A 429,386-nucleotide genomic window follows, 5' to 3' on the forward strand; every position below is an offset into this window, starting at 1 on the left:
AAATACGACCAATTAAATATTTAAATAGGGGTTAGCTTTATCTTTTAAAATATATCACATTTTTGTTGTTTATCGAGCTGTAATTAAACATATTTATTGCTAAACACACCCTGTTACAGTATGAGATTTGAATATTTCTAACTCAGTTATATCATTACTATTAAATTGATTTTTTTTTAATTTATGAAATAAATCTAGCCCATATATTAATTTGAACTTAGCGATCTTTCAATCCGATAACGACACAACTTCTTAAAGAAAAAAAAACATTAAAATTTAATCACAAAGAAAACTAATGGTTACACGGGTTGCAATAACGATAGCTATATGTGTTATCCTACTTTATTTGTGTTAGGTCTGAATAATTATTTTTGTGATAAAATGGCGGGGCGGGGTAATTCAGTAACTCAATAATGATTCAGACAGATATAAGTGCATCAGAATGCTTTATTTAAAAAAGGAACTAACTCATTAATGACAGGTACTGTATAGAGCTAAATATACACCTATGTATTTCATTTTAAATATAAGTATTTTACCTATAAGAAATTACATTTAATGTACGTACCCAAGTCTTCAATTCTTCTCCTAGCTTGCAGTACATGAAGAGAACAGCCAATGCTGTCATTATATTACTTGTATTTTCAAGAATATTTTCATTTGAATCAATTTTAGCCTAAAAACAACAAAACATTATTAGCATGAAGAATATGTTTGTATCCTTAGACGTTAAAAGATTTATTTGTCCACATTAGAACTGGTTTCATAGTTTTATTTTAGTTCAGTACAACCACATAATTGTAACATAAAAATTTCGAACCTTATTTTCAAGTTACATATAAAAACATTTATTTTTATGTTTATTGCAATAAAATAAATAAAATGTAATTAAAAATTTATCAGATTAAATTGTAATGTTTGAAATAGAGTAAATTAAAGCGTATAACTAATTAATACAGGCCATAAATATGTGAATCACCAAGTTGAACCAAAATAATATAGCATGTTTAAATGCGTTATTTAATAGTTTAGTTAGTAAAATATATATTTCTGATAAAAAACCTTTCGGCACAGTCTGCAGGCACAGGTAGATTTTGAACTATTACTTCTGGAAATGTTTTGGAAACTTCTATAAAATCCTGGAACATTTTGAGGACTCAATGTACATAACATTTTATATGTTCGGCAATATAAAAAAAAGATCGGTTAAACATTTTCTCATATTCTATGCAGGGAAAATATTTTTAATGTTTTCAACTTGATGCATCCAGCATTACATGTCAGAAAGAATTTATTATTATTTCTATTAGGTAGTTAAAACAATTGTTTTTTTATCACACACTATTTTTCATCCCTTGCACTAATACGTGGTCGATGTAAAAATTTTTGGTAAAAGGTTTAAGGTAATATTAAGAAGGTATTAAACAAATCCCGACAAATTTGATACTAAAAATGCGTAAATTTTTATAAATTACAACCCCTGTTTTCAAGTTAATATTGCGTTTCATCAAAATGGCTTAAGCCACAGGTTTTAATATAAAGTGTAAAAGTTTCACAATAAATTCTAATGAATTTGATAGTTTATCTATTAAAAATGATATTTGTCTTTCTACCCTTATTATAACCACCCCTTGCAGTAATGTTTTGTGATATAAAATTTAATATTGACAATAGTTTTAAAAAATATTTAAAAGTTAACTAAAGTAAATATTCATTCGATTGAGTACATGATAAAGAAATTTTATTTCTTTTCTTATTTCAACCCCAGGTTTTTTTCAAATCCTTACAATAATGTTTTTTTTATAAAAAATTGTTTCAGAAAAGGTTTTAGGAAAAATTATAAGAATTGAAAAAAAAAATCTGAACGGATTTTTTAGTGTACCTACTAAATGAGTAATTTTTTAATTCATCTCATTTTTTCAACCCCTTGCAGCAATAGTTCTTCTGATGAAATGTTGTTCCAAACCAAAACTTTGGATAAAAATTATCTGATTAACACGCAATTCGTACGAATTCGATGTTGCTCCTAAGAAGGGAACTATGATTATTTTTCTCCCTCCAACCCTTGCTTTTTCAACTCCTTGCAGTTATGGTTTGTCGTATCAAAAACTTTTTCTGACACAATATCTTGGTATTACACCTACGGGTTATAATATGTTCAAAGAGATGTGATATTTTCCATATTATTGGAGTTACAGCGATTTTTATGTTTTTGAAAATACCTTCTCCATTTCTACCAATTTGGTCGGATATTGCATACATATTAACGGACTCGACCGAAATTTTCAACGACTAAATTTTATGTGTCATTTTGGAAGTTACTTGTGAACAAATTGTGACAGTTAGGAGTGTAGAGAAAATCTATATATACATACTTTTGAGTTGACCATGGTTTTTGTGGTCTATTGACCATGAAACGAAAAACTACATAAAAAACTTCCGAAATTCACACCATGTTTAACGGCTACAATACGTAATATTTTTTCTTGTAAATGTACCTGAAAGAAGAGGCAAGGCATGCAGACGTACCGCCAGCTGGAACATGTTGAGGCAGAGCATGAAGGTGAGCAGCAGGAAGTGGAAGATCATGGGCACGCCCATCATGGCCTCGAGCTGGGCGGTGTAGCCCCGGACGGAGCAGTGCATGGCCACGCACGCGCCCAGGCGCCGCGGGGCGTCGGGGCAGCTGACCGCCGCGGCGACCAGGCGGCCCAGCAGGCGCAGCTGGTGCGCCGCGTGCTGCATCAGGGTGAGCAGCAGCATGTCGACGGTGAGGTTCACGAAGAACACCAGCACGTGCTCGGCCGCCTGGTACGCGTGCAGCGCGCCGGCGCCGGACCGCAGCAGCAACACCGCGGCGCTGGCCGCCCCGCACGCCTGGCCGAACACGAAGAAGCCGGCCGGCACCCGCCTCATCCGCCGCCTGACCTGGGCGGGCTGGCAGTCCCCCAGGTGCCTCGCGAAGCTGCGGTAGTTCCTCTCCAGCACGTCGCACAGGCCCAGGAGGCGAGGCCTGGGGGACAGACAGTCGCCACGCCAAACACATTTTGTTTTGTGATAAAAATATCTTACCGAATTTATAATATTCATCAAAAAAATTAATAAATTATATTTCGTATTGTCTACAGATGAGATTTAGTATTCTCCTAATTGGGACTTTCTGGTGCATGATTTTCTAGTAATAATAAAATTAAAAGCTTAGTCACTGGAACATCCTTAACTTTTTACTTAACTGTAACGCGGTATTTTTTTTTTGCCAAGTCACAAAAAAGTCCCTTACGGCACAGCCTACAGGCGTAGGTAGATTTCGAAGTACCTATTTATTCTGGAATTTATTATTCTAGAAACTTATACAAACTTCGGAAATATTTTAAGAACTTAATGTTGCCCACATATCCTATATGTTCGCCAATATTCAAAAAAGATGTAATTAACATTTGAAATATCCATGCAGCGAAAACATTTTTATGTTTTTAAGTTAAAGTATCCGCTTTAACGACTTTCATATTATGCCGACTAAGGTAGTTTTGCGGTTAATTTTGATATTTAAACACCATTTTTCAACCTTTGCACTAATACGAGATCGTATAAATTTTTTTGGCAAATGTTTAAGGTAGTATTAAGACGGTTATTAATAAATTACGTTGAAATGATAAAAAAAAAATATTTTTTTTTTAAATTTTAACCACTATTTTTAAGGTAAAAGTTCGTTTCAACAAATATGTTTTAGCCAATGTTTTTAGTTAAATTTTTGGCGTTTTACAATAAATTATAATGGATTTAATAGCACAACAATTAAAAAAGTAATGACAATTGGTTTTTCTATCATTGTTATTTCCAGTGATTTTAGTAATGGTTTGTGTTATCAAAAATAGTTTCAAAAATAAATTTGAGGTAAATATTATAATATTTACCAACAAGTCGAATGTATTTGATACTGTACCCACCATGTGAGTAAAGAATTTTTGAAAAATTTTTTCCCTCATTTTTTAACCCCTTGCAGCAATGGTTCGTCTAATCAAAAATTGTTTCAAACAAAAGTTTAGATAAAAATTTTAAATTTACAAAATATCCAAACGAATTCAATGTTGTGCCTAAGAAATGAGTTATTATTAATTTTTAGCCTCCAATACACTGTTTATTCTCCTCCTTGCAGTTATGGTTGGTCGTATCAAAAACTTGTTCAGCTTGGGAGTTGTAGCGATATTTCAGTTTTAGAAGAAAACCTTTCCCATTTCTATCCGTTTCACCGAATGTTATTCATTAACGTACTCGACCGAGATTTTCACTTATATATTTTATGTATTAGGTTGGAAGTGATTTGTGAAAAATTGCGACAGTAACTGTGTCCACAAATTTTTTATATATACACATACATACATACATACTTACATACATACATACATACATACATATACACACATTTTTGTATAGACAATGGTTTTGTGGACATGTAACGGGCGGCATGGGCGCCCGTGCACACGGCCTTCCCTCCCTCTCTTTCCCTCCATTTACTTTTGTTTGAAAACCCTCCCCTCCCGCTCCCCTCTTTTCGTTTCTTCGGTCGGTGGTTGACGACGCTAGCGCCACCTGGGTAGTTTTTATAAGGGCTTGTTCCCCCTTCCTCTTCCTGTTTCGACGCTGGGACTCCGACCGATCAACACTCTTTTGCTCTCGCTGATAAGGTACGGTTGATATTGACTTTGAGTGATTTCTGATGGGGCGCGGTGGCCACCTCCGTTTTTTTAACGTAAATGTTTTAAATTTTCCTTACTAGTTTTTTTTTAAAATCATTTCGGCTGCCACCTTCTAAATTCTGTTTTGAGTAATTCTTAGAGTTTTTCCTCCTTTAGTCAACCGTGACTCGCGAGATGTATTTGTGGTTCGCGCACTGCGAGACAATTTTCGTGAGGGCTCTGTAATTTACCCGCTAGGATAGGAATGTTAGTCCCAGCGTTGGCAACGAAGCTTATCACTTTTTATTCTTTGTGTAATTAATGTGCGCACGTTCTCTGTTTGTTCTTTACCACGTCTTTCCTTTTTTTTATAACTATTTAGAGTGCAAATTTATGATGTACGGCGTGTTAACCACTTTTGTATGTTTGTGCCTTGAGGATCGTTTAAGATGGATCGCGTTGTGTAATATGGGGCTTTCTGCCGCGTGTGTCCAATGAGACTGAGTGTGATTCTCAAATTTGTAACCCTAAATATTTAGTGTGAATTTCTAATCTGTATTGATAAAGGAACATATTAATTACGAGGAACAGTAACGTGTTAATAAAATAAAATAAAAATAACTTTACACATACTTGAAATCATGATGGAGTATGCTCTTATCAATAACTTGCTCTTGGAAAGCATATTAATGTGAAATTCCCATGTTTGAACATATGTAATGAACTTTGGCAGTTGTTGATCGCCCTGGATAAACTATTTAATAAATTGTTCTGGTAACAGTCGTTTTTGGAAATCCCTCGTTTACTTGTTATAGCACTGCTGTTTATCCCTTTTGTTACGGCAATCAGACTAACTATTCTGAGAGCACCCCTCCCAGAAGGGGCCTATAATATTATAGGAACACTGTTTAAAACACGCGTGGGTGCAGACCAAGTATTACGAACAAAAAACTGTATGAAAATTTTCTGAAATTAACACCAAGGTAACGGCTACAATAGGTAGTATTTATTTGAAATCTACCTAATATACAATCTTGAGCAATAATCGGTTACTATTTGGTACCATGTTGCAAGTTTAAACATTTTTATATTTATTGATGTCTATGGTCATCCATAGTTCAATTTAAAGTAAAGTTTTCCTGGGGGTCTGTTGCTCTTGCAACATAATTATGGCAGTTGCGAATTAGGTTTGAAAGCTGTGTAGACACTCATAACATAAAATTTATATTTTTCCTTATCCTTAACCTTTGCAATTCCCTGATTACCAGACTGTATGTATTTTAAGCAATGGAACTGACTGAGTCTTGGAATATTTATTGTTTAAATTTTATTCAGAATTATAACAGATGGCAATTCAAGGCATGTTACGGAAGTAAGGTAACATGTATTCTGAAAATTGCTTTCGCTTGGCCAACCTAGTAGGCAGCATGTCATTAATACAGGCAGTTTGGATCATTTTCTTGCTTCTCTTGTATGATAGACTAAACAAGTCCATTATGAATCAACTCACAATTATTTGACTTACAAATGATTCCACATCTTGTTACAAACCCTCTTTTTTCTTGTTTTGTGCTATCAGGTTACTTTTGGATAAACGGTACCCAAACTATTGATTTCATTGGACATATTGAACAAAATTGAATGTATAAATGGTACGCAAAAACATATGCAAATGAGCTTTAAGTTAATCTAAGTATGTTGTATGTATATAAGATTTAAATAAATTGTTTGTGTAGTTTTGTAGCATACCTGCTAAACTACAATTATAATGTTTTTAACTTTCGGTACGCTAAGTAGGTGCTATTGCCTATTTATCGATTTCTAAGTATTTTTGCTCTGTGTCTGATAGTTTTCGAAAGATATAGGTTAGAATTTTATGTTTATTATCCTGTTTCTGCATGGGAAATCTTCCCAAGCCCTAGAATAGGCATTTCTTCTGAAAATGACTCGCTTACTAGGATAAAAATATCCTAAGGTGTATAATTAAAACAGGATTTTGATTTGTAATAATGCTTTTTCCTGTGTGAAATTTCATAAAAATTTCCCAGTCTTAATAAAAGCAACAAATAGTCTGGCAGGTCGGACCATACAGGAAGGTATTTCAACGAAATATTTACGAAACTCAAAAACATACTGTTTTCTGTAGGTACTAGAAATATTGTGTGCTCTAAATATGTAACTTGGCTTAGTCCATGTACAAATTCCTCTGCCTTGTCCAATGAAATCAATAGAGTTTGGGTACTAGAAATATTGGCTTGCTTCGACATATTTTGGATGAAGAAAAAAAATTTCAGCATTGAGTGTGTGCTCTAAATATGTAACTTGGCTTAGCCCATGTACTAATTCCTCTGCATTGAGAGACGCAGGTACTTTCGCAGCATCCCAAAGGAGTTCCAAAGGGCGTTATGTGACTTCACAAGGATACAACATTGAAGATTTCTAAATGAGGGTCATATTGTGTGTAATAAATTGTCTTTGCAGTATAAATATAATTACTTTCAGGACAAACCCTATATATTATTCTACTACTTTGCAAGATTATGCCTCTAAGATGTGTAAAAGGGATAAGTTAGATTTAAAGAAAATGCATCATTCCAATTATACCAGATATAAAAGCGAGAAATTAATAATGAAGAAGCTTATAGAGTAAAGTTTTTATTTCAACTTTTAAGGGTGTGAAATGAGAGAGTATTTTGTTTCATCATAAGAAACGTATATATCCATAGCAAATAAAGCTGGATTAAAGAAACTGAGCATTAAAAACTCAAACTCCGAATTAAATAAGGTACTCTGAACATTTTTCGATATTTGACCCCAAAATTAGTGTAACAGGGTCACGTTGTTTTTGTAGAAATAAATCATATCTCCAAACAATAAAGATGAAGAAGAAACTGAGCAAGACTAATGAAAATTATTATGATTTAATAGCTTTTTTATTTTGAGCTTTACGTTATTTGATCACAACATGGGCGAAATTTTGGTCAATTTTTTTATATTATGAGAGTAGTATCTCTGAAGTTAATCATGCAGGATCTGCATTATGCCGTATGATTTATAAATTTCCAAAATCTATCAACTCTTCTTTACTACATGCTGAAGTTCTATTTCTTAAGGAGTGAAAAATTGTAAATTTTTTTTTAACACTAAAAAAAATAATGTCTTCTGATCAAAACAAACTTAATTTTATGTTTTGGAAATTATATGTAAACATATTAAGCTACTTTATCTTATTTAACATTATTCAAAATATTACATGATAAGTTTTAACAGCGTTACTAAAAATTAATAAAAAATGATAAAAATGATATGGAATCCACTATATTAGTATTGATAACATAAATTTAAATTCAAAATATTTGTTATTTTATAATTATAATTTGGGATTTGAAATCTGTGATATAAAATGAGTTTGGTTTTGTTTGGTTAACGTATATTGCCATGTTTACTTAGATTCGAAATTTTAAATGGAAATCCTTGTGGGAAAACTAAGAAATATATAATACATTAAATAAAAAATTTGCTATCTGTACTCTACACTTCAAGTAAAGAGGTAGTTGTATCAAATAAAAGAGGTATTTATAAAAAGGTGAAATTATTTCATTATTCTTAGCATAGTTTTAACCATTGTAAATGAAAGTGTTAGTCTAAACGATGCCATAAACCTAATTAAAATTAGATATGTGCGTGTTGAATAATAATTTTTGAATTGTCAACCTTATAAAATAAAAAGGAGGTAAGTTTGATTTCATCAAGGCAAAATATATCCTCGAACACAAGAAAAAAGAAGTTACATTTAGATTATATGTCTCGCATAATAATATGCTTAGCATAAAATTGTTAAAAATATGCATCAGCATAAAACATATATAAATACACTAGGCATGTTTTTATATTAAATATGCAAACATACGTCTAACTGTATTCACAGAGCTGAATTTTCAAGACTTCTTTTAGTTTTATCCGAGTGATCCTGATTTTTTCTGGGAAGACTTCTGTTGGTGTTCTACGAGCTATGAGATTACCTTTGTCGGCTTCATGACATATTCTTCACATGATCGCATATTAATGATAGGCTAAACACTCGCACATTTACATTTATGGTAGCAAAATTCTGCGCATAGTCGATTCCCTTAAAATATTTTTAATGCACGTAGATGACACATTCAGGCAATAATGATGTTTTAGGTCACAAAGCATAATTATATTAAAAAAATTTCACAACCGAGATCAAACCAGCATTACTGACCTAACTTAAATGAGGAGATGTTTAAGAGAGAATACATTAGTTTCTTTCACGTGTGTGGCTGGGGCAAATGGGTGGCATATAAAGGCAGAGCAACAATAACTCGACTGACTCACAAGCATTGCTGTGGACTTTGGTGTCGGGAAATAATGAAGTGGGACGAGTCCAGGTCATCAACAGAGCTTATGAACGGGAACATGATGGAGAAGTTGGCCTGGATAGTAATTCTCATTTACTACGAGAGTGACAGGCCAGGAAAGCCGACGAGTCGGAAGAGAGCGAGGCGTGGCTGCTCTTTCGCCCAGCAGTTGAAGACATCTTCGGAGCCTCTCGTTCTGCACCCGGTCGTTGTACAGCGCTACAAGGCAGACGGCGAGCGAGTGAGTGGGTGCTTACTTGTTGGACAGGAGCATGATGTTGCCGATGATGGCGTTGAGGTGCAGGACCACGCTGCAGAGCACGCTGACGGCCTCGGTCATGGAGCGCACGTCGCGGGCGAGGCGCTTGGCTGAGACGATCAGGCTGGCGGCCGACATGGCGAGCACCAGAGCCGAGAGGCCGGGCCGCGCCCTGCCGCCCGCGGAGCTCCACGCGCCCACCAGCCGCATGGGCCACAGGTTGTGGTCCAGCCACTTCTCGTGCGTGCTCACGTCCGGTGCCATCTCTGACTGATCACTCTTCAGTACTGCGGAGAGCTGTTGGTCGGTGTTGTTACATTTCAGACAGAGCCAGTCCGTCGTTAGCAGAAAATTAAAAAAAAAAAAAACTATAATATTATTATACAGAATGTAAGAAATTGAAGATAATTGCTGCAGCACTTACTATGTGTCATTAGAAAAACTTCTTATTCTCATTATGGAATTATCATTAGAAAAATATCTGCTTCTTCTCAGAGATGTCATAAAAATTATTGCTGCTGCTCCTCATGGGATTCATTAGCTAAATGAATGCTACATCTCGTGGCTTATCATTAGATAAACTACACTGCTACTCCTTATCAAGCAAGTCTCAGTATAATTATGGCTGCTGCCACAATAGGTGGAATCAGTACTTTACTCCTCTCACTGTGGTTGGTAATTTTATATCTCTCTTTGGTATTAAGATTAATTATTGATAAGGATTTTCAGTACAAGGTTTTCGATGCATGCTGGGCTATAGCATACTACTTCTGTAATAATATTTAAAGAGTTTTAGAGATATGTTAAAAATCAGCACATTATGTAACTAAATACTAATATATTTCAAAGACATGGCCTGCTTGTCTTTTTTCTTAGAATTTTAATTTAATAAATGCTATTTGCAGTATTACACAGCGGTTAAAACTACCGAAATAAAACATGAGTCATAGTACACTGTATATTGTTAAACAAGTTTTAAATCTTTTTCTAATGTATTTGTATAAAGGCCTTATATTTTGAAGTGCAACTGCAATAGATAGTATAAACTAATATTTGAACTTTACATGTACTTTTGTAAATCTAATTGTTACCGTACGCTAAAAATATATTTTTCCCGTCACAAATTTTTTTTTGCCTAGTCCCTCCTGCGCCTAGCTTTCGGATAAGGAGCCAGGAAACGACCACCATATTGTATTGTGACGTCACGGCAACCATCTTGGATGATCTTGACCTTGACCTTCAAAATTTTCCAAAACGACTAAACATTTGCCAAAATTTGCCCCAAATTTGCAAAAATCCGGCAAAATTTTCCGTTTCTTTTTAAAAAAATTCCAAAAAATCTTAACAATTTTGAATAATTAAAAATTAATCTTTTTCAGGGAAAATAATTCCCGTTTTAAGTGGACATTTCCTGTTTTAGTCCTCAAAAATGCCAATGGCTGGTCCGCAAAGAGACTTACAAGTCCGCATCTACAAGTCTCCTTAAGCCTCCTTGGTCATTACCTTTTCAATTTAGGATGGAATGACCACCATATTGAATTATGACGTAAAAACCGCCATTTGGAAAATTCGTGTTTTTATGCTAGAAAATTGGTAAGATTTTTAAAATTTATAAAAAATTTTATTAATAAAATTTTTATAAAAATTTCGCCATAATGAATTAAGACATCACCGTTGCACATATTGCCGTCACCATTGTGAATTCTAGAAACATTGCACGTTCGTTACGCCAGCCATCTTGGATGTGTATGATGTCATGAGGCCAGATCATGTACAATGCCAGGCGTATAAGCTAAGATTATACGAAACAAGATGACTTTTTTTTTTTGATAAATGGTATTTCTTTCAAATAAGTAATGACCTACTTAAAGCAGATTAGAGTCCTCGAATAGGCAACATATTATTTTTGGATCTAATATAATACAATACCAGAGACATTGATTCAATAAATTTTAGTCCTGACGATAGACTCACTTCGTATAATTAACGAAAAGGACGCAGCTATAGACGACAGAAGGATACGCCATCGTCACAGGGATACAGCGCAGGGATAGATCTCGTCACAGGGATGCGATCTAGTCACATGGATACGATGTCGCCACAGGTATATGGCACAGGGATACGATATTGTCGCAGGGATATGACACAGGTAATCAATCTCGTCGTAGGGATAAAGCACAGAGATACGATATAAAAACAGGGATACGAACTGGTTACAGGGATATTATCTCGTAACAGGGATACTATCTCGTCACAGGAATAAGTAATAAACTCAGGTATACAGGACAGGGATTCGATATCGCCACAGGAAAATTTTTGCCACAGGTATACGATCTCGTCATAGTGATACAGCACAGGGATAAGATCTCGGCACATGGATACGATCTCGTTACAGCGATACGACTGGTAGGATACGACTCGTAGGTTACTACGAGAACTCAGTCTTAGTTTTAAATCATATTATGGGAACTAAAATTAATTTTTAAATACAAATAATTGATTTAATTTTCATTTTTATACACAAACAGGTAAAATATGTCCTTACTGTATGTAGCCTGTATTTATTAGTTATTTTAGTATAGTGGCTACTTCGTTGAGGCACGAGTAGTTTCCGTCACTAAGCAAAGTAAATATAAGTCTTAACTTGTCGACTAAAATAACGGGATCTTCCCATGACGTATAAACAATTTGTTCTGCTATGGCCTTCCTCCTGGAATGCTGGTTAATAATATTTTTAAGATAACTGTCGTCCTAGTGATAATTTTTAGTACATCATTTCCATCTTTTTGGTCTCAGTGCATAATCGATGGTAGCTTAAAATTATTCAATATTTTTCTCGTTTTCTGTAAAGCTGCTGCTACCGCAACTTCTTTAGGCAAATTATGAAAAAAAAAATAATAATGACATTGTTTTTATACGTTGTGCGCGCATCATGCCACGAATAATTGGTAAGATGAGAAAAGACTACATCCAAAAAAAAAAAAAATATGTATATGTGCTTTCAAGTCATATACCTATTTTAATGAATGATTTTGCAAACTGCTCCACATAATTAAAACATTTATTTATTTTGAATATTAGTGATAACATTTTTGTATATATTTTAAGTGTATTTTCAAGTGTATTTATATAAGTGAGGTTTTATTCCCTTAAGTATTATTTATTTTTATTACAAATGATAAATTATGACATTATTATTTAAATTAAGTGTGTTTATTGATTTTCTTTTATAATTTAAATTTATCTCCACTATCTAACTAAATTTTATAATTAATTTTATACACGGTTTATATTAATATTTTAAACCGTGTATAAATTAAATTTTTAAATTTTATTAAATTTAAACTTTACCAACAGTATTTATACCATTACTCCAGTCCGTTTTATTATTTTATTTCTTTTAATTATTTGCATGCAGAATTAAAGTTAGTATTTTTTTTATTCGGAGCGTAATAGCCATAGAGAATGGAAAGGCGTACCCACAAGAAAGGACAGTGGCGTACCCACGAAGAGGAGCAGAGGTGGACTTAAGTAGCGTAGTAGTCACTCATTGACTTATCATACACAGTAAAATAGCATAAACATTCTGAATATCGATTTATTTCCATTATTAATTAAAATTTATCTCGATTATTTTACTAAATTAAATAATAAAAATTGTACACATGTTTAAATTATTATTAAATACTGAGTATTAATTAAATTTTAGGATTACTCGGTCAGAAAACTCGCCTCCCACCAAGGCGACCGGGGCTCATTTCCCGATGGGGTCAAACCCGGATTTTCGAAAGTGGGAAACGTAGCGGACGTTTCAGTGGCCTGCCCGTTTCCCCCACCATTTCATTCCATCGCTGCTCCACAACAATCTCATCTCCCCTCACGCATTCTCCAGGCTGGCCGGAGCGACAGTCCTGTTCCTCGGGTAGAGCAGCCGGCTGCTGTGAGGGTCAGCCCCGTTCCATGCATGTGGATCCTGCCTCAGGCGGGAGACTACATGTCGACTTTCATTTTCATTTCAAAATAGATCAGTGTCTTATATCAAAAATATTTATCACTTCTATTGCGCACACATAAGTACACACTCCTTTTTATTACTTCAGACAGTTAATCAATATCACTAATATAAAGCATCATCAAGAATCGTATGTATATTTGATTATTGTTTTTTATTCCTCAAGGATTATATGCTATTTATCTTCCTGTATATAAGTCTGTTTTCTTCCCTTATGTTGCTTTGTGTTTTAAATGACTTTTCCTTATGTGATTTTGTGTTTAAATGATTTATGTGATTGAATGTTTGAATAGTCTTTCTTTTTTGGTTGGTATGATCTTAATATGCAAAGAAATATGAAATATCCTATACATAGTTACGCTCATCACTGACTCACTGACTGTAACACCAAATTATGTATACCTAGGAGACAAGCGTATCGTAAAGCATAAATATTAGCCTGCGTCATAGAGACACTATGTATAAAATAGAAAATGGAAGTGTATCAATAGAGTAACATTTAAAATACCGCTACATAAGTGGAACACGCCTTGATTATTAAATTAAAGTCTTTGTATTGTTCATAATTTTTCAGTGGGCACCTTAGGAACTTCACGAAGAACAATACATGTAATAACTAAAAAGGCTTATAGGCCTATCTCAGAAAGTTTAGCTCCAAATAAAAACTGTGAAAGTTTTTCCCTTTTTGGAAATCTAAGTTTGCGTCCATAGGAATATTTTGATAATATTTTGAATTTTGTACTTATGCCTCTTCGAACATCTTTGTTTTTAGTTTTTAAATATGCTTATATCTTTGAAGTTTAAAATGTTTTTAAAAACTGTTTTTCTTACTGTCTTTTTTGTATCTAATATATGTTTGTATGCCCGAACGTTTTGTTTGGCAGATTGGCTTTTTTGTTATTACGCCTTTCGAATTTTTATATGATATTCTTTTTTTGGTCACTTATTTCTTGCTGTTAAAATTACCAGTAAATATAAAAGTGCTCTTAATATATGTTAATATAATTTTTATCAAATTATTTTTTATAATTTAATTTACATTTATCAGAAATAATTTTCATTGTACAATAGTAAAAGAAATTGAAATTTTAATAAAAATTTTGGGTATATTAAATTTAAGTGTTTCTTATAATCATCATTTTTTCAACGGGCATCTTTGGCACCTTACAATATCCCAGTTGACATAATATTCGTAACAACTCAATCTACACATTCGTGATGTTTGTCGTTCTTGTTCAAGTCCAGTCCAGACCAGCACGTCCTTGACCATAGTGAGGTTCCAATTTTGTTTTGGGATTGTCATAAACCTAACAATACCTCAATCACTATACATTTCATATTTGATTTTGAGGAGTTTCCTTGTGTATTTTTGAGGTACAAGGTCAAATTACAGTGACAATAAAATGGGACCACATTGGAGCTATATTGAATCCACCACCAAAAGAATCATTAAAATCGGTTCATAAACAAAGAAGTCATGCCCAAACATACATAGAAAAACATATATACAGACGAATTGAGAACCTTGTCCTTTTTTTTAAGTAGGTTAAAAATAATCACTTGTGTTCTCATCTGTATTTCAACAAAAAGGACTTCTGGTTTTCTTTTGTTATAATCAACTTGCATGAAGTGAGATCATATTAAAATTAATTATTCGTTAATATGGCAGTATTAAGTAATTCTGCTTACGACTGGCTATTGCACACATTCTTAGTGAGTCTATGTCAATGTCAACGGTGATGGGTAAGGGAAACGTTTTGCCGTTGCTTATCTAAGTCTAGATTCTTGACAGTAATGTCACTTTTTTGAGAGGGCAGATAAAGGCAAGTTGGAGTGTTATTGACACCTGAAGTTCTTGCAATAATGGATAAGCATTTCTTTTATGAAGATGACTTTATTATAAATCTAAGAACTACACCAAATAAATACTATAAGTTATTTAGTTATATAACTTAAATTAAAGATGTATTTTCTTGGGAAAGATATATTTATTACAATTTTTCCCTTTCTTTAAAACATATGGGGCTATTTTGTTCAGTGTTTGTGTGTCTATTTTACTCAGTAAAAATAACCGTTAATCTCTTTCATTATCATTTCGTATAGGTATAATTATAAAGGTGTGAAAAATAAAAACAGATTGTGGTCTGCTGAAAAACTAAAATTGCAACTCAGAATATTTTTGGTACAGAAATAAGTCTTAAGGGAGCAACATCATACTCTACCATTATATTTTACACTTTGAAGGATGAGTTAATGCGATAAATAAATCTGCAACATAGGTAGGGAAATTATTTACTCACATATTGTTAAAGCCCCACGTTTCACTCTTGAAGAAGATAAATAATAAAGTTTAGAAACTAACGTTTCTCAGCTGAAGAAAACCATAAGGATTATATTTGGCAAAGGCAGCAAGTTTAAATAAGAAAGTTTTCAAGATTTATAAAAAAATGTGAGCTAGTTTTTCAGTACTCACCAGTGATGTATAAACATCTAACCTCGGTAACTAGCCAAAACATTGGTTCTCATGTTGTTCATGTTGGAACTAAACTTATAATACGAAACATGAACACGAAATTTAACGTAGAATTATTTAAAACAAAGCCGCGTGTTAAATAAACCGAAAAATAAAATATTTTCTCTTCAAATACCAAAGTTTCTGGATGCGAATCACACACATACACTAGGTGCAATATAACTCCGAGCTTGAGCTACGTCACACATGAGGAGTAGGGACTGCAACATGTGTGGGGGTCGGGTGGATGAGGAGGGGGTATAAGCAGATACGGCGACCTTTCACAGCAGGTAGAGAAAAGCGAGAACATTGACCACTTACCACTGACATTCCAAGCACTACCCCAGTTCTTCAACGACACTGACTGTTCCATCCAAAGAGTCTGATGTGTAAACGTCACTGCTGTCACTGTTTGCATCACCTAACTGAACAATCACTTTATCAATTTCAATGTCAAAACGCACATCCTTATCCCAGTATTCGTTCTCGAGTGTCTTGACGTGATTGCAAATCGGTATCCAATCTTCTGGACCCATTCGGTTAAATATTTCCTCGCAAAGTTTTTTTACATTTGCCAAATTGCAAGAAACATTTCTTGAAGCGACTTCTCCTTTAACTTTAGCCCATATGCTTTCTATCGGATTCAAATCCGGTTGATATTGGGGCAGACGAAGTAATGTGTGGCCACTATTTACCAATAGTCTGTCTGCCGAGTACTGCACTTGCGAAGGTTTGTGCTTCTTTATGAGGTTATACAAGTTTGGTTTGAGCATGTCGCTAGTAAAGGAAATATTCTCCTTACTTAACCACTGCTGCATTTCCAATTTTGTCGAGCTGGAGGTAGGCGTTTTATTTATTTTTACATTGTGATAGGGAGCATTATCTATCACAACAACACTGTTTGGTGGAAGATTTTGTATTAATTGTTCGGTGAGCCATTTTTCATATTGTTTGTACAGTCGTGCGAGACACACCCGTCGCATTAGCTGTTCTCAGCTGTGCTTTCTCTAGTGAAATGGAGGGTTCCTGCAATCGCGCTTCATTTTCCATAAACTGCAGAACGTTATAGACGATTTCCCGCACCTGCGAGTGCAGTTTTTTACTCTTAACTTTTGACAACACTGGAGGCATTTTATGTATAAAGTTGTACTTTACTGAAGTACTGCACTACATATGTAACACTGGCTCTGAACAAAAGTGATACACTACATGCACACAAACCTCAGATCCAAACTGTAAACGAAAACGTTTAGTAAGTACCACGGATGTGTTAACGAACGTATTCGTTGGATTTCACCGAAGGACTAAGTTTTCACTATGTGCAGTAGCGTGTAGCCCCTGTTATCAAGTTACGCATTATCTCTCACTGCCGCGCCACGTCTGCCTTCTCCAGTGTCGGGACTCACATACACACAACGATTTTCTAACCGTCACCCAGGCTCGGAGTTATGTTGCGTCTACTGTACTTTAATGACAGTTACTGGAATTCTTTGTCTTAATCAAAAATGACGCTTTCCGCCATCAAACGCAGATAGCAGCTAGGGATTAACGAAACGGTTATTTTTCAATACCAGTTATGAAAGTTATAGTTTGGTTTGAATAACTGGTTATTAAGATGGTTAACGTTTTCAGTTATGCGTATGAGCGTTTGTGTTCAATTATTGACTAATCCAACTACAAAGAGCGACTAAAAAAAACCTTTAATCCATTAAAATTAAGGCGTAATTTTAATACTGACATTTAGTTTTCCTTTTTTACACTTTCAAAACAATAAAATATTTTGTCGTGTTTGCAACTGTAGTTAGCCTATATTTATAATTTTAACCAAGCAACTTATTTATTTACATAATTTTGGAGAAATTTCTTCTAACTGAATGAATGATAAATTTTATTTAATTTAACTCATATCCCGCTTAACTTTGGCGTGCGGATGGCATAGAATATTCACGCACACATGAAATAACCTCAAACTATTAATATTTTAAAATCAAACAATTACAAATTAATGAATAACTACCACTTCCTGATATTTTTCAAATATCTGAGATTTTGTTAAAATGTCAATTGCGAGCACAGAATGGTTAATGTCGATTTCCAGCTGGGAACTGTTTTGTTGATCGAGAGCACAGAGCTCTGGTTTAAAATGTTACTTTGAAGATTTGATACTATGTGAATAACTTAAAAACTGCTTAATTAATTGAATAACTTAAAAACTTCAATTTCTAAACTTTCTAACCGAGAACTGTGTGAAGTGAAACCACGGTATACATAGTTTAGCTTAAAAATTAATTGCTGCTGCTTGAAAATCGATACTATCAATAGCTACAACTAGTCTTTCGCTAATTAAATGTACATATAGTGGTACCTAGAGGCATCACAAGGGTTGAAGTTACAATATGTAATTTTCTTGCTAGATTGGGTGATGTGTGCTACTGCAAATTTGAGAATAAGATTCTCTTTGTTCGATAACCAGTTGTCAGAGACCCAGCAACGTAACAAAACAGTTATTGTTTTATAACCGTTGTATATAGCGGTTATCGTAAATACCGCTCATCTCTAAAATCAGCGCGAAACAACCGGAAAAATCAATACATGTTATAAAATTGACGTGACAACGTCTAATAAATCGATGAACGCCGGCTGCACGCATGAAAAAGTGTCCCGTTACACACAATATCCCGTTACGCTGTGTCCCGTTACGCTCATTGCACGTTTGCGCCGCATCTATCTCTCTTCCACTCGATTGGAACAAACATCGATTTGACTTTTTCGAGGCACTTTAAACTTGAAACACTCCCATTCGTTTCCTACTTTTCCTATCATCGCCCTATCCTTAACATAATAACACAGATTGGAAGAAGTTAAATAGCAAACATGTATAAAAGTTATATTTAAAATAATCTCTTCGTTAAAGTAATAAACATATTTGAATTAATGAGTGCAAATAAAAATAAATTTATCAATTAAATTGTAGATTTCATTCCATTTACTGTGCGCTTTTGTTTAGTGTTACTTATATCGTATTGATGTAGATTTGAGCGAGCGTTCATGAGAAGAGACGTAACTGATCTGACAACTACGCTGGCAAAGTCCTCCCTCCCATAACTGTTGTAGCGCGGAGTGAGGGGAAGCCGTTACAGAGGGCGCCACGAGCCGTTGAGCGATCTCGCCAATGCAGACAATTACGTCTAGTATTGCCACTGAGAGTTCTCCGCGGTGACTTGCCTGTTAAAACGTAGGAATCAGTTAAAAAAAATATCTAGTGAGTGTCTGACTCGTCAGTTCATCAAATTCTGACGATTTTTACTTTATAAAAAAGTAGGTTGAAAAAAACCATTTTGGTGATATTAATGGGGTGAGAAAAGTGTAAATGTGATTACAAAGCTACTTATATCTACCAGACAGACGTTCCATGTACTTTTTACCCCTTTCCTTAGCAAACAAAAACGAAAAATTCCAAGTACTTTTAAAATGAGAGTTATAGCGTAAATTCTTACAGTATCTTTTTTTACCGTTGACCAGATGGCACTGTTTAGAAAAAAATGATTATTATATCTGTCACCATGATCAAAAGTGCACATGTATTTCAATATTATGGAATTTTGAGGAAAAAAATGGATGCTTTTGATTTTTTTTAATATTTAAGGATTTTTGAATAATTTGTGGAAATATATGGTTTATGAGGTTCATAACAGCACTGGTAGGAAATAGAAAATCGTCCTTACATGTATGATGAAGAGCGACACTAAAGTACCTACTTTAAGAACCAACACCAGAAACAACGATGTGGCATTCATCTGATAAAATCAATAAGTATGGTTACCTCCACCATATTAATACAAATCCAAGATGGCTGCCTCCTGCATACGAAATTAAAATGGCAATGCCAACATGCTTAAAAGTGCATCATGCAGAAGTGGGTTGTTTGATGGCAACATAATGAAAAGTGCAACTTTCGGGAGTGGGGCGTTAGATTCCAAGATGGCTGCCCGAAATGATGTGATCCAAGATGACCACAGTAAATGAAATAATTAAAGATGGCCGCCGGAAATGACTTATTCCTGATGACAGCGCGGATCCCTTAATTTGAAACACAACCCGGTGTCCAAGGACCTACCCAACCTACCCACTGTCGAGACAACAGTTCAACACCTGTTCAGTATACATTCTAGAGTAGATCTGCGAGGAATGCCTCGCGAGCTAGTGAAGCACTAACGAATGCACGATTGAATCAAGTAATTTAGTCAAGCCATAGAAATAAGCATACCTATATAAAACATTAAGTAGTTTGTTCATAAAACTCAATATGCTTTTGTATTTTCTAAATACAGTCAAGTTTTTAGAATTTCACTGCCTATTCACATAATCGTTTTAGTACAAGATGAAAAACTGTATGTGTATTATGGGTTGTCAAGAATACATGAAAAATAGTTAAGAATAAAAATTTAAATCCCCTTTGGAAATAAAGTCAGCCATTTTCAATTGTATGTTCCGTTTGTGTTTTAGATATTTGCAACATGGTGAGTAAAAAACGCATAATTTTTTTTTGTTTTAGAGTTCTGACTTGAGTTACTACAGTCTACAGCAAGAAAAATATTTATCTACCTGTATAACACTTAGAATGACATTTTGTAAAACCTAATATGTATTGGATGAAAGAAGTGAACCTTTTCGTACACATTCATTATTTTTTAAGGAAAAATTTAACTATCTTTTGTTTCTGAAATGTTACAAAGCTATTAAAACCTTTTATGCGAGGTTTTATGTTGTAAATTCGCAAATTTATCTCACTTTTGTTTGTCGAATCGTTAAGTAACTATGCCTTCTGTAATCAAACCTATTATGGAAAAGAATGATTTAAAATGCTGTTTAATGTGACTTGATAACAAACCAATTTTAATTTCTAGATAATATAACCGATAAACTGTATTTAAATACTCTATAGCCTGTCGATCACCTTCCTGAATTCCACGTTCACTTTAAAATAATACAGAAAAGTTATTTGTTGGTTACGGATTAAACTTAACTTTAGACAAAACTGTATTTTCTTGACATTTCCAGTATAGAGAAACCAATGAAAATAGCGTGGTCTGTAATCATGTCAGAAATGTGTGGAAAAGAAAGTTTATGTATATATCCTGTCTGTAGCTTTATAAGTGTTTTCACTGCCATGTTCCGAAATAAATATTTTGCTGAGAAACAGAAAAAAACGAGACTATAAAAAAAGGCGTTCAAGCCTCTACAGTGACAGCCGTCTGGCCATGCCAAAGCGATCCAGAATCTGAAGTATTGTAACTTTGTTTATTCTATAAATTAAATATTTTCTTTTGCCATTCGGGAACTATTTGAAACTAAGTTTATAGAATTGTCGCTGTCGGGCTCACTCTCCCAAAGGAAGGGTAATTGTGCGGGAACATAGTTGGAGAGGATTGGCTTGGTTTCAGCTCTGTGGATGCACCAGAGTCGTGCAGGTGCCGAGTCGGCCAATCTTCGTGCGTTGACCGCGCGCTGAGGGTCACTGCCTTAGCGTTTCCGTTTGTTCCGCGGTGCAGTGAGTTAGAGCGCAGACACGTCACTTGGCCGGTGTCACAGTTCATGAAAGGACACGAGATGGTTGGGTAGAGAGAGCCGATGTCAGTCCAGTGTAACAGTACTGAACTGTTACTAACAGTGAGAGAATTGCGTGAAGAATCTAAGAAGTCAAGTCTGTAAGGTGCACCACGCCACGCTGTGCGGCGGGTGTTCACGGCCCTCGGGTATACTAGAGCCTGGAACAACTAGACTTACTGTACAGTGCTGAGCATGCAGAGTTACGCCAATATACTTGTCAGTGTATTAATGGAGGGAAACTATGACTAACTCCGCATAAACCTTATAAGCAGGCGACAAGTGCGAAGATCACGAACCCAGCGTCCTCATCTCTCCCCATTCTCTCCTCTTCTAATCATACCCAGCATACCTCTTCCTTCATACCCTTTCAGTCCATTTTAACAACGGTGGTGTCAGCAGCTTTCGTTACGTGACACTGAATGAACGAACATATCGGCAGTATTACAAGGGGTGTCAGAAATTTGTCTATTACATCAGTTTATTGGGATATATAATTTGAGACCTTACTAAGCATGACAAAAATTGCGATTCTAAGACGCACCTTCAATTTTTACAGCTAAATAAATTTAATAGCAGTTTCTTTAGAATACGTACGACTTAAATAACAATGTTAAAGAAAATATTTAACATAGGTCATCGTTTTCAGGGTTGCCACAAGGATCATCCCTACCCCCTCCCCCCTACTAACAACGCGCGTTGTCCTACCTCGGCGCTGTTATTTATCGCTGAGTGGCCTGGGGAATTCCGTGGGTCGCCACAGCGAATTGACGATACTTTTCTGGACTGTTCGGGCGTCGGGTCGGCGTGACTCGTCACAGCTGCGCTCGTCGGTTCTGGAAAGACTAACGCACGACTTCTTAAGCCGCGACGCCGGCCTCCACGGTAGTTCCGAGCGGATTCTAAGCGAAGGAAAGTGCGTCATCGGCAAAGAGGGAGAGAGACCCTCCTGAGAGTGGCGCGACGCGGAGTTCGACTGAATCGTGAGAGTGCGGCGACTGAGTGGTGCGAGACTGTGTGCGTGTGGACAGGCGCGAAGTAAGGGGCGAACCACTGCCGAGCCTAGCTCTAGTGAGGAGTGTGAACTGTGGAACTTGACAGACATTTAGTGACTTGACAATAAACATTTTCAAGTGCCAGTCACATGTGATCAGACATTTTAAAATAAAATTCTTTATTATTAATATAAATGTTACTAATTAATAAATCTGTAAAATAAAACTGATTGGGCTATCACTTAAAAACTCAGTTCTACCCACATTATAAATATTTACAATATTTAACTGTACACACTTAACATTTTTACAACTTCACCCAACTAAATTTTTCGTTTTTTTTTTACATTAGCATTTAACTGTCAATCTTAAATAAACAAGTTTTTATTTTTTTATATTTAATTGTTTTTGGTAGCTTAAGGGGGCTAATACCTCTCCATCTTGAAATTTCAAATATTTTGACACCGCTTGAAATAATGCTTCCGTGTTGAATTGTTTGACTTGATATGACTTGCAGTCAACACTTGTGAACTGGTGTGATTATCATAACAGCTTTAGTAGCTCGCGTGAAAAAATAAGTTATTTCCTCGCGGCGATTACATTCTAGAGCCTGTTAGTAAATATGTAGTTGCAGTAATATACAGAAGGTCTGGGAGATGTGTTTATGCCTTCTCAGGTCAAAAATTAGGATAAATGGCTGAAAATTAGAATTATAGCAAAAATTTGGAATAACCCAAGATTACGTGTCCTAATCCCTTAAAGACTAGTTAGGATGTCTACTAAAAAAGGACATTATTTATAAAATTGCAATACAAAATTTTCATGTTTTAACCTTAAGGTTGTCAGACGTATTCTAAATTCAAAATGGCGACCGGATTCAGCGGTTGCCATGGCCACTATCTAGAATTTAAGGTTTTTTTAATAATCTTGGCCATTTTTATCTTATGACAAAAATGTTAGTTTTTAAATTGTAGAAAATGAATATTTCTACGTCTTTGATTATAACAGTTTTTACTCTACGATCTACATTTTTGAATTAAGCCTGAAAAAAGTGACGTATATTTATTGCATCACCTCGTTTATTAATAACTTAAGGGCACAAACGTACATAAACAATTTAGGTCCTAGGCCTGCAGCAAAGTAAAAGCGAAGTTTGAGAATATTATTTCACGAACCATTCGACAAAATCATGTCTTTTTGAAAAAAAATTCTAAATATTTGTATTTAAAAAGGTTCTCACTTCCACACAGGAAGAGTTTCAGGTGTACGTATCACACCACCTGTAGATTTCTTTGATTGCTGAGAAGTTCTTCCTAGTAATATTTTGATATTGACTCCAACCCACGACTGGACCTTCAAAATATAGGCCAGGAAAAATAGCTTAGAAGCAAAATTGTCGAGGATTTAATTCTCTACAAAATTGTTTACGTTTGTTTCTACCCATTTGTTAACAAAAAACAAGTGACTTTACAAATATTCTTCACTTTTTTTTTGGTTTAATTCGAAAGTTTTCAATAGTTTCGTAAAAACTGTTTAGATCAAAGTTGTAAAGAAATTAATTTCCTATAAATTTATAAATTGACATTTTTAGTCAACAGTTAAAAAAAAACTCTTTCAGCACAGCCTACAGGCGTAGGTAGACTTAAAAGTACCTATAACTTCTGGAAATATTTTGGAAACTTCTATAAAATTCTGGAACATTTCAAGAACTTAATGTAGCCTATATAAAATCCTTTATATACACCAAAATTAAAAATAAATATCGATTGAAAACTTACTCATATTCTTTGCAGCGAAATTGTTTTTAATGTTATTAACTTAATGTATCCAGCATTGAATGAATTTACGAATTTCATATTATTCCTACAAAACTAGAAATCCAATTATGTTTTACTTAAAACACTATCTTTCAATGGTTTAATATTGTTACGATTTACTGCGGGTTCGTAAAGGATAGCCCAATTAAAGATATTTATCTCACACAGTGTTATTTATCGCCACTATTTACATTATTAGCTAATAATCTAAAAATGCCAATTAATTAATTGTACTTAAAAAAAATGTTGCTTCCTCCAGTCTCTCGTTTCTCACAATCCACACGCCTCGCTGGGCCGCACCTCTGGCGCAACTCTCGCCGCAGCACCCCTCGTGGTCCTCCGTCGCAGGACTCCGTCGCCGCACTCCGCCGCCGCAGTCGCACTTCCCCTTTGCCCAGGTCCCACTCGACGCCTCACTTGGAACTTCGCTCGGAACTCCGCACGCGCCCGCGACACTATCGCCCGGAACTGAACTCTTCGCCCTGGAACCTTCGTCCAGGGACTTCGCCGCTCTATCGCCCAGAAACTCCGCCGCGGGAAAACTCCCGACTTCACTGAACTGCCTGCTGAGGCCGACGTCCTCTTTTTATATATCAGCCGTCATATCTGGAACTCACGAGCGCGGCTGGGGCCAGTCCCGTCATTCTGCGCCGACACGACGGCCGAAATCTCTCGAAACACGTGTCGGCGGATGCTGTAACTCCGCAGCTGTCCGGTTTCGGATGTCAAACGGCGCCGCACGGGGAGCTGAGGGCTGGAGGGAGGAAGAAGCAGCAACCCAGGTGCGCACAGCACATCTCATGTTACGGCGGCATGTGATATCAGCCCAGTTAGCTCTGCACCTGCGCGTGACGCAAACTTGGTATAACATTCGTAACATTGCCTGTTGCAAGCTTGCTATAATGCAGGGCTGTGAAATGATAGACAACATTGTTCACTGTAATATTTACTGGGCACCATACATCTGCATACACAGTCACACACAGAGCCTACAAGCACACTGTCCCGTCGAGAGCTCTGCCGCTCCCGCTTCACCGCACCCCTCTGTCCGCTACCCTTCAAAACCGGTTTCAATCCTCCCCTGCCATGACCTTCTCCTGCCAGTACAGTCTGTCCATCACCATTATTGATACACAACATCGAACATTCTCCGCCCCCTTGAAACCATTGGTTTCAAATTTAAAATGCTAAGTACACGCACAATTTGTTGAGCACCAACTCACAAAAACTAGTCTGTAGGTAAAATCACAAGCTTCTGAAAAGGTCGCTTCAAGATGCCACTGGAAGTTTTTACATTCACCACCGTGACTACACCATCAGTTCCAGGAAATGTCTCCTGGACAACTGCTAGTCGCCATCCAAGAGGAGGCATGTTGTCTTCCTTGACAAGGACCACCATTCCAAACTGAATGTTGGCATTCTTAGACTGCCATTTACTTCTTTGTTGTAGCGAGTTCAGATAGTCTTTAGACCAATGGCCCACAACTGTTGAGATAACCTTTGAACATGTTGTCACCTGGATAGCTGCTTCATTGTCAAGTCAGACACATCAGGCTCAGGAAAGGACATGAGTGGACAACCTATTATGAAATGTCCAGGACTATGTTAACTAGGGTCATTAGGGTCGCACAACACTGTCAGTGGCCTGGAATTGAGACATGCCTCTATTTGAGCGAGTAATGTGGTCAGCTCTTCAAAGATAAGAAGGGATTTTCCTGCCACCCTTCTCAAATGATGCTTCAATGATCGCACTCCAGCCTCCCACAGCCCACCAAAATGAGGGGAACTTGGGGGAATAAAGTTCCATGTGATACCCTCTGATGATGCAAACCCACGTAGCATTTGGCTGGAATCATCATTAAAGAAAAGCTTCCGAAGTTGTTGTAGTTCCTTGTTAGCACCAACAAAGTTGGTAGCATTGTCACTATAAAGATTTAGCACCTTGCCTCGGTGAGCTATAAACTGCCGGAGTGCCGCAATAAAAGCCTCTGACGTAAGAGAACTGACCAGTTCTAAATGGATCGCTTTTGTTGCCAAGCAGACAAAAACAGCTATGTAGCACTTGACCACAGATTTGCTCCTGACACTACCAGATTTTACTGCCAAGGGTCCTGCATATAGTCAATACCAATGTTCAGAAATGCACGAGCAGGCCGAACCCTTGCTGCTGGTAATTGGCCCATTAGTTGTTGGGTAACAACTCCCTTCAGTTTTGAACATGTCACACACTTGAGGATGACAGAGCACACATTTTGACGGATTTTTTGGTATCCAGAACTCCTGGCGCAATGATGCTATCAAAAGTTGAGGCCCCGCATGTAGCAGACGTTTGTGTTCAGCTGTAATTATGAGTCTTGTAATGTGGTGTTTGGGTGGTAGGATAAGTTAGTGCTTGTTACCAAAAGGCAGCTCCGAACGATGTAAACGTCCATCCACACGTAGGCACCCCTTTGTGTCAATGAAGATATTCAAGTCCCTTAACTTACTTTTAGAGTTGACTACATTAATTTCCTTTAAGTCATTGATTTCCTTTAGAAACTCCTCATGTTGTGCAATCTTGATGCAGGTTTGCAAAGATTTTTGTAACTCTTCAGCTGTCAAGTAGCCTGTCTTTTTGTTCAATGTATGTCTTGCATTGTATGCAAATCTTTGGACATATGCAATTAATCTTTTCAGTCTAGCTAGTGAGGAAAAGTCTCTCAGAGGGTCTTGAAAACATTTCATGGTTGGTTTTGTTGCTATTGCAGAGATCACTGGCATTCGTTGTTCTGGAGTATTTTTATCTTGATCCCTCTTTAATATTTATGCTGCTTTAGGGTACTGGTGACATTCATCTGCAGCAAGCTGCTGCAGGCACCTTGTAGCCAAAAATGGCGCAGAAGCTGTGCCATAAGTTACAGTTTGAAGCTCATAGATCTTGACTGGATCATCTGGAGATTTTCTCCATAAGATCCGCTGAAGTCTGGTGTCATTAGGATGAATGTTGATCCGTCTATACATTTTTGCAATATCTGCTGTAAAGGCTATTGCATGTGTTCTGAATCTCACGATTATTGAATGCAAGTCCTGCTGTATGGTTGCACCAACTAGAAGTGTATCAGTGAGGGATACACCTGTTGTGGTTCTTGCAGATGCATCGAAAACTACTCGTGTTTTTGTTGTTGAACTTGATGCCTTTACCACTGCATGATGGGGAAGATAATATGCCATATTTTCATTTCCACTTGTATCCTTTATTTCTGACATGTGCCCTAACATCTCATACTCCTCCATAAATTTACTGTATTCAGAACGAAGTTCTGGTTGCTTGTGTAAGCGATGTTCCAATTGCTTCAACATTCTAAGTGCATGATCATGCGAGTCACCCAATTTAAGTTCATCTTGACAATGTGGTAAACTGACTGTGTACCTGCTATTGGAGTCCCTAGTGGTGTGGTTTATGAAGTGCTCCTCACACTGAATTTCTTCCTTTGAGCCTAGTGCTTGATTAACTTCTTCTATTTCCCAAAATTTTTGAAGTCTCCTGTCAAGTGTTAAGTCACATCTGGAAAGGAAAGACTTAGAATGTGAAGACGTAACTTTTGTGTTATGTGATTTAACATGTCCAGATAGTATGTAACCTAACTCTGTGTTTTGAAGTACTGGATAATAACCTGTCCTGGTTCTTTTATCCCCTTTTAACAAATGACAGAAAAGCTCAGCTCCAATCAGAAGATCAATTCTTCCTGGCTGATCAAACTTATCATCGGCTAGCACAACATCATGAGGAATGTTCCAGACTTGGGTGTCTATGGATACTGCTGGAACATTGTCAGTTATTTTTGGCAGTATTGCACAGTTGATATTTGTCCTAAATATGCTAGTGTTAGAAATCAGCTTAATGTTTACACTATGAGTTGCTTGAGCCAGGACATTTTCGATTCCTTGTATGGGCATTCTGTCGTATGACCGTCGTAGATTCAGTAACTTGGTTAATGAGTCTGTTATGAAGTTGCTTTGTGATGCTGAGTCAAGTAGGGCACGGCACAGGTGCAGCTTTCCTGAACTGTCACATACCTTAACTATGGCTGTTGACAGTAAAACATGAGTTGTACTTCTGATTTTCAAGCTACAATAACTTGCTGTTGAGCCCCTTAGGCTATTTGCACTGCCAATGCCAGATTCTTGTGTTGATGCAGTGCTGTTCCCTGGGTATTATATTTTATTGTTAAGATTCTGGCGTGTTTCTTGATTTTCTCGATGTTGCAATGTGTGGTGCCTTTTGTGCATTTTCCACAATGGCCAGACCAACATTTTGCTTCATGAAGTGATGATCTAAGACAATTGAAGCATAAGCTGTGCTGCCTTGTATATTCGTATCTCTCTTCTACACTGGCTTCTGTAAATGAACTACATTTGTAAAGTGAATGATTCTGATTACAGAATGGGCAATTATCAGTGTTAGTTGCCACAAAAATATTATTATTTCTATAAGTGCTAGCAAACTTGATCATGGCATCATTTGAAGTGACACTGGAGGCATTATTTAACCTTGCATTTTGACTTGACTGAATAAGTTCCAGTGCCTGGCATCGCTTTTCCAGAAATCCCAACAGTCTCTCAAGGGAAGGAAATTCACAAGATGCAGTTTCGTGTACCCACTCCCTTCTTGTATTGATATCTGTATGATCAAGCAATATATGTATGAGCAGGGTTTCATGAAGTGGTGTGTCAGTCTTGAGACTAGTTATAGCATTTAGATTATGCCTGACATGGTTAACGAGCTGTTGTAATTGTGGTTCTGACTCTTTGGTTACTTTTGGTGGTGTTAACAGTTCGGTTACATATTTGGCCACAATAAGCTTGGGATTGTTATAATGCTGGTTTAGTAACTGCCATGCCACTTGAAAGTTTTCATCGGAAATAGTCCAATTTTGCACCTTTTCAAGTGCTTCACCTTTCAATGAAGAAATCAAGTAGTGAAGGTTCTGTAATACTGGGAGAGATTTATTGCCAACGATAAAACCCTTGGATATGTCCCTGAATTGTACCCATGTTGCAAAATCACCAGAAAATGTAGGCAGATTGACTTCAGGGAGATGTAAATAATTTGGTTTGCCATGGCTAGATTTATCTGTTGAACTGTGTGTTATAAATGTTTCTAAGTGGGCCTTAAAATGATAAAACATTGCTTCAAATTCAGCTCTGTGTTTACTATGGTCAGTTTCTTCATCATCCAATTCCAATTTTAATTGTACATCGTCAAACTGTGACCATAAGTGGGAAGTGTCTGTAATCTACTTAGAATCTCACCAATGTTCTGAGATTCACTGTAATTGAATGCAAGGGTTTGCATACGAGTCAATGAACCCTTGTACACAGCGCGTTGTTTCTTAAGTCGTTTGCACTGATCCTCATCCATTGTTGAAAATCGAGATACAATATACAATGGATATGAGTAGAAGGATTAGTAAGGACAAGGGAGGCCTGTCATGATGTCTGACTAACCTGTCTCTGTTCAATGTAGATCCTGATGAACCACTGTAGTAGTCCAAATTAGACTTCGTCTGCTGGCTTTTGCACTCTAATGCTGGGAATACTTGTCGCGGATGAACGCTAGTTCAGATGCGCGCGTTTTTACAGCTCGTGCCTCGCCGGGAACATGCGCGGACGTGACCGACGCGAACGGGAATGATTGCGATGACGTAACACGGGAAACTTCCAAACCGCACCAAGTTTCTTACACAAACAAATTGACTGTTCGTTACATTTGTATAAATTACGCTACTGTATTGATAGTCGTGTTTTCATAGTGCGTGGAACCGGTAAACACTCACTTGTCGTACCGATCCGGCCCAGAGGACCAAAATGTTGCAAGCTTACTATAATGCAGGGCTGTGAAATGATAGACAACATTGTTCACTGTAATATTTACTGGGCACCATATTTCTGCGTGCACAGTCACACGCAGAGCCTGCAAGCACACTGTCCCGTCGAGAGCTCTGCCGCTCCCGCTTCACCGCACCCCTCTGTCCTCTACCCTTCAAAATCGGTTTCAATCCTCCCCTGCCATGACCCTCTCCTGCCAGTACAGTCTGTCCATCACCATTATTGATACACAGCATCGAACATTGCCCCCTCCTTAAACCTGTTCGTCCCGAACAGGTACGCATCCCTTCCAGCATATTCCCTCAAGCGGTCCAAATGCACCACTTTCATACGTCCCCTCTTTCCTCTCTGTATCCTGTAAACCACATCATTTAGGCGCTTTAAAACCTCATAGGGGCCTTCTCATGATGCTTGAAGTTTAGGGAACCTTCCCTTTCTTCGTTGCAGGTTATACAACCACACGAAATCACCCTTCTGGAATCCGGATGAATTGGCTTTCAGGTTATACCTAGTCTTCATTCGATTCGTCACTAATCGAAGATTCCTGCGGGCCTCCTCGTGTACAAGTGACATTCGCTCTTTAGATGTTTTACATATTCAGTAGTGCTGGTCGGCTCCTTGCACGGACGACCAAACCTGACATCACAGAACAGCCTCAACTCCTGTCCAAACACAATACTCGCAGGGGTCTGCCCAGTGGAGTCATGGATGGAAGATCTATATGCCATTAGGAACAACTGGATGTGTTGATCCCAATACTGTTGATGCTCGGCCACAACTTTGGCAAGGTGTTCCTCCAGAGTTTTGTTGAACCTCTCCACCATGCCATTGGACTGAGGATGTAGGGCTGTAGTCCTGCTTTTATTTATTCCCAGTAACTGACATACCTCCTGAAATATTGTCGACTCGAAATTGCGGCCTTGGTCTGAGTGGAGCTCCATTGGTACCCCAAATCTGCAAATGAGGTTGTTGACTATTGCATCTGCAACAGTGGAGGCTTCTTGATTAGGAAGTGCATAAGCCTCTGGCCACTTGCTGAAGTAATCCATTGCTACCAGAATATACCGGTTACCATATTTAGTCTTGGGAAAGGTCCAGCGATGTCGATGGCTATCCTCTCAAAAGGGGCCCCTACATTGTATGCCCTCATTTTCCCATGACTCCGGTGTTGTGGCCCCTTTTTAGCCGAGCATGCTTCGCATTGTCTAGACCAAGCCTCCACATCCTGGCGACACCTCAACCAATAGAAGCGTTGATAGGTCTTGGCTAGAGTTTTGTTCACCCCTAGATGACCACCAGAGGTACCATCATGAATTACCTTCAACACCTCTACCACTTTACTCTTTGGAAGGAGTAGTTGCATAGTAACTACTTTTCCATTCGGACTTTCCCATGCCCTCATTAGTAGCCCATCCACGATTCTCAAGGAATCCCACTGTGCCCAGTAAGCTTTCACTGCCCTTCGGTCACTGGAGATTTCATGCCATTTTGGACATCCAGCACCACTCTCTAACCAGCTTATGATAGGTGCCAGGACAGGATCTTGCCGCTGCTTTTGCCTTCAAGCTGGCACTATCCCATTTTTATTTCCCGTTAATTATCGTTATTCACCGAATATCTTGAATCCCCTCTTTTTTCTCTGCCCTGTTGCAATGGTTACAGTCTACCATGCAAGGCCTTCGGGAGAGGGCATCAGCATTGCTGTGAATTCGGCTTTTCCTGTGTTCTATCTGACAATCATATTGCTGTATCTGTTCAATCCACCTAGAAAGTTGTCCCTCTGGATTCTTGAACTGTAGTAGCCACTTAAGTGCGGGATTATCAGTGCGAAAAGAAATTTTATCCTATATAAATATTTGTGGAAATGTTGCAAAGACTTTACTACAGCTAAGAGTTCTCGTCTTGTGACACAATAGTTGTGTTCAGGCTTAGACAAAACTTTGCTGTAGTATGCTATTACTCGTTCATTTCCACCCTGAACCTGGGACAGGACAGCACCCAAACCAACTCTGCTTGCATCTGTGTCGAGGATATACTCTCCATGTAGATGGGGGTAGGCAAGTATGGGGCTAAAACACAGGGATTTCTTGAGGTCTTGAAATGCAGTCTCGCATGCCGAGGTCCAAATAAATTGTCTCTTGTCCTCAGTCAGATGATCCAGTGGATTTGCGATTGTCGAGAACCCGGGCACAAACCGTCTGTAGTAAGTACAAAGTCCCAGAAAACTTCTTACTTCATGCTTGTTTTTAGGTTGAGGCCACTCCATAACAGAACGGATCTTCTCAGGATCTGTTCGCACTCCATCCTGCGATACTATATGCCCAAGGAATGTTACCTCATGCTGGAACAAGAAGCACTTTTTAGGACTTAACTTAAGTTGAGTATGGCGAAGCCTGTTGAATACATCCTGGAGATTTTGCAAATGTTCCTTCACTGTATTACCTACTACAATAATGTCGTCCAGATAAACTAGGCATTTTTTACAAGTCAAGCCATGCAGGATAATCTCCATCAATCTCTCAAAAGTTGCAGGTGCATTACATAACCCGAATGGTAACACAGTGAACTGGAACAGACCACTACCTGTCGTAAAACCAGTCTTCTCCTTATCCTCTGGGTGTAGCTCCACTTGCCAGTAACCACTCTTCAGGTCCAATGTAGAGAACCATCTGGTGCCAGAGAGTGTATCAAGTGTCATCGATACGTAGGAGGGGGTAGCTCTCCTTTTTGGTGATTTCATTGAGCTTCCGGTAGTTCACACAAAACCTCAGTTGGCCATCCTTCTTCGCCACTAAAACAACTAGGGAGACCCAAGGACTTGCTGATGGTTCTATTACACCACCTTCCATCATACCCGCGATCAACTTCTCAGCCTCTTTCGGTTTTGCTAGAGGCAGCCATCGTGGTGCCTGTCGGATCGGCTCTACATCACCTGTGTTGATGGGATGATGGACCAGGCTTGTTCTCCCAAGGTCAGTATCCCCTGAGCATAATACATCCTGGTTTTTTACCAGAAAAGCTGCTACTTCTTCTATTTCCCCATTTGTCAGATTATTTTGACATCGTCTTAGTAGTTGCTCCAGATTCGGGTTTAGTGTTTGTGCATCATGTCTAACAGGTGAGGAAGACTCGCATTGGCCTACCCAAGAGACTGGTTCGCAGCTAGCTATTGGGTTACCTGGTTTAAGGACCTTTGTTCGTGAGTCGAGGTTGGCCACCCTGACTGGTACAACCTAGCCGCATCTTGCAATGCTTCGAGCGACCAGGAGTGTCTTCAATCCTAACTTTATATCTGGCTCTATCAGGTAACTCATGTTGCCCCTAGGGTCTCCTATAATACTAGCTGCTATTATCTTCTCATGATTTGCTTGAATTAAAACAGTTTTGCTATCTACCACTTGCATTATAGGAACTTCTAGTTGGTCGGGAGTAAACAAAGCCACCTCTTCATCTTTAATACGCAGTACCTCTCCTTCCATGTCAATAATGATTCTGTATCGATTCATGATGTCTACTCCTAATATTACCTCATCAGTGATATCAGCAACAAGAAAGGTCTGTAATAATGTCCAAGTTCCAATCCTTAACTCCAGATCCAACTGTCCATGCACAGGTGAGGTGTCGCCGGTTGCTGTTTTGAGTCTGTATGGAATGGGTGTTCTCTTCATTTTTTCTCTATTTACAATATCTGTGCGAATAATAAATGCCGATGCTCCTCTGTCAAAAGTAAGTAAACACTGTCTGCCATTGATCCATCCATTGAGCAACAAACTGTCATGGCCTCTACGAAATACGGATACAGGAAATACCCTAGGGGCTACCATTTACTGTAGAGCTGGCATGTGCCCCTTCATACCAGCTATTGCTTGCTTCCCTGTTGATCTTCCTGTTTTTTTCTTCCTGTTGTGTTGTCTTCATGCGTGTCGGACAGTACCACTTAATGTGTCCTAGTTCATTGCAGATGAAGCACCGCGGGCGTCTTCCTGCTCTTTTGATCTGGTTACCTGGACTATCATTCAGCAGCTTCTTCAATGCCCTTAGAATATCTATTTCGTTAGTGGTGTTTCTAGCATTTGCTGCATTGTAGGGCTCCAGTCCAGCTCTCCTTGTCCTGATGCTTGTGTTTCTTGAGGCACTGTGTGCTGCCTCGATTTCCAGGGCATGGACCAAGGCCTCGCAGCTCTTCTTGTGTCGGGCCAAATTAAGAGTTTGCTGAACCTCCGCATCTCGGAGCCGTCTATAAAAGCACTAGTGGCTAGCTGCTGGCGGAACTCTGTTGGTGCTTCTGGGTAGGCGAGGTGCACAAGTCACTCGATGTCGGCTTCGAACTCTTGGAGGGTTTCCGAAGATCTCTGTAGTGTCTTCAGGGCTGTTCTGTACATCTCGCCCATATGTCGGTCACCATACCTCAACTCAAGGGCCTCTACTAATACCCCATATTCTTTCTGGTCTGTAACTAGTATGGTCTGCAGCAGCTCTAGTGGAGATTTTCGCAGGGCCAAGACGAGTGCCGTAGCCTTTTCTTCATCGTCCCACCCATTTAATTCAGCAGCTGCCTCAAACTGTCGCCTGTAGACAGCCAATCAACATTGGCCATCAAAGGTGGGTGGCTTGAATTTTGAGTGACAGGTTTCGCCATCCACCTTCACATCTCCAGAATAACTACTTCGATTTGTAGCACGTGTAGCATCCTTGAGCATCCGACGCCATTCTTCGGTTACCACTGATATTCGCTGTTCTGTGGTGTGCTCGAGTTGGGCCAGCTGTTGTGCTACTAGTTCTTCATGTCCTGCCACATTTTTCTCCAAACACTGTACTTTGCCTTCCAACTGGTTGCTGGTTTCATCGATCTTCTTTTTCATTCCTTCTTAGTTTTTCTTTATGCCCTCTATCTCTTCCTTCATAGAATTCTTCATCTCCTCCTGGCAATTATCAATTTTATTCTTCATTTCTTCCTGGCCACTCTTAATTTCATTCTTCATTTCTTCCTGGCCACTCTTCATTTCATTCTTCATTTCTTCCTGGCTATGCTTCATCTCGTCCAGCCTATTCTCCATTTTCTCCTGATTATTCTTCATTTCCTCCCTGTTACTCTTCATTTCATTCTTCATTTCTACCTGGCCACTCTTCATTTCATTCTTCATTATATTCTTCATTTCTTCCTGGCCACTCTTCATCTCGTCCAGCCTATTTTCCATTTTCTCCTGGCCACTATTCAATTCGGCCAAGAATGCCAGGACATTCTTAAGCTCATCAGCAGCCATCTTTCTTGTCCACAAATACTACAAGCCTTACACTAATGTCTTATGACGACACTGTAATTTCTTCTAGGATCTAACCAAAACCCCTACTAAACAATAACACTGATTTCCCAACTACTACACTTAAAACTAACTACAGTTCCTGACACTTGTTGCAATCTCGAAAATGTAATTATATTTTAATTCACTAAGAACTAATCTTAAATTCTTTAAATTTGGGCTATCCCACTTCTGACACAAAATGTTAAGATTTACTGCGGGTTCGTAAAGGATAGCCCAATTAAGTTTTTTTATCACACCCAGTTTTATTTATTGCCACTATTTACATTACTAGCTAATAATATAAAAATTCAAATTAATAGATTGTACATAAAAAATGTTGCTTCCTCAGTCACTCGTTTCTCACAATCCAAACTCCTCGCTGGCCAGCACCTCTGGCGCAACTCTCGCCGCAGCATCCCTCGTGATCCTCCGTCGCACGACTCCTTCACCGCACTCCACCGCTGCCGTCGCACTTCCCCTTTGCCGAGATCTCACTAGACGCCTCGCTTGGAACTTCGCTCGGAACTCCGCACGCGCCCGCGACACTATCGCCCAGAACTGAACTCTTCGCCCTGGAACCTTCGTCCAGGGACTTCGCCGCTCTATCGCCCGGAAACTCCGCCGAGGGAAAACTCCCGACTTCACTGAACTGCCTGCTGAGGCCGACGTCCTCTTTTTATATATCAGACGTCATATCTGGAACTCACGAGCGCGACTGGGGCCAGTCGCGTCATTCTGCGCCGACACGACGGCCGAAATCTCTCGAAACACGTGTCGGCGGATGCTGTAACTCCGCAGCTGTACGGTTTCGGATGTCAAACGGCGCCGCACGAGGAGCTGAGGGCTGGAGGGAGGGGGAAGCGGCGACCCAGGTGCGCATGGCACATCTCATGTTACGGCGGCATGTGATATCAGCCCAGTTAGCTCTGCAGCTGCGCGTGATGTAACCTTGCTAACGTTCGTAACAATATAATATTGAGATGGTTATTATTAAATTCCGACGAATTTGATACTAACAAAGTTTTTTATTTTATTTCAAACCCTGTTTTTCCTGTAATAATCGTTCATCAAAAATAGTTTCAGCCAAAGGTTTTAGATAAAGTTTAGGATTTTTACAATAAATTATAATGGGATTTTATATCTATTTGAAAAGTAATTACAATTTTATTTATACCCTTGTTATTTCAACATCTTGCAGTAATGATTTGTAATATAAAAAAATAATTTAGACAAAAGTTTTTAAAATATTAAAAAAGTTAAACAAAAATTAACATTAATTTGATAGAGATCATCAATCAGAGAAGCATATTTTTCGAAACCTTTCATTTTGCAAACTGATGCTTCAGGTTCAGCAATAGGGGCGGTTTTAGCACAAGAGTTTGATGGTGCTCGCCATCCGATAGCTTTTTCATCTCGGACTCTGACCAATCAAGAGAAGGTAGCATCTATTTATGAATTGGAATGCCTCGCTGTTGTTTTTTGTATAGATAAGTTCAGGCCTTACTTAGAACATACAGAATTCCTGTTGGAAACGGATAATCAAGCTCTATCATGGCTCTTGGCGCACCCACGACAATTAGGAAAAATCGGTCGTTGGTTCATGAAAATCTCATCTCTAAAATTGAAGGTTCAGCATATAAGAGGAACACAGAATGTAATTGCTGATACACTTTTGCGTATGTTTGATTGTTCACAGCCTAGTAAGGAGGAAGCCAATTGTAATGTTTTGGTCACTGATTTCCCTTTAGCCTTCAATACTATTCAGGCTCATCAGGAGGAAGATGAGGAATTGCAGAAAATTGTCCAAAATTTAAGTTCAGGTATCCAACAAAAACCATATTTTCTGTCCAAAGGTATCTTGTTTTCCAAAACTCGAAACAACCAGAAACGTATTGTTCTTCCCAAAGTGTTAAAACCCCTGGTATTCGAATGTTTTCATTCCTCGCCTATTGGTGCTCATCTCGGTATATACAAAACTATTGAGGCTATTAAAAGGCATTTTGGAAAGGCATGTATGCTGAGGTGGCTGATAGAGTCAAACAATGCCATCTTTGTGCACATAGTAAACCTGCTCAGAATACCCATTTAGGTTTTTTGTCTTCTGAAATATCCGACAAACCTATGCAAAAATTATTTGTTGATTTCGTAGGCCCTTTTCCAAGGAGTAAAGATGGAAATAGTATCTTATTAGTTTGTGTGGATGCATTTTCCAAATTTGTTTGGTTGATTCCTTTAAGAAAAGCTGATGCACCATCCACGATTCGGGCTCTTCAATCCTACATCTTCCAAAGTTTTGGGGTTCCTTCATCAATAGTTTCGGAAAATGGATCACAATTTACTTCCAAATTATTCAAAATTATGTGCTTCAAACATGGTATACGTCATATCACGTTGTCACCATACTATCCTCCACCTTCGCATGTGGAAAGGTTCAATCGTAACCTCCGTTTGGGTTTAATTGCCTTCCATGCGAAAGATCAAGTTAGTTGGGACAAAAATATGCGTTGGCTTCAGATGGCTTTTAATTATTCACGTCATGAGTCACACAAATCTTCGCCTTTCAATTTGATCTTCACCTATGCTCCGAACGATCCCTTGTCTAATCTTTGGTCCTTGGATGACCTGTTACCTAAGGATTCTAAAAACCTTAAAGTAATTTGGGCAGCTGCCCTTAAAAACCTTAAGCACTCACATGAAAGAAGTCGTATTAAAAATGATAAGAATTGGGTTGAAAATCCTTTTCGACGAGGTGACCTCGTCTTATGCAAATCACATCCGACCAGTAAGACAGTGGATAAGAGGATGGCGAAACCGTCTTTTCGCTGGTCAGGCCCTTAATACATCCAAAGCTTTCTAACCCCAGTGACAGCTGCCCTAGCTGATCCTGACACGTGTTCTTATGTGACCAGAGCTCACATTTCACACTTAAAAAGGTATCACTCTCCACCTACAGTTTGAATTGTCCAATGTTGGGATCTGCAGGTCCTTTCGTTTGGTCTTCACTGCAGGTGTTTACTTTTGTCCGATCCTTGACTTAGTTTGATCGTGGCTTGATCACCCACTGATCCTAGTCTTGAGGATTCAAAGTTTATTTAACTTTTTTTCAGATTAAGCCTATTCTTTACACATATTACATAAAAGGTAGAGAAACAAAAAAAACATGGTAGTAATTTAAGTTTTTATAACATCTATTATTTTATATTTGTTTAGGGTATGCTTTTATGGGTATGCTCTAGTTGAGATCACATGATGTGTGGGTAATATCTGAATAATGTTGGGTATTATTAATAATTAGAAATCTTAAAATGTTGTTTTATTTTATATTTCACTATCCAAAGGCGTCTTCCTGTGTTCTTGTTTTAGTGTCGCTGTGAATCTCCGGTCTCCTGTATTTCCTTGTGGTCGTGTGCCATGTTCGGGGTCTTGTGCCTCCTTGTTTGTGCCTACTCCTTCGCTCTTGGAAGAGTTACGGTAAATCATTTGAATTCTGGTATTCTCTTCGAAAAACAAGATTCGCTCATCTTTTCGGACAATGTTTATTCCATTGTGCTTGACTTCAATTTAGTTCAACTTGAAAATGAAAGTAAACAATTGGATGTTTTCTGAACAAAGTTATTTCACTGAATAGTGGTCATCACGATGAAGAAGCTTGGAATCAGAATTTTGCGTTTGTGGTCAAACAACTACAAGAAAACTTTATTGCATACAAAACTGAGACTATGGCTTTAACTTCACTGCTGCCCCATCGCCCTAGAAGGCAAAAATGTGGTTGGTTTAATTTTGGTGGTTCTATATTGAAGACAGTTTTCGGTACCCTAGATAGTGATGATTTGACTGTCTTCGAGAAAAGACTGAAAGTGGTTAACGAGAATCAAGATGACATTTCTAACAGTATGTTACATCATATGATTGTGGTCAAGAATTTAGAAGACAGTCATAAACAACACTATTCTCATTAAAAATTTTGCGTTACATTATCTAAATAGCCATAATGATTTTTACAAAGCATTGAACAGCTCCATCCATGAAGTCTGGGGCAAAATCACATTAATAAGTTGGAGAATTGATCTAAATACCCCTTTGTTTAGGGTTAGTGAGACATTATCTAGTGGTCGGCTGGAAATTTCCGATCTTAGACAAGCTATTGAAAACAGTGTACATGGACAACTAAGTTCCACTCTTCTAACACCCACTGTGTTTATTGATCTTTTGTTTGAAATTCAACAATATATTACCCTACCCTTGCATATGTTGGCTACAATTTTGCATGATAATCTCTAAATGTTTTATGGTTTGAGTGAAGTCCAAGCCATTGTCTATAATGGTTCATTAAATGTCATTGTTAACGTGCCTCTAGCAAACAAGGATAGCAGTTTTGAGGCTTATAACATTTTCGCCTTCCCATTTTTCTCTTCAGAGTTCAAACATTATCTCTTACTCAACGTGCACGATACCTTGTTGGTTAGTCCAGACAGAAAAATCTTTGCTCCTGTGTTTTCTTCTTCTCTCTCGGGTTGTAAAAAATACTGTGTAACATTATGTTCCCCGACCTTTCCGTTTTTTGATGCTCATGTCAGTAATTGTTAGTTTAACCTTTTCCTTGGTAAACCCACTTATGAAATTTGTGATAAAAGCTTTGTTTCACTGTATCTACCTTTCCTCCAAAAAACCAATACACTCTGGTTATTCGCTAGTAATCATTCATTTGATGTTATCTTACTGTGTCGATCAACTGCAGAGTCATATCCATCTTTAACTATTTCTTTAATGGGTAGTGGATATATAAGTAATGTTTCCCATTGTGACATTGTAAGCCCATTTTTCAAAACTTTCGGGTCAGTCATTTCTACTTTACATTTCAATCTAACTTTACATTCTATTCACATCACAAAATTTAATTTTAACCTCAGCAAGCCGTCCTTTGCATCACTCCCTAACTTAACCATCAATGCTTCTCTTATTAAGGATATTAATGGTATGTTAAAGTCCCATCCTAACGGTGCTCCTTTTCATGATGTAGTTAATCTCTTTCGTCCGAAGCAACAACACGTTGAGTCCTACTCTCACTTTGCCTTGCTGCCATATCCATATCTTCCCTGGTCTTAATTTGTATCCTCATTTTGAGCATTATCCTTTTCTTGAAGTTGCGCTCCATCTCGACCCCCCCCCCCCCCCGCCTCCAAATCCTTCACCTCCTATCCCTTCCAGGACAATGTTGTTTCCCTTAGCCTCGTCTTCTAATGTGGAATAGTAACTTTAAATATATATATATCTCTATATATATATTTCTTGTGTGCGTGTGTATGTCACTGAACTCCTCCTAGACGGCTGGACCGATTTTGATGAAATTTTTTGTGTGAGTTCACGGGGATTCGAGGATGGTTTAGATTCACAATTGGATATTTTATCTCGATTCTTAGTTAAGAAAAAACTAAAAAAACACGCTTTAAAAGCAAAAAAACTAAGCATTGTTGATAATTAGCCTCCATGGCAACGGGCTTTTGCATTGTTGTTGCCTTCTGCGTAAACATGGGAAAGGTTTTTGGTAACGGCAGTGGCGTGCCCAAGAGGAGGGGTATGTATAATGAGAAGATACAAAATGTCCAGCGTAGAAATACTTACCGCCATATGTACATTTGGGCAGGACAATGTCTGTCGGGTCCGCTAAAAAGATATATAGATATATATATGTAGAAAGATATATAGAGATAGAGATATAAATAGAAAGATAGAGAGAGTTATAGAGATATACATAGAGAGATAGAGAATTAGAGAGATAAAGAGAGATGCTTAGTATACGTTTAAAAAATTGATTGAGGCATTGCAAAGCATGCCGGGCATTATCAAGTATATATATATATAGCTAAGTGTTTATGTGGGTATTGTTGTAATTTGGATGTTATTTTAGTTTTGGGACTTATTAACTGTTGTCACTCACCGGCTGTTGCCCTTTGAGGGGAGGAGTGTGTGCCATTGCACATTTTTAGTAATGCGCATGCTCACTTTATCTATTTTATAGTTATTGTTTTTATTTTATTTTGTATAGCAAACTGGGAGCCATAATTTTATTTTATTCTTGAATTTGTAAATCATTTTAGTAGTATATAATAGGGCAAGCTGGGACAGGGTCCAGGGTGAGGAGCGAGGAGACGGTCCGCCATTTTGGATTGTGACGTCACGGCGGCCATCTTGGAGGAGTATAACGGGACACAGCGTAACGGGACAAGTTTGACCTTGACCTTTGACCCTCAAAATTCGCCAAAATTGGGCAAAAATTGCCCAAAATTCGTCAAAATTTACATTTCTGTGGAAAAAAATTCCGCCAAAAAATCTCAAAAAATTCCACAATTCAAAAATTAGGATTTCGAAAATCCTCAAAAGTCATTTTGCCTTAGAAAGAACCCAAATTACTTAAAGAGGCTTAAGCATCCATGTCTACAGCCTCTGATAAGCCTCTGACGTCATCATGGAATATGTCATTTTGAATAAAGACGTCACCGTTGCAATTATCGTTATGGTCGCCATCTTTAAATTTGGACGCCATCTTGAAAATCTTTAATTATTATCCGATTTTAATGGAAAAAATTCCAAAATTCATCAAAAAATTAACTTATTAGAATTCTGATTGATTATATCGATGTACGTCCTTGGTTCGAACCCGGTGAGTGCAAAAAAAAACTAAAAATGGCGACAGGCTCCTTCCTCAATGGTGGATGCAGGCAGACTGACTCCTATCACTTTTTTTCAAAGTATATATATCGTCAACTGGTATGACATCATGTCCGCCATCTTGTCTTCATCCGCTGGAGACCACCATCTTGTTTTCGTCTGCTAGAGTGTGCCGATACCATGTAGTATAATTATCTGGTCACCATACTTGTGTCCTCAACTGTTGACATTGAACATTGACCTTGACCTTGAAATTTGACCTTGACCTTGAAATTTGACCTTGACCTTGATATTTTACCTTCACCTTTGACCTTGTCCTTGAAATTTGACCTTGACCTTGGAATTTGACCTTGACCTGGATATTTGACTTTGACCCTGAAATTTGACTTTGTCCTTGTCGACCATCATGGATTCGACATTTTATGTTCAGTACATGCTACCAGGAGCTACCACCTGCTGGAGTACGCCATCTTGTGTGTGTGTACTTGTAATATAGAGTACATTTCCATCTTGATAATTTTATTCTAACCCGCTACAGTGCAGTAATCATTTATTATAGAGGTGCCCCCAGCCATCTTGAAATACGGCCGCCATCTTGAAATCATGTAATAATGTAGCTAGAAAAGCGGGAAAAAATCCAAAATTCATTAAATAAATCACTCATTAACTTACATATTGATTCGATCGATTCCTGTCCTCGGTTCGATACCCGATCGATGCAATAATGTTTAATATTATGAAAAAAATAATAATTTCAATAAACCATGTTCAACATAAGTAAAGAGACTCTAAATCCTCTACAACCATCATACTATCAGACATCAAGACCAACATATTGGTAATTCATAATTTTAATGCTAGAAATTCGGGAAAAAATCCAAAATTCATTAAATAAATTTGTAATCCATATAATGATTGATTGGATCGACTAAGGTCCTTGGTTCGATCCCTAGCCGATACAAAACAACTTTAATTAAAAAAATACTAAAAAAGTGTTAGGTTTGAGAAAATTAAAACACCACAAGTTCTTTTTAAAAAATTTTATTACATAAACTCAATACACTACTACAAGTACAAAAAAACACTGACAAATTAGCAAAGCCTTTTGGATTCCTCGATTCAAACAGTCTTCTTATTGTACGGACTAAGCCTTTTACATGACTTTAAATGTCTATCCGATCCGGTCATCACCACAGCCACAGACGGACTGAAGTCCATATCACCAGGATCTCACTTATATAGACTCATCAGCCGGTACAACACAAGAGTCAAAACAATAACCATGTTCATTATACGCGCACTTAACTTTCTCGGAGCATTTTTTATAATGAAGATGTAAGCTATCGAGACGTGAAATTAGTTTTTTGCACTTATTGCACCGAAATTGTATTCTTTTAACATTACTAGAACAACTGCTTCTTTCATGTCTGCGAGCATTTGAGGTGATAGTAAATGATGCGTCACAGTATTTGCACTGACGCAATGTACGCTCTTCATTAGTTGAAGAATCCATTGCTGATGATGAAACTTCGGATGATGGTGGAACAGCACATATCGAAGTCTCCTCCAGTGTTGTCAGAGGCGTTGCCAACGGGATCTGCTCCAACATCGTCGGCGCTGGCGTCATGGTTCCCGTAGTCGATGGTACATCCTCCATCGAGTTCGACGTTAAAGTCGGTAAAGATGCCATCGAAGTCTCAAGAACAGGCAATTACACGACTTATGCACCAGAAGAAACAAACTAGGTGATCCGTACACCGTCGACGGCAGTAACAAACTGAGCGTCCTGCTGTCTAGGACTCGCTTATATACATGCACCGGATGGAATAATACGCTAGTCAAATCAAGAACAATTTATTATAATACTAGAGTCAAAACAACATTAAAAAAATAGAAGCACCATCAACAAAAAAAAGGCAGCACATTTGGAAGCACCGACAACGAAAAAGGCAGCACCATCATCGAAAAGGCCGTACATTTGTCATTGGCTCCAATATTCATTGGCTCCAATATTCATTGGTTCCATCAGTCTATTGATTCTATCAGTCTAGTGACTCCAACAGTCATTGACACCAACAGCCTTTTTCTTCATCAGCTCCAATGATATTTGGCTAGAATGCTACGAGTCTAAGAGACTATGAGGCTACAATTCTACGAGTGTACAAGACTCCTCCAACTACCTTCAAGTGTATAAAGCTCCAAATGCTCCAACAGCTCCAAAACGGAATGTACGCAATGTACGCGCAATACACACAGTACACACACAGGAAACGGAACGTACACACAGTACACACAGGAAACGGAACGTACACACAGTACACACAGGAAACGGAACGTACACACAGTACACACAGGAAACGGAACGTACACACAGTACACACAGGAAACGGAACGTACACACAGTACACACAGGAAACGGAACGTACACACAGTACACACAGGAAACGGAACGTACACACAGTACACACAGGAAACGGAACGTACACACAGTACACACAGGAAACGGAACGTACACACAGTACACACAGGAAACGAAACGTACACACAGTACACACAGGAAACAGAACGTACACACAGTACACACAGGAAACGGAACGTACACACAATGACTACACTTCGTTCGCGCAGTATAAGCATTTAATGAGAACGAAGCACGTTTGGACGGAAAATCTATAAAACGAAAGCTCATTTAACGAAAAGGAGGCGCATTCTCTCGTTCATTCAACTTGGTAGGATGCAATCGTCAATGATAAGTTAGGATATAATCTCTCCAACAGTCTATGAATCCAACAGTTTATATTTCCATTAGCCATCGACTCCAACAGTTATTGACTCCAACAGTCATTGGCTCCAACAGTCATTGCCTCCAACAGCTCCAAATGGCTCCAACAGCTCCAAATGGATCCAAATGCTCCAAACGACCTCCAAATGCTTGACAGCTCCAAATGGCTCCAAATGCTCCAAACGGCCTCCAAATGCTTGACAGCTCCAAATGTCTCCAGCAGCTCCAAATGTTCCAAATGGCTCCAATAGCTCCAACAGCTCCAAATGGCTCCAACAGCTCAAAATGCTCCAAACGGTCTCCAAATGGCTCCAACAGCTCCAACAGCCTCCAAATGCTTAACTCAGCTCCAAACAGCTCCAAATGTTCCAAACGGCCTTCAAATGCTTGACAGCTCCAAATGCTCCAAATGGCTCCAACAGCTCCAAAAGGCTCCAAATGCTTCAAAAGACTCCAAATGCCCCAACAGCTCCAAATGGCTCCATCAGCTCCAACAGCTCCAAAAAAAAGTCTCCAAATGCTCCAACAGCCTCCAAATGCTTAACACAGCGCCAGATGCTTCAAAAGGCTCCAATTATCGCATCTGTCTCAAGAGGCCAGTGCCTGTATCTCCGTCTCCCTCACAACGCTGCTGTAAGACGGATAGACTAATAATACGGCGCACTGGCTGCCTCGTCAGGAATTATCGGATGAATAAAATTGCGTATATTGGGGAAGAATGAATGAATTATATGGACCAGTATTACTAGGGGCAGGCACTTTTCGCGAAAAAAATCTGAACGCGTATTAGAATGCAACAAGGTACACCCGCACCAGTGGTTTCTTCCTTGTGATTGGCGGCCGTATGCGAGAGAGTTACTTGCATTATTTGACCGAGCCACTCAAGACGCGTTTGCTTACGCACCGAATTACTGTGATTGGTGCAGTAACAATCAATGGGCTTTCCCCAAATGAGCGAAAAGAAATCTAAAGGACCACTGGAGCTAATACACTCTGACTTAATGGGAAAACTGCCTATGTCCTTGGGAAAGGCTCAATATTTACTAACCTTCATAGATGACTACTCTAGGCACCTTTCTGTGAAATTCTTGGCGAAGAAGAGTGATGTGTTTGCTGCATTCAAGGAATACCAAAATGAAGTTGAACTGCAGCATGATATCCGGATAAAGGGACTTCAGACAGATGGAGGAGGAGAGTATTGCAACAAGGAATTTGAGGCGCATCTCAAAAAATGTGGGATAGTGCACAGGAAAACCGTTGCTGAGTCTCCGCAACAAAACGGTGTCGCAGAAAGAGCGAATAGAACAATTATAAATTCCCCCAGGTGTATGCTTGCAGAATCAGGCCTACCAAAGGAATTTTGGGCTGAGGCGGCAAATACTGTGGCATTACTGGATCAGTCTCACTACATCGAGCAACTGCTGCGTACTTTTCAATTGACAAATGCAAGAGGAAAAGCGTTCCCCCATAGAGATCAACCGTGATGATGGAACAGATGCTGGAAACAAAGCTTTTGACAAGCACTTATACCGCAAAGCGATTGGGAGCCTACTACATTTGTCGCAAACAACAAGACCGGACATTAGCTTTGCAGTGTGCAGGTCTAGTCAAAAATGTGAGACCCCAACCCTTCGGGACTGGCAAGATATTGTACATGTGCTCAGATACCTGAGACAAACCAAAGACTGGAGGTTGAAATTTACCAAACAAAATGGCGCTGCCATATTCTACTGTGATGCAGACCTAGCCAATGATAGGCGTGACAGAAAGTCTATAACAGGAGTTGTGGCAACCTTAGCGGGAGGTCCTGTTATCTGGGTTTCGAGAAAACAGACCTGTGTTGCTGATTCCACTGCAGTTGCGGAATATTATGCAATCTACGAAGCAACAAAGGAAGCAAGATGGTTATCACAGTTCATGTCTGAATTGGGGCAAGATGGCTCTGCGCCCAACCCTTCCGTGATCCTCTCTGACAACGAGACGGCCATAGCCATGTTTAAGACATGGGAAGTGTCTGAAAGGACGAAACATATAGATATCAAATATCATTTTGTGAGGGACATGACGGAAAAGGGGAAGATACAGGTTAAGCACATCACTGGCAGGGAGAACCCTGCTGATTTATTCACCAAGGCATTTTCTCTTTTGCTCCCACTGCTCCAACAGCATTATGTTATATGATTCCATGGATACTTTGTTACGTAGCTACAGGTCTACGAGGTTCCAATGCATCATGTTTACAAAGCTTCCAGGACAGGAGGCTACATGGCTACGAGACTACATGACTCTAACTGATTACAATAGCACCACTCAGTGGTGAGAGTTAGGTTATCTAATACAAAGCAAATTGATGTAAGTAGTTCTGACTGTCATCAACAGATGTAGCCACGTGTTGCTTGCAGGTAAATATTAATTAGTTATTTTATGTGGGATGCGGGATGCTCACTAAAGATCGCAAAAGAAGGAGGGCTTCGCTAGACACCAAGGAGAAGGAAGTTCGTCTTACATGTTAATGCTTCGCTGATGTCTCATGGCATATTATTTGACTGAGTAATGGTTGTTTATTTCTTTAATTCCACCTGGTAAAATTATTGCAAGTGTCAATTTATTAGCAGTAATTCACTAATTAAATGTAGCTCTGAATAAAATGACATGACTCATTAGGTAAATATCCTTCATGCAGAGATCGATTTCACACAAATAATCAGCAGCACTCAGAGAAAATCATTAGATGTCTAGCCAGGAATAACCAGAAGCACTTGGAGAAAACCATCAAATTATTAACAAGAATAATCAGGAGCACACGGAGAAAACGTAATGACAAGAATAATCAGGAGCACACGGAGAAAACATAATAACAAGAATAATCGGGAGCACACGGAGAAAACCACCACACATTTTCTTGATATAAAATTAGAGGGGAAAAAAATAAAAAATAAATTAATAAAAAATTTAAAATAAAAACAAAAAATACATAAGATTCTGCTAGCTTGTGAACTTCTCATTGATGAGCAAAGATAGAGTTCTAGTACAAGCCAGAATTTTATGTATTTTTTGTTTTTATTTAAAAATTTTTATTAATTTATTTTTCATTTTTTTTTCCTCTAATTTTATGATATCAAGAAAACGTGTGGTGGTTTTCTCCGTGTGCTCCCGATTATTCTTGTTATTATGTTTTCTCCGTGTGCTCCTGATTATTCTTGTCATTACGTTTTCTCCGTGTGCTCCTGATTATTCTTGTTAATAATTTGAAGGTTTTCTCCAAGTGCTTCTGGTTATTCCTGGCTAGACATCTAATGATTTTCTCTGAGTGCTGCTGATTATTTGTGTGAAATCGATCTCTGCATGAAGGATATTTACCTAATGAGTCATGTCATTTTATTCAGAGCTACATTTAATTAGTGAATTTCTGCTAATAAATTGACACTTGCAATAATTTTACCAGGTGGAATCAAAGAAATAAACAACCATTACTCAGTCAAATAATATGCCATGAGACATCAGCGAAGCATTAATATGTAAGACGAACTTCCTTCTCCTTGGTGTCTAGCGAAGCCCTCCTTCTTTTGCGATCGTTAGTGAGCATCCCGCATCCCACATAAAATAACTAATTAATATTTACCTGCAAGCAACACGTGGCTACATCTGTTGATGACAGTCAGAACTACTTACATCAATTTTCTTTGCATTAGATAACCTAACTCTCACCACTGAGTGGTGCTATTGTAATCAGTTAGAGTCATGTAGTCTCGTAGCCATGTAGCCTCGTGTCCTGAAAGCTTCGTAAACCTGATGCATTGGAACCTCGTAGACCTGTAGCTACGTAACAAAGTATCCATGGAATCATATAACATAATGCTGTTGGAGAAGTGGGAGCAAAAGAGAAAATGCCGACGAAGACAGATGCGATAATTGGAGCCTTTTGAAGCATCTGGCGCTGTGTTAAGCATTTGGAGGCTGTTGGAGCATTTGGAGCCTTTTTTTTGGAGCTGTTGGAGCTGATGGAGCCATTTGGAGCTGTTGGAGCATTTGGAGTCTTTTGAAGCATTTGGAGCCTTTTGGAGCTGTTGGAGCCATTTGGAGCATTTGGAGCTGTCAAGCATTTGAAGGCCGTTTGGAACATTTGGAGCCATTTGGAGCTGAGTTAAGCATTTGGAGGCTGTTGGAGCTGTTGGAGCCATTTGGAGCATTTGGAGCTGCTGGAGACATTTGGAGCTGTCAAGCATTTGGAGGCCGTTTGGAGCATTTGGAGCCATTTGGAGATGTGTTAAGCATTTGGAGGCTGTTGGAGCCATTTGGAGGCCGTTTGGAGCATTTGGAGCCATTTGGAGCTGTCAAGCATTTGGAGGTCGTTTGGAGCATTTGGATCCATTTGGAGCTGTTGGAGACTTTTGGAGCTGTTGGAGGCAATGACTGTTGGAGCCAATGACTGTTGGAGTCAATGACTGTTGGAGTCGATGGCTAATGGAAATATAAACTGTTGGATTCATAGACTGTTGGAGAGATTATATCCTAACTCATCATTGACGATTGCATCCTACCAAGTTGAATGAACGAGAGAATGCGCCTCCTTTTCGTTAAATGAGCTTTCGTTTAATAGAATTTCCGTCCAAACGTGCTTCGTTCTCATTAAATGCTTATACTGCGCGAACGAAGTGTAGTCATTGTGTGTACGTTCCGTTTCCTGTGTGTACTGTGTGTACGTTCTGTTTCCTGTGTGTACTGTGTGTACGTTTCGTTTCCTGTGTGTACTGTGTGTACGTTCCGTTTCCTGTGTGTACTGTGTGTACGTTCCGTTTCCTGTGTGTACTGTGTGTACGTTCCGTTTCCTGTGTGTACTGTGTGTACGTTCCGTTTCCTGTGTGTACTGTGTGTACGTTCCGTTTCCTGTGTGTACTGTGTGTACGTTCCGTTTCCTGTGTGTACTGTGTGTACGTTCCGTTTCCTGTGTGTACTGTGTGTACGTTCCGTTTCCTGTGTGTGTACTGTGTGTATTGCGCGTACATTGCGTACATTGCGTGTTGGAGCTGTTGGAGCATTTGGAGCTTTATACACTTGAAGGTAGTTGGAGGAGTCTTGTACACTCGTAGAATTGTAGCCTCATAGTCTCTTAGACTCGTAGCATTCTAGCCAAATATCATTGGAGCTGATGAAGAAAAAGGCTGTTGGTGTCAATGACTGTTGGAGTCACTAGACTGATAGAATCAATAGACTGATGGAACCAATGAATATTGGAGCCAATGAATATTGGAGCCAATGACAAATGTGCGGCCTTTTCGATGATGGTGCTGCCTTTACGTTGTCGGTGCTTCCAAATGTGCTGCCTTTTTTTTGTTGATGGTGCTTCTATTTTTTTAATGTTGTTTTGACTCTAGTATTATAATAAATTGTTCTTGATTTGACTAGCGTATTATTCCATCCGGTGCATGTATATCAACGAGTCCTAGACAGCAGGACGCTCAGTTTGTTACTGCCGTCGACGGTGTACGGATCACCTAGTTTGTTTCTTCTGGTGCATAAGTCGTGTAATTGCCTGTTCTTGAGATTTCGATGGCATCTTTACCGACTTTAACGTCGAACTCGATGGAGGATGTACCATCGACTACGGGAACCATGACGCCAGCGCCGACGATGTTGGAGCAGATCCCGTTGGCAACGCCTCTGACAACACTGGAGGAGACTTCGATATGTGCTGTTCCACCATCATCCGAAGTTTCATCATCAGCAATGGATTCTTCAACTAATGAAGAGCGTACATTGCGTCAGTGCAAATACTGTGACGCATCATTTACTATCACCTCAAATGCTCGCAGACATGAAAGAAGCAATTGTTCTAGTAATGTTAAAAGAATACAATTTCGGTGCAATAAGTGCAAAAAACTAATTTCACGTCTCGATAGCTTACATCTTCATTATAAAAAATGCTCCGAGAAAGTTAAGTGCGCGTATAATGAACATGGTTATTGTTTTGACTCTTGTGTTGTACCGGCTGATGAGTCTATATAAGTGAGATCCTGGTGATATGGACTTCAGTCCGTCTGTGGCTGTGGTGATGACCGGATCGGATAGACATTTAAAGTCATGTAAAAGGCTTAGTCCGTACAATAAGAAGACTGTTTGAATAGAGGAATCCAAAAGGCTTTGCTAATTTGTCAGTGTTTTTTTGTACTTGTAGTAGTGTATTGAATTTCTGTAATAAAATTTTTTTAAAAGAACTTGTGGTGTTTTTATTTTCTCAAACCTAACACTTTTTTAGTATTTTTTTAATTAAAGTTGTTTTGTATCGGCTAGGGATCGAACCAAGGACCTTAGTCGATCCAATCAATCATTATATGGATTACAAATTTATTTAATGAATTTTGGATTTTTTCCCGAATTTCTAGCATTAAAATTATGAATTACCAATATGTTGGTCTTGATGTCTGATAGGATGATGGTTGTAGAGGATTTAGAGTCTCTTTACGTATGTTGAACATGGTTTATTGAAATTATTATTTTTTACATAATATTAAACATTATTGCATCGATCGGGTATCGAACCGAGGACAGGAATCGATCGAATCAATATGTAAGTTAATGAGTGATTTATTTAATGAATTTTGGATTTTTTCCCGCTTTTCTAGCTACATTATTACATGATTTAAAGATGGCGGCCGTATTTCAAGATGGTGGGGGGCACCTCTATAATAAATGATTACTGCACTGTAGCGGGTTAAAATAAAATTATCCAGATGGAAATGTACTCTATAATACAAGTACACACACACAAGATGGCGTACTCCAGCAGGTGGTAGCTCCTGGTAGCATGTACTGTACATAAAATGTCGAATCCATGATGGTCGACAAGGACAAAGTCAAATTTCAGGGTCAAAGTCAAATATCCAGGTCAAGGTCAAATTCCAAGGTCAAGGTCAAATTTCAAGGACAAGGTCAAAGGTGAAGGTAAAATATCAAGGTCAAGGTCAAATTTCAAGGTCAAGGTCAATGTTCAATGTCAACAGTTGAGGACACAAGTATGGTGACCAGATAATTATACTACATGGTATCGGCACACTCTAGCAGACGAAAACAAGATGGTGGTCTCCAGCGGATGAAGACAAGATGGCGGACATGATGTCATACCAGTTGACGATATATATGCTTTGAAAAAAAGTGATAGGAGTCAGTCTGCCTGCATCCACCATTGAGGAAGGAGCCTGTCGCCATTTTTAGTTTCTTTTGCACTCACCGGGTTCGAACCAAGGACGTACATCGATATAATCAATCAGAATTCGAATAAATTAATTTTTTGATGAATTTTGGAATTTTTTCCATTAAAATCGGATAATAATTAAAGATTTTCAAGATGGCGTCCCAATTTAAAGATGGCGACCATAACGATAATTGCAACGGTGACGTCTTTATTCAAAATGACATATTCCATGATGACGTCAGAGGCTTATCAGAGGCTGTAGACATGGATGCTTAAGCCTCTTTAAGTAATTTGGGTTCTTTCTAAGGCAAAACGACTTTTGAGGATTTTCGAAATCCTAATTTTTGAATTGTTGAATTTTTTTCCACAGAAATGTAAATTTTGACGAATTTTGGGCAATTTTTGCCCAATTTTGGCGAATTTTGAGGGTCAAAGGTCAAGGTCAAACTTGTCCCGTTACGCTGTGTCCCGTTATACTCCTCCAAGATGGCCGCCATGACGTCACAATCCAAGATGGCGGACCGTCTCCTCGCTCGTCACCCTGGACCCTGTCCCAGCTTGCCCTATTATATACTACTCATTTTGTTACCAACAATTTCAGCATAATTAATATTTATAAAAGGACAAGTTTCTGTTTTAAAATTATTATATTAGTTTTACAACAAAATAATTTTACTTTTGTCCATAATGAATGTTGATTTGGGAAACCGCACTATAGTGTTACTCTATTTGTTTTACATGTGCAGTCTTTCATGTCTCAATTCTATGGTCTTCTTCAGTTGCACAAATTAATACGTCTTTCTTTTTTAAGCATGTCGGCCATGATGTAACTGTTCCTAGCTGTTTCTTAATCTGTTGACATCAATGTCTTAATTAATTCTCCGTACACCGCAAGTGTGTGTGTGCGGAAGGCGTGGGTGGCCATGGGCGCGATTACTTCGTGACACACAACTTCTTCGTCACCTGAGTCATGGTGCTCCTCAGTGCCTGATGCAGCTCGTCTAATCAGGAAAGATCTTCTTTGTTACTTTCTGCATGCAAAAGAGCAACCATGAGCCACCACATATCTAAAGAGAAAAATTTAACCTAGCATTTTCGGCATTGTTTTGGACTAATAATTAATTAATTTTTTGTTGACTCAACCTATGTAATTCTTAACATCAAAATCAATGTGTTTAACTTAAGTATCTAAAGGGGCCCCTTATCTTAACATTTACTTTTACTATCAGTATAACTGTGTACTCATCATTTGATATTAACCTTGTTATTGTTATTATTTAAAGTAAAAGAATTTAAAGAAAAGAAAATATAAGGAACAGAGAAACGATATTGTTGTATTCATTTAACTAAAACCACTGTTTGTATTAATTTTGACTAGTAAATATTTAACTATTTTAACCTGTAATATGGCCTCCCTAGTCGCCTCAAGGTTCTCATGATTTTACTACACGCCTAACAAAGCACCATTGAGCCCGTTCCCCATGCTTTCACTGTTTACCTCTGTGCCTCCTTGTTATTTGGCCAGGTTGAGGTAGAGAGGGCAGCAGATAAGTCATGATTGTTCTCGTGGTTTGGTGATGCCTGGTCTATACGCTTGACATTGAACATGAGCTGTATTAAATGTTTGATGATCATCGTCGCAAAATACTTGATGGGGGGCAATCGAATCAACAATATTTTTAACAAGTGACATTTTGATGATCTTCAGAATTTTTCCCGAGTTTATAGCTACATAAATACCAAACTTCAAGATAGTTGCTAAGACGAGCAAAAAGATGGCGGGCGCCCTGGCAATAAATTATTCCTGCACTCTAGCGGGTAAATATTAAAATCATATGGCTTCAGTGCCCCATAGGAAACGAAAAATAAAATAAAAAAAATGTTGGATCCATGATGATCCAGCAGATGAAAAAAAGAAGTTCGTCAGGACTTCATTCTGGTGGATGTAATATCTTCCTTGGCATTAGTGGTGGGAGGTTAGTCTGCTGGTGGCTTCCGAGGAGGAAGGATCCGTCTCCATTTTTTAATCAAATGACCTCGCCTGGTTCGAACCAAAGACTCTGTGACATAAGTGGTTTTAATTAAATACCTATTTAATTAATTTTATATATAATTTTTAATTTTTCCTATTTAAATCCGTAAATAATTACAGATTTTTACCACAAGTGCAAGGGTGACGTCATTATCTAAGATGGAGGAAGTTTTTATTAAAATATTAATTTTAAAAATTTTTCCAATTTTATAGCATAAAAATTATGGATTTTCAAGATGGCGGCCATAACTAAAAGTGCAACGCTAGGGAATGGGAAGTACGATTCCAAGATGGCGTTAAGTTATAGAATTAAAAATTGCTGATAAAATGGCACTTTCCAAAATGACTGAATTCAAATTGACGCATTTGAAATGGCCACCATGGTCAAGGTCAAGGTTAATGGTCAAGGTCAAGTTCATATAAGATGGCCGTAGTGACTTCAAGGCAGTCGGTCATTGACTAGCTCCAAGCTCCACATTCCAGCTCGTACTCTCCAATCCTGGTTTGTTTTACCCCTTGAGTAATGACTTGTCGTATCAAAAACGTATTCAGAAAAAAGTTGGTATTACTCCTACGAGTTATCTGTTCAAACGGATGTGATATTTTTTAGATTAAAGGAGTTACGGCGATTTTTATGTGTTTCAAAAAACCTTCCCCATTTCTACCCATTTGGTCGAATATTGCCCATTAACGAACTCAAACATGATTTTCCAGTACTAGATTTTATGTATCAGTTTGGAAATGATTTGTGAAAATTCACGGCAGTTACCTTATCCACAAAATTGGGATATATTTATATAAACGTTTTAGCTGACGATTGTTTTGGGGTCTATGTACCATGAAACAACCATGTAAAAATTTTCAGGAAGTTGCATCAGGTAACGGCTACAATAGGTAGTATTTCTTTGAAATCTTCCTAAAATCGGCGAGTTATTCAACAAAATACTTTTCTCCCTTAATTTAAAATTGGCGGCCAACCCAATGGCAGAATCCGGTCACCATTTCAAATAAAGACTAGATACCCCTGACACCTCTAAAGATAAAAAAAAATAAAGTTATTGGAAATTTTATTAACCTGAAAAGTATATCCCACTGGGCTATTTTTTGAATAGTGCTATTTTAATGTTAGAAAACGCACAAAACTTTTCATAAAGACAGAAGATACATTTTCATTTATTTCGATTACGTTCATCTTTTAATAAAATTGTTCACTAATATTACTGTTAGCAAAAAATGTCCATCCCTTTAATTCGTATATTTTTAACGACGGATAGGTAGATACGAAATTGAAATGCGTGTGCTACAATCAAAATATGCGTATATCTGGTGTAGGTATGCGTAGCCACACCATATTGAAAGAGAGGTTCCTCTTGGCATAGAACGACTGCACATCTGTTTGAATGAAAATATATTAGCGTGATTTTATCTGCTTATGTAACCGGTGTATTTGAATGAAACAAAGCTTTTGTATCTAAGAAAAAACACGTCAGCAATTAAGACCTAATATAATTTAACAAAAAAAAATTCTGATACCCCTGTAATATTTAATTATTATCACACTAGATTCTTTTATATTATCATCCTCGATACAGAATTTTGTGTACATCCAAGATCATAAATAATAACTACTTTCTATATATGTTTTTTTTTTTAATTTTTAAGTGAGACCATTTCACACCAGCTTAGCTTTTTTCAAACACAATTACCTTCCACGTTATTCCGAGGATTGAGACTTGCAATACAGCCACAAACCAGCCGTTTTTAACAAAGAATTAATATTTGTGGTGTCATTAAAATTGTCTTTGTAGTTATCTTTGAAGTTTATTTTATATAAGTGAATTTATTTTAACTGGTGTTTTAATTTAATATTAACTTTTAATTGAACGTTTTATATTTTAATGTATCTAAACATTATATGTATGTTGTAAAAAATTATCTTTTTTTTTTCCAAGATAAACTTGGACGTGCAGACTTAAATAATTAATTTTCAGATAAAGTGTGACTAATATGCTGCCATATCAATATGAAATCTATAAAGATTATTAATATTTATCATTTGTGTTGATTGGGTTTATCATAAACGAAAGGAAAAATTTCCTTTGCAGATCGTTGAATTTTTCCTTACTTGGGAAATTTTTCCTTTCTAGCAATGTAAATATACACACCTTGCGTCTTAAATGCTTCAACCCAGTTACTTGAGTGTATTTAACGGCATTAAACAAACCTTGTACTTCATTGTTATCTATCCAACTGTCTTCGAGGTGGAAGGATACATGAAATATATCATCAGTCCAATTTCGTTAGCATTAATTATTAGCCAAGCAATTATCAGAGCTCGAGAAGATACCTCGCGGCCTGCACGTCCGGCCTGACTGCATTATTAACATTTTGAATCAATAACTGAAATAAACTGCCGATGCTCGTGTAGTTCAAATCCGTCGGTTTGAATAATAATAATAGTGCTTATTAAGAGAAACCACTTGGCACACAGAAAGCATTAATTAACAAAAATGTGTTTCATTATAAACACATATCTGTGTCTGTGCTGAAGCCCAGGTTTAGAACATAGCTTAGGAGAGAGTTTATGCAATTAATGAAAAGTAAAGGGAAAACTAAGATACTTTCCAAAGGTTTTATTGGTCAAAATCCAGAATGTAGTACTGTTTTGGTATTTATATCAACACTGAAGAAAATAAGACCGATACAAACAAACAAAAAATAAAAATATCTTTTTCAATAAATATCATTACTGAAATTCATCAAGTATAGAATTCATATGGAGATATTTTAATTTAAACTTCCGTCCCCGTTGCTATTATTTTTCGTGTGATATCTTTCAATGGGCGATTTATAGGCTATTACTATCTATCTGTTAAGAAAATGTTTTAATTTGTTTTGTTTTTTAAATCTTTACAAAGAACAAATTAAGTATTTATACAAATTAAAATCGCTTGATATACAAACATTTATTTTATTAATGTAAACTAAAAGAAGTGAAAAATTACTTTTGTTGAATCACTAATTATATGGCAAACAATCAATATATCTGAAAAATCCCGTTGTCCTATACCGGAAAAACACACACAAAATACACACACATATATATATATATAATTTTTATATTTATCTATACTAATAATAATACTGTTTAAGGCAAAAAGTCTGTATAGAGGATAAAATGATAAAAAAATATATTGCAAATGGCTAATTACATTACTGAGAACTCAAATGTATATATATATATATATATATATATATATATATATATATATATATATATATATAATTTTTGTTCGTTTGTCTGTTAGCTCGAGCATCAATTTTGGGTACCAACAAGAAACATACGAAAACTTAAAACACAAATTTTTATATTTTGCGAAATTCAACACCTAAGGAGTAAAAAAGGGTAAGTATGTTTCAAAAATTAATAATTAAATATCCGAATATAATTAAGCATAATGAATGATTGCGGGTTCTAATAATGACCATTCGAAAACATTTTTTATATATTTTTTTATACTTTATGAAATTAAACCCCTAAAAGGTGAAAAAAAGGTAGCTTTGTACTCAAAATAATAATTATATCTCCAAATTTACCTAAGCTTAATGAAATATTTTGGGTACCTACACATAATAAGCATACAAAAACGTACAAAACAATTTTTATATTTTGTGAAATTCAACCCCTAAAGGGTGAAAATAGGTATGTATGTTTTAAAAATTAATAATTATATATTTGTATTTAATTAAGTGTAATGGATGATTTTGGATACCATAATGAACATACAAAATTTACAACGACAAATTTATACTTTGCGTAATTTTACCCCTAAACATTGACAAAAGGCTAAGAATGTGTTAAAGATTAATTATTATAACTCTGTGTTTAATTAAGCGTAATTAAAACGTTTGGGTACTAATAATAAACATAAAATATCTCAAAACTATTTTCTTTTGTGAAATTAAACTCCTAGGGGATGAAAAAGAAGTAAGTATGATTTTAAGATTATTATATATCACATAACTTAATTAATAAATGACTTTGGGTACAATAATAAACATACATAAACTACTAAACACAATCATTATATTTTGCGTAATTCTACCCTTAAGATGTTGAAAAGGATTAAGTAAGTTTTTCAGATTAATAATTATATTTCCAAATTTAATAAAGCAGTAAGTGATTTTGGGTACCAAATATAAACATACAACTACTTACCTCAATTTTAATATTTTGCGAAATTCTACCCATAATAAATTAAAAAAAGGTAAGTATATTGTTATTAATAATCATATCTCCGAATTAAATTATTTAGCATAGTAAAATATTTCGTCTACCAATAATAAACATACGAAAACTACCAACAACAAAGTGACCTTTTTGCGAAATTCCAGCCATAAGGTGTGAAAAAGGGGTGAATATGGTTTTGAAACTTCGAATTTAAAAAAACACAATAAAAAAATTGGGTTCTACTTTATTGGGTACTACTTTATTCAAACATAAGGTTAGTAAAAGGGGTAGGCGTGTTTTTAAAACAAAAAATGGAACGCTTAAATTTCAGTTAGAACTGTAAGTAAGATACTAAACAAATACATCATAAGTTACGTAATGCTTAATTTTTGCGTTTATAAAAATTCCTCTTTTAATGGGGTGATAAAGGGGTAAGTTTGCATATATTTAAAAAAGTTGTATCTCCGAAACTAATTTAGTTAGATATTAAGAATGAACAACAAGCACTTTAAGTTACGAATTGTGTTTTTCAGTTTTTCCGGATTTGGTCTTTAAAGGGTAGGAAAAGGGAGTTAGCTGTGTTTCATCCTAAAATTTTCATAGATCCATGCAAAATAAAGTTGGATGTGAGAAATTTAGCATAAATAACGTAAAAAAAATATTATGTAGAGTTCTTTCACCTTTTTTCTATATTCCACCCTAAAGCCAGTGAAACGGGGGCACGTTAGTTTTTATAGAAGTAAATCATATATCCAAGCATATCAAGGTGAAGGTAAAACAAACTGAGTAAGAATAAAGAAAAATTAAGATTTATTATTAGTTTTAACCTTTATAATTTTTCTACATTCGACATAAAACGGGTGAAATGTAGTTAATTTTTTTATTGAAAAAGTTGTATCCCTGAAGCTAATCAAGCTGAATGTAAGATAATGTGGTATTATTTACAGACATGCAACATCTACCAACTCTTTCTTACAACATGCTGAAGTTCTACTTTTTAAAAGGTTAAATTTTGAAATTAATATTTTAACATTAAAATTAATATATATTTATCAAATGAATCCTAATTTAAGAATAGAAAATGTTTAATTAACATACTTTAACTTACCTTATCTTATTTAAATTTTTCCGAAATATCACCCCTTGGGATGTATTAGAGGTTAATATTATTTCAGAAATAAAATAAAATGTTATGGAATCTATAAAATCATAATTGGATAAATATTTTTAACTCAATATAAATATAAGTTTATTATCATTGTTTTGGAGTTCAAATCTGCCGTTCAAAGAAAGATAATGGTTTTAGTTTGATTTTTGTTTGGTTATAGATACTGCCATATTTACTTAGTTCTTAATTTTTACATTGGCATACCTGCGGGAAAAGAAGTGAGGGTTAACAAATTTTGGGATTTTTTTAAGTAATACTAAGTAAACTGAGTCGAATAATATGTTGTATAATAAATTGGATATCTGTACTTTATTTTTCAAATAAAGATGTGATTGTATCAAATACCCTTAAAAAATGAGAGGTATTTGTAATAAAGTGAAATTATTTAATAATTCTAAGAATATCTCTAACTATAGTTAATGAAAATTTCAATGAAAAGATGTAATAAATTTTGTTAAAATAATTTAGATGCGAGTTTAAGATATTTTTTTTTTAATAGTCTACCTCATGGAATGAAAAGGAGTTAAGTGTGATTTCATCAAGGTAAAATATATCTTCGAACACTTTGAAACAAAAGATTTAAAATCAGATTGTTAATAAATACTAAAAAAATTGTGTCTTCGCATAACTACTCCAAATACATCATTCTTAAACAGTTATGTTATGAAATATACATATTTTTGCATCTGACAATTAATTTTTTTCCATTTATTCAGTAAAATTATTTGGAATTAATCACATATCTTGTTTTATTGGTAAGATTTTTAGCAATACTCAGATATTGTGCGAGTGAAGCTAGTATATAATAAAACGGGAGGTACGATGCTGAAAATATAGCTTCATTTCTATGTATATTAAAGCACTTCGTTATAATATAAAACTTCGTCCTGTCACAACAGATACCATAGTTAAACAAAAACCTTAGCTAAACAAAAATAATAATTTTAGTAATAATTTTGAAGAACATGAAGTATAGTTTTGGCTCACAATACTACGTAAAATGTGAACTTCTGCAGTTTGCACTAAGAATATCAAATTTTCACCATTCAAATATGATTTTTCGTAAACAAGAAACAAAATTTCCTATAAATAACATTAAAAAAATGATAGTAGCAAATAGTTACGAATATATTTAATTTTTTTTATTGTTAAGAGTGTAGAATCGTTACATGTGTTATGCAATGAAAACGCCTTTAATCAACATTGAGGGTCCGAAAAGATCCTTCAACACCAAAAACGTCTTCGTAGTTCTTCGGTTTGCCTGTCCGCTTCTTCTCATCCACGCCGAACTGCTCGTCTGCGATGAACCACTCTCGGTAGCTCTCCACCTTCTTCCTCCACATTTCTGGAACGAACAAAACCACAAAAATAATATTTTTAAAATGGTTGGTTAGACAAACACAACATTAATGAATAAGTTTTTTTGTTAAAGACATAAAATAAATTATTTAAATTATGTATATACTCTCAAACCATTTAATTATTCTCGTAAAATTGGTGACAAAGTTACTCAGTTTGTTAACCAATTTTAAAGACAATGAATATTTCTTAACGAATTAATTATTGAATCACTCTCTAAATACCTATTTTAAAAATTTTACGCAAAAAAATAATTATATCATGTAGACCTATTTGATTAAAAATGGTTTTATGTTTAACTATGAACACCTGTCATATACGTTTCTTGTAAAGAACGAAAAAATATATTGTATATTTGGTACGGCACAGTTTACTTCTCCTAGCCTAATATTTTAATTTGTTATCGTATATGACATTCAAAATTAAATTTAAACGGAGTGCATAGTTTTTCCTAAAAGCGTTTGTTCTAAAGTCGTTTATCCTAAAAATTAGGACAAATGCTTGTAGTAAGATTAAAACATATTATTGTCTTACACTATAAGTTTCCGCTACCCAGTGATTTTCAAGAAAGAAGTTGGTAATGAAGTCATCTTTTCTAAAATCGTTTTTCATAAAGTCGTTTGTTCTTAAGTCGCTTTATATAACTTTAAGACACACTATTTTATAAAAAAACGACGCGTACTCAAAATAGCTGGAAGGATTTTAAAAGAACTTTTCACTACAATAAGTGTTCATGTTAATATTTTAAAACACGTGTAAATTATAATGAGAGCTTCGCCTACCTGTAGTTATTTGTCGCGTTCCGTCTAAATAATAACGGAGCGTATGTGCAAGCGTAAATACCAAGTACTCCCTCACACTTTTGTAGGTACCTTGTTACTGTGACACTTAACGACGTGGAAGTAAACTTCAATATTTACAAACATTTCTTTAAAAAAATCTAAAATCTCTTTTTCTTATTCTACTTTATTGAGAATTAGTTAAGTAAATAAATTTAATAAAAAAACATTAGCTGTGAATTACATGAAAAATACAGGATTTCAAAAGACTTTTTAAGTTTTTTTTTAACTTTTGGCACATGATAACAAAAATAACACTGAAAGAAAACCTGAGACTCCGCTAGTTACAGCTTGCGAGATAAAATTAATCAAAATTATAAATAAAGGGACATTTTTATTTGGTTTTTAAAATACTGGGGTCCCTACTATTAGTACATCCATTTGGTATTGAAGAAAACTATATCTCACGAAAAATTTAACGTAACTGGTTTTGCAAATTGACAAGTAAATGTTCATAGTATTTTGGCGGGTGTATATAAATGAACATCAATCTAGTGCAAAACGAATAAAAAGGCATAGTTTAATTGATTGAAAATGACAGCTGTACGCCACGTCTCTCCTACTTCATTGGCAGAGCCCTGCAGAGTTCAGGATGGCAGGAGCTAGGGCAGAGGCGCATCGCTGCGCAGTGCGGACAGCAAGTGGTCTGATACCAAGGTCGGGTGTTCATCATATTTTTTATGTGCGTTCGTTGTGATATAAAATACTATATCATCAGCCATAAATATTTAAGTCCAACAAAGTCATTCAATTTAACTTAAATATCAAGAGGACACTCATAGTCAAACGACAACATTTTAAGATTACTAATGTATATAGGCTCGATATCATGAAATAACTAAATTGATAGCCGCTTTGATTAACGTGAAAGAAAATACCGTTAGCATGAAAGAAACGTCCTTCAAATGTACATGTGTACACATCGTACAACTAACTCACAAATCTGCGCAATTTTTATTCATCCCTTTTACACGTTCTACTGTTCTACTGTAAAATACGTACACAGATGCATGTACTTACGGCGGGGAAACGCACACCAACTCGCCTCCAGGAACAGACAGCACAGGGAATATATTAGTCTTATAGTTAATTTATGAAATGCACACGAGGAGTTGTTGGCGCACAGCTCTCGGGCAATGCAGCTTGTGCATGCGGCGAGGACTCTGACAGCTCGCTCCACTGCATGACACATGCGTGACGGGTTTCTGTTGCTAATGTTGGCGAGACTCAGCTAACTGGCTGGGTTTTCCAATATATTCCTCTTCTCTCCCCCCCCCCCCCCCCTTGCGGTAATTATGAAGCCCATCACTGAGGGGGGCCGTTTGCTCTTGCAAAAATGCTGACTGTTAAACGGGTTGGTAAACATCAAAATCCAAACTATTTTTATGGAAAACCTTTTGTCTATTTAAAGTTTTCTCCTTATTGAAATCATACATGCCAACATATTGACAGTATACAACATACAAGTATTCTCTACAGAGATGAATTGTGTAGAATAAAGCCCTCGCGCAAAACTCCTAGAATTGGGGGAGGGGGGATTAATCAGGGGCCCACCTTGCGAATCCTGTCTCTCGATATGCTTATTCTGGGCGTGTTATTACTGCCGCTGAGACTGCTGCATGCTAGGTAAAGCAGACATGGGGCGTCTTAGGCATCAAATATCCATTACGTCGGCAATAATAAAATATATGCAATAGCTAATAGATTTTTTTAATAGCAATAGTAAAATATTTATGGTGTTTAAATTTAAATTGACATTTTACTTTGCGTAAAAGCAGCACAAATCTAAGGTAATTTGGAACGCCCTTTAAGATATTTTTTTTTAGAAAAGAGGCCCGCTATTATTTTTGATTAAAGAAGTTATTATTAATTTAATCGCCTAAGCTTAAAATACTACTACGGGAATATTTGTTAAATTCCAAATATGTAGTTTCTGATAATTTGGACAAATAAAATTTCTACAATTGATTTTAAAAGTTATTCAATACCTTTATTCGAAAAGATAGGCTTTAATATTTTGTAATATAAATTCTTAATCGAGTTTCCGTAACAACTCTTTATTCAACCTTTACCTGTCATACCATCCGTGGTTCCTTTAGTTCCTCCATATTCTTCTGGCAAGACATCCCTCGGTAGCTGTTCGTATAGAGACTCCCTGTTACTTCCGTGGACGAACAACTGATGAAAAATAAAATAAAAAATAACACATTTTTATATAAAGTATCATATTATAAGCAGCATTTACAAACTTAAACACTAGACAGTATAATTTGCTGTTACTTAATAGAGGAAGCTTCATAGGGTAAGCTTAAACACTGGGCGGTATAATCTGCTGTTACTTGATACAGGAAGCTTGATAGGGTAAGCTTAAAAATGTCATAACATTAAGAAATCTTCTCAAAGTATAATGTTATCTTAAACTATCTACTTCTTTTTTCAAAACTGAACATTATAAAATAAATATAAATGTACGTGATTATTGATACCAAAGATTATTCGTTGTTCACATATATGCTTTCTAATTTTAAATGTACCTAAATGTATTAAAAATAATCAGAAATGTATTATTGATACAGTTAATTCTCTAATATAGCCTCAAATGTACTGTCAAGCATGTTAGAAAAACTGGTATTTGAACGCTTTCTCAGTTATAAATAATAAATCTCTACTGGGTAGAATGCTAAATATTAATTCTGTTATACAACACAGAATTTTTAACAGCAAGGTAAAGTTGCCACCAAGAAAATACTCTATATTTATAGTGAATTAACAATAGTGATTTTTATTAATTTTGCTGGTTGATACAATTTCAAAACACCTGCACTCCACTCGTCACCTGCATCCCGCATTTGAATTTCACGACGTGGCGATGCAATACCGCGTTCTATCAGCCAATGGAGTGTTGCATTATGCGTGCAAATTTCAAATTTGAGCATCATTGTTTTCGCCTGAAAATTTACACGGTTGTGTTTCCGGACATATGTGCCTTAACAAAAATAATTTTCTTGATATTCTTTACACGCGTTAAACAATTTTATAACATACAAAATTCAGAATAATTAATAGCTCCAAAAATGCAGACCAATATGTTATTATTTTTTAAAATATTTATCTTCTATGTGAACAGCCTGTAGATAGCACAACCTTTAAAGACGTATGAGTTGAATTCACATCAAGTAAATTGGTGCGAGGGTTGAGGGTGTGGAACTGGAGCCGATTTCTGCCAAACTGGATTGTAACGTCACGGCCGCCATCTTTATATCAAATTTACTCAAAATTACTCAAAAAGGACTCAAAATACCCAAAACTTTCTATAAGTTTTCCTATTTTGAGGAAAAATTCCCATTTTGAAAGAAAATTTTCCAATTTATTCTGAAAAATGTCGACGGCTTGAAAATTCTTTAAAGCTAGTTACCAGCTTCCCTAAGCCGCTGAGATCAGGACTTTGACCTCGGCTGCAATCATTGCATTTTTCGTAACGGCCGCCATATTAAAAGTAAATAATTTTTATGTTAGAAAATCGGGAAAAAATTTTAAATTACAAAAATCTTTATGTAATATTATTTTAACATAAAAAAATTCCGCCAATTTTAAATTAGTCCACCATATTAAGATCTCTTATTTATATCTTAATTAGTTAGAATTTTTTTTAAATTTAAAAACAAATTTAATTAATACAAATTTTATTTTAAAATGCACTTACGTAGTGGAGTTTGGAGTCCTCGGTTCAAACCCGACGAGGTCATTCGATTAAAAATGGCAACGGACACTTCCTCCACAGAAGCCACCGGCAGACTGACCTCACCACTAATGCCAAGGCAGATATTACGTCAGCCAGTATGACGTCATGGTGGCCATCATTTTTGCATTTGGTGGAGGCCGCCATCTTGGATCTGACATATTGTTTTTGTCTGCTAGTGGGCGCTACCACCGTATTAGTGTAATTTTAACCAGCTGGAGAGCTGTAACCATTTTTTACTGTGACTTCCGCCATCTTGACAATTGGCTGCCACCTTGGAAATTCGAAATTTTTAAGCTATAAATTCGGAAATAATCCCAAAAATCTTTTAAAAAATCGTTCTTTTAAATAATAATAAATTATATCACGTCAGTTTGATTCATGATGATACAAAACAATAATTTAATTAAATTACCAAACAAATTACGGGTTCGACAAATGAACCAACATCTTTACAAATAAAAATTTATTCTATAAATTCTACTCTACTACAGGAATACTTGCGAATGTAAGTAATCCAATAAATTTTTAGTTCTGCATTGATTTTAACAGGATAATTCATAGCTATAATCGGTTTACTGAAGACAGAGACCAGCCAGATCCTTTACTGACATAGTCTTCCTCTTCACGACAGAGTTTCATGATACCATGTTTAAAAGACTCTTCCGCGACGTGTGATAGGTAAAAAAAAACAGTATTGAAAGCGCGCTTATTTTCTTGATACTCAAACGGATATGGTTTGCCATATACACAATCCAGCTACAAGTAATATTTAAACCGTGAATACGTTGCTACTTCATTATTAAACTGATTAATAATATTCGGCTTGATATCGACATGAAAAGTACATATGTCTTTCGCCCCACTAAGTTTATTTAAATAAAAGTAGTTTACCAACGATCCACGAAACGCAGATTTCGACAAGTGAAATCCATTATCATTCACCTGTAAAGCACCGAGCAGAGTCTTGGGTTTAGTTTCATGTCAAGGCGTCTTCGCAATCGATAGCTTACCATCTGTTTGTGTGTTTGTACGCATACGAGTCTCCAACTGTAACCGATGGGTTCAAATGTCTGCAGGTAGTTCAACAGTAGACACATGTACTTAAACCTTTACAGTTTTTCGCGTGTCATCTAAAACTGTCAATACGTGTGAACAAAACATGACTCTTAAAGCTGCGAAACTTCATACGAAATGGATTCTTAGTACATTTACTTCTCTCATGTTTTTGTGCATTATGGGCAAATGCGAACGACATATCGCAGTAGCCGCAAGTATGTATGGTTGACGAAGACGAACCTATCAGACACAAACCATATTCTGATGTTATTGCAGTTGTACCAATTCCCGGTGTAATTCTAATGCACATAGATATAGATGTTACAGCGGAATCTTTACTTTCTGCCGTGCATCACGACATCTGCATGTCTTCAAGTACATTTGTATATAATCTTTTCTGGCAAACTGTTTATGACATTTCTCACAGCCAAACATTTTGCGAGGAGGATTCTTGGTGTATTCTCTCTTCTCGTGTTAACAAGCATTACCGTGTTTCGAGAATATCTTGTTACAGTAACGGCATCGATGTTCGTTAGTTGTTGGCGAATCACCAAACTTTAAAGTCTCCTTCGCTGGTGAAACATCACTCATTAAGGTTTCCTCTGCAGCCAGCACTGCATGCAGTGGAGTCTCTTCTGCTGGCGGAACCATACCTGTTGAAGTCTCCTCTAATGTCGTAGGTGACGTTGATACACAATCCATCGAGTTCTTCGTTGCCATCGGCGTCGCTGCCTCCAGGTTCTGCGCTGCTGGTAGTAAACTGTCCATCAAGTTCTTCGCGGTTGTAGTCGACGATGCCAACAGGATCTGCGTCCAATCGTCGTCGCTACCGTCGAGGTTCCCATTGACGATGGTACAACTTCCATCGAGTTCGACTTCAAAGTTGTCATCAAGTTATTAAAAATAGACAAATACCGGACTTATGTATCAGAATAGTCAAGCTAGGGGAGCCTCACACCATCGGAGCCAGAAACAAACTTAAAGTTCTGCCGTTTAGGATTCGCTTATAAACCTGAGACCTGTCTACAAAAAATGATAGTCAAACAAGAACCATACACTATAATAAACGAGTAAGAATATATTCAAAAAGAAAAAAAAACATTCATCGAAGAGGGAGCATATTTGATAAAAATAAAGAACAACTGGAAGCACATTAGACATAAATGAAAACTATTCGCCAAAAAGGGAAGCACGTTCGACCAAAAGGAAGCATATTTGGAAGCACATTCAACAAAAAGGAATCACATTCGGAAGCACGTTCGACAAAAAGGAAGGACATTTTGGAAGAACATTCGAAAAATAGAGAACACATCCGGCAAAAGATAAGGACACACATTACACACACTGTACACGCTGTTATGGTAGGAAATACCTACCTAACGAGAATTCCCTAAAAGGCAGGACAACAGCAATACACGGAAGTCTAAGAGGTTGTATAACTCCTAGGCCCCAGGAAACCCGGGATTCGCAGGCAGAGGCGACCCGAGGCTCACAGGCAGTGAGCGCTGATTGGATCTTGATGACGTCACTTCGGGGTTGCGCTGATTGGCACTTGATGATGTCACTCAGGGCTCACCGGGTATAAATACGGGGTTGTTAGCAAGCAGCAAGCAGAATGTGCCTGGCTACTAGCCAGAGGCTTCGGCTTACATCATTGCTCCGAAGAAGACTACAAATCATCACGCTGCCGCCATCGCCCACGACGTCCGCAACTTCGCAGCACCACGACGCTGCTGACTTAGAAAAAATCCACACCCGGGGCAGAAGGGATCGCTGCTCCGCCACGAGAGACAGTCACTCTACATCCAGAGGTCCCAACCGGACTCTGCCTGCGGCGGCCGCACCGTCACCTCCGGAGTCTATCACCTCCGTCCGAAGCCGAGGTGGGACTTAGCCGAATTCCAACAAGGCCGTAAGTGGAACATTAACTTTTTCACTCTGGATCGGGACTTAACCGCAGACGACATACCACGAAGAAACGGACTTAACCTCAGACGCCACGACAAAACAAAACTCGCCACCAATACTCGCCAGGAGCGAGTAGGAACTCGCTCGGCGAGTAATTTTGAGGAAAGCTGCTAATCAAATTTGACGTCCTCAGGGGTGGGCGTATACCCCCTGAAGGTAAATAGTGAGGGGAGCAGACTTTTATTAGGGACACTCGCTCAGCGAGTGGCGAAGGAGCGAGTCGGCGCAACGAGAGTGGAGGTCGACATCTACGTCGTCCGCATAGGGTAACGAGGATTTATAGGCATCGTTGGCGAACTTACCCGGAATTGACTTTGTACATAGAGCAGTTAACCAATAGAGACCGGACTGAGACGCCGGAAATCCGGAACTAGGAATAAAGACTACAAGTTGGCCGCACCTCAATAAAGTGTAGGCGAAAACTCCACTAGGTGTCTGATTTAAATGTTTGTTATATAAATAGAGGGCGGACCCAAACTCGCGGTGTAGGTTAATAGTGTAAGTGTAAGTCAAGTATATATTCTGAATTGTGTGTAAGATAAATTTCTTGTAATTTAACATAAAGTTATAAGTCTAATTTTGCAACATAGTTTTTGGAAGTATCAGTAAAATAATTTAAAGAATATTTTAATACAAAAGTTACATTGTTTGTTCCCATTGCTATCATTATCTCTAAACGTATCTGTCAGGGTTATTATTCGTTCTGTGTTGATACTCGTTGCATGGAATTAAAAGTGTGTAATTTGTGTTCACAGACACCGTCAGCCATTTGCTGTTAACCGACTTAAGCTATTGAAGCAAACGGCAACGTATAAATATCAAGTTTGCATGTTTCTCGTGTGTTATGTTATAACCAATAAAAGCGTCTTGTACACAAAACTGTTTGTTTTCCTCGCAAGATAAAATCCCACCCTATCTCTCTTGGCAACTCTTCTCGAGTCGCTGCAGGAGATAACAACGCAATGGACACACTGTACACACATTACATACACAGGACATGCAATTTACACATAGTACACACTGATCACGCAGTGAACATGCAACGAACACGCAATACACACTATTAAAACTCTGGACAAGCAATGGACACACATTACACACACAGAATACTCAATAAACATGCAACAAACATGCAATACACATACAGGTCACGCAATTTACACGCAACGATCACACAATACACACAAAGGACGAGTAATGATCACACAATACACACACTGAACATGCATTTGAAAGAATGGAAGCCCATTTGTACGAAAAATCAACTTGGTATGATACATTCTCGCCAAAGAAATACCATCTTATCTTAGGGATACGTTATCACCCAGGGATATGATCTCGCCAGAGGGATACGATTAGTCAATGACTACAAAAGACATTGGCTCCACAAATCTTTGACTCCAACAGTCTTTGGCTCCAAAATTTATTGGATCCAAAAGTCATTGGCTCGAAAAGTCGTTGGCTCCAAAAGTCATCGGCTCCAGCTCTCATAGGCCTAACAGCTCCAGCAACATTTACAACAAGGTGACTTGGCTACGAATCTAAAAGACTACGAGTCTATGAGGCTTCAATTAGCTATAGACTACAAGGCTACATAGAATCAAGATACGAGACGACAAAAATATATGCTTCTTGACTACAAAGCTACAAGTCTATGATACTACCAGGTTGCAAGGCAACGATGCAACAAGTTTACAAAGGCTACGAGACTTCGAAGCTACAGGACTACAATGCTACATGTCTCAAGGCTACAAGGCTCCAAGGCTCCAAGGCTCCAAGGCTCCAAGTCTATGAGTCTAAAGGAATACAAGACTACAAGACTAAGAGGATACGAGAATACGAGTCTACAAAGCTGCAACTAGCTACACTAGCTCCATTCAGCAGCGAGGGTTAATTCATCTCATGCGAAAAACTTGTTGCAAGTAGTTCCAATTCATGAATCAATTGGCACCACATGCTGTGTTGTACAGGCAGATTTTGTACATGCGGGATGCTCACTCACGATCTCGAGAGAATGAGGGCTTCGCTAGAGCTCATGGAGAAGGAAATTCGTCTCATTTGTCAATGTTTCTCAGCTGTCTCAATTCATAGTAATCGACTAAGTAAAAAATCTCTTAAAAGTATATACAGTAGAATCCCGCTAATCCGAACTAATTGGGACCGAACCCTGTTCGGATTAGGCGGAATTTTGTCATATAATGCCATATATTGTCTTTTTGAGGCGTATTTAGTGTTTGATATGTCAAATATGTATGAAAGGTCAGACGAAAAATATACCTTTATTATTTAGGGTACATATTTAGTATCATATAATATTTTTAATTACTCACATAGCCTAAACTGCAATTTCAAATATTCCGAGTTTAACAAATCCAACAGCCTACATTATGTGACAACATTAGGTCTAAATGAAGGGCGGTTCGTGAGTGTGTATTAGCGGAAAGGCAGTGACCTTCAACCAGAGTAAACAAAGCCCCCATTCTCCTTCCCGCATAGACTGACGTATTCCTCTCCTCTTCCATTCCCAACTATGATGATTCAGACAGTCAGTGCGTCACATGCTACTGCTGTGTCACCTGCTACTGCGCACTTGCCCCGTTTTGTGAGCCATTGTGAGCGGTGTGTTGTGTGGTTTTTTACATTCTGTGCTTGTGCCTGCTGTTGGTCATCATGACAAGCAAGCGTAAACATAACTCGTGTACATTAAAAGAAAAACTGGAAATGCCGAAAAGACTTGACAAAGGTGAAAGTGCCACTCTGTTATCGAAAGAATTCGGTGTCGGCAAAGCAACCATTTCCGATTGGAAAAAGAACAGAGGTAAAATTGAGCTGTTTTGTACTACCACAAGTGAAAAAATTATTGAAAAACGTAGCAAAACGACAGTGTCTTCTTAAGAAAAATTGGACGAAGCATTTTTCTTATGGTTTACCCAAGAAAGACAAAAAGGAATCCATATCACTGGCTCTCTGATTCAAGAAAAAGCACTTCAACTGAACAAGCTCATGGATGGTGACGCATCATTTATGGCTAGTTGCGGTTTCTTAGACCGATGGAAGAAACGACATGGAATCAGGCAGCTTACAATAACTAGGGAGAAACTGTCAGCGAACAACGAAGCAGCTATTGAATACCTTGAGGAGTTCAAATATATCATTTCTTCCTACTCGCCACAGCAAGTTTATAACGCGGATGAGACAGGACTTAACTTTAAAGCATTGCCTACCAAAAGTCTCGCATCACAAGAGTAACAATCTGCACCAGGGTTTAAAATGGATAAACAACGCTTTACTGTGTTAACCTGCTGTAACGCTTCTGCCACAAATAAGCTTCCGCTGATGGTTATATGAATATCGGCATAACCATGCTGTTTTAAAAATATGAACATGAACACTCTCCCTGTATTTTACAGAGACCAAAAGAAAGCTTGGATGGATCGTGTCTTGTTCCAAGACTGGTTTTAAAATCAATTTGTGCAAAATTAAAGGCTTTTAAAAAAGAAAATCGATTGCCTCCGAGTGCTTTGTTACTCATAGACAATGCCCTGTAACATCCTGAAAAAAAGCAACTTGTTTGCGGTGATATCAAAGCCATTTTTTCCCACCAAACGTCACTTCAATTTTGCAGCCAATGGACCAAGGAGTTTTGCAGGCTTTCAAACAGAATTACAGAAAAATGCTTCTTCGTAGCCTGCTTGAAGAGAATGAAGAACTGACAATCTTGCATAAACTCAAGAAAATCACCTTCAAAGATGTCATTTACTGGGTACCAAAAGCTTGCGAGAAAACACAAAAGGAATCTTTATAGAAATCATGGAATAATCTCTGGCCTGATTTAGAGTTTGTACAAACGGTCTTCCCCCGGCAAAAGAAAAGTTTAAATTCTTCAACTAGTGAAAAAAATTGTACCAGGTTGCGAAAATGCAGAAGAGTGCGTTGAAAAGTGGACGGCCATTGACGACTGTGGCCACGAGGAATACACACATGAAGATATCGTAGCAGCTGTGCAGGAAACATCAACTGATCTCGATGCAGACGACGATGAGGAGGAAGGGAACGCGCCGACTGATGTTGTTTCTCACACTGCCGCAGCCAGTGCCCTAGATCTGGCTTTGCGCTACGTCGAGCAACATGCCGATGCAACCCCAACAGATGTTATGTTTATGCGGCGTTGGCGAAACATTGCATCTTCAAGCCGATTTAGTGTATTGCGTCAAAGGAAGATTACTGACTTTACCTCTTAGATAATGGTTTGCTTTTTTTCGTTTTTTTTTTTGTGTTAATCCGGTACAGAACATAAATTTTATATAAGATATGTAAGAAAATTAAAAAGTGTTCAATACGTACGTATGTATTTAATTACTATATACGTAATTAAATAATTAAAATAATAAAAAATTGAAAAAGAAATACAAAAACAGCTTTTGCCAGCGTGTGAACTTTTCCTTTGTTGGTCAAGGATAGAGTTATAGCAAAAGCCAGAATTATTTACAAAGGTGAAGTTCGCGTGCTTACTGATGAAATACTTGAAGACATTTCGACTCCTCGCTTAGTTTGAAGACTCAGATGCGAACAAGTACACAAGGAGATGTTTCGCAACCGATTGTAATGGCATCTAGACATGACTCTAAACACATGACTGTGCTCGGTGCATTACAAGTAAATGATAACGGATTCCATTTGGCAAAATCTGCATTTCGTAAGATGTTGAAAGACTACTTTTATCTAAAAACATTTAGTGTGTCGAAAGACATTTGTACTTTTATTGACGATATTAATAAGAACATTATTAGTCAGTTTTATGAAATTTCAAGATGGTGGTTGGTATGTCATCATCGGCTTACTAGCGGCAGCTAGGAGTGGAACATAAACTTATTTTAGGACTTTCCACCATATTCATTGAAATTATTATTATTTTTTTCATATATTTAATTTTGCTTGCATCCATCAAGTATCGTGAAAAAATGGAACTGATCGAATAAATTAGTATATTTCTTGCAGTTAATTTAATGAATTTTGAAATTTTCCCCTAATTTATAGCTAAATAATTACGAATTTCCAAGATAGCATCTAAATTTCAAGAATACGCACACCACAGTAATAACAAATGATTACTGCACTATAGCAGAAAATAATTAAAATAATTTGGCGACAGCGTATGGCTACCGTGAAGGAAGGATCTGTCGTAATTTTTTTTTATTTTGCCCGCTACTGTTTCAAACCGACTACTCCATGATGTAAGTTTTTTTTGATTGAAATTATATTAAATTTTAATGTTAAATTTTTTTTAAAAAAATTTTTTGATAATAATTAAGGATTTTCAAGGTAGCGGTCGTAACAAAAATTCAAAAGGTGGTAGAATCCAAAATGGTGGCTGTAACTAAATGTGCAACCATGTAGTCACACACATCCAAGATGGTGTGCGTAACAAAACATGGAACGTTTCTAGAATCCTAGATGGCGACCATAACGAAATGTGCAACGGTTATGTCTTAATTTAAGACGGCGGAATTTTTATTTAAATTTAGTTTTTTTTATAAATTTAAAGATTTTTCCTGATTTTATAGCATCAAAATTACCGATTTTCAAGGTGGTGACCGTGATGTCATTATCCAAGATCGCGAAGTGTTTTTTTTTTTAAATTTTTATTAGTTATTTTTTTATAAATTTTAAATTTTCATTTGATTACATACTATAAATAATACGGGTTTTCAAGATGGCAGCTGTAACGATTATTGCGAAGGTTACGTCATATTAAAGATGGCAGCCTTGGCATCCTAATTATCAAGGTCATGCATGACCTCAGTGGCTTATGCGGCTTGCTTTTAGGACTATTAGGCTGCTTTTAGGAATTTTCAAGCCATTGGCATTTTTGAGGACTAAAACGGAAAGTATTTCATTAAAACGGGAATTTTTATTTTAAAGTAGAATTTTTTTTTTCAATTTTTTGTCAGAATTAGTTTCAAAAACACTGGACTTTTTTTTTTGGGTGGGGGGGGGGGGGGGTTTTGAGGATTTTCGGCATATTTTGGCAAATTTTGAAGGTCAAGTTCCAAGGTCAATGTCAAGGTCATCCAAGTTTGCCGCCATGACGTCACAATCCTAGATGGTGGTCGGCACCAAGCACCACAGCCTGCAGCCTGGCACAGGACCGGTTATTGTTCACTACTGCTTTGCTTTCAATTTTAACCTTTAGCTCTGTATATCGAATGATTCGATAGTGACATTGCTGCTCCGGTAGCGAATTCTAGAAACGTTTGAGGAACTACATGTGTTTCACGTTCAGAAATTGAGTGATTGATATTGAATACTTATACATATTATTGAAAACATTTATTTATTATGAATATTAGTGATAGAAATTGCATTTATAAATTATATGTTTTTTTTTCAATTGTATTAATATAAGTGAGGTGATGTCACTCTATGGTATGATTTAGTTTTAATTTAAATTATATTATATAAGATTTAAAAAAAATAATGAATAATGAAAACATGAAATTAGAATTAACATACAACATTTTTAATTTTTTTTTAAATTTTGATTATTTTACTAAAATAAAAAATTAATTTTATTAACATATTTATATATAGTTGAATAGTTAGTATTTATTTAATTAAGGTTTACATAAAAAGTATAACTTCTAACGCGCATACATAAGTACACACAATTTTTATTGTCTAGCATTTTAATGAGATATATATTGGTTTAAAAAAATAGGTTGTCTGTAAAGTCTATTTACGGACGATAGTTTAACGTGACAACGTCATAACAAAACATTGATGAAATGATTGATCCAGAAGAAAAGGAAATATCATTTTCGGCCTGCAACTGAGCCGTAAAAGGTTTTTGCAACCAAACCATTTAGGGATAAAAATATTATATTCTTTGAGGAAGAATTTTTTTTAAATTTTTCTATATTTTGTATGATGAAATCTAACTCTGCATACTTTTATGAATAAAATTGAATCATTTTTATTGAATTTTCACTATTTTGTATGGATACAAAGAAGGAGTGAAATGAAATATACAATTTAATTAATAAATTTACTTTTACTTGCATTCATTAATTCAAATATATTTATTACTTTTGAAGTGTTGTGCGCGCCGTTTATATATTTACAAGGACAAAAAAAAATTTCAGGCGCCGGGATTTGATCTTTCAACCTATCGGTTGATAGACAGCGTGGCTAACCGCACAGCCACGAGGCCAAATTGGAACCCAATGTTTCAGAATGATGTTATAAATTAAAAATATTCCACGCACGATATTTGTTTGAATTTCTTTAACTAGAATATTCTCTGTTGGACTCAAAATATTTACACGCTCGTGGGCTCGTAACTATAATACGGTGTGTGAATTAGTTGATCAAATAATAACTCATGACAAATAATTACCAATGTCAAACTAAAGCGTGAAAAGTATCATACCAGCAATAAATATTTAGTTACACAGCTAAAACAATACTCATACATCACTGTTTAAATATACTGATTTACACTAGTAATTAAAATAATACGTACTTGTAAGAACGCCATTTCCTTGCGAATATACTCCCGTGGCGCGGTGCACAACAATAACCTCGAACCAGTACGCCGCCACGTGCCGGCCGAGTTCTCTGTACCGTCCACAACATACCAGAGAGATGCCACGCATGCGTAAACACATCCGTAGTGGGACATCCGTAGTGGGAAATCCGTAGTGGGACAATTTTTCGTGCGTGCAGCCAGTGTTCATCGATTTATTAGACGTTGTCACGTCAAAATCCTTTTTGCTGTAACCAAATCTGAATTGCTTTTAATTGTTTAGTTTTGCACTTTAAAATGGATTAACTAACATAGTGTCCTAGGTTAATTTTAATATTTTTAAATTTTGATGTGACAACGTCTAATAAATCGATGAACGCTGGCTGCACGCACGAAAAATCTTCCCACTACGGATGTCCCACTACGGATGTGTCCTGTTTACGCATGCGTGGCATCTCTCTGGTATGTTGCGGACGGTACAGAGAACTCGGCCGGCACGTGGTGGCGTACTGCTCAGGTTTCACCCCGCCATGCTGCAGGGATAGGCGGGTCGCGCCGGTTGGATCACGCCTGCGCATGTCGCCACACACGGCTTGGGGCAGACGACAACATAGCGGGGTTCGAGGTTATTGTTGTGCACCACGCCACGGGAGTATATTCGCAAGGAAATGGCATTCTTACAAGTACGTATTATTTTAATTACTAGTGTAAACCAGTATATTTAAACAGTGTTGTATGAATATTGTTTTAGCTGTGTAACTAAATATTTATTGCTGGTATGATACTTTTCACGCTTTAGTTTGACATTGGTAATTATTTGTCATGAGTTATTATTTGTCATGAGTTATTTTTTGATCAACTAAATCACACACCGTATTATAGTTATGAGCCCACGAGCGTGTAAATATTTCGAGTCCAACAGAGAATATGCTAGTTAAAAGAAATTCAAACAAATATCGTGCGTGGAATATTATTAATTTATACCATCTGTTACAGATATTTTCAAAGTGATACCGTGGCCGTGTGGTTAGCATCGCTGACTAGGTTGTCGGATCAAATCCCGGCGGCTGAAATTTCTTTTTGTACTTAAAAAATAAATACGGCGCGCACGACACTTCAAAAGTAATAAACATATTTGAATTAATGAATGCAAATAAAAGTACATTTAATAATTATATTGTATATTTCATTTCACTCCTTCTTTGTATCTATACAAAATAGTGATAATTCAATAAAAATGATTCATATTTATTCATAAAAGTATGCAGAGGTAGATTTCATCATACAAAAGATAGAAAAATTTTCAAAAAATTTCTTCCTCAAAGAATATAATATTTTTAATGCATAAATGGTTTGGTTGCAAAAACCTATTACGGCTCAGTCTCAGGCCGAATATGATATTTCCTTTTCTTCTGGATCAATCATTTCATCAATGTTTTGTTATGACGTTGTCACGTTAAACTATCGTCCGTAAACCGGCTTTACAGACAACCAATTTTTTGTGAAAAGTTTGTGATAATCCGAGCCGGGTTTTCAGCTCGTGTGACTCACCCGCGAGTCAGAGAGAACCTGCACTTACCGTTATTATAAACATTCTAGTGTTTAAGTTAGTCAAAGACCTCATCCATAAAATTTTTGATCAAAATCCATTAAGTAAATATTGATTGATTCCAGAACAAAAAGACAAAAAAACAAACAAAAGGAAACAAACAAAAAATGTAACAGTTATTTTTTTTTTCGTTTTGAATGAATGGCTTTTGGCAAGTTCTAATATTTTTTTCATAATTTTATCCAATTTACAGACTTTGTAATAATAATGGTTTTATTATTAGTGTAGCAGTTTAATGTGATATTTTATAGCCTTAAACCAATAAGCAAATGATCAAACCGACCTTAAAAAACCAAATGAAAAACGAAAATAGCTGTAGTTTAGTTCACAGAAATGATAAAATTACAGCAATATGAAGGTGACTAATATATATAGGTACAACATTTGTTCGTTGTTGCGTAACTTTATGTTTAGTTACTTCCAGCTAGCTCGGTGGTGACATAGATACTACCACACTCACATTGTAGAAGTTTTGGGGTTTTTTCCTAGTCAACTGCAGTGAGATTGCTTTATTTAAGTTGTTCTTTACATTTCTATCCTAAGGATGTTTAAAACCTTTTATTTTTATTTTAGTGGCGCAGGCCTGCATTTCTTTGAAAGAACTTAAAACTTAATGGCTATAATATTATTATTCTTTTTACTGAGTAAAAAATATTATGATATTTATTATTTGAAATATTTACAAATAGTTTAAAAACATATATTTTAAAGTTTTTATACGTACTTACTCTTTTTCGTAGCTTATCTTTCATGAAGGTCTTAAAGAGGTTAAAAACCACTTCAAACTGAGGAGGAGTGTTGAAGAAGTTCATTCCTTTAAGCCTGATCGGGTAACCATCCTAAAAAAAAAATCCGATGAGTTTTAAAAATATTCCAGAGTATTTGACTTAAATAAAGCATAAAATTAATTATATTTGGCTACTTATATATTTTTTAAGGTTTGAAGCCAAACATAAAAAAATAATTTAGTAGTATGTAAATGACGGACCTGGCGCAGGCTTTCGCAGGAGGAGCCAGAGAAGCCGACCACCATATTGGATTGTGACGTCACGGCGGTCATCTTGGATGACCGTGACCTTGACCTTTGATTTTGACCTTGAAATTTGACCCTCTAAAATTGCCAAAAGTTGTCAAAATTGGGCAAATTTGCCCAAAATTCCTCAAAATTCGCCAAAATTTTCATTTTAGTGGAAAAAAATTCCGCCAAAAAATCTCAAAAAATTATACAATTCAAAAATTAGGATTTCGAAAATCCTTAAAAGTCATTTTGCATTACAAAGAAGCCAAATTCCTAAAAGCGGCTTAAAAGTCCTAAGAGCTAGCCGCTTAAACCACCGAGTACATGACCTTGAAAATTAGGATGCCATAGCAGCCATCTTGGATTATGACGTCACCATTACAAGTATCGTTACGGCCGCCATTATTAAAATCTTTATTTATTATATGATTTTAATGAAAAAAATTAAAAATTTATAAAAATTCCAATTAATAAAATTTTAATAAAAAATATTTAAAAAAAAAAAAACAAAGTTTTACTGCACGGAGCTCGGAGTCCTCGGTTCGAAACTTGTGAGGGCAAAAAAAAAATGGTGACCGATCCTTCCCTCACAGTGGACGCTGGCAGACTGGCGCCCACCACTTTGTTAATAGCATTTATATCGTCAGATAACATGATGTCATGTCCGCCATCTTGTCTTCGTTGCTGGAAGCCAACATCATTGTATAGTCGGCTAGAGTACGCTGACGCCATGTTAGTTTAGTTCTTACCCGCTAGAGTGCAGTAATAATTTATTTTTACTGTGACACCCGCCATCTTGTCATTTCGACGTCATCTTTAAAATCCATAATTATAATGCTAGAGAAAAATTCCAAAATTCATTAAAAAAATTTATTTATTAAAAACCGATTGATTAGTTCGATTCCTGTCCTTGGTTGGAAACCGCTAAGAGAAAATTGACATCAGATCCTTACTCCACAGAAGCCACCTACAGACTGATGTACCACCACCCATACCAAGATATATTCTGGCTTGGACTAGAACTCTATCTTTGCTCAACAATGGGAAGTTCACAAGCTAGCAGAATCTTTTGTATGTTTTGTAATTTGTGTTTAATTTTTTCAATTTGTTTTGTAATTTATCAAAGAAAATGTGTGGTGGTTTTCTCCGTGTGCTTACTATTATCCATGTCAATATTATGATGGTTTTTTCCGTGTGCTCCTGGTTATTCTTGTCAATATTTTAATGTTTTTTTCCGTGTGCTTGCGATCATTCCTGTGGTTTCTCCAAGTGCTTCTGGTTATTTCTGAAAAACCGATCTCTCCATGATGGATTTTTACTCTTAATGAGACATGTCATTTTATTCAAGGTTACATTTAATTAGTAAAGTTCTGCTACTAAATCACAACTTGCAATTTTTTTATCAGGTGGAATTAAAAAAAAAATCATTATTCAGTCAAATAATAATAAGCCCTGAGAAATCTGAGAAACATTAACTGTAAGAACAAACTTCCTTCTCCTTGGAGTCTAGCGAAGCCATCCTTCTTTTGCGATCGTCAGTGAGCATCCCGCATCCCGCATAAAATAAATAAATATTATTTACCTGCAAGCAACACGTGGCGTCATCTGTTGATGAAAAGCAGAACTACTTACAACCAGTACTTTTGCATGAGATAACTTAACTCTCGCTGACGAAATATTTAAAAAATTATATTTAAGTAATGGTTTTAATTCAAAACTCTTAGTTTGCATCTGCCATTAGTCGCAGAAGCTAACATGTACCCTGGTTCGTTGCCTGTAGCTATATCAAACCAACATCACTGTAGATACTGCAGCAAGTGTTTAACTTGAGAAAGAATGCTAAACGACATGTGAGAAGCGAGTATAGTTTGTGTCCTTGTCATAAACCATTTATTTGCAGTCAGTGTCATAAATCCTTTGGTAGAAGATATTACTTGGATAGACATTGCAATAACTGTACAACTAAGATGAATACAGATAACGAAGACTGTGCTCAAACATCGTGGAAGAGGAACGAAGGCAGAATATTAGACGACAATAATGATTATGAAGATTGTAAAAAAGCTAATGCTAAAAATACTGATATAGATAAAGACAATAATTTAAAATTAAAAACAAACGAAGAAAGTAGCAACCAGTAGTATAGGAAAGTATTTCCGGGCGCATGGCGCTGGCGCGTGGTGTGTGGCCGGTGTCCGCCATATTGGATTGTGACGTCACGACGGCCATCTTGGATGGATGTGACCTTGACCTTTGACCTTGACCTTGAATTTTATCCTCAAAAATCGTCAAAATCCTCCAAAATTGGGCAAAATTTGCCCAAAATTCCTCAAAAATCGCCAAAATTTCCATTTCTGTGGAAAAAAGTTCCGCCAAAAATTCGCAAAAAATTCCTCAATTCGAAAATCAGGATTTCGAAAATCCTCAAAAGTCGTTTTGCCCTAGAAAGAACCCTAATTCCTAAAACTGGCTAAAAACTCCTAAGAGATAGCCGCTTAAAAGCCATTTCTAGGAATAAGGATACCATGACCGCCATCTTGGATTATGTCGTCACCGATGCATTTTTCGTTACGGCCGCCATCTTTAACTTTTTTATTTATTATCCGATTTTAATAAAATATTTTTTAAAAATTATAAAAAAAATTAAATAATAAAATTTTAATAAAACATTTATAAAAAACAAACATTAACGACACGGAGTTCGGAGTCCTCGGTTCGAACCCGGTGAGGACAAAAAAAAATTAAAAATGGCGACAGGCTCCTTCCTTAATGGCGGCTGCAGGCAGACTGACTCCCACCACTTTTCTTAAAGCATATATATCGTCACCTAGTATGACGTCATGTCCGCCATCTTGTCTTCGATGCTGGAAGCCATCATCATCATTGTATCGTCGACGAGAGTGCGCTGACACCATGTTAGTTTAGTTCGTATCAGCTAGAGTGCAGTAATCATTTATTATTACTGTGACACCCGCCATCTTGAAATATGGCCGCCATCTTGAAAATCCGTAATTATTTAGCTAGAAATTCGGGAAAAATTCCAAAATTCATTAAATAAATCACTCATTAACTTACATATTGATTCGATCCGCTCCAGTCCTTGGTTCGATCCCTGAATGATGCAAAACATTTAATTTTATATAAAAAATAATAATTTCAATAAACCATGTTCAAAATTCTTAAAGAGACTTTAAATCCTCTACTACCATCATCCTATCAGACACCAAGACCACCATATTGGAAATTCGTAATTGTAATGCTAGAGATTCGGGAAAAAGTTCAAAATTCATTAAATAAATTTGTAATCTATATACTGATTGATTAGATCGACTAAGGTCCTTGGTTCGATCCCTGGCCGATACAAAACAACTTTAATTTTAAAAAAGTACCAGAAAAGTGTAAGGTTCGAGAAATAAAACACCTCAAAGTCTATTACAAACATAATATTTATTACACAATTTCTATCCTACTACAGAATCACTTGCGAAAGCCAACAACAATCTTATAAACATTTAGCCCTGCATAGACGTGCAACGACTACTTCTTAGCTCCAAATGGCTCCCAAAGCTCCAACAGCCTCCAAATGCTTGACAGCTCCAAATGCTTAACACAGCTCCAAATGGCTCCAAATGCTCCAAACGGCTCCAAATGCTCCAAATGTCTCCAGCAGCTCCAAATGCTTGACAGCTCCAAATGCTTCAAAAGGCTCCAAATGCTCCAACAGCTCCAAAAAAAGGCTCCAAATGCTCCAATAGCCTCCAAACGCTTAACACAGCTCCAAATGGCTCCAAATGCTCCAAACGGCCTCCAAATGCGTGACAGCCTCCAAATGCTTAACACAGCTCTAAATGGCTCCAAATGCTCCAAACGGTCTCCAAATGCTTGACAGCTCCAAATGCTTAACGGAGCTCCAAATGGCTCCAAATGCTTGACAGCTCCAAATGCATAACACAGCTCCAAATGGCTCTAAATGCTCCAAACGGCCTCCAAATGCTTGACAGCTCCAAATGTCTCCAGCAGCTCCAAATGCTCCAACAGCTCCAAAAAAAAGGCTCCAAAAGCTCCAACAGCCTCCAAATGCTTAACACAGTTCCAAATGGCTCCAAATGCTCCAAACGGCCTCCAAATGCTTGACAGCTCCAAATGTTTCCAGCAGCTCCAAATGCTCCAAATGCTTGACAGCTCCAAATGCTTCAAAAGGCTCCAAATGCTCCAAATGCTCCAAACGGCCTCCAAATGGCTCCAACAGCTCCAACAGCCTCCAAATGCTTGACAGCTCCAAATGTTTCCAGCAGCTCCAAATGCTCCAAATGGCTCCAACAGCCTCCAAATGCTTAACACAGCTCTAAATGGCTCCAACAGCTCCAAAAGACTCCAAATGCTTCAAAAGGCTCCAATTGCTCCAAGAGCTCCATCTTCAATTGGTTCCAACTGATTCCTATTACTTTTATCGAACTTGGCATGATTACTAACATGTCTTTATCAGTATACACTTTGACTGGCAGTGGTAACGTTTTTTTACACCTTTAAGTTATAAGTTTTATTTAGAAATCAGATTTCGATAAATGATAGCTTCCATCTGGAAAGAAAATATATTAATTTATCTTCAAGTTTATACACATACATTTAATTTAATCCATTATTGTATGTAGCCAGCTTCCCTCAGTTCTTTGAGTATGAAGGATATTTCTTTAATGTTCGAATAGTTTCCTGCACAAAGCGATCCATGTAGTAGTCGTAGCCTGTTAACCAATATGTTAGGATCTTCCCATGAGGTATAATCAAACTCTTCTGCTGCCTTCATCATCCTTGCATGTTTATAATAAATATTATCTCTGGTGTTTATCGTTTTAACACCAACCACAAGGTCACTTTCGTCATCTTGCCAGTGATTATCACAAGCTTGATCAGGATAATTTATTTTATTACGCCGTTTCCATCGTTTTGGTCTCAAACCACCATCACAGTCTTCGCTCTTGCATGCTTTTGGTGCTTCAGTACAGTACTCAATCATGTCAGCCTCAGATGTGTCACCACAATCTTCAATCATGCCAGCTTCTGATGTGTCACCACAGTCTTCAATCATGTCAGCACCACAAACTTGATCAGGATAATTTATTTTATTACGTCGTTTCCATCGTTTTGGTCTCAGACTGCCATCACAGTCTTCGATCTTGCCTGCTTTAGGTGTTTCAGTACAGTACTCAATCATGTCAGCCTCAGATGTGTCACCACAATCTTCAATCATGCCAGCCTCAGATGATTCATCAAAGTCTTCGACCTTGTAAGCTTCAGGTGGTTCTCCATCTTTCACATTTTCATGGAGACGACTAGATATTGGAGTAAATATATTTTCATTTCTAATGTGGTTACAACTTCCTTCGTTTGTTTTAAATTTTAAATTATTATCTTGATCTAGATCAGTAATTTTAGCATTAGCTTTTTCGCCTTCGTTCCTCTTCCGCGATGTTGTAGCCCAGTCTTCGTTATCTTTATTCATCTTAATTGTACAGGTCTTGTAATGTCTATCCAAGTAATATCTTCTACCAAAGGATTTCTGACACTGACTGCAATGAAATGGTTTTTGACAAGGACCCAAATTACACTCGCTTCTCTCATGTAGTTTAGCATTCTTTCTCAAGGTAAACACCTTGCTACAGTATCTACAGTGATGACGTTTTGATACAGCAACAAATCCCGTTTCAGGATTCATATTAGTTATTGAGACTAATGCCAGATGCAAACTAAGAGTTTTAAATTAGATATATTACTTAAATAGAATTTTTTAATTATTTCATCAGCGAGAATTAATTTATCTCATTCAAAGGTACTTGTTGCAAGTAGTTCTGCTTTTCAACAACAGATGTCGCCACATGTTACTTGCAGGTAAATAATATTTAGTTATTTTATGCGGGATGCGGGATGCTCACTAACGATCGCAAAAGAAGGATGGCTTCGCTAGACTCCAAGGAGAAGGAAGTTCGTCCATCCTGTTAGTGCTTCTTAGATTTCTCAGAGATTATTTGACTGAGTAATGATATATTTTTTTTTTAATTTCCACCTGATAAAAATATTACAAGTGCTGATTTATTGGCAGAATTTCAATAATTAAATGTGACCTTGAATAAAAAATGACATGACTCATTAAGTAAAAAAAATTCTTCATGCAGAGATCAATTCCTCATCAGTAACCAGAAGCACTCGGAGAAAACCATCAGATGTCTAGTCAGGAATAATCAGAAGCACCCAGAGAAAACCATCAAAATATTGTCAAGAATAATCAGGAGCACACGGAGAAATCCACCATAATATTGACAAGAATAATCAGGAGCACACGGAGAAAACCACCGCAAGTTTTCTTTGATATCATAAAATTTCAGGAAAAAAATAATACTAAAAATAAAAATAAATTAATAAAAAATTAAAAAAAAAAAAAAATACATAAAATTCTGGCTTGTACTAGAACTCTATCTTTGTTCAACAATGAGAAGTTCACAAGCTAGCAGAATTTTATGTATTTTTTTTTTTTTAATTTTTTATTAATTTATTTTTATTTTTAGTATTATTTTTTTCCTGAAATTTTATGATATCAAAGAAAACTTGCGGTGGTTTTCTCCGTGTGCTCCTGATTATTCTTGACAATATTATGGTGGATTTCTCCGTGTGCTCCTGATTATTCTTGACAATATTTTGATGGTTTTCTCTGGGTGCTTCTGATTATTCCTGACTAGACATCTGATGGTTTTCTCCGAGTGCTTCTGGTTACTGATGAGGAATTGATCTCTGCATGAAGAATTTTTTTTACTTAATGAGTCATGTCATTTTTTATTCAAGGTCACATTTAATTATTGAAATTCTGCCAATAAATCAGCACTTGTAATATTTTTATCAGGTGGAAATTTAAAAAAAAATATATCATTACTCAGTCAAATAATCTCTAAGAAATCTAAGAAGCACTAACAGGATGGACGAACTTCCTTCTCCTTGGAGTCTAGCGAAGCCATCCTTCTTTTGCGATCGTTAGTGAGCATCCGGCATCCCGCATAAAATCACTAAATATTATTTACCTGCAAGTAACATGTGGCGACATCTGTTGTTGAAAAGCAGAACTACTTGCAACAAGTACCTTTGAATGAGATAAATTAATTCTCGCTGATGAAATAATTAAAAAATTCTATTTAAGTAATATATCTAATTTAAAACTCTTAGTTTGCATCTGGCATTAGTCTCAATAACTAATATGAATCCTGAAACGGGATTTGTTGCTGTATCAAAACGTCATCACTGTAGATACTGTAGCAAGGTGTTTACCTTGAGAAAGAATGCTAAACGACATGAGAGAAGCGAGTGTAATTTGGGTCCTTGTCAAAAACCATTTCATTGCAGTCAGTGTCAGAAATCCTTTGGTAGAAGATATTACTTGGATAGACATTACAAGACCTGTACAATTAAGATGAATAAAGATAACGAAGACTGGGCTACAACATCGCGGAAGAGGAACGAAGGCGAAAAAGCTAATGCTAAAATTACTGATCTAGATCAAGATAATAATTTAAAATTTAAAACAAACGAAGGAAGTTGTAACCACATTAGAAATGAAAATATATTTACTCCAATATCTAGTCGTCTCCATGAAAATGTGAAAGATGGAGAACCACCTGAAGCTTACAAGGTCGAAGACTTTGATGAATCATCTGAGGCTGGCATGATTGAAGATTGTGGTGACACATCTGAGGCTGACATGATTGAGTACTGTACTGAAACACCTAAAGCAGGCAAGATCGAAGACTGTGATGGCAGTCTGAGACCAAAACGATGGAAACGACGTAATAAAATAAATTATCCTGATCAAGTTTGTGGTGCTGACATGATTGAAGACTGTGGTGACACATCAGAAGCTGGCATATTGAAGATTGTGGTGACACATCTGAGGCTGACATGATTGAGTACTGTACTGAAGCACCAAAAGCATGCAAGAGCGAAGACTGTGATGGTGGTTTGAGACCAAAACGATGGAAACGGCGTAATAAAATAAATTATCCTGATCAAGCTTGTGATAATCACTGGCAAGATGACGAAAGTGACCTTGTGGTTGGTGTTAAAACGATAAACACCAGAGATAATATTTATTATAAACATGCAAGGATGATGAAGGCAGCAGAAGAGTTTGATTATACCTCATGGGAAGATCCTAACATATTGGTTAACAGGCTACGACTACTACATGGATCGCTTTGTGCAGGAAACTATTCGAACATTAAAGAAATATCCTTCATACTCAAAGAACTGAGGGAAGCTGGCTACATACAATAATGGATTAAATTAAATGTATGTGTATAAACTTGAAGATAAATTAATATATTTTCTTTCCAGATGGAAGCTATCATTTATCGAAATCTGATTTCTAAATAAAACTTATAACTTAAAGGTGTAAAAAAACGTTACCACTGCCAGTCAAAATGTATACTGATAAAGACATGTTAGTAATCATGCCAAGTTCGATAAAAGTAATAGGAATCAGTTGGAACCAATTGAAGATGGAGCTCTTGGAGCAATTGGAGCCTTTTGAAGCATTTGGAGTCTTTTGGAGCTGTTGGAGCCATTTAGAGCTGTGTTAAGCATTTGGAGGCTGTTGGAGCCATTTGGAGCATTTGGAGCTGCTGGAAACATTTGGAGCTGTCAAGCATTTGGAGGCTGTTGGAGCTGTTGGAGCCATTTGGAGGCCGTTTGGAGCATTTGGAGCATTTGGAGCCTTTTGAAGCATTTGGAGCTGTCAAGCATTTGGAGCATTTGGAGCTGCTGGAAACATTTGGAGCTGTCAAGCATTTGGAGGCCGTTTGGAGCATTTGGAGCCATTTGGAACTGTGTTAAGCATTTGGAGGCTGTTGGAGCTTTTGGAGCCTTTTTTTTTGGAGCTGTTGGAGCATTTGGAGCTGCTGGAGACATTTGGAGCTGTCAAGCATTTGGAGGCCGTTTGGAGCATTTGGAGCCATTTGGAGCTGTGTTATGCATTTGGAGCTGTCAAGCATTTGGAGCCATTTGGAGCTCCGTTAAGCATTTGGAGGCTGTTGGAGCATTTGGAGCCTTTTTTTGGAGCTGTTGGAGCATTTGGAGCTGCTGGAGACATTTGGAGCTGTCAAGCATTTGGAGACCGTTTGGAGCATTTGGAGCCATTTAGAGCTGTGTTAAGCATTTGGAGGCTGTCAAGCATTTGGAGGCCGTTTGGAGCATTTGGAGCCATTTGGAGCTGTGTTAAGCGTTTGGAGGCTATTGGAGCATTTGGAGCCTTTTTTTGGAGCTGTTGGAGCATTTGGAGCCTTTTGAAGCATTTGGAGCTGTCAAGCATTTGGAGCTGCTGGAGACATTTGGAGCATTTGGAGCCGTTTGGAGCATTTGGAGCCATTTGGAGCTGTGTTAAGCATTTGGAGCTGTCAAGCATTTGGAGGCTGTTGGAGCTTTGGGAGCCATTTGGAGCTAAGAAGTAGTCGTTGCACGTCTATGCAGGGCTAAATGTTTATAAGATTGTTGTTGGCTTTCGCAAGAGATTCTGTAGTAGGATAGAAATTGTGTAATAAATATTATGTTTGTAATAGACTTTGAGGTGTTTTATTTCTCGAACCTTACACTTTTCTGGTACTTTTTTAAAATTAAAGTTGTTTTGTATCGGCCAGGGATCGAACCAAGGACCTTAGTCGATCTAATCAATCAGTATATAGATTACAAATTTATTTAATGAATTTTGAACTTTTTCCCGAATCTCTAGCATTACAATTACGAATTTCCAATATGGTGGTCTTGGTGTCTGATAGGATGATGGTAGTAGAGGATTTAAAGTCTCTTTAAGAATTTTGAACATGGTTTATTGAAATTATTATTTTTTATATAAAATTAAATGTTTTGCATCATTCAGGGATCGAACCAAGGACTGGAGCGGATCGAATCAATATGTAAGTTAATGAGTGATTTATTTAATGAATTTTGGAATTTTTCCCGAATTTCTAGCTAAATAATTACGGATTTTCAAGATGGCGGCCATATTTCAAGATGGCGGGTGTCACAGTAATAATAAATGATTACTGCACTCTAGCTGATACGAACTAAACTAACATGGTGTCAGCGCACTCTCGTCGACGATACAATGATGATGATGGCTTCCAGCATCGAAGACAAGATGGCGGACATGACGTCATACTAGGTGACGATATATATGCTTTAAGAAAAGTGGTGGGAGTCAGTCTGCCTGCAGCCGCCATTAAGGAAGGAGCCTGTCGCCATTTTTAATTTTTTTTTGTCCTCACCGGGTTCGAACCGAGGACTCCGAACTCCGTGTCGTTAATGTTTGTTTTTTATAAATGTTTTATTAAAATTTTATTATTTAATTTTTTTTATAATTTTTAAAAAATATTTTATTAAAATCGGATAATAAATAAAAAAGTTAAAGATGGCGGCCGTAACGAAAAATGCATCGGTGACGACATAATCCAAGATGGCGGTCATGGTATCCTTATTCCTAGAAATGGCTTTTAAGCGGCTATCTCTTAGGAGTTTTTAGCCAGTTTTAGGAATTAGGGTTCTTTCTAGGGCAAAACGACTTTTGAGGATTTTCGAAATCCTGATTTTCGAATTGAGGAATTTTTTGCGAATTTTTGGCGGAACTTTTTTCCACAGAAATGGAAATTTTGGCGATTTTTGAGGAATTTTGGGCAAATTTTGCCCAATTTTGGAGGATTTTGACGATTTTTGAGGATAAAATTCAAGGTCAAGGTCAAAGGTCAAGGTCACATCCATCCAAGATGGCCGTCGTGACGTCACAATCCAATATGGCGGACACCGGCCACACACCACGCGCCAGCGCCATGCGCCCGGAAATACTTTCCTATACTACTGCAACCTCATTGGAAATGAAAAGATATTTACATCAATATCTAGTCGACACCATAAAAATGTGAAAGATGGAGAACCACCTGAAGCTAACAAGACTGAAGACTGTGATGAAACATCTGAAGCTGACACGATTGAAGATTGTGGTGACACATCTGAGGCTGACATGATCGATGACTGTGCTGACACATCTAAGGCTGACATGATTGAGTACTGTGCTGAAGCACCTTAAGCGGTCAAGATCGAAGACTGTGATGGCGGCCTGAGACCAAAACGATGGAAACGTGGTAATAAAATAAATTATCCTGATCAAACTTGTAATGCTGATATGAATCAGTACTGTGCTGAAGCACCTAAATCATGCAAGAGCAAAGACTATGATGGTGGCTTGAGACCAAAACGATGGAAACGACGTAATAAAATGAAGTATTCTGATCAAGCTTGTGATGCTGACATGATTGAGTACTGTGCTGAAGCACCTAAAACAGTAAAGAGCGAAGACAGTGATGGTGGCTTGAGATCAAAACGATGGAAACGACGTAACTAAATAAATTATCCTAATCAAGATTGTAATAATCACTGGCTCGGTGACGAAAGTGACCTTGTAGTTGGTGTTGAAACAGAAGACACCAGGGATAATAATATTTATTATAAACATACAAGGAAGATGAACGTAACAGAAGAGATTGATTGTACCTCATGGGAAGATCCTAACATATTGGTTGACAGGCTAAGACTTCTACATGGTTCGCTTTGTGCAGGAAACTATTCGATCATCAAAGAAATATCCTTCATACTTAAAGAACTGAGGGAAGCTGGCTACATAAAATAATGGTTTCAATTGAATGCATGTTTATAAACTTGAAGAAAAATTAATATATTTTTCAAAATGGATATTATCATTTCTCGAAAGCTCATTTCTAAATAAAACTTATCACTTAAAGGTGTAAAAAAGTCACCACTGACATCCGAAATGTATACTAATAAAGTCATGCATGTAAACATGTCAAGTTCGATAAAAAAAATTAATTGAAATCAGTTGGAGCATTTGGTGCATTTGGAGCTGTTGGTGCATTTGGAGCTGTTGGAGCATTTGTAGCATTTGGAGCTGTTGGAGCATTTGTAGCATTTGGAGCTGTTGGAGCTGTAGGAGCATTTGACATTTGGAGCTGTTGGAGCATTTGGAGCCTTTGGTGCATTTTGAGTTGTTGGAGCATTTGGAGCATTTGAAGCTGTTGGAGCATTTGGAGCATTTGGAGCTGTTGGAGCATTTGGAGCTGTTGGAGCATTTAGAGCTGTTAGAGCATTTAGAGCTGTTGGAGCATTTGGAGCTGTTAGATCATTTGGAGCAGTTGGAGCTGTTGGAGCTAAGAAGTAGTCGTTGCACGTCTATGCAGGGCTAAATGTTTATAAGATTGCTGGCATTCGTTAGTGATCCTGTAGTAGGATAGAAATTATGTAAAAAATATTATGTTTGTAAAAGAACTTGTGGTGATTTATTTCTCGAACCTTACACTTTTCTAGTATTAAATTAAATTTCTTTTAGCTTCGTCCAGGATCGTGTCCAGTGGCGTAGCCAGGATTTGTGTATGGGGGGTGTTAAGAAGCATGGCCTCACCCCCCCCCCCCCCCGTATTAAAGCGGGGGGTCCGGGGGTCCTCCCCCGGGAAAATTTGGAATTTAAGGTGTAAAATAGTGCTATTTTAGCAGTTTTCGGTACTTAAATTTAAATATTGTAACGGTAAATTTGTTTTTATTAATTTAATATGAAATTTGTTTGAGTGATGAATAAGAAATTAATTAAAGATTTGGTGCTAAGGGGGGGGTTTGAACCCCTAAAACCCCCCCCTGGCTACGCCCCTGATCGTGTCAAGGACCTTAGTAGACATAATTAATAAGTATATTGTTTGCAAATTTATTTAATGAATTTTGAACTTTTTCCTGAATTTATAGGTTAATTATTACGAATTTTCTTAGATGTTGGTCTTGATGGATTATAGGATCATGGTAGTAGAGGGTTTAAAGTCTCTTTAAGAATTTTGAACATGGTGTATTGAAATCAATATTTTTTACATAAAATTAAATGTTATTACATCGATCGAGTATCGAACCAAGGACAGGAGCGGATCGAATCAATCTGTAGAATGATTACCAATTTTTTTGGTGAATTTTGGAATTTTTCCCGAATTTATAGCTAAATAATTACACAATTCCAAGATGGCAGCCAAATGAAAAGATGGCGGGTGTCACAGCAATAATAATAAATCATTACTGCACTCTAGCAGGTAAGAATTAAACTAACATGGTGTCAGCGCACTCTCGCACTTGATAACAAGATGGTGGCAATGACCACTAGCAGGCGGTAGCTCCTGGTAGCATGTACTGAACATAAAATATCGGATCCATGATGGTCGACAAGGTCAAAGTCAAAGATCAAGATCAAGGTCCAATTTCAAGGTCAAGGTCAAATTTCAAGGTCAAGGTCAAAGTTCAAGTTCAAGGTCAAATTTCAAGGTCAAGGTCAAAGTTCAAGGTTAAAGTTCAAGGTCAAGATAAAGTTCAAGTTTAAGGACAAATTTCAAGGTCAAAGTCAAAGTTCAATGCCAACAATTGAGGACAAAGGTATGGTGACCAGAAAATTATACTAACATGGTAGCAGCACAATCTAGCAGGAGAAAACAAGATGGTGGTCTCCAGCGGATGAAGACAAGATGGCGGACATGTCGTCATACCAGCTGATGGTATATACCTGTATACCTTGGTATTGGTGGCGGTAGATCAGTCTGTAGGTGGCTTCTGTGGAGGAAGGATCTGTTGTTTTTTTTTGCTCTTAGCGGTTTCGAACCAAGGACAGGAATCGAACTAATCAATCGGTTTTCTAATAAGTTAATTTTTTTGATGAATTTTGGAATTTTTCTCGTATCTCTAACATTATAATAATGGATTTTCAAGATGGCGTCGAAATGACAAGATGGTGGGTGTCACAGTAATAATAAATTATTACTGCATTCTAGTGGGTAAGAATTAAACTAACATGGCGTCAGCGCACTCTAGCCGACGATACAATGATGATGGCTTCCAGCAACGAAGACAATATGGCGGACATGACATCATGTTACCTGACGATATCTATGCTATTAACAAAGTGGTGGGGGCCAGTCTGCCAGCGTCCACTGTGAGGGAAGGATTGGTCGCCATTTTTTTTGCCCTCACAAGTTTCGAACCGAGGACTCCGAGCTCCGTGCCGTAAAAGTTTGTTTTTTAATATTTTTTATTAAAATTTTATTATTGGATTGTTTTATAAATTGTAAATTTTTTTCATTAAAATCATATAATAAATAAAGATTTTAATGATGGTGGCCGTATCGATACTTGTAACGGTGACGTCATAATACAAGATGGCTGCTATGGCATCCTAATTTTCAAGGTCATGACCTCGGTGGCTTAATGCGGCTAGCTCTTAGGACTTTTAAGCCGCTTTTAGGAATTTGGGTTTTTTGTAAGGCAAAATGACTTTTGAGGATTTTCTAAATCCTAATTTTTTGAATTATATAATTTTTTGAGATTTTTTGGCGGAATTTTTTCCACAAAAATTAAAATTTTGGCGAATTTTGAGGAACTCTGGGCAAATATTGCCCAATTTTGCCAATTTTTGGCAATTTTAGAGGGTCAAATTTCAAGGTCAAAATCAAAGGTCAAGGTCACGGTAATCCAAGGTGACCGCCGTGACGTCACAATCCAATAGGGTGGTCGGCTCCTCTGGATCCTCCTGCGAAAGCCTGCGCCAGGTCTGTCCTTTACATACTACTTATTTTACATATCAAGATACATTAATATTCATTACTGAAATATGATTAATAATTACCATGTTGAAAAAACTTTAATCATCAATAAAAACATATCTTTCACGCTTTATATAAAGTTGATTACATAACGATTTGATGTAAATTTTTTATAAAATAACATATCCAAATAATTGTGCTTAGATAATTAACTTATATTGAATAATTGTTAATAACTAATTTGATTACATTCATCAGCGGATGAGTTCTCTATAAAATAATACATATTTATCCTTATATAATCTATGCTTACCAATGCTGAAAACAGAAGATAAAAAATTTATAAAATGAAGGTGCGACAGCAATATTTGAGGGAAAAGACAATATCAGTCTTTTTTCCCAGTGTTTGTAGTGATGTTGACCTGCAGGTTGTGTCGCTTTCATAAATGTAATAAATAATTTAACGTTTTTTTGTATAATACATCAGCTTAAAAAGTTTATTATTTTTATTTTAACTCTTAGCACGAAGAAATATTAGCGTCTACAAAAAGTTACGATAGTCGTTGATAAAAGAAAGTACACAGAAAAAAGGTACTAAATTTCTTACTCCAATGATAAACATTGAAGGAAAACACAATGAGTATGTTTTATTTCGATGTATAACAAAAATTTAAGCCATTTAATATATATATAATATACTAGCTGCAGTACCCGGCGTTGCCCGGGCTGAACACAGGGTGGAGGGGACCTTTATCGATATCAGATGTAGTTAGTAATTGTCTTCTTAATTTTAATGGCAAGTGTGCAAAATAATTTATATCACTTTCAGATCCCAACAGATGTTGTTGTTCTGCCAGTTTATAGTTATTTACCTGTGTGTATATATATATATATATATATATATAAATTGGTGGTCTGTATGTAATCTAGACTATATAAAGCACTATAGAAAAAAGCTGAAAAATGAGAGATTAATAATATTGAAAAGATTCCATTATCTAGCTAATGCTCAGCATGCATTGCAATGCCTCATTCAGTTTTATTTTGTAATATGTTTGAAGTATTTACACCTATACAAATCATCTATCCATCTCTCTAAATATATATTTATCTTTATTTACATCTATATACATCTATGTATCTCTCTATCTCTATTTATGACTTTATATTTACGAATATACCTCCCACTATCTCTATCTCTTTCATATATAAATCTCTATATAGCTCTATACATCTATATATTTCTGTATCTAACCCATTTTAATTCTCTTTACCTCGCTCTATCTCAACTTATCTCTCTGTCTCTCTCTTTATCTCACTCTCTATATATATATCACTCTATCTCTGTCTCTCTTTTATATTTTAATAAATTGTATCATGCGTGCGCACCTATAAAACAAAAACAGACGAAGTGCCGCTATATGAAATGAAATAAACACATTTTTTGAAACGATTCGTGCTCCAACTATTGCAAAATAGTTATACCGTCTCAGAAACCTTCACGGGCATGCGCATAAAAACACCAAAATTTAATAGCAATCGGAGGAATGGTATAGGAACGCATTCGGCACAAACAAACAAAAATTAAAGACATGACAAAAGCATCAAACAATGGTGCGTTTAAAATTCAAGGCAACTTTATCTATTGACGAAGTTAAGAACAAAACTGTTATTAGCGCCTTTATTTTGCCAGCCGCTGCGAGCTCCACTAAGCGGGTTGGTCTCACAAAGGAGAAAAATATGTATTTGCCAGACCTTACTATGTGTATGACACTCACTCACTGTTTGTATGTCTATGACCTATGATTTTTTCTGTTATAAAATGATACTATCACTTTTTCACTGCCTTAGGGATGTAATTTCATATTAATATGTGATCTATGTGTTAATCCAGGTTATGAGCTCGATGTAGGCCAAATTTCACCCAGATCCGTTCAGCCGTTCTGGCGTGATTGAGTAACAAACATCCATCCATCCATCCGTCCATCCATCCATCCAAACTTTCACATTTATAATATTAGTGGTATTATACTTTAAAAATGCAATACTTGCCTATTTAGATACTTGCCTAACCTTGGGCCTATATTACTTTAAGTACAATGCGTTTTTAACAAATCGCTAGTGCGTTGAAAATTCTCAAAACCCGTCAATGACATCTGCCCTCAAGCGTCTGGGGTCGCGCACTCAGCGATGAGGGACTTCTTCCCCCACCTCACCCGCCGTGCGTCGGAAACACCCCCCCCCCCCCCCCCCCCTCTTAGAACGCCCGCCACCACCGGCGGCGCCGTACCGCTGGATCGCACCGTAGTATCGCGCACTCGGTTTGTCATCGTCGTAACTGTTAAAATATTTATCCAAAGGATGTAGCGTGAAACACATATTTTTTTCTACTTTAAATACCAGAAGCGATAAAAGTATCTATTTTCATTTAGGAATCAATTTATTACTACCAAATGTGCATTTGAAATAAATTATCAATTTTTATTGTAGTTATGGTTCAGTATTTTGGATTTAATGGCTTACACATTTTGGCTATAATAGCTTACACATAAGATATAGATATATACTGTGGCGGGCTTTTTTGTAGGAATATTTAAGATAAACATTTCCATCATACATTACATATGTGTAACTCTAGCGGTTTTGCCAGCGCACGCCAGAATAGCTCGCAGATGGTAGATTTTTTCCTACTTGACACTTATCGTCATATTTTGGACAGTTCACACAATATCTTTATAAATTTTAGCCTGTGTTATTCTGATGTATAAGTTATATTATTGTAAAGTTTCATTAAAATACATTCAGTAGTTTTTACGTGAAAGAGTAACAAACATCCGTCCATCCATACTTACAAACTTTCGCGTTTATAATATTAGTAGGATTTATATTAACAGGTGGTTTAAATTGTTGGTACAGAGTGTACACCCGTTACCACTCTCAGGGTTGTAAACTATCATGCCCCACGTTACAGAGTCAATATTTCTGTAATCTATCTTTACATGCTATCGTGGCCCCGCGTTCGTGCACCACTGTATCTCTGTAAATCTGCTTTTACATAAAATAAAAATAATATAATAATAAACACAATTAAGAATGTAATTTAATTGGGCACCTTGTATGTATTATGGTTAACATAACCTAGTGATTATTAATGAAAAGACAAAATGGTTTTTAGTCATAACAATAAAAACTATATTTATTTTATAATGAATAATTGACAAGTGTAACATACATGACCTCAGTAACAGCTTTCTCGAAAAGAGCAAAACAAACAAATTATTTCAAACCTAGGTTCTGTTACGGTGGGCACATGTACACTAAAGTTCATCAATTTTCGAAAGTGAATTTAATTATGTTTATTATTTGCCTCCAGCTAGTCAGGCACGAAACCCTTACTCCTAGACTGTGTGTGACAGTTCGTTGATACAGACGTTTAAATCCAATAAATTTATTGAAGACACGTTAATCTCTAATTAAGTGAGAGACTTTAAGAATGTTCGCTGGGACGTAATTACTGACGTACGGCGTTAACGTCACTATATTTTAATGAAGCCGACCATACTTGAATCCTGGTATAAGGCATAAAGTTTCTAAATCTTATATTTCACGGTAAAGTTGTTCCCGTGCGCTGCATTCATTTACCGACGTACGGCGTAATTAATTCTTGCGTTTAGCTACATCGTCGTAGCTACACTCGACGCTGATCTGCTGAAATAGCAGAATTACACACGGGAATTAACGCAGAATTACTCCATCTTCCCGGCGTCAGATTACTCTCTTTTTCATATATTTAAATTTTGCATTGTCGGCACTCGCCAAACAATCCAAGCGCCTTTTTCCCAATCGGCCAATAAGAATGTTACTGTTTCGAAAACAACGGAGCGTTGTTTATTTGATGCGTCGTCATGGCAACGTCCGAGGCCGCTGGCGCGCGTGACCACGCCAAACAAAACACTGCCGAAAGTCCGGCAAACGAAACAAAACACGTGAACATCATAACAGTTGCAGTGAACCTGTAAATACCGTAGTATTACAGGGTTGTTTAGTTCAAAGTAAATAGTGACGTTTTTGCAGAAATTAAGTTTTCCTTGCTTATTGTAATCCGAGTTTCCTTTAGTTGGCCAAGGAAAACAAGAAACACGAAAAACATGTTAGTTCATGGAGGACTATGGTTGTGTATACCCAAGCCTTCACAAGCCAGATATGAGCAGTGAATTGACCGACTTTTGTCAGACAAAACTGCGAGTAAGTAGACGAGTCTCCAGTATATGACAATACTGTGAGTAGACTTCGCCTCGTCCGATAGGTCGACCACGAGATCTGCGTTTGACGGCCCCGGCCAACACAGCATGTTAGTGTCGGGGTGCTTCTATGACTCGCTCAGCGACCACTACCTGATCACCAGAGAGAGGTATGAGCCACGCTGCTCGATGGTTCTGCTGCTGGCAATGCGGCTGAACCGTCAGCACAGTGTCTTCCAGTCAACTGTCGAGTTTAAACTGTTACTCGCCCTCAACAACGGCGGTGCCTACAATGACCTCCACTACCTGAAGCAACCACAAGGAGTTCCAGTCAGGACGTGCCGTGGTAGCCATCGCGAGCTCGCTACTCGCTGATGCGAGTTGCCATGGAGCAGCTTCCTGGTACAGCCCTACTCGCTCAGCGAGCCAGCCGGTTCCCAGCCACGGAGCTGCAACTCCACCACCGGCTGGTTAAAGGGCGGCCGGGGAATAATTGAGACGTATACGGAAATTGCATATGCCCGATGAGATGTACGAAGTAAGTCTTTTTCATTGAGGATTTTTTTGTCCCGCCCATTGGGAGGGAAATATCTTAGTAATCACTACAAAGTATAAAACAAAGTCGCTTCCCGCTGTCTGTCTGTCCCTGTGTATGCTTAGATCTTTAAATCTACCCAACGGATTTTAATATGGTTTTTTATAGATAGAATAATTAAAGAGAAAGTCTTATATGTATAATACATGCATAAATTAGTAGAGAAACAATGATAATTTTAGAGGTTTCTAATGTGATGTCGTAAATAAACACATTTGTTTGCGCTTACATTGCAAACGCTGGCTGAACCCTACGAGATAGATCAAAATAATGTACTACAGTATTGTACACCTTAAAAAGGTCTACAAAAAGGTCCGCGATAGTATATGTCTATCACTTAGGGATAACTTACAATAACCATTTTTTATCCTTTACTTTTTACGAGAAATAATGGCTTATTTACGAAGCTATTTTAAACAATACATCATTAATCATTATCCAGTTAAGTAGCTTAAATACATTGTGCATATAATATATATCAATATGGCGTTTTACAGCATGTAATTTAAATGAATATTTTCGAAGATATTACAGATTTAAAATGCAGGGACACAGCGGTTGCGGCAGTACCGGCCGGGCGGCTGGTATATAAAGACAATCTGTAGTATATTTAATATCAGGATTGCACCCGTGCAAAGCCGGAGCGGGTCGCATGTAAACTTATAAATTAAACCTGAATGAAGTTTCAAGTCAAGAATAATTTAAATATTAGAGGCTATGCAGTTTATTGAGGCCAATATTTCTAAAGTACACTTAACTGCTACCTACTTTATTGGCTTGTTCGGCGACGAGCGACCTGATGAAGTTGTGTGTACTCTCAATACAGAAATCATATTATTATTGAACAACAGGGCGCGCGCCTTCCTTCCCTTCTTGCCACCCACGGTTTGGTGAATATGTAAATTGTTAATGGGATTAATACAAAGCCATTTTCGTAAGAAAAAACTATAACTAAATTAATCTGATTCGAATAAAAAATCATATTAATTTCGAAAATTTTAAATCGATAACTCTCACCAATGACATGTTGCTTAAACTAACATGTATAAAAAATTCTTAACATTAATTTTTTGTTTACCACTTTGTTTCGCTTATTATCATAATATTTCACACTTTAAATCCTGAAACGCTTTTACAAACCGTCATTTATCAAGCAAAACATTTACAATTACGTCAATTACCAAATTCGATTTGTCTCATTTAAATATCTAAATCTTCTAGCAATGTCACCTCAGTTTATTTAAATCTTCTGACCTTCTCTTCGAATGAAAAGAATGCAAGATGGTGTTTATAAAAGTGTAATTATGAAGTACGGATTCTCTGAAAGGGTTTTACTGTTAGGTGAGTGTTCGCGTGAAATCGTCAGTTTTGTAAACTGTGCCAATGCAAGACTAAGCCGTGTGTCGGAAGCGCATCATTTAAAGTACGATCAAATTCACAGGAAACCAACCGAGACATATTGTCATAAATATATATTCACAACACACACAGTAAAATTAACTGAGCACTGTGTCAGTCCATACAACAACAAAATAACTGAACGAGAAATAATCAAAGAAGCAAAAAAAATCACAGGGCACAATGTTACGGCTACATGCCCTAGCAGACACGCAGTCACCCAGATCACTTGTCACACAATACACAGACAAATATTTTATAAAAGCAACACAACACCCGTCTTCACTCATACAGAACATCGGTAAACACATCACCAGACAACACCCACACAAACTCATAACTGATTTCCACCCTGGCAGGCCACCCTAACTCGGCAGAAAAACAGTTCCATAATGGACACCAACCATAGTGCCACCCTAGTGTATATTGATTAATGTCCACCACAGTGCAATCAGTTTAAATAGAGAAGAAACAACAAACTGTAATGTGTAACATGCATTAGGGTAACTCTGTAAATAATGTTTCGTATGTTCAGTTGTGCAGGAACCAAAAAACGCCTCTAAGGGACATAACAGCCAAATGGCTCACATAAACAAAACAAAAGGTTATTGAAATTTTTCTTTTCTTTTAACTATGTTTCATTTAATGTTAAAAGAAAAATGAATGTATATTATATGTAAAATGTGGCAAAAAAGCACTGAGTCCTTGACTGTCTCTGTAATCAAGAAAAAAACTTGTAAATTGTATACACATGTCAATAAAAGTCTATTGAACTGAATTGAATTGAGATCAGATATTTATCACAATTACGCAATATAACAGAGAGAACACATAATAACTATGCAATCAAATATTGTAGGTCGATTTTAACATATATTTATAATTGCCGTATTGATTTCAAACTTTGCAAGTACAAATACAATAATTTCATGACTTTTACCCGAAGGACGAAATTTTTTTTTTTTTTTTTTTGGGGGGGGGGGGGGTTGGGCATAGGAGCAAATAACCAATTCTTTCTTGGAAATGCAATAACCGTTTTTTTTTTTGTATATCCATGAATCCAGGGCATGGTGGTAAATTTAATTTGCCCGAAGTCGACTGCCCCATCAAAGGAGTCAGGGGGGGAAAGATTTTTTGTCAAAAAAACAAAATTTCGAAATTTCAAAAACAATTGTATTTGGAGTGTTTTAGAGCTGTTCGGGGTCCTCCATCCCCCCTCCTTAGAGGGGTGGTCAATTGCCCCCGATTTTTTAAAAGTCGTAAAAATTGAAGTAATTACGTATATTTTGACGTGTTTCCGGGGCCTTCGGGCACCATTGGACCTCCTTGGGAGGGGGGGGGGGGGGAGGTCATTTTCCAACGAAATTTTGGAGACTTTGAAAATTGATTTTGTAGGGCTTAAATGAAATTTATAAAAAAAATTAATATATCCTAAAAAGTAAAAATAAAATTAAAGAAACTAAATTGTTGTATAAAATAAAAATAAAAATATATTTTTTTTTAATTTCACGTCATTTGTCTAACAGCGACAGAATTAGAAATATGTATACATAACTTAAAATAAGAATCAAGTAATAAAAAAAACATTGATTTTAATAGAAAAAAGCGTGGGGGGGCTTGATATCAGTTGTCTTCAATTTTCCACCACTTATTTCTATTCGTTAGGAGAGGTTCACTAAGAAAACGAAAGAAGAGACCACCCCACGATTTTTTTTTAAATTAATGATTTTTATTTCTTAATTTTTATTTTAAGCTTATGTATTAAATAATCTCGTTATACGGAGTTGTAGTTAGTTATTTTACTGTTAAAAAAATTACTTAAATATTTAAAAAAATCGTTTTGCTTTTTAGTTTGTAAAACAATAGAGGCGTGTTTTTTTTAGTTTTCAAAATATAATTTTATTAACTTTCATAAAACCCAGCCATATTGTATCTTCACGAGGAAAGTGGTGTAAGTATTACACAATAGTGGCTGCCTATAATATAAATGGTATAAAAATTATTTAAAAAAACTATTGACATACACAATTGCTGTTTTAAACCGAATATAATGGAAAAAACTTGAGGTAATTTTATGAGATCACCATTATAAACCAGCAGAGACGTTTTACAAAGAAATTATTTTACTTTATTTTTCCCCGTAGCAAGAATCATTAGAAATAATGGAAAACTTAAATTCATAGAATAAAACAAGTTCAGGATTTTTTTAATTACCTGAAAGACAGTAGACATTTTCTTAACCATTGCGGGTGTCATTAAGGTCATGTGGCCCAATGTGACGTTGCTGAGATCAAGCAGTGTAACCATTCCTTTTATTGAGAGATAGTCGTCTTCCAGCAGAAGTATTTCCATCATCATGTACGTGAGTTTGTTTACTCGATGCATTATATCCAACGTGGGCTGATATTTCCCAGGCCGCATCAGAATGATTCTTCTGCCGTGGACGTCCAGGTACGGCAGTGGGAAACAAACGCTGCAATATCAGGCATTATTAGTAACACAATACTCATTGAATGCAGCCGTGAACTTTAAGTGGAATTAATAAACGCTATACACTATTAATCTCAATTAACGGCTATGGAAAAATTTATTTAAAGATAATCTTAAAATACTTCGTCCATTAGTATTTTGGACTTAAAATATTGCTGCAGGCAGTTAGAAAATTATAGTAATTTTAAAATAGATATCATAAACTGTAGATAGATAGCTTCTCCTTTTAAGCAGCCGAAAGTATGCTGTAGTCATTGCAGTAGCTTATGTTACTTAATTGCAGTGCAAATGGTATTAATGCATTATCAGCCTCGAGATATTCTGCACTTTAATCGCAACTGCTGCAAAAACAAGTTAGCATTGGCTCGCGGAGGAAAATTAAAAAGAAACATTATATGTGAAGTTCCTCTTAAATTCTGTGTATCAAATTCATAAGTAATACTTGCGGTTAAAAGTAAAAGTCAATTTTCAAAAGGCATATAAAAAATTTAAGATGATATTTCTGTGCTTAATATAAGGCATATTATAATGCAGCATGTCTACCAGGAAGTGAATACCATTCAAGTGCAGTGAATGGATGGGGATGTATACTGTTTAAAGTAGTATATTATAGTATGTCCTGCGCTTGAAGTCCTTGTGTTTAGCTGAAGCTGATGTCCGCCATCTTGGATTGTTATATCATGAACGTCATCTTGGTTGACCTCCATCTTTTGACCCTGATCTTCAAAATGTATCAAAAATTGGCCTACATTGGCTAAAACTGGCTCAAAATTTACTATAATATGCCAAAATTCGTGAAAATTACTCAAAATGTCCGATTTTTGGAAAACATTTCCACAAAAATTTAAAACAAGATCGAAAGTATAAAAATTTCCATGTTAGATGAAAAAGTTCCCTCGGAAACATTTCCCATTTTATTTCTACAAAAAAAATGCACGAAATATCCTAAAAGTGGCTTCAGTTTCCTAAATTGAAGCCTTAAGCCACTGAGGTGACCTTGACCACGGCCGCCATTTTGAAATTATTTTCATAGCCACCATATTGAAAACCCTTAATTATTATCCCAAAAATATGGGAAGAATAAAAAAATTAAAAAAAACTATAATTACAATTAAAAAAGGCACTTATATCATGGAGTCCTCAGTTCGAACCTGATGAGGGAAAATTTGAAATGACGATGGATCCTTCCTCCACAGGGGCTACTAGCAGGATTACCACCTCCCACTACTAATGCCAAGGCAGATATTACGCCAGATGATATGATGTCATGGTGACCATATTGGATGGGATATTTACTTTTTATCTGCTAGTCATCACTGCCATATATTTTTATTTTGACCAGCTAGAGGGCAGTATTATTTATTTTGACACCGTCGTGGCATCTGCCATTTTGTCGGACATATTTTCCGCCACCTTGAAAATCTGTATTCGGGAAAATTCGGGAAAATATTAAAAATCATTCAAATTTAACGTATTAATGCTGATTGATTCGATCGATTCCTGTCCTTGGTTCGTAGCTTGGTCAATTCAAAAAATTTAATTTATATGTAAAAATACATAATTTAAATCACTTCAATTTAATTTTTAACATTAAAATTGCAAGGTTCAAGAAATAAAACAACACATTTTTTTACAAATATGTTCTTCACCTTTACCAGAGCCCTCCCTCGACTTACCTTCAAAACCTCCACCAACAATTTCTTCCCCCGATTCATTTTAATACAACTATGACAGGTTTCTCTCTCCATCATTTCACCCCCTCCCCTCCTACTTCCCGTAGCGTTGCATTTTTTGTATACTTTATCCAGGGACGTAACTAGAAAGGGGCATACGGGGCTTGTGCCCTGGACGCCACCTCTTGGGGGGGGGGGAGCGCTAAACTGGCAGAGTAATTATTACTATAGATATTTACTTGAATATCTTAGTGCTAGAACACAAAAAAAATGTTGAAGGGCAGAACAACTGAATTATTTGTTTTGAAAGATACATACATATATATCGTCAAATATTTAAAAACTTTTTATTTTTCGCGTACTATCTAACTTGCGATGTATTAAAAATTAAATGACTGCTAATAAATCAATTTATTTGCCAACTAAGTTGAGTCATAAATATTTGGCACACTGTAGTGGAATTAAAATGTGGTAGCGATATGAGGTATAGTAATGTAAATTTTCTTTTTTTTTTGTTTGAAATATAAAATGGAGGCGCCAACATGATTTTTTGCCCCGGGTTGAAATTAGCCCAGTTACGTCCCTGACTTTATTTAGTTTTCAAATGCGGTCTTCGTCAAATAGTAAGCATTCTGGCCTCTCAAAATCAACACCATTAACTCTGATCATGAATCGAATTCTACCCACTGCTCTCAGAAATGTTATAATGATATTAAAATGTAACATGCAGTTACTTTGGCATTACTAGTAGCGAACTTCTGAAAAATTATTGACATCACCCAAGCTAGTGTACAATATACACATTAGCGACACCTACCTGAAAACTTCTGAACTGTCTGTGACACTATTCAAGATGGTGGAGACACCAAGTAGTAGAAATCGAGCCTATGATGGGAAGGATGGGTATAGTTAGGGGGTGGTAGAGGGGGGAGATGGATATAGGACAGAGGATGATAAAAATATGGTGATTAAAGAGGTGATAGGAGAAAGGGTGGTGTCATTGGGTGAGCATTATTTGAGAGGGAGGAAAGGACTGAGTCATTGGTCGAAGTATGGAGTCATTGGTCGTGAGAGAGGACAAAACTAGAAAAAGAGTAAATTTTGGGGAGGGGAGAAGGGTAAACATCCTGTGTTTAGCCTTGGAGTGGTGGGCGAGGCAGAAGAGGAAATAGGAAAAAAGGAGGAGTAATTACAGGACAGGGTTGGGGAAGGGTCATAATTACCATTTCCTTTGTGTTCCAGAACTCCCTTGCTTCTCTTTTTCATGTTCATGTATATTAGTTGTCTATCGTTTGTGGGAGGTAAATATACATCCCATTCGGTGGATTCTCGTGTATTTACTGTCACCTCAGAATTTCTTGACAGCTAGTCCCCTAGATTATTAATTTTGCCGATTTGGATAGAGGGCCATGCTCTACAGTGAATTCGAAGGCCAGTATTTACATTGTTTAGTGTGTCAGCTTTTATCGGTGGCCTAACGCTCTTGCCAACTACTTTATGCACGGGCTGGTGGTGCATACTATAAGCCACTGTTGCTCAATATGTGGTCGATACCGCCTTAAGGTCCACAACACCCTTAGACACTCTCGCTTGTCCATACTATGTCTCTGCTCAAAGTCTCCTAATTTCACGCTTGCATACTCTTTGATCCTGGGCTCGCATCCAACACTGATTTACAAAAAAGCTGGTGCTGATTCTCTCCGTACTCTCATCGGTATGAACAATTCTTTGTTTGGTTCGTGTCTGGCCGGCAAATGACCTTGTTAGAAGTGGCTCTTCAAATTGCAAATGTTATCGTGCGAAATATGAAGGTCTGGGCTCGCAAGGACCCAACAAATCCATTTATGCTCTCTAAAAATGTGAGAATTTTGACCGTATAGCAATCCCCCACCCTCTGATAAAACATGCCAAGACATATTTCAAAGATGTTTCTTTTTTATGAAAAATAGTTTACATAGATGCTTATTAATTGTAATTGTTTGTTGTTTAGGTGGCGCTGCAAATTGAAATATCTACAAAGAAGTACTCGCACATGCGCTTATCTAAAACTGTTTGACCTACTCTTTCGTTGTGACGAACTACAACTTACAGTTGATACTATTAAAATTAATAACTGTAACATTATTTTATGGAAATACTGTACATTACTATTTTATGTGCTTCAGTTGATTCAAAGTAAGAATTTTAATAGTGTTGAAAGTAATGTCTTTTCATTTGCGAATTGGATTTGAAAATGTAAAATTAACACATATTCTGCAATTTGAATATTGCAATGCGTTGCCTCATACTATAAGGCGAGAGATTATTTCCCCATACGGATTCAACAAAGTGCTCTATATTTCAATTAGCATTTTGCTTCGTTGTTTTCTGTAGATATATATTTTCAGTTTTACATTTAATAAATACAATTTTATAAATAAAATTAAGCTAGCGATCATTTCGTACTTCGTAGAACGCCAGATTATGCTGCATGAGGTTGTGGGTTAAAATTCCGACCGGATCTAGTTGTTTTGTGGTCATAGGTGTAAGTTAATTGGTATGTCGTTCTCACAAGCAATGCAGCTTATAAACCCAAGTAACTTGAAATTCTACTGAAGATTGATTTTAAGTTCTGTTCAAATAATGTGACTATAAATGTTAGTATATATCGCGGGAATTCATTTTATTGCTTCTTAGGTTGTAACATACAGTTTAAAAATTTTAATTTATTATTTCTTTATTGGCTGTGAAAAATGTGTGATGTTATTTTTATATATGAATGGACACAAAATAATTCTGGAACTTTTACAATGATGGGTGTAGAATTATATGGGGAAATTAGGTTGAAGTATTTTAACTAAAAGTTAAAAAAATAAACAAAATTTATTTAGGAAACCTTTGTATTGAATCTGGTGACTACAACTTTTGCTGAGGCATGTCAACAAAATTTTCTAGCAGGTGGGTGTTGGATTCCACATACATGTGTCTCTCTCCCCTTTCTTTCAGTTTTTTACATACGTCATGTTCCTGAACATGTAATCCCCACTTTTCTAACAATCTTAGCTACTCACTCATGCTTACGGTAGGTGGATATGATTAGTCTGCAACCATTTAATCTTTGCCAAAAGTATCAAATTGTCCAATCCAGTCAAAAAAGTGGCATGATACTACAATGTTTTAACACGTGTTGACAAAAATGGTATTAATCATTTACCACAATATGTAATTGTAGCTGTTACTTTGACTACGATTTTGCTTCGAACTTGGTAAGTTGTACATACTGATCATCTCGAAACTATTTTTATTGCTGAGAGTTGCAAACAAGCATTTGTCAAACGTATTTTTTATAGCTTTTGAGCATTAAATATAAATTAGTAAATTTTTCAATTAATTTTTGCATTCTGTCATTGCGTTAGCAAAATTATTAATTATAAAAATGAGACTGTATTTAGAAGTAAAAGAAATATAGCTTCGTATTCCTGCTGTGAATACATTCTTAAAGTCAAGCCATACTACCAATTACGTTTTTTTAAAAATTATCCAAAAAATCCAACATTTTAATTTTAACCACGTAATAAATTCTGTTTTGAAATGTAACATATATTAAACAGACTCTTTTCTCAAACATAACATTAAGAAGCCTCTCATATGAAGGCAGTTGGTATAAGGTTTTATAAAATACAAAAAGGTTTTTCCTTACTATATTATTATTAGCAGTATTTATTGACAAGTACACTGAAATATACTTTATTTTGAGTTAAGAAACAGCACCATTTCTATTTAAAAATTTAGGGACACTTAATATTTCAAACAAGCAGTATTGCGATATCGTGGCATACAGCAGTAATAGCGATTGTGTTCAAAGATTTTTTAAATGTGAACAGTTTTAGCTGAACAAGATACTACCAAAGCTGACGCGATTCTACTTAAAATTAATTATGTCTGAAATTTCATCCTCGTGATAATGAAATGTAGGAACTCAAAATATAATTAAGAAGCACAAGATAAAATTAATGGCAAGTAAAACAACATTAATGAACAAATAGTTTAAAAAACCTAAAAAAAAGCCTTCATCGTAAAATGAACTGAAAATTAAAAAAATAAATTAAAAGATTTAGTTTTTGTTCAACAGCCAAATAATGGACCACGACACTTTATAACTAAAAAAGTGGGGTACTTGATATCATTGGTCTTAAATTTTCTATCAGTTATAATAATATTAATTTGAAATAGATTTTCTATCGCTAGTTTAAGATATAGACCTAGTCATTACGAAAATGAATATACTAACTTAAGAACAATAATGAACTTAAATTTAGTAATGGGGTGCTATAGGGGCGCAAATCTGTAGGAATCGAAAATGGGGCCCGCGGATATTTACAGGAGAAAAGGGGAGGGGAGAGTTGGCACGGAAATTTTGCACGTGGGGTTAAACGAAACGTCATATTTGGATTCGGTGCCCGTATGCTGTACATTGCCCAAATTTTGGCCTTCATGCGTGCAATAAGAAGAAAACTTTAAAGTATACAGAAAGTTTTCCATAAGACCTAGTTATGAAATCAAACACGTTTCATAGTCACGCTTTTGCAAGTGCAGGCAGGCTCCCCTTAGTGAGGGGCTTATTAATTTCAAGGGTGCCCGTACCCCTTGCCCCTCCCGGGATCTACGCCCAGTGGGTGCTTCATATCATTTATCTTCAATTTTCTATCACTAATTTTAGTATATAGGCATTACGAAAATGAAAGACGAGAGCACCCCACGTTTATAGTTATATAGAGTTGTGGTGCATTATTTGGCTCTTGGACAACAATCTTAGATTTAAATTTATTTATTCAATTTTTATTTTATTCAACGACAAAAACCGGTCTTTTAGTTTTGTAAACTATAGATTTATTTATTTTTTAGTCTCAAAATAAAATAAAAATACTAAATATTAATGATTAAAGTATTGACTTATTACAAGGAACATAAAATTGGTCATAAATCTTCCTGTAATATAGTCATATCTGCTAATGTGTCAACATTACATGGAACTTTTCTTGTTATCTTAGAGCAATCAAATTATTATACTTGGAGACCATCTGGTCTTGAACTGTCACTTTTATGGTAAATTAAAATTATATTTAATTAATTAAATTATTTTTCATCCGTCAAGGATCGAATCGAGGACAGGTGATTTATGATTTTTTTAAAATTTATATTTCAAATGTTACGAATTTCCATGATGGCGGTCAATATGTCGGCATTGGCTTGCTGGAGACTGGTAAACTAGGAATTTAAGTAATTTTTAGGATTTCTCACCAGATATTTAATACGTTTTTGTTTAAAATTACCTTTTTTATGTAACTTCCAGGGATAAAACCAAGGACAGGAATCTATAGAATATATAATTATTTTTATAAGCGATTTTTTAATAAATATTTGAGTTTTCCTCTAATATTTAGCTAAATATTTACAAATTTCCAAGATAGAGGTCAAGACGGCCGACAAGATGGCGGGCATCATTACAATAAATTATTCCTGCACACTAACAGGTAAAAATAAAACTAATATGGAGACAGTGCACTCTAGCAGACGAAAACAATATGTCGGATCCAAGATAGCGGCCTCCAGCAGACGAAAACAAAATGGCTGATGTGACGTCATTCTGGCTGGCGATATATGTATCTCGATATTAGTGGTGGGAGGTCAGTTTGCCGATGGCTTCCATGTAAATAGGTTCCGTCGCCATTTTTTCCCCTCACTGGGTTCGACCAAAAGACTCAATGGCATAGGTAGGTGTTTGAATTTAAAAAATTTTTAAATAGTGTTTTTATTAATTTAGAATTTTTCCCGATTTTTTGAATGGAAATTACGAAATTTGAAGATGGCGAACGGTTTAACAAAATGGCGCAATTTCTTTATATTAAAATTGTTATCATTTTCCCCCTTTTTTATAGCATAATAATTATGGATTTTCAAGATGGCAGACCATTTTCAAAATGACTGAGGTTTTTAAAACAAAGTATTAATTACATTTTTATTAATTTAAAATTTTTTCCCATTTTAATAATAATTACGGATAATCAAGATGGCGAGAGTTACGAAATTTGGAACATTTTTGTAATCCAAAATGGCGGCCATGACATACTAATTGTCAAGGTTATGACCTAAGTGGCTTAGGGTGGCTTGCTTTTAGTAGTCTTAAACCGCCTTTAGGAATTTTAGGTTTTTTTTATGCCAAATCTTTTGAGGTTTTTATAATTCCCAATTTTTTATTTTTTTCCACATATTTTTCTTTAAAAATGAGGATTTTTTTTAATATTTTTGGCTGAAATTTTTCCCTAAAAATGGAAATTTCGGCGCCTTTTTTGGCAAATTTTGACATTTTTGCAAATTCTAGCATTTTTGGGCAAATTTTTGTCAATATTAGGGCCATGGTGACGTCACAATCCAAGATGGCGGACCCCAATTCCAGCTCCTCGCACTCGAACAGTAAGGCCTCTGTCAGACGAGCCACCCAGTCGACAACAATATTTGAACGGACCTGCCAGACGGGGTCGTACCGCCTATCGAGTGGCTCGCGACTGTCGACCATCCGCTACCCGGACGCCACCTGTAAGTGGCGGCGACCCAGTCAGTGCAGCCTGTCACACGACACCACTGAGGAGCGACCACTTCACTATGGACCTCGACGTACATTTGTACAGTTTCATAGCTGTTTGTTAATAGTATGTCAGGCAATATAATTTGTATTAAGATTACGTGAGTAATGCTGTACTGTTTCAAATTTATGTATATTAATGTTTCAGGTACATAAAGTAATTTCATTGATTACATTTTACATTTTACATTTACATTTAAAAATGTATATAGATTCAAATATTAAATTACTATTTCAGCTTTAAATTGCAAATTCTGTTGGAATATAAATATTAATCCCAATTTTCGTTTATGTTACAAATTTTACAGAGGAACTTTTGTGCTTATTTGTGACTGTCACAAGAACTTCAACTAGCCAGCCACTCGGGTCGCACGGCGAGTGGCGAGAATGTGGGTGGCGCCACCCAGGTCGCTCGTCTGACAGAGGCCTAACCGGAATTACTTATATCTTTATCTATCCCTGTATCTCATTCTCTATACCTCACTATATCACCCTCTATCTTTTTGTCTCTCGCTATCTCACTCTATCTCTCTATTTTTATCTCTCTATCACGCTCTGCCTTTTATATTTAATTCATTTCAACTCTTTCATGCGTGAACGCTAAAAAACGAAAACACACAAACTACCGCTAACCTTTTTTGAAAGGACTCGCTCACCATGTTTTGTTTATATCACATATGAACTGAAATGTCGCTGTTTGTTTCAGATTCTATACAATTCTGTAATGTGTGTGCTCTAATACATCGAAAACGCACGAACTGCTGATAAATTATATTTAATACACAATATTTTAGAACGTTAAGCGCGTCACCTACTGTAAACCGTTGTACTAATTTAGAACCTTCGCGGGCTTGCGCATTAAAACCCACCAAAGTTTTATCGCAATCGGATGAATGGTACAGGTACGCATACGGGACAAACAGACAAACAAACATTAATTTTTATAGGTATAGATTAGCCTTTATACAGCTACGATTTGGTTTGCTATCCAATAGCTTAAAAGTTGGCATCAACTTCAAAACAGACACCCACTCCATAGACTAATACCTCCATGAATACATCTAGCGTACCACCATAATTATTCGAACTTCGAACCATGCGAAGAGCAACTGTCATAAGATATTAGTAGTATATTAATGTACGAGACAGCGACGTTGCCACATGCTAGGAACAAAGAGTAGAAACAAAGATGTTGGAACAGAGCAGATAAAACAGGATGGCGACGTCCAGCAAACGAAGACAAGATGGCATGAAGTTCTACAATTCAAGATGGTGGCCGTGACATCACAATCCAATATGGCAACCATGGTCAAGGTAATCCAATATGGTGGGTGGTATCAAAGTTATTGAAGATGGCGATCGGGACCAAGGTCGAAGGTCTAGGTTATCCAATATGGCTGCCGTGACTTGTCAATCCAAGATGCCGGACACTCAACTCCAGCTCCAGACCTCGACTACTGGCTACGGAGACCCATTTATATACTACTAGTTTTATATGGCTGAAGTTACTAAAGTAATTTTATGTTATGTGTGTTCTTTCGATCATTCTTTCGCTTCTCCATTGCGGAAGATTCTTTGTTTAATTTTATAAGTGGTTGCCATATTTATTTTTCTCACAATTCGTAGAAAAACAAAGAGTTCATTAAAAACCCTTTAAAGACGTTACTTACCCAAGGTTAAAAATTTCCTGAAGCTCTGGAGACAATGGATCTCTGTTCTTAAACATTTCAGGTAGCGCTGTTCTAAGTGAGTAATATGAATCAATTTTTTCTTTAGTGCTCTCAAGACTGTACTTGCAGGATCTTAGGAATGCCAATATCCACTGATCGTCTGAAAATAAAAGCATAATAGTCATGTTTAAAATAAAACAAAATCATTTTCATAAAATTTGTAATACATATTACGCTTCATCACTTGTTTTAAAGGCTAAAAGGCGAAACGTTTTGTGTTAAAAGTCAAACACCGAGAAATGTGAAACATAGTACCAGGTCCTTTGCTAATTTTACTCGAGTTCACGATTAGCTTAAAAACTAATCTCTTATATTGTTTTATACCTCTTGAATATAAAACCAAAGTTTTGAACGCTATATTCCAGGTGGGTTCATAAATGTCTAAACACAAGAGTCAAAAGTGGCGGAAGTAGCCGTAAGTCAGTTATTATTCTCAGGGTACTCCTGTTTTCCGTACCATTACAATTCGTCGCTATTACATTTCCCTCTTTCAGCCGTCATTTTTATCTAAAGAACTCGACGTTGAGTATGTACATTTTGAAGTGAAACTTCTTTGGGCACAATGGGAGTAAAATTTCAAGGCTGAATTTGAATACAACGTTTTAGTGAAACATTGTTGTGAATCGTTTCTGACGCTAAAATAACGGTGAATAAGTTGCGGACTGTGCAAGCTCCACATGGCGGCGTGCGACTCCGGGTGAACCCCGCTGTGCGGGTCGCGGCGGTAGGGGCTCGCTTGAGCTTGCCGCCACCCGACTGGGCACGAGGTTTGAGGTTATTGTGCACCGCGCCGCTGGCCATCTTCGCAAGAAAACTGTGTTCTTTTAAGTATATTTTTAAAAATTACTTGTGTAAATCGGTGTTGTTGAACAGTGTTATAAGAATATTTTTTTTTAGCTGTGTAACTACATGTATTTATACTAGTATAATAATTTTAACGCTTTAGTTTGACAGGGTAATTCTTTGTCATGTATTATTTGATTAACTTAATCACATACCGTATTATAATTATGAGCCCATTAATGTGTGTAAATATGTCGAGTCCAACTAACAACTAGTTAAAAAAAAAAATTCAAACCAATCCCGTGCGTAGAATATTAATTGTTTTTATTTTCACTTTGTGCAATATGGTTATAATTTAAATAATTACTATGAGGAAGGTACGTGCCGTTTAGTTTTCGCGTTACGGAGCGGCGGACATGTTTTCTTTGTTCATTCATCAATGCCTATTAATACATTGCAGAATGTCTATGTAGGCTATTGACAAAGTCTGTTGCACTACAACTCAATGATAAGGCTATATTTGCAGAACAACAATACAGTCTAGAAAAATGCTCGATCACATCTAATCTATACATAATATGAAATTAAATTAAAAACTAATTTATTATAATCAATCCTAACTTTGATAATTACAAAAAAAATCTTTATGGTTTGAGTATTTAAACAGTGAGTAATATTTTTTTTTAGTTAATCAGTGTTAATTGATGAATAATTATTGATATCCTGACCTGTTATTTTGAAGTGAGTAATAATTTTGCTAACTTATGTTTATTTATTTCTATTTGAAACAAATTTTCAGTAATTAAAATAATATTAGAATCCTTATTACTTGAAAAATAAATGAAAGCCAAATTCCCGCGCTGTGTTATCTTGTTATGGAATTATATAAATGGTTTTACTGAGTAATACTAAGTAATATTATAAATGTAGTTCAGAATAAAAGTTGTCTTATTTGTGTTACTTTTTAAAATGTGTATAAATTGTAGTTAGATTTGCTTTCGTGCTATATTTGGGTTCCTAAAAATTATAAACATTTTATGGTGTGATTACTTCAATAGTGAACAGTATTTTTTATTGTAAGTTAATCAATGCTTGACAATAATTATTGATATCATTATCTGTTATATTGAATTAAGGAATAATTTTACTTCATGTTTATTAGTAATTTTTCTTCTTTCTCCTCTCTCTCTCTCTCTCTCTCTCTCTCTCTCTCTGTGCCGCTTTACCCCTTACGATATACTTACGAGTCGAGTTTTCAGTTGCCAAATAATTCACCACATGTACTGAGTTACGCACGATCTTTGTTTTTTTTTATTATGTACCCATACATTGTCTTTTAATCAATAATATATATAAATTAGGTAAACAATACCTTACGCAATAATGTGAGATAATCTTAAAATGTAATGTTTTCAGTAAGTTTTTTCGTACTAAAAAGAGTGATAAGAGATACCTAAATAAACATAACACTTGTAATCGGTGTTCGTGCAGACGGTACAAGGTTAAATCTGGTCAAAAATTTCTTATGGGTATCTACTCATTCAGATAAACTTTAAATTATAGCTTCAAAACTGAAAAAAATATAATAAAAATACCTTTTTTAATTAATTAAATGCATGAGGAAATTAATTTAAAATATCTTTATTTGCAGTATAAAAACCAGTTTCCAGGAAAATAGTTTTTTTTTTTTTTCATAAATTATGAATGGATTCTATTGAAACCTAAAAATTGAAATTTACTACTCCCTAGAAAGCTTACTGTGATTTCTTGCGTTGTCTTCATCGTGTCGGATTTTGTGATATATATATATATATATATTTTTTTTTTCCTTTTCCGTTTGTTAATGCAGTTTCCGCTAAGTTGTTTGGGCTCAAGGTGGCTATGATCGTTTAAGTACATATAACCCTCCTTTTATTAAGTATTATGTATATCAATGTATATTGTGAATACTCTCCTACAACCACGTGATTGCAGTCGTTATATTAACTTTTGATAAGCTTTGCCGTTTGTAGGCCTACTAAATTATTTTACCGTGGTTCAACGTAATAACTATATAATTGAATCAGTTCATTTTCTTTAAATCAATAATGCATTTTTTATTTTGAAATTTACTATTTTCTTAGTTTCTCAAGAAGGCCAACAGAGAGTCTCATTTATATTAAGATTAAACTTAAAAATTTATTTTTCAAGAAATTAAATATTTATTCACGTATTAAAAGACTCACAGAATTTTGTTTTATAATAAAATTATGTCGTAAAGTTAATGTTTGCGTTAAAAATGGTATTTTGAGTATAACTTGCGGCTTTAAGGCTAATGAAAATTTGTAAAGAACTTTCTGATCGGTCGGAGGTATAGCTGCTAATGGAAGAAATTACTGACATCTGTCAGGAACGAGTCAGTCGAGAACTTTCAAGCTAAGCAGTCTGTGATGTTTTATCGTCGTAATCAAATTTCATTTCTGACGAATAATTGAAAAAATAAGTCAATGCCAGCTTCAGAAGACTATTGGTAAATAAGCATAAGGCTAGTATTATGTTTATTTATTAAAATATTTTGATTATCTACAAATATTTAAGGCCGTCTTTAAAAATATTTATTAATTCTATACGAACTATGTGATCAGTTACAGCGACAGATAGTATAAAATAGCCGATCCGATGCAGGTCTACAGTCTGTGGTGCTGTGGTGCTGTGGTGTTGTGGTGCTGGTCCACCATCTTTGATTCTGATGTCACGGTAGCCTTCATTAATTACCTTGATCATAACCTTGACCTTGACCTCAACCACCATCTTAGTTGATTTTGACTCAGGACACCATCTTGAATTCCTCCATATTTTTTTTCTAGAGCTTAAAGTCATGTTGAATTCCTCCATTTTTTCCTTGAAATTTCCACCATTTTTATTCCGCCAACTTGGATATGACATGCAGCCACCATATTGAAGTTCCATTATTATTTTTAAAAAATTATTAAAAAACCTTGTAAAAATCATAAAATTGCCTATTTTTTATTGATTTATATACCCTAAGCAATACAGAGTAAAATAATTTTACTAATTAAAAATATACTATGAGACATATAAAGTAATAAAAATATACTTACAAATTATATTTATTAGATATTTATAATTCTACTCTGATACAAGTAAATTACCAGCAAGTTATTCAATTCTTAAGCATTTCTCGGATTCCACATTTGCTACCCACGATTAAAGCGCAATGGAAAGCGCCAGCATTTAATACAGGATAGTCCATTTCGTCGTTTGAGAATCTTCTCCTTCAAAAACGTGTCGGGATAAATCGCAGGCTGAATCTCTTTGGCATAGAAGTCGCTGCGAATGTGTGGTCCAAATCTTCAAGGTAGTAGTTCATTGGCTCTGATTCACTAATGTGAGTAAACGGAATGTTCGGTGCTCAGATTCACCATGAAAAATAATTCGAAGACAACTTTCGGCTTGGATCTCAGTACAATGTGGCCAAGGTTAGCTTTACGATTTCGTGGATCTTTCTTCTTTGTGTATGAAAACATGGTCCGAAGAAGGCGATTATCCTTCATGCCTTTTTGGGATTCATTTTCGTGGTAAAATTCACCGCGCAATTGTTATCACTTACAAGTTTCAGCAATACATCAAAACACTTGTAAGTTCTGTAAGTCGATGACGATCGACTAGTTCGTTTGAGTCGTCCCAATACACATTGTCAAAGATTAGACCATTTTTTAGGGTTTCTAAACATTCGCCTTGTAACGCAAGTTTACTGAATATTTTCGATATTTGTCCTTTTATTTATTGAAAAACATCCTACATTCAGGATCGTTATTGCGGAAATGTGCATGAGTACTCTATAGCAGTTTTTGTAATCTTGCAAATTTAAGTGAGCATACCCTGCGAAATATAAATTCGTACAGACCTGGAGTCTTGTGGGTTTTGTCATCCTCTACGCATATTGTATTTCCTTGTGAAAAGTGTATTTATGAGCACCGAGGAAACATTAATAGATCTCTGTACACTCCATTGGTTGTGTCATTATTCCGAGTCAGGAAGATCTCAGGTATTGCCGAACGCATGCATTTACTTTGCATACACGTTTCTGTAATGTTTTGTTGTGCTTAAACTCAGTACTCATAAATTTCTCTTTCTTTTCGAGCTGGATCATATTTCCTCTTTTTTTCAGTTGGTATCTCGTCATCAAATTCTGTCATAGTGATAATGGATGGTCCCTCTTTATTTTTTTTTTCAAGATGACAAGGAAATTTTTTTTAATATCTCTTCATTTTACTTTTCACACGACAGTCCGTCTCTTCTAGCTAGCAAATATTTTTCACGGGCAGAACGTATTGTTGTAAAAGTCACTGGCGAATTCTGACATTGTACTATTTTAAATAGGTAGTATAAGCTGATCTTAAACTTTTTATTTGTTTGCAGTAACTTTATCTATTTATTTAGAATTTGAATCAATCACATACATTCTATTATTAGCAAGATATTTTTCCGTTGCCAAGTGAAATAGTATGCATTCAGGCTATATTGAAAAGTCATAGAATTATCATGTGTTTGTGCATTTGATAATTCGATTATAAAAACCGAGAATCGGAGGCCTCCAGGCACTTATCGATGGTAACCAGGTACTTATGGAATTCTTTTTTCACAATTTTAAATTTTTGACCGAGTAATGAATTTCTGTGTGCGAGTCTTGAGACCAGTTTGCAGTTCGTTATCATAACAGGGAGCGTGACTGGTACATCCATATTATAAAATTATATTACTTATGTTTGATGATAAATTAATAAAAATCTTGTCGTTACTTTCCTTGTAAAGAGGCCGGACGATAATTATCAAGAATTATTCCTCGTGCAGTGAATTGTAATACAGGTACACGTTCTCGAACCAAAGACCAATTGGTTCCTCCAGCAAATCTAGTAGAACGAATGTTATTCAGCAGTTGTATGGCACTGTGATGATGCATCGTATTGTAGAGGGCAACAAAGAACCGTGTCGCGATAGGCACTCACTGGCTTCATCAACCTGAGTAATAGGCACGGGAAAAACTTTCCTGCTTGACGAATCACATGATACTGGCGATCTTCAATAAAACCAAACACATTAATACTTGTAGCTCAGTTGTGTATAATATGTCTATGAGGTAAGAAAGGAACACATTTTGTTACCTAAATGACTCGTGAACTCGCTAATAAATACTCTACCTTTGAAGCTACACACTGCTGGCTACAGAATTTTCAATCCAGGAACAAATCGAGCGAAATGTTTAGATCGTAGTGACTTGGGCATTATTTCTCTTCCTAAAGCATGCAAGTGGCATGAAATTAATTTCCTCTGCAAACACTTGAAATCTAGGAACAAATCTGATGAGATACTGGTGCAGGAAGCTGAATATATAAGCGGCTCACCAGTTGCAGGATTAGGAGAATAAATTGGGCCCTGGGGGATACAAAGGTGACGAAGGCCAAGTCTATAGTCGGGACCCGCAAGACCAAGGCTTACTCTCGCTCACGCAAGACTGGTGCAGGTGTACGAAAGACAAAAAAAAAAGCACAAACTCTTAATAAGATAATGATGTGGATTATTTCTTTGCTTTTACTGACATTAGGTGTCACTGTAATGACCCAAACGAACTTGTCGATAGACCGAGACTGTTTCTGGCTCCAATAAGTGTAGGAAACTATTCTTCACACACCAATGATATAGTGTTCAATCTCGAAGAACTGAGAAAAGCATGCTACATGAGTCAAACCAGAATTGCATTTGAACTTAATGCTTCTTTAAGATGAAAATACCTACGATGCAAAGTTTAAGTGCACCAACTTGGTGATTCATTCCATACTGACTGCATATGCTTTGTCATTATTAAATATTGAATAGTGTCTGATTCCAAAATTCTCTATTAAGCTCTAAACGTGGCATTGTACAATTATTTTCCATGATCTTTTTGCAGGTGTGATGGTACATGTACAATGCGCAAAATTTCTACCATGGCCCTGGTTACATCAGTCGCCTTCAAGAAGAGGATAAGAAAGAATGGTTTAAACTTCATGAACACCTAAAGTATGTAAAGTTCTAACAGGAGAATAGCCAAAGCCAAAGAAGTTAGAATAATACATTTTCTGACAGTTTAACCAAATACTGTTGAAGCACTAAAACTCCAGCAATTTCTACTATAATATCCTACTAATATTATAAACGCGAAAGTTTGTAAGTATGGATGGATGGATGTTTGTTACTCTTTCACGTAAAAACTACGTAATGGATTTGAATGAAATTTGGCCTACAGCTTGCTTATAACCTGGATTAACATATAGACCCAATATAAATATTAAATTCCACCCCTAAGGGAGTGAAAAAGTGATAATTTCATTTTACAACAGAAAAAATCATAGGTCATAGACATACAAATAGTGAGTGAATGTCATTTCTCTATATCTGACACACGATCATACACATAGTTAAGGTCTGGCAAATTAATATTTTTCTCCTTGGTGAGACGAGTCCGCTTAGTGGAGCTCGCAGCGGCTAGCAAAATAAAGGCGCTAATAATAGTTTTGTTCTTAACTTCGTCAAAAGATAGAGTTGCCTTGAATTTTAAACGCACCATCGTTTGATGCGTTTGTCATGTCTTTAATTTTCGTTTGTTTGTGCCGTATGCGTTCCTATACCATTCATCCGATTGCGATGAAATTTTGTTGATTTCTTATGCGCATGCCCATGAAGGTTACTGAGATGGTATAACTATCTTTCAATAGTTGGAGCACGAATCGTGTCAAAAAAATGTGTTTATTTCATTATATATAACGGCACTTCGTCTGTTTTTGTTGTATAAGTGCGCACGCATGACACAATTTATTTAGACATAAAAGAGAGACGCAGATAGAGTGATACATATATAGAGTGAGATAGAGACGGAGAGATAAGTTGAGATAGAGCGAGGTATAGAAAATGAAATGGGTTAGATAAAGAGATATACCTATAGATGTATAGAGCTATATAGAGACATACATAGAAGATATAGAGATAGTGGGAAGTATATATGTAGAAATAAAAAAGATAAATAGAGATAGAGAGATACATAGATCTATATAGATGTAGATAGAGATAAATATATATAGAGAGATGGATAGATGATTTTTATATGTGGAACTACAAACATTATACAAAAAAAAACTGAATGAGACATTGCAAAGCAGGCCGAGCATTGGCTAGATAATGGAATCTTTTCAATATTAGTAATCTGTTATTTTTCAGCTTTTTTCTATATTGCTTTATAAAGTCTAAATTATATACAGACCAGGTAAATAACTATAAACTGGCAGAACAACGTTTGCCGGGATCTGAAAGTGATATAAATTAATTTTCACACTTGACATTCAAATTAAGAAGACAATTACTAACTACACCTTGTGTTTAGCCCAGGCAACGCCGGGTATTGCAGCTAGTAATATTATAAATGTGAAAGTGTGTTTGCATGTTTGTCCTTCTTTCACGCAGAAACGGAGCAATGGTACGAAGGTTATTTTTTTTGCATAGATAGTTATGTGCTGGAGAGTAACATAGACTACATAATATTATGAAATTCAATCCCTAAGGAAGTGAAAAATGGGTGTATTCAGTTTTATAATAGCAAATCATAGTAGGTAGGTAATAGACACACAAACAGTGAGTCTGTGTGATTTATCTATGTCTACCACTCGGGAATATAGTGTGATCAGTAGATGGCTTTGTCTTGAAATTGTAACGTCTTGTGCGTCCATCATGTTTTGTGTAGGGGTTATCTGCCTTCCCACACAATGAAGCTGAAGATTAGCGTCCCGATTTTGCTGATGGGTAGCCTTGATGCACCGCGATTATGTAATCAGTGGGACTTTAAAACCAAAATTTCTCGTTTTTCAAGATTTTAACCTACAGAATTGAAACTCGGTAGTGATATTCCTTATATTATGATGTGTTTAGCCCAGGCCACGCCGGGTACTTAAGCTAGTTTATTATAAAATTATATCGTATGGACAATAAGCAACGACAATTAAGTTTTCTTATCAATTAATAATTTTTCCTGTGTGCAGTTTTAGATTTAAAGCGATTAAATTTCTCTCGAATTGGTTAGTTTTGAAATAAATAAGTAAATTTGTATGGTTTAATTTGATTTATTTATGATATAGGCCTATTCTTATATAACCGAAAATAAGTTATCATAACAGCATTTATAGAAAAAATAAGAATTTTCTAATTAGTTGGAGTTAAAAATTCTGCTTAGTTACATCATTATAAATTTTTTTAATTTTTTTTTGTTAATTAAAAACATTTTAGTCACTTTGGGGAATTTAAAATTCTACTTAATAAAACTGTACCACTGACAGACAGATAACGCTATCTTAAACCAGTGGGTTTAGAAACAATACATTTTGCACAAGAGTTCCTCATACAACTTAGATGAGCACCGAGAAAGGATTTTTCATATTCATTCCAATAAGGGATTAAATAGGGAATGAAAGTTCTTTATTTATAAAGTTACTAGCTGACCCGGCAGACTTCGTACTGACTAATTAAATTGCAATAAAGTCCTGTCAAAATGATTTGTAATGTGACATTTTTTGGTTCCTACATATTTTATAGTCGGGGCAAAAAATTCTCCTGAACAGAACCGTCACCCTGGTGATAGGGTGTTGTGAATAAGAAATATAATTAAATAAAACATATAAATAAAAAGATAAATAAAAAAAGTAATCTCTTTATTGTTAATCATGTGAAACATAATAATTTTTATTTTCATTGTAGTGCATGATTAGATCGATAATTAGCTTGGTTTGTAGCATTTCGGGTTCTTCTACCTAAATTGATTCGTCTAATAGGAGGCATATCTATATTATAGATTATTTTGTCACATGCAATAATTAACGATCATAGGTAAATAAACACTGCACAAAACACTATATAGGTAAGAATTTGTTTCGTGTATCAGTTGACAAAAGCAAACTCTTTAGGGTAGGTAACCTAAAATCCAAGAAAAAAAAACACTGACATTGACAGTTTGTTGTTGTTTCAACTTTTTTTTAATTTGATATGAATTGGAGTCAAATCCTTGAAGCCGTATTTAAAATAGGGAAATGAAATAATAAAAACTTAAACTTATAAAATACTTTTGGTAACGCTGGTTTTGTTTGACTGATGTAATGACTTGAAAACTGATGCATTTTAAAGTAAAACAAATGAAATAATATCGCGAAGCCGACCAAATTGAACTATTCGATTTCGGTTTCTTTTTTGTTTATCTGTGCTCCAACGCACACTGTTTTGATAGATATGATTGAACTTAGTACAGAGGTAATAAAGTGCAAATTGACTCTTTGACGTTAGGAACATACCTACATTGTTTAAACAACGAGTGCTCGTTTTAGTTAGAAAACGTTTGTATGGGAAAAAGTAAAGGGCTGGTTTTAGGGTTTTTCCGGCAATTATTCGAATTTTTCTCGCCGTAAAAACCATCTTTGAACTTCAACGAACATTTAAAAAAAAATTGGCCAAATTGGTCCAGGCGTTGTTGAGTTTGCGCTTACCAACACATTTTGCGATTCATTTTTATATTATAGATAGAAGCAGATTTTCAGTGTTGTATTGTGACAGTTTTATTTTTGTATTCACTGTTGTTTGATGTGACGGTATGGGTCCTAAGAGTGATGTATGGGGGCACTTCACAAAACTTACTAAAACAGATGCGAAGTGTAGCGTTTGTAAAAAATTTGTAAAAACTTCTGGTAATGAATACAATTTAAAATCTTATATGAAACTTCATACCCTGAAAGATGAATTAGGAGATGGACCTACTTGCTCTTACCAGCAAAATTAAATAGAATCTAAGAATTTTCCAATGATTATAGTTCATTATTCTCTATTCTACGAATTTTTCGCTAAACATCCTCATAAATGTGTATAAAATAACAATACATGAAAATTTCTTTTAAAAAAAAGATTTGGAGAGAAAAAATAATGTAGAAAGTATAATTTAATGATAATGAATAAAATTTAGATTAATTTACTTTTACTGTAAATAGCTAAAATTGTATTATGTGATTCCTTCTGTCAAAGAACTCAATACAACATATACTTAAATATTAAATAATGATTTTAGAACAAGTAAAGCACAGATACAAGTTTGTCTAGTATAACAGACCGATATATCGAAAATATCGATTATATCAATGTTTTCAAGACGATATTTTATCGGTATCGATAAAATTCAAGCGATATATCAAAAACTCGATATATCGATATGTGAAAAATTTTTGCCACCCCTATCCATAAATATAATATACACACACTGTAACAAATGGTAAACTTAAATTAAACATTCACTTATTGGAATCTACCTTCATAATCCCTGTCGAATGATCAATCATGTAATGGTAACTACCTTCATAAAGCCTACCGAATGTAATGGTTGACTTATTTCCTAGATTGGGGTCATCCACAGGGGATCCCACACTAAAAATGCAGTTTAAATACCATTTTTTACCAATACCAGAATGTTACAATCATTGCTATATAAATATAAGCTTTTAATACAATTCCCCCATACAATAATTCATTATATTATAAGAGGGACACACTACAAAAAAAGGCCATCATCTGTCACCCAGCAACCAGCAATAAATTTCATTATTAAATAATTCAGTTTACGTAGCACTGTCAAGCATTTAACACCGTACATCAACTATATAATATATACTTACTGTAACAAATGGCAATAATGATTGGTGCTTTCTAGGTTTGGTTGTGGTACCAATTGTCGCCTAGACCACAAGGTTTGCGTAGAGAAGCCTGTGGGACACTGCTTTCTTTGGAGAGGCGGCCATGTTGGTATCAAAATTGTTTCTCTGCTTTGAATGTCAGCCGAGGCCATAATTGTGGACATGACAATATGTTAAACGACTTAGGACTCAGTAATTTATATTATTTAAATTCTAAGTAAAGTGCATCATCATATGTTTGTGTTTGTCTATTTAAAATTGTAGGGCTTTGCCCGGGCTGAACACCGGGTGATATATTGTCCGCGAGTTACAGCAAAATGGATAGCGATATCTCCAGTGTGGTGGACATTAAGAAATGACACATAATTACTGTTTGTGTATCTGTGACCTATGGTTTTATGTTTACCCATGGCGATCGGTTGAAAGGTTTAGAAGTTGATGCGCTACAGCGCCATCTAGCGGCGAGTTACAAAAAAATTGTTAGCATAAAAACCTTCTCCATGATAAAAACACTTCGATGTGCCAACTTTCATGGCGATCGGTCAAACGGTGTAAGAGTTTATCGACGACATACATGCCAACATCCAATTTATATATATTCTTATATTTCGAAATTTTGGGGCTTTCACTTTTGCGGAAAGTGGATGTTCAGGACCTCGAATGGTTTGGAACACTCCATCTCGAAAGAATAGATATTTGAAATTCCTGAAACTGTCGAAATTTTGGGGCTTTGTTCCCAGAGGGGGGCGGGGGGTTCGAGGACCCTGAATGGCTCGAAAACACTTAAAATCGAAAGAGATAGATTTTTCAAATTTTTTAAACTTTCGAAATTTTGGGGCTTTAACCACCTGGGGGGGGGGGGGGGGTGGGGTTGACGTTGAGGACCCCGAATGGCTCGGAAACACTCCAAATCGAAAGAGATATAAAGGAATATAAGAATGTAGGCATTTACTGTACTCCTATCTACCATAATAACAATATTGACAAATAGAAAGCTTATTACCTACCTATTAATAATTATCTAAATAAATTAATAAATAACTCTATGTTTAAGAATTTACGTACATACATAATATTACACTTCAAACTATACACACCAAAAAAAAAACTAAGGGTGTTTGTGAAACTATATTTATTTGTCATAATGTTTAAAACGTTTGTAGTATTTCTTTATATGTAAAACTGTGGTGGCAATATTCCGCTTATCCAAAGGAGTATAGAAATTAATAGAGACATCACTCCCTGTACACACCACAAATCTTTGAATTAAGTATAAAAAAAACATAGTCCAAAATGAAACAAAGGATTTTTGTGAAACTATTTTTTATTTGTCATAATGTTTAAAACATTTGTAGGATTTGTTTATATGTAAAACTGTGGTGGCAATATTCTGCTTATCCAAAGGAGTATAGAAATTAATAGAGATATCACTACCTGTATACACCACAAATCTTTGAATTAAGTAAAACAAATAGTCCAAAATGAAAAAAAAGTATAAATAACAACTTATTTTACAAAAAAATTTATACAACTTGAATGAAAAAATGTTAACATCCGCCTGAAATTTAATAGAAGTAGGTAGATAAGAATATATATATATAAGAAATTAAATGAAACTAAAACATACATAAATAAAATTATCTCACACTCAACCAAACATAATGTTTAATGTGAAATAAAGGAAGATGGCAATTACACGTAACTATTCTAATTAATAAAAAAAATCAACTTTCCTGAAATAGTTAAATTCAAATTTTTCAACAATATATTACATAATTGATAAATATTTCTGGTCTTCGGTCTCAGCAGCCCTAAGACTCTTGACGCTCAGCAGATAAATTATAAACACTTAACCAAACTCCTTGCAAATAAGTATGTAATGTAAAAAAAAATAACAATATTGACAAATAGAAAATATTAGTAGGCCCTACCTACCTATAAATAAATTTCAAAGAAATTTATAAGTTTAAGAATTTATGTACCTACATAATATTAAACTTGAAACTATCCACACAATAAAAACCTAAGAATGTTAGTGAAACTAATTTTTTTTATTTGTCATAATACCTAAAATACGTATGTTTCCAAAATGAAACAAAGTATAAATAATGACCAATTTGACAAAAAAAATTGTACAACTCGAATGACATTGAAAACATACACGTGAAATTTAAAAGAATTATGAGTGCCCTAGGTAGGGAGGAAAAATATATATATAAGAAATTAAATAAAAATAATGGGTGCGTGTACTTAGGTACGCGCATGTGAAGTTATACTTCTTTGGCATCATAAAAAAATAGTTTTTAATTGCATGCAAAAATATTGCGTGGAGTCCCTTCGCGTGGAAAAAGTGAAACTTCGTAATGTGGAAATGAAAATAGGAAGGGGTAGAAATTGATTTTTAGTGAAATCATATTGTATCAAATCAAACTAAAAAAATAAAGGAAATAAATTTGTAACGATTCATAGATTGATATTCAGAGAGAGAGAGAGACCTATTGAATGTCTATAAAACTAACTTTTTTATGAGAGCAGATTTTCATGAAATATATCATGAAATCATTAAACGATAAAACCTGTTTATTTTACTAAGCGGACGGGTTCGCCCCAAGGAGAAAATAACGCGGCGAGACCTCGTGGACATAGAGAAATGACACACTCACTATTTATGTGTCTATGAAACATGATTTTTTTCTGCAATTTAAATTGTAATACACAAAAACGGTATTGAAAATTGAAACAAATATGGCGACACTTCAAACTGTCAAGAGCTTTTTTTTCTTACTCTCTACTTAGTTCCTTACAATAGCAAAACGTAACGTAATGGGTTGAAAGCTATTGCTCGGCAGACATAGAGGAATGACACTAACAGTTTGTATATCTATGACACACATTACATTTTTTAGTTTTTCTTAACTCAGAATCAAGATAAAATATCTAATTGTGAATCTAAACCATCCTTGAATCCCCGTGAACTCACACAAAAAATTTCATCAAAATCGGTCCAGCCGTCTAGGAGGAGTTCAGTGACATACACACGCACACAAGAAATATATATATAAAGATAAATATGTAAATTTGTGTTTAGGCTTTTGTTTATGAATGAAAGTCAGTTGTATAATTTTTGTTTTGTAAATTCATCCTGTATGGGGGGTAAAATAAAGGACGAAAATTCTAATGGGAATACCATTTATTTTTTAAGTTAAAAACGTTGCATTTGTTTCGTAAGCTTCTGAAGAACTATAATATGTTTTTAATGATTTAAGGGTTGAGTTATCAAAAGTGAAATTTCACGGATCAACATGAAAATAAATGTACGAAGCACACATAGAAACTGACGTGAATGAAATATATTCAGAGGTAAATATGTTCAAACACAATTATGCAATAAAGTATTAAAGTAATAACAAAAGCAAAATATTATTTTGCTCAAATAATTCAAACTTTTCTTTTTTTATAAAATGAGGTTAGATACTTTAGAAGAAACTATGCTTTTAATTTTAGGAAATTCACAATTCATTATTTTGCTTCTAATTTATAAAAAAATATTTGTGTGCTTATCAATGTTAGGTTTAGGTATTCCTCAGTTATACCGGTTTGAAACTCGGCAGACCAGCAGTTTTATAATAATAAATTAATTTTAATTATATATACAAGATTTTAGAAAAATATTTGATATTTTCTCATAAATAATTTGTATGAAAAGTTTTATAGTGGATTTTGTAAAATTTAATAGGGTTGTTTTATGTAGCCTAAGTTTTCAGGTTAAGACATTTGTTTTGGTTTAGCATTTGTTCTCCTTACTCTCAAACCGTGGAGGAAACATTGGAATGCCTAGATAGTAAACACTAGAAACTTTTCGCCCAAGAGAAGCCTGATTGGCTAAGGCAAAATTATGCATGGAATGTTACAAATTTTCTAGCTGATAGAGATGTCACCCCCTGTAATTAATTTTATTTATTACATTTACATTATTTCTGTTTTTTCTGTGTACTGATAGTGGAATGTGCTTGCTGACGAAGAAACAGATTTTGAAGTTAATAAACATTAAATGTTCACTATGTTTAATCATTACTGATGACAGTAAATTAATTAAAAATAAGGCACTATACGAATATTTTTCTAAAAAAAATACAAAATTTAAGAAATAAAGTAAACCTAACATGACAGAACATTACTTTGATGATTAAAATTACTTATGGAAAACATGCCAGCCTTTACTTGTGTTTTAAGTAAGTAGTTTTATGTTATTTCATAGTGATGATTCCAACCATAATTATTTTATCTTATTTGAAAACAATTACTAATATAAATTTAAATATTAGTGGGTATCTTAGCTGTATTCTGCAGCTCGCCAGCTACAGGGCAAAGAACTGCGCAGGACGCGAATTATTTCGAGTTGACTCTATTCTGGACTGCATGAAGTCCCAGTTAGTCACCTTTTAATGCGAAACAACACGTAATAAAACACTGTGCTGTGCTTTTCCCCACACAGCTACTTTCTAATATTATTATGCTAGATAGGTTTGATTGTTGGTTACCATTACTTTCTGCCGATATTGATATATATATATATATATATATATATATATATATATATAATTTGTAATAGTGTTTAAGGGTAGGTCAAACAACACAGATATTATTCAGGTTCTGGTAATTATGTGTAATATTTAATTACATGTGTGGCAATTTATTACATCGGCGCCTATTGCTGCACAAGGACCTAACCCACTTAACACAAATGAGAATTAAACACAACACAAAACATAGGTTAATATGACAGGTTCATTCATATCTCGGTAAATTGGTAAGGAAAATTAACATACGTTGAAACTTTATTAATTGCAAAAATTTTAAATAAAATTTATTATCAACAAATTACTGAACTGGGTTGTGGAATGACTATCATGTTCGTTAATCATCTGGATATTTACGTCGCACACATGATTACGATACAACAGTTCATTTAGGTCCATTCAAAAATACGTAATAATATGTTGCACTTTTGCGTGATCAACGAGTTAGCAATCCACAAAATCAAGTATTTAAATAACAATTTCAGTTCGTTGTAGAGTTCGTGTCCCTAGGCTTTAGCTCAGTTTTACGATCGGTAGAACACAAAACTATCTCTCTCGTTTCACCTCTGGGTTAAAATTGATAAATTAGATAGTTTACAATTACAATAATCTTTACTGTTTTTGGTTATTTAAAGTCTTTTAAAATGTTGATAATATAATTTAAACTCAATGTTCTTTCAATTAGTACGTCGCTATAACAACTTTAGTATGGCGCTGTTTCACATGGTATGGAGGGTTTTTACTTACATAAACTAATCACTCCTGGGTACATATTCGTCAGAAAATGCCCTAACAAACTAGTAAACATTTAACAACACGACGAAAAAAACTCATCCTTTGTTGCGGATGGTCTGAAATAGCTAATATCTTTTTTTCTTTTGAATTTTTGACAGGCTCCGCGCCCTTGCATCTCACTGGGACGCCATCTCTTACATAACTCTTTCTCAAATAGAAACGTTCCAGACGCCTTCTACTTGAAACATGGCCTCTGATTGGCCGGGGCGGAATGCTGTTAACGAAATTTACAAAATCACATCTTGTAAACAAAAGGTATTAACAAAGTTGCAAACACAAAACTGAATTAAATTTAAAAACAGAATTTCCAACAATGCCACATCCTTCGTATATGACACGTATAATAACACAGTTTATACGTTTTGTTCAATTGGTCCTTAGAGGTGTATATCTAATTGCCGGTCCATATATGTCTTCCCCACTACATAGAGCATATCTCTCATAGATATACCTAATTAATAGGAATATATATTTAATAACTTTTGCGGGCGAACAATATACAAATTAAATAATAAAATTTCATAATAATAATAACAGTCAATATAATAAGTTTTTATAAATAATAGTATCATTAAAATAAGTCATAACTTTCTGTGCATTCTGAAAATAGTAACAGCACAGAATTGCCGCCCTTGTCAATCATATTGAACTGCAATCGTTGACCTGTTCAAAACAGTACAATGTGATTGGCAGTTTACCGTCTCTCTCGCACTATGTACAACGAATAGCCTTGTCGCCTAGCGGCGCGCGCACCCCACATAAAAAAAAACTTGGAGCGACCGAGTTTCTTCTTCTTCTCCTTTTTTTATTTATTTATTTTTCTATCGTCCTTTCGACCGTTACACCAGACAATTCGCGCAATTTTAATCACTTTGCATCGGGTCGTCGCCGCTAGCAGACCTGCGCTGGAATGGTCCACGGGTTTTCCCGCGCAAAATCTTCTCTGCTGGACCTGCTACAGCTCTCCGACGGCGTCTACTCCCTTGAGCCGTTCCTGTTGAGAGGGACGTGGGAGGACATACTTACCGTAAGTAGCAGTCTCATATGGCTGTAGCGGGTGTATGTACATGTGAGTCAACAATGTGACGTTCTCCAGGACACGTCACGGCAGTGGATCAACGTCCACCCGCGGTGCAAACGTAATCCACGGTGGCGGCTGAGGAGGCATCGGGACAGCGCCCGACCTCAAAGCGGCCAACACCAACACCTGCTCCACACCTCACGTCGGCGGGATTGGCGTGTGGCGGCTCGCAGTACCGGACACCACGGCTCCTGGCTCCGCGGCGAACTGCGGCTGCAGCTGCCGCCCTACCCCACGAACACGTGAGAGGCGGCGTCGGGACGTCTGCGGTGCTGCTCGTGTCGGCGGAACCGCCACTTCTCACAAGGACGCACTCGTCGGGTCCCATCACTGATAGGTACACAGCCGTTGCGAACCGTATTGTGTACATTTTAACTAACACGTGTCCCGGTCATTAAACAGTCTTAAAACTCTTCACTCATGTGTGAATCGTGCACTTGTAACGCACGAATGTCGGCAGGCTAAGACATCTTCTGTGCTTAATGTAGCCTATCCACAAGCCAGTTCAGTATAAACTAACTCTATTAAAACAAATAGTAACTAATGGGATCAAATAACATCAGATATTAAATAATAAGTATAGTAACTTAGGCTAACCATTCAATAACTTTCAAAGTGAAATTGTTACATCTTAACAATAGGTATTATTAGCTAGATAACATTCAAGCATAACTTTAACTAAACTGATTTTCGTGTTAATGAAAGGGTTTGTTTACATCATTGTTAGGCATCCTTATGCCTTCAGGTTGTACCTGTTTTATTCTATGTACAATTTCATTATGCATCTCGTGCATTTCCATAAGAATCATTTCACAATCTTTCATAACTTCATAATATCAACAATTGATAAAATTAATAATTCTCACTAACATCTCATATCATATACATAACATCATATTTACAATATCACTTCAAGGAACATTTCATATATTTCATAATTAAAAGCATTTGTTTATGTTAGCAAACAAATCAACAATAGTTTTGATTTCGTTTAAGTACACGCATCATGTGTAACTTGTGCTTGGAAAGGGAACGCACAGTGTTTCCTTCTCTTTTATCTCTCTTTTATCGCAGCTTATCGCTCGGCGAAGGCGGCCTTTCTTTTTCTTTCTTTTATTTTACTCGAGTGTCTGATGAACTTTTATTTCTACCATTTCTCGCAAGGTAGTATTTTTTTTTTCTGTAATCAGCTGGGTTCTCATATAACGCAAACAGCTGTTTGGAAAGCGTATAGCAGTCTCCCTCTCATCTCAACCATTAGTTTCGTTTTCAGGCATCCGATGCGGGCTTCGCAGGACCCTGAGGGCTCTTTCACACGGAGAGCCGTGCGGCTCGCACTCGCGAGCGGGAGCTTTTTCCGCTCCTACCTTCCACTCTTTCACACGGAGAGCCTTTTTGGCTAGGGCGCTAGCCATTGCGTAGTCGCAAGTAAGCATTGGAATGGATCGTACAAGTGCCGTGGCCATGTATCTTCTTTACCGTAGGCGACGTCTTCGACGACAAAAACGCCGATGTACCAAAACGTATTGGGTACATCCTATTATTCAAAGGCGCGATGAAACAGGTGTTTTTGCCACGCTTTATCAAGAACTTCGACGAGATGGCAACAAGTTTTACAACTACTTTCGAATGTCATTGGCCTCATTTGATGAGCTCCTTGGGAAGATCAAGAATAGTATCCAGCTCGAAAATTCTAACATAAGGAACTGCATTCAGCCTGAACTGAGGCTGGCTGCAACATTAAGGTAAGTAAATCGCACTGTCTAAACAGAAAATTTATGTAAACCATGGACACCAACTCCTACACAAACTAAAATTCAATTTAATTGAACTAAAAAATCTTGAGAGAGAATAATTATAATAAACTCATATGTTCTTTAATTTGCAGCATTCTTTATTGCGAATAAATTTAGCAATATATATATTAAGCTTAAATAATGCACACTGAAACCTCAAAGTTTGTATATAAGTAATACAAAAGTTATTTCTAAAAATAATAATTAAAAAATAGAAAAATTTAAGGTATTGAAAAAAGAATATAGACAATGAAAGAATAATTAGGTAGGCAAACACATACTAATTGAAACAAGACAATTGCACTATCGTCCCATATCCTGTGGAAATGGAGTCTGTGTTGGAGACGTGGTTGTGGTATTGCTTGGGCTGGGAGAGGGCACACATGAGGTGGGCATTATATGCGAGTAGTTGTAGCAACTATGATTGGATTGCTGAGGAGTGCTTGGTTGTCCCCATGCAAAAGGCTGATTTGTCTGGTTTGTATCGATAACAAATGTAACAGCGGAGTGAGGTGGATTATTCCTTGCAGATTTTATTTTCTGAATCAAATTCAGTGCACCAGCTTGGAATTCGAGTACCTCATCATCAGTGAAGGTTTCCAGTGTTGGCACTAGTCCTTGCATGAAACAAATGTGTCTGTTTGGGGTTTCGAGTAAATGCAGCATTTTCTGCTCAAATTCGTCAGGGTGGCTTCTGGGTGTTTCTTTTCGTCCCTTCTTGTTTGTTGAAAGAACCTCCCTTTGTTGGGTACGGCTTTCCGGATTCGAGGGTACCGCACCTACGGTAAACTGTTGTTGATCCTCAGCTTCACCTTCTACACTTCCGAGGCAACTTCCTGGGTCACTGTTGTCACTGGCAAGAGAATCTTCAGTCACCCTCCGTTCAAAAACTTTCCTTAAGAAATCCATTTGGTCGTGGTAAACATACTTCTTGATTTTTTAAGCGGGGGCTCCTGATTTCCTCGCATTTTTTGCTCTGTCGAGTGCTTTTCTGTATCCATCTCTGATAGTTTTCCATTTAGTCGTTAAGTCCTTTTCTCCAACAAAAAAGAAATGATTCGTGTGACAACATAGTGAATTACCACTAGTATTTTCACAATTTTGTTGTTTATTTTCATGTTAACTTGTTTTAGTTTATTATATTTACAGAATGAAATAATAAAAATGATGTCAAACAACTAACTCGATAGTAACTGCAATTGATAAATAGGGAATTCGTATTTTGCATAACCGTATGGCCAATTTTCGTCCTTATTGTGTTAATAGGCTATAGTTTTTTTTACCAATCAACTGATAAATGATCTTGCACTATTACTATCTTTTCAGGCATGGGCGCAAATATGTAGGATTTCCAGGGGGGGCCCGTGAATTCTGTGGTTTAAGAATTTTGCGCTAGAGGTCAACCGAAACAAGTCTTCTCTGGATGATAAGCTCGTATGTTATACACTTTATTTTTACGTAAGTGATATTAACAATAAAGCAGAGCAACATATGTTTTAGTAATTATTAATTAATGACTATAAGAAATGATCTCTCAAACATGTTTGTATAATTTGCTAACCTAAATACATAAAATATCCATGAAAAAATCTATTAAAATAATATACGTGAATATAACGCTGTCCGTCTGCCACCAGGCTGTATCTCATGAACCGTGATAGTTAGACACAAATACTAAAAACATAGTAAAATAAATATTTAAGGAGGCTTCCATGCAACCAACGTGATTTTTTTGTTCGTTTTTGCTTGATATTGAAAACGGCAACAGTTAGACGCTTGAAATATTCACAGAATATTTAGTTATATATTCACTATAAAATAAATGATTAAATTAAAATAAAACAAATTTTTAAGGGGGCTTCCATACAACAAACGTGAAAACAGAATAAAATTTCACAAATGATGTATTTCTGTTGCCGCTATAACAAGAAATTCTAAAACAGAATAAAATAAATATTTAAGAGACATGATTTTTTTTGCCGTTTTTATAGATAATGGTACGGAACCCTTCGTGCGCGAGTTCGACTCGCACTTTGTCAGGGTTTTTTATGCCACATCACATAATTACTGCGATTCAAATGCTGTTCGTGAAATTCTTTGTTCACAGTTTTTGATGCGCCCTAAAAACCCAAAGCTCCAAAGCTAATAAACGTATCAACATCAAATGAACGATCGAATCATATTAAAACCCTTAAAGACTCTTTTATTTAGTAAAGGCATCAACCAGGTAAAAAAGAAAAAAAAACTTAATGACACAAATGAAAAATCTCGTAGATAGAACTATGAAATTTATCCTACAGCTAATTGAACCACATACATTTCTCGGCTTATTTTTAGTATAATTAGTATTTTGGCAGTGAATATTATTTAGTTAAAATATACCGCTTGATTAGTTATTAAAGAGACGCGTTTGCTTCCTTATTAACTTAAATACGAATGTGTAACGTTTAAATACTTCTTTCTCAATCTTACTTTTGTTTACTCGTGCAGTGTTGCAGTTATCAAATAACAAATGTTATAAAGTGATTATCGGCCATGAATTGTGAAAATTATCGTTTGATAATAAAAGGGGAGTGATTTTAAATTCCATATTGACGAGGAAAAAAACTATTCCCTGTATATTCAGATGTAACGTACAGAGCAGCTAGCCTTACAGAATGGAGATGAGCTAAAAAAAATTCCAGTCATGGTATATAAGTTTCAGTTCATAAATAAACTAAATTCTGCTATAATTACTGTTAAAGTATTAAGTTGTTTATTTACTGAAAAAAAAACATTACATAATCACTTAAATAAAATATATTACCTAAATAATAGTCACTACTTATAAAACAATCAAGCTTACCAGGTGAGAATCAGATTCTGTTTTCCGTTTCTTCCGCGTCACGAAATTATCCATGTTGATGTTTGCCAAGAAAGCAGAAGACTGGCGCACACGAGAGCAAAACCAATTTAAAAACAGACTACCTGAAACCTATAATACTGTCGTTTCAGAGGACAAGGTAGTGTGGGTATCAATGGGGAGGAAATGCTAACGGAACCCTACCCTAGCTTCGTCCTTTGGAATGAACGGTTTCTAGGAATTAAGGGTTTCAAAGTTCTCACTGGAAAACTCCATACCATGGCTTTCGCAGAAGGGGTAGGGGAAAATAACTACGGAACTCAAAGGTAGGAATATAAAGCATGTCAAAGTGTCTGTCGTCGTTGTAAATAATAATCTGATATATATATGCTGTGTACACCATTAACTTTAAAATCACGAAGTGGGCCCCCCCAAGGAGGGGCCCATTAATTCCAGGGGGACCCGGGCACACCTGGCCCCCCCGGGATCTACGCCCATGTTTTCAGGTACCTTGCAAGTGGTTGCACATTCACCGAGCTACATTACATGTTCAGAATCGGAATATCAACTGCATCCATGATTGTGAGAAGCGTTTGCGAAGCCATTTGGTCAACAATGAAAGCGGAAGTGCTCCCAGTCCCGACAAAAGAACAGCGGGAAAGCATTGCAGCAGGTTTTGAAAAAAAAGCTAACTTCCCACATTGCCTTGGTGCTGTTGATGGGAAACATATACGTTTGGTATGCCCTTTCAAAAGTGGATCCATGTACTACAATTACAAGGAATATTTTTCTGTGGTTCTCATGGCCATAGTGGATTCTGAGTACCGCTTTGTGTACGTGGATATTGGCAGCTACGGAAAGGATTGCGACTCTTCGGTTTTTCAACGTTCGAGACTTTGGAGTTCAATCGAAAATGGAACTCTTGAACTTCCGACCGATAAATGTCTTCCTGGTGCAATGGAACTTCAACTACCTCATGTTTTCATCGCTGATGAAGCTTTCGGGTTGCACAGAAACTTGTTGAGACCCTTTGGAGGACGACATCTTTCAGTTGAAAAGAGAGTATTCAACTACCGTTTAAGTAGGGCAAGACGTTTTGCAGAATGCGGATTTGGAATTTTATCAAACAAATGGCGAATCCTTCATCGGGCAATCAATGTGCAGCCAGATTTCGCTGTAGACATTGTTAAATGTTGTATTGTACTCCATAATTTCGTTCGTGACAGAGATGGTTTTGCATTCGAAGACACTATGACAATTACAGGACTGGAGGATGTACAACAGCAACAAGGAGTGCGAGGAACTTTGTCCGCCAACAATGTCAGAAATGCGTTCTGCAATTATTTCATGTCACCTGTTGGTGCGGTACCATGGCAGATGAATGTAATTTAATTATGTAATGCAACAATGTCAAACATGTCTTCTGTAATTGTTTTAAGTTACTTGTTGTTGCTGTAACATTGCATATTAATTTAACACTGTAATGCAACAATGTCAGAAATAATTTCTGTGGTACTTTGCAGCGCCGCGTTTTTATTATTTTTTTATTTTATTTGTAGGTAGGCCTACCTGCCCAGTAACAAGATATGTAAAATGAACAGAAACAAACAGTTCATTAAATAAAAAGAAACACAAAAATTGATGTAGCTTCATATTTGAGTACTTATTTTACTTGGCTGGTGCACTGCCGTGCATTCAGACTCAAAATTATTTTATAAATATGTGTATACTAAAATATACGTATATACATAAATACGTAAATACAATTTCAATTAATATGTGTTTTACTTTCACCTTACCGTATTTCTTTTTCTCAGGCCCGGACAATGTTTCAAATTCACCGTTGATTTCTTCACACACTTCCCTCCAATTTCTAGCCACTTCATTCCGGTCCTTGTATAACTCGGTACTTTTGTCCCAAAGGGTGGGCCGGATACGCACTGAATTAATTAAGAACTCGACATCAACATCCATCTTGAAAGCGAGAGACTGAGGAGCGAGAGCTATTGTCGCCCTTCGTGTGAATGCCCCCACTCCTCCCTTTGCATTTCGAGGATGAAGCGCGACCCCCGGCCACAGCGCACGGCTCGCGATGCGCGAATCCGGCTCGAGATGCACGAGCCTTGCCGGCCCTCGCTCGCGCGCCCTGAAGGCCCGCAGTCCCCGTGTGAAAGCTCCAGTTGCACTCTCTGCATTTCAGTCTCGCGCGCCTCGCTCCCGCTCGCGAGTGCGAGCCGCACGGCTCTCCGTGTGAAAGAGGCCTGACTGTATACTCATATCATTCAGAAATTTCTCTGATAGGAATTGTTTCTTGTTAAAATAACTTGAGATTCATGATCTCGATGCAAAGGATAGTTCTATCCTGACAAAGCCAAGTGAAACAAAAAAAAAGTGCTTTCATGATAGCTTGCAAATTTTTTTTCTTTTTTTTTTTTTCTGGCTGACTCAATTTTGCAGTAACTTAGTACTTGTTTATAATACAGCCTGCTGACATTTACTGCAACAGTGTACTAAGTCCGCGACATAGTTGTTAGACATTGAGTTTTTCAGGTCTTCGTTTGACATCATATTCGCCTACTCAACGATTACAAACATAAACAAACAAAATCTCAAGTGCCACGTTGAATGAAATTAAAGTCTTTTGTATAGTTTTTTTTTCACAATAAATAACACAGTCGTTCGTATATATCTCGTTATTATTTAATAAATATCATTATTTAAAATAACCAAGTGAAATTAATTTAAAGAAATAGCTTCCTAATACTGAGTGGATTTGTATGCGAAAGGAATGCATACTTTTCTACTCTGCATTCAGGGCAGAATGCAACCCTATGAGATCGTTTGCAAAGACCTACTTCAATCATAGAATTCGTGTAAAACAAAAGTATTACATTTGCAAAAAAAAAAAGAATTTTTTTTTTATCTTCTTCTGCAGCAGGGTTTAATAAAAAAAAAAATCTCGGCGATTGTTCGTAACTTCAGTGATGTGTTGTGCTTCGGAAAAATTGGAGTAACCACATCAGTAATTCAAGGTAACTTTATTATTATTATTATTATGCTAGTAGTTGCAAAGTGTTCATGTGCTTCTTAGATGCTTTGTAGAACAGTGCTCACCCATGTTTACACAGCTAGGCCATACTTCTCTCACACAAGTTAGTCGACAACACACAAGCTAGACATTTCTTTTTGCTAGTTAGTATGATAGTACTTACAGATAGGCGCATCTCATTACATGGATTCAGGTATTACTGTTAGTGAACTTATACTCACACGAAGAATAATGCAAACCAACTGACAAACAATATTATACACATAATACACTATTAAATTCGAAGATTCATTAAATCTGTGTTGGTGGCATTTCACTTCACCTCACTACAGGCAATAATAAGCGGGAATTGCACTTCCGCATCGACGCGACGATAATGTACCAAGCGGGTATCACACTTCCGCTACACATTAGGTACCTGTCAGTGGTTGCAATACGCCTCACATGGCGTATCAAATTACACAGTAACCATTTAATACCTTTCACATTCATACTGGTCAGGTCCTGGCTCTGACCTAGACATTCCGATTGCGCTCAGCTGTTATAGTACCTATACTCGTACTATACAGGTGTTTCACTAGCTTGTGTCGAACTTGTTCACTGGGACACAGGTTTCTTGTAGGCTCTCAACTGCGAAATATTATACCGGCCTACTGGTCGGCCTGTAGATGGGTCTTCCAGAGCATAACAATTCTCTTGAACTATGTCAGTTATGACATATGGTCCGTCGAAAAGCAGAAATAATTTCCTGGTGACATTCTCCCATGCCTTGCTGACAGGAGATGTCTTCTTGAGCACAAGGTCGCCGATATTAAATTTAGACAATTTGGATGCTGGTTTCCTTCTTCTTCGTACATCAGCTTCTGCTGTGAGCTTCATTCTTACGAATGCTTCCACTTCTTCTCCTGTGGGTAGTCTTGTCCTTTCGGGCTCCTTGTCACAGTGGGGTATAAATTCAGGGTTGATCGCCGCCGATCTATCCAGGCTCAAAACTTCGCTAGGGGTTATTCCGATTGAGCTATGCACAGTATGATTAATAATGCACTCTACATAAAGCAATTTATCTCGCCATGACTGTTGCGAGTGGTGACACAATGTTCGTAGCAATCCGCCTATAGACTTCATGAGTCTTTCCACCGGATTACTCTGTGGATGTCTCACGCTTATAGTAGTCGGTGTTATACCTAGTTTTCGTACACCTTTCTGCCACAGGTCGCTAGTGAACTGCGTACCTCGGTCAGACAACACAACTTTTGGCGTACCGATTTCGTCCACAAATGATTTCAATTTATTTAACACTGCTTTTGCAGTTGGGTTGACAATAGCATACAATTTGGAAAATTTATTAAATACATCCTGCATTACAAATACATGTCTGACTCCTCCCTTCGATTGTGGTAAGGGTCCAAACAAGTCGACCGACACTAATTCCAGTGGTGTTGTCGGCAGGATAGGCTGTAGCACACCATGCAGGTGCTCTCCTGGCGGCTTCACCTTTTGACACAGATCGCAACCACTTGTGACCTTGATTACACATCTGGACATTTTAGGCCAGTACAACTGCCTCTTTAGTGCTTCTGTCACCTTCTTGCTTCCCACATGTCCGAGCGCTGTGTGGGTCTCCCAGGTGATTTGTTGTCGCAGATCAGCTGGTATCACTGGTTTCCAGTGATCTTCATACAATCCTGTTTTCCCAGGCTTGGCGAACAGGGTGTTGTCGTTGCACAAACAGTAGTGTTGATGTATCCTGTGGTCATCTGGCTGCTTCTTGAGCTGGTCAGTGATCTTCTTGCAGTATTCGTCTGCCTTCTGTTTTTCATTCAGATTGCTCAAAATTTCTCTTAGCTTGGTGCCAGGTTGGAAAATCTTAGCAGATGCAGGAGCAATTACAAATTCCTTCGGATGAACTGAAGTTGAAGTTGCATTCTCCTGTAGCTCATGGATTCGACTGAGGTAGTCTGCTGCTGTATTATTCGATCCTTTGATGTGCTGTATCCTGATGTCATACTCTTGTAGTAAGAGAAACCATCTGGTTAACCGGCTGCCAAATAACTTTCCGGCCTTTAAGCAAGTTAATGCTTGGTGGTCAGTGAGTAACACAATAGTTTCTCCCAGTAGCAAATCTCTATATTTTTGCAGGGCCCACACTATTGCAAGAGCTTCTCGCTCTGTCACAGTATAGTTCCTTTCAGCTTGGTTTAGCGTACGACTAGCCAGGGCCACAGTCTTCTCCACTCCTCCATCTTCCTGGGCTAGCTTGCATCCCAAAGCGGTGTCTGATGCATCTGTGTACATGAGGAATTCCTTTCCTTGCGTGGGATGATAGACAACATGTTCAGTTAGGAACAGGTTCTTCAAATTGGTGAAAGCTTGTTCATGTTCTGCGCTCCAAATCCATACTTGACCTTTCTTAAGTAAGGTAAACAAAGGAACTGCACACTGGGCTACTCTATTCGAATAATTTCTGTAGAATCCAATGATACCAAGGAAAGCTCTCAGCTGTTTTACATTCCTGGGAGTTGGAAAATCTTGAATACATTGTAATTTTTCTGGTGATGTCTTTATGCCTTCTGGTGTAAGTATGTGGCCTAGGAAAGGCAGTTCCTCCCTGCAGAATACTGATTTTCGGATTTTTACTGTCATGCCTGCCTCATGCAGTTTTTGTAGCACTGTGGCAACATGTTGGATGTGTTCTTCGAAGCTAGATGATGTGACTAGGATGTCGTCAACATAGGCCCTAGCGAATCCTTGGCATTCGGGTCCCAATGTTGCATCTAGGCATCTTGTAAAATCTGCCACTGCATTGCACAGTCCGAACGGCATGACTGTGAAAACGTACTGTTGGTTTCGAAATAGGAATGAGGTGTATTGGCAGGAATTTGGTTCCAGTGGTATTTGCCAATACCCGGACGACAGGTCCATCGTAGTGAGGTATCTCACCCCTTGGTACAGCCTTAAAATCTCAGATGTTTGCACCGGGCTCTCTCTGTCCTTCACAGTTATTTTGTTTAGTTCTCTGGCATCCAGACATAGTCTAACGGTGCCATCACGCTTGCCTACACATACAATCGGGTTGGCGTAGGGACTCGCTTCCCTCCTCACTACCTTCCAGTTGATCATCAGTTGCAGGTAGGCTGTTGCTTCTTGTACGTACTTCACTGGGATGGGGTAGGATTTTCGACGATATGGCGCATCTTCATCCACTCGAATTCTGGCTTGGTAAAACTTGTTACGACCTGGCTTGTCAGTGAACACCTGTTGAAAACTCTTCAATACTTGGAACAGCTGTTGCAGCTGGTTGGGTGTCACACTTGCTGCACCTTGCAGTGACTGTCGAATGTCCTCCAATGAGGCTTGTAGCTGCTCGCTGGTCTGATTGCTGTAGATTCTCATGTGCATGGGTTCATCACATAGAATTCCCACAAAATTGATCCTTACGTGCCATTTGCTGTTAAGGGATGTAGGTTTGTCACTATCACTTGAGTGAATGACACATAACTTAAAGTCAATCACAACACCAAATTGAGATAGGAAATCGGTTCCTATTATAAGGGGTTTTGCTAGGCCTCTTACTACTAAGGCAAACATCTCCTTAGGTTGGCCTAGGCCTCTTACTGATATCAACACCTGCCTGTTGACAACAGGGCTTGCTCTGTATGTCACCCCAATAATTTTCAGTGCTGGCACTGGCAGCTTGGGTAAGTTCACTCCTTGCTGCTCGAGGTACTTTACCAAATCTTCACTGATGCAAGTGACCTCAGCGCCACTATCTATCAAGGCAGTTACTTCATGGTCACAAATCTTTAGTGTCACTTGGGGACAAATGGCGTACACTTGAGGTATGGATTCTTCCTCATTTTCATGATACAAAAATTCTCTCTCGCTATCTCTTAACATTACTGTGCATAGAAACTTGTAGTAGCTGACACAACTGTACACTGGAGTTGTGTTATCCACCCCTGAGTCTGGATAGGGGTTTTCCGTTCGGGGCGATCGCACGGAAACCCTTTCTAGTTTAACGTGCCCGTGTTGGCACGTCCCCCTGGAGCTGGTGATCTGGCTCCTTCTTGACGATTCCACTGTCGGTTCCCTGCTGCTTCAGACACAGCAGCTTTGAATTCTGCTGCCACCTGATTTGCTGGTCCCTGGTTGTAGTACGTCGTCTGCTGAGATGTAGACGGTGCAGCAAATGGTGGTGGGAATGTTGTCATCTGTGTGTTCCGGTTGTACGAGAGGTGGCTGTTCTGGGCATGGCCGCCACTTGTCTCGTGAGTCCTGGGGGCATAGTGGTATGGCGGGCGGTAATCCTCAGGTTTGCCGTTGTAGCAGGGCTCGTCGGTATGGCGGTACTTCTTGCAGTACTCCAGCTCGTCTTCTGACGATGCTCTCCGGCGGCGGTCTGCTGACTCCCTGGGTGGCCGTGACTCTGGCGAGAATGATCTTCGCTTGTTGTCTCGGTAGTCCCCCTGCCTCCGGCGGTGGTTTGCTTCGTCATCGCTGTGGTAATTCCTGGAGTTGGACCACCACGTCTTCCTCTTGTGATAGGGGGTCTTTCTGTAGCCTGTCTGGTATTGATTGTTCCGACTAGGTCCTCCTCCTCTTGGCTGCCAGTTCATCGTGTTCACCGCTGCCTGTCTGAGCTCCTTGGGTTTTCCCTCGCGATTCTGCCAGTAGTTGTGGACGGGCTGTTGTCGGTGGGGCTGTGGAACCCTCTCACTCTCCTCTTTGGTATTGGGTGCTCGGTCCATTTTCTCAAGTTTATCATAATTGAGAAGGCGCTCGCGGAACTCTGTCACATCACGGTATGGCAGGCCTGATAACTGCTTCTGATACTTGAGTGGGAGCTGCGTGAGGATGGCCGCGATGAATTCATCATCCGTCATGGGCTGATCCAAGTAGCGTGTCTTCTCAAACATTGCTGATAGATGCGCTTCCAAGGACGCACACTTCCTTGGGTCATACTTCTCCGTGTGAAGCTGTGCACGGAGGTGACTCTGTATTCGGATGTTCCAATACTGGTAGTGGAACAGGGACTGGAACTGGGCGTAACTATGCGTTGATGCACTCAGCATCTCCCACCAGTAAAATGCCGGTCCTTTCAGGGCGCTGTTGAGACACTTCAGTATCTCTGTATCTCTCAAATGAAAGGTTGAGGTGTACTCCTCAAATCTTTTCAGAAAACGGATGGGGTTCTCTGTAGCTCTGCCAGCAAACGTGGGCATAGCTTCTGCCCAATGCTTTGCTGGATGGTGCATGAGCGTGGCCGTGTCAATGTTGGATGGGCTCAATATAGGGGTTTCTCTGGGCAGATCCATTTGAACGGTAGGATGATTGTGGATGGGTAGCCGTGGAATTGTGTACATCTCACTGGGGTACGGTTGCCTGTCTACTGGGGCAGTCGGTACAGTTGACACAGGGGCTGTGTGTGACGGTACATGAGCTTGGCGGTCAGCTGACTCACTCCTGGGACTGGGGTGTACACTAAGGTGCTCGATTCTATCTCGTAGTGTGGCAGTAGCCACCTCCATGTCCTCCAGTCTATGTTCGAGATGCTGGAGTTGTCCTCGCACCTCCTCCCTAGCGCTAGCTTGTCCCTGGTGTTCATTTGAGATCATGTTTCGTATGGATGTTACATGAGTCTCCAGACTGTCCACACGACTACTGTTTTGTGATACCTGCTCAGATATCTGCTGGACCTGTTCGTGTTGCTGGGCCAGCCTAACCTCAATGCTGTGTTCCAGGCTCTTTAATCCTGAGTTGGTCTGATCCCTCAGCGCTCCCAACTCAGCCGTAAGCCGCCCCATTTGAGTATTGTTCTGTTCTAATTTCGCATTTAGGGATGCATTATGCTGCTCCATTTGAGTATTATTCTGCCGTAATAACTGCATGAGTGCTTCCAGTGTCACAGGTGATGTAGCAGTATTATCTGGCAATGGTGTGATGTTAGGGACAGTGGCCTCCCTTTCCTCCTGTTCCCCTGTTGCTGGTGACATGAGCCGCCCTAACCTCTCAGTCACGGTGGTAGAGTGATCACTAGGTCCCTCCACACAAGTGTTCCCTGGTGAACCCCCTGCTGATGATGTCGCCGTGTCACTTCCTGAATTCCCTGTGTTATCGCAGTCTTCACACATACTGTCACGCCTACTCCTGAGCGAGTATGTGGGGTGGTTGTGTGCCATGTTATTATAATGGATTAGATACACTATGCAGGATCAAATAACAACTTGAAATAAGGTGTGACAACTCAGTGTCAACACACTCGGGCCCCACGTTGGGCGCCACTATCTCTGTGCTGTGCTTTTCCCCACTCAGCTACTTTCTAATATTATTATGCTAGATAGGTTTGATTGTTGGTTACCATTACTTTCTGCCGATATTAATATCTATATATATATATAATTTGTAATAGTGTATAAGGGTAGGTCAAACAACACAGATATTATTCAGGTTCTGGTAATTATGTGTAATATTTAATTACATGTGTGGCAATTTATTACATCGGCGCCTATTGCTGCACAAGGGCCTAACCCACTTAACACAAATGAGAATTAGACACAACACAAAACATAGGTTAATATGACAGGTTCATTCATATCTCGGTAAATTGGTAAGGAAAATTAACATACGTTGAAACTTTATTAATTGCAAAAATTTTAAATAAAATTTATTATCAACAAATTACTGAACTGGGTTGTGGAATGACTATCATGTTCGTTAATCATCTGGATATTTACGTCGCACACATGATTACGATACAACAGTTCATTTAGGTCCATTCAAAAATACGTAATATTATGTTGCACTTTTGCGTGATCAACGAGTTAGCAATCCACAAAATCAAGTATTTAAATAACAATTTCAGTTCGTTGTAGAGTTCGTGTCCCTAGGCTTTAGCTCAGTTTTACGATCGGTAGAACACAAAACTATCTATCTCGTTTCACCTCTGGGTTAAAATTGATAAATTAGATAGTTTACAATTACAATAATCTTTACTGTTTTTGGTTATTTAAAGTCTTTTAAAATGTTGATAATATAATTTAAACTCAATGTTCTTTCAATTAGTACGTCGCTATAACAACTTTAGTATGGCGCTGTTTCACATGGTATGGAGGGTTTTTACTTACATAAACTAATCACTCCTGGGTACATATTCGTCAGAATATGCCCTAACAAACTAGTAAACATTTAACAACACGACGAAAAAAACTCATCCTTTGTTGCGGATGGTCTGAAATAGCTAATATCTTTTTTTCTTTTGAATTTTTGACAGGCTCCGCGCCCTTGCATCTCACTGGGACGCCATCTCTTACATAACTCTTTCTCAAATAGAAACGTTCCAGACGCCTTCTACTTGAAACATTACCTCTGATTGGCCGGGGCGGAATGCTGTTAACGAAATTTACAAAATCACAACTTGTAAACAAAAGGTATTAACAAAGTTGCAAACACAAAACTGAATTAAATTTAAAAACAGAATTTCCAACAATGCCACATCCTTCGTATATGACACATATAATAACACAGTTTATACGTTTTGTTCAATTGGTCCTTAGAGGGGTATATCTAATTGCCGGTCCATATATGTCTTCCCCACTACATAGAGCATATCTCTCATAGATATACCTAATTAATAGGAATATATATTTAATAACTTTTGCGGGCGAACAATATAAAAATTAAATAATAAAATTTCATAATAATAATAACAGTCAATATAATAAGTTTTTATAAATAATAGTATCATTAAAATAAGTCATAACTTTCTGTGCATTCTGAAAATAGTAACAGCACAACACATGGTCCAAAAAGTAAAAATTAAAATTGATCAAATATTTTGAAATGGAAGCACCTATAAGTTGTTTAAGCTGTGGAAAAGATAAAGTTTGGATCAGCAACAACACAAGAAATTATATCTTATATAGCGAGAAAATTTCACTGAGAACTGAATTATGTTTGGTTTTGCATCTATTTATCAATTTTGAGGAGGAAATTTTCAGCCAGAGCATGCATCGACAATCCTAATTTATGAAAAAAAAAAACAAGTTATAACCAGTTCTAAATTATAGAAATAACATCACTACACTAGATATTGGTGAATGCATAAATAAGGATTATTGGGAAACTATACCATAATAATGCAACTGCATTTCACACTCAAAATTTCGTAACTTGTCTTGCAGAAGTTTTACTGTTGATGGTTATAAATGGCGGCAGGGAACCAAGCCTGCTCCGTGAAGCCGGGTAGGGGGAGAAGACGTCCCAGAGGCGGCCGAGAGAGGGTGGTATGTGGGACTGGAAGTTGAGGAGGGGGAGGGGCTGTGGCCAGTGCCACTGATATCGCAAATTAAACAACTGATTAGGTTAATTTTTAAGTTAAGTTTTATAATAATTCGTTTTATGAATTTCCCACGATTTAATTCAATGGTATTATGGTTCTTAGAGACTATCAGCTTGGCAACATGATCGCCGTACCTACTAACGAGAACATTCTATAGACTCGGAGAATTTAATGTATATTTTTTTAATTGTACCAGATTTAATTATTGTTTTATATTCAATTTCTCATGCGCAGCATATATATATATATACATAATTGGACATGCCTAAAGAAGTGTGAGCAAGTGAAAGACTGGAACTATTTTCGCTGGCACGCGACAGCGGCGCGCTGCAGTGACTGAGCCGCTGACAGGTGGAAAGAAGTCACACTTGGCTCGGGCGGTTGTGAAGCCAGAGCTCGCGCAGAAAACGTCATGAAAAATATTAATGGCATGGCGTGTATACGTCCGGGTGTGTTGTACGTTTAACCGGGTGTTTACCGTAAGGACGGTGCTTATTGAAAAGTGTCGCCGCGAAACTTTTAAAGACGTCATTTATATTTCTGCAAAATGCACCGAGCGGTAATTGCAAGTGGTGTGAAAATTTTCACTGAAATTGTCAGCGGGTTGCAATTCATAAATTGTAGCACCAAGTTCTCGTTGCACAGCAAGCGACGTGTTTCTGCGGCTATGAGGAACGTCTGTGTAGCAGCCAAGCCACTGGGTGCTTGGAACCTGCAGTAGTAAAATTGCATGTTGCAATTTTATGCTCTCACGCATCACCGGCGCGCCGGCCAGCGATTTGCCATGTAAGTAACCAGCTTGTAGAACTTTAGTGACTGTGATTTAAATAAATAATATTACGTGGTGCACATTATTTAACGATGACCGGTCCGTCAGTACCTTAAGAAACGTGAAGTCCGCGCCGCAAACTTTCGTGGAACAAATTATTGGACTTTTTTTGCAAGTTACAATTTTTTAAAGTTGCGTTAAAATTTTTTTTTGTGTGTAGGCTGCCCCAACGAGGCTGACTTTAACTTGTAACTTTTAAAAGTAATAGTAGGAAAAATAAGTCATATATAACTATTGTAAAAACATATTTTAAAAATATAAAATTTATAAATTTATTTGAATATGTATTTAAATAATAAGAAAAATCTGGCCAGATTATTTTTTTTAATGTAAAACAGGCTTTAATTTGTTATATTTTTAAAGTAATTTGAAATGTTGTACTTATTAATGTATGCAAGTTGAGAACTTTAATACTCATGTTCGGTGGTATTTTTTGTGTGTGCCGAAGCTAACAAAACGTAAAAGCACCATTAAATTATACTTTTTATTTGTGTTATTTTAGCTATTATTAATGCTAGGTCCTTCTTAAATTTTCTGCTGCTGTTGTTTAAGGTTAACGATCTTAAAACATGGTAAGCAGTCCAAGTATTTTCGGAGTTGAGTTGAAAATATATATATATTTTTTTAATGTATATATTTTACAATGTTTGAGCCTCCGCGGATAAATAAGACTGTTCCTGGTAAGAGGTGACGACTGCACTGTCTGTTGTCTAACTAGGGGACAGAGTCAGGACATCCCTACTAGTGGTGCGATACCAAAAGCCCTAAGGTTGAGACGAATTTTGCCAGATGAATAGGTATCAAGATAGGGTATGCTGCGTGAAAGTGGAGGGGAAACATACCGCTCTCGTGACGAGAAAAAGGTTCATAGGTCAGGAAGTGAAAATATTCCCGAGTAGATGGTACCAGTACTGCCATGGCAGTACCTCATGTATCTCAATGATATATCGTTTGAACACCAGCGGGTACCTAAGAGGGCTACATACTGAAAGTTGCACGCTACAGCAAGACCACCGAATAGATGTGCATGGTATGGCAATGGTAATGTGCACCTGTCATGTAAACCATAGGATGATAGCAATGAGGTATCTCAATCGCAGGTGCCTGCTTACGGCATGTGGGACAGTGAATGTGGGGTGGTACCTGTGCGAGCGGCGAGGTGCGGCTGCTTCGAGAGCCACTGCTTGATGTGAGCGATGCTGTCGTCGCGTCTGTCCTTGTCTTCGTGCAGTTCCTCAGCAGCTGCCACTGCCAGGTCACCCGGCAACTCTCGGACCGCCATCCTGGACACTGCGACCAACCATGCCCGGACTTATCTGACACGCCATGTATTGTATTCAATTTTGTTACATTACTGGGTTTTAAGGGTTATTCCTGCAGATTTATCACAGGTGCTCTCTTGCGTTTGTTGTTTAGTCGCAAGTCATGTCACTAGAAACATACCAGGTGATATTTACAAACTATAAGATGTCACAAATGTGACCGTAGTTGGGAACACTTGAGTGACTTATGGCTGTTATTAGATTAATGTCAGTATATATTTTGCTACATAATAAAATGTTTAAAAAATTTGTTACTAATTAAGGATACGCCTCAAATAATAGCAGGTAAAAGATAATGAAATAATCCAATTCATTACTGTGAAAAGTAAAATATTGAATTTTGCTACAAGTGTAATAGCTGCATCTAGATAGTTGAATCCAAGACAGTAAAACTTATAGTGAAAAGAAAATATTTCTTTTGGGACAGGATTCAGTTAAGAAGCCGAGAGCCACCTGCCAAATTTGATTCCTTCATCTTGTATTTCACCATAAAATATTCTGAAATCTTGGATAACCTTAACTTTGACACCAACCAACATCTTAGATGACCTCCATCATCACGGGCATTTGCGAAAGGGAGGGCGGGTTTTGAGATATATCCCCTTACCCAGGAAACCTAAAAAAAAAAATCAATTAAAATTCATTATTCCCACCAACAAAAAAATATATAAACAGTGGGCGAAGTGGTTCAATATACCCCCCCCCCCCCAACCCACCGAAATGAAATTCTGCATGTGCCCTTGTCCATCATAGCATTACTCGACATCTTGTTTGCATCTTTTGCTGGCAACCATCTTGGTATTTTCTGACTTTTTCTTAATCTTAAAACTTTTGTCTTCAAATTTGCTTTTCTCTTGGATTCCTGGGATGAACTTCGTACAGGTATTGATTGCCACCTTTGATTCAATTGTTATATACCTGGTGCCACTTTTGTCGCTTGCTGTTGGTTGCCATGTTGTATGAGATCATGGCAGCCATAGTAGTTCTGACAATTACAGTTTGGCAGCAGCAGTAATTAAGTGCCGTTGTTTAAATCTATACTAATATTATAAAGCTGAAGAGTTTGTTTGTTTGTTTGTTTGAACGCGCTAATCTCAGGAAACACTGGTCCGATTTGAAAAATTCTTTCAGTGTTGGATAGTACATTTATCAAGGAAGGCTATAGGCTATATTATGTTATAAATAACATTAGGGATCCTTACTAAAAGTCCAATTTAGAATCAAATGCGTTGGAGGGGGTTAGATACAACATGCAGTACACGTACGAAGTGTGTGTTGACAATGCCGCAGGCGCTATAAGTTTGTTTTCTATTTTCTATTAACATTGTTGCCACGCACTAGATGCCTTGTTATCATTCTTAATTTTCCCATACAAGTAAAAAACACCCGTGTGATATTAACAACGAAGCAATCAGTACCCTCATAAGAGTTCAATTAGTATTTAAATACTTTTTATCACTTTAAATCGCAAACCTAAACTATTGTTTTTTTCCTCTCTCTGTGTTTAATTTATTTTTATTGCCCTTTTTTTCAAGTATATATATTTTACAGACTTGAAACTTCACAGTAATGTTCCTTATGTTACGCATGATGACATTTTCCGAAAATTAGATCCCATGGGTGGTTAAAACCAGGCAACAGTGGGTACTTTGTCTGCATGAGAACAGGATTTTGCATTGTTAATGCCTTCTGCGTCTCCATGGCAACGGGCATCGCGCGGCAGTGGCGTACCCACAAGGAGGGCTTGTATAATGAGCGGCGCAAGAGTGATCTGCATGTAGACTGCCGTAGCGAAGTACGGGTACATCAGTTGTACGTTGCGTGCACGAGTCGGGAAACCATCGGTGCTATTCATTTTCTCTCCGGTACATTATACAGCATTGTAATAAATTTTCACTGAATTTTTTTTATTTACCATTACTGTAAATGGGAGATATGACTTAATTTTTTTCCCATTAGTATAGCCGTGCGAATCCGGGTCGGGCAGCTAGTACCTTTATAAAATTCTGAGTGTGCGGTTTGGGACGAAAACCATGATGCTCGTTTAAAAATTAAAAATAAAGTTTGCTAGCCATTCAGCCAGCTATACTGTTGAGAAGTAAAGATTTAATAAGCTTTCATTTACTGGGAGCCCCAATAAGATACATTTTATAAAGGGTTTTCTTCTGTTATTAGTGCTTCAGCCACATAACATTTAATTTTAATGTAATCTGCCAGAGTTTTAGTATTATTCACATTTTTTAATTCAATTGTCACTGACATGGTGCGCAACTCTTGTATGCAACTATCAAGTATTCAAATTAAATTTCAAAATAAGCTGGCAGATAACAGTTAACCTAATAGCTCGCTACCATGTGACCTGATATCAACTGCTTTAATTTAAAATTTTGTTACAAGTGAGCACTAAAGGAGCCATATTGAATTTACAAGTTGCTATTAGGATCGCTGTTGTAACCTGAACTGTCCTACTTATTGTGATACAGTCGCACACATAGTGCATAGTGTGTGTTCTTATTTATGTTTGAGATTATATGTTTTTTGATATACCAAGGGAAATAAAATATTAACTATGTGTTTGTCAAATACAAGTATTTTTTTATTATTATCAGTTTCTATCTCCATTGTCATTATATTTCATAACTTCTAGATGTATATTTAATTATTTTCACGACCTCATACAAATGTACATTTATTTATTCCAAGTAAGACAATTATACATCTTTAGAATTACATAATTATTTCTGCATTTTTAAAGACTAAATTGGAATGATTCGTGTAGGTCCCTCAATCTTCCCGCTTACATTACTAGCATATTATTATCAATTATGAATTTGGGTACCAAACATAGGTTGAGGCAGGGGCGTAGCCAGGGGGGGGTTTAGGGGTTCAACCCCCCCCCCCCCCTTAGCATCAAATCTTTAATTAATTTCTTATTCATCACTCAAACAAATTTCATATTATAATTAATAAAATTTTTACCATTATAATATTTAAATTTAAGTACTGAAAACTGCTAAAATATCACTATTTTACACCTTAAAATCCAAATTTTCCCGGGGGAGGACCCCCGGACCCTCCACTTTAATACGGGGGGGGGGGGGGAGGGGGCATGCTTCTTAACACCCCCCATACGTAAATTCTGGCTACGCCACTGGGTTGAGGTATCATCGTTTAGAGCTAAAAAGAACAATTCTTAATTATGTTAGAAGACCATGCATGCAGTTTATACCCGATATTAAACTAACCATATGAACAGTAAAAATCAACTAAAATAAATAGATTTTTAAAATTAACTGTCGGTTTGCCTAATAAGGCACGTTACTGGTAGTTTCCTTTGAGATGTTTATCAGATACTCTGTTTAGTACACGATTTCAAGTCAACTAGTTATGGTACGGATTTTTTAACAAAGCTTTTTTTAAATTTATTATTTAATACACATAGGCTTGTCTTCATTTTCTTTCTATTTTGCAGAGATCTAACGTTATTTAATATTTACATACCTATCCATCTCTACACTACACTTTTGTCATAAACAAATATATGTTTATATTTGGAATATTTGATTTTGATTAAAGTATCATATCTATTGAAATGAACTGATAAGTTCAATTAAAGTTTGAGGATTTATTTTTTGCATTATTTTGCAAATGACATTTTATTCATTAATGGCGAACATATTAAACGCACGGAATACTTTTTGAATGTTTCTGATAAATTGATCATTGCACATTATTGTGATTGTACGGATTTATTAGATGATTACACCCATTTTCGGTACAATTGAGTAATATTATGTATTGTACCTACCTTTAACCCGAAGGATAGTTTTCTTTTAAGAGAGCAACCTAAGCCAGTACGTCAATTACGATTAAAAAATTTAAGTTTTCCTTAGTGAAGCCAGTTATTTTGATTAGCCTTATGTCAAATAAAGAAGTAAACACTTGCTTGACAATTAGTGATAGTGCAAGAACATTTCAGAACCCGTTTTTTTATTATATCAAGTAATTATTTAATTTGTATAATAAATGCAGTGTTTAATTTATATACAGAGACCATCATAAGATTATAAAACATAATTCTGTAAATCATAATGTACACGAATGTATTCGCTACATACGGGATGAAAACTGTCAGTCTGAAAATACCATGAGCAATAATGATACATGAAGCTCGGTTGATTTATGTATTATAGTATTGTATATAAAATGTTATGTGTTTTTTGTGTGCATATAATGTCATGTTATGCTAACATGTAAAGTACTCGTACGCTTATGCATGTAAATGTATTATTGACGAGACAAAGTGTAATAAATCGATGAACGTCGGCTGCACGCACGAAAAAGTGTCCCACTACGGATGTCCCACTACGGATGTCTCCTGTTTGCTCACTGTACGCATGCGTGGCATCTCTCTTCATGCTCATTGTACGCATGCGTGGCATCTCTCTTCCACTCGATTGGAACGATCATCGATTTGACTTTTCAATCATATTTTCGTCGTTTGAATTATTAATATTATGTAATTTAACGATCGTCCACCGATTTTCAGCACAATCGGTACGGTTATTTAAAAGTAATGTTGAATATTCAAATACGTTTTGAACCAACAATGGTGTTTTACAGTTACACATAATAATTAAAATTACAACCGGGATCTTTTGCACAATGTTTTAAAAAATATTGTAACCCATTATAAATAAGTTTGGTGTATTTGAGATGCGTATTTGTTATAAAATCGAGTTATAAAAACGAAATAATATTATTCCCCTACCGTGAACAAAATTTTTATAAAAGTATACGTATATAACATCTGAAACATATAATTATAAATCTTGGCCTTGTGGGTCAGCGGTCAGTGGCGCTTTCTTTCAATCGTAAGGTTGTCGGTTCGAATCCCGGCAGGTGGTGAAAAATTTTTTGTACTTGTAAAAATAAATACGGCGCATGTAACATTTCAAAAGTAATAAATAGATTTCAATAATGAATGCAAATAAAAGTAAATTTATTAATTAAATTGTACATTTCATTTCACTCCTTTGTATCCATACAAAATAGTGATAATTCAATAGAAATGATTCAATTTTATTCATTAAAGTATGCAGAGGTAGATTTTATCATACAAAAGATATAAAAATTAAAAAAAAATTCTTCCTCAAAGAATATAATATTTTTAATGTTTAAATGGTTTGGTTGTAAAAACCTATCACGGCTCAGTCTCAGGCCGAATATATTTCCTTTTCTTCTGGATCAATCATTTCATCAATGTTTTGTTATGACTTTGTCACGTTAAACTATCGTCCGTAAACCGACTTTACAGACAACCAATTTTTTTATATTATTAGTTTTAGAGTTAATCATATTGCAGCTATGCATATGTATAATCAATATATGTAAGAGATATGGTATGTGTTTAGGTCATTGGTACTTTAGAGATTTGAATTATATGATATTATGCAATGTCACATAGACTTTGAAAGACTTTAAATATAAAAAAAACATTATTATAATTGTGAATTGATAGAATATTATCATTGTTATGTAATAATTCATTTTAATGTGTCATGATAATTATTACATAATTAGATAGTAATAAACGTTTGGAGCGGCTCTGTAAAAATTCGAACCGTTTACAAGTTCTATTACTGTTATTTAAATTATCAATTGCAAGCTGTGCAAGAAACCAGCATACTAAATGCAACCATTAGAAAAGCCAGTTCCATTTATCCTTGTTATCTACTGATATAAAGTAATTTCAGGACCTTCAATTATTTATTCTTCGGAGTATATATTTAGTTTCATACCAGTATCATACTAGGCATACATAATTTTAATTTAATTTCTCTATTCAGTAGTGTCGCTAGCTGAGCACCTTTTCTCTAAGCACACAGCTCGTGGGGTTGCTACAACAACCAAACAGAGAAGGCTTCGATTTAGAACATAAAAGAGAGTTGAACTGACGCTATTGCAAAAGGAAGACGTATCCGTGTTTGGTTGACTACCAAATCCTTGGTGCCCATGCTGTAGACATGAAGATTCGCGTCACCCGCGATATTTAGTGAGAATGTCATCTATACTTAATCTGAGATAGAAATTTTGACTATTCCTTCGTCAGAATGTGCCGCTTACTAGTTATTTTTGTGAAACTACATATACGTTTAATTTATGACGGCTTAGTAATGTTCTAGTAATGTGATACCACATTCGTGTTTTGAAATTTTTATTGGGTTTTAGCATTGTTTGGGGTTTCTACCTACTCTAGTGGTCTGTGCGCCCCAAAACCTATCTTAGTTGGCTCGTAGCCACACCAGGCTTCAGCCCACTTCATTTCCTATCACACGCGTGGTCAGCCTTCCCTTCAGCTAGCCCACGCACGCTATAGTCTGCTGCGCACGGCCGTAGGCCCTGGTAGCACGGCCGTATTGTCAACAGTGCACCACGTCTTTCACACGTAGCACGCTCGGGTTCCTCTCCCGTGTGCGCACGGCGTAGCACTGATGGTTACGTTGGGAGATGACACGGCAGCCTCGCTCACACGCCGGGTAGCATTCCTAACTAACCCCCCTCCCCCATACGCAATTAACAAGTACTCGGCAGCGCCGCAGGACAGCCCACTCGTCGCCCTCCGCGAACTACTTCTTACTGTGCCGTTTTAATGTTGGTGGCACTTGCTCAACTTATTTATTTATAATTTTTTTTCTTTTTTTTGGGCGAACTGGTTTCCACATGTTTTCAGTGTTTTAAATTGTTATTTGTTAATGGTAATATGTTATATAAAGATTTAAAGGTTAATTTTGAATGAAGTTGTAATAATTTTAATTATGTGTAATTTAAATGTTTGAACATCAAGTTTTTTTTTATTGTGTCAATGTAATTTTTTTTAAATCTATTATGAATAATATGTTTACAATTTTATTATAATGGTAAATATGTGAAGGTATATTTAAGACTTTATAAGTCAATCTTTTGTAATAGAATTAATGCTCCATTAATAATCGATATGTTTTAAAAAAAAAGTACTCTCTACGAGTGCCATGTTCAATGTCCTTCTTCGTCTTGCACTTACTGACCACAAACGGTCTTTTCCAGCACTTTGACGCCATGATGTAGTAACTCAAAAATTCGTTCTTGTGTGATTTAAAGTTTTCAAGATGCATTAAGCATCTACAACCGCACTAAGTGGTAAGTTTTGTTGTCTTATTTCTCAAGAACGTAGGGAAATGTTTGTAACACCGGGCGTGTTAATATTCTTTGTTATTTTTATGTTAATTAGCGGTTCCACGATACCGGCCATGCGGTACACTTGAACCAACTTGTGCTGTGGTGTTGGGGGCCTGTCCCCGGCAGCCCGGAAGCAAAATGATGTGACCGCACCTAATTCAGGAAAGCCGACGACTATTTCATTATTTTTGGCATGAACTACTAACCTTTTTTAATCAACTCTACATAATGTGAAAATTTCGTGGACTTAACCTCATCGGACTTCTCGTCAAACTTTGTCTTCTCTTCTATCTTAAAGAATTTTTTTTGAACCAATGTAACGTCTTATTTAAAATATGTAATTTACAAGCAACGAAACAATGTAACATGGACTAAAGATATTTTGATAAAGAAAAAATTTTGTTTTGTAAGGAATTCATCATGTAATTATTAATTTGTTTTAATAGTAAAAAAAAAAAAATTTTATTCCTTTTTTGTAAGGGGCCCCAAATCAGATAAAACTTAAACATAGTAAAATCAGTATCATGTAAGAAATAATTTAAAATACTAGTGATATTAATAATATGGTCAGGGTGTTGAGATTTAAAAAATAATTTACATAAAAAAATAAATTATTTATCTGAAATTGTCCTTTTTTATTTAATCATTGAATAATACTCTTATAGTTTATTGTGAGTGTGCATGACCAGTCAGCCCTGTTGATACTCTAACTAACCCCTCCGCACATCAAAACACTTCATGAGCCTTGGTCCACGAGCTTTCAGCATCCGCCTGCCTCTGTACATAACCTCAAAAATTTATGAATGGAGGTAAGGTGTGGTGCAGTAATGGTAGCAGAGCCTGTGGTTCTGAAGTTGTTTTGATGTGCATTTGTGCATGTGTAGATTTTGTCTTGCATGTGCCCCTACCTCAACAGCGGTGCTATTCTGGAGGTGACAACAATTTCGGGTTAATTTGTTTTATTTTGTTGTTTGTTTATATTTTGTATTTTTTTAATCATGCCTTCGACGGTAGTACCAGAATTCCTTTTAAAGGATGAGTTGACATTTGAGTGTCAGTTGCGTGGTGTTCAGCACCAAGAAACCACAGCAGCTGTTTTGCGTAAGAAACTTCGCACAGCAATCAATAATGATGTACCTATTGTTCAAGACAATTTAAAGAGTATTGACCCCAATCATGAATTCAATGTGTGCTCGAGTAAAATTCTAGTTTTACAGGAGATAGTCACTAATTTGACTGATGATGAAAACTTTGCCCTTACCTTGCCCAGAGTCAGAAATCGTTTAGCTCATTTGCACAGACGCATTCAATTACTTTTAGAGGTTCATGCCTCTGTATTGTCTGAGGTCCAAGTTGCCTCCTTACAAAATGTTATAATTGAGGTTAAGAGACTGTTAGATATTGTAAACAAGTCTGAAACAGAATTTTCACTCTTGCGAGATCTTACCCCTTCAGCCACTATGGCACAAGTTTGTGACCAATTTGCGGGTTTAGCATTGCCCACTCCCAGTAATGAAAACCTTCCTTACAAACCCATCCCAGGGCCTTCCATGTTGAATGTGGATCCTGTTCCAAGTACCACTAATCAAGTTGTGGATTTCACGAACCTAACCAACACAACATCATTACCACCCACGAGCTCTAATTCTCGTGTAGTATTTTGTACAGCCCCTGAAACGTCACAGCCGGTAACGACACCAAGTAGCTTTTCTCTTCCTAATGTTTTTGGCAAGATTACTCACCCTCTTGAAAATATGTTGAAGGAACTACCAGTCACAGACGGTCTTAATATCCCACCCCTGTTAAATTTTCTAAAGAACCTTGTCAGGTTGCGACAGAGTCATTGTGTGCACGAAACACAACTTTTGGAGGTAATTTACCCTTTTACATTGGGTCCCTTGGCCGAACGAACTCGAGCGGCTATTTCTCAAAATCTTTCGTTTGATAGTTATCATGATGACATTCTTACATTCTTCATTCCATCACGATTGCTCACACAACTTCAACAAACACATTTCAGTCGTCTACAGAAGCCTGGTGAAACCCTTTCTGTTTATGTTAATGATGTTAAGGAAGCCGCGGCTATTTTTCGTCTTAAAGTCACTGAACAAGAAATAGTAAACAATATCCTTGATGGAATTTCCCCTGAAGAAAGATCACGTTTAGTTTTTTTGAATAAGCCATGTTCTTTCGCTGAAATTGACAGGATGTGTATTCACTCACAGAACATAAGATTTGCTGACAGAAACAGAGATATGCAATCTCCTCATTTTTCAGGTTACAAACCAGCTAGACATTTCACTAATACCTGCAACACCACACAAGCTAACCGATACTACCCTAACAGTAATGTGAATTCACATAACAGAGCTCAGTGGCCAGCAAACTCAAGAGGTTCATCTCAGAACTTGTTTTGCACAAATTGTAAAAGAAATAATCATGTTGTTAGTAATTGTAGATTTTTGCAACAAAAAAACGCCTGGAGCAGGGATTCAAGGTGAACGGTTCCCCCTGCAAATTTGGCCAGCCCAAAAATTCCCAATATAATGCTCACATTTTTCAGCAGATGAAAGTAGCACGTTATTTTCAAAAGTATTTTGGTATACCGATAAAAAGGAGAAAAGTTCCAGATCAGGTTAATCATTCTAGTTCACCTAATTTAGTAGGATCCAATGTTGTTCCAGTTCCTCGTGTCAGTGTTTCTTTTGGTACGTTTGTAGAACAAGCTCTTGTGGATTCAGGTTCCACACGGTCTATTATCTCTTATCAATTGTTGAATAAACTGAAAGAAACTAATCTTGTTAAATCTATTGATAATGGTCAATTTAAGTGTTACACTGCATCTAATGAAATTTTGCCTATCGTTTGTTGTGCTGTCATAAAGTTGAAAATAGCACATTTCACATGGATGTTCCCTTGTTTAGTTTCAAAAAATGTTGGTTTGGACTTCATCCTCGGCGCTGACTTCATGACAAAATCCGGTCTTATTCTTGATATGCAGGAGAAACATATTTTCTTTAAATTTCAACCTAACCTCAAAGTTCCTTTTGTAGGTGCATCCCAGTTGGATAATAGCCTTGCTGAAATTAGTGTTAAACAAAGTTCTGATGAAAATCCTGAGTCTTTGAGTCATCTAACTGAGCATCAACGTAATGCAATCAAAAATTTGTGTGAAAAATTTCCTAAAGTTCTCACTTCTGATTTAGGACTTACAAATCTTCTCGAGTATGAAATTAAACTCCATGACAATGGATACGTTAAAAGTCATCCTTATCGTTTAGCACCACCTCAGATGAATCTTCTACGAAAAGAGGTACAACAATTGTTAGATAAAGGAGTAATTGAACAATCTACATCTCAGTATGCAAGTCCTGCATTTTTAGTACCAAAACCCAATGGTAAACAACGCATGGTAGTTGATTTCCGCCGTGTGAATCAAAAAATCGAAATTGAATCAGTTCCATTACCAGATTTACATTCAGCCTTTCACTGGTTTTCCAAGGCCAAATTCTTCACTACTATAGACTTAAATTCAGCTTATCACCAAATACCTCTAAAACATGAATCTAAACCTATTACAAGTTTCTGTGTACCATGGAACCTATATCAGTTCACTCGTGTGCCCTTTGGTCTTGCAACAGGCGCACAAGTTCTCACCCGTTTACTCGACCAAATTTTTCATGATGTTAAATTCAAGTTCGTATATAATTATCTAGACGATCTCGTCATCTACTCTGAAAATTTTGATGACCATCTCCAACACATAAAGGAAGTTCTGTCTCGACTTGCAAAAGCAGGTCTTACTGTTAATCCACAGAAAGTTAAGTTTGCAGTACAAGAAATCTCATTTTTAGGACATAAAATTACTTCACGTGGAATATCCATTGATCCTGAACGAACAAAAGCTATTAGAGAGTTTCCTCCTCCACGAGATGTAAAAGGTGTTGCACGATTTATTGGTATGATACAATTTTTTGGCAAATTCATTCCTAACCTAGCGGAAAAGGCAATTCCACTTAATAAGCTACGTAAGAAAAACACAAAGTTTGAATGGGGTGATGACCAACAAAAGGCTTTTGAATCATTAAAACAAGACATAATAAGTCCACCAGTTCTTCGTATGGCGGATTTTTCTAAAACTTTCATTTTGCAAACAGATGCCTCTGGTTCAGCAATAGGAGCCATTTTGGCCCAGGAATTTGACGGTGTTAGACAACCCATTGCGTTCGCATCTAGAACTCTCACTCAGCAAGAACAGAAATCATCAATTTATGAATTAGAATGTTTGGCAGTAGTTTTCGGTATTGACAAGTTTAGGCCCTATCTAGCCCATACAGCACACAATGTTTCAGTAACATGTCTGTGATATTGCAGTAACATTACTATGTTTCGAATAGATTACATTTCATCTGTCATGTTTCTGGAATATTTCATAAACATTTCATTGGACACATAGTACTCATGTCTATAAATGAAGTTTCAGATACATTTCAGCAAGATTCGTTTGGCAATATTACATTGTGGTTGATTCTGAAATGTATCTGAGACATTATATTGAAACTTCCCATCATGCTTGTTGGCACTGAAGTTTAGAAATCTTTGTCTTTGTGTATTATTTCTTGTTTTGGCGCAGTATTTTGGTACTTGGATTTTTATATGTGGTGAATAAATTGTAAGTTTCAACATTATTTATTTCATGTTAGTTTACTTTTTTTTTTGTTTTTACTTTCGCACTTAAGCAAGTACCGGTATAGAAACATTCTTTTATGCGTCTTCGAAATGTGTAAAGCTGTAGGTTAAGGAATGTCTTTTTTTGTCGGTATGCTTAACATTCCCGTGCCATATTTATATGTGCGCTGTTTTCAGTCTGATTTTTTAATTTATGTGATGCATTAACAGGATATTCGCAATTTAATAAAATTGCGAAAGCATCTAATGAGTTTTCTACTTACTGTAGCTATATATGGTCGTTGACTGTAGAACACGAATGCTAATGTATGGGTTATTTATTATCTTTAGTTAAAAATCACACAAATATAGGCTTATAGGTTCCTAAATATTTTGGTTTTAATAGCATTTGATTAAACCAATTTATTTCGGGCTTTTATAATATACTTAAGTAAATATATTTCATAACCTATAATATGTAGTTAAGGGTAATTAATGTTTATTTACTGTGCACAACACATAAATTAATTATGTTGTGTTTATTTTAATATAAATATTGAAGTGTTTTATTTGAAATAATTTACAATTCTACTGGTTAAGTAATAACTTTTATTATGTTACGTTCTGCACTCTGTAGTACTTACATCGTATGTTGTAGGCCTACGTATTACTATTAACGGAAATTTAATAAAGCCTGCTATTATATCTGGCTTGTCATAAATGTAATTTATTGTAAGTGAATGCACTAGGCCTACACATATAATTAGACAGCGGTTTCATTAATTGCCATTTCGCTTAACAAAGTTATTTCTGCAATCTGGCCTTCCAAGTCTTCGAGTTGTGTTGTACTAAGCATAAGCATCATTGGTTTTTCTATTTAAATTAGTTTTTCTTATGCTAAATTATTATGGTAGTAACCAAGTATGTTTGATTTGGAGAGTTTGACAAAACCTAATTCCATCCATTATATGACAATAAAGGAAACACATTAAATGATGATTTATTAGATAAATAAACATTAAATGTGCACTACAAAGGATAATATTGAGAATCTGCTCAAAAAATTACTAGAAATTTTAGAGTATTATTGCACAAAAACATGGGCTGAATTGTAATGATGTAACATCACAGGCACTGTTCACACAGACACTTATTAGGAAATCATTAGGATTTAAATTTAAGTTTTCTTTTAAAACTTTGCTTGAAATGTGTTATTATACAATGTCATGGGCCTCTTTGCATTAACCAGACACCATTAAATTGATTGTTAGGAATGTAAATAGCATGTTAAGAAATTCCCAGTGAAGAAGTATTCCTGCTTAATAAGTTTGAAAAAAAAATGCATAGGTTGCAATACCAATTTGTCCATTTTAAGATGCTTTTAGTTTTGAAATTTATCATTGGCATCAGAAACTTTTTTTTTCTGTTTGCATGGTAATTTAAAAATAAATAATGTAACAACTTAGTGTCTACATGTTTAAAAATCTCACATACATGTCATAATTGACCTGAAACAAGTTAAAAATAATTGTTTTTTCTTCTTTTTTTTCCAGCAAAAATCTCCAAGAACATCTGCATAGAGAGTCAGTTAAAAGTTTCATGTATTGTATGTATGTGTGTGTGTGTGTGTGTATATATATATAGTTTTTTTTATTAAAGTCTACTTCTCAGACTATGTTGTTATTTGTTATTGAAAATACCCCTTTGCATCTTTGCCTCTATTGTTAAGTATTCAAATGGAAAGAACCTGGTTTGACCTGGTGTGGCTTTCTGATTATGGTTATACATGGTTCTTAACTTACTTCAGGTGCATTCTTGGCTGGTTTCATAACATAGATCATAGAAGTTACAATCCAAAACCCTATTGTCTGTTTGAATAAGTTTCTCTATCTCTAATTACTTAATTGTTGACGAGTTAGGCCAAACTAGCTACCTTCTATTTTGTACAAAGTATAACTCGCCATTCATATTATTTTAAAATTTTGTACTGCATATTACAAAATTATTTATATTATTTGTTTACAATAAATTTGTGATCTCATTTGAATATAGTTTGTGTGGAAGTACTGTTGTGTTAATATTATTTTGTGTATTTACTTTGAAAATTTGGATTTTAGAGACCCTATATACTATTGCCATATTGTATTTGTTGTTTTATCCTTAGGCTATTTAGTCAATTTGGTAGTATTAAAATACAAATATAAAACCTAGCTTAATCCACGAACTTTAGGTAGATTAACATGCTATCTATAGAAAAAATTAAGGAAACCAGATTTTTTATGGACTGCCACTATTGTATCTTCAGCAAGTCACTGGCCACTCAATGTTAGGGAAGCTGGATCAATTTGAGCTCTTGTCTGATACAATAAGTCTTTCAATAAGGGAAAGTGACATTACAATGTTAAAGAGTATTTCTCATTGCACATTTGTTTCATTCCCATTTATATTCCACTACTACACCACCATCTCACTTCATTTAGGCTGGTCAGGCAAGTTTTTTGTTTAGTGAGGACAGCCGATTCTAGTCCATTCTCATTTATGTTGAGCTTGTGTGAAATGGAAAACAATATGTCGATTATAAAGCTATATGATGAAATTGTATTAAGACTGCATTGTTTCATATTTAGACCCTCTGTAAATTAGTATATGTGTGTTTAAGAAGAAAAAGACATTAATTATAACATAAAATTGTTACATGTCTTTTGAGGGTTTTCAAGCGCACATTTTTTCTTGCAAATGTCCAAAAAACAAGCACCAGCCATATATACTTACTATAGCATTAAATAAGGAGAAAAGTACATCACAATACGAGCACAGGTCAAGTCTCATGGCTGTTCATTATGTTAATACCGGTTTCCTGTGCAACATACAAGTAGGAATTTTCTATTATAATATGTTAGTGTATTGTATATAGGTATATTATTTTTTTATTTCTATAACATTTGTTTGAGGTTGAATGCGATTTTTTTTCTTGTGTGTATCAAGTATTTTAAGTTAATGTAATACCACATGATTATCTAGACCACTGATACCGTACACAATAACAGTGTCGTGATTTTTGAGAATGTCAACATCTGGAATGCAATAGAAAACCATACCCAAATTCTCAAGACATTGTTCAAATACAGATAAAGACATCGATGGACAAGTGCTCATTTATGATACTCAAAAACAAACTTGAAGTGGCCATAACACATTGGGTTGTGAAAATTATATTTTAAAATGCTCAGTAATCATGTCTCCTATGCAAGTGGGGTTTGGTTGTTATGGATTAAGTAAATATTAGCATACTTTCTGTGCTGAGCATAAGGAGATCACATCCAGATAGCTTGGGGAGCCTCAATTTAATTTATTCATTACAAGATGACATTGTCATTGTATTTAATAATGGAACCTTTGTGCATTAGCTTGTCCCTTTTTCCCCATGTACTGATGTAGATGCATGCCTGCCTGCCACTATATCACATTCAAATTCCCCATTAAAATAAAATGCAATGGACAGGAACCATGGACACCAATGCTGGGCTACCTATTACATTCATGTAAGTTTCATTCACTTTGCAAGCATACTGAAGACTTATTTAAATTTTACTTTTATAACCATAATTTGTTTTTAGAATAATAATATAGTTTGTAAAATTAATGTTAGGCAAGTCTGGTACACTGACCTGGGAAAACATCTGATGTCTTTATTAATTAAATTATTTCCTTAACTTGGCGGTTCATAATATATATATATATATATATATATATATATATATATATAAATTAAGCTCAGTAGGGTGGAGAATATGGTTTCATTAATTTACCTGAATTGTTGGATTTTGTCGGCAGGCCTTTTTAATCTTACATTAGAAATTATAAGTAAATTTTTAATTATTGTACAAGCCAAATTATTAAGTAATATAATCAATTATCATTACATTAAAAACGACAAAAATTTACATTCTATGCCCTACTAGAGCACATCTTTAAAATAATTTCAAACAAAATAATATTACAATATCTATTTTTTTATATAATCAAAAAATGACACATTACTATGGACAAGCAAAACTTGACGAAAACAAGAAGATACGAACAAGATCATATCAATCCACCGATTAACACTTTCTAAGGGTGTGGTCAAGGGGCATTATGCAAAAAGTGATCAAGAGGAAGTGTACGAGGTAAATGCTGTGATGAATTGGAACACAGTCACTGCACTTCACTGCAACTAGCTGACCAATGCAGCTGTAACATTATGGTATCTGTTAAAGTGCAATACTCTTTTAAATTATAAATATACCCTCAGTCATCCTAATTTCCAGAGGTATTTTGGGTCACATGATACATTTTATATGTATTTCATAACATTTATGGAAATATTTCGGTTAAATGTTTCAGAAATATTGATGGGACATTAGTGGAAACATTTCAGAAACATTACCATTTGATGTTGCAGGGAGGTTTCATTGAAACATTTCAGAAACATTACCATTTGATGTTGCAGGGAGGTTTCATTGAAATATTTCACAGGGCGGACATTTCGACGTTTCTGAAATATATCCGAGATGTTTCAGGTAGGTTGCGAAATGTTTCAAACATGTTACAATGTTTCAAAAGTTATATTTCTGAAACATATCTGTAACATTTTGTGCTGTATGGGAGAACATGCTGAATTTCTTTTAGAAACGGACAATCAGGCATTATCATGGCTTCTTGCACATCCCCGCCAGTTAGGCAAAATTGGTCGTTGGGTAATGAGGATTTCTTCACTAAAATTTAAAGTTCAACATATCCGAGGATCTCAAAATGTTGTTGCAGATGCTCTTTCACGTATGTTTGATAAGACACAACATAATCCCTCATTGGAGGAAAACAAATGTAAAGTTCTTCTAACAGATTTTCCTTTAACATTCAAAAACATTCAATTGCATCAAGAAGAGGATCAAGAATTACGGAAGATTGTTCAAAATTTAAAATCTGGAATACCCCAAAAATCTTATTTTTTATCTAATGGTGTCTTATATTCTAGAATTCGAAATCATCAGAAACGTATTGTGTTACCTCAAGTCTTGAAACCTGTTGTTTTCCAGTATTTTCATTCATCACCCATTGGTGCACATTTGGGTACCTATAAAACAATTGAGGCTATCAGAAGAAAATTTGTTTGGAAAGGCATGTATGGTGAAATTGCAGAGAGAGTTAAGCAGTGCCAACTTTGTGCCCTTAGTAAGCCAGCTCAAAATACACATTTAGGTTTGTTGTCTTCAGAAGTTTCAGATAAACCAATGCAGAAATTATTCATTGATTTTGTGGGACCATTACCAAGAAGTAGAAAAGGAAATAATATGTTGCTAGTTTGTGTAGATGCATTTTCAAAATTTGTTTGGTTGATCTCGTTAAAGAAAGCTGATGCACCCTCAACAATACAAGCTGTTCAAACCAATATCTTTCAAAATTTTGGTATACCTGTTTCAATTGTTTCAGACAACGGATCTCAATTCACTTCTAAAGCATTTAAGAATATGTGTTTCACCCATGGTATACGTCACATTTGTCTGTCTCCGTACTATCCGCCACCTTCGCATGCGGAAAGGTTTAATCGAAACCTCCGATCTGCGTTAATCGCTTTTCATGCCGAAGATCAGAATAGTTGGGACAAACATTTAGTTTGGCTTCAGATGGCTTTTAATTACTCACGACATGAATCACATAAGTCTACACCATATAATTTGATGTTCACTTTCACTCCCAATAACCCATTAGCAAATCTTTGGTCTTTAAATGAATTGTTACCAGATGACCCAAAAAACATAAAGGAAGTTTGGGCAGCCGCCCTTAGAAATCTCAAGCGCTCTCATGAGAGATATAGAGTCAAATATAACAGGAACAGAATCGATAATCCTTTTCGACGAGGTGATCTCGTCTTGTGCAGAGCACACCCAATCAGTAAAAAAGTAGATAAAAGAATGGCAAAGTTATCGTTTCGCTGGTCAGGTCCTTACCAGATACAGCGTTTTCTAACCCCAGTTACGGCAAGTTTGTGCGATCCAGACACTGGATCCTATGTTACCAGAGCCCACATTTCTCATTTAAAGAAATATCATTCATCGTCTTCAGTAAGTTAGGGGAAATTGCACCCCAGTTTTGTTTGGGCCTTTGGCTCAGTCGATCGTGGCCTGATCACCCACCGATCCTAGTCTTTGAGTCCCAAGAAACTTTTTTTTTAATAAATCAATATAGGCCTAGATCAATATATCTATATCTATATATCTATATATACATAATATACATAACTACACAAGAAAATGAATAAAGAAAAGTAAAAGTAATGTAATAACAAGTATGTGCACATAAAATATAAAAATATAAAAAACCATGGTACCTAGTTTTAAGTTGTCGCGACAAGGGTTAATTGTTTGTATGTTAGTTTTGGGAAGTAAGTTTGGTTGTAGGGTTTTCCTAGTTTGAAGTGTTATGTTCAAGTATTCATTTGTTTATAGGTTTCTATTTTGAATCATTGGTAGAGGAGGATGTTAGAATTTTTTGTCCTAATGCAATGCTATCCGCACTTGTTCTTTATGTTTTATGTTTTAGTGCAGCGGTCCGCTCTCTTGGTCCACTCCGTTGATTGATGTCTGTGCGCCATGTTTGGACCACTTGGTATTCTTCTCTGTGTCTTCACCTTAACTTCAGCTAACATTACGGTAACAACAACTCATACTGGTGTTCTCTTTGAAAAAGAAGATGATCTTCTATTTTCAGACAATTTTTATTCTATTGTATTGAATTTCAATTTGCTTCAGTTGGAACATGCAAACAAGGACTTAGAATCAGATTTAAATAAGGTAATTCAGGTCAACAATGTCATTCTCAGTGAAAATAACTCTTGGAATCAAAACTTCGCCTTCGTCATTTATCAACTCAAGGAAAGTTTTGTAGCCTACAGATCAGAAACAATTATTCATTCATTCGTCGTCTTATTCGTCTTCGTATTCGTCTTCTTCGTCTTTGTCGTCGGGTTTAATTCCCACTTTAGCTTCGAGTTTGGTTTCTCGGAGGTATGTGGTCATCGTACGCTCGCCTAAGTAGTGTCAAGGTGGAAACAGTATCAACTGGATAAATCTCTGACTGTTGTTCCAGCGCTGTTTCTTGACACCAGGCAGGAAATTCGATTCTGTAGTTCTTCAAAAAATTCCTAGGAACTAAAGGAGTACTTTTACTCGTACTTTTCGCAAAACAAAATCAAGGTCTACTACAATATATGAACTGCACCAAAACATTTTTCCTGGTCTTCTAGCATCCAGTTCAAAATCTTGGCAAAAAAAAAAAAAATTCAAATTTACACACACAATTTGCAAGGTCTGCCATAATCTGGTTGACAAAAACATATTCGTGGTTATTCGTTTCTACCACTAACTCCGTCTTTACCACTTGTTCGCCGTACGTTGTGACATTGTTTGTCCTTTCCTTAAAACCTTTGGTTCAGTCAGTTCCTCTATCACTTTTAATATGTCTCTACCCATTGTACATGTACCTAAATTTAATGTCAATTTAAGTCAGCTGACATTTTCCAAGTTACCAAATGTATCCTTCAATTCTTCAATTGTGGAAGATATTAACAAACTTTTGATTTCTCAGCCTAGTGGTGCTACATTCCACGACATTGTTAAGCTTTTACGTCCTCACCAGTATGTTGAAACTAATTCTAATTTTAATGTCATTGCTTTAATTTTGTCAGTCTTCGTTTTCCTTTGCATTTTTATCCTATGTATTACTCTATGGTTCAAGTTTAGGTCCATCTCGACCACCCCTTCTAATCCCTCACCTCCTATCCCTTCGGGAACCATCTTAATACCCGTAGCTTCATCCTCCAATGTGGAGTAGTTTGTAATTTTTTTTATTATGATATGTATGTAATGGGTTTTTTTTGTGGTCAAGGATTTAGTTTTAATTTTTGTGGGATATATGGTGTAGTTTGTTGTTGTCTCCCGGTAGCGTCTGCTTTGAGGGGGGGAGTGTGTGCCGTTTTAATGTTGGTGGCACTTGCTCAACTTATTTATTTATAATTTTTTTTCTTTTTTTTGGGCGAACTGGTTTCCACACGTTTTCAGTGTTTTAAATTGGTATTTGTTAATGGTAATATGTTATTTAAAGATTTAAAGGTTAATTTTGAATGAAGTTGTAATAATTTTAATTATGTGTAATTTAAATGTTTGAACATCAAGTTTTTTTTTATTGTGTCAATGTAATTTTTTTTAAATCTATTATGAATAATATGTTTACAATTTTATTATTATGGTAAATATGTGAAGGTATATTTAAGACTTTATAAGTCAATCTTTTGTAATAGAATTAATGCTCCATTAATAATCGATATGTTTTAAAAAAAAAAGTACTCTCTACGAGTGCCATGTTCAATGTCCTTCTTCGTCTTGCACTTACTGACCACAAACGGTCTTTTCCAGCACTTTGACGCCATGATGTAGTAACTCAAAAATTCGTTCTTGTGTGATTTAAAGTTTTCAAGATGCATTAAGCATCTACAACCGCACTAAGTGGTAAGTTTTGTTGTCTTATTTCTCAAGAACGTAGGGAAATGTTTGTAACACCGGGCGTGTTAATATTCTTTGTTATTTTTATGTTAATTAGCGGTTCCACGATACCGGCCATGCGGTACACTTGAACCAACTTGTGCTGTGGTGTTGGGGGCCTGTCCCCGGCAGCCCGGAAGCAAAATGATGTGACCGCACCTAATTCAGGAAAGCCGACGACTATTTCATTATTTTTGGCATGAACTACTAACCTTTTTTAATCAACTCTACATAATGTGAAAATTTCGTGGACTTAACCTCATCGGACTTCTCGTCAAACTTTGTCTTCTCTTCTATCTTAAAGAATTTTTTTCGAACCAATGTAACGTCTTATTTAAAATATGTAATTTACAAGCAACGAAACAATGTAACATGGACTAAAGATATTTTGATAAACAAAAAATTTTGTTTTGTAAGGAATTCATCATGTAATTATTAATTTGTTTTAATAGTAAAAAAAAAAAAAATTTTATTCCTTTTTTGTAAGGGGCCCCAAATCAGATAAAACTTAAACATAGTAAAATCAGTATCATGTAGGAAATAATTTAAAATACTAGTGATATTAATAATATGGTCAGGGTGTTGAGATTTAAAAAATAATTTACTTAAAAAAAATAAATTATTTATCTGAAATTGTCCTTTTTTATTTAATCATTGAATAATACTCTTATAGTTTATTGTGAGTGTGCATGACCAGTCAGCCCTGTTGATACTCTAACTAACCCCTCCGCACATCAAATCACTTCATGAGCCTTGGTCCACGAGCTTTCAGCATCCGCCTGCCTCTGTAAATAACCTCAAAAATTTATGAATGGAGGTAAGGTGTGGTGCATTACGAACTCTGGCTTCACCTCCCTCCTAGACCTTATACCACTAGAATGTACGAACCACCCTCTAGTACTACTTTCGACTTCTATCGAAAACATACAATTAAGCTCCCTAGAACCTTGGCTCTCGACGATACGTCGTGGTGCGAGAAATATACAGACTATCTTAGTGTCTAGACGCGAGCTCCTTGTTTCCGTACGGCACTTTTTTTGGTCAAAGTTTTAAGTGCTACATTTTCACCAGCATGTAGTCGCTTACGTTTGGGAGAGTTTTCCAAAGATTTTCTCCACTTTATGCAGTATTTGCTGTGATCTTTCGCCTCTTTCTTTTTCGTCTCGAGTGTGTGCCACGCAACTGGATTATGACTGCCCCAGGGTTCCAGCTACTTCTAGGATGTCCTAAGAACATTGTTTGTACCCACATAATTGGTAAGTGGAACATAATGTTTCCTATGCCACCACCCCCTTTTCCTTGTTTGAAGTAACGACCTTGCTTCACTTTTGTATCGAGCATTTTGATGTATATTACACTGCATTATTTTGTGCAGTGGGTCCCAGTTTCCCCATGGTTCTACGCTATCTCCGGCCTATTTGCTTCCGATGATTAACTGCGCATCGTCGGTGCAGAGGGCATGTCTCCGTCACACTGTTTCCAGAGCATCTACCCAGTTACTGCTTGAGTCACGCATCTAACTTACTTAAATAATATTAACTGCACTGAAAAATTATGATCTGATATCTCTTTCAAAGTCGACCATATAATCCCTAATTTCTTACAATAAACAAATGATTTACAAGGTATATTGTCGCGGTTCGAAATTTTGCAGGGTTGTTGAAATCAAATTTAGGGACTTTACTGACGGGACTCTGGGCTGGCTGCTCTGTTCACTCGTCAGCGCAAGTGGCGTGACCATGTAATTGGGGCACGGGGCCGGCGCGGCGCGCTGCGGGCTTGCAGAATTTCGTTTGTTTGTTTGGCCGCGCGCTGGCGCAGCCACGGGCCGCAGTTACTGGGGCGCGCTGTCGTAACAAGCCGCGCGGTGTGGCCTGCACATCGGGGTAGAGGGGGGTAGTCTTCCCAGATGTTCTAGTTAGTTGTTTAGTAAATTTGACTTCAATAACGAGCTTTTGTTATGGTAGGCGCGGCAGGGCGCGCGAATTTAAGCGCAAGTGATTGGTGACTCGGGGCTCACTCAGGCGGAGGCTATGCGTCTCACCTGTGGCCACGAGTTGTTAGGTCGAAAAGTAGTTTGAGTTAAGCTCGGCATGTAATCGTTTCAGGCTCACTCAGGCGGAGGCTATGCTTCTCACCTGTGGCCACGAGTTGTTAGTTCGTTCGTGATGTAGGAATTCAGGCTCATTCGGGCGGAAGCTATGGCCGACGCCAGAGGCCACGAGTCGTTTAATTCGTAATGTAGTTTAAGTTAGGTCATAATGTAGTCTTCTTCAAGCTTTCGGGCGGAGGCAATGGCCCTCGTCACTAGTCGTTTAGTTATAATTTTTAAAATGTAATGTTCGTTCGGATTTTAAGGGCAGGAGAGGCCCCTACGTTAGTGTTAAGTAATCGATCAAGAAAGGCTTTTCGGAAAATGTGAGTATGGACTTATCTTTGTTTTAATTTTAGGTATTAATTATGATTTGAGGTATTAGGAAGGACTAGGGAAGTGTTTAGTGAAGTTCTCTCTCTCTCTTTTGTAAAGATCGTTCAGCCATAAGGAAGTAATGAAGGAATTATTGTTTTCAATTGTAATCCCGCTATTTAAATGTTCTTTAAAAATGATGTTGATTATTTGACTTAAAGAATAAAATCAATTTTAATTTAGTATTATGTTATTTTGCAAAATCTCCTTAGTTCAGCTCTCACCAGACATCCTGTACGGGATGACGAACCTATGATCCTAGGTACAGTAAAGTATTTTATGAAGTTAAGACTAGTTGATGCCAAGCGAGTTGTTTCTATGTAAAGAGCTACGGTTCTCTCCCCCCTCTGAAAGTGAGACGTGACAGAAATGGTGGTGGCACCGGCTAGGTGCCACGTGACAGAAATGGTGGAGGCGCCGGGTAGGTTCTATTTCTGGAGAGAGAGGGAGATTTTTTATGTTTATTATTAAGTTAGTTTCAGCTTCTGATAGCAGGTTATTAAGAGTTTACTTGAGGAGAGGATTACGGAATTTAATCTAAGTGGAGGAAGTCTTTGAGATTTTTTTTTTGACGTAACAGATGTTTATTTGAGTATACTTGTAAGGATAAAGTTTATAGTGATAAGTTGTTTTAAGTCGTTGAGTTTATCAGGGATTTTTACGTGAGGAGAATACGTTATAATTTAAATGCTTATTAGAGATAATGCAAGTGGTTTAATTTAATTGAAGTTAATTTTAAGATGGTAGGTTAAGAGAATTATAATTTAAAATAAAGTTTTTTTTTTTCGTTATTAGGAATTATTTTCAAGAGAAGTTTGTTTAGTTGTCGTGCGCGTAGGAGACGAGACGTACGAAATAAATCAGTCGAGGGAAGGATAAACGTTAGAAAGGAATTAAAGAGAAAACGAGAGTTTATGTAAAAGAGAGTTATAGAATTTATAGTGATGTTTTGTTTTAATTAGAAAAATGTTGAGAGTTGTTTCAGAACACGTCAGTGGACGTGGCAGAGTGAACATGTGACGGGGAGGTGCTGAGACCTAGCGGAGAACGGAGGAACCGCAAGCGATGGTTGGCGAACCTGGCGGAATGCGGTGACGTCACGGGCTCGTACGGAGACGTGGACGGATGTGACCTTGTTTTGATCAGCTGTACGGTAACTTAGCGATAAGAAAATAGACTATTATTTAATCACTTTAAATTTAAGTGTGTTTTAGGAGAAGAGGAACTTTCACTATGTAAGTAATTTATTTTAAGAAGTGTATGATGTATAGGCTAGAAGTGTTTCGTTGTAAGTTGTTTATGTTTTTGTTGGTTAAATTTTTTGGGATTTGTAAACAGTTAGTAAGGAGGTACACTATAAAAAGGGATAAGCATTGAGAAAAGTGGGAAGGATAGTTTTTGTGTGTAGAGGGAATTTACTCCAAGGGAACAGAGAGACAAAATTAATTTTCATTAGGGCGAGGGACCCTAATGTGAGGTGTTGTGTCCCTGGGAAGTAGGGATTGTAGAGCAGACCCATAGAAGATGGGCTGGCTACGTGAATTAAGGGTTAGGAGAATCCTGAGAGTTGTGAGTAGTTTGGGGCAGGAGTTCCCCATGATAGTACCGAAGTGGCTATCCTGTATGGGATAGGGTACCATTTCAATGAAGTTTGTTGGTGGGGTTAGAATCCCTTGTTGTGTAGTGGGCCTATAGCAGATAGGCACTACAGTGAAATTTTTGGTTATTTTGTGAGGTAAATTCTCTGGAGGTAAAATGTCCCTGGGTTAAGTTAGAGAATGTGTTAAAAGTTAGGAACAAGGGAAATGAGAAACATTGATGAAGAGAGTTAGTGTACTTGCCTAAGTTTGAAATTGAATTTTAAATTAATTTATGAGAAAGTTTTTTTCTGTCAAATAATAATGGAAGATAGCTAACTGAATTAATTTTTTTGAGTAAGGTGTTTTAAGTAATGAAATAGGTGAAGTAAGTTTGAATAATTGGGGAGGAGTTTCTTTAAGAGTTTAGATAATTGTTTTTGAATTTATTGAGATATTCAGCCAGTGGAGTTTGAGTGTGAGAGATACAGTGAGATTTTAAGGAAATCGGTTGTTTATTAATTAGGACGAATGAGATTTTATGATTTAGAGTCAGTAAGCATAGTTAAATTTACGACATGATATTTGTTGACAGTTTACAGTTATTAAGGGGAAAACAGAGTAATCTAGTTATTTTTATTTTAATGGTTTGAAGATAAGATTATGAATTTTTTTTGGAAGTTTCTTTGGCATGTTTGAATAAGTTTTATTTGGATTTTAAGCAATTACAGAGAAAATTTAATTGATTTACATTAGTTTGGAATTTTGGAGGTTTAGTGTTCGATTAGCCCTAACTTGATGGTCGGATCCCAAAAGAATGCCGTAAAACCGATAGCCATTTGAGAGGAATGCGGTAGGCGCTTGTGTAGAGAGGGGTTGTGGGAAAATTCCTTGGGACTGATGGCAGATCAGGGGCCCTAAATAGTGTGTGATGCTGTAAAACCAGTGCAGGGAAAGCCTGGTATGCTTAAATTTTTGGGCACAGGTTATGTAAACCTGGGGTTCCATGGGATTTAGTCATGTTAGCTGCTGTGGGACATTAAGATTTCCAGGCTCCATAGTAAATTCAATGTTAAATTTTTGTTTTCTTAAAATAATAAATTTGTTTTTAATTTTTTTTGAGATATTTGATTTGAAACAGTGAAGACAGACCCCGAGGAATTAGAGTTGTCATGATGAGGAAAAAAGGTTACAGGCACCACAGAGGTTATTTGTATTGCATAATTTAAATATAAGGAAACTTGAGAATTTGAAATTTTGTTGTTGGGTTGGACACCCATAAGAAGAGTATAGGCAGAATTTTTATTGTTATGAGATGTCTAATTTAATTGAAAAGAAGAAAGTTTAAAGATTCAAGGTAACATTATTATTGTAATAATTGAAAGAGATTAAGAGGTAGAGAGAAATAGGCAGTTTTTGTTTGTAAGTACTAAAGTTTACATATAGAAATTTAGTAACTAAGAATGAATAATAAGTTAAGTCTAGTGTAAAAGTTTTTTTTAAGTTTGTTAAGTTAAGAGTCATAAGTAAATTTTTTTTGAGAGAGAATGTCTTTGATAGGAAGTATTAGAAACTTAAATGGGAATTTTAGGGTAACATAAATAATGTAGGTAATGAATAATAAATAGATGGTAGGTCTTAAGTTAGGATTAACATTTGAAGCAGAATGTAATTGAGAAGAAGGAAAATAAGTAGGCCTAAATAGAAAAAAAAAGAAGAGTATTTTATGGTAAAGAAATTTTTTAAAATAATAAACAATGAATAATAATGTTGTTTCAGGGTAATGTGTACTAATAATACAATTTTTTTTAGGACCAAAGAACATGAATTATGTAATTTAAATTAACATGTATTTGAAACTGTTACAGATACCATAAGATGAGCTGAGCAGCAATACAGTATACAAGATTGCAAGAGTTCGAGAGACAAGATGCAAGATTTCAGAAACAAGAACCAAGACTGAAGATTCAAGAGAAGAGAAAGCTGGCAGCCATGGACTTACAAGTGGAGATTAATAAGGTCATGTAAAGTTTTATTTTTTTTTATGGAAGACAGTAACTGGAGTTTTTTTGTTATAAACATTATTTACAGAACTTTTTAAGTTATAGTAATGTAATGGAACTAGTGAGTTGTGGTAGCTGTCAAAAAGAACTAATACCTTAAGTTTAATTTTTAAAGTTAATTTTCTTTATTTACAGAGGGATTAGTAGTTTTTTTAAACCTTATTTAGGTTGGAATTTAAATACCATAGCTTATTATAAATGTGTACGAACAGTTCAAGTTCACAGTACTGATAGGTAGGTCAGATGATCTTATTGATTTTGATGATTTGTTTTTGAGTTGATTTTTAAGTGTTGTGGATTAGACAATGGAATAGTTCTGAAAACTTAAATTATTTCAAACTAAGAAATAGTAAATTTAATTTTAACTTAACTACACCAAAATTTAAATTTTTTTTTAATTAGTAATGTTTGAAAATTTTATACTCTACAAGAAAGGTTATAAACAAACTGATCGGATGGAATAAGGATGCAGTAAATCACAATTTCATTTAGAATTATTGATTAGCTTTTGAGGTTATGAAGTAAAAGTAATTATAATTTAAAAGTTTGAATAAAAAAAAATGGTTTTTTTAATTTGATTGAAATAGAAAGTTTAAAAGTTAATTAGTCATGATCTAGGTGGGTGATGGGGTGGGAATTGGCCACTCTTTTTCCCTATAACCTCCCTAACATGGCCTTCTATTACATCTAACAGAAAAAAAAAGAAGAAAAAGAAGACTTATTATTAGTTAGAATGTTTTTTCATGAAGATACCTGATGAACTTTTTTTTATTGTTGGGAAGAATAGTAGCAAGATTAATCAGATGTTTTACTCAGAAGAAGAAGAAGAAGAAGATAAAGCAGTTTTATGACTCGACAAGCCAGAGATTGGTGTTTCCCCTCTGCGCTTCTATTGACTACGTTGTTTACTCTCATGGGATAGCTGGTTCGGCACCATGGAGAGAGATTGCTGGGCATTGTGGTTGCCCCCAGAAGAAAAGAAGAGTAGAAGAGGTTATGGGTGCGTCATGTGAAGTGACCTTCAACCCAGTTACTTCGTGGGGACTATTTGCTGTATAGAGAAGATCAAGACTCAAGAGTTAGGGAAAATCATTGGAGGTCATGTTTCCCTTCCTTAAGTTTTTCCTATCAAATTATTTGCCTGATTAGATTATGCTAAGGGTGGGATACTTTATGTTAGCAGTTGAATTAATTAATTTTATTTTTCTTGTGTGTTTGCATCCTTGCCCATCGATTGCAGTTTAGTAGTTAGTTTTGTATTTGTCAGGCGTGATGGTAAGGCCTGTTGATGATGTTTCGGAATTGTAATCTGTTCGTGATGAGGATGGCACAACTCCGAAGCAGATGTGGGGAGAAGATGTGAGCTGCCCTGGAAGCCAGTCCAGTAGCTGTTGGAGTTTATTGGTGTTTGCTGATGGCCAGCCCAGGGAGCTACTCTTCTCGACAACACTGACTTCGAGGAGTTGCACCAACCTTCACGAGATAAGAGTTTAATTAATTTGAAACACTGATAATTTTGTAAGGACACTTAATTTTTTTTGAAGAGCGAGAGAAGTATGGTAATAAAGGGAAACTGAAAAAAAAAAATAATAATAATTATCAAGAATTTGCACATTGTTTAACGAATACTGAGAAACTAAGAACAGTAATTTAATTTGTAAAGAGAGCTTCACTAACAGAACAATTTTTTTTTAGAATTGAGAACTCGAGCCTCTGAAGGTCCCTGTGAAAACAAACCAGATAAAAGTTTTACATTTTTATTTTTATGAATCCATGATGTCTTAAATAAATCTTGTGCAGAATCTAGATGTATGTTCAGACAGTAAGAAACTAAGAAAATTATTGTTTTTGTGAAATAAGGAATTTATAGTTATGGTTTGATGGAGAAATACAATTTGTAATTTTGAGGTAGCTCGATGGGGCTCGAGCTCTGTGAGGGGAGGGTTATGTCGCGGTTCGAAATTGTGCAGGGTTGTTGAAATCAAATTTAGGGACTTTACTGACGGGACTCTGGGCTGGCTGCTCTGTTCACTCGTCAGCGCAAGTGGCGTGACCATGTAATTGGGGCACGGGGCCGGCGCGGCGCGCTGCGGGCTTGCAGAATTTTGTTTGTTTGTTTGGCCGCGCGCTGGCGCAGCCACGGGCCGCAGTTACTGGGGCGCGCTGTCGTAACAAGCCGCGCGGTGTGGCCTGCACATCGGGGTAGAGGGGGGTAGTCTTCCCAGATGTTCTAGTTAGTTTTTTAGTAAATTTGACTTCAATAACGAGCTTTTGTTATGGTAGGCGCGGCAGGGCGCGCGAATTTAAGCGCAAGTGATTGGTGACTCGGGGCTCACTCAGGCGGAGGCTATGCGTCTCACCTGTGGCCACGAGTTGTTAGGTCGAAAAGTAGTTTGAGTTAAGCTCGGCATGTAATCGTTTCAGGCTCACTCAGGCGGAGGCTATGCTTCTCACCTGTGGCCACGAGTTGTTAGTTCGTTCGTGATGTAGGAATTCAGGCTCATTCGGGCGGAAGCTATGGCCGACGCCAGAGGCCACGAGTCGTTTAATTCGTAATGTAGTTTAAGTTAGGTCATAATGTAGTCATCTTCAAGCTTTCGGGCGGAGGCAATGGCCCTCGTCACAAGTCGTTTAGTTATAATTTTTAAAATGTAATGTTCGTTCGGATTTTAAGGGCAGGAGAGGCCCCTACGTTAGTGTTAAGTAATCGATCAAGAAAGGCTTTTCGGAAAATGTGAGTATGGACTTATCTTTGTTTTAATTTTAGGTATTAATTATGATTTGAGGTATTAGGAAGGACTAGGGAAGTGTTTAGTGAAGTTCTCTCTCTCTCTCTTGTAAAGATCGTTCAGCCATAAGGAAGTAATGAAGGAATTATTGTTTTCAATTGTAATCCCGCTATTTAAATGTTCTTTAAAAATGATGTTGATTATTTGACTTAAAGAATAAAATCAATTTTAATTTAGTATTATGTTATTTTGCAAAATCTCCTTAGTTCAGCTCTCACCAGACATCCTGTACGGGATGACGAACCTATGATCCTAGGTACAGTAAAGTATTTTATGAAGTTAAGACTAGTTGATGCCAAGCGAGTTGTTTCTATGTAAAGAGCTACGATTCTCTCCCCCCTCTGAAAGTGAGACGTGACAGAAATGGTGGTGGCACCGGCTAGGTGCCACGTGACAATATATTTAATGTTTCACTACATTTGTGGATAATGTTGTCTCATTTATGTTTTCCGATACATATATAAGCAGAAAAAAGTAAAGAGGAGTTTCTATGTGGAAGAATAGTAAAGTATAGTTCATAAAATTTAAGGTCGATTTTGTTTTAATTTTTCTAGCTTTTATTTATGGTGTTTATAAAGACTCCGATGCAATTAACTAATTTCCATTTGTAACTGGTCCCTAAACCTCCGGCTTAGATCGCAGCACGCATCCAAGATACTATTAAACCATTATCAATAACAAAGGGATGTTACAAGTATAAAGGTCGTACAACGCCGAAGTACTTACTACTGCATCGGTCGCTATAATACCAATAGTGCTTCGAGATCGACAACGACGTCTATCCTGAAATTTGATGTCTCATCCTTGGTAGATGGTTTACGTTTGTAAACATTTCAGGACCTTATGGATCGCTGATCCATGCACCTCGGTCCAGCATCTACTACCGTAGTTGCAGTGCTTCCTTACAGTTACCTTGGTCGTTCCTGTGTCTACAAAGTCTACAACCTGGGGCGTCGCAACCGGGGACGGGGGGGGGGGGGACACGCCCCCCCCCCCAATAATAAAAGTCTTCAATTTCGTCCCCTCCAATCATATATTTAGTTTCGTAGTTATATTAAAAATGTGATTTCTGTGATATAACCCCTATGTTGCGCACAATGCATTTAGTCCAATCGTGGTAATGTGAGCACTTTTTAATTCGATCTTCGTGTAAAATCAAAATCAGGTCCGATACCGAGGAGAGATACTATAATAATAGTGAATATAATCACTTTATTACATATGTTTGTGTACATGTGCGAAATATTCTTAATACTGCTGAGGCATTTAAGTGTAACATTCAGGTTTCTCCTGATGTTTAAATTAATGATTTTTTGTGGATATAGCACCAGCAGATAATGTTAACTGTGTTTTTACAAATTTGTTCTCTGAAAAAAATATTTAGGAAAGAAAAATGCCTAAAACCATCTTTTTGCACCTTCAAACATTTTTTTTTTTTCAGGGGATGGATATTCCTCATTAACTAAATCAATTGAAGTCCCCCCCAAAAAAATATATTCTTGCGACACCCATGTCTACAAAGATCATCTTGAAGTCCAGAGTTAAGGGAAGAATGTTCCTACCAACACACCTGAGCTAGTGCCGGTATATTTCGTGTGCCAAATATAAATACTGACACATATTTACATAGCTGTTGTAACGCATATGATAACTGGCAAAATTGAGTCTCATATTGGTTGCATTTCTGATAGATTTAAAGTTAAAGTTAAAAATAATAAGTCACTTTGCACAGATAGTCGTAAATATAATTTAGTATTTCAGTATTCACGATATATCTTATATGTAATTCGAGGGTACATGTTTGCATGTTACTACTATTGAACGTGAATACAGATGTTGAATTTTGAACTCTGCTAATATTGATTTATTTGTTAATATTAAAATAAATATTGAAAAGACAAACAGATTGTCATTTTTAGGACCAATATTTCTTATGTGCGTTAACTATGTTATGCTCAAAAACACATTACAGTTTACACATATAAGTATTTTGAGATCAACTTTCACAGGTAATTATGGCACAATAATTATTTTAATATTTTACATGTCTGAATGTTCTTTATCATACCCAGTGACGTGTTAGCTGGTTTAACGTGCAATTATTGCCATTTATTGCTTGTATGTGTATGAAAACCATAATCAGAATTTATAAGTTGTAAATTCAAAACAAACTTCTAAAGATATACTATTAATATAAAGGATTTAGAGATATATTTCAGGTTGTTCTACCACTATAGAAGGATTTGCATAATGTGTTAATAAAGATAAACCTATGTACGAATTTTTGTTGACTCTAGAATCACCCTACTCGAATGTTTTTTTGAAGCGAATGTAAGTTATTATATATTATATATTAACTGTACATTTAAATTATATAGATTGAATACCAAGTATTATCGTCTATGAAGATGTTTATTACGGGTCATAAATAAAAAACACTGATTCAGTGATCCTCCTAAATTGTCAATTTTGAGTATTATCAGGTATTTTCCATCATGAATAGTAACTTTATTTCGATAAGGGTGAGAGATGGAGCTCTTGAAATTGTTTCATTAGATGCTTAATGCCAAAAATATTATTCAATGACACTATCAACATTACTTTTGATGAACCACATATGCACATATGAACCACATATACTATATAATACAAATAAGGACATGATTTCTTTGTGCGCTACATATACAGTACATATTAATTCATTTAAATACGTATTTATTGATTTTTATACAGAGTTATAGAATTGTAGCAACAAAAATTACAAAAGTTAAGTTTTTCTGAAAAATCTAGGAATTTACACAAAAAGGTTAAAATACCTCAAGCGTTTGATATGTTAAAGATAGGATAGTAGAAAGATATATTCTTTAAGGAAATTTTATGCTCTACAACTTATTTTTAATGACTTATTCGTACGACGAACAACAGGAAAGTTAGGTAGTCAAATAAATCAAAAATGTAAGGCTATATATATATATATATATATATATATATATATATATATATATATATATATTTCAAAATTAGTGACTTTCGAGAGCAGATATTTCATAAAATATGTGAGATAGCGATAAAGTGAATAAAAAAAATGTTGTGGAACATTTTTGTCTGCTCTATTTAGGTATAGAATGGTCATTTCGCTAGGATGCATAGTTTTCGATTAAAAATTTTAAAAATCTAAAAAAAGGGACCTTTTACTTGCCCTTCTGCCCCCCCCCCCCCCCCACCCCTTTCCCTTCCCCTTCCCAGGGTTCACCCCAAGTCCAAACAATGTCCCAAAATCAAAAATTGTGTTTCTTCAAATTCCTTCTAAAACTTTTTTTTTGACTAATGTTGACATTCCCAGGAAAATAAATAGAAAAAATTAAAATTTATATTAAAAATTTATTTCTACCTTATATTGTGTGAGGTGGTTTGGCCCTGTAAATATAGCAATATAAATAATTAATATATATTTTATTCTGTAGCCTTAATACATAATTATGGATAGTAAGGAGTTTTAAAAAAAATGGGTGTTTTCCATTATATAAGCATGAAAATATATATATTTTTACATTTTAGATATGTTTGATTAAAATATTAATTCCTTACGATCTAAAAGCATTTATTATGGTGGCACTTTAATTTTGCAGTATTTACAGCATGGTACTACCATTTTTCCAACTGTGCATTACATAAAAGTTCTATGTCATGTGCAGTATGGTACATACAAGTCCTATTAATATGTAGAAAGGTACATAAGTTCATCACAAGTCACAGAACAGCATCAACACAGTAAAATTGGTGGTGCGAGAGTGTTATGCCTATAGACTTCTACAGCGAAGCACGAGTAGGTATATCATCTAGTTTGAGATACTTATGAAAGGCTAGAAGTTGTCAAATAGTTTTACTATAATTACTTAAATATTACAAAGTACACAGAAAGGTTTTTCTTTAATATTTAATGTTTTGATATGTCCATAGGTGTTTATTATGATCAGAACAAGATTTTAAAATATATTTCTTTTTGAGACTAGGGGGAAAGGAGAGCTATTTTTAAAATATTTATGTTCTATCATTCCTTAACATTTAGGGTAAAGTACCTTTTATTCGTTAGTCATATGATTTGCTAAGTACTACTGTTTGTTTTAAGTAAATAATTTTTTCTGCATTATTATATTTTAAAATGACAATTTTGCTAAAAATATACATAAACTTGTATTAAATAAATTATTAAAACGATATAAGAAATTTGTTTATTACTTTAAAATAATGTGCTTATCATGATACACATATAAAGAATCATTATATTATTAGCAATTTATTCTTATAAAAGAGCTAAAATTAGATGACGTTCAATTAAAATTGAGTATATTTAACCAAATTAAAAAAAATATTTTTAAGACTATAAAAATTTATTCTGCACAGGTTACGGGGATAATTTCTCTAGGCTTACGTTATGGTGAAAGTATTATATAATAGCTACGTACGTATCTAAGAGGTCTGTTAATTTTTTTTTTTTTTTCAGAGATTGCGTTTTCATACTTGACTATGTTAAAAGTATCAGGAAATATTTCGATTATTTTATTTATTACCTAGCTGTATTTAAATGTATATATTTTTGTTAGTACTTTATATCTTCATTGTGATAAACAAACTAAAATATAACGTAATACATGACTAGTGTACGAAAAATGTTGTAACTAAATTGGCATTTTCTTCCTAAGAAGGTATAAATTGCAGTTTGTTATAGAGGTTTTATTCCATATGAGCTTTAATATATAATTACATAATTTCACACTTCTCTAAATGGAAACGTAAAAATTAAAATAGTATGGTCATTGGTTAATTTCATAATATTTTTAATATATTTCTAGCAAAAAGATTAATTTTTCTTGTGTACAAGTCACTGTTAATGTTGTTTTTACCACGAAAAGTTCCACGAGTGCCGTGTAAAAGAATGTACTGAGGTCAATCAATCGCGAATAGACTTACAGAAAGAAATGTGATAGTAAATGTATTTTTTCCCTTCGAAGAATTGCCTAAAACGTTACTGCATAAAATACAATTTTCTTGTTGAAGAAAAAAATGTATTTAACAATAATTTAATAGCTGAATTTTTTTTAATACTCAACAACAACTACAACAACAACAACAACAACAATAAATGCTTTAGCCTGTAGCTAGGTCAGCCGAATCTTAAAATAATAATATAAGAAATTCTTATGACTAAATAGTTTACGATAGCTGTATTGAAAAATAAGTGTTTTCTTACATTATTCGTAGACAAATTTTATACATTTTCACCCTTCTTAGATAAGTACAAATTTCAACGCAAAATCCTATACTTAAAAGATTGCATGTAAAATCAGTTTTCTTTATGAAAAAATTCTTCATTCGAGTGTTTTAATTTCTGCTGAATGAATGATGAATATATTTGTACATATAAGATACTTTTTTCAACTTTTTGTCCAAGTTGGTTTTTACTACCGTTGTTTTGCTAACCGGTACGATTAAAATATTATGTGAATAGGAAGTGATAAAAAATTATTTGCAACTACAAGCAGTTCACTGGCAGTTTCTTTACACCCATTGCACGACGTAAGTCTGAAGTCATGTGCATTAGTTTTTTTTATTAAACTTTTATATAACCTACAAACTATCTAGTTAATTGAGCAAAAAAAAAAGAAATTACATATTGAAGTTTATACAATTAAAATACATGAATGTTGTTTAGCTAATGTTGATATACCATGATTGCATGAACAACATATAGAAAATCACACTCAGTAAAACAAACAAAAATAGTATAAATGTGTGAAATTTATAATATTATATAATATTCAAGTAATATCATGAAGTCAAAAATAAAATATAAATAATAGTGCAAACTTGTATTTATCTGCCTCGCTTCCTTGGTTTATACCACGTTTACTGGAGAAATCATTAAAAATCATTACTCAAAACTCATAAACTTAAATATGTAATATGCCATATATTATAGGACTGACTACAAACAAAACCTTCTTATAACTTTACAAAATATAAAAATACTCTATTGGTTCTTCAATTAGTAATTGTAACTACGAGTTTTATTATACAACACATTGTTACCAGTATTTAGTGTTTCATTTAAACAAACCTCTTACCGATTACAGTAAGTAGTTGCAAACAATTTGTAACAGGAATGCCATAGAGATCCTAAGCGTTAAAGCATGAAAATTGTTTATACAATAGTTTGTTTATTCTTTCAATTTATATTTTATAATTATTTCCTGTAAATTCTTACATAGTGAGCAATTTTGTAATAAATCCATGGTGTTTTGTAAACTGTACTCACCTAGCTTTCTCTGCGGCCAGAACCTTTGTAAATGTGTGGACACTTGAGAGAGTAGCCTATCAGTGGCTCTTGGCAGATAAGATAACTGCTAGTTTATCTCTAAGTTATAATAAAGTTTTGACACACAAGTTCACATCATGCAGGTTATATAATCGGCTATAACAAGTGTAAACTTAAGGTGAAATTTAAAGTTGAACGAAGAACATTTTTTTAAAATTTTAATTTCGTTGATTTCTTAAGTAAATTACCTTAATCGAGTAATAGCCTACACGTCTGCAGAAAGTTAAGTTTTGCCAATAATCCCTTATAACCGTGCAACTGAATCTACAATTCTTTATAGAACGGGATATATTTCTTAAATGCAGTTTCAGTTATAGCAACTACATATTTACAAACAATTTAAAGAATAAACGTTTTAGTTTTCTGAATGTCAAATTTCTTAAGTGTGATCCATACAATGAACAATGCATTTAATACGTTTTATCTAAGCAAAAAGAATGGTATGTATTAGAAAAGTTTTGAAATGTTTTTGTAAATTGTGCCAATTTAAAAATTGTGCATTGGCTCAAAATTAATTTCCAAATACTTGACATCGTATTTAATAATTTTTTCCTGATTTTACATAGTAAATATTTAAATATTTCATTATATGACATAAAAAAATCGTGTCATTTATTTTTTCTTTTAAATTAATAACATTTAAAAACCTTCATGAATGAGTAATTAGTTCATAGTTTTAACCAGGGCGGAATTATATTTAAAAAAATTAATTTTGCTTGATATTATATGGTGAATATTTTTATTAACAACACAAAAGTGAAAGCTTTTTATTCAGTAATTAAAATTTATATTTATCTAAAACACAAAAATAACACAATAATAGACATTACAAATAAAAGATAATTGTATCGTTTTAAAATATTTTTTATGAGCAGAGGTTGAAATATATTACTCAAAAAATAAAGGGTTTATGATTTAAACCTTACACAGTGGTCAAAAATGTATTATGCCAAATCTTTTTATTTTAAAATTAATATTATTTATATATTAACTATTTTAATTTTTTATAAAAATAACTTTTTGCGTTTATTAATTACTTAAATTTTCTTAGTAAATATATTTATATATATTGAATACTTTATCTCCTAAAATAAACATAACTGCGAAAGAATTTTTCAGTTTCGTCAGTTGGAAAAGTTATAAATATTTATTACATAACGAGCACGTTTTTTCATTCTTTATTATATGATATCAAACACTTTTGAAACGGCTTTGCGTGGATTTGATAAAAAAAACTTTAAAAAAGGATTAAATAACATTATGAATAATTTACGATAACTCCATACTTTAAAAAGACTTTTAATAATAATTATGGTTTATAATGGTAAATAAAATAGTTCAAGTGTTTATGGAAGAACAAGTTAAAAATTTTTCTACAATATTCAAATCATTAATTTATTATTTTATATAGAATATAAATTATATCAATTCCATCTTAGTTTATAAGAAAAATTAGAAACAAAACTTTAGTTATAAAATACTATAATTTATGCCACACACAATACATTATTGTTTTAAAACCCCTATGACAAGCACAATAAAAAGCTTCCTCTAGGCTCTGCTAGTAGTATGTAAATGAGGGTCCTACGCCTGGGTTCTGAGGGTGGTGCTTGGTGCTGGTCCGCAATCTTGGATTGTGACGTCACGGCGGCAATCTTGAATCACCTTCACCTTCACCTTCACTCCGGCGGCCATTTTGGATCCGCCATTTTGGATCCGTCATTTTGTTTTTCACCATTTTGAATTATGATGCACAGTTGCAATTTCCGTTACGGCCGCTATCTTGGAAATCCGTAATTTTTATGTTAGATAATCGGGAAAATATTTAAAATTCATAAAAAGATTTAATTTATGTTTCGCTACAACAGCGATGCACTGATGTTCGTAAGAATATGCCAGGAATTGGTACAACTGCCGCAACGTCAGTATCTTGTTCGGGTCTGAAAGGCTCGTCTTCATCCCCGCGGTATCCTTGCAGCTACTGTGATTTGTAATTCACATTTTCCCATGATGCACGAAGACATGAGCGGAGAAAATGTGTAAAGAATCCTACTCATACGAAGTTTCGCTGCAATGAGTGCCATGTTTGGTTCACACGTATTAAGAGTTTCCGACATCATGCGAAAAAATGTAAAGGTGAAGTCCGTATGCCTACTGTTGAACTACCAGCTGACCTTTTGACTCCTCGGTTTAGGTTGGAGACTCGTGAGCGTACAAGCACAAAAACAGATGTAGAGCAATTGATTTCAATGATGCCTGGACTTGAAACTAAGCCCAAGACTGTACTGGGTGCATTACAGGTGAATGAAAATGGGTTCTACTTGGCACAGTCTGCATTTCGTGGAACACTGAAAGACTACTATTTATCTAAATACGTTTAGTGAGTCGAAAGACATTTGTATTTTTCTTGATGATATCAGGCAGAACATTGTCAATCAGCTTACTAATGACGTAACAAAAAACGTTCCTTTGAAATATAACTTGTGGTTAGACTGTGTATATGGTAAGCCGTATCAGTTCGAGAACAAAGTGAAGAAGTGTGCTTTCAAGACAACGGCTGCTGTAATTTACAGTTCTGACGATGTGAAGCAGTCCGTTAAACACTGTGTCACGAATCTCTGTCAAGAAGAGGATCGTAAAGGATCTTGCTGGTTTCTGTATAGTATAAACCGATTGGAGCTAAGAATTAGTAATTTGACGCCGATGCAGAACTAAATGATTATTAGATTGTTAACTTTCACAGGTGTATCTCTTGTAGAGTAAAAATTATGTAATAAATTTATGTTTATAAAAGAGCTTGCGGTGTTTTATTTTGAACCTGTCAATTTTTTATTTAATTTTTTTATCAAGTATCGGAACAAGTATCGATTCAATCAGTAAATTGATGAATGACATTTCGATGGTTTTTGGAATTTGTCCCGAATTCCTAGGTCAATAAATACAGATTTCCAAGATGGCCGACATAACGACTTACTGATGGTTGGTAGACTAGGAGCCCATGCTGCTTTTTAAAATTATGAGTATAAATAATTGAAAATATTATTTTTTAGATAAAAATATTATTTGCATCACCCCAGGATCAAACGAAGGACAGGAACTGATCTAATCAATCAGTAGACTATATTAATTGCAGATTTTTTTAATGAATTTTGGAATTTTTTCATGAATTTCTAGGTCAATAATTACACATTTCCTAGATGGAGCCTAAATTCCAAGAAGTCGGGCGCCTCAGTAATTATAAATTATTACTTAAATCTAACAGGTAAAAATTAAACTAACATGATGGTAGCGCACTAGCACACGCAAACAAGATGGCGGTCTCCAGCAGACGAAAACAAGATAGCGGACATGGTGTCATACTAGCTGGTGATATTTATACCTTGGCATTAGTGGTGGAATGTCAGTTGGTCAGTAGCTTCTGTGGAGGAAGGATCTACCGTAATTTTTTATTTTTATCTACACCAGGTTCAAACCAAGGACGTAAGTGCGTGTTTTAATTAATATTTAATTTAATTTTGATAAATTAAATTTTTTATAAATTTTAAATTTTTTTGCATTAAAATCGGATAGTAAATAAAGATTTTCAAGATTTTGGAGCATAACAGAAAATACAACAATCTAGAATACTAGATGGTGTCCGTAACGAAAAGTGCAACAATTATGTCATACATGTCCAAGATGGCAAACATAACGAAATGTGCAACATTTCTAGAATCCAAGATTGCGACCATAACGAAACATGAAACTGTGTTTTAAAACTATGTTTTATTAAATTTTGATTATTTTTTTTTTTAGAAATCTAGAAAATTTTTATTCAAATTGGGTAAAAAATAAAGATTTTGAAGATGGCAGAGCGTAACGAAAAATGAATGAGCCCCTGCAGAAAGTGCCTCAGTCATGAAATCATCGAAAATGTGTTAACTTCATATTCATGATTTCATAGATAGTTAACATATTTTTACAATAAAAGGGGCTCAGTCAAGTGACTAGAAAGCAGAAAAACCGATTACCGTATTACATATTTCCATGCAGAAAGGTCCTCAGTCAATGACTGAAGACCTTTTTGCAGGGAAGTGTCATTTATATTAAAGAAAGTTGGCACAACTTACTGATGTGCGCCAAATTAACAGCTGATAGTTAAGTGAGGTTATGTTTGCCAGTAGGCTGCAGACCTGTATATTATTTAGTTTGTTACAATTGCATTGGTAGAGTCGATTTTCTTAGTATGGAAATGGAAGAAAGCCCTTTGATGGGAAAAAAAGGAAGAGTAATCCTTCTTCATGGGCTAGAAATATAACTAAGTTGGCAAAAGTTAAGGGCAGAGAATACACAGATTACAAAGGGAAACTTGTGCCAGCCAAAAAAACAGTAACACCTTGCAGGTAAATATTGCTTATTACAAATTAAAATAGATACGTAATGTCTTAATATCTTATTGTGTAGCTGAGTATCATATTGTTCAATTTAGTGTTCATAACCAAAATGTTGTGAATTATTTTTTCTAGGTGTAAGAGGAAGGACTGTTTTAAGGCAATCAGTGAAGAGGACCAGCACGAAATTCTAACCCGATATCATGATATGTCAACAAAATATGAGCAGGACATATTTATTCAATCGCTGATAGACTTTCATGATATCAAGCAACGCCATCCTCGTAAAGAAGATTCATGAAGAAATGTAAAATAATTTAAGTAACACACAATTGTTGGTGAAGAAAAGATTGAGATATTCTTCAAGCATTTCTATCTTTACATTCTATAACAATGAAGCGTGTAAAACGAATCAGGAGCCTAAGTATACTGGGGAAGAGTCCCAAAGATATGCGAGGGAAGAATTCCAGTGTAAATTGTATTCCATCACATACGAGGGTGCTTATTAAAGAACACATTGAAAGTTTTCCTGTGAAGGAAAGTCATTACTCTGAGAGGGAAAGAAAATATTTAGATGCCAGGCTCAACTTGACCATAATGTATAAGTTATTCAAGGAAAAGAATCCCAAAACTAAAGTAAGCTATCAGTTCAATGCAAAATTCTTCAAAGATAATTTCTGTTTATCGTTTGGACGCCCTCAAGTTGATTGTTGCTGTGAATGTGAGCAATTAAAGTTGAAATTACGAAGTCCTCATCTCAATGATGCTGCTAAAAGGTGTGCAGCGGCTGAACTTTTGGTTCACAACAGGCGATCCAAGAAATTTTATAACCAAATGAAAGCAGATGCCGAATCGTCAAACCAGCCTTATGTAGGCTACTAGTATTATGTTTTGACTACATGCAAAACATTCAGTTGCCACAGGTTCCTGTTCAGGAAACATTCTATCTGCGCCAATTAACTGTAAATGTATTTGGCATACATGATATAACAAACAACACTGCCAAAATATATATCTACCATGAAGGTATCGCAAAGAAGGGACCAAACGATGTTTGTTATTTTTTATATGACTACTTGAAGGATGTCTCACCAGAGATTACTGAGATACATTTGTACTCAGACAACTGCAGTGGACAAAATAAGAACCATTCTTTATCCAGACTACTTTTGTCAATGACTGACAATCGGCAGTTCAGCAAAATCGAATACTTCTTCCCTGTAAGATGCCATTCCTTCTTGCCATGTGACAGAGATTACAATATTATAAAGAGATACATCAAACGCCATGATAGAATTTTCAGTGTGCATGAACTCACAACGTTAATAGTATTATCCAGCAATACACGCAAAATTCTTTTCAAAGAAATTACTTCTGCTGACATTCTAGATTTAAATAACTGGTGGCAGCTGTACTATAAGAAGAACTGTATCTCAGAAGAAACGTCCTGCAAAAGTGTGCCACGAGACCAAAAAATCCACTTTGGTATTAGCAACATGATGCATTTGTCCTACAACATTGAGTTAAGAGGTACCATTTAGGCAAGAGAGTTTATAAATGGATTAGTGAGCCATACATTCTGTCTTGCACAACCTGGGAAACCAATACCAACCATTCCTACAAAACTAGCTTACCTATCAGGAATGGTTCCTCTGAAAAAGGAAAAAATCAATGATTTACATAAACTTTTACGATTTGTACCTGACGAACATAAAGAATTCTACAACAGCATCGTTCGGTGGCCTACTGCTACTGAATCAAAAGATATGGATTAGTGAGACAGAAAGCAGTATACGAGGAAATGTGTATGTATTACAAAAGGAAGTTTTCACATTTTTATTGACACTTATGTATTTTTGGATAATAGGTATACTGTGTGTTGTGCATTTATTAGTAAATAATATTCACTTTTCATAATTATTTCTATTAATATTAAAGAATTTCAAGTTATTTGATGATCAGAAATGTCCTATCATGCAGAAGGGGCCTCAGTCAAGACATTTTGAAAAATCATACAAGTCAAAGTAATATCATTGAGATTATTTAATGTATGCTGAAGCACACACATTTATTTATTTATTTTATAGGATTATTTCCACATTTTAATGATTAATAGTTTCATTGCAAATCAGTTTTTTTTTAGTTATCTGAAAACTATGTCTGATTGACTAAGGCCCTTTCTGCAGGGACCGATTCAAATGCAATAATCTAGCATCCAAGATGGTGTCCGTAACTTAAAGTGCAACAATTATGTAATACATGTCCAAGATGGCAAATGTAACGAAATGTGCAACATTTCTAGAATCCTTGATGGCGACAATAATGAAACATGCAAGGGTGTTTTTAAATAATATTTTATTAAATTTTGATTAGTTTTTTTAATTTTAGAATTTTTTTATTAAAATTGGATAATAAATAAAGATTTTCAAAATGGCGAACATGATGTCATACTAGCTGAAGATATATATATATATATATATATATATATATATATCTGCTGGTGGCTTCAATGGAGGAAGATCCTGTCGCCATCTTTTTTTTTACCTTTCCGGGTTCCAACTGAGGAATCTGAGCTCCATGGTGTAAGTGTACTTTTTTCATAAAATATTGTAACCAATCCCCGGACCACCCGGATTGATTACATTAGCTGGGCGAACAAATAACACGTGACCAGAGCAAAATACTAGCGAAGGCTAGTTTAGCATACAGTACTCTGTTTGTTTTGAAGAATTTAAGGTAATCTTTTTATGAAATGAAAGATTAAAAACGTGACATATATATGTAACTTTAATCATGTATTTTTTTTTTTTGACATATATAAATATTATTTTTACAATTCTCTAAAAAAAAAAAAGGTAACATAAGCAATGATTTACAAATTATCTTATCACTTAGTTCTTTACATTTATATCATCTTACACGCTTATAGTGACCACATCTATTAAGTTTTTTAGAGATATAGTCTTAGGTACATGAAGAATAGTTATGACGATATTTTTTTTGAACAACAAACGTAACAATGAATCGTCTTACTTGAATTGTTTCGCCTTTAGGTGCATATCCAAAATTAATGGACGTCTTATTAACTCGACCAAAAACTTCATTACAACACAGGATAAGAAAACTATGTTACGTATCCACCCTTACGTAATCTCAGGTACATTAGTATTATCAACCCTAGGACGTGTATAGCAGAACCCCATAAAACACCTCTCAAAAGAATATACGTTAAACCTTGCGATATAAATGTTATAATAGCAACATTTAAATACGTAAATTTTACTCCAACTGAGTGTACGCATACACCATTACATCATTACTAAGGATTCTATCTATCATTAACCATCAATATCTAACATCGAACGTAGGCACACAATGACGGATGAAACGGACCCGATTAAGTGAATTAGAAACAACACTAAGTCAGTGTAAAGCGACTGAAAACGCATCTAAACAAATGAAGGGAAGACCTACAACCACCCACGGCCTGATAGAAAGTTCAAACGCCGACAATCCCGCAACACGCAGTCAGAGGCGGAGCTCACGCCACTGCCTGAGTGCATCAGAGTAAGCAAGCTTCACACCGAAGAATAATTCATAACTGGGACCCATATTAATCATGTGCGGTTTCCACGAGCAAACAGACGACCTAGATATACCTAGCTAAATGATCCCAAAGAGCGTGCCTACGCAGATGGACAGCCTTACTCCTAGTGAGCGAGGACTGCGAGGAAGACCGGTCGGGCGGCCCTATTTATACCCCACTAAATCTATGCCACAAGAGGCGCTACTGTCGACCTAAAAAAAGGGGAAGGGAGGAGGAATGGTGGAGGGGGCACTGGTAGGTGAGGAAAGGCTGCCCATTGGAGTGGGGGAAGTGGGACGGAGGGGAGTGATGTGCTGGGTTCGAGTCCGGTGTTGGCTACAATATTTTTTATTAATTTTTATAAAAATTTATTTATTAAATTTGTTTCAATAAATTTGTTATGCATTAAAAACGTTTCCTGATTTTATAACATAAAAATTATAGATTTTCAAGATTGTGGCCGGAACAGGAATTGCAATGGCGACATCATAATTCAAAATGGCGGGAAACCAAATGACGGATCCAAAATGGTGGATCCAAGATGGCGAATCCAAAATGGCCTTTGTGGTCAAGGTCAATGTGAAAGGTCAAGGTCGTTCAAAATGGCCGCCATGACATCTCAATCCAATATAGCAGACCAACACCAAGCACCACCCCCAGAACCTAGGCGCAGGACCGTCATTTACATACTATTTCCGCTTAAGGCTTTCAACAAAACTCCTACCCGAGCCTCCATACTAGCAGGTATAGAATTTTCTGTGTATTAAAAAATGCTGCGTGTAGTATATAATAGTTCCTCCCTCACAAGGCTGCAGGCTGTGGTGCCGGTGCCGGGCTTCCAGTTGTGGAGCCGGTGGAACGGGTCAATGACCGAAGGCTCTGCTGTCATGACGACCATCTTGGATCCACCATTTTGTTTTCTAGAACCATCTGCTATGTTTATTTCTAGAACTTACCGCCATCGAACAGCCCACTTCCTAATGTTGAAATTTCCTTACACCTGCCATCTTGAAAATCTATAATTTTTAGGCTAGAAAATCGGAAAAAGAATCAAAATACTCCTCCATATTGGATTATGACATCAAGGTCACCATCTTGACAACTCGTAATTATTATCAGATTATAATGGGAAAAAAATTAAATTAAAAAACTCATTAAAATATTATTTAAAACACACACTTGCGTCCTCGGTTCTAACCCGCTGAAAGTAAAAATAAAAATGACGGCAGATCCATCCTCCACAGAAGTCGCCTGCAGACTGACCTCCTACCACTAATGCCAATGTATATATTGACAGCTAGTATGACTTCTTAACCGCTATCTTGTTTTCTGACCACTGGAGGCCCCATCTTGTTTTTGTCTGATACAGTGAAATACAACCATGTTGGTTTAATTTTTGTCCACTAGACCTAGGACTTTGACCTTGACTGTTGGCATTGACCTTTGACTTTGACCTTTGTCCTTGAAATTGACCTGACTTTGGACGTTTACCTTTACATTGACATTTGACCTTGGACTGTTACCTTGGCATTGTCATTTTATCTTCACCTATGACCTTGACCTTTGACCTTGACCTTGACCTTGACCCTGGTGACCATCTCTGAACCACCATCTTCTTTTAGTACTCGCTACCAGGAGCGAAAAAGAAACAAAAAAAAACATATTTGGAAGCACAACAAAAAATAAGCACATCTCGACGCACAATAAAAAAAAACAATTAGAAACACATTCGACAAAGGAAGCATATCTGAAGGCACATTAAAAAATGAATACAATTTGAAAGAACAATCACAAAAGAAACCTTATATGGAAGCAAATTAAAATATAGGAAGTACATTAATGGAAAATAAAAATAAAGAGAAGCAAATTTAGAAGCACATTCAACAGAGAAATAACATTTGGAAGCACATTCGTCAAAGGAAGCAACTCCACAAAAAGGAAATGTTTTTTACGAGAACTCAGTCTTAACTATAAATCATATTTCGAGAAATACAAAAATTATATTTGAAATCCAAAATATAAATTATTTCCTAATTTTATACAAATGCAGGTTAAATAAGTCATTATTGTATGTAGCCAGCTTCCCTCAGTTCTTTGAGTATGAAGGTTATTTCGTTAATGTGCGAGTAGTTTCTTCCACTAATCAGTGTCAGTAGCAGTCTTAGACAATCGACCACTATGATAGGAACTTCCGATAAAGTGTAATCAATCTATTCTGCTACCATTATCTTCCTGAAATATTTATTTATAATACTAGCTGCAGTACCCGGCTTTGCCCGGGCTGAACACCGGGTGATATATTGTCCGCGAGTTACAGCAAAATGGATAGCGATATGTCCAATGTGGTGGACATTAAGAAATGACACATAATTACTGTTTGTGTATCTGTGACCTACGGTTTTCTGTTTACCCATGGCGATCGGTTAAAAAGTTTAGAAGTTGATGCGCTACAGCGCCATCTAGCGGCGCGTTACAAAAAAAATGGTTAGTATAAAAACCTTCTCCATAATAAAAACACTTCGATGTGCCAACTTTCATGGAGATCGGTCAAACGGTGTAAGAGTTTATCGATGTCATACATGCCAACATCCAATTATATATATTCTTATATTACAAAATTTTGAGGCTTTCACTTTTGCGGAAAGTGGATGTTCAGGACCTCGAATGGTTTGGAACACTCCATCTCGAAAGTATAGATATTTTAAATTCCTGAAATTGTCGAAATTTTGGGGCTTTGTTGGGTTCGAGGACCCTGAATGGCTCGAAAACACTTAAAATCGAAAGAGATAGGTTTTTAAAATTTTTTAAACTTTCGAAATTTTGGGGCTTTAACCACCTGGGGGGGGGGGTGATGTTGAGGACCCCGAATGGCTCGGAAACACTCCAAATCGAAAGATATATAAAGGAATATGAGAATGTAGGCATTTACTGTACTCCTATCTACCATAATAACAATATTGACAAATAGAAAGCTTATTACCTACCTATAAATAATTATCTAAATAAATTAATAAATAACTGCATGTTTAAGAATTTACGTAGCTACATACATAATATTAAACTTCAAACTATACACACCAAAAAAAAAACTAAGGATGTTTGTGAAACTATTTTTTATTTGTAATAATGTTTAAAACATTTGTAGGATTTGTTTGTATGTAAAACTGTGGTGGCAATATTCCGCTTATCCAAAGGAGTATATAAATTAATAGTGATATCACTCCCTGTACACACCACAAATCTTTGAATTAAGTAAAAAAAAAAGTCCAAAATGAAACAAAAAGTATAAATAACAACTAATTTGACAAAAAAAATTATACAACTGGAATGACAATGTTAACATCCGCCTGAAATTTAATAGAAGTAGGTAGGTAAAAAAATATATATAAGAAATTAAATGAAATTAAAACACACATAAATAAAATTATCACACACTCAACCAAACATAATGTTTAATATGAAATAAAGGAAGGTGGCAGTTACACGTAACTATTCTAATTAATAAAAACAATTAACTTCCCTGAAATAGTAAAATTAAATTTTTTTAACAATATATTACATAATTGATAAATTTCTGGTCTTCGGTCTCAGCAGCCCTAAGACTCTTGACGCTCAGCAGATAAATTATAAACACTAAACCAAACTACTTGCAAATAAGTAGGTACTGTAAAAAAAATAACAATATTGACAAATAGAATGAATAAATTTCGAAGAAATTTATAAGTTTAAGAATTTATTACCTACTTGAAACTATCCACACAATAAAAACCTAAGAATGTTAGTGAAACTAATTTTTTTTATTTGTCATAATACCTAAAATACGTATGTTTCCAAAATGAAACAAAGTATAAATAATGACCAATTTTACAAAAATAAAAATTGTACAACTTGAATGACATTGAAAACATACACGTGAAATTTAAAAGAATTATGAGTGCCCTAGGTAGGGAGAAAAAATATATATAGAAGAAATTAAATAAAATAAATGGGTGCGTGTACTTAGGTACGCGCATGAGAAGTTATACTTCTTTGGCATCATTAAAAAATAGTTTTTAATTGCATGCAAAAATATTGCGTGGAGTCCCTCCGCGTGGAAGAAGTGAAACTTCGTAATGTGAAAATGAAAATAGGAATGGGTAGAAATTGATTTTTAGTGAAATAATATTGTATCAAATCAAACTAAAAAAATAAAGGAAATAAATTTGTAACGATTAATAGATTGATCTTCAGAGAGAGCGAGACACCTATTGAATGTCTATAAAACTAACTTTTTTATGAGAGCAGATTTTCATGAAATAAATCATGAAATCATTCATCGATAAAAGCTGTTTATTTAACTAAGCGGACGGGTTCGCCCCAAGGAGAAAATTGACGCGGCGAGACCTCGGGTACATAGAGAAATGACACACACTCACTATTTATGTGTCTATGAAACATTATTTTTTTCTGCAATTTAAATTGTAATATACAAAAACGGTATTGAATATTGAAACAAATATGGCGACACTACAAACTGTCAAGATCTTTATTTTTTTCTTACTCTCTACTTAGTTCCTTACAATAGCAAAACGTAACGTAATGGCTTGAAAGCTATTGCTCGGCAGACATAGAGGAATGACACTAACAGTTTGTATATCTATGACACACATTACATAAAATTAAGATATTTTTTTTTAACCCGTTTAAAATTTATTGTTTTAGACAAAAGATAGCCTATGTCCATCCCCAGGATATAATCTATCTCCTTGCCAAATTTCATTACGATCCGTTCAGCCGTTCAGTCGGGAAAAGGTAACAAACAGACAGACAGACAGACAGACAGACAGAGTTACTTTCGCATTTATAATATTAGTAAGGATTTTAAGATCTCTGAAGCCTACTGTTTTATCGTCAGCCCCAAAGTTAGTGTCACTGTCATCATAACTATAAGTATCATCATCGACAACAAACACTTTCTCATCTCCACCTGGATTACTGTAAGATTTTGAATCTTTCACGTCGAAGCTTTTTTCATCGTCTTCAAGTTTCCTTTCTAAGTGACCATTATTTCTCCGAAGTACGGAGTATCTAGTTGAATAATGGTTAAATGTATTCTCAATTTGCACGGTGATGATTCTTCCAGTGTATTCTGTCTTCCTTAATCTTTCAGCATCCTTAATATCAAGTTCCTTTTAGAATTCAGGAGATCTATGAACAATACGTTCAAGACAAGTAAGATTATTTACGTCATGCAGCACCCTATTCTTAAGAATAGTAGCTTCATCGTGTCATTAGCTTTTCAGTGAACAAGGTTTTACATGTTCTGCTATGTCTTTTCAAGCTCTTCCTTCGCTTAAACGACTTGTTACACCGAACACAATTATTCATTTTGCATAGGGTTTTTTAACACACTCATTCTTTTCGTATTGTAGGACAATCTTTCTGAAGGTAATCTACTTGCTGCAGTATCTACAGCGGTGTCCTTTCGATAAATATACAGGCATATAACTGGAACCCATATTAGCATCTGTTACTAACAGCAACAGCATACTGAAAGTTTTAAATTTGAATCATTACTCAAATATAATTTTTAATATTTCGTCAGCAAGTGTTAATTAATCACATACAAGAAACCTGTTGCAAGTAATTCCTATTCTTGACAGCAGAAGTCACCACGTGATGTGTTGAGGAAAATATTATTTATTTTTTATGTGGGATGCAGGATCCCACTCAATATCGCAAGAGATGGAGGACTTTGCTAAACCAAAATGGGAAGGTAAATTGTCTTGTATGATAATTTTTCTGATCTGTTTTAAGGCATATTATTCAGCTCAGTAAATAAACATTTTTTTTTAAAATTCCATCTAAATAAAATATAGTAAGTGCTGTTTTGGTATACACAAATTCACTAACCAAACGAAACTCTGAATAAAATTGCTCGTCTTATTACATAAAAACTATATACAGGAATTATTTTCTCAGGAATAACCAGAACTTTGGGAGGATATAAGCAGAATCTCGGTAGGATTAACAAAGAGCACACGGATAAAACCAAAAAATAATGACCTGAATAATCAGGAGCACTCTGAGAAAATGAACAAAATAATGAAAGGAATAACCAGGAATACTCGGAGAAAACGAACAAAATATTGACGGAGATTAATAGGAGTACACGGAGAAAACCAACCTACGTTTTGATAAATCAAGAACACTTAATCACAAAAACTTATATTTACAAAAAAATTACAAACATATCTGACTTGTGGTAGAACATTATGCTTACTGAACAAAGGAAAATTTTAAATGCTAACAAAGCTAATTTTGTAGTATTTTTATTCTTTATTTTTTTAATTAAAACAAAGATAATTTTTTTTTGTGATTACTGAACTTTATTTAGGAAAACGTGAGTTAGTTTACTTCGTTTGCTGCTAATCATTCCTGCCACTATTTTGATGTTTTTCTCCAAATGTTCCTGAATATTCATGACAATAATTTGTTGGTTTTCTTTAAGTGCTCCTGATTATTCCTAATAATATTTTGTTGGTTTCTCAAAGTTCATCTGCCAATTCATGGCGACGCTTCTGTTGGCTTTCTTCATTAGCTTCTCGTTATTCCTGGCGAGAATTCTACTGATGTACCTACTCCGAGTGCTTCTGGTAATTTCTGAGTAATCAATCTCTCCATGAATTTTTTTTCTTTATTAGAAATTCATTTTTATTCAGAGTTACATTTAGTTAGTGAATTTCTGTTACTAACACAGCACTTACAATAATTTTATCAGACGAAATTAAAAAAAAAAAAACATAGAAATGGTTACTCAGTCTAATATTATGCCTTAAGAAAGCTGAGAAGCACTATCATGAATGACGAACTTCCTTCTCCTTGGTGTCTAGCGAAGCCATCCTTCTCTTGCGATCGTTAGTGAGCATCCCGCATCCCGCATAAAATAAATAAATATTTGTACCTCAACACAACACGACACGACATCTGTAGGCAAGAATCGGTACTACTTGCAGCAAGTTCTATTGCATGATATAAACTAACTCTCGCCGCTGTACGGAGCCAAAGACAGTTAAGAGCCATGTAGTCTCGTAGTCTTGCAGCCTCGTAGACTTGTAGCTATATAGTCTCGTATCCTCGTAGACTTGTAGTCCTGTAGTCTCGTATCTTCGTAGCCTCCTAGTCTTGTAGCCAAATAGCAGCTAGGACTAACACTATTTGGAGACAATACTTTTGACGACATTGGCTGTTGGAGCCAGATGACTGTTGGAGCCATAGACCGTTGGAGCCATAGACCGTTGAACCAATGAGCATTGGAGTCAAAACACTGTTGGAGCCAATGTACGTTGGAGCCAAAGTCTGTTGGAGCTCAAGTCTGTTGAGGCCAACAATGTTGAATTTTCGCCCAAATGTGCGTCCTTTTTGTTAAAGTGCTTCCTTTTTTTGCTTCCAAATGTGCTTCCTTTTTTAAAGTGCTTCCTTTTTTAAAGTATTTCCTTTTCGTTGATTTTTCTTCCAAATGTGCTTCCTTTTTATTGTGCTTCCTTTTTTATGATTGTTCTTACAATTAAGCTTCCTTTTCGTTGATTATGCTTCCTTTTTTGCTTCCAAATATGCTTCCAATTGTGCTTCCTTTTTGTTGATTGTGCTTCCAATTCTGCTTCCTTTTTTGCTTTCTTTTCGTTAATTGTGCTTCCGTTTCATTGATTGTGCTTCAAATTGTGCTTCCTTTTATTGTGCTTCCTTTTCGTTGATCTTTCTTCCAAATGTGCTTCCTTTTCGTTGGTTGTGCTTCCTTTTTTATAAATGTGATTTCTTATTAGAAACTGCTTCCTTTTTGTCGATGGTTGGGCATAGATAAGTCTGTACTCAAGACATGATTGGCCTCATGGTTTGGAGACGACTGGTATATTGGCGTGACATTGAACATGACCGGTTTAAAATGATGTTCGCATTTCGGTGAATGAAACACCTTGGTTCGGAGACGCTTGGAAATTGCGTATTATTATTTGTACATGGACTGTTTGAAATGTCCATCGAGTATCGATGAAAAATATATTTTGGCTACGGAATGGATGTGTTTGACCAACTACTGAATGCGCCTGGCTACCAACTAGATATGACTGGCCACCTAATGGTCGTACGTACCTAAACGCTGAGTAGACATTCCTGGCTTGCGACTGGGTGCGTATTGACACCTAATGGAGTGTCTGACCACCAAATACATACCTGGCCACCAATTGGACGAACCTTGTTGCTGACTGGACATGCCTAGCTGAAAACTGGGCATGTCGGCCAGGAATTGAATTAACCTGGACTCCGATTACGTGTCTGGCTACTGAAAGAAAGGCTTAGCTACCAAATGGATATATCTTGTCGCCTACTGGGTGTGCTTTTCTGCTACTAAGTATAGCCTACATGCCTGGCCACAGACTAGAGGTGTCTAGCCAACAACTACTGACTGTGCCTGGCCGCCGAATGGATGTGCCCGATCACTAACTGATCGTGTTAGACTGACTTTAATCTGGAAGTCCCTAACCACCAACTGGACGTGTCTGGCCAACAACCTGAATATGGTTGTACACTAAATATATGCCTGGCCTCAGAATATACATGCATGACCACCGACTGGACGTGCCTTGTCCCCTACTGGACGTGCCTGAACGTCAGATACGTGCCTGGCCACGGACTGAATGTGCCTTGATGCTACCTGGGCATGCCTAGCTGATAAATGTACATGTCGGCAACAAACTGAATGCACCTGGACGTCGATTACGTGCCTGGCTACTGAATAGAAAGGCTTAAATAGCAACTGGCTACGTCTTGTCACCTACTGGAGATGTTTTTTCTGATCACTTAAAATACATACCTGGCCACCGACTCGATGTGCCTGGCCGCCTATTACTTGCTGGCTACTGAATAGACATGCCGGGTTAATCAACTTTTATGTATAATTTTTATGTATCACTGACTCGACAACACATGTCAAGGCATGCAAAGGACTCGTTTCGCCTTTTAAGAAGACTGTAGTATTGTACTGAATGCTAGTAATATACTTGTTTGTATTTGTAGGATTTATGTAATAAAAATTATTTTGTAAAAGAACTTGCGATGTTTTATTTCTCGAACCTGCAACCTTTATGATAAAATTAATAAAATTACTATACTTTTAATTGAACTTATATTTTTTCATTGACCAAGGCTCGGGCCAAAGACAGGCATCTATAGCGCGAATCATTATAGTAATAATTTAATTTTTTGATGATTTTTGGAATTTTTCCCGAACATCTAGCTACATAATTACACATTTACAAAATGGCAAACATAAAGACTTACTAAAGGCTGGTTTATGAGGAACTTAGGTTACTTTAGGATTTTGAACATGCTTTATTAAATAAGTATTTTTTACATAAAATAAAAATATTTGAATGAGTCAAGGATTGAACCAAGAACAGGAACTAATCGAATCAATCAATATATAAATTGCTAATTTGTTTAATGAATTTTGGAACTTTCCCGAATTTCTAGATAAATAATTACGAATTTCCAAGACAGCATCAAAATTTAAAGATGGCGATCCCACAATAAAAATAAATTATTACTACACTCAAGCGGAAAAAAATTAAACTAATATGATGGTACTGCACTCTAGCAGATGGCATGTGTACTACATGACACTAGCGCTCCTTGTTTCAATTACTGAAAACAAGATGGCGATAGCACTCTCTAACAAAGACCATGTGTGTTAACTAGGGCTCCTGAAACCAGTACTGAATTCAAGATTGTGTATCCAAGATGGTCACCATGGTGAAGATCAAAGGTCATATTTGAAGGTCAAGGTCAAAGTCAAAGGTAAGGTCAAGGTCAAAGTTCAAGCGTCAGGTCGATGTTTAAGGTCAATGTCAAGTGTTTAAGGTCACGGTCGAAGTTCAAGTTCAAAGTTCAAGGTCAAGGTCAAGATCAAAGTTCAAGGTTAAGGTCAATATTTTAGATCAAGGTTAAGGACAATATTTAAGATCAAGGTCAAAGTTATAGGTCAAGATCAAAGTTCAATGTCAAGGTCAAAGTTCAATGTCAAGTTCAAAGTTCAAGGTCAATGTTGAAGGTAAAAAATAAAGTCAAAGTTCAAGGTCAAAGTCAGAGGTCAAGGTCAAGGTCTTAGTTCAAGGCAAAGGTCAAGGTCTAAGTTCAAGGTAATGGTCATGGTCATAATTCAAGGTCAAGGTCAAAGTTAAGGTCAAGGCCAAAGTTCTATGTCAAGGTCAAAGTGTAATGTGCTTCCATAATTTATTATTATTATTATTACTACGCGCGTCGGGAAATGAACAGTGTACTCGGGTGTAACAAGCTGTCAGGTTAGCTTGCACAACACGGTACCTACAATGAACGTGACGTCAGCCGGCAGGACTGACCTTGGCGCGCAGCGCCTTTAACTAGGGGTGTGGGGGGGAGGGAGTATCTTGTCCAGCGGACACGTCTCTGTTGATAAGCCACGCGCGCGGGCTGAGTTGCGTGGGCGGGCAGCCAGCTGCCTCTCGGCTCGCGCTCAGATGTAAACACAGAGACCAAAGTGCAGCAAAACTTATGATAATTTTAAAATTCAATGGTCAATTCAGCTACTAAGTGTATCAGCAGACAGTTCACAAATTACTTACTACAAAAAGATTCTAAGTGACAAAAAAATATTTAAAAAAAAAAAATTTTATTTAATTTTTTTTTTAAATTTTAATTTTAGGTATGACCTTTCAACTTAGGTATGCCTATAGACGTAACCATGCTCTGCTACCATTTTGTAATACCCCAAGTGTCTTAAAGAATAATTAAATAATAAGGTAAAAAGATTTGGAAACTTTGATAACTGAGGCCCTCAATATCTTATATATAAAATTCTCGTGTCACAGTTTTCGTTGCCATACTCCTCCGAAACGGCTTGACCGATTTTGATGAAATTTTTTGTGCTTATCCGGTATCTATGAGAATCGGCCAACATCTATTTTTCATCCCCCTAAATGTTAGGGGTAGTCCAACCCTAAATTTTTTTTTTTATTTCCAGTTTTTGGTAGGAAATCACCATGGCAACAGCTGTTGCTTTGTTGATGCTTCATTCGTCTCTATGGCAACGGCTATTTCATTGTTAGTGCAGTCCTCATCACCGTTGAAATTTTGCAAGTGGTAGTGGGAGGGGGAGGTGTGGTGGTAGTGGGAGAGGGAGGTGTGGTGGTAGTGGGGGGTGGAGGGGGAGGTGTGGTGGTAGTGGGAAGGGGAGGTGTGGCAGGAGTGAGAGGGGGAGGTGTTGTGGGAATTGGGGGGTGGAGGGGGAGGTGTGGTGGTAGTGGGAAGGGGAGGTGTGGCGGGAGTGGGAGGGGGAGGTGTGGCGGTAGTGGGCAGGGGTAGGGGGAGGGTGGGAGAGGGACCGCCGGCGCCGAGCAGATTTTTTCGCGAAATATGCCTGCCCCTAATGTTCCTTATGTTACGCAGTATGACATTTTCCGAAAATTAGATCCCATGGGAGGTTAAAACCAGGCAACAGTGGGTACTTTATCCGTATGAGAACAGGATTTGGCATTGTTCATGCCTTCTGCATCTCCATGGCAACGGGCATCGCGTGGCAGTGGCGTACCCACAAGGAGGGGCATGTATAATGAGCGGCGCAAGAGTGATCTGCCTGTAGACTGCCGTAGCGAAGTACGGGTACATCAGTTGTACGTTGCGTGCACGAGTCGGGAAACCATCGGTGCTATTCATTTTCTCTCCGGTACATTATACAGTATTGTAATAAATTTTCACTGAATTTTTTTTTATTTACCATTACTATAAATGGGAGATGTGGCTTAATTTTTTTCCATTAGTATTTATAGCCGTGCGAAGCCGGGTCGGGCAGCTAATATAACTATAAAAGTCAACAACAGAGGCGACACTAGGAGCAAACAAAGAAAATTTAGAGACTCCCTACGAATACTTGGGAGTAAAAGGATCGTTATTATATATTAAATAAATAAAAACAACTGTTACGTCTATAGACTTAATTATTTTATTAATCATTGTTCATTCTTTTTTTTATAGATTGACTTTTCCTTAGTTACATCTTTTTTTATTGATAAGTGATCTTATTTAAATTCCTCACCATTACACTTATTATATTATATTTTTTGAACTTATTGACTATCGGGCCGGCCCTGAATGTTTAACAAAAATAACAATACTTAAAAACATGAATGAAATCGACATTGGTAACGTTAAAGGTTGTACATATAGTCCTTGCAAAACCATAATATAAATTTCTTCTCCTCGACTTGCTTTTACTGTCCGCTGTCTTAACTGGGTTACACTGTTTTTTTTTTGAGTTCGTGAATAGAATAATAGAATTATGCGGGTATCACCCGGGGCTGTAGGTAGACGGTGATCGAGGTAGTAGGTCTAAAGATGGTGGATTCTGCTCAGGAACCGACTCCAGTGGGTCCTGGCAGAGGATTTTGGCTGCCCCAAACTTGGAACCCTGTCTGAAACAGAGGTCCAAATTCCAAAGAATTAGATCTGTTTCCAGACAGTATACTTAAATGGCGCAAAAGGCCAATAGAAGGAAAATTAAAGGGGGGGATGACGTCAAGACTTACCAAAACAGGGTGTTGGTCCTGGCGCTCAGGAGAGGGCGTCTCGTCTCCGCAAACTCGAACCACGATTCGCGGTAGCCACGGAAGTCATCATGATTAATTAGAAAATAATTTATATAAAAATAATAAGTTTCTCTACTTTCAACTAAACTACTGACTGGTTAATAATTTTAGCTAGGGACTCCATCCCTCTAGTCTGAGAAGACTACCTACATAATATACGATGTCGATGATTCGCCGAAGATCGCAGATACAAACGGTACCAGTCAGTCAGGAGGCACACACCGAAGTAATTTCAGAGCGGGATATCACCAGAATATCATAAGCGCGGGATCTCTAGAGAATGGGAGGGGGGGTAGGCTCTGAACCGAAAATTACCGAGCCCACCCGAAGGTGTCCGGCATAAAAAAAAATTAGATCTTACTGGAGTGACTGCGCGACTGAGGCGCTATCTTTTGGTGGCGAGAAGAAGTACTAATAAATCGACTAGTGACCGACGAGAGTGTCAAGCTAGGGGGTAATGGAGTAACCAGCGGTGCCACCTAGCGGCCTGAGACATAATGAGGGGAAAGGTTGTCGTTACCTCCACGCGAGCGCGGTAGTGTCGGCGCTGCCGACGCCCACAAGTGGCATTAATTACCACAGCCGTCGCTAGATGTCGTTAAAGGCCAGAATCGTAACTGCGGCTGTCAAGCCTGAGATGGCCTTGACTCCGGTTAACGTCCCCGTGCGGTCGTCGCTCCTAGCCTCACTTCTGAGAAGAAAGGGTGGGTGAGCAGGAGGGGGATGGCTTCAAAAAACGCATGGTCTGTGGGATGCAAGGTCCACGGGATCCTCCTGTCGTGTCTTGCTGCTAGTGTACCTTATACCGATTCGTGACAGAGTTAGCAGGGTTCAGCACTGCTTCACAAGCTGCTCTAGGCAAAAGGTGGTCACGCGAAGAAATAAAGTTACCGGCCCTCGACGTGCCTGGAGGCGGGAGAAATATTAGCCAGAATGCTAGCCTAGCATGAGGGTGGGAAAGAAAATCAGCTCGCCTCTGAGAACAGAGGCTGAGGGCCTGGCCGTAAATAAAATAAGATGAGAGAAAAAAAATATTTCCAAAATATTTAAGATTACAAAATTTTTAATAAAACGTGCCTAAATCCCTAATACACGGCACAGTAACGTCAATGACAAGATAAAGGTCAAAGGTCATGGTCAAAGTTCTAGTTCAATATCTAAGTCTTAGTTCAAGAACAACATTAAAGGTCTTGTGAACGATAAACTAAAATGATGGTAGTGCACTCTAGCAGACGAAAACAAGATGGTGGCCTCCATAGGATAAAACAAGATGGCGGATGTCACAACATAGTAGCTGTCGATAAATATCTTGGAATTAGTGGTGGCAGGTCAGTCTGCCGGTGGCTTCCGTGGAGGAAGAATTAGTAATTTTTTTATTTTTTGCCCTCACCGGGTTCAAACCAAAGACATAAGTCCGTTTTTTGAATAATATTTTATTAATATTTGATCAAATATATTTTTTTATAAATTTTAAATTTTTTCCCTTTAAAATCGAAATATAATTACCGATTTCAAGATGGCAACCGTTACAAAATAGGCAACGGTGTTTTAATATGTTATTTTATTAAATGTTGATTAATTATTTTTTATAAATTTTAGAATTATTTTTATTAAAATGGGATAATAATTACAGATTTTCAAGATGTCGGATATGACATCATACTAGCCGGTGATATATATACCTAGGCATAAGTGGTGGGAGGTGAGTCTGCCGGTGGCTTCATGTGGAGGAAGGATCGGTCGACATTTTTTATTTTTGCATTGACTGGGTTCGAACCAAGGATATTAGTGCGTTCTATATTTAAATTTTATAAAATTTTTCTGCAAACATGTTTTATTGAATTTTATTACTTTTTATATTTTGAATTTTTTCCAAATTTCTAACATAAAAATTTCAGATTTTCAAGATAGCGGCCGTAACGTAAATTGCAACGGTGATGATATAATTTAAAATGGCAAGAATTTAGAGAAACCAAATGTCGGATGCAAAATGACGGATCCAAAATGGCTGATCCAAAATGGCCGTCGGGTCAAGGTCAAAGGTCAATGTCATCCAAGATGGCCGCCATGACGTCAGAGAGGTCGGTGAGCTCTACCTCCACACCCGGAACCCAGGCGCCGGACATATATTAATTTATACACTACTAAATAACATGCATGGAAGATGGCAGCAGAAGAGATTAATTACTCATCACAGGAAGATCCTAACATATTGGTTGGCACGTTAAAACTTCTACCTGCTTCGCTTTGTGCAGGAAAATATTCGCACATTAAAGAGCTAATACTCAAAGAACTGAGGGACGCTGGCTGCAGGGGCGCAACAACTAAATTTCCAAAGGGGGGACAATACACCTTTTTATAAAGAATCATCGATCCCCCCTATTGAAGCGGGGGGTCCGGGAAAATTTGTATTTCAAGGTGAAAAATGGTGCTATTTAAGCAGTTTTATTATCTAAAAATTGATTACACAGCACTTTCTTTGCCCCCGTTTGCCACCACTTCAAGGTTTCAGGGGGGGGGGGGGGGGCAAAATACCCTTTGCTCCCCCTGTTGTTGCGCCCCTGGCTGGCTGCATACTAAAATGACTTGTTTTACCTGCATTTGTATAAATAAAAATAATAAATTATATTGAAGTTTTTAAAAGTGATTGTTAGAGCCACGGAATTTTCGCGCATTCATTTAGTCGCAAGCTAGAATGCAAAACTCCACACTCTCGCACTGTGTTCATGATTGGCACGCAGTTATCTGGACACGGCCCTCTACGACCGTGAGCCAACGATGTCCAGCTAGGAGAGAAGTAAGCGAATCAGGTAGTGCCAAATAACAAGGAAAACAATGTTCTCGCTAAGAAATCAACCAATGGGAAAGTAAACATGGGTCGAGCACACCTATTACTTTGAATTCTATCCTGAGGCCAGAGGAATCCGCGAAATTCCCGGGACTCTAGTGATTGTTGTTATTTCACGAATAATGAATTTTAGGCCTGAGTACACGCTACTGCATGTTCAATGCCTGCATTACATGCCTATTTCACATATTGTGTGTGTACTGTGTGTACTGTGTGCACTGTGTGCACTGTGTGTTGTTCATTCTGTGTCTACTGTGTGTACTGTGTGTTCATTTCGTGTGTACTGTGTGTAATGTGTGTTCATTCCGTTTCCTGTGTGTACTGTGAGTTCATTCTATGTCTACTGTGTGTACCGTTTGTTCATTCTTTTTCCTGTGTGTGTACTGTATGTTCATTGCGTGTCATGTGTGTGTACTCTGTGTTCAATCCGTGTCATGTTTGTGTACTGTGTGTTCATTCCATTTCATGTGTGTACTGTGTGTTCATTCCGTTTACTGTGTACACTGTGTGTACTGTGCGTTCATTCCGTTTACTGTGCGTACCGTTTGTACTTTGTGTACAGTCTGTTCGTTGTTTCCTGTGTGTACTGTGTGTTCATTCCGTGTCCTGTTTGTGTACTTTGTATACATTCCTTTTCGTGTGTGTACTGTGTGTTCATTCCATGTCCTGTGTGTGTATGGTGTGTACTATATTTTTAGTGTATACTTTTCAGTAGATATATATAGTTCATCCTGGGGCAGGGGAGGAGGGAGGGCGAATTCGGGGATTATGTCACTTCCTTCGACCATGCACACACGAAAAAGTGTCACGTTACGTTCATCAGCCATGTACGCACGAAAAAATGTCCCGTTACAGTAGTAGGATATAGCCGTTTCTAGGACAGGCGCAGGATCCAGGATCCGGCAGGAATCTTGGATGACGTCATCGGCGACCATCTTGGACTCAAAAATTCCCTAAAATTCCTTAAAAATGACTCAAAATGACTCAAAAATTCCCGTTTTAAGAAAAAAAAATCCCGTTTTCGAGGGAAAAATTCCCGTTTCGAGGAAAAATTTCCCGTTTTATTCCTTAAAAATACCAGCAGCTAGAAATGTCCATATGTAGGCTTAAGCATCCATGTCTACAGCCTCAGATAAGCCTCTGACGTCATCATGGATGATGACCTCACTGTTGCAATTTCCGCTACGGTCGCCATCTTTAAATTTATTATCCGATTTTAATAAAAAAATTTAAAATTCAATTAATAAAATTTTAATAAAAAATATTTAAAAAAACATACATTTACGACACGGAGCTCGGAGTCCTCGTTCGAACCCGGTGATGGCCAAAAAAAAAATTGGCGACCGATCCTTCCTCCACGGAAGTCACCTACAGACTAACCTACCACCACCAATAACAAGGTCAACTAGTATGATGTCATGTCCGCCATCTTGTCTTCGTCTGCTGGAAGCCATCATCTTGTTATCGTCTGCTAGAGTGCGCTGACGCCATGTTAGATGAATTCTCACCCGCTAGAGTGCAGTAATCATTTATTATTGATGTGTCACCCGCCATCTTGTCATTTGGCCGCCATCTTGGAATTGTGTAATTATTTAGCTAGAAATTCGGGAAAAATTCCAAAATTCATTAAATAAACCACTCATCAATTTACATATTGATTCGGTCAGTTGCTGTCCCTGGTTCGATACTTGATCGATTCAATATAGTTTAATTTTATGTAAAAAAATAATAATTTCAATAAACCATGTTCAACATTCTTAAAGAGACTTTAAATCCTATAAACCATCATGTCCGCCGTCTTGGAAATTCGTAATTATTTAGCTATAACTCGTGAAAAAGTTCAAAATTAAGTAAATAAAATACAATCAATATACTGATTAATTAGATCGACTAAGGTCCTTGGTACGATTTAGGATGATGCAAAAAAAATATTAAATATAACCACAATTCAACCTAATAGTGGCAGGTTCGAGGAATTAAACACCGCAAGTTCTTTTACAAACATAATATTTATTACATAATTTCTATTCTACTACAGCATCGATCACTTACGAAAGCTAGCAAATTTATAATCAATCATTTAGTTCCGCATCGGTGTGAAATGACTAATTCTCAGCTCCAATCGGTTTATACTAGATAGAGTCCAACCAGAAACTTTACAGACATAGTCCTCCTCTTCTTGACAGAGTTTCTGGATACCGTTTTTAACAGTTTGCTTCACATCGTCAGAATTGTAAATTACTGCAGCCGATGTCTTGAATGCACACTTCCTCACTTCGTCTTCGAATGGATACGGCTTTCCATATATACAGTCCAACCACAAGTTATATTTTGATGGACCGTTTGTTGCTACATCATCAGTAAGCTGATTGATTATGTCCTCTCTGATATCATCAAGAAAAGTACAAATGTCCTTCAACTCACCGAACGTATTTAGATAATAGTAGTCTTTCAACGTTTGACGAAATGCAGACTGCGCCAAGTAGAACCCATTATCATTCACTTGTAATGCACCGAGCACAGTATTAGGTTTATTTTCATGTCCACACGTTATAGCAATCGGTTGCTGCACATTGGTTTTCTTGCTTGTACGCTTACGAGTCTCCAATCTAAAGCGAGGAGTCGAAATTTCTACAGGTAGTTCTTCAGTAGACACACGGACTTTACCGTTGCATTTTTTCACATACCGTCGCAAACTATCAATACGTGTAAACCATTCATGACACTCATCACAGCGGAACTTTATGCGAGATGGATTCTTCTTGCATTTACTCCTCTCATGTATTCGTGCTACATGAGAAAAAGTGAACGACATATCACAGTAGCTGCAAGGATACCTTGCTGATGAAGACAAGCCTTTCAGACCCGATCCAGATACTGACGTTGCCGCAGTTGCGCCATCTCCAGGCATACTCTTATGAACATCAATGCATCGTTGTTGAATAGAAACCTTTACTTTCTGCCGAACAGCAGGACCTTTGCATGTCTTCATGTGCGTTTTCATATTATCTTTTCTGGCAAACTGCTTATGGCATTTCTCACAAACAATCATTTTACGATAAAGGTTCTTGACACATTCTCTCTTTTCGTGTCGTCGAGCATTGCTGTTGTTTGTGAAAATCTTGTCACAGTAACAACACCGATGTCCGTTAGTTGTTGAATCACCAGCCATTGAAGTCTCCATCGAGGCTGAAACGAAGTTCGTCGTGTTTTCCTGTGAAGCCAGCACCACCGGCATTAAATTCTCTTCTACTGGTGGTACCACGACTGTTGAAGTCTCCTCCAGTGTTGTCAGAGGCGTTGCCGTCGGGATCTGCTCCAACATCGTCGGCGCTGACGTTAGAGTTCCTATAGACGATGGTACATCCTCCATCAAGTTCGACGTTAAAGTCGGTAAAGATGCCATCGAGTTCACAAGAACAGGTAATTACGCGACTTATGCACCAGAAGAAACAAACTAGGTGATCCTTACACCGATAACGTCAGTAACAAACTGAGCATCCTGCTGTCTAGGACTCGCTTATATACATGCACAGGATGGAATAATACGCTAGTCAAATCAAGAACCATCAACAAAAATACTCGAGTCAAAACTACTTTAAAAATAGAAGCCCACTCAACGAAAAAGGCAGCACATTTGGAAGCAAATTCGACATATGAAATGGACACGCAATGCACGCACCTGCAGATTTATTCACAAAGTTAATATTTAAATTTCATTCAAGCGAAATAGCAAGCCAATGTCACATCATCATATTAACATCCTATTGGTCATACTATCCTCAAAATTTCACAGTATTATAAATCACACCAGTTTTAGACGGACTTATGGTTTCTTACACACAACAAATCATTAATTTTTCTTTAATAAATTCATATTTTAAAATGCAAAATATACATGGTAAACGAAGAACCAGGTACGTAAATATTTTATATACTTTATGCACACTGTAGACGCCAAGATCTTGAAAGTACATATGTAAGAAAGATATTTAATAAAACTCATATTAAATTGTATATTTATTCCCATTAATACACATCAGATAAAAAAAAGTAGGTTATTATATAAACCTCGCATTTCTTAGTTCATGTTTCTTTGAGCATGTTTCTTTCAGCATTTCGCGAACCAAGTAGAAGTTTTAACCTATTCTTCAATCATTTGGATTGTCTCTCGATGAACAATTGGTCTCATGTGCTACGGCTTCCATCTTCTTTACATATTTGTTATTATTAGTCTTAAAATCCACGCATCCGTGTCACTATCACAGACGCAAAGTTATCATCATCATCATCATCATCGTAGCTGTCATCAATATTATCATGAGCTGCATCAATATCACTCATTTTATGATGTCGTTTCCGCATTTCAGTTGTCAGAGATTTACCACAATCTATGATCTTGTGAGCTTCACATTATTCTCTATTGTTTTGTAGACATGGTTAGTTACATTCTCGTTTTCTTTAAAAGCCTGTGTGTCCAGTTTTATTATTTAATCCTTCATCCCATCATCCCAAACACAATTAAATCATCGTAGTATACAGAAAAAAAAATCAACAAAGTTCCTTTCATTTAATCTTAGGAACCACATCATCCTTTCCACCTATAGTATAGTTTCTTGAGCCCAAGAGTCTTTCAATATATACCATGCAGTGTTCTTCAAGAGATGTGGTATACTTCTAGTTCTACATACAAATCCATCCTATCATTGATTTGTTGACACATTAGAAAAAAACCTTAAAGTTAATTTTTACGTGTTTTATTAAATTATCACTTCGGCTAAAAATAATTACCACACATAGTGTGTTATAACATTTCCTTCTTCATCTGTAATGCTAAGTTCCTTGATAATAAATCCATACTGACTAGAGAAGCCTTGGAGGTTTACACATTTCGTCATGGTGGTCGAGACGAGACTAAGCCGGTAATGTACTGTCAGGTCTTAGATAATAGACGACACAATCTACCTTTTTGCAGGATGTCTCGATTATGTCCGGAGCCTCCTCGTCACAATCACTGGTCCAGTGATGACCGAAGTTGCAGACCTCTAGTTGGAAGTAACCATCCTCGGTGACGTAGTGCACACGGCGGAATCCGGGTGTTACTTCCGCGTACTTTGCAGACGGATCGAACGGCATTTGCTTGAATTTGTAGCAGCAGCACTATACCCACACGACTATGTGTTGACTGCTGTGTCTAGGGTGTTGACCTCAATTTATTCCGCTAGGACCACCCTCCAGTCCAGTCACATGTACCGTTGCTTCCGTTGTTGTCCCCCGCCTTGCTGGCGGCCTCCAACATTCCAACACGGTGATCAACCATCCAAGCCCTAAGCATGCTAGCATTGTGTCTTGAGATCGGACCTGGACATCCAAGTTACATAGAGTACAATATACTCTGAAATACATAATAAAGAGAAAATTGATATAAATAACATTATACTTTGCTTAATAGTTCCAGAAGTAATGAACGCACTGCTTGACCAGTGACCGGTGTAACTAAATATTAAATATATTTAATATTTTATTTTCCATTACCTTTCGTGGAATTTATTAATCATTCACTCTACGAAAAACAACTCAAGACAATAAACCTGGCCAACGAATTAAATACAGTACCGCTATGCCTTACATGAAAGTATAATTATTCGATAATCTGAATAACCTATAAATCGTTCATGTACAAAGCCACACATACAGGACAATTGTCTATGGACCATGAGACCGAGTCATGACAATATCAGACGTATAGGCATGAAATTTCAGAACCGCAGGACCTTCTTCGTCTTTAGATAATTACAGTAATTTAGACCATCATGAAATTTTAATACATACTAAAGGACCAAGCGACCTTGAAAAATATTTTAGTAACACCAAGAGGTTTTGAACTAGTAAATATTCAGTCACTACATATTTTACTTCGCGCAATCAACAAAAAGGAAGCACCATCAACGAAAAGGCAGCACATTTGTAAACACCATCAACAAAAAGGAAGCACATTTTGGAAGCACCATCAACGTAAAGGCAGCACATTTTGGAAGCACAATCAATAAAGAGAGCAGATTTGGAAGCACCATCAATAAAAAGGAAGCACTTTTGGAAACACCATCCACAAAAAGGAAGCACATTTTGGAAGCACCATCAACATAAAGGCAGCACATTTTGGAAGCACAATCAATAAAGGCAACACATTTGGAAGCACCATCAACAAAAAGGAAGCACATTTTGGAAGCACCATCAAAAAAGCAGCACATTTTGGAAGCACAATCAAAAAAGGCAGCACATTTTGGAAGCACAATCATAAAAGGCAGCACATTTGGGAGCACCATCAACAAAAGAAGGAAGCACATTTTGGAAGCACCATCAAAAAGGCAGCACATTTTGGAAGCACAATCAAAAAAGACAGCACATTTGGAAGCACCATCAACAAAAGAAGGAAGCACATTTTGGAAGCACCATCAAAAAGGCAGCACATTTTGGAAGCACAATCAAAAAAAAGGCAGCACATTTTGGAAGCACCATCAAAAGGCAGCACATTTGGTAACACAAGTTACGAGAACTAAGTCTTAGTTAGAAATCAGAATGCAAGAAATAAAAACATTAAATTTATACTTTTAATATTTAATTTATTTCTTAAGATTATACAAATAGAAGTAAAATAAGCCATTATTGTATGTAGCCAGCTTTCCTCAGTTCTTCGAGTATGAAGGATATTTCTTTTATGCACGAATAGTTTCCTGCACAAAGCGAGCCATGTAGAAGTCTTAGCCGGTCAACCAATAAGTTTGGATCTTTCCACGATGTGTAATCAATCTCTTCTACCACCATCTCACTTGCTTGTTTATTATAAATACTTTTAATATCACAATCGTCCCCGTGATCATAATAAGCGTTATCAGATTTATTTATTATAACACGGCGTTTCCATCGTTTCGGTCTCAGGACATGGTTACATTCTTCGATCTTGTCAGCTTTAGGTGCTTCATCACAGTCTATGCTTTTGTCAACAGCCTCAGAGTCACTGTTACAATCACTGTAGAGGACATCCTCTTCACCCAGATTACCATATGAATTCGATATCGATGATGTCGAAGTGCCATTATCGTCTTCATGCTTCCTTTTTAGGAGTCCATCATTTTTACAAAGTAAGAAAGATCTACTTGAATTCGGCTGGAATGTATTCTCACTTTTCACGTTAAGGATTCTTCCATTGTCTTCATTCTTCCATAAATCATCATCATCCTTCAATTTAAGTTCTTCGTCGAGATCGGAAGAGCCACGAACATAATCTCTCTCAAGACAAGGAAAATTATTGTCGTAATGCAGATCACTATTCCTTAGTCTAGTAGATCCATCGTTGTACTCTGGCTTGTACGCAGGCTCAACGTTACAAGTTCTGTCATGTCTTTTTAAGCTCTCTCTCCGCGTAAACGACTTGTTACATCGAACGCAACTTATCATATTGCGTAGTGGATTTTTAACACAGTCATTCTTCTGGTGTTGTCTTCCATTCTTTCTCAAGATAAATTCTTTGCTGCAAAACTTACACCTGTGTCCTTTCGATACAGCGACAGACACCGAATCAGGATTCATATTAGTTACTGTGACTAATGTTAGATACAAACAGACAGTTTTCCAATTGGAACCATTATTTAAATATATATTTTTTAAAAATATTTCTTAAGCGAGAGTTAAGTTATCTCATGCAAAGGTACTTGTTGTAAGTAGTTCTGCTTTTCAACAACAGATGACACCACGTATTGCTTGCAGGTAAATAATATTTCTTTCTTTCATGCGGGATGCAGGATTCTCACTAACGATCGCAAATGAGGGATGGCATTGCTAGACTCCAAGGAGAAGGTAGTTTGTTCTTCCAGTTAGTGTTTTTTAGATTTCTCAGGGTATATATTATTATTTGACTGAATAATGATTTTTTTTTAAATTCCACCTAATAAAAATAAAAAAGAATCACTCAGAGAAAACCATCAAGGATGATGTCGTTTATAAACATCATAAATTACCAATTTTTTTTTTAAAAAGTCCAAATTTAATCCTGCTTAAGCAACATGAGAGTTCTAGCACAAGCCCGCTTGTGAACTCTTTGCTTAAGCAACATGAGAGTTCTAGCACAAGCGGGCTTGTGAACTCTTTTGCTTAAGCAGGATTAAATTTGGACTTTTTAAAAAAAAATTGGTAATTTATGATGTTTATAAACAACATCATCCCTGATGGTTTTCTCTGAGTGCTTCTATTTTATTTTTATTAGGTGGAATTTAAAAAAAATCATTATTCAGTCAAATAATAATATATACCCTGAGAAATCTAAAAAACACTAACTGGAAGAACAAACTACCTTCTCCTTGGAGTCTAGCAATGCCATCCCTCTATTGCGATCGTTAGTGAGAATCCTGCATCCCGCATGAAAGAAAGAAATATTATTTACCTGCAAGCAATACGTGGTGTCATCTGTTGTTGAAAAGCAGAACTACTTACAACAAGTACCTTTGCATGAGATAACTTAACTCTCGCTTAAGAAATATTTTAAAAAAATATATATTTAAATAATGGTTCCAATTGGAAAACTGTCTGTTTGTATCTAACATTAGTCACAGTAACTAATATGAATCCTGATTCGGTGTCTGTCGCTGTATCGAAAGGACACAGGTGTAAGTTTTGCAGCAAAGAATTTATCTTGAGAAAGAATGGAAGACAACACCAGAAGAATGACTGTGTTAAAAATCCACTACGCAATATGATAAGTTGCGTTCGATGTAACAAGTCGTTTACGCGGAGAGAGAGCTTAAAAAGACATGACAGAACTTGTAACGTTGAGCCTGCGTACAAGCCAGAGTACAACGATGGATCTACTAGACTAAGGAATAGTGATCTGCATTACGACAATAATTTTCCTTGTCTTGAGAGAGATTATGTTCGTGGCTCTTCCGATCTCGACGAAGAACTTAAATTGAAGGATGATGATGATTTATGAAAGAATGAAGACAATGGAAGAATCCTTAACGTGAAAAGTGAGAATACATTCCAGCCGAATTCAAGTAGATCTTTCTTACTTTGTAAAAATGATGGACTCCTAAAAAGGAAGCATGAAGACGATAATGGCACTTCGACATCATCGATATCGAATTCATATGGTAATCTGGGTGAAGAGGATGTCCTCTACAGTGATTGTAACAGTGACTCTGAGGCTGTTGACAAAAGCATAGACTGTGATGAAGCACCTAAAGCTGACAAGATCGAAGAATGTAACCGTGTCCTGAGACCGAAACGATGGAAACGCCGTGTTATAATAAATAAATCTGATAACGCTTATTATGATCACTGGGACGATTGTGATATTAAAAGTATTTATAATAAACAAGCAAGTGAGATGGTGGTAGAAGAGATTGATTACACATCGTGGAAAGATCCAAACTTATTGGTTGACCGGCTAAGACTTCTACATGGCTCGCTTTGTGCAGGAAACTATTCGTGCATAAAAGAAATATCCTTCATACTCGAAGAACTGAGGAAAGCTGGCTACATACAATAATGGCTTATTTTACTTCTATTTGTATAATCTTAAGAAATAAATTAAATATTAAAAGTAAAAATTTAATGTTTTTATTTCTTGCATTCTGATTTCTAAGACTTAGTTCTCGTAACTTGTGTTACCAAATGTGCTGCCTTTTGATGGTGCTTCCAAAATGTGCTTCCTTTTTGTTGATGGTGTTTACAAATGTGCTGCCTTTTCGTTGATGGTGCTTCCTTTTTGTTGATTGCGCGTAGTAAAATATGTAGTGACTGAATATTTACTAGTTCAAAACCTCTTGGTGTTACTAAAATATTTTTCAAGGTCGCTTGGTCCTTTAGTATGTATTAAAATTTCATGATGGTCTAAATAACTGTAATTATCTAAAGACGAAGAAGGTCCTGCGGTTCTGAAATTTCATGCCTATACGTCTGATATTGTCATGACTCGGTCTCATGGTCCATAGACAATTGTCCTGTATGTGTGGCTTTTTACATGAACGATTTATAGGTTATTCAGATTATCGAATAATTATACTTTCATGTAAGGCATAGCGGTACTGTATTTAATTCGTTGGCCAGGTTTATTGTCTTGAGTTGTTTTTCGTAGAGTGAATGATTAATAAATTCCACGAAAGGTAATGGAAAATAAAATATTGAATATATTTAATATTTAGTTACACCGGTCACTGGTCAAGCAGTGCGTTCATTACTTCTGGAACTATTAAGCAAAGTATAATGTTATTTATATCAATTTTCTCTTTATTATGTATTTCAGAGTATATTGTACTCTATGTAACTTGGATGTCCAGGTCCGATCTCAAGACACAATGCTAGCATGCTTAGGGCTTGGATGGTTGATCACCGTGTTGGAATGTTGGAGGTCGCCAGCAAGGCGGGGGACTACAACGGAAGCAACGGTACATGTGACTGGACTGGAGGGTGGTCCTAGCGGAATAAATTGAGGTCAACACCCTAGACACAGCAGTCAACACATAGTCGTGTGGGTATAGTGCTGCTGCTACAAATTCAAGCAAATGCCGTTCGATCCGTCTGCAAAGTACGCGGAAGTAACACCCGGATTCCGCCGTGTGCACTACGTCACCGAGGATGGTTACTTCCAACTAGAGGTCTGCAACTTCGGTCATCACTGGACCAGTGATTGTGACGAGGAGGCTCCGGACATAATCAAGACATCCTGCAAAAAGGTAGATTGTGTCGTCTATTATCTAATACCTGACAGTACATTACCGGCTTAGTCTCGTCTCGACCACCATGACGAAATGTGTAAACCTCCAAGGCTTCTCTAGTCAGTATGGATTTATTATCAAGGAACTTAGCATTGCAGATGAAGAAGGAAATGTAATAACACACTATGTGTGGTAATTATTTTTAGCCGAAGTGATAATTTAATAAAACACGTAAAAATTAACTTTAAGGTTTTTTTCTAATGTGTCAACAAATCAATGATAGGATGGATTTGTATGTAGAACTAGAAGTATACCACATCTCTTGAAGAACACTGCATGGTATATATTGAAAGACTCTTGGGCTCAAGAAACTATACTATAGGTGGAAAGGGTGATGTGGTTCCTAAGATTAAATGAAAGGAACTTTGTTGATTTTTTTTTCTGTATACTACGATGATTTAATTGTGTTTGGGATGATGGGATGAAGGATTAAAAAATAAAACTGGACACACAGGCTTTTAAAGAAAACGAGAATGTAACTAACCCTGTCTACAAAACAATAGAGAATAATGTGAAGCTCACAAGATCATAGATTGTGGTAAATCTCTGACAACTGAAATGCGGAAACGACATCATAAAATGAGTGATATTGATGCAGCTCATGATAATATTGATGACAGCTACGATGATGATGATGATGATAACTTTGCGTCTGTGATAGTGACACGGATGCGTGGATTTTAAGACTAATAATAACAAATATGTAAAGAAGATGAAAGCCGTAGCACATGAGACCAATTGTTCATCGAGAGACAATCCAAATGATTGAAGAATAGGTTAAAACTTCTACTTGGTTCGCGAAATGCTGAAAATTTATACGTCCTCAAAGAAACATGAACTAAGAAATGCGAGGTTTATATAATAAAACCTACTTTTTTTTATCTGATGTGTATTAATGGGAATAAATATACAATTTAATATGAGTTTTATTAAATATCTTTCTTACATATGTACTTTCAAGATCTTGGCGTCTACAGTGTGCATAAAGTATATAAAATATTTACGTACCTGGTTCTTCGTTTACCATGTATATTTTGCATTTTAAAATATGAATTTATTAAAGAAAAATTAATGATTTGTTGTGTGTTAGAAACCATAAGTCCATCTATAACTGGTGTGATTTATAATACTGTGAAATTTTGAGGATAGTATGACCAATAGGATGTTAATATGATGATGTGACATTGGCTTGCTATTTCGCTTGAATGAAATTTAAATGTTAACTTTGTGATGAAATCTGCAGGTGCGTGCATTGCGTGTCCATTTCATATGTCGAATTTGCTTCCAAATGTGCTGCCTTTTTCGTTGAGTGGGCTTCTATTTTTAAAGTAGTTTTGACTCGAGTATTTTTGTTGATGGTTCTTGATTTGACTAGCGTATTATTCCATCCTGTGCATGTATATAAGCGAGTCCTAGACAGCAGGATGCTCAGTTTGTTACTGACGTTATCGGTGTAAGGATCACCTAGTTTGTTTCTTCTGGTGCATAAGTCGCGTAATTACCTGTTCTTGTGAACTCGATGGCATCTTTACCGACTTTCACGTCGAACTTGATGGAGGATGTACCATCGTCTATAGGAACTCTAACGTCAGCGCCGACGATGTTGGAGCAGATCCCGACGGCAACGCCTCTGACAACACTGGAGGGTACTTCAACAGTCGTGGTATCACCAGCAGAAGAGAATTTAATGCCGGTGGTGCTGGCTTCACAGGAAAACACGACGAACTTCGTTTCAGCCTCGATGGAGACTTCAATGGCTGGTGATTAAACAACTAACGGACATCGGTGTTGTTACTGTGACAAGATTTTCACAAACAACAGCAATGCTCGACGACACGAAAAGAGAGAATGTGTCAAGAACCTTTATCGTAAAATGATTGTTTGTGAGAAATGCCATAAGCAGTTTGCCAGAAAAGATAATATGAAAACGCACATGAAGACATGCAAAGGTCCTGATGTTCGGCAGAAAGTAAAGGTTTCTATTCAACAACGATGCATTGATGTTCATAAGAGTATGCCTGGAGATGGCGCAACTGCGGCAACGTCAGTATCTGGATCGGGTCTGAAAGGCTTGTCTTCATCAGCAAGGTATCCTTGCAGCTACTGTGATATGTCGTTCACTTTTTCTCATGTAGCACGAATACATGAGAGGAGTAAATGCAAGAAGAATCCATCTCGCATAAAGTTCCGCTGTGATGAGTGTCATGAATGGTTTACACGTATTGATAGTTTGCGACGGTATGTGAAAAAATGCAACGGTAAAGTCCGTGTGTCTACTGAAGAACTACCTGTAGAAATTTCGACTCCTCGCTTTAGATTGGAGACTCGTAAGCGTACAAGCAAGAAAACCAATGTGCAGCAACCGATTGCTATAACGTGTGGACATGAAAATAAACCTAATACTGTGCTCGGTGCATTACAAGTGAATGATAATGGGTTCTACTTGGCGCAGTCTGCATTTCGTCAAACGTTGAAAGACTACTATTATCTAAATACGTTCGGTGAGTTGAAGGACATTTGTACTTTTCTTGATGATATCAGAGAGGACATAATCAATCAGCTTACTGATGATGTAGCAACAAACGGTCCATCAAAATATAACTTGTGGTTGGACTGTATATATGGAAAGCCGTATCCATTCGAAGACGAAGTGAGGAAGTGTGCATTCAAGACATCGGCTGCAGTAATTTACAATTCTGACGATGTGAAGCAAACTGTTAAAAACGGTATCCAGAAACTCTGTCAAGAAGAGGAGGACTATGTCTGTAAAGTTTCTGGTTGGACTCTATCTAGTATAAACCGATTGGAGCTGAGAATTAGTCATTTCACACCGATGCGGAACTAAATGATTGATTATAAATTTGCTAGCTTTCGTAAGTGATCGATGCTGTAGTAGAATAGAAATTATGTAATAAATATTATGTTTGTAAAAGAACTTGCGGTGTTTAATTCCTCGAACCTGCCACTATTAGGTTGAATTGTTGTTATATTTAATATTTTTTTTTGCATCATCCTAAATCGTACCAAGGACCTTAGTCGATCTAATTAATCAGTATATTGATTGTATTTTATTTACTTAATTTTGAACTTTTTCACGAGTTATAGCTAAATAATTACGAATTTCCAAGACGGCAGACATGATGGTTTATAGGATTTAAAGTCTCTTTAAGAATGTTGAACATGGTTTATTGAAATTATTATTTTTTTTATAAAATTAAACTATATTGAATCGATCAAGTATCGAACCAGGGACAGCAACTGACCGAATCAATATGTAAATTGATGAGTGGTTTATTTAATGAATTTTGGAATTTTTCCCGAATTTCTAGCTAAATAATTACACAATTCCAAGATGGCGGCCAAATGACAAGATGGCGGGTGACACATCAATAATAAATGATTACTGCACTCTAGCGGGTGAGAATTCATCTAACATGGCGTCAGCGCACTCTAGCAGACGATAACAAGATGATGGCTTTCAGCAGACGAAGACAAGATGGCGGACATGACATCATACTAGTTGACCTTGTTATTGATGGTGGTAGGTTAGTCTGTAGGTGACTTCCGTGGAGGAAGGATCGGTCGCCAATTTTTTTTTTTGGCCCTCACCGGGTTCGAACCGAGGACTCCGAGCTCCGTGTCGTAAATGTATGTTTTTTTATATTTTTTTTATTAAAATCGGATAATAAATTTAAAGATGGCGACCGTAGCGGAAATTGCAACGGTGACGTCATCATCCATGATGACGTCAGAGGCTTATCTGAGGCTGTAGACATGGATGCTTAAGCCTACATATGGACATTTCTAGCTGCTGGTATTTTTAAGGAATAAAACGGGAAATTTTTCCTCGAAACGGGAATTTTTCCCTCGAAAACGGGATTTTTTTTTCTTAAAACGGGAATTTTTGAGTTTTTGAGTCATTTTTAAGGAATTGTAGGGAATTTTTGAGTCCAAGATGGTCGCCGATGACGTCATCCAAGATTCCCGCCGGATCCTGGATCCTGCACCTGTCCCAGAAACGGCTATATCCTACTACTGTCACGGGACATTTTTTCGTGCGTACATGGCTGATGAACGTAACGTGACACTTTTTCGTGTGTGCATGGTCGAAGGAAGTGACATAATCCCCGAAATCGCCCTCCCTCCTCCCCTGCCCCAGGATGAACTATATATATATCTACTCTTTTCTTTTGTTGAGTATGTGTTGTTTCGTTAAATGCGCGTAGTCAAATCTGTAGTAGCTCTGTAGTAGCTATGAATATTTACTAGTCCTAAACCTCTTTGTCTTGATAAAACATTTTTAAAGGATTATTGGTCCTCTTGTTAGCCTATAAATATGATCCGTTGATCTAAATGCTTGTAATTGAATTTATCGATACTTAGGTCTGACAGTGAGAGAGCTTGTCTTTACTGGCTGAAATGTTATATTAGCTTTTGACGATGGTCATGAGGATCGGAAATGTTTGTTCTATACGACTGACACTGTTCATGTCCTGGTCTTGCAGTCCGAAGACAATTGGCCTATACGTATAGCTCTTTACATGAAATGGTCCGAATGTATTCTAAGTATCGAAAAATTATACTTCCATGTTAGGCATTGCGACATGTATTTAATTTGTTGGTCAGGTATTTTGTCTTATGATGATTTTCGTAGAGTGACTGATTAATAAACTCCAAAAAAGATAATGGGAACAATATAAAATTCAATTTAAGCTTTAGTTATCCTTATCACTGGCCGAGAATCAAACCAAGGACGGGAATCCATCACGCAAATAATTATATAAATAATTGAATTTTATGATGAAATTGGGAATTTTTCCCGAATTTCTAGGTCAATAAATACAAATTTCTAAAATGGCGGCCTTATCGGCTTATGGGAGGCTGGTAGTAGAGGATTTTAAGTGGCTTTTAAGATTTTGAACATGATTTATTAATTAATTTTTTTTTACAAAAAATAATATATATTTTCATCAGTCAAGGATCGAAGTACGGATAGGAACCATCAGTAGAGTGATTTTTTTCGATTAATGTTTTTAATTTTTCTTTATTTTCTATTTAATTAATTACTGATTTTCAAGATGGTGGACATATAGGCTTACTGAAGACTGGTAAATCAGGAACTTAAGCCACTTTTTGGATTATGATCATGATTGATTGATATTGTTATTTTTTGATAAATTTAAATTTTTTGCATGATGTAACCAAGGACAGAAATCAATCTAATCCATTAGTAAATTAACGAATGATTTTTTTATTTTCCCTAATTTCTAGGTTAATAATTACGAATTTCCAATACAGCATTCAAATTTCAAGATAGCGGGTGCCACAGTAAAAATAAATAATAACTGCACTATAGTGGGTAAAAAATTAAACTAATATGATGGTAATTCACTCTAGCAGATGGCATGTGTGCTCCATTACATTAGCGCTCCTTGTATCGATTACTGAAAACAAGATGGCGACAGCACTCTCCGGCAGACACAATGTGTGTTAACTAGCGCTTCTGGTAATAAGTACTGAAAACAAGCTGGCGGTTATGTTTCGAACAGATGATGCTATTATTCCTTCAAATTAAAAAAAATTATAATTCCGAATATGTATATTTTTATACACCTTATCTGATTCTAAGTCTAGTAAATGTCTCGATGGCCATGCGGTTAAAGGCATATGTTTTCCAACCTGAGCTGCGATGGTTCGATTCACAGTGGTTCCAATGTATTTTGTAATAAAAAAAGTAAATTTTATATGGTGATAAGGACCATAATAGCTCTTGTAGGTAATTGAACATCAACCTTATGTGATGAGACAGTGCGATGCTGGCGCTCTCTAGGAGTAAACAGCAGAAACATTGGTGTCGGATTCCAAGATGGCCGGGGCTCCATCTGATCAAAAAACCAAGATGGTAGACATATCGTCATCCAAGATGGCGGCCTCCAGAAAACTAAAACAAAATGACGGACTTTTTGTCAGTATCGAAAAAAAACTCTGAAATCAAATCCAAGATGGCGGACTTGTTATTAGAATCCAAAATGGCGGCCGAAACGAAAATTGCAATGGTGATTCATGATTCAAAATGGCGGAAAGTTCTAGAAAACTGAAGCGCCCGCCGCGCTTCTGTGACGTCATCTCCGTGCCGCAGCCTTCCTTTCCTTCTCCCCTCCTAACCCCTCTCCGCCTCAAGGTGCCAATTTCCCCTTCCCTTTCTTTCCCCCTAGCCTCTCCTCAATTGTAGCGACTGCAACGCCATCTAGCGAATAGTATAAATGAGCGCGTATAACTTTTTATTTTTTTTCGTGGGTCTCTCTTGGTGGAAGCAGGTCGTCTCTGGCCCGGTCGAGGGGCAGCTCGTCTAGGTAAAATTCTTCAGGAGACGGAGTTAGTGTGTGCACACGATGGCCGTGCGAGTAACGTAACTATTAAATATGCTTGCCAGCCTTGATTTTCATGTAGCCATCCCTTTTGACTTTGACCTTCACTTAATTTATTTTTCTTTGTACTGGAAGCATTTGCTTACTCCCTCCTGCATGTGGTTTTGATTTTAGTTGCTGCGCGACTTGCATTGTCGGCAGTGGACTCTTAACTTATTTCAACGGCATCCAGACCACGCTTTGATTGCTTTTGGTTTAGAAGTAAGCACGTTAAGTGCCCGATGCCGCCCTGGTATTTGTTTTTTCATAAGAGCTTTCAGCTCCGTATGACGTAATTTTACGCATCGTTTTGCCTCGATTTTGCCCTCTTTCTTTTCCTCCCAGCTGTACCCCCGACCGGAGCCATTTGGTTAAGGCATACCCCCCGTGATCTAGCATATTTTGTTTGAGCACTTCTCTGTATTACGCTTACCTAGCCTTGGCAGTGAATGTCATCATGACGAGACCCACTGAAAATTGTAGCTGTAACAAACCATGTAACCGATCCCTCGCTTCTCTCTTGGGCTTGCATTTCTGTCCGCGGGACTACGCTCTCTATGAGTAATAGATATTTAATATGTTTTTTTCGAGGAGTGCACAATTAACGTTATATTAGGTGTTGGTTTATTTTGTAGTACATAATTCCTTGCCCCTACACGTGTTTGGACCGCTCGTATAGTCTGTATGTATATTGAGTCAGTTCCTAAAGTTGTTAACAGCAACGTACGTCTTGTGAATCACGTGTGTAATGACATAATGTTCACTATGATTTTGGTCTTCGCTCGCCTCCGGGCCGTAACGTAATGCGTACGCACGTATACTTGAATATTGGTTTCTCTCCTCTCTTATAGTGTGTGGTAACTGAGTCATAATTTCGCATAGAAAATGAGAAAATGTCTATCCCCATTGTCAGAGGCGACTGTTTTATACTGCATGATCCAGGGCATGCCTAGGAAATTCAACTTGTAACGGAGAGAGAGAAAGAATATTAACTTGTTGCTTATTGCTTGTTGTTTCGTACGACTGTAAGAGATACGCAGTAGTAGTTTGTTTGTTAAATCAGAGTACCTTGGGCACAAGGTTCACCCTAGTTTTTTCCATAAGTAAGGACTCAGTAAAGACATAAGGAGTGAAAATCATTGTGAAGGGAATAAACTTCATTAAATGTATGCTAATTTGTATTTGCTACGCACATGCCTCTAGCTGGCATCGAATCCGTTGACAGTGTATGTATATGTGTTAAGTTTGCGAAATTATAACGTTGTTAAGTGCGACTCATGTTCTTTATTTGTATTTATGATTTATCACTTTCTGCTTAACTGTCTTTTCTAGCAAAGACCCCACACACGATTTTCTTGTGCCCCCATACACTTCGCTTGCATGAGTAGGATATTCAGTAGGAGTGTTTGGTGGCGCATGGATGCACCCTGGTGGTATGCTTAACTGGATACCCCCACGCTGCAAAACTGCGCTACTCTGCTGTTTAGGCAGATTATAGTGATAAATCCGTTTGTATTGTTTGTTTCGGTGCACCATGGCCGTCTCCGTGAGCTGGGTTTACCAGTTGCACAAGACCGATTTGGCGCTGCATCTCGAGGAAAATGGTCTGCCCTTGGCGGACACCGATACCGTCGCCGAGATGAGGGCGCGTTTGGTTGACTACCTGCGTAAATCCGCAGGAGCCGCATCTGAAGTCACGACCAGGCAGCCCCCAGCTGATGTGAGTCCTTCCTCGTCCTCATTTAACGTAAAACTTTTTTTTGCCGCCCTTAAAACCATCCCGTTCCTGGGTGGAAGTGATCCCAGGCAGATCTTAGATTTTGTGATTAAGGCTGAGAGCCTGCATAAATTAAATTTAGTTCCACTTGAGGCTTTTCTGAAAGCACTCTTAAGTAAAGTTACGGACATCCATGTACCTCTGTTAAATGAGGCCATTGCTCAGGGTACGAGCTTTGATAAGTTTAAAAAATCACTGGTATGTTCAGTGTGTCCGCCTAGGGTTCTAGATGCCTGTAAGAGGGAGCTAGTGTGGCGCTTCCAAAACCCAGATGAAACCATTATGGAATATGTCACGTCGGTTACCGCGTACGCGGGAGCCTTAGAGCTGGGTACCCCGGAAGAGGAGTTTGTCCAACTTATTTTGGGTAATTTGGCCCCCGTGGTGTGGCAGAACTGCTCGATGCTCGCTCCTCCCACCTCGCTCGCAAGCCTACGGACTTGGGCGGGCGAAGTGGAAAGTCGCCTTGTTTCTCTTGCTAAGTATCAAGCTGAGTTCCCGGCAAAGCGCCCCAGCTCGGTGAAAAATGACTCTCGTTTTGACGGACGTATTTTTACGTCGCAGTCCGCCCCCCCCCCGTTCTCACTCCCCGTAGCCCGAAACTCCGTGACGTGGCAGACACCTCCACGCCTCGTGTGTTTGACAGCCTGCCTCGCGGCGAGCGTTCTGCCCATTTCACGCCTGGGCCCGAGGCGCGGGCCGCAGCTCGCGCGGCCATGAGTTTACCGCCTGAGGTAACCGCGCCCGTGGGCTCGCGGTCCGCAACCTTGACCCAGTCACGGCAGCTAGTGACCTTGGACACCCGCCGCGGAGCCGGCAGGTGTGCCAATTGTAGCGCCTTTGGACACGTCACGTATGAGTGTACTGTTCCGCGGGTGGAAATAAATCAACGTAGATGTTTTCGGTGTAAGGCAGTGGGACATTATAGGAGCGACTGCACGGGAACTGAGAGACAGCCTCGTGCGGAAAACTAATCTGGACGGGACGGAAAAGAGGTCGTATCCGTCGGCTACTCAAAAAATCCTCTGAACCCACTCATTTACATTTCCTCCCAATTAAAATTCAGAAACATTTATTTCCAGCCTTAGTCGATACCGGTGCTACCCGGTCTGTTATTAGTGAAAAATGTTTCATCACATTAGTGCAGTTGTACCCTCAACTTTCACAACGAGTTGTATCGGATGATTCCGTAAGGAATATCGTTGTCGCTAACGGGCAAGGCATACGCACATGTAAATCTATTATAATTCATTTTAAAATCCATGGATTTTCCTGGAGTTGGCCGTTTGTCGTTGTCCCCGGGATTTTGCCGAATCTAATCCTTGGCTTAGATTTTTTGGGCAAATCACGCTGTCGACTCAGTCCCGCCAACCATGAATTGCAATTTGATTTCGCTCCTGCTGTAAAAATTCGTTTGCGTCATGAGGTCCGCGAACCCATAGTTATGAGTTGCAATGATTCCGATAACGCGATGCGCGATCAAGCCATCGCCGCTCTCGTGCGGGAGTTTCCTGACGTGATAACACGTAAGATCGGCAGATGTGACATCTTGCCTTTTCGTTTTCATGTTACCGACGAAGTGCCCGTTTTTGCCAAATATTTGAAGGTTTCTCCCCCTAAGCTGCAGGCCATGCGCGCCATTATCGACAGATTACTCGCTGCCGGCGTCGTTACCCCTTCGACATCCGAGTTTTGCACCCCTACTTTTTTGGTTGCTAAGAAGGGGGGCTCTGAGTGGCGCCTTGTGCATAACTTTAAACCTCTCAACAAGAAGGTAATTCATCCAGTTTGGCCAATACCGACGGTAGAGAGCGCCTTACAACACTTGGGTAAAGCAAAAATATTTTCCATCATCGACCTCAACGACAGTTACCATCAATGCTTGCTTGATCCCGCCTGTAGAAAATACACTGCCTTTTCAACCCCTTTTGGCCACTACGAATTCAACAGAATTCCGATGGGTGTAAGTTTCGGGAGCGAAGCCATGAGCCGTGTTCTGGACCATGTGCTAAGCGACCTTAAATACAAATTTGTTTTTAACTATATCGACGACATAATTGTATATAGTAATTCACTTTCAGAACATCTTGATCACCTTAAGCAAGTCTTGGCACGTCTGAGAAACGCGCATCTTACTGTTAATCCACATAAAATTTCCTTGGCACAAGACTCAGTAAAATTTTTAGGCTATGTAATTTCAGAAGGGAAACTTCACATGGATCCGGATAAGGTCGCCCCCGTGGCTACTTTTCCGCGTCCAAAGACTTTGAAGGGAATTCAAAAATTTCTCGGCATGCTGGGGTATTATGCGCGTTTTATCCCAGATTTTGCCACGATTTGCGCGCCGTTGAATCGGTTGCGAAAGAAAAACGCTGCTTTTATTTGGGGTGAGGAACAGGAAACGGCCTTTCAATCTCTAAGAAAATGTTTGTGTTCCGCCCCCGTGTTAATTCTCCCCGACTTCAATAAACGTTTTGCCCTGCAGGTTGATGCTTCCTCAGTAGCCCTTGGAGCCGTCCTCGGACACATGGAGAACGGAAAATTGAGACCAATTGCTTTCGCAAGTCGAACCCTCTCAGAGTCAGAGCGCCGCTTGGGCACCTATGAGAAGGAGGCCCTTGCGTGCCTTTTCGGACTCGAAAAATTCGAGTGTTACTTGGATTGTAGAGAGTTCGACCTGTATACAGACAACCAGGCCTTAAGTTGGCTGTGCAATCATCCCTCGCAGCTCGGGAAGCTTGGGCGTTGGATACTGCGGTTGTCAAAATTCCGATTTGTAATCCATCACCTAAGAGGTGCGGAGAACGTTGTGGCCGACAGTTTATCTAGAATGTTCAACCCGGATGATTTTGAAATTGATAACCCTTCCCCCCCGGATGCGGTTGAGTTTATTTCGGTGTGCAAAATCTTCCCCGAATCCTTCATAAACCTGAAAGCCTGCCAGCAGGATGATCCTGCATGTATTCGAATCCGGAACGATTTGCAATGTGGAATGGCCTTACCCTTTGCCGAGAAGGATGGGTTGTTAGTGTATGCTGGCCCGTCAGGACGAGCTCAGAAAGTTGTCGTCCCTGAAAAACTTAAGGGTATGATTATCACATATTTCCATGCCTCACTTGTGGGTGGGCACATGGGAATAGATAAAACATACCGTAAAATTGCCCAACATTTTTTCTGGCCAGAAATGCGTCAAGACGTGCGCGATTTTGTACGCGCCTGTATTGACTGTCAGCTATCAAAGCCCCCACACAATGCTAAAGTAGGGCTTTACTGTGCCGACGCTCCCGTCGCCCCTTGGCAGGTTCTGCATATTGATATTTTCGGACCGCTGACGCGATCAAAAAAGGGCAACGTATGCTTATTAGTAATTCTAGATATTTTTACTAAATTTGTTGTTTTAACCCCCCTTAAAAACATGAAGGCGTCGTCCATAGTAAAAGTTCTTAAGGAACAGGTGTTTAAAATCTTAGGCCCGCCGTGTATTGTAGTATCAGACAACGCTAAATACTTTCAGTCGAACTTATACAAAAATTTCTTGTTTGAATTTTCTGTAAAGCCGGTGTACAGTTCACCGTATTTTCCACAGGGAAATATGAGTGAGAGAACCAACAAGGTTCTCAAGGGAATTTTCACTTCGTTCTACCGCGCCGACCAGACTCTCTGGGACGCCGATCTTGAACTTTTAAATATTGGTTTGAACGCAGCTCATCACAGTTCTACAGGGCATCCCCCCTCCGTGCCTTTCCTGGGGAGGGAACTTACCTTACCCTTGCTCAACCAGTGGGGGTTGCCACCTGTCGACTCTAGTTTGTCAAGTGTAGAGTTAGATCGTGTCTTGGAAGACGTTACTAAGAATTTAGCTAAGGCTAGGGAAAACGTGGCACGAAATTATGATGCAAAAAGGGCAGCCCATTCATTCGCTGTTGGCGACGTTGTGCTCTGCCGCTCTTACGTTTTGCCCTCATTAGCGGCTAGCCTAAACGTCAAACTTTTGCCGCCCTATGACGGGCCGTTTTTGATTACTAAGTTTTTAGCAGCTAACACTGTTCAGTTACAGCTAATGAGCAATAAACGTAAGTGGCGTAAGGCACACGTAACACAGCTAAAGCGTTTCATTCAGTGATTTAATGCAACGTTTTGGCAGCTAGTGGAAGCCTTAAGATACTTAAGTTTTTTTTTTTTTTTTTTTTGGTGTGTGTATTACTACTTTAGGTATGTTTTCTAATTAGATTGTAGAATTGTTAGTAACAGAATATAGTGTTCAGTCGCAGTTCAGTTGATGATTACAGTTTCCTTCAAGCGCGCGCGCCTCCTTTCTACCCCTCCCTTGGGCTGTGCGCGGACAACTCTACGAGAAGCCTGCTACGTCTCTGCTTTGCCGCTGCCCCTCCGCCCCCTACGCCGCCAGCCCTTGACTGCTGCGGGGTGAGGAGACTGTTGGACGGCGTGGAGATCTGGTGACAGACTCTCCGCTGTTCGGACGCCACCGCCGCCGCGGTTCAGCTCTAGAGGTATTCTCGGCCCGCCAGAAGACGTCGGCGGGAAGGATGCTGCAGAGTTCCGATGTCCGCCACTTAGCGCTGAGTGGCTGAGACGAGGAAAAGCGCCGAGCGCTGCCTGACCCCCTTGCAACCTTGTACCGCCAGAATAGGTCACCTGATACGGCGCTTATCGTTTCTCTCTTTCACTTCAGAAAAAATGGAGGGGGACCTGTCAGCGACACGTCGGACGCGAGTCGCCTGTATTCTACTTGTGCAGCACCAAGGAGATCGCGGTCCCCTGTTGGAGCTGCCACCCGTCGCACCGCTGAAACGAACACGTTGCTTCCCCCCTCCAGCGGCACGATCCGGCTAGTTTCAAGTCATTTCTACATCGTCTGAATCAAGGCGTTCGCAAGATACAAGAAGTTGTCTCATGTCACAAACACTGAACTTCAACACGACTTTAAGCTCGGGCTCACAGGGCAGAAGACTTCGTAAGGGGTGGGGGTTGAAGCGCCCGCCGCGCTTCTGTGACGTCATCTCCGTGCCGCAGCCTTCCTTTCCTTCTCCCCTCCTAACCCCTCTCCGCCTCAAGGTGCCAATTTCCCCTTCCCTTTCTTTCCCCCTAGCCTCTCCTCAATTGTAGCGACTGCAACGCCATCTAGCGAATAGTATAAATGAGCGCGTATAACTTTTTATTTTTTTTCGTGGGTCTCTCTTGGTGGAAGCAGGTCGTCTCTGGCCCGGTCGAGGGGCAGCTCGTCTAGGTAAAATTCTTCAGGAGACGGAGTTAGTGTGTGCACACGATGGCCGTGCGAGTAACGTAACTATTAAATATGCTTGCCAGCCTTGATTTTCATGTAGCCATCCCTTTTGACTTTGACCTTCACTTAATTTATTTTTCTTTGTACTGGAAGCATTTGCTTACTCCCTCCTGCATGTGGTTTTGATTTTAGTTGCTGCGCGACTTGCATTGTCGGCAGTGGACTCTTAACTTATTTCAACGGCATCCAGACCACGCTTTGATTGCTTTTGGTTTAGAAGTAAGCACGTTAAGTGCCCGATGCCGCCCTGGTATTTGTTTTTTCATAAGAGCTTTCAGCTCCGTATGACGTAATTTTACGCATCGTTTTGCCTCGATTTTGCCCTCTTTCTTTTCCTCCCAGCTGTACCCCCGACCGGAGCCATTTGGTTAAGGCATACCCCCCGTGATCTAGCATATTTTGTTTGAGCACTTCTCTGTATTACGCTTACCTAGCCTTGGCAGTGAATGTCATCATGACGAGACCCACTGAAAATTGTAGCTGTAACAAACCATGTAACCGATCCCTCGCTTCTCTCTTGGGCTTGCATTTCTGTCCGCGGGACTACGCTCTCTATGAGTAATAGATATTTAATATGTTTTTTTCGAGGAGTGCACAATTAACGTTATATTAGGTGTTGGTTTATTTTGTAGTACATAATTCCTTGCCCCTACACGTGTTTGGACCGCTCGTATAGTCTGTATGTATATTGAGTCAGTTCCTAAAGTTGTTAACAGCAACGTACGTCTTGTGAATCACGTGTGTAATGACATAATGTTCACTATGATTTTGGTCTTCGCTCGCCTCCGGGCCGTAACGTAATGCGTACGCACGTATACTTGAATATTGGTTTCTCTCCTCTCTTATAGTGTGTGGTAACTGAGTCATAATTTCGCATAGAAAATGAGAAAATGTCTATCCCCATTGTCAGAGGCGACTGTTTTATACTGCATGATCCAGGGCATGCCTAGGAAATTCAACTTGTAACGGAGAGAGAGAAAGAATATTAACTTGTTGCTTATTGCTTGTTGTTTCGTACGACTGTAAGAGATACGCAGTAGTAGTTTGTTTGTTAAATCAGAGTACCTTGGGCACAAGGTTCACCCTAGTTTTTTCCATAAGTAAGGACTCAGTAAAGACATAAGGAGTGAAAATCATTGTGAAGGGAATAAACTTCATTAAATGTATGCTAATTTGTATTTGCTACGCACATGCCTCTAGCTGGCATCGAATCCGTTGACAGTGTATGTATATGTGTTAAGTTTGCGAAATTATAACGTTGTTAAGTGCGACTCATGTTCTTTATTTGTATTTATGATTTATCACTTTCTGCTTAACTGTCTTTTCTAGCAAAGACCCCACACACGATTTTCTTGTGCCCCCATACACTTCGCTTGCATGAGTAGGATATTCAGTAGGAGTGTTTGGTGGCGCATGGATGCACCCTGGTGGTATGCTTAACTGGATACCCCCACGCTGCAAAACAAAATAGCGGAATTCAAAATGGCAGAAAGTTCGAGAAAACAAAATGGTGGATTCAATATTGTGGATCCAAAATGGTCGCTGGGGTCACAGTCAAAGGTCAAGTACAAGGTCATGCATGATGGCCGCCGTGAAATCACAATCCAAGATGACGGTCGGCACATCACCACCACAGCGTGAAGCCAGGTGCCGGAGCCCCCTTTTTACACTACTTCCATTGTGTGTCAAGTGTGTGTACTGTGTCCAATGTTTTTCCTGTGTGTACTTTGTGTCCAGTGTGTGTCCTGTGTGTGCATTGCGCGTCCTGTGTGTAATTGTGTGTACACTTAAAATACTGTGTGTGTAATTGTGTGTGCATTGCGTGGACTCCGGCACCACGGTTCCGGCTCCGCACCACGAACCCGGGGCCAGAACATACATTTGTACACTTCGTATGTCATTACAACGTTTTTAATGTTTTGGTCTCAGGGCTTCATCATAGTCTTCGATCTTGCCTGCTTTAGGTGCTTCAGCACAGTCTTCGTTCGCGTCACCAGCTTCAGAGTCACTGTCGCCATAACCATAGAAGTTAGCGTGTTCATCTGAATTACTGTACAAAATCTAAATCGTTGTCGTAGAAGCTTCTTAATGGAATAAAATCTTTTTTTTAAGTGTACATCATTATTCCAAAGTATGAAGGATCTACATGATATGGGCTTGAATGTGTTTTCACTTTTCACGCTGATGATACTTAAATCAGTTTCAGTCTTCCTTAAACCGTCAGCATCTTTCAATTTAATTTATTTTTTGCGATCGGGAGGGTTTTGAACTTCACTCTGAAGTCAAGGAAAATTATTTACATCAAGCTACTCTTCTTTAGTGTAGTGTCCATATCGATGTCATCTATCCCGTAAGTGGGTTGGCTTTACATGTTCCGCCGTTTATTTTTAAGCTGTCAATTCGTGTAAACAACATGCTACGCTGATTAGAGCTTAACATTTTGCTTAGTGGGTTTTTAACCCAATCATTCTTCTCAGGTCAAAATGCTTTCTGCAGTGTCTACAGTGGCGTCCTTTATATTCAGCTGCAGATTAATAATCAGGAGCCAAGTTAGGTTCTGTGACTAATGATACATGCAAATTGAAATTTTTATTTAGAAACAGCAACTTAAATACAAAATTTTAATCCATCCGCGAGTATTTATTTTCAATTTTGTATGACTCGTGGCCAAATAGTTCAGCTTAAAAACAACAGATGTCACCATATGTTGCATGGAGGCAATTTTTTTTTCATGTGGGATGTGGGATGCTCACTAACGATCGCAAAAGAAGGAAGTCTTCGCTAGACAACAAGGAAAAGGAAATAATTCTTCTTGCATGATTGCGATTCTCAGCTGTCACAAGGCATGTTATTTAACTGAGTAATGGATGTTTCTTGTTTGAATTACACCTAATAAAAATTTTTTTTGTGCTGATTAGTAAACCTTAATTCACTAATTAGATATAACTCTGAATAAAATTGCATGTCTCATTAGGTACAAATATTTTTGCGCAGAGATCGATTTCTCAGAAATAACCAGAAGTACTCGGAGAACATCAGCGGAAGTCTCGACAGGAATAATGAGCACATAAAGTATACCATTACAATATTGGCAGGAATAATCAGTATCACATGGAGAAAACCTACGCACGTTTTCCCTAATATCAGAAAATCACACCAAAAATATATATAAATTAAAATAAAACATAAACATAATATAAATAATAAAATATAAAAAATAAAAACAAAAAAATAATTTAAAAAATTTAAAAAAAAAAAAAAAAACATTTGGCTTCTACTAGAACTCTATCCTTGCTAAGCAGAGGAGTATGTCACAAGCTGACAGAAGCTGTTTTTGTAATTTTTCATTCGTTTTTTTTTAATTTTTTTATATTTTCTTATTTATTGGATTTAATTAGAATACATACTATATTTGACTGGATTATTTGTGACATAATTAGTAACGTACCAAAAAAATGTCGTGGATCAAAATGTACAGATATTGGTTCATTAATTCATAAAACAGAATCTAAGATAGTCTTCGGTTAATGTGTTAGTTTGCAAGAATTTCCTTGTGGAAATGTGTGTTGTTTAGAGTTGAGAGGATGAGTCGAGGCGATGACTCGCCAGAGCGTAACGAACACTACAACGCTCACAATCGGCTCGCTCGATGATGGATATGGGAAGATTCTCTGGATTGGGGTGTTCGATGGCGGAAAGGTGGAGGGGTAATGTAGAGCGCCTCAATCCTCACTCTCTGGCAGACGTTTGAGAAAAACCTTGCAGTGATGCAATTTTCGTTATGCTTAAACCGACAAAAGTTATATATTTAAAAAGTCAATAAAATTCATTTATAAGTATAAAAGTTTATATAAAATTTAACAATAGGATTATTTTTAGTGTATTTAAGCTGTCTTAAACCTATAAATTCATTGTTAGACTCCATGGGGAATAATTAATAAATCATTTATTGCAATTAATTATTACATGTGTTTTAAATATTTGTTTACCCTACAATATTTCCTACCCTTCTTTCTGTGAGATTATACTTATAATACGCGCTTGTGCCCATGTTATTTTTGTTGCAACTCTTTTTTTTTAATGTCTAGCCTGATTACTGGAACACGCCATAAATAATACAATTCCATTTTTTTTTAGTGTTTATCAAATGATTCTGATGAAAAGGTTCCGAGATATAGGCGCCGCGCCGGGAGGACAAATCTGATTATATATTATATGTAGAGTGGAAATGATAATAGAGCTAAGTGCCAAAAAGTTGTTTTAAAGATATTTAATAAAAACTGTCCCTACATCCCATTTATGTTTTAATTCATTTCAAAAATAGTATAGCATATCTTAGTCCACAATTGTTATACTGAACAAGTTAACAACGAATTGGTATTGCATAATTTAGAGAAATACACCTACAAATTATGTTAAATTGGAAAAGAGCTAAGTACCACAACAAGGGCTCTGCAAATGGTGCTATGTGCCACAAAGTTGTCTGTAAAAATAATGACCGAAATTAGACTAATAGTTAACAGATTATTGTTTCGAAATATATATTTTTATTTATAATAGAATACCCTGCCCATACATAAACACGATAATGAGCACATAAAATACTTACAAACACTAATTTTAAAAAAAACACATGTTTAAATATTGGCAAAGAGCTAAGTGCCACAACACTTTTCCTACCAAAGGTGTTATGTACATAAGCTAAATGAGCTAAGTTCCACAGTAATGTTTCTTTATTGTTGACAGCAGAGTACACTATGAATAAAGACATATACATTATCACAAATAAATTCAAGTAAAAGGATTTATGTTCGTAGATTGTAGATTGTAGTACTGTGCAAAAAATAAACCATTTGAATGTAACATCTCAGAGGTGGCAAAACTCTTATTATAGATTGTGTTATACACCAACATGTTTACTGGAGTGAAACCCTGGTTGTAAATCACACTGTAAATGTTTATGAACAAACACTGCGATAAAAGTCTTTGTTTTCTTCATCGACATAGTCAATCATAGTCAGCAAGTCCCGTTTTTTTAGCTTCAGGCAGTGGCACACTCGCTGGTAAGCTGGTGAATTCGGTGGATACAATGTCTGCAACTGAAACACCTCTGTTTACAACGCGGCAGGTTTCCCACCCTTCGATGTCACCAAAGTTTGTTTTGTACTTTACAATTGCAGGATTGTCTTTTGTTACACGTAGCCAAGCCGCCTTAGATATCTTTAGTTGCGAAGTGTTTATGCATTTCTTAGCAGCTTCGTTTAAATCAAGAAACTTTCCCTCCATATTCAGCACACGAAATGGTCTGGATGGTCTTGCTGTCCGTATAACATTTACAACATCCTTCACGGTCTGTGCCTTCGAACACTTCCACCGTTTTTCTATAAGTGCAAAATCCCTGTCTGAAGCAGAAAAACTGTGCCCCACCATAAGAAACTTGTGATTTATACAGTCAAAATGTCCTGCAGCAACCAGAAAAATATACAGAAACAGTAGCATTCGGTTTTTAATTTGACCGCAGCAATTGTCACTCCAAACACATATAACTATTTTTTGGTACATTTGAAGAGCTCAGGGTCATTTATAGTACGCAAGAGACAAGACGCCATCTGATTCCCTCCCCGCGATGATTGGCCTTCATGCCATACACACATTATCCCATCTGAGGTATCAGCTATATGTATGCCAAAGTTATAACAACCTAACTGACGCGAATAGTACATGTTAGAGTGGGTTAGCTTAGGAATTTGAAAAACTTTTTGTAAGTCCATTGAGAGTGTACATGTTTCGCTACCAGGTAATGTGCTGCTGATGAAGTCATTATTCATAGTCATGAAAGCCTTTTCACTCTTACGATGATGTAATTCCAGTTGTGTTTTCGCTGTCACCGCATCAGCTTTGTCTTTGACTTTCATTATCGCATTCAGCTTATCACACGTTTTACAAGTATCTACACGAGGTTGCCTAAAACATACACTCAGTAAGTCTTTTAAGAAAACCTTACGATAAAATTTATAGGTCACATGACTGTCAGGATGTTGTATTTTAAATGAAGTGAACAATCTGTTTATATTCAAATCGCCACTTATGTACTCCTTGTCAGACTTTTTTCTGTTGTAATGACTTTGTTCTCTGGGTATACGATTAATGTGTTCTCTAACCATAACCCTATCTTGAAAGGTGAATTTACAGGTTCTTGAGCCACCACGTTTGTCTTTGTAAACAGAAACGCCTTCCTTTTTCTTTCTTACTAATGTCGCAATCTTTTGTGACGAAACACCAAAAATTTTCATAAAGTTGCTTTAACACACTCTACCATGGCTTCCTTTTCCATCAGGAATAGTGAAACTCACTATTGTTTGTCTTCGACTCTCACATGCATAGTTGTACTTACCATGCCGGCGTCTTTGTACTGGCAGTATATCTATTAATCCCATTAAGTAGTTGCCTTGTTCGTTCATGTTTAATGCATGGTAGCCTTCAAACAACCTGGTTTTCATATCCACCAGTTGTTTGCATTCATAACGGCATTTACACATCACCTGAAAATTAAAGCAATAGTATAAGCTTCGATATTATTCACATAATATAACCTGCAAGAAAAAAAAACATTTTTGCTTTAGCTGTGACATCACCAATATAAAACTGAATAATGTTAAGTAATACTCTTGTTAGTGCCATGTGCAAGAGGGGTTAACTCCCCCCCTTTTTACAAGCTTTTATTTAGCTTCACCTGTCCCGTTGTCTGTAATCAAATCTTGCAAGTTAAATTTGATCCACTTCCCGGTTTCTGATTGAGTTGAAATTTTGCATACATATGTAAATCGAGTGACAATGCAATATTATGATGATATATAAAGCATAAGACTTTAAGCTTATATTTTTTAACATAGCACCCATATTGTAAAGTTGTTTTGTATATCTTCATAAAAACACACAAACAGTACACAATAGTAATACAAGATGCCACAAACATTGTACGAAAATAGTGCTTAGAACATTACTTACAACATTGCCAGGTGGACTCTTTGCTGGTATTTCCTTCTTATTTTTTGTAACGTAAGACATTCCACGTATACGTGCAGCATGTTGCTTTGCTTTCCACGCCCCTGGTTCTTGTTCTACTGCAGCAAACACATTAACATTTACATTGTTTTCTTCTTCCGCCTCCATTTTAACATACACATCAACAAACTCTCACTGCACAAATGGCTGCATCAATTGTGTAATGGTACAAAAAGGCACTTAGCACATTTAGCTGTACCACTGGGCTTGACATACCACCCATGCCATCTATGGCTGTCAACTGCAACTACTAGGAGTATGAGAGGCACTTAGTTCATTTAGCTGGGCACTGGCCTTGCCAGTTAGTTTACATAGCCATGAAAGAACAACTTTTTCAGTTTTGGGCACTTAGCTCTATTAGCATTTCCACTCTACATTTATTGTTAGCAACTGCAGTTGACGTAATAGTGTGCTGAAACATGACTGTCATACGCACAGAAAGTGTTTTCTTTTATTTAAATAACATTTTTTTAATTATTATTATTATTATTATTTATTGACATTTTATGTTTTTGTTCTGTGTTCACGTCTTTGGACGTATCTGCAACTACCATTCTCTATGGTGTAATATAAGTGACGCCGAAGCTCAATTGACAAGACCCCTCTAGGGAACATTGGACCTAAAACGGCAAATTGAACTTTTTATTTAATAATTACATAAGAGAATTTCCATTGTTGTAAAATTCTATTTTAAATTTGAGGAATTGTGATGTATTAATTTGTTTTGTTAATTGTCTGTGAGTGATTTTGAACGTGTAATTAAGTCAACAATCTTAGTGATTTAGCCAATCAGCGACGTTGTTACTTAAGATAAGCGTCACTACAGAATTAACAGTTAGTTTAAAAAGAGTCTGAAATTAACGGCGATGATGGCTGCATAGGCCGGGTTGAAATTCCCTTAAAAACTAATGAAGATGAATAGCTGGATAGGTCATCCGACGATCAGGATGTTTTGAAACGTCGTTTACATCTTAAGTATATGTTATTTAACTAGGGCACGTCATAAATGACGTGTACTGAGGTGTGTTTTACCGTGAGTAACCAGCGACTCATGATGCCATGCTAATTTGAATGTTCACTACATACATACATCGTGATTTTTGCCGACGGACTTTCAAATATTACGTTTCATTGTTGAGCTATTATAAAATCATATGGAGATAAACATTTTTTATTAAAACAATCACGCATCCTGTTTTACATACTTGACTTTTGTTCGATCACCCAGAGGTGAACTGAGACAGATGTCTCGAGATGCTCTACCGCAAATATTCAATGAGTTTCAGCCGCGGAAAATAAAGAAAAACTAATTTTAAATACGAAAATTTTAAATAAATATTATTTTCTCGCGTAAATAATTTATTATAAATCGAGATTTGCAACAAACATTTTTTTATTTTGGACCATATGAACTTTTGTTTCATGTTACCATGTGTGCAACCTAACTCCTGTAATTTTATCAAATATAAAACGACATACCACTGGATTGACTAGAGACAAAACATACTTTTATTTGATTAAAGAATATTTGTATTAATCGTATGTTTTTATGTTGTTATTTTGCAGTGCATGTGTATGTGTCCTTCATAATTCTAATGGATTTGTTGTTTATTCCCATGTCTTGCGAAGTTGTTTTATAGTGAGAGAATATTCAATATTTCCCTTGTGTGTAATACTACATGATCTCTAAACTATTAAGTAATTTACGTAGTGCATAAGGGTGGCGCCCATATTTGAATTTTTTTAAAATTATTTAAAGAATATATTTATTTTTCCAGAGCCATAACCATCCATAGATAATTATTTATTATTTAAATTTCAACATCTAAATGACAAGTATATATTGTTGTTACTTAACAATACTACCCGCTATCTGTGTATGTAGCATAGCCGCAGTAGTACCACTACAGAAAAGTGGTTCCACTACGTGTGGCCAATCACATCATAGAAGAGTGGAGCCCAACACACACTGATTCTGTCACCTATCATAGTACAGAAGAGTGGCAACCCAACTAGTGGGGCCAGATTTGTTTATATCAAGGCTAATAGGTTTGTTTACATACAAACAAGTATTTCATTGAACTGTCAAGTAAGCAGGGTATTTGTTGTGATTGTAAATTTTAATTTGTTGGAGGTCAAACACAATGGCTCAGCAAACATATAATTTAAGGAGTAGGGCCAATAGCATATGTGAAGAGTGTCCTAAGAATCACAGTTCTGACAGCGACACATCATCGGCCATGGAGGAATGTAGTTCGCCAGAGACAAGAATAACGGATGCACACACACATTCACACACGCAGCATAGTGAGAGGTTAGGGCGGCCAGTGTCACCTCTTCCCACAGGAAGTATAACACTAGAACAGGACAAAACAACTACTACACCAGGCATGTCCACATCAAGCCCTGACATGACACAGATGCTACAGCAGGTACTACAACAGCTCGCCAAACAGGCAGAACACACAGAGCAGTCTGAAAACAGGATTATGTCTCGACTAGCCAATCAGTCCGAACACACAGAGCAGTCTGAAAACAGGATTATGTCTCAACTAGCAATACACACCAAGCAGGCAGAGCAGATGGAGACAAAATTAGACCTCACTTGTTCCAGTGTACAGAGTCTAGAACATAGTATAGAGGAGAAGTTAGTGCAGCAACAGAGGGAAATTAACCAGGTCGTGGAGAAGGTGACTCAGACAGTTGAACGGGTAGGTGAGTTGGAAACACAACTACTAGCCATCCGTGAAAATGTGACCCTAGAACAACATGGTCTGAGGGAATTTTGCCAGCGCAGTCAAGTCAGTATGAGGGACGAGCTGCATGGACAGACTCGACGACTCGAGGTCAGGTTGGAGGACATAGAGGTGGCGACCTCTAGCCTACGAGATTGTTTACAGAATCTGACTGTAAGTCAGAGCCCTACACCTGACGCAACTGGTAGGACACAGCGAGAAGCAACTGAAGTACCTCCTACTAGTACATGTAGACCACTGGACACCACACCTGGGTGCAGTTACAGCACATACCCTACAGAATCACTACCCAGGCAGACTGTAGAGACTAGGGCAGCAGCTGGACCTAGGGCAACTACCACATCAACAGAGCGCCATCTGGACCCGGTAGCTCTGATGCACCATCCAGCAAAGCTGTGGGCAGAGGCCATGCCTACTTTCGCAGGCAGGGCAAATGAGAGTCCTATGAGATTCATCAGAAAATTCGAGGAATATGTGACTATGTTTAACCTCACCGATGGAGAGGTTTTGAAATGTTTGAACAACGCATTGAAAGGTCAGGCATTCTATTGGTGGGAGCTGACCAGCACCAATACACACAGTTTCACTCAATTTAAGGAGCTGTTCAGACTGCAATTCTGGAACATCAGGATCCAGAGTAATCTGAGGGCACAACTCCACACAGAGAAATACGACCCAAGGAAGGGCACATCTCTGGAGGCACATTTGTCTAACATGTATGACAAGACAAGGTATTTGGATCTCCCCATGACTGATGAGGAGTTTGTGGCTGCCATGTTGACACAGCTGCCACTGAAATACCAGAAGCAGTTGTCTGGCCTACACTATCGTGATGTCACTGAGTTTCGTGACCGACTGCTAAACTACGATAAGCTCGAGAAACTGGATAGAGTAGCACCCAGGACAGAGGAGGCAGACCGAGCACCACCTCACCAGAAGCAGCACCAGGTCAACCCTTACTGGCAAGGACGTGAGGGTAAGCAGAAACCAGAGCGTCAGGCCGCAGTGAACTACATAAGTTGGCAAGCAAGGGGGGAAGCACCTCGTGGTAACGGTGGGCCCTACCACAACAGATACAAAGGGGCACACTACAACAGGAAGCGTACCTGGTGGCCCAGCAACAAGGGATACCACAGTGGTGAAGAGGGGGCAGAACGAGCCAGGAAGAGTGCCCGTTATGAAGAGAGAAGGCGGTCCTACTCGCCGGACCAACGGCCACCCAGGGAGTCCCACAAATACGGTCGTCGTGCCTCATCCGATGACGAGAGAGAATATCACTACAACCAACACCGTAGGATGAAGGAGAGACAGTACCACGACCAGCGTGAAGATTCCCGCCTGCCATACTACCGAAGCCCCAAGACGACAGACAGCGGTGGAGGCAAGCCCCACTACAGCCACCCGTCTGAGCAACCGGCGTCGCCCAACAGGACGTTTCGCCAGAGCCAACAACTTGAAGTGACTAATCAGCATGGAGCACGTCCACGCTATCTGCTGGAAAACCCTGTTGCAGCAGAGTTTAAGTCCGCAGTACAGGAAGCAGCTGGTACCAGTACATGGTACAATAATAACAGAAATTTGCCAGACTCGCAGGATGCGCGAGTATCAGCAGGCACATTGTATTAATTGGATAGGTCTGAGGCGATCAACCCTATCTACCTGCCCCGACTGAGTCAAGAGCAAGAGGAGGAAGTATTACCCACTGGTGAAGAGGTGGAGCAATTCATAAGAAAGAAGCTTACAGCAGAAGCTGCAGTCCGCAAGAGAAGGCACCCCGCATTTAAATTAGCAACCTTCAAAATTGGTGACCTAGTGCTCAAGAAAACTAATCCAGTGAGCAGAGCTTGGGAAAATGTAACTAAGAAATTGTTTTTATTATTTGATGGTCCATATGTTATTACTGGATCCACTCATGAGAATTCCTACGCTTTAGCCGAGCCATCAACAGGCCAGTCAATAGGCCGTTTCAACATTGCACAGCTGAGGGAATATAAGAACCCTAACACTACAAAGTAAATGTTGGTCGATGCACTAATTAATGTTTACCTCATTGTCATGTGAGCGAGTAAGCTGGAGTAACAGCTGAGAGCAGTCTGTATGTGATGGCTAGCACAAGAGCCATGTAATCCCCGTGTTTATGATGTGTTATGTTGTTATGTATATGGTACGCCAGGAGAGGCGTAATATAGCCGTTGAGTATACCCTTGCGTAAGAGCGGAAGTGTAATTCCCGCCAGTGTCCTGTGACGAGGTGAAGTGACATGCCACCCGCACTGGGATATTGAGTAGCCAGTGAAGCTATTATGGGTATAAATTATTTGAGTATTTTACGGCTAATGTATTCTTCGATTTGGGTACTGACCCACTAACACTAACACATATTGGGAAGCACTAGACTCGCCCTATTTACTGTGAAGAGCTATGTAATTATCTAGCAAGTAGACATGAGTGTAATTGTGCTCGACAAAATACATGTGAGATGTTATTTCACCTAGCTGTGTACACATGTGTAAACACTGGCATGCAAAGTAGTTCTACAAGCACAAAACACTTTGCAACTACAAGCAAAATTATTCTAGGTTACCTTGTTATAGGTTATTCCAGTTTATATTTCGTTGCACTGTAACACTTTTCTTGCAGAGATCACCACAATTTAAGATGAAAATAGCTATATTATTTTTGGTTTGATATGAGAATACTAATGAAATTGGAATTAGTATTTTTTTTGTTCTGATGTTTTAGGTTGGTATCACTTGAGGATACTGATTAGAAAATTATGCATCCATTTCGCATACAAAACCAATCTGTTAGTAGTGTTGAATTAATTTAGGTTTTTTTTTCCTATATTTGTTATTAAAAGAAAGGGGTATGCTGATCTGCTATGAAATGATAACAAGAAAATTTGCAGAAAACATCTATATGAAGTTTTATTGTGAAAAGGACCCTATACAGAAAATTTATAAATTTTTATCATATGAATCACTCGATTTTTCGAAGTTTGTTTATGTATTTTAGTTTCTTTGAAAAAAAAAAATCTTGATATAGGCTGACCTGAAAAACACTGTGTAGAATCCTATGTCGCGAGATAACACGCTCTTGCAGTGAGTGTCCACAAGCCTCAAGATAAATCAACTTCAAGATAAACATTCCTCCAAGCAAAAATCGGAAATTCAAGAAAATATAAATTATTTTCAAAAGATAAATTCAGCTCTGAGAAAAGAGAAAATGAAAAATGTACTACTCAACAGGAGCTGTTGCAAGCTATCCTGAAGAACACATGTTTTGTTTACAATTGATAATATAGCAAGTTGCTATCTACACTGAGGCTAGGAGCCTCAGATACATTACAATGCTCAATTCCTGTAAAAAAAAAATAATTGTGAAAATTGAACGTGAGTTTCCGACCCAGCGAAGCCCGCTGCGGGTCGATAAAACACCGTGAAAATGAAAATGAAATGAAAGAGCACTGAACAGCTGATCTGCTCCGATAGTCGCCAGACTGCAATTGGAAACCACCAGTCAGATAAAAAATGTTCAAGTTACTCACTCGCCGAGACGACTGTTATAAGATAAGAAAAGAAAAAAAAAGAAAATACAAGAGAATTCGTCTGTTCCTGTAAGAAAAGGAGGCGAATGAACATTAAGCAAGAAAAAGAACATATGGTGTGATTTCTTTCACACAGCCTTGTTACCTAGCTAAAAATTACTTTGTTTAGCTAAAAACAAATTTTGTTTAAAGAATTTAAAAAACTCTTTTAAAATGTTATTAAAATCAGGCTATTATAATAACAGCCTATAACACTGTATATAAATGTAATGTAAATGTTATGTTATGATATTGTGAATTGTAATTTTTTTTTATGAATTGTTAATGAAATGTAGATGTAAGATATACATGAAGTTGATATGTGTAATGATATTGTGAAACATACAGGCAGCACTAGGCTTAGGCTGCATGTAAATGAACATTGTGAAAATCATATTTTTACAATATGAGAAATGTATTAATTTTTCTAGTTAATTAATGCAAAGTTATGGTAACTTGAATTTAAAACTTTCAAGAGATATGTTATTCATGGTTAATGAGCTTATTGTTAATTAAGCTAATATATTATTTCTGTTATTAGATTACGAATAGAGCTATCTAAATGATTTTATTTATTATTATTACCTTTAAGCGTTAATATTTTGAATATCTTTATTAATCCAGTGGTATGATAGCAGCAAGATAAGAAGTTGATAGGCCTGCAGACACTCGTGCTTGCAAGTGCACGATCACACATGTTATAATTGATAAACTTTGATTTACGAATGAGAGGTTTAAGTTAAGTGAGTGCAGTGATTACACTCAACAATAGGAGCAAACAGAGACGCGAATTCCTTCGGAAGTGTACCTAACAATGACGTGTGCTGCAAACGATGTGCTGGCGCCGCGGTGTTCCGCCGCGTCACGCACTGGACCAGGAACAGGGCGGCAGGTGTCTCGCCGAGACGCTACCCCAGCAGGAGCAGGTGGCGGTGACCCCGCCTGCTGTTCCGTCGCCGCCGCGCGCCTGTGACGTCAGCCGACATCTCGCGCTGATTTGGTCGGCAGGGCTGTCCAAGAGCAGCTGAATCACCACCCGGTGATGTATGGTCCCAGGTTCGCCTTCCACAGGATGCTGCCAGCACCACGGATGGAGGCCGATCCACTGCTACAGTGATGACCTGGATAAAGTCCCATTGTTATGCCACATGTACATTTTTCTTACACATTTCCCTTGTGATTGCGACGAATACTTACTGTAAGTATTTTCCTCCGAGTGCCACTGCAACCCAACTTAGTTCCAGGACTGATGATGCTGAGAACTTCAACAAGATTGCAAGTTTTCACGCGAAAATACACCGAATACCAGCGCAGGTCTGAACTCTGTGACGGAGTGCCGCGTACTGAGGTGCTAGTCCACGAATCAGGAGAGGGGTGCGGGACAGGTGTCCTTTCTCGCGCCAAAGTTTTTTTATTCCCCTCTTTCTTTCGTCGTTTTGTGGTGTCACGCGAGTCGTTGCTTGGCAACTAACTTTTTTATTTAACTCGAGCAGCGAGTTTTCAACTGAAAAGCACACCGTGTCTTGTTTAAAAATTTGAAAACTGCAACACACTATGCTTATCAAGGGCGGCAATTCTGTGCTGAAACATGACTGTCATACGCACAGAAAGTGTTTTCTTTTATTTAAATAACATTTTTTAATTATTATTATTATTATTTATTGATATTTTATGTTTTTGTTCTGTGTTCACGTCTTTGGACGTATCTGCAACTACCATTCTCTATGGTGTAATATAAGTGACGCCGAAGCTCAATTGACAAGACCCCTCTAGGGAACATTGGACCTAAAACGGCAAATTGAACTTTTTATTTAATAATTACAAAAGAGAATTTCCATTGTTGTAAAATTCTATTTTAAATTTGAGGAATTGTGATGTATTAATTTGTTTTGTTAATTGTCTGTGAGTGATTTTGAACGTGTAATTAAGTCAACAATCTTAGTGATTTAGCCAATCAGCGACGTTGTTACTTAAGATAAGCGTCACTACAGAATTAACAGTTAGTTTAAAAAGAGTCTGAAATTAACGGCGATGATGGCTGCATAGGCCGGGTTGAAATTCCCTTAAAAACTAATGAAGATGAATAGCTGGATAGGTCATCCGACGATCAGGATGTTTTGAAACGTCGTTTACATCTTAAGTATATGTTATTTAACTAGGGCACGTCATAAATGACGTGTACTGAGGTGTGTTTTACCGTGAGTAACCAGCGACTCATGATGCCATGCTAATTTGAATGTTCACTACATACATACATCGTAATTTTTGCCGACGGACTTTCAAATATTACGTTTCATTGTTGAGCTATTATAAAATCATATGGAGATAAACATTTTTTATTAAAACAATCACGCATCCTGTTTTACATACTTGACTTTTGTTCGATCACCCAGAGGTGAACTGAGACAGATGTCTCGAGATGCTCTACCGCAAATATTCAATGAGTTTTAGCCGCGGAAAATAAAGAAAAACTAATTTTAAATACGAACATTTTAAATAAATATTATTTTCTCGCGTAAATAATTTATTATAAATCGAGATTTGCAACAAACATTTTTTTATTTTGGACCATATGAACTTTTGTTTCATGTTACCATGTGTGCAACCTAACTCCTGTAATTTTATCAAATATAAAACGACATACCACTGGATTGACTAGAGACAAAACATACTTTTATTTGATTAAAGAATATTTGTATTAATCGTATGTTTTTATGTTGTTATTTTGCAGTGCATGTGTATGTGTCCTTCATAATTCTAATGGATTTGTTGTTTATTCCCATGTCTTGCGAAGTTGTTTTATAGTGAGAGAATATTCAATATTTCCCTTGTGTGTAATACTACATGATCTCTAAACTATTAAGTAATTTACGTAGTGCATAAGGGTGGCGCCCATATTTGAATTTTTTTAAAATTATTTAAAGAATATATTTATTTTTCCAGAGCCATAACCATCCATAGATAATTATTTATTATTTAAATTTCAACATCTAAATGACAAGTATATATTGTTGTTACTTAACAATACTACCCGCTATCTGTGTATGTAGCATAGCAGCAGTAGTACCACTACAGAAAAGTGGTTCCACTACGTGTGGCCAATCACATCACAGAAGAGTGGAGCCCAACACACACTGATTCTGTCACCTATCATAGTACAGAAGAGTGGCAACCCAACTAGTGGGGCCAGATTTGTTTATATCAAGGCTAATAGGTTTGTTTACATACAAACAAGTATTTCATTGAACTGTCAAGTAAGCAGGGTATTTGTTGTGATTGTAAATTTTAATTTGTTGGAGGTCAAACACAATGGCTCAGCAAACATATAATTTAAGGAGTAGGGCCAATAGCATATGTGAAGAGTGTCCTAAGAATCACAGTTCTGACAGCGACACATCATCGGCCATGGAGGAATGTAGTTCGCCAGAGACAAGAATAACGGATGCACACACACATTCACACACGCAGCATAGTGAGAGGTTAGGGCGGCCAGTGTCACCTCTTCCCACAGGAAGTATAACACTAGAACAGGACAAAACAACTACTACACCAGGCATGTCCACATCAAGCCCTGACATGACACAGATGCTACAGCAGGTACTACAACAGCTCGCCAAACAGGCAGAACACACAGAGCAGTCTGAAAACAGGATTATGTCTCGACTAGCCAATCAGTCCGAACACACAGAGCAGTCTGAAAACAGGATTATGTCTCAACTAGCAATACACACCAAACAGGCAGAGCAGATGGAGACAAAATTAGACCTCACTTGTTCCAGTGTACAGAGTCTAGAACATAGTATAGAGGAGAAGTTAGTGCAGCAACAGAGGGAAATTAACCAGGTCGTGGAGAAGGTGACTCAGACAGTTGAACGGGTAGGTGAGTTGGAAACACAACTACTAGCCATCCGTGAAAATGTGACCCTAGAACAACATGGTCTGAGGGAATTTTGCCAGCGCAGTCAAGTCAGTATGAGGGACGAGCTGCATGGACAGACTCGACGACTCGAGGTCAGGTTGGAGGACATAGAGGTGGCGACCTCTAGCCTACGAGATTGTTTACAGAATCTGACTGTAAGTCAGAGCCCTACACCTGACGCAACTGGTAGGACACAGCGAGAAGCAACTGAAGTACCTCCTACTAGTACATGTAGACCACTGGACACCACACCTGGGTGCAGTTACAGCACATACCCTACAGAATCACTACCCAGGCAGACTGTAGAGACTAGGGCAGCAGCTGGACCTAGGGCAACTACCACATCAACAGAGCGCCATCTGGACCCGGTAGCTCTGATGCACCATCCAGCAAAGCTGTGGGCAGAGGCCATGCCTACTTTCGCAGGCAGGGCAAATGAGAGTCCTATGAGATTCATCAGAAAATTCGAGGAATATGTGACTATGTTTAACCTCACCGATGGAGAGGTTTTGAAATGTTTGAACAACGCATTGAAAGGTCAGGCATTCTATTGGTGGGAGCTGACCAGCACCAATACACACAGTTTCACTCAATTTAAGGAGCTGTTCAGACTGCAATTCTGGAACATCAGGATCCAGAGTAATCTGAGGGCACAACTCCACACAGAGAAATACGACCCAAGGAAGGGCACATCTCTGGAGGCACATTTGTCTAACATGTATGACAAGACAAGGTATTTGGATCTCCCCATGACTGATGAGGAGTTTGTGGCTGCCATGTTGACACAGCTGCCACTGAAATACCAGAAGCAGTTGTCTGGCCTACACTATCGTGATGTCACTGAGTTTCGTGACCGACTGCTAAACTACGATAAGCTCGAGAAACTGGATAGAGTAGCACCCAGGACAGAAGAGGCAGACCGAGCACCACCTCACCAGAAGCAGCACCAGGTCAACCCTTACTGGCAAGGACGTGAGGGTAAGCAGAAACCAGAGCGTCAGGCCGCAGTGAACTACATAAGTTGGCAAGCAAGGGGGGAAGCACCTCGTGGTAACGGTGGGCCCTACCACAACAGATACAAAGGGGCACACTACAACAGGAAGCGTACCTGGTGGCCCAGCAACAAGGGATACCACAGTGGTGAAGAGGGGGCAGAACGAGCCAGGAAGAGTGCCCGTTATGAAGAGAAAAGGCGGTCCTACTCGCAGGACCAACGGCCACCAAGGGAGTCCCACAAATACGGTCGTCGTGCCTCATCCGATGACGAGAGAGAATATCACTACAACCAACACCGTAGGATGAAGGAGAGACAGTACCACGACCAGCGTGAAGATTCCCGCCTGCCATACTACCGAAGCCCCAAGACGACAGACAGCGGTGGAGGCAAGCCCCACTACAGCCACCCGTCTGAGCAACCGGCGTCGCCCAACAGGACGTTTCGCCAGAGCCAACAACTTGAAGTGACTAATCAGCATGGAGCACGTCCACGCTATCTGCTGGAAAACCCTGTTGCAGCAGAGTTTAAGTCCGCAGTACAGGAAGCAGCTGGTACCAGTACATGGTACAATAATAACAGAAATTTGCCAGACTCGCAGGATGCGCGAGTATCAGCAGGCACATTGTATTAATTGGATAGGTCTGAGGCGATCAACCCTATCTACCTGCCCCGACTGAGTCAAGAGCAAGAGGAGGAAGTATTACCCACTGGTGAAGAGGTGGAGCAATTCATAAGAAAGAAGCTTACAGCAGAAGCTGCAGTCCGCAAGAGAAGGCACCCCGCATCTAAATTAGCAACTTTCAAAATTGGTGACCTAGTGCTCAAGAAAACTAATCCAGTGAGCAGAGCTTGGGAAAATGTAACTAAGAAATTGTTTTTATTATTTGATGGTCCATATGTTATTACTGGATCCACTCATGAGAATTGCTACGCTTTAGCCGAGCCATCAACAGGCCAGTCAATAGGCCGTTTCAACATTGCACAGCTGAGGGAATATAAGAACCCTAACACTACAAAGTAAATGTTGGTCGATGCACTAATTAATGTTTACCTCATTGTCATGTGAGCGAGTAAGCTGGAGTAACAGCTGAGAGGAGTCTGTATGTGATGGCTAGCACAAGAGCCATGTAATCCCCGTGTTTATGATGTGTTATGTTGTTATGTATATGGTACGCCAGGAGAGGCGTAATATAGCCGTTGAGTATACCCTTGCGTAAGAGCGGAAGTGTAATTCCCGCCAGTGTCCTGTGACGAGGTGAAGTGACATGCCACCCGCACTGGGATTTTGAGTAGCCAGTGAAGCTATTATGGGTATAAATTATTTGAGTATTTTACGGCTAATGTATTCTTCGATTTGGGTACTGACCCACTAACACTAACACATATTGGGAAGCACTAGACTCGCCCTATTTACTGTGAAGAGCTATGTAATTATCTAGCAAGTAGACATGAGTGTAATTGTGCTCGACAAAATACATGTGAGATGTTATTTCACCTAGCTGTGTACACATGTGTAAACACTGGCATGCAAAGTAGTTCTACAAGCACAAAACACTTTGCAACTACAAGCAAAATTATTCTAGGTTACCTTGTTATAGGTTATTCCAGTTGATATTTCGTTGCACTGTAACACTTTTCTTGCAGAGATCACCACAATTTAAGATGAAAATAGCTATATTATTTTTGGTTTGATATGAGAATACTAATGAAATTGGAATTAGTATTTTTTTTGTTCTGATGTTTTAGGTTGGTATCACTTGAGGATACTGATTAGAAAATTATGCATCCATTTCGCATACAAAACCAATCTGTTAGTAGTGTTGAATTAATTTAGGTTTTTTTTTCTTATATTTGTTATTAAAAGAAAGGGGTATGCTGATCTGCTATAAAATGATAACAAGAAAATTTGCAGAAAACATCTATATGAAGTTTTATTGTGAAAAGGACCCTATACAGAAAATTTATAAATTTTCATCATATGAATCACTCGATTTTTCGAAGTTTGTTTATGTATTTTAGTTTCTTTGAAAAAAAAAATCTTGATATAGGCTGACCTGAAAAACACTGTGTAGAATCCTATGTCGCGAGATAACACGCTCTTGCAGTGAGTGTCCACAAGCCTCAAGATAAATCAACTTCAAGATAAACATTCCTCCAAGCAAAAATCGGAAATTCAAGAAAATATAAATTATTTTCAAAAGATAAATTCAGCTCTGAGAAAAGAGAAAATGAAAAATGTACTACTCAACAGGAGCTGTTGCAAGCTATCCTGAAGAACACATGTTTTGTTTACAATTGATAATATAGCAAGTTGCTATCTACACTGAGGCTAGGAGCCTCAGATACATTACAATGCTCAATTCCTGTAAAAAAAAAATAATTGTGAAAATTGAACGTGAGTTTCCGACCCAGCGAAGCCCGCTGCGGGTCAATAAAACACCGTGAAAATGAAAATGAAATGAAAGAGCACTGAACAGCTGATCTGCTCCGATAGTCGCCAGACTGCAATTGGAAACCACCAGTCAGATAAAAAATGTTCAAGTTACTCACTCGCCGAGACGACTGTTATAAGATAAGAAAAGAAAAAAAAAGAAAATACAAGAGAATTCGTCTGTTCCTGTAAGAAAAGGAGGCGAATGAACATTAAGCAAGAAAAAGAACATATGGTGTGATTTCTTTCACACAGCCTTGTTACCTAGCTAAAAATTACTTTGTTTAGCTAAAAACAAATTTTGTTTAAAGAATTTAAAAAACTCTTTTAAAATGTTATTAAAATCAGGCTATTATAATAACAGCCTATAACACTGTATATAAATGTAATGTAAATGTTATGTTATGATATTGTGAATTGTAATTTTTTTTTATGAATTGTTAATGAAATGTAGATGTAAGATATACATGAAGTTGATATGTGTAATGATATTGTGAAACATACAGGCAGCACTAGGCTTAGGCTGCATGTAAATGAACATTGTGAAAATCATATTTTTACAATATGAGAAATGTATTAATTTTTCTAGTTAATTAATGCAAAGTTATGGTAACTTGAATTTAAAACTTTCAAGAGATATGTTATTCATGGTTAATGAGCTTATTGTTAATTAAGCTAATATATTATTTCTGTTATTAGATTACGAATAGAGCTATCTAAATGATTTTATTTATTATTATTACCTTTAAGCGTTAATATTTTGAATATCTTTATTAATCCAGTGGTATGATAGCAGCAAGATAAGAAGTTGATAGGCCTGCAGACACTCGTGCTTGCAAGTGCACGATCACACATGTTATAATTGATAAACTTTGATTTACGAATGAGAGGTTTAAGTTAAGTGAGTGCAGTGATTACACTCAACAATAGGAGCAAACAGAGACGCGAATTCCTTCGGAAGTGTACCTAACAATGACGTGTGCTGCAAACGATGTGCTGGCGCCGCGGTGTTCCGCCGCGTCACGCACTGGACCAGGAACAGGGCGGCAGGTGTCTCGCCGAGACGCTACCCCAGCAGGAGCAGGTGGCGGTGACCCCGCCTGCTGTTCCGTCGCCGCCGCGCGCCTGTGACGTCAGCCGACATCTCGCGCTGATTTGGTCGGCAGGGCTGTCCAAGAGCAGCTGAATCACCACCCGGTGATGTATGGTCCCAGGTTCGCCTTCCACAGGATGCTGCCAGCACCAAGGATGGAGGCCGATCCACTGCTACAGTGATGACCTGGATAAAGTCCCATTGTTATGCCACATGTACATTTTTCTTACACATTTCCCTTGTGATTGCGACGAATACTTACTGTAAGTATTATCCTCCGAGTGCCACTGCAACCCAACTTAGTTCCAGGACTGATGATGCTGAGAACTTCAACAAGATTGCAAGTTTTCACGCGAAAATACACCGAATACCAGCGCAGGTCTGAACTCTGTGACGGAGTGCCGCGTACTGAGGTGCTAGTCCACGAATCAGGAGAGGGGTGCGGGACAGGTGTCCTTTCTCGCGCCAAAGTTTTTTTATTCCCCTCTTTCTTTCGTCGTTTTGTGGTGTCGCGCGCGTCGTTGCTTGGCAACTAACTTTTTTATTTAACTCGAGCAGCGAGTTTTCAACTGAAAAGCACACCGTGTCTTGTTTAAAAATTTGAAAACTGCAACACACTATGCTTATCAAGGGCGGCAATTCTGTGCTGAAACATGACTGTCATACGCACAGAAAGTGTTTTCTTTTATTTAAATAACATTTTTTAATTATTATTATTATTATTTATTGACATTTTATGTTTTTGTTCTGTGTTCACGTCTTTGGACGTATCTGCAACTACCATTCTCTATGGTGTAATATAAGTGACGCCGAAGCTCAATTGACAAGACCCCTCTAGGGAACATTGGACCTAAAACGGCAAATTGAACTTTTTATTTAATAATTACATAAGAGAATTTCCATTGTTGTAAAATTCTATTTTAAATTTGAGGATTTGTGATGTATTAATTTGTTTTGTTAATTGTCTGTGAGTGATTTTGAACGTGTAATTAAGTCAACAATCTTAGTGATTTAGCCAATCAGCGACGTTGTTACTTAAGATAAGCGTCACTACAGAATTAACAGTTAGTTTAAAAAGAGTCTGAAATTAACGGCGATGATGGCTGCATAGGCCGGGTTGAAATTCCCTTAAAAACTAATGAAGATGAATAGCTGGATAGGTCATCCGACGATCAGGATGTTTTGAAACGTCGTTTACATCTTAAGTATATGTTATTTAACTAGGGCACGTCATAAATGACGTGTACTGAGGTGTGTTTTACCGTGAGTAACCAGCGACTCATGATGCCATGCTAATTTGAATGTTCACTACATACATACATCGTGATTTTTGCCGACGGACTTTCAAATATTACGTTTCATTGTTGAGCTATTATAAAATCATATGGAGATAAACATTTTTTATTAAAACAATCACGCATCCTGTTTTACATACTTGACTTTTGTTCGATCACCCAGAGGTGAACTGAGACAGATGTCTCGAGATGCTCTACCGCAAATATTCAATGAGTTTCAGCCGCGGAAAATAAAGAAAAACTAATTTTAAATACGAACATTTTAAATAAATATTATTTTCTCGCGTAAATAATTTATTATAAATCGAGATTTGCAACAAACATTTTTTTATTTTGGACCATATGAACTTTTGTTTCATGTTACCATGTGTGCAACCTAACTCCTGTAATTTTATCAAATATAAAACGACATACCACTGGATTGATTAGAGACAAAACATACTTTTATTTGATTAAAGAATATTTATATTAATCGTATGTTTTTATGTTGTTATTTTGCAGTGCATGTGTATGTGTCCTTCATAATTCTAATGGATTTGTTGTTTATTCCCATGTCTTGCGAAGTTGTTTTATAGTGAGTGAATATTCAATATTTCCCTTGTGTGTAATACTACATGATCTCTAAACTATTAAGTAATTTACGTAGTGCATAAGGGTGGCGCCCATATTTGAATTTTTTTAAAATTAATTAAAGAATATATTTATTTTTCCAGAGCCATAACCATCCATAGATAATTATTTATTATTTAAATTTCAACATCTAAATGACAAGTATATATTGTTGTTACTTAACAATACTACCCGCTATCTGTGTATGTAGCATAGCAGCAGTAGTACCACTACAGTAAAGTGGTTCCACTACGTGTGGCCAATCACATCACAGAAGAGTGGAGCCCAACACACACTGATTCTGTCACCTATCATAGTACAATAGTTACAAATGGTCACAACGTTGACCTCAAAAAGAGTCTAAATCTTATGTCTGTGATATGTTGAGACATAATATTAAACAAAGTATAAACTACTTGCAAGCTGTAGGTTATTCCTGTATTTAAAATACAAGATGACAGGGTATAGCCATTGAATATAAATAAGTATAAGTATTGTTTATATTCAATGGTATAGTTTCACTTAAGAAAAGAAGAATACCTGATGACAGTCATAACAGACAAAGTAGTTTAAAAGTTTCACACCTTCCCACAGATTAACTTTCTCTATGTTTACTTATTCTATGATACCAGTTATAATCGTATTATTATACATATAAGTATGAAGTATATTTTTACTAGGCAAATTGATTGAAAACAAATCTGAGAGAAAACTAGTTAATTGAAATGTCACTTACAAGACCAACTGCTCTAATGGTAAGACATTCATATATTTAATCTATTAATTTTATTAAAGACATCAAGACCCTCTCTGTTAAATATATAGCTATCTACAGTTGCATGTAAAGTGGCTGCTATGTAATCAACTCTCAATTCTAGACTGAAATATTTTAGCTTTTTCAAGCTTTAAAATTACTGATGTTGGTTTTATACCCTGACTGGTATAAAATTTTTCTCGTGCAAATAATTCAATTTAAACTATAGAAGAGTTGATATCAGAAATTATATAAAACCAACAAATTTACATTTTAGAAGTTTAATAAACATTAATTAATGTTAGTTATTTTCCAGGATATGCATCTGAAAAAAGAATAAAAATATTAAATTGCCTTTCTTTAAGTTCCTGTATTTTGATTATTATGTTAAATGGCATTGCGATATTTCAATTTGTTGACTATAAGTATGCCATTTGGATGCTTCATTAGTTTAGGAAAGCTAAAGTAAAAATGCCATAACATCTAGAAAACGAGATGTTACATTAGTTGCACTAATTATTATTCAAAATGCAATAAAATGTTTTTTTTATAAATGTAGCTTACCTAAATCAACTGAACAAATGCGTATCAAGGTCAAAACCAATGCCAGAGGGGGAAGGGGTCTATTTTTGTGAATTTGACCTCTTTCATGAGGCAGGAGGGTCCCTGGTGCCATACAATAACCTACAATAAAATAGGATTAAATTTTCCAACTACAGCTCCTTGATCCTTCTTTATTATACTTCAGAAGGGGGCAGCGGGTCTTCGCCTGTTTCGCCCTTGCAACTGGTTCACTAAATGAAGTCTAACCTTCGCCGCATTATATTTCCACGACTGAACAGAACCGCTCGTTCGTGCAACTTCGGTAGCACATGAAGTTTTGTTTATAAACTACGAGTCAAAATATATTTAAAATGTGTTATTGTTTTCATACTAAGTATAAGAATAACTACATGATTTCATAAGCGTTTATGGATGATTTTTCGATTTTATATATAAGTTTCCGAGGTTAAATGTTTACACGTTCCGCTGATTTTTGCGAAATAATTTTTTTTTAATCAGGTCAACTACATTAATAAAATTTTCTAGTAGGTACATAATAACATTATTTAACTTTAAACTAGCCTTTAAAACTGTAAACTACTGGAAAAATGGCAATTACGGTTTGTACAAAATGGTAAACAGAAAGCCACAATAAACAAATGAAATTTTTATTTTTTTATAATTTTTTTGGATGCACCTCTCCCCCATGTGCTTCTGCACAATATAAAAAAAGAGAACCTTTTAGGAATTTTTACAGAAATTTTAGTTACTAAATTATTAATTTGCTAGGCATAACACATTGAATGGTAATTTTCTAACTTGTGTCCATATTGATGGTACCTACAAGAGAATTAAATGGCACGTGTTCTAAAATTAATGTATCAGGTTTCGTAAAATTGAAGGACAATTGTTGAAAACCAAATCATTCAAGATTTCACTAGTATTATGACGTTATTGACAGAATACAAATACTTCACATGTAAAAATTTTAATATGAGAACATGCGATTGAACTGTGTTTGTATTCCATTTCATGTTTTACTAGAAAAATTTAGCTACCAATAAAAACAATACATTGTCTTGTTGAAACATATTGAATTCAACTTGATTACACAGCAAGGATTTCCGGTCTTCAGGAAAAATAATCTGAATTTGCGCGATCGTGGATTATTTGGCCGTGCATATTATTTAGTTGTGGTTAGGCTTCCTTTCAGCAAAACGGGCGAAAATAAACTCAGAAACATACATTAAAAAAATCAAACAATTACCAATTCTTGAGAATATAAAAATTATTTAATAATTCACCTTTGCTACGACTTAATACTGGAAACAGGACTATCCACATTTCAACAACATATAGCCAGACAATAGATGACATCTAAATGTAGCCGATGTTTGTTACCCAACAGAATTACATAATATTTACAATAATAAACTACCTTCTACAAGAATTTAACTTAAGAATATCATATTTCAATTATCGTATTTTCACTGAATTTACCTATGACACAAAACTTCCATGATATAAAACTTATGATAAAATGAACGATTAAAAACTACATATTTACAACTTTCCTAATATTACTGTATTTCACACAAAAAGTTTAACTGCTTGCAGCACAGAAAGTACAGCATAATTATTTAGCTTATTATTTAATACGGTGAAATTTATATGCTTTCATAAACATGCCACTGAAAAATATTTCTGCCTCAGGTTGTCACGGCCCTGATTTCCACCACTGAAATCAAGGCTGACAAACCTCCCACACACCCGTTGCTGAGAGAGGTCAAATTCTACACTTTCATAAAATGCGAGAATCACTAAAATTGCCAAAAATTCCCGCTCATAAATCCCCTCCTTCAACTGCGAGTGTAGGTATTCAAAGTAACTATCATAAAAATATTGAATGAAATACTAAATATTAACAAAAATATATATTACTAAACATACGAACTAGAGCAAGGCCGGGACACGTGCAGGTGCAGAGCTGGCTTGCGACTGCCGCAACATGATATGCGCCGCGCGCGCCTGGAAGATAACAAGGATTGTCGCTTTCCCCCCTCCTTCCAGCCACTCCCCGCGCGGCGCCCTGCCTTCGACACATAACTGACACCGGACAGCTGTGGAGTTACGCGAGCCGCCGACACGTGTTTCGAGAGATTTCTACCATCGTGTCTGCGCGGATGACGCGACTGGCCCCGGCCGCGCTCGTGAGTTCTGGAATTGCGGCTGATATATAAAACGAGGACGGCGGCCTCGAGAGGGTCAGTCAGTTCGAAGTGTTCAGTCGGGAGTTCTCCCGCGGCGGAGTTTCCGGGGCGATAGAGTGGCGAAGTCCTTGGACGAAGGTTCCAGGGCGAAGAGTTCAGTTCCGGGTTATAGTGTCGCGGGTACGGCGGAGTCCCGAGCGAAGTTGCGAGCGAGGCGTCGGCGTCGGCGGCGGCGGAGTGCGGTGACGGAATCCCGCGGCGGAGACCCACGAGGGGTGCTGTGGCGAGAGTTGCGCCAGAGGTGCGGCCCAGTGAGGTGTGCGGAACGAGTGACTGGGGAATAGACATTTCTTTAAGCGTAATTAATTATTTGCCATTTTAGAAGATTATTTGTAAGTGACATAAGTAGTGGCAATAAATAAAACTGTGTAGTGTAATAAAATCTTTAATTGGGCTATCTTTTACGAACCCACTGTAAATCGTAACAATATATATTAGTAAAATGAATAAGGAATATAACGGCCAAAATGTTAACAGCGACTGGTAATAAGGCAATGGAATAATAAAATTATTTCTTTTCCGTTTATACAGATTATAAAATAATTTAAAATTAAAAAAAAAAAAATATTGTACCTTTTTTCAGATGAGCTCCTCTTCTTGATAGCTAACTTAAAAGTTGATCCTAGGGACATAAAATGTACTAAAGCAATGGTCGACGTAATTATCAAATGTTCATGACATAATATGTAATTGTGATAGTCCAAAGTTCTGTTGAAAACATTGTTCCAAATTAGAAGGCTTCTTTGCAAATCCATTAAAAAAATAAATACAATGGGCATATTTAAATTGTAGAAGTACATTATGAAAACACTAACAGCAAAGGCAGCAGCAGTCTCAGACGATCCACCAATATGTTAGGATCTCCCATGTCTTTTATCAATCTCTTCTGATGCTGTCATCTTCCTTGGTGTTTATTTTTCATGGCGAGATTCAATGCTTCATTTCGGGGACAACCAGCTTTACCCCCAGCGCGCGGTTTCAAAAAATAAACATAGCAATCATGATGATAGCTAGCCTCAGCAACTACTAAATCATGTTCAAACGCTATGCGAGCGGTAATAGTAATTGAATTATCATCAGAACGAGACTGGGCTATTTTCAGAACAGATTCTTTGAATGAAAGTGTAGTAACCTTACAAATTTTACGCCAAAATTTCTGAGCTCGTTTCTTTTCATATTCTTCATTTGCTTCATCGCCGCAAAAGAAGCAATGATTTTTAATACATAAATCTGATTCACTTACGTGTGCTCTGGTACTAGGAGGACTTATTTTCGATGTACTGGCTTGATACTCTTCATGTTGCCTTTTCACTGCAGCAATAGTGCTTCTTCGAGTGTAGTTTTTCCGACATTGCACATGTACTGCCACTGATTTTTGACTTTTGGCTTTTTAGGTAGTCTGTGAATTCATCACCTCTTTCAGCACTTGCGTCAATCAATGTTTTCATGCCACGATCAACAATAACAATTTCACTGAAGGCAAAGGATCTTTACAAATGAAGCAAAGTCCCGACATTTTCTAAAATCTGAATACAGCACAAACTTTAAAAAATAGTATAAGCAATAACCACGTGTTTTCACTACGAGTGAACATTAAATACTAACGGTATTTCGTTAGGCCCTTCGAATAGAGAGCAGGTAGACGAGTATACTCGAGTAGACAATTGAACAGCAGACAGATTTTGCTCAAGGCCACGTGGTCACATCAAATAACGGACGGATTCTTTTCAACTCAAATTCTCAGAATAACTCATTATAAATGTATTAGTCACGCAAACTTAAAATTTTACTTATATGACGCGTCCATTAATGTTCAGAGACAGCGTAGTCATGCATATTATGGAGAATACAGCTCCAGCTAACTTTCAAATTGCTTTTTCTCAGAAATGGTAAATCTAAGAGAAAAATGTATAAAGGTATTTTTAGTAGATAATTACCTTATCTACAATTTTTGTCTGAACTATTTCTATCGTAAAACTAACCGTTTGGACAAAATATTCAAAAAACCCATTTTTGCGACCTTTGACCTTGAATAAAATTTTTTGCACACACGGGATAAATGGGGACTTTTCAGGATTTCATTAGAGTGGTATCCCTTACGTGCCTGTAAATTTTCAGCTTCTTGTGATTTAATGCAAGGTCAATACTTATTTTGACCGCAAGTCGCCTCCCTGCTCCTTTACGTCACACTCCAGAGGGGTCACAGTCCATACAGTTCACTATTACAATTAATTACGAACAACCAGCGTACTTCTCAGTTAGCCATATTTAATTTTAGCTCAGCTTTCTTATTTGTATATACACATTTTTATAAATACTAATAATATAAAATACAAAATAATAAACACAATATCAACATACAAACATTCTCACACACTCTTATTATACTGTTACGACTGGCTTCGTAAAGGATAGCGCAATTAAAGATTTTACTACCACACAGTTTTATTTATGGCTATTATTTACTTCATTAACAAATAATCTAAAAATTCCAAATAATCATTTGCACTTAAAAATGTTGCTTCCCCAGTCACTCGTTTTTACACACCGCACACCTCGCTGGGCCGCACCTCTGGCGCAACTCTCGCCGCAGCACCCCTCGTGGACCTCCGTCGCAGGACTCCGTCGCCGCACTCCGCCACCGCCGTCGCACCTCCCTTCACCGAGGACCCACTTGACGCCTCGCTCGGAAATTCGCTCGGAACTCCGCCGCGCCCGCGACAATATCGCCCGGAACTGAACTCTCCGCCCTGGAACCTTCGTCCAGGGACTTCGCCGCTCTATAACCCAGAAACTCCACCGCGGGAAAACTTCCGACTCCACTGAACTGACTCCCTGCCCTGGAACCTTCGTCCAAGGACTTCGCCGCTCTGCCGCACCCGCGGCACTATCGCCCCGGAAGCTCCACCGCGGGAACACTCCCAGCTTCCAGCTGAACTCCCCAATAGGCCGACGTCCTCGGCTTATATATCACAGGCGACACTTCTAGAATTCACGAGCGCGGCTTGGGCCAGTCGCGTCATTCCACGCCGACCCGATGCGAGAAATCTCTAGACACACGTCGGCAGCTGCCAGTTGGCTCGCGGAACTACCCAGCTGTCAGGTGTCAAGTGTCAGGTTATCGGCGCCGCACGAGGAGTGCCGGAAAGGAGGGGGGGGGGGGAAGCGGTGACCATTGTAATCTACAGACGTGCGCGGCACGTCTCAGGTTACGGCGGCCACGTGATGTCAGCCAGCTTGCACCTGCGCGCCGCAGCTCTGCTTACGTTCGTAACAATACCGATTACTTTACTGGACTCCTTGCAATTTGTAACCTGGATCCAAAAAAATTTCAATTACCAATTACAACTCTTCTCTATTGCTGGTCGACCAAATGTATAGAACGAACATAACGTTAGTTGCAGTGGTTTTTAAACCTGTTGCTTCCATTTCATTCACACAACGTAAAGTATACTTAGCCATCTCACTCGACCTCTCCGTAGAAGATTTATTTTTAAGTTTTTCAAACACAGTTTTTGGGTGAAAGTTCTCAACTTTTATTACCAAATATTTTTACTAAATGTTATGTAGGTGTTTTATACACACACACACACACATATATATATATATATATATATATATATATATATATATATATATATATATATCTTTGTAAGAAATAAAATGTTTTCAAAAGGTTACATTATTTTTCATTAGTTTTCCTTGTAAGGATTTTTATTGGTTGAGAGCAAGATTTTAAGTTGATTTTTCATCATGACAATTTTTCTTTTGCAACAGTATTGATTGTTTCTAACTGTCCTTTTTACAGAGCGGCATTCCTGGCAGGCTGACAATGCGTAATCGAACGACAACTGGGGTAAGTACGAAGTTTATGCTAAACCATTTACTGGAAGTAAATTATATTGGATGTTCGAACCATTTACTGGAAGTAAATTATATTGGATGTTCGAACCATTTACTGGAAGTAAATTGTATTGGATGTTCGGTATTCTCACTAAAACACAGAGAAATTTCATACATTTTAAATGAGTATTTAGACGAACCAGTAAATAAGAAATAATACAATTATTTCAACAAAATAGATTTCCTTAATTTTGTTTTAAAGCTAGTTAAACGGCTTGTCGAACAAAATTCTCTGTATTTCTTTAAGGTTTAATAAAGCCAATTTTTAATATTTTTACTGAGTTTTTAACTTTGCACCCTTACTGTCACGTACAATGGAAAATTTTAACTAACCTACAAATATAGAGCTCTAAATTGGAAGATGTTTTTATATTTCTTTTTAAATATAGTTTTACTTTGCAAAATCTAAGTCAAATTTTCTGTCACGTTTCAGTCATGTTTTATTACTTGCATTTATTTTTAGGACCTAAACGATTGGCGACATTTAAACAATCTTGAAATGAAAATGGCACGAAAAAAGCGCACGTAGTATGCCGAATAACACAGAATACCTACAAAATAACTTTGATAAATGGCTGCATTTTCAATATTTTTCTTATTATATATTTTTTGTTTTATTTCAAAACCATCAAAAACCATTGGAATTAATTTCCTAAATTCTTATTCAATTATTTTCTTTTGTACTTAAACTTCGGTACAGTGTTATACGTACAAGCAATTAAAAACTTGGCAAACTGATAACTGAATTTAAAAATAATAAATGTAACGATAATAGAACCAACTGCAGAATAAATAAAAACAGTCTGAATGTCATGAATGACACATATACTACACTTTTAAACGATTGCTGCGTAAAATTCTAAATGAAATTTTATTCGCAGGTTACATAGCTCAATAACAATGTTACGGATGGCTTCAGTAATATTTTGAAACATCAAAACAGTAAAAAAATTAAGTATTATTGTTGTTCCTCACCGCACGGTAAACTGGTTAAAACTTACTCGTGGAGTTTAGGGAATAAATAACAAAGTAATATTACCGTAGAACTATTTGATAATGGTGCTACGAAACCATAAATGTGGAATAAATTTTCATAAAAATTTAAAATAATCTGTAGGTAGAAAGGGATAATGATAATTAAAAAAATCATTAAACTGGAATACATTCTTTCCTTTAAGCATGTTTATTTTACTTTAAGCATATGGACTCACGTACAGTTATCCAAAACTTACCTAATTCACATGATTATATTTTATGTTTTAATGAAATTAGCTGTATGTTCTTAGAAATATTTCAATACTCCGTGCGTTTAACGATATGTTTTAATTTATTAACTTGAATTAAAAAATAATATAAATTAATTTAAAATAAGGCAATTCTTAACAAATAAATAATGAAATAAAGGATCATTCAAAATGTATGCCAACACAAACATAAAATGTTTTAAAACTACAAAGGAAATATTAAAATTCATTTAGGGTACGTGTCAGTAGTTATAACAAATACTTTTGGTTCCCTCTTTGGTTATGTAACAAATAATTAAGTATGATTGTTAAAAATATCCAAAAGCCAATGTTTTCTAAAACGTTAAGTTGCCAACTGTCAAGCAAAATATACACCTTTACTTTTTTTTAAAGAATTTTCGATGTGTAACATCTTAGGCCCGTTCCACAATGACACGGAAACGGAGACGGAACACGGAAATGAAGACGGATTTCACGGAACAGAGCTTCTACAATAGCACGCAAACGGAGACGGACCCGTACGGACCTGCTAAGCAGTGCTGAAGTCTTCCGTTTACGTTACTCCGTTAGACCAATAGGAGCAAGTTATTTATTCACTGCAGTTGTCAAGCTACAGTTGCGCGTTCATGTTAATTAAGATATTAGTTTTGACTAATGTTGGTTTCCGTATTTCTCGACTACTTTTTTTTATGCGTGAACAACAAAACAAGATTTGTTATGAAATTAGAATTGTGCACGTGGGTTTCATCATGACGAATTTTGATGAACTTTTAATTTTCATGGTTAAAGATATACCTGCAATATATGACAAGACGGAGAAGGGCTACTTTACCACCGCCACAACGCAAAAAAAAAAATCGTCTTACTACATTACCAAGTTAACAACCATACATTTCGATTTAACAGGTAGTTCACTTGATACTCGTAGTTTTCAGTTACGTCACGCTCGCTCTTTCTTATTGGCCAAGATATCTTACGGATCCGTGTATTGTAGAACGAGACAAATACGGACGGAACGGAACAATACTCCGTTATCGTCTCCGTTTCCGTCTGTTCCGTTTCCGTGTCATTGTGGAACAGGCCTTAGCTTTGTCATACAGCATTTGGTATGAATAATTTCGTGAATAAAACTGGTCTCATGGAATGCAAATGTGTAATCACTGTGCTGCCATGTGTGGCGGATAGCGAGAACCAAACTTCGCAGAGCCAAAAGAAAATAGTATTAACTGTTTAATGATTTTTACAAGATGGGCAGTATTTTGATAAAATAATTCTTGAAAATCAGGTCCAAATCTTTGTATGTAGCATTTTTTAATGTCTTTTCCACTTATATCAGAGAAGACGTTTCATTATATGGTTTAAAATTTTGGTCTGCATATGAAATGATGCTATAGTCAATGTAGCTGCTAAGGAAACAAATTCTACTCACATGTGAGGAATCTTCGTGTGTGATTAGCGTCAATAAATGTCGTTGGAATCACAATTTGCGTATATTTATCACATTCGGCAATATTTTTAAGTATTCTACGTTAAATTTCGTACTAAAGTTTCGTATTATGTTTATTTGCAACATTAAAGCGTGAATTTTCTCGCTACCGTGGTTGATTTTACACATCTCTGGTGAGTACTGAAATGCACGCTCTCATTTTTTTTTTAATTATAAAAAAACTTTTTTTACAATTATCTTTATTAAAACATTTTAAAATGTTATTTAATAAGAAAATACTAAATAACATTTTAATGACCGCGTTTAAAAAAGAAACATATGAAATTTATTTATATAAAAACTAGATTAATTATTCAGTGAAATATGAGAGACCACTGTCAAAAATAAAATATTGGTGGTCTGTAAAGTCAGTTTACGGACGATTGTTTAACGTGACAACGTCGTAACAAAACAATGATGAAATGATTGATCCAGAAGAAAAGGAAATATCATATTCGGCCTGAGACTGAGCCGTAATAGGTTTTTGCAACCAAACCATTTAGGCATTAAAAATGTTATATTCTTTGAGCAAGAAAATTTTTTTGTAATTTTTCTATCTTTTCTATGATAAAATCTACCTCTGCATACTTTTATGAATAAATTGAATCTATTTTATTTTATTATCACTATTTTGTATGGATACAAAGAAGGAGTGAAATGATATGTACTATTTAATTAATAAATTTACTTTTATTTGCATTCATTAATTCATATATATTTATTACTTATGAAATGTTGCGTGCGCCGTATTTATTTTTACAAGTAAAAAAAAATTCGCAGCTGCTGAGATTCGAACCGATAACCTTCGGATTGATTGATTAAAAAAGGCTTTTTATTTTACAGTTTGCACTTTACATGGTTTTTACATTTTGTTTTCTTGGCACCCCAGCACGCAGTGCTCTTTTACCAGTTTATTACATGGTTATTTACACATTGTTAGGTTTAATTTACAAAAAGGTATACGTTATTGGAAGTCATCCATGCTAACCAAACGGCCACGAGACCATATTGAGATTAAGTGTTTCAGATGGTATAAATTAATAATATTCCACGCACGATATTTGTTTGAATTTCTTTTAACTAGCATATTATCTAATGGACTCGAAATATTTACACGCTCGTGGGCTCATAGCTATAATACGGTGTGTGATTTAGTTGATCAAATAATAACTCATGACAAATAATTACCAAAATCAAACTAAAGTGTGAAAAGTATCATACCAGCAATAAATATTTAGTTACACAGCTAAAACAATCCTCATACAACACTGTTTAAATATACTGATTCACACTAGTAATTAAAATAATACGTACTTGTAGGAACGCCATTTCCTTGCGAATATACTCCCGTGGCGCGGTGCACAACAATAACCTCGAACCAGTACGCCGCCACGTGCCGGCCGAGTTCTCTGTACCGTCCGCAACATACCAGAGAGATGCCACGCATGCGTAAACTCTCGGGGCGTGCGCATCTCTCTCGCGGGCTGTTGGCTGGGAGTTCCCTGCGCCCTATTGGGTAACCGAAGGCTGGCAGTGCGTGTGGGATTTGTGTGCGTACTGGGGGCGGCCTAGCAGCGCCAACTGCTACCGACCGCGTCCCGCGGGTGGCGGATACGGGAGCCCAGCTCGAGAGTTGCAATCTCGCTGGGGTGGCTGTGAATAACCAATAGCAGTCCGCGGACCAATGGCCGGCCTGTGGAGTCGTTATCACGGCTGTCGGGGAGAAAGGTAGCCTGAATTTAGCTCGGCGCGTGGCAGAAAGCAGCTTCGTCGGCGAAGGCACCGCAGGGGAGCTCGATGTGCCCTGGATGCGAAGTGTAGACGAACTGCGGGCTGGAACTTGCGGAGCTGTGGACTGCCGCGCGCGCAACGGAACTGAACAGCATCGGAATTCTGAAGGAAGAGATGGCGGCGCCTTCAAGTTGGGGCCCTGTTGGAGCCAGTGGTAGCCTGGGCGGCGCGACCTTCAACCGACCCGGGAATTTGGGGGGCAAGAGGGTCCGACTCGCAAGATACTTCATTCGCCTGAACGACGTACCCCCACCCTGGCTTGAAAGGTCGTTGGCTGTTGACTGGAAGAAGGAAGATGAAGATGGCGCAATGTCAGGCTGCCTTTCGCTCCGAGAGCCAGCAGTTCGAGCCGGTTTACTGGCTCGTCTGCCCACTTCTGTTTTAACTGTGGCTGCCTGGGCAGCTGTGGCTGGGCTGACGAGTGAAGTCGCCCGCCCCTGGGGGTGCTTGCGCCCCTGGTTAATAATAACCCAGGAGTTCCCAACCTTTAAATACGGGCCGCAAGGCCCAAGCACCCAACTCCAGCAGTAGGAGTAACGAAGGAGTACTGGATCAATGTAAACACAGAAATGTAAACACAGCGCCAGTACCCCTATGGGCGCCGCCAACTTGTTTCATGGGCGCCGCCATCTTGTCATGTGGGGACCGCCATTGTTGTTGACAGTGGTTACCAGGGCGCGCCGGTAGGCCGCCATCGTAGTTCAGCCTTTAGTTACCGGAGCGCGCCACCATCGCTCCGAAGGCGGGAATTGTATACAAAAAAAACTGGGCGGTAGGTGGATTCGATCCCGGGAACGCACCAACGTCGTGGTCACGAGGCGTGCGCCTTTACCACTTTTTTTTTTTTTTTTTTTTTAAGTTTATTAGTTTATTGTGATATCATGTGCATGTACATAACATTACAGCTCACATCAGATTAAAGTCAGCACAAATGGGTTACACGATACTGATACCTCGCCCCTGCGGATTAACACAGTCCCACACCATCTGTACAAATTTCAAAACATGAAAAGGTAATGTCCAAACCTCCTTCTTAACGTATTGTTTTTTACCATAGACCATCTGTCACGTCGTAGCTGGGATATGAAGTCCCGCAAGAAGTATGGCACTTGAGTTTTGAGCACAAAAGCTATCAAATTCGCCATCAGCCACACAGCCGCCCGCCTCTTCACGGTAGGGAAGGCCGTGATGTCGAGGTAGCACATGCGGTCCGCGCACACGTCCCGTGGAGGTAGGCAGAGCAGTCTGGAGAGTTTGGTTTTACACCACTCCCACAAGGGGCGCGAGAATGAGCAAGCACATATGCGATGGAGGGCGGTGTCACGGTAGCCACAGAGTTCGCAGTGGTCATCCTGGGATAACGCAATGCGTTTCTTGCGATAAAGGGTGGGTGTCAGGTCGTTGACAAATGTGAAAGCTTCGGCACAGAGATGAGTAGGTAATTCAGGATCAGAAACGTTTTTCCATATGTTCAGCCAACACAAAGAAAGGATCTTATTCTGAATATTCGGCACAGAGGGTGTTGCTCGTCGCTGGAAACCATACAGTTGTCGTGTGGAGACATGCGTACCTTCGGGAAGTTCGGAAATCGTCGTGCGAAGGTGATCGGCGGCGGACTTGTAGTGTCGGGGTAGGCGCTCCCTGGCGCCCCATGCGGCTGTGTACAAAGCCGAGGAGCGACCACCCTGTAAGACACGTTGTATGACGCATTTCTGGAACAAGGCTCGTGCTTTGTGCTCATGCTCAATGAGTCCGAGACCACCTTTACTGACAGGCATCGTCAGCTGATCGCGGCTGACCTTGAAGAGGAATCCTTTCCAGATAAACCATCCAATGTATTGCCTGATTTGAGCTGCAATCGCAGCTGGCATGGGGAACACCTGTGCCATGTACCAGAGTTGTGAAAGGGAGTACATGTTAACGATATATACACGTTGGATGATGTTGAGGTTTCTAAGGTGTGACTCAAGCAGGCTACCACGAACTTTCCGCACCACTCCGTCCCAGTTCTCTTGAATGGTATGACCGATGTCACCCGTGAAAAGTATTCCAAGTGTCCTGATCGCATCCGTAGACACGAATGAATGCTGTGGCACAATCACATCTGGCGCTGCTTTCAGATTCAACACTTTGGTTTTCGCGAAGTTGCATTTTGCATGCGTTGCCTTGTGGAAGGCCTCAAGAATAGCATGAGCGGCCGCGAGTTCATGGTCACTACGCACAATGACCGTAACATCATCTGCATACCCAATGCACGTTAAAGGATTCCCTTGAATACTCAGTCCTGAGAGAGTAGAGTTAAATTTCCTTATAAGGGGCTCAATATAAAGGACGAAAAGTACCATCGAGAGCGGGCACCCTTGTCGGACAGAGGAGCGAATCGGAAACTTGTCACCAAAACAACCATTGATGGACATCTTCGAGGTTAGGTTCTCTAGGAACGTGCGTAGGACAGCTCGAACTGTCGGAGGGAAGCAAAGGTGCTCGAGCACCCTGTCAAGGAAGCTCCATTGCACCCGGTCAAAGGCCTTCTCAAGATCAATGTTCAGGAGGGCGACAGCGCCCGGCGTTGTGCGCGCCAGGAGCTGCACATCGCGGAGCGCAGAAGTGCCATGTGTGATGGACGTCCCCTGCACAATACAATGTTGGTCCGGCCCGATGACATCAGACAGCGCTGATTTAATACGATTGGCATACACCCGTGCGATGATTTTGTAGTCAGCACACAGAAGCGTGATAGGCCTATAGTGGGCTACTTCACGTGGCTGTGGTACCTTGGGTATGAGCACAATGATTCCCTCTGTTTGCGTGCTGCACAGACGCCCTCGTCGAATGACCGTGCGCGCCATTTCGCAAAATTCCTCTCGAATCGTTGGCCAATAGTGCTGGTAGAATTCGTAGGGGATACCGTCCACACCAGGGGATTTGGTTTTTGGGGCCCTCCGAACGATGTGTGTGATCTCTTCGTCAGTTGGGTCGGCCTCCAGATGGTGCTGTGCTATGTCGTCAAGGCTGCTGTCATACACATCGAGGAATGACGTCCCTTCATCATAGTCAATGTCGTGGTCCGCATAGAGTTCCTTGTAACTACTTGTAAATGCTGCGAGGATGGTTGTGGAATCCCTTACGACCGTGCCATTCGCGTCCACAACCGAGCTGATATGCCTTCGTGTACGCCTCTTCCGATCTCGCATGAGGGAGTGAATTCTAAGCCTTTCTTGCTGTAGCGCACTCTTGGTGTTATTGAATACAATGCGACTTTCCATGTTCGCTCGGTGTATGGCGATGATCCGTTCCTTAAGGCGACGGGCTTGACCCCTCGGATTGGTAACTGCGGTTGGATGCGTACTTAATTCCCGTAGGGCCCTCTCGTGCAAATAGAGAAGGGAGTCCTGCTCCCGTCTACAACGCCCGCCATGGTGCTTAAATAATTTGGCCAGACCTGGTTTGACGCAGCCATCCCACCAATCCGCTGTGTCCGCGTACCTCTGTTTACATCGCAACCAATGAGACCAGCGCCGATGAAAATCATTGTCCACTTCAGTTTGACCCAACAAGCGTGTTTGTAGTCTCCAGTAGTTACGCCCAGGTGTGGGTGAAACCTCCGGAGCAGCCACAGTACAAACGACCATGTAATGATCTGTGACAGCCACTGGCACCACATCATATGATCGCGCGTTGTGTCGATGCGTGCGGGACATATAAAACCTGTCTAGGCGCGAACTAGATGAATAGGCATGAAAGGTGTAATGTGGTGTGGGTACTTGAAGAATGTCGACCATGTCCTCCACATCAATGGCAGTAACGAGCTCATGCAGTGCCGTGTTAATGGGGTAGTGTCCACCAACGTGATCACTGGGTGTAATTATACAATTGAAATCTCCACCTAGAATAAGACCCGTGCCATCATTCCTTATAAATGGAAGGATTTCCTGGCGAAAAAATTCCTGGCGTTCTGTTCGACGCTGAGAGCCAGAGGGGGCATAGACATTCACACATTGTCCGATAATGCTCCTGCCAGTAGCGCTGGAGGGATTGAGCGCTATGAGTGTGCCAGAGATTATTCTCCCAGATGCGTGCGCTCTGATGTGCGTGAGTTCAAGATGGTTCTTTGTGACAACAATGGTTCCTCTCCCTTGAGGGCCGATGTTGGGGTACACATTACATTGGTCAAAATATGGTAGCCGCTCTAGCGCACACTCTTGTAAAAATAGTACGTCGATAGCGTGCGCACGTACAATGCTGTGTAAAGCATGAAATTTGAAAGGAGCTTCAATTGCACGAATGTTGACAGTGGCAATTGTTAAAACTCTAGTCATCCGCTACGTCTTTGCTACTAGCTACGTCATTCCCTCCCCCACTCTGTACCGTTATGCTGATCGCGCCCCCCTTGATTTGCTCGATCGCATGCTGGGCAATGCGGAGTGAATATTCACGTTGTGAACGCGGGCTGTCCGGTAGGGCGGTGTCGCGACTTGGACTGCGACTCGCATGACGGGCCTTTTTGTCCTTGCGCCCGCTCGGGGGCCGTTCACGCCCACCGGACTTTTTGCCTGAGCGGGGGTTGGTGGAGTGCGCCTCCTGTGAGCATTCGGACATTCCGTCATCCTCCATGTCAATGGGCGTATCGAGTCGTATATCCGGGGCGGGCATGTCCTGTTGAGTCGGAGCAAGAGGTGATGCGGTAATGGTGGACAGCAGAGTTTTGAGTGGGACCGCCTCATAAGGCCTCTCCTCCCTGTCTTCTGACGTCAGAGTTTGTGCCGGCGGATGTAAGCTCGCCCCAGAGGTGGTGGGCCAGTCCCGCACTTCGTGCGGTTCTGTCGAGCGACTGCTCTGCGCGCCACTCTGCAGTGTCTGCGCCCACGTGCGCGGCGCGCCCGACCGCTCGCGCGGAAGAGTGGGGCAGGCCGCGCGGTGGTGTCCCGCCTGCGAGCAGTGACTGCAGGTCTGGAGTTGTCCGTCATACACTACGAAACCGTGATGCCCATCGACTACCAGCTGTGAGGGAATATTTTGATTGAGTTCCATTTTCACTATTCGTACCCCTGTCTTGGCTTTGAACTTGCGATACACCCCCCACATTTCGTCCACGCACGTGTGTATCTTTCCGTACGGAGTGAGCGAGTAAACAATCCGTTCATTTGGTACTTCCACGGGAATGTTTACGACCCGGACGGTTTTCAGGTTGTCTAGCGCCAGTTCTATGTCTACTTGTAGTGACTCACCGCTCGCTGCGTGTATCTGAGACGTTCCGCCGGTCTCTCGGATGATCCTCTCGCAGTGTAGTAATGATGTCAACTTCACAAAGACGCACCGTTGGCGTCCGTCGACCTGTACAGCAATCACTTCGTCATCCTGCAGCCCAAGGGTCTCGTCGAGCCATCGGAGTAAGTCCAACGCGAGCGGTTTGGTTTGACACTTCACGCGAAGGGTATTCACTCGTGGGGTCGGTTGGCAAGTCGCCATGATGGTCCTGCGAAAGTCAGTAAGAAGCCTTTAGAATACGTAACGTGTAAGCCGCACGACACTTAACTCGCTCTTGCACTAAACCAGGAGAGTAACAGCGCACGAGACACGTCGCGTCGCACACGTCCGCGCACCACGCGAGCACGGGGCGGACTACCACTAGACCACGGGACCATATGAAGTATGGGGAATTAAATAACGAACATATGCCTTAAAGAAGCTATGCTTAAAAGAAGCTATGTCTTTAAGCACCCGCCATGTCTTAAAAAAATATATGCTTAAAGACCCCACCATACTAGCTATGCCTATAGACCCCACCACTCCACAATCGCCGCCATGTCTAAATTTCAAAAAATAAATATGTATATAAACCCACACCCACCCCCACCCCCAAGTATGTCTAAAAGAAACCCCCGCCATACCAGCTATGCCTAAACCGCTATGCTTAAAATACCTGCCATATTGTATGCTTAAACTGCCATGTTTAAATGTCAAAAGCCCCGCCACTCCACAACCGCCGCCATGTTGTATGCTTAAAACAATTGACGCCATGATGTATGCTTAAAGCAAACCCCCCACCATTATGCTTAACCGCCATGTCTTAAAAAATATGTCTATAAACCCCCACCACTCCACAACCGTCATATCTAAATACGCTTAACCCGCCATGTTGTATTCGAAAATAAACGTCTACAACCCCCCACTCCGAGTATGCTTAATCGCCATATCTAAATTTCGAAAAGAAATAAAATACCGATATATTAAAATTAAAAAAAATACAGTCATACTAGCTATGCCTAAACAGTTAACTTTCGAAAATAACCCGCCATGTTTCAGTATGCTTAAAAGCCCCACCCGCCATATTAGCTATGACTAAAACAAACATAACCTCAAAATCCCGCGCAGAGAGAGCGAGATGTTGCCTGCTGGAGCGTCACTCGTAAACTGCGCAATTATAACCCCACACATCATAATATAAGCATAATAATGTCTTTAAAAACAACACTGTGTGTGTGTGCAACACGCCAAGTAATAAGCATAGTTACTACTACTTTACGTCGAGTAAAATAAATAATAAAAATAAGCATAGTTAAAAGTTCTAATAATATTAAGAATATTTAAATGTAATAAAATTATTACAAACACTTTGTAGTAATTGGCTCTCGGCCAATGTGTTAAGCATTAAAAACGTCGTGCTGGAAGCGTGCGCTGGCGACCAGGAATGTGTTTACCTGCTGGGTGATAGTGAAAGTGTTTTCCACAGAGGAGCAAGGTCAGACCATCGCTGCGTACAGGAAAGGAGCAAGCACAAGGAATATACAGAGGTGGAAAAAGAAATAATGTAGACAACACACGGGTAAAAAAGAATGCTGGTTTTATTTTACTTTATGTATAAAACATGTGTGGCGGACAACTCCAACCCAGAAGGCCCCGCCAACTCTTCAACTCCCTCGGCGCGCGGTCGAGCCATCGCTGCGGCCTTCCCTCCCGCGGTGGCTGTGAACCTCCCTCCTCCATAAAGAACAGCTCAGCTAGATCTCCCGGTATAAGGGCTGACATATCAGCACAAGTTGTTACAGCCATCTCGTGTTGGGGAGATCTGCAGAACAATACATACGCAGTAGCCACAGCATACCCCAAGTGTGTAAAACATTTACATTAACATTTCTTTTTTAAATATATTAGTCGTGTAAAAGAGAGTACGTCAAGATATGTAAATAGAAAATACGTTAACATTTATTATTGAAAATAAATTAGTTGTGTAAAAGAAATTACGTTAAGACTTGTAAATAGAAAACACGTTAAAGACATTCTACTTAAAAAAATACGTTAACATTTGTATAAATCATCTGTGTAAAAGAAATTACGTTAAGATATTTTAAAGAGAAAATAAAACCAAAGAGATTACGGTATGACTTGTAAAAAAAAATTAGCCTTTGTAAAAGAGGAAAATTAAATTACATGTTTAGAATAAACTACGTTAAGACTTGTAAAGAAAAAAATTATATTACATTAGCTTTTATAAAAAATAATTACATAAATTATATTAACATTTCTTTTTGCTAAATAAATTACTTGTGTAAAAGAGATTACGTTAAGACCATTCTAGCTTTAAATCAAAATAAAGTATGTGTGTATAAATTACGTTAAAGACATTCTAACTTTAAAATTAAATTATATAAACAGATAAAAAATTACGTTAAGTCCATTCTAGCATTAAAAAAACACGTCAACAATTACGTTAACATTTATTTTTGTACTGTGACATACCAATAGGTTATTCCCCACGTGCAATGGTGGGAGGATCGGAGCGCTAGGCCACCCCATCACTCGGGACGACAGCATAGCTGAACGTAACACTAGGAAAGGGCTAATCATGGTCCGGGGAAAGGCGTAGGTCCTTATGTCCCCAAGGTAGAGTGCTGACACCGTCTTCAGAAAGCCAACGCTTATCATCCCCTGAAGACAATGCTACCTTGGTCACACGCTCCGTAAACACAGTGTGGCCTCGCGATCGGAAATGGTTTTCGGTCGCGAGAACCCGTGAATTTTGAAGCAAGCATTCCAGGTATTGAGGAAACAGGAGTGAACGCAGTGCGCTGGCCTTGATTCCCTTCGCCTTACGCGTAGAAGAACCGACCTCCATCTTAAACGCGTAAAGCTTCGGGCGAAGACCAACAAACTCCGTGATGACATTGCCAGCGGCCTCATCCTTCATCACCCCCGTTACACCCTTATTAACCAAGGGGAAGCGTTGCTCATTACCTGGAGCATAATTTGAAGTATCGAAACGGGAAGCTAAATCGGGGCGAATCGAATCGTAAATGTCGTCACACACAACGTGGTAAATTAACGAATCCGTATCCGTGTACAGGAGATGCAGAGACTGTGGAGGGAATTTCTTTTGCATGTAATTATAGTGAAAATCGTAGAGGACTAATTTTGATAAATCTAAAATGGCGACACCTGTGTACAACGGTCTATCAAAGGTAATCGTCCCTTTTTGCATCTCTATGAGGACTAAACTCTCATCGATGATTCGCCGAGCCTTGAATGTCGGACGACCAATCAGCTCAGCCGCCCCATAAATGGAATCGTATCGTGAAACAATGCGTATATCCTTATGCTTTCGCGTATTTACAAACTTTTTCCGTAAACCGAGTTCGACAGTAATTTAAAAAACGATTTCTCAAAGGGGTTCGCAGCCTGGGCACGACGCTCAGCATTAAAGGCTATATAGTCCCTCATCCAGGCCGCCTGCGCAAACCGCAGCACGCGGTGAACCTGGCCGATGACCGCCCCATACTGAACGTAGTGCCGCAGTGTTTTGGCATGAAAAATATATTTAGTATGCGGCGCGAGAGTTAACAGTAATTTACTCATACGCCCGTTTGGCGGTACGCCATTCACAGGGGCCAGAGGCAGATCTGATAGGCGATCGTGACATTCATCGGGAAAGGTCAAATCTACTTCCGCGAAAAATGATGTATCACCATCGATGTCAATGGTGTTGAAATCCCAACTCGTATACTCATCCCTGGGAACCCATTGGAAATTACCCACAGGAAGCTTATCCAACATTGTGTGAGCATACAGTGCGTTAACATCGAAATAACAGATGTACGAAGACGGAAGGCTCGGGTCGTGACTGGACATGTAGACATTGTTAGCTTTCGCGTGACGTCGACTTACGTTTGTAATACCTCCACGAACGGCAGACTCTAGGAAGAGGTATATGTCCGGGTCGGTCACAAGTTCAAGACACACACCGGTTTTAATTAAAAGTGCATCCCATGCGAGCGAGGGAGCGGTAATGTAATGAGCGGGATCAAGCGAATAATGCTGTAGGCAAACGAAATGGAAAGACTCGAATATATCGGCCAGCAAACAAGTATCCACCTTAAGGTAACTAAGTGCGTACTCTTTCAAAGTGGCACAATAGAATACATCCCAAGCCCTTTGAGCGTGAGTATAGTCCAGATCACTCACGTCCGTGCAACTCATTACGTTATGGAACGCATCCTTTTGTGGTAGCGAGGCAGTCTGCAAATGCTCACTAGACTTAACAAAGTCATAGGGAAACACACCTTTACGCATAGCTAACTGAAACTGTGCATCATCTGGAAACATTGAACGGGTGAGTTTCAACTGATCCGGCGTGAGATTGCCAGCGAGAGTTTCCAGAGATGAATTTAAAAAGTTAAGTGAATCAATAAATCGAAGACGCACAGCGCGCACACCTCCTTGCGCATTATCTGAGACATGTATGTATTTAGTAATACATTTGTAACTCTCTAGAGTTACGCCTAATACTTTGACCTCGCCGGGATTCTCCACAACAAAGGAGCCGTCCGGCTGTGCAATCCGCCGCGAAACTAAATGCTTCATTAAAAAGTGGGCATCATAATTTTGCAAATTATGGAATACCGCGACAAGCTGTTTTTTTTTGCATCCTGAAAGCCAGGTTGCATTTCGAATGGGCATAACCACGTATTTCACCAGTCAAATGGCAGTGATCAAGCACCTTCTGCCCAGCCAATACCTTCTTACAGATATGGCAATGCGTTTGACTCGCAAGCCTTGCAGAGACGGCTGGAGTCGGCGTCTTAATAGGAATGGTCTTTGAATAAATATCACATACCCACTTTGTCATTGAAACTAATTCGGCAACCATTTCAGCAATACAATTATCACCCTCGAATTGCACATACCTGGTCAAAGAGCTATCGTATCCACACACTAACAAAATGCTGCATGCGTATGGTACATGTTCGTTTACCCGTGCGGTATTAGATGTCTCATCACCGGGTAAACAGGTGGATATCGGCTTAAGGTATGACTCGGTGTCACAGTACGCAATAAAGCCGAGGCGATCCTGTTTTGCAATATTTGTAAACTGTAAATATTTGTTCTCCTCTGTAGGGAAACAGGAACGCACTGCTTGATGCTGGCTGCAGAGAATAGTGTGTGAAGTTAACCTGTCTTCACTTGGGAAGTATTGAAGACAGCGCTCGCAAATCCATTTCTTACCATTACCTCGGGATATTTGTGAATGCAATAATCTGGACAGACTCTTAATTGTTACAAAGTGTAGGTGCTCTGCCGCGCCACTAGAACGAATCGCTAAAATATTTACATGTCTCGCTCTTCGCTCAGAGGATACGCGAAGAGGCTGGATAGAGGATACAGATTTGCCACTAAAACATTCATCAACAATACTCCCCTTACTGTCTACGCAAGCATAAACGTTAACGGAAATATTATTGTTCCTCTCGAATGTGTTAATCTGATGGAGAGTGGATGGGAAACTCAAACCAGACGTATTGAAAGCCACAAGTGGATCCGGATACGAAATGGCTCGGCTAACATTGACTTCCGCCGGCATCACACCTGCCATAACGGCATACAGAAAGCAATGCTGCTCGGGACAAACAATATTGACACAAGCTTTCCTATTGGATAAAAACGTCGGTAATTTCGTGTGCGGCGCGCCAACGGTGAAAGCCCTATAGCTTGGAACATGTACATCCATGTTAATCAATCGCTGTAGAGCCCACCCACTGCCACGAGCAGCGAATTCGCTAACGTTCCTATTGACTTCCGGAATGAATACTGAATCATAGATTTCCCCTACCTCATCAGAGAGCATTACAGCGGCTGAGTGGGATGTAAAATGAAATGTCTCACTCTCGCCTCCCTCCACAGATTCCTTAACAAATGAAGCCGAGAGTGAAATGTAGACTTTAAAAGGGCGTACCAAGACGGAAGTTAAGGCCAGAAAGGGAACCCTACATCTCTGTAGAAACCGGTCCAAATCGGGATCAATAGACTCAACATCATTTCCGATCCGAAAGTCCACTATCCGGTTAGCAAAAGCAGAGTCCAAGATAACACTCTCCAGGGGAGGCAAGTCGCCAGCTTCACGCGGCTCCACCCCGGACGCCCGCGCGCTGTCGCGAGTGTCCGATGTGGAAGCCTCACTGGGACGGGGTCGCTTCGCCTCGGGGGGAGTAGACATGGCGAGGAGGGGATCGACGGGAAGTTACGTTCAGCGGTACAAATAATGTTCTGGAAACATAAACAACATTTGTTAATATTAAAGGAAAGGGTCTTGAGCGAAGCCCAAGCTATGTGAGCGCAAACTATGTGTCGCCGTAAACATGACTGAGCGACTGTGAACATGTTACTCTGCGCGCGTCGTAAACGCGACTGAGCGTACTCCCCTCCGCTCCGTGTTGTAATGACAACGAGCCTTTCCCCGCCCCGCGGTCGGGGAGGGGAGTCCGCCCCGCGGTCGGGGAGGGGAGTCCGCCCAGCCGGCAGTCGGGGAGGGGAGCCTGCCCAGCCCAGCCAGCGGGAGGGACCGTGTAGAGACGTAGAATTAACACTAACGGATGAGACTTACCTCACGTAGCATGCGCCGACATCAAATGCAAGCAATCGCCTCCCGCCGGCGGTATTTATACATGCCCAGCTAGGTCAGTCCGGGTCGGACACACTTTCACCACACGTCCGTAAACATGTACGTCACACGAACGTTTTCCGTCTTAAGACAAAATTTAGTGTTAACACATTTAAAAAAATATTTATGTGGTTAGCAAGGTCACGAGTAAACACATTAGTGTGGTTAGCAAGGTCAAGTGTGAAGACATTAGTTATTTATGTGGTTTGCAAGGTCAAGTGTGAACACATTAGTGTTGTTTGCAAGGTCAAGAGTGAACACATTAGTGAGTATGTCAGGGTCAAGAAGACAGAAAAATACATCGAGACATTTTTTTTAATGTTTTTAATAGCCCACACCCGTTGGAATAGAGTTACAAACTTGTTACATATAAAAGTTACATTGAAATTAAAAGTTACATTTAAATTAAAAGTTACAATATATTGAAATCAATAATACGTATAAACAATGTACGTATAAAATAATACAAAACGTGAAAACAATTTACGTATAATTGAAATAAATTTTATGTATAAACAGTTTTACGTATAAAGATATTACACTGAAGACAATGTTGATGTATAAAATAAAAGTTACACTGACATTGAAATTAATAGTTACAAATTTACGTATAAACAATTTTATGTATAAAAGTTACATTGAAATTAAGTTTCAATGATATTACGTATAAAATAAAAGTTATGTATAAAATAAATTATATTTTCTTTAAAAGGTCTGTAAGTACTTTGCGCAGTGCGGTTCTGGCAATGTCTAACACTCTTTCGTCCATTGCTTGGTCACTGCTCACCGCTGGACCCAGGTCGCCCTCATCACGGCCCCGCGCTCTGCGGGAGGAAGGGCGGCGTCGGCGTCTCGGCTCTACCGACGGCGAAGTCTGGCTGCAGGCGGGCAATGGCGGCTGCGTCTCGAAGGCGTGTGCGTAGACCTCTGCACTTGTTACGGGTAGAGTTGTATCGGTGCGTAGCATACGAACGCAACACTCGCCGAAGCCGGGGCAGGGAATCACTTCTAGAGGCAGGTCTTCCGGTCTTGGGTTGTGGATATGTTTCGAGTGCACGGTAGAGTCACATTCTTCCGTAACATGTCTCAACGCGCCCTGGCTCCACTCGCTATACTCTACACTGCCTACGCTTGGAGTTACATCTGGATACGTGTTCCGGGAATTAAAGCTAGCCATCTTTACACCGTCACTGTTTCTGCACGACTGTTCACGCACGGACCTGCGGGTCTATTTAAAACAATATTTACCAGATGAATAATTAAATGTATTATGCAATCACAGCACTCTGCACGTTTCGGTGAACGACCTGTTACTTGGGTATTTATATACGAAGGCATTAGGATGTTGTTTACTCTGGACCACCGAGCTATATTTATACCGACATCTCGCCGCTTGCGGTGACCTTGAGGCCTACCCCTCCTCCTCTGACATTTCTGCCTTATCATTGCTCTCGGCAATGTTTTCAACCATCCATGCTCTGAGCAGCGCTGCGTTGTGGCGCGACGATACCGGTCTTGTGCCTCTGCGGTTGTTGCTGTACGTTTTATCTAATATCTTTAATGATGGGCAGCCATATTCACTTTGAACGTCCACTATGCGCACATGTTTGCGACAATGTTTAGCTAGCCAACGTTTCTGTTCAGCTCCGGCGACCATTATAGTTCCACTCAGGTGTGCCGTCAATATGTTTGGCAGGCTTGTGTAGGGAAATATTCCGTCTTCCCATTTCAGATTGTGGAAGGTGTTGGTGAGCCACGTGTTTGTTTGTTGATGTTTGCTAATTAAATGTTCCCACGCAAATGGTGGTTGAAACGAGCGCGTAATCACGTTCCCTTCCGCGTCTGCGATGCTAACTTCCTTAACGATAAACCCGTGCTGTGAGAAGAAGCCTTGGAGGTTAACACACTTCGCCATGGCGGCTGAGACACGACTGAACATACATCGCGTTTAGCTCATTATTTTAATACTTTGATCCCTCTGGTTGTACGATACTAATCTATCGTGTAGAATAATTGCGTATGCCTGTGTTAGCGGCGGTATATTGTTTGCTGCGGTAATGTCTATTTTACAATCTATGACGGTTGAGGTCAGTTTTTCGTTTTGACGTGACACGTCGAATACAAAGAGAGGGGCCTTATCTTTAAATCCCTCCGGGTCAAGTAGAGGCGTATTTAGTCTACCGTAGTAGCTCGCTTGAAAGTCCGAGTACATATTATATGCAAGAAGGTAGTATCCATTCGTAAAGTTTATTGCTAGGTCCGAATATGGATACGCCTCGGAATTGAGATAGACCTTGATATTTTGTAAATTACAATGGTCGAATTTAGATTTGTTTGCGGCTAGAACATTATGTCTGCCGGTTTGCAATGCCACTATTATATAACGAGGGCGTTCGCTGGAGAAACTAGATTTTACAGCCCAACTGACGCTCTGTGATGGTGGTAAACTCGGGTAAACTTCTACTCCCCACGATCTGAAAGCCATATCTATGTCGCGGCCTTTTTCAATCATTTTCAACAGCCGTGTGCGCTGGGCGGGGCTTACAGTTACATGCGGAACAAGCCAGTCGATAGATTGCAAACTTAATGTCACTTGCTGTGGCTGATCGCTTGTGTCCATTATAGCGTTTATATAACTGTTTGCGGTGATTATAACGAGCGTTTTTTTACAATTTATTAATATTTGTTTATAGTCTTCTGCAAAGCCTAGCAACTGGTTCAACGGAACGCATATTTCAAACTTGCCTTGCGCTGTAAGTGGTAAACTGTAGTCGCCGTCCGGACACCATCCCGCCATCTTATTTACGGATTTTTCATCACGCGTGCGCGATAAATAGTTTTTCATAGTTGTCACAATTCCAACTTCACGTACCTCGTCGATTGTCACGCCGTTAAGTTCGAATGATATTCGATTTATCATATGCAGTATACCATTGTTTACGATTTTTGCATTGTCTGGTTTCTGCCCGTTTGGTTTCGTGAATGCACCGCGAATTCGCAGAAACAATTTAGCAATGTGCGTATACACGTCAGAGTTTTGTATTGCTATAACTATCTCGGAGCTTGGCTCGTACGGTCCCGCAATGTATGGTTTGTACGTGTGCATTTCACATTTTGAGACTGCATCGTCAAACTGCGGTGATTGTTGCACATCGAGTATACTATATTCCATTTGGAAATACTTTGAAACCTAATTTTTCTAGGAACCTCACGTTGGCAGGTGTTAACCGCTTGATGTTTGCTTTCGTACTGGCTCTATGCTTGCTCACCCCCGCCCCTTTATGCAAACCAAAGTATCTTACGCCCATAATTTTTTCAAATGTAAGCGTAGTGTAATCACCTCGTTTCTAAAGTTGATTAATTTACCGTTCTGGCCTACCACTCTAATAACCAACTCTCGTATTTGTTGCACGGTAACCGGACTGTAAATGAGTGTTTGGGGTGTATCACTGAGCTTATATCCTGGAGGAACGTTCGGGGAAAATTCGTGTATCGTACTGTTTGGTTTTCCATTAAGGAAGCTGTGGCCAATAATATTCGCCGTGATTCTAATCACATTTACCGGCATCACGTTTACGGGCTGGGTCGACTCGTGAATTTTATTCGCCTCGTAGACTTCCGGTTCGAATCCAAGCATCGGGGCTAGGGAACAGTCGCCGGTGCAGTCGATTTGTGCATTGCTGTGCAATACGCATTGTAGAGTGTTTGGATTACCTTTCAACGAAAACATTACGTCTGTGGGTAGGTGTTGTTTAATATACGTTTCAATGTCTAAGACTTCGTAGGAACCTATTGGTAATTTAATTTCTCGCGTCATCTCTTCGTTCTTCAGCTTGTACCTAAACATCCGGTTGTTTTCGTCCACGTTCGGGATGGAATTGTATACGGTAAAATCCACGAGAGCGAGCTGCCATAACCCGTCACTTACGTCGATCAGTGGGAAGTGTGTTGAACACAGTTCCGATGTGTTTCCACTTAGTATTAGCGTGATGGACATGTTCTTTCGAAGCCGGTTCTCTTATATACCGAGATGAGAAACTTTATGCACAAGTGTCCGCAGTTGAATGAGTTTAACTTTTGCTGTCTATCGTAATTATATGTTATTTTGCAGCCTCTCAGGTATCGCTGCATTTGTAAAGGGGGCGGCAGGTCTCCAAAACTATCGTAATACCGAACCGTACGACCGGTCTTGGCATATATGCTACCCAATGCGTTCCTGGCCCCTTACTCGTATCTAAATTAATAATACCGCTCTCATTGTGATATGGTTTTGTGGGTAATTTATCCTTCATAAACACATTTCTAAAATGTGGAATTTTTAATTTCCTAATTGCTGTCTTTATGTCTGTGGTGGTAAGGGCTCGCTTTGGCAGGTTACTCAGTATCCTCATTTCCTTTTCCCGCCCCTCTTCCTTCTTCTCCACTTGACCCCTCCCCCTGACTTTGGGTAGGGATGCAGGTATAGGCCCGAACCGTTTTTTGCAAGCGCCCGCATTTTACTATTGTGCTGTGCGTTGTTTACGGTCTTGGCTATACCCGCCGCTCCGCCAATCAGGCTGCCTAGCGCTGCCAGCGCTGGGAAAATGAAAGGTAGTAGCCCGCCTTTTTTCGCGCGGTTTTTCTTTGTTGAAACACCGCCGCCAATCTTACGTTTTACTCTCATTATCTTATTGACTCCCCACGCTGCGATCTTTTCACCGAATTTCGTTGCGGGGTTCTTTGCTATTTGTGCGGCTTGGTTCGCTAATATACCGTCGGCTATATGTCTGTCACTTAGGTTATTACTTTTAGAATAGCTAAAATCGTGGAGACGACACGCCTCGTCAAGGGAGTTGACTCCTGTATCGCCGCGTGCTAGCCTCTTGGCGAGTTTCGTTCCCGGACCGCAGTAATTATATCCTGGCAGATGTACTTCTACTGGCAGCTTGTTAATAACAGAGTTTATTATTCCTCCACCTCTTTGTACCTTCTTTCGTGTACAACGCATAACGCTATACTGATTCCAGTTGGTATAAGTATGCTGTTTTTATAGTTTTTTGTTTAGTTGCGTAATGTAAGTAGTGCCACAGCGTGAGTCGCTGCCTGTGCGGCTTACACAGGCTGATGAAGCCAGTGCTCGCGAGTCGCGGCATGGTTCTTTATTACCGTCGACAATAAGATGTTTGATTGTCGGTCCGTCCGAATGCGGAAAAACGTGTGTCCTACTTAGTTTACTCGAGGAACCGAACGGTCTTTGGTTCGAGAATGTGTATCTATATTCAAAATCGCTGCACCAACCAAAGTATAAACGGCTGGCTACTGTTCTTAGAGCGGTGGAAGGTTTGGGATTTTTCCCGTATACAGAAAATGCTGATGTGGTACCTCCTAGCGAGGCCAGGGCCAATTCAGTGTTTGTGTTTGACGATATAATGTGTGAGAAACAAGGGATCATACAACAGTATTTTTCTATGGGTCGACACGCACATGTTGATTGTTTTTACCTAGGTCAAACTTATGGCAGAATACCTAAACATTTGCTTCGTGATAATGCGAATGTTATCGTGCTTTTCCGCATGGATATGCTTAATTTGCGACATGCCTACGATAATCATGTAAACAGTGATATGGAGTTTCGCGCGTTTAAGGATATGTGCTTCTTGTGTTGGAAAAATGAACATGGTTTTCTTGTTATCGTAAAGGATTATCCTTTACTTAATGGCAGGTATCGTTGTGGTTTTGATCATTTTATTGTTGCGAGTCATTGAAGGATGTCCTACAGCATATCAAAGTTTGGAGGTGGTCCTCTGAAACGTCAGCTTGACTCGTGTATATCTCGCGATCTTGATGGGAATTGCGATTTGGTCAGAAAACGTTTAAAGCGTGTGGGTATGCCAAAGGATGCTGGGGATGGCGCGAGTAAACATTATATCGACTCGGTCGCGAGTGTAATCACTCGCACGGTGACGGAGGAGTTGTTGCGTCGGTTTACGGAGCTCAATTCATCGTTAGTCAATGTACGGATGTGCAGGTTGGTATTATCGAGTTTTTACGTAATATGGAGTTGAAGGAGCAGCTGTCTGTGGACCAAATGAATTCTCGTCTGTCGGTACTGCCAACAAAGTTGGGTGATATGTATGTTACTTTGTTGGAGAATAAACTCGATCTATTTGAGAATGCGATTATAGAAAAGGTAAACGGTATATTGGCGGAACTGATATTGAAACTTACCGCTAATGGCGCTGACATTTCGCAACGTGTTTCTCAATTGGCTCGTACTATTGGTGTTGTTAAGAATGGTGTTGATGGATTGGTTTCTGCATCGACTGTGAGGACTGTTGCTAAGCGGCCCACACCTCAGAGACCGCCTCCTAAAACTTAGACATTTTGTATATAAAAAGGCTTTATGCTGTATGGTTATCTTCAGTCATGTCTGCCGAGGCAAACGCTTTAGATCATGTCATACGGAACATACGTGCCAAATATATTTTGGCTAAGCGAGCGCGAATGGAGAGGGATGCGATAAATCAGGAAATGTTCAAGTCTGTTAATTCGCGTTTGGATAGTCTTGGACAGTCGTTTGTGCAGTCTATCCCGCAACGTGATATTGTTCCGAAACAAGAGTCTTCAGAGGTGAAGCCGGAACTGGTAATGAGTGATGGTTATGATTCTGACACTAGTATACGTCGCAATGTTATGAATGATTCATTGGGTGAATTACAGTCTTACGTACGGAGCTACAACCTTCGCTCAGGTGATGGGACCTACGGTCTCTATAAACGCAACAACCATTGGTTCTTAGGGGATACGGAAGTATTTTTTCACGATAATAATTTAATTCGCGTAAACGAAGAATTGATACAGCCTGCTCCTGGCTTATTCGAATTATTGTTCCGCCGAGTGCCGCACACCTACTCCGATTCTGCCTTAAAACAATACGGACATTTACTAGATATTACAAATGCTTATTATAAAAGAAATAATCCTACGACAAAACGATATAAAAGCGAAACGCATGCAAAGTTTGATATCATTAAAGGATTGTTTCCGAATATTGACTCATCTCAGCGAGGAAGTGGCTTGTTACAAAAAACATTGGATTTGCAACGCACAAAGCAATTTATCTATTGGGACAACCCGAACCAACTTATTGCTCGCCTCAGATTACTAATGGCCTCGCAAGCTGCTGGCCATACCGGACATAGCAACGAGGTGATATCTATTCTTGAAGAGTTGAAGGAAGCTGGATATATCGTAAAATGAGTGTCGCACAACGTGGGATTTCTAATGAACTGCATCGCGGAGTTCGCAGAATTTTTCCTCGTAGACCTGTGTTGACATATGGGCTTCGCGATTTATTACAGATTGATTTGGTGGAGATGATTCCGTACAGCAGGATAAATAGCGGTTTCAAGTACATCCTTACTGCTATAGATGTTTATAGCAAACGTGCTTATGCGGTTCCAGTTAAACGAAAGACGGGAATATTAGTCACCGCGGCCATGAAGAGTATTTTAAATGAGGCGGGAAGTTTTAAGAATATTCAAAGCGACGCTGGAGCGGAATTTTACAATAAACATTTTCAAGCCTTAATGCAAAAGTACGCAATTAATCATTACTCTAGTTATAGCGAAGTCAAGGCGTCTGTTGTATAACGTTTTAAAAGGACTTTAAAGGATATGCTTTACCGTGAGTTCTCGGCGCAAGGAAATTATAAGTGGCTTACACTTTGGACTGCCACCACTTAGCCTAAAATCGTTCAGCCTAATACCCTCTCTGAAACACTATTCAGCCTAAAGTCACACAGCCTAAAATCACTCAGCCTAAAGTCACTCAGCCTAAAGTCATTCAGCCTAAAGTCATTCAGCCTAAAATCATTCAGCCTAAAGTCACACAGCCTAAAATCGTTCAGCCTAAAGTCACTTAGCCTAAAATCATTCAGCCTAAAGTCGTAAAGCCTAAAATCATTCAGCATAAAGTCGCTCAGCCTAAAGTCACTCAGCCTAAAGTCGTACAGCCTAAAGTCATTCAGCCTAAAATAACTCAGCCTACAGTCACACAGCCTAAAATCGTTAAGCCTAAAGTCACTCAGCCTAAAGTCGTACAGCCTAAAGTCATTCAGCCTAAAATACATCCAGCCTAAAGTAACATAGCCTATAGTCACTCAGCCTACAGTCACTCAGCCTAAAATACATCCAGCCTAATTTTAGGCTGAAAAAATTTAGGCTCTGTGACGTGTACTCATAATTGCGCAGTTTACGAGTGACGCTCCAGCAGGCAACATCTCGCTCTCTCTGCGCGGGATTTTGAGGTTATGTTTGTTTTAGTCATAGCTAATATGGCGGGTGGGGCTTTTAAGCATACTGAAACATGGCGGGTTATTTTCGAAAGTTGACTGTTTAGGCATAGCTAGTATGACTGTATTTTTTTTAATTTTAATATATCGGTATTTTATTTCTTTTCGAAATTTAGATATGGCGATTAAGCATACTCGGAGTGGGGGGTTGTAGACGTTTATTTTCGAATACAACATGGCGGGTTAAGCATATTTAGATATGACGGTTGTGGAGTGGTGGGGGTTTATAGACATATTTTTTTAAGACATGGCGGTTAAGCATAATGGTGGGGGGTTTGCTTTAAGCATACATCATGGCGTCAATTGTTTTAAGCATACAACATGGCGGCGGTTGTGGAGTGGCGGGGCTTTTGACATTTAAACATGGCAGTTTAAGCATACAATATGGCAGGTATTTTAAGCATAGCGGTTTAGGCATAGCTGGTATGGCGGGGGTTTCTTTTAGACATACTTGGGGGTGGGGGTGGGTGTGGGTTTATATACATATTTATTTTTTGAAATTTAGACAAGGCGGCGATTGTGGAGTGGTGGGGTCTATAGGCATAGCTAGTATGGTGGGGTCTTTAAGCATATATTTTTTTAAGACATGGCGGGTGCTTAAAGACATAGCTTCTTTTAAGCATAGCTTCTTTAAGGCATATGTTCGTTATTTAATTCCCCATACTTCATATGGTCCCGTGGTCTAGTGGTAAAGGCGCACGCCTCGTGACCACGACGTTGGTGCGTCCCCGGGATCGAATCCACCTAGCGCCCAGGTTTTTTTGTATACAATTCCCGCCTTCGGAGCGATGGTGGCGCGCTCCGGTAACTAAAGGCTGAACTACGATGGCGGCCTACCGGCGCGCCCTGGTAACCACTGTCAACAACAATGGCGGTCCCCACATGACAAGATGGCGGCGCCCATGAAACAAGTTGGCGGCGCCCATAGGGGTACTGGCGCTGTGTTTACATTTCTGTGTTTACATTGATCCAGTACTCCTTCGTTACTCCTACTTCCAGCATGGTTGATTTTTCAGCCCCTCCAACTCTTCTTACCTGGACCCTTCTTCCTCTTGTCCAGTAGTTACCTGCTTGCTTAATGCATGTTAATTGATCCCCGCATGAACCGGCCCAGGGTTTTCCCTGTGTCTATGCAGGTTTTACCTGGGTCACATTAGCTAGCTTTTAAGCTAGGCGACCAATGGGGCGTCAGTCATGGCGCCAATTGCAGCCATGGCTGGCCAGTAAACCCCAATAGCACACGATGCACGCGCCCTTGTCCTGCATGGTTAAAAACCCGCATGGTAGAGTGTATAGGCTTCGGCCTGAGACACACTTAGGTCCTCCCCTAACCTGGACCCTCCCTTACACACTTAGAATTAACTTAGGCTAGGGGAAAAAAAACACATCCCACTTGCATAGTAGCCTTTCTACTCTGTCCAACTCTTCTTCCAGAACCATCCTTCTGTTTCCTGTAACCAACCTGCTTGTAATTAATGCATGAAATTTTGCATCCCGCATGTCAGTGCCCAGGGTTTTCCCTGTGTCTATGCAGGTTTTACCTGGGCCCAACGTATCTAGTTTTAACTTAGAATAGTCAGTGAGGGGAGTTAGGCATGGCTAAAACGTTGCCATGGCTGGCCAATCCCCTCCTAGCACATGATGCATGCTTCCTCTCCTGCATGGTTCATAACCTGCATGCTTAGAGCGTATAGGCTTCGGCCTGAGACGTACTTAGAGTCTTCCCTACCCAGACCCCTCCCAAATACACTTAGTAAATAGTAAGGTTAGGAAAAAGAAAAAGAAAACACATCCGTAGTGGGACATCCATAGTGGGACATCCATAGTGGGACAATTTTTCGTGCGTGCAGCCAGCGTTCAACGATTTATTAGACGTCACGTTAAAAATAAAATTATTACATAATTTTTATATTTTCTTAATTCAAACAATGAAGGACAATCTTGAAGTTTTTCACATATATCCTACTAATATTATAAACGCGAAAGTTTGTAGGGCCTATGTATGGATGGATTGATATGTGTTACTCTTTCACATAAAAACTAGGTACTGAATGGATTTGAATGAAATTTGCCCTACAGCTAGCTTATAACCTGGATTAACATATAGACCCCATATTTATATGAAATTCCATCCCTAAGGGAATAAAAAAGTGATAATTTCATTTTATAACAGAAAAAAATTGGTTGTCTGTAAAGTCGGTTTACGGACAATAGTTCAACGTGACAACGTCATGACAAAACATTGATTAAATGATAGATACAGAAGACAAGGAAATATCATATTCGGCCTGAGACTGAGCCGTAATAGGTTTTTGCAACCAAACCATTTAGGCATTAAAAATATTATATTCTTTGAGGAAGAATTTTTTTTTAATTTTTCAATCTTTTGTATGATAAAATCTACCTCTGCATACTTTTATGAATAAAATTGAATCATTTTTATTGAATTATCACTATTTTGTATGGATACAAAGGAGTGTAATGAAATGTGCAATTGAATTAATAGATTTAATTTTATTTGCATTCATTAACTCAAATATATTTATTACTTTTGAAATGTTGCGTGCGCCATATTTATTTTTACAAGTACAAAAAAAAATTCGCAGCTGCTGGGTTTCGAACCGACAAACTTTTGTTAAAGAATTGGGTACGCTAACCACACGCCCACGAGGCCATATTAAGACAATGTAGTTTCAAATGTTATATATATACATATATATATAATTTGTTCACGGTAGGGGTATAATATTAACACGATTTTATAACAAATACGCATTCCAAATACACCAAACTTATTTATAATGTGTTACAATATTTTTTAAAACATTGTGCAAAAGATCCCGGGTGTAATTTGAATTATTATGTGTAACTGTAAAACACCATTGTTGGTTCAAAACGTATTTGAATTTTCAACATTACTTTTAAATAACCGTACCGATTGTGCTGAAAATCGGTGGACGAACGTTAAATTACATAATATTAATAATTCAAACGACGAAAATATGATTGAAAATTCAAATCGATGGTTGTTCCAATCGAGTGGAAGAGAGATGCCACGCATGCGTACAATGAGCAAACAGAACACATCCGTAGTGGGACATCCGTAGTGAAACACTTTTTCGTGCGTGCAGCCGGCTTTCATCGATTTATTAGACGTTGTCACGTCAAAAAATCATAGGTCATAGACATACAAATAGTGAGTGAGTGTCATTTCTCTATGTCTGACACACGATCATACACATAGTAAGGTCTGGCAAATTAATATTTTTCTCCTTGGTGAGACCAGTCCGCTTAGTGGAGCTCGCAGCGGCTAGCAAAATAAAGGCGCTAATAACAGTTTTGTTCTTAACTTCGTCAAAAGATAGAGTTGCCTTGAATTTTAAACGCACCATCGTTTGATGCGTTTGTCATGTCTTTAATTTTCGTTTGTTTGTGCCGTATGCTTTCCTATACCATTCATCCGATTGCGATGAAAATTGGTGATTTGTTATGCGCATGCCCATGAAGGTTACTGAGACGGTATGACTATTTTTCAATAGTTGGAGCACAAATCGTGTCAAAAAATGTGTTTATTTCATTTTATGTAGCGGCACTTCGTCTGTTTTTGTTTTATAAGTGCGCATGCATGACACAATTTATTTAAATATAAAAGAGAGACAGAGATAGAGTGATATATATATAGAGTGAGATAGAGACGGAGAGATAAGTTGAGATAGAGCGAGGTATAGAGAATGAAATGGGTTATATAGAGAGATATACCTATATATGTATAGAGCTATATAGAGACTTATATATAGTAGATATAGAGATATTGGGAAGTATATATGTAGATATAAAGAGATAAATAGAGATAGAGAGATACATAGATGTATATAGATGTAGATAGTGATAAATATATATAGAGAGATGGATAGATGATTTGTATATGTGGAACTACTTCAAATATATTACAAAAAAAACTGAATGAGGCATTGCAATGCAGGCCGAGCATTAGCTAGATAATGGAATCTTTTCAATATTAGTATTCTCTTATTTTTCAGATTTTTTCTATATTGCTTTATAAAGTCTAAATTACATACAGACCAGGTAAATAACTATAAACTGGCAGAACAACGTCTGTCGGGATCTAAAAGTGATATAAATTAATTTTCACACTTGACATATAAATTAAGAAGACAATTAGGTACTAACTGCACCATGTGTTCAGCCCGGGCAATGCCGGGTATTGCAGCTAGTGACAAATAAATTAAAATAGCCGAGAAGAAATGAAGAATGAAATGAAGAGTAACCAGAATGACATAAGGAAGGTCCAGGAAGTCTTGAAGAGTGAAATAAGAAACAGCCAAAAAGAAGTAAAGAATGACATTAAATACGACAGTGAAGAAATGAAGAAGGGGCAAGAGGGAATAAATCAAGCCCAAGAAGATATCCGAAACGAGTTGGTGGCTTTGCAAGAAGACATGCGGAGGGACATGGTGGTTGCTTAAGAAGAAATGAAGGAAAAGATGGAAGAATCCAATATTCAACTCGAAATCATGGTACAGTTTTTAAAGCAGAATCTAGCTGAACATAAAACGGTGGCACAACAGCTAGCTCAGGTAGAGCAGGCCACCGAACAGCGAGTAGCAGCTGTAACTAAAAAATGATCAAGGAAGATGCAGATACTACGAAGCGAAGGAGTTTTTCCAGGGAAGTCAAGGTGGAAGTTGCTGCAAACGGCCAACCAAAATTCAAGCCACCCACATATGATGGCAGATCGTCATGGGTTGTCTACAGTTGACAGTTAGAGGCAGCTGCTAAAGTGAATGTCTGAGATAAGGAAGAGGAGGCTACAACACTTGGTCTGGCCCTGCGAGGATCTCCACTAAAAGCTGAGGACTATGATGTACTAGTAGAAGCTCTTGAGCCGAGGTATGGTGACCAACACTTGGGGAATATGTATAGAACAGCCCTCAAGACACGCTTTTTTTACCCCCGACCAACTGGAAGTTCCTGCAATGCAAGTGGTAGTTAGCGAATCTATTTCAATTCCAACAAACCATGAGCAGATAATAGGAGCTAGGATAATGGGAGACCCTAGGAGCAACATGAGCTATGTGATTGAGCCAGATATGACATTATATAAGAGAAGCTCCTTGAGCTCAAAGTATTGTAAAGGTTGGTAAGGTTGTACCAGTCAGGGTGGCCAACCTCGATACTCGAACAAGGTTTATTAAAAAGGGAGACCCAAAAGCTCGCTGTGAACAGTCTCTTAGTATGGCAGGGTGAGTCTTCGTCACCTATTAGACATACCGAGCAGCTACTGAATCCTTATATAGGACAGTTATTAAGGCGATGCCAAAGAAAACTCACAGTTGAATAATTAGAAAAAGTTACTGCTTAACTGGTAAACAACCAGGATGTATTTTCCTCAGGGGATACTGACCTTGGGAGAACAAGCCTGGTCTATCATCGCATCAACACAGGTGATGCGGAGCCAATCCGACAAGCACCATGGCAGCTGCCTCTAGTAAAACAGGAAGGAGCGGAGAAGATTATCGCGGGTATGATGGAGGGCGTTGTAATAGAACCATCAGGAAGACCTTGGGTTTGCCCGATCGTTTTAGTGGCGAAGGAGGATGGCCATCTGAAGTTCTGTGTGGACTACCGGAAGCTGAATGACGTCACAAAAAAGGACAGCTTCCCCTTACCACATATCGATGACACACTTAATACAATCTCTAGCACCAGATGGTTCTTTACACTTGACCTGAAGAGTGGTTACTGGCAAGTGGAACTGCACTCGAGGATAAAGAGAAGACTAGTTTCACAACAGGGACTGGACTGTTTGAGTTCACTGTGTTACCATTCGGGTTATGTAATGTTCCTGCAACTTTTGAGGCATTGATGAAATTTGTGTTGCATGGCTTGGCTTGGAAAACATGCCTAGCACCACTGGATAACCTTATTGTGGTGGGAAATACAGTAAAGGAATAATTTCGAGATCTGCATGATGTGTTCGACAGGCTTTGCCAAGTGCAACTTAAGTTAAAAGCTAAGAAAGCTTATTGTTTCAACATGAGTTTCTGGGACATACTGTATCGCAGAATGGAGTACAAACAGATCCTCAACCTAAGAATAATCATGATTAGAGGAATTTCTTGGGTCTCTGTGCCTATCATAGGTGGTTTGTGCCTGGTTCTCAGCAGTCGCAAAAAAACCACCGCATTAACCGACCGAGGACAAGAGACAGTTTCTATAAACTTCAGCATGTGAACCTGCCATGATAGTGGAGTGCAGGCATTGCTGTAAATGACGAACATGGCCGTTAAATGCAATCATTTTTATAAAGTATAGGTATGGCTGTGAAGGGTGGTCATGGCATTAAGGTTGTGGTGGTTGGTCATTGATGTAGAGCACTGGCATTATGTGAAGGTCAGTCATGGAATAAAGATTGGGCATGGCCAATAGGGTGGACGTGAGCATGAAGAGAGGGAATTCACATGAAGGTAGGAATTTTCGTGAAGGTCGTACATGTTCATTAGGAGAGGCCATGGTCTTGAAGGGCAGGTATGTCTGTAAAGGGAGCACATGGTCGCAAGTGTTGAGCATGGTCGTGAAGGGCGTTATTTGCTTTAAAGGCGGGCATGGTGTTGAAGTGAGGGAATTGTAATTATGGATGGCAAAGTCTTGAAGGTAAGGCACTGTCGTGAAGGGAGGGCATTGTATGAAGTTTAGTCATGTAAGTGTAGTACGGGCTTGGCGGGAAAGGTGGACATGTTCGTGAAGGGTGGGCATTGTCATGAAATGCGGGCATGGTCGTGAAGGGCAAGTATTGCATGTAGGGAGGTCGTAGCTCTAAAGAACGAGAATGTCCATTAAGGGTGCGAAAATTCGTGAAGGGTGGGCATGGTCGTGAAAGGACTTGGCTTGAAGGGCGATTATTGCTTGAAGGAAGGGATTAGTCTTAATGGACGGGAATAGTCGTGAAAGGCACACAAGGTCGTAAAGGTAAGGCATACATGGTTGTGAAGGGCGAGTATAGTCTAAGGGCGGGAATATTTGAGAGGGGTGGGAATGCTCTTGAAGAAACGACATGGTCGTGTAGGGAAGCAAGATTGTGAAAGGCAAGCCTGTAGAGGGTGAACATAACTGTTAGAGAGGGCATGGTTCTAAAGGGAAGGCATGGTCGTGAAGTGAGGGCATGTACATGAAGGGAGGGCAAGCACTTGAAGAGCAGGCATGTCCCCAAAGTTCAGTCATTGTCGTCAAGTTAGGGCATGGCGTAATGTGCGGGCATGGTCTTAATGGACTGGCTTAGCCATGTGAAGGTTCGGCATGGATGTAATGGGAGATCGTTGATTGAAGGGAGGGAATTATCATGAAGAGAGGGCAAGCATTTTAATAGCAGGCAGGGCACTGAAGTTCGGGCATGGTTGTCAAGGAAGGGCATAGTGTGAAGTGCGGAGCAGCCATGAAATGCCAGCATGTCGATGAAGGGAGGGCCTGGTCGTGACTGGCGGACATAGTCGTGAAGGCTGGGCGTTGTGTGAATGGCTGGCGTGGCATGACGTGTGGGCATGGTGGCTGAAAAAAGGGCATGGTCATTAGGGAGAGGATGACCATGAACGGGGGGCATGGTCTTGAAGGGAGGGCACGTTCATGAAGGGTGTGCAAAGTCGTGGAATGGTATCATGGTTAAAGAATGAGCATGATCCTGATGGGTGGATATAGCCGTGAAGGGAGGGCATGGTCGTTAAGGGAGGGCATGATCGTTAAGGGAGGGCATGGTCGTGAATGGAAGGCATGGTCGTGAAGAAGGGGCTTAGATGTGAAGAGCAGCAATGGCCGTGGAAGTAAGGCATGGTCGTGAAGGGAGGTCATGGTTTGGGAGAGGGTCATTGTCGTGAAGGAAGGGCTGAGTCATGAAGTGAGCGCATTCTCGTGATGAGAGGGCATGGTAGTGAAGAGCAGTATTGGCTGTGAAGTGAGGGCATTTTTGTAAAATGCGGGCATGGCCGTGTAGTTAGGGCATGGTCGTAAAGGGAGGTCATGGTCACAAAGATAGGGCTTAGTGTAAACACCAGGCAAGGCCTTAAAAAGAAAGCATGGTTTGAATGATGTGCATAGTCATAGAATTTGAGCATGGCCGTGAAGGGCAGGCATAGTCGTTAAGAGCCGGTGTGGACGTGAATGGCGGTCTTGGCTTGATGGCCCGGCACGACCGTGAAGGTCGGTCATGGTCATGATTGGCGGGCATTGCCTGAAGGGAGTGCATGGCTGTAAACAGATAGCATAAATGTGATCGGTGGGAATGGTCGTGAAGGTAGGTGTGACCATGGTCTTGAAGGGAAGGCTAGGCCGTGGAGAGTGGGCACGGATGTGACATGCGGACATGATTGTGAAGGGCGAGTATTGCGTAAAGGGCGGGCTTAGCCGTATAGGGCGGGACTGGCCTTTGAGGGCGTGCAAGGTCGTGAAGGGTTGGCATTCTGTAGTTGCAAACTCTGTGTTGCTTACCCACAACACTCCTGCTCGGGTGAAGAGTTAGTACGCAGAATTGTACTAAACTAACTAACTTTACTTACCTATACGGCCGATGCCAAGCAAAAAATATTCCAGAAAATGCCATACATAAACAAAATAAAATATTGTAATGTATTTAGATGACTAATATGATACTGCTTGTGTAAAAAAAATAGGAAACTATAGACTGGCTGTTTAAAATTTTTTGTTTCATGGTAAAACAACCATTGAAAAAAACTGAATATATTATATATAATACATTAGGTAATAAATATCCTCAAAAGAAACCAATGGGTACAGGCTACTATTCTGATCAAAACATTTAGAACTTCAGAATGAAATACATTTTACTTTATCTTTCATAAACACATATTTTTGCCACATTGTATGCCATTAAATCATACTGCATTTTCCATTCCGAATTTATTTGTAAGTTGACGTCTCTGTTTACAGTCGCTAACATGGATGGCGGAACCTGAAGAAGAGCCCGTGGTCCGATTGACACAAGAGGTATGAATTTGTCTCTATTTATGTATCCGAAACCAAACCGGTTATTTACCATGTGAAATTGATGAATCATCATAATGTTGATGGTAAGAATGTCAGTCTGCGATCAAGAGGGGAGAGCATGTAGTCAAAATGAGCATTTCAGTATTTCTGACAGTAGCATTCGTGAATAAATTTCCTGAAATTTTATCTTTACCAACGAAGGTAATATTAGTCTAGACTTCCTAACCACTTTGATGGTCATCATCCATCAAAATAATAGTGTTGTTCTTACAACTATAGGTATTTATCTATAAGTTTGTATACTTCGGAACAGTAAAATAATAATTGTAAAAAAGAGCTAAAATATTATGTTCTCCATTACATTATTAAAAAGATTTTTGAATGAAACTTATCTATTTATATTGCTTATTACTTTTCGATTACTTTATATTGATATAAAATAATCTACTGGTCTTTAAAAAAACTTATACAACCAGTCTAGAGCCTGTGGTGTAAATATCATTGTCCCGCAGGATATCTGGGCCATGGTAAAACTCAATAGATATATATCTGAGTGTCTCAGACTTTTCAGGAACCAAATAGTACAGGCACACAAAGTTAAGTGATACACTTAGGTGGTAGTCTAGAAGAACGAAAACCAACTTTAAAACAGTATTATTAAATCTTTCGTTTTGACTAAAGGAACAGAGCATGTTTAAGCTAACATTTAAGTATGTGGAAGTTTACAAACCATGAAAATTTAATTTAAATAAGACTTAAATTGACGCATGCAGAAATTAATATGGTAAAACCCCAGATGGCTAATACAGAGGATAAGGTTCCAATTTCGATGTAGCCTGCCTGGCAAAAGTCATGCAATTTTTCCACATGTGAGTGCGACATAATGTTAGTGTGTGTAAGAGATGGCATGGCTATATGGCATGAAATGGACACAGTGTGGCAGAGCGTTATGACCACGTCACAGAAGATGAAACCAGAGCTGCTGGTGTGGAGTTTGAGAGTGTAGAGGTGTGTGAGAGTCACGAATGTGTGGCAGGAACTGAACACAGTGTGGCAGTGTGTTCTGACCACATCACAGAAGATGAAACCAGAGCTGCTGGTGTGGAGTTCGAGAGTGTAGAGGTGTGTGAGAGTCACGAATATGTGGCAGGAACTGGACACAGTGTGGCAGCGCGTGCTGACCACGTCTCGGCGGATGGGACCAGAGCTGCTGGTGTGGAGTTCGAGAGTTTAGAGGTGTGTGAGAGTCAGGAATGTGTGGCAGGAACTGGACACAGTGTGGCAGCGCGTGCTGACCACGTCACGGCGGATGGGGCCAGAGCTGCTGGTGTGGAGTTCGAGAGTGTAGAGGTGTGTGAGAGTCACGAATGTGTGGCAGGAACTGGACACAGTGTGGCAGAGCGTTCTGACCACGTCACAGAAGATGAAACCAGAGCTGCTGGTGTGGAGTTTGAGAGTGTAGAGGTGTGTGAGAGTCACGAATGTGTGGCAGGAACTGGACACAGTGTGGCAGCGCGTGCTGACCACGTCACGGCGGATGGGGCCAGAGCTGCTGGTGTGGAGTTCGAGAGTGTAGAGGTGTGTGAGAGTCACGAATGTGTGGCAGGAACTGGACACAGTGTGGCAGTGCGTGCTGACCACGTCTCGGCGGATGGGGCCAGAGCTGCTGGTGTGGAGTTCGAGAGTGTAGAGGTGTGTGAGAGTCACGAATGTGTGGCAGGAACTGGACACAGTGTGGCAGTGCGTGCTGACCACGTCTCGGCGGATGGGACCAGAGCTGTTGGTGTGGAGTTCGAGAGTGTAGAGGTGTGTGAGAGTCACGAATGTGTGGCAAGAACTGGACACAGTGTGGCAGTGCGTGCTGACCACGTCTCGGCGGATGGGGCCAGAGCTGCTGGTGTGGAGTTCGAGAGTGTAGAGGTGTGTGAGAGTCAGGAATGTGTGGCAGGAACTGGACACAGTGTGGCAGCGCGTGCTGACCACGTCTCGGCGGATGGGACCAGAGCTGCTGGTGTGGAGTTCGAGAGTGTAGAGGTGTGTGAGAGTCACGAATGTGTGGCAGGAACTGGACACAGTGTGGCAGCGCGTGCTGACCACGTCTCGGCGGATGGGGCCAGAGCTGTTGGTGTGGAGTTCGAGAGTGTAGAGGTGTGTGAGAGTCACGAATGTGTGGCAGGAACTGGACACAGTGTGGCAGTGCGTGCTGACCACGTCTCGGCGGATGGGACCAGAGCTGTTGGTGTGGAGTTCGAGAGTGTAGAGGTGTGTGAGAGTCAGGAATGTGTGGCAGGAACTGGACACAGTGTGGCAGCGCGTGCTGACCACGTCTCGGCGGATGGGACCAGAGCTGCTGGTGTGGAGTTCGAGAGTGTAGAGGTGTGTGAGAGTCACGAATGTGTGGCAAGAACTGGACACAGTGTGGCAGTGCGTGCTGACCACGTCTCGGCGGATGGGGCCAGAGCTGTTGGTGTGGAGTTCGAGAGTGTAGAGGTGTGTGAGAGTCACGAATGTGTGGCAGGAACTGGACACAGTGTGGCAGTGCGTGCTGACCACGTCTCGGCGGATGGGACCAGAGCTGCTGGTGTGGAGTTCGAGAGTGTAGAGGTGTGTGAGAGTCAGGAATGTGTGGCAGGAACTGGACACAGTGTGGCAGCGCGTGCTGACCACGTCTCGGCGGATGGGACCAGAGCTGCTGGTGTGGAGTTCGAGAGTGTAGAGGTGTGTGAGAGTCAGGAATGTGTGGCAGGAACTGGACACAGTGTGGCAGCGCGTGCTGACCACGTCTCGGCGGATGGGACCAGAGCTGTTGGTGTGGAGTTCGAGAGTGTAGAGGTGTGTGAGAGTCACGAATGTGTGGCAGGAACTGGACACAGTGTGGCAGCGCGTGCTGACCACGTCTCGGCGGATGGGACCAGAGCTGCTGGTGTGGAGTTCGAGAGTGTAGAGGTGTGTGAGAGTCACGAATGTGTGGCAGGAACTGGACACAGTGTGGCATTGTGTTCTGACCACATCACAGAAGATGAAACCAGAGCTGCTGGTGTGGAGAGTGTAGAGGTGTGTGAGAGTCACGGATGTGTGGCAGGAACTGGACACAGTGTGGCAGCGCGTGCTGACCACGTCTCGGCGGATGGGACCAGAGCTGCTGGTGTGGAGTTCGAGAGAGCTCAGCTTCGTGGCGGCGCCAGACCAGGAAATGGGCATGCTGCTGGTACATCGCGAGTCCACCAGCATCTCGCGCGACGCTGCAAGTGCCGCCCCCGTCGTCATCCCTCAGCCCGGTACAGCTGCCTGCTGCTCCACCTGCATACTTGCTTCATTCATTCCGCAGTGTGATTGTGCTCCTTGCAAAGTCCGGGATTTTTTTTTCATTTCATATTATGTGGTTATACAAATTATTAGCTAACTAAGGTTTACATGTTAACAGCGATTGCTAACACACCATTCTTATGAGGGTCGTGTGTTCGATCCCAATACTTTGGCACGATTTAGATTTAAGGTCTGCAATGACTAATGTCACAAACTTCTTCGGTTCACAAATAGTGCAAAAGACCTTTTGTGTCAGTTATGTGATCCGAATAAGTAGTTTCGTTTATGTTTTCTCGGACATGGTTCTGACCCTGAACAGTCATTGAGAACATTTCACAGCAAAATGAAGAAAAACTTTTACGCAGAGTTTTTGGATTGAGGTAACATAAAAACTAGATCTGATTATTTATAGAGTCTTGTTGAATGTTCGATATAGTTTTTCTTTTAATAAAATGCTTAGTGTTGCCTCATCCAATGCAAAACATTATAAAGATTATGTAAATATAGATTACTTTGTGAAATAAATTCTAATTATTAATCATTACTGTGGCCCGTCGATAGCGGGGCGTAAATACAAAAGGCAAGTAAAGGTGATAACATTTAGGCTGGTAGCAGTTTAGTGAAAGTAATAATAACACGGTTCCTTTATCTGAATACTTTATTACTGCACAATTACATTCACACTACCCATTCTCCAGCTTGTTCGTTAAAACCAAAAAGAAAAAACAAAACACACATATCAAAAAGCATGTGACAAAAAACCAAACATAACAGAACCAAATATACCAACTACAAAACAAAATAGTAGATAAATTGTCATTTCAACACCCCTCCTCAATTTATCATAAACAGTACATAGTTGTTTTTTTTTTCAGTTTACTACACTCATTCCCAAGTTCTTCCGATGCCTTGCAAATGGATTGTTTGCCAATCCTTTGGTCAAAATATCTGCTTTCTGATCCTCTGATGGTACATACCTTACAGAAATTACATTGTTGTGACACAGATCCTTCACAAAGTTGCATTTAACATCAATATGTTTCAAACGCTTCTGTTCCCAATTTCCCAGAGCACATATGCAGGATTGGTTGTCCTCAAACATGGTAACTGGCCCGCTACACTCAACACCTAGCTCCTTCAACAATTGCATCAGCCAGAGAAGCTCTGAGGTAGCTGAAGCGAGAGCAACAAACTCGGATTCAGTTGTAGACAAAGCAACTGTTTTCTGTTTCCTAGTTGCCCAACAAATGACATCACCATACATTTCGAACAGAAAACCTGTTACAGACTTTCTGTCAGATCGATTGGCAAAGTCAGCATCAACAAACCCTACCAGTGGTACATGACTGTTCCCTCTGTACCGCAGTCCCCAATTCAAAGTCCCTTTCAGGTACCTCAGCACTCTCTTTAGGCCTACCCATTGCACCTCAGTAGCATTTGACTGAAATTGGCTGAAAAAATTTACAGCAACACTAATATCAGGTCGGGTGGTGAGAGATGCATACATGAGGCTACCTATCAACTCCCTGTAGGGTTTCACATGAATGATAGACTCTTTAGTAACATCCTGTATAGGTTGTAATTCTAAAGGTGTTTGCACAGACTTACAATGTTCCATTTGAAATTTACTTAACAACTTTGCAAGGTAACTAGTTTTGCTCAAAAACATTGACAGGCTTACAATGTTCCATTTGAAATTTACATAACAACTTTGCAAGGTAACTAGTTTGGCTCAAAAACATTGTCTGATCTACACGCTCTACTTTAATGCCTAGAAAGTATTTAACTTCTTTCAAATCTCTCATCTTAAATTCTGACATTAATTTCCTTTTTAGTATTTCAATTTTATCAAGTGAACTACTAGCAATTAAAAAAAATCATCAACATAGAGTAGCAAGTACACAACACAACTATCATTATATGTATAAACACATTTGTCTGCTTGACTCTGTATAAAACCAAGAGACTTCACATACAGATCAAACCTTGAGTTCCATTCCTTTGGTGCTTGTTTTAAGCCATACAAAGTTTTCTTTAACCTCAAAACCATGCCATCCTTGACTTTTACCCCATCTGGTGGATACATGTAAATTTATTCTTTCAATACTCCATGAAGGAAGGCATTCTTAACATCCAGTTGATGGACATGTAAATCATGATGGTTTGCCAAGCAGAACAGGGTTCTCACTGTAGTGAGCCTCGCAACAGGAGCATAAGTGTCACTATAGTCAAAACCCTTCAACTGTGCACATCCCTTAACTACTAACTTAGCTTTGTACCGTTCCAAGTTCCCATTCTGGTCATGTTTCACCGTAAACACCCATCGACTATTAATTGTTTTCTTTCCCTCTGGTAGTCTTACCTCCTCCCATGTCTCACTTTCAACTAAGGATTTCACTTCCTCATTAATGGCATTCAACCAGCAATTTCTGTCACTTCGGTCTTTCAGCTCTTCCATACTCTGTGGAAGTCCCTCACAAAAAGCAATATCACTCAGTGCCATGTTTACATTATCTACAGTGGATGCTGTAACTAAAACTTCTGGTTTCTCTAACCCCTCCTGAACTTTCCTTTCTTTAATCCACTTACAATATAATCCTTTAAGTACCCCGGAGCATTCCTCACACGTACCTCAATTTTCTCATCACTTGATTTTCTAAATCCCTTAAAACTTTCCTGTTCTCCCTCTGACTCTACACCATTACCACTTCCCACAACTCCTTGTGAATCTACTAGTTTTTCATTCTCTTGTTAGGTTTTCTCAGTTCCCACATCTTCCCATTCATGATCCCAATACCCTTTCTCAAATTGATTTTTAGTTTCATTAAATTTGACACTACTTGCAACAATTATCTTATTCAGTTCCGGACACCATAACCTGTACCCGTTATCACAATATCCCAACATAATACATTTACGACTATGTGAGTCAAACTTTCCGTTTCTCTCACTCTTTACTTTGTAAGCAAATGCTATGCAGCCGAACACTTGCAATTTATTGAGATCAGGCTTTCTCCCATGCCATAATTCAGCCGGTAGTTCTCCATCTGACAAGGCTGTGGTAGGACTCCTATTAATCAAATACACAGCAGTTAAAACTGCTTCTAATCAAAAACTTTTATTTAGTTTAGAACCAAGCATCATGCACCGCGCCTTGTCCAGGATAGTACGATTCATGCGTTCGGCTACCCCATTTTGTTCTGGAACCCTAGAAATAGTCAACTCGTACTTTATACCCTTTTCTTCAAAGAAGGCATTTACCTCATGATTAACGTATTCCCTTCCATTATCACACCTGAAGCAGCAGATTTTTTGCGAGAATCTAGATGAAGCCATAGCCTCGTATAATTTAATATAATGTAATACTTCATCTTTGGACCTCAACCCGAATGCAACAGTGAAATGAGTATAGTCATCAATAAAGGTTAAAATTTATTTCTTCCCATCATGGGTGCTAGGTGATATTGGACCACATAAGTCACTGTGAATTCTCTCCAAAGGCCTCTTTGCTCTTTCCCTAGTCTGTTTCCCTTCAATACAGATTGAACACATGTCAGTTTCCTCCTCAATCTTATCAATATCATTAACCATCTTTGAAAGCTTATGCAAATTTTGATTACCAATATGACCGAGCCTTGCATGCCACAATTTATCAGTAACCTTTACTGAACACGTGTTAACTTGATTTTCATATTTCTGTACATTTACACACATTTTATACTAATTTCCTTCTCTGTTTCCAACCATAACAACTCTTTTGCCAGCAACAATAGTACATTTACCCTTGTCAAATACCACTCTAAACCCTTTGCTTTCTAACCTAGAAACAGACAACAGATTATAATTTAGATTTTCTACTAACAAAGCATCTTTAATTATAAACTTCCTGAGTTCTCCACTTACTTGTGTTTCAGCCAATACATCACCCATCTCTTTTGCAATTAAGAAAACTTTTGATTTGGCCACACCTATTGAAACTGGTGAACTTATTTTTCTTCGGTTTGCTACAGGAGTTTTTGCCATTACGAGATGATCTGTTGCTCCTGAATCAAGCACCCAAACCTCTTCTTCACTCTGGCCATCTTGTGATGCACAACACCCATTCGTCGACACTACAAAACTATACACTGGTTCTTCACGCTTGTATTCTTTCTTTACAAGGTGTGCATTCCTTTGTGGAGTTCCATTTCCTCTTGATCCTCTTCCAGATGACGCAACTCTTCTGTGCATTCCTCCTCCCGGTTTATTACATTCATATCTCTTATGCCCTGTAATCCCACAGTTATGACACTTATAAGGAAATTTGGCTTTCAAATTAGTATTCCCAAAATATCCACTGCTTCCTGGTCTAGGACCAGTTCCAGGAACATACCTTGTTCCTGAGAATGCCACGGGTTGAAAATCATGTCGATTTTTATTTCATTTCCTCTCCTTACGAGCAGTTTCATCTTCTTCTAATCTCTGTTTAACAAACTCAAGAGATAAATTACAGCACCAAGTGTTTGTAGACCTGACACAACTCCTTCCAACTCTTCAGGCATTGTTAATAAAAATTTTATAACAATTCCCTCTTCATCCAACTTTTCACCTGTAGTCTTCAACTCTCGAACCAATTTATCAAATTTCAAGCAGTATTCACTGAATGTTTCAACAGATGGTCTGTACTTGAGTGTATGTAATTTTTTGTTTAGAATCATACTGCTGGTTACCCCTTTCTTCTCAAAACGTTTCAGTAGACTGGTCCACATATCATATGCAGTAGGCTTGCCTTTTACATGTTCCAATTGGCTGTCATGTATCCTTTGAATAATAAAGTTTTTACACTTCTTATCTTTACGTATTACTTCCAAAAGTCCTTTTTCCTTAGAACTTTTAACATCTTGATCATCTCCATCTACCACAGTACATGGACCCTTCCATTCGTCTAAAGGCTTCCCTAAATGATCGAGCACTTCCTTTTCATCTAGGAACACCTCCATTCTAAACTTCCAGTCGTCAAAGTTGTTCCCATCAAACAACGGTATTCTAAATTTCTCTTCTTCCATTCTGCCGACTGTGTTAACCTCAGTTACACGTGCTGAGATAACCTCTCTTCAGTATTCACTATTCCAATTGTCCTTTCCACTGCCTACTACCACCTGGGCCCATAACCTGATAACATTTAGGCTGGTAGCAGTTTAGCGAAAGTAATAATAACATGGTTCCTTTATCTGAATACTTTTTTACTGCACACTTACATTCACACTACCCATTCTCCAGCTTGTTCGTTAAAACCAAAAAGAAAAAACAAAACACACATATCAAAAAGCATGTGACAAAAAACCAAGCATAACAGAACCAAATATACCAACTACAAAACAAAATAGTAGATAAATTGTCATTTCAACAAAAGGTATGACGGGCTAGACTCGGATTTTTTTTACCTACGTAAAAAACAGCAAATATACTAGATAAGGTTTACTACTACAAAATATGATAATTTACGGTACGCCTCACATGGAAGCTAATGATAGATAGTTATTACATGTAATATTAAAAAATAATATATTTACAAACATTACAAAGGGCCCATTACAAGCGTAAATAAAATAATTAATTAATTTCATATTTTACATCATAGAGTCTATACTCTATAGTCTTAAGCTTATACGGTTTTTCTGAGAAACGATCGGCTGATTCCTGTCCTATACCAAATTACAACTTGGTCAAAAGCATCCGTGCATGCAAGATGTGCCACTGCATTAACATACAAGTTCCTACACACCAGCTCACGTAAAAGCAAAATCCAATGTTGACTGTTTCCGGATTTCTAAATAAGTCATATTTCAAGGTACAAACTTGACACTTTTTCGTTTTATATATGTCAAGTTGGTAATGCCTTTATTTTATGGCATCGAGATGAAAAAATGTGTGCGAGTTATTTAAAGTGTGGCCAACACGGAGTGCGACCAGCCAACTCTTTCTTGAGTAATATAGGGTGCGACCCGCCAAGCATCGGCAGTGAAACCAATCACCGCAACGGAATGTGCGGTAGTCGAAAAGATAAACATCAGTATCTACAAACTGGCGACAGCTAGGTCTCTAACTTTCCCCTCAGCTATCCTTGAAACATTAAGATAATACTTTTTTCTGTCAGCTACGTGCACCGTGACAATAGAGCAGTGTCGAGTAATCGCTTTTAAGATTAGTTGATAAATACGATCCTTTCTGTGCTGTATTCTCCAGAGCAATAAATTATTTCCTGTGATCGAAATAGCCCCAATAGCGTAATCGGAATTGCCCCATTTTGTCGACTTTTACCTTTGCCGTCCAAACTGTATGAGGAAACTAGTTTTTATCAGAACTGATACAAGGATATTGTTTTCCAGTAAATATGCTATGTGAAGAAACCAAAGTACTAAAAGATATCTCGTTTCTGTAATTGTAGCTTCTTATTTTGGAACGTGAGATATTATATAGAGTGATAAAAATGCATGGCGTGACTTACCTTGGTGTTAAATCGCTTCCTTACACACAGCAAAGTTTAGAATAACAAAGGAAATTTTTTACCACGTGAACACCAACACTCCCAGCTTGCAACTGATGGGATGATATTATTTCCTTTCGGCTCATGGGTTGCTGTGTTGCCAATTCTCTTATTATAATCGGATTTACCCCGTGATCAGAATAGCCCCACTCTACTGTGCCGTGTATTAGGGATTTAGGCACGTTTTATTTAAAAATTTTTTAATCTTAAATATTTTTGGAAATATATTTTTTTTTTCTCATCTTATTTTCTTTACGGCCAGGCCCTCAGCCTCTGTTCTCAGAGGCGAGCTGATTTTCTTTCCCAGCCTCATGCTAGGCTAGCATTCTGGCTAATATTTCTCCCGCCTCCAGGCACGTCGGAGCCGGTAACGTTATTTCTTCGCGGGTCTTCTTTTGCCTATAGCAGCTTGTGAAGCAGTGCTGAGCCCTGCTAACTCTGTCACGAATCGGTATAAGGTTCACTAGCAGCAAGACACGACAGGAGGATCCCGTGGGCCTTGTGTCCCACAGACCATGCGTTTTTTGAAGCCATCCCCCTACTGCTCACCCACCACTTTCTTCTCAGAAGTGTGGCTAGGAGCGACGACCGCACGGGGACGTTAACCGGAGTCAAGGCCATCTCAGGCTTGACAGCCGCAGTTACGATTCTGGACTTTTGCGACACCTAGCGACGGCTGTGGTAACAAACGCCACTCGTGGGCGTCGGCGGCGCCGACACTACCGCGCTCGCGCGGAGGTAACGACAACCTCTCTCCCATCCTTATGTCTCAGGCCGCTAGGTGGCACCACTGGTTACTCCATTACCCCCTAGCTTGACACTCTCGTCGGTCACAAGTCGATTTATTAGTACTTTCTCTCGCCACCAAAAGATAGCGCCTCAGTCGCGCAGTCACTCCAGTAAGATCTAAATTTTTTATGCCGGACACCTTCGGGTGGACTCGGTCATTTTCGGCTCAGAGCCTACCCCCCTCCCATTCTCTAGAGACCCCGCGCTTATGATATCCTGGTGATATCTCGCTCTGAACTTACTTCGGTGCGCGCCTCCTGACTGACTGGTACCGTTTGTAATTGCGATCTTCGGCGAATCATCGACATCGCACCGTATATTATGTAGTCTGCTCAGACTAGAGGGATGGAGTCCCTAGCTAAAATTATTAACCAGTCAGTAGTTTAGTTGAAAGTAGATAAACTTAGTATTTCTATATAAATTATTTTCTATTTACACATGATGACTTCCGTGGCTACCGCGAATCGTGGTTCGGGTTTTCGGAGACGAGACGCCCTCTCCTGAGCGCCAGGACCAACACCCTGTTTTGGTAAGTCTTGACGTCATCCCCCCCTTTAATTTTCCTTATATTGGCCTTTTGCGCAATTTAAGCATACTGTCTGGAAACAGGTCTAATTCTTTGGAATTTGGACTTCTGTTTCAGACAGGGTTCCAAGTTTGGGGCAGCCAAAATCCTCTGCCAGAACCTCTGGAGTCGGTTCTTGAGCAGACCCCACCACCTTTAGGCCAACTACCTCGCTCACCATCTACCTACAGCCCCGGGTGATACCCGCATTTTTCTATTATTCTATTCACGAACTCAACAAAAAAAAAAGTGTAACCCAGTTAAGACAGCGGACAGTAAAAGCAAGTCGAGGAGAAGAAATTTATATTATGTTTTGCAAGGACTATATGTACAACCCTTAAAGTTACCAATGTTGATTTCATTAATGTGCTTAAGTATTGTTATTTTTGTTAAACATTCAGGGCCGGCCCGATAGGAGATAAGTTCAAAGAATATAATATAATAATTGTAATTGTGAGGAATTTAAATAAGATCACTTATCAATGAAAAACAGATGTTATTAAGGAAAATTTAATCTATAAAAAAGAAAGAACAATGATTAATAAAATAAGGAAGTCTATAGACGTAACAGTTGTTTTTATTTATTTAATATATAATAACGATCCTTTTTCTCCCAAGTGTTCGTAGGGAGTCTCTAAATTTTCTTTGTTTGCTCCTAGTGTCGCCTCTGTTGTTGACTTTTATAGCTATCAATTGAGGGGCCCCAGTATTCAGAGTTTCCAAATCTTTTTATCTAATTACTTAATTATTCTTTAAGACACTAGGGGTATTACACTACCCTATGACCGCCATTTTGAAAGATGACGTCACTGTTGCAATTTTCGTTACGGTCGCAATCTTTAAATTTATTATCCGATTTTAAAGAAAAAAAATTTAAAATTCAATTAATAAAATTTTAATGAAAATTTTTTAAAAAACAAACATTTACGACACGAAGCTCGGAGTCCTCGGTTCGAACCCGGTGAGGGCAAAAAAATAAAAATGACGACCGATTCTTCCCCCCGCGGTGGGTGCTGGCATACTGACTCCCACCACTTTTTTTCAAAGTATATATATCGCCACCTAGTATGACGTCATGTCCGACATCTTGTCTTCGATGCTGGAAGCCATCATCATTGTATCGTCGGCGAGAGTGCGCTGATGACATGTTAGTTTAATTCTTATCCGCTAGAGTGCAGTAATCATTTATTACTGTGACACCCGCCATCTTGAAATTTAGATGCCATCTTGAAAATCCGTAATTATTTAGCTAGAAATTCGGGAAAAGTTCCAAAATTCATTAAATAAATCACTCATTAATTTACATATTGATTCGATCCGCTCCCGTCCTCGGTTCGATACCTGATCGATGCAATAATGTTTAATTTTATTTTAAAAAAATAATTTCAATAAACCATGTTCAAAATTCGTAAAGAGACTCTAAATCCTCTACGACCATCATCCTATCAGACATCAAGACCACCATATTGGAAATGCATAATTTTAATGCTAGAGATTCGGGAAAAAGTTCAAAATTCATTAAATAAATTTGTAATCTATATACTGATTGATTAGATCAACTTAGGTCCTTGGTTCGATCCCTGGCCGATACAAAACAACTTTAATATTTTTAAAAAGTACCACTAAAGTGGCAGGTTAGAGATAATAAAAACACCGCAAGTTCTTTTAAAAAATACTTTTATTACATAAATTCTACACAACTAGAAGTACAAAAAAATACACAGACAAATTACCAAAGTTTCGTGGATCTCTCGATTCAAACAGTCTTCTTACTATACGGACTAAGTCCTTTACATCACTTTAAAAGTCCTTTCAGTTTATCAGGTTGACATATTGGTACATCACAATTTTTACACAAAGACGAATTATCGACTTCATTAAAAGGACAGTGATACATTTCGTGTCGTTGTAAACTTTAAATATTTGCTAATGTTTTGTTACAAAATATACAGCTTGATTCCGATGAATGTACAGCCAGTCTATCACAATTCCTGAGGTGCCATTTTAATCTTCTATAGAGTATAAACTTGCTTAAACACCTGTTACACTGATATTTAATGCGTTCAGAGTTATTACTACAATTGGGTATGACATAATCCCGTAATTTCAAGTTCTTGATCTTCTCACAGTACGTGCAGTCGGGTGATAGAACACCGCTGGATGCTCCTTCCTTCATCAATGCCACTGGAACTGTTGACAACCATTGTAACACTGCTAACATGTTAACTTCTGAAGCCTTTGAGGTCTGCTCTGCGGAAGATGTTGCACATGTCGAAATCTCCTGCTGTGCTGAGAGAGCAGGTGTAGCTAAAGACGTCGTTGTCATCGTGCTCTGCACTGATGATGGTAGACCTTCGATCCAGGTTGGTGTAGATAGTGGTAATGATGCCATCGAGTTCTCAAGAATAGCTATATACAGGTCTATTATGTTATACTAGTCTAACTATCCGATCCGTTCATCACCGCAGCCAGAGACGGACTGAAGTCCATATCACCAGGGTCTCACTTATATAGACTCATCAGCCGGTACAACACAAGAGTCAAAACAATAACCATGTTCATTATACTCACACTTTACTTTCTCAGAGCATTTTTTATAATGAAGATGTAAGCTATCAAGACGTGAAATTAGTTTTTTGCACTTATTGCACTGAAATTGTATTCTTTTAACATTATTAGAACAACTGCTTCTTTCATGTCTGCGAGCATTTGATGTGATAGTAAATGATGCGTCACAATATTTGCACTGACGCAATGTACGCTCTTCATTAGTTGAAGAATCCATTGCTGATGATGAAACTTCGGATGATGGTGGTATCACATCTGTTGAAATCTCTTCCAATGTTGACGACGTCGTCGTTGTCAACGGGATCTGCTCCACCATTGTCGTCGCTGACGTCAAGGTTCCCGTAGTCGACGGTACAACCTCCATCGAGTTCGACGTTAAAGTCGGTAAAGATGCCATCGAGTTCGCAAGAACAGGTAATTACGCGACTTATGCACCAGATGAAATAATCTAGGTGATCCTTACACCGTCGACGACAGTAACAAACTGAGCGACCTGCTGTCTAGGTCTCGCTTATATACATGCACCGTATGGAATAATACGCTAGTCAAATCATGAACCATTTACAATAATACTAGAGTCAAATCTACAAATTAAAAAAGAGGATCATTTGACCGAAAAAAAAATTCGATCTCTCCAATACACGCCAGGCTCCAAGAGCTACAATTCGCGTCATCAGATCCATCTACATTTTGCTCCTATGCTTCAATTGACCATTAGCTTCAAGTGCTCCAACAGCTCCAACAGCTCCATCAGCTCCAACATGTAATGTACGCAATGTACGCGCAATACATGCAATTTACGTGCAAAAAATGTAATGATCACACAGTACACACAGGAAACGAAACGTATACACACAGTACACACAGAAAACGGAACGTACACACCGTACACACAGGAAACGGAACGTATACACACAGTACACACAGGAAACGAAACGTAAACACAGTACACACAGGAAACGAAATGTATTCACACAGTACACACAGGAAACGGAACGTACACACAGTGCACACAGGAAACGGAACGTACACACAGTACACACAGGAAACGGATCGTACACACAGTACACACAGGAAACGGAACGTATACACACAATAAACACAGGAAAGGGAACGTACACACATTACACACAGGAAACGAAACGCACACCAGTACACACAGGAAACGGAACGTATACACACATTACACACAGGAAACACACAGGCTTATTTGGAAATCAGAATACAAGAAATAAAATAATTAAATTTTTACTTTCAATATTTAATTACTTCTCAACATTACACAAATACAAGTAAAAGAAGCCTTTATTGTATGTAGCCAGCTTTCCTCAGTTCTTTGAGTATGAAGGATATTTCTTTGATGCACGAATAGTTTCCTGCACAAAGCGAGCCATGTAGAAGTCTTAGCCGGTCAACCAATATGTTTGGATCTTTCCATGATGTGTAATCAATCTCTTCTACCACCATCTTACTTGCTTGTTTATTATAAATACTTTTAATATCACAACCGTCCCAGTGATCATAATAAGCATTATCAGATTTATTTATTATAACACGACGTTTCCATCGTTTCGGTCTCAGGACATCGCAACATTCTTCGATCTTGTCAGCTCTAGGTGCTTCATCACAGTCTATGCCTTTGTCAACAGCCTCAGAGTCACTGTAACAATCACTGTAGAAGACATCCTCTTCACCCAGAACCAAGGACCTAAGTCGATCTAATCAATCAGTATATAGATTACAAATTTATTTAATGAATTTTGAACTTTTTCCCGAATCTCTAGCATTAAAATTATGCATTTCCAATATGGTGGTCTTGATGTCTGATAGGATGATGGTCGTAGAGGATTTAGAGTCTCTTTACGAATGTTGAACATGTTTTATTGAAATAATTTTTTTTTACATAAAATTAAACATTATTGCATCGATCGGGTATCGAACCGAGGACAGGAGCGGATCGAATCAATATGTAAATTAATGAGTGATTTATTTAATGAATTTTGGAACTTTTCCCGAATTTCTAGCTAAATAATTACGGATTTTCAAGATGGCGTCTCAATTTCAAAATGGCGGGTGTCACAGTAATAAATGATTACTGCACTCTAGCGGATAAGAATTAAACTAACATGTCATCAGCGCACTCTCGCCGACGATACAATGATGATGGCTTCCAGCATCGAAGACAAGATGTCGGACATGACGTCATACTAGGTGGCGATATATATAATTTGAAAAAAAGTGGTGGGGGTCAGTATGCCAGCACCCACCACGGGGGGAAGGATCGGTCGTCATTTTTATTTTTTTGCCCTCACCGGGTTCGAACCGAGGACTCCGAGCTCCGTGTCGTAAATGTTTGTTTTTTAAAAAATTTTCATTAAAATTTTATTAATTGAATTTTAATTTTTTTTCATTAAAATCGGATAATAAATTTAAAGATAGCGACCATAACGAAAATTGCAACGGTGATGTCATCTTTCAAAATGGCGGTCATAATCCTAGATGACGTCAGAGGCTATCTCTTAGGAGTTTTAAGCCTCTTTTAGGACTTTCTAGTCGCTGGGATTTTTAAGGACTAAAAACGGGAATTTTTCCCTCGAAAACGGGAATTTTCAATTTATCAAAATGTTTGAGATTTTTTGGCGGAATTTGTTTCCACAAAAATTGAAATTTTGGCGATTTCTGAGGAATTTTGGGCAATTTTTGCCCAATTTTGACTAGTTTTAAGGGTCAAAGGTCAATTTTCATACTTGTTCCGTTACGGTGTGCCCGTTGCGCTCATCCAAGATGGCCGCCGTGACGTCACAATCCAATATGGCGGACACCGGCTCTCGGCTCCACTACCTGCATCCTGATCTCGGACCGTCATCCCTATACTACTAACAATTTATTCATATCAAAAACACACAAGAGAAGCACAACATATTATGAAGCGAATTACAATTAAAGTATGTCGGTTCTCCCCTAAACAAGAGTGACAAATGACAATATCAGCACCATTCCAGAAGTTAGGTCTACCATGCGCATCAAGCGACAGACATCAAAACAAAAACAAAAAAAAAATTAATTTAATTAACAACGTACTTAAATTACTTTAATACAAAAAAACAGTATGTTGGTAAAACATCAAAATTAGTAGAGTGAAAAAAATAAGTTCTTAACTTTAAATTTAAGGAAGTGGCTGTAAGAATTTACAAGTAAAAGAGGATTAAATTTAATCAATAAATTTATTGTGATGTAAATAATGTTAATATTTTTGAAACTGTATATTACATACAATTTTTGATATGGCGCATGAGTTATATTGCTACAATTAAAAATTAAATATACCGAACTAAGCTTTCTGTAACACAAACAAACATGACCTTAAATATTCTACTGACTGTACACCAACTCAAAAATTCTTAAAATTAACATAATAAAGGGCTACACTGGTATTAAAATACAAGATTTACTTACTTTTTTAATCAACCAAACAATTTTTGCAATCCGAGTTTTGTGTGATAGGGAAGGGAGTGCGTTTGAAACACAATCATAAGAACAGTGATGTCAGTTGAAGAAAAAAAAGTCAGTTTTAGGCTTATTTATATTACTTAGCGAGATCAGCCAAACCCATGATATGACCTTTTAGTTCAGGAACCGTCACTACACAATCGGTAAAAAATAAATCCATTGACATAAACAGCTGTTTTGACGCGTTTTTCACACACTGGGTTCGCTGCCAAATGATTTCGGATGGACGAGACTTGCTTGCTCTCTCGGCGACAATGACCACGCGTCCCAGAATGGCCTGCTAGTCCCGCATGCGTTGGCCTGCGCCTCGCTTGCACGAGGCAGTCGGGCTGGCCCGCAGAAGCGCGAGACGACGACCTGATCATCTCAGTCACACACTTTCTTTCCATGACCACTGTCCTTTACGTAAACTTGAATGAAACTTCGGGGAGGCTCGAGGTCGCCGCCTCACGCCCAGTCACGTTCCGCGACCTTCTCCCTTACGTTATACTTGAATATCTTAAACCAATAATATGGGTACAATAAATGGAAAGCCATTTTACTAAAAATAACATCTGAAATTATACTATGAACATATAAACTAAAATACAATACATTTTAATCACATCCAGACAAATGTTCTCAGAGTTTATGGGATGGCGTTGCCAACTTAATGCTAGAATCACTTAAAATTTTGGTGTGCCATATAAGGTTTTCCCTGGAAAGAAATATAAATATATCTAAGAGATAACAATCTGAAATTAAATTTACAAAAATGTTTGGCTTGTGGTGGGAACGCCACAACAATAGCAGATAGTAAAAGTCAAAACTTGTATCCAATATTTCATGTGTGCCACTAAACATGAAGTCAATATACGTTAAATTCTACACTAAAAAACATAAAGGCATACAGCAATTAAAGTTGATTATATTAAATATGATTAGCTACTTGTAGCAGATAGCAAACCGAGTAAATATAGTGCGGCTTGACACTAAAGGATAGATAAGCTCAGGCGAGAAATAACTTTGCTGAAACGTAGCAACAGACGCGTAAGTTCATTAGGACTTCTGATATAGAAAAATTAGCAGATAATGATCCCAGCGAATGGCTTGGAGGATAATCATGACTCACGCAGGGCTCGCAGCCAGACCAATTATTAAAATTTCAATTGGGATGGTGACGATCGAAAAGCAATTAAGACTCCGACTCAAAACCAGTCATTAATCATTATAGCCTTTCTCGCTGCACACCGTGACAGACAAGAAATAAATGTACCAGTTGGCATGACTAATCTCGAGCTACTCTCCCGGATACGCGCTGAGCAACTAGTATCAGATGTTGTCCCCACGTGCACAGAAAGAAACATATTCGACATCCGAATTAAAAACTTGTTCCGCGCAGGCGCTAACATATTACGGGAAGAAGGGGGAGGAAAACAAGATAAGACAGAGTGAGCGAATGAAAGATATGAAAGGGCAGTGGAGGGGAAGAGGCAAAATAAGAGGCGTAGCGACGTCTCCAGCGAAAGTTGTGCAGTTCAATATAACAGAACTGTTTAAGAATAATATTTTTAAAAGCGATTCTATATAGGCCGTTATGATTTTAAGTATAATTAACAGTCAGATTTTAACTCCTGTTTAGTGTGTTGGATGATATATTTTACCTAGAATTAATCACACTTATGTCATTTTTATTTTATGATGTAGACGATTTAAAAAAAATCTTTAATTTATACGTATTTCCATTTTATTAAGTTCATGCTATCGTTTACACTTACACTATCATTTTTTATAAATAAATCTATGTTTAGAATAATTGAATAATATCACTTTATTACAAATGCCTTTTTTATTTGTTTGTTACAATCGCATCTTTATTTAGAATTTCGAGTAAAGATGTCAAATTTTTTATTTATATTTTAGTTGATTCTTAGTCATGCTAAGCATTACTTAAACAAAATTCCGAAATTCTTTTCCACTCCACTCTTTCCACAGGATTGCCTATGTGATATTTCAGAATTAATTATATATGACAATATCTGTTAAACAAATAAAATCAAACCAATCCCGCTTTTTTTACCGCATATGAAAACTCCAAAATAATAATATAACTTACATTTATACTGAAATGAAATGTATCTTGCTTATACTAATTTAGTAGAGTTGGTCGCTTTTTTATTTATTTAATAATTGTTAACCTCTGTTACAAGAGGTGATATTTTTGAGATCATTGAATAAGAGAATGTAGCTTGAGTTATGTTTATTATTCATTTCTGGAATCTGAAATAAATTGATTTGATTAAAATTTATTACTGTTTAATATTGACACCATATTTACAATAATTCACCCCTTAATATGTACCTATAACTTCAGCAAGAAGTAAAAATTAGTTGTTGGATTTTGCACGTTTATAAATATATCGCATAACGTACTTCCTGCTTGAATATCTTCAGAGATACGTTTTTTATAGTAAAAATTTTTCTCCTTTTCACCCCTTTTGCGGTTGAATATAGAAAAATGGTAAAGGTAAAAAAAACACGCTATTATTAGTGTTGAGGTCTGTCTGATAGTAGTCGCCATTAACAAATAATAAATATTATAAATTTTTTTAAATTTCACTCGTCGGGTATGAACCAACGACAGCAAGACCATGTTTTAAGATATTTTTTTAATAAAAATTCTATTTTATTTTACATTTTTTAAATTATACATACTGAAATTTTGGAGAATTTTAAAATATTTTCAAGGTGGTAGCCAATTTGGTTGTCATGAAAAGAACTAAGATGGTTAAATGTTCTAGAATCCATAATGGTGGAATTTCTATAATTAAAGACAGCGGCCCAACTTTCGAAATCAGTAGGTCAAGTTGAAGGTCATCCAATATTGTGGACATTAAATTACAATCCAAGATGGCCTACCCATTAACTGACACCAAACCCTTCACAGTCCACTCAGATGGCCTTCAGTATACTACTTAAATTTTTCTGCAAATAAGTTTTAAGATTATAATGTAATTGTTTTCACGCTACTTGCAAATGAATCACAATCAACCTTCCATCATTAAGATAATTATTTCAATGCAAAATTAAAAAAAATTAATACATAAATTTTTCAAATATATTTAATACATATCCACAGTCTAAATGATTGGATAGATAAAGATTAACAGTTCTAATTTTTTCTCTACAAGTTCCATTTATTACCAATAGCAGTACTGTTTATGGTTTACCGAAGATAGCAACGCCGCAGGAGATATTTTAGAGCTGTAATTTGCGAAGAGAGAAAATATGTATGATCCAGTTACAAACAGATACCTCGACTTCAACAGATATATGAGTGGAATAGAAAGGCATTTAAGATTGTTGCATATAAAAACGGAAATTCGCCGGGCAAGCTTGTCAAATGGAACTTTATAGAGCGTGTTTGAGGTGAATTATAAAGGAACCCTGTAATATTTACATCCTAGGCCAGTATTGACCTTAAAGTTCTTGAAACAATGGTAAAGCGGTTCTGGAAAATGTATTCACATCTGAAGCCATTCAAATTGTTGTTTTTTGCAAAGTTTTTGGCGAAGTTAAGTACCTTTCCTACCGTTACACAAAAAAAAAGACTCGCTGAAGCTCATTGTTTTCCTGCATTTCTGTAAGCAAAGTTATTTACTCTTTCTTGCTGAGTAGATTCTAATAGGGTTTAGTGTCTGGACATACTACAAATATAGTTATTTATTTAACATCGTTTAATTCACAACCACTTAGATGTTTAAACTTATCTACACGACACCATTCTAGGATGACCAGAATATGTTCTTCATTCGATAATGGCCTTCCAGGTCTTCAAAATTACCCTGGAATTGTTATCTCTGCACAAAAAAGGGTTTTCTATAAAAAAAAGTCGACTGTTATCTGAAATATCACAAATCAAACTGCTTAAGCTCAGAATGAAATTACAATTTAATTAGTGTAGAACAATAACATTTTTGAAATATCTTGCATAACACATCTTGATAGATTTGAATCACACATAAAAAATCATAATATTTTTGTCTTATCTTTATGTAATATTTGTATTATTGGTTTTAATATGTCATGGTCAATAGGAATAAACATTTAAATTCTGCCCCTACCCTTTAAATGAGAAGGAAAATATAATGCCAAGCACTGAGCGTGATTCCATACTGGCACCTTGAACGCGCCATTAAGCACCTGGAAATCAGAAAATTTAAAATCTCCTGTTTTGTTACAGAAATGGCAGAATTCTTTAAGTATTGTTAAAAATAGTATAAAAATGAAAAGTTAATTCATGTATTGTACTTTAGATAGGTCTCAAATGTTAGACTGATTATACAGAATGTATCAAAATTCATGTTATAACGCTTGAGGGTAGAAAGCTCTTATTATTTGCAACCATTTTTGCCAATAAACATGTTGCCGGAAACGCGTAGTTAAGCCCCTGTAGCCCCAGAAAGAGTCAGCGTAGGCAACCCGTTGGACTCTGTGCGAGACAGACGATGCTGTGGTGAATTACGTGTTTACGACGCCGAGCAGCGCTTGAGAGGACTGTACGATGTTGAATGCTGACCCCCGCCCCTTTTTACTTCTGTTGGTGGCACCCTCACCACTTTTCTGTCGTTCGTGCCGTGCCATAGCACTGCGCAGCATGACATCGCAGTGTCGCAGTGTGTTTTGATATCACTAGTGGTCTGTCGTTGACTGTTCTGTCGTACAAGCAAACTCGTGGTGTCATTTCTTTCGCTGTGGTTCTGAAAAGGGCGACGTTTTAGTGGAGCTCAATGGAGTACACGTTTAGTGAGTACATGGACATGCTGCTTGTTTACGGAGAAGCTAGACAAATTGGACAAGCCGCCCGTCGTCTGTACGAAGAACGATATCCGGGTCGTAGGATTCCAGCTCACACCATGTTTGCAAGACTTACTCAGCGAATGCATGATACTGGTACATGTGCCGTCACAAGACCAAATGCTGGTGCTCCACGCAGGGTTCGTACTCCCAGTTTTGAAGATGTACTTCAGAGATTTGAGGAGAGTCCGGATACAAGCACAAGGGCAGAAGGTTCCGATATTGACGCTGAAAAAATCGCTGTTTGGCGAGTTCTTCATGAGCAACTCTTGTACCCGTACCACCTTCAACAAGTGCAACACATGGGTCCGGCGGACTATCCTCTTCACATGACCTTTTCTCGTTGGTACATTCGAAGAGTATTGAGGAACCCCGAGTTAGCGGTTTTATTCAGCGATGAAGCCAAGTTCACTCAAGACGCTATTCTCAATTCGCACAACAGTCATGCTTGGAATGCTGTCAATCCGCATGCAACGTGTGTTACAGCTCGCCAGGAACATTTTTAAGTTAATGTGTGGGCCGGTATTGTTGACGGCGTACTCATCGGGCCTTTTTTTCTTCCACCACGACTTACCGGCACCGGATACCTCCACTTCCTTCAGAACGAACTACCAGGTCTTCTTGAAGAGGTTCCATTGCATGTCCGACGTGTGATGTGGTACCAACAATCCGGGGCACCACCTCATTTTTCCCTGCAAGTGCGACAGTATTTAAACCAAACATTTCCAAACCGATGGATTGGACGAGCGGGCCCTGTCGCATGGCCGCCAAGGTCACCGGACCTAACCCCGTTAGATTTCTTTCTGTGGGGTTACGTAAAAGAGCTTATCTACGCTACGCCAGTAGAAACGGTAGAAGAGCTTACACAGCGAATTATTGAAGCCTTCGAAATCATAAGGTCGACTCCACACATGCTCCAGCGTATCCGTGAAAACATGATTCGCCGTTGCCACCTCTGTGTCGCTCAAGGTGGGCGTGTTTTTGAGCCGTTGCTTTAGGCTGTCACGTTGTTAAAACGTATGCAAAAATTTCAATGTTGTGAAACAAAGCCGTAGCTGTGATTGATTTCAGAGTGAAATTAAAATCTGTGCCACGATTTAAAAGGTTATTTCTCTACTCTAACGCCCGCACATCCACAACATAACACTGCACAACGGGTTGCCTATGCTGACTCTTTCTGGGGCTACAGGGGCTTAACTACGCGTTTCCGGCAACTTGTTTATTGGCAAAAATGGTTGCAAATAATAAGAGCTTTCTACCCTCAAGCGTTGTAACATGAATTTTGATACATCCTGTATACATGTATGACATGCATCCAAAATTTTAACTTGTTTTAAAAGGTTTTACTCATAAATATTCCTCCTTACACCTTCTGAATAGAAAAATATTTACAATGTTAAAAAAATTCTGTGAATTTTCACATTTGGTGTTAGTGAATTTTACTTTTTGACATGTAATTTGTAAAATCAAACAGATTTTGAGAATTTTTTACTTATAACTTGTGCAAAAATAATGCTACATCGTGAACTTTCACACCAAATGTAGACTGATATTATAAAAACTCTACATTGGTATAAAGATATACAGTTGTATAAATTCGATTTTTGAAGTTTTACACCCACACGGTAACAATATTACGCATAATTGCATTAACAAACGATTATTACGTTTACATTTTTGTAGTGTAAATTTTTAGAAAAAAGTGCATTTTGTGTACTTTTGCACTAATGTCTCTAGAACAGCAAATTAAGCTACAGGCTTTGGTAAAAATACACAAATGTAAATATATTATTTCAATAACTTCTGTGTTAAATCACACGTTTGGATGTGTATGTGAAAACACACATACCAGTGTTAAATTTATCAAAAACGTTTTCATTACATTGTACACTTACGTCACTGTAAAAGTGTATAAAATGTGTCAAATTAAATTTACAGCGATTAAGGACATGCAAAAATAAATATTATTTTACTATTTATTGGTACTGACAAAAGCCAGTTGCGAAAGTCATCTACCATTTCTTTATGATTGTTTTATGCACAACGGTAGTGAGGTTAAGATGTTTGTCTAATATACAGGTTTTTGTTTCGATCCTCCTCTAGGCCACTCATATTATTTAAATTGATTATTAAAATATCATAAAATAAAAATAATTACATAATACTCAGTACTCAATACCAGCGAAAATCAACAGAAAGTATAATATTTTGGGATGTAATACAAATTATCATGTTCATTGTAAGTATCAATTTAGTATAACATGCAGGAAAATCAGCTGGCAGTTGTGGTAAAGTTGCAAATGCATGTAGTTGTAAATTTATATAACTCGGACTAAAAATACACCAACATCATGGCATAACAAACATTCGCAATTGTAATTTTACACTTAATGTAAGTGGCAGCAGTCTCCACCGATGATAGTGTAATTTTACACCTACACAAATGAGTGTATTTTTACTCTTGTGTTTTAAGTAGAAATACACTAACGCATGTAGGTGAGAAATTACACTATCATCGGTGGAGATTGCTACCACATACAATTTGTGTAAAATCACACAAATTTTCTACAGTGTACCTAATAATGTCAAGAATATAAATTCATATTAAAATTTACATTACATTGCATTACAAAGGTATTCAATATTCTTAGGAACATTTTTACATTGTATTTTAGGCAAAAGTGCCACATTATTTAAACTTAAGAAAATTACAATCAATACTAAAACGTGTCGCATCTATGAAATAATTTATCACAATGCATGGTTCTGAGTCTAATGGCAACGAAGCTACTAACAATGTGTTTAAATCTTCCTGCAGGGAACATTTTCTGGTCGAAGTTTAGCCTTAACAAATTTAGGCACTGTACAACATAGTTCACTGTAAAAGAGGCAAGATAATGCAGGGTAAGACGCGGTGTGACATTGTCACAAGCATGAACGGCCTTGAAGCAAACATTTCTATCTGTGACAACCCAGGGCATGAGCTTCAAGCAGTCACAACGATTAACCAAACACTACTCACTAAAATGTAAAAAATAATATATAACATAGTGGTTGTTTCACAGCCATACAATTTTTTTTGCGATGAAGCTAATAGTTAAAGCTGGAAGTTGTATATGATGATCTAACGGTCAGCTATTCTGTCAGCAATTCTATGATGCATTGAAAACCTTGGATTATGTTATAGACTGATAAACTTAGGAATGCGCTTTTATAAATGTAACAAGGACGCTCAACTCAAACATGCAGACTATTCTTTGAGAAGTTTCAAATGTGCTACAGAATGTCCTGGAAGGTGGGTTGGGCGGGGTTAGTGTAAGTTACTAAATCATGTATGGTTGAAGTTAAAAATTACATTTTTTTTTAAATTGAAAGCGTAGCTTCAAAAATGGTCAAAGATAATAGTGAATAAAATAGTTATTCAGATAACTGTAAGAATTTTTCCATCTTTTCCTTCTCCATTGTCGTTACAATTGAAAACATCCAGTGAGAACCTCCAGTAGGAACCTCCATTGTACCTTATTAGCTACCAAATTAACTGCCGAAAATTGGCAAACACAGATGGCAGCAGCAGTTCTCAGTGGCAGTTTTTCATTTTATCTCACTTGCATTAACACTCACTCAAACACTATAGCACACATTTTTATACACTCGCATACCTGTACACTCTCTTGTACTATTGTAAACGTGTTTCAAATATTTGTGAATCACACAAATTTTTCATCGTTATACCTGTGAAGTTTCACTTAAACAACCGTGATATCAGTGCTCACATAAATTTTTTTTAATTTGCTGTCTTGAGTAACTTATTACATATAAATTATGATTTTGTAATGAAATTGAAAAACTTACCTCTAAATTAATGTTTAGTAGAGTTAGTGATAACACATGAGTAACTTTTAAAATGTCAATTTAATTTCAAATTCCTGTCATTTTAATTTTTTTCCTTTTCAGAACTAAACTGGACTAAATATAATGACAATTATTTTTTGAAATTTTAACTAATTATTTATAATTATTAGTTATCTGGGTTTTTATGTAGCTTATACAAGGACTGTAAAATGCAGTGTACTATGTGTAATAACATTGATTCTAGAGATTTCAGTTTCAAAAGAAGGAGAATCCGAAGGAGGGGAAGAAGAAGGGGAAGGGAAAGGGGAAGAAGAAGGGGATGGGAAAGGGGAAGGGGAAGGAGAAGAAGGAAAAGAAGAAGGAAAAGAAGAAGGAGAAGGGGAAGGAGAAGGAGGAGAAAAAGAAAAAGAAGAAGAAGAAGTACCAGTTGTGACGCCAGTTGAGAGAATAGTAAGAGATAATTTTAATTTCTGGAAGAAGCCAACACAAACACCCAAGAAAGCTTTCAGGGTATGTCAATAATTCCTTTTAATTTTTGTTATTAAATACTAGATCATATAAATGTTAACATGTTTAGGATATTTTATTATATGGTAGTTTGCAGCTTTGTATCTAGAATTCTGAGATCCCATTTAAATGAAAATTATTACAAGTGAAATATAATAATGTTTCGTGATGAAGTTAACTTTCAAAACTGGCCACATTGAAACGGGTTATTTCTCAATCTACATTCAAATAGCAGAGTACAGTTCGCGAAGGCTCTAGCTAAACCGGCCACTCTGTGGAAATAATTTATTTTAACCCACATTATAAGTATTTTTGATTTAACTTTTCTCATACAGTTCTTTGTACATTACTGCTGTGAGCAGGTTATTATAGAATACCAATTTAATTAATAATATTGTTTCCATTGTCATGCTCCATAATTGTAGCACATATATCCATGGTGTAAATATAAACATACATTTTATATAATAAATTTCCGAAACATTAAATTGTTCTTATACTGAGGAAATGCAAATGTTGTAGCAAATATTATTTTCAACGCCAGGCTCTGGAATGAGGAGTCAGCCGCCATTTTGGATGACCTTACCATCAGCAATCTTATAGATAACCTTGACTTGAGGCCCCCACACCCCTCTCCATAACGTTACGCTTTCCATTACGGGCCTCACTCCCCATATAGCATCTTGAATTCTAAATTTTCTCATTCCTCCTACATCAGAGGCATATAGGATGGTGGCAAGTAAAGCATCGGAAGAATAGCGACGAAGAGAGGAAAGTGACATCGCTGTCATCTTGGATGGTATATGTGGGATCCGAACTACTGGCTTCCGAGAGCCGACATCTTATATGGTCATGCAGATAGTTCTTACGTCTCCCATTAGCGTGCTCAAGCGTTGCCATTGAGTCGTTTCCACCACATTTCTTGCCTTTGATGGTGGAATTACGTTTTTAAGAAATATATTTTTTGTATGGATTTATTTAGTTACTTAATAGTTTAAGATGTTTTTTTGTATTTATTTTAATTAGATGTGGTTTATTGTCGTTTTTTATGTCCTGTGGGCTGATAGGCACTGGACGAAAGCCACCGCTTACAGAAAGTTATAGCTGCTACTAGTAACTGAGTCAAGTATAAGCTTTTAAAATATAAAAATTTGGTAATAATTTGTATAACCATAGTTTTTTAGTAATTTTATTTTAAATATATTGTGGTTCGTATTTACATGGACTTAAAATGTTTGGACTCTTGTCAGTAAAAAATGTTTTGGCCTCCCCCTGCTTGTGAAACCTGAATGAGACCCGCAGGCGAACACAACTTATCGCTCTCAGTCAGGCGTCGTGACACTCAAGCAAGTCGCGCGCATATTGCGCGCCTCATGAGAAACAACCAAAACTATCCCAACTCTCCTGAGCGACGATCTTAAATGACTCTACGATTTGGCAAATACCATAATAAAAGGAGAACTTCGTGGAAGTGACCGAAAAAGAATATCTTACAAACTCAATAAAATATACCAACTTCAGTTTGAACAATACGCAGATTTATTTTCCAAGTAACTCACAAAAAAAGTGACATCAATAGTTTCGTCACAAATGGTTATAATTAAAACCCTATAAAAGTATTAACACAATGATGGACACTCATTAGTAAAATTATATAAAATCATACATTGAAAATCTGATTTCTAAAAAGGTCCAGTGAACTCTTTACCAAGTCAACCGATTACGATGAAAATTGGCATTTATGTGTAATTGTTTCCAACTTGAGAGATAGGGTAGTTTTTATTTCGATTAATAGTCTTAATAATTTATAATTAATAATAAACTGATCATCAATGTTGATTGGTGTTTAAGCCCGGGAAAAAGTGGGCACTTCGTCTCCATGACAACGTTGCGTGCTCGAGAGTCGGGAAACCATCGGTGCTATTCGTTTTTTCTTCGGTACATTACAAAGCATTGTATTAAGTTTTTGTCAAAATTAATTAATTTTCATTTTATTTCATTTATTATAACTGTAAATAGGAGATTTGGTCTCATTTTCCCCCCCATAAATACAACCGTGCGAAGCCGGGTCGGGCAGCTAGTAGATTATATAATATTTACAAAATATATAAAAGTAGTATATAAATGGGTATACTGCAGCAGAAGTAGGAGTGTGGATTGGGATTGTCAGCTGCATCTCAGATTTTGACGTCACAGTGGCCATCTTGAATGACCTTGAACTTGAGCTTTGACCATGACCTTCAAAAATTGCCAAAAATTGCCAAAAAGACTCCACTTTTTCCACGCACTTTCAAAAATGTCGTCAAAATTCACCAAAACATCCAGTTTTTAGGGGGAAAATCTACCGAAACATCTCGACTTATCGGGGAAAAAAAAATTCTATTTCGAGGGGAAAATTCCCCTTATGAGGGAACATTTTCCGTTTTAGTCATCAAAAAATATTATAGGTTTGAAATGTCCTCAATGAGACTTACATTCCTCAACTACAAGTCTCCAAAAAAGCTCTGAGGGCATTTGAACTATACTCATAGGTCACCATGTCACCATAAAGAAAAGTGCAATGTTCGAAAGTGTGGCACCCGATACTAAGATGGCGGGCATGAAGTCATACATAATTCAAAATCGTGGACATAACATCGAAATTTAAGATGGCGAAATGTTCCAGAAAACAAAATTGTGGAAATCGATATGGCAGAAATTACTAGAAAACGAAATGGCGGACATGACATAGTTCAATGAGGCGGAATATGAGTGGCGGCCGGGGTCAAGGTCAGCCAAGATTGCTGCCGGATCGAGATGAAGTTCACAGGTAGAGTTCAGGGTCATTGAAGTTGGCTACTGTATCACAATCCAATATGGCCGGAACCGGACCAAAATGATGGAAACGACTTATTAAACGAAATTATTCAGATTATGCTTGTGATGTTGAGTGGGGCGATTACAATTGGAATGACTTCGAGGCTGGTATTAAAACAGGAGCAGAGTGTGAGTAATGTAAGTTGTGCCGGACCGCGGCAGGACGCCAGCACACAGGCGGCGGAGGAGGACAAGCTGCGCCTGTCCGGCCACGTGGCGCTGGCCGCCATGAGCGACCTGTACGCCGCCGACGCCAGGGCGCAGCGCGGCGAGGCGCCCCAGGAGCCAGAGCGCGTGGCCGCCGAGGAGCGCATGCTGCTGGCCTGCCGCGTGCTCGAGAGGATGGTGGTGGGCAACCTGGGCGTGCAGACGGCTCTGGGTGGGTGCCACTTCCTCTGCGCAACCACACTTTCAGGAGTCAATCTATATACTGTATAGAAGTCGCCAGCCCAGGTTAACATTTATAATACGGTTTTGAGGTAGTTGGTTAATTCACCGCCGCAATCGCCACCATCTCTAGGGCATCGACTTGTGGTGGTCCCTAGCGGACAAGTGTCTAACTCTTCAAACACCCCTTCCCCCTCCCGTTGAACGACCTCGAGCTGCAGTGAATGATGGTTGGGGGGTGCGGGGAATGACAGCGGGCGACAGTGCTGCGCTCTAACGTGTAAATAACAACCTAAGACGATATGGCAGCGCCCTGCAGCGGTGAAGTTCCCAAGCTGCTCATCATACGCTCCTGAAAAACGTAGAGTAAATCCTATCCACTCGCGACTTCTATACAGTATATATATTCAAAGGTAATATAAACGGAACACCTAGAACAGTTTCGGGTTCTTCGTTGTCTTTGTTTTTATGGGTAGCTCAATTGCCTTTTATTGAAATAAAGCTATCATGTAAGAAAACCTTTTTTTTATTACTACAGGACTTATGAAACCATTGCATATTACAAAATGGGCCAAAGTGTTAGGATTATTTTGTTAGACCCTTTGTCTTATTCACGCACATGTACTTAGATAAGATAATTTTTGTGCAATTTTCTTTTATTTTGTACTGTTATAACTAAATGCAAAAATATTTTTATCATACCATTTACAGTAGGAAATTAGGGTACAAAATATAATAAAATCGTTAATATAATATAATAATTTTACAGCCTTAAAAATAAATATAAATAAAGATAATTCTTCCTCAAATAAACTTAATGTATATATAAAATGCGTATAATTATTGTATTTTATTTTTACATTTATTGGTTCAGCTTTTTTCTATAAGCCTGTGTCTAAAATAGTATGTGACATTATTAGTTTTTAAAATAAATTTTTTTAAATAAGTAAGGCCTACAAAATTAGTCTTAAATCATTAAATTAAATTTATTCATTTATTTTTATATAAAATCGTGGCTAACATGATGAAACAAGGGATATGCCTTTGATAAATATTTCTGATTGTCAGTTCAAAAATTTCTTAAAAGAATTTGCACATGTGTCTGCTATGCAGGCTTGTTTACTTGATCCTGCGCTTTTGTTTTGAACCAATTACGAGGTAACTAATATAAGATTGTTCTAAATCTGGTCACATCACGTTTATTTCTGACGGGTCCACGAGAACATATCATGTTGAAAAGGAAGAGACTTTCATGATAAGGTTGGCTGGAAGCTACCAGTGACATGCATCTTGACCGGGCGCAAGCCTTCACTAATTCACACACGCCTCGCACGTGACGGTCCCCTCCCCCCCCCCCCCCCCAGCTCCCGAGCTCCCCATAGGGCATAGAACTGCATTGTGCTGTCATAATGCAAGTGTTGGTATACTTCCGCCTTCATCATGTACTTGAGCAGTTTTATCATGTGCTTCATTATTGGGAGTACATTATTACAATACAGGCTACCTACTTCAAACCTGGTACATTTAATTTTTTATTTTGTAATGGAATTTTGAACCTCAATTTTAATTACATAATTAACATGGTATTAAATTGGGTGCTGCTAGTTTAAATTTGGTCTATAGCAATAGATTAAATAGCTTACCTTTTTGCATAATAACAATAAAAGTGTTGGCGAACTGAGAATTGCAAAGGCCCATTTATTATAACGCACTTCATAACTTTTATTTAAATAAGGTGTTAAAATTTTAATTCTCATTTTGATTTTTTAAAGTGATTCCTAAGGCGTGGTTGATTTTCGATGCTGAAGGTTAAAATCACAAATCATCCGAATGGGTTTTTAATACTTGTAAAATTTAATTTCTTAATAATTTATTCAATTTCTGAAAAAAGATCCTTTCTTCTGCATTTCATATAAATTTTGACTCACGTTACGCAGCTGTTGCACGTGACTATCATGTTTATACAATGATACTAAACAATACATGAGATTCAATTTTATTCTACTGAAAAAATCATCCAATTGGCAGTTATTATAATCATTTGGTTTCATTTAGGTATTTTTAATATGAAATGTGAAATAATTTGTGCTACTAAATACTATATTATAATACTTGCAAGCTTTAAACCCAAAAGGTTATTTTTTTGGCAGACCTATTTCCAACGACCATTAGAGACTGTGATTTTTTTTCCATTGTCTTGCACCATGAAAGATGATTAATAAAATTATATTCTATGTGACGTGGGGCGAATACGGAAGGCTGATGGTAATTGATACGATAAAAGCAAAGCAGAGGCAAACATAATCGTCCTAAACACGCACTGTTCCGTGGCTTTTCTGACCTCCGCAGGAACTGTTATGCTTGCAGACTTCAAAGACCCAGATACACCGGAGGATGACGAAGATGGAAGCGGAAGGTTGATGGAGCTCTGGAAATTCCCCTTTGAAGGCGTCGCTCTTCCGGCCATTACTTACCTGTGCTGGAATCCGACGTTTAAGAACATTTTCGCCATAGCATTTGGAAATTGTAAGAACTGTACAAATAAGTTATTTCCCTAATTTTGAATAGCTTAGAATTTATTCACAGCCACATTATTTTTTTAATTAAATTTTTAATTTATTTCTTAATCAGAAATAGCAAATTAACACCGGCAAATCTAGAATTTGAATTCATGAATTGACAATGCAAAACTATGAAATCATTATTGTAGTTATTACAACTGCACATTTGAGCCGACACCAAAGCATTAAACTGGAACTGTGATGCACTTTTAGTATGATGCCACAGAGCACAGATTTTACCAGGGATGCCACTCTCACACATACTTTTACATCACAGCAGCGCATGGGAACCTTTGGCGGGAAACAGTATGTGTAAGAGTGGCAGCACTGTGTAACTTCTCACACACACTGATTCCTGCCACAGCGTACGTATATCATCAGGGCTTTTACTATTGCACAGAATGTTGCTTGCCACAACGCATGGAGGGATCCCCAGGACTACCAACCACCTTTGCATTAATACTGCCCTTGTGTAGTTAAAAATAACTTTGTTTTAATTTTATTATAAGAGCCCTGGAAGCTGATTTGAGTGGGCGAAAGACACTACAGTATACTCAGAAGTACACAAAGGAGCAACATTAAAAAAAGGGAATTATTTCTCACAAAAGGAAGTATAAACTGGATCGTATTTTAAGAAATTTAAACCAAAAGAAAGGAGATGTTTGCTTAAAGCTTACCGTTTTTATTGTTAGTTACGGTTTTCATTATTTTCTTTTGGTAGTTTCCAGAATTACATAAATACACAGCTCAAATTTATTGGGGCCCCGCCTGTCAAAACTCATCGCTGACAAATAGTACATGAAATATAAAATTAACATTTGCCTTTGACATAATCAATCTTTCACAAAAACTAACGTAAATACTTTAACAATTATAGTTTTAAGGTTGTTTGCTCAACCAGTGCGGGACTATGTAAATTCTGATTTAACAATGTCTGATCGTTGACTGTTTACTGGCGGTGACTAGAGGCGGGAGAGATGCGTAGAATCCATGTCCATTCCAAAGGGAAGGGTGCAAGTTTGGTCAAATTTCGTGATGGGCTTGAGCCAGAGAAAAACCTTAACTCTTGCATCATTTATTGGATCCCACTGGAACCAAAAAAGAGAGATCTAGTGGTCAAGAATAGAAATTTAATTGACAAGCAACAAGAATCGAGAAATTAAGGCAAACGTTAAGCAGGGAGTCAACTATAGGCAAAGGGCGTAGCATTTTCCACTTACCATTTGGGGGGGGGGGGGGTGGAATGATGAAAATCATTCCCTCTGAAAACGCGGTAGTGCGCGTGGTAGCCACGCGCGAGTCATTCTACGAGCATACATAGTAATCCGAACTAAAGAATTTAGTGAATTTAGAGAATTAAAAAAATACGGATCACTCCATGAATCACAACCCTTGAGTAAGTCGTGGTAAAATTGCTTCCGAACAGAGTCGCGGGCGAGAAGCACCGGAGAGTTGCGACCGCGGTGACGACAGAAGAACAAATCAATCTGTAGGGCTACATGCAGTTGAAACATGGGCTAGGGGTCCCGGAGGCCTAGGAAATGGGGGACTGGCCTCTGATTGGCTGGAGGAGGCGCCAACCAAAAAATAACAAAGGTGGCTGGTAGCCTAACTTAAAGGGCATCGGAGGTCACTAGCGCTCCGAAAGGCAGCGCGCTCTGTCGGGACGCAGGGGAAACAGACTTGGGGCTGGTTCACAAAAGTCCCGCTAGAGGGACTAGCGTAAGCCTGGCACATATGGAATCAGCGGTTTTGAGCTCTGTTGGGCTAAGAGGGAACTAGAGTGAGGTGGGGTGGCGGCCGGTAGAGGTCGCGGTACTAAAGTTAAGTGGTTGTCATTTTCAACGCGAGATGGCGAAGGCAGCCTTTCGCCGGCCAGCGAGAAGACCTTGATTAAGGCTCGCCAGGGACAGAGGTTAAAGACCCTTGTCTGTGTCCTGGCTGAAATTCGTGGAAATAATGGAGGGGGGATCTGCTGGCTCGTGAGAAACGTGTTAGGACGAGCGCCTATACGTGCCAGACATCCCTGTAACATTAGAATGGGGCATGACTGGAGCTGCTAACCTAAGCTGAGCTCTGGGAAGTGGGCTGCCCTGGGAGGAATCTGACAAAAGCACTCTCGGTCACGAAGTCGGACACTGTTACTGGTCACATTCGTGACCAGAGGCGGGAAGAAAAGTGATGGCTAGTACTTTCCTGGTGAAATCACACCAGGCTTTGGGTGCGGCGCTGGGAAAATGTCACGGGACTCTAGTAGGAAATATTTGATCAGGACGAACAATGGGCTAAGAAAGTTTACCTTAGGGGTTATAGGTGAAAAATAAATGTGTGCCTATTATTTCAAATTTGCGGCACAGCATCGCCGTCTCTCCACGACAAAGAGGCAACTTGATAACTGCTCACTACGTCCAGTATTCTCAAGAAGATTTGTCAGCACAGCGTTAACATATCTACAAGAATCACGGGCCTAGTTTTTGAGATAATTTGGATGAAAACATTTTTTAACTATCGATAATTTTTTTTTAAATATTGTGTAAGCAAATATATATACATACATGCATTTGTAAGATTTTCATTATTGTAGCACTTTAAAAATTCCTTTGTAAAATTTTGTCACAATCTGTAGCCTGGTTACATTTTTAACTCATAAATCACTATATACTGAATGGTTGTCAGCTCAGCAATGAGATATTATTGCTGGTAGAACATCTGTCAGTAGGACTCCATGCAATACTTTGCAATACTTTCCAGGGTTTAATCTTGGAATTGCGGATCTCAATTGAATTGACATTCAGTTAGAACACAGTTTTGCTTTCATGCTGGTTTTCTATATCATTCAAAAGCTGTTTTTTTTTTTTACGTTCTTTGAATAATCCTTGAAATGAAGAAGATCAATTTCAATTGTTTATTTTACATGCACCATATCTGGTCACATTTTAAGTCTTAGAGGAACCTCAACAACAAAAATGAATACGCATAAACACAGAAAACAAGCCCAAAAAATTTGATGTCAAAAGTTAAATGGAAAGACCATACAGAAGATTGCAAAGAATGAATTATAAGTAAGATATCACAGCACAGACTAACACAGCGGGCTGATAACCACGGGACAGTTGCAATAAGAAAACAGAATAAAGTTAAAGCACGACCTTGGACAATACATTGACATGATCTGAATTCCATTTGCAATAGGTAATTTACAGCGGTATCAGACGTATAAAATTTTAGCTACTTCTGAACATTAAAATTTTGATATTAATAATTTAATCAGTTTGTAAAGCATGAATGTGTCATAACTGTATATATTCCCATATCAATAAATTTATATTCTAGAAATCAATACCAGACAGCTAACTGCATTTACCTCAGACTATAGGTCAGCAGGTGTGTAGCTACGATGATAACATTTGAATTATGTAGTAATAACTTTAAATGGAATTAATTTTCCCCTTGATATGAATCTACATTATTAACGTATTGTAGCCCAGTTATATTTTTGTTTAAATTTTTAGAAACCTTAAAACTTATTTAGGCAGCTCAGTACTTAGGCAGGTATATTTAATTTTATTTCTGTGCATGGAAGTCTCAGTAGCATTTTTGATTATTAATGTATAGGATTTAAATATAATTTTTAATATGTCTTTATATATGTGTATGTGTGTGTTTATGTACAGCATGTTTAAGCATAGACTTTATGTAAGACAAAAATTAAATCTTTAGTTAGGGAGCCACCGAGGTGCCCACAGTGGCGCGTAAGTGTTGGAACTACTGCGCAAGTAGTGAACTAATGACTCGATAGTTAGCAAGACTGTGACGTGACGTAGGAAGAATTGAGGGTCAAGTGCGCGCCGAACTGACCGCTGGGAACTCGTACTGGGGCGCAACTGAATAGAAGGAATATGGCAACTAAAAAAACTGTGTGGTTTAGAAATGCCAACATCAAAATTAAAGTTTTAAAAATACAGAAAACATGTAAATTTCTTAAAAATAATGACCAATAAAAAAGTAATTTAACAATATTCTTAGTTCAGAATTTATGTAATGTTGTATTAACGGAGTAGCGTAGGCAATTGAGTATAATTGCAACGTATTATAACTTAGAATTTTTTTGGCAATGTTAATTATCTTGGTAGCAATGAAATAAGAGTTGATGCCATGTGCACGTGTGCAAACGTGTGCACGTGTGTAATTTTTGCAATAATTGTAATTTAAGTTATGATTTTCAACACTCATACTTCGCGGCTATGTAGTTTTTAAGTATTGAAACAAAAGAAAAATCGCTTTAACATAGTGTTTTGGTTGTTCCGCTTTGGAAAATAGATAGTATGAAACATTTATGGTGAATATAACTAACAACGAACGACCGAAAAAATATCATGATAGCCAACATTTGCTTTCGAAACGTAACAACTTTTAAGTTTTTTTGTTACCGATAAATACCGCATTGTTCGCTGATTTCCAAATAAAATAAGAGCGTTAGGTATAGCATGAGTTGCGACTCTGTATCTTCCTTGCTTTGTGCTCGTACTTGGTGCGGTGAAGCGACTGTAGAATCGGTCCGCGCGCGGCTTATTTATTCGCGAAATGTTTCGCCGGGAGTATTCGTGGCCATAGTGACGTTTGGGATTTTGACCATGACTTGAAGAATCATGGTCGTTGATGGATCATCCGATTTATCCGCTAAAATCCAGAAATGGTTCTGAATTGAAACGGTTAGCAGTGCTGCGTGAAGACAAACTGTAAGTTACTTTTAAAGTCGCAAGTCGTCACATCAAAGATCGAATGGACAGCTTCCACAGGTGGAGTATACCCCTGAAGCAACGTAAATTTGTCGTTAGCAAATTTACCTGTTACGTTGCGGAAGTATCGCCAAACCCAATGTTAAAATTGGCGTTTGTTTTCTTTAAAGTAATATGAACGTGAAGTCACGCCATGGAGAGAGTTGTGCAGTGCCATTTGACTGCGGAAAGAAAGTCGGTTACGAGACAGTAATTCATATTTGAATTTCGCTACGAGGCTCGTGGGATGTAACACGAAGGAACTGGCTTTCGATTGGGCTTAAGTTTTGCAAGCAATCTTTAGAGTTTACAATGAGGGAAGTTGAAGATGGACATGAAAGTGTATTTTATATTTATTTATGCTGGTAAAGAAATTAGAAGTTAACGGTAATTGTTATTACTACATGTACCTGAATAGTTTGTACAATTGTACTGAGCTGCCTTCTTCTTTTGATAATATTTGCTTGATTTGTAACTTTTAGAAATGGTTCTTAATATGGCTAAATTTTATCATATGCATTTTAGCAATTTTATTTAATATTTGTATGAGCGAAAATGACCATTTTTTACATAATTCAGCAGTCATTTGTGCATGTTTTCCAAGTATTTTATACAGTTTCTATAGCTGAGGAATAAATTTGCGAGAAAGATCCTGCGTTTTTTGCCTTTTTACTAGTAAATTTTTTGAGTCTTCTTTTGGTTAAGTTATCAACACAATTTCCCTTCAGATATCTTTGCTCTGCTAGTTTTTTTTGCCGTTATGTTTTGATTGATACCGTCATTCAATTCAGTTGCGTGCTTTGAAAGCTTTTCGAGATATTAAATTATTTATTATGAATTCAGTACGCAACTCCGGACAAAGAGTGACGAAGTCTTAGGCCCCTTATACTCAATAGCCGAAAAAGCTACAAATAATGATATACTTAAATTTAGAGATTTGAGGTGCTAAAGTTAATTATAGGTGAGTGCGAATACCGGTTATGTATACGTTATGAGTTTTCAGATTTACATAAACCTGATAATTCAGTTTCTAGTAGTGTTAAGCACTCCAGAATGATGTATGTAATGTGTAGTTGTAATAAACAATGCCACCAGGACTCACTATACCCAGTTGTTTGGTTACACAATAAAAGTTAAAGTGAAACAACGTGGTGTCAAAAAACGCAGTTACGCCACTCTCTTCCCGATAGTTACACTTGCCATAGCGTTTTGAGTTTTATGTTGTTTGTTACGCTATTATTCGTTGCATTTTGATAATGTCATATCAGCTTTAAGACGTTAAACTGTAAAAAGCTTCTTCTAAAAGAAAAAAAAGTTTTCAAAGTCATACCGTTCTAATCTTAAAATAAAAACTAGCTTTATGCTCCTCCTAGACGTATCTAAAGGACAGTGGCAGGTGGTAAGGTTGTTTAGCTACTAGGCAGGCGGCAGAAAGCAGACGCACGAGTGTGTTGCAGTGGAGTTGAGCGCCGAGGACCGGCAGAGTGCAGACGCACGAGGGTGTTGCAGTGGAGTTGAGCGTCGAGGAGCGGCAGAGTGCAGACGCACGAGGGTGTTGCAGTGGAGTTGAGCGCCGAGGAGCAGCAGAGTGCAGACGCACGAGGGTGTTGCAGTGGAGTTGAGCGCCGAGGAGCAGCAGAGTGCAGACGCACGAGGGTGTTGCAGTGGAGTTGAGCGCCGAGGAGCGGCAGAGTGCAGACGCACGAGGGTGTTGCAGTGGAGTTGAGCGCCGAGGAGCGGCAGAGTGCAGACGCACGAGGGTGTTGCAGTGGAGTTGAGCGCCGAGGAGCGGCAGAGTGCAGACGCACGAGGGTGTTGCAGTGGAGTTCAGCGCCGAGGAGCGGCAGAGTGCAGACGCACGAGGGTGTTGCAGTGGAGTTGAGCGCCGAGGAGCGGCAGAGTGCAGACGCAGGAGGGTGTTGCAGTGGAGTTGAGCGCCGAGGAGCAGCAGAGTGCAGACGCACGAGGGTGTTGCAGTGGAGTTGAGCGCCGAGGAGCGGCAGAGTGCAGACGCACGAGGGTGTTGCAGTGGAGTTCAGCGCCGAGGAGCGGCAGAGTGCAGACGCACGAGGGTGTTGCAGTGGAGTTGAGCGCCGAGGAGCGGCAGAGTGCAGACGCAGGAGGGTGTTGCAGTGGAGTTGAGCGCCGAGGAGCAGCAGAGTGCAGACGCACGAGGGTGTTGCAGTGGAGTTGAGCGCCGAGGAGTAGCAGAGTGCAGACGCACGAGGGTGTTGCAGTGGAGTTGAGCGCCGAGGTGCAGCAGGGTGAAAACGCACGAGGGTGTTGCAGTGAAGTTCAGCGCCGAGGAGCGGCAGAGTGCAGACGCACGAGGGTGTTGCAGTGGAGTTGAGCGCCGAGGAGTAGCAGAGTGCAGACGCACGAGGGTGTTGCAGTGGAGTTCAGCGCCGAGGAGCGGCAGGTTGCAGACCCACGAGGGTGTTGCAGTGGAGTTGAGCGCCGAGGACCGGCAGAGTGCAGACGCACGAGGGTGTTGCAGTGGAGTTCAGCGCCGAGGAGCAGCAGGGTGCAGACGCACGAGGGTGTTGCAGTGGAGTTCAGCGCCGAGGACCGGCAGAGTGCAGACCCACGAGGGTGTTGCAGTGGAGTTGAGCGCCGAGGAGTAGCAGAGTGCAGACGCACGAGGGTGTTGCAGTGGAGTTCAGTGCCGAGGAGCAGCAGAGTGCAGTCGCACGAGGGTGTTGCAGTGGAGTTGAGCGCCGAGGAGCAGCAGAGTGCAGTCGCACGAGGGTGTTGCAGTGGAGTTGAGCGCCGAGGAGCGGCAGAGTGCAGACCCACGAGGGTGTTGCAGTGGAGTTCAGTGCCGAGGAGCAGCAGAGTGCAGTCGCACGAGGGTGTTGCAGTGGAGTTGAGCGCCGAGGAGCAGCAGAGTGCAGACGCACGAGGGTGTTGCAGTGGAGTTCAGTGCCGAGGAGCAGCAGAGTGCAGTCGCACGAGGGTGTTGCAGTGGAGTTGAGCGCCGAGGAGCGGCAGAGTGCAGACCCACGAGGGTGTTGCAGTGGAGTTCAGTGCCGAGGAGCAGCAGAGTGCAGTCGCACGAGGGTGTTGCAGTGGAGTTGAGCGCCGAGGAGCAGCAGAGTGCAGACGCACGAGGGTGTTGCAGTGGAGTTCAGTGCCGAGGAGCAGCAGAGTGCAGTCGCACGAGGGTGTTGCAGTGGAGTTGAGCGCCGAGGAGCAGCAGAGTGCAGACGCACGAGGGTGTTGCAGTGGAGTTGAGTGCCGAGGAGCGGCAGAGTGCAGACGCACGAGGGTGTTGCAGTGGAGTTGAGCGCCGAGGACCGGCAGAGTGCAGACGCACGAGGGTGTTGCAGTGGAGTTGAGCGCCGAGGAGCGGCAGAGTGCAGACCCACGAGGGTGTTGCAGTGGAGTTCAGTGCCGAGGAGCAGCAGAGTGCAGTCGCACGAGGGTGTTGCAGTGGAGTTGAGCGCCGAGGAGCGGCAGAGTGCAGACCCACGAGGGTGTTGCAGTGGAGTTCAGTGCCGAGGAGCAGCAGAGTGCAGACGCACGAGGGTGTTGCAGTGGAGTTGAGCGCCGAGGAGCAGCAGGGTGCAGACGCACGAGGGTGTTGCAGTGGAGTTCAGTGCCGAGGACCGGCAGAGTGCAGACGCAAGAGGGTGTAGCAGTGGAGTTCAGTGCCGAGGAGCGGCAGAGTGCGGACGCACGAGGGTGTTGCAGTGGAGTTCAGTGCCGAGGAGCAGCAGAGTGCAGACGCACGAGGGTGTTGCAGTGGAGTTGAGCGCCGAGGAGCAGCAGGGTGCAGACGCACGAGGGTGTTGCAGTGGAGTTCAGTGCCGAGGACCGGCAGAGTGCAGACCCACGAGGGTGTTGCAGTGGAGTTCAGTGCCGAGGAGCAGCAGAGTGCAGACGCACGAGGGTGTTGCAGTGGAGTTGAGCGCCGAGGAGCAGCAGGGTGCAGACGCACGAGGGTGTTGCAGTGGAGTTCAGTGCCGAGGACCGGCAGAGTGCAGACGCAAGAGGGTGTAGCAGTGGAGTTCAGCGCCGAGGAGCGGCAGAGTGCAGACGCAAGAGGGTGTAGCAGTGGAGTTCAGCGCCGAGGAGCGGCAGAGTGCGGACGCACGAGGGTGTTGCAGTGGAGTTGAGTGCCGAGGAGCGGCAGAGTGCAGACGCAAGAGGGTGTAGCAGTGGAGTTCAGCGCCGAGGAGCGGCAGAGTGCGGACGCACGAGGGTGTTGCAGTGGAGTTCAGTGCCGAGGAGCAGCAGAGTGCAGACGCACGAGGGTGTTGCAGTGGAGTTGAGCGCCGAGGAGCAGCAGAGTGCAGACGCACGAGGGTGTTGCAGTGGAGTTGAGCGCCGAGGACCGGCAGAGTGCAGACGCACGAGGGTGTTGCAGTGGAGTTGAGCGCCGAGGAGCGGCAGAGTGCAGACCCACGAGGGTGTTGCAGTGGAGTTCAGCGCCGAGGAGCGGCAGAGTGCAGACGCACGAGGGTGTTGCAGTGGAGTTGAGCGCCGAGGAGCAGCAGGGTGCAGACGCACGAGGGTGTTGCAGTGGAGTTCAGTGCCGAGGACCGGCAGAGTGCAGACGCAAGAGGGTGTAGCAGTGGAGTTCAGCGCCGAGGAGCGGCAGAGTGCAGACGCAAGAGGGTGTAGCAGTGGAGTTCAGCGCCGAGGAGCGGCAGAGTGCGGACGCACGAGGGTGTTGCAGTGGAGTTGAGTGCCGAGGAGCGGCAGAGTGCAGACGCAAGAGGGTGTTGCTGTGGAGTTGAGCGCCGAGGAGCAGCAGGGTGCGAACGCACGAGGGTGTTGCAGTGGAGTTGAGTGCCGAGGAGCGGCAGAGTGCAGACGCACGAGGGTGTTGCAGTGGAGTTGAGCGCCGAGGAGCGGCAGAGTGCAGACGCACGAGGGTGTTGCTGTGGAGTTGAGCGCCGAGGAGCAGCAGGGTGCGAACGCACGAGGGTGTTGCAGTGAAGTTCAGCGCCGAGGACCGGCAGAGTGCAGACGCAAGAGGGTGTAGCAGTGGAGTTCAGCGCCGAGGAGCAGCAGGGTGCAGACGCACGAGGGTGTTGCAGTGGAGTTCAGCGCCGAGGAGCGGCAGAGTGCAGACGCACGAGGGTGTTGCTGTGGAGTTGAGCGCCGAGGAGCGGCAGGGTGCAGACGCACGAGGGTGTTGCAGTGAAGTTCAGCGCCGAGGAGCGGCAGAGTGCAGACGCACGAGGGTGTTGCAGTGGAGTTCAGCGCCGAGGAGCGGCAGAGTGCAGACGCACGAGGGTGTTACCGTGGAGTTCAGCGCCGAGGAGCGGCAGAGTGCAGACGCACGAGGGTGTTGCAGTGGAGTTGAGCGCCGAGGAGCGGCAGAGTGCAGACGCACGAGGGTGTTGCAGTGGAGTTGAGCGCCGAGGAGCGGCAGAGTGCAGACGCACGAGGGTGTTGCAGTGGAGTTGAGCGCCGAGGAGCGGCAGAGTGCAGACGCACGAGGGTGTTGCAGTGGAGTTGAGCGTCGAGGAGCGGCAGAGTGCAGACGCACGAGGGTGTTGCAGTGGAGTTGAGCGCCGAGGAGCTGCAGAGTGCAGACGCACGAGGGTGTTGCAGTGGAGTTCAGCGCCGAGGAGCGGCAGAGTGCAAACGCACGAGGGTGTTGCAGTGGAGTTGAGCGCCGAGGAGCGGCAGAGTGCAGACGCACGAGGGTGTTGCAGTGGAGTTGAGCGCCGAGGAGCGGCAGACTGCAGACGCACGAGGGTGTTGCAGTGGAGTTGAGCGCCGAGGACCGGCAGAGTGCAGTGCACGAGGGTGTTGCAGTGGAGTTCAGCGCCGAGGAGTAGCAGAGTGCAGACGCACGAGGGTGTTGCAGTGGAGTTGAGCGCCGAGGAGCGGCAGAGTGCAGACGCACGTGGGTGTTGCAGTGGAGTTCAGCGCCGAGGACCGGCAGAGTGCAGACGCACGAGGGTGTTGCAGTGGAGTTGAGCGCCGAGGAGTAGCAGAGTGCAGACGCACGAGGGTGTTGCAGTGGAGTTGAGCGCCGAGGAGCGGCAGAGTGCAGACGCACGTGGGTGTTGCAGTGGAGTTCAGCGCCGAGGACCGGCAGAGTGCAGACGCACGAGGGTGTTGCAGTGGAGTTCAGCGCCGAGGAGCGGCAGAGTGCAGACGCACGAGGGTGTTGCAGTGGAGTTGAGCGCCGAGGACCGGCAGAGTGCAGTGCACGAGGGTGTTGCAGTGGAGTTCAGCGCCGAGGAGTGGCAGAGTGCAGACGCACGAGGGTGTTGCAGTGGAGTTCAGCGCCGAGGAGCGGCAGAGTGCAGACGCACGAGGGTGTTGCAGTGGAGTTCAGCGCCGAGGACCGGCAGAGTGCAGACGCACGAGGGTGTTGCAGTGGAGTTGAGCGCCGAGGACCGGCAGAGTGCAGACGCACGAGGGTGTTGCAGTGGAGTTGAGCACCGAGGAGCAGCAGGGTGCAGACGCACGAGGGTGTTGCAGTGGAGTTCAGTGCCGAGGAGCGGCAGAGTGCAGACGCACGAGGGTGTTGCAGTGGAGTTCAGCGCCGAGGAGCAGCAGGGTGCAGACGCACGAGGGTGTTGCAGTGGAGTTCAGTGCCGAGGAGCGGCAGAGTGCAGACGCACGAGGGTGTTGCTGTGGAGTTGAGCGCCGAGGAGCAGCAGGGTGCGAACGCACGAGGGTGTTTCAGTGAAGTTCAGCGCCGAGGACAGGCAGAGTGCAGACGCACGAGGGTGTTGCAGTGGAGTTCAGCGCCGAGGAGCAGCAGGGTGCAGACGCACGAGGGTGTTGCAGTGGAGTTCAGTGCCGAGGAGCGGCAGAGTGCAGACGCACGAGGGTGTTGCTGTGGAGTTGAGCGCCGAGGAGCAGCAGGGTGCAGACGCACGAGGGTGTTGCAGTGAAGTTCAGCGCCGAGGAGCGGCAGAGTGCAGACGCACGAGGGTGTTGCAGTGGAGTTCAGCGCCGAGGAGCGGCAGAGTGCAGACGCACGAGGGTGTTGCCGTGGAGTTCAGCGCCGAGGAGCGGCAGAGTGCAGACGCACGAGGGTGTTGCAGTGGAGTTGAGCGCCGAGGAGCGGCAGAGTGCAGACGCACGAGGGTGTTGCAGTGGAGTTGAGCGCCGAGGAGCGGCAGAGTGCAGACGCACGAGGGTGTTGCAGTGGAGTTGAGTGCCGAGGAGCGGCAGAGTGCAGACGCACGAGGGTGTTGCAGTGGAGTTGAGCGCCGAGGAGCGGCAAAGTGCAGACGCACGACGGTGTTGCAGTGGAGTTGAGCGTCGAGGAGCGGCAGAGTGCAGACGCACGAGGGTGTTGCAGTGGAGTTGAGCGCCGAGGAGCAGCAGAGTGCAGACGCACGAGGGTGTTGCAGTGGAGTTGAGCGCCGAGGAGCAGCAGAGTGCAGACGCACGAGGGTGTTTCAGTGGAGTTCAGCGCCGAGGAGCGGCAGAGTGCAGACGCACGAGGGTGTTGCAGTGGAGTTCAGCGCCGAGGAGCGGCAGAGTGCAGACGCACGAGGGTGTTGCAGTGAAGTTGAGCGCCGAGGAGTGGCAGAGTGCAGACGCACGAGGGTGTTGCAGTGGAGTTCAGCGCCGAGGAGCGGCAGAGTGCAGACGCACGAGGGTGTTGCAGTGGAGTTCAGCGCCGAGGAGCGGCAGAGTGCAAACGCACGAGGGTGTTGCAGTGGAGTTGAGCGCCGAGGACCGGCAGAGTGCAGACGCACATGGGTGTTGCAGTGGAGTTCAGCGCCGAGGAGCGGCAGAGTGCAGACGCACGAGGGTGTTGCAGTGAAGTTGAGCGCCGAGGACCGGCAGAGTGAAGACGCAACAGGGTGTTGCAGTGAAGTTCAGCGCCGAGGAGCGGCAGAGTGCAGACGCACGAGGGTGTTGCAGTGGAGTTCAGCGCCGAGGACCGGCAGAGTGCAGACGCACGAGGGTGTTGCAGTGGAGTTGAGCGCCGAGGACCGGCAGAGTGCAGACGCACGAGGGTGTTGCAGTGGAGTTCAGCGCCGAGGAACAGCAGAGTGCAGAGGAACGAGGGTTTTGCAGTGGAGTTGAGCGCCGAGGAGCGGCAGAGTGCAGACGCACGAGGCTGTTGCAGTGGAGTTGAGCGCAGAGGAGCAGCAGAGTGCAGAAGCACGAGGTTGTTGCAGTGGAGTTCAGCGCCGAGGAACAGCAGAGTGCAGAGGAACGAGGGTTTTGCAGTGGAGTTGAGCGCCGAGGAGCGGCAGAGTGCAGACGCACGAGGCTGTTGCAGTGGAGTTCAGTGCCGAGGAGCAGCAGAGTGCAGTCGCACGAGGGTGTTGCAGTGGAGTTGAGCGCCGAGGATCAGCAGAGTGCAGACGCACGAGTGTGTTGCAGTGGAGTTCAGTGCCGAGGAGCAGCAGAGTGCAGTCGCACGAGGGTGTTGCAGTGGAGTTGAGCGCCGAGGAGCAGCAGAGTGCAGACGCACGAGGGTGTTGCAGTGGAGTTGAGCGCCGAGGAGCGGCAGAGTGCAGACGCACGAGGGTGTTGCAGTGGAGTTCAGTGCCGAGGAGCAGCAGAGTGCAGTCGCACGAGGGTGTTGCAGTGGAGTTGAGCGCCGAGGAGCAGCAGAGTGCAGACGCACGAGGGTGTTGCAGTGGAGTTCAGTGCCGAGGACCGGCAGAGTGCAGACGCACGAGGGTGTTGCAGTGGAGTTCAGTGCCGAGGAGCAGCAGAGTGCAGTCGCACGAGGGTGTTTCAGTGGAGTTGAGCGCCGAGGAGCAGCAGAGTGCAGACGCACGAGGGTGTTGCAGTGGAGTTCAGTGCCGAGGAGCAGCAGAGTGCAGTCGCACGAGGGTGTTGCAGTGGAGTTGAGCGCCGAGGAGCAGCAGAGTGCAGACGCACGAGGGTGTTGCAGTGGAGTTGAGCGCCGAGGAGCGGCAGAGTGCAGACGCACGAGGGTGTTGCAGTGGAGTTGAGCGCCGAGGAGCGGCAGAGTGCAGACGCACGAGGGTGTTGCAGTGGAGTTGAGCGCCGAGGAGCGGCAGAGTGCGGACGGACGAGGGTGTTGCAGTGGAGTTGAGTGCCGAGGAGCGGCAGAGTGCAGACGCACGAGGGTGTTGCAGTGGAGTTGAGCGCCGAGGAGCGGCAGAGTGCAGACGCACGAGGGTGTTGCAGTGGAGTTCAGCGCCGAGGAGCAGCAGAGTGCAGACGCACGAGGGTGTTGCAGTGGAGTTGAGCGCCGAGGAGCAGCAGAGTGCAGACGCACGAGGGTGTTGCAGTGGAGTTGAGCGCCGAGGAGCAGCAGAGTGCAGACGCACGAGGGTGTTGCAGTGGAGTTGAGCGCCGAGGAGCGGCAGAGTGCAGACGCACGATTGTGTTGCAGTGGAGTTCAGCGCCGAGGAGCGGCAGAGTGCAGACGCACGAGGGTGTTGCAGTGGAGTTGAGCGCCGAGGAGCGGCAGAGTGCAGACGCACGAGGGTGTTGCAGTGGAGTTGAGCGCCGAGGAGCGGCAGAGTGCAGACGCACGAGGGTGTTGCAGTGGAGTTCAGCGCCGAGGTGCAGCAGAGTGCAGACGCACGAGGGTGTTGCAGTGGAGTTGAGCGCCGAGGAGCGGCAGAGTGCAGACGCACGAGGGTGTTGCAGTGGAGTTCAGCGCCGAGGTGCAGCAGAGTGCAGACGCACGAGGGTGTTGCAGTGGAGTTGAGCGCCGAGGAGTGGCAGAGTGCCGACGCACGAGGGTGTTGCAGTGGAGTTCAGCGCCGAGGAGCAGCAGGGCGCCGTGCGCCTGTACACGCTGGCCAACCCCACGCACCCTGCCTACGAGAGCTACACGCGCTCCGGCGTGGTGTGCGTGTCCTTCTACGAGACAGACCCCAGCTTCATGGCCATCGGCATGAACAGCGGCATGGTGGCAGTGTACCGCGTGGGCCGGCGCCGCATGGGCCTGCAGTACGAGAGCCCCGTGCACGACAAGCACTCCTACCCCGTGCAAGAGGTAACCACTTCAGCGCGCCTTTCACGTGGTGGAGGTGGCAGGACTTGTATTGCAACACGTCTTCGTATGAAGGAGACATGTGTTGGAAGTTAGTCCAACAACACAGTACACGTTCTCTTCCTTACCCAAGAGATTGGAATTTACAGCCGCCGCACCGAGCGAAGTCTGCTACTCGTTTCATGCACTTTTTAGATTCTCCGGACTCCTAAACTTATCCATTCATTATTTTATCTTTTTTAAATATTTCCCAAACTTACACCGGACAAGTGTGTGATGGTTCTTTGCCATAGGATATGGCTGTATTATTTCCCAATGTTATTGGTCAGTGGTGAGTGTTTACAGTCTCTAAACAATTCGCCACTGATGAAACTTTAAGCACAAATGAAATTTAATAAAGTATTGCTAATATAAAAATTAAAAAATACAACTGTCGCTTGGTCAGTAGTTTTATATTCAAAATAACATAAAGATATTAGCATCGTACTAAAGTTAAAAATCACACCAGAAACACGCGTACCACAAACATCAATTTATATAATTTTTTGTATTATAACTATTTTGTTTTAAGTATTAACTAATATTATTATTCATGTAGTTGTGGCCATAATTTGTAAGTTTAATTGACTGAGAATTACCTTAAAAACCTCAGGCATGCCCAGGTGGCTGGCATTTCATAATCTTAGAGTCCAGTATTACTGTGATGGTATTGTTTTATTGCAAGGTGAAAATCAAATCAGATATTCTGTCTGGGGGCCTATTTACCAGGGACCAATGATGAGGCGTGTCTCATCTGCCTCCCAGGTCCTTGTGGGGATAGATGTTGCTCGCGCTTTCAGGCTGAAGAAACACACGAGTGTTCAGTTGGGATTGCACCTGCTTGGTTTTCGTCTGTCCCTCTCGATCAGAAGCAAGCATGACTCGAGAGAGCAGCTGTGAGTTGTTTCACGCTGAATCAAGTGCAGATAGACACAGATCTGTCTGCGTATTGAAGAGACAGCAGTGATTATTATAGCACTCTCACCAAAACACATGAGTGATATTATGTTTGAGAGTGCCGTTACATTATGGAAGAGCACTTAAAATGAAAATATTACTTTTCTGGTGATTTATTAATAATGTTAGCTAGAGGGGCCGTCGAGAGAAACTGAGGGCCCGTGACAATTTTGTTGGGCCAACTCCCGATTACCTAATGAAACACTTTTCCAACCTCACAATTGTAGAAAAATCTGAAATCTGTAAACTTAACCATGGCCATTACTGTAAACGTGATGTGCACGTATCGCATAGTTTCTAAGGTTTCCAATGTATTATATTAGCAATAGACTTGATATTTTCTTTTTACTATCAGCGTAGACTCAGACAGCAAAAAGATCTCCAAACTCAACTGGGTCCTCCTAATTCCAGGACAAGGATTTTGCATCCCCACTTCTACCCTTCTCCCCCCCTCAACCCCTTAGATATATCTAGCTATGTGATTGGGTGCATCTCGTTGCATCCCGTCAGGTGCTAGCTTACGCAATACATTGCAAAATGATGGATGCACAAACCTAATACTTGAGAACCTTGAAACCTACATCTCCGATGATGTTAATTCGGTCATCTTGAATTATGTCACCATTGCACTTTTAGTTAGTGTGGCCATATGGAATTTTGAAGTCACGGCGGCGATCTTAGATGACCTTTAACTTAACCTTTGACATTGAACTTGACCTTTGACCTTGACTTTGAAATTTTACAATGGCCTTGATCTTGAAATCCGCCATCTTGTCATCGAGCGTCCCAATCCCTGAACTTGGAAATTTTTGTTATGGCTGCCATCTCAAATTATAATAACATTTCCGTCATCTTGTATCTGCTAATTTGAGGCTAGTAGACTAGGAATTTTAAGCTCTTTTTAGGATAATTGTCATATTTTATTCAATAATTTTTTTTACCTAAAATTACTTTTCTTGCATCAACCAGACATCAAACCAAGGACATGAACCAATCGAATCAATCAGTAAATTAATTGCTGAATTTTTTATCTTTTTTTTTTTGTATTTATCCTTAATCTCTAGCTACATAAATATAGAATTTCAAGATGACGGACAAAATGGCCTACAAGATGGTGGATACTATGACATTTGACTGTTATTAAATAAAACTGTACTCAAGCAGGTAAAAATTAAACTAATATGGCTGCAATGCATTCTAGCAGATGACATGTGTGCTATGTGACTCTAGCGCTCGTCGTAGTATCGATTACTGAAATCTAGATGGAGGCTGTGCTCTCTAGCAGGTGATGTGTGTTAACTAGCACTCCTGGTAGCAATTTCCTTTTGTAGGTAATGGTATTATTCCTTCAAATTATAAAAAAAGTACTTGTCCGAATCTGTGGTTTTTTTTATATAGGCCTACCTTAATTCTCAGTCTGGTTAATGTCTTGATGGAGTGCGGTCTAATGCGTATGTTTTCAAACCCAGAGATCAGAGCTGTGCTGGCTTGAATCACAAAGCTTTCAATGTATTTTGTATAAACATTAAATTTATTGTGTCGATAAAGACCACAATAATTTTAGCAGGTAATGGAACATCGCCCTTATGTGCATGAGACAACGATATGCTGTCGCTCTCTAGGAACAAACACCAAAAAACAAAGACGACGGAATCCAAGATGACCCCCTGCAGCAGAACAAAAAAACAAAATGGTGGTCATACATCATCCAATTTGGCGGCCTCAAGCAAACGAAAACAAGATGGCGAACATGTCAAAATCGAACAAGTGGCTATGACGTCAGATCCAAGATGGCGGACATGTTATTATAATTAAAGATGGCAGCCATAACAAAAATTGCCAACTTCAGGGATTATGGCGCTCAATGACAAGATGGCGGAATACAAGTTCAAGGACAAAGATCAAGATCCAGGTCAAAGCTCAAGTCAAGGTCATAGTTCAAGTCAAGGTCAAGGTCAAAATTCAAGTCAATGCCAATTTAAAAGGTCAAGGTCAAAGGTCAAGGTAAAGGTCATCCAAGATGGCCACCGTGACTTCAGAATTTAATATGGCGACCGTAACGGAAAGTGCAACTGTGATGTCATAATTCAAGATAGACGCCGTGACATCATCGGAGATGTAGGTTACAAGGCAGCAGAAGCCGCCACATCCATGCTCCATCTGGAGTCCCAGAACTTAATTTCCTATACTAATGACTCAAGTCGAATTTTTTTTATGTTTGTCATAAAACTTCGTACGAGTCAGTATTTAGATATAGTAACATCGGGGAAAAGTGGTTTGTGGCATGAGATTATATTTATGACCTTTGACCACTGATGTCTCCACCACCATCTTAAATTTAGTCATCGTGTGATATTTGACCTATGACATCACTGATTTTCCCCAAAACTTTACCTACTTCCCCTAAATTCCCTTTAAATATCCCTGATTTACTCTCCGAAATTTCTCGTTTTTACCCACGACGAAACGGAGAAGGTATATGCGTTTAGGGTGAGAGGTTTTTTGTTTGTTTGTGTGTGCAAAAAAAATTTAGGTTTCCATTGATCTCCAAAACGGTTTGATCAAAATAGATACGGTTTTCTGTAAAAGGTTTGTTATTCAATGGCGAGGTTTCTTAGATAGGTATTATGGCGTTAACTCGCCAGAGGTCACTGTCATAAGCGTTTTTTTAAACTTAACTATGTAATCAATTATTGTAAAACGATTTCAACCTATTTCTAATTGTCGCATTTATTTTAAACTTAGGAAGTATATGTAATCCGTTTGACAATACATTAATTTAATTACAATGACCAGAGGAGCGAGGAAGGGGAAGGGGCATAGGGGCAACGAACCACTACTTTTGTGCTATGGCTTTTGTATATCCATGAATCAAGGACATGGTGGGAAATTTCCCCAAAGTCGACTGCCACCATCAATTGGGTTGATGTGGTGGGAAATTTGACCGAAGTCTACTGCCTCCCTTAATTGTAAATGGAGGGGGAGGTGGGTTGTCAAATCCAAACATTTTTGAAAATTTAAAAAAAAAAAATATAAAATTCTCTTGCGATTTGGATTGTTTCCAATAATGAATTATTTTAAGGGATTTAGTAATATAATGAAAGTTTTTTAAATGTGTATTTCGTGTAATTTTTGGAATTGGTGAATCGGTAACACTTGTATCGGCATATCGGCCAAATTTTGTGAATCGGTACAAATCTATTTATTACTAACTGTTATTACGTATTTCCTACCAGTATTTATTCTTACACAAAACTATAAAAAGTTGCAGTTTTTTATATCTAAAATAATATCACAACTAAAAACATCACTCTCAACAAAACGGTGTAATCCTTGCGGGGGTACAATTAAAAAAAAAAACATCAAATGGAGCGGTACGGTTGTAAAATGTAGAGGTATAATATTTTGTAACACAACAAACATACAGAATCACAGACAAATAGAGAGATATTTAGACAGTAACTTAGGAATTTTCTAAAAAGTTTAAAATTAAAAACAAAAATAAAAATTTTGAAAAAACAAAACACGATGAATGTAAACGTTTAATGGAAAATTAATTAAATAGAAATTTTGAAAACAACTTAAAGGAAGTAAGCAATGGAAACAAATTAAAAAGCATTTTAAAACGGGTTAATTTGTTGCAAAGTCTGTCATATTGTGACGGGACTCCGTCAGACGTCCCGCGTACACCTATACACAACACAATAAATAACCTATAACATTGGGGGGAAGGGGTACTGTAGCTCGTTGGTAGGCATGGTACTCGAGACCAAGTCTTCTCCCTATACAGGAAGTGTAGGGTATAATTTATGTACTGAAAAGAGACATGATTAGTTCATTCAAGCACAGATTTTATTCACTAAGATAAAAAAAATAATTAAACAAATATTTAACAGATTAAATTTAACAAAGAGATTAAGGAATGAATAAATACATTAAATACACATTAAAGTGAAGTCAGCCGGCAAACAATTATCGCTACAACAACATGGCCGATCTGAGGAATAGTATACTTCCCAGTTACCACTACATACATGCTTATAACCAGACGTCGATTTTTCCCAAAACAAATAATAATAAATAATAGGGATGGAATAATACTACATTATTTCTTAAAAGATTAAGTATAGGACGAAGATCGTCCAGCCCGAAGCTTAGTCTCCCTATCCATCACTGCCAAATCACTTACCCTCTGACTGGAGACGGAGAAAAGTTGTTTCAAACCGACGTGGACTCGGCTTCCAGAGAGGTCCCCAGGCAAAAAGCCTCGGCCCCTCCCTGGAAGGAGGTTTTAACTACGAAATTAGGCCATGCCGGAAAAAAAAAACACGAACACCGGGAAAACTTAGCCACGGGGGAACTGGCTGTCCCCCCTTCCCACAAGGAAAAAAAAAAAGGAAAACAAGCGAAGTCGGCTGTTCCTTCTGCGCAGGCGCGAGCGAGTTTCCCCCTCTCCCTCTTGCGCTGCTCGATTGTTTTTTTCAGTCTACGTTTCCAAACTCGGACGCCAGATGGCAACACTAATCAGGACAGAGTCCTCGAAACGAGTACACAAAAGCCTCGCGTGGCAGAACAAACAGAACGACAAACAAGAGACTAGCGTAGCGCAGCGGGTTTTTTGGAACAACGTGGTGCAATCCCTCGGCGAGCCCTGGCCAGCGGCCCGCGAGAAAACGCAAACCACGCAGCTTCGCAAAAGCCGCGGTGCCAGTAAACTTCTATCGCAGTAACCTATATTCCAATACCCGCGTGTCGAAATCAACCGGCTGAGCCTGGAAACGCGCACGTACACCAACACGTTAACATAACGAGATACAAAAGTAAAATAAATTTAATAAAAAAAATAATGAAATTTTCAGACCGCGACAATATTAACAACTAATTAAGACTTTATTTACCTATTTGTTTTTCGTAGAGATATACACAGCAATAATATAAAATACAGGTACTTCACAGATTCACCTCCTTATTAATATAATGACAAACCCAAAAAAAGTGCGGAGCTGCCATAATCATTGATATAAACGAGCAAAATACTAAATATTTTAGAGATCAGAAATTGTAGCAGAAAAAATTCAGAACATCAGCCAAATGAATATCAATGTTTTAGCTGATCATCTTATAAGCAGAAAAGTATAGCACAGCTATAGTTTGTGCATGCATATATGCACACACGTACACCCATTTATGTACAACTAGCTGCAATACCCGGCGTTGCCCGGGCTGAACACAGGGTGAAGGGGACCATTTTCGAAATCAGGTGTAGTTAGTAATTGTCTTCTTAGTTTGAATGTCAAGTGTGAAAATTAATTTATATCACTTTCAGATCCCGACAGACGTTGTTCTGCCAGTTTATAGTTATTTACCTGGTCTGTGTGTAATTTAGACTTTATAAAGCAATATAGAAAAAAGCTAAAAAATAAGAGATTACTAATATTGAAAAGATTCCATGATCTAGCTAATGATCGGCCTGCATTGCAATGCCTCATTCAGTTTTGTTTTGTAATATGTTTGAAGTAGTTCCACATATACAAATCATATATCCATCTCTCTATATATATTTATCTCTATCTACATCTATGTACATCTATGTATCTCTCTATCTCTATTTATCTATTTATATCTACATATATATTTCCCACTATCTCTATATCTTCTATATATGTCTCTATATAGCTCTATACATCTAAAGGTATATATATTTATCTAACCCATTTCATTCTATATACCTCGCTCTATCTCAACTTATCTCTCCATCTCTATCTCACTTTTATATATATCACTCTATCTCTGTCTCTCTTTTATATTTAAATAAATTGTGTCATGCGTGCGCACTTATACAACAAAAACAGACGAAGTGCCGTTATATAAAATGAAATTAACACATTTTTCGACACGATTCGTGCTCCAACTATTGAAAAATAGTTATACTGTCTCAGTAACCTTCATGGGCATGCGCATAACAAATCACCAAAATTTCATAGCAATCGGATGAATGGTATAGAAACGCATACGGCATAAACAAACGAAAATTAAAGACATGACAAACGCATCAAACGATGGTGCGTTTAAATTCAAGGCAACTCTATCTATTGACGAAGTTAAGAACAAAACTGTTATTAGCGCCTTTATTTTGTTAGCCGCTGCTAGCTCCACTAAGCGGACTGGTCTCACCAAGGAGACAGACCTTACTATGTGTATGATCGTGTGTCAGACATAGAGAAATGACTTGTATGTCTATGACCTATTGTCGTCACAACCTCTCTGGTGTATACATTGGCCACACGTGTGGTAGCCACTTCTGTCGACTGCACCGAAGTTCTACTGTTGTCTACCGCAACAAGTTGTGGTAGCCACTTCTGTGAACTCAACCTCCTTCTTCTGCGATGTGTACGGCCCCACGTTGTGGTGACGACTACTGTGCATATAATTTCTTCTACGTAAATGGGCGCCATGTTCCTATTATTATTCATAAAAAAATAATATTTAAATGGAACAAACATTTATATATATATATATATATATATATATATATATATATATATAGTAACTGTGATATAGTCTGATTGTAGTGTTTCCATCAACTTTAACGATCATCATTCAATAAGATTCAACATAGGCATGGTTTTATTTAGAATATTAAATTTAATATATGACAAAATAACTTCCAACGAATTAACATGTATCATTGAAACCATAAAATTAACTACTTCCATCAACCATTCTCTTACATAGGATATTGCCTCATTTATGTTGAACAAAAGAAAAACCTTACTCGAATAGTTATATTTGATAACAAAACAAAATATTAATGTAGCTATAATACAGTCTGGATGAAAAATCATATAATAGATATTATTTTCCCAAAACTAGCTTCAATCGTTTACACACGAAATTCTCACCTCTACCTCTGAGCTTGTCGACAAAGTTTAACTTGTGAATATTTCAAACATATCAGTTTAATCTGTGCCATAGAATAGTTTTTTTTTTAAATTCAAAATAATTAGATTGTTCAGGCTTACCTAAATTCTTCTTGAACCAAATCAAGCCTGAGGCATTGCAAATACTGAGAATGGCCAAAACTCAGCTAAATCAAACCTGATTAAAACAACTGATACTTCAATTTGTGGCCAAACTTCACAGGATTATTATCAATTGCCACTCTTGATATATTAAGACCATTTTCTGAAGTTACAACACATTTTCGTGGAACTCAATATACGATCAAGCCATATTTAAACAATGGCTTTTCCCAACTTTTTTTCTTCTATATCCTTCCCTTCACTCATACGAAATTCAACTCTCTCATTGTTATAAAATTTAAACATTGATTGTTAGCCTAAATAAACAATATGGCTGGGAATTAATTAACTTGACTGATACATTGGTATCTGAGAAAAAATACATTAATACCTAACCAAATTATAGCATTCTGACTAAATTTAAATATAAAAATTCTGAAAATACTTGCCCTCCACATTAATCTTCACACAAAATATTATTAAACACTGTGCACAGATAGAAAATTAAATAAACATATAGCCAACATGAACAAAAATAAACTTTAGAGTCCAAAGAGTAATCAAATAATTGTCCATGGAGGTAACACACTAATAAAATCTGAAACATACTTTATTATAGAAATTAAATATTGGTTTGAGGCAAGACACTGTACGTGGCTACGCGTACACTATGATTTTTTGTTATAGAAAAATTATCACTTTTTCATTTCCTTAGGGATGGAATTTCATATTAATATGGGGTCTATGTGTTAATCCAGGTTATAAGCTAGCTGTAGGCCATATTTCATTCAAATCCATTCAGTAGTTTTTACGTGAAAGAGTAACAAACATCCATCTATCCATATTTACAAACTTTCGCGTTTATAATATTAGTAGGAAACACACATATTTAGTTCCATAATATGTGTTGAGAATTGTTTACCTATAGAAGTCGAGTGTGCAGAAAATAAAAACAACATTATGTAAAAATGTATTACAGCTAATCTATAATCTCATTAAACATTTACAAGAACTTACGCAACATACAGTGATTGACTTGTACATAAAATGTTTACTTTCTTGATATATATGACAGCCGTCAATTCGCAAGATTTCCTTGCGAAGGTCAGACAATCGCTAATGCCTAAAAACAAAAATGGTATATTTATAAAAAAAATATTACCATTCTGCACATCACCATCAAATATATTGTAAGTATCGCTTTCTAAAACTGCAACAACTTGTAGAATAGATCCATTGATCATGCCCAAAGTTGACGTTGACAAAATAACATCACTGCGGGGAGAGACGCCTGCCGTACCGCTGCAGTTTCTGAAGTATGAGATATTCAGTATTTTGCTCGTTTATATAAATGATTATGGCAGCCCCGAAGCATTTTTTTGGGTTGGTCATTATATTAATAGGGAGGTGTATTTGTGCAGTACCTTTATTTGATATTATTGCCCTTAGATATATAACTTTCTTCTTCCTGTGTCTTTACATTATAAATTCTAAATCATTAGTGAGGCCTCGGATAGTAGTTATCATAAGCATTTTCTCAACCTTCGATATCATAATATTAATCTTTTATTTTGCATTTACTTTACATCGTGCTCTTCATCATTAGTAAACTTAATTGTAAAGAGCTTGTGATGTTTATTCAAGATTTATGACTAAAACAGTTTGGCACTGGCTGCAACTAAGTGATACTAATGCTCTTATTATACTTGTTATACTTAGCATAGTTTATCGTGGTAATATCATTGCTGCAATAACTGCAACGCTCACAAGTGAAGATCCGGAGTTCATATTAGCTTGTGCCTTCTGAAAGTTTTCAATTGAAACAAATACTTAAAAAGGAATTTAAGTAATCCATCTGATAAGAATTAATTTTTTATTTAAAATAATACATATTTCATAATAGTTCGGCTTCTTACTAATATATTTCGTTACATATTATATCGAAGTACATGAAGTTTTTTTTTTGTTTATGATGAATGTTCATATCCTCTCTGTCTATTGCAAGAAAAGGAGGACTTCGCTAGATATCACGGAGGAGAGACCTCGTTTAGTCTGGCTCGTATGATGGTATTCCTCAGCTACATCATTACATCACTACTTCAATCCTATCGCAGCCTAGCCTTGCCGTTCACTACCACGCGTCATACTGTTTAGTTTTTTGTGAGTTCTTACTAGAGATTATTAGTGCCATGCTACTTTATTTTTATTGATTTTTTTAATTTTAGTTCCTTGATAAATTGTGATCATCATCTTCTCTGGAAATTGGATTTGTAAAGTAACGTAAACGTTATGATGCTTGTTATTTAATTGTATTTAAACATTAAGATTAAGATACATCGAAATTCAGAAAAATATCCCACTCATAATACATTCCCTTGGCAAATATCAGGGCACCTGACTCAGTTTCAACATGAGTAATAAAGTGGAACATCTTTCCTGCTTAGTGTCCATCCAACTGTATGTATCTTGTATGAAGCAATCTACATCACTGTGAGTTGTCTAGAACAGCGTTGCTTCAAGAGTGCTCCGCGACATTTACTAATAATTTATGGATTCATTCTACTAATTATTAAAAGATATTTAAAAGCTGTAAATTAATTTAAAATATTTCCCTTTCTCTTAGAATGTAGAAATAAAATTTAAAATTTTTTCATAAATATTAATTATAGCACAATACACCTAAATAAAGAAAAGTGCAAAACTAAATTAGTTTGAAAATTTTAACTAAAACCTAAAACTTGTTTGTGCTGTTTAACTGCAGTGGCCGTGGATTTTGTTTTTCTTCTAATATACAGGATGGCCATGAATATGTGTTACAAATTGATAGGGATGGTAGATGTAGCTGTGTGGTAAACATTTTATTATGAAACCCATGTCCGGAAATGCATCCTTATACCTGAAAATTGCGCAACAAAGTAACAGGGGTAAGTAGGCAACCTGGCAGGGACGGTGACGTCGGATGTAAATAACGACACATGTGTAACTGTATTTATGCAGGTTTATTCGTACGCTTTACATTTGCTGCTCAAAATGTCCTCCGCCACACCCGATACATGCAGTGCAGCGCCGTAACAGGTTGCGTCGCACATCGGCGAAGACAGCTGGTGTTTTTCCTATGGTCTGAAACGCAGCATGTATCCTGCCCACCAGTTCATCCCTGGTATGTACAGGAGTGGCGTACACAAGGGACTTCACATGGCCCCAAAGGTATAAGTCCAAAGGCGAGAGGTCGGGGGAACGTGGTGGCCAGGCAATGGGACCACCCCGTCCTATCCACCGCTGTCCAAATGCTCTGTTCAGATGGTCACGAACACTGAGGGCGTAGTGATCGGGTGCTCCATCACACTGGAACCATGATGCGCGAATATCAAGACTGACGTCATCCAACATGTCAGGTAAAACATCGCGCAGAAACCGCATATACTCTGCAGCAGTGAGGCGTGGTGGAAAAATGTGTGGCCCTAGTACACTGTCATTTAGTATCCCAGCCCAGATGTTCACTGAAAATCGCTGTTGGTGGCGGGTTGGATACGTCGTGTGGCTGTGTTGCTCGGCCCAAACGTGAGTGTTACAGGTATTGAACAAGCCATCCCTGGTGAAGCAGCTTTCGTCTGTGAACAGCACATGCTGTAGGAACTGTGGCACGTTTTTGCAGCACTGCAGCAACCATCGGCAAAACGCATGTCGTGCAGGAAAATCAGCTTCTTGTAAGGTATGTACCTTCTGTACATGATACGGGCGCAGAAGTTGTTCCTTCAATACCAGTGCAATAGATTGACGGGAGGTGTGCATGGCATGTGCTATCGCCCGTGTGCTGGTAGATGGTGTGTCCTGAATTCGTTCCAGCACCTCTTCCTCAAAGCTAGGTGTCCGTATTGTCCTTCTCAAATCACTTTCTGGCTTCGTGACGCGCAGCGAACCCGTTTCCCGCAAACGGCGGTCAATGCTTGCGAACATTGTGTGTGCAGGGTGCCGTCGGTTAGGGAACCTCTCACGATACTGTCTCTCCGCCTCTCTTCTATTGCCGCCAGCTGCACCATACACTAAATGCATATCGGCTAGCTCTGCCAGTGTGTAACCATCCATGTCGCCTCTGCAACTACGACAATAGCGAGTGTAACGCATGCACGGTGACTCGTGCAGTCACTGATCGTCGAATCGGGTAGTAGGTAAGACAACACAACATGTTTTCACTGGCTTGTTGTCCCCAAGTTGCCTACCTACCCCTGTTACTTTGTTGCGCAGTTTCAGGTATAAGGATGTATTTCCGGACATGGGTTTCTTAATAAAATGTTTTCCACACATCTACATCTACCATCCCTATCAATGTGTAACACATATTCATGGCCAACCTGTATGTTGGTGGCAGTAGATAAATGGATTTTCAATCTGTGTTATGTTCCCTGACACTCCACATAGGATTAAATAAAATAATAACTGCACACTTATTTGTTTATCGATTTTTATGAGGTTTGTGATCTAAATGTTGGCATAAGGCATTTAGAAAAAGTGGAAGCTTAAAGTATCTCTAGGAAAATATTATCATAGGAATAAAATATGGTTATAAAATTTAAAAAAAGATTTGCAGTGTTAAGAAATCATGATATAAATGCTTATACTCGCAATGTTAAGTAAAAAAATCCTGAAAATTTAACATTTGTTTTTTAAGTATCTTATTACTTATTGTTATAACAATTTCATGGTTTGGGGGGGGGGAGTGAGGGGAGGTAAAAATAAATTTCTGCCCTTGCCACGCTACTGAGCACATACCACTGTGGAATTAAAACACACGCAACTGGCCTAATGTAAAATGTATTTCATTACCTAATACAATACATTGTTGTTACCCACTATAAGCAAATATGTCTCATAAATTAACTCGCGTATTGTAGTCACTATCCTAGAATAAAATTTTCCAGCTGTTTAAATTTAACACACACATGTTATAATCTAATTTAATTAATATAGGTAGGCCTACTAATAAAACTGTTTTAACACTGTCTCAATAGATGTGTTGCTCTACCTAAACAATTTGTAGGTTTGAGTCACCCTTCCTCAACCAGCCTATTCTCAGTTTCATTCACCATTTTTCATAAAGGTTATGCTTAAGATCTCATCTGAAAAGTTGGTTCTGCGTTTTCTCAAACCCTCGATCCGCGCGCTTTGAAGGCATGCGAGAGGGCACGGACTGAGCTGAATAATTTTCAGATATTCTCCAAATTCCTTAACCTAGTTTTAAAAAAAAACTTATTATAATATTATTTTACTGCAGTTCTATAGATATTGGAACTTTTTGAACAACAAATAAAATGTACTAGGTAACTATTTAAATTGTGAATGTACTAAAATTATATTAGACAATTTAATTTGACCCTCCATAGATTTTAAAGATATGGTATTAAAATGTTAAAGTGGGTATTAATGCAACGTAAAACCAGGTAGGCAATATAGTTTTGTTAATGAACTTATATTCACGCAGCAAGCAGTCGCGGTAAAGAGCGAATGTGACGTCACAAGGCACCAGCTGCGCGCGAGGAGTCGGGAGAGGCTGGCGCGGTCACCGCGCGACACGGAAATGCGGGAGTGCTGGTGTAACGGATTTTCAAATATGTGCCTTGGCATGAATATCTGGCTGGTTTTGGTGGTGTGCCGTGAGGCATGCTTGACAGTGTGCGTGTGCCAGGATGACACGCAGTTTGAAACGCTTCAAATAAGACGTTTAAAGTAGGTTACGTATCTGTAGCCTTTCTTAACAATTAAGGCCCCCAGATTTTGGTTTCCCTATTTGCATACCGTCAGCCTGTAAGAAAATAATGTTCATTTTAATTTTAAAAAAAATATTTGTGGCCAAGGTTTTTTTTAGTAACTTTGCCTGTGGGCGTGTCACTATTTAAACACGAACTTTGTGAAGACATTATCAAAAGCATTTCCCGTTGTGTTATAGATTTTTGAACCAAACTATTCACTTGCTGCGAGGAGTATGAAATAATTTATGAACTAACAAATGCACGTGCCAACAGATAGAACTTCCTCGAAACTGGACAGAAATGCATGGGCGTTGGAAAAAGACCTTTAAACTGTTCTTATTTATGAATTTATTTTACGTAGGATTTGTTTTACAGGAATGTAGATTTAGAAGGCGTTTATTAGCTTTAAAATGTAATTTTTTATGCATAAGTTTTTGATATTTTATTAAGCGCGCATGCTTCCAGTTCACTAGTTAGTTTACGTAATATTATGCCATCTCGTTGCCAGTTTGTGATAAACGTAATTTTAATGCGTTTGTATTTTATTTTGCGATAAAAAATCTATTTGGTAGCTTTAATTCTGCTACACGTTTTTTTTCCTTCCACAGCTTTGTATACATTTAGTTAACAACTTTGATTATAGGACATCCTTTTGGCGGGAGAGCGCAGGTTTGGTTACGTATGATTTTAATAATTATTTAATTAACTTCTAGCAGTTATTTGCTGAGACACGTAGACGCTACTCCCAGCGGTGTGTCTGCGTTGTGGTTATTGATTCGGGAAGCGAGTAGTATCCCATTATAAGCGTTTAAAATGTGACTATATTTGTTTTTTAACGTATGTACGTATGTACGTTATACTGAGGATAATTTTCTGTCTCTTTAATGTTAAGTTCTGAAAAACTTTCAAACGCCATGTCACTACAGAGTGTAAGCTTTAAGTATAGCACAGCAGTTACAGAACCTTAGCTTAGTTCGATGTTTTTAAGGAAATCTATAATTTTACTAACTATCACTTTTATTAATTCAAATAGGTTCCAGTCTTGTTCCAAAATAAATGTTTCATGTTTTCCCAAAAATATAATCTATTATTTATGACCAATTTCGTATTTAACACCTACGTCCTCACGCTTATAAAGCTAAATGCAATAAGCATTAATTTTGACATCTCATTCACTGCTGGATATGTAAGGAAGCACAGTTCCGGGGTCTGATGTGTGATAACACTCCTGTTCCAGATACAATGGTGCAAACTAGAAGCGGATGGTAACAAGGTTCTCTACTCGGTCTCCAAGGACGGTCAAGTGTGCAGGTGGATGATCAGAGACAACGCACTTGTGATGATGCAAGCTTTAATTATATTTTCAGCCACAAACAGGACAGTCTTGGCACCAGACAGTGTGACCATCAAAGTTAAAGGCGAGTACAGAATGGTTACTGTTATCTAAATATATATATATATATATATATATATATGCATGATCACAAAATACTTGAAGGTGAAACTTCGTGTATAGAGTCATAGGACATTTGTAAAGTTCACAAATATTTGAAACACATGTACAATATATGAAAGTATAAAAGCGTCCAGGCAAAGTAAGTGTACAGGTATTCAAGTATAAAATACTGTGTGCAAGTATCAGAGAGTGGGAGTATGTGAGTGCGTAAATACACAAGTGTTCAAATACACAAGTGCTCAAATGCACAAGTGCGCAAGTATAATGAGTATGTAAAGTCATCTGAGTGTCAACCAACGCACTTAGTCTATTGAGAGATATAATCGCTTGTTTTTTCAAGCGTTATACTTTGTGAAATTATTTAATTCTAGCCATGTATCCTATGTGAAAGTATTGATCCTCATTTCTGATGAATAACCAACAACGCTGATACAACTAACTTTTATTTATAATCATAAACCTAAACACCATTTTCCATATTTATAAATTAAAAAATGACAAACTTCCATACACACTTTCATTCCTTAACTAAACCACTTACGGGATGAATTTAAAAAATCCTTCCTTAATGCTCACCAACGTTATATAAGGAACTCTTATTCAAAGTTTCATTGTTCTAGACCTGTCGGTTTAATCTGTTTGCCGTCTGTCAGCCAATGTTAGAGTTTTATTAAGTAGATTATTGGTACTTAAATGCAATAACATTTTTATAATCACTCTACAAATATAAAATAAAAATGGTATTGTCTCTGCCTTAAAAAATTTTGCATTATTATTTATTAAAGAAACTTTGTTGCTTTGTAACCTATTATTACTAAGAACTTGTATAAGAAATTAATTTAAAACGAACACACTTGTGTTTGTTTGGAGCTTATTACTGTCAGGGCTAGAATTCCACGTGTGTAAGTAGTGTGACTGTTTCCGTTAACAACATTGTCCAATTTAAAAGGTGAAGGTAGGTTATATCCCAGGTGAACTGTGTGCAGCAGTTGACAGGAACGACTGTGAACATCGATGCAAAACTGTTTAGACTAGCTGGAGCGCGCTGCAGATGCCTGTCTGTTGTGCGCTCCGATGGAGGGAAATACTTAGCCTACACAAGCTGCCTGGGTATACTTGAAGCCTGCTACGATTCATTCCAGGTTGTTGCTTGAATTGAGGTTTTGAATGAAATGCGTGAAGATTATCTTGCTATAACTGTGGCATCTCGTCTTTTAACGTATTTTTTTAAGGAATTTTTTTTATGTAAAACCTTCCTTGGGATGTGGTCATCAATTTATGCTTAGGTGTGTGTTTGCACGTGTGTCATAACCCCCTCCTCCCCTAATACATACCTACTTAAAAAGAAACGTATTCTTTCACAAAAGAATGTTACTAAATTCGATATATTACAGGATTTCAGCTTCTATAATTTAAATTTTTGTTTTTGGTAAAAATTAATTTTCAAATATTGGAACTATTATTTGGATAAAAAGTGGAACATTCAAAAAGCAGTTCATTCCTTAAAAAAATAAAAAATTTCATTTTATGTAAGTCTATCTCCAGTATCGGCGTTGTCCGGGCTGAATATGGGGTGAATGGAACATTTATTTCAAATCAGATGTAGTCAGTAATTTTCTTCCGTGGCTATCGGTTGAACGGTGTAGAAGCTTTTTCGCGCTGCAGCACCATCTAGTGGCGAGTTAATACAAAATGGATAACATAAAAACCTTCTCCATGAAAAAAAAAACACGCAGATGTGCCAAATTTCATGGTGATCGGTCAAACGGAGTCGGAGTTTATCATGGTCATATGTACCAACCTCCAATTTTATACATAAATACATAAATAGTTGTATATAGAGTAGCATTCAATGTTTATCGATTATATTAGCATTTGCCAGTTTTTATTCAAATATGGTATTTTAACCCTTATATTTAACTGATTTGATGAAATTGCATATCCAGGTATTTTCACTTTACTTCAAGATTACAAATTTTTATTAAATTTGCTTGGCCACTCTTTTACAAACATAAATAAGTTGTTCAAACATTTGTCTTACATATTAAAATAATACATTATAACTTATACCAATGTAACTACTTAATCTATGTAACGAACTATTTTAATTTTAATTTTATGTTAGTCAATTATCAATACGTTCTCAGTGGATATTTATTAAAGTGATAACAAGGATTCGCTGTCTCAAATAATATGCAAGTTTTCTACGTTACTACCAATTATTATTTCTTGGGGTGATTAAGGTATTTCTCAACTTAGAAACAATTGTCACTTAAAAACTTTCTAAACGTTTAAGTAAATATGTAATAATTTAACTTAATTTGTGTTTTTTTATTCACAGTTGTTGGTTGTTAAAAAAAATTAGCTACAAAATTTACGAAATTTAACTTATAATACGCAATAAACTTAAATTTTATATTGCAGGACTGTACAAGTGATTTTCATAAAAACATCCAACCAAATTGTATCTATATATATATCATATAAAGGTAAAAACGTAAAATTTAAATAATATCGATGACTATTGTTAATTTAAAGCACCATTTAAAATTGTGTAAAAATATATAATCATTATTACTTACCTATTCTTATATTAAATTAATATTTTTCAGTTGTATTTTTATGCTACCTATTTTACGGAAAATGTTTCAATGCCATAAAATTTAGGTCATGATTTAAATAAAGAGTTCAATAAATCAAAATTTTGAATGTGTGCACTTTTTGATGGCGTAAATAGTACAAGAGTTTTTTGATAACAATGTATAAATGATTGAGTAGAGAAATAGAAACCATTTATTAATAATACATGAAACTTGTTAATTCAGATTGTATTGCGAAAATTGTCAAATACTGTATTTAATTGAAATCGGTTATCCGGATGTTTAAATGCAAATATTATTACAATAATATATTGTGTTTAAATGATTTTTTTTTGTTTTTCTACAAAGGCATTAGTGTAATATTTTAATTGTAAAAACATTTTGATGCAATTTTTAAGATATTTCAATATTTAAAAAATTATTTTTTTTCTAAAGTTAATTATTCGTTTTTGGTTGATCAAAAATTATGTTTTACAAATTTAAATTTTGAATGAAATTAAATTTTTATTAAATACAAAATTTCATTTTATTTATTTATTTCAGTTGTAAAACTTTTAAATACAAGAATAAAAAATGTTGTTTATCTGATACAGAATAAACTTTTAAGATTGTTTGCCACGTAGCTATTTTTGGATTCGATGCAAAGTCTACAAGTTATTGCCAAATTTTTCGCCCAAATAGAGTTTTTTTTGTTAGCAGAATGGTTTAAAACATTTTACTAATGTCAGTTCCATAAGCTATAAAACGCATATTATACACGATATTTGATTAAAATCTTTTTTAAAATTAGAAATCAAATGTCACCATTTACTTTAAAAAAATCAAAGGTTTCATATATGGTAAGCATTGAACGTTATTCTGAAGAAATAAAAAACAACTTTTTTGTATAATAACGTTGTATGTTTTAATTTGCGAGTTATTGCGTAGTTTTTCTTAAAGGCATAAGTCACATGCTAGTGTTTACAAACAAAAATCATAACTTACAAGTAATAAAATGATTTTTAAATAATTTAATTTATTTTAACGGCTTCTTAATCAACTGCATTAAAACTTTTAACGTTTGAAACTGACTTTCCAAAGAATTAACAATCATGAACTTACAAAATATTTTATAAATATATTTTTATTAATTTTGATTAAAATTACAAATTTTTGCAATACTAACGATTGGGCTAAATAAAGTAAAATATTTAAGTTATTTTAAGTTGTTTTTACAAACACTGATTTAGATTAAATTTACTGAGTTCGAAATAAACACACTTCAACACAGGTGACATTAATTCTAAGAGGGTAAAAGGCATTTTAGTTTTACATTAAGTCGTGGTCAAAATGAAATATCCAAGGTAAAGGGGTGGCTGATCTGTTGTTTTACCCACGCACTGCGGAAAGCAAAAGTAAATATCCTGTGTGTCACCTGGAAAAGAATGTCTTACTTGCGCACCGCTTTTGCTGCATTATTGTCAACATTCGCAAAACTCAATATTTAGACAACCTTTAGGACATGGTTTTAACTATAGGGTTGAAAAGGGAAACTGTTTAATTGAACTGCTATTAGTGAACTATTTTTTCTTCTTCATTTATTTATGATGCAACTTTTACAGATGGCTCAGGTTAGAAGTTGCAAATGTGCCTTGTAAACATTCTAAAATGAGTTTAATTTTTTCACACTCATATCGTTTGTATTTAATAAGTTATCTTTCAAGTTATTTTTAGTTTCAATGTGAATTAATAATCGAAGACCTTGATTCCAGCCCACATTCATACGATGGTGTTTTACCCAATGGAGTTGGACAAATTCCTGATTGGAACGAAGGAAGGCTATATTTATAAATGCAGCACAGAATATATATCTAAGTTCCTGTTCATTTTGCCTGCACACGACAATCTCATAAACAAGATTGAATTCAATCCTTTCAACCCAACCGTATTCATCACATGCAGTGACGATGGCTTGGTGAAAATATGGCAAGATGATAGAAGGTAATATTTATTTCTAAAACTCTATACTTTATTTTAGTATTTATTTTTCACGTAATAAGAATGTTCCTCTTATTTGTGATTGTAGTTTTTCACGGATAATTTAAACTTTCGTTACTTAGAAACAAATATCACATCACTGAGCAACTATAATGTAGCAAAAAAAAAAAACATTTTATACAGGTGATTGATAAAAGGTACCGGTAACCGGTCATATTTGATATAAAATACAAAGAATAAAACATTTATAAACAATACCGTGAAGTGGGCTTCCCTTTCCAATAACTACCGTAGTAGTGGCATTAGGCCGATTCAAGGACAGGCGGTGGAGCGTGGAACCGTCGGTCGTCTCGGATTGATGTTACGGGGCTCATCTTGGCGTCAGAGTATTCCATTTTTCCTCAAAAACGTCTGAAAAATCCTCAAAACCACTAAAAAATTTCCTTATTCCGAGAAAAAGTTTCCTTTTCTAGGGAAAAATGTCCTATTTTTTCTTCAAAACATCCAGAGTGGCCAAATTTCCTCTGAAAGGGACAATACTTCTTGGAAGTCCCATCAGAGCGTATGACCTTGTCGATCTCGTGTCGGACAGCCTTACTAGCATTCAAAAATGCAATAAAATATTTTAATGGCTTAGTGGCATATCTTAATTATGCTGAAAGTGAATGTTTCTATAGTAGTATATAATAGTTCCTCCGAGATCAGGGTTCAGGGTGTGGAGCCGGGAGCCGGTCCGCCATCTTGGATTTGTGACGTCACGGCGGCAAAAATTCCTCAAAAATCCTCAAAATTGACTCAAAATGACTCAAAATTCCCGTTTTAAGAAAAAATTTCCCGTTTTCGAGGGAAAAATTCCCGTTTCGAGGGAAAATTTCCCATTTTATTCCGTAAAAATCCCAGCGGCTAGAAAAGTCCTGATAGAGGCTTAAGCATCCTTAACTCAAGCCTCAGTTAAGCCTCTATCAGGACTTGACCTTGACCCCGACGGCCATTTTGGATCCGCCATCTTGGATCCACCATTTTGGATGACGTCATTATGTTTTCTCGAACATTCCGGAGTTGTGTTTTCCGACATTTTGAATTATGACGTCACCGTTGCAATTTCCGTTACGGCCGCCATCTTTAAATTCATTATCAGATTTTAATGAAAAAAAAAATTAAAAATTATAAAAAAATCCAATTAATAAAAATTCAATAAATTATTTATAAAAAAACATACATTTACGACACGGAGCTCGGAGTCCTCGGTTCGAACCCAGTAAGGGCAAAAAAAATAAAAACGGCGACCGATCCTTCCCCCGCGGTGGCTGCAGGCATACTGACTCCCACCACTTTTTTTTTCAAAGCATATATATCGTCAGGTAGTATGACGTCATGTCCGCCATCTTGTCTTCGATGCTGGAAGCCATCATCATTGTATCGTCGGTGAGAGTGCGCTGACGCCATGTTAGTTTAATTCTTATCTGCTAGAGTGCAGTAATCATTTATTATTGCTGTGACACCCGCCATCTTGTCATTAGGCCGCCATCTTGAAAATCCGTAATTATTTAGCTAGAAATTCGGGAAAAGTTCCAAAATTCATTAAATAAATCACTCATTAATTTACATGTTGATTCGATCCGCTCCCGTCCTCGGTTCGATACCCGATCGATGCAATAATGTTTAATTTTATGTAAAAAAAAAATAATTTCAATAAACCATATTAAAAATTCGTAAAGAGACTTTAAATACTCTACTACCATCATCCTATCAGACATCAAGACCACCATATTGGAAATTCGTAATTGTAATGCTAGAAATTCGGGAAAAATTCCAAAATTCATTAAATAAATTTGTAATCTATATACTGATTGATTAGGTCGACTAAAGTCCTTGGTACGATCCTAGTTGATAAAAAATTAAATATAAGAACAATTTAACATAATAGTGACAGGTTCGAGGAATTAAACACCGCAAGTTCTTTTACAAACATAATATTTATTACATAATCTCTATTCTACTACAGGAACACTTGTGAAAGCCAGCAATCTTACAATCATTTAATTCCGCATCGGTGTGAAATGACTAATTCTTAGCTCCAATCGGTTTATACTAGACAGAGACCAACCAGAACCTTTACTGACATAGTCCTCCTCTTCTTGACAGAGTTTCTTGATACTATGTTTAACAGTTTGCTTCACATCGTCAGAACTGTAAATTACTGCAGCCGAAGTCTTGAAAGCACACTTCTTCACTTTGTCATCTAACGGATATAGCTTTCCATATATACAGTCCAACCACAAGTTATATTTTAATGAACCGTTTGTTGCAACGTCATCAGTAAGCTGATTGATTATGTCCTCTCTGATATCATCAAGAAAATTACAAATGTCTTTCGACTCACCTAACGTATTTAAATAATAGTAGTCCTTCAATGTTCCACGAAATGCAGACTGCGCCAAGTAGAAGCCATTATCGTTCTCTTGAAATGCTCCGAACACAGTCTTAGATTTATTTTCCTGTTCAGACGTCATACCAATCGGTTGCTGCACATCGGTTTTCTTGCTTTTCTAGCCACTGGGATTTTTACGGAATAAAACGGGAAATTTTCCCTCGAAAACGGGAAATTTTTTCTTAAAACGGGAATTTTTTAGTCATTTTGAGTCATTTTGAGTCATTTTGAGGATTTTTGAGGAATTTTTGCCGCCATGACGTCACAAATCCAAGATGGCGGACCGGCTCCCGGCTCCACACCCTGATTCCTGATCTCGGAGGAACTATTATATACTACTTTCTAAGAATTTTAATGTCAAAAATTCTAGAGGAATTTTTTTTAAACTTTGGAACTGTCAATTCAGCAGTATTAATAAAAGAAATATTGGTTTATGTAATTGGTAATGTAGGTGTGTTTTTCAGCCATTCATTTTAACTTTTTTTATCTATTTTAGACAACATTGTTAACGGTACTTGCTGTTCTGCCTATTTATATTTCTTGAAATATTTAATAATACATGTTATTTTATAAGTTATTTTAAAAATCTTTTATTTTTATTTCAATTAGCATATTAAGCTTGGAAAAATTGTAGAGACAACTGTTTATATTTACATTGACAGTTATTACTAGCACATAATATAGATAATACTTATAGAAGCCGCCCAGCCATTGATATTTTTCATTGCATTTTAGAACGCCAGTAGGACTACCCGACGCAAGTTGTCATTATAATCGTCTCATCAAGCTGGTGGCGCCATTGTCTTAAAAAGTAATATTTTCTTAAAAAATATCATTGTCTTAAAAACTAACATTGTCTTAAAAAGTAACATTGTCTTAAAAAGTAACATGTTCTGGTTTTATGAATTACCCTGGAGAAAACAGGCCACATAACAAGTTGCCCGCTTCCTCCTGTGATATTTAAGGTGATGTTAACTGGACTGGGGTTTGGTACTTTACATTTTGCGAATTATTTTAAACTTCAAACGTAAACACATCACTATTGTTGATTGTGTCTTGCTATTTTGGCTGTGGTAGTTTTGATCCCGACTTTGATGTAACAGAACTAAACTATAAATAATGGAATTGAAAATTTGTATGCTGAAGAATTTAAGACTTACATCATAAAGTAAATAAGCCAAACTTTCTACATAATTTTTTTTAATAATTAAAATAACTCATTAAATTAATATTGTTTTACATTCCATTCCTTTAAACCTGTGGGTAAATCTTAAGTATACAATATCTACAAATTTCGTGGCTGAAGATATTGTTACCTGTGAACACGAATCAATATCAAGCAACAAAAATGATAGATTCTCACAATTATTTTTTTCAATAGAGTAATGAAAAACCTAACTGGAAATTTGTTTTCTTTAAAGCTTCCTATTTTAGACATTTTTTGAGGTACTTGACGTTATAGCCTGCCACAAAAGAAAATGTATTTAGTATAACTTTCCTCCGGTTTCATTCAAATCAAAACACTTCGGCGAATGGTAATAAGTTTAGTGATTGAAAACATGTTTCAATGCTGACTAAACGTCACGAAAAATCTTTTGATTGTCAAACCATGGTTTCATTTCTTAAGCGGAAAAAAAAATTCTAAAGTGAATATTTTTAGGCGTTTCCCAATACTGTTTTATCTAGGTTATTAGGATTACAAACGATGGCGACAAGGCCGCGACGCACGCCAGAGATACCGGAGTGGCCTGGCAGCCCCGCACGCATACCTTCGAGGATTAGAGCTGCCCGGCCAAGCCACTTCCCACCCCCGCGCCCTCATTCCTCGGCGCTATTAGCTATCCATTAGTGGACTAGGAATCCCGCGGGCTTACAGAGGCCGCCACGTGGAGTGGCGTAAATAATGCGCCATTATTCTGGGTGCTTCAAGCGTCGGGTCGGCCCTGGATGATTCGACACGTCACAACCACTCCAGACAGTTCCAGAAAGACGTCCACGGGTATAAAAGGGCGACGCTGGCCTCCGCAGCAGTTGAGTTCCAACAGGCGAGTGAAGTGCGTGTTCGGCGAGCGACACAGGCGCGGAGCGACGAGACCGTGCGTGTGTGACCGAGTGGTGCGAGACTGTGTGTGTGGACTGGTGTGGGGTAAGGGATGAACCACTGTTGAGCCTAGCTCCAGTGAGGCGTTTGAACTGTTGTCTTGACAGATACTTAGTGATCTGTGAACATACATTAAATATGGTGATTTAATTATTAATGTAAATATTAGTAGGAAATAAAACTGTATAAAGTTAATTGGGCTATCCTTACTAACCCATTTCCCCAATCGTAACTATATATACTGTAGAAATGAGTTTTACATTTCATAACAATAACCAAAGAATTACCTCTTTATATAATAGTTAAATGTTGGGTTGTCTTGAACTTTTAAACACATTTTTTTATTTCAAAATATTGCAACAAATGTAATATCCGGAAATACAGCGTACAATACCTCTCTACATACTCGTGTGACGAATGCTCAACTATAATAAGCATATGTTTTTAGCAGCTAATTTTTCAAAGTAATAAATGATTTTTTTTTCTGATGACAAAAAAAAAAATATTCAAAACGTGCTGAATCAATTGTAGACAGACTGGAGAATGTTTAAAGATAATCTCTTAAAATACGATTTTTTTATTGTATTCAGGTATGAAATAATTGCTCAATTAAAATATGGAGCATGTAAAGAGGACGAAGTTCAAATTTTTGAGTGACATGATATGGATTTTAAGATCAAAAGCTGTTAAAGCTTGGGACAAAACCATGAAAAAAAAAATACCTCAAAATTTAAAATTAAGATGATTATTTTGTCTGTAGGCTGAGGAGACTCACAAAAAGAGCCTGGCTGCAGCAGCGCACGGGGGTGCACGGGGTGTCGTGCGCAGGGAGTGCCTGTTCCGGTTCGACGTGGCGGGCGTGTGCGTGGGCGACGTGTGCTGGTCGCCCACCAACAGCACCGTGTTCGCGGCGGCGTCCGACGCGGCGGTGCGCGCCTTCGACGTGGACGCCGACAAGCACGGCGCGGTGTGCGCGCGCACCTTCGGGCTGCAGCGCGCCGAGACGCTCACGCGCATGGCGTGGAACTGCTTCGAGCCGCTCATCATCGTGGGCAGCAGCCAGTGAGTGCTTCTCCCTGGGCCGGACGAGATCCCGTACAAGCACATTAACTACCATCCCCAGCCCCGAGACAGCCGTGTCCCAAACTACCCCACCCCACAGCAGTGACAGAGCGCCAACCAATATGCGGTACAGGGTGACTGATACGAGTGTCATGGCAGATGCATGGAGGCCTAGAGGCCAGCCCCGGCCCCAGAGGCCCCCGAAGAAGCATATTTCGGGACATAAAAATGGAAAGGGGAAAGTCACCCAGGTGGAACCGCTTGCTCCCCAGTGCTGTCCTCCCCCCCCCCCCCCCACCCTGGGCGCATCTAGCAGCCAATCACAGTGGCGGCGCAGGCAGCACCCAGGCCACTGTATTGCAGACGGAGCCGCCGCTTGCAGTGCAGCACAGCACCACTCCTAAGCCAGCTCCTGGCCCTGAAGAAGTTTAGAAGGTCGTGGGTCAGTGCCAGACCAACACTCAGGACCCGACCCTGGCTCAGGCCCTTGAGCCGGTGTGCCATCTGGTGGCCATCTGGTGGTCATCTGGTGGCCATCTGGTGGCCATCTGGTGCAGCCGGGCCAACGTCCCTTCAGGACAAGATACAAGCTACCTGGGCTTCGTGACGACCCGGACGGCCAGCTTCAATGGCTCGCCTTACGACCAACTGCATCCCTTTTGACAGTAGGTTATGCACCAGCCTTTTCTGGAATGCATGAGGAAATAAAAATAAATAATCTAGTTTACATATCATTTAATTAAATACAATATTAAAATCGCTATGTTTAATTACTGGCCTCATACTTAGATATCTACTCGATCGTTTAGAATCACAACAGAAGGAGCATAGTCTGAAATATAAATAAATGAATCAGGTGTATCGTAAGGCATCTTAGGGCCCGTTCTATTTAATAGTTACATACACGACATGCTTAATCATATACAATGCGTTAATAAAACAGATTATAACTTAAACGGAGCTAGTGTGGACAACAGCATCGGTATCCCACTTAAAAGAAATTACAGCGAATACAGAAAAAGAGTGTTAAATTATTTATTGCTTTTTCAAAATGGTCCAAAGCACGCAGGTGTATGTTCAGCTTCTAGGGTTCTCTGCATGTCGTGTTTGGGCTAATTCTCATGCACTCCTGGCAGGTCCACGTCAAGCGTCGATTGCGTTTCTGAAAGGCCTGGGATTTTGAACTACAAACTAAATACGAAGACCATAATGTGAATGCATCTATATTAGCCTATAATTGTACCACTATATTTAAGTGATTAGTCACTAAGGTTATAATCTTACATACTATACTCTAATAGCATTAAGATCCAAATATATATCAAATACAAACCAAAGAGAAAAATAAAAATAAAATAAAATTAATAAAACTAATAGTTTAAGTTATCTTAAGATTGTAATGTCCACCATCTTGACCTCGGTCAGTGCTTCCACACACTGACTAGGGAAAGATCTACGAACTAAATGTGCTCTACTGTAGTATCGCGACATCTATGGACAAGTTAGTATCTGCAGCAGCACATGGATGGCAGTTACGAACATTCATAAATAATATATAAAATATATGTTATATAATCAATAAGTTATGTAGGATAGTAACTATAAATCACTTAATTAGCGTTATGTAACGTCTATTCTGACCAGTAAGATATACTGCCTTAATTGTGTTTTTAGATATGTAACGTAAAGACAGGTTAGGGGCTAAAATTTGACCTAGTTATAAGTTATATGTAGACCGGACAAACACTTTGTAAGTTCTGTATACCACATGTAATTACGCAGGGTTTTCTTTGGTCTCTAAAGGTTTTACTTGGGCCCAACTTATCTAGTTTTTAGTCTAGTGTTAAGAAGGGGAGTTAATCATGGCTAGCCAATCCCCTCCTAGAACATGATGCATGCGAAGAGCGTATAGGCTTCGGCCTGAGACGCACCTAGTCTCCTCCTTAACCCGGATCACTCCCAAATACACTTATTTTTAAGTTAGGTTAGGGGGGAAAAAATCCTGGCAGAGATCCCAACCCTAGGGTTTTCTGGGGGAATAAATCCTGAGAATTGTCGGAATTACTACTTCTGTTTATCTCTCCCTCATCACTCCTCCTCCCTGTCCTTTCTACTCTCCTGCTAGCGACTCTTCGGAGACCGTAGGCCAATATTTTAGCAGGACAATATAGGAAACTCAGGCAAACGCTGACGACACCCCACTGCAGCGATCCTAGCGGCTGAGCCTGAAGAATGCCCATTATATTACAATGTGTGATCTCGTAGTTTGAAATCTTGTCGTAGATTAATGAATTTACACTTTATGTTTGCATGAAAACAGTGTATTCATAAACTAAATAAGTTGTCGTAATCTACAAAAATTTATTGATTTAACGATCATAAAAATGACCTAACTTTGAGCATGAGGCAGATCGTACCACTTTTAACAGTAAAACATACTTAACTTTAAAACTGAATTGTTGTAAATTGATTATTATGTTAGTAATAATTTCGTGAAACATGATAGAATTTATAAAATTTTAATTTCTTAATATTGGTGCTCAACTGAAATATGCACACATTTGTGTGTGTGTGTGTGTGTAGGTGTGTGTGTGTGTGTGTGTGTGAAAACTCGAAAAGTGGTATTCTTGAGTATTAATATCCCGGAAAAATCACTAATGATTTTAATGTCGCTAACTAAAACTAACAAAATATTTACAGTATTTTAAAAGTGAACTATTGTTAAACTACTTCTTATATCACAATGTTGTTTAGCAATCATTAAATAGATTGAGAGGATTTTAAAAATAAAATTTGCAAAATTTTAATTACATTTTTTAGAAGAACTCTTATTCTTGATAATTCATATTTAATATTAATATTTACAAAATTGCTTTTAAAACAGTATTATATAAAATTATTATTATTTGAAATGATTAAAGTTGTAGGTATGTACTTCAATAATTTTATTTAGATTTGTTTCTATAAAGGTTGTTGGCACATTTTTTTATCACATTTCGATGTAGCCGATAATATTATTCTTCTTATTTTAAACGATAATTGTACATTTCATCAAGAAGTAGCAAAATTCCGTTTTAAGGGGTCGGAAAGGGTAATGGTGGTGGTTTTAAGGAACCTTATGTAGACAGTGGCCTTCTTGTTTTGAATGTTGAGAGTGCAGAATTTCATTAAGCTCGGAATAAAACTATAAATTTGTATCAAAAATGCAAACAAACAAACATAAACTCTTTTTTAAATGTATTTATATACACATATTCACGTATACCCAATCAATCATTTTGTATATGTTAATAAGATTTATTTTTTATTGTCCCTAAAAAATTAAGGCTATATAGGTACATACCTAGTGTAAAATAACCAAAACAACGTACTGAGCTGTTTATTTAAAGTTATTATTATAACACTTGCTTGAACAAATAACAAGTAATAACATGAGTTTCTTCAATTACGGTGTTAAAATAAGAAATTATGTCATATAAGAATATGATAAAAAAAACTTTGCGATTAACCAAATTTAGATCCCATGGACATACAATTATCAGATACGCATAATACCGCAATGCTAAATATACCAATCTATTGTAATAGTAAAATATTTGGTTATTAATTCCCAAAATTATAATGTATTTTTCAAGTTGCTAATATCTCTTTGTGTGACTATTAAGGTCTAAACATTGTTTCCCAGAATATTTTTGCTATCACAGAGATTTATTTAGCACATTGATACGCTTAATATGTCCCTCAGTGTTCATGTAAGAGAATATATTTGCCGTGGGCAATTCCCCTCCTGCTAGCTACTCTCCGGAGACCGCGGGCCAATTGCATCTCCCCCTCTTCTCTCCATGCCTACTGCAGAGGCTTTCACCCTCACCTTAATCCCTCCATCATCCTTGGTTACACAGGGATAAGTGAAGATTTTATCTCTAGAATACTTTAAAGGATGTAAGGCCAGCCTTTGTGAAACATGTTGGTTATACATAGTTTGTAAATTGTTTTATCTCTCTCATTTTTTTTTTTTTTTTAGTTTAGGCGCTGACTGGATAAATTATAAAGCGGACCACGAGTCCAAGCTCACAACCCTTACATGGTACATTCTTTTCTACTCTGTCCAACACTTCATCCAGACCATCCTCTGTCTCCTGTATTTTCCTACACTTAATGCATGCAAATTTGCTCTCCGCATGACAGTGCCCAGGGTTTTCCCTGTGTCTATGCAGGTTTTACCTGGGCCCAACCTATCTATAATTAAAGTTTATAATTAAAAGTGAGGGGAGTTAGTCATGGCATCAATCGCTGCCATTGCTGACCAATCCCCTCCTAGCACATGATGCATGTGACATACGCCAGCATGACAAGGCGTACAGACTTCGGCCTGACACGCACTTAGGTGCCTCCTTAGCCCGGACCCCTTAGAAATACGCTCATTTTTAGTTAGGTTAGACGTGAGTTAAAGATGCACCAAAAAATCTTCGAAGATGAGTCGTGCATTAAATGTACTGATCACAGGAATTTCATGCGTTCCTTCAATGAGGACTAATCTTGTTTCTCTAATGTGTTTTTTGGGACCCTACAGAGGCGTATCAGCAAATGTACACCATCCCTGCTAGAGTGGTTTTAAATGAATTCAACATTCTTTTTAATTTTGTTGCTTTTTTATGCTGTGTGTACTTACAATGAAACGTACTTGGTTTCTTCTGGAAATACCTCATTAAGGTGCTTTTATATTTGATAGTACGTTTTTTTCCGACTTATTTTAAAAAATTAGAAATTAAAAAATTGTAAATAATTTATTTAACTTGTCTTGAGGAACTATAAGGCTTACAAGGACAAACATAAATTTATATCACCTGTAGCTTCATGAATTATAAGTATTTAATAATCTTTAATGTTTATTTCATACAGATACTCATATTGTGATCTTCTTCTTGCATGTTGACTAAATGCTTTCTTATTATATGTGTGAGGTCCGTGGAAGATTGAATTAGTTTATAGATAGGTTACTTGTGTTACAGTAATCAGAGAACTCCGTCTATCCTAAACAGCATATTGTACACGAATCCACAAGTCGTTAAGATGGTAGATGTTCCAGGCATCGATTGTAGACGCCTTCAGAGGCACGCATGAATGGTTGCCCGCAGGGGCGTGGTGCGGACCGCCAAGACGTCGCCCGGCCTGCGCAAGCTGCCGCGCATGCCCAAGAGAGGGCTGCGCCTCGAGCCGCGCGAGCTGGAGGTCAAGAAGCTGGAGACCATTCTCTACTACATCATAGAGCCGGCCGCGCTCGAACGACCGCCAGACGTAGCGGTCGGCGAACAGAAGTAGGCCCCTGTTGTTGCAGTACTTCATATTAAACTAAGTGCTTGAAGAGAGCCGAACCTTTTATTTCTTTTCCTGCCCAATTAGCTGATTGAAATTTTAAAAGTTTAATGTTCTAAGAGGTATTCTTGTAAGGTTATGAATGATTTTATAAATGTGTTTAAAAGTCTTTCAATCTTTATCTTAACACGATACAGGGGAAGGTGTGGGAATGGTGCCACCTTAAGAAAACCTCGAGAGAGCTGTCAATAGAATGAAGGTTGTCTGGAAGAAAAGTTATGTTAAACCAACAAATGTAATTTTAAATTTAAAAAAGGTAAAAAAAATACACTATTTTTCACAGACTTTACAAATGAGATGTTATATCATAACGAAACATAAATACACGTGTTGCAAATATTTGAGATTCGCCATGATTTGAAATACTAAAGTACAAACAAATTATGGACATCAGTATACATAAACAAAAAAAAACAAGGTAAATCAAGTTGAGGATAAGCCACACAACAGCTGTTCAGTGACACAATGTAGATGTGTACTGTATATGACCTAGCTAACCTTCGGTGTTTTTTTTTTTAAGTATGACAAATAATTTCACAAATTATCGAGGCACAAAACAGAGAAACTATTTGCATAACATTAAAAAAAACATAATATTAATATTAAAGAAATACAAAAAAATAATTTTATAAAAGATGCACATTGTGCAAAGTGAGTACAGCATGTACTTAATATGGCTTACACATAATTAGCATAGAAATATTATAAAATTAATAGGTTTTTATCACTATGCTGAATCGCACACACACTATTACTACAAAGGCCCGTGTTAATTAACGCACTCACTCCTCTTAAACCCCGCCGCAACATCTTTGTTAACACTGGACGTCCGCACTGTCGCCAACTGTATGTCCATAAACTTTCTACCCGCACTTTCACCAACTGTATGTGTGTCCATAACACATTTTTCTACTGGAACAAAATAACTTGACATGCTGGTGAGCCTGAAACCTTTTACTGATCACCGGAACTGGTAGGAGGGTCGAAATACATGCCCTTATCTGGTAATTGTAGGTCCCATAGACTGCTTGGGCTGTGGCTGGTGGGGAACCTGGTCACGTGAACTGGCTCTCTTGAGTGTTAAGGCTGTGGATTACAATGTTTCCAGGAAACCCACAAATGAGTCTGGTGCTGAGCAGTCTGTCCATTTAGCTGCAGCTTGGAGGGAAGGTACAGATACTGGTGACGAGCTAACTGCATCTGCGGATGAGACTAGTCAACATCCCTTCCCAGAGGGGGTACATGTGATAGTTTTCAATTTGTAAAATCAGTTTCTCCAGTGTAGCAGGTGATGGTGACTGACGCCTATAATGATGCAAGTTAACCGAAGGGTCTGATATATGACCCTGGTCTAATGATGGAGTACTACATTCATCAGAACTTCTCTGGGGTGACTGTAATATAGTTTAAGTTGTTTCTGTATCTCCCATCCTCATCAAAGGGTCCTTAATTTTGTCTGCAAAAACTTCGGCAAATCGACAAAGTACATCATCTGTAGAGAAATTTTTAGCCAATCAGTTTCCAGGTGAATTGCATAAACTCTAGCCCTTGAATGACCACATTCTTGCCTGGTACCCAAAAAGATTTGTTTTGACTGTGCTTCACAACCTATGCCAGTTTACTGACTAGGAGTCTGGGAAAGGTCTCAAGTGGTCGTATATCATACTCGGATGTAGTGTGTAGTTGAATAAGGTATGTGTATTCGAAATGCTCTATCGATAGCCTCAGCAGTGGTTCTTCCTGTAGCCCTGTATATGTGTTCGTACAGCAAAATAAGGCACTAGCCAACAGAGCATGGATATCTACATCCTCTAACTTCAGCAACAATATCGTGATTATTTGTACTGTGCATTATGCTACCCCATTTGAAGAAGGATGCCATGATGGTGTGCACATGTGACATATGCCATTTCTGCATAGGAATTCATTGAAGGCATCAGATGTAAACTGTAGTCCATTGTCTGTTATGATGACTACTGGTTTGCCAAAGTCGGTCAGAATGTAGAGCATGTGATTGAAGAGAACAGAAGCAGTCATCCTTGAAAGTCACTTTGATTATTTGCAACTTATAAAATGCATCAATTGCAATGAACAGAAAATGACCCAGGTATGGTCCCTCATAGTCGAGATGCACCTATTCCCAGGCATATTCAGCATGGGGTCATGGAGATACAATTGATCTTGGGGTTCACTCGCTTCTGATTGATAGACTTGGCAAAGTTTCACTGTATTCTTAACTTCTGTGTCAATATTGGACCACCAGACAATATTTAGAGCAATGGCCTTGCTACAGTTTTCATATAAGTGTGTTAAATGAATAAATTTTAATACAGTCTCTTGCAGTAAGAATGGAATCACGACACTGCAATGTCATAAGATGCAGTCTGAATGTAGTGACAATGCCGAACTTTTATATAATCCATGGAGTAGGCTGTCCTTGTCTGGCTAAACTGGATGCATGTAGCCTTTCACTTGCCAGAGGACATCGTCACTCTCCTTAAACCTTGCGATGTCTCGTTATGACAATAGATGAAGGTTGCTAGCCTCAAAGAGTTTCATAACAGCTGATTCAAATAACAAATCAACTGTGGATGTAGGTTGAGGCAGCCTGCTCAAATAGTCAAAATGGCTAACAGATTATCCAGGTTGGTGACATAGCTGTTAGTCAAAATAACTAAAAATAAAAGTGCATCCTTAGATTCTTGGCGATAAATGCAATTGTGTAGTTTTACCTGGAGAGAAGATGCAGAGCAATGGCTTGTGATCAGTTACGATCGCAAATGGACGAAAGGCAAAGTAAGTAGTGGACTTCTTCACTGCAAAAATAATTGCCAGTTCCTCTCTATCAAGTTTTGAATAATCTCTCTCTGTAGTCTACCATGTTTTCGATGGATAAGCAATTGGTACTTACGGATCTTTACCTAATTGTTCACTCTGTACGATATGTGCGAGCACTGCACCAACCACTACCGGTGAAGAATCGACTGCAACTACCAAATGTAACTTAGGAACGTAATGGCACAATACCTCGGACTAATTAACATGTATTTTACATTTTGAAGTGCAGTTTGGTGCCTTATAGTCCAGTTTCATGCAGCCTTCGAATATAACAAGTGGTGTAAGGCTTGTATTCCAAGAGACACAAATAAGGGTTTAGGTGTTAAATATGCTACACATGTACCATAACCATATTTCTAGTGCACCATAGGACACGTCAAGTCCCTTATTTCTAGGAAACAGATTTTGGTCATATTTTAGTGGATTTGGTTCAGATAGCTGAACCGTATTTGGCGCCATTATTTCGTATATTGTCTTTTTGTGATCATCGGGGGATGTTCCAAGCGTGTCGGTGTGCCAAATGAAACTTTATGATAGTTAAACTATCTTGGAATAACTTTTTTTAACTTTAATGGTCGAGAAAAGAAATAATCGGACCCTATAATTCGCGCGAATGTATTGCTATCTGTAGGATATTTGGTGTAGTAAATGTTTCGATGATTGCCAAACAGCAGCTAAAATGCATTCAAATCATTTTCTAGCCCGTGCAGGGCACAGTTTATTAAAACAGTTGCTTTTTCGTTACGTAACCGGGATTGGGTTCAAGACACGTTCTGGAATATGGTCTGTGAGTTAGGTAATGGTTATATCTCAACAAGGTTGTATTCCAACAAGGTAGTGCTCATTTGCTACGTTACCCGAATGTCTTGGAATACCGTCCTAAGTGTTCCAATATTATAGCCTATTCCAGTGTCAAGGCATGCATAGTGTGTGTAAGCAATGCAACAAACCAACTTTAATTAAACTACTAAAAATACGAACTTATTACTAGCATAGATTTTACCAAACTAATGTGCATACAAAATTTGATACTTATATTTTATTAAAAATGGCATTACCTACAACATAACATTTATTTTCTAATTTATTACTGCGCTGGGGATCTTTAAGGTTTCACAAGGATATGAGGAATGAACAGAAACAATGTGTGATTCCGTCTGAATATAATTACTCCATACTTAGGAAAATTATAACAAATATTAAAAGGTATTAACATACAATATCAATTACATAATTAAAGAGCTCTCAGGTACATTCAGAAAGAAAAAAATAAGGGCCGGCCCTAATTTAGATTATAAAAAGGTTTCATTAAAAAAAATACATAAATCAATAAAAAAATACAAATATGTTTAAAGCATCCCAGTATATATTCTTAAAGTCCAGAAATGATGTTTATATGATTAACTTCTTCGAACGTCGTAATTTAAAGAATGTTTCAAAAAAAAAGGTTTATAAATACTATAGCACCGGAAGTCGGCGCTTCGCTTCCCGGAGATCAGTAGTCAACATGGTGCCAAGGCGCCTGTTTGTTGAAGAGGAAGAGCGTGAAAATGCCAATTCGGCATCCGGCTCTTGGACCCTGTCTGTGAACAGTCTGAATCAAACATGATCAGAACTAGTACACAGACAGTTAGCAAACTGGGCAGAAAATGACCGCAAAACATAAAGGGGGGTTGGCTAATGTCGCTGATAGTAACTCACCAGACAGGGAATTTGGCTACTATTTTATGAACTGTAGCAAGACCGGATCTGGAGCTCGCGGATACACGGCAGGCGCGGATTTTTCCATTATTTAAAAAGAAATTATATAAAGGAAATAACTATTATGATGAGTACTGTACAGATAGACTAACCTACTTAAAGAAATTTACAGGGATAGCATCCCTTGTCTAATCGACTACATCGTCGGTTGCGGCCGGATGTAAGTCTTGTAGTGCGTCTCGTCGATCCACCGGTAATCACAAGCAGTCCGTCTGGAATCGCGACGCGAAGTGTCTGCGGAGGAGCTGCGTCTCGTAATTAAAAGTAAAAACTCAATCAGAAGGTGGTGGGGGAGACTGGGGCGTCCGGACCGAAAGGTTCCGAAGTTCCACGAGTGGGAATCACAAATACTCTGACTTTGATATCTCGAAGTTGGTAGCACTGGCCGATTTTAGCGCTTCCTGTTGAGGGGTGTCTGAGATTTAAAAAAAAATCGACTCGCCCAAGACTCCTGCTATAGCCGGGGGTTAATGGCGCAGTCGGTGCTGCACTCTGGCGGCCTACAGGGGAAGGTAGCTGGTGGGTTAGCAAAGTCGCTACCAGATGTCGCGGGTGTCAGCTCCACTCGCTGGCGACAAGAGAAGAAGTTACTGTTTCTGCCGCTAGATGTCGTGTGTGGTACATACTTGCACATATTTTTTTTATGGCAAATCGTCCTTGAATTCGGTCGCTGCCTGCTGGGATTCATGTCAGGGCAATGATCCTGGACTAAATTCTGAGAACCGAGAGGGAGCTGGAAAGGGAAAGGGGGGACAAAAAACGCAACGACGCTTGGAACGAGCATCCTAGCGTGACTTTCTAGGAGAGAACCTAAGATGTATGCGTGACAGGAAAGGCTATGGTAAGCTCATCTCTGAGATATGGTAACAACTCGTCCAGAGCTGTTGTATGCAGTTTTAGTCATGCAGGGAAATAATGTTTCAGGCCGGGAACTTGACTGTAAGCGGGAGAAATGTCAAACAGGCTGTCAACGACGTCATAGACTTGCAAAATGATCAGATTGGTCCCTGAGAAAATGTGCCTCATTCTACTGGCACAAAGTTTAAATACGTAGAGTACACCAGCCTAACAAAGTGTAAATTACCCAATTGTAACCAAATTATATAGAAAATAAAATTTACAAAAATTATTTAAAATTATAATAAAAATTAAAAAAGTTCCAAAATACCTAATTTCCGGCACATTAGGAGAGGGTGTAAATCCCTCTTCTTATGGATGGAAACTCACCCTCAGATTTGATGAGCCTTCTGGTGGCAAATTCCACCAAAATATATGCCGCTTATCAAAATAATTCGCTGCGACGTAAAAGCTGTGTACTAAAGTTTTTTAGTTCTTAAAATAACAGACTTTGTCAAAGAGCTTAAATTATTTAGGTACATAAACTCAATTCGATGGCTCATCTTCGCAAATGTTTTGATCACATTATCGTAAAACCGATTTTTTTATAGGACTTGCATTAATGTTTTTCAATTAAAAATGAAGATAATTCTGAGACCCGCGATTGCCCTTGAGAGTTACATATATATGTATTTTATTCTCTTAAGGGCAAATTAACTGGTGGTCGGTATCATCAATACTAAAGAAATAAGTTTCCATGCTTCGGGAAGAGTTTCGTGGAAAATCATTCTAGTGCAAATATTTATGTAACTCAGCCACGCTGTTCTTGTGAATTTCTGTTGACGAATACATCACAAAAAGTTCACTTCTCTGTCTGACAAAGTCGAATAATTTTCCGTAATAGCATTTCAAGGATTGTAAAAGTTTTTCAGGAAATAATTATGAATAAACTGAAATATATTTTTAATCGAGTGGACTAATGAAGTGGATACTACCAATATCACTAAATCTTTGATGTATTTTCTCTTCAATGGTGTCTACGATTTCTAAATATAAACATACGTAACAAGTATTCTTGTCATCCGAAGTGCAACCTATCTGTTGTCTTTGTTTGGGCTGACCAGCCTCTGTCAAGCTACCAAATAGAACCTAAATTTCGAACCAGAAATCATAGAAACCCTCATGTAGTTTCTCGAGATGTAGCTGAAATTATTCTATCATTTGGATGCAGTAACGAATATTAAATCCCTTGTTTTGTAATGTCTCAAAAAAGGGAGTCAGACAAATGAAAAATCTTAGAAAAAATGTGAAGCAGGAAGTTGAAATCTAAATTGTGTACTGTTGTGTGAAAAGCACAAGCACTTGGATAAGATAATGCATCCCATTTTACTCTGTTTCCAAATTTATTTTTTAATAAATTTACCATTTCTGGTTTGTTTTCAAAAACTGAAACAACCATCCTGCCATTTAAATTAATAAAAATTAAAAATAATAAAAAAATACATAAACAGATTCTGCTAGCTTGTAAACTCTCTCATTGTTGAGCAAAGATAGAGTTCTAGTACAAGCCAGAATTTTATGTATTTTTTATTTATTTTTTAAATTTTTATTAATCTATTTTTATTTTTAAATATTTTTTTTTCCTGTAATTTTATTATATCAAAGAAAACGTGTGTCGGTTTTCGTCGTGTGCTTCTGATTATTCTTGTCAATATTAGGGTGGTTTTCTCAGTGTGCTCCTGATTAAAATACCAATATTATGATGGTTTTCTTCGTGTGTTCTTATTATTCTTGTCAATATTATGATGTTTTTTTCCGTGTTCTTTCGATCATTCCTGTGGTTTCTTCAAGTGCTTCTGTCTATTCTGAGAAACCGCTCACTGCATGAAGGATTTTTTTTGCCTAATGAGTCATGAAATTTTATTTGGAGTTACATTTAATTCGATAATTTCTGCTACTAAAAAACACTTGCAATATTTTTATCAGCTGGAATTTAAAAAAAATATCATTACTCAGTCAAATAATATGCTCTGAGAAATCTGTGAAACACTGACTGGAAGAACAAACTTCCCTTTCCTTGGAGTCTAGCGAAGCCATCCTTCTATTGCGATCGTTAGTGAGCATCCCGCATTCCGCATAAAATAAATAAATAATATTTACCTGTAAGCAACACGTGGTGTCATCTGTTGACAATAATCGACACTACTTTAAACAGGTTATTTTGCATGAGATAAATTAACTCTCCCCACTGAATGGTGCTATTGTAGTCAGTTAGTCATGAAGTTTCGTAGCCACGCGGCCTTTTAGCCATGCAGTCTCGTAACCATGCGTTCTGGAAGCTTCGTAGTCCTATAGCCTCGCGATCATGTAACCTTGAAGACTCACTATCGCATAGACTCGTAACCTCATGGCTCGAAGTCTCGAAGTCATGATGCATTGGAGCCTCGTAGACTTAAAGCTACGTAAGAAAGTAGCCTTGTAATCTTATAACATAATGCTGTTGGAGCAGAAGAGAAAATTCCGTCGAAGACAGATGCGGCAATTGGAGCCTTGTAGACGAGTAGCTTCGTACTCAAGTACTCATGCAGACTTGTAGTCCTGTATCCTCGCAGTCACGTAAACTTGTGTTCTAGAAGCTTCGTAGCTCTGTAGCCTCGCAGCCATGTATAACTCGTAACCAGCTAGATCCTTTTAGACCTCGTCGCCTTGTGGCCTCATAGTCTCTTAGACTCGTAGAATTCTAACCAAATATATTTGGAGCTGACGAGACAAAAGGCAGTTGGAGCCAATGACTGTAGGAGCCAATGACTTTTGGAGCCAAAGACTGTAGGAGCCAATGACTTTTGGAGCCAAAAGACTGTTGGAGTCAATGAATATTGAAGCCAATGACTATTGGAGCCAATGACTATTGGAGCCAATGAATATTGGAGCCAATGAATATAAGAGCAAATGAATATTGGAGCCAATGAATATTGTAGCCAATGAACATTGGAGCCAATGAACATTTGAGCCAATGAATACTGAAGCCAATGACTATTGGAGCCAATGACTATTGGATCCAAAAGATTGTTGTAATCAATGACTATTGGAGCCAATGACTATTGGAGCCAATGACTATTGGAGCCAATTGCTTTTGGAGCCAATGACCTTTGGAGCCAATGACTATTGGAGCCAATGACTATTGGAGCCAATGACTATTGGAGCCAAAAGACTGTTGGAGTCAATGACTTATGGAGCCAATGAATTATGAATCAATGAATATTGGAGCCAATGAATATTGGAGCCAATGACTTTTGGAGCCAATGACTTTTGGAGACAAATGACTATTGGAGCCAATGAATATTGGAGCCAATGAATATTGGAGCCAATGACTATTGGAGCCAAAGAATATTGGAGGCAATGAATATTGGAGCCAATGACTATTGGAGCCAATGAATATTGGTGCCACGCTTTGTGCAGGAAACTATTCGAACATTAAAGAAATATCCTTCATACTCAAAGAACTGAGGGAACCTGGCTACATACAATAATGGCTAAAATTAAATGGATGTGTATAAACTTGAAGATAAATTAATATTTTTTCAAAATGGTATCTAGCATTTCTCGAAATATGATTTCTAAATAAAACATAACTTAAAGGAGTAAAAAACGTTACCACTGTCAGTCAAAATGTATACTAATAAAGGCATGCAAGTAATCATGCCAAGTTCGATAAAAAAGTAAATGAAATCAGTTGGAGCCAAACGAAGATGAAGCTGTTGGAGCATTTGGAGCCTTTTGGTGCATTTGGAGCCTTTTGGAGCATTTGAAGCCTTTGGAGCCTTTTGGAGCCTTTGGAGCTAAAGACATTTTTTTTCTTGAGGATATCAGGTAGAACATAATCAGCTTACTGATGAAGTAACAACGTACGGACCTTTAAATTATAACTTGTGGCTGTACTGTTAATATGGTAAATCGTATCCGTTCGAGGACATAGAGAAGAAGTCCTCTCAAAACAACGATGGTTACAATTTACATATATGACGATGTGAAGCAATCTGTTAAACACGGTATCCAGAAACTCTGCCAAGAAGAGGAGGACTATGTTAGTAAAGGTTCTGGTTGGTCTCTGTCTAGTATAAACCGATTGGATCTAAGAATTAGTCATTTCGCTCCTATGCAGGGCTAAATGATTATAAAATTGCTGACCTTCGCAAGTGATCCTATAGTAGAATAGAAATTATGTAATAAATATTATGTTGTAAAAGAACTTGCGGTGTTTTATTTCTCGAACCTTACACTTTTCTGGTATTTAAATTAAATTTATTTTTAGCTTCGTCTAGGATCGTACCAAGGACCTTCGTCGATCTAATTAATCAGTATATTGTTTGAAAATTTATTTAATGATTTTTTGAACTTTTTCCTGAATTTCTAGGTTCACTATTACAAATTTCCAATATGGTGGTCTTGATGGCTTATATGATGATGGTAGTAGAGGATTTAAAGTCTCTTTAAGAATTTTGAACATGGTTTATTGAAATTATTATTTTTTACATAAAATTAAACAATATTCCATCAATAGAGTATCAAACCAAGGACAGGAATTGTTAGAATCAATCTGTACATTGATTGCCAATTTATTGGTGAATTTTGGATTTTTTTCCCGAATTTCTAGCTAAATAATTACACAATTCAAAGATGGTGTCCGAATTCCAAGATGGCGTGTGTCACAGTAATAATAAATGATTACTGCACTCTAGCGGGTAATAATTCAACTAACATGTCGTCAGCGCACTCTAGCAAACGAAAACAAGATGGCGGTCTCTAGCGGATGAAGATGAGATGGTGGACATGTCATCATACCAGCTGACTATATATACCTCAGTATTAGTGGTGGTAGGTCAGTCTGTAGGTGGCTTCTGTGGAGGAAGGATCTGTTGTTGTTTTTTTTTTTTTGCTCTTAGCGGTTTCTAACCAAGGACGGAAATCAATCTAATCTATCGGAATTCTAATAAGTTAATTTTTTGATGAATTTGGGAATATTTCCCGAATTTCTAGCATTGAAATTACAGATTTTCAATATGGTGGCTGTAACGAAAAGTGCAGCGGTGTTTTTAAAGATTTTTATTATTTAATTCGATTGAGTAATTTTTTAATGATTTGTAAAATTGTACCCGATTCTATAACAAAAAATTACGGATTTTTAAGATGGTGGACATGATGTCATACTTCCTGATGATATATATGCATGGTAAAACGTGGTGGGGGTCAGTCTGCCAGCAGCCACAGTGAGGGAAGGATCAGTCGCCATTTTTATTTTTTTGCACTCGTTGGGTTCGAACCGAGGACTCCGAGCTCCGTGCCGTAAAAGTTTGTTTTTTAAATATTTTTATTAAATTTTTATTAATTGAATTTTTTTATAATTTTTAAAATATTTTCTTATTAAAATCGGATAATAAAAAATTTAAAGATGGCAGGCGTAACGGAAATTGCAACGGTGATGTCATTATCCATGATGATGTCAGAGACTTATCGGAGGCTGTAGACATGGATGCTTAAGCCTCTATATGGACATTTTCAGCCTCTGGTATTTTTATGGACTAAAACGGGAAATTTTTTCCTCAAAATGGGAATTTTTGAGTCATTTTGAGTCATTTTTGAGTTCAAGATGGCCGCCGTGACGTCACAATCCAAGATGGTGGCTCGGCACCAAGCACCACAGCCAGAAGCCAGGGCCAGTAGCCCCATTTACATACTACTGACAACACATCTGCAATTGTTGTGCAACAATATATTGGACCGAAAAATCCTGATATGCCAGAAAACGAAGCAAAAAGACATGTTCTCCCCTTGCGTATTTTATCAAAGCAAGTTATACTACAACACAGAGCACATAACTTAGATTTCGAATTTGTATGTGCCATTGTTGGAACTCCAGAAACACCTGAGTACTGTGGTTATAATACAGTGTTAGCCCGTGATGAAGGACAAATATCAAGACCTGAAACAATAGCTAAATACACGCCTCTCATTGATATGATACCATTAGATCCTATGACCATTAAGACTGCAATGGTTGAGGCACAAAGACTGACAAAACAGTCAGTGCATGATATAACAGTCATGACACTTGATCAGCAGTTATATAAAGTTGCTGTGAATGTTTTGTGGACATATCCAGATCAATTCTCTAATTTCATCCCTCGGTTAGGAGGAATGCATTCATTAATGAGTTTTGTTGGTTGTGTTGGAGTGTTGATGTCAAATAGTGGTCTTGAAGATGTCATGAAATCTTGTTTTGGTGGTGTAGAAGTGGTAAAAAGTTCCCACAAAATGTCAGAGCACTTCACTAGGTCATTGAAGAAATATTGAGAGAAGTCCTACTTTCTACATATTTGTATAGTGGCCTGATGGCTGAATTGGAGTGCAGGTCAGCCCAGTCTAGAACTACAAAACTATGGGTACAAAATCTGGTGAAACCAGTGTTCATTATTATGGCATTCATACGAGCAGAACGAGAAGCAGAGTGGTCGTTACAACATTTGGGCTTTCGAACAGATGATTCCCTATTATTTCGCTGCTGGCCACATCAACTACGCAAGATATGGTTTATACTATCTTCGATCGATGCAACGTATTCTCAAAGATATTCTCGACAGATTTGACAATGGATAACACGTAATGCGGCATCGTCAAGGGATTTTCAATGGAATATGGTCCGATCAGTTGATTGAATCTACATTCATGCGCTACGCCAAGAGACCTTGAAACCAAGTACTGTTAAACGCTGGGCGATGAGCATGCACATCTGCAGCCACTTAGTACATGATATTGATGTTATTACTAGAGACCGGACAGTTACGGTAAATAAACATAAAGAAGAGATGCCTGCACGAATCAATGCTGACGAGAAAGACCGCACGAAAATTAGAGAAATGTTGAGTCGGTGTATTGATCCACTGAAACCCTAAAATGGTCAATCTGAAGGAATTGTTAACATTGCATCTGGTTTAGTGTGTAATAATCTAGTCAATGCTGATGCATCGGTTGCAATTGGGTTAACAAGAATGATTCAATTTGAAGAAAGTTGGCCTGCAGGATTCAATCAAACATTGTCCACCAAAGTTAAAACTATGTCTACAGACAAGAAATAAATTGGTATTGGGAACAAAAGATGTTTGGGATACAGAAATTATATTTTCCCGATTCATGGTTCTAGTAGGTTCACGTGGACTTATTACAGAAGAAGTATTTCGTCATGAACTCTCTCCTGTGCCTACTTCAATGTTTGATAACAATGGTAACATGATGGATTCAAAAAATAAATCAACTCTGAAAAACATACTTCAAGTGAAACATTCAATGAGAACTCATTCATCAAGCGAGTTACCAGCAGTTATCCTAATTGATGGTTGTGCTGCACTGTGGACAGTGTTTTATCCTTCATCAGGCACTGTGAGTGACTTTGTGAATGGCTTCGTAACTTGTGTTTTGAATGAATTAAGAAAGGCTGATGTACATTTAATATTCGACCGATACCAAGACTTCAGTATCAAAAGTGTGACAAGAACATCTAGAGCTGGTAAACAAGCAAACTGTAAACATAAATTGACTCTCAACACACCTCTTCCATCTCAGAAAGTTTTATTAACTGTTACATTCAACAAGATTCAAATAATCAAAAACATTTTTGAAACATTCATAACAAACGGTGGCAAACATGCTGTAACATATGAACACAAACTCATCATTAGTGGGATGGACTCAATACCAGTTCAAATATACGAAGGGGTTACAATATTGAGAACAGACCTATGAACAACACATGAAGAAGCGGATGTTAATATCCCACATCAAATGGTGTCCTGTGTTAATGAAGGTTATAAACTTATAACAACTAGAAGTGATGATACAGATGTCTTTGTTCTGCTTCTTCACTATTACAGACATTGTGCACTCAATTGTACTGTTTTAATGGTAGGAACTGCATCCCAGCGTCAATTTATTGATATTGGAATGACAGCTCATAAGCATCGCGATATAATTATGTATCTTTTGGCGGCCCATGGTTTATCAGGTTGTGATACTGTATCCCATATTTATGGTATAGGAAAGGCAACTGTTGTGAGAGCACTCCAAAAGGGCTTAAAGCTATCGCTTTTAGGGCAAATAGGAGCCAACATTAATGATGTAATATATGAATTTACAGCATTTATAGCATCATGCTATGGGTATTCTATCGCCAAAATTAGGTCTATGTCAGATATAATATACAAAATGTGGCTTAAAAAAATGGGAACTGACAAGACCAACAAGGCTGTGAAACTGTGTACCTTGCCACCTACTACCGAAGCGTTTGCCGAATATGTGAAGCGAACTCATTTCCAAGTGTGTATTTGGAAATCTGCACTTGAGGAAAATCCACCACAACAACTGGCAAAAGAATTGGGCTGGGTAGAAGATGTCAAAAAAAGCCTGATTCCTGTAACTGTACCAAGTGGAGTTAATCTGGCTCCACCCGAGATACTTCATATGGTACGCTGTGGTTGCGCAAAGAAAACCCTTGTTCTAATGGAAGATGTGTGTTTTATAAATTAACATGTACACAATTTTGCCATTGCTATGGCGAAGAAACTTGTTGCAATCCGTGGACACAATTCGTACCAACTGACCCTGCTGACGATTTGGATGATTAGAGAGATGACTTATTAATTGTGTAATATTGTAAATTTAATTTTATTAGTTAAAGAATTTTACATATATAGGTGGAAACACATATGATATTTGCTTGACATATTAACTCCTGGTTAAAATTTTAATATGCATGTCTATAATTTTCAGAAAATTGATAATATCCATGCTAAATTTTCGCCATAGTTTGGCACTTCATGTGAAACTGAAATGCTAGGATGATCAAGTCTGGACTATGAGACATTTTGAATCGTCATAAGAATGTCATGTATACATTTATAACTTATTAGAATGATCATAGTTTGATATGATATCCATAGTGTGAGTGCAAATGTTTTTTGGTAATGAAGTTACATTCCATTGGCCTATTCAATTTAGTAAAGTGAGACTTTAAAGATAGTTTATTTTAGTTATTTTTATATATAAAAATTACAACTAAGGCCTTCATATTTATCCTGGATGTTAATATTTGTTTGTTTTTTTTACTTCTGCAACAATTAAATTAAATACATAATATTTAAAATGATACTAATCCTTTGCATATTAAATAAGATTCTTGTAAATGTTACAGGTTACTTATAACATTGATTACAACATAAATTATGTATATAAACGTTACAGCTAGCTAAAAATATTTCACGCCACATACAACTTAATTTTACAGTCCATGCTTTTAAATGTATTGTAAATGTATGTGTCAATGATGTATTATTTAATCAAAGTTCACTTTCCTTGGAATCAAGATATTCCAAATATATCATTATGAATTTACGAAATATTTTCTGCTATATTTTATAAAAGTATTTAATTGCCAAAATAATTTGTTCTTATATTTCCTAAGCCCTAAAATCATTCTATACACCACAATGATTAAAAAATGTGTCTTATACGCGCATATATGCCCGATGAATAAAGTTTAAACTATCTTGGTCGCCGTCTTAAATATCTAAAATTGCTCAAGGGTGTCAAAGTGGCACCCTGCAGAATATCATCAGATATACATTGAAGAAACAGAAAATGCCATAAAACTTTGGGCGGACCTTACTTCCGGGTTTAGGTCAAAAATGCCATTTGGCAACCGGACTATAATGCATTTATTATATCTCGCATTTTAATCACCTTTCAAGTGATATCGCTGTACATTAATTACATGACTAAAACCCGAACTCTGTTGACTGTTGTCAGGCCAATGATGCGCTCAGCTCAGCGTGGAGGAGATAGTTACCCCTTCTCCCTCTCTCTAAGTGAAGTCTCAATGTTTAGTAGGCCGATACTGGCTGCAAGCAAGAGTCTGCTCACAGCGTGTACAGTTGGGTGTCAACATCTGGGCGGATGGTATCGGGATACCCAGCTGAGAGCAACCTCCACCCTCCCTCTGGCACGCGCATTCGGGAGTGGGGATGACATATGGTGCCTGTATTCAAGAGGACAAGTGCTTACAGAGGGGTGTTCACGATGGGGAAAGGTTTATAGGTTTCCAAAATATTTCCAGAATAAATTGGTACTTCGAAATCTGCCTTCACCTTAGGCAGTGCCGAAATGGAATTTTTTTTAATTTCCACTCCTTTTTTTTAAACCCCTTGCGGCAATAGTTTGTCTTGTCAAAAAATATTTCAGTGACAAAAGTTTTACAAACAAATTTTAAGATTTACAAACAATTAAAACGGATTTGATAGTTTACCTAATAAAGGATTTAACCATGTTTTTATTATACCCCTCAATTTTTTAACCCCTTAAAGCGATGGTTTGTCTAGTCAAAAATTGTTTCAGTCAAAAGTTTTAAATAAAAATTATAACATTAATACACAATTCGTACGAATTCGATGTTGTGCCTACGAAAGGAGTTATAATTTTTATTGTCTTCCAACCTTGTTTTTTCAATCCCTTGCCATTGTGGTTGACCTTATCAAAAACTTATTTTGACATACGATTTTGGTATTACTCCTACGATTTATAATGCATCCAAATAAATGTGATATTTTCCATATTATGGGAGTTACAGCGGTTTTCTGTTATTTAAAAAAAAATCCTTCCCAATATCTACCCCTTTAGTCGGATATTCAACTGAGATTTTCTACTACCAGATTTTATGTACCTATCATTTTGGAAGACATTTGTGATAAATAGTGACAGTTAAAATGTCCACAAATTTAGGAAGTATACATAAATATACATATTTTTTTTAAATGGTGTTTTAAAGGTCTATAGACCATGAAACGAAAAACTTTATAAACATTTTCCGAAAGTCGCACCATGGTAACGGCGGCGGGGTACAATGTGACCGTAGCGTCAAGCGACCGTACTATATCTACTGGCTACAGCAGTTAGCGGAGCCAGCCAATGATGTGGATGCCTTGCCACAGCTAAGGCATGGCCAATAAGAATACTAGGGGCGTATATGCGTTTAACCCTTCCAATTTTCTAACCAATGGTGTGCCCCGATTATAAAACACGTATTTTGAAAGCTTCGTGCGTAAACCGCATAAAACCAAATCTTAAAACTAACAAATGATGAAGGAAAATGTGGTCGCGCGTCAGAGGGCCGTACGCGCCGTGTCTCCGAAGCGTCAAGTGACCGTACAACATCTGCTTGGAGGAAGAGTAGTCTATCTCAGCGCACTAGGCGTGTTCTGCGGGCAGTGTGAGGAATATTAGATAGGCGTTATGGTATAGGTTTTCTAAGGTAAAGTTCCTACAATTTCAATTTAGTGTGTAATGTATATAGTGTGTTATAAAAAAGTTATCTTACTTTAATCGCATTAGTTGTAATGCGTAGGTAACATAAACTGTTGAGATAAACATTTATATATGACATTTCATGTAAATTATTCTCAAAAGCAAATAAACTAAAAAAAAAAAAACACTAATTAGAATTAATTAAAATCGGGCTTCTGCAGGCTTTAATGATTTTGTTGTCAACGAAAATTGTTACGCATTTCTCAAGATTTCAAGTATAATAATTCCGGTAATACATTGTAGGTTATTTAAAATGTTATTCTCGTGTAATAATATGGTCTTTATGGCATAGTCTACGCATGCCTTCGGTGTTTGTAGAATGTAACGTAGGCCTACATTATTTTCTAATATGCGCTATAAATATTTGGATTGTTGTATCAATGTTTCTTAGCGACCGGTATTTAGAAGATATTAAACCTCCCATAGTATGTTCGGTAAATTTCAGACTTGGGCTCTTGTAGTACTTTTTGTGTTTAAATACCATTGACCATTGCACACTAGCACTGTTCTGGCGTTAAATAAACAACAAAATCTGCTTTGCATTTGGTTACAACTTCTGCCTCGCAGTTAATTTGGCTTCATATTGACGACACTTGAACTGTAACTGTTGAAATTCTTTTCCCACAAGAACGCGTAGAGGTTTACTGCCTGTAATACATTAAAATTTCCGAATTAAAAAATATAATATATTTCAGGCATCTTTCATTCGTAAAATTTTGTAAAACCACTAAATTTCTTCGAAAATTCCAAGCACCTGTAGACTGACCTGTTGCTGACTGACTACCTTTCAGGGTTGAAATGATATTCTGGGGCTTGTTTAGCAAATAGACAATATGTAATTCATGTAGCTGTGATTATAATATAAGCATTACTTATATGCATAATCGATTGATGAACGGTTACTAAACAAAGATGTTCTTATTTGGCCCAAGCTTTACGTGATGAAGTATCTGAAAATATCTGCAATATAAGTAGGTACAAATTCAACGAAAACTTATTTCTATGTTGAAATTATAGTTTACGTTACTTAGTAATTTTGAAGTATTTTATTCTTATTTTCAATAATTTTATTTGATTTTACTAAACTTTAAAAAATAATCATACGTGCAATAGGCGTATAAACATTTTGTTTTAGCGTGTAGGAATTCTAAACCAAATTACCGCCTCTAAATGCGTTGAACATACATTACGTGCACGCCTGTAAAAAAAAGATTATATTTCAATGCATTTTCAGTTCATGAATGAGTATTTCATATTCATGTACGAGTGAATATTGTTCAATACCTATTAAATCAATCAATATATAATCAAGACATGTGAATATTACACCATAGATATCAGTTTATTTCATAAGGTTTTATATTTTTGCACTGTAATATCTTAGCTTATTTTACCATTTAAAAAATATTTACGAAACAGGAGTCACATTATAAATTATGATCTGTTAATTTTTAAATGAAAAAAATATTTTTGTACCACATATCAAGAGCGAGCTTTAAAAATTTTACTAACAGCGCATAACAATTTTTAGGTTTCTGATACAGCAGGTGAAGAAATATTGAGACACATACAGTGTATGATACGTACATAAAATTTGTATAATTATTTTTACCGCACTGTAGTCTGGCTTGCCTTTTTAACATTGGTACACAAACAACAATATTAGCAATGTTATTTTTATCGATCGATGTCACCAGCCTACTGAAATAAATAGTACCCTATTTTTTCCAATTTCAGCCTGGACTATATTTCTTCAATTAAGCTCGGTGAGAACATGGAATGAAATCACTTGTTTTAACTTAAGAGTGGTCAGGTTGAAGTGAATAATCACGTAAACACCTGTTAATTTGTCTTCTGGAGTGGGTATGACTCGTCCTTGCAACTATCTGTTGTTTGATTAATGAATGTAATTTTTCTGATTTTTTCCTTATTTTTCAAGACAACTTTAAAAATAAAATTTTTCGATATATTTTACAATATTGCAATATTTTATGTTGTGAAACTAAGGCTAACTTCTTGAATATTTTGATCATTTCATGATATTTTAGTTGGTCATTATGTTGCTGTGATACTTTCACACTCTTGTTAACTATATACCGCCACAAATTTGATTGATTTTTATGTATTTGATTGTATTAGGGGACTTAAATCACCAAACTGATGCATAATATATCAATTACGGGTGCTACCTTGTATCATTTAGTAACTAATGGAACGCTTAAAAATTCCATAGAAGCAATATTGTTTATGATAGATAAAATTAGACCTAGTAAATAAACGATCATTTTAATGCAAAGTAATATTTCATTAAAAAGAATTTTTTTTTTTTTTTTTTTTTTTTAGACTTTTAAAATTTGACTAACTCACTTCTTAAACATATTGTGTGTGATCTGTTCCTAAGTAAATACAAAATAATAATCATTAATGTCAATTTATTTGTTTTTTAAAAACTGCGTTACTCTGCAAAACTTTTCTAAAATATGAATTGGCGGTATTTTGGTTAAGAATTTAGTTTTCAAAGTTCTTCCTTCAGTAGCGAGTTGTGTAATTATTGCTGTGTGTTTGGAAACTTTGTTTTGTGTTTTTATTCTGCTAGTTACTAAGCCAGCTTACTTTGTATGTGATTCAGTGTGAAACTTCTAAGAATAATGAAGCAAAGTAAAACTATATTAATTTCCTTTAGGCACCTAATCGCATGATCATCCGGTCTCTCTTCTATGATAAAGCTGTTATAGATACGCATACAATTTATATAATAACAGTAACGCACTCATACATATACAGTGGTAGTACTTAGTACTTGTTTCATCTCCCACTGGTGCAGATAAGGTGGTGTTTCATATGCGGGATTCGAAAGATAACGTTTACTCATGATCTTGCTAGTAACTATTACTACAAAGGTACTATTTCAAATTCTATTAAATAGTTTGATTTGAATGAGCAGTATAAATTGTAGTTTTTCGAAAATTTACTTTTTTTTAATAGGATATGCATACCTACTACCTAACATTTAGTTACGAGTTCAAAGTATAAATGTTATGTTATTGATTACTGGCTAAATTTGGTTATTACAACAAAACAGTTTTTTGAATGATTTTTGAGGTTCCACGAAACAACTTTTTCGGCTTACTTCTGAAACTCCTATAGAACAATTTTGCTTGTAATGTTACACTGATGTGTTTTATGGGTCTAATAATATTTGTTGGTTCAACTTTATTTTTACTGAATTTTTTAAAAATAAACACTGCAGTCATATTTAAATCATTTTGTAGAGGCGATATATTTCTATCGCCATTGTGAATCATAGGTAGCCGGATGGTGCCGAATGGTATCATGCAAACAAATAACCTTTTCTTTTTCATAATTAAGAACAGTTTACCTGTGTTTAAGAGTTAATTGTTTGTTATTAATGAGTTTTAAAGCTGATTTTATGCCAGAAGTAAATAATATTTTAGAATGTTAATTCGACCATTTTTTTTAATATCGCTGTTACTTGACCATCGCAGCACTGTGCAATAGAGAAAAAAAAAATTGTGTCAGAGACTAAGGTGCATTTTTTTGTGGTTATAAATTAAGATTAAGATTAATTAAGATTTATTGCAATACCTGTAAAGTCGTTGCTAGAGATATACTGAATCAATCACTTGCAAGTGTGCAGTGTTTAATATATTTTATATGTATAGAATTTATTGAATTAACGATGCGAGAAAAATGCCTAAGTAAATGTTAATCTAAAACGTATTCCACGAAACGATTAAAAATCTAGCAAAAAAACTACATAAAAATTTCTGCCATATTTTAGCTACAAGTTAGTGACAAAAACTATTGATTTCTCATTAATGGCCCTTTGTTTATTCTGTATGAAACTGGTGATTCTGTACATAAAAATAATATAAAAATGCATAGTACAAACGTTTTTCTGGGTGACTATTTGCATAACGCATAAAAACATTTAATTTTTAGGTTCCCAACTAAGCTTAGAGGTTTTAATGACACCGAACACATTAAGAAAACGTATACCTCACATAAAGTAATTAAAGATTACTTATGACGTAAATGAAAGTGCATTTCATCCTCTGAGGCTTTTCATAAAATTACTAGCGGACCAGACGTTGTTCTGTTCAAATGTTTTAAATTCGAAAATTAAAAAAAAAGTTGTAACTGTTTGGACCGTTTTGATTTAATTTATAGAAAAAAATATTAAAATACCTGGCGCCATCACATGTACAGTTATCACAACTCCACCCATCTATTGCTTGTGGGTGTATTACTATACTTTAATTATTGTAAGTAATATGTATTTTTATTTTGTACATAAATTATAATTTATTTTACAAACTGATATTTTTATTTACGAAAAGTCGTTCAGTACGTCTTCAGTTGCATAGAATAAAAGGAGAACTGCCAATTTAAAATTGTAGGTTATGTTGATTGTTATTGATTGCACATGTATACATCATTAAAAGTCATGAAAAATCGTGTAAAATACTCACTTCAATACTGCACCTCACAAATTTTGCAAAAGGTATATTTTAAATTACACTTTAGAACGTTATTTCAATAAATAATAATATAATATTCTCAACAAGCGCACAATTCTATTTTAATTTTAATGAATAACAACACTAAGCTTCAACGCAAGTAAATGATGTGCGAAAATGCAAAAAAAAAAAAAATCCTAAAATCCGATCGCAGCGCTGCCTACCGGATCCAATTGTGAACCTATAATGATTGCTTGACGTGCTAAGTAAATAGAGTTAATAAATATTACAGATTTAAAATTGTATTACAAAACTTGGAATAATATTACTGAAAAATATTTAAAACATAAATAAATGTATCTTTTGTTTTTATTGTGACATTTATGACCAATTCTTATATCCAAATAAATGATCAGCATATTATAAACAAACTTTCTACACTTTGTTTTATCTGACAACCTTCGTTACCTTCTTAAACTTTCCTGATTTGAAGTTTAATCAATCAAATATTTAGGTTAAATAAGAGAAACAAATGAATCGCGTGAAGAATAACAAATTGTTAATACCGTCTCTATAACAACCCTAAATAAACCAGCTATTAAAAAATTCATGTAAATCAAAAAATAATTTGAAAATGGTTATGGAATCCAAAAAAAAATAAGTGAATCTAAACCATTCTCGAATCCACTGGAACATACACAAAAAAATTTCATCAAAATCGGTCCTGCCATCAACTTATATACTGTTCAACCTATCGCCATGGGTAAACAGAAAATCATAGGTCATAGACATACAAACAGTAATTGTGTCATTTCTCTGGGTCCACCGCACTGTCATATGGCGCTATCCATTTTCCTTTAACTCGCGGACAAAAAATATCACTCAGTGTTCAGCCCTGACAACGCCAGGTACTGCAGCTAGTATAATATAAATATGTGTTAAAATAAGTCTCCGAGATTACTGCTTGTCTCAGTAATTGATTACTAAATGTATTTTAGAAAATCAAAATAATTTTCAAATAAAAGTGAGATGCTATCGTTCTCGGTATATTTATTATTTTTATATATTAGTGTGCTTAGTGGCTTACACTCCAAACCCCATAATTATGTTATTCAGTACAGAAATATTCCTGGTAGTCAAATCTGAGAAGAAATTTACCTATCTCGAGTTGTTTCAAATAATAAGTACCCATAGCTTGTTCTTACATTGGTTTTGGGTATTTGGCACTGGATATAAAATTCTTTGAAACTAGTTTATTTCTTACAAATTATGCAAATGTGGAATATCCATAACTTGGCTTGGGTTTAAAAACACGCAATGTGGCATGAGTTATATTGAGAACACACTATATTTTCTTATTGTGCCATTTTGTGTATTTTGTAATGTTACTAAATAATAAGTTTAAAATTGTAAAGATTAATATGAACCCTTTGAAAGTCTTGCTTACTATCTTATTTGTCTTGTTTTGTATCATTCTGCTCAATAGCGAAACAGACTTTGTACTTGACGTAGCGACTTGTTTTCAAACATCTATCATGACAAAAGTAAAAACATTAAAAACTTAAAGACTGCCAACTTACTAATTTCATTACTCAATTTTGACATAAAGCAAACAGAAAACCAATTACACTAGCAGACAATTAAAATATTAGGCTACACCTTTTATAAGTTCTTAATGCATTAAACTATACTTTTGCGCTGGCGTTGCCAACTTGGCTGGGAGTTTACTGGACAATTTTACTCTATATACAGTAATGGGCAGAGATATCTTCAAGAAATGATTTCAAAAGTGTTCAATTAAGATTAAATTGACGGAATATCATCACAAAAACAAAATTACTTCTCTGTGACTATTTTTTTAGAACTGATTTTAAAACTATTTGTTTAGCATGTGTGTATGATATATTGATAGGCATATACTATGCAAATCAAAGCATATAACCATTTTCAGCTTGACAATTATGAACAGAAATTAAAGTTCTGAAGTGAACTTTATTAAAAACATCTTACTCAATCCCTTACAAATAACTTGATACCGCGATAATACTTTTTTTTTGAAATTGTTTAATCGAAATACTAATATCGTCGCTAAAGTATTACGTTACATAACATCCATTCACTATAAAGTTCCGCTTGAATCATAGTGAAATAAAATTCCTCGCCGAAAGCCATTTATTCAATTAATCGGTCTTTGCCATGATATTTGATTCTTGGGCGATTATTCCCTAATTTGAATTCGTTTAAACGTTGCGCCTTTCGTAAACAAAATTATATTGGAGAGTACAATCATTTTCTTATTGCTTACATGTTTACCAGCTTCCAAAAGCTGTTGCGCTTTACACTGAAAGCCAGAGTATGACTCGTCTAGCACCGAAGAGTAATGCAGACAGCGTATGTCTTAAAGTAACAGGAAACCAGGGATAAATGACCTCGCTTCCAGGAATGGCTCTACCTGATAGCTTACGTTTGGCAACATGACAGCCCAACCCCCATCCTGCCACGAGACTTTGGAAATAATGTTAAGAGGGAATACCCACGCCTAATAGAAAGAGAGGTCCAACGTGGGAGAGAGACAGAAATACGAGTGACCTTTCTTACCTGAACAGTACAACTAGCTCAGACCAACAATGGAGTGGACCCGTTGACACATCGCACGGGATTAAAACGGTACTCTACTCTCATCATTTAAAACCAAGTAGCGTCGCAGATCGCTTAGTGTCAGCATGAATGGTCACGAGCACGGTTTACACCGCGAAGAACCTCAAGTAGAATTCGAGCCCATCATACATCAGGACGTTATTGCTGCTAACGAAGAGACAGAAGAACTTCAACAGCCACTAGTACATGCGGCAACAGATGAAACACATCATTCAGAAATTCTACCCGGCAGCTCCAAGGGTTCTTCTATATACCATGATGGAAGAGGGTATTTTTTTTACAGTGAAAGGCAAACAAAATACACAAGGTAAGGTTGCTTTTATTTGTAGCATAGTCATTGACTTAATTTAGATTTTTATTGTAAACTTGTGAAAGAGGCTATAAATAAGATACTTAAATGTCATAAATATAGTTTTAAAGATATTTCAGATTGCGTCTTGTTTCATAATAATTATTAAAATTCTCAATGGAATAGTAACGTAAGTTTCATATGTTTCGAATACATTTGTTATTACTGTAAATATTACGTTCGTATTCCAAAACCAGCACATTAATACAAACATCAGGCGACTAATACCAACTACATTCATGCGTTACGCATAGGCGTACCCAAGAATTTTTTGCGGGGGGTGTTCTTCCAGATTTTTTAAAAAAAACTGCATAAACACCAAAAATTAATAATTTTTGAGTAAATAAATAGAATAGTCTCAAATTTCATTTTTTTTTAACCAGGGCTATTGTTGATATGTAATTTGTACGTAATTTTTCTTTCAATTAATTTAAGTAAGTTTACATTACAATATTAAAATACCTACAAAACCATATATATAATAAAAAATAATAAGTTAACTTAACGAATTTACGTACGCACTTTACAAACTTATTCCTAATAAGTTGACGACATGACAATAGAATAATTGCTGTATAATTTGATTATAAGGGTGTTAGCAACTAAGGCCGGAATTACAATAGCCCTTCCATCCGTCATCCGTCTGTCAATTACGTGACCTGCGCCCAATAAGATAGACCGAAAAATGTCATCCACTCGTCCGTCTAAAGCTTGGTAACTTTATACTTTTGACGGGTGAACGGATGAAACTATAACCTCCTAATGTCTTCTAGGTGTTTGCATATAAAATATTATATTAAAATGTATTAAAGTTTGTTTAATTGTTTAGCTGATTCCAAAAACATTTCTTAGCTTACGTTTAGACACATTTCAAAAGCTCTTATTTGAAACAAAGATGGTCTAAGTCACGGAAGTATTATAATTACGTATGATAACTCCGGAAATGTAAAAATACATACCGAAACAAAAAACACTCTGAGTTTAATGAGTTTGAAGTATTTACTTTACATAATTGTTTAAAAATATAATTAATTACATATGATAATTTCCCCCCCCCCCCCCCCAATTGTTAGATTTTCTCAACAGTTGTCAGCATTGACATGGAGAAATATTATGACGGATGAGCGGAGTGTTGTAAATCGCCAGTCAACCTCCGTAGCGTAGTCGGATGCACACCGGCTTATGGTGGGAGAGGTTTTGGGTTCGAGTCCCGGGTAAGGCATGGGAGTAAAATTGAGACTTATTAAAAATATACACTTGCGATAAAAGATGATGAAAAATAATAATGAAATTGATATTTCTGGCTAAAAGGATACCACTCAAGGCAAAAATCCAAGCAGTGAAGTGAAGTGAATTTGTATATCGCTTGGCGGCTGACGGACGAACGGATGACGGACGGTTGCGACGGGCGGTTGTAATTCAGGCTTTACAATTCAAGTGTAGCAAAAAGAATTAAATCTTTATATATAAAAATCTCGTGTCACGATGTTTGTCCGGGCCAATTTCCGAAAATACTGCATTGATTTTAATGAAATTTCGCACAAATATTTGTAACTTTATCCAACTTTATGTATAGGCTACATTTTATTTCGATTAATGACATCGTTTTCCGAAAATCAGCTCCCAAGTGTGGTTAAGCACAACGGGATTTTGCATCGTTTATGCCTTCTGCGTCTTCATAGCAACGGGCATCGCTTAGATCGATTTTTTTTTCAATTCGAGGCATATTTATGTATAGATTTAGTTATTATTTTATGTAAAAATATTTAAATTAAAAAATATATTTGTGCGAAATACCACTGACTGACATTACGATTGACTTGAAATCTTTCAACTGATTGAAACTTAGCATAGTTACTCTTTTTGTGATGTATGTAGACGCTCACTAAGAAAATCAGCTCCCAAAGGGAGTTTTAGGGGTGTAAAATATCAAAATTCCAGTTTTTGGTAGAAAATCACCATGGCAACGGCTGTTGCTTTGTTAATGCTTCATTCGTCTCTATGGCAACAACTAATTCACAGTTAGTGCAGTCATCACCGTTGAAATTTTACGGGGACTTTAAATATCAAAAATTTCCCTTTTTATCATTTTTATATCCTACAGACTTGAACTTGACAGCAATGTTCCTCATGTTATGCAGGATGAGGTTTTCCGAAAATCAACTCCCATGGGTGGTTAAACCCGGGCAACAGTGGGACAGCGGGATCTTGCATTGTTTATGCCTTCTGCGCCTCCATGGCAACGAGCATTGCTTTGATTTTTTTTTCATTTGAGGTGCGGCAGTGGCGTACCCACAAGGAGGGGCATGTATAATGAGCGGCGCAAGTGTTCTGCCTGTAGACTGCCGTAGCGAAGTACGGGTACATCATTTGTACGTTGCGTGCTCGAGAATCGGGAAATCATCGGTGCTACTAGTTTTCTCTCCGGTATATTACAAAGCATTGTAATAAATTTTTGTCGAAATTAATTGCATTTTATTTCATTTATTATTACTGTAAATGGGCTATTTAGTCTCATTATTCCCCCATTAGTATAGCCGTGCGAAGCTGGGTCGGGCAGCTAGTATATTATATAGTATATTAAATTATATTGTTCTATAACAATATTCGCTAAAAACACCTACACATTGAGTTGAGGACATTAAGCTACTGACTCAAACACAACTTCACACCACGTTGCACTCAACGAGGTCCCTTTCATCTGAGGCGAGAAATTTACATTTCAGCTTTTCAATGTTTGTAACAGTCATTTAAAATTACGCACCTTGCGATAATCTAACTTTTTTCTTCGTGTTATACGTACAGATGTACAGTATTTAAATTAAAGTACCTGACTTGACAAAACGATCAAAAAACGTCCCAGAGTTTTGTATGAAATTAGGTCGTAATCACTACTGTTACTCAATGCCCAATTCTACTAAGCAAATCTAAAACATAATCAAAGTAGAGTTGAACTGATTATTTAATAGACCAATCACCGCGATTTGAGAATTTAGACTGACCTATAATGAACCAACCACTGCAATTCAAATTTGTTTACTTTTACTTACCAATTGGGCTGCTTGGTGACGTTATTTCTCTCGTTGCTCTGTGTTTAGAAATTGAGCTCGAATGACATGAGTGTTCATTATTTTATTGCCTTATTTCGGGGGGGGGGGGGTATTGAACCACCAAACACCCCCCCCCCCCCCCACCCTGGATACGCCTATGGCGTTACAGATGGTATTTCACGGAATATTATTGAAGATTTTGCTTTAAATATAACGTAATGGCTGCACACATCATGAACATAAAAACAATCAAATTACTTAACTGAATTTCTCAGGTGCATACTTTACCCGTATTTGAATTTATACAATTGGTCATTTAGTAGACCAAATTGTGAAGCCACTTTTAATTCGCACTAAAAACCAAATACTGTATGTTAATATTAGTAAATTAGTAACTGAAATACTCGTTGAAAGTAAATAATATATTTTATCATAAATGCATTTAGCAGTAAATTTGACAAAATGAAATAATTAATATTAAACAATAATTTTAAATTTATATTGGAAGTATTAATTACATAGCAGTAATTTAATGATTTAAGGAGTTACTAGATAGCCTACATAACATTTTGTAACAAACAACGAAATTTTTTAAGTAATGCAAAGAGCGTCGCGTATCTTTTCATGTAACTTATTCAACACAGCATGTATTAGGTGATTCAGTCAGCGGCATAGATTCATGTTTTTCTTTCCTTTTTTTTGGAGGGGTGGGGACATAAAATTTAGTTATTTAAATGCTAGTACCTTCGTGAGTTAAGTATAAAATTTCTGTTTATTTTCAAACAATGCTTTGTATGTAATTTTTATTTGACACCTGATCTACTACTATATGTCCTCACTGCAAGTACACGTATTTTATAAACCTGAAAATAGTATAAATAAAACAACTGGAAGTACTTAAAAATATTGGGGGGAGGGGTGCGTGTCCCCCACGTCCCCCCCCCCCCCCCCCCGGGTCATCACCAGGGACACCTGTATGTGTATAGTTTTGTGGCGAGACTTGTATTTTCATTGAGCCAAATTATGTAAGGGTTTTGTAGAAACATGAGAGTCAATCATTTTGTTGGTCAGTTTACAGAGGAAATTAAAAAAACTTCTATAGAGTATGATACAATACAAATGTATGTAAAGCAGGTATGAAGCGACCACACAGTGAGCAGTTTCTCCGATACGTTTACGTGATTTACGGTCTAGCAATAGTGCATACCGTGCATATGCTTGTATGGAAAAAAAAAATTCCATTGGAAACGGGTTTCACTTCAGATAAAAACGCAACCTCAGTGTTATAGAACGTAGTTCTGAGATCACACGAGATGTAAAACACAACAATGTACCTCGTAAAAGTTACTTTACTTAATCAAAAGGTGCAACGAAGAGGTTTTGTATACATGTCTCAAAGGAACGTAGGCGGATAACTTATTCCCAGAACGTCTTGCTTAACCCGTGCTTGAAACAGTGCTTATAATAAATGCCTGATTTGAGACACAGTTTTCAGATCTAAAAATTAAGACAACGTACTTAAAAATTCTGACTAGATGAAAAGTGTTTATATTCTTTCAATGAGTTAATATCAAAATTAACCATTTTCTATAGGAAATAATTACTTGTTAATAATACTAAGAAAAGTAAATGTGTTATTGCAAAACATTACCACCGTCAGAGAGTCAAAAACGTAATACCTGAGACAACTGATCGTGTCTTTATACAGATTCCAATTTACTATCGTCATTAGGTATATAGGCGTAATATGCCACATAACACGGGAAAATATATGTTTTGCTAAGTGATGAATATGTGAGCAACAATTACACAGTTGAGTTTGACGTTATACCATTGCTGTATGCCTGTTGCTAGTAATGAAAGGTATAGTAGTACCTGAGAATAAGTTAAGTGTTCTGGTTCAATAACTGTAAAGTAATAAAACTTTAGCATCATTTCGTTTAACACAAAAAATATATATATATAAATAACATTACAATTCTCAAAAAGGTTCATTTACACATAATATATCAATTAGCACGTACTCCCATTATAATATTTTTCTAAAAAAAGAATTTTATAAATTCATTCAATATGCCCAACATTTAAAAAATATTTTATTTTGTCTTTGGGAGGAATTTTAATATTTCTGAAATGGTAGTGTTATATTAAACTACTGTAATACATTACTGGCAACAAAAGAATTTGGCTCTTAAAATATAGCCATGATGCTATAAATAATATTTACAGTTAACAGACTAGGCTACATCACATTTGCCTATGGTTTTTACCGCCGTATTTTTTTTCAGGCAGCTACGCTGCACGCGGAAGAGGGATGGATGTCGTGCGCGGGCAACAATGAAGCTGGAAGCAGGTGCTCAAATAAATGCTACTGTTGGCAGTCCCATGCATTCTCATGCCCCGGAACCCAATCTGAGACATTCTTATGTATTCCGTGAACAGCTACGAGTTCGTTCCTGCAATGAGGCGACTGACTTGAGAAGGATTTACCAGGAAGAATCTTATAGGTTCGAAATCATTATAATTGGTGATATTTTTTAAACCATTGAAACATTAATATTATGCAGTAGCAATGGAAGTGAGTCCAACAACAATAAGACAGAATCCCGGAAGGAGCAATACAAAATCCATTCTGCTTCGTTAAACGCACAATGCAACGCGGGAGTAAATCTTTACAGCCATGTGTCCCTGAAAGTATTGACGCCTTCGTCGAAACTTTCAGGAACATAAATTGGGAACAGTTGCATCATTTAGTCAACCATGATGGACTGTGGCGTGATGCAGTTCTGGATGTAAACGGGCGAACTCTAGTACGTCGTCTTCTGCAACACAGCTTTTCTGCAGGATCTTTCATAAAATTCCAGGGAGATGACTGATATAGCCATTGATGCAACGTTTAAAGTTGTACCGCAGCAACCTGCTGGCTTCACACACCTGTTAACTATTGTTGCCTTCTCGCATAATGTTGTAAGTACTACAGCAACTTCTCAACATATTACTAGAACATATGTATGCTAAAATACTCAAAAGTATTCTCCCAGGTTCGCACTTAATTGGACATTTCTCATAACAATATATTACGAAGTGCCTTGTAGTAATTTTACAAATATTTATGTAAACACAAACCAGAGGATATATGGTAATAGTGATTGTAAATAAGTAAAACTATAATATTTATTACAAATTAATTGGCAAAGTTAGTAGGTCTAAGTGAATTATTTTATAATTATCAAAATAAGAATTGACATAATAAACAGATATTTCCATTAAAAAAAACAACATTATATATTAAACGAGGTGAAAGAAAACATAATTAGTACAATGAACAAACCAGACTTTACAATAATTATAACATAACCTATAGCTACACAGTTAACAATGTTCTGATAATAGCATATATTATAAAGAGGTTCCTTGTTTATTTTTTCCCCTTAATTTTCTGTGTCTATAATTACATTTAAAACTTTTATAGGGATTTCCAGTTTTCTTTGCACTCATGTCATCGAAAACCCAGGAGGCATATACATCCATCCTTCGCAAATTTAAGGACTTGACGCCTACTTGGGAAATCTCCACCGTTATGACAGACTTCGAACGTGCACTCATACACAGCGTTAACAGCGTGTACCCAAATGCTTCGCATCATGGATGTTGGTTCTACTTCTGCCGGGTAAGTTTTACAAAGAGTGTAGGCTGTATTCTGCGGTATTTTATCGCAAAACAGGTAGTGGAGACCGGGGCTAGTTGCAACAGGGGTACGTTGCAACACGGCTTATACTAACGCAAATTCCAGCTCGAGAGTAGCGCCAGTCTGAGGGAGAATGGAACTAAGATCCAGCCGGACCCGTCAGCAAACCGGTTCGGCTCGCAGAGAGTAATAACCGTTCGTACCCAAAAGTAATTTGTGTCGTGTTCAAGAATAGGTTTTTGTTGTCGTTTTTCGTGACTGCAGGTAGAAACAATCATCTTTATTGAAATAAATAGTTTAATCTTTAATATTTATTTGTATTGTACAGTGATTATGTTTCTATGAATGTGAGGATGTAAATTTCCATTTGAATAAGCAAGAGTCGTGTTGGAGCAAGTTGCAACAGACTGTTGCAACTTACCCCAACTGTGTTGCAACTTGCCCCATACAAATGGAAATACTGTTATTTTAACTTTAAATATTATCTTATCTGATTACAAAACGTCAGTGGAGGTATCGTATTATTTATACATTATCGCGGTGTTAATTTTTGTAATTACTTGTAGATTCACGGGAGTGGTTTTCTTTGATTGGGGACGGCACTATGTCGACGAAGCTAGGTTCTTTCACAATCGACAGTCGTTGCTCGGCGAGTTTGAGCTGACCACGAGTGGGTGGGGGTCTGACGACCATGAGTCAGCTACCCCTGGCAGTTTTGCTTAACAGCAGGCTCGTTTGTTGTCAAATCGGTACATCGGACACGAGCCCTGTCTGGGTTCGACGACCGGGTAACCCCAACCCTAAGGAGAAAATTACATTTGTAGATATTTAACGTAATGCAGGCACGTGTTTATTCCTTTTGATGTTTAGTAGAAAACTTGGATATTTCACCTGCCAGAAATTTTGAGAGAAGCTTCTCTGCATTAGATGACACCAGCTAATATTACTGCTGGATTCCAGAAAACAGGCATTTCATCACTTAACACTGACACATTTTCCGGTGACGACATTCCTTCAGCATTCGTAACAGATAGGCCGATCCCATACGGTTACCCCCAAACAATGCAAAATGATGAAGTTTCCAGTCGTGAGGTAACAGTTGAATACAATAGGCCTATTGATGTATGCGATGCCAATGTTCTCGGAGGTTATGTCCAAATTGGAGAGGAACTGCTAATGGGGTTGGACATAAGAAGAGTATGTATCAAAAAATACCTTTAGATCAAAATGACGCTTCAGGTCCAAGTACAAAGGGGTGTAGTCCAGAAATTGTACGTACATTTCAAAAGCACCCAAGAGAAATGAAAACCCTGGCAGAGGCATCAAGAGAAGAAAAACTGCCATTCTCACTGACACACCAGAAAAGGAGACTTTCGCAGACGAAAAGCGGGCTACTGATGAGAAGAAAAGGAAAAAAAATGAAGCCCAAGAAAGAAGAGTAATAAGCAAGAAGACTGTGCCCAGGGAAAAAGGAAAATCCAAAGGAAAAGTAATCAAAAACAAAAGAGTTTGTAACAAAGTAGCGTTTCAAGAAATCAACTCTGAAGAAGAAGACCAAGATAGTCTGTGTTTAGTGTGTATGGCTAGATACAAACGTGGCGAAGAATGGGTGCAATTTACTGAATGAAAACACTGGGTTCACTGGTTATGTGCTGGTAAAGATCCTTTGTATGTGTGTATAAATTGTGTAACATATTATTCTGACTGTTGGGAGTAAGTGTTGCAACTAGCCCCTCGCTATGTTGCAACTTACCCCAGCCGTGGGGCAAATTGCAACATTCGCAATACTTAATTGAAGCTTAAATTTCTTAAGTCCCTTCATTTCTCAAGTGCACTATATTTTTGTATGTTGTAGACTTATGATATGAAATAATAACTATGTATATTTTGTTGTCTAGAAATACAATACGTTAGTTCTATAGGGCATAACACTAAAATTGTTGCAACTAGCCCCGGTCTCCCTTATACCAAAATGAACTATAAATAAATTATCGTTTCATAATCATATTATCTATAGGACTACGGTATGAACAATGTATGACACGTGTAGGCCCCACAGTTGTGGTGTCAATTCTTCTGTATGTGTTTTACGTACGTACGTGTACGTACGTGTCCCTCAGTTGGTACGCCAATTTTTTTCTGTGGACGTGTGCGTGTTGTATGGGCGCCACACGCCTAGCTGTCACAACTGCGTTTGGCACAGCTAACACGTCTCAGTTACTGATAATGGAATAATGCAAATTTGATTCCTTTTCCGATTTTAATGGGTGTTCGTAGCAAAAATATATTAACTGGCTAATAGTGTAATGTGGTTAACTAAATGGGTATGCCATTAGCACTATAACTGATAATACAAAAAAAAATCAATGTAATTATATACAGTGATTATAATTCGTATTCAACACGTAGTTATGTACAACAATTAAAATGATTAGTTGTGAGACGAATAGGTTTGAATAAAAAACTATATTCAGTTAAATTAATGTTGTACCTGCATAGCCAGACTGACACCAAATTCATATGATTTGATATACTCCAATTAAGACCAGTTTTGATGTTGCTTCGACCTTATTGGTTTCTTAATATGGGCGAATACCGGTGGTAGCTCTCGTTGCGGTAGAGCAGAGACGTTGACACTCAAGACCTCTGGGTGAATCTGTGAATGGTCGCAGGAACTGGTAGAAAGGGTCGCTGTAAGACAGTGCTAACCAAATACGGCTACCGTCGTGTGCGCTTCAGCGAAAAGCCTGGTATGACGCGGTAATGCGTTTACCCTAATTTCTGAGGTAGATGAACTCAGAATTTTCCTAACTGAAAACTCTGCAAACCCTGTAGCATCTAGCTATCGCGGTTGACGCAAGCTTCTTGTTTCCCTTGCGGACACCAAGGTTCGGGCTTCAACTCGCAAAGGAAACGTCTTCTCCCCGTCATGGCGTCGTGGAACTTCCTCTATTCCTTCCTTTCCAATAATAATTATCCCTTCAACTTTCCAGGCTTTGTTGTAGCAACCAGAGAGCTCGCAGCTAGGAGGAAGAATGCCAAACAGTCGTAGTATTATCAAGTGTGATGTAATTGAAACTGTGTATATTTAATGCAAAGATTGCAGAAAAAGGAATTGGTATACAAAGAATACTAAATGAAGACCAGAAATTATTAAATTACTGCAAAAACCAAAGACTAGACATATTGGCTTTCTGTGGATATACCTAGTAGTGTGGTTGCTGGCACAACTTACAATCTAATGTATATTTTAACCTAATAGGTAATTAATTTATAATAACAAATAAAACAGTTAAATAAAACTGTAAAAACGTGACTGTTTACAAATGATTACACAGTTTAAAATTTGAAACATTTGTATACCATCAAGATATACCAACCAACCATTCATTTCTAGCGATAACAACGACTACCGCGTAGAACAACCATTCCATATAACCAAAATAGCTTCCGTCGTTCATTCATTCCGCATTCTCACATCCAATGAATTATTTTGCAGTAATTTGGTAATTTAAACAACTAAAATAGCAATCATATTATCATATGTTTGATTCTGCATACCATATCGATTATGTAAGATGTATGCGTTATGTAAAAAAAACTTTTTTAAATACGGCGTAAACGTTACCAAATCACTCAGGCAGTACGAATTTATATTACCAAATTACATACGTCATGTGAAACCACAAATTACATAAAACGTCAGTTATTTACATATATGACTGCGTATTTAAGTTACTTAATATTTTATAAACAATCATCAACAAATTCGGGTTACGCTGAAGTAGACAGAATTTGGTTAGCGATTTATGACGTAAGATTACATTTTAAAATTTAAATATACGTGTTTTTTAGTGTTAGTAAAGTTGTACAGAGCGTTTGGAACCTAAACTCTAGGCATATTTTCACTTAGTTAGCTAAAAAGTATTGTATAATTTGTTAAATTCCGAGGTTTGTTACAGAAAATTTGAAATGGTAATTTAATTACATAGTAATATTTTATGTCACATTAATTCTAAAATGTTTTTGATTTGGGGCCTTTTTACGCAGAAAATTGATGGAAATCTACACTTATCTATGGTGGTGGAGAAGCAACACTTTAGAACTGTATTTCACACACATATATATCCGATCGAATTGTTTTCAATTATAACATTTGTGTTATTAATTTTAACAATGAAACATGCAAAATTTTCAATGCAGTGAAACTTAGACTTTATAAATTTACAATTTTTATAGTTGTCAAGTTTTAAATTGTTGATATAGTTTCTCTTAAGAAGTTGCATTGCAACAACAATACGTTGAAAATAAATACCATTTTCAATATAAATAAAAAATATGCGAAAACCAATGTTAAAACCGCTTATGCCATAGTTAGAACTTATATTTATGACATTGACGCTGACAAAATGTGAGAAAATGTTGAAGACATTCGCAGAAGTTAAAAATGCATATATAGGCCTATATATTTATATGCCTATATATTAATATGGTGTTAAATTACTTATGGTTATAATCTGAATTAACTTATTCACCTCCTACAAACAACACAAGGCAATACCAATTAATACGTTCTCTGATAAACAGATCGGAGTTTATGTGTAGTATGAGTGTGTAGCAAGATAAGGGGTAGAGAAAGTGTTTATTTTATTTTACAGGCTGTGTGGCGCGCAGTTATGAGCAATGGTCTGACGGCATCTTGTCGTGAAAATCAAGAGGTTGCAACAGTTGTGAAGATGATAATGGCAGTTCCTCACCTACCGGCGGAAAGAGGGCTGCCGTACGATGACATAATTCCTCCTGTAAGTATACACGATGGTATTACGGCCATCGAAACGTACGCAGAAGAGAAAGGTATTGGCCAGCGAATGCAGCCTCTTTTGACTTACATCAATAGATATTGGATGAGGATTGCCACACCTCATACTTTTAGTGTTTTCAACTTGCCGAGGCGGACTAATAATTCACTGGAGTCATTCCACTCCAAAATATTGGGAGTAATGGGACCTCATGTAAATATATGGCGTTTTGTGGTGTTTCTGTATGAATTTTTGACTTCTTTCCGTCTGGAATACCGTGCAGTACTTGCTGGGAACGATATTAGAAAGAATCACCGTGGAGCAAGAAACACCCAGACAATTCGGCGATGCATGGGTAAGTTGTTGAGGCGGGAGTACACAACATTAGAATTTTTGAGGCGTGCATGCCATACCTTAGATGGACTGTTCAAAGTCTTCACAAGACAAAATGCTCTAGCACATGAGCTCGGTTTAGGTGCAGACAGGGAACACGATGCAGAAGAAGAGGGACTGCTAGCAGCACGTGAACAGAGAGTTGGGCCTCCTCAAAGACCGCCTACCCCACAAGTTGATGAAGCTACCGCAAACACGCTTTGTAAAGTGTGTTTGATTGAAAGGGTAACACACGTAGTTTACCCTTGCGGACACTTCGTTTTGTGTGGAAGATGCAGCGACATACTCCAAGAACAGGCTGAAAGGGCTCGTCAAGAACAAGCTGCTAGGAATGACCCCATCCTGGAACAACCGGACATAAATGCTGAACTTCGTTGCCCTGTATGCAGAAGAGATACAGAAGGCATAGTTCGTGTATTTTTTTAATTATTAATATTATACGACCTGAAATTAGTTCTTATTTTGGGTATTATGGTGACGCAGGCATATAAAGTTAATGAGTTTCTGTGATAAAATTTTAGTGCTAGCATAACTACAATTTCTTTCAAACATGTTGTAAATTGATATAATATTCTATTTGATATATTGCGCCGTCTGGATGAGAAAAGTGCTTTTTTTAACATTATCTCCCTTTTTAAGATACTAGCATAACATTGGACTTGGCGTACAGAAATATTTTTATTCTATTTTGATGTACAACGAAAAATCATGCACAATATTTAAATTTGTCAATAAATCTTCAACCTAGTATTTAAAATAAATTTTCATTTAAAAATGTCATTTAGTTTGCAGTGCGCCGCCTGGATTATAATTTTTATTTTATTTGTTTATGCCGTTGTAAATCATGTCAAATATGATTCCTTAATTTTTACAATGTTTTTCCAGGTATTTTTTACCTCTTTCTATGTAGTTCCTTCGATTTTAAGTAACATATTTTGTGTACCTTCTGTATAATCATGTATGATGATTTTTAGGATTAGTTTGAGGGAGTTCAATTCGTAAAACCCTAATACTTTTTATACAGATGCTAATAATTTTTATTACACTCTCGTCGATTTCGTCCACTCGTCAATATATTTGAGACATGGTGATGTTGAAATGACATATATAAAAAGCCAAGAACTGAGCCTTGTGTCCAAAAGTATTCTTCCGTTGTTAGTATTTGATTTAAAATATTGTTAACGTTTTTAGTCATAGCTTTTGTACCACTGGCAGGAGTCATGTGACAATCCAGCAGTCGTCAATTTGGGGTTAATTGTATCAAAAGCTTTGATTAAACCAATAAATATTGCAAACGTTATAATTCCTTCGTCCGTGGCTTTGTAAAAATAATATATTACATTTTATAAAGCTATATGTACTATTATCGGGTTGAAATCCTGACCATCTCAAGTGCATCAATATATTATCATTCAGATAAATTGATAACTGGGAGTTAACAATATTTTATATAATTTTTTACATTACAGATAAAATGCTGGTAGGGCGTAAACCATAAAGTTGGGTAAGACTGCTGACTTTATAACATCTTAAGTATTTTCGATTGTTTCCAGTTTACGGAGAAAGAGTAGTTTAATCATGTGTTTTTGCTACAATATAGTAAGGATTACAGAGTTTTAACGTGTATATCAATGTTATCTACACCCACGCATGACGTTTTATATAATTAACATACATTACAAATACTTTAAACAGACATGCATGGGTATGGTACGAATTCTATAAAAATGTTTAGGGGCCAGATCACCAAACGATAACCGATATTTATTACAGAAAAACATTTTTATTTAGATCAAATCAAACAATAATGACTGACTACAATACCTACTTGCTTAATAGCTTTTGTATGCGCGAAGCTACTCTAATCTCACCCGAAAATCAGGCCTTCAGATTTCAGCTTTCTTAGATAAATTTAAATATACCTATAAAAATACAATTCAATGGTATACTCAGTACCTACACTGAGATGTTGTATTTTAGAGTACGTAAAACACACATTTCATTTTTTTTCGGTGGAGCCATAGAAAACATAATTTTGCTATACAAAATAAGTTGTTGGCTTTCCAAAAGGGCAAAACGTAATACACAAAAATAAAATTATCTCTCATCACAAGTAATCATTCTGGAATTGATGGTATTGTACCAAAACATGGTCACATAAACAGGGACTGTACATGTTTTATTATCTGTTATTTAAATTTGTGTTTTTTTATGGTAGATGAAAATTGTACAGTTACACCTATCAGTAACTCTATGACTATAGAGTAGCTATTGATTTTGTTTATTTCTCATAGCATTATGTCCATGTTGCATTTCAATAAGTTTAATCAAATTATTCGTGGCGGCTAGAGACAATGGGAACTGAGTTTGTGAAAATGCTGTATGTATGAAGGTGAGGTAATGTATGTTAGGTATTTCATGTAATATGTGTTTATAGTTTATGCTTAACTTTGGATTTTGGTTTTGGAGAGAGTTATAATGGAGAACGAAGAATAGAATATTGTATAATGTAGTGACTACTAAAAATTTAATAAAATGTTATGTATGAAGTTCTAGAAGTTATAATGCATTTAATTCAAAGTCACACCGCCATTATTATTGGAATAATAAGGGAACTGTGTCAAAGGTATGAGGGTAGGTATATGTATTTATATGAAATGGAGAATATTCACAGCAAGATATAAACATCTGTATTTCTATATATGCTATTATTATGAATAAGAGTTGAATACCAATTGGATTTTATATATATATATATATATATATATATATTGAATTGCAGAAAGGCAGAATAACTGTAACTATTCATAATGAATGTTAGACATCTCAAAGTAGATATTCTTAAACCATATAAATTGTGAGAATGAAGCATGCGCACGTACCTACTGAGAAGTCAGAGCAACTTTGGGCAATTTTAAAGTAAAACAGTTAATAAATCCTTTCCTATACAATTATTATTTAAAGTATCAAAAGTTTGTACAGACTGGATGTTCTCATCTTATTTATAATTATTTTTATCTTTAAAAATACAAATAATAATATTTTAATGATTATATTCGTATAGAATAAAGTGTTTACGTGCAGTATATTGAAATATAAGTTGACAATGGAATACGATCCAACCGATTTTTGTATCGATACACATAAGTATCAGATTGGATCGAACATCCCTAGTGTTGTGACTTTTGTTTTGTTTGTAGTTGTTACTGACTGTGCTCTGAGGTATTCTTTAATTAAATCGTAGTTTGCCTGTTTTTGTTTTGTGTTAGCGATTATTTTCGGTGTAAAAATAAATACTGAATTATAATGTAAGATATCGAAACGGTAATATCTTAGTGGACCTGAAAAAAATAATAAAAAAGCTGTACATCAGAAGGAATTAATTGGAAAGTTACCAAAATTAACATAATATTTTACTACTACTAATACTGGAGAAACTTCTGTAAGTAGCAATCAAATAATAAATCTTCCACTTGATAGTCGGGTCAGTTACAAAAGGCGGGAATTTCTGAATTTTCATGTTTTAGACCAATATCTGCCAACTTGTTAAAGAGACTGAATCAGAAAGCGACCGTCCCTATGACGAAAGTGCAACTTCGATGACTTCACCAACACCGACAACTGTGTCAGTTGAGCCACAACAGATTTTTATCTCAGAAGAAATATCTCACACTCTGGCTGATAATTTTCAAGAAAGTTTTACAGAAACAAAATTCGCGAAATTTTGGTTTGTAAGGAACTTCTATATTTTAAAAATAAATATTCTGACTTTACCGAGGCATCCATAACATTTAATGTGACTGTAAAGAAATAAAAATAAATCTAGAACCTCGCTTACCTACTTTCTTTGTCTATTCTAATAGAATTGTGCTCCGTCAAAGTCATAGGGGCCCTATTATCCAAATGTGTCCAGGGCTTCCAATAGGCTAAAGACGGCCCTGATTGCATAAGCACATATTGTTATATTAAGATGGCATCCTTGAAAATTTATAGTTAGGAAGGTAACCACTATCATCAAAATCCAAAAAAAAATGAACATACCTATTTATGTATGTATATATATTATATAGGCCATTGTGAAAAAAAACCATTGTAAATACAATAAAAACATTTTTTTTTCCATTTAGACTACATCATTCATAACCCCACTCCTTACCACCTACGAATATCAATGTAAAATAATGCCATTGGGAAAAAAAAGGGAAGTTCAAGTCCACAATGAAACTTCATTAAACTCGTGCCAGTCTTGAAGCATTGCTTGAATTTAATAATCAAATAGCTACATGACAGCACTCAGAAATGTAATATAACAAAGTAAGCGACAGTTTCATTAGAATTATTCAAGAAATATGTGTATCAAATGGCACCTACTGTTTAGAGAAAAAGGACTTGCCCTCAATTCTGTAACTGATTAAACATACTTTATTAGACAAGGCTTTGTATAAAATATTAATTCCGATAAAAACGTTACACAATCGTAGAAATGTATGCATGTATGTATGTTGGTTATTCTGCAATACTTAGAAATCACAAAATTCAGTACCGTAAAATTGGTCGCCAATTGAAAATTCATTGCACAATAAGGACGAAAATCAGGATGCATATCTTGGTTACGGTACAAATAGTGTTGTGAAATATTTTACGGTTATGTGAATAACAGTTAGCCCTATGATACAAACTGAAGCATTATTATTTAAACTAATCCTAAGACCACAGTAATATTTCAGTATCCCCGATTCTTGAATTTATGGCATATTTATTAAGCGATTTTTATTTTATTGTAGGTGAATTTAGCTTCAGCAGAACTCATATCGTTTGATAAGCACTACGACATCAATCGGTTTCATAAAAAATAATAATTCAATACATTTTTTTTCATTTAAGATTTTGTAATGTGGCCTAATACGTAATGTATTAAAAATTTCAATTTTTACAACTGTTGTGACCAAATATAATTTCCACGTGACAATTCACTCAAAAAAATTACCAGTTAAAAAAACACTCGATTTTGCAAATATAATTTATTTCTAAGAGAAAAATAATCATTCATCAGTTATTCTGAGTAGTATACAAATGTGGCTCCGGCACCAGGCTTTCGCAGGAGGTGCCAGAGGTGCCAACCGCCATCTTGGATTTTGACGTCACGGCGGCCATCTTGGATGGTTGTGACCTTAACCTTTGACCTTGACCTTGAATTTGATCCTCAAAATGTGCCAAAACCATCCAAAATTGGGCAAAATTTGCCCAAAATTCCTCAAAAATTGCCAAAATTTACATTTTTGTGGAAAAAAATTCCTCCAAAAAATCTCAAAAAATTCCACAATTCAAAAATTAAGATTTAGAAAATCCTCAAAAGTCGTTTTACCTTAGAAACCACGAAAATTCCTAAAAGCGGCTTAAAAGTCCTAAGAGCTAGCCGCTTTAAGCCGCCGAGGTCATGACCTTACAAATTAGGATGCCATGGCAGCCATTTTGAATTATGACGTCACCGTTGCAATTTCCGTTACAGTCGCCATCTTTAAAATCTTTATTTATTATCCGATTTTAATGAAAAAAATTTTAAAAATTATAAAAAATTAAATAATAAAATATGAATAAAAACTATTTAAAAAGCATACTTTTTCGACACGTATCTCGAAGTCCTCGGTTCGAACCCGGCGAGGGCAAAAAAATGGCTATAAATATGACATACATGAAAGAAAGAGAATGCATATACTTTATGCATTCCATATATATCCGTACGGTAATGTATGAATTCCATCTTCGCAAATAATTCTTTGGTCATCGTGCCATGATAGTGCTAATTTATTAATACATTCTGTATATAATGTCATATTATGTGAACGTGTGGACCGGACATTTGCGCGCTTCTCCGTGTGCTGCTCCAGGACCTCAAGAAAATCTTCAAACAATATTTTAATTTTCACCACACACTTCTGTATTCCTTTAGCCTTTTTAATTATATTTTGATCGTATTTGTAGGTGTACAGCTTTGCCCTTAGGCCGACGAACTCCTCCATTGACACTTTACTGTGCTCGTCCTTGAACTTGCCTACTACCTTCTTGTTCGTAGGTGAGTAGCAGGGGTGGTCAATGGGATAGCTGCTGGTGTCGAACTCGTCCAGGAGCGCAGCATCGTCAGCCAGGTCCTGGTAGAAGTCACGCGTCTTGATCTCGTATATGAAGCTGTCCGTGTCCATTTACGCCAGCGTGATATCATCCTTATATTTCTGTTTCATTATGTCATAATGGAACCTATACATTAACGTCTTGGAAAAGTCCAGGACCGCGAACTCCGCTTATATTGGGCGGTCAAGAAAGATGGTTTCTTGCTGTAGTCTCACCAGCGTCAGAGACTCATCAAGGATGGTGCGGTCCTGGAACGCTGGCTTTGCCACAACTTTACGTAGCCTGCCTTCACTACAGACAAGTTCCATACGCAGTCGACGAAATTTGTTCTCACAGAGTTTTCCAAACGAAGAGTTGTTGGCAAGCTTAAAGAACTCCTTTTCAAAATCATTTGTAGCTGCCTGTCGTTTCAACGTATTTTCTGTAATAAATGGCTCCATCCAGGCACGCTGCTCGAATTCGAGGACTATATGTATTTTCTTTAATCTCAGTCCGTGCTGGATGGCCTGTTTCAGGTTTCTGTAATGTAATATATAATTTTCTTTCGATTCCAGTGTTGTCATTACTTTCGACTGACGCGATCCGGGTGGGCACTGGCTGACGTGCAGGAACGGCAGATCTTTGTGGTCCTCGTGGAGGACAAACGATGGAAACGACGTAATAAAATAAATTATCCTGATCAAGCTTGTGATGCTGACATGATTGAAGACTGTGCTGACACATCTAAGGCGAACATGATTGAGTACTGTGCTGAAGCACCAAAAACATGTCAGAGCGGAGACTGTGATGGTGGCTTGAGACCAAAACGATGGAAACGTCGTAATAAAATAAATTATCCTGATCAAGCTTGTGATAATCACTGGAACGATGACGAAAGTGACCTTGTGGTTGGTGTTAAAAAAAAAGACACCAGAGATAATAATATTTATTATAAACATGCAAGGATGATGAACATAGCAGAAGAGATTGATTATACTTCATGGGAAGATCCTAACATATTGGTTGACAGGCTAAGACTACTACATGGTTCACTTTGTGCAGGAAACTATTCGAACATTAAAGATATATCCTTCATACTCAAAGAACTGAGGGAAGCTGGCTACATACAATAATGGCTTCAATTAAATTTATGTGTATAAACTTGAAGATAAATTAATATTATATTTTTTTTCAAGATGGTATCTACCACTTCTCGAAATCTGATTTCTAAATAAAACTTATAACTTAAAGGTGTAAAAGAAACGTCACCACTGCCAGTCAAAATGTATACTAATAAAGACATCTAAGTAATCAAGCCAAGTTCGATAAAAAATTAATTGAAATAGTTGGAGCCAAATTAAGAGGGATCTGTTGGAGCCTTTGGAGCCGATTGATCATTTAGAGCCTTTTGGAGCTGTTGGAGCATTTTGACCCTTTTGGAGCATTTGGAGCTGTTGGAGCATTTGGAGCTGTTGGAACCATTTGGAGCCTTTTGGAGCATTTGGATCCTTTTGGAGGTGTTGGAGCTGTTGGAGCATTTGGAGCCTTTTGGAGCGTTTGGAGCCTTTGGATCTGTTGGAGCATCTGGAGCCTTTGGAGCCATTTCGAACCTTTTGGAGCATTTGGAGCCTTTGGAGCTGTTGGAGCATCTGGAGCTGTTGCAGCCATTTGAAACCTTTTGGAGCATTTGGAGCTGTTGGAGCTTTTGGAGCCTTTTGGAGGTGTTGGAGCATTTGGAGCATCTGGAGCTGTTGGAGCCATTTGAAGCCTTTTGGAGCATTTGGAGCCTTTTGGAGCATTTGGAGGCTTTTGGAGGTGTTGGAGAATTTGGAGCATCTGGAGCTGTTGGAGCCATTTGAAGCCTTTTGGAGGTTTTGGAGCCTTTTGGAGCATTTGGAGGCTTTTGGAGCATTTGGAGCTGTTGGAGCCATTTGAAACCTTTTGGAGGTTTTGGAACCTTTTGGGGCATTTGGAGGCAATTGGAGCATTTGGAGCTGTTGGAGCATTTGGAGCTAAAGACTTTTTTTTCCTTGAGGATATCAGGTAGAACATAATCAATCAGCTTACTGATGAAGTAACAACGTACGGACCTTTAAATTATAACTTGTGGCTTGGCTGTTTATACGGTAAATCGTTTCCGTTCGAGGCCCTAGAGAAGAAGTCCTCTCAAGACATCGACCGTTACAATTTTACAGTTCGGACGATGTGAAGCAAACTGTTAAACATGGTATCCAGAAACTCTGCCAAGAAGAGGAGGAGTATGTCAGTAAAGGATCTGGTTGGTCTCTGTCTAGTATAAACCAATTGGAGCTAAGAATGAGTCATTTCACACCGATGCGGAACTAAATGATTATAAGATTGCTGGCTTTCGCAAGTGATCCTGTAGTAGAATAGAAATTATGCAATAAATATTATGTTGTAAAAGAACTTGCGGTGTTTTATTTCTCGAACCTGACACTTTTCTGATATTTAAATTAAATTTATTTTTAGCTTCGACCAGGATCGTGCCAAGGACCTTAGTCGATCTAATTAATCAGTATATTGTTTGCAAATTTATTTAATGAATTTTTAACGTTTTCCTGAATTTGTAGGTTAATTATTACGAATTTCCAAGATGGTGGTCTTGATTGCTTATAGGATGATGGTAGTAGAGGATTTAAAGTCTCTTTAAGAATTTTTATCATGGTTAATTGAAATTATATTTTTTTAATATAAAATTAAATGTTTTGCATCATCCAGGGATCGAACCAAGGATAGTAGCTGATCGAATCAATCTGTAAAATGATTGCCAATTTTTTTTGGTGAATTTTGGAATTTTTCCCGCATTTCTAGCTAAATAATTACACAATTCCAAGATGGCGCCCAAATTTCAAGATGGCGGGGGCACCTCGGTAATAAATGATTACTGCACTCTAGCGGGTAAGAATTAAACTAACATGGCGTCAGCGCACTCTAGCCGACGATACAATGATGATGGCTTCCATCAACGAAGACAAGGTGGCGGACGTGACATCATACTACCTGACGATATATATACTTTGACATAAGTGGTGGGGGTCAGTCTGCCTGCAGCCACCACGGGGGAAGGATCGGTAGCCATTTTTTTGCCCTCGCCGGGTTCGAACCGAGGACTACGAGCTACGTGTCGAAAAAGTATGCTTTTTAAGTAGTTTTTATTCAAATTTTATTATTTAATTTTTTTTATAATTTTTAAATTTTTTTCATTAAAATCGGATAATAAATAAAGATTTTAAAGATGGCGACCGTAACGGAAATTGCAACAGTGACGTCATAATTCAAAATGGCTGCCATGGCATCCTAATTTGTAAGGTCATGACCTCGGCGGCTTAAAGCGGCTAGCTCTTAGGACTTTTAAGCCGCTTTTAGGAATTTTCGTGGTTTCTAAGGATAAACGACTTTTGAGGATTTTCTAAATCTTAATTTTTGAATTGTGGAATTTTTTGAGATTTCTTGGCGGAATTTTTTCCCACAAAAATGTAAATTTTGGCAATTTTTGAAGAATTTTGGGCAAATTTTGCCCAATTTTGGATGGTTTTGGCACATTTTGAGGATCAAATTCAAGGTCAAGGTCAAAGGTTAAGGTCACAACCATCCAAGATGGCCGCCGTGACGTCAAAATCCAAGATGGCGGTTGGCACCTCTGGCACCTCCTGCGAAAGCCTGGCGCCGGAGCCCCATTTGTATACTACTATTCTGCTACCAACGATTCACAAGAAGATTTAGTATTCTGTGAGGTATACACAACTAAAGAAATAGGATAAATGTGGTGATTCAACACAGTTCTGAGCTTAGTAATCTGTTAAGCTAAGTGTGTGTTAGTAAACGCTAGGATGTACATACACTATGTTGACAGAACCAGCATTAAGTACAGTATAGATCAAAAGTTTTCACGGCTGCAAAACTTAAAACTGTAAATTAAATTGATTTTGAAATACACTCTTTTTTAGTTAGGTATGGGGAAAAAAATTCTAACACAAGGTGTTACAAGCACCCAATCCTCAGTTCCCCCCCCCCCCCCCCCCCCCAAAAAAAAATAGGTTCTTGTTTCATAGAACATTGGCGCTAGGACTTATCTTGAAAACAAACCAAAAAATTATGTAAATATTAAATAAAACTTTTTCATTTGGACTCCTTTGGATTGCATTAGGCCTTAGTTGTCTCTGAGCTCTGCGTGTATGATTAGGCAATCCTAGTACACTACAAATGGTGGAGGGAAAAAAAAACGAATGCGCCATCAAGGCAAGGCTATTACCAAATGCGATTTCCAGATTATTAGTACATTTATTATTATACTACATCACTACAATATAGAAGGATTCCACTCTTATGCACAACAATGCAGGAATACAAAAAAAAGTCAATAAAATTCAGTAACCTGATAAAGGAAACCCATGATAATTCATATATTTTTTCCTTTCCTGCAGATGTTTTCCATGAATAAACAAACAAGTTTTCTTGGGAACGCACGATACATATTTCACATTTTCCTTACATAGAGCACAAAATCTGCAGATGAGTCTGAAAATGTCTGCATATCTAAATAATTTAACAATTTTACTACATAGTAAAATAATAATGAAAATATTAATCAAATAAATACATTCTGAGTATTTAAACTCTTCGCAATAGTCATTCATAAAATATTCTTTACTTAATTAACTTGCTTTATCACTTACTAAACATAAAGCTTGTATCCACATAAATATTAAATTCTCTGGTGACTAACAAATAAACTAATTTTATCAAATATGGAGTTCTATCATCTACAACTCATTACGCTGAGAAAATGCTCACAAGTTTTATCATCACTAATAGGGGAGCACACTATTTTTGGAATGTAATCCTACAAGCAAAATTTACCTTAAACTTATCATTACTTTTAGACTATATTGCTCAATATATTAGGATTACATTCTATTTTAGAATTCATATAATAATAGTTTTTAGTCTCTCAGTTAATTATCATATATGGATACATTGTCATGTCTAAAAAATGCACCTTTTTAATACTCCGAATGACGATTGGTATCTATTAATAGTAAGGTTACCACATTGCAAGGCTAAACTTTTCTTACATTACAACTGACTTTACATTACGTGTGATACATTTTTTAATATGTTTAGAAGAGTTTTATTTGAGTTTAATTTTTTTTTGTTTTGCTGCCTTTGTTTATTTTGTTAGGTGTAGCCTATATATATAACAGGAAATAAATAAATATAAAAATCATTTATAGTAATGTTGCGTTATCTATATCATCTCAGACTACCGAAAGGAAAAAAAAGAAAGTTTGATACCAATATTCCCTCTAAAGATTAATTGTATTGAATTTTTGAAAGTGGAACAGTTTTAGGTGCCGAAGAGAATAAACTTAAACAATATTTTTAGTTCTACTGGGACAAATTCACCTCAATGAGCTTATACACTGGTGTCAAATTATAAAAACAATTTGAAAGTTTTTTATGTAAGTTAGGAATAAATTTTTGAAAAAAGAAATGTCAGAAATACTGGCTGTCACAAAAGTATCATATAGGCTATGCCTAGATAATTAGATTAAAAAATTGTTAATAATTAGTTATGAATACATCAATGCAAATGCAATAAAATATGAACATTTTCCATTTATGGCGGTCATTTTTTTTGCGAGTTCTGAGTGAACTTATTTTTTTTTCATGCATTTAAATTTTATACTACATCTTTTGTCATTTTCATCAGGTCATCAACTTATCTGTTGGTTGGCTGTAGTACTCCAAATATGCCGTATCAGTGTCATTTCCTTCAGTTCCACATAGCTACTTTCCGTAATGAAATTTTGTCAAAAATAGGTGTATGATATTTCAAAAGTTGAAACGGGGGTACGCAGTACCAAAACTGACGAGCCCCCATTTTATAACTATCTTAACTGAAAGGAAAAAAGGCAAACAGATATTTATGCTACACTTTCTCGAAAAGCTAACGCTTACACGATAAATATAAGTAAAGGCTCGTAGATTCTGGGGTTGTCGACTTTTCTAATATGCAAAAGAATTACTGTGTTTAGCCCAGAAATATCAAAAACTATCTTCTAAGTTAATACGACTAAAATCGTGAATGAAACTGATACGAACCGCGTAGGCCTAACAATAAGTTAATTATACTATAATTTGAGCAGATGAATGCCAATTTAAGATATACCTAATAAAATTGAAGCTACGACACTCGTGTACCAAGTTTTGAAGTAATTATTACTCGATATCTGGTTTCAAATATGTATAAATTGCCTCTATTTTATGTATTTTACATTAATTATCATAAAAATTTATTTTCAGAGTAGAATTATAGCTTGAAAGAAAGGATTTTTTCACCCCTTCTTTACCCTTTCGCGTTGAGAGAATGGTTTGTGCCAACAAAAGATTAGTTTCAAGATTGAAAAACAAATGCTTTAGTTTGAATATCGTAAGCCGAGCCAGCAGAGTTGTCGAGTTTAGTTTGTATGAAAAGTTAACAATTGTGACTTATGCAGTATGAAATTATTATTATTACAATGGGAATCGTATGCAACAGAGTATACAATTGAGGTTGTTTCGTGCTTAGCTGAAAACGACAATGAAATGAGTTCCTGAAGTAAAAGAAACAAACCGTAAATTCACTCCACGTAGGTTTCACTATACATGATAGCCGATTGCATTGAAATGGTAAAATTATAAGCATTGAAAGGTAGCATGGTGGTGAACTCATTAAAAAAAATAGGCATAGTTAATTTACATAATTTGTTAGCGTGATTTCATGGAATTATGACACAGTGCTCTTTTAAAGATAAGTAGTTACTTTGGTCTCAACAGCTTAAGTGTGTCGCTTATTTATTTACATTTTCAAATAGCAAGTGCTTCAAAATTATAGTTTCAGAAATACTTGTTATTTACCATATTACATTTTTCATTGGGCTGCACCATAATCTTAACAAATAAAAATGCACGTCACATCAAAAGCATTGACCATTGCTATTTATGAAAAACCAAAACCGAAGGATTTAAATTAGGTGCTATATTTTAGGCCAGCGCTATTGGTAGGCCCTAAATAAATATGTATCGCCCCAAACAGCATGGAAGGAAAACAATGCCGTAAATGACTATCCGGATTTGTACCTAACTCCGTGCGAGTATCACAATACATAATGAAGGGATAAGCAAACTTTATTTGATTAAAGACAGCAATATCATTTCACTTTTATATTGCGTGTATACACTAAACCGTAGATATGTGCATCTGGATATTTTATTTTCGTGACCAAGTAATGGAGTTTTGAATTTTTTTAAAATTAATTTCACTATCAGTTACTTGTCACTGCTAAGTTGTGTGTTGGATACAGAGTAAAGGGCTGATAACTGATAGCCCTAGCGCTTTGTAGATGATGGAACGAAATTCAAAGTGATACAATATAACTTGTCTGAAATTAAAATCTGGAATTCAGATTTAGTGACACTTTGTAAATATCCAAGCGAAAAAGAAGCAAATAAGAAACATTTAAAAAAATTGGTTTTATATTTATATCTTCTTTTTTTTTTCGAAAATTATCCTCTGCGACACGTTAATTTTATTTTTCTTGAACAATTATTATCAGCTGCAAAATGGCCGCAGGAATATATATTATAGATATAAATATCGTTATTCTCAGAAGAAAAAGTAGGCTAATTGCTTGAAAACTATTTCAGTACAAAACGTGATGATTAATTTTCCTACGCCTTACGTCTATGACAATTAAAATGTTACGCTTATTTTTATAAACTTCACTCACTACGTACTTTTGCGTGTGATGTGTCCAGCACGGCCAGTTGACGTCATGGCCATATGACGCACACAGCATCCGTCCGGGACTATACTCAGGTAGCCCGCGTGTTTCCATACCATTTATTCGACTTAGGCCTTTTTACTTCTGTATTCATCGTCCTTTCTGTTTAGAGGCAGCCCTCGATCTGTCATTTCCATTGGTCGAAAACAGCAAGAACCAGTTCCTCCCTAATCCCTGTGAAGTGTCCACGGTATTCGCCCCGAGGAAACAATGTGGTGGGAGGTGCTAACCTGTGGTTGGCCGGAGTTTCTACCTGAGGTGTGGTTTAAAAGAGTACGGTCGCTTGTCGCTACGGTCACTTGTCCTACCACCGGTAACGGCTGCAATATTTCTTTGTAATATAACTACCACACGAATCAGTTATGTTGACGGATAAATTTAATATTGAACTCTTTATTTTTGGTGCCATTTTGGTTATCCTTTCAAAAGGCACATTCAAACCTACATAAAACACAGTTAACATGGTAAAAATACATATATTTATTTTCCGACCAGAGCGAAAATTTACTACATTCGTTTACAAATAAATATTTAAGTTAAAATAAAACTTCGTATAGATGAAACTAAGAATTGTAGATACAAACAATAATTTTGTTGCAAATCATTCTGATCATTAATGCTAAGTTAAAATAACATATAAAAGTTACATGATGATTACTTTTTCCCTTAATTTTATTAGTAAGTTCGGTGATATATTCTTCGTCTCGAAGTGTTACTTTTAGTTAATACATTTTTCAGTTGTTAAAACTTAGCTGTAAGCGAGCGTCTATGGGTGGTAGTGAGACTGTTCAGAAGAGAGAAAAAGAAAGAGAGAAGACTTCACTCGGAGGGATTTTGTAGGCCAAACTGATACTCAGATGTGTTTCCCTCATCACTGGGACCCGACTGTGAACAAAATTTCACAGTGTATTATGGATTCGTTAGGGCTTGAAGGAGAATATCTGGCTCGCAAAGAGCTAGAGAAAAGATTACAGAAGGAGATGTGGATGCTACTCACTAGAATGTGGGTTGGTCTGGAGTTTGCTAGTCCGACTGCGGTAGCGCCAGCGAAACACGCTAAATAAAGGGAAAAAATCCACTAAATTACTAAAAAAAAAAAGGAGTGACGCGGCATCCCGCTTAAGTAAAGACGGCGGACTACCACACAGTCAGTACGGATTCTGTTCGACGACTTTCCCCATGAGCTAGTTGTATTACCTAGTTGAATAGCCAAGGGTGTCCAAAAAGTAAGAGGGGAAGGTATGTGAAGAAATGGCTACAAAAAAATGAGGATGAGTAACTGTCGCCTGAGTGGCCAGTGTCCCCAAGTGGTAGCGATGCAAACAAAAAGGCTTTGGCCTGTTCGACCTATCGTTTTCACGGGCGCCGATATGTTGCGTGCCCTATAGTTTGCGCGCTACCAGTAGGCCGCGCACCACGGCGCAGTGGTCGGGTCTGGAGCCTGCAGTACAGGGCTCTGGTAGATGCTGCTCCCTAGCGGGAACAGAAGAGTTGACTGGTTCTTAGTCCCGGAGAGTGCCGACAGTTCACGCATGCGCGTATTGAAGCATGCGCGTGTTCCAGTTGCCCTGGATGATGGTGGGTGGCTTGAGAGAGGGGAGCTGGAGAGGTGGCAAGTCAATGCTCTTGTTCCGAATTCTGCGAGAGACAGCGCAAAACAGGGATAAAGCTTTGTTCGGGGGGAGTGGGGTTGATAGCGCAGACTACTAGTCCAGCCGTGCTTTAGGTGCGCCAAACCGGAGCAATGCGCCTGACCGAAATCGCAGAGCTCAGCCGATACTCAACCAGCTTCCATGACTAGGCGCGCTGAACTTAGCTGGAGCCCCGACATGAGCCGTTAGCTAAAGACACGGCACTTAGACGATATTACATGTCGATACGTGCGAGAAGGCGAGAGAAAAGAGGAAACAGTGATGGGCCGACTCTGCATGGAGGTGGCAGAGAGTCGGTCACAAGGGATGAGACAGTCTAATACCGACATAATAAAGTTTAATTGAGAGGTACAGTAGGTGAAAAGTATTAAATTTGGGAGCTCTCTAAATACTGTGAAAGACTGCAAAAAAAATTAAAATAAATTTATGCCGATGAAGCATAGAGTGGCGGCACACCATACAAATTCGTCTTTGATAGTGTATCAGTTCTCGTTAACTTGTTCACCTACACGAAATGGTCATTTATAAAGCAGAAATAGTTTCTTCATTACTAATTCCCGTAGTCTACTAAGTGGATTTGTCTTCTTAAGAACTAATTCTCCTGTTTTTAGTTTCGTAATATATTTTGTCTTCTGATTCTTACGGCGTTTAATCCCGCGGCTAAGTGTAGCTGAGCTTCAATTAACTTTAACAAAACATAAATTAATAAACATAAAAAAAAATAATTTATAAACTCTGGCTTGTACTAGACCTCTATCCTTGCTCAACAAAGAAGAAGTTCACATGCTGGCAGAAGCAATTTTTTAAAATGTTTTATTCATTTTTTGTTATTAATTTGTAATTGTTCTCATAACTTTATGTTTTGTGATTTTCTGATATTGAGGAAAACATGCGTCAGTTTTCTCCGTGTGCTCCTAATTATTCCTGCCAATGTTTTGATGGTATTCTTCTTGAGCTCATTATTCCTGTCAAGACTTCTGCTGATATTCTGTGAGAGCTTCTGGTTAGTTTCTGAGAAATTGATTTCTGCACGAAACATTTTTTACTTAATGTGTCACGTAATTTTATTTTGAGTTACATGTAAATTGTGAATTTCTGCTAACAAATTATCGTTAAAAATATCTTTATCAGTTGGAATTAAAAAAAAAACACCCATTCCTCAGTCAAAGCATATGCTTTGAGACAGCTAAGAAGCACTATCATGAAGGACGAACTTCCTTCTCCTTGCTGTCTAGAAAAGCATTCCTTTTGCGATCATTAGTGAGTATCCTGCATCCCACATAAAAGAAATAAATAATTTTTACCTCAACACAACACGTGACGACATCTGTTGGCAAGAATTAGGATTACGTAGAACAAGATCTTTTGCATGAGATAAATAAACTCTAGCCGCTGAATGGAGCCAAAGACAGTTAGAGCTATATAGCCTCGTAGCCTCGTAGCCTCGTAGCCTTGTAGCCTCGTAGACTTGTAGTTTGGTAGCCTCATAGACTTGTAGCCTCGTAACCAGTTGAAACCTAATGATCTTGTAATCCTGTATTCTCGTATCTTGGTGGCCTTCTAGTCTAATAGCCAAATAGCAGCTAGGTCTAAGACTTTTTGGAGCTAATTACTTTTGGCGCCATTGAATTTTGGAGCGAAAGACTGTTGGAGTTAATGACGTTTGGAGCTAAAATACTTTTTGGATCCAATGCCTGTTGGAGCTAAAAGACTTTTGGAGCCAAAAGACTTTCGGAGCCAAAAGACTGTTGCAGTCAAAGACTGTTTAAGCCATAAACTGATGGAGCCAATGACTGTTGGAACCAATGACTTTTGGAACCAAAAGACTTTGGAGCCATAGACTGTTGAAGGCATTATATCCAATCGCAAATTGGTAATCGCATCCAACTGATTTAAATGATCTTCCTCATGTACATCCTTCTCGTTTAATGTGCTTCCTGTTTGTCAAATTTTCGTCCAAATGTGCGTCTTTTTTCGTTGAATGTGCTTCCTTTTAGTCGAATTTTCGTCCAAATGAGCGCCTTTTTCGTTAAATGAATTGGCACATGCCAATAGGGCCTCAGTCACAAAAAATGACAAGGTGAGTTAGGCATGAAAATCGCATGTTATATGATAGCTTCAACTATCTATTATAAAAGGGATTAGTCACACGTGCGGGTAAGCTAATATTAGCTAGGGAAATTCTTAACGTACGCTAAAAGGTTCTCAGTCCATGACTGAGGCCCTTCTAGCATACACTAGTAGTAACACTGTCGGACTGTTTCACATGCTTGATCAGATGTCATACTTGTTTGGTGTTGCTGTTTGTAACCTAACCTTACTTAGGAAGTCTGCACTGTGTGCATTGTGTTATAAATTGAAACAAACGTATGATTTACTGTAGTTTTATAAAACATTTAAGTTTGTTGTACTTATAATATCAATGGAAGATTTAGTAGAGAATAGTGAAGAATCTGTTGGTAAGAAGCATAAAGGGAACCAAGACTTGTGGAAGAGGAATAGAATTAAAAGAGCTAGGGTTAACAATGAAGAATTTGCCGACTCGGAGTTCCAGCTACGCTTCGGTGGAGGACGGACGTGTCCCGGAGCAGCTCCTGCGGTCTTGCTTGTTTAGTTGTTGATAGCACTTCTCAGTGCTATCACAGCCGATAGCAGACAGTCTAGAAAGGTGCCTGTGTGCCTCGTGCGCACAGGCGGTTACAGTTATTTACTACAGATAAAGGTATTGACGACCAACGAACTCAGTGACACCCGGAGTGTTAGAACCTCTGTAGCCTAGCCACGAACACGGCTAACTAGCCCCGGAGGAGTGGTCACTGGGTGCAACTGAGTGTTAGGACAGAGTGACAAGCGACAACAGTGACATGGACAAAGGCCCTTCAGGCAGTGGCGACCAGCCAGGCTAGACCATAGTGTCCAACAAGAGGGCAAAGCGTGCCCACAGCGACAGAAGTGCGGACAGCAGCGACGAGGAGGGCCCCGTCCCCCAAGCGCCTCAGCGTCGGCGACCAAGGCTCCCAAAGTGAAGCCAATATTTGTGTTCCTAGATACAGGGCATCAGTATCCGAGGGTCTATCACGCCCTGAAATCAGCTCTGGTAGAGAGGTTTGTCTGTCAGAA

The 429,386-nt window shown here is 37.9% G+C and overlaps 2 protein-coding genes across 5 annotated transcripts; one reads left to right on the top strand and one right to left on the bottom strand.

Annotated features, from left to right (window-relative positions):
- Positions 1–60,625: 60,625 nt before the first annotated feature.
- Positions 60,626–349,015, bottom strand: LOC134531634 (alpha-tocopherol transfer protein-like). 4 transcript variants are annotated; one of them, XM_063367392.1, is made up of 8 exons: positions 238,663–238,753; positions 238,049–238,196; positions 148,021–148,167; positions 111,974–112,133; positions 101,733–101,991; positions 78,332–78,442; positions 63,776–63,881; positions 60,626–60,850 (listed from the first exon to the last, which is right to left on the bottom strand). In XM_063367392.1, exons 1-8 carry the CDS (start codon positions 238,720–238,722, stop codon positions 60,699–60,701), a joined length of 1,143 nt encoding a protein of 380 aa, XP_063223462.1. In that variant the 5' UTR covers positions 238,723–238,753; the 3' UTR covers positions 60,626–60,698. The 4 variants fall into 4 exon arrangements, with proteins under 4 accessions (XP_063223462.1, XP_063223466.1, XP_063223465.1 ...); XM_063367396.1 differs by lacking the exons at positions 238,049–238,196; positions 238,663–238,753 and adding an exon at positions 348,817–349,015; XM_063367395.1 differs by lacking the exons at positions 238,049–238,196; positions 238,663–238,753 and adding an exon at positions 183,877–183,935.
- On the top strand, positions 256,032–374,392 carry LOC134531633 (dynein axonemal intermediate chain 1-like). Its single transcript, XM_063367391.1, has 12 exons — positions 256,032–256,159; positions 262,780–262,827; positions 296,618–296,674; positions 299,757–299,952; positions 322,871–323,136; positions 326,152–326,368; positions 328,744–328,902; positions 343,387–343,634; positions 358,634–358,814; positions 363,204–363,432; positions 368,790–369,023; positions 374,162–374,392. Exons 1-12 carry the CDS (start codon positions 256,130–256,132, stop codon positions 374,343–374,345), a joined length of 2,049 nt encoding a protein of 682 aa, XP_063223461.1. The 5' UTR covers positions 256,032–256,129; the 3' UTR covers positions 374,346–374,392.
- The last annotated feature ends 54,994 nt before the right edge of the window (positions 374,393–429,386 follow it).

This window comes from Bacillus rossius, chromosome 5 (genome assembly GCF_032445375.1).
Source record: "Bacillus rossius redtenbacheri isolate Brsri chromosome 5, Brsri_v3, whole genome shotgun sequence".
Lineage (NCBI taxonomy): Eukaryota > Metazoa > Arthropoda > Insecta > Phasmatodea > Bacillidae > Bacillus > Bacillus rossius.

What these genes read in the sequence shown, in the direction of transcription:
- LOC134531634 (XM_063367392.1), bottom strand. Translation starts at nt 238,722, where the DNA reads ATGTCTTACGTTACAAAAAATAAGAAGGAAATACCAGCAAAGAGTCCA. An exon ending in AGAGTCCACCTGGCAATGTT is followed by an intron (nt 238,197 to 238,662) that starts GTAAGTAATGTT and finishes TTTAATTTTCAG; the next exon opens with GTGATGTGTAAATGCCGTTA. An exon ending in GCACCTCGCCGCTCGCACAG is followed by an intron (nt 112,134 to 148,020) that starts GTACCACCCCAC and finishes TTTTATTTTCAG; the next exon opens with ACGATCAGTGGATATTGGCA.
- LOC134531633 (XM_063367391.1), top strand. Translation starts at nt 256,130, where the DNA reads ATGTCACTTACAAGACCAACTGCTCTAATG. An exon ending in TGGTCCGATTGACACAAGAG is followed by an intron (nt 296,675 to 299,756) that starts GTATGAATTTGT and finishes GATGTGTGGCAG; the next exon opens with GAACTGGACACAGTGTGGCA. An exon ending in TGTGACCATCAAAGTTAAAG is followed by an intron (nt 358,815 to 363,203) that starts GCGAGTACAGAA and finishes CCTTGATTCCAG; the next exon opens with CCCACATTCATACGATGGTG.